General features: G+C 39.2%; 3 protein-coding genes and 1 long non-coding RNA gene across 15 annotated transcripts; 1 reads left to right on the top strand and 3 right to left on the bottom strand.

Annotated features, from left to right (window-relative positions):
- Nucleotides 1-11467: 11467 nt before the first annotated feature.
- znf503 (zinc finger protein 503) lies at nucleotides 11468-14304 on the bottom strand. The gene is made up of 2 exons (XM_056760761.1): nucleotides 13739-14304; nucleotides 11468-13332 (listed from the first exon to the last, which is right to left on the bottom strand). Exons 1-2 carry the CDS (start codon nucleotides 13988-13990, stop codon nucleotides 11914-11916), a joined length of 1671 nt encoding a protein of 556 aa, XP_056616739.1. The 5' UTR covers nucleotides 13991-14304; the 3' UTR covers nucleotides 11468-11913.
- Nucleotides 14305-18270: 3966 nt separating this feature from the next.
- Nucleotides 18271-262076, top strand: lrmda (leucine rich melanocyte differentiation associated). Its single transcript, XM_056761589.1, has 7 exons — nucleotides 18271-18464; nucleotides 18814-18914; nucleotides 176216-176342; nucleotides 177757-177896; nucleotides 180985-181111; nucleotides 233646-233733; nucleotides 259803-262076. The coding sequence occupies exons 1-7, from the start codon at nucleotides 18423-18425 to the stop codon at nucleotides 259880-259882; spliced, it is 705 nt and encodes a 234-aa protein (XP_056617567.1). The 5' UTR covers nucleotides 18271-18422; the 3' UTR covers nucleotides 259883-262076.
- LOC130432278 (uncharacterized) lies at nucleotides 207381-248650 on the bottom strand. The gene is made up of 3 exons (XR_008908449.1): nucleotides 247965-248650; nucleotides 246098-246245; nucleotides 207381-207902 (listed from the first exon to the last, which is right to left on the bottom strand). It is a non-coding gene; the product is annotated as an uncharacterized LOC130432278 (long non-coding RNA).
- Nucleotides 262077-274610: 12534 nt separating the features above from the next.
- kcnma1a (potassium large conductance calcium-activated channel, subfamily M, alpha member 1a) lies at nucleotides 274611-433286 on the bottom strand. 12 transcript variants are annotated; one of them, XM_056760383.1, is made up of 32 exons: nucleotides 432332-433285; nucleotides 389684-389848; nucleotides 360772-360833; nucleotides 351304-351397; nucleotides 351056-351167; nucleotides 341930-342005; nucleotides 340128-340203; nucleotides 339572-339742; nucleotides 337385-337476; nucleotides 328924-329034; nucleotides 328424-328529; nucleotides 328169-328251; nucleotides 327136-327205; nucleotides 326372-326527; nucleotides 324499-324608; nucleotides 324343-324411; nucleotides 322581-322592; nucleotides 317697-317783; nucleotides 317468-317544; nucleotides 305023-305103; nucleotides 300040-300133; nucleotides 293998-294121; nucleotides 293116-293340; nucleotides 292476-292668; nucleotides 288675-288788; nucleotides 286584-286667; nucleotides 284581-284711; nucleotides 282939-283133; nucleotides 282554-282672; nucleotides 281794-282018; nucleotides 280088-280116; nucleotides 274611-278154 (listed from the first exon to the last, which is right to left on the bottom strand). In XM_056760383.1, exons 1-32 carry the CDS (start codon nucleotides 432617-432619, stop codon nucleotides 278003-278005), a joined length of 3783 nt encoding a protein of 1260 aa, XP_056616361.1. In that variant the 5' UTR covers nucleotides 432620-433285; the 3' UTR covers nucleotides 274611-278002. The 12 variants fall into 12 exon arrangements, with proteins under 12 accessions (XP_056616361.1, XP_056616366.1, XP_056616364.1 ...); XM_056760388.1 differs by lacking the exon at nucleotides 280088-280116 and having other exon boundaries at nucleotides 432332-433286; XM_056760386.1 differs by lacking the exon at nucleotides 286584-286667 and having other exon boundaries at nucleotides 432332-433282.
- Between the last annotated feature and the right edge of the window lie 4214 nt (nucleotides 433287-437500).

Raw genomic sequence — 437500 nt, 5'->3', positions numbered from 1 at the left:
GTTTGCATATCATTAAACATGTATTGCAGCCTTTGGCTACAGTCTTAAAATGAGTCGATGTAATGCAAGTTTATAGCCTACCTCATTCCTGCATGTGATCCGGTGACAAATGAGCGGAAAGATTTGTTTTTGATAACTTTATCAAGGATAGTCATATTATTAAGTCTGACTAAATGCGTTACATGAGAAAACACTGGTAACTTCTTTTGCGGGGCTGTGTGGTTGTAATTCATAGTGTTAATATATTCTAGCATGCACTGGCACAGTTATACATCACAGCTACAACACAACATGTGGAAGCAGAAGCAGAGTAATGCTAGAGTAACACCAGCGCCATGACATACACAACGGAAGACCTTCAAACAGAACAATTCTGTGATCATTTACTTATTCCAAAATATGAGAATTATTTTAAAGAATTACAAAAAAAGTAAATGAAGAGACAGGCTGTCAGGCACTTACATTCTGCAACAACAACACAAAGGTTTATGTTGGGGTAATTTTTCCCTTTCAAAGTTATTCATACATTTTCTTTATGAAAGAATGGATTTTAACATTTTCTTTATTATTTTTATCCGTACTTTGTCTTAAAACACAAAATTACAGGTGTTCTTATGTACATACACATGGCTGAAGTCACACTTTCATTTCACACAAAATCATCGCTCAAATTATAAATAGTTTTCTAAGCCACTGTGAAATTGGGGTAAGGCAAGAAACAGTTCTGAACATTATTATTTTTAATTTCGTTCAATTATTATTATTTGTTTACAAAAAAGTTGCACATTCCAAACATAATTTATTATTAATATTTATATAATTTAGTTTAAAAGTATAACAACTATAATAAACTGTTTAAAAACATTTTAGAAATATAATGGATTCGAAATATTGTTTTTATTATTTTTTGTTTATATATTTTTATAGGACTTTCAAATGATTAATCGCGATTAATCGCATCCAAAATTGTTTACACAAAAAATGTCATATTCATTTTGTATTTATTAAAACACACATGTACATGTAAACATATTTAGGAAATGTTAACACATATTTATTTAAATAGACCAATAATTTAAATTGTATATGAATGTTTATTATTTTTTATATTTTTCCTTAATATATGCATTCATGTTCTTATAAATACAAAAAGAATATGCACATTACACAGACATCTATAATGTAAACACAAACTTTTATTCTGGATGCGATTAATCATTTGACAGCCCAAATTTTTAACAATATCTAATTACACAGTACTTCTAATTACATTGTGTTAATGTGTCCATTCATGAGAAGTGTCATATCTGTCTAAATCTGCGTGGCTGTAAACACAGATAGACAAGTAGCTGGACACAGATTGCGTTACATTAGATGAGCTGATGTCTATCTCAGAAGTATTTGATAGGTGTCTGATGTGCTGAGAATCTGGTGCCCTGTGGATGAGGCCGATTAACAACTCCACTGTTTGTGGCCTTCTCTCAGCATGACTGCTTGTAAATGCTGTTTTCATAGCAAAATTCCCTTATCGGCTCCATTTCATTTAAAAGAGTCAACGGTTAGTAAGCTTAAACATAACTTTGGGAGCTGCTATTAACCAGCTCTAGTGCTGTATTAATTAAGCGTGCAATGCGATTCTGTGTTTTTAACCGTGCTGCTGCTTAATGTGAATGACGCTTGAGTGTGCAGGAATGTTGAAGGAGTGTTATCCCCTGAGAAGTTTATATACAAAATATAACAAATCAGTAGCGTGTGTTTATGTCTTGACAACATCGGTTATGATCACCGAGAAAGGAACAGCTTACTGTGTAAGTAAGTGTTTACAAACGTGAGGTGTTTCGAAAATGTTGACCGCTAACCTAACCTGTTGTAGATGTTTTTGCTTTTATTCTTTTATCGCGTGTTTTCATGTTCACTGGATTTCATGTGTCCTTCCTGAATTTATTCTTAAAAAATGTTCATCGTGATGTCTGTTTCCTGGATAACACTCGTCTGTTCTTTGTGTTTAGAAGCTTTTTGAGTGTGAGCAGAAGACGTAAGACAGTCAGTGTATTCATGAGTCTACTCTGTGTAGGCCATTTAGAATTATAAATGTATCTGGACATAGTTTGAGCAACAGACGACCAAACTGACATTTAAAAAAAATCACCAAAATCAACCCTCTTAAACACACATTCATTTTATTCTCTAACTGCACAGAATGAAAAAGTCAATCTTGAGTGTTCTGTCACGGCCCTTGGAAACCAAACCTGCTTATGACAGTGTGATGAGAAAAAAACCCATAAAAGGCCATCCCAGCAGGCCAATCTACAGAGCAGTCTGGCAGGTGTGCCTTTCCACTGACTAATGTGTTTATGGTCACCTGGTGATTCACTTTTTTCACTGTTACCACAAGCCATTCCTCATAACACAAGCCCTACGCAGTAAGGTTAAATATTAGCCCAGAATATATTCCATAAGATACAACAATGCCGTTTAACTGCCAATGTTTATGAAATTGAGTATAAATGACTTCATGATGAATAATATAATATATAGCTTTATTTACCAAGTGGTGTGGAGTGACTGTATTTTTCTTTGAAGCGGTGTTTCAGACTGACAAAAAACAACAGTCCTATTAATATTTTATCACACCGCTCTCTTGTGAATGCCAAAGGTAAATCATGCATCGCATATTAAAAGAGATATGTGTGTGTTTATATTCCGACATATAACATTTGCATCTCGGCAGAAAAGGTTTACGCACATATCTGGATGAGCATCTGTAATTAGTATAACATAGTGTGTTTATGAGGGCCAGATTATTAATCACAGCTCCACCTCTAAACCCTGGTCCTGCCTCCAGGACACTTTAACACCCAATACACTCCGCAAAAAACACTCACGCTTGTGGAAAAGCACATACTAGTAAATTATTTAGTGGAATGTAGCAAATTAAAGAGCTCGTCCAATCCATCACTTATATTTAGTGCAACATGTATACAGAACAAGCATGCACACTGTTAACACTGAGTGCATTACATGCTAAAGCTAGAGACCAGGCCTGTGTGTACTCTACTGTTCTGTCACAAGTAATTTATCAAGACTAATCGTGAATGATCTTTCTTGCAGTGCTCTCAATGGAAGCATTCTCCACCGAAGGTTATCGGCATTCACGTTGCTTTGGACGGAATCACAAGGTACAGACGTCATTGTACTTTTTGGCTTTGTGGAAGCACAACTTGAAAGAGTTCAGCGTGCACGCTAAAAGAAAATCTGTTCGGCTCCGAGAAGATGAAGAATAAAGCGCAGACAGAATATATGTGACATTAACACAGGAGAGGCCTCATTAAATTTGCATTGAATTAAATATTAAATTATAAGCGGCAGAACCAAACATTACGCCGCACGAATATTATTCTCTCTTATCGCCGGTGTTCAAATATTACATTTATAATTTGCTCTGATTTATTCCCGTACCATGTCGACGCCTCAACATGACAACCTGCCATCATCCGCTCCATTTGAGTGACAGCCCATCAATCTCTTCCACCCACCCATAGGGGAAATGTGATGCTTGTCAAAATAGGAATTTGTCTTTGGACATTTTTCAAATCTGTGCCACTGCAAATGCAGAATAATAACTCTAGACGTATGATGTAAGATTGACGGCGCTGAGAATTGGAAAAAAGCACACCGCTGTGTAACTAGATTAAAATGATTCATGAGACTTAAATTAAGATATATATGTTTCTTCTTTTCTTGTTTTTATTAGATTGCCTAAACTCTTCGATAAGCTTATGCACTCTTGAACCTAAAGAAATCTGACGTTGCGTATATAGGAGGAGCAGTTATGCCTGTATACGTTTTTAACGTTACATATATTGAATCTTTCCTAAACGTAATTTTCTCAAAATCAATTCGAGTTGAATTCAAATATATCACTCAAAACTCCATAACGCATTATGTTTCTACTGCTTGTACGTGTTATATGCCCACATATGCCCACTTGAACAGGAAATAGAAGCTTCCAGACCAAGCTCCATATGGTATGCAGCTGCAGAGGACTGCATTGAGTGCCTATGAATTGTGGCTGTACTCTTCAGGGAGGCGGCAGTTATCTGTGGGAGGTCATGGTACACAGACAGCCTCTGAGTTCCAGCGCTTGGCCATGCTGAAGTACACGGGGTGATGGGGGTCAAGGATACCATAGCAGGTGGAGGCCCATCCGCCCATCCACCTCCCCCTGTGAGGGAGACGTGTTTATGATGTATGGAGGGCAGATATCTTTTACTCCCTTCAGTTGATATTTCAAACGCTCCAAGAAAGTATACAAAGCAGCCATATTCAGCCGGTTTGCATTCAATGAACACTAATATAACTTTTACTGCTTATTATATACTGCAAAAAAGTATTGTTTTCCAGAAAAAGCATAAAAAAATTCTTAAATTAAGATAATTTAAAAAACAATCTTAAAAAGAAAGAATATATAGAAGTAAAGTTTATGCTGAAAACAAGCAAAATAATCTGCCGATGGGGTAGAAAACAAACAAAGTACTTAAAAATCAAGTATATTTTAGCATGAACTCAATTTTTAAGAAGGTTAGGTAATTTGGCTTCTGAAGAAAATGTATCTTAAAGGTGCTGTGTGTGATATTTTGAGGATCCAATGAGAGAAATGAAACATAATATACATAACTATCTCTTCATAGGTGTATAAAGACCTATCATAGTGGAGCGTTATGTTTTTATTACCTTAGAATGAGCTATTTCTATGTCCCCTTACATGGAATTGGCCAAGTTGTTTCCACAATAGCCCTAAACGGACAAACTGCTCTACAGAGCGCGTTTCTTAAATACGTCATCGCCTTTGACAAGGAAGTAAAAACATGACGACCTTTCAATCCTTTGTCAGCCATGATAGTGCTTCAAAAGGGATGGGTGGAGTGAGCCTTTGGTTGCAATTTGTAATCTCACCGCTAGATGCCGCTAAAATCTTCAAATTGCTCCTTTAATTTAAGAATATTTATATGTACTGCAACAAGACAAAAAGTAAGATATTTATTTTTTGCACTCTAACTTTATGTTTCATCTTCTTACATGTTCCTAAGTTTGTTGAAATGTGTCATTCCTGCATTTTTCCAACAGAATTTCACACACAAAATAAATATTTTTAACTCACCATTACACTACTCCTGCTTCCATTGGTCAGACAAACAGAAAGTATTAACACCACAACCTAAAAATCAAACAAATATTATTAATAAATAAATATTGATATTGTTGATTCCACACAAGCTGTGACAGCAAAAATAGGCCTATTTGTTGCAGTTATATACAATGACTAGCCGTTAAAACCTTCTTGGCATATGACCTTTCAGCACGTATTTTTGTGTGTGTGTGTGTGTGTGTGAGACAGAAAGAGAGAAAGTGTGGCTGAAGGCTGATGGATGTGTGTATGAAAACACGGCTGGAGTTGTGATTCTTCACCAGATGTGTCCGAGCCGAAGGGAGAAGCTCCACACGGCCTGTCCGAAGCAGACCGCCTTTAAGACGGGACACAGGTGTTTGCCCCCAGACAGCTGAGAGAAATAACCGTCAGGAAGACTGTGAGTGGTGAAGAACAAGATGAGCAAAAATGATCACATTGCTTTTTTAATAAATACAACATGTGCATATGATAATATACTCAGTACGGTTGTTTAACGCATTACCGTTTGAGAACGATCGCAAACAGTATTGCTGTAAGGTTTGCTAGTGCCTGCTAACACTGATTCTATTGTGCTGACACCGATGATTGATAAACCTTTGGCTTTTGATGAATTACCACTCATGTTTCTTGAAGTACGGCTATGTGTCAAGTGTCACTTTCTTATTCGCTACATAACACAACTCGTACGCTAATATACTCAACCGAATTCAACCTTTTGAGCAGGCGTAATGTTGTCCCCGCAGGATGCATTGTAACTGCTTTTCATTGCATTGTAGGGAAGAATGCATTTAGATTCCTGGTTGCACACACAGAGCTCTGCCAATTATATTACAAGAGATGAGATAAGTAATAACACATCTAAGTCTTCCTCTGCTCCTACAGTGCTTTCTCAGAAAGGTAATTGCTTTATTTTCATGCAAAACACCCGTGTGGCCCGCATGTTATTTTCATCAAGCGGCGTCTTTGTCTGTAGGGCAAGAGTAAAGCAGGACTGAGAGTAATTTTGCGCTCCTACTTTGCAGTTAACACTAAAATGCATTAAAGCAATAAAAATGATGTGAAGGTCCATATTTCCTGAGGCTGTGTTGCTGCGTGTCTGGACCCATTTGTCTCTTGGTCAGATCCATTAGTTTGGCTACACAACGCTCAACATGGCCAGCATCTTCAAATATTTCTACATCATGACCAGACTCCATGGAAACAAACTCAGAGGTTGTTTTGCTTCGATTAGATGCAATGTTGACACACAAAGCCGTGTCTTACGATTAAGGTCAAGAGCCAACCTTCTGTATCCAAACTGCGGGAGAATGTATCCCATGTTTGTTATAGTTTATTAACCGATATCACGTTGCCAGATAAAGCTGTCAGATATCACCATATTCTTACACATTCAAATTTCTGTTCCGCATATATCTAAGAGTATCAGAAAGATCATTCCTCACAACATTTCTGATATTAGCATCACCAGCGAGGCCTGTTGACAGTCCATCATTAGGTCTGTCATGGCATCCGTGCTGAATGGAAATGCGCTTGCTAATATTATTCAGCGTCTGCTCAAGAAAATGAACTTTCATCGTGCCGCGCACATGTTTTAACAACCCCGCAAAAAGCGTGGCATGTAATTTTATTATAATCAGAAGTGTGCTTAAAAAAAAGGAATGACAATGTGCAGGAGTGCAAAGAACAGATTCGATGAGCTCTACTTGCCTCTCTAGCGCCCCTACAGGTCACGTTGGAGAATCTTTTAGAAACAAAGAGTCATGTCTGTAAGCACATTTCAATAAAGGACTAAGAGTAATATAATGCATTTTGAGGAGGCACAAGCTTGTAAATTGATTTATTAAGGTTTTAATGATTTCAAATAGCATCATCCAGCATTACTATATGTAACGTTCAAAAGATTAAACATGGCATTTGTGAAAGATTGAAGGTTTCAAATAATGAGTGTGACATTAAAGTTTGGTCCCCCACGTTGAAGACACGGATCAATTTAAATGGATGCGCAAGGTCTGACTAATATAAGCCCATCTTAAAGAAAATCTCTTCAGCTATTTATCATCGACAGACATCCGAGCCGTCACCGAGCTCTTTACGTAAAAAGCCATTAAGTATTCTCAGAGAACGGTCTCATTTCCATAAAATATTCTTTGTCAAAACCCCAAAATGTGCAAATGAAACAGGCATTGAGATATGATAGCGGGGCCCCACGAGCTCCTGTAAATGACCTCAATTAGGCACTTAAAACACAAGAAGGTGCCTTGCGTCTCAGGTCTTTTGAATGACAAGCTGTCAACGAAGCTGTTTTTCTCGGGGCCTGTCTCACCTTGATGAGCACTTTGAATTTGTAAATCAATGAAGGAGAGAGTAAGCACCACCGGGCGATACCCAGAGCCCGTCGTGTTCAGAGCGAATTGTTTGCCTGGGTCTCCATTACCGCTCTCTCTGGAAAGCCAGGGCTGGGATTAATCTGTCAAACGGGGACGATTTAGCATTGATGAATATGACATGTGACCATTGATGATGTTGATTTTATCTCTGGAGATTAGCAAGATTTACTTCAGATGGGTAATAACGTCATTTGCTTGATGCAGTGGATCTGTTTATGAGCTGATTAAATCGCAGCGCTCCTGCTTCATTTCATGCTATTTGGTTTATGGCTTCATTACCGCGATCACAAAAGCTGTGGTCATTTCCACATCCTGTGTCAACATAAATCACACTCGAAGATAGCTGCTATGTGTCGTAGCGGAGCACCTTTGGATCAAAACGTTTCTTTAAACCATTTAAAAAGGCAACTAACAAACCGTTTGCAACCTAAAAATGTATATTATGTATGTCATATAGCCTATACAAAATACATTATGCATTTCAAATGATTAGCTTCACTAGAAAAAAAACTTTCTCATATGAGAGATTGTAATGATAAGCGTCCTCATTGCAGCTCAAAAGGATTTTGTGTTCTTATCCTAATCCCATAAATCAAGTCACTCTCGTGAGAGAGAGGGATAATTGTCTCCGATTCATGTCTAGAAGTTTTGCATTTGCGTGGCACTTACATATTGACACAGCTGTTGCTCAAAGCATAGGATTGCCATGTCAGACTTGCGTGTCTGTTTATTTTATCACACACCTAGTAATTACATTGGTGTCAGTAGTAATTTTGCGCTATTTAATAAGAGAGTGAAGTGCAAATCGGTGATGGTAATCCAGGTGTCCACCTTTCAGTAGGAAAGGGTTTATAGCAGCTCCAGTAAGGCCTTGTGTGTCAGCAGCCCGCCTTGGCACAGCCTCTCTAGCGTGGTCCATAAATCAGACATGCATTTCGACCAATGCAATTAGTTTTTTTAGCACCTCTGGCATGAAAACTTGAGGTGTGGCTGTGCACTCACACGTGAAAACATTTTAGGAGTAATTATTAAACCTTATGTTGTGTTGAAATCCACTTTTGATTATGTCTGGGGTATTAGAGACCCTAGTGCTGTACGTTGTTAAAATAATAAGAGTAGAGTCAACACTATTATATTAATATTTTATTAATAAAACATTTTATTATGCTCCTCTTACCTCGTACAAACCCAGTTGCCAGATGTTATTAAAGCTCTACCCCCTACTGTTTTAATACAAAGCAGATATTCTTTCACAAAGGTGTTTTTCTAGTAGGCTAACAATGTTTCTGTTTGGTGGAAAAATACAATTAAACAAAGTGACTCGAAGGGATTGTTTGTTGTGTACACTAACCAGAAAACCCAGAAGAGATCCTTCATTTATTTACATTTTATATAAACCCCAAACATAATTACGTAAATTCATGAACATCTTCTCATGACAAGTTTTAACAAAATGAGGAAAATGGATGAACTTGTGATACTTAAATGTTAAGTATGCTTTTGAGCTACCAAAAGGGCCTCGGGGTTAAACATTTTCCATTTTAACAGCCTGCATTTTGTTGATCTATGAAATATTTTTCCCTCTTAAATGAGTCTTCAAGACTGGAATTCATCTCCTATAACAAGCCTCTGTTGTCACAGGTTAATCTGGCATTCCAGGCGTCCTCTTTTCCAGATTGTGGTTGCCTGGCACCTTACATGAGACCACTGTGGAAGGTATTCACTTTATTTATCACCCTTATAAACATGCTCATTGCAGGGCTGATCAGTGGTGTAAGTCATGCTTTACTACCAGGCAGTGGAGTTCTGTTCCTCTTTATACTCCTTAGCCACAGTGAACAGCAGTGGAAGAAGGCAAGCGCGGTAATTTATGCACACATGTGCCTGCTAGCTCCTCTGATGACAGGCCCGGGAGGAGGGGCACATGATGAATGGCTTTCCATCGGGGACCTCCTCACAGCCACCATGATGTGGGTAAAAATGGAAATTGCTCTCTTTCACCGTCATTACATCAGTTTAAAGCTTGTGTGGGCCTCCAGAACATAGTCGACTCGCTCGGCGTGTACGACATTCTTGGGTGGGTGAAGTTTTTCATCTTTTATAAGTGTAAATACAATCATTAATTCATCTTCATCGTGTAGTCAGTTAGTGTGTAAGTTCATTAAACTCAGTCCATTTATTAAAATATTATTAAACATGCCTATTCGGGGTTAAAATAATGAAATAATTAAACTGATATAATATAAATGCTATTATTAATAATTAGACTAGTAAATAAATTGTTGCTCAACTGACCTGAAAAAACCCAGCTTTTGTTTGTTTCTTATAGTGCATCAACGTGACAACAGAAATAAAAATTACGCCGAAAAGCTTGTGAGAGAATCTACTTATATAGTTATATAAAGGTCCTTTTTATGTAATGTTACATATAGTTAATGAATTATTGCCGTTTAGACAGGTAAAGCAAGTTGGCTGCATATATTTTAAGTGTGCTGACAAAAATAATTATATCATGTAAAAAGATAAAATTAAAATGATAAAATAACAACCGAGGCGCATCTTTATGTGTAGATACACAACATTTTTTTATAGAAAGAACAAAAAAAAAAAATTCTTATTTAGAGCCAAATAACTGCGTGTTCGTTTTCTTTAGCATGTCTTTACGCGTTATTCCACACCTTCAACTTTGTATTGGTTCACACGAACATTACGCCGGGTTTGGGTATTTTTCCGAAGGCACGTTATTAATCTATGGAACATTCAATAGAAGTTCGTTTATTTATTTAGATTTTAGGACGTATGGTTTTGAGACTAACTACAGTAAATTAATTCCGGCTCAAATATTTAAGGGGTGCGCTTTTAAGAGAAACAGAAATTATTTGGTGAGCACCAAACACACATTTTTCTTTTCTGCAATAGTGTTTCGTTGTTGATATAATTCACAATCTTAAAATATGTGCAATGGCCTATTATTGTGATTGTTCACTATTAAAATATTCCTGAAAGTATTAGGCAATTATAAAAATGTTTGTCTACACCACCCCAAATGTGTTAAGTAAAATCCTGATAACGCATTTGGATGTGCATATAATCACAAAAGGGATTCACATAAAATGAGATAAAACTAATGTATAGCAGTTAATGAAAATGGTCCATTGATAAACAATGATTATAATAATTTGATACATTGTAAAAATAATATCGCCTAGTACTTTACCGTTTCTTGGACAAAACTTTCTCAGAATAAGCTGCTGCAGGTACTTGTAAAGTAAAAATGAGCCTAACATTGCAAAATACAAAGTTGTGTCACAAAACCAGAACTCATCAGAGCCATTTATATTAGGTTTTCTGGTGTAGTGAGATAATGGAGTCATGATGGACGTCATTGTAGTATGTACAAAATTATTTGATGATAAGAACGAGCACCGGTGGTGTCATTCAAGTTTTTGTCGACTATTAAATAATTTATGAATTGAAAGAAAATGTTAATTTAAACACCTGTTGTTGCATTTAGAAATAAACAGTTATTTTATTTAGAAACTTTAATTAATAGGTACTACAATAAAATAAATTTAATTTAGTATTTTGGCGTTAACGGATAAGATCATTATAGTAAACGTTTAACACAGACTATGTGAAGGGTCAATTATTAAATTAACAATAAAATCTCTCGGACATCGAGGAATTAACTAATCGTTTCAACTCCCAATTTGCCATTTAAAATATTACATTTGTGGTTAAATCCCTTATTAGAATACCTGAAAAGTTGGACTGGTGGGAATTACATGATTTATATTTATATATTCACTGTTCATGAAAGAGTAATTTTTAACTTGAAGAATTAATTTCAGTTTTGTTTTGGTGGTATCAAAGAATACTGAAGACAAAGTATGGAACAGAATTGTTTCTTATTTTTCAGAATACATACAAAAAATACCGATTCTCTCTCCGTGGTGTACACCTGAAAAATAACGGCAATTTCAAATGGTGTGGACAATTTGGGATTTAAGAAACAAACATGCATGTAAATTATTTTCTTCAATGAGACATTAAATAATAACGAACAATACAATCATAGCAATTCCAAATCAACATCCAACTGAAGACCCCTATTTTATTAGTATTCTAACATGTGTTTCACTTTATCTACAGAGTTCATTTCAAATGTAATGCACTTTTGAGTTGCTCAAATATTTTCATTTGTATTATCGTCCGCTTTAAGCTGACATAAATAAATACATTGAGTCCACGGATCCAGTCCTGCAGTGGCGCGATGATATAAAAGTCTTTATATTTCAATCTTTTTATAATCTATAAATTTGGACAGAGTCTATTTTACTGGTATCCAAGCGCTGATGCTGTGGTGAGTCTTTGACCATACAGTGCATATGGTGAGTAATAAGGACCGGTGGCGGCAGGCACCGGAACCGGTCCGCCGGGAGTAGGCAATGGGCTCTTTGAATACGGGTGATAGCGGCTGCTTAGTCCTAACGCGTGATGCGGGCTCCTAAGTGTCAGTGTCCCGGGGCTCCCAGGGCCTCCTGAGGGCGGCATGTGCATGTGGCACGCCATAGCTGCGGCGGCAGCATTAGCTAACGATGATGAACTGTGATAACCCGATATCAACTTTTCAGTCCCGGTGAACGCGGTGTGCGTTCGCAGGTGGTTAAGAAGTTCTTCGGAGGAGGAGAAACGCTTGTCACAAGGTCCGTTTGCTGACACCCAGTTACACACATGTGGCTGGGGGTCGTTGGGAAGCATGAAGCCGTAGGGGTACAAAGGGTGTCCGCCAAAAGATGGCGGCGAAGAGTGAACACCGTGCAAAGGGTGTGTCGGGTACATGAGTTGATATCCGGACTTTAACGCGTTGGCGGCTGCCGCGTCGTGTGCGCAGGACGCACTGGCTGCACCGGCCAAGTGGCTGGCACAGTGGTAACTTAAGCAGTACGGGTCTCTACAAAGGCTAGCAGACATCATCGACGGAGGGGATGCCCCTGCAAGGGGGCTCGATCCGGCTTTACTGCAGCCCAACGAGCTGGCAAGCTGTGCGTTAACCAGACTTCCACCGTGGGGCAGGAAGTGTTGGGGATAGCCAGCATAGGCCCCGGCTAAACTTCCATGGTATGTCATGCCAGCCGGGGGTAGAGGAAAAACTGTCTGTCCAGGTTTGTATGGAGAAACAGGGGCCACAAGTCCTGAACCAAGAACGGAGGCTGATGAAGAAGTTACAGACGCAGACTCCGACGTCATTGGTTTTGATCCTGATGTGGTCTCGTGGTGCTGGTTGACCTCCACGTTAATTCCGGCACAGTTTACGCTTATCCTGCTGTGGCTTACGCTGGTGGGTGCAGATCCATCTGCGTTGCAGTTTTTATTACAATCGGACTCTTTCTTTTCATCTCGCTCGCCCTTCCCATCTGACGGCATCGGGGAAGCAGAAGTGCTGGAATTCGGGCTGCCAGTCCTGGGAGTGAACGGCTGGCAGGTGGCGCTAGGCACACGGAAACCAGACTTATCGCCATTCGACACCGCAGCCGACGAGTCCTTCTTATCCGCTGGTTTCGAGTAGGGCTTGAAGCTGGATTTATCTTCCACACCGATGTCACTCATTTTTAAAGGACCAGATTTCGACTCTTTCTCGTTAGATCCGTTTGATGTCACAGAGGACAGTTTGGAGGAAGGTGGAGGGTCAGGTTTGCCGATCTGAGAGCATGTTTGCGCAAGAAGAGCCAGAGGACTTTTCTTTGCATCGAGCTGCGAGGATAGATAAAAACAAGACTTAGTCACCTCAAACGTTTGCAAGCGCAATTGTAAACATACATTCGTCAAAATACACAAGAATTTAACGACCTTTATTCAAAGAATGATAGTTTCTACTTGCACACGAGATTTCATCATTACGCATAACGCGTACGGTCTGTACGGCAGTTTACCCTTGCCAAAAGCGCACACACAATCATTGTTATTATTTACTGTTACGTGGATTTAAAGTGAATGTTGGTCAAATTAAAATACAATGTTTTTACGATTGTATAACATTTTCCCCCTTTACTTTGCAAAATGCGCATTTCCGTTATACCCCGTAATTTCTCCGAAAAATAGAATATGGAGTTGTAATAAAACACATCATGTCTTAAAAAGCAGAAAATTCTCATCTTACCTCAATTGGACTAACCGGGGTGGATGGCAATGGCTGAAGGTATTCAGGGTGTAAAATGTGTCCTGTGCGTGCAGTAAGCATTTTCAAAATCTTTATGGGAAGTCGATTAGCTTGGCGTAAAGGGTCCGACGGAGGGACGGAATGGAGAAAAGGCTTGCTGACGACCGCGGAGCTGCTATTCCGAGAGCTGCTCCTGCTTTCCCACACTAGATCAGTATCACTATTTCTTGAAGCAGAAGGCGATGTGATCATGACCCAATTCTAATGTATGTTGTTGGTATTTCATTTATCAGATTCATAAATAATAACTACGCAGTAATCTTCTTTCGAAAAAGCACAAATAAAGATAAATAGTATAATCCGTTAGGCGTTGAGGTCTGAAGCTGAGTGCGAGGCTATCGCAGATCCGGAGCTGAGTCTGACACCACAGTCATAGCGCGCGCTCTGTCTCTTCCCGTAGGTCCGCGCGCTTGTCCTTCCAAACCAAGAACTGGTGAAATTTTCACTTCAAAAGCATCTGAATTAGTCCGAGATTAAAGCCCTTGCCGCCTTCCAATCAAATGGGACCCCGAGGTGATTGGAGGGTCAAGGGGATGTGACGTTCCTCCTTCTGCAAGTGCCTCTATTTTGACAACTTGGGGGAGGAGATTCTGCGCAATATGTAGGTTGTCGTACACGCCGAAGCCTCTGTTAAAAAATCTGTTTTAAACTGTACGCTTTTCAGTTTCATGAATAGATTGCCATTGATTTATCATCGTTTTAGAAAGTAAACGTAAACCAGGGACAGTGGTGTATTTAACATTAATTCCATCGACCCATTTGTAAGACAAACGTAAAGGGAAGAGCTTTACTTTTAGAAAATGAAAACAATGGTGTTGATGTTTTTTATGTGTGAGGTTTGATATAGTATTGCGCTTATTTCTTGTTATGCATTAGCCTTTGTGGAGTACATACAAAAAAAACTTTTTGTTAACCTTCATGAATGTCGTGATATGTTTTTATTTCTTATATACTATGTGCCTACCTCACGCTGAAACATCAAACGCTAAACAGAAGATCAACCTTCAGTGTTTGAATTCCCCAATCAGACAAGCGTTGACAAGAGCAGACCAATGCAGTGATAGAGGGATGTGAATGTCACATGTTTTCAATATAATATACACCGCCCTTCTATTTCTATTCCCACCCCTCCGTCAACTGTCAATTCTGCTCGACCGCAATCAATCAGTTATTTGTCAGTCGCTGTCAATCCCTTTCTTTCTTCACGTCAGGGTTTGAAGCTGATTATGTGCCGCCACTGACAGAGAAAAGGGCAAAAGAAGCATCCTGGAGAAGAGTCACTTAATTTGAGGGACATGGCTTTCCTGTTTATTCAGTTTGGAAAGGTTTTTGTTGGAAGACCTGCGGTTAGACAATAAACCTGTCCCGTGTTTATTTTGAGTAGACGCAGATTTTGGCCACCACGTTTAACTGTTCATTCTTACGCTCCGGTCTTTTGAATGTACATTTGGGAATTAATTTTTTTACTAATATAAATATAAAGATGATTTTAAAATACATGTATTTATTAACTCGTTAAAATTCACAAAACGAAGTCTATGTAAAAAGGACTTAAATCAAGGGATTGATTTAAAAATAGGCTAATTATTTTTACCAGGCCCATCTAAAACGTGCAAGCGAATTTCGACTCAACCACCGCAAATGAAATTACGTTACAGAAGGCTACATAACCTGTTGTCGCTGTAATATTCATTGTCATTTGTATAATTGTTTTTATTTATTTCACTCATTATTTTATTTATTTTACTTGGCTACATATTGAATTAAATAGAGAAAAGCCAGTGCGTGGTGTTTTGTTCCGACTTTGTTGAACAGTGGGAAGACCTGTTTTAAACATGTTGAGGCAAATTTTTGGACAGGTGTAGATAACATTTACTTTAAATTACATTTTCGTTTCTCACACACCGTTTTAGGTTTTCTGGGAATTGCATGTTTTGCACCAATATGAACTTCACTAGTATGACTACACATTGCCCCAGGCATGCCAACAAAACATTAACTTACTTGGAGCGTTAAAAGAGACAAGAGAATATAATAATAAAACAGCCCAGACAGTTTTTCATTCGTGTCACCTAAACTTTATTTACACACAATAAAAAATCATTTTATTTGACAATACGAAAAGACATAAAAGGAAGAAAAATGGTCTGTCAGACCTTTGAGAAAGAAGTTTAAAATGACTTGAACTATTCACCACTGAGACGGCTAATCAGTATTGAGGCTCCGGGGCAATCGGGCAGCTTTTCAATGCGCTTTGCCTTTCATCTCTCACTGGATGGAGGCGCTCAATTAAAAGCCTATCAGTTTGTAAGTAAATCAACGCCTATCAAAGTTGTCACATCAAACAAAACGATTATTATTGCAACCCGCCTCCACCATTAATCTCTTTCTGCGGTAATCCGCTTGACAGGTCATCGTGGAGAGCAAGAAAACCTGGAGTGGACAGTCATCAATGTGAAAGAAATGTATATTTTGTTGAGCATCAACAAGACATCGAAACAGATAACCCTGATCTATGAGACACAACAAATGTTTGCATCTTCAGATCTCACATTTTATTAAGTTTTATCGATACACTTAATTGAAACATGTCCCATTTGTAAACCAAGAATGATGTCGCAAGATTTTTTTTCACAAACCGTTAACATTATTATTCCAAAATAGCATATTTCAAGTGAAGCTGTTTATTCATCATCACTCACACACAGTGTTCAACAAAGATCAATTGCGTCTGGTTATTCAACTTGTAGTACAAGCCAACGTGTTCTAATGTTTAGAAAGTTTTGGTTATTCATCCACAGCCTTTGCACATAAACGGCACATGTACTTAAACAATTTGCATACTATAAAATTAACAAATAAAAATGTGTTCAATATAAAGCAAAAGAACAATAATAAAAAAAAACAATTTAGCAGTTTTTCTATTTTAATTGTTGAGCTACCAACATAACTATTCATCTAAGTTTTTGGAAACTGCAAATAGGCCTACTGTAGCCTATATTTGTTCCCTGCAATACACATTTATAGAGACAAAGCAATATCGGCATTTTAACAGCTGAACGGAGAATCATTCTTCATCATGTGAAAATCCGTGACTGTTTTCAAATGCTGTCAGTGCATGGCACAATACGTGAGTTATTAGGACAGAGAAGGGCAGTCATAAATTCCGAGCATCGGGCAAAAAAAGATCTTTATTGTTTGCATGACGAATGAGCTTCTGAACCAGTCACCAACCACTCCTTTCATCAGAATACAAATTTGTGGGGGTCAAATTTATAATGTATAAATGTAAAGGATTATGGCTTTTTATTTCATATTACACATGTTAACTCTCTGGGAGTAAATAGGCTATAGCCCTTTACAATTTTAAGCTGCTGTTTTATTAGCACACTGTTGTAACTTACAAGTTCAGGACGACACATTCACAATTCAGCTATACAATAACACTTACATTACACACAGATTTCCCTTCTAATAGAAGGAAAAATTGAAAGCGTGTAAACGTTAAATGATGCGTAAATCAGCTCGGCCAATTTAAACATCCAAAGTTGTCATTTTAAAGGCTCGAATATGATATGTTAAACATGCATTAGTGTTTACAAAAGCACTTGCACGATTCCACTATTTTAATAACGAAAATAAGTTATTGTGCGTCTGGTACGGGTGCACTTAAGCGCGTGCTGCAGCGCCTCGCTTACTGAACACAGCGAACGCACTAAAAATAAAGAAACCAAGCTCGACACCATACAAACCTTATACATGCATTACAAAACATGTTCTGTCATTAATATTAGTGAAATAGACCACAACAAACCACTTTACCTGAAATTACACACACGCACTCCGACGTGAAACGACAAGTAAGGCGATTTACAAAGCACAGTCCTTTAAATTTCAAAAGATGATAAAGCATGCGATTTTCCGACGGTGTCTCAAGTTAATTTGCGCAGAATAAACTAGTAAGAACATTATTCGAGTGTTCGGGCTCTTCCACTATAAAATATCCCACTCGCCACAAGGCTCAGCGTCTGCGCGTCCACAACTTCCGCCTGTAGGCGGATCGCGGTGACGTCAGACCCCTCCCCGCAGGAGCGCGCTATAGAGCGTCTCTTTCAGCTTGCCCTGTCATGCTGTAATAAACAAATAGCTTAAATTTGTACTTCAAACATTAATCATAATACGAGCAGACGAAATCGAACAGTTACAACGTGACAGCATATAGTTTAATACAAATTGACGTCTAAATTGTTGTAAGTTGTTATTTAACGTTAAAACACATATGGGATCCAAACCCAGTTATAATAAAAAAAAAACTGTTGCTTTGCATAGAAAACTGTCCGTATTGCATATCGTATTGATAATAAGCGATGTTTTTACGATAGTAAGTTACATCCTACTGACTGAAACAGATTTGAGCAATTCAACAGTGGCGCGTGTTCCTCGTGTGAGATCAGCTGACACGAGCACGCGGAAGAAGCGCAAAAGGAACGCAAAGTTCCCAGGCAGCTAGCTTAAAAGTTTACATTGAAAATAAAACATTGCACTCTTTTAAACAGAACAAACGGAGGATTTGTGGTGTTCCTCCTTGGATGCTTTATAAATCCTAAATTGTCATTTGGCGGCCATGGCATACAACGAGTCAGTGGTTGTAGTGAATGGAAGACAGGTAAGTGATAATAGCACACACGTTTTCCTGTCACCTGTGTGATGATGAATGTATGCAGTAGACACCGACACATTAGAAAGTTTGCGTTTCTTTGATTTTTTTAGTTGCACGTACTGGACAAAATGTCATGAATTGATAAAGCAGCGTGTCCTAAAAACTGAAGATTGATTTGTGTCAAAATATTGTTTTGCGTCTACTTCAGTCAATAAAATGATAAATATTTGTAAAGTATATTATTTATTATTATATGCTTTTGTGTATAAGATAATACATGTTAAAGATTTAGGATGCATTTAAAGATTTTATGTAATAGCTGATGTCTCTCGATCGTTGTGCCTGATGCCTACAGGTGTCGTGCATTGGGCATGATTGGGAGGACATTCCAGATTATCTTGGGGTAAAATATGGAGAATTGGCAAAAAGATTGGATCTCAGCTTCAACCAACTGAGGTAAGTTGGTAGCACTTTATTTACAGTCCTGTTTCACATGTACGTTTACTTATTACAGTAAATATAATAACTGGGTAGGGTCTAACCCTGAACCTCCACCTAAATATAAACTTATACCACGTTACCTTATACTTCACAGTGCTTTCCTAGGCAAGTGCACAATAGTACAGTTACACATACTGTAAAGTAAAGTGCATCCATTACTTGTGTGCCCGAGTGTAACTCTTAACAGAACAATGATGATATTAGAATGTCGTTGATGATGTGAGACATATTGATGGCAGTGTAACCTGTTATCCGATATTGTCCATAGTATTGAGTGAGATTTTATTTTTCTGCTGGCTTTTTTTTTCTATAAAGATTGAAAGTTGGCATTATATTTAATATCACATCTATTTTTTGTTTGAATAGTTTCGTTTGTATTGCACCTATTTTAGGACACTCATGTAGCTGTTTGCTGTCAGCTAACATTGTCAGTCCACGACATTGTGAAATTAATATCATGTTTGCATATGATAGGCTTTGTCGCATTAATCACACATCATTTGGAATCATATATTTTTATGTTTGCTTGGTAGATAAATTTGGTTTGAAGTAGTTGTAGCCCTTCCTTTGTCTAATAGAAATACCGGGTTGAAAATGCCCTTGTCTGAAGGATCTCGCCGTCACATTAGACAGTCTGAAATATTGTCAGAAATGACAGGATCCCTGCAGGATGTAACGTCTGAGTCAATCTACCTGTCGCGCATACAGTCACACTTCTGCATTAAGTGCAATTTAATACGTGCATTACTCGCATTACGTCGTCAGGCGTGTCATCAAGACATCAGAGCGCGGCGGGTACAGTGGTGCCGTGCCGTGCTGTGTCCAGATAAAAAGCCTGATCAATAAATGTGACATGTTAATGCTGAGCAAATAGAATAAAAGATTCCTTTGACAGGACATGAAGAAGCACCTTATGGCAGCTGGGGAGGGGGGATGCCATTTCACCAGCAGGACTAGCAAAGCTGATCTGACAAGTAAAAGAGAGGAGATGATGGTTATAAGGTGCCTTTGTTTCAGACTTCTTTTCTTGACCTGTCAGGCCTTGAAGGACTCTGAATGGGCCTCTTTTTGTCAAGTGAAAATTGTCGTCTTCAGGCAGTTATCTGTGCCGAAAATGTGGATTCTTCCATTTAATTGATTCGCTTTGCGCTGGAGTCTGTCACATTAATAATTGCCAAATCCTGTGCTGCTTCGATGTGTCGCACATAAATGTACGCTTATCAGAGCATTAATATTCCTAATGAGCATTTTTGACTGGTGAGCCAGCGCTGGGAAAGACTGAAGAACCCGGAGTCATTAATGTTTAGGTATAAAATTGTCGGTGTTAATGATATCAAGTGCCATGCGGACACAAACCGATTACATAATGGCCGAATTGTCAAAATCTGTAAAACTACACTCTAATTTACAAAGTTAGACGGTTTTTTGTTTATGCAATACCTTGCATTCATTTCATCGTAATGTTTCCTAGTAATTTCACCATACATGCTTGTGAAATGTGGTATTGCTTTAGATAAAAACTGTTGCACTCTTTGGTTTGTTGCGTTTTTTTTTTAAAGAATTATATTACTGCTGGCCTTCCGAAACGTTGTATAATATTAAAAATAATGATAAAAATCATTATTATATGTCGTCCTTTATTTTTGCCACTGGCTTTTGCAATAAACAGACCAATAAAAAGCCTTAGAAAGTGCTTGTCAACCACAGCATTTTATCATTGTTTAACAATGGTGTTTTCTGTTTCCTGAAAAGAATCAAAATTTGGACATGCAAGGTTTTGCAAGTACAGCAACGCTATGCTAGTATGATCTCTATGTATGAAATGTATTGATGAACTCCTCATGAGAATATCTTTGGTACAAAATAGTTTACAGACCTCTGAACCCCTGAAGCATTAAGAGTACCAATGTAGTGACACAAACACACAAAGGAATGAGATTTAACCACTTTTCTATTGGAATAACCCCCGTCTTGTTCATTCTGAAACAGTTTGCCAACAAAGATGAGTCCTGGCAGCAGAAGATGTAAGCAGAATGCCAAACTTGGCTCAGAAACCCGTTTTTACCACTTCACAGAGCCTTTGAGCAGAACAGAAGGTTCTGTTACTGGAGCTGTTTTGGGTCATATGCTTTGTTGGGGTTACGCTTGCATTCAGTGTGAAATTTAATTTATAAAAAGGCATGTGATCGGAATAAAGTAAGGATGTGGCCTGCAGTCAGAATTTCGCTGTCTCTTCTGCCATGTTCACACAAAGGCCTCACAGTCAGAAGTTAATAGACAGACATCCTGCCCTCTAGCACGAGCACTTAAATATGAGAAAATGACAGCGTGATGGAAAGGTTCCTTTATGGTCCTCGGGGCTGGCAAAAGACAATTTGGGTCGTCCAGAAGGGTATCCAGCAAGTGTTTGACTGCCAGATGCGCTAATAATAATGGATTGTGTATATTTTGTTCTTCCCTATTGTGTTATTTAAACAATATCACACACACATTTGTGTCGTAGTAGCTTTAGTTTTGTTTGATGTGTCAAGGTACTTTGTACTTGTAAGAAATTGCTTATAATTCAGAATTCTGAGTATAGAGTCCCAGTTATGCTAAATATCAGCACTTGAAATGGCACTGTCCAATCAGATTAGAGATCCTAGACAAGTGTTCTATATAAGCTAAATGTTCAATCTTCTAACATCCACCATGGGTTGTTTTCTTTTGAGGCTCCAAATGATAGTTAGATTTGCAATGAGCAAATAAAGCATTCATAGTGATGTATCGCATTCCCGCACTATTGGATGCGCTACTGAGCTGTTACCTGATGTGAGAGGTGTCAGAGGGAATTTTGGCGAACATGCATGTTGAATCACATTCAGTTTATCAGGCTTCTTCCCCAGTGCCTTTTGTGTGCTTTTAACGTTGAGTTGGTGTGAAGTTGTAGTACCTTTCTCAGGGCTGGTCGTGAAGAGGTATTAGATCCTCGACAGGAGAACTACTCCCAGGTCGGGGATCGCTGTCAAAGTGTCCCCTCCATTTCTAGACGTGCATGGCCTTGTGGCAGCTTGATGGTGAAAGCAGAAGAAATCTTATTGTCTTTTCTGGTCCTGTCCAGATGAGAGGTAAACATGACGGGCCTCAGTCATGCAGAGGAAAGAGGCGAGAGTGAGTTTTTCCTTTCCTGTGTCACTTTCTGTCATACAGGGCCGGCATTCACAGAATCTGTGCCTTCCTTTAAATTCGAGGAGAACATTTTTCAAAGCGAAACTCAAATGTAATTTCAACAGGTTTTGAAATGATAAATTCAGTTAAGCAAAATTATAGACAGCTGTCATCCAACACGTAAGACTTTCCACATTAAACTCGCACAAAACATCTCGTATAGTTTCGAGGGCAAATCAAGTATGCTAACTTGCATATTCAATTGGAAGCACTTTAAATGTAGACAGCCTGTCAAGATGAGACGCAAGTAGTCTGATGAAAACGGAACAAAGACGATGAAGTACGGCGGATGGGTACACCGAGAAATGAAATATAACCTTGTATGGACTGTCAGCGGTGTCGTTTTATATTCATATCTAAAGCACATTACAGTATTATACCGCAGCTCATGCTTCACTCAACTGTCTCTCCTCATTCGTCATGGGTGAGATTTTGTCTTTCAAGCCCTCGCACGCCAACACCAGAAGGCTCCTGTTAATTGACAAATGAGAGCCGGCGACATGAAGTGCTCCCTCAACATCAGAGCAAGGTGGAGTCTCCTTTTTGATGGGGCTATTATTGGCATGAGCCAGTAAAACGCATCGCTCTCTGCTGAAATGAGAAGTGACAACGCTAGAAGAGCCTGTCATTGTCTTCCGGGTACGTTCAATCTGTGGCTGTGCCAGTATGCAGATAAAATGTCAGTTAAGAGTACGAGGGAAAGCCGTGGAAATGAAGTCGTCAAATCACTTAGCCAGCAGAGGGTATGGAAATTGATGCTTTTGTGGAAATGAGAATTTTCCATATCTGATCTATCAGGCTTATTTAGCGTTAATATTTGCGAACAGGCCGGACTGTTTGGCTTGTATTAGAAGCGAAGGCGACGTTCCTTCGGCCCCGTGCGGTTTGTTAGACAGGAGCAACGGGCAGAAATGGAATTTATGCATTTTTCATTCCATCTTCCGCTTTTATAAATCAACTATGAAGCAATAAAATCTCATTTAATTCTCGGAGCAAATTTGTACCTCTGCGATTGCTTCAAGGGAGATGAGCTGACAGGGAAAATTGTACGAATACAGAGAAACAGTTTTGGATGCATTATAGTTGACATGTTTGTAATTCGCTGCTTTGCTAATGGAATATTTAAATAAGTCTATTGTGTGGCGGTTGTGCGTCTTTGTTCCACTGTAAAGATACATCTCGGTTATGTTAAAGGAAATTCGAGGTCAGAGCAAACATGACATTGGACAAAAGACAAAATTTGTCCTTAAAGTGATAGTTCACCCAAACATGAATATTCTGTCATCGTTTACTCACCCTCTTGTCATTTCAAACCTGTATGACTGTCTTTCTTCCACAGAACACAAAAGAAGCTATTTTGAAGAATGTTGGTATCCAAACCACGGCTGTACCCACTCACTTGGGGACCAAGTGTTTTTGGTTACTAACATTCTACAAAATATCTTCTTTTGTGTTCTGCAGAAGACAGAAAGTCATACCGGTTTGAAAGTAAATGATAACAGAATTAGATTTTTTTGGGTGAACTATCCCTTTAACTGTCATAAATGATGTATTATTTACCGGCGTCGTCTGTACATATTTAACAGAAGCAGGAAGGAAAGTCCTCGTTTTGTATTTCCCGCCATTTTTATATTTCTTGTTCAGATGGCCTCAACTTGAGCCGCCACACGTCCCGGCTGCTTTTGTGTGGCCGTTATTCTGTCCTCGTGTAAACAGAGCTGTTCTCGATTGCCCCGGGAAGAATAAAATCCAGTTGATGTGTAATATCTCTGGCCGCCAAAACAGGCACCGTCTTCTGTCCGCCAACAAGAGGGGAACATCATCAAGCCTCACCAAATTAGTTTTGAAAACTTCTTGCGGGCAAATCATGCTTTCTCTATTTTGGTAAGATGACAATCTTGTATCTGATAAAAAACATTTTTCTTCCACATGTTCCTGCCAAACCGCAGCAATATGGTATTCATTTGGAGGTCTGTCGTCGTGTCCTGTACTGCTGGCAGAAGTTAAAGCACAGGTATCAACACACAAACCGACGCGAACCACAGGCTTTTGACCTCACTAAAGGCTTTCAATATGCCTTTCATCTTGTTATAACAAAATGTTTCTAGAACTCGGTTCTAATTTGACTTTCCGAAAACATTTCGTGTTTGAGCGGTGGAAAGGTCTGCGAAACAATCACCAATCATGCTGTGTTTATCTCACAAACCACCTAGATTGTAATTGTCAGTTCTGACTGCTGACTTGTGTACTTTGGGTTTGAAATAATGCTCTCAAGACTGCTGCTCTGACAACCAAAATAAATGAATGGCTTCATTGTTGTATGTTTATTCCGAAGAAATCTGTTTAAGTACGAAATGATTTTCTGACATGACTTTTCCAATATCTCCTTCACCCAATCGGATATGACAATAAATACTCTGCAGCCCCATGCCAGAACGTCTTTAGAGAGAACGCATGATTTTACAGCTGTAATGCGCTGGCCCGTCCGGCTAGTCACATCTCGACAACGCGATGCTCTCCAAACACACCGCGTAAATCACGCTTTCACTGTTACAGTGCAACAAAAGAGTCCTGATGGCAAAAGAATTATCTTTAAATCATTGTCTACGTTTCCATCAGCCAGATATGTGTTGAAACGCACCGTAGGCCCATCCAAGCCCATCTCAAACTGTCTGCCATGAATGGGACGGAACATCTTTATGTTCTCTTTTTGTTCAAATTAAATATATATCGGGCGCGGGCGTCATTCTCTCTATAACTGCATCCCTTTTTTTTATTGTATAGCCGAAGACTGATGGTGCGCCTGTGACACGGTGATTTACAGGCCCTCGGTTTTCCGTGGCAGGGCTTTAGAGAGGACGGCTGACATCTAGCCAACAGTTTGGAGGGCTAGAATAAAAGCTGACGTTTTATTGGCTTTAAGGAAGAGAGAATAGGAAGGCCAGTCACACAGGGGAGAATAATAGTTTCTGTACTTTATGTTTCTCAGGCCCTGCCAGCTGTCACGGAGCCCCCCAAAAAACAGGGGAAATTTATTGGGTATTATTTAGAGAGATGTCAACGGTAATGACTACAGCTATGATTTCAATTATCACCCACTAAATATAGCGTAATCCACTGTGTTGGTGAACCTAATGAGTGAGCCTGACATCATTTTTCAAAAACTCGATACCGTGCTATTTTAATATTTTATGTTGAGCGTTGGTATAATTTTCCTCCCTCGCGCTTGGCATCGAGGAAGGGCCGGTCCCTCATGGGCCGTTGTACCGTCAGCGTCGTGTAGTTCAAAGTCTTCCCAGGGATATATTTTTCCATTGACAGAAATCCAATTAGTTTTAGTACACAGTCTGGCTGAATAAAAAGGCTCTTAAAATCTACAATATGTTTCCTTAGCGCTTTAGCAGAGCACAAACCCGCTGATGGATTTTTATAGCTTGACCTGATGGGGGCCCGGCGTGGCAGACGTGCATTACTCCCTTCCTCTGTTTTGACATGTTTAGAAACAAACCGTTCTCTCTTCGGCCCGTCAATACGTGGCGTTTAACATTTAAGTCCTCGGAATAAACTTCGAGCTTAATCTGCAAACGGGTCGCGGACGTCATGTTAATGAAAAAGGATGTTTAATTCATCGCTGACGTGTTTAGTAACAAGGTATTTTGTGGCGCTCGGATGCACGCGCCATGCCTGCCATCCGGGTTGCCGGTATTATGTGGTTGCCGAGCACGAGGCTTGACGTTAAATTTGTGTTAGGCCGTGTTTCGTTGCCAGTTTACGTCCTTTATCACGCCAAGCCATCTCGCTGATTAATGATGTAAGCAACTGGGAGGCATGAACTTATTAGTGCTTTGAAGCAAAAAAGCGCAAGCCATACTTTAACTTCCCCCTGGACGTTTCCCAAAGGGAGGGAGAGTAGAAAAAAGAAGGTTAGCAGTTTGGAAACGGAACAAAGGGTTCCCCCTCTAGACTATCCTCTCCGTGTTCTTACTCCATGACACTTCGTCTCCCACTGTGTCTCCTACAGAGCGCGGCCTGAAAAACGAAGACAGATACGCTGGCTTTATCTTGCCAAGATTTGAGAGGAAGATTGTAGTGCCTCCTCATGTTTTGAAGTTTAGGGGCAGTTCCTCGATCCGCCGGTCGGCGTGATGAATGTTAGCGCTGCGCAAATTTATCCCGCCGCTGTAAAACACTGTTGGAACCCTGTTGTTAAGAGTTTACCCGTCAAAACGCTCGTCATTATTAGAAAATATTTGCTGTAGCAGTTTGAGGATAGATCCTGGCCAGAATAATAAGTCAACCACAGTGTTTTGATTTCTGTTAAACAGTGGTGTGCCACCTGGAGAGTGATGAACTGGAGGGTACTAGCCAAATCGCTTGCTTAGCAAACGTGTACCATCCTCGTTTTTTGTTTTTTTGGCCGAGCATACCAAAACCATACAGGGGTTTGAACAGCTGTTGCAGATTTCAAACACAGCTGCAACACATTTCCCCCACACATTTCAGAGTCGCTTAAGCGTTTTCACAGCTAGAGCACGTAACAGCTAGGTCTGTCCTTAAAAACAACGCCAACTTTAGGGTGTACGGTACAATGTGTGGAAAATAATGTGTCTTTGTGTCCAATAGCTTTCTTAAAGTGGGTGTATCAAGGTTCTTAACTGGTTTGGGGATTAGGTCATCTGTTGGCGGTTCATAGTGTCATTCTTAACAGCTGTTGAGGTCTCGGATTGATTTTTTTTTTCTGATATCAAATGTGATATTGATCACCTTCTGGGTTACAAATTGGATGTGAATGTTTGCTGTGTGTTTAACACAAAAGTATCCCACATACGCTGGACAGTGTATGACTAGTAACTTGAATTATTTTCAATGAGTTTTTAACAGATCAACAATAATTACATTTTGAGAAAATGTAAGACAAAGTTCTATGCATCTTTAATTTTTTTAAAGTTCACATTTGTTTAAGTTAAGTCTGTCAAACGGTTATTTGTGACTAAACATATTTAAAATAAAAGTTTTTGTTTACGTAATATATGTGTTTGTACTGTGCATAATAATTATGTTTGTATGTATGTTTGTGTATATACATTTTGATATTTATAGACAATTTATATTATATATAAATAAAAATGTTTATTATATATAAATGTTATTTTTCTTAAAGTGATTCCTGCATGTGTATTTTAATATACATAATTATTATACACAGCACACACATATTATGTAAACAAAAACAAGAATAATCGTTTGACAGCCCAAATTAATTTTTTTACTAATAATGAAAGTGTGATGTGCAAATGACTCACTTTCTCATTTCTCATGCAGTTTGATCAGTCTGTCACCTACAATTGAAATCGTGCAGCAGCCCTGTAACCATCCCACTGCAACATGATAGCAATAAGTGTAATCTTTCAAAGTCCAAAGAATTAATAAGTTATAAAATTGAACAGAATTGACCTTTAAAATTAATTTTGAGCTCTGGAGAAGTGCCATCTTATGAAAAATGTTCAAGATACAACTCACCTTTTGACCTTATCTGTTCTGCCAGGAATGAGGATTAGCAAATTCATCACCATACACATATTTCTTTTTTCTGAACGTTCTACTTCGTGTTTTTACGGATAAATAAATAGTATCTAAAAGAAATCAGTTTTGAGTTCTGATATTATTTTGAGTATAATGCTTCAAAACGTCAGTCATCGGAGGAGGTGGATATCCTCATGAGCCTGCATTCCTCAGACAGACAGCCTAGACTGGCAATAAAAGTCTGAACTGAGTACAGTTAGCATGTCAGTGAGATGAAAGGCACTCAGGTAAAATCCCTCTACTGGACTCTGCAGCAAGCACTGAAGGGAAGGAATGGATTTCATTGGCCTGTGACGTGGAACGTCTGTTCGTGTTGGCTCTAAGATTGAGCAGAATTGCATATTCATGGCTTGACACGTATAGGCTCTGTTCCCAAAACTAGTAAGTTGTATATGAAGGCAGCATTTTAAGTCAACATAGGTCATTCTGAGGTTGTTGCGTTTTTAACTTTATTACTTTCTAAGGTGTGTGTCATTAGAAGCCAATCCCAGAATACATCGAATAAAGGTTAATTGTTAAATACTCACATTTCTAAGTCAGTTTGGATAAAGGTGTCTGCTAAATTTAAATTTTGATCAAGTATTGATTTTAAATCAAATTCAATTGGGAAACTGAATAGTGATAAAAATTGAAAAATGAAAAATAATTTAAACTAATATGTTCATGCTTTATATTTGTATAATTTAAGTGTTACGCCACACTAATGCCAAACTATTCAAATTAACCATGAGGCATGCGCATGTTGAATAAGATATTGCATATGTAAGCCTTAGGTTTTTGGCAATGTAAACGTGCACTTCATCTTTGAAAATGAACAATCTACAATCCACAGTTTTTGTTAGACTTTTTTATATTTTAGATTGCTTATTACCAGTCAATTGAACTCCCCAATAGGCTGAACAAAGTTCTCAGGCCTAGCTTCACCTCTGTGTCTTTAAACAGAGTCATTGGGGTCCCAACCTCAGATAAGACCATACTGAGGACATTGTGACGTCACAGCCTATCACTTGTTCAGTACACAGAATTAGGTGCTTCATTCCCATGTTTGGTATAAGTTTCAGTGACAGTGCGCCACGCCTGTCTGTCAGGAATTGTTCGGGACATGTGATCCTCATTGGCCTGAATGGTTTATTTGTTCCCTATATGAAGAAAGCACTAGAAGAAAGTTGTATTACTCCCTTTAAATAAGTCGTTCTACGCACCACTCTGCCGTTTCACCATAACCACACGCCTTTGTCCAGCATACAATAGTTATAAATACCTTGTTCTCTATAGAGTCATAGTCACAACCAGTTGGCGATATGTTGCAAATGCTGATCCATCAACAGGCCAGGCAGGCGGTTTAAATTAATTATTAGCTTTATAGCAGCCCCTCAGGCCGTGCTGAGGCAGCTGAGCCCTAAAGGGGGCTAATCCGACCCTGCTTTACAGAAAATCAATGCTGGCCTTTGGTGTTGGCATGCCATCCGGGTAGAGGGACACATGTCAGATAGCTCCTGATTTTTTCATGAGGTGTGTTTTGAAGTTGTAAAACCAGTGGGAGGTAGCTGGAGGTGCTAAAAATGAAAAGAATATCCGTAAGCTACATACGGACGGCCGTTTTTCTTATCTGGACCAATAAAGACGATATTGAATATTGATAAGAAAATACGTTGAAATTCTGCTTGATAGTGGCTGATATGTACTATTTAGCAGAGTTTAACTTTATTTTTAACAACTTTGCCACTTATTCAGTGTAAAATGTACTTCTGTTGCTAAATCATTTAGCAGACGTCCTCTTTTAGATTGGATGACTTGTTAGTGCTGTTTTTCAGTTGTTAAAGTAACTGTTTAAAATGATAATGCGGTTTATAATGTGCTGCATTACATTACCGTCTCGTCCACGGAGGGAAATGCTTTCATGCTTTCATCAGGCCAAACTTCTGCTGGCATAATCTCAGGATCAAGCGTACATGGAAACACTATTACATGAAACATTTAGGCCGGAGCGATTCTCATGGAACAAGAGAGCGTAAAAGCGTCCCGCAAGCTCGCGTGTGGAGTTTGCGCTAGATTCCTTTTTTGAAGAGCAAGCCGAGACCAAAGAGCCCCTCAAGAGCCAGTTACGACTGTTTTCATATGCATATCACTGTATTCATGAGGGCTAGGGTCCAAACATCCATTCAGGTAGACAGAGGCTCTGATCTAACTATTACACCAAACATGTTGCCCCCCCACACTCAAATCTGGCTTGTGTTTCGTGAGGTGTTATATCTCCTCCTGCCCTTGTCTCACCATGTTGAAAGCTTTCTGGCTGCAGCTCCTGTGGAGGTGCTGTTATCCTCCGGACACATGCGGTGGATGTTTCTCCCACCGACTCAGCAAGAGGCCTCTCGTTATCTCAGGGGAAGCCCTACAGCTTGTCTGAGGGGGAGCATCCTCTCAAATCCCAAACCGGGGGCCGCTACATCCCACCCGCCTCTTTTCACACTTACCGCCCCTGCCGAACACCTCCTGCATCTCTAATCCTCACATGCACCGTTTGGTTGTCCTTAGTCCATGTATGTTCGTCGATGAGCAGAGGGGATTTTTTTCTTCTTTTTCCCTTTTTGTCAAGGTAGTAGAGATGTCAAAAGTACAGGCTTGTGTGCCTTACCAATCCAAAATAATTAACAGGGCACCACCGTCAAAAGTTTAGGGTCACATGACTGAAATGTTTTTCATGATTATAAAAATAGTTTAATCTGAAGGCATATGTCTCTTTGATTTATGTGCAGAAAAAATATCTTTATATTTTTATGCATTTATATATTATATAATTATTAACTATTATTATTATTTATCCAAAAGGTTTGAGTCGTTTACTATATTGTTTTTTTGAATATTTTATATAGTAATGTTTTATTATATATTTATATAATGTGTTTTATTATATATTTTTTATATTAATGTTATTTATACATATTTTTGTGTATTCTAAAAATAAAACAACCCTAAACTTTTGAATGGTAGTGCATACAGACAGATTTTTTTGCTACTAACACAATTTCTGCTTAGAACTTTTTATTTTAGTTAATCAGAAATGTTTCAAAAGGGAGATTTAGATAAAACACATTTGACTAGACAGAGAACAACAGAATGAAACACAGTTTGCAATTGATACATGTCAACGTTCTAATATTTTTATTGAAAAGAAACAAATTTGTTGACCTCACCAATTGACTAGCTGGTTATTCAAACAAGTTGACCCTTGTGATGCATCTCTAGTATTAACTGAATCTGTGGTTAAGATGTCAGCCGCATTAAGAAAAGAAACGAATAATTTGTAATACTACATTTTCTTTGCCCTTTTGTCAAACAAGAATCTAACAAATCTCACAACTGGTCATCGATCAATATATAGGCTACATCATGCATTCACATTAAGCCCATCCAAATAAGGTTCCTTTGTTTCAATATGAAGACAAATATCACTGCCTGCCCTTGTTCATGCACATTATTATGTGCTAGTCTCTTTAGAGTGGAAAGCTGGAACTGATGCATTATCCCAGTGAATCCATCTTTCACCCAGCACAATGAATAATGGAGAAATGTGACAAACGGCCAAAAAGCAAAGGGGAAAAGCTCATGAATGGAATTAAGGGGAATGATGCAACTCGGCAAGGCTCTCCATCAAGAGCTCTGTGGCCCATAGATCATTTTATATTTAACTAGAGACTAGAAGACATTTGGATATTAAACAGGACTTTGTCTTTGAGTTTGTTCAGCTGGGCCTCTTCCTTCACATTCAGCTGTGGGCAAAAAATGCACTCGTCCCCTCGGGCAGAAATATACCAAAAGAGTGATGTCATAATTATTTTATTATGGTCCAAAGCTGTGATGCTTAATGTTTGGTGAACAGAGACCATTCAGAAAGTGTGAAGGGTGTCTCCGGGCCTAGCTCAGAAACAAGGGATGAGCATTGTTCGTCCCGGAAGAGGATAGACACAGTAACATATTTCATGACTGCATGTCAAGTGCTACCTAACAAAAAGAGATTTTGACCAGATTACAAGACAAACTGGACATCTTTTGTACCGTGGTGTGTGGAGGAGGGGCCTGGAGCGACTGCCCAGCACCTGGATGAAGGGTGTGGCAGAGGAGGATGTATCTCGCGGTTTATAGAATACTTTGAAAGAATGTTTGTTGGCTTTAGGATGTTTTTTCTATGCTTGTGTGTCAATTACCAGATATCATTTAGCTATAGTAGGGGGCCATTCTACCTCTACCAAACAGAATTTCCAAAATACTAAAGTACATTTTCTGAAGGACATGCGAGAATTGCTTTTCTAAAAAAGAAAAAAGCACGATGTTGTCTGCGGGTTGCAAATATAGTCTCAAGTAGTCCCACCCCAATCCTACACCATTGGTTGATAAATCTGTTGGGCCACTCAAACTTGTTCTGTCAATAGTTTTGTATTAGAAAGCTCACAAAGAAGATAAATGTCTATGTGAATGATTTTCCACATGGCTCAGAATTCCCAACTCTGATTAAGGGCTGTAAAGGAGAATTATTCAGTTTTATAGAGTATTTGCCAGCTTGGCTACAGCGGTAGCATTTAAACGTCCATTTACAAGCTTTTAACTGTCAGGATCCATTGAATTATGGATATTTACTCTCCTAGCAGCCCTGCGAACCACCAAAAATGACTTTTAATGGCTCAAGAGGTAATATTAATGTTTTCTCATGAACACCATTATTAGCATATCAGTCCAGTTTGCCATTGACTTTCCACAAGGAGCCCGCAAGTTAAGATCCGCTAGTTCATAATTCTCCACTTTACTTTCTGTCGTCTTTTTTAATGCGGCAGAACATGAATCCGGAGAGATTTTGCATCTCTGTAAATCTGACGCTATCGACCTGTCAGTGAAAGTGTTGACTTATAACACCTGGTGCATTTCTCAAAGTCTGAAGCCGCCTGCGATGTTGACTGGGAAGTCATTTAAGAGGGAGAGGGAGACTTGAGATGTGCATTTTAATCCTGGTCTGTTTAATGTTTGCCCCCTGACAGTCTGAGCCAGACATCATTTTAATGGCATGTACAGTGATAAAGCCAATAAAATGTCAAGATGATTGATAATATGAGCATTATACCAATATGACTTTCCTGTTTGCTTCTCTGCAGCTAGATGATGGGGACCAAATTGAATTCAGGTTTTGCGCGTGTGTGAACAGACAGGGTGAGGGAGTTTGTGTACGTTTGTTTATCAATGTGAAAGTTTTTTTTTCTCTCATGTCCGCACATTTTTATAACAGTCGCTTCATTCCACTTGTAACAAACGCGCTTTGACTTCGCAAATGTTTGTGCATTGTTAGACCCCGATTGAATCATGGAAAGAATTACGTGATGCAACATCACATACGTGGGGGCCCGAGTCCTAAAACTTCACAGACATCCTTATTAATTAATGAATCCTTTCAATATTTGTCTAAACTATTTACAGTAATGCCTTGAGAAGACTTGGATGGATGTCACGACACCGCTTGTAATGTCATGGGGTTTATGCATGTAAATCACTCCTCGGTGATGGATGGTGTTAAATCTTTACCTCCAGCGTGACAAACATCTCAAGCTCACGGCCACAAGTTGCGACCAGCGTGCGTGTTTCATATCAAATAAGACTTATTTATAGACAAATGTGAATGGGTTTGAGAGCCTGCGGAGGGCTGAAATATTTATTTCCCCCAAATTCCCGCACTTGTCCAAACACTGCGAGCCAGATCCTGGCTTGGACGGTTCGGGGAGCCATCTTTCATTCTCTTGCAGTGCGGTTTTGCTTTCACACTGAGCTCTCTGGTGTCTCTGGAGAGGTTTGTGTTGAAACTGTTCATATACTTGTGAAGTTTGTATTTTGAGTGATTCATTTATGACTTTTGTTAATCTGTCAAAAAGGCCCAGTTTAGTTCTTCGCTTTCAAACGTTACGTTTCTCTTGTAAACAGTATGACATGTTACAGTAAATATTGATTAAATGTAGTTTATACAGTTTTATTTATGCGCGTTTGACAATCCGTAGTGAAAGGACTTGGGCCACATCATGACACAGCACAGGAAACTGACAAAACAACCGTGTGAAGCGGTTTTTATCCACTGCTTGTTGTCCCAAATCCAAAGTCATGAGACTGTCATCATTTATACTTTATATATTACAGTTTTTCCAATTACAATTTTTTTAAATATATATTTTCTACATTTGAAAACAAAGCTTCTTATATGTAATGTATACAATTAAATAACACTTTCCTTGAAGCATGTATGTATAATGCATTATAACACTTAGCAATTCATTGTTACACTGCACATTTTAAGTTGGTTTTAATTCTTTACAACTACGTATAATGCATTACAACACACATTATGAAGAATTATAATGCATTTTACCCTTTAATAACTCTTTATCATGCATTATACATACATGCTTCAAGGAAAGTGTTTAGTGTTAGCAATATTTGTATTAAAATAGCAGACTCAAATTACTTTACAAGCAGACACATGGTATAAAGTCATAAAATGTGTTTGTTTGACTTTACGATTGACAGCATTTCTCAATTTGCTGTCTGTCAGCAGCACATGCTGACCCATGTCCTTAGAAAAGCTTTCCAGGTAAAATCCACCTCTAGCAGGCCTGCCTACTGAGAGCTTTTTTGCGTTTTATGTAAATAGTGATTGATGGCGCATCTTACCTAGTGTGCAGCTTTTGACAAAAAGTATTGATGGGTGTTCTCAGTAAGTGTTAGGGGAGTGACAGAGCAATCCATTTTAAGATGAATTACAGCACAAACTCCCTCCATGGCAAAGTCATAGAGTCTGTTTCATCTGCTGTTTAAGGGCTGGCTGCTTTCACATCCACTATTCCTGTCATTTTCACAACATTCTCACCTCAATGCAGATCACTGTGAATCCTGAAGTTTAAATCTGTATCTGCTTATTATCTTAGTCATAGTTGAGTGACAAAATATAAGCATCTGAAAAACGAATCATAAGATTGTACTTGGATGCTTTTGGGTTCTTAGCAAGGGTATGATTTATATATTTTTCTCTCTTTTTTTTTTAACCAAGGTCATGGTGGTGTGGCAGGTCATGAATAGGAAATGTATGTCACACCTGTTTTCAATCATTTTCCTATGGAAATTAACCTATTGTATAAGCGTTTGTTTTAGTGTTGTTCTGTATTTTATGTTACTGATCACACGTCGATAAAGGGCCATTCTAGATGACATGTTATTGATTCTAAGTCAATTCTAAATCATTTTGAATGTTAATCAGGCTTGTATTAAAAGACTTTATAAACATCGCCTTTTAGTATGCTTGAATTTTGTGACACATGTATAAATTGCACGTCGAGGACTTTTAAGTTACCGTTTTTTTTCTTTTGTAGATTTTTCTTTTAGTCTTTTGGAGCTTTATTCATGTTCTTTATTCTTGTATTATATGATTTTTTTCTTTTTGTATGCTATTATAGCTCATGAGATTCCCTATTTCTCTGTGGTCTGGTTTCAGAGACAGGACTTAATGCTAGTCCTAGACTTAATTTAATGTTTGAGTTATCTTAATTGAAAATAACCTGCCCTAAAATGTCTTAAAATATGTCAGTGGTGCTTTTGTTTTGTCTCAAGATGCACATCAGTCATGTTTTTTCTAATGCAATTTTATAAAAGCGACTTAAAACTCATTTAACCAAGTCTGGGAAAATTAAGTTTCTCCTAAATGAACAGACTTGCAAAGGTTAGCTTCTCTCTAACTAATTGATGAATTGTCATTTACATCTGATGAAAATACCATGTAAGGCTCATTTAGCCAGTCTATGCTCTTTGCCTATGGCCTGCACGGTTTGTTTAAGTTGGCTGTTGTGGGTGATCCACCCACCGAGTTATCCCAGACTGCGGCTCGGTGATAGATGTACTCGCACATTTCCCTAAACACGCGCACCAAGAAAATACGATTTCACAGCAACAATCAAGGTGATCCGCTCTCACTTCTGCTTTTTGTTGACAAATGCGAGAGCAGCATGCCAGTGCTCCTGACAATAGCCGGCATAGTGACTTAAAAAAGAAGTTCTCGTGCAGACACCGGGTTGACAGAGGCAGATTTCAACAGATGCTTCAAGGGGACTTCAGCCCATGAAATCACGCTGTCCTGGAAGCAAAGCCCCACCTCCTAACCGCTGTATAAATAGATTCTCATGACAGGGCAATTCATCTCCAGCCACTAAAACATCAACTTTAAAAGACAGCTTGTAGAGACCTGGCGCTTGTTAGGGCCAGATCAGCAATGCACATGCCTGGGATGTAAACTCATGAAGAGAAGATGAACTCATCTGTCATTTCTGACTTTGACAGTTGCTGTAAATCAGACTCAGACCTGCGTAGGTTTGCGTGCGGGTCGGGTAGAAAAGGAAAGAGAACGTCTGCGCGAAAGGACGGTAAAAATTTCAAACGGGTAGAGCGTTGAAAGAAATACCTCTCACGGCTCGCTGAGTGAAGTCCACCTGGGATACGTCGAGCCTTCTCATCCCATGACGTGCTTTGAGCCTATTGTTAAAAGAGAACATTTGGCAGCGATTTTAAAGCCCTCAGTTCTACCCTTAGTTTTTTCCGCCCGTGTTATTTTCAAGATGGTGGTCACGTAAGGCGCCCTGGAAAATGAATTGTGGGAGTGTCTGAAGAGCCATTTGCGGTTTGATTGATGGGAGCAGGCGAGCTGCGGTGGCCATTTTCTGTGATCTGCCGCATATGAACCGTGCATGGCATTCCCCTGGAAACAGTTAAAGTTTTTTAACGTCACCGGATTTTAGCAGAGAGCCACACTTGTCAGTTGATATATGACAAGCTCTCAGAGAAGTAGATTTGATATTGTAATGCGCGAGGCGTTGCGAGGTCTGGAAGTATCAGAGGTTTTTCCGACAGCTCTGAAAGGAATGTTTTACTGTGACTGTTAGTTTTTTTAAGGAGGTTTATTTACCACGGACATGTTGATCGGTGGTTAGTGACTACAGTGTTTTATCATTTTTTATCCAATTTGAAGGGGCTGTGTATTGTATTTAGGAGATTCTACTGACATAAAACATAATATACGTAACTACAGTATGTGTTCAGAGTTGTATAGAGACCTCACATAATGAAGCGTTATGTTTTTATTATCCTACAGGTAAGAGCATGGCGTTAACAACGCCAAGGTCGTGGGCTCGATCCCAGGGGATTGCACATACTTAGAAACAAATTTATAAGATAATGCATTGTAAGTCGCTTTGGATAAAAGCGTCTGCCAAATGTAAATAATATGTAACATAAATGTAAATGAGTGAGCCGTTGGTAGCAATTCGCAACCTCACTGCTAGATGCCTCTAAAATGTTCCCATTGCATCTTTAAGACTTTTCAACATTAAAAAGTAAACACGATAGATTTGTTAACCACTATTTTATGAGGTGGCTAAATCGTATTTATTTGTACGAGGTGAAACGTTTAAAAATGTACGATTTATTGGAAATAAAAATAGTAAAGCCCCACCCCTAAACCGAACATCACTGGCATGAAAGCAAATCGTACTCAAATCTACAAATAAGATTATATGAATTCATACGATTTAACCACCTTGTGAAATAGTTATGAATTTGCTTGAGATTGTGTTGGATTTGTGGTGACATGTCTTAATTTGTTTGTGCGAATCAACATTATCTCAACGGATCTCATGTGTTTAGGGTGGGATCATTTGTTTGTGGAAAGTACATGGGTCAAAGAACCTGTTTGAAAACATTCATTGTCTCTGCCATTTAACTTGGTGATACCAGTGCTTTAGAAATGGTGATTTGGGAGGTTGGGTAGTTACATGCTTATGTGCTGTTCCTCACAGAGATCACAGAGAAACGGTGAGGGCTTTGATCTCCACCTATTTCCACCTGCATGGTCATTTTTGACTGTCTGTACTTTTATCTGACCCTATAGCATTGAGTCAGGTATACTAGAGAAATGTTAAATTGTTGATAGGAAACCGTTACATTTTATAAGAGTCTATCGATAGCGCTCACGTAGCACGATTGAAATTTCTCGCAAAAAGGTGACAAACGTTAACTGAGTGTTTGCCTTTGATCTGAATTTGCATGCAAATGGATTTCGCCTTGATATGTCAGTTCTTGTCCTGAAGCAAGACGAGGCCTTAAGCCAAAAAGAGAGGGAGAGTGTTTTGGGGGAAGGGTCGGGCTGTTAAGGGGGTGGGAGATGTTAATTAGCATGTGGAGGAAGAATGCTTCAGACTGGTGGTAACTGGGACCTGATAATGTGGTGACTAAACATTTCCCTCCTCCCCTTTAGTGAGCGAGATCCACCACTCGGGAGTTAAAACTCCTTTCACCTGAGAGGAAATCGAGGATAATCCAGAGTTTGATGTTGGGGAAAACTTTTCAGTCGCTTGAAAAAGGGGTCACCCAATGTATAGGGCAATGGGTTTAAGCTGTAAACCCCACACAAAGGCCTCTGACAGCCCGCGTTTCCCCGCGCTTTAGAGGAAATCTTCGGGAAGGTCTAAGCACCTTCTCTGTGCATGACTAAACCTATTGAGGGATGGAGAGATAAAGGAATCCAGGGCTTAAAATCAAACTTTAATTTTCTATAAAAATATCAATAGATGAGAAAAATGCAAGTAGGCAAAAGTTTTCAATACAGGTGCGAGAAAGAGTGAATTCAATTTGATTGATATTTTTCATTCGTGGCTTGGTATCCTCCAAAAGCTTGCGTCGCCATGGAGATGATGAAAAGAGAGATTATTCAATGTTTACTCCCTAGAAATGACATTCTTTTCAACTATACAGGCCCCATGTGTTTAGTGACTGATGTCGATTTTTTTTATAAAAGCTTTTCTGTGTCGCTGTTCGGTAAAATTTGGATTGCCAGACGACACTCACCATAGACAATGAGTATAGAGCATTTTAATAGAGCTTGTAAGACTGTTTATGTTAGTTTTTAGTCCTTAATACTTTTGATTTAGAACGCATGCACTGCAGTGGCTGTTGGGATAGATCGTACATTCACAAAGCAAGATGTGCGGCTTCAACATTTGGAGTGTATTTAGGTCTCACCGTTTAATGCTACAAGTTGAAAGTACATAAACCCATTCTGACTTGCATTAGAAACCCTCCAACAGTCTAGATGACCTTACCGTGGTCACTTATATAACCGTATTAATGTGTAGGCATGCATCCATTACATACATCTAAACAATGCGCCCATTTTGACATCTAGGGTCATTCCGGGAATATGTCAGCCTTCAAGGCATGTCTTCTTTTCCTGACTCTGAATAATGACCTTTTTCTTCCTTCCTCTCTGATAGATTCATGCAACTTCGCTATTGCTTTACTGCACATTTGCTTACCATAAGAATGCAATTTTCAGCCATAAGGTCCCAGGACTTGGCAGGGGACCGCGAGGGAAAATGGTCCATTTCTTGCCAAAGCAACAGCCCTGGATGATCTAGAGGTCTGCCCTAGGGGATGGGTTATCCACATCAGGCCAAAGTGCTGTCACGCTGTGGGAAAAAATGATTAATTTCCCCATGCTACCCATTATCCCAGAAGGATGCGGGGTTACACGGCAGCACTTGTTTAGATAAATGCTTCATTGATGCATATGCAGATTTCCGCCGGAGCCATTTGATACCCTCTGATCGATAATTGACGGGCCGATTATAGGGCTGCCACGTGCTCACGCATATGAGAGGTTGAATTGCCACACAGGAAGTACGTCTGTAAAAACTACTGCAATCGATATTTTTAAATGAGCTCAAATGATATGACATGCTTGGTAAAAATAACCACATTAATTGTTAATGGTAAATATTAATATGTATATTTACTAAACAAAGCAAAGATAATTTAGACTTTTTTTAATTTTATTTCAAAAAAGGACTTCACAAATATGTTTTTTTACTTTCGTTCCATTTATCATTTAACCCGAGTCCATCGCTGGTCTCCAGAAATCCATTTTTCATTCTGTCTGAGGTCGACTTGAAAAAAGTTTTCTATTCTGTCTTTTATTCTGTCTGATAAATTTTATTGTCGGTGTAAACATGCAGACTGACATCATTGGACATTGCAGCACTATTGCTGTCTTTTCAACATCTTTCATCATGAATGCCGTGTTAAGATGTTACGTCTATTTTCAAGTAATTGTTAACATGTCTTGAGACCCCGTTCCATCCTGTCATGGGTCATAACTTTTGATGATTAAAAAAAGTAATTGCATCAATTAACACATTAAATTGACTTTCATATCTTAAACCAGACCGCATGCCGTGCACCTTGAATTGTAAAGTTGCGTCTGGTGTCCGGAACACGGCGAAGATGAGCTTTCTTTTCAAACGTTATGAGAAAGAGTCTGGTAAGCAGGAATAAATAGTAAGTGTGCAGGTCTATAATAACACGTTTATAGCGCAAACCATTCGAACGTCTGACGTGCAGGCATTCGGGACCCTCTCTTTTACTGTTACAAAACAGAAGACAGTATCAGTTTGACAGCTCCAAGTGTCTGAGGCCAGGGAAATAATTGATATCAGGCTGCCTGCATCCAAGGTCCTTTAGCAGTAATTGCAAGCAGAATGTGGCTCTCTGATCTCACCAGTGGTATTTGCCATGCCAAAACAGCCCAGATTTGACAGATTGCCTTCCTGCAGTAATAACTTAGGCATGTTCCCTGCGTTCTCACACAAGGCCGTGCGGCCTCCTCGCCACAGAACACAGCTGAATGATTATTTTATGCTGAGTTTTGATTTCCCCTTCCCCTGCTTTTGACAGGGCGCTTGTGAAATAATGGTTTTATTTTATAACTACAACACATGCTCCAGGCATATTTTCGTCTACCATTCATGCTTTCGGTAGCAACTATGAGTACTTAAATGCAGAACGAGTGTCGAAGGCTTTTAGTCTAAACCAGAGTTTGATTCCCACATCCCTGCAGGTCTCTCTTTTACAAGATCAAGATTTATTTGTCACATATATGGTAAACTAATTTTGTGAAATGTAAACCAGGTCAGCCTAGACTGTGCATAGATGTATTTAAATAATAAGATATATTGTAGCATTTGGGTTTTACTGTGTTGCATTAAAGTGATCATTTACTCACACTCTTGTCATTTCAAATCTTTATGACTTTCATTCTTTCGCAGAACACAAAAGCCGATGTTTTGTAGAAAGTTAGTAACCGAACAGCACTGACCCCTGATCACTTCTATTGTAAGGACACAAAAACAATGCAAGTGAATGGAGGGGGGATATCTCACAATAACATTCATCAGCAGAACGATATTTAGAAGAAAGTCATACAGGTTTGAAACAACAAGAGGGTTAATGATGACAGAATTTTTATTTTTGGGTGAACTATCACTGTAAATCAAGTTTATCCAGAACTTTTTTGTAGCTAGATTATGATCAAATTAAAACGTATTTTATGGAATCAAATAATAGGTTTGTATAAACATACGTTTGTATGTGTTAATATATTTTTGCTCAAATTGTACCAATTGATTTTCTTTGTCCCACATTGTTGTACTGCAGACAATAGCAATACTTGTAAAATGACAGCGTTTGATACTGTGCAAACTCCGCCTTCATCTCTCTCTGTGTCTGCATCATAGGGCACTCTGGGATTTATTGTCAGCCAGACTTTCCTTGATGGGGTCTAATAACACCAAACCCCTTTTCCCCACCAGGGTGATAGTATCTGCCCTCGCGGGGCTCGCAGGACCCCTGAGTGCTCCTCTGCAGTAGTCTGTGTTCTCTGGCAGGGTTAGATGCCTGGCAGCTCCACCCTATGGCTGTCCAAACAAGGTTTCACTACAGGCATCTACATCAAAAAGATCTGCACAGAGGCTGCTGGAACGCCAAACTGCGGGATGTTATTATTATTTATTTACACCCTCCTAAAAAAATGTGTGCTGCTTTTTTTACCTTCATGGCTATTTTGATCCCACGTCATTACCTCCGCAGTTATGCACGCATCCATGATGTGGTGGTCTGGCTCGACAAATGGTCATTGTAAGGAGATGTAATCAAATATTATGGTTTTGAATAATTAAGCAGGAGGAATTTAAATGGACAAAGATGTGGCCCGCTAAGGGAAACAACGGCTTAGTTGCTAAATGGTCAGTCTGTAAATTTAAAGGGGTATTTCACCCAAAATTGAAAATGGTCATGAATGTCAAGTAGTTCCAAACCTGTATGAATTTCATTGTTTTGTTTTACACTAAGAAATGGGTTTAAAAAAATGTTAGCAATTGAGATTTCTGAGGAAACATGAAGTAGAAAAATTTGAATGGTTGTCAATGGTGCCCCAGAACTCTTTGTTTCCCTAAATTTTTCAAAATATCTCAAGGTATAGTGGAACTTCTTGTATAATTGGCAAACCTTTATCTCATTCTCAACATGTATGACTTTTTCCTGCAGAACATAATAGAAGATATTTTGAAAAATGTTTGTAACCCTCATTGACTTCCATTGTATGGATTTCGCAAAATATCATACAGTTTGGAATGGAATTTGGAATTATTTATTTTTATTTTACAGCTTAATTTACACTTTTTAGTTTAAGAGTGTACAACAAAGCATTAAATGCATCAAAATGGTCCACAGCTCGGTTTCCGGACAGTTTAACAACACAGAGAGCAGTATAATTAAAATCCCTCCTTCAGATCACACAAAATATAAAAGATCCCTTTAATCTTCTCCACAGTAGAGGATTGGGATAGACAAGTCAAAACAGGATAAAGTGTATTCAACCACCTACCCTTACAAGAGCCAGACATATCATTGCTTCACGTCGCTTCCAATCATCTAAACATTGACTGTTTAGAGGTGGACGCAATGTGAAAATGTAAATAAACTTTATAGGAGCTGTGGGTCAGGCCCAGTTCGATTTATAGTTTTGGCTTTCGCCCCCTTGGCCATCAGTCATCCCCTCACCCCCCACTAACTCCAGCCAAGCCTGTGATCACAAGACCTTCAGCTGAACTACAGCTGACCTACTGGATCTGTGACCAGCTGGGCTTCAGATGCTTTAATGAGAACCATTCAGCCTTCTTAATAATTGTGAACCTATTAAGGGCGTTCTTTTGCTCTCTACATTTTTGCTGCCGTTTTGTTGAGTTACGTGTTTTTGGCTTGCTGTATAAAGCCGAATTGTGTGGCCAACTTGCAAGACATGTTAAGGACGGGCACTGTGATGTCATTGCTGTTGAAAAGCACCTGTATTTATTTCTGGTTGGGATAATTGCTGTAAATTAATAAACAAGCTGTTTTGTGTTCATTGATAACTGTGTGTGAGGTGACCTGTTAGCAGCAATGACAGATGAATTTGTGCATCTTGAAGACATGCAATTGAGACGCGTAATCCAAAATGAACACTAGCCAGGTGCGGAATGCGAGTAAATAAAACTCGCCAGTTGGCCAGTAAGTTTATTAGAGATAAAGGAGACATCTGCCACAACCCCCGCATGTTTACTTCAGGTAAAAATGAACCCCAGGGTTAGATATTTTTACGTTTGATCTGGTTTAAATCGTTGATTGGTAACACCGTCACATCTTGCATATGATGCTGCGAGTGACGAAATGACTGTTGTTTGTTACTAATGCTAGAAAAAACAACTAAATATATTACCGTTGTCCCTCTGAAAGCTTGTATCTCCATATTTTGAGTTTTTTTTACGATGAATTATCATTATTAGTCACCCTTTATGTTTGCTCAAGGTTTTGCAATTATCTAACCAATTAAAAGTATTTGTTTCTTAAGTATTTAATTATTTTAAAAGTACAATGTTTTTTTCCATGTCCTTTTATACTGATTTTGAACATCCGTGGGTTTCGGAATGACAGCGACGAAATACATTTTAATAGTAACAAGGATATATTTTTAGTAGAAATACATTTTCAAGGTACTTTTTTTACTTGCCACTGGCAGTGTGACCAAAAAGTTGACGGTTACACTTGAAAATTAGTTTCCATATATTGACATTAATCCATATATGAACGTTAATGCATTAGCTAACATCAATGAACAGTAATTGTTAACCACATTTGTTGTGTTTCTGAAACGTTAGTATCAAAACAATTGTTTTTCCCGTTAGTTTAATGTGCATTGACTAATGTTAACATATACAACTTTTCATTTTTAAAATGTATTGGTGAATGTTCAAACTAACATTATGATTACGAATGCTTGTTTAGTGTTTAGTTTGCGATAACTGTAGCTTGATGGAGCATTGGGAGGTTCTGGGTTTGATTCCCAGGGAACATTTATACAAAATTTGCACTGTAAGTCAATTTAAACAAAGGCAACTGCCAAATGCATAAATGTAAATGAAAACTAATGTTGTTAACTGATGTTAACAAATAGAATTGTGTCTTAAAGCGTTACTGAGTTAATTTTAGAGAACTACTTCAATTATACCAGATAAATCCCAATGAAGTTGCGTGCCGAGCTGCAGCTCTTTCACAACCAATTGCTTCCTACGGAACTTTTTTTTCAATTAAACCATTTAAAAATGTTTAATGGTGTTACAATATGTATTCACATGTGTGTATGTACTTATGTGAGATACATATGCCTCATCCTACATTTCTAATGTTTTGGTCATGAAAGTGATTAATGTGTAGAATTATCCAGAAAGCTGTGTGATTGTATATTCCTGAAGGGTGAAAATGTGCTTAATGTTGCATAAACATAATGGAGTTGGCAACCTTTCAACACTTCCTTCTGGAGTGTATCATTGAGCTGCATAAAATAATGTGAAGTGCCGCAAAGGCTAAATCAAACCTTAATAAGGGGTATGGGCCTCTTTAAGCAAAGTGACATTTTACTTAATTGTACTCCATAACAGACGCAATAACGTTGTTCCAATAAGTTGTTTGCTTGCCTGCCGTCTTGATAAATGACCAACTGGCACCAACAAAAGCTTAACTAAGATGAATATTCCTTTGTGAACTTAGGCTGGACTTTCCATCGAGTGCGCACAACATTCAACACAGATACAAAACTTTTTTTAACTTCATAAAGGAAGTTAATGGGGACGTGGCGCTGATGGCACTGTCCCTTTCCTGCCTATAAGAGTTCATGCACTTCTTGGCATTAGAATAGGAGGGGACACCTGCCCGAATTCCTCTCGATCTCCAGCGGGGCCCTTTGATCTGGGTGACAGTTTGACTGCATTAGTAGGAGTGTCGTGCTTAATCCCTCGGATTCCCGCCCTCCTCCTCTTTTGCCCGGGCAGAGGCCCGTCCGGGGAGCATTCAGTGGGCTAAATCTTAATCAAATAACCGCACCAATACTGTGCTGACAGATTTGAAGAGAGTTTTAAGAAGAGTTGAAGAGGGGTCGGTGTTTTGATTGGCAGGCGTTCACACGGCTGTAGCGTTTCTAGGATTTCCAAAGCCTGTTTTTTGTGAATACGCTCATCAAACAGACTCTGTTAGAAGTTGGTTACATTTGAAACCTTTGCAAATCTATTCATTTCACAAGGAGTCGTGTTATACTTCAAGTATTGACTGCTCTTTGAATAAATGCTATCAGCTGTGTTGGTTTAGTGATTTTATTGCCCTTTCTTATTGATTTGTCCGTACGTAGCATCCGATCTAATAGCTTGTACCTCAGATAGCAATGTGGTCTCGCCGCATCTGTAATCCTCCTATTATTTTTTTGCTCATCTCCTTCAGGCTGTGAATTGTAAAATTTTGACACCGGGAAAGGAAAGCTGGTTCTCCAGTTTCAACATCAGAAGGTAACCACAGGATCGTTCCAGACTGCCAGCATCTCTGTAGGTTTATCTGAGTTCAGAGGTGAAGGGTCAAGCAGAGAACACATACTGGAGCTTGTTTATGAAGCCAGACTCGCATAGAAGGCAGATGACTTGCATGCAGTAACATGTTTATCTCGGCTCTCGTCTTGCCATTGTTTTGCTAAGCACCAATGCGTTATCACGCTTTGAAATGGCAACCCGTAAAGAAAAGAGCCTTTGTTTGGAGGCTGATGTGTCTGGCTTGTGCTCTCCACTTCATAAATAGCACAATAACAGGGCTAGTGAGACCCTTATTATCAGAAGTCATCTGATGGTTTAATTTACATGGAATGGGTTATTTATGCGTTTCACATGTATGCATGGCTTTGTGTTGTAAGTGATGCTAAAGGCCTTTTGATTTTTTTTTCAAAACCCTAAATGATGACAAAGATTCAATTGTGCTGAATGTTACACTGTATAAAATGTAACTCAAAACTCGAGTTCAAAAGTTGCATTACTTTTTTAAGCTTAAAACTGGCTTTATGGGTCACTTGATTTTTTTTGTTGAAAAAACAACCACTTTCAACTTCATTTTGTAAGATAAATGAAAGTACATATTATTCAAGTAATTGAAATATTAGTACTTTCAAATATTATTTCAAGTAATGCAATAACATGTTTACATTGAGCGCATACATTTTTTTTTTACAGTGGTTTTGGCCCAGTGCACTGCAAAATTGTCTCGCTGATGGCACTGTCCCTTTCCTGCCTATAAGAGTTCATGCACTTCTTGGCATTAGAATAGGAGGGGACACCTGCCCGAATTCCTCTCGATCTCCAGCGGGGCCCTTTGATCTGGGTGACAGTTTGACTGCATGAGTAGGAGTGTCGTGCTTAATTGTTTGCAAAAATTCGGGAAAAGAATTGAGAAATAAATCTGGGTCACTGAAAGTGCATTTGCACTATTCATCCGCTGGGCTTGACAACATTTTATAAGCCATTTAGAATCGCTGAAATTATCACATCTTTTGACATTAAAGAATGTATTATGGAAGACCTATCGAAAATGAAGTGTCTTTAAAGTATCCATTATATTTCATAGACGGTAGATATTTTTAACAGCAACAAAATAAACCCAAACTTAATTTCTGGGAGACTTCCGCAAAGAATCAGTTACTGTCGAGTAGTTTTAATTTAGTTGAATACAGTTAATATACAATCAAATATGAATATAAATGAAACATGAAATAAATGATATTACTAGCCACTACCTGTAATGTGTTAGGTTGCAATCTGTTTATTCTGTTCCCGGCCTGAAGATCAGTCCCATGATACTGATGCCTTTAGATCAACACAAACAGGAAGTGAAATTCAGATGTTATGAATTCAAAGGCAGATGTCATCCCAACAGCCGCTCATTAATATCAATCATTTTAACAGCCTCCAACTCACACCCATTGACTTACACAAACGAGCCATCAGATGCTAAAACGGCAGAGACAACTCAGGCAGAATTATTAACCAGTTTTCTGTTTGTCATTCCCTATTGATTTTTTTCCCTGGTAGTTTATTTCTGGCAGTAAAAATACACCCTCCGAGAGGATTTACAGCGACTGAAGGCCTCGCCTGCCGGGGCTGCCATTATGAGCAGATGAAAGCCGGAGGGGAGCTGCGGCAGCGGTGCAGTGTGGGATATTGTTTAAATAGCGTAAAAAAGGCCTGGCTCATTTACGCAGCCGGAGCGCCGACTGGGGAAAAACGCTGCTGTTATCCCGCCTGTAGCAGGTGGCGCTGCGTTTAATATCAATATAAAACAATAGCGATTCTCTGCTAGAGGTGGCTTTTTTCTCTTAAATCTTTAAATGAGCGGATTGACTTCCCGTTGGCCAGAAAATGGGCGTGGGGGCATTTATATGAAGTTTAACAAGGGGAAGACTGCAGGAGTTTTCTCTCTCTAACTCTTTTTCTGGAGGTGAAACTCAGGACTGATCCAGTGCTGTCAAAGTCTTTCTCTCTCACTCTTTCTCGCTCTCTCTCTTTCGAATTACCTGCTGGGTCCAAACTCTTTTATGCTCTTGTTATGACAGGTAGATTTATAAGGCTTGAAATTTGTACAAATCAGTTGTCATTCACCGCGAGCTGTCAATGTGTCAGGCTGTCAGGCCTGCTGTGAGGGGCTGCCTGGGGGAGGGGGGGCGTACGTGAAGGGGGCAACCGCAGAGAAAAGAAAATGAGTTCAAACAGACCTGAAACGGAGCTCCATTCTTCCTTCTCCGTGCCCCTGCGGAGGCACCATTGATTTTCCTTGATGTTGAGCAACACCGTGCAGAAAATGACATGCCTCCTTCCCCAATCTAGCTCGCTTGCTTATTGTCTTTTAAATGTCAGGAAATCATTTAAAGGAGAATGCCTGGTCCTGGGGTTCGGCGGGGTCTCGCTGGTGAGCTATGAATGGTGGAGCACCGCGTCCTGTTTGTGTGTGTTTGAGCGTGCGTGCGATAGTGGAGTCATGCCGTCGTCGTGATGGGTCTGACTGTCTCCCTCGCTCAGATCTCCCAGCGTGAGGCGAGGGTTCCTCCAGTTCCTCGGCAAGGGCGGCGGAGCCCAGCTGCTTGCTGAAGGAGATGCGCGGCTCTCTGACAGGAAGTCTTTCTCTCCAGCTTCCGTCTAAAAGACTAAAACGTTTTTTCTCATCAGCGAGACAAGCGTGCCACGGAATCCGGGGACCTGAAACGTGTTGAAAAAACTTGGTTGATTTTTCCTGTCTTTTCGAGGGTTGCAGCCGCTCGGCAGATGTTTTGATTCCCATAAATCAAGTCACACGTTTTTCGCTTTGAGTTCACCTGCGTTCACCCCAGCGCTCCCGAACATAAACAGGGTGTAAAACATTTGTCACTTTCAGTGTGATTTAATTGTTGGTGGCATGTTTTTGCTGCAGATTTACTGTAAGAGCCTCAGATTGGGGTCAGTGTTTTGAAAGCCTCAAATCACGCAGGATGCTGTTTGACAGCTCCAAACGTTTCGGTGAATATTAATACTAGAGTACACCGCCAAGTAAAATTTGTCCTGTCAGCGACGGGATTCTTTAAAGTGAAATTTTTTCTCTCTTTTGGGAGAACGGAATCTACCCCGATAACTTGCCACTTTAAACCGAGTTGTTCCCCAGACCTCCATACTTGTTTAACGTCATTTATGATAACAAACACACAACGTTCGCCGGATTTTGTCTAATTCGAGCGATGAGGCCTTGATTTCCACCCCCGGATTGGCCAACGTCCAGCCTTTCCTCCACACACACACACATCTGGCTCGTGTTGCTTTAGCTTTAATTAGCCTTTTATGTTTTCGGAAGCGGTTAACTGATCTATCATCGGCGCGAGCGAGTCAAAAAAGGTACCGCCCAGGGACGGAGCGGGAAGGTGACACTTGAGCAACAGTGGATACCAAGAGGTGAAAAATTAATCAAAGATTTCCATATCGCCACGAGCAGCTGGTCGGCCTGGCCCGCGTGCCTTTGAGCGGGAGGTGTCCGCTGAGAGAGGAGCATGACGCAGGCCGAGTTTGTCTTGCAAAAGCGCAGCTGTCCAAAACATGACAGCTACAGCATTAGCGAGGCCATTAGGAGGTGTAGAACATTTCCAGGGAAATGATTTGAAAAATGACAATGCGGGCTGCCGTGCAATATTAATTACAACAAGCAAGCGCCACAAATAAGTTAAAATCTACCAGTGCGGAACATAAAGAGACGGGTTTTTTTGTCCTCTGCCGCCAGTGTTTGAAGTATACGGGGCGTTTTCCCACATTTTCCTGTTAAAGAACTGATTTTGCTGGGAGTTTTATATTTGTAGTGGGCTTTTGAATTTCATTACATTCCTACTTCTTTCGAGTCCTGTGGTATTCATGCCACATTTATTTTGGTACTAACATCAATGGTTTTGATCTCATTGATGTATATACAGGAACCTTTTTGTTGCGAGGAAGTTTACCCATTTAAAAGGGTCTGTCTTTATTGTGGCAGTCCTTTGGATTGCAAATAGCCCTTGTTTTTACGCTGAGCTTAGATTCACGTGCTAATGGTTGTTAATTGTTCCGAACTTCATTTACACTTCTAAAGTGAAGTGTGGTGCACTACAAGGATGTTTCACATGTCACACATCTGAGAACAGGGTTTGTTTATCCACTGGCAGGAGTTTTCTCCTGCTTTAAGCACAGTATCCTTTTCTCATAAATATGGCAGCTCTGAGTGTCTTTTAAAAGTGCACACAAAAACAACAATTTGGTCATTATTTACACTCTTTCGTGAATGTTGTTGGTTTTTTCTTTATAAAACAAAAAATGAAAGAATGTTCACGTTTATTTAATATAAAGCTGCTTTGCAAGTGCAACGATTGTGAAAAGCGCTATAAAGATTATTTTGAATTGATTCTGACATATTTTTCCTTGCAAGAACACAGTTTGTCAAAGAACATACTTAAAAAAAGTATGTGTGCCCTTTTCAAACTTGCAACAGCCTTGTAAGACCAACTAACTGTGATGTTAGAGAATTGAAAGTCATTGACTTAATGTCATTCACTTTTGCAGCTTTCAATATTAAATGTGGCACAGATTTGACATGTTTATTTGTGAGACATTTGACGATCAATACATTTGGAGTTTTATACTATTAATGGTGTTTTTATAGTGACTTTTTATTGGTTTTGAATCTTTGCGTTTGACAGGCACTTTTATTCAAAGCAATTTTACATAATTTTATCATTGACTTAAAATGATCACCCAAAAATGGAAGCTCACCCTCTTGTCATTTCGAACCTGTATGTTTTAATTTGTTCCGCAAAACACAAAGAAGATATTTTGAAAAATGTAGTTGATTGGACCCCATTCACTTGCATTGGTTTAGTGTCCATACAATAGAAGTGAATGGGGTCCATTGCTGTTCGGTTACCAACATTCTTCAAAATGTCTTCTTTTGTGTTCTGCAAAAGAACAAAAGTCATACAGGCTTGAAGTGACAAGAGGGTGAGTGAATGATGACAGGATTGTCATTTTGGGGTGAACTATCACTTTAAACCCATGACCTTTGTGTCACTAAGTGTCAGGATTTTAATTTTCAAACAAAAACAATATATGATTTTGAATTATTATTAGGTCTTGTTTTGATCTTATTAAAAAAAGTATTAAACTATCTTAGCAATTTGTAAGCAGATCAACAGATGCTTTGACTGTTTTAGATGAAATGCAGAACACAAGCCGTTTTCCCGTGTTTGGTCACTAGTGTTTGCATGCGTATGCGCTCAAGAATGCCGGCTTTAATATGCAGTTTTTTTTAACAGGGGAAAAACCTCCTGAAAGTGAAGTGTTGGCCCATTAAAGTCAGACACCCAGTCTGTGGTAAGTTCTTTAATGGACAGAGAAACAGTCTGCTGACAGACAAGCATTTTAATGAGGTGATATGTGAATAAATCAAAATGTCTGCAGTAGGGCCATTTGTTGGTCTGTAATTCCTTTTAAGCTCGCGACGTGGCGAGTTAAGCCAAAGCAAAACAAGGCAACATGGCTCGGTCGTATTGTTCACCTGTCGCAGTTCTTTAGGAACGACGTCTGCTGTTGATGGGAAATTTATTTGCAAGGCCCCCTTGTAAATCAGGCATGTAAAACAAAACCTGAACACACCAACTAATTAGAATCAAAGGGGCTGAGATCCATAATGGTTTGCCTTCACTCAACATGGTAACTTTAATTGGTCGTAAATAAACTCTTGCTGGTTTTGTTTGAGTTGTAAACAGCTGATTGCTTCAATTAAGCAGAAATACAGCGCTGATGTGTTAGGAACAGGGTAAATGAGGTACTGACATATGTAGGTGATCTGCGCTCCCCCGTTCTCGGTCAGAGGCTTTTTTTTGTTGCAGGGTGCGTGAGAAAGAGGGATAATTTTTAGCCGTGTAGTGACTCTGTGAATGAATAAACGGTTACCCCTTTGGTAGTAAAAGTTATTAAAGTCATTAAAGTAGCCTGAGTTTCGTTATTGACACCGTTGGTTGCCTACGCAGCCAGAACGAGGCAAAATTTATCAGTGTGCTTTTCTGCACCTAATAAATCATCTAAACAGGGGAGCCATATGGCAGATAAGACCTTGAGAATGGGGGCTTCAGCCGTGGAAGAGTGGAGTCGCCCGAAATCAAAGCGCCATCACGGCTTGTTTTCCCTCTTTCCTCTTCCTCTGAAAATCACTCGCTTATTTTACGCGCCATTTTCTTGTTCACCTTATCACCCCTTTGTGACTTGTTTTTCCACATTTCGGGCGGGCAGGGGGGGCGCGGTGAGCGCCGGATTGGGAGGAGATAAGGCCGAGCGAGGAGAAGAGAGAGAGGGTCCAGGGAGGTGCTCTGACTGATGGGGAGAGATGATATATGTAGCGTCTGTGTCCCTGCTCTCCTCTGGCCCTTTGTCATTAATCATGGCCATTAGCTTCTCTCTCAGCTGCCTTGTCGGCAGTGGCCTATCAAAAGCTTTCCTGTTCTTTCTCGCAGCCCACACCAGCAAAGGCCTCACGCTTTTGATTCACTGTCACAGGATTTTTTCCTCACGCAGGAGTTTGAATGTAGGAATAGATTCACGTTGATAATAAAGTAGGGAGTCGAGAGTGAAAGAGATGTATTGGTGGCGAAATCGATCATCCGTATTGATCTCGCCTGCATTCAATAGCTTACAAATAGCCAAGCCTGAGATACATATGTGAAGCATATGTAGCTTAGCTTGCTTTTTGATGCATTAAGCAAAGTGCGACAGTAAATGTAAACAAATGATTTTTTTACCCCACCTTAACTTCCGGTACATATTCACAACAATAGAGTGCCTTTAGGTTATTTCTCATAACGATCAAAAGAAACCATGAAGAACTGTTACTTGGCTAAACTTGTCTCTCCCATTCAACCTATTCAGATAATTTTTTTTGTATAATGATCATACAACACGATTCAATAAAATAAATGGACACACTTCACTTTTAATCGTTAAGAAAATGCTCCATAAGTTTCATTTAATGTTTGACAACATAACTACAGTTTAAAGAAAGGAGACATGCTAGGCAGACTGTAGTAGGGATAGATTTCGTGCCACAGATTGTTGCCATTGTCTGAGTTAATGAGAATAAACAACAGGCCAGTGGACTGACCATCAGATGTAATAAAGATGTATAGCACACTGTTCCCACTGAGACTTTCTCTCTGCCTCCCAAACTGAGACTGACAGATATACTAAACTCCCATCAGCCCTTGTCCCATCGCCACAGAGACTACACCAGATCAACTCTTATACTGTAATACTCCTTCTCAAGGTAATTCTAACTGGATGTAAATCACCATCATTATCAAGCCGAGCTGTATTGATTTAGTTCATGAACGGCAGGAGTGCCTCTTTCTTTACTTTGTCTCACAGTAAAAGACAGAGAAGAGATTTAAAAATGTTGATTTGAAAATCTAACAGCATTTCAAGAATCGTTTTAGACCAAACAAAAACATCTGCATTAAAGGGATGAAAATGATGTCATCATTTTCTAACCCGTCATTTAAACCTGCATGACTTCCGCAGAACATAAAAGAAGATATTTTGAAGAATGTTGGTAACCGAACAACAGTATTACGCCATCAGTTCATTAAACGTCTAAGTATATTTAGCTTTATTCACTCTAAAATGCTTCTAAGACTGTGATTTTAATAATTCAGACAGGCTTTGTTCAGCGTAAGCGCCATTAATTTAAAAAAGGTGTGTTGTATTTTATCACTTTGTACATCGTATGTGGTGTCTTTGTCCCAGAGGCTTCATAAAGGCCAGATCAGCATTCGTCTCCGCGCGCTAAAAAAGCCTCTTGTTAGGCGGCGCACATGAAGATGACCGATTTTGACAACGCAATTTACATTTTTGTAAAAAACAATCTGCACCAGCCGTAGCGATTTAGGCCAGATTAAGCTGTTTGTCTCTGTCAACAGATAACCGTTGCAATCTATCGCTGGCTCTGCGTTTTTCCAATATCGCATCCCTCTGCCCTGCCCAGGGGACTGGGAATTGATCGGAAATATAGAGAACAAAATTGCCGCTTCAACTTCATAGAGACCCACAATTACTGAATCATGCAGATGTCAGTAATTCCATAAAACTGATACGGGGTAATGAAAACATCTGACTGCTAGACGGTGTCTGGATTTATGGCAGCATTAGGGGAAAGAGGCTGAGATGACAGTTTTGTAGCATTGCTCCTGTTGTTTCGCACTCATAAAGGGGCAGATCAATTAGCATCTCTGGGCCTCTGACAATGCTTTTATGGCCGCATGAAAAATGCATGCGTTTCAGAGTGAGATTTTTGAGCCATTAGCCGTCCACATATATGATTTCACGCGAGTGTACATTTACCGTGATGTATTACGCCAGCGCCGCGTTGCTCCGTATCAGCAGTAAAACATGCCCTTTCTCATAGAGCCGTAATAAAACTGTTCAGGCAGCCCATAATGTTTGTCCTCAACTTTGACAATTAAAACGAGCGAAGATTAATCGCCTTTTAGATCCCGGCGCGGCGAAACGGTAAGACCGGGAGCACGGCTCGGCGGAACGACCTGCCATTAGCAGGCCAGGATAGTATCGTAGCCTTACGCTTATATCTTCTTTATCAAGAAAGTCATTTCCCGCTAATGGGGTTCAAGCATGACGTTATCTGTAAGGAATATGTTATTTAGCCTTAGGAACGGTGAGCTTTTCGCCCATATTTGAGTGATTTATGTGAAAAGACAGAACGCTCTTTTAATATTAATCCTCAAGTAGTAAAATGATCTCATTGTGTCTCCTCAACCTTCTATTTTTCCCTTGAGTCATTACTGTCTTAGCTTCTCCTCTCTTCCTTAAGTCATACGTCTAATTCTAATTAAACAGGCATTATGTCGGCAGGCCCCAACGCACCCCCACCCTCCGCGCTATCGGGCCTCTTATTACAGTAATAAGTGCGAGTAGACTCTCGGACTGCTTTCTCATACACGGACACTGGCAGGATGAGTGGGATTTGCATAACCTGTTAAGGAGATACGTACGGGCTGGCCTGATTGAATTTCACCTCGCCGTGCTGTTAATTAATAACGCCGTGGATGTGACAGGCCTTTATCATGGGCAGAGAATTGGTGATGATGTCTGTGTTAGCCGGCGCTGGCATTATGCCGCCAATGGGCCGTGCTCTAATGAAGTAGTCACCGGGAGAGACTCGCTTCATGAACAAATCATTACTGGATGGCCCGGCGGTCCAGGCGAAGTGGACTGAAGGAAGAGCTAATGATGATCTGGGAATTAGTAATGGAAGATGGGGTGTCGGCAGGGAGACGGGCTATTTGTAGGACTGTGGTGGAGCCACAATTTTTCAGATCGCAGAATGATGGTTGCTGCAAGTGAAAATATGAGTTTTCACACGTGGGCTGTTATTTGCACGAAGTATGTGTAAATGTTAGGCATGCTTAAAGGCATTGTGCTGTCACTCAGACTACATGAGAATCTAACTTAATAATACATCTTTAAAGTAATTCTGGAGTTTTCCTGAACTGCTATGCGTTTTTGGCATACATTACAGAAATCTCAGTTGCTAACATGCTTCTAAATATCTTTCCTTGTGTTCAACAGAACAAAGAAATGTATACAGGTTTGGAACAACTTGAGGTTGAGTTATTTATTAACACAATTGACATTTTTGAGTGAACTATCCCATTAAAGGGATTGTTCATAATTTCATCATCCACTCTCACTCTTGCGATTCTAAAACTAAATGAGACAAAAGAAGATATTTTTAAGAATGTTGGTAACCAAACACCATTGGTCCCCATTGACTTCCGTTGCATGGATACAAAACCACACATTATATCTTCTTTCTTGTTCCAAAGAATAAAAGGTCACAAACAGGTTTTGAAAGACATGAGGAATTTTTGGTAACCTTATGTCAAATTTTGGATTCAGTCAAGCTTATTAAATACTATGTGGTGCTCCTTCCAGGAAACTTGAAGTCATATTTGATGAACAGCTGTCCTTCAGTGATCACATTACAAAGACAACGCGGTCATAACGACATGCCGTATTCAACATTAGAAAGTTAAGACCCGATCTCACGGAGCTGGTAATCTCAATGCTCTCCTTACTGGTCTTCCTACAAAGGCTATCAAACCACTCCAGCTGGTTCAGAATGCAGCAGCACGCCTCATCTTCCAGCAGCGGAAAAGGGCTCATGTGACACACCATTTTATCTCTCTCCACTGGCTACCCGTTGAAGCCAGTATCAGATTCAAGTCACTAATGCTTACCTACAGGACTTTCTCTGGATCTGCACACTTTCACACACTCCTACACCCCATCAAGAATCCTGCGTTCAGCAAACCAGCGGCGTCTTGTATTGCCTTCTCATAAGGGCAGTAAATTGCTTTCCTGCTCATTCTCCTTCACAACTCCTTCCTGGTGGAACATTCTTCCTAACTCAGTCCGGTCAACCCCATCTCTCACAACATTCAAAAAACTACTTAAAACCCATCTCTTCTGTGAATACTTCACAGAAAAATTAGAAAAAAACCTCTCTTTCTCTCCAACAGGTATTGGTCCAACATTTGTAAAAACTAGTAACTTTGTATTAGCACCTATTGTATTATTGCTCCCTGAACTCTCTGTAAGTCACTTTGCATAAAAGCGTATGCTAAATGACTAAATGTAAATGTAATATAAAAGCTTGTACTTGCATTAAAAGGACAGTTCCCCCCAAAATGTTAATTCTGTCATCATTTGCTCACTGATTGTTCCAAACCTGTATACATTTCTTTGTTCCAATAAACATTAAGGAAAATATTTGTACGAACATCAGTAACTAATAGTAGGGAAAATAAATACCATGGAAGTCAATAGTGGTTGAGATCAGTTTGGTTACTGACATTCTTCCAAATATCTTTTTATGTGTACGGCAGAACAAAGAAATGTATAAATGTTGGAACAATCTCAGGGGGCGTGAATGATGACAGAACTTTCTTTTTTGGGTGAACTATCCCTTTTAGCCCAAAAGTATAGTTTTTATCAGTTTTTAACAGGAGCTAATAGTTTTCAAATTCTAGATGATGCTGCCCAGTTTACATAATATCTGAACGTCAGTTTTGGTTTTCCAGAGCAGGTCCATTGTGGTTCAGTGCCGCTTTGTTCAAGGTTACCTCTCAGGCAAAAATATGTATGCAAAACATCACGCTCTTCTTTTAATGTCCCAGCTCCATATGCCTGGAAATGTGTGTATGGGGGCACTGCCAGCTGCCGTGGCTGTCTCTGTCCTCTTGGCCTCTCCCGGTTTTACAGCCGAATTAGGGATCTGTAATTGGCAATTATGTTGATTCTTTTATGATATGAACTCAATGCTGGACTGGACTGAAAAAGCATATTTTACACCGGCCACAGATGGTTTGATACATTTAAACCTGTAATGACACAGCCATTAGCCAAATGGTGGTATATAGACAAATCCACATTTGGCACAGAGGTTACACAACTAACTGAAGGAGAGCTAGATCACCCAAAAATGAAAATGATTAAGCAGTTTTCTTGTTGCTGTTAGTATGAATGGGAACTGAGGGATTTAGAAGCTCGAGGAGTGATAGAAAGGCTCTATATATGCATCATAATAGTCTTCATACGAAGTCATTTGTTTTATCATTTTAAAGCTGTTGTTCATTTTCCTATGTTTCCAAATTTCCTCTGTGGTGTCGTCCATGTGTTTACCATAAATGACCTCATCTTTGTAACCTAGCTGAGCATTATACTCCTCACGTTGTTAAAACAACTTTTCCTCTGTTATTAATGAATCATCATAGTTCTTCACTGAGGAAATGACCGTTAAGGCCTTTTATATAGGCAGGTTAGATACCCATTGGCATTGTTTTAGATCCAAACCCCCACGTGGAACATAGTTTGGTGTTTGTGAATGGAAACAATCCCGCTACATGGTCCGGGATCAGATATTGCAGTCTATGTAGTGCCGGGGCCAAAGGTAACAATATTAAATAAGTTATTGCTGCTGTTTTAGCAGCAGATTGTTTTGTTGCCAATAGCAATTACCACAGCAAAACAAGCTAACTATGTGTAAATGACCAGAGCTGCTCTGTGGATATCATATTGCACTGGATAAATCATTTAACTTTCTGCTAGATGATACAGATGAAAAATGACAGATGTGTTCCACCGTTGGTTACATTAGCATTCAATTCCAAAAGCATACAACAGAAATCTGCACGTTCATGGTCGATAAGTTATATAAATATTTTTCTCTCCTCAGGCAGCACAATGCTAGCTTATTCACCTGAATGAGTTTCAACATTTAAAGGGAAAGTTCGCCCAACCATGAAAAATCTTTCATCTTTTCAAACCTCTATGACTTTCTTACTCCTGCAGAACGCACAAGAAGATACTTTGAAGTACGTTGGTAACTAAACAACAGTTGAGCCCATTGAATTCCATTGGACACAAAACCACAAAAGAAATGAAGAAATGATGACAGAATTTTTATTTTTGGGTGCATCATCCATTTAAATTAAACGAATAACAACATAAATGCGATGATTGTTTTGTAAAATCTAAATTTTTTGTTAAAGAAAGCAAACTTAACCAGGCACTGTGGCTATAGTGATAACAATGTACATTTCCCAGCATTGGGGATCGCTATCCGCTCGGCGAAACTTATGTCCAAATACAAGGCACCATTACATTGTTTTATAGCTTGTTTGCTGACATTATGTAGCGTCTTCAAAGGTAATGCCGAATTCCTTCAGCTTTAAATTGGTTCTAGTAAATCAGATGCACCCTCTGCAGAGGACACCGGAGGCTGCTCTACATCTTTAATGTTGCATGCCATTCCTGAGCCGCGGATGCTTGAACGCTCTTAATCTGCAATGAAATGGAGGAAATGTCGTGGCGCGATAGCGCCGTCTTCATTTGAGGGTAACTTATGGAAGTAATATATTCCGCCGCGCCGCAGATCATCTGTGACGATGTAAACATACTCAAGGGGACGGACGCGTACATGAAGATATTTGCTTGCGCTTTCTCAGGGATATAGGCCTTTCCTCCGCAGCTGTTGCCATTTAATACCTGTCATATTTATTTCGCGTGAATTACGGAGTGCGGTTCCTCTGAATTTCCCCCTGCCCTCCAAACTGAGAGAAAAGACGTAGGTTGTTGGTTCAGCTGATGCACATATTGAACGCTACGACTCTTTGTTAGGTTGTTAGGGTAAGAAGTTTATGTATGGGAATCAAGGGAAATGTTGTCTCCTTTAAAGCTCTCGTATTATATTGAATTTAAATTGCGGTAATGGTCCTCCCCGTGTGCAATTTGTCTAAATGAGCGGGAGTCATTATTCCAAAACCCCAAGCACTCTTTAAAGTTTTTTTGCCGTTATTGGTCAGATATCTCTTTAAACACAACAAATAGGCGGCCCGTGACAGAAATAAGGTGTAAGCATTCAATACCCCCCTCTGGTTCTCTCTTTCTTCTCGGCCAATCTCTTTCTCTCAGCAATACAAAGCCATGCATAATGTGCAGTCTGATAAGTGTTGTGGAGCGCAGGCAGCCCCCCGTCCTATACATCACGGCGGCGAGCTCAGCTGTGCCGTGAGAGAAGTGAACTCTGGGATTGGGCCGGCTGAAGTTGATTAATCGGTCGGTGCGGGTGAGAGACTCCAGGGCCAAGCAGTAGGTCCATCCTCGTGGCATGTGATGTTGATTGGCTTTGTCCTGCGCGGCCGCGCTGGAGGAGCGGACATTAAGATTAAGTGATGCTGTCGTGTCTGCGAGCGCTGCACTGCATCATTCGGAGAGAGAGACAGCTGCGGTGCTTAATCCTTCATCGCCAGGGGAGGCCTGCCAGCCCAGAGATATACAGCCAAAGATAACCCTCCATAACTTCTGCTAAAGATCAGGAAACTTTGAATTCGCATCCATCTGCTCGCCGAGCTCCCCTTTAAAAAATGAGCGATCGCCGCTCTGCAAAATGTAAAAGATGCGAATGGAGAGGGATGGTGGGATTAATCGGAAAACTCTGTGTATGTGTGTGTGTGTGCAGTGCATGAATAACCTTTACTGCTAATAGCCTTCATTGCTCTCTCTAAACTATAGCAGTTTTGCAGTGTTTAAATGCCATGAGTGCATCTTAGCACAGCCGTACAATAAAATATACAGCCACGTTTTCGTGACGCAAAGCTGTAGGGTGTAACCGGGGGTCTGTGGAGGTACTGCAGGGGGCTGCAGAGAGCATCGTATAGAAATGGAAAGAGCGTTAATCTGATATTCATTCATTCATTCTCGTGTCATTCCAAACCTGTATGACTTTCTTCATATATTTTGAAGAATGTTGTTTACCAAACACCATTGGGCCCCATTGACTTCCATTGTATAAACACAAAACCACCAAAATCTTTGTATTTCACAGAAAACAGTCGTAGGTTTGTAATGAAACGAGAGAGAGTAAATAATGCAGGTATTCTCATTTTTGGGTGCAGGAATTCGTTTTTTTATTTCAAGTTACATTAGCGGGGTTTTATATTGGTGGTCCATGGGTTGGCTAAGAGTCTAGGTGTGGGGTTCTTAAATGTATAAACCCCTGCTGTAGGGCTTGTAGAAACCACAGTAGTTAGGCCACTGTTTGCTATTGTTATTGCTTATTTTCTAGCTGCACATCTGTTTCTATGTAATATAGTGGCATCTGTTCTATAAATCATAAGGCATTATCTAAATCTCTTTGATATAATTCATTCCATTTTTAAGACAACTACTGCTTTCATTACACAAAATCGTTCCGTATTTATGCATACGTTTCCCATTAAATTGCAATCAATGTGTTCGCTCTGAGCTCTGACCTAAAGTGCCTTGTGTACAGCACATTTCCCAAAGTCACATCATATACGATGTCAATACAACAAGAGTCTTCTTTCTATAAAGTGAATGTCAATGGCTCTCAGGCCCAACTGATTAGGTGGAGTCATCTTTTTGCCAGCCACATAATCGGTAACTGTGCGTGCCAATCGACTGGCACCCATCCTGCCAGCACCCGGCACATTGTTCCAGTGAAATGGATGGTATTTATTTTACAGTGGCTAGAGGAAGAGAGAGGGTCGTATATGAGAAAATAAATCTAGTGTGGAGCTCGAGCCGAATGATTATTTTCTATGCAGCGATGGGTGGCGTCAGCATGTTTCAGACTGCTGGCCTTTGCATGTTTGCAGCTGGCTTGATGCAGCTGTCAGCTGGTGATTGATGAGTATCATCATTTAAAGTGTAAAAGAAAACGTCTCTGTGAAGGTAGACATGATGAAGTGCCGCCTGCTGGCTCTCACAGACACGCTCAACCTTCCCTCCCCTTCCTGTCTCTCTCTCATCTCTCTCTCTGTAGCTGTCTTGCACACAGTTTTATTTTATGACACTTTACACAATTTTTGTGCTTTTTGGGGAATTTTAATTGCCAGAAATACATCATTTTGCTGTAAGACCCATTCTATGTTCAACCATGTTAAAGATTTTTAACCATTCCGCAAATTTTTTATTGTTTAAAATTATGACACCCTAAAAATCAGACCCGTTCAACTGCATCGCAGTGGAAATTTCTACATTTCTAAAAAATAATTGTAGTGCATTTTAGACTCATCAACCCTTTTAACTTCAGCTATTATAAACTATATATACAAAATGTCTTTAATCTATGGTAATTTAAATTAATCTGTAGGCTAGCTACAGCATTACATTCCAAACTAGAGTGATTATTTATGCTATAATTTGTTGTACTTTTTTATTGTATCATTTTTGTATTTAGCACTATAAAGTGTGAATTTGTACAATTACAAAAAAGGAAAAATTCAAAATAAAATGCCTCATGAATTTTGTCATCGGAGCCATCGCTGATCATTTGTTAAGTAAATTAAATACATTTTGAGAAGTTTTAATTAGCAATTTTTTAATTAATCCCGAAGTTTCATGCCTTATTGTATAACTCATGCATGCAAGGTGCTCTTTGTCACTCTCCCTCTCTCTCACACACACACACACACACACATACTGTCTTACTCAGAATAAGGCACAAGTCATCAGTCGCGGGGTGTTCGAAGCCCTCTCAGGCCTTTCGCTTTGATAGTTGTCATATCACATGAAACGTCAAAACCCGCGCGGTCCGCGCGAGGGGATATATTTAGTGCGGCCCACCGCATACCTACATAGCACCTCTGACAGTGACATATTACTTGCGCTGTCTCCTACAATCTGATATCTTTAAATTTGCCACCTTGTTAAGTTTTGATTAATGCGATTCCATTTGGGCAGAGTAATTGGCCGGGCCTGTTGGTTGAAAACACCCGGGCTCTCGGCGGCGCACAACGGCAGCACATGCTAATGAGGGAAGCAGCCTGTTATATTGATGACACCAAGTGACGGTTATTAATGATTGTTATGATAAACAGACGAGTGCAAATCAGGATGAGTCTGGCAAACGTGACAGTTTAAAAATAACCAGCATTGGAAAGTACTAACGAAGTAATATACTGTTAGGAAAACAATCATGCAGGTTGTCAAAGGAAGAAGTGTAATTACTAGGCAACACGGGCTGCCAGGAAGGACTCGGGCCTGCACTGTAATGAATCAAGAGGAATATGTTGTGACAGTGTTAGCAGATTGATATGCTCTATTAATTGGATCTTTTCTTTTGCTTCAACCATAAAGGACGCTACATCGTGAATGGCACGCTGTTTGATGCCTCTAAACATCCCAAAGGAGCTGGAATTACAAGCCGACCTGTTTTGTTTTGTAACAATTGGTCCCACAGGAACTAGAACTAAAAGCAGAGCGTTTTTAGATTTTTTTTGTATTTTTAACATTCGGCACTGTTTATCCGTGTCGTCTTCATGCTCTTAGTGTACAATTAAGTATGTGGGTTGGCTGTCGCAGGTAGGGGAAATGTTAGTTAAGCTGTGACTTATTTGTTGTGGGGTTGAGACATCTTTTTATGCTTTGTTGCTGTGTCTAAAAGTTATTTAATACGTACCTTTACTAGATTTACAATGAGTCCAAGGCATCTAGCATGTGCCATAAACGTATAACACACCTAGAGTTAAAGTGTAAAATGCAATGTTTTTAGTAATGTGCGTCCATGGGCATATTGTTAGGTACAGTATGAGAATTGTGTGGGTTTGGTGAGGTGAGAAAAGCAGCACGTTTGATTGGTCGGTGGTGATGTGTGACTTCTGCGTGACGGGGGACAGAGGCCGTGTGACTGTCACGAAGATCCGTCTTCTGGAATGTGATGATCAGATGACTCTGTTGACCCGCGAGTGAACTTTGTCTGCTGTTGATTTAGGAGCCTGAGCGATCAAAGCGATGGCTGAACCTTTGGCAGGAGGATGTGGTCGTGTTTGGATGTCAACATAAGCAGTCAGAACGAGCACTTTTGGAGTAGCACCTCCCCTGCTGATCGAATAACACACACAAAATATGTTAAACTTAGATTCTGAAAGATATTTACATACATTTACAAAAAGGCGTTTTAAAAGACCGACATTTAGATCAAATGTTGTATTTATGATGCTCCATATTTGAATAAGATAAAGTTGGATTTTGGGGATATGTTTTATTATAATAATGAATGACAACAAAAACACATTATTATTATTTTAAAGGAAACAACACCAACATTACACACATTAAAATTGCATTGAAAAGTGTCCCACATGTATTCTTTGAACTTCCAGTAGTCATAGTCTTTTATTTGACTTCAACCTCATCTAGAGCCTCCAAACTTTTAAGGTACTATTACCGAAAGCCCTTAATGACACCATAGAGTCATTTGTAAAGGAACAGCATTAATCTCTTCTCGATTCAGATACTTCTGCTACACTTTTAAGGTTGATTACCTATAAAAATAGATCAGAATGGACTCATAAATCACGCGATTATTACAGTGTCACTTTTACCACAAATTACAGCGATTAAACTGACTCCTGTCTCTAACTGCTTTTAAGTTTAGTGGCCTGGAAACACTCGGATGTATGTTAAATATGGACGGAGTCACTGAGCTCACTGGTGCTCACAGATTCACAACAGCTTAAAGGTCCAGTGTATGAAATTTAGCGACACCTAGTGATGAGGTTGCGAAATGCAACCAATAGCTCACTCCACCCCTCTCTTTCGAAGCACTGCGGTGGCTGTCACAGAACTAATATGTCGTCATGTTTTCGTTTCTTTGACGGATGAGACAATGTATTTACAAAAACACCCTGTAGAGCAGTTTGTCCGTTTAGGGCTAATGTAGAAAAAACATGGAGAACTCCATGTAAGGGGACCTGCAGTGTAGGTAGATAGAAATAACTCATACTAAGGATAAAAACATAACACTTCAATATGGTAGGTCTTTATACACCTCTGAACACATAGTTATTCATTTTATATTGCATTTCTGTCAATAGATCCTCCAAAAAAATAACACACTGGACCTTTAAACATCAGTTCATCTTTCACAATCTAATATTGAAAATAGGCTGAAAGTGTGCTTGTGAAAAAATTAATAATAAATGAAATAAATTATTATGTATTAAATGAAAGTTGAACTATCTCTCTTTATGCACTGTTGTACTGAATAACATTGATTTTGAAATTGTACATTTAGAAACTAATAAATCAAGAAAATGAAATTTTGACTCCATTCAACACGTTGTGATACAACATTCATCATTTCATGAGGAGGAAGAAATATTTTGTAAGGCCTTGATTTTTCTCTCGTCTGGGCAGGACATTTTACGGCTCACATTTCATTATTTTAGTTTTCCAGCCCCCCTCCTCAGCAGATGACAGGTGCATAATAATTTTGCTCCAGCAGAACAATCGAGCTGACAGCAGTTTAAGAAACTTGGACAGGACAAAAGGACAAACAGTTTTCCAAACGAGACACCCAGCCAACATTACTGCCGTCGTTTTATAAGGAAGCGCAAAGCCCTGGTTTTCATCATCCTCTGAAGCACAGGGGTGATCGCCCCCAAACGCTCCTCGAGTGGCCTTCCTCTTTTGACAAATGCTCTTTGTGAGTCCTCCTTAATCAGCATCCAAGAGTTGAAACTAAAGAGTTTTTATCTCAAGCTAAATGTCGATGCGTTCCAACACATGCAATGTTTACTATGGTACCATATACGTACTTCACAGTTTTTCCATTCCTCAGAGCGGCTCCTGGCCGGGATCCACAGTGCGTTTGATTGTTTGCTCTTTGGCACCTCTGCATGGTCCTTGCCTTGTTTTTCAGGTTTGAAGTTTGCTATGATTCCAGGCCATATGAAGCCTAAGCTTCGTGTCATTGTATCTGGCCCCATTCTTCATCTCTCAGTGGCCCTTATAAAGACAAAGGCTTTCTGCTCTGTGCCTGTCAGAGTCGCTCCGGCTCGGGTCCGATGATGTGTGGAACAGCACTGGCCTGATGTCTAAACTCACTTACAATTAATGTGAAGCCAAGCTAATTCAACAGTCGCTCTCTCTCTCTTTGGGAACGCCGAGAGGACGGACACTTTGCCGCTTCCAACTGGAGCTGGATTTGTTTTTCCACTCATCATAGTTGCTGTTGATTTACGCTGTACTCGATCCAGCTCAGTTCATTTGAAGTAAATAAAGATAAATGTGCGTAAGAGAAAGGGCCATAATGAATTTGACATTTATAAAAACAATTATGTAGGAAAGATTTCCGAAATTAAAAATGTAATTCATGTCGGAGCGAATCAGCCCTTGTGTGTACTTGATCACCAGCTGGTGAAGCTTTTAATAAGCTTACATATCCAACGTCGAACACCTGTTTCCAATTCATCCTTTCATGTTCTGGGAACAGATTACCACCATTAGGAGAACAAGGGAACGCTGCATCCATATGTAGGGGTAAAGTGGCCATTTTGATGTCCTGGATAAAAGCGGTGTGAATTGTAATGGCAGCCCCTGTTACGCCCTCGCCAGGCCAACGCTGAGCCCCCTGCACCGCACCGGCTCCCGCTGAGAGTTACCCCAGCTGTTCTCTGTCACTCCTCACCCTCCTCCATGCTTCTCCTTCCCAGGTCTCTGCTCTGCTCGGGTGTATCTCCTCTTTCTGGTTTGGATGAGGACTTAATGGAGATGGTTTTGAGGGCAGTATCACATTGCTCCACCTTGAGCCTCAGCTTTGCCGTAGTACATTTCATTACGGTGTGGATAACTGTGACTGTGGTGCCAGTGGTCATTGCAGTAACGCACAGGCTGAGGATCAGTGTCGGATATTTCTTTCATGTTTTTTTACTGCTTCTGTTAGATCATGTCGGTACATGCCATCTCGCATCTTCCACGGTGTCTTAACCAGCCGTGACATGATAAAGTGTCAAGCGCTAAATCGTGTCTCTTCGATGTTAATCTCTGTATTTGTTCTAATTATCCGCTTTTGTAGATGGCATTGCGTATCGAGAAGCTTTGACAGATTACTGTGGGATAGTTACTCATACAATGAAATCTAGTCGCTAGGTGCTCTAAATTAAATATTATTTGTGACTAAGTATTATGCAGATTAAAAAATGTAGCTTGAATGCCCTCTTAAAGTGATAGTTCACCCATTATGAAAATTAGGTCATCATTTACTCACCCTCTTGTCATTTCAAACCTTTACGAATTTCTTTATTCCGTAGAACACAAAAGACGATATTTTTAAGAACGTTGGTAACCTAAAAGCAAACCATTCACTTCTATTGTATGGACACAAAACCAATGCAAGTGAATGGGTGCCGGTTAACAACATTCTTCAAAATGTCATCTTTTGTGTTCTGCAGAAGAAAGAACATCATACAAGTTTGATATGTCAAGAGGGTGAGAGAATGATGAGTTTTGGATGAACTATCACTTCAAGTTGGTCTGTACAAACGCATCTGCAAAATGCACACAGTAAATAGAAATTTAAGGACCATTTCAAACCAGCCTGTGGTAAAAACCATAAAAAAACAGCTAAGCACCTTAGAATGGTAAGCTAATTAAACCAGTTTTGTTTTTCGATAGGGTTGTTCAGCAGACTTAACCTCACAACCTGTGGCCTTAACCTCCAATTCGGCAATCGAATGTTATGATGTGACGTAATGATGACTAGGAGTAAGGACTTCCACGTCCAGTCTTCTGGATCTGTGATCATCTGCGATTAAGCCCATCACTGCTTTCTGTCACACACGGTGACAGACGAGAGCTCTGTTTCTGTCTCGCGACTAAATCTTGGTCTTTTTTCCCCTTGAGTGCTAACGTTTACACGAAGAGACGGTTGAGTACGTTTACTCTGAACTTCAAACCCACCGTAATTGTGTTTCATGCAGGATGAAACTTGTGAATTGGACGTGGATTGCGAGAGAACAACAGAGCTGATTAGCAGTCGTTAGCTTTGCTTGCTGGAGCGTTTTGACACCTGTCTCCCTGCTTCTCTCTCTACATGCTACAGCTAATCCCTCTATACGGCTGGTCACATGACTGACAACTGAGAGAGAGAGAGAGAGAGAGAGAGAGAGAGTGAGAGTGAGAGAGCTTTATACAACCCACATGACATACATCAAGGACAGGTGTTCCCAAACTATATTGGTTTGTGCTTCTTGAAGAACTTGGATAAAAGACTAATTTGGTGTAATGTTTTTTAAATAAGCCTGTTGAGCTATCAACATTGCATATTATGTATGATAATACAAGCAATAATTATACCAGATCGGAAAATTGTGTTTAAATCAAGAGGGTAAATCTGATGTTTCATCACAATACAATCTGATATTGTTTCTTTAAGTCAGCGACACAAAAATTTTATCAAACAAGACGACAAAACTTTTTGGGGGCTGTAACTACTGTTTTGTTGCATCTGAATGCAGATGATGCAAATGAAAACTGTTTAGTTAAACAATACTGCACGCTTTGACAGAAATACGTATACTGACATGACATTGCATGAAGATGTGGAGTGTCAAAATAAGGGTACCTCTTCAAAAAAGGTTTTAAGTTTAAATCTACTTGAACCAACATATCTTTATGTTTGTCACTGAGTTCTGCACATATCGAACCAATAAAACGTATAATGAAGTGCTTGTCAACTTTGACAACACCGTATTTAATCATTTAAAAATAATTCGGACGTCTGAGGTTTCGGAAGGACAGCGACCGATATGTAACAGTTCTTTTAACAACAACATTAAAATGTGTGTTTTCAAATTCTTTACAAACAAAATATGCTCTATCCTTGGAATGCATCAGATTTAAGTTAGCTACAGATTGTTCCACATTTAGACACAACACATTTCTTTCCTCGGCATTCTTCTACTTTTGTCCCGTCATGACCCGTGCATTCTGCTCACTGGGTGAATCCGTGAGGGGCAATACTGCGTGCTTTCATTTAACCGATGCTCCGTATTGCAGTAAGATGCGGTTTGTGGCAAACCATCTGGTTGCCTCTTGTTTACAGTACACAGTGTCAGCTCAGGCTTATTAATCATGCTTACACAAATGTCTTAATTACTCCCTGTGTAGCTGCTCTGACTCCAACCCAGGAGTTGACCTTTCTCTCCCTGTTCCTTTAAACCATTAATCATACACAATCAACGCCAGCAGAGCCAAGGAGACGAGTGCACGCGTTCCCAGGCACATAGAGGAACCACACAGCCCCACACAACCGCCCGGACCTGTGCCAGCAATTGGGCAGATTTTTATTAATGACTCGGATGTCGGGCCATTCGCACGCACGTGTGTGCAAAAAAAAACTTTAATAGGGATTCCAAATCGGGCAGTCACCTGGCGGGTACAAGCGGGTACAAAGCTTTTTCATAAATATGTTCATGAAAACTGCGCTGAATTTCAAGTTTAAGAAATCTTTCAATGTGAGTTTACGAAACCATGTTCATGGAATCATTTATAGTGTTTTTGATTGTAACAGTTCATGCAGAGTTCCTACTTTTTAATCGATAGTTCCTGAATATCTGTTTTTATTTCCTTATTGTGACGTAGGGCGGGACTTAATTTCGTCCTTTGGGAATTGATTGGATAACTCGAAATTGTAAGCCAGTTGTACATTGACATACATCATGCAGTGAAGAGAAATTGTTTAGAGGGCAGGTTAATGTTATTTTATGACCTGCACCGATAAAAAAGTACAACATTTTTTACATTAATGGGGACTTTAAACTATAGGATGTTATTTTTGCCTTAATGCAATTTTTCCACCGTTTTTCCACTTTTAAGCTTTCAACTTGCAGTCAAATATTCATGGAGTTAACAAATGTGATTCAGCTGTGTTTGTGAGATGCAGGCATTTATTACAGACAGTGATTGATGTGTGTCACATGATTTGGATATATAGGCGTACACAGCTCGGTGAGAAGCTGTGATGCAGGAGGACTTTAACATTTCAGATCTTGTTTAGCCAGGCACACAGCAGATTGACAACTGGAGCTTCTTCTGTAGCAGGTAACTGACATGCCTGGCTTCCCCCCAGCAGACGAAAGCTTAATATATCATTTGTCAGTCAGGGATGGGCTTTCATTCAATCATTGCCAAGGTGTTCAGTCAGTGTACCAGATGAAGCTATGGTTTAATGCAAAAGAGCACAGGTGGGCGCATAACAGTCAAAAGAGGGTGTTGACTCTTGATTACAATTGATTGCAAATGATTACAATTTTCAGGTAATCATCCCCTTGAGAAATATCTGTCCTTTGCGTCTGATCTTAGTTTGTTTGTCATTTTCTTTCGAAACAAAAGAATTGGCGTATTTTCTCATATTTTCGTACGATTAAGTCATCTCGCGTCGCTCGGAGACAAAAGAGCTAAATGCAACTCCAAATTCTGTAATAGTTTTATGGCTGGCCACAAATTGCCTTCATAAATTTTTCATTCCTTTTAATTCATGTTCATAAATCAGTCTCAGGCCTCCTCTAACAGCATAAATGGCGTTGCTGCATATTTTTGGCATGTGCGTATCAGCGGATCTCTGGAAAAAAACCCTGGGAGCTCACGGAAGGTATCGCATTAATTGAACGTCATAAATTATACAAGCTTTTATAATGGCAAGCCATAAATAATCTTGATGCATTGGAAACTGTAACACATCTGTGCTGAGAATATATATTTGGAGTATATGCTGATTTCATTATAATGGATTTCTCTTTGCAGGGTTTACTTTAAGTCATATATGAAACATTATGATGTATCTTGCACAGGGATCTTCATAATACATCTTTCTTTTATCAGAAATGTGTGATTTTGTTTTTCTTTGCATTTTTAGTCTTGGTCCATTTACTACACTTCATTCATCCATATTCATTGAAGTTACTGTGTCGCTATATTTTCAAACCCTTATCATAAAGCCTTTTTTTTGTATTTTTGGTGGTAGAGGATTGTAGAAGATCTGTACATTCAAATTATAAAAGTGTTTATTATTGTTTTTCTCTGTGTTGCTTTTGCATCCCTGGTGAGCGTGTTGAGACTGAGCTAAAGCCAGGGTCTTATTATTAGTTATTTCTGCGCATTCCCAGGAGTGTGAAATGGATGATTAAGTACAGCCCTTTACCAAGGCATTTACAAACACTATACACAGTGAACTCTTGAATATTGTGTATTATCTACCATTAGATGCTGATATTAGCACTGCCGCCAGAATAATTGAATTGGCTTGTGTGCTTTGGTTCAGTAGCACTGGGAAGGAAAGTGGCTTTATTAGTCCAAACCCAGCGGACAATCAGGTCATATAACGTACTTATGATACATCTGCAAAATCTGAGTCTAGACCAAACACAGACATAATCTGCAGATTTATTTAGCATTTTCGTAAACTGATTTTAAGGGAAGATCTTTGGAGTGGATTCAGTAAAATGCATTAAATGGAGCTGGAGTGTACTACAGTCATTTTAGCTGGAAGCATAATCAAATTAGCTGAAATGTTCAATAAACAAACACGCTTGTGTGGAACTTTGTGAATCACGGTCCATTCAGATCCTGTGGTGCTTTTCGCCTGTTTAGATTCCATGTCGGGCCCGCTTATGTCGGCCAATGTAATTATTTCTGGGAGCGCAATTGAAAAACAAATTTGTTTTGTGATGATTTTATCGACGTGGCTTTCATTTTCCGAGCGAGGTATAAAATCGAATCAATAGTTAGCGTGAGATAGCTTCATCTTCATAATCCCCTTCTGTGAGAACGTGGATATGGGTGGGAACGTAATTTACGGATAGTATCCACTCATTCTCATCAATTTGACTATAAATACCAATTCTATGATTCGGCTAATCTGTATGTCCTCTCTTGATCCCATATTGTACGCCAAGATAAAGAAAGGCAGGGCAGAGTAACAATGACCTTTTAAACAGGTCAGACTCTTTCGGAGACCTTTTTCGACTGAGTGCTTGAAGGCTGCTTTGATGCAATGACACCTGCCTTTCCATTAAGGTCGGAAAGTCATCAGGGCCACAAAGACTTTGTTTGTCCCTGCAGAAACTTTTATTCACGCTTGTTTTGTGACACAGTGCGTAACAAGTTGGCACAAGCCCATGAGACCGCTTTGATGTCACTTCGCAAACGGAACTCCCACTCTGCTAATGACTCGTAGGGGGTTGTTGTACTATTGTATTTAAAGGATGACAATGGGGTTTGCATCAAGGTAAGCTCACCTATTTATTTCAGCCAGGGGCCATTCATGACTGCCCTGTGATGTGTTGGTCTACAATCTCAATTGAAACTGCCCAAGCCTCTTTGAAAGCAAAATTACATCTTGCTTTCTTTTCCTTCTTTTTGTCTTTTGTTTACATTATCTTGGTCTCAGCAAATATCTTTTTGACAAGTGTTGTAAGGTGTATGGCATATGACATATGAAGATTATTCTCGACATCAGACCCTTTTAGAAAGTGCATCCATCTATGATTGTAATGAATCTAATAAATATATCAGTGATCAACACCAATCAGCTGAATTAAATGTTTCTAAAGTTTCATCAACTTGAACACTGTAATTGTGCAAAATTGAAAATAAATATGTAAACTCATGCCATGTGACCTTTTCAAGTGCTTCTCAGATAAGACATTTCATTTTTTGGTCAAATGAATACTAAACTAAAATGAAAAATATTTTGAATTTCATTTATTTTAATTAATGTCAACAACATAAAATATTGGCAGAATATATGGGCTGCATTTTTACTGCCAGACCCAATGCACAGAGCAAGCAGTCAAAGGTACATTTACTTACTGTGAAACACACATAAACTATATGAGCCATATAAACCAATCACAAGAGTGTGATGATGTGTATAAGAAGATGTATTGTTGTATATTATGTCAGAGCTGGTTTTAGCTAGATTGTGACTGGTGGCAGGAATGACTCCTCCGCAGGGTCAACAGGTGAGAGTTCAGGAGTTGAAGCCTCATCTCTGTGATTTACAAGAGGACGAGTCTGTCTCTTCTGAAAGCTGTCACTCCCCTGTGTAATTTGCTTCAGTGAGAAGCCAGTCAAACCATGAATAATGAAGGGTTGTTACCCTCTGAAATGGAACAAGCAAAACAAAACACAAAACACTCAGGCAAAAGAGCTGTAATTACCAACAAGACTTCTGAATGTGCTGTTATTGTGTAGAGACAACCTCTTAGATCTGTTTTGATGAGGGACCATAGCTGAGAAATTGTCTTATTTTCATGGCCCTCTTTAAGAGGCTTTAGAAATGTCCTTTCCGGCCATTTTATTTGAACATTTTGAAACTTGTGTAGTGTGTGGTGACGTAGTCTTTCATTGTGTTGATAGACCGTTAGTATTCACTTCACAACAATATGAGGCCATTAAGAAATTTGTATCAAAGTTGTGTTTTAAAATTTAACAATCTCGTTTTTGTTTTCATCACTTGTTTTGCATTTGCATTATTTAAATGTTCATAAATATGTTTTGTTGAAATGTGGGGTTTTATCTCAGTCAAACAGAGGTTTATTTAAAAAATCATAGCCTGGAGATTAATTAAATAATCCAAGGCTTTCTCTTTTTCTCTTTTTTTCTTTTTTGAGTTTTAGTTCATTTTTAATCCACATTAATTGTCACAATCTTGTTTTTAGCAAAACATGTTTGGTCACACTTTAGAATAGGGACCAGTTTTAACTATTACCTATGACCTTTGCCTCAATAAACTCTTAATTACTGTTTATAGAGTAGTTTTTTGGTTTAGGTATTGGGTAGAATAAGGCAATGCAGAAGGCATTAGAATGTGTTTTTTACATGCTTATTAACATACATTTTAGTTGTATATTAGTAAGTAGTTAATGATGAATTTGTGTACCTTAATCTAAAGTGTAACCCATTTTTTGATGTTTTTATCCTCAAAAATACAGTAAACTGCATTAATGAAAATAGTTTTCACGGGTGAATATTTTTTTTTTTTTAACTTGAGTTTAATAGCATTATATTTAATATATATACATAGTCATATAGACGTTTTATCGGACACAAGTGCCTGGCCCAAAGTTACATTCCGGTCTGCGTTTGGTTATAATATACACATTAATTTTATATTAAATTTCTATTAATATATATTTGTATTGTCTTGTATATTAATTGTTTTAAATTAAATTAAACAATTGATTTTTTGTGGAGGTCAATCGGAAGTTAAGTGTGTGCAAAATAACGTTGCCCGTATATATTTAAAACAACATGTGCATTGTACTTTTTTAAATATATCTACTGTATATATTTTTAAAACAACATATGCACTGTAAAAAAAATCAACAATTTCAGCTGCACTAATTTTTTTAGTTAAATCAAATTAGCTTTTAGTCAATTGATACACACATACACAAGGTTTTGGTAGGACAGCTACGATAAATATGGACATAAACCATTAAACAGAAAAAAACAAAACATCATCCCCATATTTACGTAGCATTCATTGACGTTTTAGAAGTTATGACAAGTCTATTACTGGAGGAAATCTGGTGGTAAATGACTTTTTAACACTGCGCGTTAGTGAAGTGTAGCATCTGCATGCAAACCCGCTCCACGCTGATCGAGCTCGTGTTTGTGCTCTTTGACGACAGCAGCCTGCGCAGACCACCCAGGGAAAGATGGATGAGCTTAAGCTACCTGTGTCAGACCCTCTCATTCCCACCGGCTCGCCCAGATTCCCGGCAAAAAATCGCCTCCTACAAATGGCTAGATTAAACAGTGACTCGCAGATGACAAATAACGCAGAGCAGGCTAAACTACAGCCCGGGAAACAGGATCTCGCCTTGACTTCAAGATTTATTTTATCAGTCAACTAATTAACATGATTTATGGCGCGGGCCGGCTGTGACTGAAAGTACAAAGAGACCGGGACCACTCCCCCTCCCTGAAGGAGATGCTATCAGGTGCTTTCTGCTGTGCTTGCGTGGAGTCAGCATGCAGTTGTAAATTCAGGCAGCTCTGCATTGAAGTGCTGACCTCCCTTCACATTGGGAGGTCAGGAGTTCACATCCCGGCCTTAACCGTTAAAACCTGGGGTTTGAACTTCTGACCCTCCTACTGTAGAGAGTGCCTGGGTTGTTAGGGGCTGCCTGCACAGGGAGGGGTACGGCCCAGACAGGAAGTTCCCTCATAGGCACAGGATGGTGTTGCAAAACTTTATTTTTTTTATGGAGGAATCTCATTATTTGGAAGAGAGAACATGTCAGTCTGAAGTACACAGAGCTGCTTCTTGCATTTATATACTCTGTTAGTTTACTTACATAGGGTTACTCAGAGGTCCACAAAAGTGCTTACGTCAATATTTCCAGAACAAATCCATTCATTTGATGTATATCACTCATATCATCGGGCTATGCTTGTAAGGCTGATGTTTTGAAAGTACTAAATGAGGAAAAACAAACTGCCTATAAAGTAAAGTGAAAATGCCTTAAAGCAGATTTAATGATCGGATAAAGAATAATGTTTATGCTTGTGTGATATACAGCCTGCCAAAAGTTTTTCAAGTGGATGCGGTATTACACTAAGTTCTTTGAATCGTTGACTTGTTGAAAGGGGTTTTCATTTCTGTTTGTCTGGAAGCATGGGTGTTCACCATTTAAAACAACACAACAACCCACATCACGCTGAGAGGCTTTACGGCCTTGAAAAAGTACCCCGCTTAGCTTGCAAACAGTCATGGGGAACACCTTGAAAATTACTTGAAGAAAATAAGCTGATTAATATGGTGTCTTGAGTTATATTTGGCCTTGCAAAGGGACTTTGTGTTCTTCCATATGCGCAGCTGGTGCTTTTACTAAAGTCGGGGAGTTGGATAAAGCCATAAAGGAAATGTGGATAAATGTTAAGTGTATATAACAAAAAAGGTAAATTTAAAATGAAAGTTTATATCTTAGATTCTGCATCTGCATTCACTTTAATTTTTTTAAATGAGAATATATATTTCACAATATTAGAGAATAGAAAGTCCCACCGCAGTACACATCAACTTTCCAAAACTATTTCATACCAGCTTTCTACACATCCGCATAACTTCTCCAGAAAAGCTACAGCTGGCAGAGGAGATCCCTCGACTACGTGGACGCATGCAGCTGACCGAGTGCACCAGGCCTGCATCTGGTTAAACACACACAAGTCATTTATCTCCGTCTTTTCCAAATATTAGTTCAGCTAAACCAGCGTTGCTCAATCTTTAATCAGACAGTAAAATCAGGCTTCTCTGTGACAGCTTGAAGCTCTTATAGAATACTGTTTACATTTAACCGCTGGATCCTAACATAAATTCCTGGAGGCGAAATAAGCCTCTCCAGCACGTGTGGAATTTTGTTCCCCCTCGCCATCGCGGCAGTGCATTTGAAGAATGTGTTTTAATGAAGGATTTATGAACTGGTGGAAACTTGTTAATTACTCGTCGTAGAAGCGGGCTGATGTATTTATGATAATAACACAATGGAGAGATCATATCTGTTAGGCTGTCCTGTTGTTCTGAAGGTGTTAAGTGGACGGACCTAATTAAAAGGGGGATTATTACAAATGCACACAAGTGTAAATGAACTGAAAGGTGGAAGTTTTGCAAGGAGTTTAATAATGCTGGGAGAAATATTCAAATGAGCTTGTAAGAGGCAGGCCATGTCAATAATATGTTTGGATATGCATATTTCTTTGTTATTATTGATATTCTGCACGTTTTGTTATAGTGTTAAAATCATAAACTATAATGTTACTCACATGGACTTCATGATTTAGAGAGCAAAGTGTAGCCGTCCTTCCAAAACCTTGGATATCAAAATTCACAGTTGTTCAGCAACTTATGTTAAAATACTGTGTCGTCGATGTTGACAAACACTTTTTTAAAACCTTTTGACAAACATAAACGATGACCATTAATTATGATTTATAATAAAAAAATTAAATTGCAAAATATGGAGATACAAGGTTTCAGAAGGACAGCAGCTAAATGTTTTCGTTCTCTTATATTTGGGCGTCTTCACAGTAGACGCACATTTATAGGCCTATTCGGCACTTGAAAGCATTTTTTCACTCTCTATCAACTCGGCCTTGTATTTCTCAAGATGTTTTTTTAAACAATTTGGGTTATGTAAGAAATTCATATGTGGCCGTAGTTTATATGTGTAGTAAAACAAATTGCAAGCTTGCGAATTACAGCAAAATGTGTTTAAGGTCAAGAGAAATTTGAATTAAGTCAGATTCGTGTATACGTTTCCACAAACTTAGTTTACAGTGGCAAATGCCAAACACCTGAAATTGACAAACATTAAATATGACAATGAAATCGGATTGATTTAGCCAGACAAATATAAAAAATGAAGGCTTGTGGTCGGGACCTGGAGGTTTGGATTTTCCCAGAAAATCTATTCGTCTAACAAATAAAGTTGGTTGAAGTTAGGTTCATACCGCCTAGACAAATGTGCATTCAGAAAGACTCGATGTGTGCCAGCAACTCAATACCGCTGCATTCTTTCAGCCTCACGGCCCTGTTGGGGCACTAAGTGCATATTTTCAGAGACATGATAAGCATCACTTTGGAGTTCACAAGATGGACAGGGAGCTGGCGCGAGAACGCTTCATGTTCTTTTTGCTGAAATTGCATTACAGGCCCGGCGAGAGAGAGCATTTAGTTCCACGGTTAACCTTTTTAGGCTCTCATCGCCGAGACCTCATTGTATTTTCTTATCCCCACAATTCTCTGGTGATGACATATCAGCTGTCTCCGTCTATTTGCGATTTGACACATACCGAAAAGTCAAACAGGGTAACCCTATGTCCCGCAATTTAGGAGATTGCATTCTCTGCTTTGTTTTGCTTTCTGTAATTTCATTTCACTGTGTAATGGCCGTTCCAAGCCCTGTGTTGTGAATTATGGCACAGGGTTGAATTATTTCGTTTTGGACTTGTCTCCTTACAATTATTCGTGCAGATGTCGTAACTTTTGTGAAAGGCTCAGATTGTGATTGACGATTTGTATTTTTTCTTTGAGTCTTTGTTTTTGTTAGAGCTAGTCAGTGTTATTTTACTTTCCCCCAAGAACAATGATTGTTTTACATGAATATTGCCAAAACATCAATACTCAAAATGAAAGCAATGACAAGAAAATAAAATAATAAAATAAAATTACGATACAATGAAACAAAAAATAAGCCCTGCTCTGCTTCATGGTTAAAGGGAAACACACTGACAACTTTCTAGTAACAGATGTATAAATGTGTAAGTGACTGACTGTACCCCAGTAACACGTGCATTTGATCTGTCTGACAGTATTGGAGAAGGTGGAATGAGGTTTGAAAGAATTTCAAAGTTTTTTTTAGGTTAAACTTGTGTTATGAAATTTAGGGCAGCGAGAGAAAGTGTGCCACAGAACTCGTCTGTTGTTTAATGGCTAGACTGTGGTGAGGATCTGTCTCTGCTTTGTATTTCTAACAGTGAGGTGATGTTTTGCCAGATCATACTTTGTAAGACACAATAACATTCCAGTTCACATTCGTTTTACTTGAATGGTCCAAAGATGCATTGCTTTTCAGCTTTTATCTGTTTCCGAAGGTGTGTACCTTACAACACGGTAGCAACGCTTTGTTGTTTGACCTACAGCGGGACGATTGTGGTTGCATACTAATACACAGCCTAAATTGAGATGATTGATGTCGCTAGCCACTCCCTTGTACTGCAGATGACCTTCTCCTCTTCATCACATCTCCAACTTCAAAACATTCAAATCTACGGTCTTACATCACAGCGGCCACCACTAAGAAGCTAAATTGCTTCTAAGTAGCACAACCTTCACTCTCTCCTCTCTTAGCATGTGAAAATCTAAGGTGAAGGAAGTCACATCTATTCTTTCTTCTTCTCTGTTTACTCTGTTCTACCTTTCTCTCACCCATAACCGCCTCCCGCCTGGTGAACTCTAGACGCACTTTGACTCTTTGGCAGCCACTTTTCAGGCATTTGGTCTTTGTGTGTGTGTGAGGAAGCCCCTTCGCATATTCAGACAGCATGGTGACTGCCCCCCGGAGGTCAGGCAGTTTACAGCCTGTCTCTGCTGCCCCGTCCTGTGATCACCGGGCTGCCCCCGCAGGGTTCAGACAGTTTACGGCCCAGCCGGTTCTACGCTGTTCTGGAATCAGTCAGATTGTAGGATTGATGTCTGGTTCACGCAGTTTGGATACCCTGACCTCATGCTGCCATGGCCAAGACCCTGCCGTACTGCTCTTATTCATTTGTATATACACAGAGTTGGGATCCTGAGGTCATAAGGGATTTTAGGAGTAGGGACTATTGTTTTTCACACTTTAGTTGGAGTCACAGTTTGGGCCGTAGTTTGTGTCATGTTTTCTTGAGAACTAGGAACTTTTTAGTTCTCACAGTCATGGAAATGCTGGAAAATCAATGAAATTGAAACATTGCCTTTAAGGCTTTGAAAAGTCATAGAAATTAGTAATAAATATATAAATGTCATTTATTAATATCAACGTATGCTTTCCATTAATTTTATTCATATTAAGATACTGTGAAGTGTATAGTGTTAATAACTAGAGATGCATCTGTACTAAATTTATCCACCAATACGGATAGGCATTTATTCAGAATGAAATCTGCCGATACCACATCAAACTGGTGACGTTTCTTAACATTTTCTATATACAAAACCATTAATTTTTTTCTGTCCTCTTTAGCAATTGACAGGCTATGTCTGCCCTGATTATCAGCTGTTTTTAAAAGTGGCTTTTATCAACTGATAAATACAGATTATTGGCCGATATATCGGTGCATCTCTATTGATAAAATGTCAGTGTACTGTCAATCGTAATGTGTAAAGTGTTCAAGTTTTATGAAGTGTGTGTTTGACAGACTATTAACTACATTCTAGTCCTTACAGAAAAGGTATATTTGAAGTGTTTGGTTGCAAGACGCTATAAATCGATTAATTTGAGTAAAAATGTGTTTTCTTTACAAAAAAAGTGGCAAGATGGAAACTACTTTTTTTCTGTTTCAAAGTTTGACATAGCATCTTTAGGTTATGGTAAGATAAAAAAATCATATCCAGATTATGATTTTAAAAGATTTATTATAAAAACTGATTTTTTTTTAATGCAATACATCCATTGAATCAATATTAAAGTTATTTTTATATTGGAACTGTTGCTAAAACAATTGCTAAAATGATATTTGATGCTCTGTACAGGTGGAGTGCTTGGCACAGTGGCAATTAAGCTTTAAGTCAAAAATAAACAAAGCAAGTGCAGCTAACTCTGTTTTGAATATACACACTTCATAGAGAAGCTGAGCACTGAAGGATTGAATCTGAGAACTGATGACTCTTCTTTCAGGCTGCTTAACGCTTCAAAAACAGTCATTGTGTTGTGTTAATTAGGAGGTTACTGCACGCTCCATTTTTCCTTGTCAGATCCAGGGAGGTCCCAGATGTGCGGGCGGGTTGAAACGCGACACGCCCCACATCCAAACGCAAAAATAATGACTTTCCTTTTTCCTCACCCCTGAATTTCACTGTGATATACAACTTGCAATTAAGCATGGCTTGGTGATTTAGTGATTAATGTGGGAGTGAGTCTTACAGGAGTTCTGATCAGCATCTCGCTCTGCCTACCAGCTCTTCTCCTGTTACCCGTAAGATGGAAGACTCCATTTACCATTGCCTAACCTTTATGACAGCCCACTCTTTAATCAGGCCTTTATTTCCTTTGTAACACTTGGAGTCATACACAAATGTCAGAGCTCTGGAGAAGCTGCCTTGCCGAGGAGGACCAGTGTGGGTGGATGTAGTGATTTATAAGCTCTGGCTTTCCTTGCATGTTCTGGGGCTCTTAATTTTTATTGAAGGACAGCACTGAGTAAATTGTCTAGTGTTTAAGAGGGGAATAAAATGGAATAGCCATAGAAAGTCTGAGACACACATGTGCATGCATGCTAAAAGGAGGCAAAAACATTAGTGCATCCGCACATTTTTTTTTTTTAAATGCTTTATTTTTCATAGTCAGGTAAGTGATGCTTTCAGGATTACGGTCAATATTCCACCTACATTTAAATATAATTAAAAAATATATATAATTACTGTTTAATGTACTGTGAAGTGCCATCCATTCTCCATTTGTTGGGTTTTATTGTTACTGGTTTGTACATTTAATTCACAGAAATCCTACAAAGTATGTTATCTCTCAAAAACAGTGTTCTTTTTGTAACATGCAAAACATCTGTTTATTTAATATTAATATTTTATGATTTAATCAAAAATTAGCATAGACTTCATATTTTTTCTTATGTCTAGACTCCACCATCAGTGGTTTAGTAAAATGGTTCATTATACAGGCAAGAAATACATTCTCTGAGAATTTATATGTCAAGTTTGTCTGAAACTATCATATCCATATCGCAGAAAATTAAAAAATCAAATCAAAACAAAAACCTTAAAACGTCATAGTTAGTTTTGCATTGAGGTTTGAGAGACCAGTTTACACCAGCCTAGGCTGGTTTACGCTATCATATGAATATTTTTTGTATTAATATATTTCCATAAATAAGAATGTCGTAGTTCAATCATCAACAGCACACGAGAACTTTTAAAATAATTTGGATTTGACCCAGCCCTCGTACTATGTTCTGAGCCTCCTTGGTGACCCCGCTGACCCACATTTTGGATGTAATGTCTTCAATTTGGACTCCTGCTCTCCGGGGAGGGAGAGCTGTTTACATCCTTAAACCTCTGGTGTGCTCCTAGTAGGGTCTCTTTAAAGAGTCAATATTTCATTTTTCCTTTATGTCGGCCTGCTTTATTTGGCCCTCATCAGAATTGTGTTGTTTTCTTTGAGCGAACTTATACACATTAATAGAGTTGTTTGCTCTGGTGGAAACAGACCGCCTATTGGAGTCTCCTAAAATGGGCTTGTAGTTTTGCTCTCTGTTTGCCGATTCTGTTTAGCGGTGAAAGCCTTTGATTTAGCCCTGTTCCCCCGGGGTGCAATTGAGTTGAATAAGCAACAGTGGTTGTGTAGTGCACAAGGGCATCATCTCCCTCTTTCTTTCTCTTTTCACCTTTTCTCTTAACCTGAAGAGATCCAGCTAGCTCAATCTGGATCGTTTCCTTTTCACACCCACTGCCTTTCGGAGCACAGTGTCATTTTCTTTGCCTCTCTCTTCTTCTCTTCCTCTCTATGGTCATCACCCTTTTCCTGCTCAGCAACTTTCATAAGCTCAGTAAAGCATGGCCTTCAATTCCCTTGTTCTAGTGTTTTCACTTAAAATCAGGAGTGATGAGCAAGAGTGTTTCTGGCTCAATCCTTGAGCAAAGGCCTGTGTTGACAGGCATTATTATTTATTTGTCATGCTGGATGTAATAAGCTGTAGGTACAGCATGGAGAGCCCTTGATTTATTGCTCTGTCGACCACCACTAGCGGGACGTCTGCTGTAGCGTGCAGGACGAATACGCCGCTGTCAGTGCTGTCCATCCTTCTCTCGCGCTCCACTCCCTCCTAACACCCAACCCATTTCATGCCAGAATACATAAACAATATTTCATTATTTTGAAGCTTGTCTTTCATATGTGCTGCTTTCGGAACATGAAAATGAAGGGGTTTTCCTTTCTTGCGCCGTTTGATTGCGTTTCGCATGTTTATCTGAAATGCCCATCTCGATGTAGTTGACGTGTCAGGTTGCGCTGGATTGATTGTTGGCATGTTATCTTTTTGGGTACTGTTATTGACTTCATGGCATCACACAGACAAGGAAGACCGGGGCAAGTTGTCACGGTTTTTGCTCTTGTGAACATGTTCTAGTTACGTTTGTTCTCTAAATGTGGAGTCACGCACCTAAAAAAGCTGTAGGACATATCTGTCAATGCTGGCCAAGGAAAAACTGTTTATTGAACACGATGTGTAAAATGCAATAACAGGACATGTTGTCACTATACGAGGTATTTTGTCACAATGGGAACCTGTGAGACAGCAAACAGTGCAGTGAAGAATAATGAGGCACACAACGATTTATGAACTAGCAACAAATGTAAAAAGCAACATATAGAACTAACAAATAACAAATAATGTCATTAATATATTGTATGTAAATGAGTGCTGTAAGTAAATTATGTTTATATATACACATATAACACACACAGACATATCACAATTATTCCATTTCAAAATAAATGTTTTTTTTATATAAAATATGTGTGTTTGTTGTGTATATTTATACAGTATGTAATTTAATGCATTTATAAAATAAATATTTACATGTATACATAGATTTATATATGCAAAAATATGTATATGTAAATATATGTAACACGTTTCTTAAATATATACGTTTGTCTATTTATATATAGACCACTTCGCAAGATGTATACACTGGTCCAGAATCACTTCCAAATTCAAATTTAAATCGGTTATAGATGTTCTGATGGTTGTATCTTCTGAAGTGGTCAATACAAATATACATATACACACCACACGCACCGGTATCATACAGACACAATCCTTTATTTTGGAATCTATTAATCGGGAACAATCTATTTGACAGCACTATTGTAAATGCTATATTGACATATAAAACATGACTCACAAAAGTGTGATAACGTCCTGACCTGACTTTAACAAAATTCCCTTTGTAAGAAAAAAGTTCATGAAAAAAGTTAATATCTACATCTGTGTAAAACATTTATAGGTTTATACAGTTGACCTTTGCTTTATTTTCACCCAGCGTGATTGCTAAAATACAGAAATATCATGCCCCCGCCGCTGTCAAAGGCACAGCACCAGGCCCATTCCATCAACTTAATATTTCATGCTAAACCAATCACATTTGGTTAGTGCGCCTGTGTAATCCAATCGTGTGCCATGAACACCTCCTCCCTCGTGGGTACAGCACTCCTCTCCAGCTGTATGAACTGCTTCAAATCAGGATGTGGAAATACAGTACGGCCTAATCGGGTCTGAGGCTGGTGTGGAGTGACATGTCGGCTGTCATCTTCATATTTGACTCTTTTCTTGGCTGGCCTTAAAAGCTTTTCAGGGGTTTGGGATTTCGTAAAGTGGAACCGACTCCGTAAATCGGGTTCTCGTTTACTACAGTTTTCCTTTTTTCTAGGAACTGTTCTGAGGAAGATACTTAGCTCACGTGTCAGAGCGGAGACCGTGGCTGTGGTCTTGGAGAGCATGAGACAAGAGTTAATTAATATGAGAAATTTGTTTTGTGTTCTAATAAAAGGCTCAGCCGGAGCGCCTTGTCACTTAAGACTGGCTCAGCTGAATGTCTGAAGGGTTTTCTCAGTGTAATCTGTGAATAACATTACACCCGGCATCGCAGACCTAACACCAGGCGTGTAATAGCTGAATTAATGCTGCCGAATGCTGATAATTATACATTACAATCCTGTTTTTAAAGGCACAAATAAGTGTTAATTATGTAGAAAACAAGATCTTCTCAGTCCGCGCTGCTGGAGCCGAACTGTCATTTGTTAGTCCCCGCAGGAGGCCTCGTCTGCCTATGGGTTCATTTAGCTGTTTTTTTTAATCTTTAGTAAATACTTTGTTTTGTGTTTTCTTTTCTTTCGTCACTAACTGTATGCTTAATAGCGATCATTAGTTATCCGGCATGGTTGAGGCGTGCTCAGATGTGGCCAGTGAACTGTGAATACTCATTTGGTTGCTGAATATAGGTTTGACAGGCCTCATTTATAACAAGCTCATTCCATAATGTCCATCCTTTTCAAAACATTTGCTTGCTGTCTAATTTAGAAGTGTTGGATGCAAAGAGCTCTGGAGTTAAACGCTCTGTTGCTCCATTTGCTTTTTTTTAAATCCAAGTATTCATTAAGTATTTTGGTCATTTTAACATGTGTAGGGTCATTTTTATTGTGCAGTGTAAACATCAACGTTAAAATGACACTATAACCACGTTTGTAGCTCTTATGTGGAGAATCTTGTCTAAAAGGGATAGTTCACCCAAAAATGAAAATGTTGTCATCATTTAGTTGTCCTCATGTCATTCCAAAGCTGTATGACTTTCTTTCTTCTGGAGAACATAAAAGAAGATATTTCGAAAAATGTCGGTAGCCAGACAACATTGACCCCTATTGTCTTCCATTGTGTGTCTCAAAATGTATTCTTTTGTGTTCCACAGAAGAAAGAGTCATATGCAGATTTTAAACAAAAAAGTGTGAATACATTTTTTGGGGGTAAACTATTGCTTAAAGATAAAAATGTGTGTGTAAACAATCGCATTGAGGCCACACTTTTATTTTTGGGCAAATTTCTTAATTAATACTCACGACTTTTGGTCATCATTCGGTCAAATGATATTCTTTTTTTTCTTTTAATATTGTTTATATTAGTTTTATAAATACAAAAGAATAATTCAACAATATGACCCCCCATAGAAGAATAAAAACAGAACAGACGAGATTACAAATAACATAGTGTAAATGCCTAGATAAAATACAAAATATCATAACAGGCTGTGTCTACCAAAGCCTTTCTGCCGGCGTACAGCGTGTTTTTTCAATTGCTTCCTATAGATTTTGAAAACGCCAGCAGCTGCCGTTCTTTTCCTTAGGCTCAGCGCCGGCACTCTGCATTATTTTCACGCTCAGCATAAAGTAACCATCGTGCCTCTGCTTAAAAAAGAAAACATTGTTCAAATGCCCGCAACCAGTGTTTTCAGCCAGCGCCGGGCGTTTTCAGCCGCATAAAAACGCCTTGCTGGATCTTTAGCCTAACAGATCCGGTCATGATATTCTTGGCTGTTCAACTTATTTCTTGAGACGCAGTAGTAAGAGCATTGCGTTAACAACGCAAGGTTGTGGGTTCGATCCGAGGGGATTGCAAATGCCTATGTAAGATGTATAGGATAAAGCAATGTAAGTCGCTTTGGATAAAAGCATCTGCCAAATGCATAAATGTAAATGTAAATGTATTTGAATACCAAATGAATGCAGTTTACATTATGGCATATTTTCACTCACTTGTGTTGTTAAAAAGACTTTAGCTTTAATTCTAGCATTTAGCGTCATAGCTCATGCCTTTCATCAATATGTCATAAATGTGTGTGTTCGCTCAAAAACCCATGTCATTTTAGGCCGCCTAATGTCCGTGGGCACGGAAATCCGCTTTGTTCCTCAAGCTTCATTATCGCTATCTTCCTCCAAGCACAACACAGCCCTTTCTTCTCTGTCGAGTAATCCGTCCTCCGTGTATATTAGCATAGGTAGCGCTTTTCTGTCAGCGGCGTTTCTCCGTAGGAGCCGGCGTGAGAACACTACAAGTCTCTTCAGGGCTCGGCGGCTCTCAGACTAAACCACAGCTGACACAGGCCTGATGAGCCCTTAATTAGTGATACATTTTCTCTGTGTGATTTCTATTGATGTGCGGGCAAGAAAAGACAAATTGAGCTGCAGCCTGACCCGAGTACCAATTGTTTCAGAAAATCCAGTAAACATCTCTCTCCCCCCTCGCTCAATGCCACCCTCCATTTCGCTCACCTTTCTTTCTGCTTTCCACCTCTCTCCGCCTGTCTTTCTCTCTCTCGCCTGCTCTCTCTCTCTCCACCTGACTTTGTCTATTCCGTGTGTGTGCGCGCCTGCACGAGTTTGTTTGTGTCTGTGTGCGTGGCGGTGAGTAGTTTGGTGCGGAGACGAGCTGAGGCATTAGTGTTTTTGCTTGCCTGTGCAATAGAAGGCGACGTGCGTCAGGGCTCCTGGACGCCCGCCCGTCAGCGGATGAGGGGAAGCTGCAAATGCAGATGGGGGCTGAGCAGCTCCCCAGCGGCGAGGCGTCCACGCCAACGCGCTCTCCGCTGTGATTGCAGGGATCTTGGATGAAGTCTGTGCTGACAAAGTGTAGTGATTGATGGATGGTCAAAGCCGGGATGTGGATGAGAGAATGAACGAGGGTGGGGGGAGTTTAACACACGCAAACAGGGAAAGACAAAGAGGAATGACCTGTTGAAGTATTCGAGCACGCAAAGCTCCACTGCAATTTACTCGCCGCTAACTGAGCGCACCCAGGATCCTTTGCATCTGTGAGAATTTGGCCCCTTTGTGCATGAGGGCTTTTGACAGCCGGCAGGGTCTGCATGATTTCAGATAGTATTGTTTTACGGCTCCGTGCGTAGACTCGAAGCCGGGGCTGTCAGAAGTGTGCATTTTATGTTTCTGCTTAATGGTGAGCATGGAGGCTCGGATGTATCCGTGGGATTTTATGGAGTCATCAATACACAGAGTCACAAATCAAGGCACTGTAGAATAAAATAAGATACTCATTTCAAAGAGCTCCTGAGCGCGTGTGTGTAGGTAGATAACATTATTTAATCTCCTTTAAAGAGAAAATACAGGTATTTACATAATTTTAACTGTATGATTTTGTAGCCGGCTACATTAGTGAGACAGTACAGGATAGGATGCTTTGTTTCGGCAGACAGTACATTAAGGAATGCAAGCATAATTTATCTTTCGCTGCTAAACAAGAATAATGTTGTTATTTAAGAAGTGTATAATTTCTCTGGAAATAATAAATGATTTTAACAAACACTCCTCCATGTCCATACGTTTGCTTCTGTGTGGCAAGTGCATGCAAAAACAATAGTTTTCGGTTTCTGTCGAAGTCAGCCGTGATTCAGCTATTCAGTAAGTGAAAGTGACTGGGTAGTAAAGGCTGTATTTAACTGATCATTTAGGCTCAAAATGGCAGCCCCCGAGAGGTAGACCTGCTCTCTGAAAAACAGAACAAACTATGAATAATAATAAAAATATGATAAAAATAAATATAATATAATTCTAAAGAAATACTTATATACTTATATATTATATACTTATATACTTACTTATATACTTATACTTATTGTTATTTGGGGTGTCAATATGCTGATCGACAATAACCGTGAAAAAAAAAAACATGATTGTTGTTATGTAACTAAACATATTGTGATTTTTATATTGTACACATTGTGTAAATAATATTGTAAATAATTCTGCACACAATTTTTGTAATTTTGCCTTAAGAGCCACAAGTCTTGAGCGTGATCCATTGGCATCTAAAATAAAAAACTCAAAAACAAAATGAATGATGCATTTAACTAATACATTTTTTTGGCAATATATTTTAAAAAAATTTATAGATATTGCGCTTATATCATAAATCGGCTTTCTGGCCACGATAACCGTGCAGTGAAGATGTGATATCGTGATGGACTTAATATATAAAGCGATGTATAAACATTTTTTAAATGTACTATTCGTTTCTCAAGAGGGAAAAATCTTTGAGTGTGTCTTTTAGAAAGTATTTATTAAGACAAAGTCTAATGCATCACCAACCTGGGTTCTTTGCTCTGTGCTTTCGTGTTTTCTCTGCATGCTTATGTGGTTCGCTGTTGTTCTTTTATCAGAGTCGCGATAGCACCGCTCTCCAATACTTGCGCCGTTGTCCAGCTCTTGAATATTTATCGGTGGTTGGAGGGAGAGCTGGGGGGCCGATAACCTTGTTGTCCTGACCAAACCCTTCCTGTGCAGCGCGGTGAAAAGCAGCGAGCGGTTGGGCGGCAGAATGGATTCTCATTACGTCTGGACCTGCTCTACATTAGATGTCACGGGTGGCAAGGAGGGCCATTCAGAGATGAAGACTAATGCTGCTGGCCTCAGGAACTCCGATTAGAATCACACTCATTACTCAGCGCCACTGACGGAAGCAATTTAAAGGGCCCGTCCATACTGTACACGGGCCAGGGCAGACCTCTGTCACACACACACACAGTTTTACACACTCTCTCCCAACAGTACTCACTGGCTCCACCAAGGACATTTGGAGGCCAACAGTTTCTCTAATTTACTTTTCGTTTTGCTTCTCATTTACCTAATTGCGACAAAAACCTGGCCCTTCTGCTTTCCAGTGTGATTTAACAAACAGCAGTATAAGCAAACGTGCTCTGTGAAAGGCAGAGTATTGATACTAATGTAACGTGATCTTAAAAAGGCTACTCTCACTTTCTGAGCCCTCGCTAAAGATTATGCGGTCAATATGTGTCGGGCGTTTGTCAGGGCTGGTGATTTAGAAAGGTGTGTGACACTGTCTCACGGCAAGGTTACGGTTTTAGTGAAGACCTGATGACAGCCAGCCAAAAGAATAACAATCAGCTGGAGCGGTGAGGTGCCTGCCATTCAATAATGAATGATCGGGCCATCAATTAGCTGCCGTCGCTGTGGAAACTCTATCATCGTAATGAGAGACGCGGCTAGGCCTAGCTCACTGCAAGATTGTGTCTGAGAAGGAGTAATCCTCTTATGATTTTGAGTGGTAAACGGGGCTGTTTGATAAATTGCCCAGGCGAATGTTTGCAAATCATCATTTCCTTCAATTGACCTTGACGTGGCTGTTTGACGGGGCCAATGAGCAGTTTGAGAATGAATGATGGGACGAGAAAGACAGAAAGTCATTCTGCTTTGTGATTGGCTTAGAGATCTTGCAAACATGCATCTGCATAACTTGACTTTATTTAAATAAGTGATTTCAGGTGCAGGACAACATTTGTTTTCCTTTTTGCCACGTAAACGTTTTTTTCATGGTGTTTTCTTCATCTGCATCCACTTTTTTGTGTTGGAACAGATTTCAACTTTTTCTGTTGTTCTGTCTTGAGATGTCATTTTTTTCTACTGTTGGACAATGGAAATAGACAAGTAAAACTATGCAAAAGTGTAATACAATTAAATAAAAATTGGAAAGGGACAGCTGAAACTGAGAGCCCCCCACCCCCCAAAATAGAAATGAAATAGACAAGAATGATAAAATTAGTAAATAAATGTATAAATAAATACAAATAATATACTCAAACATTAAATGCTAGAAAAATATTAAATAATATATAAAGAAATTTAAATGAAATAATAAATTAAAATAAAAGTAAAACCAAATAAAATGGAATAAAAAATGAAGTAATAAGAAAATGAAAAAAAAAGATGTTTACTAACTCTTAAGATTTGAAGTGAATGCATTCTTTATAACTGCCTTCAAAATGTAATTTTCAGTACAATGTGATGTCATTTTCATGACAGGAAGGTCTGGATGAGTCGATATCTTACATTTGATGAGACATGTTTAAAACCGTAGTCCGATCGTAGAGAGTTTAAACTGCTCATGGTTTCAAAGTATAATAAACTTAGAGGGCTTAATCGCGATTAATCGTTTGACTGCCTTACAATCTACTGCTATCGCTCTGTTGTGTCTAAAACTCGACACAGATAGCGTAATGCATCTCCACAAATGCTAAAATGTTTATTACAGTCATAAAGCAGGCAGCTCTGTGTCACACAGTCCGTCGAGACCCATTCTCTGTGTATAGATCCACAAAGCGCTACGGATTGCCTAATAGTTGTCAATGGCTGATTTATTTAAGTGTGGCAGGCCTCATGATGGCTCTTGTGAAAAGGCCTGTCAAGCCGTGCCATAACACGCAGAAGATACAGTAATAAAACAGCGAGAAATCCTCTCCACTCTTTCATCTGCGGTGTGGCTCCGCCCACTTCTCTCTTGCCCTCTCCCTCTCTCCCCTCTCTCTCTTTTTAACAAATGGGCATCAACAGGCCATGAAATAATCAATGCTGATGATCCATCTTGGGTGCTGTCGATATGTTAATGAGTCAGCCTCATCGTTATGGCGACGAGGCCATAAATCATTCGGTTTTAGCAGAATGCATAGCAGCTGGTGCGGCAAACCCCTGGCCAGGAATAAAACACTGTCTTTTAACGATTAATGTCCAAACATTCTGCTGCTCGGCCGCTTGATTGTTTTCAGATGCCAAAAAAGTAGGACGGATTGTAAATCAATGAAACAATAAGACAAAGTGTTTTAATAAAAGGAGAGGTTGTGAGTAAATCATTGAGGTTCTCCATTTAGAACAGCTTCCTGGGTAAAGAATAATTGGATACTTGCTGGCCAGGAGTCATTTTTAAGGTAATAAATGCTCATGTCTGCCGCTGGTGAGGAGCACATTGCCTGCATACTTCAGATGTTCAACTGTGTGTGTGTGTGTTTGGGTTGCTTACATTTCTTGGGAAATCTTGCATTCCCTCTACACTTTTATATTTTCTTAAATTAATCTTAAAGCAATAACAAGCAACTTTTTGACCTTAAATGAATGTCTCTAAAATTATTTTAGTGGCAGGACAACTTTTCACTGGACAAATGTTACTGTCATCGCTTCCTAAACAGCCTCCTATTGACTGAAATCGCACTTGTTACTTTGGTGTTCGGGCAGGTACAAGCCCCGCCTATCCCCTGCTATACGGCATACGTCACATTTTACTCGTTTCCTGGGAGACGTTAGCCAAAAGCTAACAATAAGATGAAAGGATCTAGTTCAACGCAAGTCTCCAAACCATCACAATGGCAGAACCAGCAAATAAAACAAAGAGGAAAAGAGAGCGAGTGATCGGACACAAATCAATATCTGACGGACTTACACTTAGCGACGCAAGCTGCAATAGGTAACGAGGTTGTAAAACGGAGAACGGATGGAGACCTAACGTTAGCTTTCCTGCTCCTGGATTTGAAAGTCTTATATGTAAAAAAATGTCTTACTGTCTGGTACTTTTGAGTTTATTAGTAATTTGGCTGTGCTCAGGTTGTTTATTGGTGTACTAACATTACTGGTTCACAATTTATAACCGTAAGGTAGAATAGAGTGTTGCCGGGTCTCAATAGCTTACGTAGCATGATCACGAATTTAGTGTTATGCTTGTAAATGATGACTACCAAACCACAATAAATGTTTTATGGTCAAAAGTTGCCGATTCCTTAGTTCATGCACGTAGACTTATGTTATCGGTATCTATATTTACTGTGCTAGGCACTATTCCCACAGCGAGTTGTGTAAATTATTGATTGCATCCATTACACAAAGCACAACGCCAGGTCTTGAATGTGTTTCCTAAAATATAACTCCAGAAAATTATTTGCATTTGTACGAAACACATTCACGTCCATGCGTTGTGTTTTGGGTGACTGCAAATGTTATGTAGGTAACGTTAGCGAGTTAGCTGCTATGTAGCTAGCACGCTATGCGCTAACTGCCAACAACCAACTGCTACCTCAGAATCTAGTTTGAATTATTACTATAGCCCAGTAGTATAACCCGCAGGAGCCAAAAGAGTGCTTTAGTACATGCACAGTTTATGAAGTGACACAATGTAACAGACCTTTCTGTGTATTCAACAAATTCACATATATTGCGCTGCCCACATGGAAGCTTATACAGCGGAAATATTTGAAACATTTATAACAGAAAATTGTGCTTATCAACCACATGGGGGAACCATACACCAAAACGGCTCGTTGACGCTTTAAAACGCATGTAAATAAATACATGTTAAAGTACTTCAAATTTTATTTTAGTATGTTATTTAGTGTATATTGAAGTGTAATTTTAATGCTAACTTTTAAACCATTCCTATCATATCCAAGTTAAACTGATAAATTCAATTATTGTCATCAACTCTTTCAAACATAAATTATGAAAACCTCATAACGATATTTAGTATTTATATTTATTTTCCACATAAAAGCTTGTCACTTTATGACAGTTGATCTGTAACTATGCAATAAAAAAGTTCAAAGTTAGTATAAATTATAAGTTTGTGTACTTTGTTACCAGGGAGACAAAGGTGTCAGTGATGAACATGCTTGAGACGAAATAAAACACATTTGATGTGTGGAGTGTACTTGTCACTTATTGACTGAATATTTATATTTTGTGTATTTCTGATGAAGCTGCATGTAGTGAAATGTTTGAAAATATTATTGGTATCTAGGATACATAAACTGGTCGCTGTGATATAAATAGCTAGTGTAGTGTTTTAACCATACACAAGAAGTTGTATTAATAGTAGTAGTCTTTCCTGTAGCTCAACTGGCAGAGCATGGAGCTAGCAACCACAAGCTCATGGGTTTCACACCCAGGGACTGTACAGACTGTTATAACACAATCCTGAATTCCTGAATAACTCACTTTGGATTAAAGTGTCGGCCAATTGCTTGAATGTAAATGTCAAAGTAGTGTTCCAGAAGCTCTGTAACTCTGTGGAAACTCAGTGTTTGAGTTGTGTTTTGTCCACAGGGTGTTGAGAAGGTCTGGCAGCATCAGTTCATATTTCTCTGCTTTGTTTCTCACTGAAGATGCATGTCATCCTGGAGAACACTTGATTGTGTACTGTTCCTATAACAATTTAGCTCCTGTTACGGATATTGCGGGGCTTAATGCTGTTGTAAAAATTGAACATGACACAGGAGTGATTTATCCTCTCTTTGTTTTCTTAACCTTGGATATTGGATTGTTTGTCAGACCATATCGCTTTGATTTATGACAGTATGGCACTGATCAGAAAATGATAAACATGCTTAGATGTATATAAACGCAACACACATTATGCAAAAACAACTTATTTTATGTACACGTGAAAGTAAAAAAGCAAGAGCGAGTCAGTACAGTTTAAATGCAAGGACAGTGTCGTCATATTCCACTGTTTGTGAAGTTCCAAGTCATCACCATTTGTTAACACATGGTTGCGTTTGCTTTATAATTTTTAGATGTTGATCAATGTAGCTTTTTGCAATGATTATCAGTGATTCTGATTTTACTGGTAATATACACAAAATGTTAAGTTATTTACATTTATATCAGTCACACTTTATTTCAAGGTACAGTTCTCTGTTTAAGTAAACTATTAACTACGACTTTTGCTCAGTTAACTCTTGATTTGTTGCTTGATAATAGTTAGTAATGTATTTGTTAGGTTTATGTATTGGGTAGGATAAGGGATGTAGAATATGGTAATGTAGAATATGTGCTTTATAAGCGCTTATAAACAGCCAATAGGCCAATAATAAGCAACTAGTTAATAGTGAGAATTGGTCCTTATACTAAAGTTTTCCCTTTATATTTTCATATTATATCTGTGTTGCTTCTTCTGTTGAATAATAAAAATAGGTACACTTTTTAGTTGAAATAACATTTTATTATTTCGTTAAGGCCCACTCATGATAATCCAACAAAACCTTAGTATTATTCCTCATCTTGTCATTTTAGGAATATGTGTTGTTCTTTAGTTTACAGTTATTGTCCTGCTGGGTTCAGAATCTAATGGGTTATGTTATTGAATGCTGAAACTGAGTTGCATCTGTCCAATGATGATGGCCGCTTGTGATTCAGCCTTCCTGCCTGCTGCTGCCCTCCGTACCGCCGCACTGCATTTTATATGATTCTCACTGATATCCAGAGAGCAGAGAACTATAAATCTACACCATTATGGCTGTGCCAGCAAAGTGAATATTATTCACACCAATGCCCTCTGATACATTCCAACATTCCTCCATATATATTGTATAGTAACTGGCAAGGCCACTCAAAACATGCAGAGGGAGGGGAGCTGAGCCTATAGCGATATCTCAAGGTCTTCCAGTTAATGTATTCAAGTTCAATTTCTTTGTCTGAGAGTTTTATTCTTCACTATATGCCTGTAATCTTTTTCTTAGCCCTTCGTACTCCATATACTATAGAGATTTTACACACAACACGACACTGCAGACCTTAGTGGTCTTAAAAATGTATGTTATCTCCTTAGGGTTTTTATAACGTCTCCATGCAACAGTCATCTTAAATTTGTAGTATTATAATGATGAATCTTCTGCTCTAGTGTGTGCCAACACTGCGCCGACATAAAAAAAGAGTTGTTTAAGTTTTCCTAAATAAATAGAGTGTTTGAATGGAGATAGATAGCAGAGATCGGTCTGGGAAACTACAGAGTTTGACTTGTGGAAGTTGCCTTTCTAAACTGTTTTTGTTACCAAGACAAGGAACATTAACTCCAGATGACAAAGAAAGTAAATAATCTATCAGTAGACTACAATAAATGCCATGTGTTGAAGAAGCGAACAAGGCTTGTGTTTTTTTTTCTCGGCTCTGTCCTTTCAACACAGGTCTAAACCTTGTGGGATATCTTCCATTTTGTCCACCTGGATCCCAGAAATTCATATGCACAGCAGATCACATCGAACACTATTAACAAGCGTTTGTTTACGCGAGTTGGGTCACGTTGCTAATCCTCATTCTTTCCATTGTATATGTATGTATCAGTTGTTGCACTCAGCAGACATCGCCGTGTATTTTCTGCAATCGATCTGTCTGCAATCAGCATCCTGACATTGTTTTCCCGTGGAGTCCCGTAGGCCGGATCTGCGCAAAACACAAAAGGCCGGGGTCCCGCGTAACCCCGCAGAGCTATTTCACCCGTATCCTAAGGGTCATCTAGCTAATTATTTGCCAAAGCATATTCTAAAATTGCAGATAATTGGGGCTGTATGATATTAATGGGAAAGATATGCTTATTAGGGTTCTTGGGAATTGCCGTTGATGGGAACAGTCTGTGTGCAGTGAGAAATGATTTAACGCTCTCAGCAGGAGTTGTAGGATTTACCATTGTGGTGCGATGCCATTAATTCTCATTGTGTTGCAAAGCAGCTTGATTGCACACTGTGAACGCTGTTTATGGGAGAATTAGTACAATTTTTGCCGCAGTTGTTTTGGTGTTCCACTAAATGCTAATTAGACTTTTTCACAATAATTAGAGCCTTTCGCTAGACAGACCAATTTAACCAGTCCCACATTTGCGACATTAAGAAGATTGAAATACACGCAGCTCTGTAATTAGCTTCATGCTAACCGCAGTTCCAGACGAAATAAGGGTCACGAGTAGTTTGCTCCCGCGGTTTGACTATTGCTTATCAATTTGCAGCGCTTCCTGTTCCGTTTCCGCAGCTGTCGTTACCCAAAGACAGAGCGCGGGTTCTTCGGGTTACTTGTTTGTGAACTTGAGCGTGGGTTTATTTTCCTAAGGCGGGCCCTCCTCGGCAGATCTCGTGATCGGTGGCGGCGTATTAGAAAAAAAACAGCCCATTCCTGAATATAATTGGCTCCCATTCATCATGGTTGTCATGTCACATGTAGTGCTGTGGAGCAGTACACAGCTCACCCATCAATCTCTGGTCGGCTGGCTGACAAGCCTTCTAAAGGGCTCTGGCAGCGGGGAGATGGCATCCTCCGCTTGGCCCTGCACTTTCAAGCTCTTTGCTTATGCAGCAGCTGGTATTTTACTTAAGCACTCCTGGGAGTTTCGCAATCATCCGCAGGCATGCTGGTGGTTTTTCGAAAACTTTCCCCGACATGTGTTGTATTAGTAACACTATGTGATGCATACTGTACTGTTTGTCATTCTCATAAGATTAATTTAAACACACGAGTGCTTCATGACCTCTAACTGGGGCCTTCTGTTGTTTCAGATTAATGCAGTCGGATGTATGTTTATTTCCGTACGGTTAAAGACACCTAATTTAAAAAGTATGTTTTTTGCTCAGATTGTACAGATTTGAACTCAGTGAGATGTTGGGTAAAAGCCAAGGGAGTTGCAACAACAGTCTTTTATGTCAGACAACGATATACATATTTATTCTCGATTGACAGCATTGATTTGGGGTTTTCCGTCATCAGTCATGTCACGTTCCGACACCTTTGGCACGCAACATTAGAAACGACGTGCTACACAAACCAAAGCTCCCGCGCTTGTGATCGCAGTGTTTTGCAAGGGGTAAAACATTGGAGCGCCTGGAGTTTGTCACGATTGGGTGAAAGGGGGAACTGCTTATTCTTCAATGAGGACATCATTTTGATAGTGTAATCATAACATGAAGGGAACGTTAAATAAAATATTTATGGTGCATATCGTATACACAACTTGTATCAACATTTTTAACTCTCAGTCTATCTCAGTGCAGTTAAAATGAAGGACGGTGACCCAAAATAACCACAGTCAGACAGAAACCTATTACGATAGAGATTTTGTGAGTCTGCAAATATAGTAGGGTACTGTTTAGCGTGTTGACAAAATGTTTATTTGCTCTTCTACTTGTAAATTGACATGTGTAAGACATGTGCAATTTTGTTTCCAATGTATTTTTTTTGAAGTAGGTATGGGTGAGGTGTATCAATGAGCTCATACTGTTTTAAATTATTAATAGAAAAAAGCATTAATAGGCTTTAATAAAATTGCAATATTAAACCATAGATTAAATTTTCATCGCTAATCCGTCACATGAAAAAGGGGAATATTTTTATTTAGGTGAGCAGTCGATAAAACAAAAAAGTAATTCAACATGAGTCATAAAAATGTTTGTTTGTCTGTTTTCTTAATAGACTGTTTCAGGGGCAACATAAACAACAGTTATATGGCTCAAACTTAACTTCCAACTCTGCAAAGAACCTATAACTGTTGAGTAGTTTTTATTTAATAACATTATTTACAATAAAATAATTTGATAAATTATTAATAATATAAATTAAATAAACATATATTTTATTATAACCAAACACTGACTGGCTAGTGGCTAATAATATTTTAATCGATTTATATAAATAATAACTGCATTAAATAAACAATTTGTTGTATTTTATTGCATGTTAATTTTATTTAATAAAAGATTTGTTGAATGAGCCGTGAATGGGTCTGCATTTAAGTTTAGCCAAGTAATAGTTCTTCTACTGGAAACCCAAAATAATACTGGCTGGATAAGCTTTTACTTTTTAGCATGCGCAGTAACGTTTGCTTATGTTGTTTCTTTGAAACGTCTTTATGTAAAGAGTGTAAATTCTAATAGCTATACGCGATTTTTAGGAGGAGTACACAAGATTCAGGAGAACACATGTATAGGATATTATTAAAAAGGCATTTTAAAATGGCTGCCAGACTGCATCTATATATTTTTCTCTAAGCTCACAGAACCAGAGCTGTCACATGTGCCTTAATGCTGACAGTCGTACTGAGAGAAATCAGGGTTGAACTGAGATTTATGTAAATACATACATTATTAATATAAGCATTATGGAGCGGCTTCTAGGCATGGACTGAAACTTGAACCGCGGTCTCTGGGCTACGAGCGGCCCACTCCATCATGTTTTTTGTTTTTTCTCCCCTTGCTCTCATGAATAATTAAAAAACTTAAATTACTTGCCATGTACAGAATTCATATGCTAGGTTGGGGGAAAAGATACATGAAAATTAATTTTCTTTTCTCTGAGAGTGACAGGAAATCAATTAATCTTGATATATTATTTCATGCAGGACGGGTTACAAGAAGCAGCAGAGAGAATGGCTACAGCTGTTCTCATTGGAAGGGCCATATATTATAGTTGGCGTGTTTGACAGCTTCTGAAGGAAATGGCTGAAGGATATCAGGCAGGTGAAGCAACTGTAAAAATTTATTGGAGGATACAAACTGTTTCCAGGGACCGACATAAACATCCCAGTGAAAGGAAAGCAATAGCGAATTTAATTTTTTTCCCTTTCTTAAACCGACAATGCCTCTTGTCGATATTTACGGCGCTCCCCTGCGATGCACGTTTTGATCATTTGATTAACTAGTCATATGCTCTTGACTCCCAGCAATTTATTTATGTGTTCTCACTGCCTTTTTGGGAAGAATAAAGATTTAGCGCTGCCCGGATAAATGCGTCCTGGTAATATAACGCTGTAGATGGAATGACAGAGCTATTTACAGCTCCCTTAAAGTTTTATAACTTGTCAGTTTGTAGCTTGTTGTCCGGAGCTCCCCATGAGCGTGCTGAGGTTGTAAATGGGACTTGTTCGGCGAAATGATCGCTCTCTTAAGAGGCTATCTGTCTCGACACTGCTATTTGTACATTTAATACGTCTGGCACTTTTTGTTATGTGTTAGCACCTTTTGGAAAGAGACCTCTCTGCGTCTTTTTTGTCTGTGTGCTTTTTCTACGGCCCCAGGCGTGAGAGATCTTTGACTGAAGGTCTCTACTGTTGCGTGCATGCTATCACTTTACCCCATTAATAAAACTTGGCTCTCACTGCTCAAACTTATTTATTATCCGTCTGCTTGAACTTGAGAAAAAGGTCATAGAATGAGTTGCTCGCATGTCAGTTATGATTTCCATCTTTGAGTGACAACGTCCATGACATTGAAATAGCAGACAAACTTTACATGGCGGCCACCAATGTGCAGCACGTTCTGTTCCGTCCCTGCGCGTCAGAGGTTCGGCATAGCACAACCCGTATGGAAGGTCTCGCTTGACGGTCGAACCGGCCCACTTACTGAAAGATTAATCGCAGTGCTTCCCACAGTCATTGATGTTGAGTGACAAGTGAGTGGCGTGCCATAACTCTTCCAACTATTTGTTTTTATAGATGACGTATGAGTGGCCAAACAGTTGTTTCCTCTCACGCTCGGTGCTCGGGGTGCACAAATAACTCTGCAAATCCGTGGCACGCCGTCCTCTGCGTGTTTGTGTCATCCGCAGCGGCGCAACATATGCACCTTCATGAAAAAATATGCGACTTTGTCACTACACGAAGAGTCGGCAGTGCTTTCTTTCTTGCCAAAAAGAGGACCGCACTGAGCCGTACGATAAATTCCGCTCCATTTATGAACAGATTTCTATGGTCAACATGACTGGTGATCAACAATCAGTAAACATCTGTTACTATCTATTAATAACGCTGCCTGACAAATTTATGGCCACTGACTGCTGGCATATTCATTTGAAAATATATTTCCCACAGCTGACGGGGTACAGCTTGGGGCTGCGGTCGACACCATTTGTAAATGTGAAATTAGAGAGCCGAAGACAACTGTATTAAAAAGGCAAATGACCCTAGCCAGATGGAGCTCAATATAACAAATGTAATAAGTTGTTGAATTGCCAGTTGTACAGATGATGATAGTGAATTGATTTGGGGAGCCGTGACAGGCTAGATGATTCATGTTTAAAAAATAATTATGAGATTACGGACTATGAATGTAGCTGAACACTATCTAAGTTTTGCCTGTGGGGTCAAACTTTGGACACATTTCTAGTTAATTTTTTAGTCAAAAAGAGGGTGCTGAACTAGACGTTGTGCCGTTAGTACAAAAAGTCATATTTCGACACTTACTTAAGAAACATGTTTTAGTCATTGAAGAATAGTGAAAAATTCAACACAATCTCACAGCAATTTGTAACTCTTTGATGAGGTGGCTAATATGTATGAATTTGTACAAACTCCCTTTTTGTCACTTTTTCTTTCGCAGTAGTGACGGTTAGGTTTAGGGGAGGAGCTTCAGTGTGGCTTTTTTCGAATAGTTGTACTTTTTTGTACGATTCACATCGTCCGAATTCATACGAAATTTAGCACTTAATAAAAACAACAATTATTAACATTCTCTGCTGTCGTTTTGTACTTGCAACTTATTTTGGTCTATGTATACTTTACATTGCCTCTTATGCATTTAGCAGATGCTTTAATAGATAGGGACTTAAAGTGCATTGAAATTGGGCTGTTTAACGAGTAATCGCATCCAGGGGTGCGTTTTCCGAACAACAACATAACTCGCTGGTTAACCACCATAGAACAATGCATCGTTGGGGAAATGAACGACTCCCAACTTGGTTGATGACGCCACACAGGTAGTGAGTAATGACGTCTACTATAATAGGTTCAGATTGAATTTATGTCCAATTCTTATGTAAATAACAAAAATTGCAGTGAAGGACTACTTTTGTTATTCTATTTTTGTTATCTGTTGTTTTATTTCACAATATTTAATTTATTTATAAGTGTCTTCCTATGTCATTCCGCCTAGGGATTCCCCAAGGTCATAGAGCACCCAGGTCATGCGTATGCGCCCTTTTAAACCACAGCTTCTATTTTCTTGACAAACTAAAAGATGTAAAATTGAATTAGTATATATTTAGAATGATGGAAATGGAATGCACCGCGTTCTGCTTGCTTACTTTGATCAAAACCTTTGATCAAAATTTCAGAATAATAAGGAACGATGCTTCTAACCACAGCTGTAGACCTGTAATTCCAACCATGCAACTTTGCGATGTTGCTTGTGATTGATCATTTGAACGATGGTTTTGGGAAAAACTGAAGTCGTTGAATTATGCTGGGACGACGCCCCTTTTTACGACCATAGTTGGGTAACAATGCTCTTGGGAAACGCACCCCAGAATAAAAGTTTGTGTTTGTAATGATATATGTCTGTGCACTGTGCATATTCATTTTGTGTTTGTGAACATATATACACATATATGTACCTATATATTTAAGAAAATACAAAAACTAAATATGAATTAATGTGTAAATAAAATTGTAATTATATAAAAGTATAGATAAAGTGTTTGCTTCAAAAATGAGATTTATATCAGTCAAACTGCAGTTGGTTTGTTTTGATTTAAGCCATACTAACTAAACGATACACCTAACTAACACAATAAAACATACATAACATAACATAACATCTCATTTTGGAACCAAACTCTTCAAAAATATACATGCAAATATTAAATTAATACAACTGCTCCAAAAAATTAAGAGACCACCTAAATCACACTGTATTTGATCACAATGCACAAAATATTCAAGCTAAAACTCTTCAATTATATACTTTGCATAATGTTGTGAGAACAAAATTATGTGACAGTGGTCAATGAAAGCCAAAATCATAAATACTTTTAGGGCAGAAATAACAGTAAAATCACAGTAAAAAATGAAAATACTGGCTCATTCAACTCATAATGTTAGTCAGTAATGTGAATGGCCCCAAGTGCCTGTAAGAACTCACAACATTGTGTGCAAATACACCTGGTGAGATGGCGCATGGTGTCCTGTGGGATCTCCTCCCAGACCTGGATCAGAGCATAAGCGTGCTCCTGGCCAGTCTACGGTGCTACTTGATGGCTTCGGATACATTAGATCCCAGAGGTGCATTACTGTATTTAGGTCTGGGAAACGTGAGGGCCAGTCAGTGGCATCAATGCCTTCATCATCCAGAAACTACCTACAAACTCTGGTCACATGAGGTTGGGCATTATTATGCACCAGGAGGGCTCTGCACTGCACCATCATAAGATTTGACAATAGATCCGAGGCTTTCATCTTGATACTTCAAAGCACATGGAGGACTGTAAGACCCTCTAAGGATGGTCCTCCCCAGACCACCCTTGCTTTGCCTTTCCAGTGTACCTGTGTCACATTCATTTGCACCAAAACAAGTAAAAATGGTTCGCATTCCCTAATCATTGATATTCCTGAAAGTTAAAAGACTTAATTAGTTTGATCAGTGCATATACATGTATATGTTTATAAATGCTAAATAAATATGCACAGTGCATACTTTTATGTAAACACAAACTTTTATTCTAAATGCGATTCATCGTTGAACAGCTCTACATTAGTTTATGTGTTCCAAACATAATAAAACCCAAAACGTTTTGCACTAGTAACTCAATGCACTACCACTGAGCTACAAGAACATATTTACATTAACTTTACATGTGAATATCTGAATAAGTTAACTTTGTAAACAGAATGTAGATGGAAAATTAGGGCTGTTTTGGTAATAACATTACATGGACACATAACAGTTTTTATAATATTGCCAGTTCTCGTTTAACAATTATTAACAATATGTTGACTGTATCTTTGTACACCAGTGGAAATATCTGTGTGTAGATTTGCATAGGTTCCTTTTCTACCTGTTTGAAAGAAAGCTTAGGCAGTAGACTAGCGGATATTAACATTCGCTGTCCTGTAAATGGATTTGCTCTCGTAGGGCAAAGAATACATTTATTTGGGTTGAAGACTGCATGTTAATGAAATGTATCATGTGCAGTTCCATTATGATAATGGATTGCTGCACTTTTCCAGTGGCCTGATGTTTTATTTATGGCTTCTTTGATAAGTTTTATAATGATTTGTCTCGCATATTAAAATATTGTACCGTTTGTATGAGCTCAAGCCAATTTATTTAGCTTCATTTTTGCCAGTAAATGCAAATAGGGGATTAGAATAGTGTTAATGAAGTCTTGCACTAAGGAAGAAATAACGTCTTTTTAATGTAGGCTACTCGGCCACTTCAGTAATTGGTCGATATATTATTTTATTCCATTTGTTTTCCTTTTTTTTACAGATTTTCCACATTTTACTTTAAACTTATTTTTTTATGCACAAAGTAACATTGCTGTCTTTTAGCAGCATGTAACATGGACAGCCGGACAGAACAGTTTTGTTTTGTGACATCTGTGGTGCAAAAATTGCAGACTTTAGCTGTAAAAAAAAAAAACCTGTTACCACAAACAAATCTATGCCGATTAAATGAGATTTCAGAAAATGAACGAAATATATTTCTAAACATACAGTGTACAACATTTTTTACTTGCTTTCATACTGCAACTCTACCAAAAAATATTTTTTTCATGTTGCCAAAGACCAGGTATTATATGCTGGGCTTGTTTTTGGGTACCGCCCTCCTCACGTGTCCCCGCTGGGGGGGGACAAGGAAAATGAAATCCAGTCCAGGACTGACAGGTTCAATTTGTTGTGAGGATGACACAGGAATGACACACAGTAGATTATAAATCGCAGAGACGTGCAGAGGTCAGATAAACAATTTGCCACCAAACTCGGGTACCCATAATGCTCTCTGCCCTGTCTGCTCAATATCAGGAAGGTGGGGGGTTTCGGGAGCACAAAAGAAAAGTGAGAGAGCCTGGGAGCCGATGGCAGTCAGGTTTGCATTTTTTTTCTGGGTTAATTCACTGGATGAAAAGCTGCACTGTGAGATGTGTCATATATCAAAGGCAGGGCATCAGTAATCTTTGCTCAAGGGCACGAATAACAGACAGATAGACATGTGAATGAGATGGAAAAAAAGCAACTCATCCTTTTCTGCTAACACCACAGAGGAGATAAAGGAAGATTTATGAGTCATCTTGGACCACATACCAGCATGCGGCCCCATTTTTCAGATGCTCCAAAAATTGGTGCGGGAAAGCAATCTGCTAGTCACTGTGTCCATCAGGTACTTCAGGAGGAAATTGGGTCCTTCAGGCCTTTTACTCCACAGTCAGCTATTTTCTTTATATCGCTTTTGTTTTTAATGGTATCCATAAATATATGTAGGGTTATAAGTACCTTTATCACCCCAGCGTTTTTGTTCGGGGGTATGTGGGATGTCCACATCTCTGCACCTCTCTTTTTGAAGCAGGGAATTATGGGAGCTCCTGGCTGCTCGCTGCAGTGATTGACACTGATAAGATGGTATGACTGCCGCCTTGTACATAATGATTGGCAGACATTTTCTGTCAGCGTGTGGGTGTGTCTCCGCATTTGAAGGTACGATTGCCGTATGATGTCTCGCAAATAGAAAGTTTCTCATTGCCGTTGGTTTCGGTACTGTTTAGCTTCGTAAAATCAAACCTGTTAAATTTAATGACGATTCAGTGGCAGTTAACGAAGAATGTGTTTAACTGTTGGGAAGGGATATTCATACGCTGTTAATGCCAGCGTTTCACAGTACACAGTGTTCGTATTTCTTACAGGAAATCGTAAATCATTGCAAAACAAGGTCAACCATGTGTTGGGTTCAATTTCTCAAGGTACAGAATGTGTTCTTGTAAATACCTCCTTTATTTAGAACATGAAGTAGGTTGAGCTGTGAAAGGACCAACTGTACGAGGTAATATTTAATGTTGAAGTGTGTAATGAGCACGGCACTCAGTGCTGATAAGCGATCTTTGGTCATGTTGATAAAAAGCATTACTGAGTCTGAACTTGCACTGGCTGTCTTATACTTATTCAACTTTATATATAACAAAAATATTTTTGGGGATTATGTTCATTATTACTAGTAAACAGACACCCAAAAAGTAATTTTTGAGACCGAAGTATGTTCAATAAGGGGTTGAATGAAACTTTGAGTCGTTGAAATCCAAGCTTATATTCGGGCATATTACTTTTTTATGAGAATGCAAGCAAAGTTTTTATCTTATTTGTTCGATTTGAGACAAAACGGGTCATCGGCCGCACACAGATGTTGTAATTCCCTCAATTGGAACTTTTTGGAGAGACCTCATACAGCATTTAACCTCAAAATGATTATGAACATTTATTTCAGCTATTACCCGATTCTGTATATTAAAATACAACATGACGTTTGGATCCTTAACATCTGGATCCTGTTCCTACACCACTTTCTGCCTCGCTTTCAATATCATATTTTAGAAGACATTATTTTGAAATAATTCGCATTGATGGGGCTGATGGTCGTCTGGTTTAGATTTTTCTAACTTTTGGATTGTTCGAAAACTGTATAGAAACTTAAAGCAAAACCAAACTAAGTGGAGTTTGTGTGAACCAAAAGTGTGTTCCAAGTGAAAATAGGTGTTTAGCTTGCATTTATTTTGTCTTGAGGTGTTAGTTTTTCTTTAAATGTGTTAATTGTCTGGCAGCTTTAATGACATGGATCTTTACACACCACAGGTGCTTTTAACAAAATGTCTGAGCTGCCATCCACTGTAGCTGTTTTCCAAAAATATCTCCTGTCTGTAGCATGAACCTGTTTGATGAGATCTCTTCATTTGAATGAAATCAACATTATAAATAAACTACATTTACTGCTTTGTAGATTTGTGTTTTTGCCACATACTCAAAAAGCCTCAAGTATCTGTTTCCTGGATTTGATTTTTAGGGGCATTTAACCTTTAAATAGGACATTTTGAGACCATAGTTACACAAACTGTAAAATTCTCTAAAAATGCATGCTAAAATCACCTGAAAGTATTCAAATGAAAATACAAAAATTATGATGATCCATAAAATGTTTAATATTTGTTTAATCCACTACTAAGGTATATTATATGCATATTTTGTGAGAAGAAGAATTACAATTTTACAGAATTTTGCTTGGTTTTCAGAAATGTCCTGTTTTGCTTTATGCCAACACTGTATTTATATTAGTGGTGGGCCGTTAACGGCGTTAACATTCTGCGTTAACGTGAGACTCTTAACGCGCGATAAAAAAAATGTCGCCGTTAATCTATTCTCAAAGTTGGGTTGGGAGCTGGGTCTATACTACGCAAGCTATGATGACTTTCACCTTGATATTTTAGCGCGGATGTATATCTAGCTGAATTGCACTGTACCGGGCGAGAATGAGATTTTTAAACTTGCGTGATTCGCGCAATTCGCGTCATTCGCGCCGCCTCATCATCTCATGACCAGGGCTTCATTCGCGCCGCAAGTAGGTCTATCGCGTCTTTGCATTGACTTAACATGTAAATCACTCGCGCTTGACGCGCCATTCGCATTTGGTCTGAACACAACATAACGTTACTGTGAAATTACCAAATCAAACGTGACGTGCTAACATGGATGCAGCTTTGAAGCCGCCGGGTTGCTTCAGGGAATATTAATTTTTAAGAAGCTTCCCAATGGAAACATGGAAACAAGACTAAGGTTGTTTGCACCTTGTGCGACATATCCCTTGTTGCTCCCTAACTCTTTGTAAATTGCTTTGGATAAAAGCGTCTGCTAAATGACTAAATGTAAAGTACTGTAGGAGCTCTTCCAGTCTCAAGTACCACCTAAACGCAAAGCATCCCTTAGCTAATGCGGAAGTAAACACAAGTACATTTTATTGAACATAATTTATTTTCCTCACCAATTATCATAGTAGAAAAGCTTTCTCAAGCAGTTTGTGATGCATTTTGGAAACAGGAGATAAGCCCATGGTTTGAGACACCCGTTCTCAAAGACTTACTTTTAGTCATTATTTGGGTAGCACACATATTCTGAATGCCTTCGGCAGAATTCAAATGAGCCATTTTAATCTAGATTAATCTAGATTAATTCCAAGATTAATATAGATTAATCTAGATTAAAAAAAATAATCTATGGCCACCACTAATTTATATATAAAATGGCTTTATTGTTCATGTTATTCCATTCATTTGACTTTAAGCTTCCTTTTTTATTTACGTATTGATGTCAACTTTATTTCCAGGTATAGTTAAATATACATTTAACACTGGCCTAAACATTTTTGTTTTCACTTTACAACAATAATTCCTTTTGCAAGTTTTCATCAAATTTATGTGATGTATGAGGTTGAGTGAAAGGGAAACAGCGTTTCATGTCTTAACTTAGAGAGCTGGCAGCTCATTTGGGATGGTGGGATCGGTCTTAACACAACAGGCATATTGACTTTGATATTCTATCTGTTAGCACTACTTCCCTTTTACATGGCTGCCAGCGGTGATGACATTAGCGTGTCAAACGCAGAGCTAGCAGAGGGATTTCTCAACCCAGTGGTGGGTGGGATATGCCTTCACTCATGTCTGTGGGCCGGGTAGAGAGGACACGCTCCTCACACCTCACTGTTCACACAGTTACTCACATTGCCCAGATGAAAGACGGGTCAAGGTGAAGGCTCTGGGAACGGAGCCCCGGCAAACAGATGTGCTTTGACGGTAATTGCGAAGCAAAAAGGGGGTGAGGCCCAGCATCGCCTGTCCAAAAAAACGCTACTTGTTGTGAGTCTTGTCACCGTCAGGACTGGGAGCACATGTCTTTCAGCAAAACCAAGTGGCCCCACCGTACCTGCTGTTGCTGTCAAAGCTCCTTGCCAACTGTGACATCTGTTCCTGAGAGCGCCTGGCGAATCTGAATGTCAATATCCTCGCCTTGAACCGCAACAGAGAAGTATTTGTCACTCAGCGACGATCATCCCTCAAATGAAAGGTTAGCCAGACGATGCGGGCCTTTAATCAGGCGGTCGGAGCGCGTCTGTCAGTGGGGCCTTTTAAACATGCAGGAGCCGAGACTCGCCACCAATGAGTCGAGTGATTGATCTGCCCAAATCATTTTCCTTTGCCACTGTCAGTGGAAAGCTGATGGCAAGTTTGCCGTCAGGGGGTATTAAATATGACTCCTCTCTGGCTCCTGATGAATCCTCTTCTTGGAACAGTCATTCTTTGTCACCCTGAGGAACGAGGTTTAAGCCTAGTTGAGACTGAGGTCATAAAAAAGCTGTCTGCTCATCATGTCATTAAGAGCTTCCCTCTAATAAGAGTTAAGCAGGACACGGGTCGCGTTCTCACCCTTTAATGTCAACCTACACGAAACAGACGTGTGGGCTCTGTTTCAAAATCTAGTGAGATTCTTACAAGGTCAACATGTTAGAACATCATTGGTGTATATTAAATAAAATTCATCAATTAATGATTACGTTTTTTCTGTATTTTTATGTTATTTATTTTTATGCATCACAGGACCAGCTACGGGTTGAACTATGAACAAAATGCATTTTCACAATAATAGTTTATTCAGTAATAATAGTTATAATTTATTTCATCTTTAAGTTATATATCTGTATGTACACAAACCCAAGCAATGTCCTCACCACAGATGTTGCACCTCTTGTTTATATGATAGTCATGTTTTGCATTTTGGGAGACTGAAAAGGGTTTTCAAAGTGAAAGTCTTAGAAAAAGTATGTTAATTCAAGTATGTTAATGTAAATCTTTAAAGCAGCCGTAACACACAGGGTTTCTGCCAATCTCATATTAATTTGAATACCTATAGATTAGTATTCTATACGTCGTATCTTCAATATGTCACGATTTCGTGTTTTCCTGTATCTTTGGTGTGTTACAAGTTGTTCATGCATATATTGGACACGTAAAACTGCAAAAATTAAAGTCTAAATCCAAAAGAGATGTTTAACTTAAAAACAGAGTTTCATCCAAACCAGCCGAAAACACCTTGTTTAAACACGCCCCCACATTTCTACATCAGTTTTTTTAGAAGCGTAGAAGAACACCTCCCCGCCCAAAAAGTTTACGCAAAGAAAGAAGGCGTGCCTATTCCTCCTGTAGTGTTGTTGTTGCTGTCGCCATGTCGTGGAGACACTGTGTGTTTCATTACAAATGAAAAACTACTTGGTTGGGTATTCCAAACGAGGACAAAATTAGAAGGCTGTTTCTAAAAAGTGGGTCAAATCCAACTTAGTAAGGACAGTCTGCCGCTTTTCAAATGTAAGCTTTATGTCGGCCCTACGATCCCAAATGCAGAAATAGTTTTATATTTACAAGGCAGAATCCATCGGGAGCCTCATAATCTCTGGCTGTTCTCTCCTGCAGCGTGATGCTACACGAAAAAAGTCAATAGAAGTCATTATATTCAGTAACTATGTCCCCGCTGGATGCTACAAATACCTCGTTATAATATGTTTTATTGACTTTGTCGCATGGTGTGGAGACACAGTGTCAAAGGCAGCTCAAGAAGTAACCTGTATTTAGCTTATTGTTAAACTATATAGTTTTTAAAAATAAATCCTTACCGATCTGTTACCCTCTGCTGGCAAAGACGCGCGCAAAGTTGATTCATCTTCTTGGTCAAATGCATTTTCTTGATCATATTCAGGCTTGAACATTATCAGTATGCTTTGATGGTTGATGTTCTGAATTTTGTAAGGGCAGTGCTTAATTTTTTAATTCCGAGGTGCCGGACTAAGGTGCGTGGCAGATCTGGCAAATTAGTGGGGTGGGGAGAAGTGTTGGAATGTGAAATCTTTGACTGGCTTTCTATCTTAACTATTTAGATGGTTTGAAAATGTGCATAAGAAAGCCAAATGGAAACGGACATGCAAAAATAATCTCAGAATTATCAAAGAAATTGAACGTACTACATAATTTTTTTTATCTTGAGTTTGCCCTTAACATTTTGTAGAATTAAGAAGTTAAACATTAAACTTAAATTACACCTCATGGTGTAGTGGGATGCCGCCGTGTATAACGTTATGGCATATTAAGCTAATCATCTATTAACTGTATTTCATCTGTTTTTCTGCGTCTCTTCGCAACATTTGTCCAACAACACAAATATCTCTCTCTGAAGTGTTCATCACGACTAGTTTCATTGCAAAACATGCAATGCAAATAAATATATGTGGAATGTATGACAATTAATAGATAAACAAAACGAAAAAATAGTTGCATAAACATGTATAAGTTAAAGTTAAAGGAAGGAGAGGACAGAGCACATTTTTCTTGTGTATTATAATATTCACTATAGTAATGTTCAAATACAGTTTATTAATTTACTACAAGTTAATTATTCAAATTAAGCTGACTTTTATTTTGGCAGGTGGTTGCGAAGATCCCTGGGCTGCAGCTTGTTTGACAGTAGCTTCACACAAACAGTGAAATGCTGGTAAAATAAACTTACAACTCCTCTGTTGGTGAAGTTCTTGTATTCACGTCCTTGTATAGTAAGATCCAGACAAATCCACGAGTGACACGCTTTTAATACAGTACGGTTATGTCGTACAGTAGTAGCATTAGCATCTTGCTATGCTTAAACTATTGAAATCAATTGTTAGCCCAGTCAACCATACACAGATTTGCCAATATTGAATCGCTCACAAAGTAACAGTACAATACAGCAGAAGGCAGCTAACTTGTTATACAATGAACCTTGGGGAAGCTCACTACTATAGATTTTGAAACAGGGCCTCTCTCACCTTTTTCATGGTGAACAAAGTAAGAGTAGGTCAGAGGAGACATGTTTTGGCAATATATGATAACAGGAAGATTTAGATGTTTGTTCCCGCCGTGAGCTCGCGTGAAGCATTTCTCTTATATTATCTGAGGCAGCAGTTTAGCTCAAAGTTCAGTTTACCCAGACACTCGGGCCGAGATTAAATCTAAAGAGCTTTGTAACTGGAAAAGTAATTGAATGCTAAGGGTTTTGCCCATCATGACAAAATGAAGAAGTGCAGTTCCCCTGCCAAAGCTCACACACATCCCAAAACTGTAAAATGCTTGAATTATAAACACTGTAGTATTGAGTGGAAAGGACAGCATTACCACATCATTTGATCATTCCAATGCATTATGATGTTATTTCAGCAAGTCTCATTCCACTAACTTGGAAAGAACTGATTTATGTGGTTATTACTAAGCCCTCATCCACAATAGAAATGACACATGAATCAGAGTTTTACTGTAAGACTAATGTTTTTTCAATCAAAGAGCGAGTGCTCACAGTTAAAGGAATCCTCATTAGGCTCTCGTTATTGGCTAAGTGCTTCTCATTTTCTGGCTGAAAGCCGGTCGGCGCTGATCTTAATGCCCCTCTTAAGATTATCTCCAGCATCACTCTGCGTTCATTTGCTTTTTGTGACGCGACAGTTACATTTATTTTTAATGTTCAGAGCATGTAGTTGACCTTCAATTCCTGCTGAGTACAGCACCTGCTGACCCTGCCCTTAAATCTGTCAAGCCAGAGATATATACAGGCCTGCTGCATGTTAGGCCGGCCCGAGCCCCCCTGTCACGTCCCTCTAATGTTCGACATCTTGTTCAGAAGATATTCGGCCCGTAATGTTCTAGGACCTTTTCCATTGGATGCAGACCGACTCCAAGAGGGGGGAAATTGAGCCGTTTCATCCCTCCCCAAAGAGTCTTGTGTTTCCTTCTCTGGCCATTTATTTGGCGCCTATCATTTTCTTGAATTCATAGCTGAAAATTGGCATTGATTCTGGGGATGATGGATGCTGAGAGTCCCTCTATTGACACTGCCATTGACAGTTTTCAGTAAATTCTGCATCTAATTATCACTCTTGGCTAAATGATACTGCTGGCTGCTCAAGAGAGGCGGTCGATGAGACTGGCTGTATTGTTCCTGAAGACCTTATTGAGCTCTGTGTCAGGACTGTGTGATGTAGTTGATCACTGAGCACATTTCTCTCAGTTAGCAACCATTGTGTAATTAAACCCAATGCTGACAGAGGCTGTCGGGGAAAAAACGACAAGAGATTGGTGCTATTAATTGTCTGTTTAAAGAGATAAAAATGTTTAAATAAGAAAGACGTTCTTTAAAAATGTTGCTACGTTATTTTGTGTTTGTCATTACCCCGTTTCCGTGGGTTAGCCATCAACGAAAAGTAAAAAAATGTGTTTGTTGGTTTCAGATTATAAAATAGAGTGTTTATGTACTGTGAACTGAATTTATATGCTGCCTTTACCACAGCCACAGGGAATTATGGGAAATGTAGTCATGCCACTCAAGCATGCGCTTTAATGGGATAGTTCACACCAAATGAACATTTTGTCACCATTTATTCACCCCCATGTCCTTCTAAAGCAGTAGGATTTTCCATACAGAACACAAAAAAGATATTTTTAGGAATTTTGGTAATTAAAACATTGATGTCCATTGACTTCTATTGTTAAGACACAAAACCCCCGAGACATTTTTTCAAATCTTCAACATCTTCTTTTCTGTTCCTTAGAAGAAAGAGTCAAATACAGGTTAAGAAGGACATGAGGGTAAATATATATCACAAGAATTTTTCATTTTAAGTTTAATAAATCATCTGTTTATGTAGTGTTTTCTGTCAGGCTTTATTAATATTCTACATCAAATACTTGATATTTTATAATTTAAACAGTTCTGACCAATAACATAAGGTTCAATAAAGGATAAAAAAATATATATTTTGGGTAAACAATTTCTTTAAAGCGTGTGCTTGAGTTAATTACTACATTTCCCATAAATCTCTGTGGCTGCTGTAAAGGCAGCATATAAAATCAGTTCTTGTTTTTCTGAAATGCTCTAAAAAAATAATTACAGAAACAAACTGCACATTTTATGTCATTTTACTTTGCAAAAATGTTTTTACAGGTACTTTATTCAAAGAAAGCTTTAGGCTACTCATAGACTAAAATTATTGTTTGACCTGTCTTAACTGAAAATAGCTTGCCCTGACACACCTCAAAATATGACTGTGACACTGTTTTGTCTCGGAATGTACACCAGTCATGTTTTTTCAAAGACATTTTTCAGAAATCGACTATGAAAGCACCATACTGGCTTAAGCTAAAGCCTTGTCTGTGCAACTGGGCCCAAGTGTCTACATACGTCTAGGGTCCACTGCGTGGACGTGTTTAAATTCTCATAAATCCCTATGGAAATGCCTGTTAATTTTTATTCTGAAAGCAAAAGTACCTGACACACGTCATTGACCTTGAGTGTTAAACGACAGGAAACGGCACCTGCTTGAAGGAGTCGAGGTGGGACAGGCCTTTCCAGGTGAGCTATGTAATTCAACTCTAAAGCAGCCTTCCTTTTCCCACAGCAGCTATGAATCGACACTTTAGCAGAGCTAATGGCTCACTCCAGCCCTTTCACAGGCAGCCTATTGTGCCACGAAGCGAGGAGAGAGGAAGGGGGGCACAGTGTAATCCTGAACGTGCCCTGGATCAGTCTGTTTGAATTTCACACCGACATTGATGTGCATGTCCGTCCTCACTGAAGGTCCTCTATGTTTGCCGTTCCCAAGACGACACCCGGCAGGATCACATAACTATCACTGGCCCTGCTTAACTGTGTCTGATCACCGCTGTCAGGAGGTGAGGACCCGCGCCACAGCGTGCCACAAAAATGCATACTATTGCATATTTAATGCCTTTACAAAGGCTCTCTTCCAATACAAAGCAGAACGCTCTTTTCAGACTGCAACTTTACATGAAGACCACAGGAGACAATATTTTGGTGTAAGCATGTTGCTATAGCATGTTGATTTTTTTATCTAAGCTTATTGGAATGCGTTCTGGGATTGTCTTTAAATTGCATCCTCTGCCTCTAAAATGTGGCCAAAAACAGCACAATATCACTTCCAGAGTATCTAGAGTGGCCCTTTGATGCCCTAAAATGCTGCCCATGAAGGCATCTCTAGGTTTTGGACCAGATCCTACATGTTTTATTTTTCCCTTAACAATCCGTACCAATCACCTGCCTCTGCTAAGTGAGCACGCTCACTCTAGCCTGTCTTGTTTATGTGGGTTTTTATGTGCCCACAACAGCAGCCAGCTGTTGTCTGTAGTACCCAGGGCAGACTGGTGAGATGGCAGCAGTGTGGCACCAGGCGAACAGAGAGCATATGGCCTGGGTGGCGTGACGGAGCACTCCGAACAGAATGCGATACTCCCGACTTCCCTCCGGGACTGTCACCACGAGGAACAGCCCTCCAGACACAAATTCAAAACTACATCGGATCAAACTGTATTTGTGAGCTGAGTGCCTAAGGGAGAGACTTCCCTTCTGAGGTGTAGCTTGGCAAATCGCCCCGTACATGAGAAAAAAGAAAAAAAAAAAGAGAAGATTTCACAACCCCAAGGCCTTCTCCAAGCTCTTTTCCAAAGCAAGTGACAAATTATCAAGGTTTTGTTGTTTCCGTTGTTTAGATTGTTTATGCACTTTTTCAAGGGATGTACAGTATGTGTGCACTCAAGCAAGTTTTTTTCCACTTTGCTAGGTGCTTGGAAAATGTCATGAAGTCAGATCTGAACGTACTCACATTGCCGTTCATTGAATTAGACAAACCAGAGCCCACACCAATGACATTGAAATAAATTGATATAATGACAAGAGTTTAGGCTTTGCCGATGTAAGAGGTGAAAATCTAGCCCTGTGATTTCAGGCTTTGCACTTGGCGTGACATGTAACATGAGCCTGGACCTGTCAGAGAAAAATAAATCTACTTTTTCTTCTCCGTTTTATGTACAAGCAGTGCTTGTGTGTTGCCATGGGTTATTTTAGGAGGCAAGAGAAGAGGGTTCCCAAGGTCACCGGTTCAGAGTCCACCTATGTCACGGAGCAAAGATAATTGCTCAATGGCCAGAAGGCTTCGATTGGCTGTGTGGTTGCTGTCTCGGTGGACACTGAATGCTTTTGGTTTAGGAAGGCGGGAGTGGGCGGACGGGTTAGCATGTCGGTCTCTTTTCTTCACTGTCTCACTTTTTCTCTTTTTGTCTTTACCTTTACCGAGGTCACAAGGCAAACAGGGTCACTCAAAGTTCAGTTTTAAATGGGTCATTGCCGAACACAGCAGCCTTGCGGTTTGCTGACAGAACAACCTTTAACAGGCGTGGGTTAGGGTAATAAAAGTAAACCATGAGAGATGCTACACATCTTGAAATGATGAAAAGGTATTTGTGTTGATGTGTGTCAAAGGAAGATTGGTGGAGGTCTTACACTGCTGCGTTTCTGTTAAAACCAACTTTTTTAAGCGCCATGCGAGTTGGCACTGATGCAATGATTTCGTTTATCTTTCTAAGCTCTTCTCTTTCTCAGTTTTTTGGACTGTAGGCAGGCACGGCCCGACTGGTGTTGAAAAATTCCCTTCGATAATCAAATCCTTTCTGACAGTCTTTCGTGTTAGTCAACCCACTGAAAGCTTTTATTCCACCCGATACAACTTGCATGCAGGAAAACTGCTCCGGGTTACCAGCGTGGTGCTTTGCAAAGTTCAACATTTCTTATTTTCCTCCCTCAGTCAGTCGTTTGATTGTATGGGCTTTCTCTCAAACCTCCAGCGAGGCTCCAGGTTGCAGTCTAGTGTGGGGAAAACGGGAGCTTCTGTTCATGCCGGGTGGAATAATCCGGCAGACCTAAGGCAGATGCGCGGTTGCTTGTTTCACCCCCTCAAAGCATCAGATCTTACTTCTCAGCGAGCCCTGGGTCCTTATATGACGCGCAATAGTGCGTCGGCCGGTGACAAGCCAAGACGTGCCTGGCTCATGTGTGCGGCGAGGTAGCCTTGTAGTGCCATTACCAGACTCGTCTGGTGCAGTATGTCGCCCAGCGACACGAGTCTGATCTGGCATGGGTGTCACCTCTTTCTCCCTCTCTCTCTGTACTGTCAGTTAAAGGAACAAGCCGAGAGCGGACGCAAAGGTGTTTGCCATGCCAAACTGCTGTGCAGTCTGGGCCTCTGGGTTGAGGGGCCGATTGTTTCTGTTTTCGCTTCCTAGCCTTTGCATTGCCTGCGAGTTTACATGACCCTTCAACTCTGTTTCCACACAGGCTGTTGAGCAGTGCTTACAGGCTTCTGTGCGCGCTGGAAAAAAGGTAGATTTGTCACAGGGTTTTCTCTAGGTGGATGTCGAGTTCAGCGGGCCTTTAGAAAGAGAAAAAAAAACATTCCTTAGCCATTCGCTACATAATGTGAACATGGTCAGGACACCAAGTTCATTAATCAAGCTGAAGATGAAAAGTTGTGGTTTTGACTGGGTTAGTGCTGTCAGCAGACTAATGTTGAATAGTGTATCCCTATGGGTAGGTATTATTTTGCTTGGGACTTTTAAATCACGCCGCTGTCAAAACTGGAGATCCTGAAAGCCTTGCGTTGCATTTATATCTTCATCTCAGAGCTTTTTTCAAAGTAAATGTAATATATTCCATATCCTGAAATGTGACCTTTTTACTATTAACAATCAGGGAAAATCGGCTCGCATTTTATGACGCTTTCATTGTAATGTTGGTCGAGCATGTAAAGTGCGAGGATGAAAAATAGCCATCGAATAAGGATCAAATTAAACTTTTGCGGCATGCTGTGACCTCATTTCACGACATTTCCAAGTTCTCTCCTTCTCATGGTATAAATATATGGCTTTCTGGCAAGTTGTGATTGATTTTGCTCCAAGACATACTTGTGGTCACTCTTTGCCATAAAGAATATACTTGTGCGAATGCAATGGCCATAGATCAAAATAAGCAAATCCCTGATGCCTTATCAATGTCCTTCCTGTTAGGCAAAGAATCCCAACTTGCCATTCCAAAAGGAAAATATATCATCAGATAAATGGTCCCGAGGAATCGAATGCCAAGGACAAGCTAAACCACTTCCAAGCAACGTTCTCCGATCCAGGCGCGCCCATGGCGAACAGTAATGAATGGAAAGTGTATTGTGTCAGTGAAAAACGGGAGAACCGTCAGGAAGAAATATGCCTTTCATCCCACATGGCATAATCAGAGCCTGCCATATTTCTGAGCAGCGTTTATAGTGTTCCTTTGAGCCCGGCTTTTATAGGAAAGGAAAGTGTGGACAATAATGTAAAGAATAATACAGAGCTGTTTCCATTGAGATGACAGTCAGAGTGCTGTTAGGCTGTCAGGCCCTCCTCTGGGGAGGCAGGGTCAGGCTGTCAGTCAGAGCAGATTGACACCAGAGATGTGTGAGAGTTCAAACCCTCCATCCGCCAGACAGCCTAGAAAATAGGTGCGATGGGTGTAGAATTGCTGGGAGTTTGGGATTGAATGATGTGACATGATGGGGAGGTGAAGTGTCTGTGACTTTCTTGCACGCTTTCATATCATCCCAAATCTGATTTGTTACATGCGTTTGAATTCTTAACAACAGTTATATGGCAAGATCAATTTCATTGAAGGCTTTTGGTGGGACTCTCAGAAAGGTTGCTGCCTTGTTGTATCCCAATGGAAAGTCGGTCTCAAGATCGGAAAACAGAGAACTGTTTTTTCTGTGGAACACATTAGAAGACATTTGAGTGGTTTTGTGTCCATACAATCGGACTAAATGGTGTACAATGTTATTTGGTTACCAACGTTCTTAAAAATATCTTCTTTTACGTTTTGCAGAAGAAAGAAAGCCATACAGGTTTGAAATGACATGAGGGTGAGTAAATAGGACAATTTTCTGTTTAACGTTAACTGAAGATGTGTTGCATGGTGGCCTGTTGACCATACGACGACCAACTACCACGTTTTCCGATATGCCGCTACCAGCATTAGTCGTATTTTCCAGCAGGCTAGTGTGATGGCTTTGTTAGGAAATTTGTTCTGTGACATTGTTCTGGACTCTGGAATGAGTGAAGGCCGAGAAAGGTGGTGATGTGGGCTGTCTTGGCCTCTTATCGCCACTCCATCTCTCTACTTTTCAGTATGCCTGTTTCTTAATCCATCCCCCTCGCCCCTTCTGTTTTATTAGTCTTGACAGAGGGTTGATTCAAATAAGCCTGCAGTTTGAATCACACAAATTGAATCACGAAGGAGAGGGATTTTGTAATAGGGAAACAAATTAGCACTCAGACCCTTCTCTATGCAATTATTTCTATTACTTGTTTCTCAAGGCACCAGGAGATGTAGAAAGCAGGTTTAACATCCATTTGTTTTAATTTTTCCTTAAGGAAAACCAATTATGAAAGGTTACTGCTTATCAGCAGCTCGTACAGACACAATCCCCCTTGTCGAAAAGATTAATATCTTACGTTGACGCCAGCGGAGATCGTACAGAATGTCCATTCCTGTTCTGTGTTTTGTTTCGTATTGAAGGTGAAGGAGTGTTTGTTGTAAAGCACCTTTATGCTGATTCAGTTTATTCATTAAGCTCTAATTGATATTAGGATTTGTTGAAGTCCGTTATCAATCTTTATCTCTGTGCCTCGCAAAGACATTGATCAATGAAAATGCTTTCCTTTGCTGACTGTATTGGACATTGTGGAGCAGTCACTAGTTGGGCCATTAAATAGCCTTTGTAAGGTCCCAGCACCAAGATCAATAATGCATTGAAATAAAAAAAGATGAAATTACTTTTTTCTTTCTTTAGTTCTATTCAGCCCGCATTCCAACTTTTCCTTTCGACAGAAATAATTCCGAAAAAAAAGAGAAAACAACCCCTCACAAAGTTTTTTTTTAATTGCTCGTACCTTATTAAAATTCCTCTGAAGTTTGTACATATCACCACATCAAATACATCATAAATTATAAATGTTTCACATAGCAGTCTTGCAGTCGTAAACCCCGGGTTCCTTGAAAACTGGTCATGTCTGTGTAAGTGTGAATGTTTGTGAGCGCGCGTGTGAACTTTGTTAGACAGGCCGAGCGAAATTGCAGTAATGCGCGTCTCCATCTTTTATCATTCACATTGCATAGTGCTCAATGAAAACTAATAACCATCTCCGACCACTTGGTCTACTTTGAAATTGTGTTTGCTTTTTTGGTTATTGAATTTACTGATGTAATATTAATGTTGGGAAGCGATTTTGTAGCGATTTGTCCCGCGTAATCATATGTAACACGCGTGTCAGTTTAGGGTTGTTCTGCATCATTTGAGCGTGAGAGCGGTTGTTCTTACTCTTTGAAGGGAAATGCAAACACAAAAGCTGATTCTTTGTTTAGTTTCTTTATTGAAACTGATGTTTGTGGAATTTGCTGATGACAGGTTGGATTTGTGAATGTGGCACATAGCTTTAGAAGTGGATTACCATTGTTAATTATATTTAGGTCCACAAGACGGTTAGTTTATTTAATTATGTTTCATAACATGTAACCTGCAACATTGGTAAAATGAATCCGAGAGTTGGAGATTTGCATCAGTAAATGACGGTTTATCTTTAAACATCTTCAGCACTCCAATAAATGTACACTAAAAGGAAAGTTTTTAGTGATACAAGGTATTCAACTTCTTAAGAAGATGTGGATTGTAGCACAAGTTATATGGACAAATTTTATTCTGGTGGTCTTCATGAGATGCCATTGAAGAAAATCATCACAGAATATCATGTGTTTTGTATTGAGGTTAAATAATTTTTTAATTGATGTGACATATCCTGTCACAAATCTCTCTCCGTGGACCGAAGACTGATGGATGCATTTGTGTGACTCTTAAATGGATAGGAGACATTTTAATATCCTAATTATCTGACATCATCACTTTATATAAATTAAATTTATTTTTACTAACTCCTCCAGTCAATCCCAGCATGGCCTGTTCGCTGTGTGTTGTTATAAATGACTGTAGACACATGACGTCACATGACCTGTTCCAGGTCTGAGAAGGGTGACGTGAAGGCATGAATAAATAGCTGTTCCTCATTTATGGCCGTCAGAAGTTTGAGCTGGAGGCTGGACTTCACACTGTGCCTGTTTGCCTTGCGAGAGATGATTTATTCCTCTTGGTCCAGCTGAGGTGCTGCAGCTGTTTGTTGGACAGATAGTTTTACACAGGCTTACGTTAAATAAGCCTGACTCTCTGACACCATCCATTCCCACCCTCGCACAAGACTGAGTGGCTTCATGGGATCCTTAAAAACTCTTTTTTTTATAAAGTACAAAGCTCTCTCTGCTAGGCTACGAGTTTAGAAAGGAATCATTTCTGGAAATAAGCAGCATGACAGTAACACAGAGACCAAGAGAGTCTCTTGAGTATTTATATAATGTTTACTAAGTGTGCTACAAAACAATAACAATTTCAGATTTGTTAGAGACATAATTTTTGCATTTGACTAATGAAATTCTGACATCAGTGACATCATTCTGGCTCATTGTAGGTTTGCGAAATAACAGATTTATTTTCTTCAAACCATTTGGCCTTGTCAGTTTAATGACATTTTATGGTTTTTAAATCCCTAAAAAAGAACGTAAAAATGATATTTCATAATGCTTCCAGACCGACTGGCTTATTTGAACATAAAACATGTAGATCAAACGTTCACTTCCACGATCTGGCCCTTTAACTTTAGCCTATAATTATAGTGTTGTATGTCGGTATCATCTTCATTGTCCTGCATAGTGTTACCATGCACACTTACCGCACTCTCTTTTCCTGTGGGTGTATAAAACCTGCTGCATGTAATGCCGCTTTTTACTGTAATGACCATATTTATGACTTATTTACTGTTTTCAGTTTTCCCTCGAGCTGAGGGGAATGCTTTGATTCCCAGACTTGTGGAAAAAGCAGGCGGCGTGTCCTGGTATTTCAACTTGTGCCTGTTTGAGCCATTCAGCGTCTGAATTCAGAACCAGCTGGAGATCAAACGCAGCCCCGATTTATTAAGCTCAACTGCAGAGATGACTAATGCGTTGTTTGTTCATGTCAACATGGTCTTGGTCTGTGCGCATACAAGGGCCTTTCATGTTAGTCTGCAGGGACGTGCTGTTGTCTGCGAGTGATGAGTCTTGGCTCAATGGAAAAGGCAGGTTTTAGACAATGTCTGTCATTCAGGCTTTGGACATCAGCCATGGTGGTTGCCTCAGTCTGGATCATTCTCATGAAGGCATTATGTAACTGTATTGCTAGTGCTGCTGTGGGTCATTGGTACTGTTGTCAATTGTTTTGTTCAATTATGATGTTTCGCTTTTCCCCTCCAAGTATTTACTTGACAATTAGCTAGATTGATAATGCGATCTGCTCCATGGACAAAATATCTACTGTAGGTAAGGCTTCAGGATTAAGTACAGTAACAATTTTATTAATATTTTTTAAAGGAACAGTTCACCCAAAAGTTCTGTCATCATTTACTCACCCTCAAATCCATATAAATGTATTTGTTCTGATGAACAAAGAGAAAGATATTTGGAAGAATGCTTGTAACAAAACAGTTCTTGACAACAATTGACTACTATAGTAGAAATGTCTTTCTCTTGAACATAAGATATGTAGGAAAGCAAACAGTTCTTGGGCACTTCTGACTACCATTGTCATTTTTCCTGCTATGGTAGTCAATGGTGACTAAGAACTGGTTACAATCATTCTTTGAAATATCTCTCTCTGTGTTCATCCTTACAAAGTCATTAATACACATTTGGAACAACTTGAGGGTGTGTAGACGATGGTAGTGATTTTATTTTTGAGTGAACTGTCCCTTTAAAAATACACTTATTTATGTTAGTTCACAGTAACAAGTTTGGTTTGAAAAACTGTGTCAGAATATGTTGAAATAAGCATGAACTAATATAAAAAAAACTTAAGACTCTACTGTATTGTTCATAATTAGTTCATGTTAGCTTATGCATTAACTAATGTTAACAAATACAACCTTATTGTTAAATGTAAGCATTTAAAAGATACAATATATTGAAAAATGATATGTGAAAAAATGTACTCTAGTTAGGTCACTTACTCTAGTTAATATTATATAATGTATATCCGTTTTTTTTAATCATAAACTTATAAAAACTGTGGAATAACACAACTTGGAATTGCTACAGTTCCAACGTATGATTGTCTATTTTTGTTAAATAAAATTGTTGTCAATTACTGTAAACCTCTGGCTACAGAAATAATTTCAAATTAAAATGTTTGAAAGGTCACGAGAGAGATATTTAGTGAAAACAGATACAAATGTATACCTTTAATACAAATGTTAGTATTGCCATGAGAATAATTCAAGTGACATTTAATTGAAACATTTAATAGGCCCCTTTTTTGGCTTATTGTCAACTGGCATGAACCCCACAAGTTTATGCTGAAGCTGATGATCCATGTTATCCAGTGAGTTTCGATTTAATTTGGCATCATGTGTGCTTCAGTGGAAGCCAGACAATTTGACCTTACGAATTTGTTTGTTAATGTTTATTACAAAGTAAATTCCAAAATCCCACATTTTCACGTGTCATTTAAATAAACACATTTATATATATGCACATGTGTGTATATACATTTATATTTATGCATGCATGCATGTATGTATGTCAACACATTTCTCATAAATGAAAAACATATGGAGAGAGATGTCATTTTTTAAAGAGCTGTAGAGAGTGTGGAGCAGGCCAGCAGATGCCTCATCAAGAACACTCATTCAGAATGATGAATGTGGCCAAACACACATTTGTCCGTAAAACTTGCAGAGTGGATGAGCATCATTAACCATGAGAAATAGGTGCAGCCCCGCTGAGAAGTGAGTGCGGCAAACAGATGTTGGGAATTTTTGCAGGCATCTTTCATCCAGAGGACCATCATTAATAAGCTTGAAGGTGATTCTCTTGTTTCCATTTAATAAGAGTGAGTAAAGTATGAGGGGCTGCGGAAATTGCTGAATAAACAATCTTACGGGGCTTCTTAAGTCACTGCCGACACGGCTTGCGCAGACGGTTCGTCTCATTTGTATGGTTGAGCCATGCCAGTGCACACGTCTCCTCACAACCGCGATGTTTTAAGGAAAAAGAGTGAAATATTTCGCACAGTCAGCTGTGATCTATTCGGAGAGGTGCTGTTTCATCCCCAAATCATTTGTCGTCTTTTTGCAGTTGATCTTCAATGAGCGCAAATTATCTCTTTACACTGTACCATGACAAAGTAGGTCGTAATTGAACCGATATGTTGTTTAGAGGGAAATGAGGTGGGGGCGCTCCATGTAAATGGGAATGCTTGAGTAAATGTGCATGCTTTTCTACCTGACTAAGTCATTCATCAAGCATCTGTGTTGCGCTTGCAAATCAAGGGGCTGTTGGAGAACTTGGCTCACGTTAAGTGGCGCTGGCCCTGTTGTCGAAGCTATATCACGACCGAAGCTGTCTCGTTTTATAAACAGTCTCAGACGGAGAGGCTACGCTATGAATAATGCTTAAGCCCTGAAGAATTCTGCAACCAATATATCTTAATACAAGTTCTTAGATTCCAATGGGCGACACACGCCTCTCTCTCCAGCCGGCCTCTCTATTCCACCTCCCTGTGCGGTGCCTGCAATTTTCTCTCCGCTAAACCGCGGCGACTTGATTTTGCTAGCGCCACAGTTTACCTGCAAACAGGATTACATGCATATATCCCATGCAAATCAATAAAAGTTGTCAGGAACGTTTAGCCTGGGCTGCTTTGTTAAATGCAATTCATCACACGGCAAATCAACAAAAGGGAGCAGATAACAAATGGAGTCTGATCATCAGTGCTGTATGTGTTGTCAAATGCCTCTAGACTGCATTTTTCATCTCTTTACTGTAAATTGTACTCATGCGCATGCAGCGTGTATAAAAACATAGCAGTTTTAGTTTATTACGTTGTGTTTGGAGATGTGTGCTCCGTGGAGAAAACTATTTTCTATAGGTTTTGTTTTGACACTATAGCATGTCGTCGGCGTCCACATTTGAGATGGCCAATTACGCTTCTGTTTAATTTTTAAATTACTTGACAGCAGAAAGCTGTTAAACCACTGTATATCCAGTATGTTTTGCATACTGGATATACAGTGTTTATTTTTTTTTAATTGATACAAAAATACATTACAGACAAATTGTGTACGTTGTTGTACATGAAATAATTTTATTCAGTAACAACTTCATAGTATCCAACATGGCTCTTTAAACATTCATGTTTAAACAACACGTTAACCAACATTACCATCATGAAACAACATTGCAAAACAAGGCCCAAGTGAGTCTGTAAAACGGTCCACATCTTGATCCATCAGAGCACAACAAGTAGCTGGAACTATGGAAACGAAACAAGAGAATAATGTTAGATATTCAATTTATAGTCAGAGAAAAACAGAGGACAACATATACAGTCAGAGAATAATACCTCTATATAACGTTACCACTATGATAGTTACCAAATATGAAAAAAAATACGTAATAAGTTACTTACCACAGGTGTGAATCATTCATTTTTAGCACTACCCCAATCTCGACTGTTGAAGATCATCCCGTTCAAGTCTCTGACCTTCTCAAGGTTAAATCTGAATGTATTTTGTCTTGTGTGCCATAGTTTTCTGACCAACTCAGGCATGAGATTGATCTACATCATAAATCGCTGTCATGTTTGCTCTGCCCATGTTGAAAATTGGTAGTTCTTGTGAATATTAACCGTGTCACTCACTCTGCCGTGTATGAGTGCTTTTTACAGTAGACCCCATCCCCTCAGTATTTGACATCAAAGACATGTAACATGAGCAGTTATTTTAAGGAGCTTTGATGGAATTGCTACCATGGATCGTTCTTGTATGTCTCTGGCTCTGCAGTGGACGTCAGGTCGACATGACGTCAAAACTGACTGTCTTCTGTGTTCTTAACATATGTTACAGGTGGGTATGTGGATGAACAATTTGTGCATGTTTTTCCAAAGAAAATAAACTTGAAAATATGTGTTACTTTTGGTCCAGCTTGGTATGAAAAAGCAAAACGTAATTAAAAACTATTAATACCAGGAAATATAATTGCTTATTTGAGCGACTGTCATGTTTATTTCTTTGGGTGTGTGATGCATTCTAAGTGACTGAATGACTGTAAAATGTAAAGTTAACATGTTATAATTGGAGAACTATCATGTTATGAATATGTGAAGTTAGCTACACACAAAATGCAGATAATATAATGACATGTCCCAATATGTGCCTCCATACGTCATACACAAATCAATAAAAAAATTGCATATTGACTTGAAATATTTAAATTGGAACTTGGGAACGGAGTGGATTCAACATGTTTCATTTAAAAGAAGGGAATGCTGAGGATTGAGGATGAAAATAATCTGCTTGACAGCTCGTTACCATCCTTTCTATACAAATGAATATGCGAGTGATGAGCTCTTTCGGGTGCCATACTCTGATGTGCCAGTTACACTGGATATATGAGGGGATGAGTTAATTCCATTTTTAAAATATTTTGCTCCGTCACTTTTTTAATTCTCTTAATTTCTTTTACACATTCACTTTTGGTAGACTCTGAAATGTTTGATTTACTCCAGACTCTGAGTTCTAACGCAGTTCTTGGAAAGGACCTTGCATTCCACAGGCTATTAATTCTAGTTGTGGAAATGTCATTGTGCGCATTTAAACCAAAGTACTTCATGCCAGTATGCAGTTGATTCGTATGGAGTCGAGTTTCCACCGGTGGCTATGAATACTGTGCCAATCAGGGTCCTCCGACCTCCGTTAACAGCAATCATGCCTTTAAACAGTGGAGTCAGTGGCGTATTTCATGCAGGGCATCATCTAATCCCCAGCCTTGTTCCAAAGATAAATTAGTAGCTCTTGAATAATGCAGTGAACCCTAATTCTCTTTGATTAGTAGTGAGTTAGATGGTTTTGACCCATTGAAATTGGTCATCAGCATAAATAATGACTGAATGTACTGATAAAATGCAAACTTGCCGGCCATCATAAATCAAATGAAATCCACTTGCTGTGGAAGTCATTGAAATTAGAAGTCCATGCTCCTATTAATTATGTTGCCTTCTGAAGGCGACAGAGTGATAAATCAGGCCTGAAAGGTACTCCAGTTAGGGAGTTGAGGAAGCGAGACTGCCTGCAAATGGCTTTGTATACCCTCCTAATTGTTTCTTAAACAACCCACCTCTAGAGGCATATCTGATAGCTTGGCTTTGGAGAAGGGCTGAGGATATTGGGAAATCATCTAAACGCATGTAGTCCAGTGTCACATAATATGTTGTTATTTGATTATTTTCTAAGGAGCAATATGTCCTCCCTAGAATCATTGTTTAAAAGAAATGTTTAAGGTTGCCAGTGTCAGTAAACTTCAAAACTACAAAAGACCATTCTAAAATCTTACATACGCAATTCAGTATTTTGTGTTCTGTACTATTCTGTATTTTTATTCATTCATGTTATTATATTAATGATCATTACTGTTTTTAATAATTGTATTATTATTTATAAATGTATATTATTTATGTTTTTTATTTTCTTGGACATTAATCCATTATTAATATTATTGTCATTTTATATTTTTATATTGCTATGTTAAAATCTTTTTATTTATAATGAAAAGATTTTGATTTTAAAATATTTGTTACATTATATTATACTTTTATATAGTTTTTAGTCTTTTAGTTTTAAATCTTTAGTTATGTTTACCCGGTCTTGTAATTATTCAAACAGAGCTCACTTTGCAATTTATTTTTTTAGGTTTTCATGTGTCAGTTGATGAGTCCTGTTTTATTATAATTAACAAAAATGGGCAATTCCAATGTTATGGAAGTGACATTTTGTGTTAAGGACGTGACATAAAAATGCTCAGAGAGTGAATTAGTTACTAATATATTGAACCATCTGTTTACATTTTAGTGAATCTTGTTGATAGAGTCTAACTCAGATGTCAGTCTATGAAAAAAAAAAAAAAGGGAAATAAACATGGGTTATGGATTTGTCAAAAAATGATACGGTTTTAAGGAGACGACAAACGTTGTAGGATTTCTGTGAAATAAAATGAACAATCCTGAAACAATAAAACCCAATGAATGGAGAAGGGATGCCTCTTTATAGAACATAAAATAGTTACTGCATTTTAGTTTTCATGTGTCCGTTTATGAGGAATATGTAGCGTTATGGATGTGACAATCCTGAAAATGGCGCACCTCACTATGAAAAACCATGCACTAAAAATTAAACAAATGCTTTACAAATTTGAAGAGAGATCTCACATGGGTATTTGAACCACAAAATTTTCAAATCTGTGGTGTTACCATAGTAAAAACCGCTGGTAAAAACTTTATTTTTTCTTGGTAAGGATGACATTTTCACAGATTTGCCCAAATACCTACTTAGAGTAGCCGTACCAACATCCCCTGCTTGGACATTACAGTATGCCGCTTTAGTCTAGTGCACTATAGGATCCTCCTCATGGTCTTTTTATACCATGTTTGCATAGCTGCTGCTCAGATTTTGTGACTGGCCTTGATGTGTCTGCCACCTCAGCCTGTACGTGTTACTTATAGCCTTAAAATATCACCTTTCCCTCCAATGAGAAGCTAAGTGTTGGTATCCAGCCCAGGGGGATAGAAAGGCGTTGTTTTCATCCCGGCCGCTCCTTCAGAAGAGCCGTGTGTTTTTCAGCTGCCGGGGCCACAGCCTCATCAATCACCCAGCGCTCATTAGCTTGTCCTCTTGCTGAAGGAAGCCATTTTAGAGGGCAGCTATTACAATAATTGCATCCCTGTGTTTTATGTTCGATTCGGTTGTTTTAGAACATATGAGAAGCTCTAATGAGGTCAAGTGTCTCTTCCTTGAAAATATCCAGCTAACTGTGGGCCTGAACTTGGTTAAGTGTGAAAAAGTGGCGCAAGGACTTTATAAACAGGGCTCCTTTTGTATGAAGATGTTTTGAGGATTTGTATGGTTGGAAACAGTCCATTTAAAGGGATAGGACTCCATTCAATTCTGTTTTCTACAGCAATGATCATGAGCTTGCGGTGTTAATTATTTTGTGGTGACACATTCAGTTCGCAGGTAACATGTAGACAATGCATTTCTTAGCGTCACAAACATAAAACGCAACCAATTTAGTGCAGTTCACGAATGAATGAGCCTAGCGCTCATGAGTTATCTGTTTGAATCGGTCTAATGACTAAATCGTTCAGTGGTTCTTGACTCGCTGAACTGTGAGTCATTACTTTTGTCATATCCAACTTGAAATGAACTGACAGCAGTTACTGTATTATGAGCGCTTGCGAGACTTAAATCAGTACACATACTGACAAGTTATTCATAGTACAATGTGTAACTAAAAATACTATTGGATAGTGTATTGTTTTAATAAATGATGCTTCTTAGAAAAAAAAAACATTAAGGAAACAGGAACGTGAAGTATAACATCCTAGTGATTCATGGGCCCCTTAAATATATTTATTATGAAACTTCAAGACCGTAGCACTAGCCAATACGGTTTTATTATTTTTTTATAAAATAGTTTCAGCTGTAATGGCCTTCTGAGTAAAGAGCAGTTTTGATCACAAACAGATCTATGATTAAAGATGTTTGTTCGCTAATAATGCATCTGTGACATCATGTTTAAACAGCGACTATTACTCAAAGCCGCTGGTTAATCCAAACGCTCTCCATCAGATCTTTAGCTCTGGATTCAATCATCCCATTTCGCAGGAGTTTTACTCCCTCATTTCACATCAAGAGTGAATTAATCCTAACGCAGGTCCTTCTCTAACCAATCACCTTCATCCAGAGTCCCAGAGAAACCATTTAAGGGAAAAATGGTGGCAGGCCTGGCCTCAGGTGTCAGTGTCATGGTGATGAATCGCAGGGAAAACATATTAAACCTGTGATGTGTACAACCTGTGTTTGTAGCTCTGCGCTCAGTCCACACTCTGGCCAAAAAAATGAGATCCTCCAATAAAAAGCCTATAAACATGGCTGTGTGCAGCGAACATAAAGACAGGCCTGTCCCGGCAAAATTGATTTATTTGATCCTGTGACATTTTAGTGGTGGTTGTTATGTTATATTTATGGGCGAATTGCTGGAGCCTCTCATTATGCTCTCCTAATTTATTTTACATACTTTTATGGCCACACGTGCCTGGGGCTGTATCGCAGCCGATTTGATAAAGGGGAAAAAATGGGGATGTATTGATTTAAATGTACGTGTTTATTGCTGGTGTAATGATTTTTTTGAACGGAGTCCAGGGAATGTGGTTAAGAGCATCAACAACACCACTATGACAGATGTTGCGTTCATGGAATCTATTTGTCCATTGTTGGTAATCACCCAGCAAAACAGATTAGCCCATCACATCATCATACTGGAGATGATGATGGAATACTTCACAGTAACTGACTTTCACTTTTTGTTCTTGTGTTTAATGTGGCTGGATGGCAGAGTTTTATTCATTAGGAATTGTGATTGGATAGTGAAAAGTGGGCGTTACGTACCACAATGAAGCCAGTAGGTTGGATCAGAGCCATTGAGAGAGAGAGTCGCGTCAACTTCGTTGACTCCAATGGAAAGGTTCACTGAGGCTCTCAATAGTTCCCGGAAGCTACTAGTAACGCATGGAGCTGCGACTTAACAGACCAACTGAGGTAAACCTCTAAAACATTTAAAGACGAAAGCCATTTAATGAATAAAAAAATGAAAGAAATAAAGCATTTAAAGAGAAAACATAACTTTCTGAAGGCTCCATGAAACACGTGATGCTCCAGCTTTTTTGAACTTCCGTTGGCAGAACTCTCTCTTTCAATGGCTCTGGGTTGGATGACACTCGTTTTAAAAGAATATCACTTTTTTATTCCAGTAGTGTGCACATACGAATCACGCTTTATAATGCTTTCAGACATTTATACATGTTGTTGAAACAAACCAAATTATTAGATAAAAAAGTTCTGCTGTGATCAAAACATTACCCTGTTTGTGCGTCTTGATCACCTTGACATTGCAACAAAGGGGTGGGGCTATGTTGTAGGTTTATGTGGTAATGCTGATGTAATGGTTTTAACCTGTAAACTTTTAAAATGATTTTATGAAATGATACACTCACGTAACAGGGCAGTACCACAGGAATTCCTGACTTCAGCCTAAAAGAATGTGATCTATTAAATGATCAAGTTCATAAAACTACATATTGAGATATATCAACCTGAGATCTCACTTTTTCAAGAATCCATTTCTTGGATGTAATTAGGTAATAAAAACAATCAAATTAAATTACTTAAACTTTTGATGCATTATATAACGGCCGGAGATCATTTCTTAGCATAAAGTATCAGTAATTAATGGCTGTGATGAAGTCGTTATGAGCTCCTGGTTATTAAATTAGAATCTCCAGCCATAAAATAAAGAAAAAAAGCTATTTTTCACCCTAATAACGCTATAATGTAGCTACATGTATTTCTGAGCATCGCATAGCATGAAATTTACGGTTTCCAGAATATTTAACATTAAGATGCAGTTAAACTTTATTCTATGTGCACTTTCCTGAAAAGTAAGCTGACAAGTAATGTCGATAACGATAAATCGCGCGGCGGCAGCAGCAGCAGGACGTGGCGGTAAATCTGGTGCAGGGGCTGGGGGGGTGTACTCTGATGTTGTTGTCAGAGGGGTGGACGGGGAAGATAGATTTGGGGAGGAGGGCAGGGGAAAGGGTCATTTTAAACCCGGACACTGATTAGTTGAGATGAGAGGAAGGCTCCGTGTCCTTGCGCTGACATTCGAGCCCTGATATTTGTTTGCCTTTAAATAATACCCCGGGCAGTACTAAAGAATGATGGCCAGAGCCCGGCTGACATTGTGCCTCGACCAAGGTGACTGACTCCAGGCCACTTCCTCTCAGGCCTGTCAATACACATCCAGGCCACTGATGGGCTTTCCTTTGGATCACGGCGTTGACACTGCTGTGTCTTTATATCATCCTGCAGCTTCAGGAGATCCTCTTACACGCACAATACTGCCACTAACATCTTGTAATATAATGTTTAAAGCAGATTTTTACTTCTGCGTCTTCCCTACGCAGAGACATGTACCCTATGCCGTAGCCTGACGCGCACCCCTCCAAAAATGTCGATAGCATCAGGTTTAATAATACGCATTTCCAAACAAATCATATATGTAAATTATGTGTTCTTTTGTATGTAACAACTCAAGCTGCAAAAGTGACAGTTATGTTGCCGCTATTACTGCTAAATGCTTCAGAAATCGTACACAACGAACCGCTTCTTCTTCGGCTATTGTCTTTGTTACACAAGCAACACGCCTGTGTACATTGACGTTTAAATTTAAAACCTTACACAACATACGTGGTTACGATGCTTTAGATAATTGTAGTTGTAACTTTTCCAAGATATTTTTAGTGTGCAAAAAGTGTAAACCTACTTATAGCTAGTCAAAGGGATTGTTCACCCAAAAATTAACATTTACTCACCCTCAGATTGTTTCAAACCTGTATAAATTGTTGAACACAAAGGAAGATATTTGGAAGAATGTCAGTGACCCCCTTTTACTGCCATAGTAGGAAAAATAAATACTATGGAAATCAATCGGGGATGAGATCTGTTTGGTAACTGACATTCTTCCAAATATCTTCCTTTGTGTTCTACAGAACAAAGACATTTATACAGGTTCGAAACAACTCGAAAATAAGTAAATGATGAGAGAATTTTCATTCTTGGGCGAACTATCCCTTTAAACATTTTCTTGAGATGTGTGTCAGCTAGTTGACTTTACCACTCAACTAGTCTGTTGTTTGGCGACCGGTTGACCGTTATGACCTGTCCCCGATTTCATTCTTTTCCATTATTTCACATCCTGCTTAGACTTTGCACCGATGCCAGTTCTATGACTCATTTAAGTAACACGCAGAGGAAATCATAATTCACGACCCTGGCTTCCATTGGTGTTTTTAAAACCCTGAATGAATAGTTTCCCAGCTAAGTGTAGATGATGTGGTGTTGATTAAACCTTGCTGAGCCAATCCAGCTGAAGGCCAGGGAAGGACCACGATCCCTGTAATTATCACCTCGCTCTAACAGTGATTTACTTGGTTGGCCCCTTGATGTATCTTGCTGGAGAAATTACTGACTGTACATAAAGCCCTTAATTTTCCACACTGACCCCTTTTAATTGGACCCCATTTCGGTGACGCCCTGATTTACAGCGAGAGTAGATGGATGACACGACCGGCATCTCTCAGAACTGCACTTCTGTAATGCGGAGTCGGGGTGAGCCCGGGCCGCTCATTTACATTTACACACTGTCAGCACGCGCTCTCATCCAGAGTGACACGGCCAGTCAGACCGCATTTATCCCTCTGCGTCAGCCGGTGATGAAGTGCAGAAGAAGAGAATGGTCACTCGTGCGTCTGAGCGAGAAATGTCAGCGTCACCAAATGTCACAATAGATGGCGCTGCCGTCGAGGATACGTGGAGAGTTTCACATATAAGGTGTCAAAGTGTCAATGGGGAGTGTGAAATAAACAATACACCTTAAAGGAAGACTTTACACACACAGACTTCTTGATGGCAAACAGATTTGACTGTCGTTAACATCAGCGCAGGGCACAAACTGTAAACAATTCACAAGAAGTCCAAAAAACGACTTTCATTCTCATCCTCCAGTATTCTGCCTTATTTTCACATGTCGTAGTCATTAAAAAAGTGCACACGAACCAATTATTTCTGCCGTCCTATTTGTTTCCTGATGAATTTGTTCTGGCAGTCACACCCTGTCACGGAGCGAAAAAACACGAGCGAGAAAATAAGAGCACCGCACAATATCTCCAGGTTTGTCAAATAAGAGTCGAAGCATTGATTTTTCTAATTCATCTCGTCTCGACGTGAGATATCGTCTCTCTCACAGAAGTTTGACTCTGAAGCCGACACTCTGTGAGAATCCACAGATCCCCCTGACGTTAGCCTCGGGGGAAATGCAATTATTTCACCATTTGATGAGGAGGGGAGAAAGACCATGTTCCTTTATCAGGCAAATAATAACAGGAGTGTCATATCCTGTCTCGTTTTATCTGATATAGAATTACAAAGCGGTGTCCCATAGTATCATGGCATGGCTTGTCTTTGAGTTGAGATTTTGGAGTTTAAACGCAATCCATGCTGACATTTTCCTTGCTCGCTTTCTAATGAAGCTGCCAGTCTCAGCGTACGTCTTCTAACGTACGGCAAATATTCTGTCATGTTGATGCAAGAGAATAATGTGTTTAATATTTGGTCTGGGGTTTGTGTGCGTGTATATTGTGACTATCATTAATGCACTCAGTAATTTTTTGTTGTCTTTGACTAGCACGGGCATCCAGAGGCCCACATGTAGCATCATGTAAAAGCGATTTTCATTACTTATACACGGTCAGCCATGATTCATTTATTCAGAGAGTGAAACTGTCTGATATAGACAATATAGACCGCTTCAGAAGACGTAACCAATGTTTGTCCAACGCCGGTCCAGAAGAACTTCACGTGTCAGTTTTTTTAAACTAAACAAATTCATGAAAATATAACCAACAGAACACTAATAACCCAATCAAAATATTGATTGAATATATTTAAGATTTAAAGGTGTCCACCAAGCCCTTTTGAAGCACTTTTTGTGGCTGATACTGCATTAAGATGTCGTCAATGTATTTATGAAACACATTCTGTAGAGCAGTTTGTCCGTTTGGGCTACTGTAGAAACAACATGGTGAATTCCATGTAAGGGGACCCGCAGTGTATGTAGATATAAATAGCTCATTCTAACGTAATAGCTCATTCTAAGGTAATAAAAAATAACACTTTATTATGTAAGGTCTTTATACACCTCTGAACACATAGTTATGTATATTATATCGCATTTCTGTCGAAACGATCTTTTAAATGTATTTTTTAAATAAAATATGAAACCGGAAGTCCAGCTGGACCAGTGCCTAAATCTTGCAGTGGTATATAGCAGTGTTTTGATCTTAACATGGCTGCCCCCATGACTCACCTCAGCTCCTTTTGTTTGGCAGCTGATGTTACTGAAGGTTTTTCAGAGCATACTTCACAGTAGGTGAAAGTTCTAAATTACAGAGAACACACGTCTAAAGCACACCACAAATCTGCAAACAAACAAGACCATGTTTATACGCTCATGAGCTAAAGACTATGTTTACATTTTCGACCCCTGGCTGACCCACAAATGCATTTCCTGCGTTCTCTGTGCTGCAGCAGGGCTGCATGTGTACGGACGCGTGGAGGTAGAAAATTTACGGCTTTAATTTCCCCTAAAACACGCCCAGGCTGCAGGTGCTGTGGTGGGGTGGCAATAGGAAGGGGTCACTCTGATTAATGACCGTCCTTTCACAAGGAATGACAAACTCCTGAAATGTTGTCATCGGCAGTCCGGTCCCTTTTGTTCCTCCTCAACAGCTGTGACAGTTTAGCAAATCAGGAGTTTTCCAGACTTAAATCTGCCAAACACGCAGACAAAACACAGCTATCATCAGCTGAACAAATACCTCGCCCTCAGCCTGGAGATTACCCAGAGTGCTTAGTGCTTATAATTAGCCCTAAATTGCTTATAGTAGGCTCGGGCTGGGAAGAAACGCTTTCATTATGCTTAATTAACACCTACTTGATTATGGTTAATTACTACTGTTTGATAATAGAGGAGCAAAGTTGTCAGTCTCCATACATGAAGAAGCCATCTGGATCATTGATAGCCATATGTTGACACTTAGCTTCTGCTTGAGCTGTCAAAGGCCGACAGACAGGCAGGTGTCTCTACTGTGTGATCCCCGCCCTCGACAGCCTCGCATGTAAACAAAACACATGCAAACACACCTTTTGGATTGGATTTGCATGTAAGGGGGCTTTTCAGAAGTATACCTTACGCTCTAGAAATTGGTGTTTTGTAAAATAATCCAGTTGATATTTACTGCTGGATTTTTGGGGAGAAAACCAGAAAACCGAGAGGAGGAAAAAAAGAAAAAAGAAAACGACAGAACCCTGCGGTGAACAAAAGAAATGATCCCACGCTTTAATGTCTGTCCTTGTTAATTTGCTGTATACATAACATGAAATTAGCAATGAAGCCACAACGCCAAGATGAATAGTTTGTTATTTGGAGTCTAAAGTAAAGTTTTGGTGCATGAAGCATTTGTCATGTTTAATTGCTGGATCAATTAGAATCCTGGGTAATGATGATTTATAAAGATTCGGGTGTCATTTGATATTCATTACCTCAGCCAGACACAAGTGATTTCAGCTGGTTAAATGTGCTTCCTTTTCCTGAATGGATGCTTGTGAATACACTTCACGCAAAGCTTTTTGCTAATGTTACCACGTATGTTTGCAGACAAACTTGCATGTAGAGGATTTTATTTTTTGTCATATTTATGTACATGCACAGAATTGCTTCGCATCTCAATAAATACTAACGTTAATAATCCGATTTAAAATTGTTATAAAAGTATTAAGCAATAAATCATTCCTATATATTGTATAGTGGCTGAAAAACATGTGATTATACAGTTCATGGCACAACATAACCGCCATCAATATACTAGTCTGTAGATATTTGCGGATTTGAATTATGAATGCTATGCGTGTTTCTTACGCGATTATGCTCAAGTAATAGTTGTATATAGTTTAATATGGAAATGTGTGTGCGCTTTTCCTGACAGTTCAATGCAATCTTGGCTGCATATTATTCTAATGGGTTCAGTGGTCAAATCAGAGACAGTGTGATATGCTAAGGTAAAACTTCATTACGCTCATGTAAATCATGGCTGTCGCGTACACCAGACAGACATGTTTGGAGAACGATGCGATCGCCCAGCTTTTACTCCGCACGAGATGTAGGCCAATTGGAGATGCTGGGAATTATTCAGTAGCACAGCAGAATTCCTCCTCAAACAGGAAGGTTCCTTATTCATTTCCTTAGATTATCATCACATTTGTGTCACCAGCAGAAGAGCTTTATTGACTCGCCGAGATGCGGCGCCTTCGGTTTGGCTGTCGTTATTGGGCGCTGACATATTCATATGTGCCTGCACTAATGCCTCTAAATTACTCCCTCCACAGACGTCACAATTGAACAGATAATTTTAATAAGATTCAGCTTGACTTTCAACTGCTCTCCTTTCCTACTTTCTGGAATACAAATTGTAACCTGTTTTTAAAGCCACGCAAGACGGTGAACTTTAATGGGATTTGACAACATCGTATTAGGCACAACAACTCCGCATAATGTACCGAAAAATTGGACGTGAAATTGGAAACGTAGCCGAGAACAAAGTAAATTTACATGGTTTGCTAGGTTGGATGTCTGATATCATATTCTCTCATGCGAGCTCTCGGGGAAGCTGAGGAAAAAACGGCTAGGGCTTTAACAATGGATATCAGCGGAAAGTGCTTTTAAAGTTAAGGCTGATGGATGGCTTGTCAAAAAAAATAATTGCACTGGTAGGAAAGTGGGGCTTCGTGCTGGGGAGGGGGGAGCGCCGAATATACAGAGAGGATGATGGGAAGTGACAGTGGTCTGTCAAGAAGCAGTGGCTGCCCAAAGAAGTGTGAAGCCCGAGCTATAAGGTGGCAGAATAGAACAGGCTGTCAGGGCGGGAAAGTGGCTTTAATACGGCGAAAAGCAAAGGAATCCGCCTGTCAGCCCTGCTCAGCCGAGCCGAAACGGGGAAAGGAAAAACGGCGGGAAAAGGTAGACCAAAAAAAACAGGAAACGTTCCTGCTGCAGGGAATGGAGGTGTGTGTGTGTCTAGATACGAAATAGCTGGGTGTGCGAGCACGTCAAGGAGAGAGGCAGGGGCGTGAGTCGCAGCCGAGCTCTCCATTATGTCAGATTCATCAGAGTCGTCGGTCCTTGTGGACTTTTAAGTGGATGCTGAAAAGTCTCTGATGGGGCGGGTGGCGTCGTAACTCCTTTTTGCTGCTCTCACCTGACTGTACACCCTTTGTAACCTTTCCTCCCCGTCCCGTCCTTTGAAAGAAGTATGCGAAGGGGTGTCATTTCGTATTTTCCGTTCCCTCAGGAAGGCTCATTACAGCAGGGGACAGCTTTACAATTATATAGTCTAGCTTCCTTAGGCATTTACATGAATTGGTGGAATAAATTCAATAATGCTTGTCTGCATAGCCTTGACCTTGGGTGAAAGGCACTCCAGACTAATTCATCAAGGTGCTGCTGCTGAAGGGCTGATGTGTTGATGGTACCTGAGCGGAATATGCGCTCGGGTACACAAGGCCACAGCTATGAGCTCACATCCTTAGTTTAAACTACCCCTTAATATCACAGCGCTGTCATAGTCCCAAAACAATAGGATGTATTGTTAAACAAGAGAAGTGGGCGGAGTTACATTATTGTACCGATTACCCAACACTATAGTTACAGCACTGGCAGTAAATGCATTTAATTGACAGGTAAAGAGGATGGTGCTGTGTTTTTTCTATACATAGTTGTGCAGAGTAAATAAAAGAAACAAACCTGATACAGTTTCGGGTTGCACGCCTTTGAAGTTTAATTATCCTATCAAGGTACATTATTGGTAATCTGTTGAATCTGTCATTGAAATCTATGTGCTAGTACTATCCAATATGTCTGAGTGTTATTGTATGAAATAATAGATGTGCCATTAGGTTTGAGGTGGATGGCGGGGTGTCTTTTATCTGATGATAAATGCGCCTCACCCTTCATATTTTCTCAGCTGTGCCATTTGTAGTGCAGCGATTATGTGCAGATTAACCTTTATAATGATGACAGGAAGGACGATACAAAAGAGTTTCGAAATAAAGCCCCTCTCATAATCCACATGCAAATGTAAAGAGCAGAATTGTTACCACATTCTCATGAGCCTTTTCATCTCTGGAGAAATCGAAGAACAATTGTAAAATGCGAAGCCACCAGTGGCATCAAACACTATTGTGATCTGTTTGTTTGAGTGACCAACTGGCCCAGACACAACAATATTGTTTAAACTAAAGGTGTTAGTTTGAGCATAGTCCTTAAGTCATTATTTTGTGTTCTGTTTTGTATGGTGTCAAAATCACATATGAAAATCTATATAAATCACCTGTCATACATTTATATTAGCGTCTAAACCAATGGATGATAGCACTGTTAATTCTAAGCATCCGCGCCACAGTTTCACATTTTAAGTGCGCAAGCCCTTAAAATTCTAATTCATTTTTATGTTTCTTTCATTTTTGCTTAATTTATCATCTGGAGGAATTTGTTATGTATGTGATCATAATGATGATGTTCCGTTTTATTTGTTATTGTTAATGTTGAGGTCTGAACCAACACGATCTCACAGGAATTTTTAACTACTTTACGAGGTGGCTTATTCGTATGTTTTGAATCATACAAAAACGTACGATTACTTGAAAAAAGCAATCCTGAAGCCCCACCCCAAACCCCTCCTCAAAACTAATGTCACTGGTGCGAAAGCAAATCGTACTGAACTGAATGCGACTGTACAAATTCATACGAACTTGCCAAAATTAGCCACATCATAAATAGTTACGTTACGCTGTGAAATAGTGTTGTCCAAACAGTGCTATTTTTACATTTAGACTACTTTAGAACAAAATTATAGTTAATTTTCTTTATATAAACAGGCCCTCAAACTTGTCTATTGTTTGGTTTAGTCATGATTCCTCTATTAAATTAGAAGTCAGTGTGAAGTTGAAAAATGAACTGAAATGACAAGTAAGCTCTTAATTCTAATTGAAGTGTATTCTTTTAAAACCTCATTTTCTCTGCCTGCTTTATATGTGATAGATCAAAACCCATGATCTGTGTCCTCTCATTCATAAGCAATTAGCCCTAGCATAATTCATTAACCAGTAAAAATAGATCATTAAAAGGGTTTCTTTAAAAGTTGAATCATAATTATCATTTCCCACAAATATACCCTGAGATATAAAGGGCCACTAAACATTTACATCATGAAAGCAAGTTATCCAGAAGAGTTGTCATTAAGAATGATTATATAATGACATGTACACCCGTGAACTTTTTTTGTTCGTTGCTGGCGCAGCATACTTAAAAAGCAATCGCTACGGAAACCGTTCCTAATGAGTATATTATGGAGACCGCCTTGTTTAAAGTATAGTGTTGTTTTTGTGTTTTGACACTTAAGTATACCAATAAGGAGATTTCGGCGTGCAGGATGTGACTGACTCTGACGACAAGCAAGGCCTTATCTCAACCTCACACATGCAGACGTAACCTCTCTACTCGACCGCCTTAACGCGTCTATAATGATATTTAGAAGTGTAATATTTCAGCGGATCAAGGTTTCTCCACAGAGTTAAGGAATGATAATGGAAACTGGTGCTCTTTGACACACAGATCTGTGTGCCGAGAGATCTGGCAGAGAGAGTGAGTGTACTTCTGATGTGTGCTGTGATATATAGACTGACCTAACAAAGGACTGAGTGCTCACAGGAGCCGGACGGCTCTAATGGATGGAGAAAGAGAGAGAGAGACTCATTTAGAGGAGGAAGGCTGTTTGCTCTGCCAATACGACACAGGGGGAGTGGACAGTCATTGATCTACAGCCACAAATGACAGCTGAGAATTCAGCAATAATCATGACAAATGAGAGGAAGGGCCACAGGATGGTGGGGGAAAATGTCAATAATGGCAGCCCAAAAAGGAAACCCAAGGTCGCAGGAATAGGGCACATGGTGTCTGTGCGCTCTGGACTGCACGTGGAGAGAGATGAAGAGATGAAAAGCTGTCAAATGAATGGCTGTTCAATCAGTGATCCAGCTCTAATGTTGCTCTGCCTGTTATCTCAAAAGGCCAATTGACATTTACTTCGTCCAAGGAGGTGTGCTGCCCTCGTCCCTTTTATTCATCATTTTCCATGAGGAATATGGAACTAAACGTGTGTACTGGCTCTTGTCATGAATTAGGCTTAATTTTGGGTTCCTGCTTTTTATTTTAACTCTTAGTTTTAACTGTATAACTTAAATATTACAAAGTTACATTTTAAATACAATTAACATACCTTCGCTTTTATGTTAGAGAGACATTCTGTTTTATCAATTTTAACACAAGTTGTTGGGTAGACCGCATTAGTCAAGATTACCATTTACCAGATGTACCATAAAAAAATCTGACATATTTTTTCATTGAATTTATGGAGAAAATAAGTCTGTCAATCACTAAAAGCCAACGTTTGGTCCTAAACATCTAGTCCCTGTTGAGTGACAGCTTAATTTAGACTACATTTGCAGTCCTGTTTCCAGTTCTGGAGATTTTTACTGTTCTGTATGTGTTGTATTTCATTCTCAATGTTTAAAACTTTTGTAAATTGTGAAATTTAATGACATCTAGCGGTGAGGTTGCGAATTGCAACCAACGGCTCTCGCATCCCAGCTCAATCCCTACCTTTTGAAGCGCTATGGTGGCTGACACAGAACTAAGATGTCGTCACCTTTTCACTTCTTTGCCGCAGGATTTAACATATTTATAAATGCGTTCTGTAGAACAGTTTGTCCCTTTGGGGATACTGTAGAAACCTGTGGTGTATGTAGATAGAAATAGCTCATTTTAAAGTAATGAAAACAAAACGTTTCAGCCTTTAGACACCTCTGAAGACAGTTATGTATATTATATTGCATTTCTGTCACCTTAAAAATTGCATTCAGGCAGCATCAAAAATCAGCCGCCAAAATGTATATGCAAGTAATGTGGGCGTACCTGTTAGCGCAATTGCTTTGGAACCTGATGTTCCAAATATGGTGAGAGGTGTTACATTTCCGTCTCATGCTTGCAGTATTCCACCAATCACTACGCACTGGCCAATAACTGGCCAATCGTAGCACACCTCGCTTTTCAGAGCAATGAGCTTTTAAAAAATCTGCTCGTTTCAGAGAGGCGTGGCAAAGAGGAGATACAAACATGCACGGTATGTGGAAAATACAGCGTTTTTGAATCTTAAATCGTGTATACACATTGCATTACATCTAAAACAAAGGATGATATTCATTTTGGGTGTTTCATATGACCCCTTTAATTTCAGTTTATCGTGCTGTTGATGATCAACATTTTCTAAAGTTAATTTTGTCCAATGCCAAATGTGTACTGATTGTGTACACGTTTCACATTAGTCCTAAAATAGTATGAAACATGGTGAAAGCTATCGAACTGACACGCATGTCTTCGCTCTCAGCATTGCCAGTGAAGGAGAAACATTACTCTTTGTAGATTGGAGTGAAACAATAACGATTAAATTGCCTGTGCAAATCAATGTGGCTGGGTGATAAGCAGTGATCAGTAATGGGACTGTGTGTTCTTGCTAGGAGGTCTGTCGCTGACTCTCTGCCTCACTGGATGAGGCATTTTCTAATCAGCTTTATCAGTCATATCAGAATTTATCTTATTTGAGGAAAATGCCAATATATTAGCCTGCCGTGTATGATACACAAGGTGACCCTGCTGACTTAATGACATAATACATTATCCTTAATGAAGTCAATATCTTGTCTTTTAGCTATCTGTCTATTGGGGCGATTAATTGCGGTGTCATTAAAGTTAGCTCTCTTTTCATTTGAGCCTGGCAAGTGGCATAAAACTAATGTTCTTAGTTATCAGCCAGTGAAATAGAATTGAAGCGGAGGAAATTGCAGAATGGGCGAGGGGGACTCGCACGGCCCACCAAAGCGGCTGCTTTCAGCGACACTGCAAACCCCTGCTCACAAAAAAGCTTGAGCGTATTTCTTTTAAAAGACATTTAAAACTTCATTAAATTTGACATTAAACAAACAAAAAGTTCAACAGCAGACAGCTGAGTTACAGGGTCGGAGGCGACGCTCACTGGGTCATATCCAACTTATTTGCACTTTACACTGTGTTTCCAAGGTCAAAGTAGCAATGTTTCATTAGAGAGAGGGATGACTGACAGTCTTCAGAAGGCTGTGGGTATGAAATACAGCACTTGCCCGTGACTGTGCGTGTTATAAAGGACACACGCTGCTCGCATCTTCCTCACAAAGTCACACCAGACTGACAACGCTGGACACAATATTAATCACAGCACAGTGACGATCGCCCCAGGGCACAAACTGGCAGTGACTGACCAAAACAAATGAACGCTCGCATGTTCTGCTGTCATTACATCGCACACTCTTGAGTCATGGGGTTTATCACACCAGCAGATGATTAATGCTCTTGAAATTATTGACTGCTTCACGCCTCGACAGTTCAGGATGGATGCTATGTCATTAAGATGATTAAAGCGATATGTATTGTTTTGACGGCTGTACAGAAAGTCAATATTCCTCTTCGCAGAGGTTAGCAGCACTATGTGCTTTGGATATTTTGTTCGGTAATTTACACTCCGTGCCCAAACAGGGAAAATGCGCACCGCGGTGACAAAGTAAGCCAACCATCTCTCACAAAAGTGCGAATAGAGCTTGCGCCTGTGGTTCAGGGGCTTTCAACAGTCCAAAAGAGAAACAACCCTATGTGACAGAAGTGGAGTTCAGGGACATTGCGTTCCGCCCTCACGGACCCCCCTCCCTACCCCCCGCCCGGCGCTGAAACAAGCAGACTGGATGGGGGTAATTTACAACGTGTTATCTTTGTCTATAGCGGCCAGATGATATGAAGTAAATCAAGGTAGGAGTAATGAAAGACTGAGAATTTATTCCTGCGAGCACATTTTAAGTGTAGTATCCGTTATGGTGGCATTGCCTGAAGACCCTGAAATGAGACGGGGTGGTTGAAGGGCAATAAAGCAGCAGCGGGGCTCATGTTAATGCTGTCTGTCTGGGGTTAGTAATTGGGTTTCGCTGATGAGTTGCACTGAAAGACAAAGTGTAAATCCAAACGCTTGCTGTAAATCTGGCATTGTTGGAACAAGGTGCAATTCCAACAAATATTGATCCAGCCCGGGGCCCCAGAGGGGGGAGGGAGCTGTCGTTCCCTGTGTAGCCGCAATTACTTTAGTCAAAGTAGCGTGCTGCGCGGGGGCCGGTCGTCATCACATTAGGTGGGTTGTCGTGCTACCCCTGTGTGACCTGTCTCATTCCCTGTCTCTCATCCTGAAGATCATTTGCAGGTGGTGGTTTGGTTAAGTGAGATCAGAAGTTGGTTTCCATCAGATTTAAGGGTGACCAAGTTTCCAAGTTTAAATACGTTCTCCACTCTCAGCTTAAACGAATACCAAAAACTAAAATAAAATTCTGTAATTGTTTATTGTAACAAATCTCAATAACATGGAAGGAAGGAGGCGGGAACCGGCAAACATTTAAACATTTAATTAAGTAATATAACAGCCGGCGGCCCCTCACGGACGACCGCCGGCGAACAAAACATAATATAAATACAAACATAATATAAGTTCGGGCCCGGTCCTCTCTCTTCGACGGTCCGGTCGCTCGTTCCTTTTATGCTCCCATCTCCTACGTGATTCGAGCCCGGTGTGCGCACAGCTGGCGCTAATTCACAATTACCCACCGGACTCGAACCACGGTCTCGCCCCGCCTACTCTACTACATTTATTCATTGTTTATGTTGTTTAAACCCTCTTGGGAATATTTCAAAATTTGGCGGTTTTGTGTCCTACAATGGAAGTCAACGGGCAGATGTTGTTCGGTTATCAACGTTCTTCAAAATATCTTTTCTGTTCTGCAAAAGAAAGAAAGTCATAGGGGTTTGAAATGACATGAGAGTGTATAAGCAATGAAAGAATCTGTATTTTGGGTGAAATACTCTCTCAGTCAATTCGCTTGGCGGCCATCTTGTAGCTTTTTCTGTGTAGGGAAGGCAAATCAGTCAAGATTATGTTTCAATAACTTATTTCCAAATTAGCGTTTTGGTGGGGAAGAAATCACACACATATCTAAACATGCCCTATAGATACAACCTTTTGCATTTAAACAAGCTTTCAGACCTGGTTAGTCGTACGGCCAGTCTATGCTTGTGTGATGCAGTCGGACAGCTTATCGTCACAGATTTCCTATCAGGCTTGACAAGCTGGTGGCAGGAAATGCTCCCTGCCTTCACGGCGACCAGTGGTGTTGGGCATCAGTGACAGCAGACGTCCTGTTCCAGAATGAATATGTTAATACGACGGGATGTAGCTTTTCATTAAATGGAAACTTAGCCCTCTCTCCTTGACTGAGGCCTCTGTGTGCCTATTTCATGAGGGAAATGGTTTGAGGAGTAATTTGGAAAGCTGCGGTGACGTGCTGAGGAAATGAAGCCTGAGCGTGTTTGACAAATGGAAAAGGTCATGTCTGTTTTGCTCTCAGTCACCTGGTCTTCTCCTCCCCACCTGTCTGTCCCATGCACTCATCATCACATTCTTCAGACCATTCGTTATACAGGCCAGCTATACAACGCTAATGTCAAGTAAACATAATGTGTAATCTGCGTAGATTCAGGTATTTCTTCTCGATAACCGTCTAGATATGGCGAGATTGTTACAAATGCTTCTGTGCTGTATTTAGTCAGTCTAGAATCGTTGTCTACAACACTTCGTTTGTCACCCTGCTAAATGCTGTGTCACTCAGCCTGGAAAAGTCATGGTAACTGTCAGAGGGGTCTGTAATACCTGGAGAAAGGTTTCTGTTAGCATTCCCATTCATCTTTATGGCAGTTACTCGACTTGTGCAGACCTCCCTGAAAATACACAATCTTGCTCTTCGCTATGGACTATTTTGTGACATCAATTGCCTCGCTATAGCTATCTCTCTTCACTTCACATATTTATCTTTAAGCGTGTTAACGTCAAATGACTTCAAACTGATACTTCCCATGAAAGCGGTCCCGGCTGCTCAAATTATAAAGGGGGGTTCACATTATAGCCATAAGTGGAAAAAAAAATCTTCTTTATTTAGGAGAATAGCTGGGTTCACATCTATAACAATAAAGATACAGAGAACGATATCGCTGGGATCACTTTCAGAACGTTTTTTTTCAAGCTGAATGAATGATAATACATACTGTAACACTGGGTTAACACCAAATACGAATGAAGCGTATTGAGCGAGTAAATTACATACAAAGTCAATGCAAAGACGCCTACAAATGCGAACTCGCGTCAATCTGGTCTCTTGCGAAGATTGAAAATGTCTGTCAGATCGTCCTCACTTACGCGAAAATAACAAACTTTTCCACCGGTAAAAAAGTGTGTTGAACGCGTTGTTCGCGTTTGGTTTGAAATCAGCATTAAACACTATTTGATTATTGATTAGCGCGACGCAGGTTTAATCTCCGTATTAAAGACTGTAGCCGTCGGAAACTCATTTTAGTGATTGGGAACAATGCAGCATGCAAGTTTGAAATCAACGTAACGTTATCGTCCGCTGGTGTACATTTATTTAAAAAAAAAGTTTATTTGTTTAGTTTCTTTAATGGCCATTAGAGATCCAGAGAGTGTATTCATGACACATAGCGGCATACCAACTGACCGAAGCTCGACCCGCTTGGTTACTGTAAACATTTAGGTTTTTTTAATTCTTCTCACAATATGTTATCATTTTGATACAATAACCGATGAACCTGACATTGACTATAGTAATAACCACCACAAAACAGCATTGTCCTAATCGCTAGAGCAACGTTTGTTAAGTGTTCCACTTGTGAATGTCACACAGTTTAGAACTTCACAGAAGGGCATCGGCGAATCAGATCAAGCGTGGCTGCACAGCTTACTTCCTGTTTCCTGAATCTGTCTCGGAGTGGAAAGGGAAGGTGAGGTAAGATGATGGCTGCAGTCTGGCACAAGATTAAACAGCTCGCTGTAGAGACCATTAATAACGCTCATATTTTGGAACTGCTCTGTGCTTACAGAACCAGAGGCATTTAATCTTATTTGGAAAAAAAATACGAGTACCGAGGAGATAGGAAAAAAAGTGAGGTCAACAGGGAGAAGATCATCCATTTTTTTCTCCGCGCTGTTCAGAGTGATAGGCCCGGGTTTTCCAAGGTAGTGCATTTGTCTGTCAGAAGCACTGGCTGGCACAGTGATTTACTCGCTGTCAGATGATGTTCGTGTCCAGCTGAAGCTGCTGCTTGGCTGGATATGGGGAAATTTGTTACATTTCGCTTTGACAGGGAGATAATTGCTGATGGTTAACACAACTGTGTGGAATCCGAAGGGTTTGCGAGCGAGTAATAGGAAATAAACTCTGGCTTTTCATGAGCTTTCTCGAAGAGCTTCTTTCTGTGTGATATTACCTGCTTAACCTGACCCCTTTTCAGGATGAACGAGACCCTTAATAGGCCAATGGTCGCCATGGAGATTAAATCCTAAATCACCCCATTGACGGACAAGTGATAGGATGTCCAAGATAGACCCCGTTCTCACCTATAGCCTTATTTTAAGACTTAAATTACTGGGCGTTTCATCCTATGTCAACAGTATGTAGAGCAAACCTTCAGCTGTCTTTTCTGACTTGCCCATCTGAGCTAAGGATACCATCTCGTGCTTGGCTCAGGACTGTTGTCAATCAGCTGTCCAAACTGCCAGTGGCACATCAAAGGAGGAGTTAAAGGGAAGGCGGAACAGAGCTGTGATGTGATGGGCCGAAGGGAGAATGATTGACGGGTTAAGCCTCCATTTAATTGTCTACCCCTCCTTACATTTTAACAGCATGTAACAGCGGAGGTTAAAAACACAACTCTATAGACAAAGTCATTGCTTTTGACGGCTCTTGGACACTTTCAAAGGATAGCTTAGATAAGATTCAAGTGAAAGATTTACACTGTTTACTTTCTCAGTACACATTGTGCATGGTTGTTTAGAGCATAATATTACAAAGAGAAACATTTGGTTTCATAATTTGTCAAATAAATGTAGTAATATACACTAATGGACAAAAGTTTAGGATCACTTGACAGAAATGTTGCTTATGATCTTTTTTTTTTCTATGAAAATTTATGTTTTTGTGATTGAAATTACGTTAGGAAGCCAATTTTGTTTTAGACATAGATATATTTAAAATGAAATACCAACCAGTGAGAGTCCAGGATAGATGGAAATTCTTTAAAAAAAAATGAAGCTTCCCAGGTTGAAAAGCTGGATGAAAAATGCCAAGTAATACGATTTTGCTAATTCATCGATTACTTTGAAGATGCAAAAATATAACATGGAGAATTTATTTTGGATTCTTTAAGTCACATTGTAATTCTCAAAATTAAAATCTATAGTTTTGGTGGGTTTGCTACACTTTAAAAAAAATTAACTGTGATTTTATGTGAAATAATAACACTCAAAAGTGAAAAAACTGTAAATCTGAGTAACTCTAATATTTACATTAGAATTCACCAAAAATATTAAATTTATAATACAAATATTTTTCATTTTTTACATTAAATAAACTTAGATAATCATCCAAATCCCTTTTTTGTCACTCAACCATGTACACAAGTGCAACAGTAGGTGGAAAAACTTGGGTGCAGTTCCGTTCAACATGGCAGTATGACAGATGTAGATTACAAGTAATAAAGAATAACAATACTTTAGAGTAAACATTTCTTGTACCCATTTACACAGTAAACATTTTTGTTCAAATGTTTAACCATAGAATATATAATAAATGTACATTTATCTGTATTTTTTTAATATGGCCCTCTAAAAGAGTGTATTATTCTTATATGTCAACAAATATAAAGAATGAGTTATCACAAACTTTAGTAGTATGTACTATGTCCTGGTCACAAATTCTTTCCCACCAACCACCTTCCCTTCGGTTATGGTACGCCCACTTTTTATGATCTAATCAATTCCTCATGCATAAAATCAAGTCTTGTTGACAGTTTAACTCCTATAGATCACATTCTTTTTAATGGGCTGTTTATGTTTACTTAAAATGACAAATAGATGTTCTTAAAAATTACAAAAGTATGTTATTGAAAAGCAACAATGACCAGATGTGACTGTAGAAGAAAGATTTTGTTTTTCATCCACAAGCACAAATGTATAATTATTTACCAACAATGCAATGAATCCTCATTCTATCCCTGACAGCTTATTCAGTCTGAAGAAAAGTGCTGCCAATCTCATTTGACCCGGCATCATATTTTGTCTCCCACAATGAGCGTAATAGAAGATATTGATTGGCAGGGCAGTTAAGTTGTCATTGCCGCCATTTAATGTGTCAGGGGGAGCAGTTAAATTGTCAGAAATCGCTGAAGGACTCCCCTCATGCTTGACATTGCTCCATAAAAGTGTTCCACATGTAAATTGGAAGAAATTTCAGCAAATGTGACCGTCTGTGTGAACTCGTTTTTTTCCTCCGGTTAAATACGAAATGATATTTCTTCTTGTTCCTTAAATATAGCTATTGAAAGATCATATTTTCCGTCCAACGCTGGATGTGTTTTACTTGAAGCATTACCAGTTGACATCTCTATGTGCTGGCTTAGTTGGCTGGGAGAAGTATTAATCTGTTAGTGTGTGGTCTGTTTCTCAGAAGGGGTGGCTGTGGTGCACTGTGTGTATGGTCAGCGCTGAGGTCCGTGCTAAAGCGTGGGTGGTTTGCAGCCTCGGGCGTGCTGGCAACTGGTTAGGCTGCAAAAGGCCGTTTGTAGCCGAGCGAGCTGAGCCCGTGGCTGTGTACCGGGCAGAAGAAGGTCCTCTGTGGCTCTCTGTGAGAAGAGAAGGGTACAGGCCACACTCCCGAAACTTAAGAGAGAGCTGTTTCTGGCGATGCTCCTGTCCACTGGCTGTTTGCGGAACCCTTGGTAACCTCGGCCCAGTCCTGTGAATGATGCAACAATCAATACTAACTGGAAACACAGAAGTCTGCTCAATCAGCAGATGGTGAGAAGAGACATGGTCATGAGCGTTTTAATCAGTGTAAACACATTTCACCTTGTCTGTCTTAGAATAGATTATTCCAGGGCAAAATATTTTCGCTGGCGGCTCTGCTGCTCGGTCGACTAGTACTAGCATGCAATAGAAAACAACAGTGCTGTCACAGATAAGCAGTGTTAAAGCTGAAATACAATGAAATTAAACTCTTTTTGGTTTAAACAACCAAATTATAACTATTAGAGTTATTAGATCTTCTAATAATGATTTCAGGTACAATTTCACGCGAAATGTCACTTTGACGTCAGGTGGCTTCAATCCATGTAAAGATCAGTGTGTTTAGTAACCTGCAATTTTAGAGACACTTTACAATAAGTGTTTTTGTTGACATTAGTAAACAAAACATGATAAACTCCGTTTCTGCCAAAATCAGGTCAATATTGAAAAGTCACTGTTTAATTTTACGCAAAATGCGATATCAAAAAATAAATTATTTTGACGCCATTGATGAACCTGTGCTGGTTTTTGCGGTGGGGAAGAAACGTAAATCATCGAAATCGAATAATTTACGTGAGGTAATTTAAAGTGTAGCATTGCAAAGATGACCTGTTGAATTCAGTTTAGGAGCGATGACTGATTGAATGTATTTTTAGTCCAGTGCCTATACACACAAGAAAAGTTGTTGAACGAACTTAATTAAATTAAGTAAAACTTTTCCACGAAATTGAATTACATTTCTCCGACAAATCTAATTTGTTTGAAACGATTCTTTATAATCTTGTTGTATGAACTTAATTTTTTTAGTAGTCTTGGTTATATTAATTGTGTCATATACATGCATATTTGACATAAAACCAATATAGAAAACCCAATTTTATCGATTTAATTATTTAATGAAAGCACTCAAGAATTTTTTTATATTATACATTTTTAACATTAATTAGACATTACATTAATTTAACTTCCATAAGAAGATATTGAATCAATAGAACTCAACAGAAATGCAAATACAGGATTGTAACCGCCCACGAACTAACCAAAGGCAACACTTTTCTGAACAATGGTAAAAACAAAACTCAAAAATAAACTCTTCAAAGCCTTAAAGATAAATGACATTTAACACTAACAAGTGTTTATTTTTTACTGAAAAATGCATAAAATAACACTTATTTAAGAAAAGAACTCTCAAAAATTAGACACAACTCCCTTATATTGTCCCAACATGAATGGATTCAGTTATATGACTTAACATAAAAAAATCATGTTGTGACCAAATTCAATTGAATTAGCAGCAAAATTCTTTTTTTTAGTGTATGTAAGATAAGTAATGTATTGAGTTCAGAGGCTGTGTAACTTTTATATTGATTTATATTTTATCAAATCACTATCATATTGATTCAATGGATTATTGCATTTTTATTAACAATTGTCATGGATTCATTGCATTTTGGGGAAAAGAATTTCAGTTTTTAAAATAAATCTTTAATATCAAAATCTGGATTTTAATTTTTTACGTTACTTGAACCTAAATATGCCTAAATATGTGAAACTTTGAAACAGAGGAAAGTGGTTTTCATCTTGCCACTTTCTTTGTAAAGAACTCAAATTATTCTTCACAAATTTCTCAAATTATTTATAGCGTTTTGGAACCAAACTCTTCAAATACATTAACTAATCACAGTTTTGTTCATTTTGAATCCCTATTATTGTTATTTAATGTCAATACGATTATTACTTTTACATGTAGTTCTGTGTGCATTATTTAATGTGCATTAACTAATGTTAACAATTACACATTTTGATTTTAAGTTTTATTAGTGAATGCTGAAATTAAATTTTCTGCAAAGGGTCATGTTTGTAATTTTTATCCATTGGCCAACAATGACAACATCGTTTTTATTTTTTATAAAATTTTCATGCAGAGTTTAATCCAAAGGCTGTAAGGACTACTTTTAAAGTGGTAGTTAACCCAAAAATGAGTTCTGTCACCATTTACTCACCCTCTTGTCATTTCAAACCTTTCTTTATTCCGCAGAACACAAAAACAATATTTTAAAGAATGTTGTTAACTGGCTCTTGCATTGGTTTTGTGTCCATAGAATATAGTCAATGGGAGCCAGTGCTGTTCGGTTACCACCTTTCTTCAAAAAAATTTTTTTGTGTTCTGCAGAAGAAAGAGAGAATCATTTTTGGGTGAATATCATTCTTCAGCAAACACACTACTTTCAAATATACTCCATGTCTTCCATTCCTAATGAATGAAAAATCCCACCCCAAAGCCATTTTATTGGTTATTGCAGACGTTGTGGTGGTAACGCCACAGCTCTCAAACAGAGCCATGACTTGAAAGCTCAAGAAAACCATCCCACTTATTTCTCAATAATTGTCATGGCATGTTAACACTGTTATGCAAGGAAGTATTTTAATACATCAAAATTACATCCACTTGAACGTGACCTCCACAAAGAGTTTTCTTTACCGTACTAGTCTCCACATGATTGATGAATTGAAACCCTTAAATCACAGGAATATGTTTTTTTGCCTCGTCTATGCCAGCCTGCAGAGACCAGCTAAAGAGACAGGTCACATTAGCCAGGCTGAACAGATGTAGAGACAGCACAGTTAGAGAGCTGGAAATCTGGCAGCCAGAACTGGTCTGGGGATTGGGGAATACGACTCTATAATAGCTGGTCCTGGGTCAGAGAGCGCTCGCTGCTTCTGTCCTCCTGTGTGTTAACTAACACTCACTAGTCCAGCACCAATGGCCAGTGAGGTGGAGAATTACTGTAGAGCTGAGATGAACAAACCTCTCTCCTTACACCTCTTAACCTCAAACGCGCAGACGCGCGGCAGATACCTGATTGCGGTTCACACGTCTATCTATTGTGTGCAGGAAAGTGATGCAGTTTGTGATTGTTGGTTTGCATTAGGGGTGTCATAGTATTCAGGTATCGGCAATAATCGTGATATTAAAACCCACGATGATCAATATCGTATCAATACTACACATGATACACTCAAATTTGTGATTTGTTTACCAAAAAAAGGAGAAAACACAAAATGAAAGATACATTTATAGCATTGTTTGTTCTTTTAAAGAAGCATAAATAATATATCATGGTAGTACTGGAGTTATTTGATCACAATAACCGCAAGGTGAAAACAGGATATTGTAAAAGCTCTATTGTTTTTTTATGTTGGGAAATGAATAAGGTGTACACAAATTTTTCAGATTCCTAAACAACGCCCTCACTTTTGGTTCAGCCAGTGTTGCTATGTTAGCCAAGATGCTCAAACAAACAGGTTTGATAGAGCCACGGTGTTACCATGGGGTGGGGGAAATAATCAATATTTCAAGGTATTGTGATATTTTACCTCACAATACAGTGTTAATGTTCTCACGCCAACAAGAAATTTCATGGCACTATAATATCAATTCATTTTCGGAGATTGATAACTTTTAAGAGGAACAGGTTTTAGCTAGGGATGCTCCGATCCACCTTTTTTGCTTCCGATACCGATTCCGATACCTGAGATTCAGCATTGGCCGATACCGAGTACCGATCCGATACTAAGGTAACATTTTTAAAGTGCACAATTACTTAATAAACTGTGTGCATTGCTGTGCAAGACATCAAGCTCGACTTAACATTAATTTCCTGACCCCGTAAAACAAAATAACAAACAAATGATTCACAAATTTTGTGAATTATTTATTAAACCAGCAAAATAAAACAAAATGTTCACTATCTAAAACTTGAAATTCAAAATTAAAGTGCAAATTAAGCAGCTGAATAAAACAACAGCTTCACTAGCTTGATAGACAAGTATTAATAAATGGAAACAAAATCTCTTAATAACTGTTATGTGCAAATATAATTTAAAAAATCAATGCACAATAAACAATAAAGCAGCTGAAATTGAGCAAAAAAGCAATAGCTTCACTGCTTTAGATATTCAAACAGGAATCAGCTCTTTTTAATGCTTTGGTCATTAAAGCAAAGTCCACTAAACTAAGCTAAAGTTTAGTGGAAATCAAATTTAACATCCAACACCGAAAGATAAACAAAACACTAGCTTCCCTAGCTTGTGCTGCACATGTAAAAATAAACGGAAAAAGATATAATAGTTTAGTCGGTGCAAATAGAAATTCAAAGTCAAATTATCCACAAAACTCACCGCATTAACATCTTTATTTTTTTCGTATACATGTTTGCAGACTTTTTGGTACAGTTCAGGTCTCAGTTACGCTTCACAATGTCGTACCGCGGCTCCAGGTGGTTTATAAGGAGTCTGAAGACATTGTTCGCAACGACGGACAGCGGTTGCAAATCCATTACCATGAAATTCAAAATGCTTTCAATGATTTTCGCTGCTTTCACACTACCAGATGGAAATTTCTGAATTATTTTCGTTGTCTCCTCCAAAGTTAGCTGCTTCGTACCGTCTCGTTTTAGTTTCTTCAGCTTATTGAACTCGGCGTGCTTAAATTAGTAGTATTATAATGAACAGCTTTATCACAACCCCTCGGAACATTTACTTCTCATGTATTGCAAACAGCGGTGTAACTTGTTGGCGTAGCTGTTCTAAAGTAAATCTAAATGGCAGATATTTTTTGTCGCTCCATGCTGTTCGCTGCTCAATGTAAGCTATGTTCGCTTGTTCACGCACACTACGTAAAGAGCACGTTGCTAGCGTATGATGTCACACGCTTCGCAAAGCACAGCCACGAGAGAGTTTAAGCGCCGGTGTCTCCAGGAACTTTTACATCGCCTAGCAGAAATTTTATGTAAGCTAGATCGGGTATCGGTGCAATTTTTTCACCGATACCCGATCTAGAATTTTATTCAGTATCGACGCCGATTTCCGATACAAATATCGGATCGGAGCATCCCTAGTTTTAGCTTTCGATGCACACAGATTTGTTTTTTACAGTATTTGACTAAATATTCACTCTTGGCTCCGCTTTATTGGGCAATAAATCATACATATACTTGTCTCTTATATTTAACATTAAATATATATAATCAGCCATTAAATTAAAAATTTTTGGAATGAGTTAAGGACATGAAGTTTGTGCAGTTTCACGCCTTCATTCCGATCCGCTTTTGGCTCATTCTAAGGCAACTGTCTCTCGCCATCCAGCTCCAGGTAAAAGTATTACCCGCTCGCTAAGTAAAATAACAGTGTGCAGTCCTTGAGTTTGAGGTACATTTGAAGCATTTAGAGCAGCGGTAGCGGCAGATAGCAAGCTGTCCCTGTGCCTCCTGCAGGGGCCTGTGGTTGGGTTAGCTCCATTAATGAAGGGTGCCTTTAAGAAGTCTCCAGCGAGCAGCCAGGCATTACAGATTAGGTCAGTGGAACGGCTAGCGGGTTGAGCATGATGGATGAGGGGGAGAATGAGTTTCTGCAGCGCAGTATTGTGAAATCTTTTCATTGTCACCGACGGGCCTGTGAGGCTCTGACGAATGAGGGAGCAAGTGTCAGAAACGCCCTTACCCTGCTCCCCGCAACGCTTTTAATATCTCCCGGAGCTGCCGACAAAGTATTGATAAAAGTAAAGTTTAAAAATAGCCGCGGCAGCGAGAGGAGCCAGGAGATGATTAAACAAGGGCGCTGTTGCGCTACCGAGGGCTCCGTTCCTGTAAACACGCGAGCACAGGCTAGCGGACTTCCCGCTTCAGAGCGAGAGAGGGTGCCTCTTTATGGGAAACGTTTGTGACCGGGGTGACAGCTCGGCTTGATAGATGGGCTGCCTCCATCTGGTTGCAGTGCATGTAATAAATTTCCATGCTCATGTTTGACCTCTCTCACTTACCAGACACATCTTTCACTTTTGGGACGTCCAAGAGGGACTCACAATTACAAGGCGAGATGCCGTCGGGGCGCGGGGATAGTGCTGTTTATGGGCCCCAGCCCAAGGGCAAAGAGTCAAAAAAAACCAGATAGCTGTAAACAATGCCTCTCGCCGCCAGGAGAATTCTTCTGCATTCAATAACCTTTCACACCTACTCAGATGCCAGAGTAACTCCCGATGTGATGCTTCTGCAACCGGACCTCGGCTGCTCTCGTGGTTAAGAAGCGTTAGTATTTCAAGGGTCTGTGTATGAGATGATAGGACTGTTGTGTATTAATTATGTGAAAAAATGTGAAAAAACCACAAGACAACAAGACACTGGATTATTTAAAGCTCTCGCAGAAGTCAAACTTGGACTCAGTCTTAAATAACATCTCTACTTCTTTGCAGCTGTGCTCATGCACCCAAACTATTTCCTGCTTTGGGGGAGCGCTCAGTTCACAAAGTGTGTTTTACAGGCAAAATAAACAGCTTTGGACAGATGTGTGTTGTAGTGCATGTTCCAAATTCTTTAGATTGGTTTGATTGGGAAAAATAACATTTGGACATCTCAAATTTATTGAATACAAATTTTAATCTTAAGTGTTTTGTAACCGTTCATTACTTTTTTGATAGCACTATCCTTACTAAATAAAAATACAGTAGCAATATCCTTCGTGAAATTACTATAGCAACTATAGTTTTACTGTGGTTAATACAGTACGCTTTGCTTATTTTATTTTAGAAGCACTTTTGTTGCTATACTGTATTATCCACCACTGTTATGAAATATAAATGCAATCACATGACAGAAAGATTCTTACTTTATCTGACAAATGGCCTATAGCTAGTTACCATGATTAAACGGTCGTAAAAATAACTACAGTATTACCTTGATTAAAATCAATGGTTACCACGGTAATTTGTGTGAAAGTAGTAATCTCTAAAGTGTGTAATTCTAAATCTGTGCAATAACAGATTAAGTGTATATACAAATGGCTATTTGTTGTGTCTAACTACATGCAGACAAGTTAGAGAAATGCCCTTAAAAAAAAACCCAGTGCATTAAGCCACAAAGCTTTTCAGTAATAGAAACAGATAGGCGGCCATTGGATTTTAATAAAGTGGGATAATAATGAGGGTACGAGCGGAGTGAATTGTAAAGAAAGAGGCTAATGAAGTGCCTATGTGGGCAGTATGTGCAAAATAACCTATAACCTATTAAGAAAGAGTGTAACGCACAGGGCCACAGTCAGACAGCGTGATTGAATTAGCAGCCTCTTTAATTACTGAGCATCTTAGATGGGAGCTTTGGATTTAATTGAACTTTTTCCTGCCCCCTGCTCACCCAGCCAAACAATTTGTTCGGAAAAAAATGAATTAGCAACCAGACCCCTTTCCCTCCTCACGTTGCTTATTATAACATTAGGAAAGTCCCAGGAGTTTCCGGGCTGTAAGAAACGAAATCGCATAACATTATTCACAATAACGCATATGTTATAATCGCAGAGAACTTACTTAAAATTCAATCCACTTTGCCGTCATTATCATGTATCAACATAATAAATGAGCCCTTCAGAGCATGGTAATTATAATTTGATAAATCATCAGCAGAAAATTAACTGGATGTCAAAACATTCATTGGAAAGGGTGATGAATCGAGGATGATTGTGGTGATGAATTGTGTTAATCTGCGCAGTATGAAGCCAGCGAAATGGCTAAGCAGCCCAAGATGGATGGGGCATAGAAGCAGCAAGGTCAGGACACAGCACTGCAGAACAGAGAGAGATAGAGAGAAAAGAGAGGGAGAGAGGGAGGGAGGGAGAAACAGAGATGCTGGCTGTGCAGTACTAACCTGCACATTTTACCACAGTTTTTCACCATCCGTATCAGGCAGACAGATTTCTTTTCTTTTTTTGGGGACTGTGACTGTGCCTTTTAATCTTAGCTTTCACCGAGTACAAATATGGCCCCCATTTTACACAATTGAGGGTGTTTAACTTTTGGACTGCACTATTAGAAGTCAGTTGCCGGGTGAAATAAAAGCCCAACACCATGTGAGAGTCTTTAACCTTCACAGCCTATATTATTATTTCTGTACACACTGGTGTAGGGGTGGTGGAGCCATCACCACTAGATACTGCTAAATTTCATACACTGGACCTTTAACCCATTTAAAACATGTAAAGCACATAAACACATTCAAATATGTTTCCTCTTAGTTAATTCATTCTTACTGTTATGGAGACCTCGCACAAAAGCTGTGCACACAGTCATAAAAGTCTCCACCTTGGCAAGTCGACATGTAAATCCAGATTCAAGATTTCATGCTTGTTTTTGGACCTATTGTTCATCTTTCCAGCCCTGTGGGTCATTTTTAGATGCAGTAAATCCATCAATTGGAGTAGAAGAGCTCTTTTTGGCAAAACCTAATGGGGAATGACCTGCAATCTTGAGTTCTCACAGTTTGTATGTTAAACCCAGCAGCTATCATCGATTTGTGCTTGAACACTACTATAAAACATTTTTTCAGCAACATTGAGCTTTTGTTTCATCCATAGTGCCTGTTAATACTGAAAATGATTTTGTTTTAAATAATACCTACTTTTGTTGATATAAAGCCAATTATATTATATTGTGGAATTTCTGGAGAGATAGATCAATATGTCATCAAGGCCGATAATTCTTCTAGTTTCTTAAAGAGTAAAAAACAAGCTTCTAAGTAAATCCAAGCAAAATTAAAAGTGTTGTTTGAATATTTTATCTTGCCAAAGGCCATTTGATTATTCAGTCCATTCTCTGAAGTCCAACAGCCCAGCATTTTCTGCAGGACACGTGTATTGATGTGTGTTGAGGAGCAGAAGCCATCCAATGCAATGCAGGTGTTTACATTTATAGTGTGAAAATGTCACTCGATCATCAAACCTATGAGATGCTTCCTCCAAACTGCCTGTTTCAATCTTCGCCCGACCCTGCTGGTTCAAACCTTTGCAACACTCATTCTGCGTGTTCAATGTCACTCAGTGCTCAACGGAAAACTTTCGACTGAAAAAGACATTTTTGTTCTACTTTCCCACTTTATAAGTCTGATTTGGTTTCCCATGTCTTAAATAAAAGTGCACTTGTGGGTCTGTTGTGATGTAGTGTGGGCATGTTCTATAATTGCAGGACGAAGCAAATTACTATTTGGGGAACAAAAAAACAAAAACACAAATGTTAGCAAATCAAACGAAACGGAGGAACTTCTTGTCATTATAAAGTAAGCCTGCTGATGCTTATTGTGGTAATGAATGTCTTTTCAACATGTAATGATAATTACTTGTCACTGGGTTTGAAATGTGACAAATCAGACAATGTTACTTTCATTGAATTCAATTATCAACTTGAAAAATGGCTTTATTCATCATTTGTTTCTTTATTTTGCATGTGGAGAAATGGATGTCATTATCTTATGTTCTGCATGTTGGATGTTTGCTCGGATGCCAATTCTACTAATTGGTTCGGTGACAAAATAAATGAATACATTTAAAGCGTGCATCTTTAATCCATGTGTTTAATGGTAGCGCTTCATTGTGACCCTATGTTGCACCTGTTATTTATATGCATCTAAAAAGTGTTTGATGTGACCACTTGTGATTGGATTTCATAAAGTAAGGATGCCATTTAGTCTAGTTTAAAGATGCATGTATAATGCTTTAGTGTTGTGGGTGTGAGATCCCACACTCTAAAAAAATTGTGCTATATAGCACTAAAAGTAGTTCTTGCCTCGTAATCATAGGGGAACCACTTTTAGTGCTATATAGAACCATATTTTGGTGCTTCAGTGGTTCTTCAGAGGTTCTTTGGGATAACTGAGATGTTATATAGAAACGCTAAGGAATCATACAGGGGCTTAACGGGTTATTTATACGGAAACAGTGCTACATAGCACCTCTGTCACCCCAAAGAACCTCTGAATAACCTCTAAAGAGACCACCGAAGTACCAAGATATGTTGCTATAGCACTAAAGTGGTTCCCCTATGATTACGAGCAAAGAACCACTTTTAGTGCCATGTAGCACCATTTTTTGGTGGTGATGGGTCATGTGTTTGCAGCCATTTAAAGCTTGATGTAGTGTATGTGCATTAGCTTTGAGTTACATCACTCCCACCTGCTTTTTACAGAATCAGACCAAACTGTAGACAAAGTCCATTTGTTGCACCAAGCACTTCTATATCCAAATTGTATAAACATGCCCATATAAAGTTAATGCAGCTCTCTGGAAACAGGTGTAGTGTCTATAAAGTGGACAACACTACATATGGAGGACAATATCTTTAACTTTCCTGCTATTTGTTGTCTTTGTGTTTCAAGAGCTTTCTCTGTCTGGCAGTGATCACCAGGCTTGTCACAGAGAGAGAAAGAGAGAAAGAGAGAGAGAGAGAGAGAGAGAGAGGGAGGAAATTTTGAGAAAGAGAATGGGGTGGTGCGGGGGGGCATGTGTCACTTTGCCTCTTAAGTTTCTGATTGTCTAAATAACACAGTATCCCATCATACAGCTGTCTTGCATTTTGACAGTACAATAACCCATAATTCCTTCTGTCACTCAATATTTCAAGGGCAGTATTTTATGGCTTGAACCGAGCAAGAATGCATTTACATTTCGGAGGATGCGAGAGAGGAAAGGGGTGGGGGGGTAGATTTCTTGTCTTGTGTCATTTCACATTTTACTCTTCCCCGCGTTTCTCTGCGGAATCCATTTTAGGAGATTCGTAAATGCGGCTTGTGAAAGATCATTGCTTTTCTATTTAATCAAAGCTTATAGTAGAGATGCAGAGTAGGGTATTGAGAAAACATTTCAAGGGATGTCGCTGGCCTTGGAAATATACTTATGTGTTCTTAGTTAGCCAAACGATTGGATTTGAATGCTTATCATATGAACGGCTAATGAGATTTACTAAAAAACGGCTGCAAATGCCTTTATTTGGTTTCTCAGTACTCGCATTTATGTGCGAGTAGTTGTTAATGGGTAATTGTCATTTTTGTATCACCCTATTTTCTTAAATATATCTTCCCGCTCTTCTGCATGATTCACCAGTGCATATTATTCACTAAAACACAACATTTCATATATTTGAATAAAAAAAGTACATTTTCTGATATCATCCCAGTTTGAGCTCTTCATTTTTGACTCATTGAAATTTACTGTATTCTGACCCCTGTAAAATACAACATAAATATGTTATCAATGTATATACAGTAGAGATCTCATGGTTATTCTATAAAAATAGTTGGTGTCGATATTATCATCTCATAGGTGTAAAAATACCTATAAGGTTTCACTGAACACTGCATAAAATAGAACTTCAAAGCTGTGTTTAAAAAAAAAAGACAGCGGTGACATGGAAATTGACCTGTAGGCTAGTGTCTCCTCCACAAAACTCTCAGTTGTGCTGCACGTCAACGAGATGAAAATGATTCCCATCTACTCCATTGACTGGATTTCCATTTGCAAAGATGATAGGGCTCTATTATAGACCTATTTGAGCTGTGCTGATAGCTGCAGCCCCTTAAAGACTTCTTTTGTTTGAAAGAATGAGCCAGTCAGATTAGAGAAGTGTGTAGAGCTCTTAGAAAGGTCAAATATTTTATGATAGGTCTGCCTCCATCTTATTTCATATCAAAGAGGTTTTCTCTTGAATGACACCATCTGCTATGATATAATGACTGATTCACACAGAATACAGCGAGATTGATGTTAAAATCTGAGAATGACCACAGAAATATTGTGTTTCCTGAATGGCAGATAATGTGTGCCGTGTTCAATGAATGTGATTAAATGAGATTTTTCACTTTTTGGGATTCACGAAAACATGGCTTTGCATCGCATTTTTTTAAAGATAACTAAAGGACATTTCAAATAGTGCACATGACGTGATTTCAATCTGCGTCTATATTTAAATAAAATGTTCAGTATGTGTTCAGTGTTGATCAGTCATGTTTAGTATGAAACCAGGGTTCTTTGTAAAGTGCTTTCACTGATTTTGCTGTCTATTGTGCAGATTGGTGTTATTGTTCAACCCTTTCCTCCATTGTGTTAAACAGTCCCTTGGGCAATGTTCCTAAATGTCCCCTTGCACCCTTGTGTCTGTGTTGTTACTATAGAGACTGTGTGTGTGGTTGGTCAATGAAACAGATCAGATTGTGCAAGTTTAGCACTATAGTGTGCTTTATTGTGCAGCACGTTTTATTGCTCTTAGTTACTTGTGTATTAGGCTTTACTTTGTTTAACTATAGCTTTTATTCTTAAAAGGGTAAAGTACATTATGAATAGATGGATGATTATCTGTCTCGTCTGTCTGTGTTGTGTTGTCTTTGTTGACACTAAAAAAAGACTGGGTTGTTTCAGCTCACGGTTGAGTCAGATATAGTTAAATGAATTCACATCCCCAGATGTGTTTGATAACAGTATTAAAGACAAAACCTTTAGATTTTTATTATATCAATTTCTTGGATAGGATTAAGAAGCCCTAAGTGTGTGTACCCTCAGTTCACTCACATAAACACGTATGTAGTTTCCCTGTCGCAAAACAGGCCGTAATGTAATTGTAAGCCATTTAAAAGGACACAATACCTTTGTAATCCAGTCTTGTTAGCTTCTAAGCTTCCTGCTTCGCTCTGCATTTACTCTCTTCTATTACCCATGCTTAGATCCCAATGGGATGATACAAAGCGCAGTGTGTTGAACAAATATGAGCTGTGTATTTATTTTGCTACCGGTCGCGCACAAAGCGGCAGAGGGGAGCTCGGGTGTTCGAGGGTCTTTTTTGGAGGGCAAGCGAAGACTGAAGCAACCTTTTGAGGGGGACCCAATCCCTCTCGAGTTCACCGTTAAGCCTGTTGGACATCAGCTTTGTTCCCCTTATAGTGTACTTATCAGAGGGCTGATTCGCTTGTCCCCTCGCATGTTCGCGTCCTATGTCAGCGCCGCCAATTTTCCACAGGCTAAGTGCTCAAATTGAGCCATTTTGTTTCACTTTAAACGAAAGCGGGGACCTATTATGCGTGATTTTTCATTCATAGCTCCCACTGCTGGCTCTCTCCCGTTCACACTCGGAGGACAGGCCTTGAGAGGCCGTACTGTTCTCACTCCAGGAATGTCAGCTTCAATCTGCCACCCCTGGGTGTGAGGGGCCGACCATGGTGTGGGGGACCACAGGTCAACACTGCCGGTAATTGATGTTGCTTATTCATCTGCTTTTCCTTGTCTTTTTTTTCTTCCTCCGTGGCCTTTTGTTTGTCTAAATGGTTGATGGAAGATTTACTGTAGGTCTTGAAGCATCACCCCTGCAGCACACACACACAAAGGTGTGTACAGACAAAAGCTTTCCCTGACACAAGATAGAGAGAGTAGCTTTCATTGTGACCAATGAGGTCATCTCTTAGACAAGTTTGTCATCGCCTAATACAAAACAGAAGACCCCATCATTACTATTACTTGCAGATGAGTCAGATATGCACTAAACCAGTCTGTACCTCTCCGTGAGAAAAATGAAAAGAAATAAAATAAAACTAATCTGTAAATTGTTGATTTCAAATTATTTGTTTGTGATTTACTGTTTTCAGCATAAAATCATTTTACAAGAACATTCTGTAAAAATATAATCTTGATATCTTCGTAGGACCATGTTAAAATTGAAATGAGTGTTAAGGAAGCCATCATTCGGTATTTTTTGTACAAATAAAAAATATACTTTTAATAAAAAAATTATTTCAGTACTTAAACTCATTACTTTGAGTATTTTTTAATTACCAAAATTGTTTGTTTAATATTGATAATTTTCAGTCATTTATAAATTAAAATAAGAATTCTGTATCTGAAAATCTTTCACATAACATATACAGTGATAAACACTTTTTCCAAATTTTATGGCTGTGTCAATTTTTTTTTCATGATTGTTATAATGGTTACTAATTTTTACACTTTAAAGAAACCGTTCACTCAAAATTAAAATTCTGTCATCATGTACTTGCCCTCAAGTTGTTCCAAATCTATATAAATTTCTGTGTTCTGCTGAACACAAAAGAAGAAATTTGTAACCGAACAGTTCTTGGCCACCATTGACTACCATAGTATGAAAAATGACAATAGTAGTTAAAAGTGCCCCAGAACTGTTTCTTTTCCTACTTAATTGAAAATATCCTTTTTGAGTTCATCAGAACAAAGAAATTAATACATGAAAAACTTGAGAGTGAGTAAATGAAGACAGAATTTTCATTTTTGGGCGAACTATCCCTTAAGCTTGTATTTCACAGACATGCTCACATTTATTCATTGTACTGTAGAGAAAATGGCATATGTCGACTTGGACATGTTGTGTGACAGGCCCTCTTTGAAAAACAAAGTCATGAAAGGTTTGATAATACAAACCGAACTACATTTGCGATACAACATCAGTTCACTTGAAATCAGTTCACTTGTTTGTGTTGGCTATCATGACGAAAATACTGAATTTCATGACGAAAATACTGAATTGATGCTGGGCCTACTGTACGTAGCTCAGTGTGAATTGATGTTTGTATGTCAGATGACTCATCTATGGGCTGTTAAAGTGACCCCCCCAAAGCCTCTCATGGTCCGTGTTTACATTACATTTATCCAGCTTGGCTCTCTGACATCATAACCAGTAACGTTTTTGAACGACAAAAGACATCAAAGCCTTTTACCCGATTTCTGCGCTTGCACGTCTCTCTCGCCCGCTTTAAAGCTTCCCGACTGTCACCTGGAATTGGAAGTAAACAGTCGGCGAGTGTAAGATATAGAAAGTGCCTAATTACCGAGCTTCATTTGATCTTTGCCTTCATCGTGTCAGCAGACTGCATGGGTGGTACGTCCCAGGGGCCCTTTGAAGAGGGCGATTTTGTAAGAGATTTGGATCATTACACAATAAAGAACACTTCATAAGTCACGGCACGAGTTGGAGAGATGACGGTTAATGATGTTGACAGCAGTTCACCTCTGTAGAGTTATGCCCAGATTTGACTGGACTTGCCTCCATTAATGAGTTCTGCTTTTCTAAGGTAATGAAGCATTGGCTGGGAGTGAGAATAATCTTACATCAAACTGAACATCAGTTAATATTGCATAAATCGACCATCATGCGCCTCTTTTAAAGTGTCATGCCAAGGTCTCAGTGCAAGTGAAAAGAACGACCGTCCCATTTCCTATTGGATCCGAGTGAGCTAGGAACAGCTAAAGATAGGATAGAAAATACTGCAATTTGTTGCAGTGGTGGCCTTATTGACTAACTGTCAACAATATTTTCAATAATCATTAATGACCTTTGACCTTTATGAAACCACTGTAGACTGACATATTAATGGACTAAGAAGGAATTACAATTCAATTTAAAGGGACGTCTGCCAGTCATTCCAAATTAAACAATTAATCGCGATGAATCACATCCAGGATAAAAGTTTAGTGAAAGTGTTTACGTAATATATGTCTGTGTACTGTACATATTCATTTTGTATTTATAAAAACACACACATACTTGTGTATATGTAAGAATAATTATATATAATTAAAAATTATTGGTAAATATTAATAAATACATGTCATCTTTTCCTCAATATGTATAGATGTATGAGATAATAAATACAAATTTAATATGCACAATACACAGTCATATATTATGTAAACACAAAAGTTTATTCTGGTTGCGATTAATCGTGATTAATCGTTTGACGACACTAATTTTGATATAACGTCAATGAAACTGAATGGTGACCGCAGATGTCTCTAATGAGTAAATATGATAACACAATTGTCATATATGGGTGAACTACACCTTTAATTTACTCGTTGATTTCATAAGATTTTTTCCAACACGTATATTTAGTTCAAATTTACATTAACACCACAAAATGGTGTGGATCGCTTTTCACCTCCCCGTTTTTGCGCCCCTATATGCACAGGTTATTCCAAGGCCCAATAAAATTTCCCATGACAGGGCGTCAGAGAAGTCAAACTGTCTGTTTGACAGAGGAAAAACAGGCTGCATCAGGGGTTTAATTGGTTTGAATATGTGTCTAATTATCACATAGAGCTGGTACTGATGCAGAAGTAATGTAATTATCATTTTGTATCATTGTATAATGATATTGCTCTTTGCTCGTCAGGAGGAGACGTCTTCATACCTGACACTTTACCCAACCACATAATGATATGACGGAGCGACAGCTAATTACAACATAATAAGTGAGTGATGATGGAGTCAGGGTGGATGTGGCTCATACATTTAAGTGGCTTCAAAGCACCGCCGATGTAGAGCAACTCGCAATTAAATCAAACCGGTCTTCATTTAATCACTACCAGATTTATTTGCGTACACTCTTACTTAAGAAGAGCGAGAATATAATATAGATAGGATAAACCTCTGATTTTCCTTTGTCGGTTTCTCATTTTAAAGCCGCATTGTGTGTTCAGCAGCATTACATGTGCTGTATTTATGAATGATGGCATATAAACATCCTGTTATAGCTTCAAAGCTTCAAAAACGTACATTAAGCTGTCTTACATCGTTCCTTTATTTTGCCCATAAATTAGAGATCTGCGAAATTTCTGTTTTAAGTGCGGCATGGCTTTGTTTTAGTTTATTTTGGTAGTGCTGCTATAAATGTCTGCAAATACTCCACCACTCTGGAAAGTTGCCTACGTTCTGTTTATAATTTGTTGTTTGCGCAGATGCGGCGATGCTCGGTTTAAAACAGAGGAAATGCGCATGACGTGAAGATCCGTTAGATAGGGGGAAGTTGATGGCAATTTGGTAGTGAGAAAAGCGCTGCTTACTGACTGCTTGAAACCTTTTAATTAGCATTAATTACCCAGCAGAAAATGTTGGGGCTTGAAAGGATTTGTGTCAGCAAGTGAGAGATCAAAGATTGCGGCGCTTGCATTTTAATCTGGCAAGTAAAAACTAATAAGGGCCTTGTAATGGGGCCCCAGAGAGTGACAGCGCAGGTGGGGGACCGTAATCCTCCCAATTAGATCATCAGATGATTTAATTTCTCTCTGATATTGAAAAATGACTAATTGTTTTCTCACTGGCCGTTGCACGGATAAAAGAAAATTCCCTTCCAGTGCCCCTCGTTGACGGCTTTGAGAGACTAAAATGAAAGCTTTTTTTGAGGAATATGTGGTTGGCCATGAGGCACGGAATCATGGCTGTCTCTTGTGGTTGTGAACAGGGATGGGAGTGATGCAGACCACGGGCAGGCCCCAGACAGGGTCATCCATCAAGTGTCATTGATCATTTGCCATGAAGTGACAGCAAGGTAGTGATTATTTGCTATTAGATAGATGCTCAAGCATACAGGGCTGCAGCTTGACAGTTCAACTGACTCAACTCCAGATATTATAGAGAAGCTATGCTCTTTTTAGCCTCTTGTGAAATGCTGAGGATCGCTGTTAAAGTGCAGTTAGTTTTCTTTGACAGAATGGTTACAGAGATAAAAAATACACAAAAATGAATTAATAGTGCCTTTGTGTAAAATTTGTTATCTATTTACAAATATTGTATTCTTGGTTATCACATCATTGTTTCTTAAAAATGCACAATAATTTGGCTTTTGTAAATGTTACCATTATACTATCTTGAGACCGTAGTTTCTGATAAATATTCTCTCATAGACCATTTTGCAATAATGGTCCAGAAGCACTTCCTGTTTCAGTTTTTTAACACTTCACAAAAATATAATACTTTGTTTTTTTTATTTCACACACATAATTATTAAAAACTGAAACAGGGAATGCTACTAGACCAATTTTTACATCTTGCAAAATTAAAGACTTTTCTAGTATGTCTGGGAGAACTCAAACATTACTGATTTTAAATAATATGCATTGTAAAATGCTCTTATCAAATAATTGTGAAATAAATTTCGTATATGAGATATAATAAAGAGTCCAATCATATCAGTAGTCTAATAAAAGCTGTTTAATTTTCAATGGAGCAGGTCACTTCATGGAGGCTGACATCTTGAGATCACATGACCAGACAAACCCTACTCAATATCGCCATGTCCAAAACCACTCCCATATCAGACAGCCCAATATAAACAACAAAAACAAATAAAAGAAACAAATTGCTACAGAGGAATTAGTATAGTTAATCAATTTTAGTGTAGTTTGTCAATTTTTTACGTTACCCCATTTTCAAAGTCATTGATTTTGCTTGGCATTTATCTCAATGCAAAGCGCCCTAAGATACATTTCCCTGGCAGATAAAAAGTGATGGCAGATGACTGCTGTGTCATCTGTAAAGAATAGAATTGATTTCAGGGCAGTGGTAGCAAAGGGAGAATGCATTTGTTTTGCGCAGAGAGGTATAATAAGTCAGTGGTGTCGTTTAAAAGAAACTGGGTTGCACCAGAGACAGGGAGGCCATGAGGCATGAAGAGAGATGGTGTCGAGCAGACCCACATAAAGTTACGCTGCAGTGCTTCCGAAATAAAGTGCCTGTCTCTGTTTTGCCTTTAATCTTGTGAGAATCACCTCATTTACGTAATTTTGGATATTCTGATGTGGGTTCCTGTAGTTATATTGCTTACATTACTGTGCAGTCTTAACATAAGTGTGATGTTGACTGGGACAAACCTTTGTTTGTGTTTTCAGTTAAAGTGAGTTGCTTTTGTGACCATGATTTAACCTAAATTAAAATACAGAATAATGAGATTTCTTTAAAACAACTTTGAATGTCACTGGTTGCAGAGTTATTGTAGTTAAGATTTGGTTTTATTTATATTTTAAATTAGCTTTAGTTTTTAAATTTATTGTAATTTTAGCAATTTTTTGTATATGCTTTTTTCATTTTATTATTTGTTTATTTTTATGTTGCTTTATTTGATTACCTAATTTTAATTTTAGTGTTTGTTCAGTGTTATAATTGTATTGCTTTAAAGTTGTTTCAATTTTTTGTATTTTTTAGATAATTTTTGGGTTCAATTTTTATTTGAATTCAATTATCAGAAGCTTTTTATTTTTATTTAAAGTTTTAATTTTAGTAAACTAAAATAACCTTGTTGGACGAACAGATGCCACCCCTATTGGTCGATCCCGTGTTGACACGTTTCCTTTGCTGTCATAGGTTCGATGAACAGATAGTTCTGCCTTAGAGTAACGCCATTGGTCGATCCAGTATTAACACTTTTCAGAGGAATCAAGCCTCATGCAATTTTTTGCAGTCATGCATATTAAACATGGATACAAATATTAAATTGAAAAAATAGCACATTTTCTTTTTTTAAATGAGGTGCAGTTCAATTAAGACATTTCTGCATTAATAGATTGATGGTAAGTGATTAGACGATCACCCTTTGTAACACTAGGTGATCAGACACCGTTTCAGCATGCTTCACATAAGTCTGCAGAGCCCAGGTTACCCCTGACAGAGCCCATCAGGTCAGTCAGACTTGGCACTGGAAACAAAGTTTGCCAGGTACGGGGGTCAAACCCAGCTTAAAGAGTCAGCTCTGTCAAAAACCTCTGTCACATTCTTACCTTACAGCCTACCTTGACCGATCCTGGGCTATTAATCACAGAGGAGCGGCTCTGACCTCAGCCCCTCTCCTTTGAAGTGTGCTGTCCTTTGCCGCATGAGGAAATCATTTGCTGCCTGATTCAATGAGCCGTCAGCCGAGCCAGCAGACCTAATGACATGTGAGAATATTAACCTCCTACCACTGAGAGCTGTGAATCTTGAGAGGCAGTCTATAATTCACCAGGGGTTCCATCCTTAGGCCTAGTCCTTTTGGCTGAACTCCCACCCAGCCCGATCGGGTTCAACCCCACCCTAACCCAACTCGGCTCAACCCCACCCTAACCCAACACGCCACTGCCTGCTCCGGCCCAAGGTTGGTTAAAATAAATAGTTCATCCTAAAAGCCAAAACTTTGTCATCAGTTATGCACACGTGATGTTCTGACCCTCTATTATTTTCTTCCATCCATGAAACACAAAATGAGGTGTCAGGGCGGAATGTCCAAACCGCTTACTGTACCAGGAAAGACAACAGTGATTTCTACTTTTGAGCTCTAAAAATGGAGACAAATGCAGACATGATTCACTGATACTTTTCCTCAATCATAATCCTCAAACCACAATACTTGTTTTAGTAAATTGAAAAATGATGCATCCTTGAGGCCAAATGTTGTTGATTCTCTTAGGTCAAATGACCTATTCCTTACAATAAATTATGAAAAACAATATACAATATGAAGTACTATATAGATCTGTGGAGTATTTAATAGTAATTTTTTTGAGCTTGATATTCTTGTCTTTTTGTTTCCTAAAAAACTACAACATTAAGGTTGATTTGTTCATGACCTTTTTTGTTTTTCTTCTTTAACATTTGAAGCTTATAAAATATGGCACGTCATTGATACAACCCCATGTGTTACTTTTTACACATAGCTAACTACTATTTCTTATTTATGTAAGTGGTATTTGCAATATTGTGTGGCCTAATGATAGTGTTGCTAAATGGAGCCAAATTTTGCACTGCAGGTTTTCGAATATCCATGTAAATAACAAAGCAAAAATGTACATTATAGATTGAAAGAAAATCACCCGAGCAGTGTGCGTCCCCATTAAAACTGCAGGATGACTGCTGCATGGGCCTTTAACACATGTAAATTGCAACATAGCTGAAGCCCATTTCCTTACACATGTGATCTGTAAATTGCTGCCACCCGAGGGCTGGTGACATGTTTGAAGTCGGGCGGGGTGGAGGGGCTGACATTAAGCCAGATAATGGCTGCCTAATACTGCCAACTGGAGATTTATAGCACCGCAGCATCCAAAGTCATCATGTTTTTGAATATTGAAAACACAAATGCATGCGGGTTGAAAGTGGGTGTGCATCAAAGCCCTTTTTGCCGGGCGTTGCAGATAGATCTTACTGGAGCTCATGAATTTGTTGTCAAGATGACATTTAAGGTTGTAATGGATTAAAAAAATGCAAAATGACGCAATAGGTAGGTGTGGGGATTTAATCGGTTACAGAAAACATAATATACATAATATAGGTTCAGCTCACACTGGTTTGTGAGAATCTTGCCCAGAACTGATAATAAGTTACAATTGACTAATTTAAAGTAGTTAACTATAAGGAACCTACAGTACTTGGCTATATGCAAAACTAGTAAAAAAAAAAAAAAATTTGAGAACCTAAACAAAAGTGTGATTGATAATGTTATTCTTAACATACTGTAGCAGAAACATAATCTCTCTGTGAGATGATACATTTTTGTCATGTCCTCTGATGGACGGTGTGCCGCTTAGCAGCACCATCTGCATTTCCTCACTTCCACTTAAAAAAAAAAGTTTATTAAAACCAGCACAATCCCTGTTTCTACAGCATCTCTCCTCTCTTTCATTCATTATAGTTTCTTATCTTGGCAGGCAATCACAACTGCCAGGCTGCAAGTCCATTATGCACATATGAAGCCCATCACTCCAACCGGATTGGCCAATTCATCATACATTTATCTTTTGCCCTGTGAACAGCGTGTCAATTTGCCTGTCACTCTCAAGACTGTGCTGCCTCTTTGGAATAAAAACATTACTCTTCCTGCACCGGAGACAGCTTTGATGTTAAATCTCCTCTCAAACTTTAAAACAAAGCCTACGTCTGATTCCAATCCTCACGCAGGAAACCATTTCCAAACAGTGTGTGAGGACAGACATTCCTCTGTGCCGGCAGCCATTGTTCTTGAATTCTCTTTCCGTGTGTATGTATTATCCGATTCACACTTGAGACTGACGTGAGATGTCAGTGTGTTATGATACCATGTTTTCTTTGTTTTCCATATTTATCATCTCTTTTTGCTTCTGTCACTACTATCTATCCGTATTCGTGTTGGGGAAGCTACTTTGAAATTGTAGTAAGATAAGCTGCAAGCTACTAATTAATAAAAGTAGTTAAGTTACATCTTAGCTACCCATCTGAAAAATTAGTTAGCTGCACTTCAAGTTACTATAAAAAGTAGCTAGCTAGCCTTGAAACTACTTTTTTTACAATCTAATATAAATGAAATGCAGGAGTGTCATATTAATGATAGCAATCTGTATAGTAAATTTCCTACGTAGAGTACCATTTTTGCTATAGATAAAACTATACTGAAGTATGCTATACTTATGTGATACACATGTTTTAAATAAATAGAGAAGTTTAAAACAAGGTAATACAATACCATTGTTATTGTTATTGTTTTTTAATTCATTTCATTACATAAGATTCATATTTAATTCTTAATAGGATGGGTGTTTCGAACTTTATATATTTACCCACTCATGTACGTCCTTTACGATTTCTTCTCAGTAGAAAGAAGATGTTACACAGCGCTGCTCTTGAGACAGAACGGAATGTAGATTTAGGTCATGCTAAACTGCTACTTTCTTAAAAAATAAACTAACTAATGGAAAAGCTTCACTGTTTTAAATGTAGTTGAGCGACTGCAAAGCTACTGAAAGATGTAGTTAGATGTGCACTGTATGTATCATCCTCATGCCATCCCAGATATTTATAACTTCATTTCATCAGTTGAACACAACTGAATAATTTTAGATTAAAATGGGGTCATGTTATCTTCTTATAGGGTGTCAAAGGGGCAAGGGTCCAAATAGCACATCCATTCATCATGAGTAGTCCAAATAACTCCAGCTGGACAATTAATACCTTCTGTAGAAAAAATCATATCTATATAAGTAAAAACTAGTAATAAAATGAGTTTATGTAGAGAAATCAATATGTTGCCTTGGCAACATACGGTTGACCATGGTCATTCAAATAAGGTGGCACGTAATGCCGATGTTCTTCCGTGTCTCATGACAAAACACATGTATGAAGTCACAGGACCCCCATGTACGTAAGAAGATAACATGACTGGATTATAATAAATAAATGTATTCGTATAATCTAATCAGATTTGAGAGAATTTTCATTATCAGATTTCACTTACTTATTCCATAAATGCCACATAAATGCTATGAGATGTTATTGCAACGTTTAATTGCGCTTTCGCGCACAAACATGAAAGCTGTAAAAAAAAAATGAAACCAGAAACTGTGTAAATATTAAACTGGAACATGATTTTGGACTAAAACCCCAAATAAATCGCAATAACAATATTATCAACATATCTGAGTTTTCAAATACATGAATAATGCTTACAGTCACCTTCATGTTTACTTTTGTTTATTTTGTGGTGTTTTTTGGTCATTGAAACACTTTTGAAATATTATAGTGAGGCAGAAAGAGAGAGTTTATTACCATTGTGTCTGGTAAGACAATATTTTAAATGGGTGCTGACTGATTTACAATGTCATGTTTAGAATCGACCGGATCCCTAACTGAGAATTTTGACTCTATAGACGCGTGGGTGACATTGGAGCTGAGGATATGAGAAGTTCTGATATCAAAGAATGATCAGAGCTGCTCTGTCAGGATCAGACACACTGGGGACTCACAGAGCCTCTGAACAAGAGCTAGAAAGAGAAAGGCCCTTTAAAACCAGTGAGCAAACAAGGGAATTAATGGCCAAAGGAAAGCGAAATATCAAAGCTGGGAATATCATAAAGAAGCAAGCTTTTGCTGAATGGGATCAATGCTGGAACGCAGACTTGGAATACAAAGGGAGTGCGAGTGTGTTTGAACGAGCGCTGTGTCTTAGATCATCATCACTCAGCGAGTGTGTGTGTGAGAATGTACAGCTCGCGGTTAGCAGTGTTTGCTAACTCACGGCCCTTTCAGTTCCGTTGGCCAAGCAGGTGTATCGCCATATAGTTGTCTTTTCTCCCTTTCTCTCTCTCGCCCCTCCTGGACATGTGATCCGAGAATGCCGGCTGACTAATGGCTGCAGTGACTGACATTTCAACCAATAATCACGGAGTGTTTTTTTTCCCCTGTTGTCAGCAGCAGTTTATCAATCAGCATGTCCGAATTAGTATTTGTCTATCGATCCATCCATCTCTGTCAAGACTTCTCTGTGTCATTGTCCGTACTCGTATCCTCTTGTTTGGCTTCTTTTGAGGATAGTCTGCATAGTAATTTGTTTTACAGGCCCTGGCTTTGAAAGGTTGCTTAAAAGCATTTACATGGCGGTCTTTGAAGTCTGGAAGTAGATGTGCAGATTGCTTTCAGTGACTCCCTGTCTGCAAATCTAGACGTGATGTTTATAACATAACCTTTGGTGATAATGTCTTTTTTTGACATTCTTTCATTCTGGCTCTTGTTTTTGTCAATATTTCGTAGGCGTATCATTTGTTAAGGTTATTGTGCACCATGTTTCAATCAGAATTCAGTGACGAGAAATTTGTTTGTCCTCATATTTGATGTTTAATGTTCTGTTTACACTACTGATGTTTAATTATCATGTCGCTTCGCGGCTAAACCTCCTGTTCTGCGGGCCATGCTCTAATCCATGCAGCACAGACAAACATGTTGAGATATTCACTGTGACAATGAGCTTGATCATAATTATCTTAAAGAGTACGTAGCATGAGATCATGAAAATGACATTTCATGCAGTCTGTTATGTTGCCGTGTTTGAAGGTAAGCTGTCTGCCAAGTTATAAGTCCGAAGGTGAACAAATAACGAAGTTATTTGCTTGTAAAAATGGGAGTCGACTCTGAATCACACAAACGAGACGTGGAATAGTTCACCCGCATATCTACGTCACTATACATAGTCCCCGCCTACGTTTTGCTGAGACTGATGCGAAAACTTATCTCTCCTCCCCCAAATACAGTCGCTCGTTCGTGATGCGTGTGTATCATGTCTAGAGCCTGTATTCTACGGTGTGAAACTAAGTCCGTCCTATTTCAAGGGTCTGTGACGATCGACGATCCTTGAAAGAGGGGGCAATACCAACTCTATTTGGACCTGTTAGCTCCACCGAATACAAACCTGTGTGACTATTGATTTTTGTCTTAACTTCAAGAAATATATTCTTACCTTATGTCTGTGTTTAGCTAATGCATATAACGCTAACATTAGCATGTACCGTTATTTCTGGGGTGTTACAGTTTGTTTATCTGGCTATAAACTTTGCATTTTGACACATTTGCCACACTTGCACCTACATAGATATATTTGGGTGATACTACAATAATTTTTCATAACGTCAACTTTCTGATATGGTCTATGTACCATGACAACGCACAGTTAAGACGAAATAATAGTATTACTAACGTATTAACAGTATTTTAAGAAAAAATATATATTTTATTTCATTGATGAGCAAAAGCACAACATGCATGTTGTCACACTGGGAGTTTTTATGACAAGAGTTGTCACTTTCCACTGACAAACATCCTGCTCCAGTCGTGGTGGAGTTTGTTGTAGATTAGCGTCTTCTGATGCTTCCTCGTCAGACTCGCGCTCAAATTGGTACGGTTAAATCGCCGCCATCTCTAGCTACACATATAATATACATGACATCCAAACACATGTAAACCGTATTCCTGTAATGATGGTAGTGGGGTTCCATTTGCGACAAATGATGAACGCGGTTGACCAATAACAACAGACTACACCATCTGACCAATCACATGACGCAAGGTTAGCGGGTAGGCGGAGCCTAGATGGATGAATCGCGGAACGAATCATTTGAGAGTCAGTCAAGAAGTAAGGTACGATTAACTGCCTATTATTACGACATTATAGTGTTTAAACACATTGTTTGTACATAAACTTGTTGTTGGACACTCCAGAAACCAAAGTAGGGCCTAAAACAATATATGCTAGGTACTCTTTAACAAGCAGCGTGTTCATCGGTGTGGCTTGTTAAATCTATCTTTACCTCTCAACCCATTTCTCATCCTCTCGCTTTGAATCAGGCACCACTCCCTGCATTGTGCTATTCTGTCATTGTGGTGTGACTTTGAAGATGGTAGTGAAAATGTGCAGTCAGTTTTGGATTCCCCATGGGGATGAGGTGCGAGTCAGAGTGGTTCCTACCTGAGAGAGTATGTGTGCTAAGCGCTATGTGTTTTATTTTTTATATGCATACAGTAGTTATGCCGTGTGTCACTTTGTGGAGGATCTATTGACAGAAATGCAATAGAAGAGACATAACTATGTGTTCAGATGTGTATAAAGACCTAACATAATGAAGCGTTATGTTTTTATTACCTTATAATAAGCTATTTCTATCTACGTATCTCCTCTTACATGGAGTTTGCCATGTTGTTTCTACGGTAGCCCTAAACGGACAAAATGCTCTGAAGAGGGCGTTTCATAAATACTTAATTTCCTTCGGCCAAGAAGCAAAATCGTGATGTCATCTGTATCAGCCACCGTAGTGCTTTGAATGGGAATAGGTGAGCGGTCAAGTGATCCACTAGCCGCAGCCAAATGTCATACACTGGACCTTTAAGAGTTCATTCAAAATTTTGTAAAATCCATTCATGTTTTCATACAAGGTGATGAAGTCTTTCAAAAGGTCAGAAAAACACCTTTAAATTATCAAAAAGTGTGTGACTCATACATTATGTTCCAAGATATGTAAAGCCACGAAGAAGAGACTGAAATTAAAGTCAGTCATTAATAACCTCTTCCTTCCAACAAAGCGGTGCTTGTTTGCTTTTGTATTGATTGTCTTCTCAGATTTGATATCATATGCCTTTGGTTCTCACTTGTGTCGTGATGAAAGTGGTGCTTGTTATGTTCAGAAATCGAGAATGAGATTTGAGATCACAGTACATATAACATCAGTAAATAAAGGCCTAAATGCACTCTCTTTACTCCCACAAAGCTATCATGTGGCTTCATAGGACTTGAAATGTGAAATATAATTTGGGCCTGACAGTTCCCAACAATCCCAACAGTCGCAACAAGCTGTCGCTTCATGGACAAGTATTCTTTACCATTCCTCTTTATTTTTCATGGTCAAAATAACAGCATACATATTTAAAACATTAGGTAGAGTGAATAATTACAGACATTTATATTTTTGAGTGAACTGTACCTTTAAAAGCGCAGGTAATTAATCATTCTGTTAGCAAAGCAGTTTGAAACTTTTGCACAGTACAGATGCTGTATGTAATGCGGCAGCACAAATGTTTAGGCAGAATGTGGTTTGCAGGACCGGGTAAATTAGGTTTGAATCCCTTGGCTGTGAATTTAACTGATTAAATCACCTTTTGCACACAGCAGTAGTGACACGAAAACAACAATTAATAAGCAACCCCCCCGTGACGCGCTGCTGCCTCTTAACTAAGCAGCTAATAACATTATGCTCGTCCAGATCTTGCATAAGCAAACAGGTGGGGGAAGCTTTCGTTAACCGATTAGGGATTTTACTGTATACGCAGTTCTTTACTCAGTTTCACAACATAAATACAACAATACAAGTTCTTGGCTACTTTAGCTGCTGTACTGTGTAGACCATTTTGCAATACATAAACAAGACTGGTCCAGAAACACTGCATCTTTCAGTTTTTTAATGCTACGCAAACGTCACAGAACTGAAACAAAATGTGAAAGGGACTCTCTCACACTCTAGTTGTTCTAAACCTGTATAAAGGTCTTTGTTCAGATGAAAACAGAGAAGGCCACATTCTTCAAAATATCTTCTTTTGTGATCAACAGAACATATTTTTTTCTTCCTAATATGGTAGTCAATGTGGTCCAAGAACTTTTTAGTTATAAGCCTTCTTCCAACTATCTTTCCTAAAGACATTTTTACAGGTTCGGAACATCTTGTAAATGTTGACAGAATTTTTATTTTTGGGTGAACTATCCCTTTAAGCGAACGTCTCTGTAATATACAAAAATGAAGAAAAAAAAACAGGAAGTGCCTATGTTGTCTATGTCATGTACTATTTAATACAAGCAATGCATTTGAATAAAACAACTGATAGGTTTTACAAAACCGAAAACAGCGCTATATAGACAGCTTTGTTCACGTGTAATTGAGGATCACCTGAAGACAGAACTCACCTGACTGCACACCAACATTTACTCCCATGAGCTCTGTCTAAATTGCCGAGGGATTTTCCGTGCTACCACAAAAGATCTCATGACAAAAAAATCCATAAGATTACGATGCGCAGGTGTTATTTTTCTCTTGTGAGAAAAGCGCATCTCAGTTACCATTGGATCGTTCTTTGAAGGCAAAGGCTGACAAACCTAAATGTCAATTAACTAAGGGTGGGCACATTAACATTGTAGGCCTGTCAGCCTCTGCCATTTGAAGGATTAGAAACACACACCCCGGCTTTTATGCACCTTCCACGGCATGAACTTTGGAAGGCCCCGACATTACCGGGAGCACCACCCTCCATCATGTTCCTGCCAGCGCGGGGTGTGGAAAGGGCCCACAATGAGGAAAAGTCCTCGGGGACCGCACGTGTGTGCGCAGCTCTGAGTGTCACTATGCAAATAAAGGGCCCAATTTTTTTTTTAACTAACTAAACGTGGTTGTTTTTAACTCATTATTGAAGTTCTGGAAGTTGTAGTCGTTCTGTGGCTAAGGTATTAAAGTTGCGCTGGGAAAATGATGGATGACGAGTTAAATTTGTGTTGGGGGAGTGAAGGTGAACTGTGACAGAGTTATTTATCTTGGGAATGGAGGGTTAGGGTCAGGCAAAGCTGGGTGCCTGAAGGCACAAGACATTGACAAATTCATCCCGCACACTGCATTTCTGAAGCGCTTTTGTTTTGAATCCTGGCTACTCACGAGTGACCCTCATCACTCATGCTGCCAGCGTGTGAAGGATGCCGCACCATGCCAGGGGATCTCACCGCCACTAATTCTTATCATTCACTTTCCTGACAGTCCCAAGCCCAAACTATTCCGGCCGGTGAAAGGGGCCGCCTGAAATATTTATTTCTGCACATAATGGCTGCCCAGATTTAGGGCCATATCATTTTTCCTCTCTTGCCTTATCATTGCAGGTCACTGACAGGCCTGAAAGTGTTCAGCCAACTGGAAGAGCTGATTGTGGACAACAATCTTCTCGGAAATGACCTCCGGTTGCCCAGGTTACCGCGACTCCATACCCTGACGCTCAATAAGAACCAAATATCCTTTTCTTTTAGCTTCACGCTTTACCAGAAGGGATGATGCACGGTAAGTGAAAAGTTTCCGTCTGCTTTTTTGAGATTCCGTGTGGGATCTCTCTTTTGCCACATTCCATCTCACTAAATGCTCTTTAAATGATGTTATTGTATTAAATTGAGCTCCTCTGCCTAATGGGGCTGCTTCATAAACTCACTTGGTTTTGTGCCATGGTGACCTCTAGTGGAAGACAGTGAAAATAATCTTCCCGTGCAGTCCTATGGGTGAAAGATAAAGGGGCGTTTTCCCGGACAGGGATTAGTTTAAAACAGGACATGGCTTTAGTTAAATTAGGAATTAGAAATGAGAAATTATGTTTAAATTGTTTTAAAAGCATACTTTACAAAAAACAAAACTCATTAGCATCTTGAGACAAAACAATCACACTTATTTATTTTAAGATATGTCATTGTACGTAAAACGCCTCTCACATTTCAGTTATTCTGGGACTATGCTTAAACCCTGTCCGAGAAATATCCCCAAAGTCCAAATAGATAAGTAATCTCTCTGTTATGATAACTGACTGTTACTTTAACAAGCGAATAAACTCACCAACCTTCCTTTTGTTTGCATTAGTTGTTTATTAAGCAAACAGTGTTACTTTTGCATGCTGTATGTGTGTTTGAAGTCAGGCTGGAAAACTCAAATTTAAATTGGGTGACAGTCTGCAATGACATCACTGAGAGGTGTTTCGTTCAGTTTGCGTGCCGTGATTAGACGCACAAATGGCAAAAGTAATGTGCTAGTCTGACAAAAATGTATGCTCTGGTGTTTGTCGCTGGATGGTATCCATCTACATAATAATGACGCAGGGACGCTCCGTTCTCCAAGCGGTTCTCCTCCGACAGTGTGTCAGCAACTCAGACCCGAATTCTGCTGTGAAGTGGTCTGTACATGCTAATGGAGCAATTATTTACATCCTGTAGTGGCCTGCCGCCATTGAAATTCAAGTGCTGCATTAGCACGCTTGTATTTTGACACGTTTTGGGCACCGTTTTCCGATGAAGTGAATGTATTAGTGATGGATTTGCTGTGAAGTGGCTGTTTGTCTCCCGGTGTTGGCTAAGGGGAAGTGGGGGGGTTCTATGGTTTAGGGAGTCGCTAACTGTTTTTACCACGAGGCATCCATCATTTTGTCAATGTTTTTAATGTTCTGCACCAAGCCACCCAGGAAATGGCAGGAGGAATGAGAGGAAAGAACAGCCAGACTTCCAGCAAATGCCAAATTCCTCGTCATTACATTTGCTTTTCTTCGTTTTTTCTTTGAGGGCCTTTGTATGGTTTGGGTAAATTTGTCAGAGATCTAGACCGAGCCGTGAGAGAGCCTCAGAAGAAACGCTGATGTAATTAACAGCCCAGATTCCTTGACCTGTGACACCTCACAGACATTGAGGCCCTGCTGGAGCATTTGATGGAAGTGACGCCGGCCCTGGAATACCTCAGCCTTCTGGGAAACGAGGCCTGTCCTAACCAGCTGGTCAGCATGGATAAAGACGAGGACGATTATCAGAGATACAGGTCAGATCACTTAATATAACATGCACAACACAAGCTTTGAGATCATGTGCGCCAGCAAATGATGAAATGCTATTCCAAGATTTCAAATTTCTAATGTCCCAGAGCAACAAAAGTGACTTTTTTTCTAGGTATTCATGCATTTATTTTGTTTATGTCATGTCACTAATATGTTTATTTCTTCAAGGGGAAAAAAACATTGGTACCCCAGGAGTGTGTAGTTTTGCAACTTTCAGTAATCTTTTATTTGGATGAACGGCTGTTACACAACACCATAAATCACGTTGCACAAGCAAAGACTGATACTTCAGGCTATAACCGCACTCCTCTTAAAGCTACTCACCTCTGCTTCTTTTTTTCCCCCACATTTCGTAGACTTGCAAAATCGATTTCATGTGTGAATTGCGATAACCACAAATGAGTGTTTGCCATCCTTTCCTACAAGATGAAACGATGCATTCATTATCAAGCCCGGGCCTATGGGAGCGCAATGCCACGCTATGTTACCACCATTTGTCAGGTTTTCAACATGAAACCCGCCGCTAGGAAGGAGGGAGGGAGAGAAACGCATTCTTTTGTCTACCTTAGACCTAAGTGCATTTTTCTTGACACTGTGTTCGGTATGAATCATTTACCATACAGATGAACCCGAAAGGCGCCGCTCTCTCACAGAATCTCCCATGCTTCACTTGGTGCTCAGGACGCCCGTTCCTTCTCTGACTGACAGCAGCTGTGTGTTTGTGATGTAATATTCATAACGTGTCACATTGTAACACATCAATTTCAGCGTAATGCAGATTTCCTGTCTGACGGGTTACTCGTGCGCTCGGGTCAGGCGGGGTCCGGCCCTGGGCTATGCGTTTCACGGAGTGTGCCCCGAGAAAAACGGCCCGCTCAGTAAGGCGGTGAAATATCGCGCCTCTCTTTTTACGCTTGTTCAATTAGTCAAATGAAATGAACGGGCGTACGTACACTCGGCTGTATTTCACAGCAGTCACCGAGCCCATTCATCATTGTTTACTTCGGGGGCTCAAGTTTTTTTCTTGGTTGAAGTAGTACAGTGTTCGACACAGCCATCTGCAGTACAGGATGTGTGTCCTGTCTCTTTGGAATGCACTCAAGCCAGCGCCGCCTGCGTTTGCGTGCCTGTCTCCTGACATCATGACGTGCGCGTGGGCTTAAAAATGTGTGTTTGCTGAAGATCAAAAAGTTGAGGACGAGTTTCGCCCGGGGTGCTTTAAGCAACATTTGCAGCCGGGCTGCTCCAACCATCTGTAAAAACGGCACCAACAATTTCACAACGATCAGGAAAACACCTGCACGTTTTCTGCAAACAGTCCCTTTTATTGTCTTTGTTTGTAATTGTATCGTAACTGTGAACAAAGCATATCCACACCAGACTGCTCCCCAGTACTCTAGAGGAATTTTTGTTATTTAAACTCATTAGTGTTGCTTGCTAAAACAAACACTATTACTATTGCTCATATTTGGATTTGGGGATTTGAACAAACCTCAGCCTAGCACTCGTTGTGCATTAATGGCAGATTTTTGCCTGCTGGACAATAAAATGGGTGAAAAATTCCCATAAGCTTACATTCAAGAAGGTTCCCAAACCATGATATCAGAGACTTGGGGGTGAGGACTTTTGAGCACATAGCAACGCCCTAGCAACCACCCACAACACTTAAGCGTCATAGAACCACTCACATTTTGTTCATATAAAACAACATACTTTTTTTATTTTTTTATTTTTACTCGTATTGTGAAAATTTCCTTATGTATGTATTCAGCACAGATATGAACGCTGTACGCTTGCAGAGATACACCGGCGTGTTTCATGCAAATAGAGTAATGGAAAACACATCCTCCACGTTTTGATCATTATTTTCGATTTAAGTTCATCTTAACAGGATCAATGTGGAATTCTGTTCTCTGTGATCTGTCAGGAATAAACATGTAGCATGGGTTCGCCATCGGGCTTCATCATTGTCATCATCATCAGTTTGTTGTTGGCTTTTGCATGAGAGCTCGGTTGGAGATCTGTCACTGCCCATATACACGTCTGTTCACACCCTCCACTTACTCTCTCTCTCTCTCTCTCTCTCTCTCTGTCTGACTCTTTCTCTCACTCTCTCTGTCTCTCTCTACCTCTTTCTCTCTATCTCACTCTCTGTTTGAAGTCTTGACATGCCTCTTCCTCCATTCTTTTCAGCCTGTGAAAGAATCTGTTGTCATCTATGTATTCCTGCTATTATCTCACGTCATTTTCTGCCGCTGAATGAAAGACAGAGTGTGTGAAAGCGTAAAGAGATATCTGTGAAGCTACACAAATGACAGCTTGCCACATTCTGTCAATGTGTAATTTTATCTGTTTGTGTGTTGTCCTTATTTTTAAATGTTTTGATGGTGATTACCTATTTACAAATATTGTCACGGTTAATTGAACACATTTTAAAAGAAAGTTGTTGTGGCAAAAAATCTATATAATACGTTTTCTTTGTTTAAAAAACAAACTCTCTGTCTGTCTGTTTGTAGTACAAATCCATAGATTTTTTCTTTATTCTAGATTGAATCTGATCATTACAATCATTAAAAATGTAGGAAAAAGTAAAAAAAACAATAGTTCCATCTAAAATGAAATTTCTTTTAACATCTACTCACCTTCTTGTCATTTTTGTCTATGGTTTTCTTTCTTCAGCAGAACAAAAAAGAAAATAGTTTGAAAAATATTAAGATAACCAGCACCCATTGACTTGCATTGATCTTGTGTCCACGCAATAGAAGTGAATGGGTGGCGGCACTGTTCGGTTACCAACATTTTTCAAAATATCTTCTTTTGTGTTCTGCGGTATAAAGAAAATCATTGAGGTTCTAAATGACGAGAATAAATGTTTTTTTCTAATGTAAACTGTAAAATATGTTTGATGTCATGATGTAGTTTGTTGTATTGCAAGGGACATTGTAAGTTGAATTATCTGAATACTTATACTTATATGCTGAAAAAACAACATTAACATGTTACATATAGTATGTAGTCTGTAATGTTGGCAGTTCAGTCTCTAAAATCAGCCTTTCTTTATTCGATCTGTAGGTTCTTTGTACTACATAAGCTGACAAATCTGAAGTTCCTGGACACCAGGAGAGTGACCCAGTGGGAGCGGTCAGAGGCCCAAGCACGCGGAGCTTTCATGAAGGTGGTCAAGCCTAAAAATGACCAAGTAAGCTCTTTGATTTTTCTTCAAAGTCCTGGCCACGTGACGTATGAAAGCAGACCTTTTAGGATGAATAGACGGTTAAGAAAATCAGTATTAACTTGCTCTGTAACTCACATTTTGAATAGTCCTCCGTATTGTTTGAGTTTGTAACTCAGTAGCAAATGAAATGCCTTTAGATTATGTAAGATCTATGAATAACAACACAGCCTGACCCTGTAAATGATTCGTGTAACCCTCCCCTTTCTGTACAGATGATTATAAGAACTTTAAAGGTTAGGCAGCGTAAACTAATCCATCCGTCCCTCTCCCTCTTTGACTCCATTGTTTGTTCGTAGCAAATTGTCAGAAGCTCTTAAGAGGTTACTTGTACGCAGCTCTTTGAAGACGTGGCCTTTCAATCTCGCTGGGCTGTTTAGAGGAGGGTCTTTTAATGACCAAGACCTGACCTCTTTCCTTATGCATGAGCCCAGATCAAAGTGGACGGCGCCTGTCCGATCGCTCTTGCGTTGCGTGGCGTGACAGCGCTCCGGATCGGAGTGACAGTTCACGTTCACAGCAGTCACCATCGCTTAATTACCCACAGCACACACAATTATTTCTCTCTTTCTCTATACTGGCTTTTGAGGAAGACACTGCATGCTGTCCCGCACTTCAAATGCTTCTCCATCTTCTTTATTCTTCTCTTCTTCTCCAGGGTGTGTGGAGAAACGGCTTTAGTAAGATTTGATCTGATTTGTTTCAGAATTAAAGTGACAAACAGAAGAAGTTCAACCCATGCGATGATTAAACCTCAGCCGGGCATGTTTTTAGTTTGGACGTTTTGTTGGTTGGATGAAAATAAAAGAGGACTGGAAAATGGGAAAGAAGAATGTGTTGTGCAACCAGTCACTTAAATAAGTTAAGACATTTCTGGATGTCCTGTTTAGGAATCGAGAATAATGCAGAGGAAAGTGAATAATGATTTCCACAATTTCGAGTAAAACATAATATCACGCTGCCAAAGGAGATCTGCTTTAATCACATTTATGGACGTAAACAGAAAACCATTGAGCAGATCCAACTTTTAGCACCAAGTTTAACAGCTATGTAGCATTTTCACCTGGAAGTTGAACTACTTTTGTGTGTGTAAGAAATGGTATACAGTATAAGTCACTGGCATTATTTTGTTTTGAAAAGGAATGGCAACCAAAGCTAAAAAAAATGCAAAATATGTCAAAAGTTGCGTATATTTCTAGTTCAATTATGGAAAGGGGCATAGAGGGATTTAAACTTAAAATAAGTTTTGGAAAATGTATTGTACACTTTAAATCAAATGCAAAGAATACAGCATAGTATTAATTGGAACATCCTCAGAACTTGCTTGTATTAAAATCATGTTTTGTACATGCATTCAATAAAGGCAGCGTCATTTCCCATCACAGGATACTGACCAGCAAGTTTTTGTTTTTAATCGCATTTCTTTTATTTTTAAAATGGTAAAAATTATAAAGCGAAGCACAACTTTATGGCCTAGGTAATGACAGAGAGATAGAGAGAGAAGGAGAGAGAGTCTGCAGTGTCTCACGCTAACGTTTGGCTATGGTTTGTTTTGAGTCAGGTGAGACATGATGTGGCAGCCATAACAAGCTCTGTGGGGCATGTGTACTCTCTGTTTCTAATTGGCTTCATCATCATACCGATTGTCTGCTGACCAGTAGTGCAGGTCACCAATTAATGAGCGACACGACGTGTGAACGCTGGCTGTGGAGGATGATGGCATAATTACTTATTTGTGTTTGCATTTATGTTCTTCTATTGGGGTGTCTTACGTTTAAACACATGCTTCGGTTAGCATTGTTACCGCAGACTGTAATTAGCTCGGCCTGCTTTCCAAATTTCTCATCAAAGCCGAGCCCTCTACACGACAGCATGCTGCTGTAGCATTGTGCAAGTCATTGAATGTCTCATTTGTGCCTGCCTGTTACGTCTTACCCACTGTTACCCACGACTGTCGGCTTTTGCGTTTTTATATATCCAAATTATATTCATGGCCTGTTGGCGTTATAGTAGTACTTTGGTTCTGTTGAATTATACTTAACAAAGCTAAAGCTAATCAGACATGTTTGTTAGTATTTCTTATGAATTTATTATTTACCTCTAAATTCAAATGTAAGTTCGATTAATTTGATCTCTGTGTTTTTTGTAATGGTGCCCTGTGATAAGAAAATTGATCTTTTAAGACCGAGCTTTACATACCCAAAAACAATTTTTAGTCAAAAATCTTAACCCTCCTCTGCATTCATTAAAACACTGCTATTATTAACCTTCTGACATTTTTTAGATGTGAGATTGATATTTAATTGTATTTTATCATTCTCATGCTGCTATTAAGCATGATTGGAAATCTAGTTTGGTCGCTCAAGCCTTTTCAAGTATTCTGGCAAACTTTCTTTCGATTCTTCATTGCTGGTATTTAAAATGCATACAGAGTGTTTTCTTATGTCACCATTTATAATGTATTTTTTATAATGGTTCTCAATGTGGGATTGAAAGTTATCATTGACCTTTTGAATCAGTTTTTATGTAATGCAGACGTAGCAAAAAGGTTGTTATTGATGGATGGGCAGGTAATAACTAGATTTGACCTGACATCATAACTCGTGAAAGCCTCAAAGCATAGTTTGTTCATGCCGAGAAGACATTTTTTAAGCCCAGCTGCCAAGTAACGTTTAATACTAAAGGCAATTGAATAGGTAAATGATAGTTATAAAATACTAAACATGGCACAAAGAAGAAGAACATTATAAGCGAATAAGAAGGAAAACAAATGTTTGCATGCTTACAACTTGGATTTATAACTTTTTTACTTTTCCACTTTCCACAAAGGCAAAAACTCTTTTTTTTACTTCTATCGCAGAGTTTTTACTTTATTGTATTCCAAAGTGACGATGCATTTACTGAATGTGTTAAAATGTTTAGTGTCTTTGCAATTTAGCTCAAGGTGACATTTATTACAGCTTGTTGCAAATCTCTTTGTCTTCTGCATTGATTTTTTTCTCCCCACATGCACTGGTGGTCCTACAACTATATATTAATGTAAGTAGTCGAAAATGAGCTGTCTGGCTGTTGTTGTCTGGTGTCTCTGCTTGGCTTTGCTGGAAGGGAGGGAGGTCGTTTTTGTGAGCTGTAGTTATGAGGACAGCATAATTGGGCCTGTGTTTTATTGGATTTCTAGAGTGGTGAAATGGAGTGATCTGACCAGGGACGGGGGGTGTAAACATCTACCTGCAGTAAACAAGGAAATTCAGAGAGGGTTTTTATATTTTTTTTCCATCTCCTTTCCCAAAGCCACAGTTGAGAGCAGGTCTGTGTTTTGGAGAAATTGGGCATGTAGGAATGCCACGATGCGATCGTTTTTTCAGAAGTCTTTGAGGTCATGAAACGTGATGGCGTGAGACCACATTGAGTCGCTGGGCTGCGTTCAATATTTATGTGCACCAAAGTTTTTTCTTAAAAACTTTTAGTGTATTTCTTAATTGGCCTACTAACTGAATTTTAGTTGTGAATTGTGCAAGATGACTCCTCATGCACTTCCAAAATGTTTGACCAATCAGAAAAAAAATCACTTCAACCCCAGACCATCACATCATTCAAGACTGTAATGCCAAACCTTTTTAGATGCCAACCCCAACTTATTTTTTTAACAGGAATTACATAGTAGAGAAAACTTTGTATATCGTATACCAAAACACACAGTCAACTTTGATACCCCGTAGAAGCACTTGTATGCAGTGCTCAGCCTGAGGCCACAGAATAAGATTTCTCAAACCTAAAGAATATTTTACAGACGTAACCAAACAACACGAATAAAGTATTCCTGAAGATAAGTAACCATCTCCTCGCGCAGAAATGTTTGGAAGCTACGTAAGAGCGTAATGGTTCCGAAATGTCAGCTAGATTATGCTTGGGTAAAGCGTTCGACTTGATTTTCTCGCCACAATACACGATTTCTCCCACATCCTCCTCCTGAGTAATGAAAAACAGACGACCCTGCTGGAGCTGTTCGAGTCAGTGCTAAGGTCCCATCAGTTCTAGTCGTGCAGACTCGCCGGCTCTCCTTAATCCGTGTTGGCAGAGCCAGGAAAGTTATGAGGTGGATCTCCTCTCTGCATTTTTCATATTAATCTGCCTCTCGTCAGAGACGCTCATATCAAGACAGCGAAATAAAAGAGCCAAACTAAGACAAGCCACCTCAGCGAGGTTCTTGATAGTGTGCGATTATTGCATTTTTCACCGTGTAAGCTCTGTGGAAAATGCCAGGGACGGAGAACTTCTTTTTCTCTCTTTCGCTGTTTTCGTCATCCCTCATGCGACGTGTTGCCGTGTTCATCTCCCTGCTGGAGAATTATGGGTTCCCTGAAGCATTTAAACATAATAAATAGCAGCCACTGAGAACCAATGTACCGTCAGTGTTAGCTGAATCATTTTACTGAGAAATCTTTCCTCAGAGACAGCTATAAACATAGAGTTGCGACAGGAAGCACAAGTTGGTGAAACCAAATGCTTGGAAACAGACATTACTTTTATTTTCCTTGGATGGATTTAACTCAGTTTGTTGTGTGAATCTGAATCGAACTCGTTTGAGATAACAGGAAGTTTTCGTGCATGTATTGTCATCAACTTCGGTGACATTGTTTAATGTGTGGATGTTTGTGCATGCATGTACAGGTGTATGTGGTCTATTTGTGGATGTTTATTTTGTTGTTGTGATGTGTACACAGCCAATAAATCACAGGGTTTTCCAATCCCAGAACACACATAGACTTAAACACAAAGCGATTACACTAAATTGTCTGACAGCTTGTTCAGCCGCAATAGGAATATTTAAAATTCCAGTGAATTTTGAAACCAAACAAGGTGCAACTTTAACATCAAATCACATCTAAAATAAAACGTACAAGTGGGACTATATGCACAAAAATCTTTTGTACACTGTTCATTTTTAAGAGACCCAAAATTGGAATATGTCATAATTTAATCACAGTCATGTTATTTATAATTGCTATGATTTACTTTCTTCTGTGGAACACAAAAGAAGATATTTTGAGAAAAGTTTTAGTGGTTTTGTGTACATACAATGGAAGTCAATGTTTGGTGACCAACTTTTTTCAAAATATCTTCTTTTTTGTTCTGCAGGAAAAAGAAAGTCATACAGGTTTGAATAAACATTTGGGTGAGTAAATGTTGAACGAAATTGGATTTTATCACATTAATGTATTCATACAGTTTGAGAAACATACAAAGCGTACTTCTTTAGATATACGCTTAGATACTGTGCTCTGATTGGCTAAGACACGAGAACGAAACTTTCATGGTTTACCTGTCTACAGGTGTCATGTCACTCCAATTGACTACATGTTTGTTTTCTTTAAAAAATCCAATGCTCTTGTGCGTGAACTACAAAAAGAATATAAGCTTGAAGTAACTATGCTTATAGAAGTTAATTATCTCAAAGGCCTCCTTTGAAGCATCCCGTATTGGGAATCAATGGAATATACGCCAGTGGAATACAACCTTCCCATCCCAGTACTTCCTGTTTGGAAAAGCTATAATTATGAGAACACTGTGTCCCCCATGTGTCAGAAAGCAATTGAGGATGGTTTGGATTTCCCCTCATTGGTCCAGCGGGACGAGGTCTGGGACAGATTTCCCTTCTGGCTCTGAGGTGTCCAGCAGCAGGGTTCGAACCGCAGGGGGACCGAGCCGCTGAAAGCGCTCTGGCAGCTGAAGTTTTCTGGAGGTCGTCGTGAGGGCACAGCCCGCAAAAACAGCCGCAATTAGAGCCTGTGACTCATTGTGTCCACATAAATCAGATGACATTACACATCATAAACAGACTGTAAAACTTTAAAGCACAGTTAATTGTTAGTAATAGCTGCACGACTGATTTACGAGCCCGTACAAAGCCGACAGATAGGGCCTGATGACCTCAATGTCACGTCACTTTTATTACACGAGTGATATATTGCGTATTTTGGCCTGAAAACAAGCAGATGTTTTTGAGGAGTTTTGTTTGAACAGTCACAATGATGTTTCCCATTTGCATTGCCTAATGGAAAGTGAGGGAAAGCGGCTGAGCGTTTATATTCCCATCTGTCCTCAGTGTTCGCTCAACATCGATATGACTGAATGTAGTTGTTGTAAAAATGACAGTATTGAACTTACATGTTGTCAGGGCTTTGGTTTTCCCATTAAACAACACTTCATCACCGAGCAAAAAATGGGCCTGTCATTGACATCAACTCACAAAAACCTTGGCACACGAGCAGAGTATTCTTTACACAAATAACCATTGTTATTCAAGCACCAAAAATTTTAATTCTGTCATAAATTATTCACCTTCATGTTGTTCCAAACCCTTGTGGTGCTGGAATGCAAAAGTGGATTTTTTATAAATCCTAATGCAGCTCTTTTCCACACAATAACAGTTCATAGTGGCCACAGAAGAATAAAAGCAGACATTTGGGTTAATAAATGATCTTAATCCGGTAACGGAATTGTCGTAAACCAGATACCGCTTAGTCATAATGAAATGAAGATTATTATTAGCTGGAATTTGGCCAGCTGACAGACGCTCTCCGTGTTTCTGCTGTGGAAGTGGACGGCACAGTTCTGCTCGCACTAAGTGAGCTGTTGTTTTCCTTTAGTTCCAACACTTATTCAACGATGTTTTTGCAATTACAGAGACACACAAGTCCCACAGCGCCAGCACTCATAGTTTAATTACAGTTTAACTTTTCAGTTTTCCTCTGATGATTGTAAGATGTTGCCAGCCTAATTAAACACAGATGGTTTATTTCTGAAAGACCTCAGCGTGCGTGCGTGTTGCGGCTCAGGACCGTGCCAGAGCTCGGAGATAGAGCCAGATCATTAGACATATTTGAAATAATCCTGCGTCTGATTGTATCATATAATGCTAATTGTGTCATTGTGATTTATAAACACATGCAAATAAGCCGGTGCTGCTAATGTTGCAATTGTAACACTCAATTTGTGTTTCATTAGGATGGGGACATACTGATAGCATGTTACTGCTCAGTTGATCTGCTTAAAAAAAAGAGACTTTGATTAAGAGAAAATGCTGATGCAGAAAGTATGACTGCAAAGTACGAAAAGCTTTTTTTTTCAAATGCATCTCTAATATCTTAAATGTACAGTGGTGCTTAAAAATACGTTTTATGGTAATTTTAATGTTAAATAACAAAAAGCAAATGAATGAAAGAATTTTAGATAATTGGGGAAATAAGCAATTTTGTGTGATTGACCAAGTTAATGCTTTTTGCAACAATTTCAAATCATGCTGTGATATCATGTATCATTAGTTTATTAATATAACTTTAGGCTAGTCTCAAAATCTAATTTTGAAATAGGGAACATGAAAGTTTGATGTTATGCATTCATTTCTCCTTGATTTTAATCTTAATTTAATGTTACGTGTGTGTCTTTTAGCCTAGTTGTGCAAGCACTGTCGAGATGGTTGAGATGGAACTGGTTCCCTGTTTGGGCCTGGGCTCTCCCAAAGTTTTTTTTCTCCGCTGGAGTTTTGGGTTCCTCGTCACCGTTTGCATACTGTTTTGCATTGTTAGGGGGTTTCTGCTTGCATCGGCTTTAAAATTCAATTTTTTTTTGATTATTTAATATAACTTTAAAATGTAACATTCATACTTAATTTATTTAGTATTACATATGTGACCCTGGACAACAAAACCAGCCTTATGATTCATTTTTTCGAAATCTGAATAATTAAGCTTTCTACTGATGTATGGGTTGTCAGGATCTTGCAATATCTGGCCGAGATACAGCAGTAAAATAACTGGAATCTGAGAATGCAAAAAATCGAAATATTGAGAAAGTTGTTTAACATAAGCACTGTAGCAGGCTGTCCACTCAACATCACAATAAAGTTTGTATAAATTTAGGGTAGGCAATTTACAAAATATCTTTATGGAACATGATCTGAACTTAATATCCTAATGATTTTGGCATAAAAGAAAAAATCGATCATTTTAACCCATGCAATGTATTTCTGGCTTTCTCTAAAAATGTTCTCATGCTACAAAAGACTGGTTTTGTGATCCAGGGTCAATTATAGGGGCGGTTTCCTGGACAGGGATTAGTCTAAATCAGGACTAGGCCTTAGTTAAATTAGGATATTTAAGTTGTCTTTCAAACCGTACTTTACAGAAAAACATAACTGATTTGCATCTCGAGAACACAGTCACACGGATATATTTTAAGAAATGTCGATGCAAGTTGTTTGTGATCAAGACACCTCTAACATTTTAGTTAGTCTGGAACTAGGCTTTAGCCCTGTCCGGGAAACTGCCCCATAGGAATTTATAGTCTGTTTAATATTTGACCTGTTTTTCTCTTAAATGTGTGCTTCTCTGAGATAACCATGCTGTGTGTGTTTGTGTGCGTGTGTGTGCGTCTGTGTGCGTGTGTGTGCGCGCTTGCTAGTGTGAGTGCGTGTGTATATTGTGCTCTGTGTGTGCGGAATTGTGTTTTATGCATGTGGGAGTGTATTAACCTGTTTGCTTGTCGGTATTTTGTGTGTCTTCACTTTGTTGTTTTCTTTTTTTTTACTTGTATAACTTTTATGTTTTGCTTATAGTCATTATGTTTCATGTACAGCTGCTTTGTAACAATGAAAGTTCCTATATAAATAAAGTTGACTTGACATGACTTAAGAACGTTCTTTAAATTATGTAGAATTATTGTATGTTAAAAACAGCAAATCAACAAAAAATCACTAGCTGGGTTTCACAAGCAGGGTCACAAATTTGTGTTTTCTGGTGTCCACTTCCGCTGCCATTTTTATTATTTCTAACTTGGGAAAAAGTTAAAAAATATTTAAAAAGTGGTTTATTAAGCCCCACTGTATATTAGTTATATTATATTTATGAGACGGGTAATTTAACCATCTTCGTTCTTCTCTCTCAACCAACAATACAGAAGTACTCTTTTGTTACCTTGTATTCGACAAACTACTGTGTATATGCATGTTTGTTGTGTTTTTTGTCTTGTGCAGGGATTTGCACTTTTATTTTATTCTTTGCCTGTTTGTGAGGTGACCTTGGGTGTTTTGAAATTCGGCATTAAATAAAATGCAATATCATCATTATCATTATTATTTCACATCAGTTTATTCTTTCCTCAAACTTTTCCGTGAGCAACTCAATATTCATACGTACCAGCGCGTTGCATGTTAAAGAACTGTTAATTGTATGCAGTGTTTGGCAGCAGTGAAAGTGGCCCTGACAGAGATTGAGTGTTTTTCTATCCCAGGGGGCTTTGAGCTTTTCTCACCCTGTGTCACTGGCTCCCTGTTGGGGCCCTGAATCTCAGACCTGCAGGAGAGCTGGAGCCAAAGAGACAGCCGGAACTCTTATTATACCAAAACAAGTACAGATTCCCACTGAAATTCGCAGCTTCTAAAAACAGCCAGCCGTGATCACATTACGCCTCCCCTTATTTATTCTAATGCGTGTGTTTTTGTTCGAGCAGAGTTTTTAATGGGATAAGGGGGACTGAGTACATAGATTTACACAGTGCGTAAAAATAAGTCAAGGCAAAGCTCTTTGTAACAACACTTTGACTGGCCCGACAAAAGGGCATGAAGTTATGGGAACTCTTTCCTCTCTTTACAGCAATAGCTGGTGACTTGCAGAATTCAAGGAAGATGCCAAAAGGAAAGTTGCCCTATTCAAGTTTTTGCTTACACAAGGGCTCTTTGTGGTTTTTAAAGCTTGTCAGACACGTCAGGCCCGGTAAGAAACAGTATATTGTTTCCAGCACTTTGGATTCCTTTCCTTCTGACATCTGCCAGTCTGTAAAGATGATAAATTCTTGCCTCATTAGCCAGCGGTGTGGGATTACAGCCTGACAACACATTAATCACTTGCCTCTGTGGCAGGCCCCACTTGCAATAGGCATTGTTAACAAAACTTTTCTAATATGTCACTCTCCTCTCTGACAGCCTGTAATCAATCATCCTGATTGACAGAGCTGATAGATTACACTATTTATGCTGTGTGTAATGAAAGATAGCGTTTCCACCTACTGTCATCCTTCAGATAATGATAGCCCACCTCTGTAAAGAAACACACACACGGTGTGGCGAAGAAAACGCAAAAGAGACAAACGTTGGCATGCATTGTGAACTTTAAGGAGACAATGTTCTTTTCCTTGGTTGGTGTCTTTTTTTGAGGAGCGGTATTGTTTTGTAATACTGTGTCCCTTTAAGTAAGGCTTCGCCATTGTGGTCCGGGCTCTCGTCGCAAGAGCTCGTCTTCGACTTTGTCTACCTGGATTCCGGTTTTCGAGGGCCTCATTGTGGAGGTGTTGATTTTTGTTTCGTTTTTGGGGGGGTAGAGAGGCAGAACAGCAAGATGAATCTGTGGCCTGAAAGGCAGCGATTCCGTGATTTATAATGCACCTCGTATGTAAATTTTTCAAATATTGGCAAAATTACCGGTAATTTCGCGCTTTCTCATTTTCCGTTCGGCATGGGCGTCTATTAGAAGCTAATGCATATTCTGGGCTTAGTTTATAATCCGGTTTACTTCATTGCTTGCGCATTTTTTCGGGGATCTCCACATATATTCTTGCTGAAGGGGCCGCTGCGAGTGGTGCCATTTCAAAAAGAGGCAGCGAATGAAAAAAGAGGAATAGTCCATCATGCACCTGACAGCTGGGGAATTCGGTGCTTTTCTTGTGAGACAGTGAGCTGTCAGAAAATTAGTTAACTGGAGCATATTGTGGAAAGGCAGGTAATTTAGCCTCATTGATGGCATCACATAATGGCTCACAGGAGTCAGCTCCATGACCTGCCAGTTCTTTGTGTATAATGCAGAATTTAGTGGCATACTCAATGCATTCTGTCAGCTGCACGATTGGATTCTCAGCCCACTGTATCTCAGCCTGCAACATATTGGTCAATTATTTCTGAGGCTGTCAATGCTGGGAGGCACTGTTATTTAGTGTGTGTTAACTTTGCATCATTAAGACGCCACACGACAGCGAGACACACTCCCGAGTGTAATTTATTTGGATACGGCGCAGATAACCTTCATATTGTTTGACCTCCTGTTACGTTTAGGAGGAAGGGGGAAAATTCAGCAGCTGTCGACGGGATCGCGTTCCAATTCTTTTAATCTAGTGCTTAAGTTAAATGCTCTCAACTTCAGCGCTTATTTGTTTTTATTTATTTATATATGTTGGTCATCAGACTGCTCACATTTGCCCATTTCCTGTTAGCTCACTTGTCATGCCTGCATTGTTACATCCAGATATAGTAACTCTTTATGAGATCTCGACGAGAATATCTTATAAAACCAGCGCTGCCTTCTTAAGCATGCCGCTTTAGCTGTGCCTATGATGTAATTGCATTAGTCTATTAATGTTTCTCTATTTATGAGACAAGCGATCGAATCAACCCTATTACTGGTTTGACAATGTTGACTTTTATTTTAGATGAGTTTAATGGCTACTAACAAGCCCGGCAGTAAATAAACAACAGTGTGTGGGTTGTGTAAACTGGAATACAAGAAGCCTCGGGGCCGTGAGACAGAATGGGTGTGTGAAAGTTAAATGTGTCCATAAAAGCTGTCATTTAGGCATTCGGATGGAGAAGATTAATGAGAAATCTGAGTAAATAAAACGGCATCAATGTCTTTGACAATGATAGACATGGGATACAGTTTCAGATATGTTGTGTTTGAGTTAGTTATAAGCATACCAGATTTTAGTATCGTTCAATGTTAGCTTGCTGCTAAGCTAGCTACTTTACTGTAACAAGCGTTTATCAGACACACATGCACTGTTGTCTTTCTCAGGTGTGTGTGTTTGGGAGTGTGAGGGTTAAACATGTTCATTATTCACCGTGCATTCCTAATTTAGCAGCTCTTCAGTCTGTTGAATAGGCAGAGGAGATTGTGAGAGGGAGGCCCATTCTACTCATTCACTGTGTGAAAGAAGAGTCTCAGAGCCATCAGAACACAGGCCTCCCGCAGGCCCTGTACGCCTCTGGGGTCACCATCAGGTCAGTGGGGTCAAGTGATACTCACACAAGATTCCTCTCTTACTCAGTGGCGACAGAGAGAAAGTGGGGTGCCTTTCAAAACCTTGAACCCCAAGAATTACACTCTGGTGTGCAACTTGTCTAAACCATTTGTGCTGCAGCCCTGTAACAATGTCTCAAATCGTGCAGCTTGTTGTTAAAGAAGGGTGCTATTAAAAGACACTATTTTATCTGCACCGGAATATCTTAGAAACGAATGCTGCGTCCCAATTCGCATACTATCCGTCCTAAATAGTATTCGAAAATACAATAAGTATGTCCCAAATCATAATATGCTGATTCTCAAAGTACCCGGATGGTCTGCTGTTTCCATGAAAATTCGAAGTGTGAAATAATGGACACTTAACGGTTGATGTTACCTACAACTCACCGCGAGAGGGCGGAGTTTAGTGATGCTACACTGCATTTATAACACCAAACAATAGGCGCTAAATTAATAAATGTATACAGTATACATTACATACAAAATAATAAACTAATAAATACGTAGGGAAGAGCTGTATTTTGATGTTCGAGACAGTTAAGGACCACAAGTGTCATCTAGGCAACAACGGCCACTTCCGTTTCGCGTTATGTCCCAGTGCGTGCATACTGTTTTGCTACGCACTAAAATTTATATACTTTCCAAAGCAAAAAAAGTACATACTTTATGGGCATAGTATACTGTAAGTAGGCGAATTGGGGCGAGGCACTATTCTTTTGAATTTAAGTCGGTTTAAGGAACCACATAGCTTATATCTTACCACGACCCAGGACACTTAGCAGTAATGTTGCTAACAACCCCTCATAACACTAACAGCTCAAAAAACCCTAGCAACCACATAGCAACACAATAAAACCTCTTCAGGCACCTTAGCAACCACATAGAAACACCCAGAACACTTGGATTGTGCCAGTTTAAATACTCACCTAGTTACATCCTAACAACCACCCGGGCCACTTAGAAATCATACAGCTAACAACCGGTCAGACCACCCTAGCAATAACATAGGAACAGCCTGGCATCTGCTTTGATCATTTTAGCAGCATTTTAAAACCACACCAAGCACCATAGCAACACCCTGGTAAACACCCAGAACACTTACTCCACATTGTAGCAACTAGTTGATTTAAACTTTTAAAGGAACAGTTCACACAAAAATGAACATTCTGTCTTCATTTGCTTCCCCTCAAGTTGTTCCAAATCTGTTAAAATTTCTTTGTTATGGTGACCGCTGGCCATCATAGTAGGAAAAATTGCTTAATATATTTCTTTGTTCTGTTGGTTAGAGGTTCAAATAAAGGTTTATTTTCTAAATATAATAAAGGTTTTTAGTATATAATAACCGGTAATAATAACTGGTAATCTATCTGCCCAAAAATTTGGTTGTCATACATTTACATATTAAACCATGGTTTATATTCCTTTGTTGGAATATACTGTAGTCTTATTTTTGAAGAAGATTTCTTGAAATTCGTCAAATTCATGACACCGGTGAAGTAATATATTAGCACTTTGTAACCGTAGAGGAAGATTTACCCAGTTAAATGTTGGACAACTCTCCATCTTGTTTTTAATTAAGAGTATATAGCACAGGTGTTGAGGATAGTTGTGGCTTCTGACATTAGTGTCTGGCTATTAATACCCAGCATGTGACCTTCGGGAAGCTGGCATTCACTGTAGAGCTGACAGATTCATGGCTCTGTTGCCCTGAATAAGGTTGTCACGTATTTTTAAGTGCTTGAAACAGGTCCAAGGGGCCATAAACCTCAGACGTTTTAATTCAGGCCGAACTGTAAGTCAGAATTTGCCATATAAACGCTGGCCCTTGAATAATACAGACAAGGCTAATAGGTGGGATTAAAGCATTACTTAGACTTATCCAACCATGATAACATCCCTCAGCAACCATCAAGTTTCACCCTGTGTAAACCATAAATTCCAAATGATGTGAAGTCATGAGGTGAAATCACAGCGGTAATTTCAGAGCGTTGAAATTCGTCTTTGTTTTTAGCCATTTAGCGTTGCCGTTTGTTCATAGAGCTCATGTCGTGTCTTGCCGCTTTATCCGTGGGAAGGCTCTGTCTCGCCAACGTCCCGAGCGCATGGTATTGTGTTTCCTCGCCGCGTTATGGACCGCAGGTCACACGGAGAGACTGCTTAGGGAGAGTTGAGTTACGGCAAAATCTCTGCTCTATTGACAAAGGTGGGCGGATGAGAGCCAGTCTGCCCTTTCCGAAGCCCCACGCAGGTGTTTCAGTGGTACGGATTCCTTCATTCACCTCATCCAGACGGGAGAGCAGCAGCCAACCAAAAACTGAGACACAAACTTGACAACACCGTCCTGACAACAATAACCTATTGTATAAGATTTAGTTTGTCTGCTGGTGAAAAGGAGTCGCGTTTGTACTCGGCGCTCTGATACGGGATAAAATAATATCTCTGAATCACCTGATATTGGCATTGGGAACAGTAGCCAGCCAGTGGCACAATAGCCATCACCCGGCCGTGTTTGCGTGCCAGCTGGCAGCATCAGTCAGCGGGCTCGTTTCAGGTAACGTGATAAGTGGGCTGCTCCTACTTTCATCACACCTCATCCCAAAGCACAAGGGATCTGGCCCTTTTCTCAGCTGTAAAGAAAGACACAGACGTTAAATCAGATAGGTTTACCTTATCCTGTCATAACTCATCAGAGTTCCAGACAACTCCGTCTTTTTTCATCTGCATTCCAGACAGCTCTCTGCCACTATGTAGACATTGAAAAAGCAACGTGTCCCCACAAAGGATGTCTTGTTTTACAAAGATTTCAATCGCTCAAAGTAACCTTTTCTCATCACAGTGACATGATAACATGTTTGGACACTTGATTCACACTTTGTAATGGATTCATAATATTGTGAGAAAATTATCAAACCAAGTGACTTCTGCAAACAAATAGTAAATATTTTCTTTAGTTTTAAGATGTTTAGTGAACGTGTAAACCCATTCCCCCCACCCCAAGTTCACATGGGAAAAAAGTAGGCAGGTTTAACCAGAAGTGCCCACAAAGGCTTTCCTTTGAACAGTATTTAGCATTTTAAACAGTATTTTAATAGATATTGCTATACTAGTATATTGTATTTACTGTTTTATGTTCTATGAAATTATTTTATATTATAATCATGTAAAACTGTATAGAAAAATTTTGATAAAATATTTTACTGAAGTATTGTGCTGTTCTTCTCTAAAATAAATCCTATGACTGCACGTGCTTTATCATCCAAAGAGTTTCTTACATTTTTAACTGCGTCTTAATTGTCCAAATATATGTTCAAACTGTTTTCTCTGCTAACGTGGAAAAACATAAAGCCATGGAGTAGACAGAGACGTACTCTCTGATCAAGAGCAAAAAATATATATAAAATCTGGTGCTTTTCATCATTTTGCAGTCCTGTTTTTGGGCCAATCCTGCATGTCATTCATGTCAGTACTGGCTGACACCTGTCTGGTGTGTGGGGCTGGTCTGAGATCTCTGTGTGTCTGTCAGGCACTTGAGAGGCTGTTTGTTTCCAGGCCGCGTTTGGGCCAGATGCCTTTCTGGTGCTCCAGGCCATGACCAGGCTTTGTGCTCATCACGGCATACATGACAGCCCTTCTTCTCTTTGGTGTTGGGAGTGAACATGCTCTGTAGCCCAGTGGGGAACCCTTTCAAAATGGCGTCTGACTTTTTTCATCCAGTTTCTCTTGAACTGTACATCTGAGGGAAGATCAATATTGTCTGTGCTAATATTCACAGTGTGATTCTTTGGTAAGTTCAGCGAGTAAACTTGTAAACAACCAGTACACTATATACGACTACACTACTTCCTTATTTGTGTGGAAACATAAATGTTCAGAACTGAACAAGACATCGTATTTAATCTTTAAAAGCAAAATATGGTATTTTGTTTTATATTAAAATCCTTTTTTATCTTAGCTTTATATACAGATACAAGCAAGTTGTAGACAGTCATAGTTTGGGTTGGGACCAACCAATGGTGTAGGTAAGAAGTGATAAAAAAGGCTTTGCTTTTGCAATTGCTTATTCAAATATTTAAGTTTTTGCTGTCTCTGCTGTCTTTTATTAGTCATACGTCATTAACACCGAGGCATATCTGTGTCAAGACATAGGCTGGCAAGCTTGCTGTCGGTATCACGTTTTGAAGGCATCTGCATGCCTGTCTTGTGAAAGGAGATATAGTGATGGTTTCATATTCTAACTCGAGATTAATGCCGTTTTTTACAGCCTGCTGGGAGCTGCAATTGTACATGTCACTATAACGTAATATGCGAGCTGTAAAGACATGACTATTCATTTTAATGGCCCTTTCGACTCACAATTGAACATTACAATGCATACTACACGTCTCTGAGCTTACCCATCACTCACAGTGATGTCAAATCATTATAATGCATGTTTCCATGGAAGTTCATGCCCAGTTGAGTCTGCTCTTAATCAACTTTTATGATTTTAGCTATTATCTCTGAAGGAATGGCATATCTTTGGGCTTTTATTTAAAATCAACATGAAACACCCTTGTGAACCAATTTTACTTCAATAAGATGATGTACAATATGTGTTACAGTATGTTGTGCAAGTAAAATGTTAAGCAGGATTTTATCTATGTTATTTTATGGATCGTGCATAATGGATGTTGCATGACAGGATGTAGGCATATATTTCAAAGTGAAGGGTTTAAAGTGTTACCAGATCCATGAGGTAAATTTTAATGATATATTTTGGAGACAAATATGTGCAGATTAACTGCATGCAATTGAGATTCAAAGAAGAAAATGTTTTATTATGTTGACCAAGTGTGACGAACATCTGCCTTTCAAATCATCAAAGTCTGATGCAATTAACAGTAAAACTTTGATATTTTTATAATAAACATCCTGCATGTTATATTATGAGGATCTTCATTTGAATGTTATTAAATAAAATCAAACTAACACCACAATAATTTAGTCGAAAAAGAACTGAATTGTTTTTAGTTCACGCTTTGGATAAGCAGGTTTACCAAAGATGTTTACTTTGCAAAAAAGAAATCTAAACGTTCCCTGACAGGTTTGTTTCATCAATGGTATCCCTCCCATCTGTACAGTGCCGTTTTTTTTGCCCATGTTTGACTGTTCACTGACCCGAGAAGTCTTGCCTTTTTGAACAGCGTTGTTTATCTTCAAATAAACAAATGTTTGACTGAATAATAGGCTTGGACCTGCTTAAACCAAATCTCTCACTCAGATAAAATGCTCTGCTTTATTTTTCTTCGAGTTATTATTGGATGAATGAGGGCCATCGCTGGCCGGCACAAATATTTTTAGTCAGATAATCCTCTAATGTTTCGCTTAGCGCTTTTTCCCCAAACAGTACTTTTTGAGACCAGCTGCGCATGACCGGGATCTATTGTGGGGAGCAACGTTAGATTAAACAAAGCCGCAATGGCCATGAGCTCATGACCTGTGGTGTTCATCATTTATTTATTCTCTTTCTTTGCTGTGTCTGTTTTGCCCTTTTGTGGTTCCCCTTAACCAAAATAAACTGTGATTTATTTTTTAAATGTACAAATTCGTTCATCATTTACATGTTTTGATTGTTTTGTCTTCTGTGATCCACAAAAGATGAAGTCAGAGCTGTGCTGTAATATTTTATTGTGTTAAAAGTACTGTGTTTTCTTCCTTCAGGGCTACAGTACAAATTCTTGTATATTTGGGACATCTTAGTGGTGTGTTTTCGTGGTGTCATGTCACCTTTCACGTGGCGTTAACGTTGCCTCGCCCGCAGGTCTGAGCGGTATGGATTGTGACCCCAGCACATTTTCGCTGTGTATGTCACAACAATGCCACGATGCTGCGGGTGTATGAGCACTGGCGCGCTCCTTCTCTGATCTTTACTCACCCACACTGCTATATACACAGATCATGCTCCATGTCCAACAGTGGAGGGGGGTTGAGTTAGATAAGGATGAAATAACCAAGCGTATTCTCCAGCACCGTGCCGTGTAAACATCTGTGTTTTACCTGTCATTTCCCCTGAGAGCTGTCTCATTAACTTTATCTCACAGCGTTCAGCGTTCGGCGTGAAATTTGATCTTGCCCTTCCTCTTGCTCTACACGCATGCCATTTTGTCAAACAGCGAAGACATTTTTCATAAGACGAGTCGTTTAACATTTGTTAAATGTGGCATTCACCGGTGTTGTGGACGGCATTTTGGATCAGTGCTTATTACTGTGATTTTGTAAAGGCTCGGATGTGCCATTGGTGTAAATTCGCACCATAGCTCTTGTTTTGTTCAGCTGTGTTGTTTACAGCTTCATTAGCAAGCTTTGGTTTCAGACGATGCTCAGACTTGCCTACAGTGGTACTTTATCGCATATATTCATGACAATATTGTGCCTTAAACATTTTATTTGCTCTAAATACTGTACACTACCGTCCAAAAGTTTAGGGGGACTTTTCTCATGATATTAATTTTATTTTTGAGATGAAGGTAAATTATTTTTGTAGAAGAATATAATTGTGCCAAAATATAAATTTCTGAAAAAATGAAATAATATATATATGTATTTTGTCCCTGCGGCTCATTGTGTTAGCATCGCAAAATATTGTGGGTTCGATTGGGAATGTACTGTAAATTCCTATAAAAGCATCTGCTTAATGCATACATATAAATGTATGACAAAATAATGCAGAAAAAGCAACCATTAAGAGAAAAAAATTAAATGCATCAAGGGTGATACTTAAGAAAAGCTGATTTATAAATGGCAAGAAATAATATTTTACAAATTCGAGGCAAAAACTAACTACAAAAGTACAAAACTGTATCTTTTACTCTCACCAGGGTGGTACCTTTAAAGAGTAAATATTCCTCGATTTTAATGTCCTATCTTGGTTTATGTAGTGTCCAACCACAAGTTTACGTACATAGTTGTAGAAACACTATTTTTATTATAATAGGCAGTTTTTCTTACCTTGTATCTTGACTGACTCTCAAATGATTCGTTCAGCGAATCATACACCTAATCCCCTCCTTTCTGCCAGCCTATTCTGATCTGATTGGTCAGAATGTCTCGTCTGCTGTGATTGGATTACCGCGAATGAGGCTCACGAACATCAGCGTTTGGGGGTCCTAGCAAAGCGTAGGCGGGGACTATATGTAGCGACGTAAATCCGCGGGGGTTCGCTAATCGGAATAGGGCATGACTCGTTTGCGTGATTCAGAGTCGACTCCTTTTCCAAGCCAATAACTTTGTTATTCAATCACCTTTGGCTTTACAATTTGGCAGACTGCTTACATTCACACACTGCTTCATTATACACTGCATTGAGTGTAATTTACATAATATCTTAATATGTACTCTTTAAAGGTTCACCTAAATATAAAAATTCTCTTATCATTTACTCACCCTGAAGATGTTTCAAATCTGTATACATATCTTTGTTCTGTTTTAAAGAATGTGGGAACATCTCAGGGGGACTTTGGACACCATTGTCATTTGATAGTCAATGGTGACCATGAACTGTTTGGTTACAAAGCATTCTTCTAAATATCTTTTTGTTAATCAGAACAAAGACATTTGGTCACAGGGGGCAATTCTCGGTATTAACAAGCCATTAACTATGGCTTTCCCCCCAATAAGATCTTAATTTGTTGCTCATTAATAGTTTGTAATGTAGTTGTTAGGTTTAGGTCTTGGGTAGGATTAGGGATGTAGAATATGGTCATGCAGAATATGTGCTTTATGAGTACTAATAAACAGCCAATATGCAATAACAAGCATGCTAATAACAACTAGTTAACAGTGATAATTGCCCCCTATACTGAAGTGTTACCAGAAATGTATTCAGATTTGGAATAACTTGAGGGTGATGTATTATGAATTTTCATTTTTGGGTGAACTATCCCTTTAAGTGTTGCTTTTTTGTATAGGTAAAACATTTTGTACTTTGTACATAGTTGTACCCTATAATCCTATAGTGTATATAGTCCCATGTGTGTTATTCCATAGGGTTTAATATTCTGTAATTACGTATATTTAGAATACTATTCTAAAATGTGAAAACATTTAAATAGAGAATGACTAAGTGTGGAACTTTTATACCTTAGTGTATACTGGGTGGTCTGGAAATGGCTTTCTGGAAAATATACTTTTATTAGCATAGCGAATGTCCCTGAAAGGTTAAATGGAAAAGCTGAACTCTTTAAAAGAATACTTCACCCTAAAGATAAAAAAGCTGCCATTTATTTATCCTGATGTCACTTCAAACCCCATATTGCTATTTTGCAGTGATGCACGAAGAGTTTCTTTAAAAATGTCATGCAGCTCTTATGATGGTATGCCGTAACAACTAGAAAAATATTTGTTATTCTTCACTATTAGTGTGTAGCATGTAATATTTTACAAAGATATTTACTTCTGTATTACACAGAACAGAAAATACAGTATACAGCATGGTGGTTAAAAATGTCATGAGGGTGAGTAAATAATGACAGAATTGTCATTTTGAGGTGAACTATTTCTTTAAGTCGTAGCTGCCATAGCTGTTCTTCCTGTTGTTGTTGTTTAAAGAGCCTGCTAAATACAGATCAGCTGCTGATGTTGCTCTGACAGGCACTCTTGTTGCCCCCCTCTCTCTCTCTCTCTCTCTCTCAATCTCTGCACCCTCCCCACCTCAGAATGGGCTGTGCCTCAGGGGGCCACATCACTTACCTGCTGACACACAGGACATGATTGATGAGCAGCCTCGGGCGCTGGAGTCGACTTTGTCAGCTGCTCATAATTTATACATCTTATCTCTGTCAGAAGAAAAGACGGAGCATGGCGTATGGAAATGAAAACACAGGCCTTGTTTAGGCTTCCAGTATGCACGGCACACGAATCTAAAGAACTTTGATTGCTATCTGCCCTCTCCCTCATCGGGCCCCGAGTCTCTCGGTCGCTGTATTCTCTCCGTCTGTCTTTGCTTTCCTCGCTGAAGGGACCGTGATTCTCTGACAGCAGTTGGCTCCGTTTTCTTCCAAAACCAGCTTTGGACATGCTGGAGTGGAGGTTACCACAAAATGATGCCTCTTAAGTTATTAAAATGAAAAAGACATGCCGTTGAAAAACATTAAACGGGTTTCTTTCTGTGTCAACCGTTTATAATCTTGAGTCATTTCATCTTTAAGCGCAAAATCTAAATGAATGGTTGCTAGTTCTGGCAGTTTATCATCTTGTCTCGGCTCGTTCTGCCAAGGTTGACTCATGGAGCATTTGGATTGGTTGGCAAAAATGGGACATAGTTTGTGCTGATGTCAGGACCACACAGAATCTTATTTTTTTTTGTCCAGGAGATGATAAGAAGTATTTTGTAGAATGTCTGAAGCTCCCAACAATTGAAATTGTGATGTTAGGCCAGTCAAACAGAGCTTTTCACTTCTTGAACAAAGACAACTTTACAGAGCGCTTCTTTGCGTGTGGATTCCACATGGACCTGCTGATATTATGCAACAGAAGCGTATTAATCATCATGAGGCTGTAAAAGGTTTGTGGGTAAAACCCCAATTAAATAAGCTGGTTGTTTAGACTAAGTACACACAGTCAAAGGTGCTCTAAAAAAAGCAGGTGTGTGAAATTTGTCTCTGATGATGTGTCACGTCATCTTTTCAACACTTGTTTTCTTTTCTTTGTCAGTGATATTGTCAGATCACTCATCCGTAACTTGTTATTTTAATTCTGATGACAGATGAGTGACGCTTCAGTAGATATCACAGTCTGACATCCTTAAGTCCCATTGTGTTCTTGTTTTCAGGAGATACATAAAAATAGTCGCATTGTAAATGAAGCCGAGCACATATGCACACAGGTCTGACAAAAGCACTATTCGGAAAGGATTAGTCTTCTAAACGATTTTTGAGTTACACATAATAACACAGGATGTGTGTGGTTTTACTGTATGTATTGCTTTGGATTGATTTCTTTTACTGAGATGACAGAATTCATTGATTGGATTCATGTTTACAACAGTCATTACAGAATGATTCTATAAAATCATTTAACTTTTTATTCATACCTAGTGTTTTTGCTACTAATTTTTCTACTATTAGTTGTTATCTACTAACTACTAATATCTTGTTGTTATTATTATTATTCAATATAAAAAGTCATGGAAAAAAAGTTTGAAAGTCATGTCTTTAACATTATTTGACTTTTCTTGTCTTATTTACTGACTAACAGCATAGCCGAATTGAAAAGTAAAAAACATGCATTCTTCATTTTAGATCTGGTCATTTATGTTGCTAAAACTCTTTCTTCTTCGATGTTCTGCCTTTTTTTTAAGAAAAGCAGATTTCTCTGCTAGCATGACTAGCGAAACGGCTTTGATTTCATAACCCCTTCCTTCTATTGATCTTTTGTTGTAGATAAAAGAACTTTCCTGAAATCATGCATTTTTCATGGCAATATCAACATGTTCAATAGAAGTTTTTGTATTTGCCACTAAGGTTTGCTTAAAGCTATACTTAGCAATGCTGTCTGTTTTTCTCTATTGATTCAGTAGTTCTGTCTCTGGGATATTGAAGGCACATGTCCCCTGACATCGTTTTACATTGCCTTTGATCATCATAATAGCTCTCAGCAACACTTTAGAATTAAGTAAATTAGAATAATTATGAAATTTTAGGATGATGGTGTAGTACATTAAATATTAGAATAGGGTTCAAGCAGTCTTCAGAAAATGTGTGTGGCATGCTAGGCTGAAAAATACGGTTTGAGGTCTGCTCAGAACACATATGATGTTCTGTGTTATAGACAAAACTGACTAACTTTTTTGAACCCACGGGACTATCAGAAACAGTTGTTATGAGATGACGGCTGGTTTTATGTCAGTTGTGAAACATCAGTTTGTCTTCAGTAATGGCAATTGTGTGAAAAACATCTTATTTGTCTTCGCTCTCATAGTGTTAATATTGATTGACGGAGTCACAGTCCATTCAGCCTTGTCATTTCCATGATTAGTGAAAGTTATTAAAGAATACATAATGCATCATGTTTCTCATTAATGCATCTGTTTAACCAGTGCTGATTTATTTGATTGACGTTATTTGTAACATTTCAGTTTAGTTATTAAGTTGTTAATTAACACACTTTCTGAAGTTGTGCTGCGTTTTTAAGGTACTCAGATATGACACACAAGACAATGTTGTAAGAAAGCTACTGCACAACTGTTGAGCAGTGAAGCTGTTAATAAATTTGACGTGACAAACACATTGGAAATGTTCACACACAAATAGGTGACAGACATATAAAAAAGCATCTTTCTGGCACCTTTTTTCTCTACTGATTGAGTTCTCTGTTCTTCTTTTTTTGTTGGTGATCATCATCTAATGAAAAAAAAGATAATTTTGCTTTGTTTGTCACTATTCTATACTATGTTAAACCAGGGACTTTGGGGCTAGTTGTCACACATTTTACTACAGTGAATATTCTTATGTGTATTTTTTAAAGTTGTCCATTTCTGTATAGGCACATAATGTAGTACAAACATATTGGCTAATAAACATTTACACTGAAAATATTGCAGTTCCAAAATGTTGCAGTTCACTAAAGATGTTGATGTTTTGTGACATGTCCCAATAGTGGTAAGTGTATGAGGTCAGTTGTCAGAATGGCTTGTTATAGACCGTTTCATCGGACACACGCACCTGGCCCAAAATTACTTCTGGCCTGTGTTTGGTTATAGTATAACAGTTTAATTTATATTAATATGAATATTTTATTTTATATTAATCCTATTAAATTAAATTAAATTAAAACTACTCAATAGTTATTCATTCCCCATAACGTTTGACAATGTTGTTGCCTTCTGACACCGTCATAAGGCTTTTAGCTATATTTAAACAGTAAAACAAATAATTACATGAACAGCACAAATGTAAATGCCAACTTGCAAAATAATTTATATACACAGATCATTGTTTGGCAAAACGGAAATCAAATAAATACAAATTAATAATTAGTAGAAATTTTAACCTAGAATATGCATGTAACAACCTATGAGTTAGAGACTGCTCTTACCTAGTTATTAGTTTTTACTTGTTTTCCCAAGAGCTGCTACACTTGTAAAATTACATGTTTTCCAGTTTTAGATTTTTGAACGTATTTTGAAATTACCTGAAAAATTTAAAATTGAAGTTAAAAATACTACAAAATTTCATAAATATATATATTTTTTACATTATTTGTGGAAAATCTCCATAGAAAATTACGTTTAAAATTATGTTTTATGTTATGTTATGATGTACAAAGGGAGGAAGCTATTGGTATTTCATTTGGAAGAAAGAATTCACAAAAAGCTGTTTGAAAACGAACCCCGGAAAAAAAGTATATGTGGTTAAACTCAAAACCCTGTCCTTGCTTAAATATACTGTAGCCCCTCTGACAACTTCCCCATGTATCATCTAGTGCAGGTGTGTTTATATATAAATAAGCCCCTTGATGTTGTTATGTATTGTCTTAAAAGGTGTGAACATTTCATTTTGTGCAACATTTACGAGAAAGGCATTGTTAGGTATAGGCTCGTCCTCAAGACTACAGGAGCAATTTGAGACTAGCCCCCACAGGAAATAATTCTGAAATGATGTTGTTGCAGAGGCGGCTGCTGCTTTTGTTGTCAGGTGTTAAATAACACTTTGGACCAAGGACAGCCAAATGACAGAGTCCTCCATGGGAGATTCTAAAAAGAGGAAAAATATAGTGCAGAGAGGCAGGAAGGACTCCTCAAAGAGGTGACCATCATCAGCGCTGAGATGTTTGGCAGCACGCTCCTGCCATGGTGTAATTGGAGAGAAAACATATATGGGTGCAAATTACCCCCTGTCAGTGACATTAAAAGGAGCACCACGGATGTCTGAGCAAAAGGGAGCAAGAGAGAACCAGTGAGCGGGCGGCAGAAAAGTGGAAGCTAAGTAAAAAAAGATCAAATGGAAACATGGCGGGTACAAAGAGCGAGAGAGCGCATGAAAATATTCCGGATAATTATTAGCCGGTCGGTCGGACGTTGGTGCGACGTTTGCGAAATTTTGAAAAAAGGAGTTAGCAAAACAGATGTTTTGTTGTGTGAGGCACTGTGATTGATTTGTCACATTTTTGAATGCATTTATATTTAAAATGGACAAAAAGGAAACATTAAAGAGGACGGCTAAGGCGAATGTGTGATGTGTGTATTTAAGTGACGAACACGCATGCTGCCAGAGATGATCAAAGCGTTCCCTATCATTAGAAGCAGATAGCCTCTGCCTTCAGCTTTCAGCTCAGCCCGGTGACCAAGAGCTGTCAGAGAACAAGCAGGATGTATGAACAGGATGTAGTTGGTCTGCACTTTTTGTGGAAATTCTATGCTGAAAATCTAAGAAATGGTTTCAAATACAGTAAAATGTGATATACAGTATAGACGATTTCAAAGCAACAACATAAACCAACATAACTGCGCATGTGTACTTTTGTGGTCCAAACTTAACTACCAGTACACGTTGGCAAAGAATAGAGTCCCTGTAGATTATTACTGATATCAAGCAAAAGCAATAACAAGTGAATAACATTAACTAGCCAGTTAAAACTGTCTAGCCAGTATTGTTTTGGGTTAACAGTTGAAGAACTTGAAAGTTACACGGCCCATTCAACAAATTGTTTATTTAATGAAATTATATTTATCAAAAAAATTCATCATATTGTTTATTTAATACAATTGTGATATTATTAGAAATGAACATTAATACAAATTAAATTAAATAGAAGTTATATTATTCGCCACTGGCCGGACCGATCAGCTGGGTGCATGCATCTGATGAAACTATCATTTTAAGTTTACGTTTTTTTCTACACTGTACAATTCAAATTGTTGCATATAATTTTAAATTTCAACATACATGAGGCAGGCGTTTAATTCATAAAAATAGATGTAAAATGACATTAATTTAAGCAAAATTTTCGCAATGCCCCTATTTTACACATTGTCATTATCAGATGAATAAAATAGTATTTTTCCATATATTTCAACATTGAGGATTACCTAAAAATAGTATAAAAATCTTATCTTGTTCTCTTGAACCTAATCTTGTGTCTTGTCTCATCTCGTGGGATAAGTGTCTCGTCATACCCCATAGTGTCTATACATCCAGCAAACAAATGCTGAGTGCCGCTCCATTTTGAATCTCTGTGCGATTCCAAACCCCTCCCCTCTCTGCCGGAAAAAGCTTGAAGAATCGAAAACACATATAAATTGTAGGTATGTTTATTATAAAATAATTGAACTAAAACTGGGGGGCACGGTGGCTTAGTGGTTAGCACGTTCGCCTCACACCTCCAGTGCTGGGGGTTCGATTCCCGCTTCCGACTTGTGTGTGTGGAGTTTGCATGTTCTCCCCGTGCCTCAGGGGTTTCCTCCGGGTACTCCGGTTTCCTCCCCTGGTCCAAAGACATGCATGGTAGGTTGATTGGCATCTCTGGAAAAATTGTCCGTAGGGTGTGAGTGCGCGAGTGAATGAGTGAGTGTGTGTGCCCTGCGATGGGTTGGCACTCCATCCAGGGTGTATCCTGCCTTGATGCCCGATGACTCCTGAGATAGGCACAGGCTCCCCGTGACCCGAGGTAGTTCGGATAAGCGGTAGAAAATGGATGGATGGATGGAACTAAAACTGAAAAAATGTAGGGAAAAACACTGAACTGTAAACAATTAACCACCATTCTGTGAATAATATACAATCTTGTAATCCATGAAAAAGTAACTGTAGTCAGATTACGAGTATTTGAAAATGGAGTTTACTCTCATTACAAGAATTTGATTTTTGGAATCTTATTACGCAATCCAGATTACATGTAATCCGTTACTACCCAGCTCTGGCAATGAATGTTTATAACATTTTAAATGACTTTTCAGTTATGTGTGCTTGCTTGCTAAAGTGCTTGCTTTATGTGGTAAAGAATAAAACCGCAGTAACAAATTCATTAGTCAAATGTACACTATAAAACGAAGAAATGTACCTAGTTCTTATAGTTTCATAAAACAAAACAGCTTCACTTTTCTTGTTGTGTAAATGTATCGTAATTTAAGAAGTTTTAAATAGTTTTACTAAAAAACAATACAACAATGCTTTGGAAGTATGGCATCTTTTGCAGTGTTGATGTGCGAATGCCAATAATGAGACCAGTCTCTTCATGATCATTTTGATGGTATTACAATTGTTATCATTTTAAGGATCAAATATCGACTATATATTTGATATATTTATTAGAATGTATCATTTTAATGCAAAAAAACCCCAACTAAATATTCTTCTTAGGAGACTTGTCTTTACTAAACAATTCCTGTTTCCTGTTATGTTTTGGGTGAAAGAATACACAGCTCCTTCCAGGCCCTTCCCATGATCTGAGTCTGGCACTGAGTGTCCCAACGAGGGCCCCCCGCCGTGGCATTGACTGCAGGCTCAGTCTTTCTTTGTTTGCCCGCAAAATCGCTCTCAAAAAGCAAGTCAACGTTTGGCATGGCCCTCGGAAGAAAGCTCCCAAGTATTTGCCGCAGTGAGACAAGCTTCTTTTATGGCCTCGCACCTCTCAGCGGAGCGTTACTGAAGAATGCTCTCTTCTCGCAGCGCAGAGAAGCTGAGCGTGTCAAAATGTTAATGAGGAGCTCGCAAAGCAGCGAGGGGTTAAATAAAGTCTTCATAAGCTGTCGCTTAACATTTATTTATTTATTTACACGCAATGTTTTGCCACTTTCCTCAATTATATCCCCGGACAGAGCTTGTCTTGTTTTTTCGGCAGCTGTGCGGGCGGCCATTGTCTGGGCTCAGATTGCTGCTTTAGCTCGCCAGCCACCCTCATTAATCATCCCTTCAGACTATTTATAAAGCGGGAGCCGCCGCCGCGCCGTTGGCTTTTGTCATCGCGGCACCCCGTTTGGTGCCAAGAGGAGGCCTAATTATTAACTGTTAAAATGACAGTCGGCTCTGTTCCGTCAGGCGCGCAGACTGACAGGTAGACGAGAAGAAGGCCACGAAACGGCAGCGAGCAACCTGACCCATTTTTCCCCGCCGAACATCCTCACAAACAGCTTTCTCTTCTTGTGCATCTCAGCTGTCTGCGCAAACAGACGCCGTCGTGCTCTGAGGTAGATGATAGATGCCATTATGTTTCATTTGAGGCTGATGATAGCAGGAATTGTTGGGCTTGTTTATTGTTTGACAGGTGAAAGTAAAAGCGAGCTTAGAGTTTAGAAATGTAAATGGACTACGCCTCCAAATAGATGCATGGCTGCAATTAGCACTCTATTCGTGTGACAGTCGCAATCTCGCTCCATTGTATAGGCCGTGTCGCATTGGAGCGAGAACGGTGTCGTCCTCTATCGGGCTGCCGATAGTGTCACAATAAACTCACAACATCATTTAGACAGCACAATGAGCATCAATCAAACCACAATGACTTGATCAAAAATCCGCGTGGCAGGTAAACGGCGGAATTATCGCGACGTCCCGACGGTGTACGAACCGGCGTGGACCGCCGAGCGTAGGATCGCTGAGGAGCACGAGCAGGATCTCTCCTCCACCGCTTGACAGTTTTTCTTATTTGTCTTTTGACACCGTGGCAGACAGCTATCAGGAAGAAAGTGAACTCACTGCAAGCTGGTAAAAAACGAACTAAATAAATAAAAAAGTCGTTTTTTTCCCCCTCTCCTCTTCTCTCTCAAGCTTGAGATCCCCAAATAATGAAAGGGATCAAGTTGCTGTCACTGTCACAGAACAAACATAAACTTTTCTGGCACCTAATAAATAGGCATCGTGGCATTGTTTTCAGAGTCAGACAGGTGTGTCTGGTACACTGCTGATGCCTTCTATTATTCTGCTGGGGAAGCGTGTTTGCTTTCTTGTCATATATTGTCACACATCTCTCTCCTGAGAGGAAGGAGGCTTGAAAGATGGCCAACAGTAATTATACACATGCCTCCTGAAGCTAGCTTGTGTTTTGTTTCGTCCCTGTTAGCAGGCGAACTGTTAACTCACAGCCATATTTCACACGCCGTTGAGTGGAATGGACATATGTTGATCTGATGTTTTGTTTGTTTTTGGCATCTTTACTATTTTTGTAGCCGTTTAATTAGAGGTTGACGGTTAGCTCATTAGCTTTCTTTTTTGTCTCTGAGTCGAGGTCAAAGCCGTCGGCTACTCGTCGCCACGGTGCTGTTAAAAGCCCTGATGTCTATGCGGGTGATGACATTATTTGCACCTGAATGGCAGGTACATCAACATCTCCTTGTCAGTATCTGAAAATGATGACAGTCGAAGCCTTTGTTCTTCTCACAGCCCACTTGGGGCTTTGACAGCCTGTTGATGGATATTATCATTCTTAATGTCAGTAAATAGTGCCATGCCAGATAGGGGATGTGTTTCCCTTCAGCTCCTCTGCGTTCATTTATCTTGCTGCGGTTCTGGCACATTCCGGAATGAGGGCCGGATGTGGGCGACGACTTCAGGGAATATTTATTCTGCTTTTTTGTTCTGTCTCTAGTAAGACACGATGACTGACGAGCAGAAAAGCCATTCTGTAATATATTTGAGCCACGTCTGATAGACGCTATTGTTGTGGTTGTTATTCAAGCTATATAAAGATTGTAAAGGAATAAAAACACAGAGAATTATATTTTTCTTAGGCAGAGCTCCGGCGGTCTAGTTTGGTACAGTGTTTTGGCAGTCGTTCGCCAGAAGATGTACAATCTCAGACATTTATATTAATTTAAGACATTGTTTTTATGGAATATCATAAATTGTTATTTTTTTACCAAACTGCGCCTTTTTCATGTGTTCATTTACCTTTTGGTAAATATATGCAAAATATATATTTATTACTTTTAAAATAGCTATTTATTCGATTTTATTTAATACCTTTGGGTTTAGTAGACCCGCAAATACAATGTAAGCTGAGTAACACAAAATGTCATACAAGGAATATGATCGCTTGGCTGAAATTAAAAAAAATATCTTGTTTGAAACGATTTTTGGAAAAATATTGTGCCAACAGATTTGTTGATTCTATGACAAAACTGATTTTAATGGTTTACTTGTAACAGAAAAAATATGGAAAATGAAGCCAATGAGAGCGCAGCATGGAAGGGACCTCCATCAATACTGTATAAAAATCAACCTATGGTAAGATGTCAAGACGTTGGCCAGTGAAATGCCAAAAGAACATTTTTATAAAATCAGGGCAGGTGTTAATGCATTTCATTCCATATAAGTGGGTTTTGCTGTTATCAAAAATGTTGATGGGTTTTGTGTGTTTCTGCAGTCTGCGAAGACAACAAGCGCTGCAGTGTTATCACATGACTTCAGTGATCTTACAGTTTTCTGATCAGTTCTTGTTTATGTGTGACAAAGGTTTCATGAACGTGTGAGATGGTGGTCTATTGGGTTAAACCACTGAACTTGTAAATCAAAAGGTTGCTGGTTCGATCCCAGCAGCCACCACCAGTGTGTCCTTGAGCAAGACACTTTACTCCATGTTGCTCCAGGGGGATTGTCCCTGTAAGAAGTGCACTGTAAGTCGCTTTGGATAAAAGCGTCTGCCAAATGACTAAATGTAAATGTAAATGTAATGAACTGGTGTCTGTATGTGAAAGTTGGTCAGTGAGTCATAGGACTTAACAGTATAACTACCAAAATCCGTCTGTCATGCAAAACGAGTCTTCTCCCTCCATCACTCCTACTCGCCGTGTCTCGTCCTCCTAAACATTAAGTTGACAGAGCAGCTCATTTCCTGTGCGGGGATGATAGATACGTCATATCTGTGAGAAGCGTGTTTGTCTTCCGCAGGTGCTCGGCCGTCCCTTTTTCTCCGAGCAGACGGCACACATGGCGGTTTTCGACACCCTTCTGCGATAGTGAAGGCATTATCAAAGGCAGATCTTTCACATGCAATTATGGCAGAAAATAAAGGTGAGGAGGTGTGCGCTCGAGAGGGAAACAGAGGATCAAAAGCCTCTCGTGAGCTCTGATTAGTGTAAGAGGCCACGGCTCATCCCTGGGAATTCCACAGGTCTAACCTGAAGATAATGAAGGTGTGGAGTGATGGAGTCTACTGATGAATGCAGCTCATCTGACTCATCTGCCACAGGAACAGACAGCCGGTTTAGGGTGGAGACAGGAAGAGAAGGGCCCATTATACTGGCCCTTTTGATTTCTGAAGCAATAATCATGGAGTTGCAGACTAATGACTGTGGAAATATATTTTCATACTCATTCTCAGTTAACCCTTTTGGGTGATCAGAGAATGTATATTCATTTTTGTGTCAGCGCAACAGAGATTGACAAAAAACGTAACTTTTAAAGCAACACTTTGCAGTTTTTTCGACCTTCAAATAATCTCTCTAAAATTATTTCAGTGGTAGAACAACTCTTAACCGGACAAATTCTACTTACGATGCTACCTGGGCAGCCTCATAGCGGCTACAACAACACTCTGTAAGCTCTGTGTTCGGGGCGGTACCCCGCCCATCCCCTGCCTGCAGAAGAGTGCAAAATAGCTTCTAAACGATGTTTCTGCCATTCGCCGGTTTAGTCAACAAGTTGATGTGTATTGCACTGCCCACTGGGAGGCTTATATACTGACATTATTTACGACACTGGCAACAGTGACAATTGCGCTTTTCAAGCACATGGGGAAGCCGTGAGCAAAAGTTCAATAGTGTGGCTTTAAAACTCAGAGGTTTAAAATAATGTAAAATAATCTCAATTTCTCAGAGGCTATTGAAGGGCAGCGTCTATTAAAGCAGTTATTTTCCTCTCCCGGTGGTGTCCTGAGGCTATTTTGACTGACAGCTGTCATTCCCCACCTGGCTGTCCTAAATATAAACCCCTGCTCGCAGTCAAGACATGTGCGTGAGTGATGGCTCAGCCGGCCGCATCCTTTATGAAGCAGGTGCTGAGCTTATCTTGTGCTCAAGGACATCAGGAAACAATGTGAAGAATGAAGCTAACACTCCATCTGGATGAGAACCCTCATGTCTACTTGTTTGTGTCTTCTGTAGATCAAATACAGACAGCGTCCTTCTCTGGCATTTTCAGAGTAGCACTACAAGATGTTCAGCATGTGGAGAGGCAGCGTGGAGTGTGTTCTCGACGAGAAGTGTGAAGACATTCAGGATTGTTGTCCTCTCATCGTGATTGTCAGACGAGAACAAGCTGTCTGATGTGATGGCTCTCGGTCGACCCATAAAAAACGCTATTTACACCTCGTGCTTTCTACATAGCCAAGGTGAAAAAAACACGATTGCAGTTTTAGGGAGTTTGCTGACAGGAAAGTACGGAAGTGATACTAATTTGATACTAGCAATTGTGAATTGAACTACGTGTCATTCTTGTCAGGCTTCTTGAGAAAATTGACCATTTTTCCTTAGTTGTCAGAACAATTCGCAGTTGTCAACAAAAACAATTTTGCTTTTTAGGGAAGGAAGCGCACTTTAAAAGTAAAATGGTTGCACTGGGTATCGCAGGGTGGCGGAAATGGAGGTTAGAAGTGTTGGTGGGGACGAGCATCAACCGGCTATTGAGAATGTCAGAAAATGTGTATAATTGCAAATGATTCTGCTACTTAGAAAGGCGATTTCCTTTTTTTTGTCATCACAGCGGTGGATGTGTAATTGTGTTGTTAAATCCTTAAGTTGCCCTTTTATCTGGGTGAGAAGTAGGATTTGCAAGCCAGACCTCCCAGATTTCCCCAGGCTGCCTGATCTTCACGTGTGCGGGACAGATTTCAGCCTGCCTAAATCTGACTGGGCTCAAGAAGATTTTTCTTGTCTGATAGACGATTAAAGGGGTCGTATGACGCGAATACGTGTTTTTTGTGTCTTTGGTGTGTTGTATTAGACACGTAAAATTGCTAATATTAAAGTGTCAGAACAAATGATGCATTCTATGTAAAAGCGAATGCTCACCCAGACCTGTTTAAAACGTCTCGTGTAACCACACCCCCACAAATCTACGTCAGTTCGTGGGATGATTTGACTTAGACCGCCCAAATGTATACAGGTGGCCGTACCTGTCAGTACAATTGCTTGGGAGCCTGATGTTCCAAATATGGTAAGAGGCGTTACATTTCTGTCACACGCTTGCAGTATTCCACCAATCACTATGCACTGGTTAACTGGCCAATCATAGCACATCTCGCTTTTCAAAATTCCTTGCGTTTCAGAGAGGCGGGGCAAAGAGGAGATACAAACATGCACGGTATGTGGAAAATACAGCGTTTTTGAACCTTTAATCGTTTAAACACATTGCATTACATCTAAAACAAACGATAATAATCGTTTTGGTCGTGTCATATGACCCCTTTAATATAAGTCGCATGTTCCATAGAGCAGAAATATTAATAATCCTGCTCAGTTGTTCTATTTTCTGGAAAATGACTGCGTACAAAAACCCAACTTTAACGCTTGAGATTTTTTTCTTGAGCCATAAACTAACTAGGTTGTGAAATGTGTCCATTTATGCCACTTGAATTGTAAAACAAAACAGCAAAAACAATGCATTTCAAAATGTTCCTTGCAAGTGGACCCAACCCTAAACTCATCTCATTGGTTTGGCAACATCGTTTACAATGTTTTCGACTCTTTCATACTGACAGTGAATGCATTTATTTTGCAAGATGTAAACAACACTGGTCAAGAAGCACTTCCTGTTTTAGTGTTTTTTATCTCACACATATAATAAGCCTAAAAAACGTAAGTTTAACATTAAGATTCAGTTCTGAATATTCTGTAAATTGTATTTTGTAGTTCAAGTGTCAAAAAATCATTTGTAGTTTCTGAAAACTAAATCAGGAAGTGCTTATGGGCCAGTGTTGTTTATTAGGTCATGTGATCTTCACTGTCTGTACTCCAATTGGTACCTAACTCATTGCCTCATGTCTGCGCATTAGCAAAAGTTTAATGCAAGTAAAATAGAAAACTTTACTTTGTTGTATAGCCGGCAGTCTTAATCACTCAAACATCTCAAATAAGCGATCCCACCCTGAAAATTAATAACTTGGTCTCTTTGTCATTCCAAATCAGTGTCAGCGTGAACGCCCCTTTACTTATGGCTGTCACTGCACATCATGCTAACATACAGAGCACTTATTTTAACAGCAAACAATTACACACTTCACGTCTAAAAGCCCAGTTACATATATATTCTTATTCAGGCGATTTGTTTAGTCAGTGTCATTATTAGCTTAAAAGATGGCCTCAATGTATGATCTGGTTTGACCGAATAAACAACGCTAGTGTCCTCCAGCTGGAAGGAGAATATTTCCTGCCACAGGCCGGCTAAAAGATAAACACTCAACAGTCTCACAAACACACACACACTCAAAACAGCAAATTCCTCTCACACGTTTCCTTAGAACATACATCACTTGTTTTGTCCCCGGAGAGACCGGCCAGGAGAGTGATATAGAGATGTGGATGAGGAGGAGGCTAGTGCTCGGGGGGAGTTTCATTGCCCTGCTGCTCTGTGTTTGAAGTGAGCCACAGGCCCTGTGAGCCGCCATGATCCCTGCATGGGGAAGCACACCGGTCTCCACAGGCTCCAGGCCACTACCAGCATCAGCAGCTGCACAACAAAAAGACGTGAAAAAAGAGAGGCCGTAATCTTAGATGTTCTTTTCTGATGGCTAGCACTTTGACATCTGACATCGTCAAAGACAATAGACACCCCGGTAACTGTAACACTAGCTGATGGAACATGAGGAGGATTATCTGGTTTTATTATGAGTCTTGAGTTGTTGTTTTTCTTCTCCTGTTCTCCTCACATTTCAGGTGCTTTTTCATTCCACACGGAATGATCGCGATGTCGAATCACCCAAAAGGGGCTGGGTGGATTTATGGGTACTTTCGGCACAAAATGATCTCTTTCGAAACAGTTATTTATAACTTTTACAAATCCAACAGTGGATAGGCATGAAACTTAACTTGTATAGTTTTTAACGTTATTGCATGAAATTGAGAATGGCTTACGCATTTGTAATTTATAGCTACAGTAGTTTATTATTTAACTTTTTGTTTGTTGAATGGTCTGGCTAATAATATAACTTTTTATACTTTATCTGATTTATATTAATATTAATTTAAAGCAGTATTTTATTATATAATAATTGTTTTTGTTGAATTTCTTTTTATATTAATTTGATTAAAGAAACAATTGGGTTGTGTAACTTTGTCGCATTTAAAGGGCCGCAATCCCAGAAAAATAACTTTTAAATGTTTATCTACCAGAATTTGAGTCGCTTTTTAATTTGTTTGTATGAACAAGGCATTAAAGTGATTTGTATTGCAGTTAGTGTATGGTTTTGGCTGGATAGGGCACTTCAGACGTAATTGCGCTTTCCACCATATTGCTTGTCTTGATGTCATCCAAAGCACATCTGTAAGCGCTCTACCTCATATTTTGCATACGGGGAGGGGCGCAGAAGCTCATTTGCATTTAAAGACACACACAAAAATGGAGTGTTTGCCATTGCAGCCACAAATTGCCATGTTCAACATATTCTAATGAAAGATATGTGGTGTATTTTGAGCTGAAACTTTAAAGAGACATTCTGTCGATACCACTGATTATTTTAACATTGCAGAAAACACCTGGATTTGCGGCCCTTTAAGCTTTGCCAATTAGCGGTTCTTCGACGGGTAACCAAAAATAATACTGACTTGACATATTTTTAACTTGCTTGCTGATATGATTTATTTATTTTTGTCATTTTCAGTAAAAAATAATCTGCTGGAAATTGTTTGCGGAAATTAAGTGCAGAAAAGGCCTTAATAACGTTTATTTTGTTGCTTTGAAACCGTCTATAATTTGATTATAATTGTATAAAATATCTTATTGTTTTATTATTTTATCTTTTTAGATGATCTTTAAAAAAAAAAAAAAACTTCAAACGTCAAACTACACATTCCTCGACAATAGTATTCCCCCAACAGCATGAGCAAAGAAAATAACAAAATATACGAGGTTGATTTGGGAATTTATTTCTAAATAACAAAAATAAAATTGCAACTTGGAGGTCGTCATAATGTCCTAATTTAAGGAAACAACCAAAGAAAAGTGGTCAGATGTCCCCTATTTTGTCTCGCTGTGTCTTCTTTTCTTCATGTAGAAAACATTAAACACTTTGCAGCTTTGTTACGCTTCACTGATGAAGAGGGTGGAGACAAATGACAACCAGGTGCTGTCCATCATAGTTAAGTCATGTTGTTTTACTGAGCTTTCTGTGGACTCCTCAAAGTTTGACAGCTGTAATCTGTTGCTTATTCCACGGCATAGCGTGACCCCACATCGTTTGAGGAGAGAGAGAGTTCACAGTGTGTCAGTGTGAGGTCTGGACCAGGGAAATGTTTGGGACCAGATAAGCTTGTGCTTGACAAGAGACTGCAGATGCTTTTGTATTACAAACTGTCATGTTGCAGGGGTCAGATAAAACCCAGTGATGGGACTCTGGACCTTCCTCCGGCACACGCAGCCTTACTCCGTAGATAAACGCTTGGCTGGAGATTTGCTTTGTTTTTGTATGGGGGTTGTTGAATGGGGATATCAGATCTGCATGTACCGTGTCATACCTCCAGAACAGTGTTGTCACAAGAAACTGCTGATTTAAAAATTCTGTCCATCTGTAATAATAGTTCAAAGTATTGAAGGGATAGTTCACCCAATTCAAAACGGCATATTACTCTTTCTTCTGTGGAACAACAAAAAAGTTATTTTGAGAAATTTCTCAGTGGTTATGTGTCCATACAACAGAAGTCAATGGGGCCCAATGTTGTTTGGCACCAACATATTTTTTTAAAGTCATACAGGTTTAGAATAACTTAACACTATTCCTTTAAAAACTATTGTTGATTCACAAAATGCTATTTCCAATAGAAGTATTCTGATGCATATAAAATACTGAAGTTATTCTGAATCAATGCATTGAACATTACATGACCTCCCAAATCTTTAATCTGAGGTCAGGCATTTGCGTTCCTCTACCCAGTTCATTTCCAAGATTGAGAACACACAGTAAAAGCCAGCTTGTAATGCTATAATTCATTATCTAAATGCAGTCACAGTCTAGACTCTGCACTGATAAAAATACAGAGCAATCCACCTCGACTGTCACACCCGCAACCAATTCATTAGCCCTCAGAGGTGAGCGGTGGGAGCCGACTCCACTCCTGTCTCAATTGGGTTTTCAATCTAAGCACTCGAGTCGTAACACGCTCTAACACGCTCCCATCAGGGGACTGCATACTAGCTTGGCGCTCGCGCTTCACTCATTTGCACCTTTACGTGCATTTAATTGTGAACACCGTAGGCACCGAGCGTTTACATGCAGGTTCGACCGTTGTTCTCAACCAAGTGCATCCCAGGCAATTTAGTTAACCTGCATTTGATTCATTTTTCCGACCCTTTCATGAATCACGTGAAGATGATTGACGGCCTTTGCTCGTTTCTCAATTTGAAAGGGATGAATGAATAATTGGATGTATCCATTCGTCACTGACTCCTGTATTACCTCCAGAAGATTAATTGCGGTGGTTTCGATGTTCTATGGTCTAGTAAGATCACAGTCCAGCAACTGCTTAGTGATGCATCTCTCTGGCAAATGTCACGGCCCGCGGTTCCACTGTCATGCTATTAAGGGGACGTCATTATGCACGTGACCCGACTCGTCTTGAACACAACTGAATAATTCCTGTCGAGAATTGACACAAATTGTTCAGGATCATTTTTTCTGCCGCAGCAGCAGTGAACCAATCATTTCTCCATGCTTCAGGTATCCCAGACAAACGAGTAGTCTTCTGAGCGTCTGCTACGTCGAGCCTGGTGAATAACGCATGAGCTTGGTGCATTTGAGTGCACTTGGCACAGACAGAGCTGCTTGCATGCTGACCACACCTGCTCAGGAGTGACGCCATAGACAGGGTGCGTTCTAATCTGACCTTCGGTGTGATCATGACTTGCAATGTTCATCCAGCTCTGCTTGACGTTCCAGTGAGTACTGAGTGGCAGAACAGGCCTCTGTCTGTCTTGACACTTGCCTAGAGCTTCTGCAACAAATGAGACGCAGTGATGTACTGACAGCTCTGCTGATGAAGTCATGGCTGAAGTTTGTCCACTTTGATAGAAGTATCTTTTTTGGCAAAATAACTCGCGTCGTTCTGCTTGATCTTGTGCAGTGACAGTGAGAATGTCAATACGTAAAAGAGGCTCACAAGAATTTTACCAGGGCTAAGGTTAGACGAGAACAAGTTTAAAGAGAAAGATAAATAGAAACATTAATTAGTTGCAGTTAATGGAACAAAGATAATAATTATAAACATGCTTAATATTATTATTAATGTTAAAAATGTGGTCAAATCAAGCAATAATAATTATTTAATAATAATATTATTATTATTATTATTATTAGTAGTAGTAGTATGTCACACTTTGTCAAATTAAGCAATAATAATAACAATTATTATTACACATTATTTTAATTAGTAGTATTACACAAAATGTGTTGTCCCAAGCTGAACATATCTCTCTGTTATTTCTGAGATATTTCTTTTGTTACTTTTAACACAACATCTGTTGTCCCTTTCATTTATTTCACAAAATCAACAAAAAATGTGTTAAAATAACATGGAAGGTGTTAAATAGCATAACACAAACAATGTGTTAAGACTTAACACATGCTTTAGATTGCGTTGTTTGCTCGGTCCCGTCTCATTGATGAAGTGTAATCAGGCAGGCCCTCAGCAGGGACATAGGTATCTCCTCTCATTACTCCTCGACTGTACTTCAGAGAGTCGTCATTTGCACAACTTAATGAATAGGTTAATAAAATGGAATAGTTTAATTATGTTTTACTCCCTCGATTGTTAATGGCCCCGGAGTAGCTCAATTGAATTATACGATTTCTGTTATTAATTATCTGTGAGTCAACTTGTTTAAATGATATTTTACAGTGCCTTGATAAAATTACAGCTAGAGGCGAAGTGCTGATAGACACACAAAGGCCACGGACAAATTATCATACAACTATTAGCTTGTTTCCAAAGGGTTTATGTTAATCTTCCAGCGCTTAAGTACCCCACAATTAACATCAGGAGGAGCTGCCTTCCAGCAAGCCTTGCAAATTGAAGTGCTCAGATAAAAAGAAGTTATTCAGATGTAAACCAGAGGAACGTCGGCCTATCACGCTGAAGTGTACAGGAATGTTTTATGCGCGCGAGCGTGTGTGTGATCAGGGATGTATAACGATATCATTATCTCTCATGGGCTATGACACAAGATGTCTCTTTCAGCTCGCTGCGCTTTTGTATTGCACTAAAGCGGGACACTAACAGGCAGATGAATGGTTCTCATCGTCAGCGCCATCTGATGAACGAATGCGTTTACATATCAGCCTCGGTGGCTTGATATGCAAATCAGACACTTTGAGAGGGCTATGGGGAGATATGGCTCTTTGTTAAGGCCTCATAGTCTTGTGTTCCTTTTATGCTAATCGCTGTTGTACCCAGGGCGAGAGAGCAGGTGCCCATCTTGTAAATCAGCCATAGTTTCTGTTTGCTTAAACCAATATTGGAGGGCGCAACCCTATAGAAGCCTTTTTTAACTTATTTAGTTTTTTGATCTTGATATAATGATGATAACTATGATGATATTGAAGTTTTCATATTGTACATCTTTACTTCAGTTTTAAAGGACCTGTGTTCATATTATTTAGCAGCATCTAGTGGTGAGGTTGAGAACTACAACCAACGGCTCACTCCATCCCTCCCTTTTGAAGCACTATGGTGGCTGACACAGGACTAAGATGTCATCACGTTTTCAGTTCTTTGCCAAAGGAGATTACGTATTCACAAAACACGCTCTGTAGAGTATTTTGTCCGTTTAGGGCTACCGTAGAAACAACATGGTGAATTCCACGTAAGGTGACCTGCGGTGTATGTAGATAGAAATAGCTCATTCCAAGGTAACAAAAACATAACGCTTCATTATGTAAAGAAGACATAGTTATGTATATTATATTGCGTTTCTGTCAATAGATCCACCAAAAAATGACCCACTGGACCTTTATGAGTTGCGAAGAGCTGTCTTTTGTTGAAAAACATTTACATTTATGCATTTAGAAAATACTTAGATTAAAAGATTTACAACGCAAGGTATACATTTGATCAGTTTGTGGGATGCCTGGGGCTTGAACCTAATGACTTTGGCATTGCCACTGCCATACTTACCAAGTGAGCTACAGGACTCCTTAGAAAGTTATGTGTAATTACGAATACTATATTCTCACTGGCTTTCTAGGCTTTCCCATTGCACATAAACTGTAAAGGTAATTAAGTCTACAATACACTTTATTGCACTATATAAACTTTCTGTAAATCACACTGGAAAGAAAGTGTCAGCCAAGCAAACAAATGGTACGGGAACCTGGCAGCGCGATCGTGGAACAAATAACAATGCTTTCACTTGTAAAACACCACACATGTTTACATAAACCAAATGTTTGATAATTACAGATTGTCTTTAAAGTTGGCATAACTATACTGAATACTTAGACCCGGTCTCATGGGACTATCAGGGCTCTTTCTCACGAGCATATGAAGTAAACTCTGCCCACCCACGGTTTCAATCTTTTGCCCACAAAGTCATTGTGTTGGTGTCCAGATAGGAAAATAAAACAGTATTCTCTTCCCCATGTAAATACAGTATACGGTCTGGTCAGACCTTTAAACATGATAAACACTTTTGCCTTCACACCGAATTCCTTTGTGTCAGGTCCCATAACTTATTGGGCATGATTACAAAGCTACCGAAATAATAAATTAAGCTGATGGACAGAATTATTCCCAGTGCTTCCTGCACTCCCCAGTGACGCATACAAGCCTAGTGCTCCCTGACAGCGGCCTGTGATTTAACACAAGCGAAGAGGCCAAAATCAAAACAAAAAACATTCACAGGAAAGGTCCGAGACCAGGCCTCCGCCTAGGTTATGAAACCCTCTCTTATTCGCCGCAAACTCTCCACTATCAAAAACTCTGTGCGGAGCATTTGAGAAGAAAGAGACGTGTGTTATTTATACGTTGGCAGCAAAGTTTATCATTTTCAGTCAAGAGGAGGGAATTGTTTGACACAATAGTCAGACGAAGAGAAGAAAAAAGGGATGGCTAATTTTGAGCAGAGCCTTGTCTTGTGCGCTGAAACAGATGCGTCTGCTCTTGACGTGGGCATGTCACGGGCAGAGATAAACAGAGTAAAGCGAAGAGAGTGCGGTACTGGCACGACACTGGATAATTTATCTCACTGAGAGACAGATTAAAGGCAGAGCCCAGTAAAACAAAGTTGGGCTGCCTTAATCAGGGGACAGACTGCAGGCATTATAAATAATAAATCAGGCCTGGATATTGAGAGGCCTGTGTGATATTAGAGAGTGTGTGGCCTTTTAAAGCTACAAAAACAAGCCATTCAAAGCTTTGCTTCAGCCAGTGATAAAACTGTAGGCCTGTTCCAAATCCTAGTGAGCTACCAACATAGGCAGCTGGTAACGTCCATATTCAACCTTTACAGTAGACTCAACCAAAGTCCCTTTAAGGGAGGTCATCGCACATGGCGGTCATTCTCGCAAACGTCTCTGGGCAGTTATTTCAGTCATACGAGTAATTTCTATTGTACATGAATAGGGGAAGACTAATATCTTGGAAGTCGCTCGCTTAAGTAAGATCACAATAAAACTGGCATCAACTGTACCTTGAATTGAGTTTTTTAGCCTTGAATTGCACAAATAACTTTTACTGAAACTCCCCCTCTTGCTTCTGTGCGTCCTCTAAGCTGTTTATTTACATATTGTGTATAAGAGCATTTTCTTGGATATTTTTCTGTTGAACCCATCAATAAATATGCGTCAGTGTTGGGTAAAACTAGCTACTAAGTAAATAGTTACTGTAATTCAATTACTTTTCCCTTGAAAAAGTAAAGTAAGTTTTTTTACTTATAATATGTAATATGTGTGTGTGCAATAGTGGATTAGAAAAAATTTGAAGTCTAACTTTAAAATATGTGCTTTAATGTGTAATTCTCTCATTTGTAATACTTTAGTCAGTTTATAATACTAATTTAGTTTTATATTATTTATTTAATGAATTAAGAGCCGTTTCACATCTATCCTTGAATCACTTAACTAATCAAGGTTGATGTAGGATATAGAAAATAATTAGTAATAAGTAATTAAATACTTTTTGGAGAGAGTAATTTGTACGGTAATCTGATCACACTATTGAATACGTATTAGCAACTAGTATTTAATTACTTTTTCAGAGTAACTTTCCCAACACTGCAGTGCGTGATGTTGCGAATGCTGACAGGAAATAGAGTCTAGCATATGTTTGATGTTTGTACACAGGGTGTTTCGTTAGAAATAAAAAAGGATAAAATAATATAAACTCATTGTTTGTTTATTTTTAAATAATTTTGTTATTGTGTTTTATATCATCTGTATTCTTTTATGAGGGATGTTGCTTAAAGGATGTGAATCTGATTGTTTACTTGTTTTATTTGTGACTCAACACGTTATTTTGCTGAATTACCGACACACTCAAACTATTTTCCAAGGTGGCTAATTCGTAATTCATATTAGTATGATTTGCTTTCGTTCCAGTGATGTTATGGGAGTGGCTTCGGCATTGTGTTTTTCTAATAATCATACTTTTTTGAATGATTCACATCGAACAATTCCTAAGAATAATCTAACTTGTAAATTTGTTGGAATAACCCAATCATCGATCTGAATAACTGACCGTTAGTATTCTAAATAGTATTCAAAAAGAGTTAGAACGTACTAAGTCAAAGTATGCTTAAATGAGTATTCTGAAAATTCGAATTGCAGATCCAAGGACACTCAAACGGCTGATATTACCCACAATTCACCGCGAATAGGTGGGTTTTAGTGACGTTTCACTGCATTAATAAACTTCAATAATGAGATTAATGAATGCTTTGCTGAATTTATAAATGTATACAGTATAGAAAACATAACATAAGAAATAATAAGTCAATAAATACTTGAAGGCAAAAAAAGATTAATGTTGACAATGTCATCTAGGCAAAATCAGCCACTTCTGTTTCGCGTCACTATGTCTTAGTGCATATAGCTTTGTTACGTGCTAAAATGTATATACTTTCCCATTATAAAAACAGTTCATACTTATTAGTGCATAGTATGAGTAGGTGAAGTGGGATGCAGCATTAGTCTTTATCAATTGATGATTGTCTATTATCACTTCCATCAATAAAGCGGCTGTATTAAGCTTTGCATTTTTTCGTATCATAGCAACAGATCTGGGGTATCTGGTTAATATCTACAATCTCAACATATCATAAAAAGAAACAGGTTAGCATGATGCTAATATAACAACTAGATGCAGTTATAGGCATAAAAAAGGTTATAAAGGTTTCTGCATTCATGCTTCATGAAATGTGTGTTCTCTGATTATGTTAAGAGTTCTTTGCACCTACCATACTTCACAACGTTGTTAAGTAATGGCATACCCAACGCACTCTGACCTCTAAATTCACGCAGTGTAATTTTTTAACGGATGCTCTAAGTATCATTAATGTTACTGTTTACGTTAGATAAACCGAGGTTATTTAGCATGCAAATGCCCCCGCAGGTCACGCGCAGCATCATTTCAGCTCTGAAACGTAAAGCTGGCCGACTTTTATGTTACTCTTACTCCATAGGAGAAGCATCTCTCTTTAACTATGATTAGGGTGAAGTCAGGGAAGAGGAGACGGGATTTAAATTTACCCCGTGTCATTAGTTCGACATGGGGTCACAGATGGGCCTCTCCCACCATAATTGCATGGCTTGATTTATCTGTAAAGAAGCCAAAATACTTATAAATCTTTGAGCTCATCTTTGTTGCAGCGTTGCCTCTCTGATTAATGACCGGAGCAGAAAAACAAATGCTCTGTGAATAAGTATGAATTATTCATCTGAATGATGGCCGTGTTAAACGTGTATATTTCCTTTAAGCAAAAGTCAAGGTGCTTCTCCCCTATCTGCTGTTTTGCTGATGATGGAGAATGCGAGGTTGGCCGCGTTCTCCAGGCCCTAATAAACTTTATTTCTACCTCAGTCATCAACCGCCGGCCCCCCACATAAATAGCCTTTATGTTAATCTGTCAGCACCTGGCCTGTGCCGGGGCTTCTGTGTAGATATTGGCCTGTCTGGAAGTTTATGACGAAGTTTAAAATCATTCATTAAACTGACCCGCCGGTAAATCCACTTACTGGAAAATTGCCCCACGCTCTTCTATTTGGTTTGTAGATGCGATCATGGGTCCATTTTTAACTTAATTAATTGGCCGTTTCTGTTGACAAGAAATTTATGCAGTAATAATTTGCTGGAAATAGATGCAGAGACTTGGAAATGAGATATCCATCACGGCCTTGTGTTCCAGCAGCTGCGGCGCGGCTAATATGAAAGTATTTCAACGAGTGACGACCTCGCTGTTTGTGCAGTCAAGATTATATATACCCACGATCCATTGCCTGCCTGAGAGGCGCTCATGGAGGTCTATGATAACAAAGACTTTGTGATTTATAGCTTGCTGTGAAAGCAGAACTTGATGAGATTAAACAATTTCATAGCACAAGTGTTTCTCGGGCCTTCTGATTTGTAGTTGCGAGCCGATAGTAAATCAAGTTTATATATCTGGAAGCCTGCTCAGCAAAGGAGTGCAATTACTGTTTAAGACAGCTACTTTTTATTTAATTTTTATCCGGGGTTTGTCTCCTTTATTTTCCCGCCTGTCAGGGAGGCTCTCACCTTCATAAGTCCTTCTCCCGGGGAGGGGAGGATGCCATGAGTGCGGGGCCTCCTGCTATCAGTTCCTCGCAGCTTTTAAAACCATGGCGATGACCTCACGAGCCTCCGGCCTGCTTTTTACCCGGAGCTCTCTTTTATGTTGCCGCACTAACTGTGTGTTTGTGTATCGCAGCATATCTAATGTAGCGGATGCTGACAGAAAGTAGTGTCAAGCAAATGAGAGCCAGTGAGTTCATTGCTAATGTAAGATTAAATAGGCAGAGCTATTGGTCTTACATCTGATGTTTGCACACAGTATATGTTTCGAAAGGTATATTTTACCTCTTACATAAGTGCCCCTATTTTCTTTTCTTTTATTGGTTGCAAAAACAAGGTCAGAACATAAATGTTGAAAGTTTTAGCTTTTAAATGATGCATACTTTGTGTTACTTGATTTAATCATAATGTAAAGCAGAGGTAATAGAAATGCAGTAACAATAAAAAATGCCTTTTCCATGCATGAGCCCTTTGCATGTTAAAGGGTTTATTATATAATAATTATTTTATTTTATTTTTGAAACCGTTACGGTAATGTATTTTTAATATAATTTGTGTTCTTTAAGGGATATTAATCGAAATACAACTCAGATATTTTGCTCAAACAACTGAATCGCTAGTGTAGTCTTGTGCTTTCAAATGTGTAAAGCAATTGTGAAATATTTTTAGTAGCGTCAACAACGATTAAACTCATTTCTATACATTTCAGCTGAAACGTTACGCTTCAACAACCACCCTTACATACAGTTTCAATTAAAAACACTGACAGTACCTTTTCAAAAATCCATCTCTTCATTTTTCCTCTTTTGGAAAGTCATGAAAGTGTTTTTTTTTCTTTTGTTAGCATAATGTCTCCCTGCCGTCGAACCCAGAACTGTGAAAATGGTCAATGGTATAATCCCCACTGTCTGATTATCATCATAACATTTATTTGTTTTTCCTTTAGTTACGCCGTAGGCTGAAATAACAGTTTCAAACTCGTCAGCGACGAGCATATTTCCTGCGCGCTTGCGTCTTTTTTCCACATCACCTCCTGCAAACATCAAGAGATCTCATTATTTAGATGCATCTCGTTTTTTTCCTCGCATATGCCCCAAGTCAAAATTAGTTTTCACTCTCTCTGTGATCTTCTCTGATTGGGGTGCGCTGAAAGTAAAGAAAATGGCGGTCTTCACATCAGGGCAGAGTCAAAGACTCACTTCACAGGGTCGTTCTCCCAACTTAAGCATTGCTAAGTAACCTTCACATTTCACTCATGTAAGAAGCTAATTTCCTTTAAGTTCACATGTCACTTTCTGCCGGTCTGCTTTGTGGGAGCTCTTCAAATGTCTCAGAGCGTCTAATTGCGTAGGAAACATCGCAGACGAGCCGGTGTGACAGTACTGCTCACAGAATCCTCAATAATTTAACATCCCACACACTTGAAAACATTCCTGACATTAGATACAGCTCCTAAGCGCAACATAAAGAGCCACCATGTGTCATACCTTTGAGAGAGAGTGTCTGTGAAATGCAAAGATACAGGGGAGAGATACACATGAAGTGAGGAAGCATGATTTGACAAATGCTTTATTTCAAAGCAAGATGAAGTAAATTTATCAGCCACTTTATACACCTGTAATTTGTTTGTGTTAATTATCTATAGACAGTTACATTCAGAGGTGTCATGCACTTCTTTTTATAATTGATCTTATTTTTTTAGGGGAAACCACAGTGGTGCTCCCGGCTTTCTTTGTGCCTTAGAAAAGATTGTTTATTGTTCATAGTGAGAGTGCAAGGTGGGATATTATTGTGGTAGAATCTTTGTTCTTTGGTACAAGAGGACACCAGTTCAAAGCTGATTTGCAGCTTAATTTTCCTTTTTTTTAATATTGCAACAGAACTTGACAGTTTTCAGGTCCTTTACAGGAAAAAGTGATTAACATTTTTTGAGAACAGACTTTAAAAAAAAAAAGTGATTTTTGTCAAAGCATTTTAGACAATTATTGACAACCTGAAGTAATCGTAATCATAAACTCCATCACTAAAGATGCATTTTATATACAAGTTATACATTTTTGTGCATAATGCTTCTGGTTAGATTTAATGTGTATGAACTAATGATGGGCGTGCCAGCTTCGAAAATGATTTATATTTATCGGTTTATTTAAACAGCTGTAAATATTGTATGCTTCTCTATACAAATGTATTTTGTTTATTAATTCCTTGTTTATATAAACTGTATAGTTTTATAAATTACAATTATATAAAAGAATCTTAAAAATAGATTTAGTTTTATAATCAAAACAATATTTAAGTAGCTGACTAAATAAGCAAATAATCAATTATTGTTGAAAAGTTAAAACGTGTTGTGCCTGTTGACTTTCTTTGTTCCTGAACCTTTACTTTTATAGAGCTCACTTTTACGTACACTCGGAGAACATTTGGCTATATGCTTCAGGCAAAAGCTGTTTTGCTTGTGATCGCCGATCATATGATCCGTTTATGTAGCACAAATGCATTGAAGTAGAACTGGTAAATCATTAAACACTTGTTCAATGCAGCTCACACTCTGCTCACCCCAAAGAAAAGACTTTGAAAGCCCTTGGAGTGCAGGCACCATTACACCTAGATCACTCTTTTTCTAGCCATTACCTAAAACAACAGAACGAATACATTTTTATGCACACTACACCCATTTAAAACACATTACTGCTAGTCATCTGAGAGACAATTACGAAGGTCAAAACTATTAAAATGCCTTTTTGATGTTTTCGTCTTCAGTGACTGGCACGTCAAATATCCTTCAGATCTCAGCGTGGTATTTTTACTACGTGCTTTCACACTCCACTAGTCATAAACTTAATTTATGTAACAAGACATATATGACCCATATATGTATAAAGTTCATTTTTGTGTCAGTCACTTTCATTTTTTAATGTGATCATGCATTGTTATTTCTCATGACAGATAACTAGGTTTATTCATGTATTTAATTTGCCTAATAAACTCAAAACTCAGATTGACGTTCTGTTGATTTAAATGCACACGCAAAGAAGTTTGTTTTTCCTCTCATCCTCGGATCACAAGAAAAAACAGCGTTACAAGAAAGACGAGGAAAGTTTCATACCCACGGAAAACATTTTTTCATTTTGATACAGACCCAGAGAGAAAACATATCAAAAAACATTTACTGCATGTCTTTTGCAAGCACAAAAAGCTGAAATGGTGTCAAGAGAAAACAAAACAGAGAGCTTGTTTCTTCTAACAATTGCTTTAAGCTACAAAATCTCCTTGAATCCCCAGCCTCCCGTTACTGTCGAATTTCCACTCTTTCTCTGCTTCACTCTTAAAGGGAAAGCGCAGGCCCTTGTGTTGGGCCTGATAGGTTGTAGGCTGATGCTTAGCAACAACATTCCTGTGCTTTAAGTAGCAGTAAGCCCCTGGCTGAACTCTTTGAAGTGGCTGTCAGGCCACATTTATTTCGTTTTAGCACTTTGTCTACTTGTCCAGATATATAAGAAGATAAAAAGCACTGGTGTTTACACTGATCTTTGACTCACTCTCCCTCTCTCTCTCCTTCTGTCTGTCTCACTCCATCTCAGTATATCTCTTTCGCAGTGCTGGTAATTAGATTGCGGGCCTGATCAGGCATCTTGAGGATGCGCTTGATGCACTCGGTCCGTGCTTAACAAAATAATGCAGTTAACCAGCTAGTCACCTTTTCCTGCTCTTTGGGGTACGGATTTGTTTGGAGTTGATCATCACAAATGGCTGGGATTTTCGTCATTTATTTGCGGGGGAGAAGAAAGGACATGCGAAGAGAGGAGGGAGAATGAGTATGATGTATAATCCAGGAGACGAGTCATATTTCACTGTGACATTTCTAGCAAGCAGCTCTCCCTTTGAGCGCCGAGCCCCCGTCGGGCTGAGAGCTGCTGTGGCTTTCTCTGTTAATGCCATTATTAGAGACTTTTTCTCTTTCCCCAGCTTGTAAATTTCTGCTGCATTATCATAAAGTGTAGTGATTACTCAGTGTATAAAGACAATAATGATGTGAGCAGGCAGCATATGCCCAGGGCCTGGAGAACGAGAGCACGGCGTGCTGTGGCGAAGCGCTCACGCAAACCTGACACTGCAGCGCCCCCATCTGACCAGTGCAGGAAGTCAAGTGTGCCGACACGGTGGTGTTTACAGCTCTGTGAGAGTGTGTGTGTGTTTGTGAGAGAAAGACAGACAGAAAATGTATTGTGTTTGGAATATGTGGCATTTAACTTTATTGTATGATGAAATGTTTTGGAGAAGTCAGAAGTGTCTGCTTCATCACAAATCATTAGGTTATGATACACCGTCAGTTCCGGCAGCTTCCGGCACTATGCAAGGACCTCCCAAAGTTACCACACCATATGGTCCAGATTTCTCAGTCAGGGCCGCAGGATTTCGGCCTGATGGATATTCATTTGAGCGGAGGGATGAGTGAGGTTCCTCCTCCTCCTCGTGGCAGCACGTCAGTGGCATAACTGCATCTGAAGATACTTTCATCTAGACTCTAGATTGCATGCAGCGTGCTGTCAGCCTCCCGGAGCAAAGCTTGTCTCCGGCTCTCTCTGTATCTCTGTCAACCGTCTGTCCCTCTGTTCAGAGAGTAGGACTCACCACTGATGTGGAACTATCAATGATCACTACAGCCGGCCGAACAGCCTTTGATATCACCTCTGTTCCGATACCTAGTGTGCTGCCTTGGTTCCTACAGGCTACGTAGGCAGCTGCCTACTAATAATACAACAACATGACCATCATAGGATCTTACTTGTGAATGACTTTGAAATGCTCTACATAGGTGGGACACACATAATGCTTCATGCAGGAAACTTTACAAACATTTGATGAGCTGCTAAGCTAATGTTTCAATATCTTGATATTATGATGAGCATCATGCGACAATACACATCACACACACATATTGGAAAACATATTAAATGTATTCTACCACAGTATTTTATTGTCATTGTTGTAATATTGTTATTATTATTATTAGTAGTAGTAATACTATAGTATTTAATTTTTATTTATGTGTATTTACTTGTTTTGTTTTTATTTATTTTTTATTTTATTTATTATTATTATTATATACTAATAATAATAATAAATAAACGTTATAATTATTATTAGAAAACATAAGATTGATTCCACCAGTGTATGTATTATTAATAATATTAATAACACTAACAATAATACTATTTAAATATTAAAAACATTTATATATTTTAATGTATTTACTTCTTATGTTTAATTTATTGAGCATGTTGCAGTGCATTCTGTGGTTGCCCTCTCTGATACACGAGACCAACATAAGGCATTTTATAAGCCAGGCTAGAAAAACTGCCTTCTCTTCTTTATTACGCATTTTTCAATGTGCATAAATGTCTCTCAAAACCGGGATTCACTTTATCATTATTGTCACTTGCTGTAGCAGGCATCTAAGCACACGACCAGCCATTTATTTGATGGAAAGTGATGCATATCTTTTAACAGCAAATGAAAAACAAAGTACACCATGAAAGGAGAAGCTCTTAACTGCCCATGCATGCTCAAACCTTCCATATTGAATGATTTCAAAGGGCCGGGGATGACCCCTTGGCTTGTGATTATGTTTGTGTAAAACCTTAAGGATGCCGATCAAAGCAAGGCCCTTGTCCGCCTGCCCTTTTTCCAGATAACAGCTGGCATTCAAACAGAGTTTTCCTTTAACTTTTTTCGCAGGGAGGCCTATTATGAGCCAGGTCTCCTTTCTCATCTCGAGGACGGCTCATTGAATAAAGAGAAAGAGAGGAGTGGAGGGGAGGGGAGGGGCGGAAGTGAGAGGGAGGTCCCTGATTAATCTTCTTCAAGGGTGGGGGTGTTTGATCAGCGGACTCGGCCCGGGAGGGGTGAGATGGTTCGGTGAGAGGGGGTATCTCTGATGTTGACAGCGGGCGACTTTTGCGCACGGCATGTGATTGACGTGCCCGGCCGCTGGGTCGGAGGGGGGGGTGTTTTGTGTCCGGTGGGGCATAGCTGGCCCCTGTCTGTGGGTGGTGGTGTTAATAATGTGGCAACTGGGAAGATTAATTGTAGACAAGCAGCAAGATTACGAGCGGCTTTGTGGCCGGGACGGAGCCGTTCGGTGGGTGAGCCCTCTGATCTGTCAGGTCCAGAGGAAATTAGTCAGGGCGGACCGAAGCTGAAAATGCTGCTGTAAGATATAACAGGAGATTAGAATAGTAATAAGGAAAGTGCCGACATGATCAGAATGCATTTACTATGCTGGATTTAATGCCATTAATTGTAATAAGGTTGAAAATTAGAACAGGAATAATATTTTTAAATGTTTTCTATTCTATGATCTGAAATCATTTTATTTAGTTATTTTATTATATTTGTATGTGAGAAATATTTTGGTATGGGCGTTATGGTTAAAAGGGTTTAGATCATCCCGGTCGCTTAGTACACACTGCTTCTGTGTCTTATTGCTTTATTTACCATTTAATTGCAGAACTTGTAATCTACTATCATAATACAGTGGGTTTCATAATCTTATTCTCAGAACTAAGCCTGGTGTTTACAACAAATAAGAAAAATAAATACACACAAGGCCACCTTTACGTGTCACGCAATGATTAAATGCTCCGTGAATTCCTGCCTGTAACTGAGCAGTGTATTTTCACAAAGGCATCAGATATCAACACATCGTGATGTACTGTGTTCTTGGTCCTTGAAAGAAGACAAAAGAGGCAGAAAAACATCTGTGACCTACAAGAAGCACACGGAGGATCTGTATTCTCTCCGGCTCCTCTTCTGTTCTGCCTGTCTGTGCAGTGGCCTTTATGTGAATATATTTGTATTTTCTAAGGTCGGCCAGTGAGAGATGAGTTTACTTAAACTCGGGTCTGGCCTTTGGAGAGCAGTAATTTCATGCCACCTGTTGGATTGTCAACACAAAACGGCGTGCGTGGGGCGAGAGGGAGCGCGTTAGTGAGTGAGTGGCAGTCTGACCCGGGCTTGACCCGCGGGGCTCTTCATGGCTGAGTGGCGGCTGGGTCTCTTCCCCTGGTGGCCCCCTCTCTTAAACAGGCAGGGGACAAGTAATCAAAGCTGGGGCCCTTCCTCACCTTTCCCCTCCCCTCCACTGTGAAATAATGAAACTTGCCCCATGATAAAATAGGTAAGGTGCTCCTAACATTTCCTCTCCTCGGCGCTGCTGAAATTTATGGCATTTGGACAATCAGTCATGGCAATGAAATCTCACATTCTCTCTCACCCCTCGCATCTTTCCCATTCGTGTCATCAATCTGATAAAAAATGTCCGGATTGGTGGTGACAAATGAGCTCTTTTCATTTAACTCAATTAGGATCATTGCGCAGAAAATCAATAACCAACATTTCTCCTGTCTGTGCCGGATAATGAATCATAGCGTAGAGGAGACGCCGTAAATGTTCACAGGTGTGTAAACTGAAAGCTGTGAATTGATGTTTGCACAAACTCTTTTTCTTCCAGGACGCCAGGGATGATCTGAAGTCTGAATCCGCCAGCATGCTGTACACTCCTTTACCTCGAGGATCCAAAGATGCCAGAAACCACAAAGGTGGGCGTAATTTACATTTAAAGACACTGAGAAAAATCGCAGTGTGCATAGTTGAAACAAGGAAAAGACATTTGGTTTCTCTGCAGTGTCACAAATCTGCCATGTGTCTCAACTTTGAACGAAACTACACTTTTGACAACTTTAGGTGACTCATTTATGCAAGTACAGAGCACTCTATTTTCTCTAAAGTTACATTAATGAGCTGCTGTTTATATTATCACATATACAGCAGATACACATATAGATACTTTCAAGATTGTACACAAACTGATACACAGCACCATGAGATTCGCTCTCCTAACGTGACCCACTCAAGGAACACGTCCAAACCCCGCGATGTAAACAAACATGCCCTCAGAAGCTCTGCAGAACGCATTGTTTTGATGTGCCGGGGAGAAGTGGCTTTTATGCAGCACACATTTATCAAGCTCTTTTGTCCGTGCAATGCAAAGCGCTGTTTTTGTCACGGCCACGGCTGTGGTACTTTCATGCGAGGTCAGCTGTGTGCCTCTCTCAGCCCCCCACCAAGGACAGATCTATTTCACAAAGGCTGACCTGAAGCTCTCAAGTGATGTAGAGGAAAGCCCAGTGCTTTGTCAAAATCATGCTGCCTGAGAATAGTCCATTAAAAGGTGAACAGGGCTGACATATGAAATATTTTTTCTCCCGCTTAGATTTCGGCGAGCTGACACGCTCCATTTGTTATTTTTACGATACTGTACTGCAGCGTTAGATAACACGAGCCCTCATCTTCGTCCTTCGCCTCTTTTTATTCCTCTGCCTTTATCGCTTCTTTTTATTTATCTTGACTTATTTCCTATTCTATTTGCTTAATGCATCTGGTCCGACACTGTAACTCTTTACTAAAACTCACCTTTGGCTGCGCCATGAAAATGCTTTAATAGAATAGCCATGACACTAAAAGATGCAGTTCACCTCCAAGACACTGTCAGAGGAAGTCGAACCATGTGTTTGGATTGGCGGTAATTCACGGAGCCTCTGTTGGAACATAAATTGGTGTAATTTCATGCTTGTATATTGTTTTGTCTTTAAGATTTGTATTATTATTCTTTCAGCATTTTATCACCTTATAGCAGAATGAATGTTAAACAGTTTTAACTGAAGGCCATGAGGCTTGGTCAATACTGCAACATATCTTCTGGTGGAAGAAAAGAGATCATCTGTACGATACGTCATTGACAAACCACAGTATTTTTTTTTGTTATGAATAATAGATATGGTTATCCAATTATAATGGATTGTACCAATAATAGACAGACAAATTAATTGTAAAAATGTCCATGAGTGATATACACTATCATTTAAAATTAATATTTTTCCACATTTTTGTTAAAAGAAAAATTATGAGTTAACTATTATAGATATGAACTCATCTAAGCTATAAAATAACAAAATATAACTATATTATTTATGTTGTGACACACTAGCATCTTCTTATTTCAGCCCTTTGCCTAGTATTAGCAAAATTGAAATTTTTCTTTGTAATCATTCATCTTCTTAAGGTCTTACCCTGGAAAGCTTTTTAAAGAATATTCAATATTTATATCTCTTATGCACTCTTATTTGCTGCTTTTTATTCATTATTTGGATAATGTAAATTTGTTTACAAAAACCGAAAAACTAGCAAACAGTGAAATGATGTCCTATCTGGACAAAATATTTTGTCCATTAATCTCATACACTCCTTCAAAATACTCTAAAATGACAAAAAATATGAAGTTTTGAATGACTGAAATTAGGACACACTCCCACAGGTAAGACCCCACAGTGCCGTCATGTCTGCTGAATGTTACTTGCTGCCTTGCAGTGGCCGGCAGATTTAGTCGCGAATATGACAGCGGGCTGTCTCATACAGAGACCCGCTCCACCTTTCCTCAATGTTTTTACAATTGATGTCACCTGTGCCAGACCCCAACAGCCAAGGTGCCATAGGTAATTACAATAGACTGAAGGTCCGTGGAGGGAAGAGGGGCTATATGCATAGCACAGCAGACTGGGGGAGGTCTTGGCTTTAGGATATAAGACCCTTGTCTGCCTTTTTGGGGGGAATTAGGAAGTGGACACACAGCGAGCAGACAGGAGAGGCTTGGAGGAGAAAAATGGAGGAGGGAAATGCAGAAGCAGGGAGGCTGTGTGGCAGGGCCAGCGTGACATGGAGAACCGTGAGAGTCTGGAGACGTGTGGGGGGTTGTCGCGTGGCCGCAGGAAGTATCGCTGCTGTCATCTTCCACCAGCTTTAAACTGGCCTGTCGCCTAAACCAATCCCAAAGTTTCTCTCAAGAGCCGAATGTCCTCTTAAATATGGAGCTCCACATCTACACCAAAAAAACAATGGTGGTCACGGCCGAACGTCCGTCTCTCCACATGCGCAAATAAATTCGAAATCAAGTGGAGCCACCTCGGTCGCAATTCTGGAGACTGTAGGTATATTAATAAGAATCATGACAGCAGGTCACACGACTGCCCTGGAACACCATCAATTATTGAAATGGAAAATATACAAATCCCTGCATAGGTCTCGAGACGTTTTAAAGGCACCGACCACCGCTTTTGAATTCCCATCATTCATCTTCCGCGTGGCGAGCTAACCAGAGGCCGTCGAGGTTGAAACAAAACTCCTCCATCAACCACGGCGCCTATAAACGTTCCTATTCTGGGCCCTGCTCCAGCTGAGTTGACTGTATTTAAATGGCACACAACAAAACCCTCGAGGCGGGCGGCCTTCAAAAGAGAATCTTAACTGAAGACCCCCTGGGGACCGTGGACTTTTTCCCCCCTACAGTTTGATATCATTACGACGTTGCTGATTTGCAACCCTGAAACAGCCGCGAATGAAATATAAACGACTTTACAGTTGTGGCACAACAAATAAACAAACATCTGGAACCGTTCGGAGGGCGCCATTAAAACAGTACATTTCTTGCCCAAAACGTGAAAATGATGACAAATGTGCTGTCACCGAGGCTGGGAGAGGCCAGATGATGGAGCAGTGGGTGCTAAGCACTGACTTTTAAGGCACAGCGGGACTGAGGGAAATTTACACCTGCTGCTTGTCTGCCTACCCTCCATTAACTTACATCTGTATAGCGTGCATCACTCATTTACCAAACTCTTGATCTGCACCCACATTGTTTAGCTAAAATGCCATGTTTAACATCCAGCTCCAGACAGAGATATTCATTCAAGCGATCCTGTGTAATTGAGATGAATTTGATTGGTGTTGGTGATGCGCTGGTGCTCGTCTCGTTTTACAGCCCAACGGATATGCAATAGCCCCAAGCTTTGCCTTTGGCAGGACTGCCTCGTAATTATAGCTGCCTCTCCAGCAGTTGTTCCTCTCTGGTGTTTTGTAAGCCCGCGTTTGCGTGCGTTCAAAGTACATTTCACTCCTACAAGCCAAACTTCTTGAGACGCTCGATGGCCTGTCATGCACTCGTCTGTGATGTGTTTTCCAGACGAGTTGTGTCCATCTTTTAACACCCCTTTAGTTTTTGGTTTGTTCAAGTGCTTGCACATGCTCAACGATGTTCTGCAGTCTCTTTATGATGATTTTACCAGTGAGGTTATCCCCAGATGAGTGTTATTCTCAAAGCAGCTCCAAACTTTGGCCTTGTCAAGCATTTTGCTGACATTATGATGGGGATATTGGAATCCTGACTAGTTTGGGTTTTATTTTTATTCTAGCTTTTATTCTTCTTTTTATTGTACCTTTCTAGTTTTAAATTGGTTCTCTTAGTGATTTTGCAAAACCACATAAGAGAAAATGTATTAAACTGTATGCATTATTGAAAAATAAAGGGTTTGGACAAACTAATTTGATCGCTTGAGGAAATAGGTGATCTCTTTATTAAGAAGTTGTTGGACGTTTGCTGTTAAAACTTCTCACAGTACTGTAGACTCATACTGTAGAACTTTATATAGTCTCCATTGGACAGTTTTGCATTTGTCTTTCAGAATATCTTCCAGTTGCTAAAGACAGGTTGGACCTGTAAAACTGCATCTCTCTTATAATTGTGGAAACTTTAGAAACACCAAACAGTCGGGGTGTTAAGTTTATAGATGCTAAATGAGCGTGCACAATTTGACTTTGAACATCTGACAAGTCACCCATTTTACCAGTTCTTAGTTGAACTTGTTTAAAACCTTGTTTCATCATGCAACCAACACAATATAAAGTAACTAAAGATAACTGCAGCATTTGTATTTTAATCTACGAAAATAATATTAACCCCTTCAACAATAGCTTATTGCCTTACTAAAACACTTATTATGAATTAGTTAACAATATGTTTTTGTTGTAAGGCAAAACCAGTTGTCCGTTCCTGAAGAAATTGCTTTGTTTATTCCGTTACACAGCCTCAATGGCTAACATATGTTTTGAGTTGAGCGATTTGTATGAAGGAGAGCTGTCTTACAGATATTTGCCATGTGACAATGTTATGATCCAAAGAGTTTTCCATTTTGTGCACTGATGAGGTGTTTAGGATCTCTGTGTAATGAGTTCGGTGTGTTTTTGTGGCCATTTAGAGCCCCTATATAAAACACACCTATAATTTCAACTACGGCTAAGTAATGAGCTCCCATAAAAAATGAATGGCCATCACACAAGTTTATATTGACTTTCAGATTTACACCTTTGCTGTCTTCAGATCGGATGCCAAAAGCATAATGGATGGAAAGTTGTGTGTTTAAAACGCACACACTCATAAAAAGCCAGTATGATATTGATTTGTATTAGTCATTTGATGTAACGCCCATACATCTGCTTTGGATATCGCTGGGTTTCTGCAGTCTTGATTGATTACCTGTAATAGCTTTCAATCTATGGAAGGCCATTGACTTCAGTTGAAGCCTCTCGCAGGCCATCCGGCTTGTGTAGGAGCTGCCAGGGGCTGCTTTTTGGGCCTCTTTTTGTGAGGACACCTTTTGTTTCCTTTGTTGGAGAGAGATGATATGATTTTTCTCGAGAGGTCAGGGTGGGCCTCCCAGGACTGCTTTGGCACAGGAGCATGAATATCCATTAGTCTACAGATGGAGATTAATGGAAGAAGACACAGGAAGAGCCAGATCATTCCAGCCATTCTTCACCATCCGTCAGAAGAAGAGAGAAAAGAAACAGAGATGAGATCGGATTCTTCCATAAGTCCTGTTTATCACTGATCCTGAAACGCTCTCTCTCTCTCTCTCTTTCCCATAAGAGTAAAGGTAGATTCAAACAGAGCATGCTTAACTTCCCAGACAGCTTCGACTGCTGAACTCTACTTGGCATCTCTGATGGTTTTCAGATGGTTCCGCTGTCCTCAGTGTCATCTCCATATGAGGTGGCACTGCATTCGTTGAATAATTCTGTTTGTTTTTCAGTTGAGAATGTGTCATCAACACTATAGTTTTCACCTTTTTTCTTCCTCCTCTCTTATGCTGCTGTTTGATGTAGTTGAATGTGGCTTTGAAGGCAAAACTGAGTTGACAGTGAACGTGGAGAAGGTTTCATGCGGAAGCTGTTGAAATGGTATTGTGATTGTTTTGATGCCATTTGGCAAATTTGTATTTGATGCAGTCATTGGAATTTAACATTAATGCATTAATATCAAATTAAAGCTTTTCTCTTTGGGAATGTTCATGAAAAATGTTGCCACGAGGTTACTATATTCCACTTATACAAGCTTATACACAGGGGTGCACATAAGTTTTTCTATCTGTTCTCAAGAGAGCACCTGGAGATTCGGTTTGGTGCTCACATTGCACATAGTGTTACAAATGATATTCACCTACTAACTCTTTCCCCGCCCCCGATGTCTCACAGTACATTTTCTGTAATTAATTTATGGACAAACAATATATCAAATGAAAGAATACAGTACATTTGTTCTCTTTTATCACCCCTTAGGTGTCTTCAAAAATGCATCACTTTGATAAAACAACTATTGTAAAAAACTCCACCCAGATTACACTCGGAACAATCATTAAAAACAGATAAAATATATACGTTCTAGGTTTAGAGATTCTGTACTTTTTCCGAAGGTATGTAACAGCGCCACCTGCTATATAACAGTACAAACACAGATTGCCGTAATAAGTGTCTTTGGCAGGGAATTTTAATGAACAATAAACTAAATAATAAAGTGAAACAATACTATATTTATATAATTTTAAAGTACACATAAAATACAATGATAATGTTTATCTTCTCGTTTTTCTTTTTACATTAGACAATATTTATTTTCAACACCAAATTTCAAACCTAAAAACGACAACCTTTTCGTTTTTTGGCAGATTGCTGGGAAGTGCACTTGCGCACGCACATGGAGACTTAAGGTACGGAGCTAGGATGGAGTTTAGCATAGAGATACACAAGCTGCGTGGAAGTGTCAAGTTTAAACAGCTTGTCATTTTAGAAAGTTTAAGAGAAGCAGTGTTTTAGTAGATGCGCAGTGCAGATCCAGACATTCACAGAGGCTGCGTGTGCCGCGTGCTTCTCTAGTAAGGAAAGCAGAACCAACAAAGGCCAAGCTACCAATACTCTGTTTTTCATCTTTTACACCCAGATCCCGTTTAACACCGGGAACAAACGAGATATCAGTAGTTTTAGCAGCATTCAGTTCAAATGGAAATCGTATCCAGTATTACATTTAGTCGGTCCAAAACAGTGATTGTGTCAGTACGCAAATGAGTGGTCTAAACTTATTTACAGAGCACATTTTTTTGGGGGTCACGCACCTGCGCTCAACTTATGTGCATCCCTGCTTATACTGTATCTGCCCTTGGCAACTTAAATGAAACATTCTGTTGCTGTTTACAGTTGATGAGGGACTACTTTTACCAGCAAAGAAAGGCTTTGAGTGAACATAACGGTTTATTATGTAAGGTCTTTATACGCCTCTAAAGACATAGTTATGTACAGTATATTATATTGCATTTCTATCACTAGACCATCCTCCATATCACACACAGCACCTTTAAATGCACAACAGTGATATAGACCACTTTGGAAAATGTAAACAACGCTGATCAAAGCTGGTCTTAGAAGAACTTCCTGTTTGATTTTTTAACACTGCACAAAAATGTGAACAAAATACAACCAACAGAACACTTATAACCAATCAACATGTGAAATAAATTAATATGTGAGATTTAAAAAAAAATACCGAAAAATGCAATTGGACAAGAGTTCACATCTTGTGAAGTGGTCTATACAGTGAAAATGTTCTCAATAAAATAATCTCAGTAACTTCCTGTGTCTTTCTACTAGAAATGACTGCCGTGTCCTTTGTCAGCTGTTTATTTACTGCTAACGCTGCGGAAAGCCTCTATGTCATCACTTTAAATCTGGACATGATAAAATTACTGAAGATGTGATTAAACAGCCCTTCCCAGATCATCTATTAATACTCACACAAAAGAAACACTTGTGTGCGTTAAGTGATACCTCACGACTGAGAACGTGTCAGTTTGATCGACAAGGACATGAATTCATGCCCAGCCCATTTGCAATAACATGCTCGCTCTTTGGTCTGATTCCCAGTCACGCCGGACCGTCTTAGGAGACTGACTGGGGATATATCACACAAATGGATCCCCCATGCTTGCTTTCTAATCAGCTTTAAAAGTGATTGCTTATGCAGTCTAAGCATTATTCATATCTGTGCGTGATTTGTGACTAAGGTCCGAGACATCTGAGATACAGGATAGTATGTCCTGTGTGCCTTCAGCCCTGCCAACAGTTCAGAGCCGAGTTCGTGCAGCTTTCATAGTCTTGAACCCCAGGACTTTATCAGTGTAATTTATGAGACCATATGGTTTGGATATGTTTAAGGCGGATCGATACGGGCTCCTCGAATTTCCCCGTTCTTGCTCAGGTGGATATGAATGTGTTCATGTCAGGGGTTCCTCGGTCCTCTCATACGCGGAGACTCTGGAGTCCTGGCAGATGTTGAGCAACTCGTCTTTTTGATGGCGAAAGTGATCTGCTTACATTGAACTCTGATTGCATTATAATGATCATGTGACGGGCCAGTGGAAAAACTTATGAAGACAAATGCTGCTTGCAGGAGGAAAAGCCCACAGAAGAGTTATAAGTCAAAACGGTGGAAGATACTTGCTGGAAGTATGTGTTGTTCGTGCTTAAGCGAGGCCCGGTTTGGCAGCATTTGCTTTTGTTGGTGTGATGTGATTTTTGGTGTAATTTTGCTTTTAAACAGCAGTTTAATATTTTGGGATTATAATATAAACATTTTTGGACATCAAGACAATAGATTTAACAGACACCAAAACAATAATCATGATTAAGTTTTCACTTTTGGTTGACTTCTTCAAAAGATGTCAACAACGCTAGTCCGGAATTTCCTGTTTCACTTTTTAGCTTTCTAAATAAATAAAAATGTTAAGATTGTTTACGATTTAAAGGGGCAATGTGGGGTTTTTGTGGTGAGGTTTGCGAATTGCAGCCAACGGCTCACTCCACTCACATGTCACATTTTTGCTTCATTGCCGAAGGAGATATTTACGACACATGCTCTGTAGAGCAGTTTGTTCATTTAGGGCTACTGTAGAAACAACAAGGTGAATTCCATGCAAGGTAAATAGAAATGGCTCATTCTAAGGCAGGCGGGTCGAATGCCGGTGTCGCAAGATGATTTCCGGAATCTTTTTTCTTTAAATAGCATATGTAATCAATAAGTGTAACAAAATATAAAATATTAGTTAAGTTAAAAATAAAACCAGACAAATAAAAAGCCATCAGCCTTAGGATTTCCTCCTCCTTGATCATGATTACATCACATTATAAATATAGCAGCGACATTAGGTTAGAGCAGCGAGTCCATTCACAGCGCCACGTTAAACAGTCTCGTGTGCAGGCAGATTATTTTTCAGGCTGAAATTTAGGATATTCTTATTTATTGAAATGAAACGTTGATTAGTATCCACCAAAGACAACATGGGGAGGCCAGCGGAGGAGGGGGGAGAACTGTCCAGTCAGAGGAGCATTGTACAAAAAGAAGCATTTCCATCAGCCCTCAAATCAGTTTCAAGAAATTCGACCATCTGTAGTAATAGTTTATATTTTATGTATAATAACAATAAGTAATGAGTAGATAACTATAAAATAATACTATGTCAGACTTATTTTCAACCCTTGTCCCGCACGTCGCATATTGAGAAAATCTCAATTGGTTTTTAGTTGTCACATTAAGAAACTCGTTCTTTAACCCGAAACGCACATGAGACGCTTGTTTGCGCCAGTGTTTATAGCGCTGTGTCAAAAGCAGCTACCCGGTGCATTCCAGTGCACACCACACTCATATGAACGCCACTATTTTTTAAAGCCTGACCTTGACTCAATAAATGAGAAGTAGGCAGTCATTTCCACTATCAAGAGGCTGAGACGTCTGTCATTAGATCTGGTGGCGATCCTCCCATGTCAACTTGCCAAATAAAAACTCATTAAAGCGGCCCTGCAACGATTTGTCATGCATTCTGACTTCTTTACAATGTTAAACGTGCTGTCTTCTCATGCTTAACATGGTCAACTTGTCAAAAAACAAGTTGGCCATACTAGGTAGTATTTTTGAGTCACTAGCACTTTTATTGTGCGGTTCGCGGGCTGAAAAGTTTGGGAACCCATGTTCTAAGGTAATAAGAACACATCACTTCATTATGTAAGGTCTATATACACCTCTGAACACATAGTTATGTATATTATATTGCATTTCTCTGAATAGATCTTTCAAAATATTACACATAGCATCTTTTAATATATGTGATTTAAAAAAACAAAAAAACAAAAGTTCTTATGGATCAGTATTTCCAACTTGCGAAGTGGTCTAAAGAATTCATTGTTCGTTATTAGCGATGGAAAAATACCTTGTTTTGATTTCATACACAATTTGATACGATGACTGTCTCACAATAACCTGTGACCTCTGTTCTCCTCTTCAATCCACACATGTTGTCGAGACAAACTGTTCTGGTGGAAGGGACAAAACTCATCTGTCAGTTACAGCAAGCTTCATTGGACTGTTGTCCAAACCGTGTTCTCGCTCGCTGACGAATTTACTGATTTGTTGTCAAGTGGCTCCACCTCAGCGCCAGACACCCTAACCTGCTGTGATGTCTGATCACGGCATGGCTCGAGTTAATGACCTAACACATCATTTATTCCATCTGAACGCTGGGAAACAGACAGTTAGCGTTCAGCGTCATCCAAGCTGAAAGAGGGGCGGATCTGGTCCGTCACAGATTCCAAACCCAAACCGATGCGAGTTTGACATTTACTGCGGTTGAACGCTCGTTCAAAAGAGGAGCAAGACTTTTGACCAAATTTGAACTTAACGTCATGATGTATTAAATTCAGATGAGGTCAGGTAGTGTCGTTCACCGCTTCAACATATTTAAACCTTCAGCTGGAATAATCGTAGGGTCAGTCAAAAGAGGTCCCGAAAACAAGCGGATAAGTAGGTCAAACAAGGCTTCCCATCGCATGCAACTTTATAAACTGTCAAAAAGATTTGCCATCTAAGCCGAACTAAAGAGAGCAGGTTTTCCCATCATATTAATGTAAGTGGACACATTGTTTTACTGCCATAATTTGATTGGGTGATCATTTCTGACATGTTGTGTGGCTGTTAGACTGTCGACTTGACTGAGTCATACGGGTCAGACGCCGAAATGAATACCAGATTGCCGTTATTTCAATGAGAGCTTTCCTCATTTCTCTGGGAAATCATGTCGGTTCGGCCGTACGGCTGATTTAGCCACTCAACTTCAAGTCACCTAGCCAATGTAAGATGTCAGTGTCAAATTTTGCTGATGTCACATTCTGTTTGATGAATTCTGTGATCTCATTTAGTAGACTGTAATTTAGCGAGCAAACATGACAAAGAGCTGGCAGCTTTATATTTCAGCTTTATATTTTTCAAGGAAAGTATAAACATAAAGTTTTTGAAACCTTGAAGCTCATTGTAGCGTCTGCTAATGCACTACATTTATACGTGTTGTTTTTTAACCAGTATACAGATGTGAATTTTGATGAGAAAAAGTTTTTCATTTGAAAGCCGCTAAACTCCAATTTTGATTTCCCAAGTTCTTTAATGCAGGAAAATGTCATTTATTCCGCATAAGTGTTTCTGAACGCTCAGATCTTCGCAAATACTCGTAAAATATTTCTCTGCACTTGACACCATTAAGCTTCTGTTAACCAGCCTCCACTGAGAGCAGCTTGGAATTGTACCACCTCCAGCAAACTACTTTACCATTCAGCACAGCCGCAGAACAATACACTTCCAGCTCTCCGAGAGAACCAAAGACAAAAAAGGCATGAAATAAAACACATTGGAGTGAACACACATGTCCCGAAGTGCAATTTCTCCCTCAGCACGGAAGCAAAGGCGTGTTCATATGCAGTGACCCGGCTGCCCTCTTCATGTTGTGACTCAGGGCATTACTTTTTATGCCTTCAAGTAGCCATAGCTTTCCACAAACAAAACAAAAAGAACTTGGGAGTGTTAACTCTCAGGATATAAGATCTGGTCTTATTAAGTACCAATCTGAGGATTCGTTGTGGCTGGAGGGTGGTCAGAGGACATTTGGAAATATTACTTTGGCTTTTATATAACAGCTTGCTTATCTGAATAAAGTGTTTTATATTGTGTTGATGACCAACATGGAGGTTTGGCTGATAACCTTGGGGATGGGGGGGTTTGAGCCATCGGCCTGGCTTCCAGAATCACTAACTAACAGTGACATTTGGGCAGTGCTAGTGTTCAAGCCACTGCACAAATCAGAAGTGATATTTGCTGAACTTTAAGCAGTATTCAAGCTAGCGATTTTTCCTTTTTCTTCTGTTTCGATTTCACGCAGCTTATTATCATTCTCCAAAATCCCATCATGCATTGAATAATCCTTTACTTATCTAACAGGACGCCTTTGCGATACGTTTAAATGAATGAGACAGATTAGCACGGCGGATGTGAAATCGATGATTTTTGAGTTCATTAATTCTCATTCCCTTAAAAGGACATCCTGTATTTCTTCTAAACAAACTTAACCCCGCCCCGTCCTTCTATTCCTCTGGCCAGACGTACTCGTGCAGCCAAGCACATAATACGCTTTGAGCCCTGTAACATGTACGATTATAATTAGCTTTGTCAGGTCCTAGCCCCTGCAACCCCCATGCAGATAATATGATAATATGTCTTCATAACCGAGTGTCCTTACATGCTCAATATTTCTCCCCTTATGAAGATTACATGTCAATAAAGTAATTGAGTCTCGGGCTGTGTGGCAAGTGAAGATTTAGGTTATTGGACTTTTCGTGGGCAGTGATGTATGACCGTTATTATTTCACCTGTCAGGGGATGTGCGCCGAGCTGGCGATGGTCCGAGGATGTCAGAGAGGGAGGTGGCTTGTTTGTGAGAAGGGGGAGATGTTCTCAGTGTCATGTTGTTAATCACCCCTCATCTTCTCCACTTCATTCTTCCTGCATCCTCTGTGTCTATATAATTAAACAGAAGAGTCTTACTTTAGAAAGGGTCTCATCACAGTCCTGCCTTCGTATGTACAAACCTCATGAGATCATCCATTATGATTCCCCAGGATATTATTTTTCTCAGTTTTATTCTGAAGTGTAAGGTCTTTGTCTCTAGGCCCCTGTCAAGCGCTTTTGTAATTGCAATTCAAAGTCTCGCTTTGGATTTAGTCTCCGCTGTCAGTTTAATGGTATTACAGTCATCATAATCCTTATGATTACATTCATAGGTTTCATTATGAATTTTTCAATTTTAACTTTCACAGCAGACTTAAGCTGTTTTGCAGTATTGTGGGGGGCACTGAAATGTAGCATGAATGTCTTCATAATAACACAGAGATGTTAGCCAACCATTTAGTTTTAACCACCATTGGAAATTATATTTTCTTAATCCAATATTAAAAGGCAATATTTGTTGTCAATGAAACTTATTTTTGATTTCTGAACTGATTTATTGTTTCTCTTATACATAAAACACACAGTGTCATCTATTTATTTCAATCGCTCTTTGTAATTGTCAATCAAAGGTTAAGTTTTATGGATGTTATCTTAATAGCAATTTACTACCAAATATAAAACTAGTTAAAAATGTACCAAATATCATAACACGATAAATGCTAGAACTCTTTGAATCGTTTGGCGTATATTGACAATACAAAAAAAATATGAATCTAAATGCTCAGCAAAATAAGAGGATGTGCAACCACTGATGTGTCAAATTTTTAATCTTTAATAATGTTCAACTTTTTTGTCTAGAGTGAGAAAATAATGTTCTAGAGTGAGAAAATAATGCAATGTGCCTTGCAATAGTATTCACACCCTTCATTTTATTCACATTATGTTGCTGCCTTATCTTAAACTGTTTAAATTATTTTGTTTACATTCATCTATACTCCATGCACAATAATGTCAAAACAGTGTTATTTGTGACTTAGAACTTGCAAATTTATTAAAAATAAGTACATTGCATAAGTATTCATAACCTTAACTCAGTAGTGTGTTAAAGCACCTTTACACACTTTATTTTTCTGGGGTGTGATGTGACGAGCTTTACACATCTGCATTTGGCAATTTTCTGCCATTCTTCTCCTCAGATCCTCTCAAACTCTGTCTGGTTGGATGGAGATGACCAGTAGACAGACATTTTCAGGTTTAAACAGAGATGTTCAGTTAGGTTCGAGCCCAAGCACTAGCTGGGCCACTCAAGGACATAGACAGAGTTGTCCATAAGACACGCTTGGATGAATAGTTTTGCAAGGCACAGTATGATGTATGTCGATGGCAGAACTTATCATTGTTACTTCAAACTGGCATGTTGGCATTTCAAGCAAAGGCATATTTCTGCATATTTCATAACTATTTTACAAGTGAATTAATTATTACGAATATGTACGATGTGTATCATGCAAACATGTACGATTATTAGAAAAAAACAATACTGAAGCCCCACCCCTTAGCCCAACCATCACTGGCGTGAGAGCAAATTTTACCAAAACGAACGAATTATACGGTACCAATTCATATGAACAAGCCATATCAGGCAAAAACTCATGTGATATTGTGTTGAATATTTCGGTGAGAAAAACACAGACAACAAATTGAAGTTAAAGCTTCCAGGCTAAAGGTTCTCTGGCTGTTAGATACTCGAGGCGGGCGGGCGGCACACAGTGTTAAAGGATATTTTACCGTGTCCACTTGCATTAAGGTACGAGATTGATCCTCTCCAGTCAGATGAAGCTCCAGTCTGACTGATGCCCCTCACCGCGTAGTGACACCTGCCCCCTAACACGGGTGAGAGGGGCACACCCAGCAGCCACCCAGAGCCCGGGCCAGCGGTGGCTCTGTTAAGACCATGTTCTTTTCCTCTCATGCCCTCTCTCCCCGGCCGCTGTCAGAATGTCACGACAAATCACTGTACAGCAGCAGGGCTCCGCAGCCCCAGGTACCAGACCAACAGGCTTCAGACGCCGTTCTGAAATGAATATAATAATGGGCTTCGGAAAATAGCACAGGGCACTCAGCAAATACAGAAACCAGTGACGTGTGTGTGTGTGTGTGTCTGCGGGGGGATGTGGTGAACAGACACATGTCCCACGGTGAGGCAGGTGCAGCTTGTCTCTTCTGTAGCTGAGGTGGCAACAGGGCCTGTCAGATTGGTATTGATATGTGTCACTCTGCGGCGTGTCGGACACTTTATTTAAGACAGCAAGAAGGCCATGTGTCTGTGTGGTAATTGACGGTTGGCTTCAGGAAAGATCAGGATGTTTGTTGACCTAGCTGAGCGGCTGATGGGCAAGCTTGTGTAGTGTATTGCTTTCATCCAAAATCCTTGCTGTGGGTTTGGAGAGTTAGTATCAGCATCCAGTGTAACCAGCGTTAGTCCTCCTACATCACATTTATTAAATCAGACAACATATTAAGTAGAATTGATCTAATTTTATTACTAACAAATGTCATTTACACTGTTTTTAACAAAGTATTGAAGATGCAACATATTTGCATTATTGTGTTATGGTCTGTCCTATAATAAACAGATTTTCCTATAACTTCATCCAAGGGGACACTCATATACTCTGTGACAGTAAAACGAAATGCAGAAATGTATGAAACACTTTGAAAATCTGAAATGTTTTATTACCTTTGTTTTGGCGAGTTTTGATTCTTCTCTACTCCGTCACTGAAATGTAAGCTGGGATTTTTTGACATGACCAGTCATTTCTGTGGTTTGGTGGCCATATTCTGTTTGACATTAATTCCAAATGACATTCAGCGAGGGCCGTTCTGCTTACTGATGCATAAGCTCTATCACATCCGTCATCATTATATTTAGCATCAACACAAACAGCACATGACCTGTCTTTCAAACTGGCTGCAGAAGTTGGTCATGTACCTAATCCTAGATCCTCAAGTCAAAGATTTTGTTCCTGTCTTTGGATTCAAACATCTTGCATGAAAATGATTTATTTTAAATAGGTCCAAACAGTAGTGACCCCAAATATCATATTGACCAGTTTAAAAAAATCCATTATTATTGTGTGATTTCTCAATATTAATATTTCTACCTGAACTCTCTGTAAGACGCTTTGGATAAAAGCGTCTTCTTAGTGACTAAATGTTAATGTAATGTAATTAACTAACAACAAAGGAGGTAAAATCACTAAAGGCCCTGTTTAACCTGGCCTTAAGATGCGTTTTGTTTAAAAAGAGAGACATACCTGTTTACACCTGGTGCTTTGATTTGTCTTTTTTGTCCTCTTTCGTCCACTTGATTTCATCGAGGGTAGGGTTTTTTGGTCGGGTAAATGTATTTGCTTTTTCAGATATTTCAATCGAATGGACGAAATACAAGCACGCAAATTTACAAATGAACGCAACCTTAGATGGCAGAAAAACATACAGTGTGGAGAGCATCAGGTTTTTTTCAGTTTAGGCACGGCAGCTCTAACTCTTATTTTAATCTAGGACTAGTTTTAAACCCTGTCTGACAAACCCCTCCTAAATGTTTGATTTTGGGGGGGGGTTTACTTCACTGACCCCTCACATACACTTCAGTCTCTGATGTGGTTTGTAGTGGTATTGACCTTAAAGTACTACTGACATTCTTTTGGTGTTTTGGGTGGATAATAAATACTTAATGCACACTTAGACCCCCTGTAACTCATCCCGACCTCTAATGTCAAAGCGATAAGAAGTGGAGTGATCATTCACCGATGATTAATTCACCGCTGCATTGTTATTGAATCATGTCACGGGGGCTCATTTAAAACTAGCAACCTTCCCATTAATGGCACCATTACAGAAATCAGCCAACTTTTCACATTTTGCTAAGGTCCGAATGACTTATCAGCTTCCCTTTTTAATTAGAAAGCGATGGCTAATGACAACTACAGTCGGTCATCCTGCGAAAATGTACATCCTGTAATACTTTCTTCTTATCAAATCATGCTTGACGCCCTTGACATAAATGGTTATTAAATCATAATGACTGATCAGGTCATTTCAAGACAGGGCTGCGGTTCATTTGTGCATTGTACACCGAACTCCCACAGATTCACAGTCTAATATGATCAGCGGCACCATACCGATACATATTTGTATGAATCAATCTTTCACAGTTGAAAAGCCAGAAGCCTCCCTGACACAAACAGCAGGAGGAATTCAGGCTGTTAGCGGCCGTGTAAGTCCTCTTATGATAGACCATGAGTTGTTCCAAGGAGATTAAGGCTTTGTAAACTGCTGGAGCACCCAACCTCAAATGACTTTCCCCTTATCTCCGGAGCCCAGAGCTACTGTGCGCCATGCGCGCGCTTGCTCTATGTAGAATAAATGTCATTGAAATTAATTTCACCGGGCTTGAATTAGGCTGCTACTATAATCTCTTTCTACAGTCAAAATTGATGTCCTCCAGAATTCAATTTCCTCTTCAACTTCATAAGTTGCAGTACAAAGAATGATAGGCTCTTATCAGGTGAGGGGTTTGAGGACTTCATTGATGAATACTGCCGCTTTCAATTCATAATATTTGATTGTGGTAATCTCACGAGAGCCTTGTTCTTTCGCAGCGACGTCCTCTTAAAAGTAAAACCGCCATGGACACCCATTAAAACCTCATAGTGGTCATTTCGCAGCGAAATATTTATGGGTAAAATAGGACATGATCGCTGGCTCTTGTTCAAAAACATGAAAGGCTTCTATCGAAGAAAGCTAAATGGGTCAAGGGGTGCATCAAGAAATATCAACAATATGTTTTGCTTGGTGTGTCAAATCAAGCTGGTATTGATCAGAGCTTGTGAGGCATGATGTAGAAGCTTTCTCTTGACAGGACCCTGAAACTACCCCCTGGACCCTCAGAGCAAAATGTTCAACCTTTACTCGGTGCCAGACCGCATTCATGCTCGGCTATCGTGTTTACCTTTGTTGCTCTAGGTTGGAGCGACTTGAGCGGTATATCAGAGAAAGAATAAAGTCATAACTGGTTTTGATATAAAATATACTGCCAATGAACTTTCCTGAGTCCAGGTCTCAGAACGCACATCATATTGAGTCAAAGTCAAATAGTTGAGTTATATAGAACTTCTGCGCTCTGACAGCAAAGCAAGCGAGACTCTAAAGTAAATGATAATGCACATATGTGTATAAAAGTTTTATAAAAAGATTCTTTAAACAAGGTTGTATTCTGTAATAGATACGATGTTTCACTGGGCCTTCAACAGACTCACATCAGGCTGCGCAAAGATTTAAGCAGAAGTATTCTGGTCATCACAAACCTGCATATATTTCTTAATTTTTTTTGACACCAAAAAAATATTTTAAAGAATGTGGGAGATCAAACGGTTCAGGAGCACCATTGTAGTTTTTTGTCCTACTTTTGTAGTCCATGGCCCCCAAAACTGTTTGGTTGCAAACAATGTTTCTGTGTTCAGCATAACAATAAAGTTTACACAGGTTTAGAACAGCATCATTGTTAAATAGTTCACAGTGTCCAATAAAACACCAGTTTGTTGTGTATTACTTTGGGATATTTAGAATGGTTACACATAATGATATCTTCAGAAATGAAGATGAAGCAATAGAACATGGTTCAGCTCAATGGAGGGATGCTAACACCAATATTTCCATACTAAAATGAATATACCGGTGGTGTTCTTACAAGCCACTGTCTTGAAGGAAGCATTAGTTTCATTAGCAGCACTGTTGCAATTATGCTGTTTCGGCCTTGGTAGCATTTTTAGCTGCTTTTTCTTCCCCAAGCCACCGGTCTTATTTGTATGCGGTGCAATTTTCAGACCGCATTCCCAAGCCTGCGCCGGAGTGAAAAATGGCCTGCATTTTCTTGATAGCCCATGTGGATGTGGGGTATAAATGGCTAATGAATTACAGATGAACATTGACGCAAATTAATCTTCCTGATGTCCCTGGGTTATATGGCAACCATTTAAAAGTTTAATCAATACGCTAAAGTTGAAAACATGCAGGCGCTGCAGTTGTTCGGCCGTAATAAACATCAGTAGGGAATGGGGAGGCCTGCCTGCAGTGCATGCATCATAATGACAGCTATTTATGTTTAATGGACTAAATATTTTTTATTGGAAGAGAACAAATGTCAGTTTATCGCTGTAAGTTATGAATATCCCTCTGTGGCTCCCGACAGATAAGTGACACGTCGGAAAGCACATTGTTTTTTTTTCTTGTACTTTCTTGTATTCTGGAACTTGTACAGTTTAGCAGGGGCTCAAAGATGAGTTTTGTTTTAAAGCTCTATCACATCTCGCTCGTTCTACAAACAAACAGCTTTTTTTCTTGAAGGGAATATGCCTCGACTTACTTTTTAGTACCTCTGGATTCTTTGCCAAACCTTCTGTGAGTGATTCTCATTATTGTCATCTTCAGAGTTCGAGCTCAGATTGATGCGCTGTCTCAAACTCCTCTCTTCTCAGCAGCCTCAGATTAACTCTGATGAGAAACAGCAATGGCCCACATGTGTGTCTGTGTCAGAATCGGTCAGTAGGTTGGGGTTTAGCCCGGGCTCTGGGCTTTAAGCCGTTCCACTTTAGCTGCATATGGCTCCATTTGAAATGAAGCCCAGTTAACCATCACAACTTCAGCTTTCCTTCTGATTGAATAAGTGACATTATCCAGGGCACTAATTTAATATCCTCCGTCATTCTCCCCTTTCTTTTCTCTGGACGGTAACCTTCACTCGCTCAGAGCGGAGATGATGAACACAGCTGCTGTCTGACAGTGCGTGTGGATATTCATCTCACAGGATGCTCTTACTTACTGTCTGCGTCTTTGACCTCTAAGTGAATAGAGCATTATGTGGAACATTGCTTTAAGGATGTCACTAAAACTGGTTTCTTGCAGATCTACTGTGACTTCTTATTTTGGTATCAGACTTTGCCCTCCTCTTTGTAAAACTACTAGAAACCTTATAAACTGCCGTTCATACAGAATGTATTTTTTTGTGTGAAACCATGATATGCAGCGCTGAAGACAGCAAACGAATGCAGCTCGACATGCTAAACAGTGTTAAGGATGTTTATATAGTGCATGTTTACATAGAAAAACAATTAGAAAAAAGAACAGTGGAATGCTAAAACATCTGAACATATTTTGTTTATTGTGATCGCACAATGCACAACTGGCAAAAGTGTACAGCAGTGATAGTTGAAATAAGTGAAACTCATTGGTTCAGGTCACAGACGGTCATATAATAGCTGCAGCTGCTCACAGCTATAACTCACCCTCTCTCACATGTCAGTCTGTCTTCCCTTCAGGTGTTATTTCCGGCTTTTGAGATAATAGTGAAAGTTTAATTGCATTGTTAATTGATTTTTCCCTCAACATTATTGCCCTGATTGATCGCAGAGGTGATGAAAGCATGGGATACAGAGAGAGCTCAGGAACACGCACGGAGAACAGATAACCTTGACGTTAGGAGCTACATCCATGTCGATGGCCCTTGAAAACAAGGAAGCTGATTGTATGCAGAACACTTTGGCATTAAACGCTCTTAAGGAGTCATTGCATTTAGATGAGCTCAACAGAGTTTTTTTTTGTTTTTTTTGTACTTTTATCATTTAAAGGTCCAGTGTATGAAATTTAGCAGCATCTAGCGGTGATGTTGCGAATCACAACCAATGGCTCACTCCACCTCTCACCTTAAAGCACTACGGTGGCTGACACAGAACTAAGATGTCGTCACATTTTCTCTTTTTTGCCGAAGGAGATCATATATTTTATAAACACGCTTTGTAGAGCAGTTTGTTGAAACAACATGTAAGGGGAACCGCGGTGTATGTAGATATAAATAGTTAATTCTAAGATAATAAAAACATATCGCTTCACTATGTAAAGTCTTATACACCTCTAAACACATAGTTATGTGTCTTCTATTGCATTTCTGTCAATAGATCCTCCAAGAAATTACAAAAGCACCTTTAATCGTCATTTATTAGTTTAACACCAAGAAATAAAGTGTTTAGACCTCTAAAGTATTACGTTTTTTATGTTAAAATGCTTTGTGCTGCAGAGACCGATCTATAGATCCATTCAATTCTGTTTTTGCGTCCTAACCAGCTGGAAAAACTGTCGTTCGATTGAAAACAGATTGAATTTTCCACATTTGCAGATACTTTTTGCACATAAATTGCTCACTGGATCTTGAAAAGTTGACCTAAAAAAGTGAACTGTGCAGCTCATTTATATATATAAAATAACGGGTGTAAAACAATCAAACTAGTACTTGTACAGTATGTAAAATCGGTCTAAAAAACAAATATACTACCGTGTGTTCAGCTGTTTTCTGCATTTCTTTTCACATTGCACTTCCCGACACTTTTAAACGGTGTCGTGATAAATGTCGGCTATTTTGATTTTATGGAAGTTTTGCCAGAGGAAGAAAAGCAAAGACGCAGCAGATTTAAAGGACGTGAGGCGCTCACCTCTCGGTCTGTGATAGCAGGTCACACTGGGGCTCTGGAGGCCTCTTGTTGTTTTGTAATAAGCTGCGAGCGTGCTTCTTCTAACCCCAACACACACACAAACGTCTTTTCCCAAAACAACCAGGTGTATGACAGGATGAGAACAATGCTTTCAACCTTTCCCCTGCCAGAATATTCACTGTGGAAACATTAGCTTCCAGAAAACTTTTAATCTGTCACTTTAATGGCTGTGTGTGTGGATGTGTGCGAGTGTCTGGAATAAAGAGGAAGCCAGGTCCTGACACAGTCTCTTTTTTATATTAGCTATCAGCTCATCAGCTATTCTCATGGGCTCCGAGTAGCCGCTCTGTTTTCCACTAACAGGTTATGTAAGAAATGGCTGCTTCTGCATTTTATTTTTTCTCCTGGATTTTTCTCGCACTCCCGTGTAATAAACAGAACGTCCAGCTGCGTGCAAAATTTGCAGCATGCTGCACTACATCACGCATCACTGAAGCAGCCGGTTTACGCTAAACATGCTCTCCTGAGCCGGGCCGTCTCTTTGCCTCTGCCGTCCCATAGATCTTTGTTCAAAGAAGCAGGAGGAAGAAGACATGTGTCCTGGGATCTCTGCTGGTTTATACAACGGATCATGAGAGAAGCAGTCAGACTGTGACTCTGTTACAGCATCAGTGGTCACCCGGCCCTGAACTGAGCTGCACTTTATTAATCATGTTCTGTTCTCTGTCTGACAACATCAGCCACAGTCAGATGAGACCTGCTCTGATATGAGCCTCAATGATGGAGGAAATTAATAGGATCTTTTATTTATGTTATGTATGTCAAAATCATTTAAAATAATAATTGACTTTACCCCTTTACAAAAATTCTTATTCAATGATCTGTATATTATTTAGTTTTGACCTATATTATTATTATTTTTTAAATCGTTTATTATACCCATTATTATTATTTATGTTTTTAGTCATCCTATATATGTTTGCACTAATATTAACCCATGTATGTCACAACAGAATGCTGTAGTATTATTATTAATAATAATAATCATTGATATTGAAATCGGTTTGCTTAGCGTCTCCATTTGGCCTGAACACAAACCTGGACTAGCCCTTTCATTCAAATATTAAAAAAAATCTAAAAACAAAAATGCTTTTATAATTATTTTATTAAATTACTTTATAAAACAATTATTCAGAAAGTTAGTATTTATATAATTGTATATATTTATTAACACATTATTATTATTATTACAAAAAATTAATAATAATATTAAGATTATTTGTTTTAAAATTGATTGTTGTTCTTTAAGTTTCTGGACTGTTACACAACCTTACATTTCTGCAAAAATATTCAAATGAATCTGCTTTCATACCAAAAAAGTTAATGACATCAGAGCTCAAAGGTGGTTATTTTATGCATTGCTCTATGTTTGAATCACATAAAAGAACCAGACAAAAAACTCCTGAGCGTCAAGTTATTGACCCATATGAAGTGTCTGCTTTTGCTCTGTGATCTCTCTTTCACTTCTGCCGAGGGGGCTAAACTCCAGCAGGGGCGACTCTCTGAGGAAACATCATCACTGTGATGTTCAGGATGATAGCTCAGCGGTTGGTTTCCAGTCTTATGTCCTGTACGAGCTAAAACCAACGCTCTGATAACCAGAACAAGCAGAGAGGTTTCCAGCGGCAGAACCTCCATCCTCAGGGCACCTGCCACAGCTGGAGCTTAAAAACCCCTCCAAACTCCTGCCCCCCACCACACCCATCTTCAGAACGGGCGGGGAGGGGGCAGACGGCTGATCTGATGCGAGCCGACGTCTCTTCACACTTCACAGTTTGGATCACCTCAACTCTCTAGGATGGCAGGGAAAATGAGCGTCGCTCGGCTACAAAAGTCCAAATTTAGATTGACTGAGTTTGTCCCCGGGCCCGTGAGCTGACACGAGCGTCCCCGCCACTAACTCGCTGCGGATGGAGAGCGTGGGACTGGAGTGACACGTCGGAGAAGCGGGCTGGTTGCGGATCGCTCGCAATGGGGGAAGGGGAGGAGCGGCTACTTTGAAGCGTCGGAGTGGGAAGGTGTCAGATTTGGTTAGAATCCAGACTGGTGCTAGAATGTGCTTGGCACTAATATGGCACCAGTATCTCTCTCCTCATCTCTGTTCTCTGTCAGTACGTGCAATTCCAGGGCCCGTCTCTCTCTGGCTCTGACACTGTCTTTTCGGATTATGTTAGCGATGCGCTCGGAGCCACCACGCCGCTTGCCCATCACTCAGGCGCTTTGTTTGAAGCATGCCCTTTTTTGTCATTAATGCACTTGATGTCTATTTAAAAACGGCGGCGAGAGCGGTATCTGTTTTCCTGTCAGGAGATCATTGACAGCATTAATGCCACTTGTCCTTGCCTCATTTACTAAAGCCCTGACACCTCTCTGCAGTCTGCCACATCCATCAGCTGCCTCCATTTCTTTTTCTCTCTCTTACGCTGGCATGTCAGAACAATCCTGTCTTCAACACACTGGCTTAACTCTACACATCACCTATAGGCCTTGCAGTCAACTAGAGTTTTTAGGAATGCCGAAGTAAGATGTAAACTATACAGAGTTGTGCTTCTGTTTTTAACACTTTCTAGTGTTGTAGCCTGGACATTTATCACTTTCCTTTGAGATCATTGACTTGTACTAACTCGGTTATGATAAGAAGGACATTATTTGTGTTCTGGGTTGATTAGTTGTTTGATGATGGTGGTTTGCATTATTATCTTAGATTAAAATAAATCAATTGAATATTCAATTTACATTATATAATATATTAATATACATTTTATTTTAGATTTGCTGCTGATGCTCTGCACCACAATATCAGACTGGGTTAAGTAAGCAATCCTTTTGTAAGCAATAAAGTAAGTAATTATTTTGCCTAAACACAAACGCAACGAATTGCCAGAAATTGTTGTATCTACACTGTAAAAAAAGACATTTTTAAAAATGTTACTGTTTTATTTCAAATAATTTTGGAAATGACTAGAAAGACTGCAAATTTACAAAATTTAAACAATTTATGTGAACAAAAAAGGATTTCACCAGCTGCTGGAATTTTAAAAAAATGTACCAGATTTTTTTACACTGTATCCAAACATCTGCAGCTTTGCCTTGACTTTTATTCTGGATGCTAATAGTGTTCTACAATTCTTTTTATTTTTTAAATTTTATAAATTTTATATATAATTATAATCTATCAATGTATCTATCCATCTATCCATCCATCCATCTATCATGTTCAATGGTAATACCATGGTATTCTTTGAGGGGCCTAGTAAATTCCATGTTACACTACTGTAGTATTTATTAGTATTGATTATTTTATCATCTTTTTGCCATCACAGTAACTGTTCTGTGTTCCTTTTTCCAAATTGTACTTGAGCACATATCTTGTGTTTCACCCTTTACCTAAAAAAAGATTTCCTGTCATAAATTCCCTCTTTTCTTCAAATGGATGAATGGACCTATAAAAGATCAAACTGCTGCAAAAGAGTGCGCAGCATTCAGAACTAAACATGACTGGTGTCATGTTTGAAATGATACAGATTCACATGAGTGAATCATATTAAAAATAGACTCGTGTGACATCTGGGCTGCTCTTGCCCTGCAGGAGTGTTAATGTTGCTTCCAGGCTCTGTCACAATGTCTCTGTCACACACCTACACAGTTGGCTTTGGACAGTGGCTGAATCACTGACACCGAAGCAAACGCTCATATTATCGAACATAACTATTCAGCGGAGAGGCGCAAACAACTTTCTATTGATACTCATGCTTTCTCGCTCTCTTCTCGTCTCTTTTTCTTTCTCTGAAGAAAGCAGTTTCTTGGTTTTCTATTGTCTAGACGTTGCCCCGAGGCTAAATGTTGTCTCTGTTGTGTTCGCAGACTTTAGACGGATTCACTGTCTCCCCGACACACCTTTCATGCCAGAAATTTGAGTGAGAAATGACAGATTCTGGAGTCGGGATTGTGGATTTAGAGTAGAGTGTGTATGTTACTGACAGGCTGGTTTTTGCAACAGATTAACAGTATTTTACACACACGCATGTTTTTATGAGTAAAGATTTGTAATTGGAGTGCATGCAGGCTTGTTTCCAAAAAACCTGCCTGCTGTTTACGATATTGATTTATAAAACGGTTATTCTATAAAATAAATAAAAAAATATATTTTTAGGCTATGTAATGCGGTCAGCCGGTATAAATCGGGGTATCTTATAACGGCTTAGAACTCGGCTCAGCAAATCAGAATTAAGGATCAGAACTGACCGTTTTATAATAAAAATGATTCGCAAATCATGAAATGCATTATTTTACAATAATACATTTTAAAAGAGAAACTCTTTTTCAGTATTTATTTGTGTTATTCCTCTTTAATTTTCACTTTTTGAGAAGATCTTCAAAGTATACAACATGACAACTCCGTGTCTGATCTGTGCTCAAAATTGAAAGACACGGTGAACCTTAAATTGAAATCGGCATTAAAAAAGTTTTATGTTATAAAATCTTAAATAAGTTTTAGTCGGAATGGACTAAATAACAAATTACTTTTATAAGCTAAAACATTATATAAAATGATTTCATTCTATTATATCACAGTTTCGCGCTACCTTTCAACAGTGTCTCATGTCACAAATGGATTATCTGTCCCACATTAGGTTTGTTGGGCAGTGGTCACCCCATTTACATCAGTGGCTGCTTTTCCACACAAACCCCCCTTGAACTGTGCGTTTTCATCCATATGAACAGGTTGCATTTCTGTTTCAGATGCTTTAGGTTTATTAAAATTGTCTCTAGTTGTATGGAACAGATTTTTCCTCACGCAGAATGATGGTTTTGCCTTCTCGACGACAAATAAAATATATTTAGCAATCTTTTGAAACTTAATGTCATTTTGATAATTTTGGCTTAAAAATGTGCTGGTACTGTTTTTCCATCAGTTCATAACACCTCATAGTTTCACAGCTGACTTCACATCAGGTCAGCGTGACATTGACGCTGTAGTTAAATGTCATTTTGACATGCTCTTCTCTCTCACTTTCAGGGGTTTTCACCAAGTGCCGTTATGTCTACTACGGCAAGCACTCGGAGGGCAATCGATTCATCCGCAATGACCAGCTCTGATGGACAGACAGGTCAACGGATAGACACGCAAATGGGCTTTACAAAGATATCCTCCACATATTATTATAAATATACATGTTGCCACACGCATTTTAAGCAGCCAAACACAGCCCTCTAGTGCCGTCTACTGAGTGCGCCTTCAATGCCACCTCTCATCCCACTCGCTCCGGCTGAGCCCTGCCATCCAGATTGACATGATTGCCTTTAAGCAGCCCCGCCATGCAGCGGTGACAGACACGCGCGTGGCCAAGTGCTCGTCCTGACAGCCGCGGCTCCATGATGGATTGCCTGGTCCGACCGCCGCTCTCCGCAGGTCAAAGGTCCCACCTGAAGCTGCGGGCTGCCCACACAGAAGCCCAGGATGAGCCTCTCTCAAAGTCAAAGAGAAAGTTGAAGAGAAAGATGAGTTTTACACTTCATCCGTTATTAAAGTTTATTACATGATGCGATAATCGTGCGTGTCGTGTCACTGTAGGCCGAGTGGCAGTCATTGTAGGTTTTTTTCCCCAATTAAAAAGTTATGAAAACCATTTGAAAATGAATCAACACTAGAGAATATGAACCCATAAAAGGTTTACATTTTACATGCTTATGAACAAAATTCTTTAATCTGTGGGTTATCTATATGTTTTCAGTATGATTGTTCTAGAAACTAGAGCTCTTGAGGCTCTTCAGACTTCAGGTTCTGTGGCATATGTATGTTTGTGTGTATGTGAGGTGCATGTGCATGTCGTGTGCGAGGTTTGCGTGTTGCGGGGGCAGTTGTTGTGGTGCAGGAGCCTGGAGATAGCTGTGAAAGGAGGTAATGAGCTTTGCTTTATTTCATTCTTCCTCCGGAGGAACAGAGCAAAGAAAGACAGCAACTCTGCCAGCGAAATAGACAAGGAAGGTTTGTGTGCGCGCGTGGGGAGGAAACAACTTTCCTCGTTCTTTTTGATTGTTTCCTCATGTGATTTTTGGACCAATTCACGTTAATGACTTCTTCTTTTTTCTGTTTATGTATTTCTGTTTACGTGTTTTGGAAACTTACAGTGGCCAGCAGTAGAGTTTACTAACAAATGCCAGAAAATTTACCCAAATTGAGAGATGAAGCAAATGTGCTGTAGTAAGAATGATGTTTTGTGTTTGTCCAATTTGTTTTTCTACCTGTTGTGTTGTTATTTTAAATATCACATTCCAGATTTTTCCTTTTTGCACTGAAGCTTTTATATTTACCACAACTAGCCTCAAATCCCCAACAAATTACAGTAGAAGACATAAAGAAGTGTAGACACTACTGATGAACTGCACCCTGTTCGGAGATGTGCTTGGTTTTTGTGCTTATAGGACTGTTTTGCAACAACATTGATTATGGGACGATTGTCCATGTGCACAGAAGGTTCTTAAAGGGATAGTTCACCAAAAATGAAATGTAAGCAACCAAACTGACCTCACCCCCCATTGACTCCCATTGTGTTCGTTTTCCCTACTATGGCAGTAAATGGGGGATGAGATCTGTTTGGTTACTGACATTCTTCTAACTATCTTCCTTTGTGTTTAGTAGAACAAAGAAATTAATACAGGTCTGGAACAATCTGAGGGTGAGTAAATGATGACAGAATTGTTATTTTTGGGCGAACTATGCCTTTGTGAACTTCCGCAATAATATAAACCAGCTGGAAAACGTCACCCATTGATGTGGGGATATCTTTAGTTTATTGAGGTAGCTTTAACAGCAACGGTAATGTAATACTGTAGTTAGTTTATAATCTAGTCAGGTAAATAGTGATGCCTTAAAAGCAATTTAGTTGTTTAAACGTAAAACAAGATGAAAAGATGCGACATGAGGGGAAAACTTCATTTTTACACTTTTTTCGAAGATATTTAGTGTACATTGACATCATAGAGCTGTCACCAGAAATGCCTGAGCTGGCTTATCGAGAACCAGGAAGTAACTGTGCATATGGTCAATTCATTATAAAATTCTTGTAATACATCATTATTTTAAGTAAACAGAAATATCTGTCACACCAAAGGACTATTAATGTGAATTGCAATAAAGTGAAAAGGTGATCAAAAATAGTTTAAAAGTCTTATTTAACATATAGACTGATTTAATATATACTTTATATATTTGTCTATTACTCATGTCTGTAATAAAAATATGTTATGAATAATGCACTGCAATTCTTGTATGAGCACTGTGTATTGTGAAACATTATGTTATCTTTCCTATGATGTCTTAAAGAAACAATAAATAAAATGATTATGGTACATCGAAAGTCCGAGTCATTGTTGTTCTTTAAATAAGCTACAGCAAGCGAGGCCGCCATGATCATTTTTTATACTTCTTAACTGACTGAGATTTACAGTTGCTGAATATTTTGGTTTTTGGTTTATTCTTGTAAACATTCATTATTAATGGCATGATATGCCTGGCATCATCTTGCTTAATTGCCGTGTGTTAAACGGTCTCCCAAGTATGCCAGAGAAATTAGCCCGGCCAACGCGAGTGGAAGTTTTGGATGTGAAGGAAAGCATGTGCACCCGGAGAACAGCGATGTGAAGCACACGCTCAGAGGGAAAGGTCACAGATAGCCTCGAGAAATGATTTCATGTGCACCGGCCGTGCGGGTCACAGGTTGTGCCTTACGTCCGCATCGGTCCAAGTGTGTGTTGCTGCCAGCATCCCTCACTCGGTATGTTTGAGACGGCAATATTCATGTGTATTTGTGTGTTTACTGTGTGTGCGCATACGCATACAGTACGTTTGCGTCTTCGGCCCTATGAGACTGTGCTGGTGCGTCGCTCCTGTCGTACTGCAGGAAAGTATGGTCACTAGTGCGGGCGTTTCTAAATGACAAGGTTTATTTGTCGGTGTTGTGATATGTTCAGAGAAAACTGGCACTGACAGCTAGTGGAGGCAACGAGAGGAAGCCACAACAAGTCCCCCCCCACCACACAAAATGTCAACTCTTCCCCGGCTGGCTCACCCAGTCATCCTCATGAAAAGAACAGACATTTAAAACTTTGTGACATGTGTCAGAGACGCTGCCATTGAGCCACTGCTGCTGATGTAGCCGGAATTGACAGCACCCGAGCCGCCCGTGCTGGCTGGGGGACATACCGAGTTTGGTGAGTGTCAGTTACCATCCTCGTCAAGGCCTCATCTCAAGCAGCTTCGCAAATATAAACAGCATTAGAAGGCGGGCGGAAGTGCAGCGAGAAGACATATGCTGACACACACGTGTGTTCCACAGCGAGTGTGTGCTCGAGAAAGGCACACGGTGGCGAATAAATAATGTGTGAAGTCGAGAGCAACCTGTGGGCTCTGACCTGCATGGGACTTTCTGTTAGCAGGGCCGGGAGGGGATGAGAATGAGAGGAAAAGTGGAGCTTTACGACATTATCACACATTTTGGGAAATGTTAATGAAACGATCATGGTTAGAAAAGTTTTGCACAGTGTTGAAATATGCCCAACTTTACTTTTCTGTCATAGTGGGTTTTGATTTCTGGTGTCAACCAAGTGAACCAGCTTTAGGTTAATCCAGCGAAATACTTGCTCTATGGTGCTTTCAAAATGTGTAAGGTGTTTGTTTGGCATGACAGAGAAGTTGAAGTGGTCTTTTTCAAATTGCATGTCTAAGCAAAGTGGATTTTAGAATGACGTAAAACATATTTGGGTATTTGATTGGATTGCTGGGAGCCTAACCATTGGACAGTCAATTTAGGATCATCACCATGCCAAAACACACATTGTACGGAAGAAAGATGGACGGGAGTTAATGTTTTGAATGAAAGATTACCTGTACAGATTTATTATTTTTATGACACAGTGCTCTGGAATATTCCGTTATAGTCTGTTATTCCCCGATTGCAACTGCTCAAAACTACCGCTCATTCGGGAACTGTCCTCTTGACCAGTGCAGTATAATATTACACATAAATTAAATATAAAAATGCCTAGTACATTATTACAGCATTTCCTTCAGGAAACCACTTTTCTCCATATTTTATGATTTTTATTTATGGCATAAAAAAGTAATATTAGACCCTTTGTCAACGGGGTTTGGCAAGTCTCTAACCAAGTATAAGTATTAAAAAGTGCTTGTCACAGTATTTAATCAATTAAAAAGTAGTGTTTATTTTCATTTTTTAGGTTTCAGGAATAATAGCGACAATATATGAGATTATAATTACAAATAAAACTAAATTGCGCAATGGTCTTGTTTGAACTTTGTGTCTTTCTCTAAAACCGAAAGGGAAACATTCCTTACAAATGAGCTAAAAAAATGTAATCAATAATTAATCTCCAACAATTTACCCATCAGTGGCCAGTTGCACCAGCTGGACGTAAAAAAGTTGGTTGAAAGCCCAACGTCAAACCTAACCACGTCCAGACTTGTGAGAAATATTTACATCTGTTCCATCTAAAACTACGACCAGGTGCAGCTACACTCAGCTTAGTCCTTGGGGTTACATTCTACCGCATTGAGAGTGACATTCTTACTACCTCCAATGATCAAAAATGTTAAAGCGGAACAATAATTAGATTACAAGAAAAGAAAAATTACAGTAAAACAAGAAAAAACAAAACTACTGTAGAAAACAAGAAAAAAAACTGGAAAAGAAACCAAGAAGACATCTGTCAGAAGATATTCGGTCAATGAAGCAGCACTGTGTTCCCGTCTGTTTCATTTATAACTGCGGTTATAATTCATTGATTCATTCAAAAAATTCAGTGCTGCTAAAATTAAACCTTCCTGTAAGTTATCGGCAGGGCCGAATGGTTTTAAGTGTTAAATAGAACCGGTATATGGAAACTGAAAGCATTACAAATATCACTTCCAAACTTTTCTTTAAGGTGTACTGTAAGAAATTAGAAACCATATTTTATGTAAAAAATATTTTTAGTTGTAGAGTTTTAACTCAACCAGTAGAAGAAAAAACTTGACCTGCTTATTCTCCATTGTTTCATCCAATTCTATAATATTTAACCCTAAATAACAACCCTTATAATGATATCTGTCTTCACGATATACAATTAAGATGACAGAAGATTTGATTCTGTTTATGCAATGTAAATATAATGAAAATAAAACTTAACAAGAGCTTTATAAATGAAAGATCACTCTCGTAGTCATGTGATAGTGCTCCTTATCAGCAAGGCTGTGTTTGCTGATGTCTAGAGCACTATCACACAGCTACTAGAGCAATATTTTATTATTATAATGTTATTACACAGTACTTACGTATATAATTACACTGTAACACAAGAAACTTCAAATAAAGTGTGACCAAATTCAATAATTTGAGTGAAGATTGACTTCGAATTTATTGTTCATCACAAAAATATGGCTGTAGGCTATATGGTAACAAAGTAGGGTTCGATTTGATTTCATGTAGTTTCATCTCAACAGTAAAACAATAAAAGTGTGTGAAAATAATAGATCAGGCAATGTAGCTGTAGTTTTCAGAGTTTCACAGAAAGCCCAGGGCTCTATCAGAGCACTACCACTGCTACTCAACAGTCATCACGAATGGCCGTCAAAGCAGTGCCGGGAATCATCTGAAGTCCTCAGTTATTACTACACTCTCTCTCTCTATGAATGACTGACATGAGCGAATGCAAATGAGCGTGAGGAGAAAGCAGTACGTGTGATTGACAGATGTGCTCTGATAGCGTATGCTTACTGAATGAGTGAGCGAGCGGCGAGACGCGGAGCAGCAGATCAGTCTCCAAAAAGCTCACAGCTCCATCCTTTACTGCAGACACGGGGAGATATTAGGCCGGGCAGAAGCGAGAGGGAAAAAGGCCAGGCGGGGAGAGAAAGAGCTTTATTTCCGGCGCGGTTTCAGATGAGTAGCATTTGTCATGGAAGGGGAAGATGGTGTAATTAGCTTGTCAGTCTGCTTAAGGCTGAGCTTGCGCGCGCCGGTAAGAAAGATGGACGAACTGCCACGCGAGTTGACAGGCAGTCGATAATGTGGCAATTAATGTCATAAATAATTCCACTACCAATTATATTCGAATGGACTCTACGCGTTAAAAAGAGAATAGTGTTCCCTTATCATTTCCTCTATCGGCCATCATTTCCAACATCATTATTTCTCTTTAAACATCTAAAGGGAGAATGACCCTTACTTTCAAGTGTACTGCAATACTGATGCTTTGAAATCCATTGTGTTTAATAACGAACACACACTGTTAGGCGTGTGTGTGTTTTAAATGTCATGGTCATGTTCTAGACAAGATTACACAGGCTAATGTAATTTCAAAATATGGACAGCATTAGATAAATCAATTTGGCTTGTTATGGTAAAGGTTGCCAAAGCCTTACTAACGTGCAGTGTATTGATCCAACATCACCTTCTACTGTGGGAAAGTGTTGATCTACCCGCTCACTAAAATCCAAGCTTCCCAGGATACATAAATTGTTGATTAAATATTGCTTCACATCACCTGCTGGATGTAGTATGATGTGATTTAAATATTCATATCTATCTCAAGCAGTTGAATGAAACCCTCAGTCTATCAGGATCTGTCATGTGTTCAGATGACAGCCTATTAAATGTTTGTCTGGTTTTCGTCTCGTCCATCTTTGCACCTCAAATGAAATATGTGAGGGATATACAGATACAGATAATATACGGCTTATTAAATGGCTACATAATACATCTTTGTATCAAATATTTTGAACGAGAAATTAATTTATGAAACATTTGGTGCCGTCAAATCAATACATCCTAAATAAATTTGTGTATATATGATATGTGTGCTTGGTGTGTATATGTATACACAAACGTACACATACATATTTAAGATGTGTAATATGTATTTATTTATATTTATACGTACACTCTTAAAAATGAGGTGCTTCACGTTGCCATAGAAGAACCTTTAACATCTGAAGAACCTTTCTGATTCACAAAAGGTTCATTGTGGCGAGAAAAGGTTCTTCAGATTTAAAAAATGTAGGCAAGAACCTTTGACTGTATGGTTCTTTGTGGAACCAAACATGGTTTGTTTATGGCATCGCTGTGAAGAACCTTGTAAGCAATTTTATTTTTAAGAATGTGATATCTATTATATTAAGGCTGTTCACGATTAATCGCGATTAATCACATCCATAATTGAAGTTTGTGCTTATATAACATATGTCTGTGCACTGTGCATATTTATTTTGTATTTTTAAACACATATACAGTATTTACACACATATATATATATTTAGTAAATATTTGGATTCAACTATTTATATTATTGTGTTTACATAATTGTCTGTGTCCTGTGCATGTTGATTATGTAGTTATAAACACATACATGTATACATACTTTTATTAACATGTATTTATTTATATTTAAAAATAATTTAAATTATGCATAAATGTTAATACATTTTTATATGTTATACTTTTCTTAAATATATCCATGTGTTGATAAATACAAAATAAATATGCACAGTACACAGACATACATGTATATTATGTAAACACAAACTTTTATCCCGAATGTGATTAATCACAATTAATCTTAGCCCATAATTATATTGAAATATGTGTTTATATATATGTAAAAATATGTTATATGTACACATACATACATATAAATACACACATACATATTATATAAACATTTATTTTGGAATCAATTATTTGCATTTCTTTCGGATTGTCCAATCAGAAGTGAGTATTTGGAAAAGCCGTGTAATAAGCTTGATTTAAGTCCATCTACTGTATACATTACTGTTCTAGTAAACAAATAATAAATGGTTATGAGGTCTTCTCACTCACTGTACCAGTAGCTTTGTGATTATTAATTGTCTGTCCGATCCGCATCAAGCGGCGGTCATGCTGTTGTAAATGGCTTTCTGTCTATTGTTGTTAAACCATTCTGGAAATAAATGGCCAAATAAAAATAGCTCAACTCATGCAAAGCGTCAGTAATGTTGTGTAAAACCCCTTTAAATACGTCAGACGCGTCTTTGGTCCGAGAAAGATGGCCGCGGCTCTAATATATAGTCCAGCCGTTGATGGCTGAAGGTCACATCAGCGTCCGCTACATAATGCATGAACCCACCCCTCTTTCTCACCCTCCAATCACTCAGGCCCAACCTTGGGAGGAAAATTTTACTAAGTAAATCAGTGAACATGCTGGCATTTCTATTAACCTCCAATGCGCAAGCGACAGGAAGATGAATAATGCTAAATAATAACACGTGGCTGTAAATCAGCTTTACAGCTTGAAGGTGAGCTGAAACTGCATCGTATAGTACTCGCTGTCAGACGCTATTTGTAATGCGCTAAAGGCCTTCCTCAGGTTTTGGGAATGATCTCACTTAGCTAGTAACATCCTAAATTAAGATGTTCATGTTGTAATGTGGTTGTAATGAAGTTTTTTGGCACAGGTTTGAATCCAACTGATGAAATAGTTTCAATTTATTTGTCTATCACATATCTTCAAGCCTTTTGCATTATACTTCATTTAAGATCTAAACCTTTTTACACATTGTTTGGAAATCATACATTTAACTGTTTAAGACAATGGTGGATATGAGCATTTTCCTACAAAATTGTAGCATTTTTCATTTTGATACCAATGAGCGTACATGATTTCCCTTATACACGTTTGCTTGTAAACCTGATTTTACATATATCACCAGCTTCTGATTTATTTGATCCAATTTAATCTGATGTCGCTGTGGTGTCACTGAATGCATATCATTCCCGGGCTGTCTGTGAGGTACCAGTCGTTTCCACATGATGTGCATTGGTGAGATGTTGCGTTTGACAGCTGATCTTCATGACGGATGTAAGGTTCATTTACACCACTATCGTGAAACTTATTTCAGTGGTGTTAATAAATACATCTGTATTTATTCATGTCTTTAACTACTCACGACATCTTATTTCATATAATCTGTCTCCATGCGAGCAGTGACAATTAATGTTATTGTAAATATCAGAAGTTAAAGGGTGATAGCGCGATAATGGATTGGATTTCCTTCCACGCCGAAGTGTGTTTGTGTGTGTAAATTGCTTCCTCGATAAGATATTATTAATGACACCGCAGTGGTAGGGAGAAAATTGGAAGCGTGCGCACGGCTTACACGTTTTCTCTTCAAATTGTGTTTTCTGTTCTAGAGAGCTGCTCTACAAGACAATTACATTATTCCCTGGAGATTTAGCTCCGGCTGGTTTTCACATGTAGACAGGCGCACTAATGCATGCGGAGAAAGAGCTTAATTGACCATTGCCAACAAAGGTTTGTTGAGACGAGAGGTGATTTTTGATGTCATGTTAAATTAGTCATGATTTTCTTCCCAGTCCTTATGCTGAGAGAAAATCGTGTAATATTAGTAAAGAATAGACAAGCCGTGTATAAGTAAAGGCATGTTTATATTTGTGTCCATTATCATTTGTTTGGCGTGTAATAAGACTGTGAGGGTGTAATGTCATGTGTAAAAAAACTATCGTAAGGATTTACAGCAATGAACTGTCCAATATACTGGTTATTTTTTCAACAAGTTTACAATGTGATACTTAGCGATTTGAACAATCTTTAGGACATTTTCATTCACATAGTAAAGTGAGGTTTGGGGATTGAATCATGGTTATGTAAACCGGAACAGTTTCGTTTCAATGGAGTTGTCATGAGATCAGGTTGCAAATGTTGTTATTTTTAAAAGAGATCAACCAATAATAAATTTCTCTACCAGTACCGAAAGTCGATTATTCAGAGTTGTGTCTACCAATACTGATTCTGAAGATTAAATTATATTTATGAACTTTCTGAATGTTATTCATTCATATAATGACTATTAATATTAAACATCAAACTGGTGATGTTTCTTAACATTCTTACATTTTCCAGTCCTCTTTTGATTGACAGGACACATCGGCCCTGATCATCGGCTGTTTTCAAACTATTAGTGTGAAATTGTTTTTATCGACCAAAAACATGGCCGATATATCGGTGCATTTCTTTTTGTAAGAGTTGTATATTGTGTCATATTGACAAATATACAGTGTGGGGATTACATTGACAAACATTAATACAGTATGTCATTTTTTTATGGATTAAAATGAAAAATACAAAATTAGCCTAAAATCCCCCCAAAAGGTTATGCATCAACTACCACTACAACTTTTTTACTTAACAACATATTTTCAAAACTACTACGAATACGAATATGTTTTTAAAAGGTTGCATACAGGGCTGGGCGGTATATATCGCGATTCACGCTTATTATACACGTCTAAAACGATTCTGTGTTTTATGCACAGGTCTTCCGTGAACTATGGCTCTCTTGTCAGTAGACAGTACTGCTCGATCTAAAATCACTATGAGATTGAGTCGTTTATAACGTGCATTTGAAAAAGCCACAATCGTCAAACATCATCACTGTAAATATACTTTATTGTCACGGAAATACCTGAAAAGCTTTGAAGAACAGCGATAGAATATGACCATTGGTCTTTCCTGGAACTAATCGTTCTTCTTCTGTTTCCCATATTCGGAGTTCCTGCGCAACAGCGCCCTCTAGCTCTCAGATGTGGCGGCATTTAACCGTAATTCATTGAGAAACCGAGAGCATAAGAATCGCTCAATATATCGGCCACATTTTTTAATATTGCGCGCTGTAAACAATGAGCTATGTTTTATTACTTGTAGTACAGTATACAGCAGCATATCGCACCTCTGGACACATTTGCTTCGCAAAAGCATTTAATGACAACGACCCATACATAAAAATAATTGGCCATTTCAGCACAAGTGCACATCGAAAGTGTGGCAATCGTTCTTTTCTTTTCCAATATTGACTTTTGTCTGAATGCTCAATCTTAGTCTTCTTGTCTGATAAAAAGTAAATCAAGATTGGTGAGTATAAGTGCGCTCCATTAACACTAAGCAATTAGCCGGCTCCCAAGCGAGTGCGCTTAATGCCGTGTGATTCCAGCTATCTGATAGCACACATTTGCCTCTCCACACACATACCACCAGTCGACTTCACCAGCTTAACATAGCAGTCACCAGTAGAGCACAGATGAATGAATCCCAGCTGACAAAATCGGATAAGTCAATCGGACGAGGCTTACACAAATCTCAGCGCAGGGACGGGGGAGCAATGCGCTAAAACAAATTAAAAGAACGAAGCGAGTGAGTATTTTATGCGAGCGATTTATGATGTGGATGATCTCCGCCCTCCTTCGCTTCTCTTAATGATAAATCATCATCTTCAAGGAGAATGGATGAAGACGAAAATGAAAATGTCAAAAAGAGAGAAAGAGAAAACGCCAAATGCTGCGTGCTTTGTTGTTCCTCTTAAATTCTGTTAATGGCCTCAGGTAAAGATTAACTGCTCCTGCCAATTTAATTCAGCTTCAAATAATACAACAAGGTCACTGTTTTCCTATCTCTCTCCCTCTCTTTCTCTCCCTCTCTCTCTCTCTAGTGCACGATTGATTTGTCATGTAGCTCTAATAGGCAGCCCAGGGAATCATTAGTCCGGCTCAGCTCTCTGACTGATGGGCATTTCACTCCAATCATCTGGCCGTGCTCAGACGGTGCGGCACTATTGACACGGTGTCAGAGCTGAGAGAGGATGGCTTAATCAGCCGGGACACTCTCAGCATTGATTTGACAAGCTGCCGTAATGACCTTCTTGTTTTTGTAAAGGATCACTGTTTATCTGGGCTGGCACTGATGCACTGAGCACGCCGCATCGTCACGGAAACTATTATCACGGCCAACCCGGGGCCTTGGAGGGCTTCTAAAGATGAATCCGAATGTGACTTGCGGGGGGGTCCGTGTCTCTGCACCGTTGCCACGGCGATAGCTTCTTCTCCTTTGATTGCCGTCTGTCCGACACATTCAAAGCAGACCCTGTTTTGATTCCGGGTGTGACTTGGATTTGAATAATAGGTGGTTGGAAACACTAGCATTTTGCTGGGAATAAACGAAAAATACCCAACAATTGTTATGTTGAAAACAAATCACATCAAGTGTGCGACGCATTGATTGTTAAGTGTTCGATATTAGAAATTTCTCTGTTTCATTTACTCCGGCGACAATCCACCCAGAAAATTGTTTTTGATTTTTGAGCTTATCGATTTAGTAAATGGCCCATAATAGGCACTCAAACGTGCTTTCTATTCATGTGGTAAAATACTCATGCACTGGCCAACCTTTGCTCCGCCATCATTACCTTGATTGTCGTAGCTTCACCGTTGGCAACGGAGGCAGATTACGCCGCCATGGAAGCATCTTATGTTGCGTTTCAACACTCGGGTGTGTGTGTTCCGTAATTCATAATAAGCAGTCCTACGGTGGCTATTTAGGGCAGGAGATGTCTCTTTAAACAAGACGTTGTTTCGAGTTGTGTTTGCGGAAGGATCCGGGGATGAGGACGCTGTCAGGTGGATGGGTGTAATCAGCACCCCCACCACCACCATCGCCCTGTCTCCCAATCTCCCCCCACAGCCCATGTGTCAGACAGTAAATATTACTGGCGTTCTGACAGACCCCGAGCCGTGACTCACCGTGTAAAATCGTTAATAAGCTGCATGATGGGGCCACTACATCCCAAGGTGAGAATGTAGGGGGCTGTTTTCATCCACAATTATCCAAAGGACAGCATGAAGTGTCCACGGCAGAATGATTTGTGGGCTGAAAACAAGAGTGCTTTGTCTCGATGAAGAGATGCGAGGTTGGGAGAAAGAGAGAGAGGTCAAACAAAACAGAATGAGATTGTGTATTACAAATTGGTGGTGTTTACTGCTGTGTTTTAATGCTTCAATTTGTCAAGGCAATACACTGTACTGGAAAAAAAAATGAATTTCTTGTGTATTTTTGTCTGGTTACCGGAGGTATCAATACATAATGTCTTAAATTAATATACATTTTTTCAGAAGCAAAATTACCTAAGATTTTCTGACAAAAAAATCTAGTTTTAAGATTTTGTCATCAAATTCTGTCATCATTTAATCACCCTTATGTCATTTCAAACCTTTTTGACTTTCTTTTGTCCACAGGAACACAAGAGAATATATTTTGACGAACAGCCTCGGCACCCATTCACTTTTATTGTACGGACACATAAACATCGCAAGTCGATGGGTGCCGGTTAACAACATTTTTCAAAATATCTTTTTTTGTTCTGCTGAACAAAGAAAGTCATACAGGTTTGAAATGACAAGACGATGAGTAAATCATGACAGAATTTCATCATCATAAAACTTTGTTTTCAGAAAACCAGACTTAAATTATTATATTTTTGCTGCTGTGTAGTATGTTGAAATAAACGTTATAATAATAGTGGGATACTATTAAATTAATATACTATAATAGATATTCTTGTTTTCTTGTTGTGAAATGATTTTTATATAATTTATTGGTATTTTTCTACATACATTTATGAGATAAATGAAATGTTATACAGACTATAGTCCTTCAGTCAGATGCCACGTTTAATTTTATAACAAAGCTTTAACATACAGTCCTGTCACTTTAATAGAATGTACTGTCTCATGGTGTCATGTGTGATATTAACAGTTTGTTATCTGAAGAGCCGTATTGTTTTGTCAGCTGACAGTACATTTATCCTTCGAAGCTTTATTTTCATTTTATGTCAAATGATATATGCCACCAACACAGACTCGGTCCATTTAGTCATTCAGAATATAAATGTTTTAGAATATAAATGTGTAAGACATGTAATGAAAATTTCCTCGACCTCATGCCGTATGACTTCCCTTTTCACAGAAATGCTTTTTTCATTCAATGGAAGTAAAGGGTACGTATGGCTGTTAGTCTCCAACGTTCAGTTTAACATCTCTTTGTCTTTCACAGAAGCCTTAAGAATAACGCGAGGGTAAGTAATGTGAATGATGAATTTTCATTTTCAAAGCAACATACATTACCATTTTGTTGAAGCCGGTTATTTTGCGCAGGCCGTGTAGCGTGTTTCTGTTTTTATAGTAAGAGACTAGGAGAATAGGTCTTGCATGGGTTCTTTCAGTAAACATACTGCCAAGTTAAATGGCTGATCAATCAATTTCAGCGGAATCGATCTGAATCAGTTCAGCCTGCGTGCACACACAGGGAGCCACTTTATTGTAAATCAATCATTTTGAAAACATCTCACAAAGGGGCCAGTCCTTACTAACAAGCCATAAATTTAAACCTACGGGGTGCCACACTTATCAGCCTACAAATCAGGAGCACAGCCAACATCTGCTCTACTTCCTGCGCACTTTATTTCAGCCCGGGTGCCTTGAGCTCAAACCTGGAGTTTTGAGTAGTACAGACTCCACGACTAGATTGCGAACGTCGTGGAAAGTAATCAAACAAACGTCTTTTCTAGACAAATCGCTTCTTTTCTGTTCGATTACGACTGAAACCGAGCAGCGGTGTAATCTTAAGCCTTGCTTGAAATGTGTTTTGTGTTTCAAAAAGCACGATCGACATATCTCTGTACATATAAAAGACTTGCTGTTGAAATGTAAACTCTCTTAAAGTAAACCGTATACGTCATACCCTTTAATTCGCTCACTTGTAATGCTTTCTGTAATTTTAGCTATACACTAAATACAAGCAGATGTTTTGGAAACAATGTTTCCCTCGCATCCAATTGGCTAAAATTGTGTCTATTTGTCAATGAAGTTCACAATTGTTTCTCATTATCTGTTGCAGCTCAAAGATGTCAAGTGCAAATCAAGTAATGAGTCAACATACCAGTCGCCCGTAGAACACAAATACATCCATTTTAATTTGAGAAAATACAAAAAGAAACCATGTACAATTTATGTACAAACTTTTTGTACAAGACAGTATGTTTATCAGCAGGTTATATTTGACAGAGTCAGGTAGATCAGCTCAGCACCAGCATCTTCACGGCCATCAGTCAAATCAATGAAGTTGATGCAAAACTGTGAGAAACTCCCTTTTCCTGTAATGAATATGTAAATAATTACATGTTTATATGAACGCTTTTGATTAATGTATTCAAGTGGAAGAAAAGACAGCAAAAAAATCCATACGCAACGTCAGCGTGTTAAGACTTATATCTCTCCGAGTATTTATTCTGTTACAGTGTATTTTCTTTATACAGCTTCTAAAACTTAAAAAAATCTGTACTTTACAGTAGAATAAAATAGCCATACTATGCAACATTGACAGTTGTGTAGTACATCAGTTTATATGTGACTTGAATCAAAACACTCTTGAATACATTGACGGGTGATCTGACTACACATATTCAGCATCGTTCAGTCACTACTCTGATATTTTTTATAGATTCCGTCCATGATGTGATTGGACGTAAGCCGAACGCCACTTTTCGCTCTAGCGGGTCTTACAGAGTTCCTCCTTGGGTCTTGACACATTGCCTGGCACTGTGCTGGCATGGAGGCAAAGATGGCTTGGATGTTCTCCATGCCAGTATTAGATGCCATACTAAATTGCAACAATTGACTGACGAATGCTAGTAGACAGATACATTTCATGGCACTGATATGTGTACTATCTGATCACATGAATAACATGATATTTGAAACATTGCACATTTGTTGCAGTGGAGAGGAAAATACAAGTATCACCTCATACCTTTTTCTGTCAAATAGGGTAACAAAAGAAAATCTACGCCAGCTTTGTCATCAGGATTGCTACCTGATTCTTACGTTTTTTTAAGCTACAAAGAAAAAACGATTCAAACAATTGTAACTAAAATGCTGATGACAAAATGGAATGTAAAAACCCGATTGTAAATAATCCTTAAAAATTCCTCGGACACGTCTACGCTCTTCAAATGAAACCTGCAGGCTTTATCGTCCTAATGGCCTTTCTGTGTAATGCACCATATAGATTCATAACAAGAAAAGACCCTAAATAGGACAAAATAGTAGAAACAAAAGACATTTTACTTTAATTTATGACTCCTTTTAAATCTTTTTTGTTTTCAGGCTAGCAAGTATGTTATTGACAATCCAATTATACATACATTGTACTCACATTATTACTATTATTTTTTCATTTATTAAGAAATCTACTTGCTACAAAGTGTAACACCAATGTAATCACAATTCAGAAAATCACTTCAGGACAAAGCCGAGATGTCCAGTAGACAAACAGTAAAGCTGAGATCCTTCAGAAAATAAACGTGGACTCGAATGGGCAGAATTTATACAACATGTTTTGACACTACGCAGTTTCATTCTTCGACTCAGTGGATGGAACCGTTTTCTTTATGCATCTCTACAATCGCGCGGCTTTAACTCACGGCTGATAAAAAAACATTGAAACGCTTTATGATCAAATTATATGCGCACACATGAAAGTACTTGAGCACGTTCCTCTCTTCGCGAGACCTAATTTAGGTCAAACATCGATAATATTATCATCAACACTACCCTCAGAACAGACAGAGAAGATACGAGACCACCCTCCTCCTCATCTCGGAATCTGTCTGAAGATCAACATCGCTTTTACTTGGAAATACAGTAAAGAGTCATCACTCAGCATTTGTTTTCATCTCCGTTAGCTTATGAAAGAAAAGCACTGTTTTAGTGGTTTAGCTACAGAGGTCCTTCAAAGCGTGTCAAAGAGCGCATCTCGACTCGGCTCAAAGATATTTCTCTTGTTATTCGATGTTACATGATGCTGTGTTGTCGGGGTAAAACTGGACCAGAAAGCAAACCACGGCAGCTATTACGATATATTTAAGATACATTTCGAAATAAAGTTCTCTGATATGTATAAAAATAAGTACAAAATGATCAAGCTCATGGATAAAAAATAAGTATGTACTTATGTATAAATCTGATGGAGCACTTGAAGCAAACTTCAAGCAAACTTCATAATTCGGAGAAGCATTTGCGTCAGCGCAGTTTCTATTGTACTTAAAGGTTAAACACAGTTGTGTAGCCTTGATATTAAGTGACGTTCCATCCATTCAGTCTAAAGCTTCATCTTGTATTGGCTGATAATTCCACACTATGATTGAGCTCCCCCAGTTTTTTATAAGCCAACAGCGGCATTCGGTCTAGATTTTAAGGCATCATGGTTGGTAACAGAGAACATCCAAGCACTTTTTGCCTCTGTGCCAACCCTGTGCCTATACACCCAAAGGAGGAAACAAACATGCCCACTTTTGCAATACGTGGCGATTTGAATTAAACACATTTTTCATGCCAACGTTGGGTTAGAGACGTTTCAGTCTGAAAGCTCAATCATTGTTGAATTATCAGCATTTGATGGTAGTTCACTCCGTATTAACAGCAGACACAAACACACAGAGCCTCTTCCGAACAAACACATAAGCCCACAGATAGATTCCTAAACAAACACCGGCAGTCATGAGTGATTGAAAGACATCAACAGAAGTAGTGCATATCCTCAATGTATTGCCAATTTGCCAAAGCGCTACCTTGGGGGGGGCAACCTTTTGCATTGAAGTACAGCAAACACATTTCCATGTATTTATGTGTGTCAGAACAGTCTACGTGGATGGAAATGGATACTGTATGTTTAGGTTACTTCAGCAAACACATGCGGAAGTGCCCGGGCAAACACCCCTGAACGAAGCCATTCATTTCACAGCCTGTTAAACCGGCCCCATCTCACCCAGAACCGAGGATACGCTTGGACTCTTCCCGAGTCACTTTTTCGTGGTAACTCGTAGTGCAAAAAGAAACAAAGGATATGCGTCGCAACAGGGCTGACGTGATGCTTCAGAAGAGGATCTTTGGAGAGCGTTTGGATGAACGTGACCCTCATCTTCTCCGCGTGCGCGCGGAGTCAGGCCACGGCGAAGGTGATATATTGCAAAGAATCACAGGAAGTACTTTTCTCTTTTTTGTTTGCCTGTTAACATAATTTCAAAAAGTGCTAGGGGCTGTACAATCCTTACTTGATTGTCAATATGTACATCACTATGTTTACATACTGTATATAAAAGTATGGAAGTAACATTAAAGGTATACACATAGAGGCGGTCCCTCTTCCAGTTCTCCGGTCAATCCCTCCAGCCGCACAAGGGAAGAAGGATGTGTCGCCGTCGTCACGGTCATTTCACAAATAGCGCGCTTCTTTTACAGCAGGATGGGCCGACTCCTGTGATGTTAAAGGCTGGGGATAGGTTCAGCATTCGTCTTCGACCTCTCGGATAGGTGGAATCAGACTGCTAGTGGATTTGTACTGATTGATTTGGTTGGCCATGTGAGTGCTCATGGGCTTGATTTGAATGTTCCTTGGATACGCGTTTTCTGCTTCATCTGTAAACCATCTCTTTTCTGCCAGACAGCCGAGGCAGCGGGAGAGAAGCAGAAGACGAGAAACAGCGTTAATACACTTTTTTTTAAGACAAACACAGTGTAGATCTCTCTTTCACAACAGAATTCCACTCTCGCTTAATACATGAATCGAACATCACATCTAAGACGACAGGGTGAAACACACACACACACACACACAGCCACAAGAACTGTAGGAGGTATTTGTAACTAATCTCATGAAGCACCGACGGCCTGAAGGAATGAGTGTGTGTCATGCCATGTGTCTGAATTTGTCTTCGTGTCCAAATCAGGGCTAATCAATTCTAAAATATTTCCCATGATTCTTCAAGAGGCAGAGAGACACATTACAGAGGACTTAAGCCACACGCAGGGCCGGCATCCATCCCCATCTCGTTCACGTTTTCCCAGCACCGTGTCATTTTCCAGCACTCCAACATTTTCGACTATACCTCTAACTTGAAATGCACTGCGCACCTTGGAGTGTCAGGCAGCGCCGAGCCGCGGGGGGGAAGTGTCACGGCGCAGTCGTTTGATGTAAGTGGAGCTCTGCCTGAGGAGGTGCAAGGAGTCAGCCACCTCGCTCGGTTCCCCCGAGTTTACTACTGATGCTGGCTCTTACATCGCCCCGAGACATCCTAAGGCTCCAGAAGGGTTAAAAGAGCCAATTTCAACAGCTCATCACGGTTCCCTCGCTCACACGGGTGTTTGAGGGGAATTCGGCTGAGAGCGGAACGCCAGTCTGACTTTGCGCCTGATTTGAGTGGGGAACTTTTAAAGGACTGAATCCGCGTTTTTGGATTTATACACCCATGAGCCAAGTGAGGTAGTGCAGACGGAATTTTACCTCGATTTCCAGAAGTGGCATCAGCTGCTTGATAGAAGCCAACAATGTTCAGAAAACTTTATTTTAAGAAGTGACACGGTGAAGTATGGGCATTGGTTGGCATCTGCGTCAGATTAGCTGATCAACACAAAATGCAAATGACTTGGTAATAGAAGCCAATAGCCTTCAGTAAAGCGGACTTGAATAACACGGTAAAGACTGTAAAATGTTAAAAATCTGAAATTTTGAATAATAATTTACAATAAACGTGATACAGCGAAACTGAGTTTACAGTCTGAGCTATTCGTGTGTACATTGGATTTCCTTCAACTGAGGTGAGGTAATCCATGTACACCCAAAAATGACAATTCTGTCATGAATTACTCCTCTTGTTGTACACATTTCTTTGTTTGGATGAACACAAAAAAAGATATTTGAAAGAATGGACATCATTGACGACCATAGTCAAAGTGCTCCAGAACTGTGTGCTTTTCTAAATTCAACAGAACAAAAAAAGATACATTTTATTCTACTATGGTAGTCAATGGTGACCGAGAACTGTTTGGTTACAAGCATTCTTCCAAATATCCTTCTTGGTGTTCATCAGAACAAAGAAATGTTGACAGATTTGGAACACCTTGAGGGTGAGTAACTCATGACAGAATTTTCATTTCTGTGTGAACTATCCCTTAAATCCAAATAAAATATCTGGGGGAAAATTGTACGTCGCTACAACAACAACAACATACAGACACACTGACCTCTCACACAATGCAGACAGTATTAACACAACACAAAAAGAAACCTAGCGAGAAATAAGTGTAGAATAAGAACTGAAGTGGAGGGGACTACTGAGAAAGAGAGATCGCTGGAGTCTATCAGATGTGGGAAGACATGCAATGCTGGGATGATCCTGAGCATGGCAGGAGTTAAGCAGTAGCAGCAGCCATTTGCTTTCACATAGAAAACAAAGGGTGAAAAGTAGGCGTGATTTCCTCTGAAAGTAAAATCAAAATCCCCTCTCATAACAGTGCTCCACAAGGACAGAGTTATGATTAAAGATCCCACAACAGGTGCTGTATCATGCAGAATCATTAACTTGCATACCTGGACCCATTCTATTCATCCTTGTTGCACTTTAGAAAAAAAAGTGGTCTATGTAAGTTTTACAGGTTAAGTAACAGAGCTCAAACAGAATCACTGACATCATATCATATATAGCCCATTTGTTAGCCGTGTTCAATTTGAAATCCCACGCATTTTAATTTTTAAACATTTACTAAGAGCAAATTATTCTTTACAAATAACATTGCTCATACATTTAACTGTAGACAAACAACTTGTCAATATTTATTAACTGTAGGCTATATTTAAGTGATGTAATAAAAAAAATTGTTGTCAACTTAAAGAATTAGTTTCGTAACTACAACTCTTTAAAAGGACAAAAATGATCTTCTCAAACCTGGCACATTTGCAAAAGCAAATTAAAAGCACAATTATTCTACCGAATTTAACTATTTTCTTACTAATGAGGAAATGTCTTACAAACTTTGGATTACAGCTTTTATGCACAGGCACTGATATAAATGCGAGGTTGAACAACATCCCATGGTACCTTGCAGCAACTCCTTTCTGGTGAGAAGTCAATATGATGTATTAATAAAGATTTTAATTATCTGCTCACTAATCGGTTTCTACAAGCCGAGATTGTTTACTAAAATACACACCAGAAGGGCTCCTGCTCCTGCAAGGCACTCAGGGATCTGTGAAACCGTTTCTTCTATGATAATGTCTCTAAACTCTACCTGGAAAAATAAAAATCACTGGAGCAGAACTAAAGATAAGCCACTAACAGACTAAAAACACCATGATGCAATTCGCCGTTCTCATACACACAAACAAACAACAATAAGACGAACAGGAAGGCTATAAATGAGTTTACACGGTTTCCTTACACTTATCTGTGGTCATGTCTGAAGACAGACAAACCTATGCCATGAGACAAAATGATGTGTAGTCCTTATACACAAATAACACCTTATACAGGTGCAAATACACACAAGTACTGTATACATAATTGTTTTTTACTAAGCAGTTCATACTAGAGGTCTGCACGGGACATTTTTATGCCTTTCCAGAAGAGTATTGGAGAGGTTGGAAAGGAGAACTGTTCAATTTCTGTTCAGACAGTTCATCTGTAAAATCTTCAAATGATCTGCAATTCATTATTCCACATGAGTGAACGCAAAGGTTAAAATAAATACTAACCTGTTGCTACAACCATATAAAACTAGAACATCTTATCTGGTTAAAAATCAAAACAATCTAAAATAACTGTCGACAAAATGTGGTGGACTTCCAAACACTAGAGAAGCGCTTCACATGTGTCGTCTTTTTTCAAGCAAGATGACAATAACTGCTCTGACTGACCAAAACGACAACCCCCTTATAGACAATTTTTGCTTTGTGTCGAAACAAATGGGGTCCTGCCGGCAGACCTCTAGTTCATGCTAAAACCTACAAACTATATACTGTAGTTTAAAAAAAGCAGCAATATGACTGATGCTAGTATGGTCCTGGGTTTAAGAGCACTTGGAATGAAGCGATGATCTAATGGTCAGAGTTCAGTGTGTTCAAGGCAAGGGCCACATGCACATAACAATAATGGAGCTACAAACGATTACACAATGAATGCTACAAACACACATACGACTTTTTCTCTAAATGTTGTAAAACCACACATATACAGTACAAACGATCGCTCAGGAACGGTTTATAACACTCAATAAAGGCCAAGATGCTAAGTTTCTTACTTCTGTTTGTCACGGGCCTCGCGTGCTTTGCTGCTGCGGTTCTGTCGGTTGCTGGCAGGGATGGAGTGGACGGACGAGCTCTTCTTGCTGGATGAATGGGAGGAATGAGAGGAGTGGGACAGGCTTGCTCTGGATTGGCCCGCGTTGTGATCGAACTGCATCAGACAGAATATCAGGTCCGTGGGCACCAGCTCGAACTCGTAAGGCGGGTTTGTGATGACATATCTGTGGACGTGGGGAATAGATGCATCTCTTCAGTAATCTGATATAGAAGAATGTAACTGACTTCCTTCACTATGGCAACACTTGGCCCAAACACCAATAATATATATTTGACTTTCTATACATTCTGAAATATGTTTAGGATGTGTGCTGTTTTACATTTATGATAGGTTAGACTTTTAGGGAGAAATGTTTATCAATCTATCTGTTTCAAACAAAGTGATCTTGCGGTCTACTTCATGCATTGCACTTCTATGGCAGCATCCTAACTGAACTCAATCCTCTAGGCGACCAATTCCAAGCTCTCTTCATGGGGAGGAACTTTGTTTTTAGGGCGAAGAATTGCACCAAACAAATAGTGACCCTTATGTGGGATGATTTGACTAACTCTCACAGATGATTCCTACACTAGGTAGGGCCCTTAAATTGTTTCAGAACAAGCACAAAGAGTGATGTAGGCCTGATTTGTTTTGTGTTGTAGCTGGAATAAAGCACTTAAAGCCCCTTCCTAACAAATGGGGTGAAATGACCGGCTCACCTTTTCATGCACTGGCTTGGTGCACCTAAGTGTGCATCTCGTAATCTGTAGATTCCAAAGCACAGCATGTTGTATGTTTTCAATGCTTTACAAAACAAGTCTCCGTAGCAACCGCCATCCTGAAAAAGACCAAAAAATTCATTGCTTTATATTCAAGCAACAGTGTAGGTGAATTTGTATTATGACTACAACTCCAACACCATGATGACATCACGAGATATGTGGTATTCGTACACGGATACAAAAACACAACGAAAGACTTGCTCTAGAGCTCGTCCGGTTGGTTCACTTTGCATTAGCAAGGAAGGGACGGCGTCGGACACGGGCACGAGCCCTGTTGGGGAAAGCGACAAAACCCGTCAGCTCCTCTTAACCGTCCACTTACCCCCAAGTCGGCGAAGGGCCCGTCGTACAAGGCCAGCTGGGCGACCCGACACCTGTCCCTGTTAGCCAGCGTCTGCGGCGTGCTGTAGCCACCTCTCAGAGCGTTCTCCTCTGCCAACAGGGCCTCCAGCTCCGGGGTGGCGCCTCCCGTGACCAGCGTCCGGATCAGGGTGAGGATATTATCGTTGAAGTATGTCTGCCAAGATAAGGGAGAAGATCCGGACGTGAGCGCCATTAGAGTCACAACTCAAGACAGTCAGGATTTCGGAGCTGTCCTGAGTGCTGTTATCTAGACCCTGATCTGTCTCGTCTCATTTCGCTCCCTGGGAAGGGAAGGGACACGGGAATGCAATTACGCCAGCTGTTGTTGTTGTCTCCTCCCTACACGCATCCATTTCGGTATCACCAGCCATGCTTAACAGCAGGGCGTTTTGCACACGAGGCCGTTTCAATTATCATTATTGTAACTAATTGTTTACAGATCTCGGAACAGATTAAGACGGGAGATTTTTCACGCAGATGATAGCGCTAGCGCGAAAATTATTCTGTTTTGCATTTTCTTAATCGAATACTGTTATTTAATTATTAAACCACAAAAAAACTGTATTTGACTAAAAAAATAATGACACTGTATGATGTCATCTGCACATCTAGTCCATCAAATGTTCATCAGCCTTTTAACAAGCAGATCGATGCTAAAGTTGTCAAATAATCCGGTATAAAATGAAAGCTCAGAAGGTGCTTTGTGCGAGCACCAGAAGGCCGTGTCACAGAGGGCCGGTGCTGGAGTGACACCTCTCCGGGCTCCTGACAGCAGCATTCACCTGAATGATGGATGATAGCTGTCTATTAGCTAGCTTCAGCTTTGTCCAGAGTGAAATGCACTTGAAGGCTGCTTTGTTCTAACTTCACTCAAAGTGAAAGCTACTGGAATTAAGCCATCATACGGATAGGGGAGATAGCAGCGGTCGTGGGTGGCGAGGAGAAAAAAACACGAAAGAAGTGAGGTGGAAAAACATACCTTTTCCCATTCTAGCCGAGATGACATTGTTAGGAGATTAGAGCTTTTGGGCCCCACGGCGGCCTACCTTGCGTGTCAAGGCACGCCATTAAAGAAAATCTGAGCACTTAGCTTGTTAAAAGATCTAATAGGACTCTTGAAAGTTCATTTCATGACACATTATATGAGGAGTCTTGGCAACAACTTTCCTTTTGATGTCACCGCCGCTGACAGCGCTGTCTGATCAATGTGGCATTTCATTTACCAACGTCTGCCTACTGGTAACACCTGAGCCCTACATCTAAAGTCTCTTCTTCCTATACATTATTTCAGAGGATTAGCATCCGGAGGTTCAGACGAGCTTTCTTGTAATTCTATATGACATTTCATGATGGGAGAGGAATGACTGAGCATCTTTTGACGGGTCGCTTTGTACACCAAATCACCGGCTGATTTTAAATCTGAATGAGAGATCGTCTGAAGCCTGCTAGATAATATAAATCTCTTTTGTACAAAAAACTGAATTGATTTATTTAGCAACAATCATTTCTTTAAAGGGCTTACTTCCGTTAATCTGTTTAAAGGAATTCAGACGGGTGAAAAAGTGTCAAGGTGGCAGGTGTTTAGACAGTCGCTAACTCACCGCACTCATCAGGGAGTCCAACACGCTGATGGCAAACGCAGTACCGCAGGCGAAGGGCTGGGTCAGATACAGCTCCGTATCTGGGTCATCGTCATCATCTTGGTCCAAAAACTGAACGTTGGAGTCGTTCACTGCAGTAAAGAGACAGAAGCTTTAATATCATGCAGAAGGATCTGTGAGTCCAAACAGTATCAACAGGGGATTTTGGAAGGTGGAGGAGTTTTTCACCAGCCATTGGGAAACATGTTAATGAAATGAAATAAACAATCAGGGTAAATAATAACAACATTAAATAAAAACTTCATGCACTTCAGTGAGCATGCATTCTGCTTAATTATACATATTGAATATTGATAACTCCACAATGGAGTGTTAAGAAATGATGGCCCCTACTTGCCTTTATTCTGAATAATTTGACAAATACATATAAGAGCGTTCAAAAATTACACATTTTTAATACACGAATTACATCATATGCCAATTACACATTTTTATTACACAAATGACATCATATGCCAATTACATATTTGTATTGAACGAATGACATCATATGCCAATTATACTTATATGTATGAATACTGTTCATACAGTACATCAATATTTTTTGAGAATCTCAGGTTTTTCAAACTCTGTATAAATGTCTTTGTTCTGATGATCACAGAGAAAGATATTTGGAAGAATGCTTATAACCAAACAGTTCTTGGACATCATTGACTACCATGAAAATGAAAATGGTAGTTGATGGTGCCCCAGAATTTTTTGCTTTCTTACATTCTTCAAAAAATATATTTTGTGTTCAATGTAACAAATAAATAAATAAAGCCATTTTCCCTACTGTTGTAGTCAATGGTGGCCAAGAACTGTTGAGTTACAAGCAAAGACATTTATGCAGATTTGGAAAAACTTAGGGTGATTCGATGAAGAAAGACTTGTCATTTTTGCGAGAACTGTTCCTTTCAGTAAACAATATATTGTTCATTTCATTTTCATAGTATTGAACACGGAAATCTGTAAATTGTTTCTTAAATATATCCGATTTCTGTATGGGCTGCCTACGAGAGTCTTTGGTCCTTTTTGTGAGATTGTTAATGGTCTACAAGCACGTCCGTACATTTTGTTGCATTAACAGGAAAAGCACTAGGTTTGGGGGAGGTGGGACCTCACGTCTACATTGCTGAGAGAAAGAAAATTTCCCTTACTATGGAGTTTACGTGCAGTTCATGGGGGCGTGATCAATTGTTATTTATTTTATAATTAATCATACTGGATGATGTTCAATCGACAGCTCAAATATACAATAAAACACTTACGACAAACAGTCGTAATTGTGAAAGAAAGTCTAAATAACAAAGCACTCGTCTTCCAGACAAAATCATCAGCAGTGATGTCCACTTATATAGAATAACACGCTTTAAACATTGTTATATTTGGTTGGATAAAGAGATGTCAGATTGCTTTGAGGCTACGGTCTCAGCGGCCGGCAAATGGAGACAATGCCCTAAAATCCTATTCTGTTTGAACACAGCCTCACACAAATCTTTGTTTCACTCCCTTTCAAAAAACTATGCTTCAGAGATTAGGCCCAGCACCCAACAAATAAATAAATAAAAATAAACAGCTTAAAGCAAAGTTTGATCTGGAGTGTTTTTTTTCTAATTTGATTTCTTCCCAGACTTCCTATGAGGAACAGAAATGTCAGTCTTTCAGACAAACTCCCGATGAAAAAGAGCCCGGGCCGTAGAACTGAACTGCAGGGAGATGCTATGGAAACAGCCACAAGGACACAGTCATATGATCAAAGGCCAAGTGATGCTTTAAGAAAAAAACGAAAGAAAAAGCCTTCAAAAAGGCCAAAAAACAAGACAGTCAATTTCAACCAGAACTAAGGAGAAAAATGTGTTCAAAGTGATGCCATGGGAGCAGGCCCCGGCAGCGGCGAGAGAAATCAAGACAAGCCGATGAGGCGGCGCATCAGAGCAGCGGAGGACAAAGGCACAGCTTACCCAGTTCTGTTATCATTTGTATGTTGGTTCCAGTGTTTTTTTCCTGATTGAATGAAACCAAAGGCAGTAGTTTGCCAGGCTTAGCTAATGATGATAAAACAGGCGTTGAGGGGAGACAGTTATTGAAACAAGTTCAAAGCCAAAGGGAGAGAGAAACACAAATGAGAGCATCATGTCAAGAGTGGGATTAGAAATCTAAAGGTACAATGTCAGAATCAAACACTTCACAGTTCAACGTTGTTTGTTCGTGATAACTGGATATAGTTTGGGCTTTGGTACAGTATCTACTGTAATGCAAATATGGGAAAAAGATTACTAGGAAGCGTTTAGAACAAAGATCCTCTATGAACAATGTATGTTTTTCCTCATGTTTCTCAGATGTTCTCGCAGCTCTGACATCACCGGCTTGATTTACCAGGAGCTCCTCTGATGATTTGCTTGTGTGGAGAACTGAAATCTTCTGATAAAGATGATGCCGGGGAAGGTAACTGTAAATGACTTTTAGCCTATCTTTAGAAAACACTTATCACAATAAGGATTTTCTTGTTGGGTTATTATAACCGAGGCTTTTAGTGTCACTTTGATACATCAGGAGTATAGCACAATGTTGTATGAAATAAAAATGGATGAAACAAAAAGAGGGTTGGGGATGCCAATATTGGGATAAAAAAATAATGCTTAGTTTTCTAAAGGAGACAATTTTCTTCTTCGATTTAAATGTGTTGTCTTAGAATCTTAAAGAGATAGATTACCCAAAAATAACTAAAAATAACATTTACTCTTAAGTTTTCCACACCTGTATACATTTCTTTGCTCTGTTGAACACAGAAGAAGATATTTTGAAGAATGTGGGCATGATTGACTACCATAGTAGCATTTTTACTACTATTGTTGTCAATGGTGCCCCAGAATTGTAAGGTTACAAACATACTTCAAAATGTTATTCTTTGAGTTCAGCAGAACTACAAAATTCACAGGTGAGAATTTGAAGTAACAGAATTTTCTTTTTTGGGGGTGAACCGTCCCTTTAAGAAACTGCCAATATAAACATTTTGAGATTATCTATAAACTTGTTTACATGATCAAAATTCCCTTTCAATAATTACACAAATTTAAACATTTACAACACCAATAAGCCAACGTGGTTTATGGCTCCATGACATAACTTAATCTACAGACTTTGTAAAAAAGAGGTCAACTCTCTAATATTATGTAGGAGTATGTAAATGGCAAAAGAAAAATGTGCCTCTAAAGTTATTTCATGGGGACTTTAATCACACTTTTGACAATTTTAAAATATCTTAGAATGCACTTAACAGCTGAACACTGACATTTAATTTTACTAATAATTACAAAGGAACACGTTCTGATTCATGTTCAGCTTACTCAATGTCAAGTTTTAGAATTGTTAATAACAGATGATGTGAAGATCTTAAGCATCAAATTATACTGATTATTAGCCTCAAATAAATCTTCATTTTAAACTGAAAAACGACTTCAAAAATCTCTAATCAGTGGTGAAAATGAGTTTCACCTCTACCAATGTCAAAATGCCAGCAAATGTTTTGTATGAAACCCCACAGGGAACAGCATGGAAATCTGGATCTGCTGTGTCGGGGAACAAGAGAACATATGTGCATGTATGTATTTGTGTGCGTGTATGTTTTGCATGAAGTTTTAGAGTTTGCCGGTCTCTTACACTTCTGTTATAACACACTGTAATTGGGTCAGTGGAGACTTGAAGCCGCCGGTCTCTGGTGCTTTAGTGCCCTCTGAGATCTAAAACTTTCATGAGCCCACCACCATGGGAATAGTGCCACCCTCATTGTTATTTATAAATGGATCCATTTTGCAACTGCATGCTTTTTTCTGTCCCTATAAGTCTGGGTCCCCTTTAGTGCATTAAAGGAACGACTGATGAGGACGAGACTTTGACCCAGTCGGTGAAGTATTCAAACACAGTCATCACAAACACAGACGCACACTTCATAAGGAACACATCAGTGTGGTGTTAAAAGCTTGAAATGTAAGTTTAGATTCTAACCACACTCGACTGTGACATGTTAGCGAGCATGTGCAGTCACTTCTCACCGAGTTCAGTTATGATGGGGATGTTTGATCCGGTGGTGACGGACGCCTGTCTCACTAAGCCGTGCACGGGACTGTTATCTGGAGATGACCTGTCCATACCGGGAGGTGTGAAACCTGGCAGACAATGAGAAAGAGAACATCTTGTGAAAAAATGACAGTTAGATGTACATATTCCGGATCTTACAATTCACATCACCGTCAGATCCTAATAATAAAAGATTTGTTGTAATGTTAAATATAGTAAACATTGTACAGTCGTGCATGGCGATAGGAGAGTGGATCGTGACAACAGTCTAAACCGGTGAAATACAGATATTCTGCTTTTAAGGGTCAGCTCAGGAATATTTAGCATTTGCTGCCTTCCATCAACCGGCAAGTATAAATTTTATATGCTGTTCATTTTGTTACCATAAAGCTGGTGAAGTGGATCCTGAAAACCTTTTATGTGAAATGCCATGAAATACAAGCAACAGTGACAAGTGTATGAATTCACATGACTTGACACTTTTGCATTTGCCCAAGCTGACAAGTAAACACTTTAAATCAGTAATGCTATATGCATAATGCATCGTCCCTGTTTTGACATCCATCGACTACAGAAAAATGCAAGCGCTACGTTTTTACGGTGACAAACATAATGCCGGGAAAAGATTCAGGTCACAAAGTTTTAAAAGGGCTTCCGGATGTTATAAAGGTGGTGTCCTTCTTTGCAACTGGAAAGTTCAATAGACTATGATACGGAAGAACTATGAACTATGAACTATGATAACACAAAAAGAGTTCTTTTAAATGTGCAGAAAAGAATCCAAATCTGTTGTGGAAAAAGTTTTCCTGTAGCTTAGTGGTAACAGCATTGTGTTAACAACGCAAGGTTGTGGGTTCGATCCCAGGGGATTGCAAATACCTATGTAAAATGTATGGGATAAAGCAATGTAAGTCGCTTTGGATAAAAGCATCTGCCAAATGCCTAAATGTAAATGTAAAAAGTGACGACAGATATGCAGGTACAGTCAGAGTCAGCTATAGAAATATACATCTCACATTCTTCACCTTAAAGGGTTTTCTTGGGTATTGGTATGAATTATTGTTTTGTTGTGAGATATTTGGGTCAAGTGTACAAACATTTGACAATGTAAAGAATTGAAATAATGTAACAACTGCATAAGAATATTATATTATGATTTAGTGATTAGGGATGCCGAAACCCTCAATATAATATTGAACCGTTCGGTACGAACTCCACGGTTCAATACGTGAAAGTGAATTGCGGTTTTCCTGTTTGTGTTTCAAAAAAAATGGTGGAGTATAATGCTGACGAACAGGATTACAGGATTAACGCAGGCTGGCTTTATTGTGTACTCATTGTACAGAAATGATAACGTCCAAATTTGGCACATCAACAATGTATTTTTACACTGCATACGAAAGCATCAGGTTCGCGTTGCTCTCAGCACATGCAGAAAGAGTGTCTACAGGTCCATGCCAAAGTCCGTTTAATGACAGTCATGACAGCTATTTACGTCATAGCAAGAGCGCCTCCAAGCAGCTTTTTAGCATTGCATTTCTTCCAATTTATTGCAATGGCGTACCTTTTTAATATATTATAATTGGCCTTTAATGGGCGCACGTTTACTTCGATTACAGCAATCGCAAGTTTTGCATTACATCATTTTAAATGCTAGGATGCGCAAAACCTCTTCAAGGAGCTTATTTTACTGGCATGTAGTTGAACAGTACAGTTTTTACTGTTCCTGTTACATAAGCATAGAACAATCAAAAAACACTTTAATATGTTGAATCCATCAGAACCGAACCGAAAACCGTGGGCTAAAAACCCAGATTCGTATTGAACCGTGGGTGATCTGTATTGTTTGATCCCTATTATGTATCATATTATATATTATCATTTCACAAGAAAAGAAAAGAAACCATGTCCTACATTAGTAAGTGTCCTATGACCTAAATTTTGCAATTTATGATGCTATTGCATTTTTATTGTTTAAATGAGATAAAGAAATCATTTATCATAGGCTTTACAACAAATGTTTTTCTTCATTTATAAATCAACTATTTATTAATTTGAAGTTTTTCTGATGTGTAATGCACACACCTCACACTTTCCAATCCTGGGGGTGAGCCTGTAAACTCTACTTTGGTTCATTATTTGCGGTTATTGCGTTATACTGTATGCTGGACTTTGTGCACTTTATTCGAAGATCCTCAAGCACTCACAGTAGCGCCCTGTGTAGAATCTTCCCCTGGCAAAAGTCTATCTGATTTATTCAATAACACCTTCTGTGCAAGTTAAACAACTCCCATCAAAAACGCATGATGCTGAGAGCAAGAATATTTATCGAGATGATGTGGTGTGATGAAATTTGTTACACCTGCATCTCATACAGATTTTAAAACTATTGGTTTTGAACCTCTTTTTGGCGAGTCTTAAAAAGAAAACGATATTATAATACTGTTCGTATATGCTGGAAAAGCGTGTAAATAAATGAATTTCCATCACTGCAAAAGTTAACTTGGGAGCAAAATAAGCGGTTCATTGTGGGATAAAATGAGGTCTAATATTCAGAGTGTTAATGTAATAAATCTTTATTACACACTGTGTCTCTGCGGCTGATCATGCCAGATGTTGAGTTCAATTAATTGAGAAAGCAATAATGACGTATGGTTTTCTCTCGCACGAACAGTATGATCACCATCTATTATCATCTGCCCCAGAGGGACCCGTTCTTCCCAAACATGCCGGCATCATTCAACCACGAGTGTTTCGCGATAATATCGGACACGTTTCACTCAAAAGCTGTCATTAAATCCATCTTTCTGTGCAAAAAGTGGATGCTCAATAACAGTTGAAATGTTAATTGTTGTGGGCCGGCTTGTGCGGGGTGTGTAATTTGCGTAATGAAGAGCAGCTGAGAACGTGAAGCTGCTGATTTGTACTGTGTCTGTTTAATGATGATGAATCCTGATGGGCGCAAGAGGGTTACATGTTTATCTGAATGCATAAACAATCTGTTCGAGTCAATTTGTCGCCAAACAAATCTGCCTCGGTCCAGCAATCGGAGGCAAATAACTCGCAATCTGTGCAGAAATGTTCGGGATGTTTTTGAGAGCTTTGATTACGGGGAAAGATGCAATACACTTGCTAGAGATTGCATACGCCTTCTTATAATGAACATACATATGCATGAAACGCGAATATGGAAATTTATAACAGCTTTTGGTTAAATCAACACTTATTTAATGTTTGAATACAGTGCCTAAACGGGTCATTTATTGTGTTAAATATTTATATTCAAACATGTGAAATGCCTCTTTTTCATTTAAAAAAATTAAATAATTTTACATCTGTCGAATCAAAGGCTTTTAGTTACCCTAAACTAGCATATATCCTACATTAAAGGAATAATTCTCGCAAAAAAGGGAAAATGTCATTCTCATTTATTTTTTCTCTTTTCTAAAAGTAGTTTAAAATCTTTATGACTTTGCTGCCACAGAAAAGGGGATCCCTGCAAAAATCCCCAAGATTTTTGTCAATAAAATGAAAGTGAATAGTGACCACCATTGTCCCTGGTCCCCATTTACTTTCAATGTATAGAGAAAAAACACAATTCTGCAAAATGGGTGTACAGGTTTGGACTGACATAATAGCAAGTAAATGACACAATTTTAATGTTTGGAAGAACTAGCTCTTTTAAACTGACATAATTGGACCTCTGGTCTTAGTCTTAGAGACTAGTGCTCCTGAGGCAATTCTCAATCCCAGCCGCACGCAGCCAGACTCCTTACCTTGAGAATTAGCCTGCAGGACTCCGATGCTGTCATCAAACTGCATAGATTTGATGTTAAGAGACGCCAAGATGCATTCCTTGTCCTGCAGTGAAGCATCGTCGATATTGTTCTGATTGGCTGACAGGATAACGCACATGTCGCAGAGGTTGATGTTGACGGCCCTTAAATCAGCTCGACTTAATGGCGTACCCTTCAGCGGAGAGAGACGGGGGTAAGAAAGAGAAAAAAACAAATTAAAGACAGAGCACAGGGCTCACGGAAATTAGTTAACAAGTATTTACTTTTCTAAAGGCAGTGACATTCAGCTGAGCTAACTACGTGCTGGGGGAGGAAGAGATGCGGTGTAATCTAAAGGCTAGGCTTCGCTGACGGCAGTGTTCTGGCTTGGTTTTGAATACTCAGTCAAGCCGATGCTAACAAGCACTAAAGCTGGAAACAAAGCCAGCGTTTCACACAGCCAGCAGGAACGTTGTGCCAGCACATCTGCACAACAAAATGTGGCAAAACTATTAAATGCGTAAACTTGTAAAAAGGAACATAAGAAAATCGGATCCTTCAAATATTGCCTTGAGTTGCATAAATGCGCAATATTCTGTTCCCGCAGGTGTACTGGCGTATACTCTGAATGTGTACTCACGGGTAAAATGGAGACTTTGGGAAAGTTGTGAAGGGTTTCCCACTCTCTTCTCAGATAGTCTAATGACCCCACGAACACGATGGGCTTTAGCTCGTGGTAATGGAAGTTGCTGGCTCTCAAAGGCATCACCAGATTTCGAAGCCCCACCAAGGCTGACGTGACATCTCCAAATATACAGACTACTACATGTCCACTCAAAACTGTCATGGAGGCCTCGCTGCGTGTCTGTGGTGAATAAGCCAGAAGCAAACAACATACCATCACTCAAGCTGGAGTACTTGATCATCTAATAGCTACAAGGAAGAGTATAGAATTTGTTTAAAATGGGATAAAGAGAAAATCTTCTTGTACAGTACATACAGTAATGATCATATAATATAGAGAAGATAGAAATGATAACAGGAAAAGCATGTCAAGAAAACATCCAGATTATAAAGTATTTCACATTCAAATAAATAAATACACTAAACATATCTTTAAGAAACCTTTAACATTTTTAAGATGCTTTCAGTTGCATTATAGTAAATATAATTTTTTATTAAAAATTCACATTTCAAGGCATCTTAATGGTTCTAAAATAGGCTTTAATATATTAAATCACTTATTTTTCCTTTCTTGTGATTTTGGGGTGAATATTGACCATAGACCAAAAGATTAATATTTTTAATATAAAATGTAAAAACTAAACTATGCATCTCAAATTGCTAGTTTTTATTTATTGCTTGGAAAAATTAAAACAATAAAATGGTCTCACTATGGCCAGTAAATGCAATGTGCAAATTCGTCACATTACAAACTAATGTAACCTGGTTTTAAGCCATCCTTAGTGCTTTTTTGAATACAACGCACGATGTCGCATTAACATGCCCAGTTACAACCTACCAGAATGACTTTCTCAATTTCTTTGGATGGACACCAGTGAAACATCCCAGTGGAGTCGTATCTCTTCACACTAGAATCCACGCTCTCATTCTGCTCGTTTCCCGGAATAAGCAGGGGGTCGTGTCTGTAAAACAAGGGAAGAAAATGCATAAGCTTGACCTTATTTGCACCAACACCTCATTTTGCAGGTTGGTAAAAACACAACGGTCGGAATTTATTCTCCGGGCTTAATTGTGACATTTGTCAAAGGACAAACTTTCAGCGCATCTGCACAGAAGTCTATTGACAATAAATAAGCAGTAAACAGGCGCATGCTGACACGGCTTGTCATTGTCAGATTGAATTTGTGCATTGGACTCCATCATAACCGCAGCTCTCTCCGGGCTGCCAGGAATGCGGAGTCATCAAAGCGTCTGCCCCGGTGACAGCGCTGGAGTGGAGGAGATGGAGCCCGAGCACTTCAGTGACTGAGTGGCAGCAGAATGGAACGCCAATTACCGGCTTTTACTCTACATCGCTCCTGATGCCATGCGTCCAGCGGTAAAAGCTTTAACAGAGGCGCACTTTAAATATTTCAGGAATTTGCCCAATCACATTTTGCTCCCCCAAACTGAAGGCCATTAATGTTTTAGAGGAGTGTCACGTCTAAACAGGCTAACCTATATCAGCACGTCCTGCAGAAGCTGATCTGAGGGGCATGTCGACCGTGAAGAAGGTCTGGGCTCTGTGCTAGCTCGCATGTATTTCTGAGAAGCGTTCGCTGAGCCCTTCAATGTTTTCGGAACAGCTCAGATAAACTATACAAATGGAAAGCTGAATTTTCCTACTTCATTTGATGCCAGATCTGGGAGCTGTGCGCTGTGAATAGCAGTGTAACACATAGAGGAATGCTGTTTTGGGCTTGATATTGTTGTATAATCGGCCAAAAACACTGGTTTCCAAACAATTTTATTGGTATATATTATAATATAAATATAAGAGGAATACAACACTGCCAAATCAATATAAATGAACAAATTTAGCCATTGCAATGCAACTAATAATAAAACGAGGATTGGACTACAGTAACTACCAAAAATATTGGTGTAAATCGGTCAGTTTCTTGTTACATTTCATTGCCTGCCATAAAATTTTATGAAAATATTAAAACACCAAAACTGAAACAGTGAAGATATTTTTGTGTAAAATGTTTTAAATCATTCTTCAAAAAAACTGTTTGCTAATTGAATAACTTAATAACTGTTTAATCATTCCTTGTCTATAGCGCTCTTCACAATTTGCATTCTTGCAAAACACATTTAAAAATTTAATTGTATCTAATTTTATTTTAATATTGTTATTATTTTTGCAGACATAAATAAAGCTCCATAAAGACAGCACTTTTCAATTACAATTGTTGAATTCTTAAAAATAACAAAAATGTATAGTAAAAAAAAACACAATTAAAGTGAATTTAACAGCACAGTTGTGAAAATACAAAAAAATATTATCTTATATATCTATTTATCGGTATTATTTGTAATTAATTTAATTCATATTTGGAATTAATAAATACATTTGTAAATATTAGTTTCTTGTGATTGATAAATACATTTTCATTAGTATTATTATAAGTTTAGTTATGAAAAAATAAAGTAAAAAAAAGGTGTTACTAAAAGGCACGTTTGGTTCCCGGAGGTCAAAGGAAGCTGGAAAAATCATAGATTTAAATACAAAATTGAATAATGGACAGTACGGTAAATGCACAGTAAAGCATGTTTTTAACAACATTATGGATGTCAAATTTTTTATATAAAAAATAAATAAACCCTGATCTTACAAATACGCCTAGATAAAAAGATTGAATATTTCACAAATATTTCGCACCCACAAAGGTGGACCTGAGCATGAGCTGCAGCACATCTACGTGATACAGATATACACTTCAGCACAGCTGTGTCATAATTTGTGTTCTTTAGTCACTCTACAATTGATACTATGAGGCTAGAGAAACCACAGGCCACTTGTAAATGCATAAAACTGTCAGCTAAAAACCCACCATGCAGCTGTTAACAGGCCTTAGATGGGCCAGAAAGACTGCCTTTGAGGAAATGGCCTCAGGGCAGACAGCAAAGACCCATCTCAGATATGTGGCTGCAGGGAAACATGTTCTCTTAGATCCTGGCTACAGTTTCATTTGAAACGGAGTTTTCGTTTTTCAAAACACTCTTCTTCCAAACTAGCGTTTTCAAGCATTTCCAAAACACTGCCCATCCCCACTGAAACGTCTAAGAGCGCCTACATCCATGTATTGCGCATGAGTAAAACCCACGACACGTCAGCAAGTGTCATTTTTGTCAAGTGTTTATTTACCTATTGCATTATTATGTCCCGGCAATGTGGAGAAAAGTCACAGTTTATTAAATACTGTAGATGGACAATGAGGTAAGTTAGAGATTAGTCTCCTTCAACACAAGACTATAAAGATGGGAAAGTGAAAATTAACTTGCGCTCCACTGCCAAACAATAACTGCAAGTAATGAAATATGCCGTGTCCTAAAATGCAATCTAAAGTATGCATGAACTGACATTAAGGAGAGCAGGAGAAACAACTGTGTCACATGACGAAAAACGCATCATAGTTTTTAAACCCATCCATTTTCCTCATCCACATTACAATGTGAAAACGGTGTTTTCAAATGTATCCACTTTCGAGCTCTCCTTTGTCGACAAAAACACAGTCTCGCTGTGGACGAAAGGCCAAAACGGAGAGAAAAAGATGCGTTTTCAATCGGAAACCTATAAGTGTGGATAGGGTCTCAGTGTTTGCCCTGCTCAGCTACTCTTGATATCAAACACAAGATTGTTTTGTAATAATAATTTCATAATTATATTTTAATTTGACAAATATTTATACTTTTATATTCAAAAAAGAATTAATAGCTATTCTTTAAAGGCTTAAAATAAAATGCTTTCAATAAATTACAGGACTTATCATTGCAATCAATAGCTGTTCATACATTTACATCATTTTACGCATGTGATGTAATTCAACTTACACAATTATAAAGTGACTGTTATGTCTCTTTCTGAAACACGTTGTAATCAACACTGAACGAAATGAGCTTTGTAAATTGCATTAGCTCCTTGTTAATCATTCGAATAATGAATGATGGGACCTCTGCCTCACCTTCCCGATTGGCATAACATCAGATTAATGTCCGTAAAATGAATTTACACCTTAAATAAATGCAAATTATCTCAGGCACAAATAATGAAAATCAAAATTGTGGTAAGAGAAATGTCTACAACTGAACCTTCCTAAAATAATTACTTTCCTCCTTTTTCCCTTCTCTTCCTTGCTCTCGCGATCCCAAGCAAGTAATTCTACGGCACGTGACGCTCCCCTTCCATTGTACGTCGTGTCGTGCATGTTTGATTGCGAAGCATCACATCAGAAGCGTGTCAATTAGCATGCTTGCGTGAGATGATATCAGGCTGTGTGCAGGTGCTAATAACAGTGAAATCATTTAGAGCTTTTACACCCCGACTGAATATTTCATTACATGCCGCGTGCTTCACCACTCGCTCGGCGGACTTCCAGTCATTTCAATCTTGACTCGACGTACTGACTGGCGCAGCGCACCTCTGCCAAGATAGCTATCTCTCACCCGCTGTCAGCGGCACCTGCCAGTCACGGGCGCGATCTGCCGCCACTTCAGAATATAACACGTGACTTTACCACCGTGCAGTTACAGCTGCAGGCAAACCCAACGAATCAACACGAGTGGCGTGTGTGTGTGTGTGCTTAAACTATGATGTCATTATTGCTTAATATTTTTCTTCATTTCTGCCCGCAACCAAAAAGCCACGACCAGACATTTTACATTATTAACACGCTTCAAATCTGATGATAAAAGTATGCATAGGTACTTTGCAGGAAACATAGCAGGTACCCTAAGTGAGACCGAAAGTTCTTTATTTAATTGGTATGTCCGGAGCGGTGTCCTAGATGTGCATTTGAAGAGTGAGACAGAGAGAGAGAGAGAGAGAGAGAGAGAGAGAGAACAGAAGTTGCCCTCAGAGCCGGGCGAGCTGCTTTTCAAACAGCGATCAGCTATTCCAGCGCATCACTCGACAGTCGCTGGCTCCCCGAATCCCTCTCCAGCAGCCTATGAAAGCAGCTTCTCGCTTTGAAAATTTTCCCTATCATGCAAACTGACAAAGGCATGCTTTTCAAAAACCCACAGCCAATCTGTTGATCATTATTTATTTACGACGGCCTGGAGGCACAGCAGCCTGTAAAAACCATACTTGATATGGTATACGCTGGGTGTTTTTGCCTTTCCTCCTTGTCGAATAAAGTATCCCTAAGGCTCCCTCAAACAATCGCTTTTCATTGTGCATAAAACGCACCTAGTAACGGCGAGGTATTTAATGTATGTTGTAATATATTGACAGGGAGGGCACGGGTCGAGGGAGTCCACAGGTCTGTCTTTGGTAATTCGGATGTTTCGCTGCAGGGCTCCGGCTTGAAAAGCTTACACCTAGAACAGAGGATCTGTCATCCGGTACCCGAGAGCCAGCCGAACACAGAGGCACCCTAAAGCACAGAAAACTTTGACATCGCTTTGAAGCGTTTCAAAACAGGGTAAATAACTCCCAAGAATTATTATCACTTGTAGATCAAAGAGCCCATGCATACATTACACAGCAAACAGGGACTTTCAAATCTGCTCGAGAAAAAATGGTGTGTGCCGTGAAGTTTAGGAATAAAACTGAAGATCCTTCTAAGCAGTCGCTGAAAGCTATTTTTTTCAGTCTGTTTTATTGTTTAAAACTAACAATCAACTGAGAGGCAAAAGTATCAATTGAACATTGATCGTTTTGGCTTAGAAAGGCGAGGGCTGCAGGGCTGACAGTTTGCTATATGTAAAAATCGACATAATTGCTTCTTTGGGGGGGTAACACATGGTGGAGACCTCTTTCTGGAGAACTTACTACATTCTGCTGGTAATTGGCAAACCGGAAACGAAATAAAGAAATATGATTAAAATATAATAAAGATAAATATTAATAAATATATAAAAATATGTATAAAATAATAATAATAAAAATAAATTAAAAACGTCCGTCTTGCTTCTATTTAAACATGGATCTAGGTCTAGACATGGTGTTAAATTAAGCCAGAACTAACCCTTAATTAAATTGGGATATTAAAGTTTCTCTTAAAAATGTCTTCGTAAAAAAAATCTGCATCTCGAGATGGCCCTGACATATTTGAAGATATTTTGAGGCAAGTTATTTTCAGTTAAGACCGCTCAAACATTCATTTTAATCTGAGACTAGCCTTAAGCCTTGTATGTGAAACAGGGCAAATAAATATGACTCTTCTAACACAATACTTGTGAATCGAGCATGTCGGCTCTCGCTTCACACAAGAGCGTTCAACACTTTCCCTCACGAACGCGAAAGGAGGGCATCGTCTCTGAATTTTTCAAGCCCTTTGCATAAATGTCTCCCGGCCACATGGGCAGAAAGCAAGTCCTTTTATCAGTCAAAATCAATTAGCAGCATTATAATTCCGCCGGACAGGATAAAAGGAAGGTAATATTTGAATTCATTTTTGATTGCGATGATACATCTCACATATGGCCTTAAACACTCCTCACAGGGGTTCCCACAATAGATGAAGAGCCCCGAGGCTAAGTAACCATGCCGGCGTTTGTGATTGGTTGGCACCGTCATTAGTGCCACCGCTGTTTAAGAACTACATGTGGACGGGACTGGGGGGAGATGACAGCTGAGACTTTAAAGCAAGAGTATTTTTCAAACAGCTTTTCATAGCCGCTTTCATGACAGAAATATTTCAGCTCTATCATTAACCGCTGACAGGCTGACAGCTCAAACGCCTCGGCCTAAAAAGGCCCTCTCTCTCTTTCTCCGCACTTTCTTTCTCCTCCTGCACTCCTCCGACTCCCACCATCCCAGCCCTCTCCGTCCTGCCTCTCCCTCTCTTTGCATTTGAAGGGTGTAGGGAGCGTCTCGAAATCAATGTCTTACCTCGTCATTTTGGGCGAGCAGTTTGGTGAATTCCGCATGCCTCCGTTGCGCTGCTTCTTTTTGGGTGACAGTGTTGACGGATGCTCATCTTCGACTGCAAACACATGCAAAGAGTGTCAGACTGTGGACAGCTGGGATTGTAAAGTGTGCTGGAGATGACATATTAAATAACACAAAAGCCAACACTCAATCAATCATCGCGAAGACAAAAATCCACGAAGACCTCCAAAAATAGAAAGTGAAAAGTGTTAGTATGGACAAATGTACACATGAATATGCCAAGTACAGACCTAAAGGACAACCATTAAGTTTTACAGCCTGAATGTTCTCCGTGTGAAGAAGTTTGGTTGGTCAGAACACAGCTGTGTGTGTGTTGGAGGAAGTATCGATAAGATCAACTTTAACCTCTCGGTCACTGTTTGGAGGGCATGAACAATGACAGGGAGGGAATAAAGAAGGGAAGAGTAATTTGGTGTGTGTATTTTAATGGATGACTGCATGGCAAAATCAATGAGCATCACTCAGAGCTGAGAGCCGTGAATGATGGTTCCACTGTGAGTCTGTCCCCCGTACCACAAGCACTCTCACCGCTGAACAACTACTCTGTACTGAGACTTCTCATATTGAAACGCCTCTCAAAGAGGAAATTACTGAGGAGCCTGTGAATGTCACAAGCTCTCGTCTGTACGAACACACCGTGTGCTCGCGTGAGAGCTGTCTGAAAGTCAAGATGAGCTCAGTTATGAATGTAATCATATCATTTATTACAAAGGTTGGACGAAAGCTGTAGCTATTCTTATATAGATAATTCCCCTCGAAAATAAAATAAGATCATAATGTACTCACCCTCTTGTGCTAAATACAGCCATGGAAAAAACTGGGAGACCATTTCAAGATTATTTTCAGGATTTTCTATTTATGTGAATGTTTTATGTAAAATTATCAATTTTGTTTCATTCTGTCAGCTACCTTTTATTTCCGCCAAATTGTAAATCAAAATATTGTTTCTATTTGCACTTATTTGCAGTTAACGAGAACTGGAGAAACAGGTCAAAACAACAACTCTGTAATTTGTCAAACCTCAAAAACTGCAAAGAAAACAAGTTTATATTCACTTTTGAGCAGTACAACAGTCATATTTGTGCATGCTTTTAGGAAGTTTTCATGTGTCCTTCATGCTGTCAGTCTTTCACATTGCTGCCGAGTGACTTTATGTCATTCCTGAGGTTTGATTTTGTGGAAATTCCAAAGACACTGGACTGAAATGATCACAATACACCTAGAAATGTTGATTAAATCAAAATTTGAAATGGTCTCTTCATTTACCCTGTGGCTGAATATGCGTAAAGACACAATTCAAGTCTCTATCAAAGAAGAAGTAATCAAATGCGAGATAAAAGCAATTTAGCTTTCCTGAAAAGGAGGCAAACGTTTTGGACACGGGTGACCTTTGTCTATGCCAAACAAAGGTCACAAGTGACCGCAACACTAGCTGCCTTTTTTGATTGAACATAAACATTTGATAACTTTTGTAACTGGTGTGCGGTCTAGGTATCTCATTTAGACTTCTTTTAAAAGAGTGTTTGTGTATTTTTCCAATATGAATCCAATTGAGTTATGACATGTACGAAAGAAACCTTTTAAGGCGGGTGAACCGGCCCTTTAATGTTAAGCTGGGGAGAAAGAAATCTGTATTAACTATTTACTTTGCAGCACTGCTGTGTTTAAATTATTATATTATATTTCTCTTTCTGCAAAGGACTATTTATTTCTGATACAGTACCAGATACTGAATTTTGTACAGGTCAGATTGTATCGAAGACAACACTCGTAACAAAAAATTCAAACTCCAAACACGAGAAACTAGTATGGCTCTTTTAGAAATTCACCAGCACAGCAAAATACTAGAGAAAAATACTGCAAGCTCTTACAAAACACATATACGTGTACGGCTCTGATTTTCTTTTGTCATCTAATTGTACTAATGGAACAAAAAAATTAAAAAGACCCTTTCTGTGTCTTTACCAAATGCCAGCGTTTGACATTTACAATTACACTGTAGAGGAAGCAATGTGAGACAGTAATCAACTTTGAAAATATCACCGCTGATAAGAAGGCGGAGCAGCGGCCCTTTGTTCAGTGTTATGGTTGTTGAGCGAGTGGCCGAAGCGCTCTCCTCTGCCCTTGCTCCTCCAAATTAGGCGGCGGAGATTTACGAGCTACAGCGATGCCCTTCAGTAAGAGGCTTAACAATGAAATAACTCCACCTGCAGCACGGCCATTTCAGCAAGTCTCTGCTTGTTCCAAATTACATTACGGCACTTTTACAACCTCAATCAAAATAGGATCAGCCCACCAAAGTGTGATTGCTGTTCCATACCACAGGGCAGCAATAGCCGGTGTTTCACTGATCAAAATCATTGAGCTGGACATCTGTCTCCTCTGCTTCAGACGGACAACGGGATGATGCCAGCTTTTCAGTGCAACACAGATATGAGACAGCAACAATAGACTTGTTTCTTTTCTTGCTCTTCTACGGTTCACTTTGTTTGCAACTAGGGGTATCCATGACAACAGGCTTACAGTCTGAGACCAGGGTGAAAAACCACAATGAAAATTAAATGCATATGATATGAAATGAGGAAGAAATGTGATAAGATTATAGAAATAAGATTATGCACTAAAACTAGAAAATATGTGATGTGATCAAATCTCCAATAACACAGTGTCTACACCGGACGCGAACGGCGTGACGCGACACGACAAAAGGCATTAGAACGTCAGATGCCATTATAATTCAAAATTTTGTCCACACTGGATGCGGCGCGACAAACCCATTCAGAACAAGCTGGCTGTCATGTCGCAAAGCGCCAGTCGCGTCCTGTGTAGACACGGTGTCAAGCACCCATACTAACACAAAACTATTTTTTTTATTTTTTATTCGGATGCCCAATTCAATAACAATAAAAAGTAACGTTTTTTTGAATGAAATTTCAATAAAAGCAAAATAAAATAATTTTTACTAGTGGTCCCAGACTTCCGTTCCAACTCTATAAAATAGTTAAGCTATCTACTCTGATACTTTTATACTCTATTGATTGAAATTGGTGTTACACAAACGCGCACACATACACGGTCAGTGCTAGTGAACAGAGGAAATATTACCTTTAGCTGCTGTACATGCACGCAGCAGTGACTGCAGGGACGCATGCAGGAGGAAGGGGTTGTCTGTGGAAACACTGACTAACACGTCCTAAAGCTCCACCTACAGTGCGTGGGGAAGAGCACAAAGAGGAAGGTGCTGGGGCGGTGGCGGTATTGTCCGGATCAGACTGTCCAGGCTGAGGTGTGACTGTGAGGGCGTGGCCGGCGGCTGCAGACTTCCTTTACGGTTATTAACGAGAGGTACGCTCAACAACCAGCAGCACACTGGGCACAGGCAAATTGTTGACTGGTTTGATTGAGTGGTTCTGAAAAGTGGGTCTATCTTCCTCCTTTACTGTCAAATTGTGGAAGACAAAAAAATGAGAGAACCCCGAACGTTAAACCCAAAACCTTTTGTTTGTCTGGACCTACTGTACATCACGTACCTGGAATCAGGATGCACGTGGACATACCAGCTTTTAAAAGCAGATGCCATTAGTGCATGAGTATATTATGACTACATTTATAATTGATCATTGAGTGGCATGAGAATCGAACAATAAATATTTAAGCATGAAAATACAAGTTGACATGATTTTCATTGCCGAGGCATTTATTTCCCTCTTCGATTACTATTCACAGACAGATCCACGAATCAGCACGCTACGACGGCACCCACTTCACATTTGAATTATTTAAAATGACCCCTCGGTTTTATTAAATACTACTTAACCACAGGCACTTTAGGTGAAATGTTCAATATGACATTTACTTTTTCCATTGCTAATAAACATGAATTAATTAAAGCACTTTCTTCCCCGTCTGCGCTGCGACACGACAGAACAAAGCAGGAACACATTTCCTAATAACAGTCACAACGCATCAGGTCGCAGAGCAGGTAGCGGATGAGCTTGCGCGCGATCTCTTTACATTCTACCTAATAGCATACACTATGCATAATAAACAAAAATCGCTACTTTCTCTTGAAAGACCTGTATGAAAACTTAAACATGAAACCAGTGAAAATAACAGCAATCTGGAGGAGTACGCTGTGTGCACGAGGGACCTGAAATGTTTCAGACCGTATGTTTTCGAGCACACCGTCTGCCACCCGAGCCCTAAACCTCCAGCCTAATGCTATCTACATAATGGCAAGAGGTTAACCAATATCTGGTGTAAGTGGAAAAGCAGTTTCCGCCCGCTCCCCAAACCTTGCTCGGAGCAATAAATAGACGGTTATTTCTGCCGTCAGCTGCCGCATAGATTTAAAGGCCGCCACAGATAACTCCTGGATTCATCTGGCCCCTGTCAAACACGAGCAGCATTATACAGAGAACATGCGCTGTGGCACTTTCACTGTGGATTTACAGTAATCCAGACGGCAACTGTCCCTTTATGAAATGCAAATCCTGTGACGAGCCACAATTGTGCATTCTTATCAAGGCCATTGTTAAATTATAGAAAATCCATCTGCGGGGAAAATGCGCTTTAAAACTCGATTCAATTTTATGCCGGTGCTACATAAACAAATTGGCATTTATGGCAAATGCAAAACTATCGCATCAAATTCTATTTATTGCTTATGAACTTAGCATCATCTATTTTTTCGAGTTGTAGAGTATTTGAATTACGCTTTGTAATATTTTCCTTCTGCTGCATTCATATGGGTTTTTGCCCTCCAGATATTATAACATTTAGACAGAACACTTAAGAAGCTATTTTGTCTCAAAACAACTACTCTATTAAATATGCAAAAATGCGTAGAGGTTATATATCAAATGAAACTTAAAAGCAATAAGGAATAAAAGGTCTCTAAGGATTAGTCGGCGATAGATTTACCTAAAGCGCATTCAGCTTTGAACCGAACCCCAGACTGCCTCTGCGCTTCCATTTTCCCTGGAGTTGTAGCGCCATCTGCTGCTAAAGGCGTCACAACACAAAAAACATCTCTAAAACTCTACACATGTGTGCAATACTTCACAGAATTTCTAGCTCTTCAATCATCTCCCGCAAGGACGTGGGCTCTTTATGCAACATCTGGATTTCATATGGATCCTTTTATTCGGCACCTGACCTTTCTCATGCACATGTTTTAAAGTGGAACAGCCCCTCTGATGCATTTGACCAGGATCCAGTGCTGAGAAACTGTCATCACAGCCCCTCCCCAACCTCAGACAGCTGAGGACGCCAGCTTTTGTGCTGTAATACTAGTGGGGGGCCAAATCAAAAGCAAAAAGCCAGAGCAGGCAGGTTACATGAGGCAGAATGAGGAAAACAGTACACTTACGTGATCGGACATATCCGTTAAACTTATATTTGGCTGAGGAGAAGGCAGAGACCAATGAGAGGTTACGAAGAGAGAGAGAGAGAGAGAGAGAGAGAGAGAATGAGGGTGAGACAGATAGGCAGTACATCACACTCAACAAACGAGGACTGGGAGGAAGACAAATCAAATATAGTTAACGGCACTGAGGATGCCATGATGATGCTGGTTTCGGGGGCTCCTGACGAGCAGGAGATGATGAAAGAAAAAAAAATGATGGAGAGAGGCTACAAAGCAGATGATTGGTGAAATGCTGGACGTAAATGAAGCGATGAATATCAAGCTGCCTGTTCAGGGTTTCCACAGCACGGATCCATTTTAAGAGCCAAATGTTGGATTCTGGTCTCATGCACTGTGAATAACTGACTGTTCAACTCTAACAAGGATCATTATAAGTTGGGATGGGGAGAAAGAGAACTCTTTGATAAGTAATCACTTTATCCACGAAACTTAATTTCATCAAAACCATTGAAACCACTCGAACACATGTTAGCAATCTACAGGCTGAGGCAAATTATTCAACAACAAATTACAGATGTTTCCCATCACGTAATAAATTCTGCATAATGTAACGCTGCTGTCAGTTTTAATTCGTAAATGTCCTGTCTGTTGACCCTTATAGTTAGGAATGGGTATCATTAAGATTTTATCGATATCTATACTGTTATCGATACTGCTTATGGATACTGGTACTTATCAGTACTGTTATCGATACTACGCTCTATAATTTGATGCAAAAACATATGACGTTAAAAGATGTTAAATATTTTAAGTTTCTTTATTGCAGCTGAGCTTTAGAACTGCAGTTTATAAATGCTTCTGAGCAAACAGAAAATGCCACATAACAAAACGTGTGTGTGTTCTGTAGCATACCACTTACGGCACTTAGCATGGCATAGGAACACATAATAATGTAATTCAACATTTACTTTACATCACTATGGTTATTTGGCTGATAGGCCGTTGTTCTTCCTTTCTGGTTTTAGGTCTACATAAATTTAAGTACTATTTTCTAAGCAAGTGATATTTTTTTTAATATGTAGTATTTTTTATAATTTATTTAGCACATTTACTTCAATTTACTAAAGTAAGTGTATATACTCTGTGGTCGAATTATTAAGAACAATGTTATAACTTTTTCTCAAATAAAGGACTTTTATTTTGACGGGTTGCCGGAAAGCTGTTTGACGGAAGCTTCATCGTTGTGAAACGCAGACGCTGAAAGCTCCAAGCTCCACAAGCGCAACCATGCCACTCTTTCACTCATAAACCCACAAAACAAGATTACAAATACATCGCGGAAATCATATGGCCCTAGATATCAAACATACGTCAAGCAAACTTCAGCCATTCGGGACATCATTCAGGGAAGGAAATGACAAGCAGCAGACTCAAATTCGCCATTTAACAACCCAATACACAGAGATAAAACAATGCAAGTATCTGTAACAGTATTGTTTGTCATAAAGCTTTTCAATACTCCGGTTCGACCCAATTATGTACTGGTGCAAAAAAAGTACCAGTTCTCGGTAACCATCCCTACTTATAGTTACTGACCAATTCTTCCCCAGCAAGTGCTGTCATCCAACATCAAAACAGACAGGATATTTTTCTAATTTAAATCTAATTTAAGTTCTCTAGATTCTAAAGTAGTCTCTGTACTGTGCTATCTTGATTCTGATTCACTATAGAATTTTGATTCTGGTTCACTTTAGAATCTAGATTCTGATTCGCTATAGAATTTTGATTCTGGTTCACTTTAGAATCTAGATTCTGATTCACTATATAATTTTCATTCTGATTCACTGTAGAATCTTGATTCTGGTTCATTATAGAATTGATTCCGATTCACTATAGAATTTTGATTCTGGTTCACTTTAGAATCTAAATTCTGATTCACTATATAATTTTCATTCTGATTCACTGTAGAATCTTGATTCTGGTTCATTATAGAATTGATTCTGATTCACTATAGAATTTTGATTCTGGTTCACTTTAAAATCTAGATTCTGGTTCACGATATCATTTTCATTCTGATTCACTGTAGAATCTTGATTCTGGTTCATTATAGAATTGATTCTGGTTCATTATAGAATTGATTCTGATTAACTATAGATCCTTAATTCTGATCACATAAAATCTTTATTCTGATTCAGTCTCTGTACTGTCTTGATTCTAATTCACTCTAGTCTAGAATCCTGAATCTGATTCAGTCTCTGTACTGTCTTGATTCTAATTCACTCTAGTCTAGAGTCTTGAATCTGATTCAGTCTCTGTACTGTCTTGATTCTAATTCACTCTAGTCTAGAGTCTTGAATCTGATTCAGTCTCTGTACTGTCTTGATTCTAATTCACTCTAGTCTAGAGTCTTGAATCTGATTCAGTCTCTGTACTGTCTTGATTCTAATTCACTCTAGTCTAGAATCCTGAATCTGATTCAGTCTCTGTATTATAATATCTCAATTCTGATTCATTGTAGAATCTTGATTCAGATTTACTAAAGAATTTTGATTCACTATAAAAATCTTGATTCTGATTCACTGTAGAATCTTAATTCTGATTTCAATGTAGAGTCTTGATTCTGATTCTCTGTAATTTAACCATTTGATTAATACCTATGGGATGAAATGCTTCACACATGCTTCACAAATTCTTTACTTCCAGCCTACAGAATTAAAGGCTTCATGAGTATGAATACTTCGTTCAGAGAAAATTCCCAGTGAACTTCAACCAGACTGTAAAGTTTGTTTAAGCTAGCAACTGTAACAAAGAGGGTGGAGCTCATTGAGGTCTCAGTTTTATTGAATAGCAAACTCTTAGCATGGTATGCTGGAAGAATCATGATCACTTTATTCAACAAAACAAACAACAATAATCCCATATGTTGCACAATAAGCTAGATGTCTTCAGACATGGGATGTGTATTGCTCTGCACAGCATCCCCCTATTGTTGCATATTCTCATCTTTCGTTAGTACTGTATCTGATGCCATAAAGGTCACAGCAGAGGCCCAGGGCGAGGCAATGACACAAGTGCTCAAGCAGGAGCCCCGCGCCGGACCTGGCATATGTCGCTTGCGATCTACGGGCACAGGAAGAATTGGCCGACTCTTTGGCTAGCATCTGTCCTACACGGCGGAGGGGACGACCGGCCCTGCTCCTGCCTGGTGGTAAGGAACTGTCAGCCTGAGTTTCATGACACACCAGCTGAGCCGGGGAAATGAAAATGCAAACATAATTTTCGTGTCAGGCCGGATAAGAGCCGACAGTGCTGAGTTCCACCCTGTCAAGAGTGGACAAGATCCACTCCCTGGGCTGTGCCGCCCCGCCCTGCCACGCTCGTCACATCCTTGGCTGACTCCAAAACCAACCAGAGTGGGCAAAATAACAGGAATAAAGAAGAAACAATATACCCTGAAGCCTCAACAATAGGCCACGACCTCTCTCTCTCTTTCTTTCTCTCTTGGTACGACGGACAATTGTTGTTTACAAAACAAGAACGTCTGGGATTGCCCTGCTGGAAGCTTTCATGTGAAGGCTCATAAGTTCAAAACAGGAATTAATACCCTTTGCGAGGTGGAGTACCAAGAGAGTCTTTAAGGCCTGTGTAATGAGCGGGATAAGTCTCGGCAGGCGGAGCAAAGGGACTGTTATTGTCATTGTAACTTAGAGCGGTGACAACTAACTCGTTCAGGATGTTTGCTCCCGAAAGCCTGCACTTGCAGAGATAACAAACTCTTCTTAATAGTGTGCAGTGTACCAGAGCTATAATGAGTGCTGCATTGCTCCCTACTTCTTGTCAACTGCTCTTTGGGCTTTGACTGTAGCCGAAAGAAAAAGAGACATAGTGTCTGCTTCTCACGCATCTCATTTTCATACTAATAATTCTTTGTCTGGCTCTGGCAGAGAGCAGCATTACCGGAATGATGCATGCACCAAATCAGAACAAAAAGTGCATGAGGGCTGTTTGAGAAAGCGCCGATCAGGGAACATTACTTCTGTAAGACAGGCCGTGTTTACTGCCACGCATTTCATGCGTTCAGCAGAATTACTGCATCCAGGGAAGTAGTATTTATTTCAGCAATAACTGAGCTCCACCATATCATGCTTAGTGCAGGGATACTTTGATATATATATGATTTCTGACTCATGTGGGGTGAGGAGTCGGAACATACAATTATTTAAACAGTAGCAGAAGACTTAAAAAACCAAGCTTATGCTCATCAAGAGAGATGTCCGGGAAGCAGCCATCTCAAAATCTATACTACACTACACTATTATGAGTGGTAAAAGTAATACATGATGTGTTAAATAAATAACACAAAACAGTGTGTTCATGTTAACATTAAGAGAATAGCCATAAATTGATGAAAAACTAGGTGATAGATTTTATATTATTTATTAAAGTCCAAGTGAACTTAAATTAAAAAATTCTTCGTTTCTCATGACATATTGGAGCTTTTATTGTAAAAAGCTTATCAATGACGGTCATTTTCTTTTTAAAATGCATGTACCCTCATAATCTGATATGACTATTCATCTGAAATGACGTAAATTATACGGCTTTGCCGGAGTATCCGTTAACTCCTCCCCTTCAACTGTCAGTGTGATGCCAATGTTATGTCAAAATCAATGTGACAGCTGTTTTTACACATCCAATCAATTGGCGGTAAAAATGCATTCCACACCCACTAATTTTTTCCTTTGAAACTCCTTTTCACTCGGAAATGTGTCAGAATACGGAAGTAAAAACGATCGCAACCTCCAGTTCACATGATTTAGTATAGTATTCAAATTATATTTCACAATACTGAAATTAATGATGTTAAATACCAAAATTATTGATATTGCATTATTGATATTAAGTTATTACTGAATAATGGTCAGACATTTTAAGTTTATATTTTTAAAAATTGTTCTTAATATTATGTAGAATGCCTTAGAGTTTGTAGAAAAATGACAAGGTTTAAAAAGGCAAGGACATACATTTTTGTTAGAGCCTAAATCATTTTTGTCATATAGGCTATATTCAAGTAAGATTTATCACCCAGATAAGCTTTTTTGGCTGTGCACATTACTTTGTGACCAATATCAGATTACAGTGTGATCTGGTCACCATCCTGAACTAAACTGCATTCCGCAAAAATCCCAAAACATATTAGAAACACGCTCTCATACAAAAATAAACTTCATCATATACATGAGGGGAATAAACGTAAGGTTTCGGTCTCAAGCTACTTCAAACTTTTCTTTAAGTAGCATTGTCACCACATATAAAAGTAGACCAAGTCAGACTTAAAAATGATGAGATACTGGGTGGCATGTGTTGTTCACACTGAAAAAAAACAGATCTGAGCAAGAAAACTTCATTTGGGCCACTTTGGACTGCAGTGTGAACCCAACGGTATTGTAGTATATCCTATCTATGGAAACTGGTCATATAATGACATTCTCTGAACCTTTATATTGAATATCAATTCAGCCGAGATCATTGTTGACAGAGAGAAATCAAAGTCAGGTGGTAGAGCTCGATCACTTTTTCATCAAACAGATTCGATACAAGGCTAAACCGATGGGAGAATCAAATCAAACCCATCAAAACTCCAAGTTTTCATCAAAGCAAGTTTTATTGAAAACGCATGTAGTTCTGTAAAACTGGGAGTATGAATGAAACCCCAAAAACATGACGTGAAGAGAAGAGATCAGTAACTATGTAATGAGCAGTAACCGGTATCCAGGGATATCACCATGAACCAAAACACAAGACACAAAGTCAACCTCATCACAGAGTTTGATGCTAATGTAAGTTGATGTGGCGAGTGGTCGGAAGGCATTCGCAGAGGAAACGCGATCGTCTGAACTGACCCCCTGCTTTTATAGTAGGTCACACTACTGCCATTCCTAATTGACAGACGCTTTAGTATTTCACATCTGCTATGGCTTAATGAGAAGACCCCTGTTCAGCCCTGTCCTTTACGCAACTAACCGCTCCACTCATCTGACCTCATCGCACATTCTGAGTCACCACCATCTCAATTGAGTTCCTGTCAGAAGATCTCTTTTTAACTTCACCATCGAGCCTGACAGTCCCACTGTGGTATACAAGGCTTTAAATAAAGCACATTGACTTTTTCTCCCCTGATTGCTGGCTAAGAGAAAATCATGGAGGAGGATCAGATCCTGTGGAAAGGGGGAGAGTTTGATGTGTTCCTTCAATTGCCTACACAGTAAACTAATACTTTTTAGTAAAGAGGTAAAGACATTTTACTTGGGCGGGTGAAAATGGTGGAGGCATTAATGGCTTGTGGTTGTAAAACATGATTGTCCAAGAACAGCAGAACAGACATACCCAATATATACTTACTCTTTATAAACAGATCCTCTCACTAAAGATCCCTTTCAATCACAATCTAGCATGTGGTATATGAATTTATGTGACTGTTAAAGACTTGCATATGAAGTTTGGACCGCTATTCGTTTCCAAATAGCTGTCGGCTTTAAACGAACAAACGTAGTTAAAAGGGATCTTGACCAGTGAGATGGACGTTTGAGTCACATTCGCTCTTTTATGCCATTTTAAATTGACCACATTCATCACTCTTTCCCATCTTAAGTATGGCATTACACATTGCATTGTTGAAGACCGTAGGATTGAGGGTTTCCGGTGTTTTTGAACCTGTAATTTGGGGAAAAAATAAGTTATCAATTCAATGGCGTTTTTGTATCCTGAAGGGTCTTAAAAAAGGTCAAAACATCGTCAGCCCCTTTTCAATTAAACAAATACGTGTACAACCTTCATGTAAAATCTGAAACACCAAAACAGAGACTGAATAAGGTCGCCAGCACTGCACAAGTGCTCCACTAACACAGCATGCGCCAACACAGCCCTACTGAACCTACTGCACAAAGAAGCCACGTCACTGTTACTACCACCAAACAAATAAAAGAATATATTACTAGTTCTACCAATACACCAATAAGCCACAGTCACGGAAATAATGGAGGAACGAAACAGACACAACACAGCACGTGAAACACAGCACACGCACCCACTCACGGACACATACACGCACGCTCACAGGTCACGGACACCGAACGGCATGTGGTTGGCGATCGAACTTACAGGCACGTAAAGTGGTTGAGCAATCATGAATAGAGACAGAAGAAAGTGGGAACGCCCTCTGAAGACTGTCCATGTTACTATGTACACTGCCTGACATGCACGAGCAGTCGCGCTCAGAGCGCCCGCAATCAAAACAACATGCCAGTTTCATTCGCTTGTAGACGGACATCTTGGCTACAGTCATGAGTTGGATGAGAGGAGAGGAAAGCAGCAGGTTAATGGCAAGGATCAAACAAGTCTGTCCAACCGGGGAAGCCTGAAGGTAACTTTTCAAACAGGAAAAAAGTGCAAAGCCTTAGCCAGCGAGCTGTGACAGGCTTGACCCTCAGATGGAACACTGCGTTCCCGTTTAATGCGTACCAATTGACGGTTCCTTGTGTAACGATCCACATTTGTTCCCGATAGGTGCTTTGAAGAATAGAATAGAGGGTTTGTTGCGACAGGAAGCAGTCATCTCATAGGGGTCAAGCCATGCCCTAAGGCTGATCATGTCATAAAAGGTCAAAAGGTCAGATATGACAATATGATCAGGAGGTGGGCCAAGGGACATTCGGGCAAAAAGGAATGGGTGAATGTGTTCAGCAGCAAAACCTGGTCGGATAACATCCTCCGTGACTAGAGGAGAGGATCACGTACCTGTATCCCATCATGCAGCAGTGGGTTTTCGCCATCACATCGTGCTGCATTCAAATCTCGGTCACACTCGAAGGGGCTGTTTACTCAAGACTCATGTATGTCTGTTTTTTTAAAACGATTTTTCTGTAAACATGCGCTAGACATCTCATCAGTGTTCTGCACAAATGCAAAAATGCGTCTTGTGTAAACGGCCTCACTTTGCGCAATTCTAGACTCGGGTATGGGAGATGGAAAATTCCTGATGTGGTAACATGCCAACCGCTTGTTTCTTCAATCCACAATTAGAAGATTTGTGTGCTTGAACACATGCTTTGCACTCGACTCGAATGTGTGCGAGACTATGTGTATGGAAGTCTAGGTACGCATGCGTTTTTCACTGATGGCGGCTGGGTTAGGAGATGACAGCAACGTTTGATTGCTGTGAATCGGACTAAAAACAGTCGTTCGTATGCATTCTCCCGGTGCCACCTTGCTAGCGGATGGTAATCAAGTCTGGCACCCTGAAAAGTGGCAACAATCCACGGGGAAAAGCCTGCTTTTGACTTCCAACCGAGGTTATGAGCCTGAATTAAAAGGCCAATTTCAGTTGTATGCCGGAGAGATAATATGCTAAACGACTTGGCCTTTAGAGCCATAACCTCAGGGACTGTTATTCTTATAGAACCATGCATAATAGCTGAAATTAAGGAGAACAGGCATGCGGAGGGAGGAGGCGGCCGTGGTCGTTTGCATTAAATGGGAGCCCGGTCAACTGTTTACGGGGCTGAAACAGATTAAGGGCGCTGCGAACACATGCAGCGGCGGGCTTATACTTCGATTCATGCTGAAATCTGTCGCTTCAGAGTTTAAGGGCTGACATTCATTCGAGCACAGAGTATGTGGTTATGTTAGTCAGTGAGACATGGAGGGCGGAATAGACACAAGACAACATGATGATGTGAGTGGCTGAACATGACTACACAGAGAGCCTAAAGACTGAAGCCTCTTTAACAGAACAATCCCATTTAGCAAGAATGCCATCAGCAACTGTCCTCATCCTACGGTTCCCACATTTCTTAGCGAACTACAACGCATCGTCTGTGTCCAAAACCTAAGGTAGATGCAGTCACAGTTTCGTGTATCAAAGACTTTAAATGCAGCATAATAGATCCCGAAAGCTCGGATGTCCAAAAATGTCAGGAAATGAAAAAACAATGTGATCTTTAAATTATTAAATACGGTGTTTTCAAAGTTGACAAGCATTTCTCAAAACTTTTTATTGGTAACTTATTTACAAAACCCAGTGACAAACATAAAGGGGGACTAATAAAAAAAAACGATGGCCAAAAATAAAAATATGAGATATATGAAATAAGCTTTCTGACACAGCCACTATAATAGTTGTGACCATAACTGTGGGAATGGACTCATATTTTCTACAGAAGTATAATACCTCTTATACATGCTAATAAAATGCAAAAAAAATGAAAACAAGAGTGATATTATAAACAGTAAAGCCCAGACCAATGATGAATGCTTAAACAAGATTCTGTACCTACAATATTATACGATCTCAATCATACACATCAATAAATATTAACCCATAAATATTTACGTAAATAAACTGATGAGTCAATAGAGAAGACTCTACCATTCACATCTACTGACAGCAGTCTTGCTAAATAGGTTCAAGAGGACCTCAGTGTTCCCGTTCTGTTCCATTCTCATTTCTAGAACTAGCGTGGCATCTAGTGGCCACATTCTGTACAACATCTACGCCAGTACCACCACGACTCAGATGTCAGGAGATGTACCTATCAGTGAGGGCAGTGTGTTAAAAAAAGACCCAGCTACTGAAGAGAATTGAAATGCAGAAGTGGAACATTTCAATACTGAGGATGGTTTTGGTGTCGCGTAGAGAAGCCGGGCGGGGGCCGGACGCCGCAGACAAAGGGAAGGCTGTAGGCAAGAGGGGGCCCAGATTGTTTTGATTGTGTTTTGGAGACGATGCTCGTTCGAGTCTTAGAATTTGAAAAACTTCCCCCAAAACTCTTTCCGCTCTCTGGAAATACAGCAGCGTACGAAATTGTCTTTGACAGCGAGAGGTCCGGTTTGAGCGGCTTCAATCTGTTTCAACCACTTGGCACTCTGGAAACCCATGACTAATAGTAGCAATATCAATCCCCTTTTTTGACATGTGTGATTGTCTTGACAGTCATCTTGCTTTTGGTTTAGTTTCAGGAGGGTCACAAAACCTTTGAAATAAATCTCAGATTTCTAGTATCAGGCGCTGTCAAAATATCCTCGGGGGAAACTGAGCTATTGGAAAGCCTGATTTTTCTACTAGCCTATCACCGATCAAGTGACCCCTTTGGTTTGGAAGGAAGCTTTCGGTGACTTCAGGCCAGTAAATTCTGCTGTGTTATTGTTTTGGGCTGAGGACAGTGAGGAGATGAGAGGATGCAGCAGCTAGACTGATACATGCAACATAGATATATACAGTATAGGTATGTATATAAAACTATTGGAAGGGTGAGACAGTCAAGACTATACTCTGGGCCACAGGAAATCCGTTTTTACTCACAATATGTCACTACCAGTGAGCGGTTTAAATAAAGTGGTGGTATTCCAAGGCAGCAGGGAAGGAAGTACATCAGAAAGTATGTCAATGATCATAAAAGGGGTAAAAAAGCAAACTTTCATAGCAGCAAAGCAAACCTCATGGTCCTCTTTTAGCTGTGAAACAGTTTTAGGAGGAAATGCATCAAATGTCAAAAACATGACTGCAAGTATAACGTTTTGTATAGCATTTAATATCTTTTCAAACAATTAAATGAAAGTTTAAAAAAGAAAAGGCTGTTTAGGGCTGCGCAAATAAAGGTCACTGGGATTAAATTTGAATTATTCATCTTGTGGCTAACTGGTTTGGACAAATGCTCATGTAGGTCACGTAATAACTATGCATCGTTCTAACATTAATGTTAATGTGCTCTCAACTCAACATAAATATTGCTCCATTTACTCAGCCAACAAATATTTTCAAGTAAAACTCAAGTGTTCACGCTGTATAACTGCAGAAGGAATACATTTCTATCAAATTCTAAATCCCCTCAATCGTGTTTTACGCTGGACCTGCTCTGAAAGTGGACGGCACTCTGAGCTATTAATCTCTCTTCTACTTCACTGGCTTCCTGTCATAAAGCGTTTGCGCCGGGCCGAGACGGCGGAACATGACAGCGCCACGTCCGAACGGCACTAGCGCTCGGCGTTGTGGGTAAACAGGGTGGATATGATTGGTAAAATGATCCTGGGCCAGGAGTGCGTTCGCGGTGTGTCTGGCGTGGGCGGGCCAGGCAGCTCTTGCCTTTTGTTTTTCCACCTGACTGATGTCATTAGCTCTGCCCGTGTCACGCTGAAGCCGGCTCGAGTTGACAGCCTCTCTCTTCAGCCCTGCTAATCACGTCATTCTCTCTCTACATCTCTTTCTTTCTCCGCCATTAGCCGATGACTGCCTTTCCTCTAGAGTCACTCTCATTTCACCTTGTCATCTTTTTCCTCTTCTCGGCCTCCTTTTTGAAGCTAGTCTGTTTTCTAAGGAATCGGTCTCTGTAGTTTATTTTTGTCATAATGGTGGAAGAGAACATCCAGTGCGATTCTTATTGAGGTTTTTCTGTCATTTTACAGTGTCAGCAAGGCAACACAGATATTCCTTTAACATTCAAGTAATGTTTTCTCTTGAAGTTCAGGTCACCCCTAAATGTATAGATTTCATACACACTTCGCTTTGTAATTTAAGCATTTGGTGATATTATTTATTACTGTTCAATAATCTCACTATGGACATCTGTTGCAGTTTTTGTATAGTAAATTGTAGTTGTTTTTTTCCATACACCCATCTTTGTTAACCATATTAAGTCTTAATGTCCTTGCGCTAGTCCTTTTACAGGACAGTGACAAACAAAGTGACTGATAAAGCACGTAATTGAAATAGAAAAAAGCTTTGCGAGGACAGGCACTTCCTCTTGGTATGTTTTGAGGTGGGGGTTTTCGAGAACGAGAAAGACATCAGTTTCTTATTTACATAATCGAACTAAACTGCTGTCATCATTAGATTAAACAAAAAAAACAATATAGATAAAAAACAATATACCGCAAAATAAAAAGGGTTGGCAAACAGTTTTGTTCAGAGAGTACTCACAGGTGGAGGTGGTCGGGTTTACTTACTTCTCTTGCAGCCACACTTTTTTATCCTTTTGGGATCTGTGATGTCATCATGACAAGATTTGCAGTAGAAAAAAGCTCTGAAAAGAGACAAAAATTGATATTCCCCTTCAAACGCGTCCTTCACATTTCACAGCTTTCATTTGTATTTAAAAGGTGAAAAGTGAACAAACTACGTGACAAACTCAGGAGGACAGAAAAAGCAATTCTGATGGATTGAGGACACCATTACCTTTTCACCTCTTTGGCATCGCTGGCGATAAAGAATCCCAGCGTCCCCTCCTGCATCTTGACGTGATTTCCCGGGTTGATCAGAATGCTGTTTAGTGAGAAACAGGGTCATTCTCATTAACGTGAAGAAAATCAATCTTGCACATTCAAACACTCTAATCAAGAGGAATGGTACACGTTTTTGACCTTGATAAGAAGACGATGAGCGAACATGTAAATACTGCTTTCTGAATTTCAGAAATGAAAATGAAGCTGCGGGAAGCTGTTGGCGATTCTAGAGTACTATCTGGGTTTCCTTTTTTAACTGCTTTCACACAAAAAGTCCAGCATGCCAATTTTAATTCTTTTCTCATGATGGTCTGTAGACTGAATCGCTCATGTGGAGAAAGAATTAAAATTGGAATGATAAAAGAGTTTGGCCGATGGGCATTCAAAAACAGATGATGTGAGGTCTATCTCCAAACAATAGTGCAATTAGTCTCCTGCTTTACTGTAGCAGAATAAAAGGGAATGACCAGCCCACCAAAAATTCAGGATTTATTCTGAGGTTTCAGAATAGCCGGTAGCTGCATTACTAAGCCAATACATGCAAAATGGCCTTCAATTCAGAGTTGAAACCCATTTAAGTATAAGTACTGAGTATTAGAGTCAGCTTTAGACAGGGCAGCCAAAGTCTAAAGAGAGTACATGTCCAAAAATAATTTACCCATGCAATTGAAATTAAAACAGCTGATTTAGAGCAACAATTTTTTTAGCAGTAAGCACAAATCAAGCTGCTTCTGCAAAACAAAACTGTAAAAAAATCCTGTAAAAAACTGTAATTTTCCAGCAGCTGGGGGACTAGTAAAATACTGTAAAATAACAAGTTTTTACATAAAACTACATGTTTCTCTTGTGAAATTGCAGTATTTTTCTGATAGATGCCAGTAAAATTACATTTAAATATGTTTTTCTTAAAAATGTGCAATGTTTTACTGTCATCTGAGTTTTCCAATTCTGTAAATATATAGTTCCCTTTCTGTCGGTCTCTCGACGTTGTGTCGAGAACGACAGATGGGGTTCGCCCTTGAGAACCAATCAACTCTGACTACTATAGAAAAGGCCAATGAAATTTGCCGAATGAAATTTGCAGCATTCAATTACCTTTTGTTCTTCAGAGCCTTTGCTCATGACTACGAACAAAACGAATTCAACAAATTCTTCTTCTACATTGCCGGATCTACCCTGAACAAAGTGACTTCACAAGCTGCCGTTCAGGATGCTCACGCAGAGGCGCATCCAGACGCATCCAGGGATCGTGTTGTCCATCCTAAGAGACTGGAGACTAACACACTGAATGTGTATGTAGTCGCTATCGCCACTCATCACGACTCAGTTGATAGAAAGTTTCTAGGGCAGCCCGACCTGGTCACCAGGTTCCTAAGGTAATCCGTCTCATCTTCGCTCCATACCCTCTTGGGTCCCTAACGTGGGTCATGAGGGGGCCTCTCTGGGCTCCCCAAGAGCCCCTCGGAGGTTCCGATCTTCCTCACCTGACGAGTAAGACGGCCCTCCTGATGGCACTCGCTTCCTTCAAGAGGGTAGGGGACCTCCAAGCATTCTCTGTGTCCCCGGATCGCCTTAAATTCGGCCCTGGCAACTCTCACGTTATCTTTAGACCCAGGGCCGGATACGTGACCAAAGTTCCCACTTCTCCCTTCCGGGACCAAGTGGTGGACTTGCAGGCGCTCCCCATCGGGGAGGAAGACCCAACCCCATCCGTGTGGTGTCCTGGACCGCACGCAGAGCTTCAGTAGCTCTGACCAGCTACTTGTCTGTGTTGGAGGACAGCAGAAGGGGAAGGCTGTCTCCAAGCAGAGGCTGGCGCACTGGGTCATGAATGGCGTTACGACGGCATACCGATCTCAGAATCTCCCATGCCCATTGGCAGTGAGGGCTTACTTCACACGGGGTATAGCCACCTCCTGGGTACTGGCCAGAAGCGCTTCTCTAGCAGACATCTGTAGAGCTGCACGTTGGGCTACGCCCAAACACCTTCGCAAGGGTTAACAACCTTCACGTAAACCCGGTGTCAGCCCACGTCCTGCGACACCTGGGAAAGCACCTTTCCACCCTCCAGTAGGTTGGGTCAGTGTGCTATCTACCTCTCTTCTTACCCAAACATATGGCTAAGAACAGGTATCTCACCAACCTTCCTTCTTACCCAAACACTGGTTAAGAACAGCCATTCCATCAATCACTAAGCAAGCACCCCCTGGGGGGCTGGCTGGGCAGAGCAGCCTTCCCCCTTAGGCCGGGATACCATATGAACTATCACAGATAGCTCTAACCGGACCTAGTGCTACCGGACGTCTGTAACACCCCCTCTGTGGGCTGTTCCGTCTCATGTATCCTCATGAGAATGGTTCCCACTCCTGGTAACCCATGAGCTTCCCCAGGTGCACCTCTACCTCGCGGTTAACTACTCAGTCCGCACGTTCCATGCATTCTCCTCCAAGGATGAAACCATACCTATGTCCACAATATTCCTCCCCACGGGTAGGAGGTGGCCTCTGCAGCGCATCCCTAATTAAGGAAGTTGCGCTTACCCGGTGTAAACCCAAGCCAGTAGAGAGCTAAGGCCTCCGTCTGTGAAAGGTTACCGGTCAGGGCTGTACCCATCTTTCCCCAAGAAAGCTCTGGAACCCCCCGACCACCACACTGGAAGGTTACAGTTTCGCGAAAGCTAAGAGGCTAACACGCCCAGCCCTGTTACCGTCGCTTCGCTAGAGATTGTGACGTGATACAGCGTTGTGGCGTTTTCCATAGGTAACCCCATCTGTCGTTCTCGACACAACGTCGAGAGACCGACAGAAAGGGAGCGTCTTGGTTACGTTGTGTCCCTTATGCCACAATCACGTATCGTATTCTGCTGCAGTCGTGAGAGGCTCTCAGGCTCTTCAGAACAAGAGGTAAATGAATGCTGCACGCCGGCTTCCTTTTATACCGGACATTCGGGGGCGGAAAAAAACATGTCTGACTATGTAAATTATAACTAATTATAAAAAGTTTAAATATTTAACTGAACATGAGTGAACATGTACCCTTCTCTAAGGTTTGGCTGTTAGGGTGACGGTCAAACCTAAGCTAGCTGTCTTGATATCTCAGTGAGACCTCCCTTTGTGGGCAGGGAATATTCCAAGCTATTGATATCAAGTTGAAGTTGAGAGTTGGTTGGTTTGTAAGTTGGTATGGTTGGTTCAAGAGTGAGAACAGAGTCACCCCTGAAGGACTGTATCATTCCCCATTAATTAGACACAGACGGGACGACACAACACAGCCATTAATGGTTGCCTGTTGTTAGGAATCATCAATGAATTGAGTGGCAACTGCAACCCTTGACAGATATCCGGCCTGGTTTAAGTGCAAGGCAGGGGAGCCCAGACGAAAGAGAAAGCTCTAAAATACAAATGACAATAAAGCCACATTGAAGACAACCCACTGTTCTATATATTCATGAAGGCAGAATATAGGCAATATCTCAAACATCCATTACGTTTAAAGTTTGATTTATGTTTGGAAACCCTTTCCTCTGGGCTCAACAAATAAGTACTTTATCAGAAATGAAGACCAAAAAAGGGGATTTTAATCCATCATAAAGCAACAGTTGGCTGGTCAGTTAATGAAAATGTCAAGAGCAGTCGGTCTTTCTTGAAATCTCCGTGCAGGGGATCATTATCACAGAGCTTTACATCTGATTAAATAGCCCCTTTAGTAAGATGCAGTACATTTAGCATGCTGTTTAGATGAACACAAACTGACTTGTAAACCGACATTCACACACATTGCTCCCCAGACTAAAATTTTCAGAGTTTGGCACAAAATTTGAAAGAGGCCGCATGCAACAAGGCTGATAACAGACCGATTGCTAGCTTCGATTCAGATCAAACCTCATATTATGGGAAACAAAGCAAGCAACACACGGCACGCAACGGAGTGTCTGGGCATGCAGTAACCAAGGGCACATCTAAGAGAGAGCGGCACGTAGATGCAAACTGTTGCAGTAACTTCTGTGCAGTTGGATTGTTGTATAGAACACCAAACTGACAGGAAGTGACCTCACTTCATAAACATCTACTCACTGACGCACAGGCATTTGAGAACGTGATGAACGACAAAAACCGACAGACAAACCTGTCATTCTTACAGAATCAATGTCTCACATATATATACAAATACAACTCACGCTCACTCCTACACACACAGTGACAGACAAAACGTACACAAAGACACACAAACGCGACAAGTTGTTAGAGTGGTAATGACAGAAAAGGCACAGATGGCTTCCATGAATAGTGTGGCTTTGATTAACCAATCGTTTGTTAGACTGCCTAGTCAAACTTGCCATAGTGAGGCGCGTTAGTCTTGAATGGACAAACACTAATATTTACATGATATAGAAATTCAGTGAATACAGTTTTAATAAACAGTAAAGGTTCCTATTAGGACATTTCCCAAAATGCTCTTGGCAATGAGCAATAAGTAAGAAAAACATGAAGTACTGTTTGAATGGACAGCTGAAAAACACAGGGGCAGAAATGATTCGCAGCTAATGGATGCTTAAAACTAAACAGACGGGGGAAAACGAAACAAGAAGTCAGGAAAAAAACACAGGTGATACACATGGAGTGGATTAACGCTGTGTTGATAATGTGAACAGTACAGACAAGGAAACGAGTGAATCGAACAATATGAACTATTCTCTCTGCCTGCAAAGAAGTTAGTGCATTTAGCACAACGATCACAATTAGAAAGATAGAGAACGATTTTGGCCATGTTTGAGGGGAGTGGTTTCGCCCACAGATGATCTAAAGTGTAGAGGGGTGAGATAATGAAGAGGGCGTACCGCTTTCTGCTTCTGCAAACAACAAGAAAACATTAGAAATCAAAACAGACTGAAAAAGGAGGCGAAGTGACAGTCATTTTTTTGTATCTAAACATTAAGATCAGAAATTTTCCGAAAAACGTCATTCGCTGTGAATAACAAAAGTAGAGGGCAAAACAGTCACTGTAAAATACTCTTCACATTTGTGATGCAAAGAAAAATGATCTCAAGCGAATCCCAAACCAGGAACTTTTCTTCGAGTTAGAGTTACACTTAAGTATAATGTTGTGCCCTCTAAAGGTTTTCTCATTTTGTGTGGAACGGCAAAGCTATAAACTAAATTTAAGAAATCCATTGGAAAGTAATTATAGTCTGTGAACTGTATCATAACAAGAGTCAGGGTAAAAAAATAACCTTTACTTTAGAGTCTAGTGTTGGCACAAGAATACTGGACATTTGTGGCACTTTTATATAATGTTGGGAAATGACAGGGTACTGTGTTATGTTTTTAGCAGGCGGGTAATAAAAAACATTCAAAGCTATGTGAAAACTATAATACAGACCTCTCTGAGAAACAAAAAAAAAACTTTCCAACTATCTACATTAAGAGTGGACGGTATGACCAATATTTCATATCATAAGACAAGTTATTGCAGGTCATGGTAACAATTTACTTAATATTGATCACAATATTTTTTATGTGACTGACATATAAAATTATATTATAATTATTTTTTACATTTTCTATATTGTTACTTTATGGCTGATTTTTAAAAATGCTATAATTTAAATTACGAGTATTTTCTTTAAAAAAAAAAGTTTTTACTTGCATTTATTTGCTAAATAAATTGAAATGGGACAAACAGGTCAATGTAACAAAATAGATGCAATGTTTGCAGATCTTGAATACTGTTATTAAGTTCCTATTCATGTTTAGACACAATACGAATGTGATTTTACACTTTTTATGTGAAATTTATCGTGTAAGATTTAACGTGATTATCATTTTTATATAAAAGTGCAAAGATGCACTGAATTTTTATTGCGAAACAACATCTTAATCTTCTTTGTGACTTATTTTGGCACACATTTCACTCCATATGTTCACATTTCTCCACGTTTTCCAATCAATCCTGTCCACTTATCACGGAACCAACAGAGCTGTCTACCCCTGTAAATACAACAGCAGTCATACCGCCCAAGGATTTGATCAATAAATAATAGCATTGCTGCATATCTTGATCATGTAGGTAATCCACAGTACCAGGTCATTTTGCTGATATTTGCTTTGTGTTTTCATGCCATCTTATTGTGTACACGAATGCATTAGAAAGTGTTACAGTGCACATAAACATTGGAACACAGGTTGTGGATGTGGGAAGGGGTGGTGGGATTTGGCAAAAGTCAAAGTTACGGAGACAGAGTACTTCATGTTATTAGTTCTAATGGGTCACTTAACAGATTGCCACAGGAGTGCTATTGATAGAAGGCTCTTAACTCCGAGAGTAAAGCCGTCATCAATAATGAACAGTGAGTCTGAGCAGCTTCTTCAAGACACTGATCGTCATCTGTGATGCTATGAACTTTGTCCTGCGCTTCACCATCAATTCAATGAGAAACCAGATTTGGATCTTTGTAGTTTTGAGGATAAACCTGTCAGCCTTTTCTTACGTTAAATAGAACAACTGTACCATAGCGTGTGTGTAGGACCAATGAGGAACACAACTGCTTTGCCCCTCTTTGGTCTGTTCAGTGTACTATGATTAACCAAAATGGGACAAACCTGCTTTCCCTCTGCTCTGACTTGTATTCAATAGCGATCAACAGCAACTTCAGCTTCACATAGCACAGCCTGTGACAGAAAGGCAACAGAAATAACTGCATTCAGCAATTTATTTTGTATAGATAAGTGTAACTAATCGCTGTTTTGGATACTTACTCACAAACTGCAGGAAAGGAAAGCCCCACAAAGGCATTGGACAGGTATTCAGTGTACATTTCATTAGCAACTCCCTCCAGATAATACTTCTGCCATGTGTCCTCCTCGATCTATAGTGCAAAAACACTTTAAATCAGTTACACACTACGCCAAGTCAGCATAGATGTCAATTTTTTTAATGCATGAGGCGTAGAAGATGACGGTACAGTCTACTCTGTATAATACTGTATGTTTACATTTACTTTTATGGATTTGGCAGACTCTTTTACCCAAAGCGACTTACATTGCATTATCCTATACATTTTGTTTCTAAGTATGTGCAATTCCGTGCGATCGAACCCACGACCATGGCGTTGTTAGCGCCACGCTCTTACCACTGAGCCACAGGAAAGTATGTTACATCTCTCAGGAACCGGGGCTGGGCGGAGCTGCGATAAGAAGCGGGGCTATTAGACAAATACCCTGCCATTAGTCAGCCATCTCACCTAGCCAACATCTGTCAGACAGACAGTCGAGAGAGATGCTCTCAAAGCCAGTCACGACTCTCTTCCCTGCGTCCCGACAAAGAGCCCATGCATTCAGGACAGGCATCTTTTAGACCTGCACTAATAGGTGGAGTTTTGTCATTTAGTCCTGAAAAGAGATGGAAGGCTCACTAAATTACCCTGTGCGCTTTCTCCTGTCTGTGAGATCTGATGTAAGTGTTAAGGGCGTTCTCTCACATCGACTGAACAACTATTTCCACGTATCCCTCCAGAGAACCCGACTCTAATCCTTTCTGCTTAATGCTTTTTCACACCCGAGTTGGCCAGACCAAAGATTTTTGTTAGTTTTAGAAAACAGGAAATATAATTATATATAATGGCTTTAATGAATTTCGTCGTCCAAAATGCCCTCTCCAAGCAGCCATGATGCACTCTATAACTCCTCAAACCCGCTCCTTGAAAACAATGCTCCACCAGGATTTTTACTTATAATGCTTTATTCTTTTTATTTTGGGGGTGAAATTAAATCGATAGGTTTAAACAGGTCCCCTGATCGCTCATTTTTAACAATATTATAACAGAAAATGCTCATTGTGAAATTGCGGACATGTGGTGCATAGGTGGCATGGGAGGTCCTTGCTCTAATTCCTCCGTGTTTTTATGAGAAGAATGATGTGCCTTGCAGATGTTTCCACACATACCACATTTAAACAGTCATTATAAAGTCATTCCTCATTTCTGTATGACATGAGAATCTTGCTCTCGACATTGAAAGCCTGCGCAGCCTTCTAAAAAAAAAAATCAAAGAAAGCAATACAGCTCCTCATGGATTTGACAATAAGTTTTACAATCTCTGTGAAATATTTCAGTCTGACCTCTCCCTCTTGATCTCTCTTCTTCTTTCCCAAACAAGTCCATCCAAGTCTGAACCACCTGATAATAACCCCGACATCTTCCTGCAGCCCTGACAGCCTTTAAGGCCTCAGACGGTTTAATCTGGCGTTCTCTCATGTATGATTTTTAAGCAGTCTGGATCGTTTGGCCGATCGATAAAAATGGCTCTGGGATGCCGTTCATTGACTATAAAACAGACACATGGTTCGCATTTCCCCGTTCCATCAGCACGCAGGAGGACAGTAAATTTTGCGTGTGGAAAAAAACACTCATTTACATCCACACTTCCACCATGCCATATACTCATATAAACTACCTCATAATGGCAACTCTGCCGCTCTCCAGAGTAAGTCCCGAATGAGACCGGCGGCCTCAGAAGATGATTTACTCAATAACATAATGGCCCTGGTGATTGAGCTGGAGGGGGAAAGGCTCGGGGAGGCTGATTGTGCTGTATGGATTCTATCAAAACCGCAGGACGGGGCTGACGGTACCTTAATGTATGACCTCATGGAGAAGAGGTTGGCGAGCATGGTGGACAGGCCCTGTGCCAGGCAGCTCTGGGCAATGAAGCCCGCCTTCAGCTCGGCCAAGCAGATTGCATCATCGCCCTCCTTCCAGTTCCAGCTGGGAATGTTTAGCAGATGGGCCTGCGGATACACGGGACAACACAATGGGGGGTTAAACTCGACCCCTGCTGGGATATCTAACATGCGTATTAATGAAAAACAAGATTTACTAAGATTTCAAAAATGAGTTTTTCATTATGACATGCAGAGATTTATTCTTATTTTTAATATATCTTGTTTGATCGCATAACATGTCATGCAAATCATATAAAGCACCATGTGGCTATTTAAGAAGTCATCGCTAGCGCAGAATTTATGTGTAGTGAGGCTGTCTGATTCAGCAGTTGATATTTAATTGCTCTTGAGTGAACTGTCCCATGAACAAAACACATCCATCAAGTTATTAAGGGCAACATCTATCTTCTGCTTAAAGCCCTTAGTGACAAATACGAAGGCACATGTATGTCGCTTTAAATAGAGATAAACTTTGAAGAAAAAAATCGAGTTGTCGTACTGTGCATTTCATTTCTGAGAACTTGAATATTTTTGTAGACATGGAGAGCGCAGAACAAAAATAGCTTGTCACTGGCACATTGCACATTTGGGCCCAAATTTAAAAGATACTTGTATATCATATCTATCTTTCCAAATTCAATTTAAGCTCTTTTTTTATGGCAAGGTTTTCTTACCTTGTTGTGGTACTGCAACATCTGAGTGATAATTCTGATCTTCGGGTGGTAGTTCTTGATAGATATGACTCTGTAAAAAACATACACGCGCAAAACATTTGATTTACAGGCCACTGAAAATCTCCAAAACAGCTTTGTAAGCCTTTTTAAAAATTGTGATTTGTTATTGCTGCAACTTTCATAAAATAACGTTAACTGGAATTCAATGATATGATTTAAGACAGCAGCTTAAAATGAACCACTAAATAGCTATTTAGGCACTTTATTTTCCGTAAATTTTCCTTATACGCTTTAATTCACATTAGCAAAAAGGTGAAGGTGGAGCAAGCTTTAAGTAGTATATTGTGCACTTTATAATATACAAGTAAATAGGGTCCAGTTTTGATTTTATGGGTTGCCGCTCTAGAGGTATGACTTTTGGTTAACCTCCAGGTCAGTTCCTGTCCTAAAAAATACTGTAACTCACTTTAAGTTTTAAAACAACCATCTGCTTTATGAATATAAATGACTGAACCTTTGATTTCTATAGGGAAGAATGTGATATAAAGAAGTGAACAGTGTTGGAATGCATTCACTCGCACCATACCTAATGAAATCCAGTATAACGTTCTCTCTGGTCTCGTAATAGATGTGTCGAATTTATCTTCATACTAAGCTGCTTTATAACACATTAGTTGTTGAGAGGAGGGTTCAAAAGAGCACTCAGAGCCTGAAATTAATATTTCACTTTCCCAACCGAGGTGCTATACTGTGGCTCAAAAAAAGAAATAAAATATGTTTGCCTTCACTTCGCACACTCTTCCAGGGCAATGTTAGCTTAAATTCCATCTGGGTCTTTTCATCTGTATCCAGATATAACAAGTGAGAATGTGAGTGAGTATTGAGTCGACCTGAGATGCTCAGTATCTCATTCACACCTTCCTTTCACAGGAGAGTGAAACACATCTTCTGTTTCACTAGAGGACTTGTTCTAGTGTGCGCATTATGTGAGAACATAATGCAAATGTGTTTCATGCATGCACACATAGCTGACCTCATGATATTGGAGGCATCTTCAGCGTCAGGGTCTGCACAGTATTTGTTTGCAAGAATCAAGCAGGCATCTGCTGACTCGATCTGTCAAAGTGGGGAAGATAAGCCTTTAAAAAAAGCCTAAAAGCATGCCGTGTTATCTGTATTATTTCGACAATTCTGCACCTGGAATGCACAAATATATCCAGTTGTCTGTTACCTGTATACAGTAGATGTATTAAAGTGGATTAAATGTCAGTTTATGCGTAGATGTTACCTTGACTCTAGCCAGATCATGTGGGTTGAGTACCGATCCTTGATAGAATTCCACCTGAGTGAAGTGACGTTTGAACAAGGCTTCCAGCTCAAGATTAGGGGAAATACTAGAATTAAAAAAAGAGGCAGAATTAAAAGTGCATTAAGCGACGACAAAGATGATTCACAATGAAGGTTTTTCATTTCTGCACCAGTAGTTGCACTAGACAGAAATACAGCAATGTTTCCAAACACTCAGACGAGCAGAAAATGCTGCCAACCCCTGAGCCCTTTCTTGTTATATCAGGCAGGTATATGAAGGCCACTCAAACAATCCATGCGGTTCCATCTGGTGCCACTAGTGATGCAGAAATGTACAGCTCCCCATTAACAAACAAACATCAAAAACAGCCTACACTGGAACAACTAAAGCTGGTAGATGTTTTGCCTAATAACGCACAGCCATTATACTTAGTGGGGAATGAAAGTCATTAAATGTATTCCAAAGGGAATTGTACTTACTTATGAAGAAAAACAATTTCTACATTGACATCATCCCTGTCCTTGTGTAGGAAGTCTTTAAGGAAGTTGGAAACACTTTCGAGCGTGATGTGACCACAAACCACAATGTGCCTGTAAGGAGGAAAATTCAGCTGGAGAGTGCAACATAAAATACAACTAAAGTCTGGCATACACTAAAGAAGAGCATCAAGTCAAACACCAAAAGACTGTCTGAAAACATTAAACGTTGTGGCTTTAAAACCATCGCTGCCCTTTTCGGTCTTAACAGCATACTGTTGCTTTACCTCATTCTTATAAACATATTGTAGAACAGCCTTAAAACACTACATGAAAAGCTTTGAACTTTTCAAGAATAACAAAATTGAATCTTGCATTTCAACATTGGATTGTCAAATGCTCTTAATAAGCCATGTCTCTGCAGCCAAACCGCCCCTGAGCTAAGACGCTTGTTGACATGTTTCTCGATACTAAATGACATCCATCAGAACATCTGTCAAAAGCTTTTGAATTGTTTTTAAATCTGTGGCCGCGGTGAACTCTAACCTCCACTTCTCTTTCGTCCTGGCAGGCACTGAAACAAAACCTTGGTATACATCAGACGGAACAAACATTCTGTTTCAGAGCTCGACTGGATCGTGCCAAAGGTCACGGCCTTGCGGGGCTCATCTTTCTTTACATACTAATGTCTAGTTCCATTGCTATCTCCTCCCTACATGACATAGGCAAATAGGTAAAGCATCTTAAATGAGATAAACCTCATAAGCAACTGATATTTAACAGCTTACTCAGGGAAAACATGATCATTCATCTTATTAAGACATCAAATGATGCACGTGTGGAGAGATGACGGCTATCCTGCGAGTATTTCAGATGACATCAGCTCTGGATTATCATATTTTATAACTGTGCTTTCTAATATGTAATATCAACACATAAAATACTATTTCGGTTTGGTCTGATAATGCTCAAATGAAAGGACAAATTGTATAAAAGTAGTTGAATAGAAATATTGTGTAAACGCCTTTTAAAAGACATTTTAGTGTGTAGTAGGGGTTAAACGAACATTAATGCTCTGACGCGACTTTTAAAGCTAGTCGCGGGTGATTTGATTTTGACACTGTCCCTTGAAGAAGAGGCTGTTCTAAGACAGCTGCTCGCGGGATGTCATTCCCACCCGCTTCTGAGTCAAAATACATTGACGTCATAGGCTGTCACAAACAAACTCGACACATTTTCGTTGTTGTTTCATCTATAAGTGCACATGACCCTTTCTGTTGACTTGTTGTAAATGCGAGGGAAGTTTGGTCTGTCCACAACGCTAGGCTGCTTTAGAGATCCACCTGCTGCTCTTTTACTGCATGGCGTCACAACCAGAGACCTCGCGCTTTATTTTTATTTATTTTATTTTAGTTGTTGAACAATAGATGAACAACAGTTCATTTGTATTCCGATAATATTTTTAGAGGCTATTTTGCGGGAGTTCCGCCATTCTGCCACAGCCCGCACGCACTCACGAGTGTCTTACACCTCACACCCATTTAATCCTTCGCAAAAATTGATTCCCTAGCTCGTATTTTATGCATTTATGAAGTGATCGACTAGAGGACATCAACACAATTTTTATCACATAATACTCGACTTGAAAAATCTGAGGGCGTTCCTACTGCATAGCAAAATGAATGCACGCACTGGGACATACAAACGCAAAATGGAAGTGGCCTGGACGACACTGTGATCCTTAACCGACACGAACATAAAAATACAGCTCTTTCTTGCATTTTACTATTTATTCATTTATTGTTTCTTATCTAATGTTTTAATTTTATTAATGCAGTGTATCATCACTAAACTCATCCCTCTCGTGGTGAGTTGAGGTTAACATCAGCCGTTTAGTGTCCATGGATTCACACTTCAGATTTTCACCAGAAACAGTAGACCGTCCGGGAACACTCATTTCAGTATATTATGATTCAGTACATACTAATTCTATTTTCGAATCCTATTGATGAGGGAAAGTATGTGGGACGCGGCACAAATGTCTCAGAAGTTGTACATGTGTCTGACATACATACAAGATTACGGCCCATCATTACAATTCTAACAACATAATTGCTACTTCTAACGCTGTAGCAGAACAATAACAATGCTTTATTTGTCAAGCAGAATTTCATGCAACAGGAGGTTAAAGAGTTGATCTGTCGCCATGGGCTTTGTGGATTGCTTCACTTCCCATGCTGAATTACTCCAATTCTGCTGCGGTCAAAGCCTCAAGAGCTTTAAACCATGCACGATCATCAATCTAAATCTGTCCAAACAACCTCTCTTCCATTAGCGGATGACTGGTCAAAGAACACATGCTTGTTGATCTTAATTGTAACTGGGGGAACGTACACTCTCAGGTGTTGTTTGTGCCCAGATCCACAACAAACGTCAGGCAGATCTCGGTTCGCCGGAAGCTTTATTGTTGCTGTGTCTGGATGCTATCAGACATAATGATCTTCACAGATCCTGCCTCTTGTATTTAACGGGTGGAAGTAATCGCATGCTTGATCGTCCTGGGATGAGAAGACTCGAGTTGATGGCTTGGTGTAAAGCCAACAGCGTCTGGCAAAGGGGCAGCTTGATGAGAGACACATTATTCTTTTTCCTCTTTCCAAAAATGCCCTCTTAAGAGCTTTAGCTAAATCTGTGGGTTTGTGTGACAATGCTTGGACTCATTTTACTGTTTAACAGCAGTGAAGAGTCCCTGGCAGAGACACAAACACTCTGTGACTGGCTCATGTCAGACATCTCGTCTCCGTGATTGGATGAGTTATCAGTGGTGCGTGATCGTGCTACTGATCCTGTTTCACCACTGAGAGGAGGTTCACGGTACTGCCAATGCAAACGATACAAGATATAAAACCGTTAAAGAGTATCTGGTAAGAGTGATGTCATTATAGGCTGCCAAAACCTTCATCGCTTTTTCTGTGCTTGAGTTAAGACTGACAGCAGCACACAGAGGAAAAATAATATTTCGGCCTGTTCCATTTCTTCTTTTCTATCTTTCGTTTTAAAAGTGGTTGTATAGATCAGAGGTTTTAAAACTTTGTGATGCCAGGGACCCCCACATAGGAGCTTTTAAGACGGACCCTCTTTCTTAAATACCCTATAATTTTTATGTGTAAAGAAATATTGAAACTTTGTGACATAAACAGTAAGTGTAATATTTTATGGACAACATATTGTTTCCAAACCTCAACAGCTGGCTACACTTGTTGGATGTATAATATAAACAGTAAATGTATAACCCTGAAGAAACATTTTCAGTTCAAGTTTGTTTGTACTGTAGCAATGTTCACAGTGTATAAAAAAGTGGGAAATAACTCACTATAATAATACAAACATATGTAACAATGTTTAGTATACTTTTTAGAAGTTTTGCTTTATCGTTTTTTCCCCTGGGGTTCCACCAGACCTCAGTTTGAAACCCCCTGCTATTGCTCATTCTTTAGGACTTATATTTCTCATATGTCATTTACAAACATTTTGTAATACAATAGTAGAATATAATCGATTATTATTTATAATAAAAACAATACGAATTATAATATAAAGATGAAACATTTTTCATAACTTAAACCAACTTAAACAATCTAAGTACTACAAACTTAAGATGTCTAAAACCAACTTAAAAAATGCATACACACACTATACTGTGAACACACAGTGAAGAGAACACTTGACACAATGTTACGCACAATTAGGTGAAACAAAAATAATGTGCACAAACTCAGCAAGCAAATGCATGCACTGAGAAACATGCCAAATGAAAAAGAAACAAACTAAAGCACCCAAATATAGAAATCAGAACCAAAGAAAAATAGAAGAAATAGAAAATAGCAAGCTCGAACATCAGCCTCAGCAGCGAAACCATTGATACTGCTCTAATCCTTTAACCGATCGATCATATTCAAAGACCCCCGGTTCCCCGGTTTGGTTCTACAGTCGCCGCAGGCAGTATTTAGAAAAGCTGTGTATAAACAATAGCACTCGGGCGAACCTGATGAAAGGAGTGCATGCTTGTCTTTCACTTGAAAAAGGGGAACAGAACTATACATGGACCACATGTGTAATCCACATGGAGCCGGGGCTCCATCATCGTTAGAATAAACCACTTGATGCAGGGAACAATGATGAATGTAATCTGGCAACATTTTAGTTAGTAACACCTCCAAAAATACTGTGATCATTCAAAACAACTCCATTATGTCATAACTGACCGTAAATGCCCAACATATGCAGTATGCAGGCGGAGTATAACTCAATGCAACCACATATTCAACAGAAAATCCATATTGGCTGACATTAATCTGACTACTGGAGGGGGGTGATTTGTACAAAAAAATATGATATTTTAATACTGTGACACATTGTGTATTATACTTTTCTTTATATATATTTAGTTTAGTTATTATAATGAATATATACTGCAGTTATATTTTAAGTGCATTTCAGATTAACAAGTTTCCCCTGTTTGCCAATGTCTCGACATAAAAAATTATTTATGTCACACATTGTCAATCACGATAGCCCTGCATAAAAGTGACTTATCTATTAATATAAGACCCTATATTTCAGCATCCACCATCAGGAGACTGTTCACTGCAATAAGCTGTCCAACATCACACCCCATACATCACACTGTCAGCTGCGCATGGATCGTTCCCCAAACACACTTAACCAGAATCAGGCAACTGCATGACTCCACCTCTATTGATCACACTTGTTTTAATGTGTTATGCTAGCCATACCAGTAACGCCATTTCTACATGCCATTTCACCTTCTTAACTCTCTCGCCACGCGCGGGCATGCCAAGAGAGGCCTGGTCTGCGGGCGCGGCAGGCCCCATATTCTTGGTGTGCCGTTGATTCTGGAGAGGAGCTCAGAGGAGATGCATGAGCTCAGAGTTCAATAAGGGTTTATGTCATTTTCTCATCGTGCTCCTTCGGTTTCAGCAGAGCTAATGGAAACCACAGAGACCTTGGCCCGTTCCAACGCTGCTCTATATTAAAGTCATAGATCCGGCTTGATCTGCGTTCTCGTTTTGAAAATGAATCGCTACGCCGCACACACGCTCACATCAACAGCCGTCACTGTCTTGGCCACAGCATGGTTTTAATAGCAGAGGTAACACTTTAAACTATTGCTAGGCAAAATTAGGTCGACCTTTGAGTACGACAACACCTACAACGGACTCGCTTACTAACGTAACCTCGGGTCCCTGAGATACGAGATCGAGCACTGCGTAGCAGGACGCTATGGGGAATATAATCCAGTCGTGCTACAAAAGGAACGATAATGCCACTTTACCCCGGAGCCAGGGCTCGGTGGCTGAGTATGGAGCAAGGGAGCCCTGCGATAGCGTCAGGGGCCAAGCTAAGAGGTGGCCCGGTGTGGTTATCCATACCAATGACAGTGTGCGTGGTGCCAGTCCAGCGACGTAGTTTGAGCCCATTAAGCAGAGAGGACCCAAGCCTCCAAGGCCGGGATGTCCAGACTATAGAATCTGGTAAATGTGGAAGGCGAAGCCCAGCAGGCTGCTGCACAAATCCCTGTTATGGAAACACTGCTAGACCATCCCCATGAAGAGGCGACACCTCTAGTAGACTGGGCTCTAACTCCCTTGGGCATTGAAGGCCCATGGAAGAATATGCTATCATAATAGCCTCAACTATCCATTTAGAAAGTCTCTGCTTTGTGACCGGTGATCCTATGGTGCAGTAACCGAAACAAACAAAGAGCTGTTCCGACCACCTGAAAGGGGCAGAACGCTCGATGAAATCCTTCAGTGCTCTGACGGGGCAGAGCAGGTTCAGATCCGGGTCCGGCTAAACGGTTTAGGAACGTAGCCTGGTTTGAAGACCACTCTAGAGTCATCAGGCCCAAATTCAAGACATAAGGGGCTCACAGAGAGCGCATGTAAATCCCCCAATGCAAGAGCTAGAAGCAGAGCGGTTTTAGGGAACGGAGGTCTTTGCAGTACAGTTAAAGTAAAAATGAAGATTATAGTTGTGAACTAGCTGTGTTGTCAAACGTTACACCAAAAGTATCCTTCAAAGTATAGTTTTATAAACTTTAAATTGGGCCAATTTAGACCCAAGAAGTATTGAAATAGTAAACCAAAAAGCACAGTGGTAGTGCATTAAGATTTGTATACTTACTTAAAAAAGTACTTCTAAAAATAAACCTGAACTTGACTTGTCGACTTAATACAATAAACTTGAAGTAAACTTTATTTTTTTGCAAGGGAAGTCTGACCTCATTACTGTATATCTTTTTAAATTACATTTATACAGCCTTCATTGCTTCTCCATTAAAATTTATGGAGTTCATGAGAAATAAACTTGAGCTTGTCGTGAGTTTATCCGGAACTATCCTCTGAGTTTATGAGTTGCGCACAAGCCTGAGATCGTCAGAAACGTGCTGACAGCAGAAATAAATATCATGACACGTTTCTTTCTCTGTGTCGTGATGTGTCCGTTCATAATCACACAGTGCCTTGCATATTTAAACAATAATGCAAAGCCCGGTGCCTGTCTTTCTGCTTGGCCAGAGAGCTGGAGTCTACTGTAATTGCATCCAGATGCATGTACAGCTTGAGAGCAGGAAAGTGAGAGAAAGAAAGAGGCTCAGCTCTTTTGACAAGGCCTTCTCTCAACACCAGACTGCGAAGCCAAACGTGGGGCCGAGGCCAAACATAACATTTCATCAATCTTGTTTCACTGACAGCAAAACAACATCAAACAAAGGGGCTCCTAATGGCTTTCTCCCGGCTTAGTATTTGCCCTCAAACACAGATGATGAAAGCCGGACGTGACCGTGCGCCTGTCTCAAGCTGCGAAATAGTTTGGGAAAGAAAGAGAAGGAAAAGAAGAGCGAGAGAAGGAACTTAAAACAGAGCGTTCGGGAGAATCGCTGCGCTGAGGACAGGGCCGTGTTTGAGCCAGAAACGGGTTGGGGGCTTATAATAACCACATTCAGGGGTCACTTTCTGAAAAAAGAAATGAAAACGGGGCATGGTCAAAGTACAAAGCGGGGCACAAAAGCAAGCCGATTCCAATGGAGCAGCTACAATGCGAGAGCTGAGGCAACCAGGCATTCAGGGTGTGTTAGTATACTGACTGAAGATCAGGGCCAGAGTCATGTCATACAGAGGTGATGATGGGATGGGGCAGCAGTGACACGCAGCCATACAGGCTTCTCTCACTGCAGCATGCATGCAGAACCAGCAAACGTGCCAGCAGACCTTCATTCACATGCAAGTGATGATGGATCAGGTGTGAAAAAAATAACTTGACGTAAAAAATTTAAAAGAAATTTGCACATGACAATGAAGAAACTAAACAGTACTGAAGCTGTTGCGATACTGTAGTGTTTTTCTTTTTTGAGCACAACAGACATCAGTTATTCAAAGCAAGAAATAGTGATTTCATGACTATCATTTAGAGGATATTGTACATTTCATTGAGGTTACTTTTTATATTAGGGGTTCTAGCGAATATAAAAAAAACCTATGGGTCTCATTCAAAAATTTGTGCAATACAATTTTCACAAAGAAAACATTACTTCTGTGACTACTCATTTTATTATTGTTATTATTATTAACCATTATTATAAAAAACCAGAAAATTATTATCATCATCAATTATTATTAGTATTAGTACATGTATGTCCAAATTCACAGTTTTTCAAGAAAATGTGGAAAAAACATTGTATAGTATTTTTACATTTTTAAATGATTTCATATATTGTTGTCAAAGTTTACAAGCTCTTTTTTATAGGTTAGATATTTGCTAAACCCAGTGACAAAAAAAATAAAGAGTGACTAATAATAATGATTTTTGACAAAAATCATGAAATATGGACATACAAGGTTTCAGAAAGATAGCAGCGATATCTAAATTTTACATTGATGCATTTAGAAAGATGATTTCAACCAAAGTGTCTTAAAGTATAAACACTCATATGTAATTGTTAGTGAACGAGACCCTTTGATTCTAAAGCAGCACATAACAGAGGAAAAACAAACTAGTCATGAAAACACCATAATGAAATTATAAGGCAGCAGGTGTTATGGAAAATAACCCACGGACACAGCTCGGGGCATAGACATGTGGCTTCAATGGCCAAGGTCTCCAGTCACAGTGTGACATGTCCTCTATCACAAGCCCTTCTCTAGCTGAGTAGAGGAAGAATCATATGCGTCACACAACCACACCTGGGTCTGGATTTTGACTTACTTTCTGCCTCGGGTCGAGTTATAACTCCCTCCATATTTCTTCCGATTAAGGATGAGAGCAGCAATTTCTGGCACGTAGCGAGCAAACATGGCCTACATGCATGAAACAGAAACAGAAAAGTGCATGCAAAGAGGGGTTCTGCTGTGACCGAGGCCACAGAGGCACCAGGAATACTTACTTTCTGCCATTTACCGCACTATAGGTACCACCATATTTCTTGCGGTTTCCTATTAACTCTATGATTTCAGGGACGTAGCTGGCAAACATGGCCTAAGGAGAAGATAGGAGACAGAAGCAGAAACTAAAAACGAGAGCGGAGAGACCCGTCAGAGGGGGCACGTGCTTATCCACCTGACGTTTTCCCCAAACATCCGAGGAGCGCCAATTGATGAGAGGGACATGTGTTTCGTGGTAAAACACAAATCTTTACTTAGTTTTTTAATTGAAGTTTTATTAAAGCTCCCCATCTCACAATATGATTTCAATTATGGGGAAATAAAATGGCTGAAATACTAAAAAAACACCAGTTTAAAAGTTTCTGGTTGAGAGATAAAACACTAGTGCGATCTGTCAATCACAGACAGTAAAAAGGTCTTGTAAAACAGGAAGAGAAAGAAGAAAAAACCTACATGCCATGTTTTGTCCAACAAACACTAAAGCAGTGGCAAGTTGATTTGAATAGCCCAGCATGATCGCCCAGAGCTGCAAAGCACATTAAGACTCATTTGTGTTTTTTCAATGAGCTGGATGTGTTTTGCAAGATTGCAGCCTCGACGATGTCCTGTTTTATCTCCGCGCCGTATTTGCCGGACTCTTCATCTCCAGGTTGTCCTTCAGAGTTCTGAGCTGTTGATCTCGAGGGCCTTGATGAATTATGACATCTGAATGATCAGACGTGACTGTTTACAACCTTTCCATACTGAAGTCATTAATTGAACACCTGATATAAAACAGACTGCAGAGTCGTGATTATTTCCAGTCCTCCTCAAAACAAAGAAATAACACATTGCTATGGCAACTCCTGGGAGGCTGGAGCTCTTTCTGTCCTATGATAGAAATGGAATGCATCTGTCCTGAATTACAGCTGCATAAACTTCATAAGAGATCATCTCTGTACGTGATTTATAACTTCATCTTGAGTCTGTGTATTAACTAAACCCTAGCACGGGGTGATACATTGAGTTGGAAAGTTTGAATTTCATTTCTCTGAATTGGTTCTTTGGAGCTGTCATAACTTAAAAAGAGTTGTTTGAGTTGTTACTCAAAGAAATGGAAGAAAATCTATTTCAGTAAAACATGAAGATCAGACCTTATATATGAATAAATCTGACTTACTAAATGATTCAATCAAAAAATGTCTAAAAATCATTTGATTTACAGACCCTTTCATTTGACTTTTGACTAGTGTCTAATAATATAACTATACCATTTTATTTATGTTCACATTAATTTATATTATTATTTTATTGTAAAATAACTGCATTAAATAAATGATTTGTTGAATTTTGTTGTATGTTAATTTGATCAGATAAACACTTGTAGTTTTGTCACATTTGAAGAAACCTTATGGTACATTGACATCTAGTGGTTGAGCTTGGTATCGTAGTCTGAATTCAAAATATTGGAGAGACAAGTTTAGCTTCTCGGTTTCTTTTGCTTGTTATCAGAAATAATCTACAGGCACTCTATTGTTTGCGAATGTGTACCGGGAGTAAAGGGCACTCAACGAAGGCGCGCATGTGCAGTAACGTTTGTTTATGTTGTCACTTTGAAACCGTCTATAAAGGTTTAGGCTCAACCTGCCAAATGTCCAAACCTCAATTCAACCATTTCCTATTCCTATGGCTTTCTACAAAAAACTCAGACATAAGGCCGACAGAGTAGGTTATGATATGCTAGTTATGCATGCATATCGGAACGTTTCTGGCTGGCGTTGCCATGGTGACGCTCAAGCGGGACTATGGGCCATCAGCCTGCCACTGTGTTTGTTGGAATTTGGGGAGGGAAACAGAAGGATGGGATCTCCTGAAACCGCAAAACTGTTTTAAGAGAATAGCAACAACATTATCGTCAATATACATCTTCTTTACATCCTCATTTAAATACAACGTGTAGCCTAATAAGGGGCAGTGAATAAGGATGTGTCATTCAGCATGTAGAATTTAAAGCAGGGTGATGGACCTTTACAAACATTACAGAGACATTGGACATTATGCTAAAGCATTTCAATTTAGCCCAATATGAAGTCAAGGTAATGAAAGACATATCAAAGGGGGTCTTAATTGATATAGATGGCAGTTGTAATGAAGTGCAGGAATGGTAGGGGTGCAGGGCAGGGTGCCAACGAGAAGAGAAGTGATTTTACCAGACCACCGAGAATGAAGAAGACCATGAAAAGGCGTCCTAGAGTGGTTCTTGCATAGACGTCTCCATATCCCACAGTGGACATAGTGACCATTAATAAGTACACACATTCCCAATATGAGAGCGGCTGAGAATTTTGGAAGTTTTCCCATGGATCCCCTGAGTTTTCCACCTGTAGGAGGGAGAGCGTGAAACAAATTACTGTTGGATCCAAACGCGGTCTCTTACACCCATCTACTGTCCATATACGATATCACAAAGATGAATTGTGAAAAGAACCAAACTGAGGATTTAAAGGCGATCAGAGTCTCTGCTGCCATCTAGTGGCACAGATGTCCTCTGGCACATCCTGATAAAAACAGGCAAAAGGAAAAAAACAAAAATACTGAATCTTTCGATGAACTACGACACAAACCACATACTGGACACAGGAACAGACGTCACGTCCACTTAAGAGAATTTGTCTCTCCCACAGATCTGCACGTGCTCTCCGTTCTTACTCAGTTTCTCCATGGGCATGGGAAGAGAGGGGCGTGTGTGTGTTTTTAAACACTCACCAGATGAATGAATCCTGCAGCAGTGAGCCATGTGCTTATGAAGATGGAACACAGGTTCACCAGCTTGATGGAATTACTGTGAGAGACGAGAGTTACATCACACCTCTCAAAGTGAAACGCATCACACTGACGTACAGATCAGTCATCTATTGAGCCCAACACACACACGAGAGGCCAGTATTGGCCACGCCTTGAAACAGCGCTGCTCGTTGGGAGTGAATACACAAGTTATCAGCCAACAAATCAAATGACACTGGGACCCTGACATTGGGTCTCATTCATGAAACACGAGAACCAATTTTTGTGTAAAGCCAATTCTAACGTAAATTTTGTATTCATGAAAATGCTTGTATTTTCAAAATGTTAGTTGGTACAAAAGAAAAATGTACACCTGCTCCACACCACGTGTAAATAGTACGTAAAACCGCACGTAAGGTTCTGAATTCTTTTAGACAAACGGATGACAATGATATTTCACAAGTCATTTTGGCCTGACTTCCACCATTTTAACTTTTTAACTTTGGGTACAACGCAGAGCTCGTCGCCGTTATTTTTCACACACCTGTCCAATCACAGTGGAGACAAACACTACATTGACCATCATACACAACAATGGAGAAGTTAATATTATTACTGCATTTTCATATTTAGTAATATTCTTTAAAATAATATACTAGTAACAAGTAGGCTAACTGTTGCGGATTTTCTCAATCACAGCAACCAACGCATCTCCAGAATAACGTGCCATGCCTCTAAAGCGTTTTCTGGCGCCGCCAGCTGGTCGTTGTCAGAAGAGCAGCAGGTTTTATTATTTTGGCTGGCTAAAAACGCTTTGGTGGACACCAATTAATTAATTTATTGGTAGGCATATAGTCTTTAAGTATCTTATGCATTTATGCAATATATGTAGCCTAGCCAGAGAATGAAGTCCAGAGGATTCCATCATTCCTAAATACGTCATTTGCGTAGCAGTTCATAGGCGGGGATTGTGCTAATAGTGAAATGAGAGGGCATGCGCACCCTGTTTACGAGTGAATCGAGTTCATTAACATCCTCACATTTTACCATCCAACTAAAATGTCTGTTTTATGCGCAAATTACTCGGAATTTACTCATATGTTCACAAATGTTTCATGAATGAGGCCCATTGTGTCGTCTTTGCATAAAATGTAACTCTTTAACTACTTGTGCTAGCAGTGCCTCAATTAGCCAACTGTCTCTGAAAATAAATGACTAATGTTCACGTTGTCGCTGCCATATCGCTGTCAGCCTGAACACACCATAATAATTCTGTGGTCGATGTGAGCCAAATATGGTGGTAATGTAACATTCTGTAGACGGCTGTGCCATTTCTGTGATATATCCAAGCAATATCTCTCAACTGAAATATGATTGAAAGAAACAAATAAATGATTCCAGCATAAAGTTCTGACTGCGTTTTGCCTTTTCTTCCTTATCCTGACATATTTAAAAGATACCACTGAGGCATCAGGATGCGCTGATCTTTCATATGTGCTGGAAGAGGAATCAATCAAGAACCTGTCTGCATCACACACCCTCATTCATCAGGCTGGACAGGGGCACTGTTCTCTTACCTACAGCACACTAAATGTACACAAAGTGGAGGAATAACCGAAAACATTCTGCTCAACTATAAGCCCTGCAGATGTCTGGATCAAAGCTTCAGAGCTGCGCTGATGGTAAGGACACCAGAGATGCCTAAGGAGCTGTAGAGACTGTGTTGATGTCACCGTGGAGTTATTGAGGGTGTGAGAGGTGCACAATAATGTTGTCGGCCTTACCTTGTTTTTAAGATATTCAAAAACTGTAAAATTTCTGAGAACTGTATCAATCTCAAGGCTCTTAGGAACCTCAGACCTGTAAGAGAAGAGAAAAGCGAGAATTTGAGTTTATAGTAGAGTATATAGTGAAAACAATTTGATATGTTTGGATGAAATACCAGCAAATATTTCTACTACATGCATAGTATATAATGTTATTTTTCACTTTACCCAGAAATTGTATTTCTGTCATCATTTACTCGCCCTCGAGTTCTTCCAAATCCGTATAAATGTCTTTATTCCGATGAACACAGAGAAAGATATCTGGAAGAATGCTTATAACCAAACAGATCTTGCCCCCCATTTACTCCCATAGTAGTTTTTTAATAACACAAAATAATAAAAAACAAACACAGCAAACAGGTCTGGGGCACTTTTGACTAGCAATGTTTTTTTTCCAACCATGGGAGTCAATGGGGGGCGAAATCTGTCAGGTTACAAGCATTCTTCAAAATATATTTTTCTGTGTTCATCAGAATAAAGAAATAAATAAGATTCGGAACAACTGGAAGGTGATAAATGATGACAGAATTTTCATTTTTGGGTGAAGTACAACAACGCATCTCTTTTACATTTCACTAGCCAATTGGCTTTAATTTATGGCAAAGACAAAACATTTTTATTCACTACTTGGGTCATTCTCATGAAACATCATTCCAGTAAAGATTTTAATACTAAAACACATAAATCTGTAACAAAAAAATGCTAGTAATAAACAAAATTGTGTTTTATACCTTGCACAAACCATAATTTTAACATAGAAATGAAGTATTTATGTATTTTATTGCCTTTTAGGCTGAAATTCTTATTAGCGTAACCCATTCCAATTTTTTCTCAGTGCATTATTTGTTGTAATTGAAATGGAGTCAAATTTTAATATAATGGTAAAAACAATTGAATGTTCTAGATGTTCTTGATTGACATTATGATTATTGTATAATAAAATTAAGAAAAAGTGTCCATGACTGATATTCAGATGCATATTATAAAGATTGTTTAAAAGCACAAAAAGATATGTACATTATGTTTGGTTTTATGTCAAGAAACACATCTACAAGTAGGTTAACAGATTTAAAAAAATCCATCCTCATTACTGATACAGTTACCTTTCTGCAGTATAATTGTAAAATGTATAATTTTCTATTCAAATATATCTTATTATGTATAATTAATAAAAACTTGCTTAGGTATCATGGCTTTGCTTTTTTAGCAAAACATCCCATGGGATTAACAGTCTTAAATGGTTACGGTAAATTGTGTTAAACTCTTAGTTAAAGTTTTGAAATGTCAACATGTCAGCTTATTTTTAATGAATCAAATGGAAATTTGCAGATGCACATGGTTTATAAAGCACATTCTGGCAAATACCTGCTTACTGTTTATAATATTTATACTGCATTACTAGTAAGAATAGTCTGAAATTATTCCTTTAGAAAACCTTTATAGTTGACAGACAAGATTAAGCCATGATGGCAGACACCTTCAATATGTATTAAGACATTTCTCAAAAGCAAAAAAGAAAAGTACGTTATTAAAAAAAAATGTAACCTTTAAAGTTAAACAGTTGCTATAGGAACATTAAATGAGCATTATGTGATACGAGATGTGATTGGTCCTGAAAAAAAGTCACAATGCAGAAAAAAACAGTTGTTAAGTGTATTTTTTGAAGCTTGGAGAAGAACAGGAACAGCTGTGGAACTCTGTCACTTGTGTGTGTACGTGTGAGAAATAGGTGCTGAAATGAGCGCATCAGGAAGCAGATTAGAGGAAAAGATCACCTGCTTCAGCAAGCTCCTTATATAAACACCAATTTCTCTCCTGCTTTGAGCGTCAAAACAAAATCTACTCAAACACAAACACCTCATCTTCTCAGCTTTGCTCACGCTGCATTCTCACACAAATGATTCAAAATGTTCTTTGAGTCCTGCCAGATTTACACCGTCTCCGTGCACAGATCATTTTCACAGTAAGACTGGGGTGAGAGTTATTTTCAGCAACAGGAAACACAAGCACTTCAAATCCTTACAAGACCTTTTGCACACACAGCCAGAAAGCAAAACAAACTTCAAGCTTCCTGCAAACATCATCTAAAAAACAACAACTCCACAGAAATGATCACTTACACCAGTTAGACAGCCCACAAAGGCAAGAAGAGATAGAGTTCTGGTTCTTCTCCCTGCCATCTCCTGACTGACATGTGCTTAGCCTCACACGATAGCCATTTGGAAACAGGTCACCGCACGACTTTTTGCGTCTTCGGTTCTGGCTCTCCTCAACCGGTTCGGTGACCAGGGCTCCATGAGGGCCTCGAAACACTAGGAGCTTACTGGAGATCATGATTCTACAATTACCAGATTCTGACCTTATTTAAAGCTTAAAATATTCAATGTTTCTTCTTAGCGTCAAAGAAGTGTGTGTGCTCGGAAAAAGTATGTCCAATATCAGAAAAATCAAAAAGTTGAGAGCGAAAGAGAAAATCTCCTCATACGGCACACTGAAGTATGCCACAGAATCTGTGTTTAACAATACTAACAACTCTTTAAGCCTAGACAGTGACACCCGTCATCGGATAACATTTACATCTGCCTGCAGCCTCTGACGTATTTGAGCTCATCTTTTGATATTAAACTCCCACGCACAGAGCTTTCCTTTGACCCTCTCTCTGTTTTATTGAGGTGATGGGCTTTAGCGTGCACAGAAACTGTCTAGGGATTTATATCTGTTTAAATTGAAAAAGCAAAACAATAATCCTGAATGAATCATTCAGTGATTAGAAATGAAACGCCATAAAGTTGAAAACCGTTTATATCTTCTGCACTGCAATCCTGTTGTTAAGATCATTTAGTATGATGATGCTGAGATTCAGTATACTTCGGTTTTTATGGATAGTTTCATCCTGTTTTTTTTACCCCAGCGATGCTTCTTAACTGTATATCTATCCCTTGTATAGTGTTTATGTTTTGTTACTCAGCCAATGTTCACAGATCTTTAATCTATCCCAAATACAAGCAACGTAGAAAGCATACCGTCACTGTCATTCTGAATCCTCTGATGTCCAAATCCTCTGTTAATCATGAAAACACTGTACTTAATATAATACTGTGTCATTTATTGGTAAGATATGTGCAAAACCCAGTGACAAACAAAAGGGTGACGAACAATATTGATTTATGGCGAATGGAGATGCAATGTTTCAGAAAGACAACATCGAATAATGGGAAATATTAATAATTTACCTCTGTTGAATTATCACATTAAATTAAATTTTATTCATCTATTTATTTTTAAGATAAAATCTTCATGAAAAACATGTTTATCTCAAATAAACAGAAATGTATGAAGCTTAAAAACACATTTATTACATCATTTGTATTAAACATTGAGGTGGGTCTCACAGACCTGAACACCACACAAGGGTTAAGCAAGCATCTCTGCTCTGAGAGAAACAGTAAACATGGGCATAATTCTTTCCAAAAACTATGATTTTTGGAATCATAGATCCAAATCCTGTTCCAACATTAGTCTAAGCACCTCATCTTGGCTATATTTTAAATGAGCATTGCATATATCTTTAAAGAGAAGGCAATGACTGGATTCAGGTGATGTAAATAAAAAGTATATATTTAATGTATTAAATACATTTAGTTCATAATCTATTATTTAATTACATTGCCCATTCACCCTTAAAATGCAGGCATTTAAAAACGTACACATCCAGTTCTCTCTCCCTATTTATATGTAGCATCAGTCATTTCCATTGAACCTATGCTGAACATGATGTTGTCTTTCTAGCACAGCAGCTGTAAAAGGGTCAGAGCGACTGTTGTTGTGCATTGAAGCAGGCTTAAATGGGGGCAACATCTATCTGCTTATAAGCATTCTTGCAAATATCTTTCTCTCTGTTCATCAGAACAAAGAATTTTATACAGATTTGGAACAACTCGAAGGCGAGTAAATGATGACAGAATTTTCATTTTTGGCTGGAGTGTCCCTTTAACAAGCACATGTGTAGAACGGAAAGATGCTCATTCAGAGATTGCCACCACTCACAGTACTGCACTTCATTCACATCGCTTAACTCACAGAGCAACAGCATGTCACGTGTGTCACAGCCACAAACCACTGGCTCTTTTTCTCAATCAGGGAACACTGACCATGTGTTAACAGGGATAAAGTGATGTCTGGATTACTCTGGGCTTGAATCTGCCAGAACGCACTAGACGTATCGAGGCCAGCCACGTGAGAATGGGCTGTAGTTATGAAAGAGGCTTAAAACAAATTAGATTGCTTAAGTGATTTTTTCTCTATAGTTATGTGACTTATTTGACTGAGGGGTTTCCTGTGGTGAGGACAGACCATTCAACCATATGGTGCAATTCTGCATCAAACCACTAGATGGCACTCAGGAACTGACTTGATTGAAAAAAATATGGCACCGTCTATATATGTGTTACAGACAACTGTATCAACATATTCAGGCCTGGGAGATTTATTTCGCCTATATATAAACTTTGTGTATAAATTTGGCGTTTGACAACTGACTAACTAGCCACCAAAACACTAAAACAGTCCCAAGGCTCAGTACATCGTCCCTGAAATAGAAATATTTATAGAAAAATCCATATTTCAACCACAACAATACAAACCTAAATCTAAAATGGTTTCTAACAGGCGATTATACTGGATTATACTGGATACGCACAACCCGTCACATTTCCAGAATAACAATAGTGGACCCAGTTGGCAGCCAAATGCTCCAATAAAACTAAGAAAATATGAGTCATATGATTAATGCAGTCTTTTTGCAGACTGAGAGATTATTTTGAAGAGGGCAAACTCTATCTGAGAGTCAGATACGGTTGGTAATCAGTTGGTAGAAGGCAGCTTGTTTAGTGTAAATCCATATTCAACCCTCTTATGTTTGAAAGAACTCTGCCTGCACTTCATAAGGGAGATTAATTTATATTTCCCATAAATGGATCTCTGTATACCCGCTCAAATTAAAAGCACTTTCTCCACTGTATTAATCGACGTCCAGTTTTCAGTGAGAGGAAGGTATCCTTGGATGAAGCTGATGTAATTATGGTTTTAGAACAGATTGGGACCAGGGGTGTAGAACATAAGAGCACATTTGGCAGCTGAAAACAAAACGTTCTAAAAACAACAATGCACAGAATGCGGATTTACAGTATGTGTACAGCACTGGTCTAAGTGTTTATCTATCTACCACAGTAACCGTTTAAATAGTATAGAATGGCTGTGACATGTTTGCCAAGGAAATCAATATATATATTTATATATATAATGGACGATATTTGTATTTTTTTATATATCAGCATTGGACAATATCCGATTTAAAGTCAAGCAGGTCCGCAGGCAGCCCCGTGTTATTGGTGAAGTGGAACGTGCTGCTACCGCATATGAAGGAGCCCAAACCAAAACTTTTGGAAGATTCAACAACAGTCCTGGGAGATAAAGGTAAGGCTTAAGTGCTAATATTTCAAAGTCCTATGGCCATATATTTACTATATATTACTAGTAAACTATCAAGTGTTGCTTCACTTAGTGAAAGAAGAAACGAATAGCATGCTGTTATACAGTCATAACACTTGTGTGTGTGTGTGTCTCAGAGTTATCTGAATTCAGTGTTGAAGAAATGCTGATGTTGCTGCAGAAGTTTGACATTTCACAGTCCTTTCATTAGGTCTGAGAGTCTGACTCGCTCATCACTTTTTATATTATAATTTCCTTATATTATCTTTTCTGAAAAGATTAATCATTATTTATTTATGAACTGTACTAGTGTACTTGGACCACTAGGGGGCAACAGATGTTTATGTGTTCTAAACAAATGACATAAAAGATTTGTTATTGTGGTATATTAAATGGCTGATTAAATGAGAAAATCTGCTTGCATTCAGAAAAAAATTGTCCATTAGACATCCCTTTGCCTGATGATATAATACTAAATTTTCACCGCAATAATGAGTTGTAAGGGTTATGGAAGAAAACTACTTGGAATACCTGGGAACATGAATGTGGTTCAGAAAGCATCCTAGATACAGATATGTGATCTACTTGAAAGAAACTAAATTATAAGAGCTTTGTTAACAATTCAAAAAATGTATCGTGTATTCATTTTAAATTGAACCTTATTTATTCATTCGCTGTTTCACTACTCATCCAAGAGCTTCATCAGCAGGACATCAGCCAGTGTAGTCACTTCTAACTAAAATTCTGCATAGCATTAAATTAAGGAACACGTTTGTATCCTATGACGTATCAACAGCAGCAAAATTACCATACGTGGGTGTTGTTAAACTAGTACAAACACAAGGAATAGATTTCTATGTATCTGCATCATATCTGTATCTTATACTTACACTTGAAAAGAAAGACGGGCTCAAAGTTTTCCAGTATTTTTATCTTTCATGTGATAGAACATCGTCCATCAGACACTTACTAAATTATCTCAAACTATGGGGATTCAGACATGCAATTCATTTTGCAGTATAGAGACCACTTTGATGATAGCAACAATGCAATGCTGGTCCAGAAGAACTTCCTGTTTCAGTTTTTTCAAATTACACAAAAATTTGAACAAAATACAACCAACACAACATTTATAACCAGATCTGAATTTTAAATTAATATTTTTAAGGTTGAATTATGAATGTAATTTTTTTTAATAAATAAAATAAAAAATAAAACCAGAACCGCTTCTAGACTAGTGTTTACGTATTGCAAAGTTGTCTATAGTAGACTAGACGACATATGCATATGCAGGTTTATTCTTTCTTAGTGATACAAAAGCATCAGTTTCCACTCATATACTGTTTTGAAGTGCATCTCAAAATGTGAAGCAAATATTTACATATGCTGCTCAGGCAAACAGCTGTTATTAGTCTACAAATGACAGCGGCTTTCATTTCATTTTTATTTATTGACTCGAGGGGGAAAGACACAATTAAAACAGTTTTTATGTACTCCTGCTTTTATAATGCATTATTTAAGCAGTGACATGAATGAAGTTTTCTAAAGCTGGCTACTGAAGTGCTTAATTATTAACAAAGGGATACAACATTACTTTCACAGCTGTTTTTGAAAGCAGTAATGACACATATGGTGTAACTATTACTAGTGAATATTAGGGGTGTAATGGTTAAAAAATATTGTCACGGTTTTAGGGTCGCGGTTTTGGTTCGGTTCAGCATGTGCTATGTTCAGGGAAAAGGGACTATTGACAAATAAACAAATAATCAAACTTCAAGTAACAGCACCAATAAAACAACAGCGCAAAGCAGAAAATAAAATTAGATATTGTATATAGATATAGATAAAATATAACATAACATTGCATATGTACAAATTAAATTAAGATGAATCTGAATTGAAGCTACAGAAGCTATTGAGCCACAAGCAGTGAGTGATTTAAGTGACTTTTAATAGACAGCAGGAATATGCTGCGGTCACCTTAAGAGGAATGCAACATATCCAAATCACTGACACTGCACACATGTGTTGTTTTCGTCTGTTTTTCTCCGTTCACTTAAGACATAACCTATTATGTTGGTTAAGATTCTCGACAAGAAGGGCATGTTGTCCTACTTCATGTGTAAATTAGTCTGTTTAAGCGCAAGACTTCAAGACAACTCAATATTTGCGCCATGTCCAACACTATCCCTGTGTGCGCTTAGGATCTTCTCACAGTGCGCAAGCGAGTATTCTTGAGCATCATCTTGCACTTAAATGTTTAAATTAGCAAGGTTTGAATGAGTTTAGTTTAAAAAGCAACATGTGCTGTTCAGGTCTCACCTGCACTCGCGTGAGCGATCACAACTCCCAGGTGATGAAAGCATAAATGACAGCTTATTTTACAGCATAAGTCAATCCTATTGAAATTTGTCTAGTTTATTTGATTTGTTGGAGGTATTAAATGTGTATCCATCGACAAAGATACATTAGCTGAACTTTGTTAGTCTGTTTTATATTTTGTTAATGAACCATATTAAAAATGCATCGTCAGATTTATGTTGAGTCGTGGTCCAAGTGCGTGCAGAACCATTGGTGGAGAACGGTGCAGTTCAATTTTTTACAGAGAACCGTAACACCCCTAGTGAATATGTATGCGTTTACAATGAGTCTACAGTTGTCTGATCTGCTTTCTGTTTGTCAACAGGATACAAATAAAACAGAGGTGTGTTTCTTTAACATTTTCACCCAAATTTATGTCTCACAGTAAATTTTCTGTAAAAAATATATGGTCAAACAGAAGAAACCATATTCTTCTATCTTCATTTGTTCATTTTTTATCACTCTGTAGATGGCGGTAGGTTTCTTCAAAAATGCATCATTTTGATTTAACAGCTGAGATAATTAACATTCTTTGTCAAAGATTCCGTCCAGATTCCCCTCAGAACAATCATTAAAAAACGCTAAAACATATACGTTCTAGGTTCTGGGATACTGTACTTTTTCCCAGTGGTGTGTAATAGCGCCACCTGCTGTACAACAGTACAAACACTGATGGTCATAAAAACTTGTCTTTGGCGGGGCAGCATTTTTTTTTAAATGACGAGATAACTCGTCAATGGCGCTGAAAGAGTTAAGTACACACAGCTCACAACTCTCTCACTTTACCAATTTGCTTAAATACAGACCTAGAGTAATGAAATTCATTATCATCAGGGCAGCATGTTTTAGGCAAAGCTTCTCCATCCGGTTTATATTATCCATTATAATCTAGAATTTAATCAATCAACAATTTAATCCTCATGCCAACACAACAGATCCAGGTTCAGTTCTAACTCTCCCTCCAGCTCTTCTTCATCCAAGCCCCACTGTCACCTCTGCCGCACGTCGGGTTCACAAGCAGTGACATTTCACAGCTATTCTTGGCTTTCCCCGAGACAGAAACTGACAACCAACCCTATCGGCTTGGCGTAATAATCATAAAAATCTCCCCTTGTCTCATCATTAGATTGGCCTTTATGTTGTCTACTTTCACTTTGCACCTGTTCCTGAATAAACACCAGTGCTGAACCATCCAAAGCAGAGACAGACAGGAGATCAGGTGAAGAGACTTACCCAGCCAGCTCCTGTTCAGATACACTGACACGAACACGGGCGGCACGGTGAAGAAGTCCACCACTGAGTTCACCTCCAACCAGAACCACAGCTTGTCATTGGCTGCTATGAACTGGGTAAAAGAAGAAAAGAAATAGAAAAAAAAGAAAGAAAAGAAGAAATAGAAATTTGGTTATAATGCTCCAAATCAAGAGACCATATGCTAACGTTACAATGAAGAATCAATTACAAGGTAAATATGTACTTACACGCAAGCCAAAGTAGAGTAAGAAGAACACGTTGAATGCCATGTCAATTTGTAACGTGAAGTCTTTGTAGAAATTCTGACAGGATTCTATAGGACTAGGGAGAGAAAAAAGCAAAATAAACATTTAAAACATTGCGTCTGTTACTCTGTTTATTTAATGAAATAAGAGCACAAGCTCTGGGAATTTACTATGTAATAAATTGGAGACTTTGGAACATATAGAAAACTCTCATCCAATATTTACATTTTTCATCATCTTAAACGAAAAAACAATGAATAGTTGTATTTACACAAACAACATACTATATGTGTATGACAAACTGCGTCTGTGTGTGCATGCGTGTATAAATAGCCGCGGAAATAATTAAGAGACCGTTTCAAAGGATCAATTCAGTTTTTCTGAATTTACTATCCATATGTAGATGTTCAGGTAAAAAGATCACTTTTGTTTCATTCTGTGAACTAATAACAATATTTTGTACCAAATTTCAAATATACATATTGTTTCTATTTACATTTATTTGCAGAGACATGGCGAAACGGGTCAAAAAAACAGAAAAGATGCACTGTATTTTTTAGACCTCAAATACTGGAAAGACAACAAGTTCATATTCACTTTTATGCAATACAACAGTCATATTTGTACATGTATTTATATACATGTACAAATTTATACATTTATATATACAGTATATAAACACACTTCACAGGAAGTCTTATTATTGCAGCTATACTCTACATATTTCTTCAGTCTGTGCCTCAAGACAACAGACTTCTGCATAATTCAAGACTGTCTTATAAGCACTGGCTGCTTTCATCTGTTAAATCATTAAATAAATAAAGCATTGCTGGTCCGTTAAATAGAGCTTGGATAGTAAAAACAACCGCTGAATGATTCATTAATTTAAGAGGTTTCATTTCATAAGCCATAATCTTTTGAGAAGAGGTTAACATGGTGCTGCCCCTTTACTGACAGTATAATTGATCTGTAGGAAGTTAATTACAAACTAGCACTTGCATTTAATAACTAAATAATGCGCTTTTTATCATCTTAATGATCTACTTTATGTGCCATAAAGGCCAATAACAGGTTTTTATTATGTAACAATTAGCTGCGTCACAAACAACCGTCAGCACATGCATACTGTGAAACTTAAGAATGAGATCCGCAGGCTCAATGTCACTTCACATGAGATCTGCTGACATGTGGCATCGAGGGAGAATATATCCATGGTGTGAAATCTTTAACACCCTTCTCCTTAGCCCACCTTAAGGCCTGAATGTTGTCTTTCAGTATTTCTTTGGCCATTAGAAGATATCTTTCCAGACCTTTATATGACCCTTTCGGATCAGCAGAAAGCTACAGAAGGCCAACTAAACAGGGAAGTAAACACTTCTTAGGTGCTCCTTAGAATCCAACTCACACTAGATGGTTTACAGACAGTCATAAAGTATAATAAGAGTAGTGTACTGTTTATTACTCTTTACGACGAAGAGCAATGTCCGTAAACTGTAAACAAAGCCCAAAGCAGCCTACTTAAAACTAGCTCTGTTTCTTCTTTTACAACAATGTTGCAATGTAACATTCATTCAGAAGAGGGGATACAGCTGAATGCTTATCCTCAAACTAAATGCCATGGGATCACTGTCCCATGTACTGATAGGGTCAAACACACCATTACATAAACAATAAGCATTGTTACACAATATGCACGCTACAGTGCTGGTTAAATGATACAACAACTAAATCGATGGGAACATTAAAGGAGTAGTTCACTTTCAAAATAAATGTTCATGATAATTTACTCACCCCCATGTCATCAAATATGTTTTTGAGGTTTTTGATGGAAACATTACAGGAATTTTCTCCATATAGTGGACTTCAATGGGCTCCAAATGGTTGAAGGTCTAAATAACAGTTTCAGTGCAGCTTCAAAGGGCTTTAAACCATACCAGACGATAAACAAAGGTCTTATCTAGTGACACGATCGGTCATTTAAAGAAAAAAGTATATGCTTTATAAAGAGAAATGCTCGCTTTGCTATGTTCTGCGATGCGCGTTCATGACTTAAATAAGAAAATAAGTAATTTAGTTGAAAAGTTCATGCTTCACGTAGGCGGAAGTTCCGAGTCGGTGTTTACAAGTTGAACGTGCAAGTTTTCAACATAATAACTTCTTACGTGAAGTCATGAACAATCATCGCGGAACAGAGCAAGGCAAATTTTTTATGTTTATATAGCATACACATTTTTATGTTTTTTAGAAAATGACTGTTTGTTTCGCTAGATAAGACCTTTATTCATCGTCTGGTATGGTTTAAAGCCCTTTGAAGCTGCAATGAAACTGTAATATTGACCTTCAATCGTTTGGAGTCCATTGAAGTCCACTATATGGAGAAAAATCCTGGAATGAATCAAAAACCTTAATTTCTTTTCGACTAAAGAGAAAAAAACAAACATCTCGGATGACATCGGGGTGAGGATTTTTTTTATGAAAATCAATTCTGAAAGTGAAGTACTCCTTTAAAGAGGGTGATAGTCTCACTGAGGATTTTCGGATAGGGAACCACTGCTGGAGCCTGGAGGGCAGCACACAGCAGGTCTAGGTTAATACAACAGCGACTGATTTAGGCCAAGGCACCATTTCTATGAGATTTAGCTCCTGCAAGGGCACCAGACAGCTAAAACCTCAGCCAGGGCTCTAAAAATAGCCCTTCTGCTTTAATACCTCCCTGAGGTGCTCTCTGTGTGCACTTCTAAAAGAGGAAAAACACACAAAGCAATGGCCGGGTGTTTTTGTACTCTTAATGAAAATAATAATTTTTAATAATAAATACATTTCCATAGAATGATATTGATATGATATTTCACAAAAAAGACACCTGAACAAATGGAGTGGTTCAGACATGACACATTTTTGTATAGGCCTACCCAGAATTTAGCGCCGCGCCAGTTCTTTCTAATCTTTGTATAATACGAAGAACCTTTTTTCACCACAAAGAACCTTTTGTGAAACAGAAAAGTTATTTTAGATGTTAAAGGTTCTTAATGGAACAACTTAGACAAAAAAGGGTTCTTCAATGGTATTATGAAACACCTTTATGTTTTAAGAGTGTACAACAACTCTTTCAAACTTTATTAAAACGTGTTCCCTGGGAAATAATTCCCTGTTTTTAGAGATTTGTGTCTGTGTTGCATTATTTATGAGATTTATATATGTGATGACATCTTATGTTCTCGCTAGTAATGTGCGGGTCGTCTCATAACCCGCGGGTAAACCGTGGGTCGGTATGGGGCGGGTAAAGAAATTGTTACTTTATTTGCAGTGCGGGTTGGGACGAGTCATTAAAAAAAAAAAAAATCTTAAAGTGTATGTTGCTTGCAATTCCCTATAGCCTAAATTATATATTTGGAATATATAGTTTCATATTTTATTAGGTTCTTTGATAAGGTTACAATATATAAGCCCATAGTAACGTAACTTGCGCGATGTCCCCAATCCAAACACGTCACGTAAGCACCAAGCACCTCCCGCCGGCAGCCACAACAACAAAACAGACAGAGAAATAAAGTGATGATGGGACATGAGGTACGGGAGAAATTAAGGTCGGGAATTTACATCATTAAAAGAAAAGAAGGTCAAGCTGCTAAATCGAATTTTTGGGACCGGTTCTCAGAAATAAGAGACAACAGTAGTAACGATTTATTAGACTACGTGAAGTGCACGTTTCTATGATTCATAAGCGTATGTTGTTGCCAATTTAGAAGCTGATGTGATCTAATGTTTCTAATGTTCAAGCACTTTAAGGCTGAAATAAAGTCCATTTTACATTACAATGCCTATTATGTCTATTTAATGGTTACAGGTGCCGGGCGGGGCAGGTATTAAAAATAGATACAGTGGTGCGGGGCAGGCCTAATCATTTCATAAAAGCGGGACCCGCGGGTTGCAAAAAAACCCTGAACCACCGTTAAATAGTACCCGCCAAAGGATTTCGTCGCTTTTAGCAACTTGTTAGCAAAAATCACAACTGGGTTACAACTAGTGCGTTTAATGTCGTAACTTTAAATGAGAATATATTTAGAGGTTTTGTTAACCACAGAACTTATTTAATGCAATTCAAAAAACCCATAGACTTTGGAGTGATGGACCCAGAAGTTCTAAAATGCTAACTCGTGAACTTGTGGGTTTTACGTATAAAAATATGTAATCTCTGCTGTTACCTATATACCTACAATGCAAGGCTGCCACATATAGAAGCTCATTCGGCACATAAATGGCAAGCTAATGTGAAATATGCTAACTGAAATAGCGTTTCTTATCTAGTCACTGATTCAGCCCCTCTAAGAGAGCGCACGCAGTATGAGATCAGCTGTGGATAACACTGACCCCCATCAAGACTTTTCTTTTAGTGATTAAACCCTGTTACCACAGAAAGATGCAGAGTCAGAACTGCACAGTGTGAAACCTTCATTCCTATGTGAATAAATGACATTCACAATGTGGCCTCCTTAGCGAGAGGAGGGAGTGTTTGAAGACTTATTCTGCATTGCTCTACTTTGCGGTCTAAGCAGATTCAGTTTAGGAACACACACACAATGTATTTGTTTCACATTTGTTTTGAAACATTAGGGTGATGTGATGTCAACTCCAATAAATCTCTGACATTCCAGAGCTGAGGTAAGGACAGACTGCGAAACTAGACAGATTAAAAAAATGATTACAATATTCAATACTGCAATTTCGATTTTGCTTAATGTGATATTTTGACCAGAAAACGCATTCAACATACTGCCGAAGCTTACTGGTGGGAAGAGATCAGACAGAATAGCTAAAGCCTGAAATTAATAATAGTTATGCATCCACTGTAATGCATTATTAGTCATATATGACGTTGAAGTCTGATATCAGACATGGTCATGTGTCAGAATCTTGGAGAACATGACCTTTCTCTCTCTGTCTCTCTCCCTCCTCTCGCTCTCTTTCTCTCACTAGAATTAAATGGGGTGGATTATTCATCCCTGCATTGCAGTGCCAGGATGTTTATTTCAGTGGCTTCTTAGTGAATGGACTCTGTATTTCCCTGCCCTTTCACAACATCGTGTCCTAAAGCCATTCCAGGTTAATACAGCTCAGTCTAAGAGCTTTATATAGAACCGACCATTTATTCTGACATGACTGCATAAACAAATCATTAAGCCTCGTCTCATTTCGCTATTATCAGTCCTGTAATTCAGAACTCAATACCATGTGGCTCTGGCATGACTATATGTAACTACTATAGTGCACTGATCACCCAAAATGTCATAAGTGAAAAATAAAATAAAGGCATCCCTTGAAGAAGAGCTTTCATTGGTGTTGCCCTACATATTTCTTGCCTCATTGTTCAGGTCCTATAAAAAGACATTGTGATCTAGTGGGAAAAGTACACACGGCTCCCATTGAGAATATAACGATGAAACGTCAATGTTAGGAGACTACAACCCAGTACTATTATATAAAGTTAATTCCACCTGCAATTCACATACAGTAATGGCAATGAAATAGATGTAAATACTTTGTAAAGACAATTTGAAGACTCGGATTCTGCAGGTGGTTGACAATTTATTGTTATTTGGTTCCTAAGATGTTGTGAATAGTTGTTTGTGTGTCGTAATTGAGTCGATAAGGTGTGAGGAGTTGTGGAGGTTGAATACTGGTCCAGGTCAAAAGAGTCTCAATGTCTAAGATATCTCTACCTCATGGGCTTTGTTTACTTTTACTTTTATTTAATTTCTTGCATTTTGTTTAGGTTATCAAAGATAATTCCTTTCACAATAATAAACATCATAATGTTTTGTGTAAAATACATTCACAGTAAGATTTACAACTCAACCGAAAAAGATGTAGGGTGAAGCTGTGGCTTATTTCAAATACCTTTTTCTCTTTACAAAACTAATAAATGTTAATTCCAGTCATTACTTAAGTCTATAAAAAATAACAAAAACATTGCTAAAGACATACTCACATCTTTGTACATATTTACATAGATTTATTCCATAAATTTCCATCCAAAAGCTAGCTTTAGGAAAAAAAGCTCAAGGTTTATGATATTTATGTTTGTGGCACAAATATTGCAGGAGTTACTGTCCAAAACAATACATTAATAGTGCTGTTGCCTAATGCTTAAAAGGATAGTTCACCCCAAAATTCTGTCATCATTTACTCAACCTTTAAATTGCAGTTTTTTTCAACAGAACAACAACCTTTATAAAGGTTTGGAAAAAATTGAGGGTGAATTATCCCTTTAATTTCTTTGCAACAGGTGCAACAGGTGCTATACTGCAGTTTCATCAAATGGCTTCTTTCAACAAAGCCATGCAACAAACACCGGTCTTCTCTGGAAAGTCCTTTCAAATGAACTCCGCATTCGCAGATCACTTTGACCAAAAGTAACAGTGCCCTGAAAAGTGACTCCTCACACAAAAGGTGGATAATCAACAGAAACTCAGGGGAGGGTGATGCTTGGCCACTAGAGAGAGCTGTGTGCCCACAGCGTTGAGTGAAATGCCCCCCCTGAAAGCTTGCCGTATGTGCTGAAGTGATGAAAAAGTGCACACTCCTCCCGCCTGCAATTGCTGCTTTCAACCTCCATCAAACTTTGAGTTACCTAAGGGAGTAACCATCAGCTCACAATCACTCAAAATGTCCCACTTTAGACGTCTCCTGATAGGTTTTTTAACGGACGATTACGTCGTCCGCTTACACATACGTTCAAAAACGGATATGATGTGCTGCCATGTTTACACTTGTTACAAAGAAGACGTGAAACCAAGAAAAACTGTTTCGTTCCAGACGTTCTCAAACAGTTGTGATAATTAACAGCCCAAATGAGTCGTGAGAGTCATGGACAGATGATCCATTATCGAGACCATTAGCGCTCGAGTCACATGGTAACAGAGGTCAGATGAGAGGTGTCGCAGCGGCAGGCTTGGAGGGTGAGAACGTGGCTGTCTCTATGCAGCGAGGACAGCAGAAATGGAAGTTTAAGCTGCCAAGACTCCAGGCTGTAACTCTAGAGCCAAAGTCTATGTAGATCATTAGTAGCACATCACAGCACCCAGCCCTGCTGTCATAACCTGGTTTGGAAACGAACAGGGTGGAAGACGTGCATCCAAGATCCATAAGACATATAAAACCACAAAACACAGACAAGTTCTTTCTGTCTTACCTGACATTTGTGCAGGTTACCACCTTATCATTCATGTATTTGACAGAAATGGTTAGATCACAGTGTGCTGCACAATCTGACAACAATTCCAGTTCAATAACAGAGGCAGATCATTTTGTTCTCTTCAGTCCACCCACACTACATTGGTAGTAAATTCAGGACATCTCTTGTCTGCAAAAAACATCCCCTGAATGAGACCACAGGCAGTAGATTTGACAGGTTGGCTCAGACCGTCAGTCAGTATCTGTTTGGAATTTTCATAGAATAGTTCTCAAAAATGAGAGCTTGTGTCAAACTAAACGGTTTAGTCTAAACCTGTATTGTGTTGTTTCTGGCAGGGAGCACAAAAGTAACATTTTTATAAATCTGTTGTCAAACAACAAACTGTCAGCCAAAATAAAACTGTAAGATGGCGTTTGGGTGAATACAATTTTAATTTGTATTTTCTTGTGTCACCAGCTATTCCTTTAAGGGTCACCATTTTACAGAATAGTTTAAAAACCTTCATACTAATTTATTAAATTATGTAACATTAACACCCGACATCTTAACAACATTCAGAAAGTCTAATTAATAAACTCTTTAAACTATTTCATTATTTTTATGAACCTCATACTGGCAAGATGTAAATCCACATTAATCATGTAGATGCACAATGAATGTTCATACAAAATAGCCTACAAATATGCTTTTCTCATAAAAAGCAGATAACAAGAAGTTCTAGTGTCAAAACATGCATTCAAAATAAAAATCCAGATATTTTTTTTTTTTGCCTACCCTTTATTTCTTTTAATACCCTTTATCAAGCAATACAGGGATTAAAATTCCCATCAAGCCCATCTTTCCTCTAACATGCTTTGACAGTCAGTGCAGGCACACACAGGCTGTATGTATGACTTCATAACGTAAGACTGTACACATTCAGTGTCTGTACTCATTTCAGTGTTCAGTGTTTAAATCCCCAGCTTGGGTTTAAACCGCATGTGTTGGCTTTTTGCACAAAGTGAATTCTGCCTTGTTTTAGCCTGATGCCAAAACAGAAATCTTTAATTTTCACAATAAAATAACCGTTATATTTATCAAATTTTGCTTTGTGTAGAGCATACTAATGGTTAAAATACTATTTATTTGAAGTTAATCTCAAAGGATATGGGAGAGGGGTGGTCGGCAGAGATACTCTGCCTAATGTAACCATGGAAACTAACCTGGCTGCTTTCATTGACAAAATAATCCCACCACACTGAGGCTGACTTTACATTCCAACATTAGAGAACAAAAACCTGAATTATTTAATGGTATCTTTAGCAATATCAACGTAACATTCATTAGCACGGTATCATTATCAATTTGGGAGAATAGTACCTTAAAGAAATAGTTCACCTTCAAAATGAAAATTCTGTCATCATTTACACACCTCACTCCAAATGTCGCTTTGGATGAAAAACTACCAAATGCATGAATGTAAATAATCAATTAATTTAATGTTATGCATATTACATTATATATTGTAAGTCCGTTTATTATTGATGAACAATGTTGTTAACAAGGAAAAAAGTCTACACCCATGTGTTGTGCCCTATTTATGAAAAGTGAACAAAGTCACTTGTTTCAATCAAAACTCATTAAAGGGGTCATATGACGCAAATACTTGTTTTTCTGTGTCTTTGGTGTGTCATAAGTTGCCCATGCATGTATTAGACACGTAAAATTGCAAAAATGAAAGTGTCGGAACAAAAGATGCATTCTATGTAAAAGTGAATGCTCACCCAGACCTGAGTTAAACGTCTCGGGTAACCACACCCCCACAAATCTATGTCAGTTCGTGGTATGATTTGACTAAGACCGCCAAAATGTATACAGGTGGCCGTACCTGTCAGTATAATTGCTTTGGAACCTGATCTTCCAAATATGGTAAGGCGTTACATTTCCGTCATACGCTTGCAGTATTACACCAATCACTATGCACCGGTTAACAGGCCAATTATATCACATCATGCTTTTCAGAGCGAAGAGCTTTGTAAAAAATCTGCGCGTTTCAGAGAGGCGGGGCAAAGAGGAGATACAATCATGCAGGTTATGTGGAAAATACAGCGTTTTTTAACCTTTATTCGTGTATCCACATTGCATTACATCTAAAACAAATGATAATATTCGGTTTAGCCCGGTCATGTGACCCCTTTAAGATCTGCGTTTTAGTTTTTTGTCACAAATCATTTAGTTAAGTGTTCAGTTATGAGTTAAATCAAAGTAATACTCACTCTGAAGAGTCTATGAAGTATATTCCAAGAGCGCCAATGCTGAGTGCAAAGACCAACACCACCTGGAGGGAGACACAGAAAGAACAGACAGAAAAGGGAAAGACATCATTAGTGATGGTCCGTTGAGAACAGTTTAATCCTGGAGCTGTTCGATAATCAGCACAACTCATTTCCTCTCATACTACAAGTGTGGAGGAGCTATAACACATAGGAAACTTCATAAAACTGAAACCGATGCCATAAAATCAGGCTGTGTTTCAAAGCCTTGTGCGCTGCCTAATCTAAACATCATTTCATTGCCTCATACTGTGACACAATTGAACGTGTTTACCATGTCCTAAAATGCTAAATAGATGTATTCAGACACAGCCGCAATCTGAGCTCCTCAGGTTTTGTCTTTATGTCTAGCCAAATGCAACTGAAAACAGAGATTCTCATAAAAGGAATGTTTAATCATGTGAAAGTGTCTCTTGGAGAGACGTTTTTAAAAGCACTGGATTAATCATTTATGTTTAGCTGCTATATCAGTGAACTGATGGCGCTGGGGGAGTGTAAATACAATGGGCTGAAGAAGGTGAGATGAAAGATCACATCACTGTTGGTAGACTCAGGTTTAGAGCCGGGAGATGATTGCAACATCTGTATTGTCGATTTACAGAAAGAAATCAGTCAATCTGAGGAAAACCCTGAATTATTCTTCATATTCAGACTACAGATTATAAACAATACAGGGTAGATACTCCGGATCTAAAGATGGCAGTTTTTATACATCTGTACATTAAACTGCAAGTACTATTGATCAACCCTCACCAGCTATGCCTTAGAGCAAAGAGTCTGACATATTTGTATTTCTACATGGAAGCCACAAGCTTGCACACACAACATACTGTGATACTGTATAACATAAGGTTTATAAGAGAGAGAAGTCCTGTGCTACTATAGACTACGTGGAGCATCCTCATTCCAGCAGAGCTCCAGAGGTCAAATCATTTGATCTTTCCTGAGCTGCTGCATGTGTTATACACACTGTCCCTTTGTCAGCTGAAACAGAAACAGCAGCACACAAATGCAAATTTAACTATTTGTGCGAAGTTTGAAACTTCCGAATGTGTAAAGACACCCCAGCTCACACTAACATTACAGATCATGCAATGTCTTTTGCGTCATTTATGCGAATATATAGAACTAATCCCGAGAATAATAATGGACGAGGAAAACGTTGCTTCGCCACACGTCAGTAGGTTAATGACTTTTCTACTAGTGTGTATTAAAATAATGTATAACGCAAAGAACATGTATGAAAATAAGCTAGGAAACAAACATTACTTGGGTTGTCTGCCTGAAATGTAGCACCAAAGATAATATATATTAACAAGATGCGTCACTGCCATTTTAATAAATGGAGAGATAAGCAATGCACAATCTGGCCACTCTAGCGAAGAAAGTCCCGCCTTCCAGTGAATAGATCCAATCCTCAAAGGATAATGACTGACGATTCTCTAGGGCGGGGCTCTTGTGTGGAGCTTGCTAGTCCGTGCACATCCGCAAAAGCTGAAGCGAATCCGAAAGAGGTATTTTTTACCGCAGTTCAAGCTTAGTAAGCCAAAAGTTATAGTACAGTCCATATCAGGTTTAATCATTCATCTGAAATGTGCTGTTTAATTGTGATTTTTTTTCCAGTGATTTTTTAAATATCTTCCTTCCACCTTTGAAAGAGATGCTTCAAACATGGGCCCACGAGTGGAACAACTTCCGTAAACGGACTTTGGCAGCACTGGCCACAAAATAAGCAGAAATTGTTTTTGATTTGAGATGGTGCGAGTTTTCCCAAAGTTTTGGATGATTGCAGTATTTTAAAAAATCCTTGTGTTATAATGCAAATATTATGAGTTCTCAATGTAAAATATGGTTCCATATTTAATTGAACTAAATGAGGTTGCTTTTCAAACACCATCTTTGTCATAGTGTCTAAGACCTTGGTCCACTTTATTTATAAAAATAACTGACACCAATACATAAAAACAGTTTCTTATTTCAATAAGTGAATGAAAACTCTTATAAAATGTATATTTCCTGTTTTGGACTCTCAGTGCTCCTGTTTAAAACAATCGATGCACAACACCCATTCAATAATGTCCTGGGTTGAATTTTTGGGACAAAATAATTAGTTTGTGTGTATTTAAAATATAAAGGACACCATTCAAGCAATAGGGAAGTCAAGTTTATGCTAACAACAGACTATACTGTAGCAAAATAATGATAAAACGCATGATAAAACCTGTCCTGCAAAGCATCCCATAGAAGACTCTAGAGGGAGTTACCGTAACTAGTCCCTTCTAAAACTGGAAATGGAACGCTCTGTCACTGGCCTAGGTTAAGTTTCGAGGGAATGGAAAAGTATTTTTTGTGTGGTGTAAGGTGAATGGCCCTTCTCGACCCTTAAGGTCAAAAGGGCTATTGGCCGGTGAGTGAGCATCTCAAACTTTAAAGACTGGAATCTGCTCCTGCCAGACAAGGTGTTTGTGTACCCAACAGTGGAGAACTGTACTGATCACTCCATTGGGTCAAAGGCAGGGGTCTATTTAAGAAGTAATTCTACACAGGGACTATGTTCAGCATGAACGATAAGCTCCTTTTCATTAGTATTACTACAGGGTATCATTGTATGCTTGTGCCCAAAATCATTGGACCAAACATGGATCAGGTTCACATTTCTGAGAGCATTCATTGTTTTTCCAAGTCAGAGAAAGTCATTAAAACATTGTCATACATATACAACTATTTAAAACCGACCACATATGACCAAAGTTTTTTGTTTGGTAAAAATGGATTTGTTTCCCCCGAAAATGTTGTTTTTCATTTACTCACACTTATATATTTCCGAAATCAAAATCGTATTTGTGAATATTCGGTTGAGTGGTAGTACAGTGGCAGTACATCAATACATCATGACTGACTTTAATGCTTGATAAAGCACCCAAGTGTCCGCAAAAAAATATCACAGATAATTTACTACGTTTCACACCATAGCTCTATATTTTAGCACACTACCTTGACCAAGCAACATTCAGAACAGACATTAAACATCTGACAACAACATATACTCTTAATCTGTGACTAACAACAAAACAGTCTCTACAATTCACAACAGCATTCATATAACTTTACGGAGGCCAAGATCATTCAGCTGACTTAACTCACCATTATCCCGTGAAAGCATTACACAATACCTCTCATAGAAGCCGGATCACACATCTATTATTGATAACCAGGGGCTGATTATTTTCATGGGGCCTGTATTTGGATTGATATCCCACATTGTCTAAAACACCTTGTTGCATTTTTAATCGGGCCTCTTTGTCTGGGTGATAGTAAGTTCCAGTGAGTAGCAGCTGGAGGAAAAGGAGCTGTGCGGCTCAAGATAAGAGGAGACTGTGGAAACAGACACTCCTCCATCAATGGAGGAGATGCTGAACTGCGAAGCACTTAGACATCTTTCAGGAGAGCTTCTTTTGATCAAAGATACCGGTGGAGCTTATTAATGCCATGTTGATTTACAGGCCAATGTCTTTCGGTTGACTTCATAAGGGTCTTGATCCACAAGAGGGCATAGTTTGATTGTTGTGTGAATTTAAGGACCTTCTGTGTTGTGCTGAATTCTAACCGCAGGCTGGTAAAATAAAGACATGGTGAAACATTTTGAAACTTCAATAGGCACCTGTATGCAAATGAAATAGTTTTGGGTGGTATAAAGAGGCTGTGTGGATATAAAGACAATTTGGACAAGCAATAAAGCCAAATAACTCTGACTGCCACACAAAAAACAACAACACACTGACCCACTCTGTCCGTACTAGCAAAAAATGCTTTTATTTTCAAATGAATTGTGGGCGTTTTCTCTATGGCTGGTTGCTGAAAAGCTGAGCAGTCCTGATGAACTGAGACGATAAGAGGCATCATCTTTAAACTGACCCAGTTATTCATCTGGAAACATCGGTGCCAGTTCTGGGCTTGCAAAGCATGTCTCTCCCAAGAGCTCGCTGTAAACCCATTACTGCAATTACAGTACTGGAGGAGTACAGAAATCACAAATACATGCACAAAGCATTCAACGTCAGAGATGGATTCTCAGATATGGAGTATTTGATAAACAAAATCTGTATTTGATCGACATGCTCCTCAAAGCAAATCTGAAACGATGCATACAACCCATTACGTGCCATATATGTCATGTATTGAGCCATTTGAATTCCGGGTGTTTAAACCTTGGGTAAAAGGTGTCTTTTCATCACAAATACAAAATATGTAGCACTTAGTCAGTATTTGCTCACTTGTCATACAATGCACCTTATGTGAACTCGCCCTTGCCCAGAACACTCATGTCACGAACCATGACTCAAAAATAAATAAACATCTCTGAGTGTTTTCCTGACAATATGCGTAAGATGATTCACGGTTCATATCACAGAACGAACTGATCGCATTGTCCTTCCCTTCTCGCTGTGATGTAATTCATTGGACAACTTTCTTTACGTTTTCTATTGAGTGAACATTGTTTCTGTGTTGGTGCAACTGAATTCCAATTAGGTCATTCTGACTTCTCTTTGCCACTTGACAAGCCCCTTCAAAAATGCACTTTAACAGATCCCATGAATAATTTAGCTGACAGGTGATTTTGCCGGCTTGCAAATTAGTATCTTCAAATTAGTAGCAGATATAGAGAGCGAGCTGTGTAGTTCACGTTAAATGGCATGCAAATGAGCCACAGGAAAGCTCTATCACAGCAGTGACATACATTTACATATGCATGACATTCAACCTTTCCAAACCTTAAAGAACAAATCTCATAACTGCTACCGAATTTGTACATTTGTATTTGTTCCTCATTATCTCGCAGTATATTTATCTGATGGTGTCATGGTTTTGAACTGGCAGTACTCTCTTTGATAAGATCATGATGAAATGTGATTTGTAATGCATTGGTAACTTGTGGGACTTCTGAAAGGGAAAATGGACAGCCCCCTGAGGAAAGTGGTATAGGCATTATGTAATAGTGATACAGCATACGATGAGAGTGAACTTTTATTGCTCAAGCAATAAATATATACATACATACAAACATACATACACAAACACACACACACTCACACATATATATATATATATATACACATATATAACATGGTAGGAAAACTATACTGTGGTACCTCAAATTGTACATTTACAATGCTTCACCTAGATTTTTTAGCAACTACCTTGCATCGCCACGGCAACCACCCAGAACAAACTATCACTGGAGTGAGTTTTATAGATTTTCCAGAGTGTTAACAACCTATAGGAACGTTATGTGGCCCAAACTTAACTTTGAGTAGACCTCCACAAAGAATCAATAAAGTAGTAAGTAGCTTTAATGTAACAATATGAACAATGTATAATTGTATGAACAATTATTTAAAATTAATTGTTATATTTTAACATAAAACAAACCGCAAGTTAGCATTGGGCCAGGCGCGTGTGCTCCACTAAGATTTCTATACTACTCTTTGGATATTGTGTACACTATATTAATACTATATTATATTAAGTGTATTTGTTAATACTTATTTTATTTACTTATATTAAGGTACACAAATTCATCATTAACTACGTGATTATTGGTTGAATATTAGCATGCATAAAAACACATATGAATGCCTTATTCTGCGTTGCCTTATTCTAGATCCCGTAATACTATACCAATACCTACAACTAAAAATTACTCTATAAGCACTAACAAAAAGTCGAAGTTAATTGTTAGGAAATAGTGAAAATTGGTCCCTATTCTACATTGTGACTGAGCATTTCATGTATTAAGCATTTTTGGCAATAAGGCTCTTTCGGATTCTGATATTGCCAGGGGGCACATGATTTGTAAACAATATTTCATAATCCTGAATACAACATTATCCTTTTAAGCAAACACTGAGGCGAAGTATTTGTTCATTTCAGTGCATTCTGAAAAGTGCAAACACAACAGTATGGCTGTGTTTAACTACAAGTCCCCATAGGACGCAACAGAGCTTAGAAAACACAACGTACTTTCGCTAAATGACATGGGGGAACCCTGCAGCAACCTGCTGAGCTCTAGTGAGTCAGTAGAATCAGTACAGCAGAGAATGAGCTAGACAACACAACACAAACTCAAACACCACTGAGGTTACCACAGGGATATACTATAAATTCAGCACAAAGATCTTATCGGCCGATATTGGCTTGTAAATTAAATATCCGCATCAGCACAAAATGAAAAAGTACGTCAATATGCTTTTTCAATAATAAAGATGAGTTGATTATGTGAAGGCGATCTGAGATGAGCGTGCACTCGCAAAGCTGTCACATAGCAAAGATCATTTTTGTGTTTTATTGCATCTGAACTTTCATATAAACACAGGGTTGTATTACAAACACACAAGCCTTTGGGTCAGTGGCGTTGCTAGGCCCTTTTTAGGGGAGCTAAAGCCCCCCTAAAGTTCTAGCTCAGCCCCCCTAAAATATTGTGTGTAATGTAATATGTATAAGAATTCGAGATCGTTTTATAGCCCCCTTTAAAACTCTTATTATGAAAACGGCGTTAGGCTGCGTTATTTAGCGCATTCTTCAGTTCACACACGTCAGCACATTGGAGTTCACGTCATTAGCAGTAACGTTATAAGGTGTTATCATTAACATGACATTTGCATTTTTGCCATTCTTAGTAATAAATGCATCTTAATATGATGTGGAAGCGATACAAGAGCCTTTCCCATCCACTGTTTAAAAGTTGTATGTGCGTTCACCCCTCGTTAACTATTTGTTAACTTTACCTCAAGCCAAATGAAAGCACCAAACACCAATGACAGCATACTTCCACGATCAAGATGATCTTGTAGCGCACAGAAAGTGTCATTAATGATGATGTGCTATAGTTATAGAGAGTTGACGGTAGTTTTGACAGCTCCGGAAAGAGGACGGGCAGTTACTGTAGATCAGCCCGGTGCGGCAGTGTTATTCATTGTTCTGAGTGCAGAGGAAATAAAAGTGTACCAAGAAGCTCTATATCGTTTTTAAGACGCTTCAGTATTTTTATCATTAATTGAAAACATACTGTGGAGGTAATAGATGAACACGCAGTCATGCAGAGAGAGTGACAGCGCTAGTGCTAATCAGAATGAATGGCAGGGAAACATATTAAGTTATTCTCACTAAATAATGATTCAGCAGTTGATTGTGACATTTATTTTATGGATTTGTGACTGTTGTTGTCACTTTGAAAAAATAAATGTTGCAGATTGACCGATTAATGTGATATTCATTTGAATAACAATAACTTGTATTTATGCTTTTTTGCATATTCTTTCTTAATTATTTATTTTAGTAACGTATACAATATGTGGTGATTAGAGTGTGGCTTTCTCTATATATATATATCCTCATTGGAGGCTGAGCCCCCCTAATATTGAAAACCTAGAATCGCCCCTGCTTTGGGTTAAGCCGGTGTTCTGACCTTTTGTGCTGCCACTAAGAGCCCTACATAGTTTTGCTTCTCAACTTTTTTGTTCAATGAGTGTAATCAACATCACATCCTGTTTCGCATTGATATCTGAAAACAGTATCCGAACACAGTTTTATAAAATATATGCTCTAGCAGCAGTAATATAATAATTTGCGTTACAAACATCATACATTTTCATAATGGCGCTACATACCTTTATTATGATACTGCATAGCACTCAGAAATCCCGACAACCTCAAACTGCTAAATCTTCCACGCCAAAAATTCAGAATATAACATCCATTTGCACCTTTAGTCCACAAACAAATTAAATCAAAGAACTGTGAATATATTTCCCATTGTGTACATTGGGTTTCTTGTGAAAGAACCATCGGTCATTGTTCTCCAACAAAGTATCCAGACAGCGCAGTGTTCCTTCGGTAAAACATCGTTAAATCTGATCTGTCAGTCTTATGTATATAATGAGCCCACTCACACATGATTCATATTTCACAAGCACATGATAAGTTTGTTATTTCACAGCGGTGTTGTTAGTTTGTCAGCTATAGGCTAATGCTATAGCATAGTACTGTACTCCTGTCGTGTCCATACACATTCGGTCAATAAGTGAGCCATAATCAGTCAGCACAGAGTCTGCAGGTATTTTAGAATGTAAAATGTATTAATTAAAAAAATTACAAAAGCTTTGCAGATATTTACATAAGTTAAAATATAACTATATAACTATAAATAAATAAATAAACAACTGCTTTTTTATTACAGACTAACAATTTTGGATAATATGTTTTTTTTTATAAAAGAGCCGCACATTTTGTTCTTTCATCATCATCAAAAAAGACGTTTAAATATACATTAAGTTCAGATTGTACAACAACTTCAAAATTCATGAGTGCATCTCAAGAAAACAATTACCTTTCAATCAGCCGGAAACCATAAAAATGCTTTGCTTTTACTGAAAACCATTCAGCACTGTATGACTGAGGGGATAAAATATCTCAAATGTGACCCATCTCTCATTGGAATGCACCGACACACAACCGAGCATCCACAGGCAATACCATGAGTGAGAGCGGTGTTTACCGTGTGGATTGGTGAATTATTCACCACCAGACTCCTTGGGAAGCGGCATCCTACTTGACACCGTCTCCCAATTACCCTCACGGTGGGAAACACAGCATTGATCTGTGAAGATGCTGAGCATTAGAGGAATAAATAAACATATTATAAATGTATACCTGAGCTGCTAGTGTGAAATCTTAAATACTCATCTGAGGCTTTTTCTCATAATCGAAAAGCAAAATGAAAATGACATAAATATTTAATGCAAAAAAAAGAATAACTCTTAACTCATTCACGATAGACCTCCTTGCAGCGTGATAATTTTCGCGTTAACCAATCAGGAGTATGCTCTAGTAGTGACGTTATTATGACATTGCGAGCAGAGGCAGAAATCCCAAACAACAATGGAGGACAAAATCACCGTTGCTGTATGTGGACCTGTAGCTGTACGATTCATCTTACTTTTATCGAAAAAGGAATAAAAAGGATCTTGCTCGGAAGAAAGTGAGTGAGGAGGTCGGACAATCTGGTAAATTGTCAAAAAACGATCTTTACACAATTTGAGCAATATATATATATGCGAGACTGGAGCCGTCATGCTGAAGCCCCTCCCATGACGCGAATTCGCATCTGTAGTGAAGTGAATTTGACGTGCGAATGAAGTGAGTAAACTCAAAATGTTCAAGCGTCTAACTACGCGAATAGCGTGATTTATTAAGAAGTAGTGGGTTACAGTGCATTTTATAACAGCTAAGGGCGTTGTGGCACAAGTGATAGTGCAATGCGGTTGGCCATTATAAATCAGGGTATTTTATAAAAGTTCAGAACTCGGCCCAACCAATCAGAATCAAGGAGCAGAGATGACCATTTTATAAACACTGCTCTACATGAAATATGCCTCATAATAGTACTGTTACTGCCTAAACAACAGGACTTGACACTTTAGCATTGTGGGAAAGAATGGCAAAATAAAGATTTTATAGCTTTTCAGAGAAACTATGTTTAGCTTTATTCTCACTTAGTTCACAAGAATTATCTAAACACATTCAAAATCTTGACAGATCGGCCATGTGAAAAATTTCAGCTGATCATTTTTATTTCATTTTATTTTATGTTTGCTTGTTACAGTTTCATAAAAGCAATCACAAAGCTCCTTTTTGCATGAACCCCATCTGACCCCTCAAAAATGAAACACAAATGCCTCAGCACAGCATCCAGAGTTCAGCAGACGGGTTGCCTGTCATCATGAGCTACAGATATCAAATTGAATTGAACTGTTGTGGGCATTGATGAGAAAAGCCTGCTGGAGTCTGGAATCTCAAACTCCTTGTTGTCCAGATTGCAGCTTTCTGAGAGGACCACCTACACATCAGATCCCTTGTATCATTCCAGAAGACATCTTCATCATTCTGTTCCACCTCAATGCTTTCCTCTTATTCTGTTGTCACATCCACCACTACTGCTGTATCCTCCAATTTCGGTGAAAACTTGACACTCTAATGAAACATATGACCCTCGGTAACACTACAAGGTAATATTGTGCAGTATTACTGGTGTAAAGCAATGCAAACTATTTCACATGTTTTACAATAACCATAAAAATGTTAATGGATATCATGAAATGCATAAGTCAAACTAATAAATAATTATGATATCTGACATAGAAAGTACATAGAAATGTAAAATTTTATAAAGGAATAGATGGGACAAATAAAAAAAGCAGCCTTACATAAAACACATGGCCATTTGATAGACATTGGCAGTTTCCCAATTTCAAGAACGCAAAGAACAGACTTGTGTCGACCCACCGTAGTGACTTCTGGAACTCCAATAGCCCTTTTCCACCAAGGCAGTTTTGGTGCTGGTTCGGAGTCAGAGCCTAGTTCCAAATCGGTTCTTTGTCTTTCCACATCCAAAGCACCAGCTCAGAACCAGAAAAGTGATTCTTATCTAGCACCGAAACGTTGCTGGGCTAGAAGTAAGAACTGCTTGCGTCATGTGCTGGTGGCGGGGTTACCGTGACCCCTGACGAACACTGACCACCATTTTTTAAATTCAATTCACGATGGACGCGAAACAAAAAGCAACACTGGTGTCGTTGTGATTCGCCGTGTTTGGATGCAAATGTATGCTCGCAAATCCATGAACATCACAAGCAACGCAACGTCCGCCATTGTTGGTGGTGTTTTAGGTTTGGTTCACCAGTGGAACCAGCTTTGAACCAGCAAAACAAGCTCTGAACCAGCACCCGGTTCATTCTGGTGAAAGGGGGTACAAGTGGGTTCCGTACGCGCACAAGGCTGCATTCCATGATATCAAGATTGTACTGGAAACGGACTTTGACGGTTATTGATGACGTAGAGCGAGAACTTGAGGACACAAGTCCACTGAAGAACACATTTTGAAAAAAGGCCATTCATTTATGACCTAAGTGCTAAAAAGAGAGATATCGGCGCTTGGTTTTTCTATATCGATATTTTTCCCCAGTTTCATTTCATTTCGGCTGTACAATAATAGGCACTTTCACACAGTAATTTAAAGCCATCACTTCTGCGAATATCACTCAAAGCCACAGCATATGACCAACACCTTGAGTAAATGCTTAGTCAATGACATTCTGGCGGCAGATAAACTTCTGACAAACTACAAAAAAGTTTTTTGAAAATAAAACCTTCATCCCGACAGCTTTGGTAAAATTAAAAGCCTGAATGGCCCCTGTCCATTTAAAAGTTTTTGTCTGACAGGAGCAGGTCGGTGGGGATGGACAACCTTCATCTCAGAGACAAGTGATTTATGGATAAGAGGACAAAAACAGCAGATGAAATGATAGCACGTCAAGGGCAGCATCTGGGCCTCCAACAGTGGCCAAGGTCAATGGGGCGGAGAAATCTCCGGCATTTGGTACTCTCCCTAAAATGTTGCTTGCTTAGCATGGCCAAGATTTTTGTTATCCGTCTGCAAACTGTGAGGATAGAAACTGAACTGTATCCAAATAAGCACTGAAACATTTGCTGTGTGGCACCCGATGTGTTGTCAGCACGTTGTTTATTACACCGCAAAAATCATCATCAAACCCAGAGTTGTGCCGCGACATGGCTATGATGCCGCTGATATAGTTATCTAATCTCCATGGCGAGATTCTGCATAAGCCTCGGGACCTTAAAACAATCTTGGATCTCTGACATGCCCAATTTTCTTAAATTCATCTAAGAATTTAAGAAGAGGTTCTTAAAACATCCAACCCTCATTTTTCTCCAATAGCTTTTTAAATGATGTGCCCCATCCAGAGAAACACGCAGGAGCTGGATGTCCCAATATTAAGCTTATCGGAAAAGTGGGATGACAGTACATATTGAGAGCACGGACAGGTTGACGTGTAGGAAAATGATGTGTCAAATAGATGATGCTTGAAAGGGGACGCTGTGGCTCTGCACCTGATAGGATGAGGCACCTTGTCACCAAGCTGAGGTAGAGGGATGTTCCAGTGACCTTGACTGACTGGAGGGCCATGGAATATTAAAGAGGTGCAGCACGAGCCCCCTGTCATTGGTGAGAAAGGACGAGCTCTGTGATTGCTCCAGCTCAGAGATGGAGGAATGTATGTGAGCTGAATTCAAACTGGGCTCCCCATGGAGCAGTCAAAGAGGTCACTAGCTGCCTCACAAGGACAGGAGATCGTGTGGGTCCATCTTTCTGTTAGACACTGACGAGACATTTTTTACCTTTTTTAATAAAAGTTAATTTCTTCCGGCGCATTTATGATCTCACAGCAAGACACAGCCTGATTCACAATGATGCTATAGGCAAGGTGATACCTTTGACCAAAAAGAACAAAAGAACATTTTGAGTGCATGAGTGCATACCTATACTGTGCTTTATTGTCTGCCTACTATAAAAGACCTCAACCCCCACAAGGTCAAACTCTACAATAATGTATTGTGTAGTTTAAGTTACACCTTCAATGAAAACTAAGCTAGTTGAACAGTAAACAGCAAGCTAAGACAAAGTCTCTCAATATATCAAAATATTGAAATTCGACACATGACCAAACATTAATAGCCTAATGTTAGAGGATATACCCACATATGAATATTGTACACTTAGTTTGCCTTTTGAGCCTAGCATTTAAATAGACTAGCATAAAAAAAATGTACATTTCCATAACAAGACCCTCAAAATATGGGTTTTGCCCCTACCTACATCAGGTCTTGACAACTTAAATCTAACTAGATTTTTTATATCTTTCATGGAAAGTGCCTGGAATTTATAAACCATAGCATTTGCAGACTCACAGTTAATATGTAAAGGTGCGTGAATGCTGCTGTTCCCAGTCCAGATTTCACTCATCAGCACTGGATTTTGTACATGTGTGCTTTCATGCATGTTGGAATATGGGAGGAAGCGTGTGACATATCCCTGCTGAGATTAGCGAGCTGCAGTGGCCGTGCTTCTCTGGCCTTCTGTCACTGTGTCAGAGCTATTCCTGCCGCAGCCCTGGGTCTTATACCATAAACACACACACACTTTTAAACACAACATTTAAATGTCCGGCCTATGCAGTGTTACTGAGAATATCACCACCTTACCTGTCACTTCCTCTGTAAAATGCCCTTCTTATGTCTGGGATTGTGTCAATGACACTGGGGGTATGACTGTACTTACCCCCAAATTTGAAATTTAAAACTAACATCCTGCACAGAATATCAAGACATCAAATCTTCAAAATAACTTCTTAACCATTTAAGTGATATTAGTATTACTCAGTACCATTAATATACTTGCATTGTATTTATCATGTTAATTCTACTTGCTGCAATTGCTAAAATGTAGGATCCTGCCTTCAAAGCAAACAAATAAATATTGACATATGACTACAGAAAACGTTTAAAAGGCTACGGTATTTTAGCATTATATCGCCTATTCCAAACACAAAATGAAACATTAATGAGAATATAATGATGTCATGTATTATATTTAATAGATAGCATTTTTTTACTCTCAGCTGTAAATGTAAACAATGTAGAATCTCTTTGGATTATAAATATTTGAAAAGAATTAGACAAAACAAGAAACCTTTAAAGATGTAAATGAAGTTGAATCTGAAGACAGTTTTAAAGGTCCAACGTTTAATTTTTGGAGGATCTATTGACAGAAATGCAATATAATATACATAACTATGTATTCAGAGGTGTATAAGACTTTATATAATTAAGAGTTATGTTTTTACCTTAGAATGAGCTATTGATATCTACTTACACCACTGGTCCCCTTACATGGATTTCGCCATGTTCTTTCTACAGTACCTACTCAACAAAGTTTAGTAAACACCTTGTCTCCTTCAGCAAAGAAAGCAAAAATGTGACAACATGTTAGTCCTGTGTCAGCCAGTGTAGTGCTTCGAAAGGGAGGGGCGAGCAGAGGAGAGAGCCATTGGTTGAGAATTCGTAACCTCACCACTAGACGCCACAAAATTACATACACTGGATATTTAAAATTGGTTGACGAATACTAAAGAGCACATGTCGGTACCACATTTGATAACCCAGAAAGAAGTAAAGCTGGGTATTCAGCAAAAGAACATGTGTGTAAATATGAAAGGATAAGTGCTGCTGTGTACATATCAGAGCATGTGTGTGTTTGTGTGTGAAAGATGAGAGTGCTGCTGTGTATTCAGCGTTGTGGGACTGAGTCACCGTGTGAACTGTCATTAGCGATTACTGCACGCTGATTCATGCCGGGACCAGCACACTGCTGCCATGCTCATCACGGCCAGATCACTGCTCACTTCCTCCACACGTCTAAAGAGAGGTACTTCTATTTCATTCGTGTTTACATAAGATTAGGTGTGTGCATGAGCTCTGTGTCTGGAGTCCCATCAAAGCAAATCACACCGATTCAATGCCGCACAGCGTGAGATTCAGAACATCCCTTGATATTTAAAGACCAGATCATTTGACATAAGTTTAGCCAACAACAACTGCTATAGTATATAGGATACTAATATTATTAAAACAATGATTACTATTATAAGTAATTCAAAATACAATTAATAGTTTAATTCATATATTGTATTTCGTATGATTAGTCACAATAATAAAAGAAATCATATAATCATTGTCATCGTTATCCAGCTCATGGTTGCATCAATACTGTTAGAACTTTAGTTTGAATGTATTGTTTCTCCATCTAACTAACAACACATTTCTGTTGACAGAAGGATCTTCTGTTGGTCACAGCTTATAATACTGTGTGCCAGTCATGCTGTTGTCATGGTCCTTATTACTGACATGCTTTCTCATTTTGGAAGTGTAGTCAGAGCATAAATCAAGCCTGTCAAAACCACAGCAATAAAGACGATATTTAGATGCGCAGGGAGCAATAACTTTGTTAATTTCCTATTTTAAATACTAACTCAACCTCATCCTACCAGTCTAAACAAGACTATTCTTTGTTTATCCTGAGGCAGTTTCAGCCTACAGTCCATTTTAATAACCATCTGATGCACACCAGCTCCAATCAGATTGACTAAGTTGGCCAGATAGATCTCATCCTGTTGATCTTTGAATTACGCGGCTATGTGAATTGTTGTAAATGTAATACGAGGCTATCCGTTACTAGGCCAAAAGTAAGACAGAATTGCTTGTGCTCTTTATGACCTCATTTTCAGGGTGAACCGGAAGTCACAATCGACTACAAATTGCCTTGATGTAAAACAGTAGACCAATTTATTCTGAGATGAATCTAACAGTCAACTGATATTTGGAAGGGAGGAGTTAAGGGATGTTCATCAAATTTACCGCAGCTCAAGATCACAAGTTCAGATTTTGATTATAATTACTATGATTTTTACTGTGGGAAGACGTAAATAGATAAATTGTTCACAACAAAACTAGTAATGTAAGATAACGGAATAAATGGGGTCAATTTAGAGTAACATTATAGCCTTATTGACCAACCTTATAAGGACATTATTAGGAACCTTTAAAGTGAAGCTCAGCTCATTGGTTTGTGAGACAGAGCAGAGATACAGTTCTTTAAGCTAATTAATTCCAGGTTTTCTGTATTCTCTTCTTGGTTAATGACAGGTTTGCAGCACACGTGAAGACCCCAACAGCTGAGACTAAATATTATTTGCACACAGCAAAGAGGGCGGTGGATAAATACAGTTTACAGCTTGTGAGTTGCATGTGTCAGCAGCTTGGCTGTGAAAACGAGCTTAAATCATTTCCTAACATCCATTGCTCTTTACAGCAGAACCGTGGCAGGCGGCCATTAAAACCAATGCTTATTATGGTTGCATTTGGCCATTAATAACCCATGACTTCAAGTGCAGTAGGTGCTATGCTGCAGTTGTATTGAATTACAGCTGACAAATAACTTGAATATTTTGAAACTATTTTTTTTACGCTTCATTTAAAAGTTAATGTTGCAGAAAAGCAGCTGATTTGTTTTTTCATTATGATAATCATCCAGTCTTACTCTTAAAAAGATGACTCTGATATTATTCTGCCTCTCGTTCATTAAATTAACTGCAAAGCATTTATTTTCTGTTATTCATTATTGCCAAACACTTGTTAAGTACACGACTCAAACAAGACAAGACATTTAAATCAACATCATTAAATCCCTGTAGGGGTCATTAACAACAAACTCCAATATGTCTTATGAATAGTAAAATCTTTAAAGGTCTTTAAGGAAAGACAGCATTAGGCATAAGTGTGACAGCTTTGACCTCATATATTATGACATTGTGTTCTTGCTCACACACAATAAGCTCGGCATCAAATTGAAAATCCTGCACAGATTCATCCACGCCTGAGGTAAACGTTGAAAGCACAGTCTGGCAACAGCGAGCTGAAACCCCAGGTGACGATGGGTTTTTACGATTCTAATATTACAGACAAGACTTTTACAAGCTGCTATGGCCACCGAGGGAAACGAGCAAGAGGCATATAAGTGTTCCATACAATCATATCGCAGGGCCTTGCATCTAAAGTTACATCCTGTGGGATGCCTAACCGAGATTGACAATACAAACAGTATCAGTCTTACAAAAGCCATCACAGTGAGGGCAAATCTCGATCTTAGATCTGTCTCCAGACTCTGTTTACTCAGAGATACAATGGGAACTAAGGTTGTAAAGTTACTGCTGTAATCCTCCCCTTGCGAACATGGCACTATATCAGAGAATACAATCTGCTACTGAGACAGATAGCAAATACAGATCGATGCAGAGTGATGAAAGCCAAAAAGACACTTTTGCATGTGCAAATGTCAAATAGAAATAGTTTGAATAGGTTGATTACTTAAAGGGATAGTTCACCCCAAAATGAAAATTTTTCCAGTTTGTTTTTTTAGGAGGATCTAATGACAGAAATGCAATATAATATACATAACTATGTCTTTCAGAGGAGTATAAAGAACTTACATGATGAAGCGTTATGTTTTTATTACCTTTATTAGCCATTTCTATCTATGTACACCGCAGGACTAGAAATGCTGATTTGAAATGAAAATCTCAAATTTTTCCATGGCTGTATGTGAATAATAGTTTCACAAACAATTGTCAGGAAAAAAACATGCAATGTACAATATATACTGTATTTTTCTCCACTGTTTATACACTTGCAAGCTAATATTGTGGAGATGGTGGTCTAGTGGGTTAAACCACTGAACTGGTAAATCAAAGGTTGCTGGTTCGATCCCAGCAGCCACCACCAGTGTATCCTTGAGCAAGACACTTTACTCCATGTTGCTCCAGGGGGATTGTCCCTGTAATAAGTGCACTGTAAGTCGCTTTGGATAAAAGCGTCTGCCAAATGCCTAAATGTAAATGTAAATGTAAATGTATTCCATTCTAAACATAGTCATTTTAAGACTTCCGCCTGAAATAATATTATTTTTTGGGTGAAGTTCTCTGAAACACTGTCTTAGCATACAACTGACTTGCTTATGAAGCACACCAAACCGTCAGCCTATAAGTGAGGTAAAACGGCCCTGACATTTGATAAAGCATTAGTCTACCTACGTCTTTCTTTTCAGAAACCAGCAGCCAAAGCCTCAGTCAGATACACCCACACAAACCCATCGAATCATTAAATACAAACGTACTGTTATCATTTCTTACCAAATAAATATGTTTAATCATAATCTGAAAATAGTTTGAATCATCATGGATTGAATCAAAAGTTTTCTTTTAATGGTGTAGTTCTCATATTAACGTATTGTGTATAATAGAGCAAAAAGAAAAAGAGAGAGAATTTTCCATTTTTGCTAAAGGCACGTAATATCGTAGGTATTCGGTCTTCCTCACCCACTCCAACAGAGCAGCCCACTTCAACAGCCAAAGGCAAAAACAGCAGCTAGAAAGAGGCTTTATAAAAGATTATACTTTGCACAGCAGTGTTTGATGTGTGCATATATGAGTTTTGGATTCATCTAAGAATAATTTATCTTTCTTAAGTTAAATTGATTAAGATATATGGTTTTCAAGTAACTTTAACAGAAATTACTGTTAACAAAGACTTTTTATTTTTAATATTAGTATCGACTCTTAGAATAAAAATTCAAAAATGAAACAAATTCTGATCTTAAGATAAACATATTCAAGAATCACACAGCAAATGTCCATTTGATAAAGTGTCTTAATCTCATGTCACATAAAAACTGGTAAATGTTTGAAACACTCAATGGAACTAGTCCTCCATGATGATCTGGTGTGGTTATAACCTGCTGAAGTGTGTTAACAGATCGACATGTCAATCAGGCTGTAAATGAGACACTCCAGGGCATTCAGGGAGAACCGAGCAAGCATTATTTTTTCATGTTGTTTCACATAAAAGTCCATCATTAAATGCTCTAATATTGAATCTTATTCCTTGTTTCCATCTTTGGTCTGTTCTGCCTTATACTGAAATGGAAAATTTTGGGGTTTGAAAGGTGTCGATTGCTCCCCCTGCAATCTCAGCTAATCTAGAAACAGAAGCTTTGTGCAGGTAAATGGATCTGGAGCAAAGCTAGCACGTGCCAAAAGCTGCTGACTTCCCTGATAACCAATTAGCTGTGTAAATGCAACACAGACGCCAACTTTTACTGAATTTAGGATTTCATGCAAAGGGGTTTACAGGTTACTTAATTGAGATACAAGAAAGACCAAATTTATGAACAGTGAAACATATGCTGTAAGATGGCTGGTACTATACAAGCTATACAAAAGTTTATGCCTGTTTAGTTGCTTTGCAAAAACTTATTCTCCAACGAACGTAACAGAGACAGAACGTAATTGGCTTCACAGGGACAAACTGCTCTTTTTTCAAGTCAACATTGAAAGTAAAATTCTGTAAACTGCAATAAAAAGTTCTTAAAAAGAAAAACATTTATTTCGCCTTTAACATCTTTTCTATGCCTAAAAATTTGGATAACGCGATTGCTATCGAACCGTGTATAAATAGGCTTCAAACGTGGCATCTAAAGCCAGCACAAAAGTTCTGACTACGATATATCGTCACAAATGTATTTCTTTAAATATTCAATGGAGGAACTTGGGCCTTATATCATACTTTTGAAACTCTTAAAAGAATTGAGACTCCCACCCACTACCTCTGACTCAACCAGCATCAATCTACTAAAGCCTGCCGGTGAAAAGAAGCACCGATGTGTGTGGGGTACATTCACACTGACGACTGATACATAATCCCTTCATAGAACTCAAATGAATTCATTCTTGCTCGTTCCGTTTCTTAAAGAGAGCTGAGAGCACGAGCTGCGACTCCAGCAAGCAAAACAAAGATCCATTATAACGCGAGAGAATACGTATCAAAAGCAAAATGCTAATTAGTATTAAAGAAATTGGAGCAGATTTAAAGCTAGATCATAACATCTTCCATCATGAAAGATGAGAGAGCAACTCTTGAGACGTCGCTGTTTATATGAAATGTTGTCATCTAAATTGAATTCATTAAGGACAAACAACAGCATGATAAAGAATGAGGGTAATACTCCAGAGCTAGATGCATGTCTGTTTCCTGACATCTTCCTGTCTCAATGGATCGATGAGTTCATGTTGATCTCAGACTCTTCTGCGTCAGTAAGCAGTATATGAGTCAGCCCACATCTATTTGTCCTCCCATGCGTCTATACACATACACAACAGAAATCACACAGCAACACACTCCTGCATACAGGCTGCCAATTTCACATGTGGAAACCTTTAGCCAAATAACTGACCTGCATGTTACACAAACCACCATGAGTTTCTTTTGGAGAACACAAGAGAAGATATTTCAAAGAATGTTAATTCAACCTTGTGTTATTATTACAACTAGTATGACAGAGTTAATTTTTTTCAGTGAGCTATTCCTTTACTTAAAATTGAAATGCCAAGTAACTCGAACTTCAGGCTTAAAGCCCAAAGAACCATCCAAAATGACCATTACTTCAGGGCTGCTTAACTCTGAATTTAATATTCTTTAAAAAGCCTTTTATCCATCAAATCACATTTGCTTCAATATAATGCCTTAAGGAAACTTGAACAGTCAGTCTATATTCATGGTTCAATGGCAATAAATCTATAGAGTTTAAGGGCTCGATTTAATAGACAGTGCAAATTTGTCATGCAATTCATGGCTGTGTATAGCGTAGCCAACCATAAATAACAGTCTAAACATGAAAAGTCATTATTTCCCATTATTTCCGTGTATAGCCGAGGGTCTGGGAGCCACATGTTTTGTCTAATAGCCCTGGTTTTGTAGACATGGATAACCTGGAACATTATAATTAGCTAAGTGCTCTTGAATAACCACAAAAATAAACAATAAAGGGCACGCTGTCTGTTTTACTTAAGCTCCTGAAACAGAAGGGTCATAAACGTGAAATTAAAGCTCAGCCTTTATGCTTCTAACTCTGACTTGACATAGCAGGTTTCAAACAGGAATGTGAACTTTGGCAGAAAGAAAGAAAAATGGACACTAGGATATGTAAGTGTTCAGTGGCAGACCCCATTGGAGGTAGAGAAGAGTGGGGTTGGCCATGCCATGTTTTAGCCCTCAAGGCCAAAATATATGACATGAACAGCAGGTCTATCTATAAAAAAAATTGTAATAGTATTACTATCATTATTTATTATGCCACTGGCATAAGCTGCCTCATCTCACGAAAATGGACGAACATTAGATGGTTAATTCCTATAATTGTGTTAATTCTTTTTATTATTACCTCGTAATATAGCTACGAATATCCATGAGATTGTGTTGGCATAAACAACAGCAACATGAAAATACATTTCACCTGTCATGTAGAAAATGTTGTCATTGTTTTGCATTTTTGTAAGTTAAAGAAAATAAAGATGTTCAAAAACAAATTTTGCATAAGAACGCCTAGCCCTTTACTCACATTCATTTCTTGTTAAACCATTTTTTAATGTGACGAAAACAATACTAGAGTTTTCTAGAGTAACGGGGCAATGTATGTAACACCGATCTCCCCCAAAAAAGAAACAATGGTGTTCAATGAGGGGGTTTAAATGTCAGCTAGAGCAGCCTATTGCCTCTGATTTGACATCAGCGAGTGTGTGTGTGTGATGTGGCTGCAGCGGGGTGGCCCTGAGTTGATTCGTGTCTTATCTTCTGACCTTTCAGAGGATCAAATGGGAAAGAGGCTAATCTATCCCAGTATGGCTGCCACAGGCTTCTGCTCGGCAGAGATGGGATGTGGAATGAAGAAATAAATGGTGCAGCATGAGTCACATCTTCTTAATTATGACAGCTCATAATGAGAGTGGCATGGAAATCATTAATTTGTACAAATGAAGAAGAGAAGAGACCTGTGCTCAGGAAAGCGAACTGAAAATAGTCAAATTGGCTAGCACCTCAGGTATGGTCATGTAAGTCAGATATGTACAGATGCTGCAAAATAACACTTTATTTAATATATATTGTAATGATGACTTGTGTATTTGTGCTTAATCAGCACAGGTTTTGCTTACACAAACTTTGAATGCAACGTGAGTAAATATAATTTATAAAACATGTAAACTGGCAAGTTGGCTAGTGATTTTAGAGCGTTTATGTGACATTCACATCCAGATGTTTTAGAGCCCCAACTGCCGTCCTCTCACGTGAACTGATTTAAACCGACACCTCTCTAGAGTCTTGAACCATCTTAAATCCAATCCTGACTGGCTTCATCCAGCAGTAATCCACAACGGACATGTCTCCGTTCCACTGTCCAAAGATACATTTCATGGCACGATGCTCTCACAGCTAATGGAATTTAAGCCGGCACATAACTTTTGCATAGTTGAAAAGTCTTGTAATGTGAATTAAAGATTTTGAATATACAGTACTTGCTTCTTAGTATAATGTATGTTATACTATAACTGATTGAGTAAATTAAACATTTAAATGATGTGTCATTTAAAGGCAAAGGATTTTAATAACATCATCTCTGAACTATTTGAGAACTGCAGCAGAGGCGTCACTGGCCACACCCCATCTCTTCTGTTTCCACAGTCACAAACAGCGATTCATCACCGAATAGAGGTCTGCGATCAATACAAGATTGAATTGCCATCGATTGCGCTGACGAATAATAGCGATACAAATGAATATGGAGTTTCTCGCGTCATGGGGGCGTTTTAAAGGTTTTAAACATTGACTGGGTCCTGTTATCCGTCACAGAGCACAACCAAGAGTTTTTTTTCATCCCATTTCACTCTTAACATATTTATCAAGCCACTGAATTGTAAAAAACACTACTAATATTCTGTAAGTATTAGTAAAAGCGAATCCTCTCACTTGGGAAGCAGAAAGCTTTGTTTGCTCGCCGTTGAGAAGTGTTATGCATACGCTCTCTGGAGGGGTGTTATTTCTACGGTAGGTATCAGGAGCTTCATTCTTTCAACCTTCCTCTCATACAAGAGATTTTTCCTCTAGCCTGTAAATTAGTTCTGTGGGAAAAACAAACGAGTATTGAATTGTGTTAACCTGATCCCGTCTGAGTGCTGTCTTTGAAAACAGACATTTTTCTCCCACATATTGGCCCTGCCTAACTTAGTTTTCCATTTTTCATACAATGAAATCAAGGAAATTGAAATAACTTAATTTAGCATTTATTCTCATCTTGCGTAAATTGACTTCAAAAAGAGCTATTTGCATTTCCTAAAGAAAAAAACAAAGCACTTGTATGACAGCTAAAGAAAAATAAGTTTACAGTAAGCTCAGCAGCACGTTTTGAGCTTTGGTGTAAACCAAATGCTGCATCTTTGTGATTTGAAAAATGTTTAATGTGATATCAAGCCCATCACAGCTGGTAAATTGCTTTTAAAAAAAGATTCAATCGGAATGATTAACATCAATCATAAGCGGAAATTTCAAGCTAATTTTAAAGGTCCAATGTATAGCAGCATCTAGTGGTGAGGTTGCGAATTGCAACCAACTGCTAACTCAAGCCCTCCCTTTCAAGGCACTACATAGTACTATGATTTCATCACGTTTTCATGAGTTTAAAGGCACCCTCGCGAGAACGCATTTTGGCTCTGGAGCGCACAGACCAGTACAAAAACACAGTTTGCGAGCACAGGGCTCTGAGAGCAATTGTATCTATGCTCTCGCAACTGCTCAACTCTTGGACGCTCGTTGAGTTGACTTGCGACTTGGGGGGTGGGAAAATGGCTGATGTATCTGCTCCTTTCATAATTGTGTTTCCGCTTGTGAAACTGATCTGCACGCTTGCATCACGCGCGCACATGTGGTTTTCGTGCACGCAAGTTTAGGGTCTGAAGAAACGCCATACATTTCTGTCAGTAGAATCCTTATTAAAAAAAATAGGCAAAATTTCATAAACAAATAATACTATAAGTTGTCTGTTAGATAAAAAAATAGTAAAGGAAAACTGTTACATTATTCCAAAGGAGATCAGAAATGATAGGCTTTGCTGAGATGTGTTACCCATGTAAAGGCGGGTAAGAAATGTCCTTTATGGTGCAGATAATTACAGGACAAATTCACAATGTCACGCTTCACAAGGAATTGATGGCTTTGTCATTATTGCTGCTGTTGTTGTTTTGACGGATTTCTTTCTGCAATGACAGGTGTTGCCTCCATTGATAAGTTTACCGGCAGCCAAAGATTAACTCCAAATTAGAAATGCCCTCCACGGGAACTCATAATTATGAATACAGACACATTCCATCTCTGCCAGTCTCCTGCCGTGGAGACGTATGGGTGTGCAGGCTTAATCTGAAAAGGCTTTCAAAATCAAGCGTCAGGGCTGGGAGGCAGCAGTCAAGGGCATGTTTGGTCAGTCTGGTTTATATATATATATATATATATATATATATATATATATATATATATATATATATATGTCCAAGGGTCACATAGAAGCCCAGGGGTCACTTCGGAGCTGTTGACCAACACTGCACATTCCTCTATATCTCTCTCTCCCACGCCACACAGAGGGGAAAGTCTGCATTTACTGCCACTACTGCACAGGTGGCTCACATACCCAGACCTGTTCCCAGAGTTCCCGGCGGGGGGATTGGAGGCAAGAACACCACAAAGGGCACAAGGGTTCTCTGCACCTGTCACAGCTACACAAACGGTTGATAAGCCAACTAAGAGTTGCCTGTCTAGTAGGAATTGTATTTCAGTTTTACTTCTCAAGACTCAGGGGGATGAGGTCCATCTTTGTTGTTTTAATTGTTGACTTTTGGCAATTACATCACGTCTCTTTGTTTTTAGCATCTTGAGCGAAAGTTAAAAGTAATTCAACTTTCTAACATGCATTTCAGATGGCCAATGCTGCTTCTTACACACTTTTCAGTTCTTAAGATACTGTAGAGTATCTTAAGAATACTCTAGAATACTCTGTAGACTAGTATCATCACTACTCATGTATTTATTCTGAAGACTTTCTCCATCCTTCAAAATGTATGACACCATCATTAACAGCACAACCAGTGCTTCATCACCACACAACAGCTGGGGTTTGCAGCCACGGTTGCTTTAGGTTGAGACCCTTGTCTTGTCTACTCCTCTGAGGCTAACGTTCTCATCTCTTCCTGAGCCCTATGATGTCAAAATGAGCATGATCCCTTCAAAGAAGCCGGTGTAATGCCCACATCCCAAGACAGCTAATAAAGCTGTCCGTGTGAAGACAGATACCTAAACCAATAAGTAAAGGTATGAAAAGACTCATTTGGGAGCTGTTGCTTAACTTCAAACAAAGAAATCATATGTTCCACCATTATAAGACCGATAGCTTAATTGTTCTCTGATCAGCAGCTTGAGGTAAAGGCAAATCTTTGTCTTTCGGGTTCCCGTTGCACCCACACATGCAGAAAAGAGATAAATCACATTAACAGACCAAGGCCTGCACTAAGTAAACCCTTTATGAAGAAACCAAAGTCTTGTATTGGGTGCCAAATAAAGTTTTGGCATGATGGATGGATTGACGCGAGTATATAACATCTCGAAATCCAGCGTTTATGCGTCACTCAAACCAAGGAAGAAAATAAGTCTGATACAAAAGACATGGTGCTTTCTTAGCCTATGGGGACATCAATCCTGAATATTGTAATTATCCTGCGGGCAACACAAAGATTATTTCTGTCTGTGAATGATTGATAGGATAGCCGTGATGTTCATATAATGACCAATGATGCATGATATGCGCTTCCGTTATAAAGGTGAAACGTTGTATAAACTATAACACCACAAAGGCACGGAGTCCATCATTTCCATGAGATTGCAAGTGTCAAAAATGGCTTTGCCCCCGAAGAGACAGGCTATAGAAACACGGATATATTTTGATAGAAATTGTAATTAAACGACTCCCTTTGGGAAATGCGTGACATCTTAACATCCTCAAAGTCATCAAGCAATCCTTATGAACTACAGGATATAAGGGCTCGTGCTTCAGCCTTCATTTTCACAATGTCGCCCTGCGCGCCCTCATAATACATCATCAACCTGCACAGACAGGTGCTGGTCACCCTCATCTTTATTGTCTTGCACCCCGCGGCCAAAGCGCTTGAGGAAATGGTGCGCAGAAAGATAATTCTTTCATTTTCACATAGGACCTACACAGCTTGCCGGTCCTTTACATCAGGATGACAGAGCTGAGGTAAACTGCTGTTGCCATGGTTACCGGCCGGGCTCAGCGTCCACGGATGCTCATTGCGTTTGTAGCTGCAAAAAGAACCCTGATCGAGGGCATGAGTCCATACATCCGCCTACATGGACACACACGCATTCACGTACGCACCTAAAAACCTCATAGTACATATGGGCTCTGCAGCACAGCTGCTTATTAACACAGACACCCACACATACAGTACAATGTAACATATGCTGTGCTTTTTTTTAAGCAATTGGATGCATTTGTGAAGTAGTGCAGATAAAACCACACTGTGCGAGAATACCAACAGACCCTTTCCCCTACACGGAGACATCCCAAATAATAAAGTACTTTTGTATTATTAGGTTGGTAGTGTGAAAATACAATGTTGTTTGCAATTTTTGGTATTCCAAAGTAGCATGAGATTATTATATATGATCCAATTATTCTGGTAACTGGTAACTGCATGGGACTTTTTGGTCTCAGTACTGCGTGAGAGAGAGAGAGAGGCTGATGAAAGCATTGCTCATTTGCCGAAATTGATGATATTCTCATGGGATGTGTGCAGCTCTGGCGTAACGAAGGCTCTGTCTACGGCTAAATATCCTCCATATTAAAAAGAAGTCAAGCGAAACTGTTATTTCTAAAGAAAAATACATGACTTTACATTGATTTAGCAGAAAAAGTGCATCTGTATCTGCACATAGTCAAGTGTCAGTAATGGATCTCTAAAGATTACGTTAGAGATTCTTTTGTCATGTCTGCAGTAAAATTACGTGATAAAAAAATAAATACATTATAAATGTATTACTTCAATTAAAAACCTACCGATACACTTAAAACAACGCGTATTTTGAAATGCTTCTTACTTATTAAAGGACCATTATAACAAACAAAACTATTTACTGGAGATGCAACGATATTTCAGCCAATAATCGGTATCGTTCTATCGGCCAATAGTTTCACACTCTGAATAATCTGAACGAAAGAAAGATATAGAGAGAGAGAGAGAGAGAGAGAGAGCAACGTGAATGTATGGGGGATTTTGTCCTATAAAGAAATGTTTGATTTATAGGCATGATGAAGCACTCCAGCTGGAGCTGCCATTGTGGGACATAATGCTTACGGCTCAGTCACAGTCCTGGCATAATACTCTTTTACACTATTGCATTCTGGCCCAGCTATAGGGCAGACCCTAAATAGAACAAATTTTGCTGCGTCCAAATACCACCACTTGCGGTCTTGGCCACTTGAGAGTGCGTGCACGTGACAGGAAGTAAGAGCGCAAGTCTGTCCAATGTGTAATGCCCTTAACGCACACTAAACCTACATGTAGTAAGGTTCAATAAAAGGAATATAGGAGTCGGGACATTTGAACAAAGTTTTAATATAAATAATAACAGCCGGCGGCCCCTCACAGCCGACCGCCTGCGAACAAAACAAACCATAACAAAAACACGGAAGTAAAACATGTTCGGGCCCGGTCCTCTCTCTTCGATGGTCCGGTTGCTCGTTCTCTTATATGTTCCCGATCTCCTACGTGATTCGCGCGCACAGCTGGCACTCTTTAACAATTACTCACTGGTCTCGAACCACGGTCTCGCCCCGCCTACTCCACTACACTACACTATCTTGAATACTGCTTCAGAGCGATATGCAGGGCTAAGTGTATCCCTTCATGCATCCCGTTCTGGATATATCATTAGACTTTTTGCTCGGGTCTGGCGAGTTATACAACTTTTTTTAAGGTTATATCTTTATTTATTATATGTTTGGCTAACATGAGTTTTTTGTTTGTTTTTGCTTTTTCGGGAAATAATGCACTCTACCAATAAATCTGACTTGACTATATAATTAATTAGATATCACATATAATTTCTTAGTAAAACGTAGGTTTGCATGTTTTATTGGTGATAAACCAATAAACCAAAGCAATAATACTGCTTTTTATCACATACTTAGAAACACCACATTAATTAACATTACATATTTAATTACATATACAGGAAATACGTCATGAAAGTAGTCAGGTGCGAAGTCGCAAGTGGGGGTATTTGGATGCAGCCTTACGCTTAAAGAAAAGGTCAGGAGAAGGGCATGTGAAGAAGGAAAAGACACAGGTGTACACATGTAGATGCATACAAACTTTCCCTGATGTGCATCCCCCAGAGGTAACTTTCAATGCATTTTTCTGATCCCCTAGAAATATTAATAACAATGTCAGTTTAAGAAAATCTTAACGGATTAAGATCACATGTGTGAGAAATTAATCCTTAGAAACTGTATGATTATTGACAATATTCAGCAAATTAGAAGTAAACTAAACACATAATTCACATTTATATATTGTATATAAAAATATATTTGTGGAATAAAAGAGCATTTTATTTCATTTTGCTTGTAGAACAAAAACTAATAGAACTACCGAATTATATATTGAAATTCCAATGAACAGGATCTTCACAAAAACACCTTCACAGCAGTGAAGAAATCAATAACATGTCCGCTCACCGCTCATGTTGTGGCTGTACTGACAACACTGTTGTGAAACAGTGATCATGCACTACATCAGAAACACTAGACTAAGGCCCCTGTTTTCTTCTCTGGTCATGTACATGGGTCACCCTACCTGAAAGCTGAGATGCAGAACTGAGAGACAAATATTCAAGTCACAATAAATTAAGGTCAGAACTTTATTGGGTGTTTATGTAAGATAAGCTTTAAAAACCGCAGGAGCATCAGAGTGGAAAACCACAAAGCAAACCAGGTTCTGTTCATAATTTGCTCAAGGTCATAAAATTAGCACAGCTCTCATTTGCATAGCGTTCCAACAGTAAATGATCTCGATTATGTGGTAAATTGACTCAATTGTTCATGGTTAATTGACCTGTCCAAGTCTAGCACTGGTGGTACTAACAGCTGTGATGACCAAACACCCCACACACACAAGACTCACAATTCAGTATAACTGATGCCCCAAAAGTCCTTTATCACATTTCATGCTGCATTTTTTTCAAACAACCTTTACATCATATGAAGATAATTACATAATCAGCAAGCCGATAGTACTGTATGTGCTTTAAATAACAATACATTCATCTCAGTATACAAGCATATATTTGTGCATCATTTGTAATGAATTTGAAGGGTGTTTTAGTAGGCATCTGGTGAGATTTGCAATGTAGTTGTGTGTGACGGTCTCACCAATACTCTGCCGGTAAGGGTCTGTGCTGAGATCATGACCCCCGCCCAGTCTTTGACTGAGGTCATCCAGCCCACCTCACTAGCCGGGACCTCTTCTTTTTCACCTGCGATCTTCGGTGCTCCATCAGACAGACTGTTCATAGGGTTATGCAGCTTCTGTGCCTCCTGTAAACGACACACACAAGGAAAAAAGATGTAAAATGTGTTATGATGTAAAATATCTCTCTTAAATGTGTAAACTAGGCAAATATTGGGAAATATTGATGATAATTTTGCTGGCAACATCATTTACAGTAAACGTTTTATGACTGTAAATTTACTAAGGCGACGGCCCAGACAAATTATTCACAGTTTGCAGTGTCTACCAGCTGAGCTACAGAAGCACAAGGCAAAAAAATTCAAACAAACAAAAAGATGTACATGATAGGTCTCCAATTTTTACTAATGTTCTGTGGGCATAGATTTCATTCGGCCCTGCTGACGAGTAAAGTTTTGGTAAATGCATGTACACCTTTAAAAGGTAAAGCAGTAATAAATCCACTGTGGATTCATAAACTCCAGAATCTTGCCAAAAGCACATTACACCATCTTTCTTAGGCTTGCCAAGTGCTATAGATTGACAGTCTAGAGCTACGTCACCTTCAGACATCAAACCCGCTGTCAGATTTCTGACAGCTGTAATAGACCCATGAGGAAGCGGTGAAGATAGCTTTTGAGGCCCAGTAAAAAGAGCATTTCTCAGACTGCCTGACGAACACAGTGCGGCTGGCAGTGTGTAGGCCGAGGCAGGGACAGCTATGATTCACGGGCTCCGGGAGTCGCTGTGGGATTCTGGGTTACATCCGCAGGGCTAGGCAACACTTCACACTCAGGTGGGTGAATGAAAATACAGGCATTATGTGCTCAGCGGTGCAGCCTGATTCTTTAGAAACAGCACTGGAGGAATCGTTCGCATTCGACCGCGGGGTTGGCAGGGAACTAATGCACTTGTGCTGCGATGCATAAATAACAGCAGGTAATATTCTCATTTCTGCGAGAGCTCCACAATCCTTTGAGCATCTCTCTGATTGTGCTCTCAGTGGGATCATATGTTGGGATGTAACATCAGTGTGATGTAAAAAGCTTACTGCTTAATAAACAAAACAGTACAGACTAGTATTCATAGCATTATAATGAGTGTGGCGGAGCACACATGATGTCATTAGCACAGTTAACTCATTTAAACTCATCTGCTCTTAATTTCAAGTCCAAGTTTACTCTTTGTTTAGTGGGTCCATTTCCAGGATTGCACTTCACCAAGAAATTAAAATTATGTCATCATTTACTCACCTTCGAGTTGTTCCAAATCTGTATAAATGTTCCGATGAACACAGAGAAAGATATTTGGAAAAATGCTTATAACCAGACAGATGTTGCCCCCCATTGACAACCATAGTAGAAAGAAATAAAATGGTAGTCAATAGTGCCCCTGCTGTCCTACAATCTTCAAAATTACTTCTTTGGGTGTTCAACAGAACAAAAAAATGATAAAGTTGTTTTCCTACTATGAGAGTCAAAGGGGGCCAAGATCTGTTTAATTATAGGCATTCTTCAAAATATCTTTCTGTTTATTTTCTTTCTCTGTGTTCATCAGAACAAAGAAATGTATACAGATTTGGAACAACTGGAAGGCGAGTAAATGATGACAGAATTAAAAAATTTTGGGTGAAGTATCCCTTTAACTTTAGTTAGAGGAAAAGACGTATTGTGCATATTCTGTGCATATAAAAAAACAGCCCTTTTAGGGCTAAGCTATGTAAGGGAGTGAAGACCATATATGTGGGAGAGGTATTTAAGTTTTTAAAGTGACTGCCACCGCAGGAGATCCAGACACCACCATATGGCTCCAGGCAGCTTACAAAAAAGACCACCGACAAAAGCACACTGAGCAAAGGTTAGACACAACCATCAAACAGGAAAACTGAAACTGACGAGTCAAGATATGACATTAAGTTTATATAAAAGTTTAGTTCAAAAGTTTAGTTTTACAATATATATATTTCAAGTTTGCTAGATGTAAAAAAGCACAAGACGCGTGACAACGTAGCAGAGGCCAGAAACAGTTAAGGCGCCTTGCACTGGCGCAGTGCCGTCGAGCCAACTGAAATGTTGAATCCTGGAATAGAGAACAGATATGAAGAAATCTGTTAACACTGTCAAAGATCTCTGACACACACTGCCAACTAGTAAACAGCACAAAGGATCAAGAGCACACACAGCAGACAAGCACTTAAAGAATAGAGAGCAGTGACAAACAATTATCTGCTCAACCTTTTAAAGGCTTTGTTTAGTTTCGGTACCACTATATGAAAGATGTCATCTATCCTGTCCAGAAATAAAGAAATTACCATTAATAGTTTACAATTCATAAATATTTAGTATACATATTTGTAGCGCCCCAGCCGCCAGACAATTTCCAGATTTCTTATTTTACAGTTTATTTTTGAAATACGGTTGAAAAACTCTTAAAATTACAGAAAAAGACAACAAATTTCCAAGAATGTATTATAATAAAATATTTTAAGATATATGTCTAAAATTTGGGAATAAATGGTTTCAGGAGAAGACCAGCGATGTGCAAATATATCTAATATTGCAGGTGTTGCAAGAACCACTTTACAAATGACCCAACCATATGTTATAATTTTGTTTAACAGAAACTGTTTTAACCCTAATGAATATGCGATTTATCTATATTAAAATTATTTATGAAGGACCTTTAACAATATTTGCAACAGTTGGTGTTATAAAACTTTTGGTAAAAGGTCTAGTAGGGAAACCAGCCGCTTCCGTATTCAGACTATTCTCATGAAACTGCATTATAATCTACAATAATGTAATAAGGGGGCAGCTGTTGTTTCAAGAATTAGATTTATCCAACAACTATTTTAACTAGTCTTACCTAAAAAGGTGAGCTAGACTTTTAGCAGATCAGATTTCTGTGCTGTGCATGGGAACCTAACCCCTAATCCACAGTCACTGTGGGAATAGGTCAACAGAGCTGAGTAGCGTCTCACTCCAAAATATTCCCAACTCCTCATGCCTCTCCTGCCACATCGCACAGATGCTTGGACCCGTCACATGGCGTCAATACTGTAGTTAGTGTGCTGTACCAACAGCGTGTACACTTGGATCTGGTTACATTCTGATCGGATTTCACCCTGTGCTCATCCCGCTGATGAAATAAATCTAAGAGTGTGTTGAACAGCAAAGCCGGACAAGATCTCACTCTGTGTATGTAATGAGACCATTTCAAAGAAACAAAATGGATCATTTCTAATGTTGAACCAATGTCACAGTGTCAAACGCATTCAAGATGCCCGAACGTTCAGAGTAACATTGAAACTTCCACGGAAACACAGTTTTGACACTTTTCAGCCAATTCTACAATGAAAGGGTTTTACGTCATAAAAGAAAGAAAAAGATTAACATCTTAATTTTATTATACATTTTGCAGTATAAATAATTATATATTTATAAATAATTATACGTTGCATTAAATGAATTAAAATTCATAGTAAAAAGTAAAAGTAAAAAGTAAAATTACTTCATTTCCTGGACATAATTCGTCACGTTGGTCATAAATCATGTCATCTGTATACATCTATGCATGAGTAATCTTCCACTCAAACAAGCTGTTTTTTAAACAAATAAGTCTGAAAAGTCAATCTTCTATTTTAAGTACTGTGTTTTCAAGACGCTGCTGTCCATTGGCTGGACTAAAATCACATTTCTCCATGTAAAAGTGAAAGCTGTAGCATCTGACAGCACGAGCGGAGAGAGGTGTGGTGATGTGGGCAGACTCTTCATATGGGTAACAGCATGAATTATTCATCAGGTCTCAAACTGATGGCTGGGCATATTCGAGCCGACAGCGTAAATAAGAAACAATTTCTACTTCATTTGAGCAGCTAGGCGTGAGGGGGAAAAAGGGCTGTGGTACCTCGAGACACCGTCAGCTATTTGTTCACCTGTGATGTCAAAGCCTGGGCGGGCAAAGGGCACATCCGGCACTTTTCATGATCCAAACATTCAGAGGGCCTGATGTAGAATATGTGCCAGCAGTCAATGGACTGAATTAGCAGTGACCTTGTTTCCTGACCTCGACATTGCTTTTTTCGAACAATCTGTTCCAGGTCAGATGGGAATGAGAGTTCAGCTCATTAGAGGGTTTTTCATACCAGCGTTCCAGTGCCTTGAAGGTTTCTCTGAATTTAGTGAATATAATAGTACATTCCCACAAAAACGACATCCTCCATTATTGTTTATTATAGAAATGATCTAAACTTAAGAGATATATTAACTGTGCGTGAAAACTGAGACATTTAAATACAGCTAAATGCCAGCTGAAACTGAGTTTATATGTCCACACTTGGGGGTTCCAGTAATAATGAATGGCATGGCTTGGTCATGTGACCAAGGCTGATCTAACGTGACTTGGCTTTAGCGCAGCTGTTCCTGCGCCTTCCATTTGCATCATTGGGGAAAACTGTACTCCACAGTGAGCGCTATTTTTAGCTTCACCCATGGAGTTAAAAAACGGTGAATCCAAACACACGCCGTTCAAGATATCTATATTAATATATGTACAGTTAACCACTATCACAGGTCAGAGAAATCCATGTAAAATAAACATAGATGTTACAAATAGCAATGAAGAACAAAAACATTACATACTTATACTACTATAAAGGTCTGAGAAGGTGCTTGCCCATAATAAACAATTTATGTGTGCTGCCTTGATTCATTTGGAGAACTATTCAGGAATGTTTATGAAGGAGACAAACTAAACCCCTGGTTACTAGCTAACACATATATTCTTCCACAATCACCAGGCTGTCAAATCTAACCCCGAAACAAGCAGCCAGCAACAAATCAATAGAACCAGTGGTCTTTAACATCAGAAAAGGCCAAAGATTCAGACTGTGCAAAGGAGACCTCTGAGACCATTCATCACCTAATAGCACAATACAAGATGCAGGCAAGAACACAGAGTGGCACAACCAACTTGCAGTCAAATATTTCAAGCCTTGGCTGAAAACCCTTTAGTCCACACGAATACCTGTTGGTCAGCCAGATCCACACTGACGATCTAAATCACCCACATATCACAAGTGTGAGAAAGAAATGTGTTCTTTACACAATCCTCCAGGCTTTTCAGGTTTCCACACTCCAATCTTTATACATATTTGCTGCCTGACTGGGTAAATAAACCAATGAATCAACATTCTTTGATGGTTTATTAAACAACCTTAGGCCTACACCCTAGCCACAAGAATCACAGAATTATGGATTGATAAAAAACACAGTTTAATGTTATTGTTCGAAGAGTGTTATCCTGCAGAGTTGAGCTCCAATCTAAATCAAACACACTTGCCTGTAATTTTCAAGTAACCCAAACACTGATGAGCTGCTTCAGGTTTGATAAAGACTAGAGGTGAACGGCACAGAATGCAGCCCTCCAGAAAACCAATTACATTTGATTCAGAGGAATGCTGTTTTGGGACCAACAAAGATGTTGATCCAGTCCTACTTGGTTAAACTGTGCTTCCAGAGGAGTTTAAAGACAGATTCTGTTATATTATAAAAATAACTAAGCTAATTTGTATTTTTTCTGTCTATTAAGGCTCCATTAAAGCCTGAGGAATCTTTGAGGTTTGGAGCTCAAAGGGGAATGCCACAGGCTTGATTTGAGGATTACGCAGGCATGAGGAAACAATCTACTCCTCTTGTTGGACATGCCTGTCTGTGATGCCAGACTATTTATGTTACTATTATTCAAGAGTATCTTATCTAATTTCACACTTGCACCATGGCAGTGAAATAACAAATCTACTATGGAAACATAAAGCGCCAGTGTAGTACAAACCATACTAATATGACAGACACAAACCTTCTGTGTCTTTATTTAAGACATGTGATTGTCTTCCTATTTCTCTTAATGACATATGGTCATGTCATAAAACAGCTCAAACAATTACACAGTGAGAAAAGCCACGACTATAAGATCAATTTATTATTTCATCTTCATTAATTTGTTCCTTGAGGATCACCCAAACTGTTAAAAGTTTTTAAGATGTCTACATAAATGATTTCAAGCTGCAGGTTTGTTGTCGGTCCACCATATACTGCCCATCTTTAACAACAGACTGCTTTGCATTGTGACTGGTTCACAAAAGCAACCCACGGCTACAAGTGTTGAACAAACTGTTAAAAACGATCAGAGACCTTGTTAAAATCAACTCCTGCCACATTTTCTTAGTTTATTCTTATGTTCATTAATAACAGTATTTATCTGACATTCTTAGTTCTTGTTGCCAAGTTCTCAACCCCCAATAGGCATTGTTGACGTGTTAAAGTAGACAGTCATCCAAGGATTTCAGGACGATCATTTACGCAGGTAGATTCATTAGATCAAAATATCTTTGGGGAGGGATGGAAATTCCATAGTACATCAAAGTCTTTGTCTCAAAAGATCAAGTAAAGCTTGATGCTTCATCCTCCCTTTGAAACATTTTAAAGAGCTCCTTTCGGATAAAGTAGACATGAAATGTAGGCAAGATGAATGCAAACAAAACACTGAGTAAAATTAAATAAATATAAAATTGTTTTGGTAACTGACACATAAAAAGAGAAAGTCATATGCCTCAAGAAGCATTGGCTTTTAAAGCACTGAGATAAATAGGATTAGTTAGGCTGGGACGTACTGAACGACCTAAGTGACATTTTAAAAGCAGATCCTACGAGGCCTTGTAAATTAAGGCTGTTTTTACAAATACGCATAAGAATAACTACAGTCAATGGAATGATTTTTTTTTAATTGCTCAAGAGTGCCTGCCCTTTTCCAATACAGCTCACAAACTCTAGAAACACACTGTGAACTAGAGAGCACAGTCCCAGACCCAATCCTCTCATATCTCCCTAAAACACGAGCCAAACAAAGAGGACACGATGCCTGTGCATTAGTGTTAATGTGCAGTGCTGCCAAGCTGCGTGTACCGCTGTACACAACATGATTCATAACTCATCCCATTGATACATGATTATCAGACCTAGTGCTCTCGGATAATAGACACATTCTCAGATGAATGGCGCCGTTTCCCAAGGTCAGGACTTTGTTTCTCTAGTTTCTATGATGTTCCGTAATGATAAGTACATAGCAGTGTGTTGTCGTGGTCTGTGTCGTGGGAAGCCTGCTGGAGTATCTGTAGTGGAATAATTGGGATCAGCGGGCGAAAGCGGGATCTGACCCTGTTTTCCGATGTATGTTACCTGCCAAAGGCAACGACAGCTTGGAATACGAACAGGCGCAAGGAGAAAAGAGCATGCAGACTATTGAAACGCTAAAATATCTCCCATCAATCAATGCTTCTGTCTTGTGATAAACTTAGGGAGGGCAGAGCTCTAGTGAGAGCCGTGATGGTTCGGTCAGACTAAGTTAAGTTAACTGAATATAAAAGAACAGGACCATCAACCTTTCTGTAAATCAGTTGCATTCAATTACACCGTTGAATTATTGCCCTTATTAATGGCTCATGCACTGTGCATTCAAGAACACAAATCCAAATCTTTAGTAGTGTTAGGAAATCTCAACAGTCACTATTACATTTACATGTGATATTAAGCACACTAAATAAGTAAAAACAAAAGCATACAGAAACCAACTACAGTACATTATCAGAAACAGTGACTGTGGTAGTGACGCATACATAGAACATTGCATGGATTGCTACGGAGTAAAATACCATATTCAATAGAAATCAAGTGTAAAGTCTCACATTATCTAACTTTTACTAGCCCACGTCTCAGATATTTCAACACAATCATTTGATTTGTCTCTATCCGTTCCCGAACCCCATTCATCCTAAAGGCATCTCGATGTTCTTACTGCTTGAGGAAAAACACACCATTTTTAGTGAAGGGCATGGCTCCAGCTAATGTGTGTGTGCTCGACAAAGTAATTGGTTCCCATGTCTTTCAGGGTGAGATGTGTGTCAGGCCTGGTTAGCTCTTCTTTACATCAGAGTAGGCCAAAATCTCCACTGCGTGAAACGCATATCTGGCTTCCCAGCTCCTACATTAGGTTCATTGCCCGATAGTCACACGACATAGACTGACACACAAATTTGCATCAACACAGTTTAACATAAACTATTTAGGAAAATATATTTTTATCAAATAATATATATAAACAAAATCATATAATATTAAGGCACGTATAGCCACAGTCACTATTATCATGACCGATTGAAAATGCATAAAGCCCTACTAGTAAATTCTTGACGTTGTTTCTGCTATGCTCTTGGTTATGAAATATAAAATCATAGACTGTATAAAACATGAACGTATTGTCCGTGACGTCACCCGTAGGTTTGTGAAGAGAAATTTTGAAGCCTAAAGTGAGCAGAGGCAGTCGTCGCCATCTTGGCAGCGCGTCACCGTGTGTCACTCCCAGATAATAAAAACCTCCTTCCGTGTTGGTTTCACTAGAGAGACCGAAAGGTTGTCGCTCGGATAAAATGCTGTAATCTAAGACTGCAGCCAGTGACCTCAGGTTTAATCTCTTGGGTATATCAGCACATTTTATGTTGAGTGATACGAGTGATGGAGTCCAGCACAAACTTTACTCGTAGCACAGACCAATTTTTTTGTAGCATGTGCGACTTTAACGCAAGCAGGTCATCTCCATTCATTTTAGTGAATGTAAAAACTGCAGCGTTTTATAGAATAAACAAATTTTATTCACACTGCAGGTGTGAACGCATTTGTAGTAATATTTATAGTTATAGTTTAAATTATATGTATAATGTGATGGCCCTTTAGTCCAAGCAAAACACATAAATTCATGTTTAAATCAACAAACTTCTGTTCTAACCCTTTATACAAAGACAATGAAGTAACAGTAAACATGTTTCACAAACACCCATACAGACGGATGTGGACACACATCAGTGATCTAACCCAAGTTTACCAAGAGATGCTTCTGCTATTAGTGCTTTCTCCACCAATCAAAAGGAAACTGTGTTTTTCAGGGCTGTCAATCAGGGACAAACAACCCCCCTCAAGCTCTCTTAATGAGCATTTCCTCTGATGCCAGTATTAAGGCAATCTGTCTCAACCCTTTTAAAGCATCCGTTACGAACTGCCAGTTCAGTCAACTCAAGCACCTGAAAAACGGGGCCTTTTAACAGCCAAAGGAAGTTGACCTGCCCTTTCTCTGAAGACAGAAAAAAAACAAAAGAGCAGTTCATCCATATGCCCATCTAATTGGACGGCACATCTTTTGTGGATCGATGAATGGCTTTTTCCCACAGAATTTTTTTAATATCTAAGTGGCTCAGAACTGTCCTGTGCAGATTATAAAGGTCTTTGAGGTTGTGTTGGTATTTGAAGTGTGAATGCTAGCCACTAGTATTATACTACATTAGGCCAAACTCAATGCTTTACACTGTTTGGTGGCAGGACAAAAAACACATAAGTCTGTACATTTTACTGCCAGAACATGATAATTGTGTCATTTTACCAAAGTATTTTTTCTTAGAATGAGTTCCATATTTGCACCACATCCTTCAAAAAAAAACTTCTGTTTAGCCTGCATGACCATTAGAGGTGTGAATCTTTGGGTCGACACCAAATCAAGTTGCTAACGGTTTGATGGTGATCAATTCACTTTTTTATTCTTTTGTAAATTCATCAAATACCATTAGAATCAATTCGATATAATTTATCCAAGCAAGAAAAAGAAGACAGACAAACTACTTCTGACTTTTTACTGTGTGTGAATTAATTTTCCCAGCTTCTAAGCTAATAGAGTTGTTCTAAACACAATATCTTTATTAACAAATCCTTTGTTAATTTGGATGATCTAAAAGCCAAAAGCAAATAAACTACAAGAGGAAACGCAATACCAAGAAATGTCTGCTATACACCAACAAAAGTATATTCCCAATAAAAAAGCAGCATTATATTTGATCTTTTTTCTATATGTGATGACTTGTGGTGCCTTTTGTATACCATCTTTAAAGCTGCTTTGAAAAGGTTTACAAGGCTACGATTTATTTTCAATAAAAATTACAGACAAAATCTCATGAAAGGATCGGCAACAGTACAGTGGAATAAATAGAACATGGTGGCCTTACGTCCCCTGTAGCTGACACACATAACCTAGTTTACACCACATAACAAACAATTTTCCTGCCAATCACACATAGGGGATAAATTTCTAATGAAAACAGTGCAGCAGCGAATGGCCCTCTAGAGAAGCCAGAACCACATTGACAGACACAACGCAGATTACTGCACAGACCCGAGCAGCTTTCATTACTTCTATCTGTGCTGATGCTGCTTTTTCACTCCTGATGGATGTGCTACAGGAGAGGTATGAAGCTGGAGGATGATGGTGGACATCAGGCTAACAGACAGTCATGTGAGTGACAGCCATGGACAGATATTGCCACAACTGAAATGAAAAGACAAAGTTCCTTCTCTGTGTGTTTGGGTGAAAAGTACTCCAACAATCATTCATACTGTTACCAATATGATAAAATTACATCAACAAACTATTTAAAAACATGGCTAAAATCTATGCATTTGTAAATGTTATAATAAACAACAACATTAAAAATAATATTCCAGGTAGTATTTTAACTAAGTCATATTCCAAGTGGTCACACAAATGTAGGACACAGTTTTCATTTTGATGTGAAAGTGGTAACATTCAAAAGGCTGATGGATACCATTTAATATCATATTTGTCTTCTTTAATTGTTGCTAAATGCTGATTATTTTCTCTACCAATTGTTTTCTTCAGCACATACATTTTTCCCTAGCCTCCCTGGAAGATGCCCATAGTAGACATCATCTTCCAGTGTTTTAATTATTGGCAGAGTATGAAAAGCTTTTTTATCATTTAACTGACATCTCGCATCACAAATTATGATCCCTTCTGCTAAAGGCCGGCTGGAAGCGAATACAAGGCTATAAAGCATCTATGAGTCAGAGGATTTCTTCTTTTGAAATCATTTGGTTTTAGGCTGGGAATGCCCCCTTTTCAGCCTGCGCTCTGACCTCTGCCAAATCCGTCATGAAACGGCACTTTGTTAAACCAGTAGAGACGCAGCACACAAATCATAACAATCGTACTGTATGTATCCCAGTCGGACTATTTCTTTCATTCATTATCTCTTTATTAAAACGTCTAGATCAGTGGTCGCCAACCCGTCGATCGCGACTGGTAGATCTTTATCGCTATCCCGGTAGATCTCGAGAATCAAAGAAAAAGAAGGACAGCAAATACATCATCATGCCCGATAAAAAATTTTTTGCAAGCATCAGTAACTGATATTTCTTTATGCAACTGCTGCGCTTATTTTAAATAAAGTGACCAATGAGAGACGAGCACGTAACTGTTGCGAAAGTCAGTAAAGAGCTCTCCGTGGTAATAGACCGACATTAAACCAAAAGAAGAAGAAAAAGCCGGTAGCAGAGAAGTGACAAGTCAAGGTTATTACAGATTTGCAAAATAACATGGAGCCGAAAGCCAGATCAAGGGACAGTTACTTTTGGGGGCTTGTCAGCAGAGAGAAGTTTCCTTTCCTCACTACATCTGCACTAAAAGTGAGTGCTTACTTTGGGTCAACTTACCTCTGTGAAATGGCATTTTCACAGATGAAAATAATCAAATCAAAGTACAGGAGCCGCCTCACTGACAGGCACCTCACAGACTGCCTCAAACTGGCTGTCTCTAGCTATGAGCCAAACTTTAGAGAACTCACAGACAGTATTCAGTCACAGCCATCACACTGACTTTTATTTTACTTCTGATGGTATTGTGAAAAGTGATTGTTGCATAAGATGGGACACACTGTAAACTGCTCTTAACTGAGATTGTTGTTAGAATTGTATTAGTAAAGATAAGTTATAAAATGTTTATGGTATACATTTAGAAACTTCACTGAATAAGCACTTTACTACTGAGAGTGGCACTTTTTTCAGTTCAGGGCCACTTCATATGATCTGGTTACTGCAAGTGTTACAGTGTTGCTACACTGATACAGCATTTTCTTGGTTTGCATCAGTATTAAAGTTTAAAAAAGAACAATGAATGTAATTCAAATACAATTAAAATACTAAATAAAACGCCTCAAGTTGAAAGTACAATATGGACTGTCTTTTTCTTTATATTCTTCGTTGGGTAGATCTTGCCTTTACTTAAGGCTGAGGTCAGGGATATTTGGCTTGAAAAGGTTGGTGACCACTGGTCTAGATTATAAAGCGGAGGACAGTGTGATCGTTCAGTGCTTTAAGGTAAATTGAGCAGTGCTCTGTGAAGTGTAAACTGGGCCAAAGGGATGGTCGGAGGCATTACACTTTTAGCCCGGACCTCACATTAGTTCACTTCCTCTGCATACTGTACACAAAAATAACTTGCCCGGGCTGTCTGCACTGGCAGTAGTCTCATTTGCCAGGCCTTATTGTCAGTCTAAGTCAACTCAAAAGAATGATGGATCATTTATCTGGTCTCCTTCTGGCTCTTTTAGCAATTATAACAAGCAGTGTTTTTCCATAAAGCTTCAGAAAACAGACAATAACTGCATCAAAATAAAATATGCACATTAGCGCTGTTAAGCCTATGACCTAAAGGCAGTTGCCAAAGTGCATTGTGGGAAATCTCTCCCTCAGTTTAGAGAGCCTGCGCCTGCCACTGCTGTTTTGAGATAAGAGCAAGGATTCTCCATATAGTCAGCACAAAGCCTCACAGGCCCGGGCTACCCTGCCACGTTCTGCCATCCGCTGTCTGAAACACCACAAGGAAAACTAGTTCAGCAGAGGCTGTGATGAAACAAATTATGATTGGAAGTGACAGCAGCTCTCATATGACATCCTCTAAAAAAAGCAACCGACAGAGCAGAACTGACACAAACAAACAAACAAATCTCAGTCTGTTTTGGTTTTAGAGTTTGCTGAGCTGATGCACGCTAGGCGTAAGCGCGTACACGTTGACACAAACACAGATTCGATCTAATTCATGTCCATTCATGAAGCATTAATCATCCAAGAATAGATTTTCTCACGGGTTTATTATTGTTATAACACTTAAAACAAAAATGTGTCTGGTCGCTTTGCATGTAGATAAGACTGTCACTTTCAATGCAAGTGGGTGGTTTTTGGCCCGAATAAGCCACACTTTATTTCACATTAAAATTACTGTTGTCAAAACACTGGGTTTAAAGGGATAGTTCACCAAAAATGAAAATTCTGACATCTACTCACCCTGGGATTGTGCCAAGCCTGTATAAATTTCTTTGTTATGCTAAACACAAAGGAAGATATTTGAAAGAATGTCAGTAACCAAACAGATCTCATACCCTATTCACAAAGTATATATTTTCCCTACTATGGCAGTAAATGGTAGCCTGGTAATACCAAACTCTGCTACTTCGCTTTGCTTTGTAGACAGAGTCTGGAAGGGACTAACCAAACACTCTTCTTGTTCGGCTTCAGTTGGCGAATGCCGGGAATATTCCCCACAACAGAGCGAATAGCAACCCGTGTCTCCATGTCCGCTGTTTTAGATTTTCCTAAACTAAACTACAATCTTAAATTCGGCGCTTGGAATCTACGTCACGTCTCTTAGCCCGCCCACTTTTCATTGGAGCCGGAGATATTCTGGGAGCTGGTTTCCTATATTCACAAGCAAACTGGGGTGGAAGTACGAAGTCTGACGTAGTCAGGCAAAGCAAACAGGGGATGAGATGTGTTTGGTTACTGACGTTTTCTCAAACATCACAACTTTCTTTGTGTTTTATGATGACAGATTTCATTCTATTTGGGTGAACTATCCCTTTAACAGGGGTGTTATAACCCAACTGTAATTCCCTGTATAACTGTATGTAATATGTTATGTAAACATCTAGTTACCCTACATCACACTGATCTATTTACACTTTTACTATACATCCGCTCATTTTGACCTGTGTATTTTTAGCATCCAATCTCATCAGAGTAGAGAATTATCAATGTGGTATCACAATAAAACAAAACATTGTGGCCGTGCATGTCCAAAGCCAAAAATAGAGTCCGTAGACCAGCTCTGGACTTAAGACAGTTAAGCGCTGCATTTTAACAATACAGTGAGCAAATCCACAATGCTAATCCAAAGATTTATGTCTCCTGTTAAAAAGAGGCCCAGAGACAGAGCGGCCAAAGAAATTAGACATCTTTCTGACTTTTAGTTAATAGCCGACATGAATCAATACCAGTAAGTGCTCTTTATCACTCTCATTTATCAAAATAAACGCCGGAGATGCCCTGGGGACCAATCGAATGTGTAAACCACTTCTGACACAATCCCTACACAACACATACCACAAAGGCTTCATTCTAACAACCGTATGCTTTAACCTCATCAGCTTATGCATTTTGTTCGAAAAACACCTCAAACAAATCCCCAAAAGTACATTTAAGTAAATAAATTGCACGGATGGATATAAGTTTACATTTGGAGTGAAGCGGTAAGTGGATATAAGTTTACATTTGGAGTGAAGCGGTAAGCATTGTAATTTGAGAGAGACGTCATTTTTTTATCAGGCAGAGGCAGCTATGACGGCACGATTCAGTCATTTCTGAGGATGAAATTACACCGGACAAATGTCACTATCATAAGAGCAGTCCATCGTACTTGGTTTTGTCGCTTAGCAACAGAGACCAGGATGGTAGACTGTAGGTGTGTGTGCTAGAGCGTGTGGGAGAAAGAGGGAGAGAGACAGAGAGAAAGCAAGAGTGGGGGGGTGACGTGTTTGAAGAAGCCAGTGAAAGCACGAGACGCGGCACGGGAGAGAGAAACAGAAAGATATGTGTATGGAGGAGACGAATGAGAGAAAAAAGGAATGGCAGATATTAAGAGACTTTTATTACTGTGTGTGTGCCCATAATATGATTAAATTATAGAAGACTTAATAACCCATATAAAGTGTTCAACTCTCTTTTAGATCCATGAAAAACACACAACAATAGATATGCAAACTACAGCTGTTGCAAAAGACAAATTACTTTTTCTAGCTGAAGGTATACTGCATTTGAGTCCATTATTTCTTACTTTACTGAAAAAATATGAGTGTGATGCATTTGATTTTCAAAGCTTTATTAGATAATACCACTTTGTCACGATGTATTGGTCAATAGAGTCAACCCCAGCTGGACAACTGTCAATGAAAAATTGGCCCCATTAGATCAGTGGTTCCCAAACTGGGGGCCGAAAATTGATCCAGGGGGGCCACAGATTCTGTGGCATTATATGAAATATATACATTTATTATACATTTTATGCAATGAAACTTCAGATAAATAAGACCACCAACCAAAAGTATTGATGTTCAGGCATTGTATAATGTAATGTTTTTGGTTTAATGAAAATTCAAAGTGTATGATTTCAAGTCTTTATTTGGGGGGGGCAAAGTGATACACTACACAAAGTGGGCCTAACAACGAATAAGTTTAAGAAGCACTGCATCAGATGGTTTACTGCATGGATAATCTTGTTAGTTGGTACACCAAGTATATATTAAGTGAGTTAGCGACCATGCAGGGCTCAAAATGGACCAAAGAATCCCATCATGAGTTACGACAACTAATTATAAAGCAATCATGTTTTACTCTCTTTACATAAATACTTTAATATATGGGCTTGCATTAAAGCATAATATATCAGCTTTAAAATGCAAAGCGACCATTATCTCTGTGGGGCAATTGATCTGTTTGAGTAAGCCCGACAGCAGATACTGACAGAGGACATAAGGTGAATAAATTGGTCTGGTCAAATGAAGCAGCTTCTCTGACCTTCATTTTTAATGAGGTAAACACAAGCTGCCCTTTGGGACTTTCAGACACATCGGTGAGACGCAGACATCTGGCAGCAACAAACCTGACACGACTTAAGGTAAGAAAAAGCACTTAATGTCAAAACAAACTTGATTACATCACAAAACAAAGAACTTTACCATGCAATGTTGGACTAAATATTCACCTAAGCAAAGTCTGCAATCTCTTTCATGATTATAAGGATAAATAAAAAGGGCTATGGTATTTGAAATAATGTTACAGTTCTACCCAAATGACTCCAAAATTAGCTGCCTTTGCAACATTCACCCCGTGGTGATAAGTGTGAACTAGACCAGAATTATGCTATTAAAGACATATTGTACATCTTCTTCGAACCTTTGAGGGCATTCCTATCAATAGCAATAATGTGGTTAGTAATTTGACTACTTATGTTGAATATGGTCAAGATGTGAGGGATAAAAACAAAGTGTACTCAGATTTCATAAATGTTAATTAGTGTAACCATAAAACATCTCTGTTTGTTGTTATCGAGGATGTGTTCATAATCTTTGTAAACCGCATTGGGATAACATTGTGGACATTCTTACCGTGTGTCAACAATTTTCATTTCTTCTAAAGAATTTCAAATCGTTTCAAACTGAGAATCCCATTATGTTTTCTGAGCTATGAAAGCGCTAGCTCAATAGAGAGCCATAAAAGTTTCCTGCAGGTTGTCATGATATTTTTAGTAAGCGGGATTAATAAAGACAACAATGTCATTCTCCATGCGCTCACAACGGTTTAAAAGGTGCATCTTCCACTCTGGGTGGAACTAATACCACATATCAACAAGGCCCCTTATGAAAATGTCAAAGGCAAGTTTAGATCAGACGTTGAAGTGAACAGAGAAAGGCTGTTTATACAGCAAGCAAATTAGATGTGGTATTTTTACACTCGTAATAAACTGATGCTAGAGGAAAAATGCATTCAGCAGGGCTGTCATAGACACATACTGTACTTCTGAAAGTCACAGGAGGAAATGATTGGTATCTAAACATTTTGCCTAGCAGCCTTAATGTTTTTCTGAACAAATGTTTGTTATGTCACAAAACATGATCTAAACACATCTGCTAATTCAAAAGCCGTTTTCACTACAACATGATTCTGATTTGTCTGTGAAGACATCAGCCAAGACGGTTCAGCACTGCAGCAGGCTATACAAAAAGTATTCAAGTATCCTGTCACAGATATCAGACCACGAGTAAACCTTTAGCCCTAATGTCATTCCATTCACAGCTCAGCCTTTCTCAGAAGACAAAGCCCTCCTGTCCCAAACCAAATACTGCTTTAAAGAAAAAAGATGCGGACAACGTTCTGATGTAATCTCAGGCATTGATCGGCATGACACGACTCCTGTTGCTGAGAATGTATTTAGACACTCTTGTATGAAACTGTATGAATGTCACTGCATTACACCGTGTCTACACCGGATGCGCCTTTTGTCGCATTGCACTGCGCCGCGTCTGGTGTTATCACAGTGTTACAGAACACAATATCAAACCAAGTGATATTTATTTAAAAAAGGCAAAACATTTCACACTTTATCTAGTGTTAGTAATAGTAGGGTTGTCGCAATGTACATGTATTGACAACAACCGCGATATTGAAAACCACAATTATCAATGCTGTTAATACAAATACTACCCAGAGAGAAACATACCAATAATAATAAATAAACACCTTTTAAAATGTGGAGCTTTAATCCGCTGCCATGCAAGATTTACACTAGACCTTCTAAGAGATCCCTTCAAAACGTCTTCACACGAGATTGAGTTTCTGGTTTTGGCATAGTTGTATACGTATGAATGGATGAAAATACCCAGAAATGTAACATTTTAAAAACATGATAGAAAAGGCTAAACCCCCTACTAAACAGCTCTCAGCAAATCAACTGTTATAGGTCAAACTGGTTATGTTTTAATTGATTAAATTACACAATTATCTGATGTAGATGTCAAAGGAAAATAACTGGAGGCCATGACATTCTATGCTGCTAAATTGCACATTTATTTTTGTACAAAAACACACTGCATATGCACAACTGGTCAGCTTAAGTATAAACCTACAGTAAATACCGGTAAAACAGGTAAAAACTTATTACGTTACATGAAGATCAGTGAATGTTTAACTTAGAATCTGAAATGAGTTTGTTGGTTGAGGGATGTGTTTCAGTCTGATAAAGCTGACAGTATTGATTCAAATGTGTAACGACAGTTTACTACAGTTGGTGGATTATTGGCAAATGTTCGATTTTTCCAGGGCACTGCCAGCAAGACATTTCTCTTTTGCTGCACTTTGTTTTCACTGGAGAATTTATCCTCTTTCAGGAAAATCATCATCTGCCAAAAGGAGCCACAGCTTTTTCAAGCAAACTGTCCCCAAGTTCAGTCAAATTCCCTTTAAGACAAGTTAGTTAACTTAGCTGCGATCTTTCAGCTTATTTCTAGTCATGCTAGTATGACTTCTGACTACTGGAATGGACGAAAAAAAATATTTTAACAAAAAGTCACTAACCACATTCACTGCTATAATTTTCCATTCCATTCCATTTTCTACCGCTTATCCGAACTACCTCGGGTCACGGGGAGCCTGCGCCTATCTCAGGAGTCATCGGTCATCAAGGCAGGATACACCCTGGATGGAGTGCCAACCCATCGCAGGGCAACTGCTATAATTTCTCTTTTCTAAAAGACTTGTGAAGGAAACCATGAAACACAATGAATTATTGATAACTATTGATATAAAAAACACAACACAACAAACCTGCACACGAGGAAACTGAATTATGCATATGGGATATCACCTGTAGGATGACTTGTGTTTCTTATTTTATATTCTGTGGCTCAAATACACATTAATTTACAAATCTGCACCTGTAGTTACCTTCCTGTACCCGGTCAAAAGTTTCTAATCACAGTTTTGTGGCTATGGAATACATTTATACTTTATTTCATTGTATCTCCTTGAAGTACAGTTGTTAGCAAAAAGATTAGCATTAAAAGGCAGTAACATTGTGACATTTTTACAAATCTAAAATATCAGTGTTTTTTCTAATGTAGCACAGATAAATTAAGATACCCCAATATTACCAGAAATAATATTCACAAATTATGCCAATTTTTGCACTATTTACATGATGACATTTGAAAGGGCATTTCAGACTGAAATATCAAGCTTGTTGACTTCTGCATAGCTGAAGAGAGTTATTTCCTGAAGTAAGATCCTGGGATGAGGAACAAAATCAGATGCAGCAATTCATCATCTTAGGGCTTTCCTGAGAAATCCAGTAATAAGCATGAAGGAATACACCTGCTTCTTGCTGATTCAACCATCGCACAGTGAAGAAAAGATTTCTGAATTAAACAGATTTAAACACAGTTAAAACTGGGCCCAGATGAATGTAGCTGACTTTTCAGACTGACATCAGTGCTGATTTTGGGGATGAAATCACTTTGATTTGGTTTGAGATGTCTACGTGTAATGGTTTTAGACACTTAATGGCAGCTAAAATAATAAAATAAGCCAAAATATTAAATGAACGAAATTGCATGATGTGTTTATAAAGTCATGATGTCTGATAGAGCCACTCTTTAAATGTGAGTTTTGCTTATTTGCACATGCAATTTGCAGTCTTACTAAATACAAATCTAAAGACAAGCTTGTTGCTTTTTGAAACTATTGCTGCCTAAAGTACATTCAATTTAACTTAACACCAGTTAATCTCGACGTTATCACTTCATGTGTATTTTAAAGCCTACCTGAAATCATTAATCATTGTGCAAGGACGGATGGAAAATAAATGGTTGCTGAACTCTGTAATACATTAAACCAGCACAATGGCACCTCATTTCCCACCAATTTCTCTGTCTGATGAGCACTATTTGTCATTTAGACTGGATTACTTTGGTTTATTGTTTGGGTGTTTACAAGGGAAAGATAGAGTCGGGAAGAAAATTGCAATGACAAAGACGCAATCCCGATTTGCTTCAAAACAAACATCTCATCAAAGTCATGCCGGTGGCGGCGAACTCTTAGCATCAATTACCAAGACAAGCAAAGCTTCAAATAACACATTACGAATTCAGGTTGCACAGCTTTCCCCTCACAGGAACAAGGACATACAGATTTTAAAACGTATTATGCCATCTTATGCCTTATTTAACTTGGAAGAGATCAAACAAGGCTCAAAAAGTTTTTATTGGTGGCGGTCCACATCTCTTCACAGTAAATGACTCCTCACCCCACGGCAGAAATGCTAGAGGGGCATAACCTCTGAGGGGTCAAGGACAGGATACAGGCTCTCGGGCAGTCAACTGACTCACTCAATGCCTCAGTCTGCCATTTTCTGCTCCAGTGAAATCACATAAAAAATGCATTCTTCCAGGGAAGAGTCACAGGAAGGAACATAAGAAGGAATGCCGCTATCCCATGATGCATACAGTATGACCACATCCTCAGGGAGTGTGCTACTCTGCAGGTTTTGTCATACATCGAGCACTGATGGCTTTCAGGCCATGCGTGAATGAGACTTGTTTCTGCCACGCCTCGATCTGTCCGCCAGCGACACCCAGCAACAAAGCAAGGTGATGTCATTCATTTCAATGGAGAGCAGGCGACTTCCTGCGACACGATCGACAGTGACCGTTGGCGACAGGAAGTGGGCGTGTCTACTTCCAATATTTCACAAAATGGCAACAGAGAGCGGAAGTAGGGGAAAACTTTTTCCGGCCGCATTGCTGCCATAGCCATTCATTTATTCATTCAGGTTGTTTTCTCACAGGCATTCATTTTATTTACCAAAAACAAAAGTAGCATATGTTGCCCGATTTATTCATGGTTTACTGGGAGATGTAAAAAGAGGGAAAACAAACATTACAAAAACATTGTTTTTTGAGCGATTTATTTATTATCAAGGTCTGATATATGTTAAACAAATCAGCATAAAGGGAACGCTACATGCCGAACTTCTTTTGGTCCCTGCAACTGGAGCATTGACCGGACAATTACCCTACTTCGGGTTTGTACACGTCACGCTGTGAAATAGGCCTATAGGAGCAAAGCAGCGGAGCTCGCATCATCTCTCTCTCGTCAGTTACTGCAGGGTTTGTTTAAAAATGCTACTAGGGCAACAAAAGGGAACTAGGGGAATCCTTTCTAATGACCTCGTAGCAAGAGACTAACGACACACAGAGCACAGTCGTTGGCGGTCCAGGCAGCCTGTCTAAGCTAGCGTGTTAAAGCTAACTGTGTTAGGTACATTCTGACATGGCATTACCTTGGATAAATGTCAAGCTCCTAAAGCTGCAGGTACCTGCCAAATCAAAACAGAGAGGGCAGGGTGAACCCTGAGACAGCGACAAATCTCCCGTCAGACCTTTTTTCCAAATATAGAGAGATGTTCATTTAAATTGAGAAAGCTACCTTGACTGCGCACTTTGCCATCGATGTCCTAGAGCCCTCTGCCCCTATGCAGAGACGCCACGGCCGCTGCATTAGCCTAATGAATCAGAGAGAGCACCAGACAGTGCTTCTGAACACAGCAGTTAAATCATGTCCCTAACACAGCATGACATTATTCATTTAGCTTAAGAGTAAAAACATAAACGTTGACAACCATTGCAGCTGACTGCACAATCTGCAGTTTGGCCCTCCGCCTGTATTTTTAAACAAACTAAAGAGGACAGACGGCTCATCAGAAATAGATGTGTAAGCTTCAGGCACCGTAAGCATGTTGAAAATGTGTGGCGGGTAATTAAAGCGCGTGTTACATGCTAGTGGACAGTCTTTTGAATGAGTATAGCACTCATCTTGGGTTACGAGGGGAAAATAAAAGCCCGTTCTCGTACTGTAATTCGAGAGCGGCTGGTTAATTTCTCCAGTGACCTCGGAAACACTGACCCTGACCCTATTCCAACAGGTTAAAGGTTGCAGTACTCCACTCGGGCCTAAGTCAATGCCTTCTTTTCATAGATTCGAAATGCGTTTCCTTAAAGGGAAACTGGTTCTGCGGTGGGAAAGCATCTTGCTGGGATGGCCAGTATTAATGTGGTGAATCTGCGTTTATGTTTCTGTAGTCATGATAAAGAGGATTGAGAAAGACCATGTTGGAAGAAGCTACTTGAAGCTGGAATGAATAGAAGAAGGAGAAAAAGAGGGTGGGGGAGGCCAAGCTGGGCTTTTCGAGCGTGTGCCAGTTCTCATCTCTCTATGGTTGTACTGCTTTGAGACAATGCTCAGCAAAGCAGCTGTGCTCCTCCACCCTACAAAGCAAACCGGAATTAGCAAATCCAATTACATCCATGTAATATAGAATGCCAAATCCTCCTCAATGTTGTAGCGTTTTTAGCTGCTTGTTAAATTACGGATGAGTTTACTCATCAAATAAGATTCTCCACCAGATCTATCAAGATCAAACATATATGAAATGAGTTGTTAAAACGTCAAATTCAGTCAAGGAATTAGTTTAGCTCAAAGGCAAATATGTATAATAATCGTCATTACACATACATATTTTACAATTCTGATTAGCAGTATAGTGATACAAATCCTATATGTATTCGTCCAGCAAATGCATCAATGATTTATACACTAACGTTATCTCATGACCATAAGTAACGTGACTTTACCAAACAAAATTTAAGAGCAGAGGTAGCATAGATCGAAACACAGTTTAAGTGACCAAGTTTGTGAGCGTGAACAAAGAGAACCCATCACAAATGCCTTTATGGGTTTTTATTAAACTCTACTCTACATGGTAAACGAAATGAAGACAAACAAATACATGAAACACAAATGCGCTAGGATGCGCAGAGAGAGAGAGAGAGAAAGTGAGAGGGCATGGCCGCGAGGCAGGTAAAACATGTCTGAAAACCATTAAAATCATCTTTAACAAAGAGGCACGATCTTAACGCAGCTAATCTATATTTAGAAACGGATACTTGCAATATTGTTGTTGGACCAATATCTGTATGCGCGTTGATGGAAATCTTGAATGGTTTCAGAATGCAGTCCTGTTGAAACGCTGAGTTTGGGTTCTGAGTCCAAAGTTCCATGGCCTAAACGGACTCCCCAGAGGGGAGTCCCTTGGAATGTCTTCTCGTCCTCTTTCTTTTCCTTTGCGATTCCAAAAGTCCACCCTGAAACATGGTTCGGTGATGGTGTTTTAAATGCATACCTGCCCTGCCCCCAGATGGTCTGCGGGCCAATGCCATGAAAGTGAAAAGGGGGCCTAAGAAAGATCCTTTGTTTCTCATGGCACCTCATTTGCATAGCTCTGACAGTTTGGTCAGTTTGCGTTTAATACCTAAACTTAGTTATGGGCATAGTATGATGTGTGCTATGTTTTTTATAACATAGCTCATCATATAGGGAATTCAAAGATGTGTAGTTACATATGAAACATGCAAGGCATTGAACTGTGAACGTATGAATACGTCAAATGAACCCTGAATCAAAACTTGCATATCTAACAAATACATAGCACGAGCGACAACACACAACCTAGACATTTAGATACATTTACAGAGAAGAATAGTTTAAATCAAATAAGTTCCTATTTGTCAGAGAAGTTTCTCTGCTTGGTCTCATGTCTTAAGTAAGAGATGAGACAGAGACTTATCAACAATGCTTTGAAGCGAAGGAGTCGTAAATATCCAACAGAGGAACCAAATGGTTATAACACTCTCTGTGAGAGTTCAACCTAAAACCAGACCCCATGGAGCTAGGTTTCCTTTGGTCTTTGAAGATGTTATCTTAATACCTAGACAAAAGGGAGTGAGAGGTTGAATGGCTTGATCCAGACACTACATATCCCCCCTTTCGGAAGAGGAAGTGCGAATGTAAACTTCAGCTGACGATGGATAGTTGGATCATGATGGTGGGATCACTGGAGGTTCCTATTGGTCCACAGGATCTCGACATACAGGCAGAGAATGCTCCCGAGTGGTCAGGCATTGGCTTAAATTGGGTACCTTTCATCTTTTCGATCCTGCTTAGACATCAAGGGAGAGCACCCCTGCACCTGTTTGCTGGTTCTGGCAACAGGTTGGTTAGGGTGTGTCCTGTCTCCACAGAGATGCACCGCAGCAGTCATGGATGAAGCAGCAGGTGGGATGGAATGTTGGCTTCCACGCAAATGCCTGTAGTCCTGTGTCATGGGGAGGGGTGTTGTCTACATATCCCCAACCGTCTCAAGTAGCTGGGCAAAGTTATGATACCAAATCTTGTTACTCACTTCACTTTCCTCTTGTGAATCTTGCCGGGTGCAGCATGCTCTCTGGCCTTCACATGTTCTGCAGTGATTGCTGGGCAAAGGCTGGTGTCACACTCCGGGGTCTTTCATTGAAGTACTGGTGAGCGGTGTAGGACAAGGTTGGGGTCTCATTGCTGGCCCTGGCGATGTTGTGGTGGTGCTGTCTGAACTCAGGCTGTGGTAAGAGCCATGTTCTGCTGGTGCTTGGTTACCCTCCTTTCGTTCTGGTCACGCTGTCAGTTTAGACCAGTGTTAAGGCAGTGTTTGGCAAGTCCGTTCAGCAAGGGTAAATCAGGCATGTGGTGAAGCGCAGGTGCCATTTGGTGTGTACATGGCACCGTCTTGAGCGCTCGTTTACATGAGTGGGCAGTTCTTTTAACATTTCACGAACCTTGTAGGTGGTGTCCTGTGTAGCCCAGGATGCAGCTAGCTTGGGATGTAATGTCATGTGGTTCTGTGAGTGGGGCCACATAGTTGACATTGGTTCTGCATCATTGTCTTTGTGACGAGCAGCTGTAGCACTGGCCGTTGATGGCAGGTGCAGGGCGTGGTCCATCTCCTTGGACTGGTAATCCGCTGTCATGCTCTTCATAAAGACATTGTTCAAAATCTTTGGTAACTGTACTCACTTGTACAGTATGCATGCTGCAAAAAGCTGACTTATTCAGTAAAAAGGGGGTGTGGCTTCCAGAGTGGGCCATGCTCCACGTATTCCCTTGAATATGTGTGTTTGAAGGCTTGGTCACACTGTGTGTTGAGCTGAACAGTGACCCCTTTTGGTGAATGCAGGTACAACAGTCTAATTTATTCACCAGAGTGCAAAACTCTGGGCTGTTCTAGTAGATCGTAGAATGTTCTCGCACTTGAGAGGGCCCCCCATGGGGCTGTGAGATTAGCGAGAACCAGGAAGTAGCAGGTTCAGCATTGGTTATTCCCTTTCAAGTTCAAGGCACAGGTGTCCTGGGCCGTTGCTGTGGTTGACAGGCATAAGTCCAATGGAAACTGCGCGCACTTGACAGAAGAGGAAATGTCTGAAACTGGTGTTGTTGGAGAGAGAGTGTGAACAGTGTAAAGCTGATGTCTGAGATATCTGCCCATGGTTCCTGTAGGGTGCCATGTTCATCTTGTAATAGGATGACTGTCTCTGTGGTCGACCAGCAGGTTACAGAGATCTGGACATTTTTCTCAGACGGAGGGCATTCAAAAGGGTTGTTTGTTTCACATGCCACTTGTGGTCAAAAAGAGTCTGATTTGGACTTTAAATCCTCCTGTTGAGGTTTCTTGTGGAATCAGCTCCTTTGATGTCCCCAGGATCTCTGCTGTCTCAGACGTAGTTGCACTGTTCTTTTGCTCTCTGGGGAGGTGTCATCCATGGTGTTGAGATGAATTCCTAAAATGACTGTTGGGCCAGAACGGGTCAGTGGCTCCTAGGTTGCCAGCTGGGTTTCCACAGGGCGCCGTCTTACGAGTTCGAAGAAAGTGGTGACACTGTGTTGTCTCAGGGCATCCTGTCTGGTGCTTGGCTGTTCCCGGCAGGCTGTAACATCTGCTGAGTCTCTGCTGAAGATCTGCTACTGTGGTGGACTCTCCATAGTCAGTTCTTTGTGATGTGCAGAGATAGGCAGGATTTACACAGTCTTTATGGAGGCGGCGCTATGTTCTCTGTAGTTCCGCAGATATCAAGTGATCGTGGCGGAAGAAGGCTGTAGCGCTTGGGTTGTGACTCAAAGTGTGATGCGGATTTCTGAGGGAGAAGAGTTTTGCTTTGAAGTCTTCTTCCCTTTTGGCCGGTTCTGTCGTCTGACATAGGCTCACATGCTGGCTGTAGCAGATGTGTTGTAGCTGCTGAAATCCGCTTTGACAGTATCTGACTGCTGGCATAGGATGCTGTGGTCCTCTTGGCTGGAGGTGATCCTAAGCAGGTGATCTGTCTCTTGTGATCACAATGGGCAGTGTTAATGACTGAGAGTCAATGTTTTGCAGGTAGGCATTTGTTGTGGCCTCCTGCAGTGTTCATGGTGACAGCATTTAGTGGTGACAGCTGTCATGTTTCTGGCCAGCTTGCTGGGGTCTGTGGGGCCATGCAGCGTGTGTGTCTGCAGGTTCTTCTGGATTGTTCCTGCCCCACCCCTCTGTGTTTGCTGGCTAGAAAGGTGTGAACAGTGGGGTTTCACCCACCCCCCTTTTCGGAGCTTTGGGCTTTTAGCTGGGGGACACGACAGGGGAGAATCTGTTGCATTCACCTGTCTGTTCACACTGTAGTCTGCAAGCTAAGTTCAGTTCATTTTGATTCCGTTGCTGAGTCATGGCTTGGACTTCAGCATGGACTGCTTGCAGAGGGCCTTTATAGGCCTTGGCCGTGGCATTGGGTTGCTGTCTGCCGGGGCCATTATAGAGAGCTTCTGCATCTTGGAGTTTTCCTACCAGCTCCTCTCTGGCGTCTGCTCCAATAGCTCTCTTTGCTCAGTCTGTGTTGCTAAGGACTCTTGTAGCTTTTCATCTCCTCCTGTAGCTCCTGGTCCTCTTCATCCTCTGTCGTTAGCAGGTCCAGCTGGTCTGGGCGGTTCTGCAGGTGCTTCTGCCTCTATTAGGACGATCTGGTCGGGGGCGTGGTCACCGATGATCCTGGCTGTGCACTTCAGATGAGTTCTTGGCTCTCTGTAGTTGTAGCTCTGGTTCAGATCGTGGTCCATTCGCCGGATTAGGTCGTCCGACCAACTGCTCTCAGCGCAGTTGCCGTGTGCCGATGTTGGTCCCAGGCAGGAGTCCATTGCAGCGCTTTGCCTGGTCTCTAGCTGGACTGGCAGGTGACAGGATGGGATGGTCTGGACAAATTGAGACACAGGGGAGAGAGAAAGGCACAAACAGCAAGATGCAAGTCCGTACAGATCTACTGAGCTAAATATTTGGGCTATGTGTTGAATGCTTAACTGAGTTGGTCAGTTAGTGACGCAAACTAAACGCTTATTATCCTAGCCGTGAAGGCGGGGACGGATAATTGTGTGGGTGAACACAGGAAAATAATGAAAAACGTTGCTGAAGAGTTTTACCTATGAGGTCATTCTGTGACTTAGGCTATTCGATTCATCAACATAATTACCAAAAATTTTACTGACGTTCAGACAGGTTCAGTCTCTGATAAGAAGAAAAACAAAACCACATAAATCAAGAGAAAGAGAGGTTAGAATAGAGAAAGAGGGTTTCTTCTTCACTTGGGAGTTAATCCCAAACACCTTAAAGAGTGCAATCTGATTGTTTTGATCAAAGTTTAAATTCAATTAAGTTGGTTTAATTAAAATTCAAGTATTATCAAATACAATTCTAACTGCAAGGAAGAGAATGTTAGCAACCCTGATTCAAATAAAGAAAAATCAAATCGTCAAAACAAAGTGGAATAATATTAATTATTATTATAGTTTGTATATAACAACAAATAATAAATATTCTCAAATACAGTGAACCGTAAAATAGCAGAATAATGAAATCATAAAATCAAACAAAAGGAGAGACTGGCTGAGACTTCACACCTAGCGTTGCCCAAACAAAAGGGAGAAGTGTTAAGACACTTTAAGACAAACTGACCTCTAGTGTTAGTAGAAGGTTAAACGTCTTCTGCCGGACTTCCGGTTCCACAACTCTGTGTGGAATTACACTTGCGTTTACGCACAGTTTCTATGGCGACGAGTGTAATTTAATCGCGTGTCTAATGGCTCGTGTCAGTTTACTGAACACGGGTACATGGCTTTTCAACCTACACAAACAATAAACACACAATACTACACTTTAACTGACTAACGGGATTTCTTCGCCGTCCTGAAAGTTATTTGTGTACTTGGTCGGGATTCTTCGCCGACCGTAACATAAAACAAAAACACACAATACTACACTTTAACTGACTAACGGGATTTCTTCGCCGTCCTGAAAGTTATTTGTGTACTTGGTCGGGATTCTTGTTAAACCCCCCTTTAAACAGTAAAACTGACCCGGAGTTATTTACTTATAAAATCTGCTGGGTTAAGCGAATGGGAGAAACATTATCAGCTAGCTACACTGATTGTTCACCCCAGGGAGCGCAATAGCTTAGTTCATTAGCACTGGAATTCACATCAGTAACACCTAAAGCTATGCATTAAAAATAAGGCCTTTGGTAAGATGAGGGAGGAACATCGCTCACTCTGTCTTCTTCGCTCTAAAAGAGGATTTCTTCGCTCAATTTAGGCGGTAAAATAATAATACAGTGCGCTATAAAGAGATTTCTTCGTCTTTATGCTGTCACGAAATCTTTAACAGAGTTTGAGGTTTTCTTTGCGAGAAGCTCAAGAGTCTGCTAAGGATAGGTGGGCGGGTCCCCACCTTCATTCATACATATCAAAGTGCAATTTAACAGAGTATCTGGTTTCAATAAACACACATAAAAAAACACACATGAATAATCACTGAGTTCTGCTCACAAAACAAGGTTTAAAACTGTGCCCGCATTCTCCACCAATTTATGTAGCGTTTTTAGCTGCTTGTTAAATTACGGATGAGTTTACTCATCAAATAAGATTCTCCACCAGATCTATCAAGATCAAACATATATGAAATGAGTTGTTAAAACGTCAAATTCAGTCAAGGAATTAGTTTAGCTCAAAGGCAAATATGTATAATAATCGTCATTACACATACATATTTTACAATTCTGATTAGCAGTATAGTGATACAAATCCTATATGTATTCGTCCAGCAAATGCATCAATGATTTATACACTAACGTTATCTCATGACCATAAGTAACGTGACTTTACCAAACAAAATTTAAGAGCAGAGGTAGCATAGATCGAAACACAGTTTAAGTGACCAAGTTTGTGAGCGTGAACAAAGAGAACCCATCACAAATGCCTTTATGGGTTTTTATTAAACTCTACTCTACATGGTAAACAAAATGAAGACAAACAAATACATGAAACACAAATGCGCTAGGATGCGCAGAGAGAGAGAGAGAGAAAGTGAGAGGGCATGGCCGCGAGGCAGGTAAAACATGTCTGAAAACCATTAAAATCATCTTTAACAAAGAGGCACGATCTTAACGCAGCTAATCTATATTTAGAAACGGATACTTGCAATATTGTTGTTGGACCAATATCTGTATGCGCGTTGATGGAAATCTTGAATGGTTTCAGAATGCAGTCCTGTTGAAACGCTGAGTTTGGGTTCTGAGTCCAAAGTTCCATGGCCTAAACGGACTCCCCAGAGGGGAGTCCCTTGGAATGTCTTCTCGTCCTCTTTCTTTTCCTTTGCGATTCCAAAAGTCCACCCTGAAACATGGTTCGGTGATGGTGTTTTAAATGCATACCTGCCCTGCCCCCAGATGGTCTGCGGGCCAATGCCATGAAAGTGAAAAGGGGGCCTAAGAAAGATCCTTTGTTTCTCATGGCACCTCATTTGCATAGCTCTGACAGTTTGGTCAGTTTGCGTTTAATACCTAAACTTAGTTATGGGCATAGTATGATGTGTGCTATGTTTTTTATAACATAGCTCATCATATAGGGAATTCAAAGATGTGTAGTTACATATGAAACATGCAAGGCATTGAACTGTGAACGTATGAATACGTCAAATGAACCCTGAATCAAAACTTGCATATCTAACAAATACATAGCACGAGCGACAACACACAACCTAGACATTTAGATACATTTACAGAGAAGAATAGTTTAAATCAAATAAGTTCCTATTTGTCAGAGAAGTTTCTCTGCTTGGTCTCATGTCTTAAGTAAGAGATGAGACAGAGACTTATCAACAATGCTTTGAAGCGAAGGAGTCGTAAATATCCAACAGAGGAACCAAATGGTTATAACACTCTCTGTGAGAGTTCAACCTAAAACCAGACCCCATGGAGCTAGGTTTCCTTTGGTCTTTGAAGATGTTATCTTAATACCTAGACAAAAGGGAGTGAGAGGTTGAATGGCTTGATCCAGACACTACAATGTACAGGGTGTTTTCAAATGCATATCACGCAATGCCAGCAATGCAAAGACACCCAAGGGCAGATGCAAGGCTCAACGCTAAGGATTCTTTCTACTGGCCAAAATTTTCACTGGCACCACATCAAAAAAGTATTAAACAATGCCTAGTTATTTGTTTGTTTTTTTACCTATGAATTTTTTATAGATAAGGGTATGAAACCATAAAAACTATTAATCAAAATTTAAAATAATTTTAAGACAACTAATCAGTAAGTAATAAAATAATATCAAATGATCAAAGTATGTGCAATTGCACAGATAAATGTATAAAGCAAACAAACAAATAATCAGTGCATTTCAGGTGTTTAAGGTTGCTCTTATAGTAGTAGCTATCAGGTACTTTATATTTTATAATCTTCACTGTATTCAATATAATATTGATTTAACCTTACTAAAGTTCAAATTTAATCAGTGAAGAGCAGTGAGTGTATTTGTTGTTTGATGAACAAAACTGAGGCGTTTATTATGCTGCTGCCCCTTTAAGAGATGCACGGATCTTATAATACGTAACACACGCTTCTTGATTCCACATGCATACACTAAAGGTTTAAAAATAATACAAGAAGTCTATTTCTCAAGAAAACAGCAATCAAATAGTGGCATCTGCATGATATAATTCACAACGGAAACATTACCAGCTGTGCATGTAAACATTTGAAAACGGCCACATGTCCAAAAATTCCAAACTGTAACTGGGCAAGTATAAATGCCTGACAGACCGGTCTTCTGAATCCATGCTTTGACGCAGTCATTTGCTGCCCATTTATATCCAATACATTTCAACATGACACTCTTCCACAGCTGACGAGGTCGCAGCTGCATTCATTCAGAGCAAACAGATGTGTGCTTTCAATAAAACCCATCGCCACTATTTTCATTTGCTTGTTTACCACAAGCTCAGATGTTCAGCACGACACTCATTCCAAACGTCTCCATACACCTCCCAGTAAAGCAGATGTGTTTCACAAGTAAACCATTCACTAGCTGGATTTCTGCTGCTGAAACTCTTCCACTGAGCTCTCCATGGTGCTGACAGCCTGAATCTAAGTAGAATTACAGAGGCTGGAAACACTTGCATTTTATGCATTACCACAGAACTGTGAGTCTTCACACTCACGCAGAGCTAAAGTGAACCAAATGAATTTTGCACTCAAAATGTGCAAGAGAGGTTGAATGTTAACAAGCCTACTGGTGCGGACCAGCCCGGACCAGAATGATATCAGAATGTGCTGCTGAATGTGATTTAAAAGGGATTTGGAGCCTATCTATGAAGGTAACAGGTATCTCATGACCTCTGAGTAGTTCTTGGTAACATAGGAGTATATGTATGATTATTCAGTATAGCACAATGGTCTTAAATCTTTAATGAAAGTTGCATGCTGTAACGGTGGCTGCCCAAAATAAATTGACGTTAAACGGCCTCCCGCATATTAGTGTGCACTGTGCAGTTTTAACCACTAGCCAATGGGGGCGCTTATGTGATTGATCACCCTCTGTCATAGGACACTTAAAGACATGATGCCACAAGCTAAAAAAAAAACTTAGATTCAATGTCTGTTTAAGCCTAGTTGTTTGGGCGCCAGACAGCAGTACGGCTGTATAAATAAACCCAGGATAGTATGTAATAAATAATTGTAACAAGGTTCATTAAAAGGAAGAAAGGAAATGGGAACCGGAAGACGTTTAAACATTTAATCAAAATAATAACAAAGTAAAAAGCCAGCCGGCAGCCCCTCACAGACGACTTCCAGCGAATAAAACATAAATACAAACATAAAAATGTTCGGGCCCGGTCCTCTCTCATCGACGGTCCGGTCGCTCGTTCTCTTATATGCTCCCAATCTCCTACTTGATACGAGACCGGTGCGCGCACAGCTGGCGCTCATTAACAATTACTCACTGGTCTCGAATCACTGTCTCGCCCCGCCTACTCCACTACAATAATAAATTATAAATTCACAGTCTGAAAACATTTAATTTCGTAAACATTTTAATAAACAAAGAAAAAGGGGTGTCATTCACATCAAACATCAATAACCCATCAAAAATATATATATGTATACTTGCTTTAGTCCGACATGAGTTTGACAAACGTAGGTCCGATTTTTAAACCCCACTACTTCTTATCTGCATCGCAGTTTGTAGTACTAACTGGGTTTCACATTTCCATATAACTTAATATTCCATATTACTCCATACAAAAACACTGAAAATAAGCAGTTGATTGTAGGCAGAGAGAAGAGAAGATAAAAAACCCCTAAAAAGCAAAATACATGTCAGTAACAGTACCTTCGGAAAGGCCTGTTTGAATTCAGCATGTTAGTTAAAATGTGCGTCTAAGAGTGTGTGTGCTGGAATGTTTGTGTGGGAGAATGGTTTTGCGTCACTGACCCAAGTTTAGCAGATCGTAAGGGCTTCAGAAGGTTTGACTGAGGACTGCCATGGACTCTAATCCTTTACTCTGCCGCTATCCAATCTGGACAGCTGTGAAGATGGTTCATGAAACTTCACGAACCCAAAGAAGACAACGCACATGGGTGCTTCAGGCCGAAAGGACATTTACACATTTGGCAGACGCTTTTATCCAAAGCGACTTACATGGCAATATACTATACATTTATACTTGGGTATGTGCAATCCCTGGGATCGAATTTAATTCATCATCGAAGTAACATATGTGTACGCCGATTTTAATCTTAAACTTCCATGTAAACTGGAGACAAGAGGTGTTCTCATGTCATGTAAACATGTTACTGCGATTAAGTCCTTACTCTGATTATTGGAAATAATCGCATTATTGATGCACATGTTAACGTAATTAGTATCGAGCTTTGCATCCTTTAGGCGTGAACTTGACATGCTCAGTTCATTGCACTTGCAAAACGGAAACGATTTGATTTATAAGTATTATTTTTACTTAATCTCCTACTTAACCTTGTACCCCACCTCCTACCCCAAACCTCCCCACCTCCCAATGTTTGAAAAAACACGCCACAAACAAATAGAAGTCTGCCACGACCATTAACCAAAAACAGTATTAAACATAACGAACAGGTAGCGTTGCATTCCATGTGCTCTATAGCGATACGATATCATACACAGTAGGTTTAAATCGCAGACGACCACTCTCAAGGAAACATTGCGATGATTTCAAAGTCGATTATTGATAAAAAAATTAAACACATCACCCAGCCCTACAGGACAGCAAATGCCATTTCATAATGTAAGCGAACATAATGACGCAACCAGTCAAACAATTGAAGTTGACGTTCCAGCAGTAATTTCTGAAATTGTACACAACCAGAAACAATTTTACAGCGGACAGAGAGGGGGATCTTTGGTCTAGAAAACGCTTGGAATAATTGCACTTTTTGAATAAATAGCATCTGTAGCTGTATGTGCATGTTATGCGGAGTGTTTTATATTAAATAATAGGGGTTCTCCGATCAGGATTTTTGGAGCCGATCACCGAACCTTGATCACTGAAAGCTGTATCGGCCGATACCGATCCCCGGTTACATGAGCTATTTAAAGCTTTCTCAGTACCAGAAGAGAAAGTCTCATGAGTTAACAAATGAATATTAGTTAGTAACATATTTGGTAACACTTTCCTTGAAGCATGCATGTATAATGCATTATAAAGAATTATTAAAGGGTCAAATGCATTATTATTATTCATAATGTGTGTTGTAATGCATTATATGTAGTTGAAAAGAATTAGAACCAATTTAAAATGTGTAGTGTAACCATGAATGGCTTACTGTTATAATGTATTAACTGTAATAACAATTATCTATAAGACATTACAATGCATAAAAATGTGCATTACAATGCTTTAAAACTACTTTTATAATGCATTAAACATACATGCTTCAAGGAGAGTGTTACCACATATTTTCATAAAACATTGCAGCCTGTGACATGAGTCCCAGAAACTCTTTGTCTTCCACATTATAAAGTGACCGTGATCAAAACAAATTTATTACATTATTCATCTGATAATCTGATATTTTTTATGTTTCTTACTGTCCATGCAGTAGGCTTGATGCTTTTAAAAATGTCTCTGTTACTGACAGCTGAGGAGAGGTTGCGCAAGACCTTGACTTTTCATTTTTTACTCAATGTTTCTGTTGTCGGACATAAAATAATATTCTAATTACAATCAAATGTTTATGTTCTTATGTCCATTCAGTAACAATGACAGGTGCCTGTGTACTCGCAAGAAAGCTGTGGTTTGGTCATATATGTGCTGCTTCTGCCGCTCACTGAACAGAGAAAACGCAGAGACAGACATTTTTCCACTTACTGAAAGCTGTTATTTATCAAAAAACACACTATTTTATAAGGTAAAAACTCTGTAAAGACGGCACCACAGCGCGCATGTGTGCGTTTAGCAAAACTGAGGAGGTAAGTCCATAAATGTCGCGCCAATTTTGCGTCATCTGATTTGCTTTTCTGGATCGGCCTTTTAGAGACCGCCGATCATACTTCCCAAAGTGATTATCGGGCGATTATGATCAGCTACCGATCAATCAGAGCACCTCTATTAAATAATGTAAAAAACTGTTAGGTTTATGTGTAGGTGTGGGCTTGGGTTACATGCTTAAGTGTGCGCACAAAGTAATAAACGTACAAAATTACCGTGTGCACCAGTACACGTCATGAATTATAAAAAAACTTAAGAAAATCGCCCCGGTACTGCTAACGTTACTCCACCTCCATAAATGAGTGTCATGTTCACGCCTAAAGAAGGCAAAGCGTGACCCTGACACGAATTTTCGAGTGGACCAGCTTCAGTGTGATACTGGGTTGGACAATGTATGCTTTGACGCAAGACAGTATCATTTCCCACATATGTAGAAGATAACAACAATATCTGAATTCTTACTAATTAACTATTGTTTGACTTCTGTCGCAACATCAGAAATGACTGAAAATGTTATAACCCAACACAATGAACTCCTCACCCTCTACTAGAGTTTCAGGGTACAACATTTGTACATGATGTTTACACGCACGTAATTTACAGAGCACATGACAGCTTATTTTACACACTCGTCTCAATTTTCAAGAGCCCTCTTTCCTCTACGGTTACTTTTTCCACAAACAGACTACCTTGCAGCCTTGACAGAAATAATTAAAGAATTAAAAAAGAATGTCACTTTTGTTCATTTTAGAAGTAAAAAAACGTAAATGAGACTATTTAAAAAGCTTTTACTAGCATTGAGAAATAGCCATTGAGAGATGCTTTAGTAACACTGTATCCAGTCTGACATTTGTGGAATAACCTTTGGAGGCACATCAAAAGCACTCTCTCTCATCACACCAATGTGCTGTAGTGCATGCAAAGAGCCAAGCAGGTTATTAAAATTGCCGCCTGCCATCAGAGGCACAACCTGTTATTAGCTCGCAAGCACACGGTAGAGATGCAGCCAAATCGCAGAGGAGCGCTGGGATTCTGCGGCACAGCCCACATCCGTGAAGGTCACAAGAACGTCCTCTAGCCTTCGGTTCTCCTCTCCCCTGCACACTGCATCACTGCTCTCCAATCAAAGAGCCAATTATGATGTTAAGCTCATTGAGATGTGGACGAATCAGAATTCAACGTTTCTCCAGCTGAGCTGAGGGGCTGGCCACAGGGGCCACATTTGAACAGTAGTCCATATAGTTCTCTAACTGAAGGACCCTAACTGCCCCCTCGGTTTTGAATCAATTTCCATCTTCCAACAAACTAAAGAAGACGCTGGGGTAATACAAAAAAGCAGAGCAGGTTCTCAAGGCACAACAGGAACTTCTCCTCGTCCAAATAAATATGACAAAAAATTATTGAGAATAATAAAGAATGCCAAAGACTGTGTCTGTGTTTACTTCCCAAGATGATAAAAAATTGGCTTTAATAAATATATGTAGCTCTGTTAATCTGCTGTCCTAGAGCAAACTATTCACTGAAAACAATATGAAGGTAAAATGCGTTTCATCTTACTGTGATCCAGTTAATATTAGCCAGGGGTTAGCGGAGATGTGAGCAAATGGTGGCTTTGACTTCAGAAAGATTACATTCACACAAATCTCTTTAAAGACAACAGCAGCTGAACCAGCCCACAACAGCCTCTTCTGTGAGCTACAAGCATGACCATCCTGCTATCTTTTCACATGTGCTAATGGTTTTGACCAGCTAGTGAGATCTGGTGTCAGCCATTGCAAGGAATGTCTCTCCTGACTCAAGCAAACCTTTCTTTTTCAAATTCAACAACAAATACACCTACAAATACTAATAGTGGCATCAAACTTTCAAGTCTACATATGATGAGGTATTAAGACCTACTTAAAAGTAACTAGGGATGGGTACTGAAGACCAGTACTTTTTTGTACATAATTGGGTCGATACCAGAGTATCAATAATCTTCATGACAAATTATACTGTTATCGGTACTTGCGTTGTTTTATCTCTGTGTATTTGGGTATTAAATGGCGAATTTGAGGCTGTTGCCTGTCATTTTCCATCCCTGAAAGATGTCGGAATTGCCGAAGTTTGCTCGATGTATGTGTGATATCTAGGGCCATATGATTTCTGTGATCTATGTGTAATTTGCTTGTTTTCCGTGTTTATGAGCGAAAGAGTGGCATGGATGCGCTTGTGGAGATTTCAGCGTCCGCGTTTCACTACGCGGAAGCTTCCGTCACTTTGCGGCAACCCATCAAAATAACGGTCCTTTATTTGAGGACAAGTTATAATATTATTTTAATAATTCGGCCACGGTGTATCTATACTTACTTTAGTAAATGTGCTAGTAAAATTATAAAAAAATAGCGCATATAATTAGAAATATATTACTTTAGAAAACAGTAGAAAGAAATACGGCCTACCAGCCAAATAACCATTGTGATGTAAAGTAAATGTTGAATTACATTATTATGTGCTCCTATGCCATGCTAAGTGCCGTAAGTGGTATGCTACAGAACACACACACGTGTTTTTATGTGGCATTTACTGTTTGCTCAGAAGCATTTATAAACTGCAGTTCTAAAGCTCAGCTGCAATAAAGAAACTTAAAATATTTAACATCTTTTAACGTCATGTGTTTTCGATAAGCAGTATCGATATCGGTAACAATATCAATAAAATCTTAACGATACCCATCCCTAATAGTGACAATTCAATAGTTGGATATCTTTGATTTATACAGGTTTCCATTGATAATAATTAATTGTATCTGCCAAGGAAAACGGTATTCCTCATGCCACCACTTAAACTAGCGAAAAACGTTCACCTGTAACCACCATTAGCTACAGGAATAAATCGGCACATCTAACAGAAGTATGTTTTTCCATATTAAATCGAAATTGAAAAACCTATGCTGTAATTGAGTATTCACTTTATTTTTACTCTTTAATAAATGCAATATCCTAAAGTCATTGTGACATGTGTGTACCACAACAGATTTTCTTTTTTCAACAGTAGTTAATCAATATTTCACATCCATATAGTACTGATGCAAAAAAACCTTAATAGGCCAAAATAAGTCAAATTTACTCATAGAAGATTATTTTTTTATTAAAATCAGAATTATTATGAAACTTTTACACAAAATTATCCTTTGAACTTCCAACACAAAATAGTCCTTCAAAGAAAAGCATCAAAATTTCTCCACTAACAATGCAGATACATTTATGTTTAATCCTAAATCTATACAGTACATGCTTATACCCTGTGCTCGATACATTGTGCTACAGTGTTAGTGAGAGGGACAGCTGATCTTTGGGTGTGTGCTCTGTACGCCTGTTAGCCCAAAGGCAGCCGGCACGTTGCCAAGCATGAGGGGATGCACAGGCGCAAAACAAACCCACTTACAAGGCATCTTGGTAATTCTGCTTGCCTTAATGAGAAAAAAACGACGTTCTGTTATAAATCAGAAAACATATTTTGAAATGTTGTATCTATGTTCTGTTGTCTCTTTATACCAGACACCTCATTTGACATGCACTACTCTTGGTGGGTGTCTTAAATGGAAAATGCTAGTCATAATAACTGGATTGAAAAGAGAAAGGCTTATTTCAATGAGAAATGGGTCTTGGAAAACACCCGTGTTATTTTTTGTGAAACAAAACATGGAAATTGAGTAATTTAGATCAAAAGTGCAAAACAAGATTAAATAAACAAGGAATATAAATAAATATTAAACTCTGCTTCAGTAAGATTGTTTTCCACTTCGGCAATATGTAGAGAAGCAGTCTGGTCACAAACTCACTCACCACTCAATGTCGTTCTGGCAGAGGCAGTAAATTTACAGACACATTCATATTGATACTAAAACTACAGATTTTTACAAATTAGACAAACGTGATATGTGCAAAAACTGGGGGTGGACAAGATCGCCCTGAGTACCTCAAGTCTCTGGATGTTGTGGGGCTGTCTTGGCTGCCTCTGCAGCATTGCGTGGGGGTCGGGGACAGTGCCCTTGGACTGGCAGACCGGGGTGGTGGTCCCTCTTTTTAAGAAGGGGGACCGGAGGGTGTGCTTGAACTATGAGGGATCACACTTCTCAGCCTCCCCGGGAAAGTCTATGCAAGGGTGCTGGAGAGGAGAATCCGGCCGATGGTAGAACCTCGGATTCAGGAGGGACAGTGTGGTTTCCGTCCCGGTCGTGGAACACTGGACCAGCTCTATACCCTCTCCAGGATGCTGGAGGGTTCATGGGAGTTTGCCCAACCAATCCACGTGTGTTTTGTGGATTTGGAGAAGGCATTCGACTGTGTCCCTCGCACAATCTTGTGGAGGGTGCTCCGGGAGTATGGGATTCGGGACCCTTTGCTAAGGGCTATCCGGTCCCTGTACGACCGGAGCAGGAGCTTGGTTCACATTGTCGGCAGTAAGTCAGACTTGTTTCCGGTGCATGTTGGACTCCGGCAGGGCTGCCCTTTGTCGCCAGTTCTGTTCATAATTTTTATGGACAGAATTTCTAGGCGCAGCCAGGGGCCGGAGGGCATTGGGTTTGGGGACCACACGATTTCATCTCTGCTCTTTGCGGATGATGTCGTCGTGCTGGCCCTATCAGAACAGGACCTTCAGCATGCACTGGGACGGTTTGCTGCCGAGTGAAAAGCGGCTGGGATGAGAATCAGCACCTCCAAATCTGAGGCCATGGTTCTCAGTCGGAAAAGGGTGGCTTGCTCGCTTCAGGTAGGTGGAGAGTTCCTGCCTCAAGTGGAGGAGTTCAAGTATCTGGGGGTCTTGTTCACGAGTGAGGGAAGGATGGAACGGGAGATTGACAGATGGATCGGTGCAGCTTCTGCAGTAATGCGGTCGCTGTACCGGTCTGTCGTGGTGAAGAAGGAGCTGAGCCGCAAGCCGAAGCTCTCGATTTACCGGTCAATCTACGTTCCCACTCTCACCTATGGTCATGAGCTGTGGGTCATGACCGAAAGGACAAGATCCCGGATACAGGCGGCCGAAATTAGCTTTCTCCGCAGGGTGGCTGGGCGATCCCTTAGAGATAGGGTGAGAAGCTCTGTCACTCGGGAGGAGCTCAGAGTAGATCCGATGGATGGACATGTGCAATAGTTTCGATGTTAAAAATTAAAATGCAATGACAAGCAAGTAATTTAAAGGCAGATTCCCCCCAAAAGTCTGACACAACATTAGGGGCTTAAAAATAAAAAAAATCGGGGAATTTGGCAATGGTACTAGTGTAGTGAATATCTGATATCGTGACAGTCCTAGTTGTGTAAAATATTTGAGCATTTCACTAAGCATCTCAACCAGCCTAGCATACTGTAGCAAGTTAGTTTAGGGTGGAATTATCTGTTTGTTCAACCAATGGCAGACAGTTTTTTTCTAAATGTGATTTCCCAAACATTTATTTTCCTTGATCCGGATATGTAACTCAGTAGGTGTTGTACAGTATTTAAAAGCATGTGTTTGAACTGGAATCCCAGGCAAGGAAAAGAGAAAGTACAAAAAAAATCACCACACCTGCTGTTGGCCAACAGCACCATGGGGCCAGTTATCACCTACACAAACAACGAAACCAAGTGCTCTAAAATACTGGGCTGTGGATTAATAAAACAAGATTGCATGGCATTAAATGCCTGAAATAAGCCTTTAGCCGAAGACTAAGACATGCCCTCCGTCTCACCTGCTTGCTCAACATGGCCGGCCTCAGCCGAGCTTCCCATTACTGACACCATGCCTGGAAGAGCTGCCGTCCTAGTCAGCTGCACAGCAGATAACGTTTCAGACTCTTAATGCTCCTAACAAGCATGTTCCCCTTGCAACCGTGTGTCAAAACCGCTCCACAAAGTCACCCCTGGACTCTCCTGCCACCAGGAAACACACAAGCCATTATCCACAACACCATTTTCATTTCTTCTTGGAAACGGGACATGGTGAGACATCACTTGGCCCAACATTCTTATCAACTACCTATATTTATAATCACTGACGATGCAAAATTGGTGGGTTTTTACACTAAGGAAGACAGGGAGGGTTTTATTCAACGGTAAGAGATTCTGAAACACACCTGATTGTGTTTTAACAACTTCCATCGGTGCAGGTTGATGTGCAGTGTCAGTTTCAGCTGGACTCGCTGCTTTGCTGGAACGCTTGCACATGTAGGTGATTAAATGGTAATGAATACTGGTGACTTCACAGACGTCATTAACCCTTCTCATTTAAATAAATAACTAGTTCAACACAATTTCATCCGAACGGGAAGGGACTGACATAGAGAGGGCATAATTAATTGACATCAACAATTTAAACATGAAAATATTCACAGCCTATGTTTTTAAGGATGACAAACCATCCAATCTGCCTTCTTAGTCCTTCCCAGACAGACATTTCAGTCAGTAGATACTAATAGGGATTAAACAGTATTGACTGTTTGAATCCAGACCTCATGTGGTTAATTATAACTCATTGGCTATTGTCTCTTCAAATCCCACATGAAGCAGCCTATATGAAGCTTTGGTTAACCAGTCCTTTTTGATGTCTGCATTGTCTCTCTAGTCTCTAGGGAAGTGAATAACACTTTTGAATTTACATTGGATGATAGATATGAGGAAGGTAAGCCAATCTTTTGTTACAATCAGACATATTGTGCCCCACTAACTCAATTTTGAGTGCATAATGGAATCCGTCATATAGCTATTAAATCTAATGTATGCATAAATAAAAATCCTACGTTTCATGTAATGCTATCAATAGTTTTTTGTGTTCCTATAACCATCATGGAGAATAAAATGCACTGGTTTGAGTTTTAATGATGAGTAGTAAGATAAAATTGTTATACAATGCTGGTTAATTTGAATGTTGTGCACATGTGAATGCATTGATTAACATGATTTATCATTTTTGATGTACATCTCATTCCCGGTTTATAGGGTAAAATACTTGTTCAACATTTGAAATACTTTACATTTAGCATACACTTTTATCCAAAGCATCCTACAAAGTAGGGGAAAACACTAGAAACAATATGGTCAGCAAAAGAATAGGTGCAGTAAAATTGGTCTCAGTATCAGTCTATCACAGTATACGAAGCTCAGAATATCTTTTATATATTCATTTATTTTTGGGGGGATAGGAAAGTAGAAAAGAAGTAGAGCAGTTTCCAATGGGTCAGATCTTGACAGAAGAGATGTGTTTTTTTAGCCGATTCTTAAAAGACAACTACAGAATTCGCTGATCTTGTGGCAAGAGGGAGATCGTCCAGAGAACACATCCGGAGAAAGTGCGTGAAAGTGATTTTTTTTCCCTTTGTGGGACGGCGTCACAAGACCTTGGTCAACGTCTTGTTGGTCAAAACCTGAAGGACTTTCCTCATCCATCATCAAACCAACCAGCAGGTAAATCAGTCCAAACACATTGTTTTACTTCCATACCCACAATGATGACCAAAGAAACACTATCATGAAACACAAGACGTAAACAACTTAACCCTAACTACAGAATTACTCAAGCGAGTCAACCAACCACCGATGGTGCAAGGAAGTTCAAATAAAATCATCCAGCCTATATAAGAAAATGACAGATCAAAATATTTCATTCATAAACACTGGAAGTTTCTAGATAACGATGTTATGTGTGCATTCACATATAGGGCCTATATTCAGGGCTCTACATATGTTGGCAAAATGAAATGTTTATTAATTAAATCCTTTCATTTATAAGCCTGTTTCCATCAAACACAGAACCACTAAGACGGTGCTGTGTGCATCATCGTGTGTAGATTATTCAGATGTCACTTGATTGCTGCAATGTTGTCACGCAGAACAGAGTGAACAACACCGCGTATTTTCTCAGCAATGAATCATTCCTGTGGATGCCAATCTACAGCCACACAAACGACATTCATCTGACATCCTGCCATTAAAACCTTGACAACAACATGGCCATTTAATCCCAGCAAATAGTGCTTTTAACAGAGACTCAAACCCCAAGTGTACACTTTTAGTCTAGATGTGAATTACCTTTTTTTTTATTTTGCAATGACAGCAGACAGTCCACAGGTACTTGAGGGTCCTCCACATGAGAATGATGAAGAGACCCCCGAAAAACGTCACCATTGATGAGGCGAGGAAAGCCCACCACATACGCTGACCATTGTTGTCACAGGGTACGTCTGGCGAGAACGGGATGATCACGTCCATCTTCGATATAGAGACAGAAGAGTCCGGGTTTTTATTAAAAATGTTACTACTACTCATTCTAGGGCTCCTGCTGCCATAGGATCCGTCGCCATCTGCCACGGCTAGCATTGAGAAGCTTTGGAGAGCTCATGCCAGCGCCCCCAACCCCAGCCATCAGCCATATTGCTTTAAATATCCCTCTCCTTTCTGATCAGCTTCTCTGTCCGCGTCTGTTCAGTGGAAATAATATTTCTGAGCGACGTTTTTGAGTGAGAAACGCTGGAGAGCGTGAGGAGAAAGCGCGCGTCCGCTGCCCTCAGCGCGAGACATTTAAATCCGCATTAATAACGACTTGATGTTTTCATTCTGAAGGGTTTCCCTCATCCTTCTCCATATTTGATAAACAAATGACGCAAATATTCGTTCGGTCTCTGTTGTTGTTAGAGGATTTGTGAGAGAAAAAACACGGCTATCTGAGGTGTTCTTCGCGCGTCTTGTGCACGTCTCTGTCGTCCATCCAGCGACAGTGTCGCCTCAGCGCTGTCTAATCGATATTTCGCACATAAACGCCAACTAAATCAATGTCTTCAATGGTATTCAGCTGGGAGCCAAGCTCCTCTTTGTAGTCGTGCTCGGCTCGATGGGAAAACCTGACCGATTATCGGCGTTCGGGCGATTATTCCGCTCTCAATGACATGTCGCTGTCCCCGTCCACTTTCCTCGGCTGATCCGTGCAGCCCGTCAGTCAGATCTGCTCCACAGATTGTTGGGGAGATTTACAGGTAGGAGGGCGGAGCCAAACCGTTATAATGAAGATGGAGAGAGAGACGTTATTCTGTCGTGCGTGCGTGCGGTCGTGCGTGCGTGCGTGCGTGCGTGCGTGCGTTGAATTAAAGACGCACAAACTGCTGCATTGTTTCAGGTTTGCATTTATGTGAAGATAAGGAGGAAATGCTAATGCTTCAATCTTATACTATTATTGTAACGTTACTTACGGATGTCGTCATGCTTTGTTAGAGACAAACAATGTACACTGATCTCGACAATGCTGAGAGTTGGTAAATTGTAACTTAACGCTTTATTAAAAACAGCTTCTGTACCCATACAGGGTTAAATAGGCAAATGTAATACATAAAGAAACAAAACCAGCGCTCGAATTGAACCATGGGGGTCCCCCTCATAATACTTTTTTTGGGTGGGGGTTAGTCTCGCAATATACAATTGATACAAAATACACAATATATTTGATTATAATATGCATAACTATATGCTATTATATTTAAAACAGGCTTATGTAGAAGAACAGGCTTCTTTCACTGTCCTGCGTTTAGCGGTCTTTTGGCGGGGCGTTTCAAATTTAAAGAGACATGACAACTAGACCATAAACAAACTTGATTGAAAAAATTAATTCACAAAATTTAGCAAACATCCATTGCATGTTTTAATCACAATTGTCCTTATGATTTTTACTCAAATACAAATATCTGAGGGACCCTCCATTGTCCATTTTTACTTCTTAAGGGGGGTCCCTTATGCCTTATGGGGCCCCCCTTCAATTCGAGCACTGAACAAAACATTGTAATACGTATGAAAGGACCTGCCTATTGGACTGGGTTCTATATCATACTTTATATTTGCTGCCAACCCTCAGAAAAGATTTAGTTTCAGGCGGTATTTTGGTTGAAGTAATACCATCTCCCAGACTGTAAATCTCCACCATTAACATCACAGACATCAACAAATCTTCTTTACACCTCATTCGGGTTTATGTATGTTTATGTTTACAATATGACTTGTGTTAGGGTCTCATTTCAAAGTCTTTGGTTATACAGACATAATTTAGCTTGGCATTTGTTTTTAAGAAAACTTACTGTATAGGACCTACTAGTAGTTGTAACGATAATAGACTAGTTTATTAATAATTAAATGAATTAATAACTAGGCCATATTAACTATATTTATCAAACCACACCATGAAACTACGTTTTAAGACCATCTCGGACTGATTTAATAAAAACAACTTATTTTAAATCTCCTGTCATAGGTTGCAATGATAAAACCACTATGAAATTACCTAAACAACAGGTAAATAAACAGAATATGTTTACCTACTGAGCATGTTTGTAAATTTGATATTTGATGCTAAATTTAATAAAGTCTCCAATGAGGACAAATTAGCCAGATCTATTCAGTCTCTTGTTATTCTATTCAACAACATTGGCCATGTTTATCAGTATTTTATCATAACCCAACCTGCTAAAGCAATGGCTTCTATTGGTGAAATTCGAAATGTCAAATTTTGGCAAATGAATATAATTAATTATAACGTAGCTTTATTTTAATGTTATTCACACCACCAAGAACCAATGAAAATGCATGAAATACACACACTTTTCAAAAATGTACCATTTAACTTAAATGGTTTATTTACCTAAGGAACATTAAACGAGGCAATAGTGATGTGTGGGTTCTAGGTGTATTTCCATTTTGTTTGCATCACACACCTATTAAAAAAGCATTCTTAATTCTCCTCCTACTGGTCAGCAATGGAAGTGCAAGGTTGGAGTAAACGAAAAGACTCAATTTATCTTGTGTACCAGTAGCAACATGTGAGTGAAAGCCTTGCTCAGAGTAAGGCGCTGACACTTCTCATCAGATCTAGTTCAGTTCCTAGATTAATCCATTACAACATCAAAACAGTTTTAACACCAACCCTAAGTCTTAACCTATACACACCCATGTATCGGCACAATACCATAAAAACAACATTTAGTGTGCAAAATAAAATGTAGTCCTTCTGTTTATATAGTAGTTATAAAACGTTTAGTTTTATTCTTTTATTATGTGAAAATAGTTGTAGAGGTTTTCCAATTTGTCTCAGATAGCCTTCTATCCTGGTAGGCCACCAGTTGGTCAGGGCTGGATCTTGCAGAACTGGCTTCAGCTGTGTTATTTATGGAGGGCAATAGGATCCCACATCGGTCATCTTCCTGGAATCGTGGCCAGCTGTCAGCTTAGAGGTCTTAGTTCCTACAAGAACAGTGTAAAAGAATGGCATAGCCGACAGATACAAAGACCACTTACAAGTTATCCACTGACATTTCTTCTGATGCTCACAAATCTTAGAGAACTTCAATTCTAGACGAAAGAGCAGTGTAATGTGCCGAAAAGAAGATTATAACTTCCTCTTAGATCATCTCAAATTCAGAAGAGCTGTCAACAGCTGTCTTGAAACAGATACCTCAGCAGGAGACAGAGCCCTTTCTAAAAGAAGAGTAAGGGGACTTCAAGGACATGTTGCTTTGAGAATGCACCACGACTGCATTCTTAGGGGTTTCTGTGACAGAGTAATTCAGAGGGAAAGCTCAAGAAATCAGCACACAAGTCAATGAGGATGAGCTTCCGAGCCCACGATTGTTATAATCATCCCTGGCATGGCCGAGGGCATCTTTAGTTCTTCTAGAAAAGCCAGTGACCCTGCTTTACACCGAGAAGAAAAACTGAACATTAGATAGGACTTACCTGAAGAGTACTGTGCTGCATGATATGGCATTAGAATTACTGTGCGTAAAAGATGACTATTATTTCATGTCTCATTAAAGACACAAATTATGATCATTAAGTCTATATTTATAATGGGCATGAGGATGTGTAATTTCAAGCCTGTTTTACAAATGATTCATGTGCTGGTGGCCCACTTGGCTATTGAAATATGAATTAACGAGAAGTAAAACAAAAGACAAAAATCTTTTATACATTTTTAATTAAGTGTCCCCTAGTTTAACTGTATTAACATATATTTACTGGCATATCGCTTAAGACTTACTGATATAAAAATACAAGTTAACTTATTTGGAGTTTCTTAATATTAAGCCTAAAATGTGTTTTAATGCCACTTGTGATAAGAATTGTATGATTTGTTTATAATATCAGTCTTTCAACGTCAGATATTTAAAGTGTCCCTGCTGTATACTTGCAATAGTTCTACTTTAGCACAATCTTAAGTATTTCTTTAGTTGGACCATAGCACTACCTCTGCAGATTTAAAGTGCTTATTAAGCACAAAGTTACAAGTTAAAGCGGAGGTAAAATGCTATTTCATGCATTATGACATTGTTAAACGTGCAAGCATCTCAAGCTAAACATGGTCTACAAAAACGAGTTGAACGTATTACGCAGAATTTCTGATTCACTCCACTTGGGTTCGTACAGGTTTCAGATTTTTTTTTCAAACAAGGATTCCCATTTCTTAACAAGGGTTCTTAGTCCTTTATTTGACAATTCTCCCGGAAAAGCATGCCCATGCATCATACAGCGTGAGAAGGAGCATGCCCATCAATGCCGCTTCACTTGGCTGACGGGAGTCTAGCTCTGCTTGTTTGCTCACTGCATTTCAGTGAGGAATCATTTATAAACGGTTCATTGAAACTGATAGATACCGCTGTCCCAGTGCTAAAAGATACCAGACATGAACCGCACGCGGTAAGTCAAACCGAGTCATATGTCAGTGTTTCGATGGCAATCGGCATGTACGTCCACAATGTCAACATCACAAACTTATGAATCAACAGTTATGTAGGGATAATGTGCGATTTATTGTGTGCTCTTGTCCACCCCCTGCACGCCTCAAAGAGCTCAAATTTTTCAGGAAATAATCGTACAGCTGTTTTTGTCTTTTATAACTTTGATCAAATTAAATATTTTTTAAATACATAAAGACTTAATGGATTTGCAGTATACTTGGCATTAAAAAAGTATATTTCAAAAACATTTATGTATTTTTCACCAGGGTCCACAGCTTTCAAGCTCCAAAAAGGACCAAATAAAAATAATTAAATTAAAAAAAACTCATTCTGTATGTCTAAACCGGAAACACTATTAATCTTTTTTTATTTTTAATTCACATAAATCTATAATGTGAACGCAGTTACTGTATGGAAGTTCTTTCAACAGCACTAGATCTATACAAATTTGGATTATAGTAAATGGTGGCCTTGCTGTTACCAACAT

The sequence above is a fragment of the Triplophysa dalaica genome, chromosome 11 (assembly GCF_015846415.1).
Source record: "Triplophysa dalaica isolate WHDGS20190420 chromosome 11, ASM1584641v1, whole genome shotgun sequence".
Classification (NCBI taxonomy): Eukaryota; Metazoa; Chordata; class Actinopteri; order Cypriniformes; family Nemacheilidae; genus Triplophysa; species Triplophysa dalaica.
This window is presented reverse-complemented; position numbering and strand designations above follow the sequence as displayed.

What these genes read in the sequence shown, in the direction of transcription:
- kcnma1a (XM_056760383.1), bottom strand. Translation starts at nt 432,619, where the DNA reads ATGCTAGCCGTGGCAGATGGCGACGGATCCTATGGCAGCAGGAGCCCT. An exon ending in CTGCAGGATTCATTCATCTG is followed by an intron (nt 339,743 to 340,127) that starts GTGAGTGTTTAA and finishes TCCCTCCTACAG; the next exon opens with GTGGAAAACTCAGGGGATCC. An exon ending in TGGACTCCCTGATGAGTGCG is followed by an intron (nt 283,134 to 284,580) that starts GTGAGTTAGCGA and finishes TTATCTTGGCAG; the next exon opens with ACATACTTCAACGATAATAT.
- lrmda (XM_056761589.1), top strand. Translation starts at nt 18,423, where the DNA reads ATGGCATACAACGAGTCAGTGGTTGTAGTGAATGGAAGACAG. An exon ending in CTCAGCTTCAACCAACTGAG is followed by an intron (nt 18,915 to 176,215) that starts GTAAGTTGGTAG and finishes TTATCATTGCAG; the next exon opens with GTCACTGACAGGCCTGAAAG. An exon ending in TGACGCTCAATAAGAACCAA is followed by an intron (nt 176,343 to 177,756) that starts ATATCCTTTTCT and finishes GACCTGTGACAC; the next exon opens with CTCACAGACATTGAGGCCCT.
- znf503 (XM_056760761.1), bottom strand. Translation starts at nt 13,990, where the DNA reads ATGATCACATCGCCTTCTGCTTCAAGAAATAGTGATACTGATCTAGTG. An exon ending in CCCCGGTTAGTCCAATTGAG is followed by an intron (nt 13,333 to 13,738) that starts GTAAGATGAGAA and finishes CTATCCTCGCAG; the next exon opens with CTCGATGCAAAGAAAAGTCC.